This window comes from Pelodiscus sinensis, chromosome 2 (assembly GCF_052426305.1).
Source record: "Pelodiscus sinensis isolate ZL-2025 chromosome 2, ASM5242630v1, whole genome shotgun sequence".
Taxonomy (NCBI): domain Eukaryota; kingdom Metazoa; phylum Chordata; order Testudines; family Trionychidae; genus Pelodiscus; species Pelodiscus sinensis.
This window is the reverse complement of record NC_143053.1, coordinates 109,253,132-109,829,847: the sequence shown is the minus strand read 5'-3', so window position 1 is coordinate 109,829,847 and position 576,716 is coordinate 109,253,132. Positions and strand designations below refer to the sequence as shown.

The window sequence follows — 576,716 nt, the reverse complement described above, 5'->3', positions numbered from 1 at the left end:
ATACAGGTGAAGTACATTTTGGTCCACTTAGGACTGATCCTAAAAAGTGCTGAACACTTGCAACACACATTTAAGTTAATGGGATAATCTCTTAGTATCAGGTCATTTGTATGACATTTACAGCTTAATATTTTGGGCCCAGAGTGCTTACTGGCAACACTTTAAATTAAAGAAAATTTCCAGAGTTTATATCTCAAGACTGAAAATAAACTGTCTTTCTTTTCAGACTATATGCAGTGAATATTGTAATGAAAGTACACTAGTACCTCTTAAAAATTATAGAATCAAAAACTTTCTTTATAGCATTGATATTTTAAAAGTTTTAGGACATTCTGAATTAAAATCTGAAGGCTTGCCTTGGAATTCACTTTTGTTGTAAACAAACAATCTGAAGTTTTCAGTGATGATATTTCAAGACATCATACCCCAGGAGTGTCCCCCCTTTTGAGCCTAAGCAACAAGCACATTGCTTCAAAAAACTCAGTCAGCACTTTGGGGCAGATTCTGTGTCTTATTCCATTCCCTTTGCAACACGGAAAGGGAAGCCATCCTCAAGTTGCCTACTGTGGAATACCCTGGCTTGCAGGAGTTTCCACTGGGCACAGAGTTGGTGTAATCCACTCCTATGCTTCCTTTCCCATAGCTCTTTGTGCAGGGGACCCAGAATAGTGGCAAGTAGGAATGGCTAAAGCAGGCCTGGGCAAAATACGGCCTGTGGGCTGGATCCGGCCTGCCAAGCCACTGGATTTGGCCTGTGGATGCAGTGGGAAGCCCCAGATAGGTTTCCCTGTTTGCCCTGCACGCCGCTCAGAAATGTGGCTGTGAGGAACTTTCTTTTTATGAGTCCAGAGGGGAGAGAGGAAGATTCAGGTGCTGCTCTTGTCCCCAGCACAATCCCATTGGCTGGTTTCTGGATAGAAACTGGCCAATGGGAGCTGCCTGTTTGAATAACAGGAAGTCACGAAGCACAACCCTCCTGCTCAGTTACTCACTCAAGCATATGACTGAACAGGCAGAAACGTTTTAAGCTCTGCAAGCATTTAGCTCTGCAGGGAGGCAGGCAGGCTAGTTTGGCTGCCGGCTGGTAAGTCTCCTGGCCTAGGTCACAACTGCCTCCTTCACCCAAACTCCCTCCCAGACTCCTTTCTCCCTCCTACTCCCCAATCCCTTACCCCAAGCTCTCTTCTGCACCCAGCCACCATCCCAGACCCAACACCTCCTCTGTTAATATCATGGAAGAGTGTGGCCCTTGACCACTTTCCAAATTCTTGGAGTGGCCCCCCATCAAAAATTATTGCCCACCCCTGGGCTAAAGCGTAGTATGCTCTGACGAGCGATAATCAGAAGGTGATCTTTTGGGGACCATAGCCTGCTTGTGCAAGCTGGAGCTGCCCCTAAGTCACTAACATTGCTAAATGATTTATGCAAGTGGACCACACCACTGAGTCTCCACACAGGCTTAAATCTCCATACATGGATTGCTTTCTAGCAGAGGGCGATGAGTAGGTACCTCTGCATCATTGATTTACTCATTCAATTGGTCCTCCTCGATCAGTCTACCATCACTGTTTTGAGTTGCAGACCAGAAGCAGAAACTCAGCCCTGATTCTACCAGGCATGAATAGCATTTGATACAATATTCAACCTTTCTTTATAACAGGCTGATCAATGCTACACTTGGGGCATATCTACACTGCCTTGCAGTTTGGACTAACAGGGTGAATTGCATTGTATACCAAAGTGCTGCACTGTAACTCTTCTGCATGGACACTGTGAATGCATGATTAAAGGTTTTGACTCGAAAGGTCTAACTCGAAATAAGCTACACAAATTGAGCTACATCAATTGCGTAGCTTATTTCAAAATTGAAATTGGGAGCGTCTACACAGCACTTATTTTGAAGTAGAGCACTCTTCCTCCGACTTCACTTATTCCTCGTACAATTACAGGAGTCGGAGTAAGCAGTCCTCCAGCTTGACAGTATTGCCATATTATTTCGAATTAATTGTGTAGATACAGACTAAGTTATTTCAAACTAATGTTGCTGTGTAGACGTACCCTCATAGTCCTCTTTGCGCTGCTGTAGTCTAAACTGTGTCTCTGGGATAGTGCGGAAATGCCCTGAGACTTCATTTGAGGCCTTACTTATTCATCTTATAGAAGGCTAAAATACTTTTCTATAACATATATTTGATGTTTTCTTTCATGTCTTTCGGAGTTTTGTTGTGCTTTTTCTTCCCACCAACTGCTTAGCCCTGTGCTGACAGAATTGCAGCCATGAATATCTTTATTTCTTTCCCTTGCTTAACTTTTGGTAGCTTACAACAGTGGTGCTCAACCTTTCATAGAATCATAGAATACCAGGACTGGAAGGGCCCTCGAGAGGTCATCGAGTCCAGTCCCGTACCCTCATGGGTTTTGTTAATTTGCGACCCACCCAGCTCCTGGAAAATTTTGGTTGAGCAAAAAAAAAAAAAAGTGCCAGGGTCCTTTAATTTAAAGTGCCGGTCCGCTCCCCTGTAACTGCCACTACCCCTGTCATGCATTCATTGGGGGCTGAGATGGGAAAACAAAATGGCGACCAGCCCGGCGCTGCAACCCCCCAGGAAGACAGCCCACAGGTTGCGCACCTCTGGCTTATAACATCATACTCTGTATTTCCTCCTTAAGTCAGGCCAGGTGACCAAATAAGGCCTCTGGTATAAATAAGAGAAAGAAGCAAGACCTGGAAGTTGCTGCTCCTGAGAAAGCAGAGGGCACACAAAGGACCACAGAGGAGAGGCTGAAAAGAGCTTGGGAAGGGCTGAAAGCCACCAGGCCCGTAGAAGGAGGGCTGTGAGGCTGTGTCAAGGGGAGGAATATGTCTGGACTATCACACAGGCCCACAGCACTGTGGGACTCTTGAAGTAGCAAGATGAAGGGCTAGGGTAGTGGGGCCAAAGGGTCTGTCGCTGGTGAAAGACTAAATACGTAATGGTGACACTGTGTGGAATCTGGGGGACACTTGAGGGTATTATGACTATTAAGATTGTAAAATGGCAATGAGTTATGCCAGATATATCATGTAAGATATCAGCAAAATTATCATCTGCCAAAGATGATAATCTGTTCTGTTTATAGTGCCTGTGTTATGGATATGTCTATATTACAAACTTATGCTCTGCTTAGGCTGCTTGATGGCCCATGAGCTATTCAATTGACCCATTGAGAGAAGGCAGGGGATATGCATTATGACTCAGCCAGATATGTAGGCACATGTCTATGGACAGAACTCTAAGGCAGGAGTCTCAAACCCCTGGCCCATGAGCCATCCCTAGCTAGAGCAATTTTGCAATCCAGCCTGGGCTGGAGGGAGGGGAGTTTCTATTACCAGCCCTCAAACCCTGCCCCTTCCTGCCATTACCCTGCCATCTCCCCCCACATAATACCCCATCCAGGCCAGATTGTGCAATCACTCTGTCAGGGTTGAGGCCCCCATGCAAAAGCTTCCAGGCCATGAACTGGGTAGCTTCTGTTTGGGACAAAGGAAGTAGAAGTCACATGGCAAAAGGAATATAACATGCAGCAGAATCCTCTCCATCTTGTCTTCATGCCTGATTCCTATATCTGGAGTAGCCATGCTACAAATGAAGCTATGAAAATAGGATTGAATGATCCATCCAAGCTGTGGATGTGTTACAGAGGGGCTATCAAGCCAGCAAACTCATCAGTACTGGTGGGAACCTGATGGACTTTGAAGTTGTATGTATGTGACTGACCATTTAACATCTCTCTTGTTCTTTCTTTCTTCTTTATAATAAACCTTTAATTTTAGACACTAAAAGACGGCTGGCAGCGTGGTATTTTGGGTCACATCCAAACCTATAGTTGTGACTTGATAATGTGGATGGCCCTTTGGGGTAAGAAGAACATTTTGTACGTGTGAGCGGAGTTTTTTGTTTTGTTTTGTTTTTTAATTCGCATTGTACCAGGCCTCAGTGCTGATTGGGAGCCAGAGAACTGGAATGCAATAAAGGGGGGCTGTGAGATTTCATTTTTTGTTTCTTGATAGCCTGTGTGAGAGAGATCGGAAGCATAGTTTGTGACTGGCTGGGAGTTTAACTTCAGTGGTACTCACCAGTCTTGCGAGTATCTGCTTTCCCTACTGCAGCCTGTCCTAACCTTGGCATTTCCGGTAAGGGCTGCCTCCAGCACCCGAGCTCATAGTAACACCCCTATGAAATGGATCTTAAGTGAAAGGATTGTGGTCCTACTTTTGTTGCAAAAGACATGGGGAGAGTGAGCCCAGGCCGCAAAGGAGCACTCCAAGGCCCCATTGCTATAGTATCTGAGCACCTAACACAGCCTGTAATATGTTATCCGCACTCCTGTGAGGATGGAAAGTGCTATTGTCCTCATTTTACACATGAGAACTAAGGTGACTGACTTCCTAGGCTCACCCAAGTCTGTGGTAGAGCACAGACTTGAACACTTCGCTCTCTTGAGTTCCAGGTTAGCACCTGAACAACTGAACCATGTGTCTTCTCTGTACAACTGTCATCACTGAAACATTTATTCCAAAAGCATTTAAAAAAGTAAAGGAAGCTGTGAAAATCTCACTTTGAATAAGGGGTTGCCAACCAGAGAAAACTGGGAACTGCTGTTCTAAGTTGACTAGACAGATCTCTGGAGTTTCTGATTTGAAACTTCAGTGGGATATTCTCCTTTCAGACATCATTGGCCTTGGAAGACATCTTAAAATTTTCCCAATTTGCTGTTTCTGCTCTTGGTATGTATTTTGTGGATTTTACAGCAAGCAATGTTTAAACTAGCTTCTTGGTTTTTCAGGTTTTTTTAGTACCTAATTCATATGGAACATGGGGGCATATTTGATCAAATGCCGAACAACTTCTTGGCTCATAATCTTGACATTTTGCACAAAGGCATTTTTGCTTGTTGGAAAACCATTTAATTTTTATTTCGATTGTCATTTTCATTTCTGTCATTTCTTTTTTTCTTTTCTGACATGACAGATGGACTAACTGCCCATCCTTTATGAGGTAACATAAAATCTTCATATTTTTTGTCATTTCACTAGTTGGATATCTGTGCCTGAGGTTAAGTTTAAACCTTATTCTTGCAGCAATCTAAAGCTATGTGATCACTTTGCCTGCTGTCTCTGAACATCTCTCTTATTAAAGAATCACATATTCCTCCAAATTCTTGTTAGATTTTTTAAGCTTTGATTCCCTGGGCCTGCAAATAATTCTGTACATACTTAACTTTATACACATGAATGGTGGGTCACACAATTAAACATATGCATTGTGTAGTCAATAGCATTGTTCCAAAATATAAAGCTGAGTATGTGAGTTTGAAAGATCAGGATCTAACTTTTGAGTGAGAAGCATAATTCTGTGGTGTGAGAGTTTTCCGTGGTTTTTAAAATAACATTCTATTTGCCACATTTCTGTGAATTTTTTAATGTAATGAGAACATTTTTAAATAAGAAAAAACTATTACAAAACATAACAGGATGGAATATATTTTGAATTTATTGAAATTTCTGCTGGATTTTTAACTCAGTTTTTTGGACCAGCTCTTCCTATAAGTTGAACATGTGTCTGGCATAACAGAACCCCTGAAATTTATCCCCAGTCTCTGTCCAAATCTCTTTAACTCTTCTTCCCTTTTCTCCACTTTACTTCATGTAAAAACATTCTATATATGCAAGACTTCTGGGCCTGCCATATGGAGAAAAATCATTGACTGCATTTTAGGAGTAAAATGGGAGTTTTGCCATTTACTTCAGTGGGGCTAAGATTTCACCCTACCTGCTTTCTTGATAGCTTCTGTGGCAAAGAAACACCAAGGATGCCATTTCGGGACGGAAATAGCTCCCTTCACCAGCTAGGTGTGAGAGGCATGTATGGAATGCAAACCCTTTCCCCTCACTCCCTTAGTGTCTGGAGAATGGGATAAAAAGCAAGCCGCGTCCCATAGCTGCTGCCCACCCCCCGCTCTTGAAATGGCACCCTCGAGAAACATTCAAACTGTTGAGCTTGTTTTTCTATGTGTGTTCCTTGTAATGCTAGTTGAATTGAAGGAAGGAATTGTTCTGCCTTTGGTTTGACAAAATTTGCGAATCAATGTAATATTCAGTATAGAATCATAGAATCATAGGACTAGAAGGGACCTCGAGAGGTCATCGAGTCCAGCCCCCCGCCCTCAAGGCAGGACCAAGCTCCGTCTACACCATATGCACTGAGTTTGTCTGATCTTGCAGCTTTGACAAACTGTAGAATTGCCTAATTCTGCTGGAAAGCCCATGAAGCATGCAGTATTTGAAATCATATACAAGCTGTAAGTCATTTATCTTTTTGTATTTTCCATTGTCTTGTCTATTCACAGTATTGAAGGGTAGGCAGTAGAGAAGGTGTAACATGTTTGCTAACTGCATTCAGCATTAGGGCCAATCCAAAATTTTCCATTGAAACTGTTTTTCATCGGGTTTTGACTCTGAATTTTTTTTCACAAAAAACTTGTTGTTTCTGAAGATCACCTGAAAATCAGAAAAGACCAAGCAAACCATAACCCCTTTAATTTTCCTTTGCAAGTGACCTTTAAGGCTATATCTTATTCAACTCAATGTCTGTTAACAGAGATTTAAAGTATTTTGAAGAGCAAATGAGAGCACTAGGAAGATACCCGCATAAGTATCCAACAAGAGTAACCTCCTGAGATTAGACCTCACAGGTTGAAACATTTATTTAACCAGCCTGTTGAGTGACTATTATTTCAGTTCATTTACAGATCACTGTTGCTGGGGGACTGCCTAGCAAACAGATTGATCTTGTACTCTGTAGTGGCAAAGGCACAATCACCTATGGCAAAGTTCCCACTCAGCTCTGTGCTTTATCTCAGGCTGGGATAATTGCAATGTTTGAGAAGAGAATCAGGAAAGAAAGCACCTCTACACTACATAGATTTAAAACCTGATACTTCATTGCTGGAAGCACCACTCCCTTATTCGTGCACAGAGTACAGTACCTAGGAAGCCCTAGCACATGAATCACATGAAGGCAGTCTGATGTAAGCTGCAGTTATGTTTTAGGTACAGTGTGGTATTACAAACACTGCTGAGATATTCCAGCATTACTTATTTTCAGCTTGCCGCATTCCCTTTCATGTTCTGTGCTGCTGTGACCTATTTTTGATGAGTTTCACATCTGCTTTAGCAGCTCTTTGACAACCAGAAAACAGAACTGTTTACTGAGTTCACAGCTGCTGCTAATGCTGAGGAACTAGCCAGAAATGACTGTTTTCTTGGTTAGCTCATCCTGTTGAATGAAATGCTCTACAGGGTTTATTGCAAGTTTGTTTCAACTGGAGCAGAATCAAAAGTCCCCAAGACTGGAATTCTCATAATTCAGCCTTCTTAGAAACTCAGACACATACATATGCTCACTTATTCCAGAAATCTTTCATATTTTTTATGGTCTCACTACACCAGACTTGTCACAGATTGTCTGCATCACACCCATTCCAAAAACTGGTGGCCTGTCATAAACGCATCACAGATGAAATAGCTGCTGTCATTCCTTCATACTAATGTATAGTTATAGGGTCACAATTTAAGACACTATCCAGAAACAGTCCTGTTTCTTCAGTTTAAGGGAAACCATTGCTTAGGCATTTCCCGCTGCACTGTTGTATTGTGGTAAGCAACTTACCCTCTTATTAGCATTATTTTGTACACAAAGGACGTTGGAGTTGCTGGGAACATATGTCAGTGCTGGTACTGCTTTTTCTTTCCTTGGCTTAGCTGCACTGTTTTCTGTAATCGTTTTGCTCGTATTACAACGTCCTGAGTTTGTTTTAAAAACATTTCGCAATATGGCTGTGTCCTTTAAGTCTGAGATGGTAGCTCTGAAGTGTGTGCATGCTTCTGAGTGGTTTGATAGTTTAGCCCTTTTTATTTGGTGGATTATTCACTCATGGAACATGTGTTTCTGCTGATCAGTTAGATTATTTGATCTTTTGGACTTGGGTGGACGGAGCTGAAATGCGTAAAATGTTGAAATCTCACATTTTTTATATACAGAATTGCTTAATCACAGAGAATTGCAATGTGCTAATTAGAAGCTATATGTACTATTGGATAACATTAGAGCTGCTTATCGGCCTCAGCTGCTAACAGCTATGTCTTTAAATCTCGTAGAAGAGGCTTGTGTTTTTGAAGAATCTGGATTCTGTGCTGCCTGTCACCCCTATTCCAAATGGCTGGGTAGTGCAGCATAATGACAACAGTGAAGTCTTAAATAGGTACATTTGTCACAACAAAAAGGCATTTCGCTAGCCCCTCCCACCCAGGCCTCTTCAAAACCATATGAAACATTCACTGACTTAAACCTTACATTACTCTTGGTAAAAGCTTCAGGGGGGTAGCCAAGTTAGTCTGTAACCGGAAAAACTTAAAAAAACAACAAATAGTCTAGCAGCAGCTTAAAGTCTAACAAAACATGTATAGGGGTATGTCTATACTACAGTGTTATTTTGAAATATTTTATTTTGAAATAGTTATTTCAAAATAGCTTCTTTCGAAATAACGTGTCTACACACAAAATGCATTTCAAGATAGCATTTTGCTATTTTGAAATAGTGCGTTCACACTGAGTGGACTCTGAATTGCATTTAAGGCTGGCCAGAACCAGTTCCAGCAGGGCACCAGGTCAGGACTTACTGTGTGGGGCTGCTGCCTGAGGCTATCTGAGGGCTGTGCTTAAAGGGACTCCCCCGGACAGCCAGTTCTCAGGTTTTCCTGCTTGCTTGCCTACCTTGATGAGGGACAGCAAAGCATTTTGTCTCTGTATGCTCTGGTTGCCCTCACTCGGGACACCACAGCACTCTGCAACACGGAGCCAGCGCTGCCCCTGGGCACTCTGGTGCTTCTCTTGGATGCATTGCTGTGAGCCTGGCTGTACTTTCTGCAGGCTGCCATCCGGGAGGTCCATCGGGGGGCTCTCAGTATCCAGGAGGCCCTTCAGGAGAGCTTCTACCCTGAGGATCAGTAAGAGCCTCCCTGGTCTGCCCCACTGGGGGCTTGTGCCTCATTCCTTCCTCACGTCCTTCCATTTACCCCTCCGTAGCCCCACTTCCTGATGTCAAATAAAATACACCTATTTTCATGAACACAAACTCTCTTTATTTAACAAAACTGGAGGGGAGGGAATGGAACTCTGGTGAGACTGGGGAAAGGAGGTGGGAGAGGGAAGAAGAGAGGGTGGGAGAGGGGAGGGGTAAACCTGGGAGGAGGGAGCTGGAAGGGGGAAGCAAGGAGAAGAAGGGGGAGAGGAAGCTCAGGGTTGGGAGTCTTACCGGACCAACTTGATTGTCACGCAAACCTGCTCCTGGGTTTCCATTTGGCCTTTGGTGGCCAGGCTGGCAGCTATCCTGCCACAGACAGACACATTCCTCCATCTAGTGTGGAGATCATGGACGTTGGAGGCATCCCCTCCAAATCTGAATAAGGTCCATGATCTCCACCCTGGACCAGGAAGGTGCCTGGCTTCTCCAGGCCCTGTCAGGCTCCTGGGAGCTGGCAGACTGCTCCTGGGGAGTGGTGAAGGGCTGGCTGCCAGTGGCTTGTTGGCTCATGTTTTGGGGCCACTGGGTCAGGAGCAGTGACTGCTGCCTCTGGGCTGGCAGGCTTGGATCTGGCACAGGCACTGTGGCCAAAGTCTACCCCTTTAAGGGCTCCGGAGAGGGGAGGGGGAAGGGAAGTGTTCTTGGTTGAGGCTGGAGTAGCAACCAGGGCACCCTGGGAAGGCTGGAGGCCCCTGTGACGGGGTGAGGCAACCCCGCACTAGAAGGGCCCCCCCCAGCGAGGCAGGGGAAAGCGGCGCGGCTTGTCTCGCCGCCGCCGAGGACGCGTCCGGTGGGGTAACCGGGACGCGCCGCTCGGCAGGCGGGCGAGCGGGCGGGACCCCGAGCAACACGGGGGAGGGCGGTGACGGGGTGAGGCAACCCCGCACCGAGGAGGGCCCCCCCAGCGGGGCAGAAAGAGACGCCACGGCTGGACCTGCTGCCGCCGGGGACGCAGGCAGCAGGGCAGCCGGGACATGCTGCCAGGCTGGCGGCTCCAGGGACGCAGCCCGGGACAGCGCGGGGGAAGAACCCCCCCCCCCGGCAAGATTAGTGGGGACAACCGGGCAGGAACGGCACCCCACCAGCCTCGGGGCGGGCAGCCCCGCGGGCGCCCCAGCCGGACCTATGCCCCACAGCTGCAGGAGAGGGAGAGAACGCTGGGGGTGAGGGGAAACAGCTGGGGAGGAGAAGCTGGAGCCGTGGATGAGCACAGGTGTGGGTGCTCTGGAGGGGCGGGGCGGCACCTTCCCCAGGTATAAAGTCAGGAGAGGCAGAAGCAGGGGAGGAGGAGGAGGAGGAGGACGCTGGAGGCAGAGACTGAGAGACACCGAGGAGGCGGCGAGACCAGCCAGCCGGTGAGCGGACGAGCGAGGGCGTGAGGAAGCAGCCCAGGGCGGGTGTACTGGAGCCCGAGGGTTGATGCGTTGCGGCTCTGTGCCCCATCAGCCAGGTCGGGGGAGAGAAGGGCATCTCCCCCGCCTTAGGGCCCTGGGCTGGGGTCTGGAGAGAGGGAGGGCCCGGACCCCCCTCACCTCCTCGCTCGTGGGATCCTCTGGGCAACCACCGGGAGGGCCGACCCGGCGCCGCGGCACAGAGACTGGGACCTTCCGGGGCGGCAACCGTGGGAGTGTGACTGCCCAGGACGGGGTGGACTTGCGGACCCCGTAACACGTGGTGGAGAATGTGGGCACCGGGCCCCCGAACGGAAGGGGGGCGCTAGCGGAGCAGGGGTGGCTCTTGGGCACGGATAAGGGTGGAGGTTTGTGGTCTTCTCTCTAAGGGGGCCGCCCAGATGGAGCCGGCAAAGGTGTTGGAGTGGGTGATGGAAAACCAGCGGCAGCAGCAGCACCAACAGACGCAGATCGTGCAACAGCTGGCGGCGCAGTTTCAAGAGCAACAACGGCAACTGGTTAGAGAGCTCACGGAACACCAACAGGCGGTAGGGGCCCGACGAGGGAGAGGGGAAGCCCCCTGGCCAGGGGAAGAAGACGCAGCGGGAGGGGTCCAGCCGCCCGTTCGTTTAGCTAAGTTAGGCCCAGCGGATGACGTGGAGGCCTTCCTCGTAACCTTTGAGCGAGTGGCCACGGCGGCAAGATGGCCGGAAGAACACTGGGCGACTATAGTAGCTCCCTACTTGTCCGGACCGGCCCAGATGGCATATCGGGGGTTGCCCGCGAGGGAGGCGCTCCACTACTATAAAGTGAAGGAGGCCATATTAGATCAGGTAGGGATAACCCCCGAAACGTACCGCCAGCGGTTCCGGCAAGAACGATACCGACCAGGAGACCGGCCCCGCGCAGTGGCCCATCGCCTGAAAGAGTCCGGGATGCGGTGGCTGGAACCCGAGCCCAAGACGGGAATGCAGGTGGCGGAGATTGTCATTTTGGAACAGTTTATACAGGTGCTCCCGGGGGAAGGACAGAGGTGGGTTCGGCGTCACCGGCCCTCCACGTTAGCTGAAGCAGTGACGTTGATGGAGGATTTTATGGCCGCAGAAGGAACGGAGGAGCGCGGGAAGAATCCGGTGAGTGGTCCGCCCGGGAGAGTGTCAATTGCAAGTAAGGGCCCCGCCGGGAGGGGAGAGCGAAGGCAGTCGGCGGAACCGGGGCCAGCCTGGGGACGGAAGTTAGCACCCGTGTGGCGGAACCCAGCAGAAGAGCCCAGGGCGGAGAAGAGGGGGCCCGCCCCCGAGGGAGACAACGGACGGAAGGTGGGGCCACCTAATAAGCTGGTCTGCTTCCAGTGCGGGCAGGAGGGCCACTTCCGCCGGGAGTGCCCTGTAATGGACTGTACTTTCGGAAGGGTGGTGACCTCGGAGGCCCAGAAGGCGAAAAACCTGCCGAGTAAGGTGATGGCCAGGGTAAAAGTGGGGGGCCGTATTGTGGAGGCACTGGTGGACTCCGGCTGCGGACAGACGATGGTACGGGCAGACCTGGTCGAAGGGGGAGCAGCTACGGGAGGGCCCATCTGGATGCAGTGTGTCCACAGGGACGTCCGCCCTTATCCGACGGCTTGGGTCCAGATAGAGGACGGACGGCATACAGAGACGTGGCGAGTGGCGTTAGCCCCAAACCTGGCGTACCCCGCCCTGCTGGGATACGACTGGCCGGGCCTGGGCCCCTTGCTCCGACAATGGGGGCAGGCCGTGACATCACCCGAGGACGACCCCGGGGAAAGGGTGCCGGAGGTGGCGCAGGGGGAAGAAGCCCAGGCCCCGACTATCGGGCACCCTACGGGAGGGGCTACGCCGGCCGGTACCGGAGAGGATACCCAGCTGTCTAATCTGGAGGTAGACGAAGGGGACTTCATCCAGCTTCAGCGGGAAGACCCCTCGCTTCAGCGAGCCTGGGACCAAGCTACGGCCCCGGGTGAAGGAGACGGGCCTCAGGAGACCTATGGCCAGAATCCCCGATTTGAGGTACGCGGGGATCGATTATACCGGGTGACCCAGGAGAGGGAGGGGCGTGAGACGGTCCGCCAGCTATTAGTCCCCACCCGGTATAGGTGGCGGGTCTTGGAATTGGCGCACGCCCACCCCTGGGCCGGTCACCTGGGGCGGGAGAAGACCCAACAGCGCGTGCTGCAAAGGTTCTTCTGGCCGGGGGTATATCGGGCTGTCCGGGACTTTTGTGACTCCTGCCCACAGTGCCAGCTGACGGCCCCAGCAGGGATCCCGAGGGCCCCGCTCATCCCGCTCCCGGTGGTGGGTGTCCCTTTCGAGCGGGTGGCTTTCGACCTGGTAGGGCCGGTCGAGAAGTCGGGCCGGGGGCACCAATTTATATTGGTTTTAATAGACTACGCAACTCGGTATCCCGAGGCCGTCCCATTGCGGTCCACCACGGCGTCCGTGATCGCGGGAGAGCTGGTAAAAATCTTCGCGAGGGTAGGGCTCCCTCGGGAGGTGTTAACGGATCAGGGCCCAAATGTCACATCCCGGGTAATGAGCGAACTCTGTCGGATGCTGCGGATTAAAACTTTACGCACCTCCGTGTACCACCCCCAAACGGATGGCCTGGTAGAACGATTTAACAAGACGCTGAAAGCAATGATAAGACGGTTTATACATGACGACCCCCGGGAATGGGATAAGATGTTGCCGGCCCTGTTGTTTGCTGTCAGGGAAGTGCCCCAGGCCTCCTCGGGGTACTCCCCATTTGAATTGTTGTACGGGCGGCAACCGCGGGGAATATTAGACCTGGTGAAGGAGAACTGGGAGGAGCAAGAGTCGAGGGCCCGGGGGACAGTCCACTATGTGCTGCAACTCCGGGAAAGGTTGAGAGCACTGGGGGAGTTAGCGAAAAGCAATCTAGAAAGGGCTCAGGAGCACCAGGAAAGACGCTACAACCAGGGGGCCCGTTTGAGGGAATTCGCACCAGGAGATCGGGTCCTGTTGCTATTGCCAGACCGAGATTCCAAGCTGATGGCGAGGTGGCAGGGCCCATTTGAGGTTCTCCGGAGGGTTGGGAAGGTGGACTATGAACTGAGGTTACAAGGGAAAAGGAAGGACACCCAAATATACCATGTAAACCTCTTAAAGAGGTGGAAGCCCCGAGAAGCACTATTGGTGGATCCGCGGCCCCTCGAGTTAGACCTCGGCCCTTGGTGTGAGCCAGAGGAAAAACCCTGGATAGAGGGAGAACTGGCACCCGCGCAGAGGAAAGAGATGGAACAGCTGCTACAGACATTTCCACACGTGCTAACAAGCCATCCAGGTAAGACGACCCTCGCCGCCCATGAGATAGACACGGAACCCGGGAAGAGAGTCCGCAACCCGCTCAGGCCATTACCACGGAAGTTATGGGAGCCCGTGAAACAGGAGTTACAGATGATGTTACAGTGGGGGGTGGTAGAAGAATCGCATAGTGACTGGCGGAGCCCGATAGTGCTGGTTCCAAAGGCAGACAAGACATTACGGTTCTGTATAGACTTCCGGGGGGTGAATGCGATCTCACGCTTCGACGCCTACCCCATGCCCCGGGTGGAGGAGTTGCTCGAGCGTATTGGAGAAGCCCAGTACCTCTCCACGATTGACCTCACGAAAGGCTACTGGCAAATTCCTCTGACCCCCGGAGCCAGGGAAAAGACCGCCTTTGCCACTCCCTTTGGGCTGTACCAATTTGTGACGATGCCATTCGGGCTCCATGGCGCCGCGGCAACATTCCAACGGCTCATGGACCGAATACTGCGGCAGCACCAGGCCTTCGCCGTCGCGTATATTGACGACATCGTCATATTTAGCACAACCTGGGAGCAACACCTGAAACATGTGCAGGCCATCCTCAAAACCTTAGCGGAGGCGGGTTTAACAGCAAACCCAAAGAAATGCAAATTCGGACGCCGGGAAGTGTCATATCTAGGCTACACCGTGGGGGGAGGGCGCCTAAAGCCCTTAGTCGACAAGGTGAGTGCGGTATGGGATTGGCCTTTACCCACAACCAAGAGACAGATACGTCAGTTCCTGGGGTTAGCGGGGTACTACAGACGATTTATAGCCGACTTCGCCACCCTAGCGGCCCCGTTGACAGACATGACGCGGAATAACCAACCCCAAAAAGTAAGATGGACCGAAAGGGGCAGGCAGGCATTTGACACTATCAAACGACGCCTGGTGTCCGCCCCTATATTACGACAACCCGACTTTTCAAGACCATTCATCCTGCAGACGGACGCCTCAGAGGTGGGGCTCGGGGCAGTGTTAGCGCAGGAAGTCGAAGGGGGGGAGCATCCCATACTATACCTGAGTCGCAAACTGTTCGATCGGGAAAAGAACTATGCGACTATTGAGAAAGAGGCCCTGGCAGTTAAATGGGCCATTGAGGCTTTACGTTATTACCTTCTAGGGGACCGGTTCCTGTTGATCACAGACCACGCACCGTTGAAGTGGATCCAGTCGATGAAAGAGACTAATGCACGAATAATGCGGTGGTATTTAGCTCTCCAACCGTACTGTTTCCAAGTGGTACACCGCCCGGGGGCGGCGCACCAGAACGCGGACTTCCTATCGCGAAGTATAAAGGAGGCTGAGGGGACGAAAGGACCCCCAGAGCTCGACTTAAGGGGGGAGGTGTGTGACGGGGTGAGGCAACCCCGCACTAGAAGGGCCCCCCCCAGCGAGGCAGGGGAAAGCGGCGCGGCTTGTCTCGCCGCCGCCGAGGACGCGTCCGGTGGGGTAACCGGGACGCGCCGCTCGGCAGGCGGGCGAGCGGGCGGGACCCCGAGCAACACGGGGGAGGGCGGTGACAGGGTGAGGCAACCCCGCACCGAGGAGGGCCCCCCCAGCGGGGCAGAAAGAGACGCCACGGCTGGACCTGCTGCCGCCGGGGACGCAGGCAGCAGGGCAGCCGGGACATGCCGCCAGGCTGGCGGCTCCAGGGACGCAGCCCGGGACAGCGCGGGGGAAGAACCCCCCCCCCCGGCAAGGTTAGTGGGGACAACCGGGCAGGAACGGCACCCCACCAGCCTCGGGGCGGGCAGCCCCGCGGGCGCCCCAGCCGGACCTATGCCCCACAGCTGCAGGAGAGGGAGAGAACGCTGGGGGTGAGGGGAAACAGCTGGGGAGGAGAAGCTGGAGCCGTGGATGAGCACAGGTGTGGGTGCTCTGGAGGGGCGGGGCGGCACCTTCCCCAGGTATAAAGTCAGGAGAGGCAGAAGCAGGGGAGGAGGAGGAGGAGGAGGACGCTGGAGGCAGAGACTGAGAGACACCGAGGAGGCGGCGAGACCAGCCAGCCGGTGAGCGGACGAGCGAGGGCGTGAGGAAGCAGCCCAGGGCGGGTGTACTGGAGCCCGAGGGTTGATGCGTTGCGGCTCTGTGCCCCATCAGCCAGGTCGGGGGAGAGAAGGGCATCTCCCCCGCCTTAGGGCCCTGGGCTGGGGTCTGGAGAGAGGGAGGGCCCGGACCCCCCTCACCTCCTCGCTCGTGGGATCCTCTGGGCAACCACCGGGAGGGCCGACCCGGCGCCGCGGCACAGAGACTGGGACCTTCCGGGGCGGCAACCGTGGGAGTGTGACTGCCCAGGACGGGGTGGACTTGCGGACCCCGTAACAGCCCCCTATTTTGAATACACAGCACTTATTTTGAAATAGGTGCTTTGAATTTGGCATTATTCCTCATAGAATGAGGTTTACCAAATTCGCAATAAGCACTCTGCTATTTCGAATTTATTTCTAAATAGCGGTTTGGTTGTGTAGACACTAGGAAAGTTATTTCGAAATAACTTTGCTGTGTAGACATACCCTCTGGTATCATGAGCTTTCGTGGGCACAGCCCACTTCTTCAGATGACTGGAATACTGTATTAAAAGTCCAGATCCAAGAATAAATAAAGGAAGGTGGGGAGAAAAGGAAGAGGGAAAAGAAAAAAAGAGAAAAAAATAGTGAATTAGATTGTTCAAGTTACAAGAGGCTGATAAGAACAATTTGTACTTCTAGAAGTACCCACTGTTTGGTTGGTGTTACACATGAGTTCACTATGTCTGTTTTACAGATATGGAAAATAAGGTTATGTCTACACTACCACTTTGTCAGAATAACTCATGTTGCTCAGTGTGTGAAAAAGTCCCCCCTCCCCATTTGACATAAACTACACCGACAAAAGCGTTGGTATGCACTAGGGATATTAAAGATTAGTTGACTAGTCAGCTATCTGATAAGCATTTGCTTATTGGATAGTCTTTTCACTAGTCTACTAGTTGATATCCTCCCCCCCTTGCTGCCTCTATGAGATAGACCCCAGGCTCCACGGCAGCTGCCCCTTTAAAACACCACCTCCATGCTATTCAAAGGGGCAACCATGGAGCCTGGGGTCTCCCCAGCTGACCCCGGGCTCCTAGCAGCATGTAGTGTAGCATGGAGCCCAGGGTCAGTGGGGGACTCTGAGTCCACGCTGATACTGGGCTCCATGGCTTTGAAATGTACAAGAGCCCCTGCTGGGGACTCTTGTGCATTTCAAAGCAGGGACACCATGTGCAGCCCAGAGTCAGCGGGACTTCCCATTGGCCTCGTGTATGTGGAGTTCTGCATTCCTTCTTTGAAATGTACAAGAGCTCCCGCAGGGGCTCTTGTTCATTTTAAAGGAGGAATGCGGAAGTGCCTATCAATTAGTCAACTAGTTGAAGGAAATTTCATCGACTAGTCAACTAGTCAGTTAACCACATTTAACATCCTTAGTATGCACAGTGCTGTGGCAGTGGGAAAGCATCTCCTGCCAACACAGCTACTGCTCCTTGTTTGAGGGTGGTTTAAGTATGTTGATGGGAGAGCTCTTTCCCATTGGCATAAAGTGACTACATTAGAGATCTTACAGTGGCACAGCTGCATATAAGGCATATAGGGGTTAAATATCTTGCCAGAATTGCTCAGTAAATATCAGGATTAGAATTCAGGACTCGTGAAGTATTGGTTGTGTCCTTTAATAAAAAGTCTGTACTGTTTCCTCAATAATGTCTATGGCTACGTCTATACTGCATCCTTCTTTCGCAAAAGCTTATGCAAATGAAGCACGGAGTAGACTATTGCCACGCTTCATTTGCATAATTAATTAGGAGCTGTTTTTGCGCAAGAGGCTTTTGCGCGAAAAGAAGCTGTTTAGACGTAGCCCATGTTTTAATCAATATAATAACTGTCTGCTTTCATTGTATGGTGTATGTAGCTTTCATTTCTTAAAAACACAATTTTTCTTCCAGTTCACTTCCAGATATTAACAAACCCAGACATTCATAAACGAATTTTCTGTGTTCAAATTAAAAGCTTATGCAGGTGACCCTAACATACTTTCTTTTTCTTGGCTTTTGGTTTTTAGACAATAACAGGAAAAGCACTGACCAGCCCTTGCTCTCATGTTATCAGATACAGTTAGCAGGAGATATCAAAACATTTGTTCAGGCTGCTCTTAAACAATAGAGTATCAATGTTCTTTTCAATGTGCATTGTATTAGGCCCAGCTACCCTGGTAGTTCACAAAATTTTATCCAAAAAAATGGCTACCTCTTCTGTTTGAATGTCTAAAATGCACTCTTGCCCAAACCTAGTAGCATGTTTCTTGTCACAGCTCTGAAAATCCTGTTTTCACAGAACAACAGGTGAATTTGCAATACCTTATTATTATCAATTCATGTTACATACAACTTGAGGCCTCTACCAGGTGGGCACCATTATGCTAGATGCTTTGTAGACAAAGTCAAACACAGTCTGGCTCCCAAAAAATTTACATTATTAGTTTAAGATGAGACATTACAAATGGGATGGATAGTGGGATATAAGTAGGTACTTGGGCACTACCATATTAATCAGTTATAATAATTAACCTTTAGTTACAGATAAACCCAAGGGTTATCATGGTGAGAAGAGAGAGTGCCATACAATAAAAATGCAGTTCTATAGCCAAACTTTCACTAAAATCTGGGTGTTTGGCTCCAGAGTGATGTTTTGGACCCATGTGCACAACTGATTATTTTGCAACACAAAAATAGCGTGGGTTGTGGGGAAAGAACTCTGATGCCTGGTTGGAGAATTGGAGTTTTTGGCATGAAGCAAGGTAGCATAGCTGTTGAGAGGGAGGTCTTGGATAGTTTGGCCCTTAAAAGCCCTTTCTAATAATGATGCCACCTATGCAGGTGACAGTGCTTAAAAGGTTAACTTTTAAATTTATCAGTGGTATCCATGATACTGCAATGTTTCTCTGCTTAGATTGGAAGGTATAGGCAGTGTTTGAGATGCCATAATATGATAACCAATGGCAAAGATTGAACTTTTAAAGGGGACCACTTTGACAGATGATCCAGTCAGTCTTTGATGCTCAGTGATATCGCAAGGATGGTAATAACACACAGAGGCTGTGTCTACATTGGCAAGATTTTGCACAAAAGCAGCTGCTTTTGCGCAAAATTCTTGCCGCCTGTCTATACTGGCCGCAAATATTTGCACAAGAACACCGATGTTCTACTGTATGAAATCAGTGCTTCTTGCGCAAATACTCTGATGCTCCTGCTCAGGGATAAGTTCTCTTGCACAAGTGTTCTTGTGCAAGAGGCCAGTGTAGACAGGTAACATCAATTTCTTGCGCAAGACAGTGTAGACAGGTAACATCAATTTCTTGGCTAAAATGGCCATCGGAGCTTTCTTGCGCAAGAGAGCATCTACACTGGCACAGATGCTTTTGCACAAAAGCAAATCTTTTGCACAAAGGCACATGCCAATATAGACGCTCTCTAGCGCAAATACTTTTAACGGAAAAACTTTTCTGTTAAAAGTATTTGCGCAAAATCATGCCAGTGTAGATGCAGCCAGAGGCTCTCTTCATATCTATGTCATCAGGGAACCAAATTCCACTGCTATGTATTTGTCCTATCTCCATGGTAATACCCTTCCCCTTCATCTTGTCACTGCATCCCCGGTTCAGACACACAGAGCTCTGGCTATGCCTAACTCAATGGATCAGGGCTGTTACAATGTTGGCTGAGTGGCCCAGCTCAGAACCTCCATCCTCCCATGGGTACCAGGGAAGAAAAGAGCTTGCACCCAAATTCAGTATCTCATCTCCGTGGGGTTTGGCTGCGGCACTGTTGTTCAAGCAGTCTAAGTGACACGTCTATGGCTTAGCATTGAAATCCTTGGTAAGTTTAAACACAAAAAGGAAGCTTACAAGAAGTGGAAACCTGGACAGATGACCAGGGAGGAGTATAAATATATTGCTCAAGAATGCTGGAGTGTATTCACAAAGGCAAAAGGGCAATTGGAATTGAGGCTAACAAGAGATATGAAGGGTAACAAGAGGTTTCTGCAGGCATGCTAGCAATAAGACGGTAATCAAGGAGGGTGTGGGACCCTTACTGGATGAGGGAGGCAACCTACTGACAGATAATGTGGGAAAAGCTGAAGTACTCAATGCGTTCTTTGCCTCTGTCTTCACAGACAAGGTCAGCTCCCAGACTACTGCACGAAGTAACACAGTATGGGAAAGAGGTGGGCAGCCCTCAGTGGAGAAAGAACATGTTAAGAACTATTTAGAAAAGCTGGACATACACATGCATCCAGATTTAATGCATCCAAGGGTGCTGAAGGAGTTGGCAAATGTCATTGCAGAGCCTTTGGCCATTATCTTTGAAAACTTGTGGAGATCGGGGAAGGTCCTGGATGACTGGAAAAAGGCAAATGTAGTGCCCATCTTTAAAAAAGGGAAGAAGGGCAATCCAGGGAACTACACACCAGTCAGCCTCACCTTAGTCCCCGGAAAAATCATGGAGGGGATCCCCAAGGAGTCCATTTTTAAGCACTTGAAAGAGAGGGAAGTGATCCGGCATAGTCAACATGGATTCACCAAGGATAAATCATGCCTGACCAACCTGTTTGCCTTCTTTGACAAGGTAATTGGCTTTGTGGACATGGGGAAGTTGGTGGATGTGATATACTTTGACTTTAGCAAAGCTTTTTGATATGGTCTCCCATAGTATGCTTGCCAAAAAGTTAAGGAAGTATGGACTGAATAAATGAACTGTAAAGTAGATAGAAAGCTGGCTAGATTGTCGGGTTCAATGGGTAGTGATCAACAGCTTGATGTTTGGTTGGTGGTCAGTTTCAAGTGGAATGCCCCAAGGGATCAGTTCTAGGGCTGGTTTTGTTCAACATCTTTATTAATGACCCAGTTGAGGGGATGGATTGCACCCACAGCAAGTTTGTGAATGACACTAAGCTAGGGAGAGATGTAGATACGTTGGCGGGTAGCGATAGGGTCCAGAGTGACCCTAGACAAATTGGAGGATTGGGCCAAAAGAAATCTGATGAGGTTCAACAAGGACAAGTGCAGGGTCCTGTACTTGGGACGGAAGAATCCCGAACACTGTTACAGGTTGGGGACTGACTCGCTAAGCAGCAGTTTGGCAGAAAAGGACCTGGGGTTTACAGTAGATGACAAGCTGGATATGAGCCGACAGTGTGCCTTGTCCAAGAAGGCTAATGGCATATTAGGATGCATTAGGAGGAGCATTGCCAGCAGATCCAGAGATGTGATTATTCCCCTGTATTCGGTACTGGTGAGGCTACTTATGGAGTATTGCATCCAACTCTGGCCCCCACCCCCTACTACAGAAAGGATGTGGACGCATTGCAAAGGGTCCAGTGGAAGGCAACGAAAACGATTAAGGGGCTGAAGCACTTGACCTACGAGGAGAGGCTGAGGGATTTGGGCTTATTTAGTCTGCAGAAGAGAAGAGTGAGGGGGGATTTGATAGCAGCCTGTAACTACCGGAAGGGAGGCTCCAAAGAGGATGGAGAGAGGCTGTTCTCAGTAGTGTAGGATGGCAGAAGGAGGAACAATGGTCTCAGGTTGCAGTGGGTGGGGGGTCTAGGTTGGATAGGAGGAAAAACTATTTCACTAGGAAGGTGCTGAAGCCCTGGAATGGGTTACCTAGGGAGGTCGTAGAATCTCCAGCCTTAGAGGTTTTGAAGTCCTGTCTTGAGATTTAGTTAGGGCTGGTCCTGCTTTGGGCAGGGGGCTGGACTCGATGACTCCTGAGGTCTCTTGCCACGCTATGATTCTATGATTCTATGCTTCCGGATCCCCAGGCTTGCTGCCTGGCTTCAGATGGGACTCCAGTTCTAGCTCCTAAGCCCCTCACTACTTTGCTCGATGCATACACTGTAATCCAGTTAATTTGGTGGAGAAACTGGAGAGCAAAAGGCAAGTCCTAGTAGAATATGGAGACAGGAAACAAATTATCAGGCACGGGACTGCAACAAACTGGTGATTCCAGTAATAAAAATGCTGAATGCTATGGCATCTTGGAAAAATACTACATTCTGCAGCCAGGGAATTGGGGGTGACCATGGTTCTTATCTGAGATGAATGAGGCAGTTCACATCACTGAGTTCTGGGCTAAAATGGCATGCAATCTTATGCAGAATCACTGCATCAGTTTACCCTCAGTTCATGTTTCAAGATTACCTTTGAAACCATACGTGCTGGAAATAGCGTTTATTTTTTACATAACAGCTGAGATTCTAGAGCATATTTGGGCAGCAAGGAGTGACTTTCATGGGGAAATTGCAACAGTCACAGAACATAAAAGGCTCTGAATATGGATTAACAAGTGAAGATAAAAGAAGAGCAGCCACAATCTGCTGTCAGAATCTGAAGTAAAATGCATCTGAGGTTCAAAAAAAGTTCATTCTGTCCATCAGGTTCCATGACTTATAATTAACTGTTTGTCACCAATGTTGTTTTAAATTTTCAGCAGCAATCCTAGAACTAGATTTTGCGAGACCCCACAATGTAGATTGGGGTTGTTTTCCGGTAACAGTCTCTTTGAGGCCTTGTTGAAATTCAGTGACTGGACTGTGAGGTTGCGACTGAAATTATTTGTCAGGTTGTATGACAAATAATCAGAACTATTATTAGGCTATTGCTCTGTGAGACAGATCATGGAAGATATGGTGGAGGCTAGGACAAAACTTCAGATTACTGAAGTCCAAAGAATTGATGCCATTGGGATTTAGGGGTTCTAGTCCAAACAACCTAACAGGGCTGCTCATTGTGAGAGTTTTTAAACTGAGTTCACAAACCTTCCTTAGCCTGACTTCTAAACAAAGGAAAATAGGCTGAGGCTTTTTCAGCTAGCATTTCCTCTTTCCACCCTCGTGTCAAACTGCCAGCTTCTTGGAGGTCATCTCTCCCTTTCTTAATTCATCACATTTGGTGTCTAGGGTTGCCAGATAGTTGAAACAAAAATACCGAACATCCCCCCCACCCTCCCTAAAAAAAATACCAGGAAAAAATTCTGTTGAAGGGGGGAAAAAGGGGTGAGACCAAAGACTCCAAGGACTTCAGCCCAAAAAAAATTAAATAAAACAGCATTAAAAGAGCTTGCCCCCTTTAAGTACAGGGATAGGAACAGGGGAGTAGTTGAGCACTAAGACCCAGGGGAAGCATCACAGGTGTCCGGTATTCTCTGAATTCTTTTTTACCAGGCAGGAGCCGAAAATACTGGACTGTCCAGGTGAATACCGGACACCTGGCAACTCTATTGGTATCAGCTAAATGTTCCTTGATCAACTCCCTTAACAGTGACATTGTGGTCTTTTGACTAGTCCAGGAAAGCGTTTCACACCCTTCTTGCTAAGCCCTGAATGAGTTTTGTGCACCTGAATGAGTTCTGTGCTTGTGCCTATGCTAGTGCTTTGCTGATACAAATAAGAGTGAAGAGGGGGGATTTATTACTCACTTTGGATTGTTTCTGGATGACTTGGCTCTTCAGGGCCTAACCAGCTGATGGAGATTCCTAGAAGAAGAATTGCTGGCCCTGAGGACACCATACTTGCCTCTATTCATCAGAGAATTGACTTTACTTGGTTTTGATTTTACACAATGTACGGGCCTCTCAAACAAAAGACAATGGAGTCTAGTTTCCTCATGCTGGGGAGAGCAGAATGCCAAAGGCCCTGGACAGGTAATTTCGTTTCAGAATATCAGCGCAGGAAGAGCTTCCTCAAGATCCATGTCATCAGGCTATTCTGGGTGAAGAGTAGTAGTAGCTATGGTGGTAGAAAGGCCAAACTGGAGAATGCTACACCATGTCAACCCAATTGTTCCTACAGGATGGGAAATTTATGTACTGTACTTATTTCTGCCAGCACATAACAAAAGTATGTAAAAGAAAAACAGTTTGACAAAGTAGAAGAAACAAGAAAATCTTTTTTAAAAGCAGCAGTAAAAAAAGAGCTTGTTCACTTTTAAACACCTGACTGCAGAAGACTCTTCTGAACTACTATATTCTGCCTTTACTTGAAAGGGTGGATCTCAGATGTCTCTTTCCCCTTGAAGGTTGCAAATTACCAGTGTTCTGCACTTTGCTCTCGAGGGCATATTCCCTCTCCAGAAAATTACTTTGCTCTAACCCCCGCTACACCTTTAAATACAACTCCACACGTTCACAAAAGGTTAACGCCAACTCTCTCGTGCAAGTGCAGAACCTCTGAGTCACTGCAGGCGTATTGAATGCAATCTGGCAGTCCCTGAGCAGGGAAGATCAGGCCTACTAATTTCAGTTCCACCCCCATATCTCTTGCAAATGCAATGGAGGACCTGGGCTCATTACCTAACAACCCAGTAAATTCACAGAAATCTCACTATCTACAACCAATGCAGGCACTGCAGTCAACAAGGCATAATATTTTACGAGACAGGAAATCTGCCTGATCAATGTTAATCAACCGAGCCAGAAGGGTATAAAAGATCCCAGAGTGAGGGGATAGGCAAAACTAAAACTTAACATGCCTTATCCAGTAAACAACACCAGCCAATAGATCACTCCCATAGAGACCTATTGTCCCTGATGAGTTTATTCTTCAGTGTCACAAGGACATCTCTTGACCTGACACTGTCATCCTGGATCTATAGTCATCTCCAAAGAAGTGACTGATCTCAGTGCTTCATGTGGGTATCCTGTTGCATACCAGCTCACATGCTGAGGGGTTTTGTTATAAGTGCATCATACTTGATCAAGGTGCGTTGATGGGCCAAATCTGATACCTGACCCACCTGATTTTAGATAGCAGCACCATTGAACCTGACATGGGTTGTCCTCTCCTGGGCACTACTCAGTAGTTACACTTTCTCCCTGAACCTATCACTGATGTTGCTGCGAGTCAGATTCATACAGCATGTTTGCCTCAGGTTCTTCAAGAATTGGCAGATATTGCGGCAGTGTGAGTGTCCAATTGCCTTTTAATCTTCAGATGTCCATCACCAATTCTGTAATCCCCATTTCAGTGAGATCATTTTTGAACAATCAGAGCAAATGCCTGTACAGCTGACCTTGGTTGCACTCAATGTATATAACAGAGTCCAAATGAAATATTGTATGGTGAATCTTCCTTGGTTATACTTTTTCTTTCTTTTTTTCAGAAAGTAAGGCAAGGCTGCACTTGCCACAGATACAGTGCAAATCCAATTCGAATTTCCAGGATCCAAATATCTATCTTGGTCGGAAAAGAGGGACCACCTTGCCTGGCCTTGAGGAGATGACTTAACACCAAAAGTATCTGGAATTCAGGTCACCACTCATAGACGGATTTTAAACTGATACCCTTTGAAAAGTTTACACTTCTTACAACCACTTTGCCTCAGGCGCATGTTCCCTCCCATTTGTGATTGTAGAGACTAGGCTGAGATAGATGAGCCTTAGGAAAACAGAAGAGCCACCCAGAACTCCAGCTAATTTCATTTTGGGCAGGGCTGGCCCACAACATTTTGGCACCTGAGGCAGGGAGCTCAAATGACACCCCCATGGCCTCTTGCTTGGGCCAAAACTTTGAAAGGTCTCTTGTGCCCTCCTTCCTCCAGCACAGCATTCCACTATCTCTGTGCATCTAGAGCAGAGAGAATATATATGCACCAGCAGCAGACACAATTTTCTAAACTCTGAGTCCTAGTGGCACCCCCCCACACACACACACTCACACACAGTCTGGCACCTCGGTTTGCCTCATAGTAGGGCCGGCCCTGATTTTGGGTGTAATTTGCATCTCTACCTATTAAAAAAATGTTAATCCAATGAAAAGTGTGGCCAGTTAAATCACTGTTGTTTCATGTGCTCAAGCCAATTTCTGATTAAGGTTGCGTGAGCCACCGGGTAAGCCAACATGTTTTTTTTAATGGTTACAGGACCCAAGTACTACATAAATAAGCCACTAACCTCCAAAACATGGGCAATTGTTTCACTCAGAGGTATTACGTGAGTGCCCTTATTTGCTTTTAAGTGAAATTAAACTAGCAATTTTGCTCTCCTTCAGGGCACAATTTGCATGATGAAATTTGTTTCCTATGTAAAGAAAATAAATGAACTCCATCCATTCATGAGATTAAATTAATTTGTGAAGTTTCTGAGGGCAGTGCTTTGCTTATTTTTCACACTGACAAATTTCCAAGGTGAAATGACTTATCTGTGTACCTTTTTTCTTTTTGGGGTATACTCAGTCACTTGGAAATGAATTAGAGGAGAGCTCAAGAAAGATTGGAAGGGAAAATGAGGAGAAACTAAGGTCAATGTCATAAAGATAACAACCTAACCTGATTATTGTTTGTCCTCTGAATTGAAAAAGAGGAAACTGTAATTATTTAAGCTAGAGTATGTTGTAGGTTAAATTATGTTCTTATATGCCTTTTAAAAAACTGAGCTACTATTCATGCAAATGAAGATGGAAAATGTGACTATAAAAACTTGCATTATACACAGAAAAGTGTACAGGAATGGTCTAATGCTAGGCTAACTGTCAATGTATCTTTTAGAAGCAACTGAACAAAGGGTCTGAGCTAGCAGAAGAGAACCTATACAATTTTCCAGCTTCAGGCATGAACCCAATTCCCTGTGTCAGGGGAGTACTTTCATCCTCAGCAGTAACTGTAATAATGGTTTAAACATTATGTAATGGTCCGCATAGCATCACAGATTCCATTGAGCCCGGTTGTCACATATGGCAATTGACATCATTGTTTTGATGCCGAAGGTTCTTTTGTCGGATGGCGAAAATTTTAAGGCAACATCTCTCCTCTGGCACAGCACTGGAGTTTAGATATGGGGGCCCATTGGGCTATTGATCCTTCTGTCATTTGCTCAGCCAATCAAACAAATATGTTGTGGAATGCGAGGATAGCACTGGGAAAGCCTACTCCTTTGATGGCTTGAAGGTAGAACAAAGTCCCACTTTCTCCTTTCTAGCCAACAGGCTTTCTAAAATCTCCCCTTTATACATCATTGAGAGCATGCAGTGGGAGAAGGGTGGATGCAAGATCTGTTAGGGTACATCTACACAGCATGCCTATTTCAAAATATGCTATTTCGATTTTTTTTCTGAAATACCTTATTTCAAAATAGCACGTCTACACTACAGGGAAGCCTCAAAATTAGTCCAAGGCAGGCTTCCCTAATGTGGACACGCTACCTCAATTTACAGCCCCAGGATGCACTGGGGACTAATTACTTTGAACGGCCCAGGAGAGGAGCTATTTCAAAATAGCAGCAGTGGAGCATCCACATTACTGCTATTCTGAAATAGCTATTTCAGAATAGGCATAATTCCTCATGGAATGAATTGCAGATTTCTAAATAAGCCAGCCATTATTTCAAAATGATTTCAAAATAATGGAATTGCTGAGTGGATGCTCACATTGTTATTTCAAAATAACATCAGTTATTTCAAAATAGTGTTGCAGTGTAGATGAATCTTTAGTGTCCAAGAGGCAGAGAACACTCCTTTCTCTGGGATGCATCACAGGTCCCCAATGCACAAGGCCAGTATCCTTTACCTTTCTGTGGAATGCAACCTAAACTGTCTCCTGAATAGCATAACCTCTTGTGGAGCCCGTATCACATAGCCTTCTAGGACTTATCTTGCCCAGAAGGCAGAATATATTTTCTGATTAATTGAGGCCTAAGTGTTCATGATTATAGATGTCTCAGAGGGGTAACCATGCTAATCTGTAACTTTAAAAACAACAGGTAGTCCTGTGGTACCTTAGGATACGTCTAGACTACAAGCCTCTTTCAAGAAAGAGCGTCTAGACTATAACCAGTACTTTTGAAAAAGCAGTTTGTATTATATAGCACCTTTTTTTGAAAGAGCACTTTTGAAAAAAGGCGTTATTCCTTGTAAAATGAGGTTTTCCGTGGTCGAAAAAACTGCAGCGTTCTTTCAATTTACTTTCGAAAGAATACGGCAGCAGTCTAGACACGGGAAGTTTTTTTTAAAAAAAGGCCACTTGTTGCAAAAAAATCATGTAGTCTAGACATACCCTTAGTATGTCTACACAGCAAAGTTATTTCAAAATAACAGACCTTATTTCAAAATAACTTTCCTAGCATCTACCCAGCCAAACCGCTATTTTGAAATAAATTTGAAATAGCGGAGTGCTTATTTCAAATTTGGTAAACCTCATTTTACGAGGAATAACGCCAAATTTGAAATAGCTATTTCTAAATAAGTGCTGTATAGACACTTATTTCGAAATAGGGGGCCTCCAGCCTTCTCTGGGTGCCCTGGTGGCCACTCCAGCCTCAACCAAGAACACTCCACTCCCTCCCATCTCCCCGGAGCCCTTAAAGGGGTAGACTCTGGCCACAGTGCCTGTGCCAGCTCCAAGCCTGCCAACCCAGAGCCAGCAGTCACTGCCCGACCTAGTGTCCCCAAAACATGAGCCAACAAGCCACTGGCAGTCAGCCCTCCACCGCTCCCCAGAAGCAGTCTGCCAGCTCCCCGGAGCCTGCCAGAGCCCAGAGAAGCCAGGCACCTTCCTGGTCCAGGGTAGAGATCATGGACCTTATTCCGGTTTGGGGGGATGCCCCCAACGTACATGATCTCCGCATTAGATGGAGGAACGCGGCCGTCTATGGCAGGATAGCTGCCAGCCTGGCCACGAAAGGCCACATGTGAAACCAGGAGCAGATTTGCATGACAATCAAGTTGGTCCGGTGAGACCCTCAAGTCTGAGCCCTGAGCTTCCCCTCTCCCTTCTTCCCCCTTCCAGCTCCCTCCTCCCAGGTTTCTCCCTCCCCTCTCTCACCCTCTCTTCTTCCCTCTTCCACCTCCTTTCCCCAGTCTCACCAGAGTTTCATTCCCTCCCCCCAGTTTTGTTAAATAGAGTTTGTGTTCATGAAAATATATGTATTTTATTTGACATCAGGAAGTGGGGCTAGGGAGGGGTAAGTGGAAGGACGTGAGGGAGGAATGAGGCACAAGCCCCCAGTCGGGCAGACCAGGGAGGCTCTTACTGATCCTCAGGGTAGAAGCTCTCCTGCAGGGCCTCCTGGATAATGACAGCCCCCCGATGGACCTCCCAGATGGCAGCCTGCAGAAAGTGCAGCCTGGCTCACAGCAACACATCCAAGAGAAGCACCAGAGTGCCCAGGGGAAGCTCTGGTTCCGTGCTGCAGAGTGCTGTGGTGTCCCAAGAGAGGGCAACCAGAGCATGCAGAGACAAAATGCTTTGCTGTCCCTCATCGAGGTAGGCAAGCAAGCAGGGAAACCTGAGAACTGATTGTCCGTGGGGGTCCCTTTAAGCACAGATCTCAGATAGCCTTAGGCAGCAGCCCCACACAGTAAGTCCTGACCTGGTGCCCTGCAGAAAAGCGTCTGTGGCCAATCTAGACGCACTTTTCCGCAAAAAAGCCCCGATCGCCATTTTCACGATCAAGGCTTTTTTGCGGAAAACAAATCTCTGCTGTCTACACTGGCCCTTTTGCGCAAAAGTTTTTCAGAAAAAGACTTTTGTCCAAAAGGGAGCAGCATAGTATTTCCGCAAAAGCACTGACAATCTTACATGAGATCGGCAGTGCTTTTGCGGAAATTCAAATGGCCAGTGTAGACAGCTGGCAAGTTTTTCCAGAAAAGCACTTGCTTTTCCGGAAAAAGTGGCCAGTCTAGACACAGCCCTCGAGACTAACAAAAAATATAGGATCATGAGATCTTGTGAGTAAAACCCATTTTGTCAGGCGAGTTGGAATGGAAATAATGGAAACAACAGAATCTAAGATATATATAACTACGAAAGCAATTGTAGGATCCATGTTAATGAAGCTAATTAAGTAGGCTGTATATGTCCCAGTAGTAGCTTTTGATGTGAAAATACAAATCTCAAAGGCAGGGGAAATTGGCTTTGTAGTATGTCAAGCAGTTAATATCTTTATTCAAGCTCAGGTTGACAGTGTCAAATTTGTAAATGAATTCCAGTTCAGCAGTTTCTCTCTGTAACTGGGTTGTAAAATTCTTTTGCAGTGAGAAACATATAGAATTAGAATCAGTCATTATAAAAATATTAATAGCTGATAACATTACAAGGTACATTGGTACTGGATTGTCATACAACCACCTCCTCCTTCCTGCAAGCCCTCTTCTCCCTCTTCTGGGTAGCCTGTCACAAAAATGACCATCATCTCCACTTCATGTTAGCACTTCATGAGCTATTCCCATCTCATCTGCATTTAAACTAGTTGTAAAATTTTTGGGCACAGGTTGAATTGTCCAAGTTGTTGACAAGTCAGGTGTACTACTGGTACTTCATAACAATTGACCAAATTTCACATATAAACCATTAAATGGTTTGTTCTTTCAATGAGTGGGTCATGATGATAGATTTACAGGAGTAAATAGTATGGAAATTAACCCCTTCATTTCCATGATGCATTGATGGAAGAACAACTGTGTGTTAGATTTCTGGACATACTGTATGATGCAGAACGTGTTGAATAGAAATATTTGTTCTATAAGAAAAGTTCTTCCTGTAGCCATCCCCAGTATAAAGAAAAAACTATTTAACTCTGTAATGCTTTGAAATGCAAGTCCTTGAGGAATATGCATTAGTTTTCCTTTCCTTTTGTCAGTGTGAAAGTCTTAGAAATGTGCAGAGCTGAAAGCAGACTTTTATTTTTAACAGTTGAGTTATTACAGTGGCTGCCAGCACAGTAGGGAACACTGTTAGAGAGATACAAGAAAATCCAATATTTCATATTATTCGTATAGACAACTAACATTTGAAAGTTGCATAAACTGCTCTCCACTTAAAAGCTGTCAGTCATGTTGGCTATAAAAAAACTCACAGCACTTAGGGCCTGCCAATCACTTTCTAAAAGGGAGACATGACATCTTACCATTTACTTTGCCAGTATTTACCAAATGCAAAAAAGAAAAAAAAAAAGAGAAGGGAAAATGCAAATGAAAATATTCATTCAGACCCATCAGATCATACAAGCTGAGCCTGTTGATCAGTGCTGAAGAGTCTCCAGCCAGCATGGCAGTGTTCCCTCTAATTTTTTCCATCCTGGAGCAGAATAAATGTTGTTATGTGCACCAAGCCATGTGCCGATGTGCACCACCAATAGAAATACATGCTGCCTGATAGGGGCACTCTGCTAATCAGCAAGGTGGCACCTTATTCTCTCCTGGGCAGCCACCCAAGCGCTCAGCTTACAGGGAACACTGACCGTTGTGTTCTGACTTAGCACCAGTAGAGCTGCTACTGCCCAGCTATGTGCCGAGGAGGGAAATGGGGGAGAGGAACAATGTTCCCTGTAAGCTGTGTGCTTGTGCACACAGTGCAAATTCTCGTGTGCCTTGGTGTATATTAGGGATGTTAGCAACTAGTCGACTACGTGATACGCAAATGTTTATTGGGTAGTTGAATAGGAACTTGACTAGTTGCTTCCCTCCCCCCTTGCTGCCTCTATCAGAGCGAGCCAGCAAGGGGGGTAGCACAAGTTGGTTCTGGGGGAAGCCTGCTTAAAAGCCGGTTCACACCCCCTCCCAAGCATCATCTCTGTGGGGGGGCAGTGGTAGCAGGGGGCAGCAGGGAAACGGCACAAGCGGGGATTGAAACAGTCCCGCTCGTACCAGTCCCACTGCTGCTCCTCTCTGAGATGTAAGAGCCACCTGCGGCTCTTGTACATTTCAAAGGAAGAGGCACAGAGGGGAACCCACACCAGCAGGAACTGCTTCAGTGCCCCGCTGCCTCTCTTCCTCTGAAATATACAAGAGCAGCTCTTGCACATTTCAAAGGGAGAGGCACAGTGGGATAGCGAGCACCCCCCTTGTCCACTAATTGAGTAGTCGATGGAAATTCCATCGACTACTCAATTAGCTGATTAATTGAAAATTATCATTCCTGGTGCACATAAGCTTTATTCTGCACTTAGAAGTGAAAAAGATTAGAGCATTGGAGAGGAGGTGTGCAAATTACAATTGTGGGGTTTGGTGAAGGAAAGCTGCACAGCAGCACTATCAGGGGAAGAAATGGATTAACTCCAACAAGCCATAATCAGAGCAGAGAAGCTCAACAGTCTGGAATGCTTCTTCCACTCCCCAGACATTTAGGGTGTGTCTAAACTACATCCCTCTGGTGGCAGAGGAGTGTAGTTTAGACACATCCTGGCTGTGTCTACACTGGCACCCTTTTCCGTAAAAGGGATGCTAATGAGACACTTCAGAATTGCAAATTCTGCGGGGGATTTAAATATCCCCCGCGGCATTTGCATGAACATGGCTGCCGCTTTTTTCCGGCTCGGGGTTTTGCCGGAGAAAAGCGCCAGTCTAGACGGGATCTTGCGGAAAATAAGCCCTTTTCTGGAAGATCCCTTATCCCTTGAAAGTAGGAATAAGGGATCTTCTGGAAAAGGGCTTATTTTCCGCAAGATCCCGTCTAGACTGGCGCTTTTCTCCGGCAAAACCCCGAGCCGGAAAAAAGTGGCAGCCATGTTCATGCAAATGCCGCGGGGGATATTTAAATCCCCCGCGGAATTTGCAATTCCGAAGTGTCTCATTAGCATCCCTTTTACGGAAAAGGGTGCCAGTGTAGACATAGCCCCTTAGGTTAGAAGAGAACATTCTAGAACCGATGTTTCACAACCTTGCAGTAGCAACCTCCTATGGAGCGTCATAACCATATCAAAAGGGCAAGGGGAACCATGTGTAACAGGGGGCAGCTACCTTCCTTTTCTTATGGCTATAGGGATAGATAGCCTGGAACTTCTCTTGTAATTGGGGGCTTTATATGGAAAAGACTAAGAATGAAATTAAAACATCCCCTGAGCTAGTCACCTCGTGTTGATAGATTTAATTATTCTCTAAGCACAGATAGCTCCGATATAGGATTGGACACTACTTTGATTCAATGATTATCAATGTGAATAGAGTCCTAGCTGCTGGAACACAACTCTGACTACCTGCACCCTCTCCACACTGAAAAGTCATCATGGTACAGGAGCATTGGCTAAAGGACCAGGGGCAGCCTGTGAGGCTGGGCAAACTAGGCAGTCGCCTAGGGCTCCACCAGCCCGGGCGCCCCGTGATGACATCATGGCCAATGACGGCCGTGCAGGCGGGGGTGCCAATCGCGCCTTCCGCCTGGGGCACCAGCTGCTGCAGCCGGCTTTGGGCCGCTCCTGTAAAGGACTGAACAGGGTGCATTTGGGCCAACTTCTCAGGCTACCCATCAATTTTTTTCCATCCATGTGTAGAATATATTTTGTCACGTGCACCAAAGCATGTGTGAATGTGCACCACCAAAGAAACACATGCTGTCGACTGTGGGTGCTGTTTGTCAGCTGGGGTAGCAGCTGAATCTCTCCTGGGTGGCCACCCAGACACTCAGCTTACAAGCAGTACTACTACTCACCCTTCAGTAGTCATAGATCCAAGTCCATTTCTGTGGCTGCTGTCCTCCAATACTGTCTCTTTGATTTTGAGGTGTCTAACTACAAGAATTAAAGACACTCTAACCCTGCTGCACTGCTGGTGGTGAAAGCAGGGCTGACGGTATTTTAAATTGCCTAGTGGTGGCAGGCAGGACTGGGGGAATCATAGACTCATAGAGCTGGAAGAGACCTCAGGAGGTCATCAAGTCCAGCCCTCTGCCCAAGGCACATGGAGTAGTGCACAGGGGAAAGGGAGCTGCAGTGATGGGAGACCCCCATTCCATTCAGAGCCATTACCAGAAGTGGGGGCTCCCCAGTAAGTATGGCACCTCCACACACTCCTCTCACACCCTGTTGTGCACCCCATTCCTTCCAGAGCCAGCACCACCTCCTCCACTTAAACTCAACTTCCTCCACCCCCCATCTTGTCCCCAAACTCCCTCCCTGAGCCCACACCCCTCCCCCATGAATACTCCCTCTCAGAGCCTTAGGCAGGTGGTGGTGGTGGTGGGGGGGTGAGTTTAAGTGGGGGAAGAGTATGGGCACTGGGTATTCTGGGCATCACCAGAATTTCTGCAAACCTGCTGCCCTTGCCAGTCTCTCAAAGCCTTGTGTCTGGAAGCTGTTTGCCTGCTTCCGTGCTACTTGAAAAGCAAGCCTGTGAGCCAGTGTGTCATGACCTCTGTCCTGAGTATGGTACCCCATGTTAACATGGCACACGTACTTGAACTGATTCTTGATGGCGGTGATTTGGGTTCCTGGTTGGGCATTCGGAATCAACCCGAGGAAGAGGGCTTATAGCAAAGCAAAGTTCCACCATGGGGGGTTTCTTTAATTATTTCATTTATTTTTCTAATTTATAAAAATGCCTGTCCTGACCTCATGGGGTACATGTACACCACAACACTATTTGGAAATAACTAGCGCTATTCCGAAATAACTTAGTCTGCGTCTACACAGTAGGCAGTTATTTTGAAATAGTGTCAAAATACTGTCAGGCTGAAGGACTTCTTACTCCGACTCCCATAACCCTCACTGTATGAGGAGTAAGGGAATTCGGAAGAAGAGTGCTCTATTTCCACATAAGTGCTGTGTAGATGCTCCCAATTTCAGAATAAGCTACGCAAATTGAGCTATGTCAGTTGCATATTGACATAGCTCAATTTGCGTAGCTTATTTCGAGTGAAGCCCTGCAGCGGAAATGCACCCAGGGTGGGTTTAGCTCTGTGTTTCGGTGACTGCTCACTGCCCAGAGAAATCATTACTATCAAGTATGCATACTGATTACGTTAACATGTGTTGCAGATCCAGCAAGGATTTAGACACATCCGGGAACTAAGGAGAAAAGAGCACCAACTAAATGCATTTCCAAATCCCTTCGGAAAGCCTGCTAACTTCAGATTTTAGCAGCTGACTGATGTGGAGGTCCACCATTCCTGCAGTGTATGCCCATGCCAGAACTGGGAGTCAGCAGAGCGCCAACAGTCACTAGCTTCTGCGGTATTTCTGTTTTATTGGATCACTCCTGAATTGTAGACACTCGTGGAAGAGAATGGGCTCAGAAGGCCTATGGATTGCTGTCAGCCTGTGTTTGATTATTCTGATGTTTCACAGCCTGATAATGAGGTGAATTAATGCCAGGTGGTTGCAGGAGAGCATGGGGGGAAGGCAATGTCTGATAGTTATTCCTCACAATCCTTCTTGGAATGTCATAGCCACAACCCTCCATTTGTAATTCACCACTGGACACTTGGGGTCTGTTCACCACGTGCAGGCCTGCTGACGGGGGCGAGGGGGCAGAAAATGGGGCAACTGTCCCAAGGCCTGATGATTCAAAGGGGCCTGATGCTCCGAGCCCTTTAAATTGTCTTTGGAGCAGCGTGCGGCACATTCCTGGTGGTTCTCAGGGCTGCCTGGGGAGGCATACTCCAGGCAGCACTGCGGGGTGAGGCGGGAGGCATAGTCTGAGCACTACTGAGGGCTGGCTGCTCTTAGCCTCATCCTTTCTTCCTGCAGCTCCACCCTTCCAGAAGCACAGAGCAAGGCCCCCCACACCTTGCCAAGTGGCCCGGCGAGGCTGTCGGCTCCCCCGACTATGTGCAGTGGAGTGTTACAGCATCTCATGGGACTGATGTGGACTTTGTCTCAGTAGCTCCACTTTTTTGGAAAGGCCCTCAGGCAATGAAGAAGTGGAGCTGTACTCACTGGCCACACTTCAGTTACACTGTCTGGCTAGTCCTTCTCAAGCAGCTTTGTATAGTTTTGGAAATCTGTTGTTACGTGTGGCAATCTGTCATTTGTGCTTCGTGCTGCTGCTGGCCAGCATAGTACATGTACGTACATAGCTCTTTGTTCTGATAAAAGGGTGAAGTTATCATTGTTAGGCTCCTTTACTGTTGGCCTGAGGAATACTGATTTCTTTTTATAGGACTTGGATAAGATAGTTTCATGTTAGCAGAGAGAGAGAGAGAGAGAGAGAGAGAGAGAGAGAGAGAGAGAGAGAGAGAGAGAGTGTGTGTGTGTGTGTATCCCTGTTAACTGTGTGCATGTGCAGCCTCTTAGAAGAAATTCAAATGCCACCCAGCTGATTAACAGAGCACCCACAAATAGGTTTTGTGTTTCTATTGGTGGCACACATGCACATGCTTCGATGCACATAAAAATGTATTTTTCACATGGATGGAAAAGATTAAAGGGAACACTGGTGTGTAACCATGTTCCCCTGCCCCCCCCCCCCACTATGATCCACTAATCCAGCAAGATTATTTGTTGGCATATTAGTATGGTAGGGTTTCAACCTGCATAACTAATTAAGAGGAAATAATGTAGCTGAGGACTCTGGCAAGCAATGATAATCGCCACTTCTCTCCATGGGAATAGATTGCTGAAATCTTCTCTTTGTAGATTTCTAATTAAGGGGGGGGGAAGAAACCGCCTTTTCCTCTCATACCTTAAATGCCATGCCAAACTGACTTTTTGTGAGGAAGCCACCCCTGTTGTCTTTATGTGGTATAGTTGGGCACTGGCAGCTGTGACAGGGTTTGCTTTATTTTCTCATTTGGAAGACCTTTTTTCTTTGTTAAATATAACAATGATTTTAGGAAAAACTTAAATGACAAAAGGATGATTTTATCATAGGAATGAGTCTGGACATGAAAGAGGAGACAAAATCCTTCTAAATACATCTAGATCAGTCAGGGGATGATTACACTGTGAGTGTATTAACCATCCACATGTATCTGAATTGTTTAGCAATCAAGGAAGATTTATGTATAGAAGAGTTAAGAGAAATGGGCTGAAACTGAGCCAAGCAATATTTAGACTAAATGTCTGGGAACATTTCCTAGCAGTGATATCTATTAGAGTGAAGAATAGCTTCCTAGGTGACATGGATGTAGTCCAACATGGATCTTCTAAAACTAGACTGATCCAAACAATGGAATATGCGCTGGAGGGAACAATCCTGCATTGACTGGCAGAATGACCTACTACGTTCTCTATCCAACTTTTACCATTATAATGCAGTCTGAGGTACCTCAGTCAGTTTTCAAAAGATGATTTGGGCTGATAAAGCACTTAACTTTTGAAAGTTTTATTCTTACACCCACCTCCTCAAAGTTATTTAGATGCCTAACTCCCACTGATTTCAAAGGAAGATAAGCACTTAAATACCTTTGGAGATCTGAGCCTCAGAGATGATCCTTTTTTACTTTTCCTGACTTCATCCGTGAGCGTTGCTGTTTGGAGAAGGTATAGTGGGACTGGAAGTTTGGACTCCTCGGGTATGCCTAGATTACATGCATCTGCCGACAGCGGCATGTGAAATAGGCTACCAAACATAGTCAATGAAGCCAGGATTTAAATATCCCCGGCTTCATTAAAATAAAAATGGCCGCCATGCTGTGCTAGCTCAGCTGATCGTCAGCACAGCGCGCGAGTCAAGACACGGATCGGTCGACAAGGGAAGCCTTTGTCGACTGCTCCTGTAAACCTCGTTTCATGAGGCATAAGGGAGCAGTCGACACAGGCTTCCCCTGTCGACTGAGCCACGTCTCGACTCGCGCGCTGTGTCGACGATCAGCTGAGCTGGTCCAGCGCGGCAGCCATTTTTATTTTAATGAAGCCGGGGATATTTAAATCCCAGCTTCATTGACTATGTGGGGTAGCCTATTTTACATGCCTCTGTTGGGTCCTACCTCTCTCTCTGTCATTGGCTCTCTGCACAGTCTTGGGCACCTCATTTATTTTTTAATAAAAATATGTGTCAATTGCCCTATCTGCATATAATGGGAATAATACTTTTCTTGGATAAGGGCTATGAGAATTAATCAGTGTTCGGCTGTATAGCACTTTCAAGAGGCACAGTAAAGTGCTTTGTAAGTTATTAGTAATAACTTTAGAATAGAATCTCATGTCGGACTTGCTTGTGAAGTTATCATGTCTGCTGAGAATTAAGCCAGGTGAAGTCATTCATTTTGTCTGTGAAAGAACATTGGATTCATTTTTTAAAAGCAACTAGTGATTTTTTGGGTACCCAGTTTGAGATACTGGAAATGGGCCTGACTTTCAGACAGCCCAGAGAATGCCTCCTCTGGAAATCTGGCTGCTTTAAAATGTGAATTGGACACTCCAATTCACTCATTACCTAGGAAAACTGAGCCCTTCTGTATTGCTGAGTCAACATACACAGTGGCCCAAATTCTGCTTTCATTATCACCAGAGTAGCTCCATTTAAAACAATGAACCAAAACTATTGAAATTACTTCTAAATTATCCTTATGGACTTACAGTTTCTCAAATGATTGAGCAATTTTGATATTTTTTGACATTTTGAAGGTTTTGTTCTGTAAATACAATGCATAGTATGGTGTTAAGACTTATTATGGTTATAGAGAAATGTATTAAATTCTTGTATGTATTTTTAAAAGGATGAACTTTTGTCCAATAGTCTGATAAATGTCAATTCTTTTACTGACATAAAATAATTAATAGAATCCTATTGAATGTTGAAATTTGGAAAATCAAATGTGTGTCTATATATTTTAGAGTACGTCTGTTTGTGAGTCCGTTTGTTCAAGAACTCCTCCTAAATGGTAAGGTCTAGGGCAGGGATGGGCAGTGATTTGTGATGGGGGCCACTCCAAGATTTTAGAAAGTGGTCAAAGGACACACAATTCCATGATATTAATGGAGGAGGTGTGGGATCTAGGATGGAGGTTGGGTGCAGAACAGAGCTTAGGGTAAAGGATTTGGGTAAAGGAGGGCTTGTGAGGTCTGGGGGGTAGTTGGGTGAAGGAGGCAGTTGTGACTAGGGGCACGAGATTGGGATGCAGGTGTTTGGGCTGTGATCTAGGACAGGAGGGGGTTGTGACCTAGAGTAGAGGCCTGGGCTGCAGGAGGTGGTGCAAGGTTTTGGGTTGTGACCAATGGCAAGGGTTTACAGTGCTTGGATTTGGGATGTGACCTAGAGCAGCAGGGGATTGTGATGTGGGGCAGGAGATCGGGGTGCGGAATTTGGGAGGGGCTATTGGAGTAGGAGTGCAGGGGCAGAGGACTGGGGAGAGGAAGGAGCTGGGGTGCCAGAGGCAGGCTCTGACTAGGAGACTTACCTATGAGACTCCCAACTAGCAGCCCAAAATGTTTCTCAGGCCGGAGCCTGCCCCACTCCTGCGCAGGCTGCAGGGGTCACGTGCTCTGTGAACAAGAGCCTGGGGGGGGGGGGGGTGAGTGGTGCTTCACGCACTTCCTGCTCTTCAAACAGGTATTGTGCTGGGGGCAGGAACATCACTCCCCCGCTCACAATTTAAGAAACACAAATGGCCCAGCAGCCACTTTTCTGAGTGGCTTGCAAGGGTGGGGCAAGCAGGGGAGTCTGCCTGCGCTCCCCTCTGCATCTGCAGGCCAGATCCGGTGGCTTGGTGGGCTGGATCTGGCCCATAGAGGGTGTTTTGCCCAGGCCTGAGCTAGGGCCACCAAATTTGGAAGGCAGCTTCATTGTCGCCTTACTTAAAGCAAGGTCAGAGTTTCGTCATGCCAGGACAACCGGAGTCCCTAGGAAAAGGACAGTTTTCCATACTAAGCAAAGGGAGGAGCTGCTTTCGGAGGGACGTGATACTGTGAGTCGCCACTAGGGTCAGTGAGCCCATAGGGGAGAACTATGCTGCAGAGTGGCCACAGGGGGCAGCTGAACAGCCAAAGGAGTGGCCTGCTGGGCTGGGGTTCCACCATCTTGTCTTGCCTGTGAACACACAGAGTAAGTAGCCCTCCCGGCCCAAACCCTTCTTCTCCCCGCTCCCCCCTTTGGCCCTAGGCTGCAGCACCAGAGGGAGGGGAGAGACCAGGCCCCTGGTGGCTGGAGCGTTCTAGGGAGAGAAAACAGGCCCCTGGTGGACAGGGAGAGCCTGAGGGTGGTGGAAAAGAACGCGTCCCTGGTGGATGAGGGGGTGGAGCGAACATGCCCTTGGCAGGTGAGGGGGACCCTCTGTCCTCAGTCCCTCCTCACCAGGGGCAGATGAGAGAGCCGCGGGGCCCCAGGCACGGCCTTTGACATGGCGCATGCGCGGGGCTTCTGCAAGCGCGGGGCCCAGGGCAGCCGCCCCGCTCGCCCTGCCCCAAATCTGCTGCTGCTCCTCACCCCTCAACGCTCACTCTCACGTCCTCCCTACCCTCAGCCTCCTATACCACCACCCCACATCCCCAAGGCTTTAATTCATACTGCTAAGCCACGTTGCTATGTCCTCACTGCTATTTTAACCACATTTAGCTACAACTAAGACTACACTTTGATTTGCAGTGTAGACATAGCCTAAGGGTAGATTTGGAAAAAGGTTAAAGGATGGGTTTGGGAGAGGCCTTTTTACTTGCTGAATTGCTGATACCTCAAGAGAGGGCACTCAGTTGGCAGAGAACCACTCCGTGACATTAGTAAGTCACCCAGACATTCAGTGTGCTGTATTAATAGTGCACTGCAATTCTGAGCCAGACGTTTCTTGAACTCCTCTGTAAGCATTTGGAGAAGCCTTTTCCAAGATGACATTTGCTTCATTACAGCTACGTAATGGATCATTTTTCATAGCCCTCCTGAAGTGACTTATTTATTATCGTCTGTTCTGGTGTTACATCCTGGACATGGGAGAACTGTTTACTTTCCCAGACTGCCAACAATTCCTTGTTACTGTGTAATCTGACTCGGGGAGAACGAGACACTTGCCTCAGTGCTGACTTTGCTGAAGCGGGTAACTCCAGTTTGAGCTGACAGGAGAAATCTGAGGAACAAAGCAGAAACTGGTCATTTGATGTTTAAGTGATTGCAAAATGGAAAGCTACAGGCTTCATCCCCACTCTGCTCAGATCAGCTTCAGAAGTCACATTTGATTCAGCTAAATACTTAGGGCCACATTCTTCCAACCTTCCTCACACAGAGTAACATGTTATTCCACAAGTAGTCCCACTGATGTCAAATTACCTAGAGCTTTAAGAGTTTTCACTGGGGCTGTTTTCAGAGAACTCAATGTGAAGAAGCCTGGCAGAAGTTGGCTATTATATTTTTAAGCTGATATTGACAGTGAATCATCTCTAGCACTTACATTTTTTTCCCACACACATACAAATAAGACATAGTCCCTGAATATTTCAATACCACACTTTGAGAAAGGACACTAAATTTAACCTAGAACGACTGCGTCTGACTTCATTCACGTTGCCAGGATGGAATAACATTTTCAATATCTGCATCAGTATGATCTGTTAAAGTGGCAACTATAAATGTCTGACATCTAAGATGATTCTCAGTTATTATTAGAAGAGGGTCAAGTTGATATTCATTGGAACTGTGTCAGTGTAAACTATGATTACCAAGGGTAAAAGTATATCACATACACCATAAGAGAATGATTACCTCCTCCTTGTTGTTTTTACAGATACAGACTAACATGACTACCCTTCTGAGACCAGTGGACTCTAGAGACTCCAAAGCATATAATGGCTCCATTGTGCTGTAAAATGCATACAGTCTATGCTCCATTGAACATACAATTTAAGAAGATAAGACAGCTAAAGGAAGGATTATTATTTTCAGTTTATGGCCAGGAAGTTGAGGCATTAAGAGACTGTGATTTGACCATGGTCACAAAAGATGTGGGTGGTGAAAGTGGGAATAGAATCCAGAGCACCTTCATTCTAGCCCACTGCCCAAACCAGAAGACCATACTTCCTCCTCTCGTGCACCGCTGGTTATGAGCTGTCAGAGAGACCTTTAAGGGGGGATGGGATTATTTGCCCCCTGTGGCTAATCACTGGTCTCCCAGATGTTGGAATAAATGGCCAATGATGATCACACTGAGAAGAGTTTCAGGGGGTGCCTGCAGGAGGCCCTGAATCAGGGAAAGGCCCTGGAAGGGGGCTTGCCACACCCGATAGGAGAAAGCTGGTTGGGGATATCTGGTGTACAATAACATCAGCTGCCCCTGAGGCAGAGGTCTGAGAAGGAGCCACATGGCAGGAGTCAGGTTTACCTGGTTTACCTGTCTTGATTGATGCTGAACAGTGATTATGTTTAAATAATAAAAGTATCCCTGAGGAAAAAGACTGAAGTATTGACACCGGCAGGAGCTTGACTGAGTCTATGATTCCAGTTCCACATGCAGGGCCTGGTACACAGGCAGAACTGCAGAATCACAATACAAGAATGAAACCAATGGTATAAGGAGGAGGGGTTTAGATTTCATAAAAACTCAGGAAACTTTTGGGAAAGGGGGAGCCTAGACAGGAAGAATGGGTTCCACCTCAACCAAAATGCAACCAGACTGCTGGCACTTAGTTTAAAAACTGCTCTGCGACCTTTTTAATGTTAAGGGCTGGGGAAAAGCTGACGGGTGCAGAGGAGCTGACGGGTATGGACAGACACATCTCTTAGGGGAGGGTCTATTAATAGAGATTCTGTGTGTTCTAGTAAGAAGGAGAGAATGGAAGATGATAAAAGATGAGTGAGATCTGATGAGAAACAGTCAAATGAAAGAGTCCCAGTCAGTCACATCTTGTAATGGCAAACAGCTAAAAAGTGACAAGTTTTTAAAGTGCTTATATACAAACTCTAGAAATCTAAATAATAAGATGGGTGAGCTAGAGTGCCTTGTATTGAATGAGGATATTAATATAACAGGGGTCAAAGAAACTTGTTAGAATGAGGATAATCAATGGGACACAGTAATACCAGGGTACAAAATATATTGGAAGGACAGAACAGGTTGTGCTGGTTGGGGAATGGCACTATATGTGAAAGAAAGCGTAGAATCAAATGAAGTAAAAATCTCAAATGAACCAAACTGTTCCACCGAATCTCTATGGGCAGTAATCCCATGTTCTAATAATAAGAATTTAGCCATAGGGATCTATTACAGACCACTTGACCTGAATGGTGATTATGACTGAAGGGAGATTAATAAAAAAAATCAAGAATAATGAGGGGTTTCAACTATTCCCATATTGACCAGGTACATGTCATCTCAGGATGGGATGCAGAGATAAAGTTTCTTGACACCTTAAATAACTACTTCTTGGAGTAGCTAGTCTTTGAACCCACAGGAAGAGAGGCAATTCTTGATTTATTTGTACGTGGATCATTGGATCTGGTCCAAGAAGTGACTGCAGCTGAACTGCTTAGTAATAGTGACTGTAATATAATTAAATTTAACATCCCTGTGGTATGAAAAACACCTCTGCAGCCCAACACTGTGATATTTAATTTCAGAAAGGGAACTACACAAAAATGAAGAGGCTGTTTAAACAGAAATTAAAAGGTACAGTGACAAAAGTAAAATCCCTGCAAATTGAATGGAAACTTTTCAAAGATACCCTAATAAATACTCAAACTAAATGTATATCCCAAATTTAAAAAATATAGTAAGAGAACCAAAAAAGTGTCACCGTGGCTTAACAATCAAGCAAAAGAAGCAGAGAGAGATAAAAAGGCATTGTTTAAAAAGTGAAAGTTAAATCCTACCGAGGAGAATAAAGGAGCATAAACTCTGGTATGTAACACATCCAGCCCACTTAATTAGCCTCATTAAACAGGTCCCTCAATTGACAGGTACTCCTGCTGTGATATATATATATATATATATATATATATATATATCCCTTGGTTTCTGTTATTTCCACTCCAATTCATCTGATGAAGTAGGTTTTACTTATGAAAGTTCATGATTCTATAGATTTTGGTTAGTTTCTGGGGCTATGTCTAGATTACAAGCCTCTTTCGAAAGAGAGTGTCTAGACTACAAGCAGACTTTTTAAAAAAGCGAGCCGCTTTTTCGAAAGAGAGTCTAGACGTTCTCTTTTGAAAAAGCACAGTTTGCATTCCATAGCGCCTTTTTTTTGAAAGAGTACTTTTGAAAAAAGGCATTATTCCTCGTAGAATGAGGTTTACCGTGATCGAAAAAACTGCTGCATTCTTTTGATTTACTTTCAAAAGTACACGGCTGCAGTCTAGATGTAGGTGAAGTTTTTTTCGAAAACAGGCTACTTTTTTCGAAAAAACCCTGTAGTCTAGACACATCCTAAGTTGTCACAGGACTACTAATTGTTTTTAAGGTTATAGACTAACACGGCTACCCCCTGAGACTTTCTAAATAATGAAATAGCATAAACTGCTTATAATGCATTATTTTTAAAAATAACACTTGGTTTAAAAATAACACTTGGAATTTAAATTCTTCTTCTCTGGTGATGGTATCCAGTGGATCTGACAGCTGCCGTGGGCCTTTGGGCAAGGTGTGGGTGTCAAAGTTCCCTGTAAGGTGCTCACCTGCTTGGCTGCACACAAAAAAATCTCGGCCCGCACACCTCCTTTGCAGAGCTGCGCAACACCACTCACTTTCCTGCTGGAAGATGAGTGGTAAGGCAGGCGGCTGTTCCAGGCCAAAGCTGGCTGAAATGGTGTGATGGTGGTGGGAGCTGCTTAGGGCAAGAGACCAGGACCTGCCATATGGCAGGGGACCGGGGCCCACTCCAGCCACATGGCAGGAGGCAGGCCAGAGCCTGCTCCTGTGGCCAGGGCCTGTTTTGGCCACATGGTGGAGGGGGACCAGGGGGCCGCCTGCTCTGGCCATGGGGGGGGGGGGGAGCACCTGTTCTGGCTATGTGATGGGGGGCGCTGGGGCTGCTCCAGCAGCCGGGGCCATATGCTGGTGGGCTGCTCCAGTGGTCGGGGCCATTCCCAGAGCCAGCTCCAGCCTTTCCCAGGGCTGGAGCTATGGCTAGTGTTGTAAAATGGCTTCCCAACTGCTGCCTGAGTGGGCTGTGTGGCAGCTGACCAAAGCTGGAACCAGGCTGTGGTGCAGCTTTTCCTGGGGCTGGGGCTCTCTGCATCTCTCTTTCCCTGCTCCCGCACCTCTCTCTTGCTCCTCAGAGCCCCTGTCACTCCAACCCTCTGTCGCTCCCTGCTCCTCACATGTCACTGCCCCACCACCAGCACCGCACTCCCTGCAAACCTTGGGTGCTGGCAGCAGCTTCCCTCTGCCCCAGGTGGGACTCACAGCAGTCCTGCGAGGCACAGCCTGGGATAGTCCTGCCCTGCACACACCCTGCCCAGGAAGCAGCATTCCCCGGGGGAATGCACATTTCCCCTTCTCCCCACGAGGTGGGAGGGTGCTACCTGGGAGAGTCTCTTGGGGAGCAGTGCCACTGGTGGGTGCACAAGCGCACGTGATTTCACTGTTGACGCACAAGACAAAACTCACTCCGCTCATGGATGGAAAATCTTAGAGGGAAAACTGGTGGGGGTGCTGGCTCCGTGGCCTGGAAGGGATGTGGGCAGGGTGTGGGCAGGGACAGCCAGCGCTCAGTGCCACCCTGTTTGCAGCACACACCCTGCCCCCAAGCCCTCAGAGCCATGTGTGGTGCCTGCTATGGCGCTCCAACAACAATTTAAAGGCAGGGGCGGATATAGGGCAGGGCGAACGGGGCGGCCGCCCCGGGCCCCGCGTTTCAAAATGCCCCGCGCATGCGCCGTGGCAAAGGGGGGCCCCGCAGAATTATGCTGCCCGGGGCCCCGCAAAACGGTCATCTGCCCCTGTTTAAAGGGCCTGGGGCTCCTGCTATAGCAGTAGCAGCTGAGAGCCCTGGGGCTCAGCAATTCAAACCCCTTTGCTTCCCCCTGCCCAATCAGCAGGCCTGACTGTATCCAAAATATTTCATCCATAGTCTAGTTCATGAGAACCAGCAATGACGAGAAACTAAAATGAAACTGACTAATCTGCTTTCATTGTCAAAATTGAGTGTATTCCAAAAAGGAAACACAGTATCAACAGTGAAAAATATATTTAGGGTTTTAGTTTTCTTTGTTTTATTAATTTAAAATATGTTAATAACATGTTAGAAAAAGGTTTTAAAAAAAAATAGAAATCTGACAGAGCCCTGTCAAAATAGAATAGTTAGCACATTATGCTATATCTCCTTGACTTGAGAGTTTATTAACACTCTTATTACTTGCATGCTAACAAGATACTATTAAATGTCACCCATTGTATTAAGTGGTCTTACTATCCATATTATATATCAGATATTTTAATTTGCCAAATACCAATGTGCAGCTATAGAAATGTACAGGGTGTTGTTACCAACAACTCCTATAAACATACAGCGTTACTGATATGAAGGTAACTGCATAAATAAAATTAGTAGTTCTGTGGCATGTGCACTTCAATCCAACTGAACACCGAAGGTTAAATTCTGCTCTCAGTGAAGTAACCTGAGTCATCAGAGTAACTGTGGGTTTACACCCCCTTACTTGAGAACAAAGTTTGGCCCATCGTTTCCACTAAAACAGAACAGAGCTGTTTGTTTCAAAGGGAAAAAATATTTAAGTGATTTTTGACACTGTAGTTGTTGAATGGTCGCTGCACTCTAAATTTCTTTTGTACAGGCAGTCCCCGGGTTACATCGGATCCGTACTTACGAACGGGGCTTTTCTCGCCCCGGAGGACGCGAGTGGCAGGGACCGCCCAGACGCGCCGCGGTCCCGCCGCCCGCGTCCTCCGGGGCGAGAAAAACTGCGCCCCCAGCAGACCAGGGAGACACGGGGCAAAGCCACGGAGGACCCGGGCAGCGGGACCGCGGCGTGTCTCGGTGTGTCTCGGTCCCGCCGCCCGCGTCTCCCTGGTCTGCTGGGGGCGGGGGTGCAGCTAGTGCGCCGCTCCTCTTCCCTCTCCCCCAGCAGACCAGGCTTTTCTCACGGACACCTGTGGTAGAGCAGCTGGGTCGCCGCCCATTGGTCCCGCAGCGCCACTCCTCGGCGCTACTGGATCAACCCGGCAGCACCCCAGCTGCTCTGCCCCAGGCGTCCTGATTCAGCCGCTGCTGGTCAGTTTCAGCAGCGGCTGAATCAGGACGCCTGGGGCAGAGCAGCTGGGGTGCTGCCAGGTTGGTCCCCGCAGCACCCCAGCTGCTCTGTTCCAGGCGTCCAGATTCAGCTGCTGTTGAAACTGATCAGCGGCTGATTCCAGGAAGCCCAGGGCAGAGAAACTCTGCCTCAGGCTTCCTGTAGTCTGCCACTGGTCAGTTTCAGCAGCGACTGAATCTGGACGCCAGTTCCGACTTACGTACAAATTCAACTTAAGAACAAACCTACAGTCTCTATCTTGTACATAACCCAGGGACTGCCTGTACTTTAAAAATGTAGTGCTCCATCACTAAGAAAAATATCAGGGCCTGTTTTATATCACTGTATTTACTGTTTCCTTAAGTGGATTTGGAAAGATTCAATTTTTCTCAGTAAATATCAGTAAATGTTGGTTTCACCGTATATTCACCCTAACTGAGCAAACAAATCTTTGTGCATTATAATCAAAATGTACAGTTAGGCAAAGTAAGACAAATGCTGCTTAAGAGCTTATTAGAGTTCTATTTAAGGATATTTGTATATTTTGACTTGTGATTTTGACAATTTGTGTTTTAATGGTTGTAAAGCTTTATTTTTAGGATTTTTTTCTATTTTTATCAATGTAATTTTTCCTAGTTGCAGCAAATTATGCAAACAATACTTATTTAGTGGTAATTGTTGAAATTAAAAAAACTAAATAGCAATATTATTGTTGAAATTTAAAAACAAAATCTAATTCTGCACATCCTAAATTTAAGGCGCTGTTCTCTCTGAGGGAGGCTGATGGGAATAAATGCTCCCCTCAGCTTCCCTTCTTTCACAACTGCAAGGAGTACCAGCATCGATCGGAGCCAACCTCAGCATTTGATTTACAGGGTCTTAACTAGACTCGCTAAATTGAATGCTAGAAGATCTACCTCGGGCACGGTAAATATAGACATGGCCTTAGTCCTTAAAGCAATCTTTTGTACTCCCTTAGCATTTTTGTATGCAGCAATTAGCTGATAAGCACTATCAAACTGTGAGTATCTAGCAAAAAATTGTAAACCACATTTTCTCCACTGGTCTCTGAAAGGTTCCAGGTGTTAATTATAGCATGACAAATAGAAAATGAACACTGCCAGCAGACGTAAGAGGAGTTACTAAACCCATCTGGATTCCAATATGCTCAGTCACCCAAGGTCTTAAAAAAATCCAGACCATTGATTGTAAGATGGTGAAATAGGCACCATTTACTAGTTGTTATGGCTGTGTGATGATTGTCTTTTGGTCAACAGTAAAACAAACACACATGCTTTTCTGATTGAATGATATTTTGTATACACAGAGGACTTCAAGTAAACCAAAGGACATTTTGTTTAAGTCTGTTACTATATAATCAATTATTTTAATTTAATTTGCCCTTGCACATTAAATCAACATTAATATAAGGATTCTCTGGTGGGTAATTTTAACATCTATTCATTCCCATAGCTGGGCAGAAATGACAGTTTCTGCCTTTATATTGCAAATATAGTGAGTTAAAATCTTATTCAATTTGAATTAATATTGCAATGTCTATTACATTTTCCCCATCAGTGTGTTCGTAGCTGTTCTGTGTCTAAAATAAAGAAAAAGATTGGGGGTAAAATTTTCAAATTTTCCAAAGTGCCTCAGTCCTACTGACTTTCAAAAGAGACTTAGGGTATGTCTATGCATCAAAGTTATTTTGGGATACCAGACATTTTTTCAAAATAACAGGTGCACTATTTCAGCATCCCGGTAACCCTCATTCCATGAAGGTTAAGAGATGTCTCAAAATAGCACTTTATTTTGAAATAAACTCGAAATAATTGCGCAATTTGCATAATTTGCATTATGCAAATTACATACCTTATTTCGAGTTTAGAGTGCAGTGTAGACATAGCCTTAGACTCCCGAGTCCCACTGACTTTCATTATCTGTTCTACCTGTTTGGTCTCCATCCAAAAGTAGGTTTTCAGTTAATAATGTGCTGGTCCCTAGTCCCATCCTAACCTCTCTGGTAGGTAAACACCTGGGACTTCCTCATCTTCCCATGAGTTTGTACAAAGCCTACCACAAGTGATCAGCTGCAGCATAAATACTAAATAATAATTAGCCCAAGATATGTTGACAATTCCCAACACCTATAGCTTTTCTAACATGACTGTTTTGATGTTGCTCACTGGGTACAATGGCATTGTAAATGATGCTCAAGCTTGTGCACGGGTAAGAGTCTGTGCTTTAATCTATCTTTAGTGTGCCAATTACTGTAACATCTAAGGAACTGTAACACAGAAGCTATAATCTGTAATGGGAGCACTTATTAAACAGTTAGCTAGCTTCTATTGGGCAGCTTCTCTGCTAGTATAAATTCAATGGCACTATGACAATTTACAACTGAGGAGGATCTGCCCATCGTTTTTTATCTTTTTAGTGTTCATTCTGAGCAACAAATGTTCTTGCATTCCTATTTCAATGTTTGAGGTTACCCCACCACATAGAGCCACAGTCTGGTATTGATGGAAAAACGAAATTTACCATCTTCTTGCTGTCACATCAGTCTGTTCAAGCAGGTGGCACTATTCTAAATGGACTTTCATTTTTCCCCTCTTTCTATGCCTTATTCTAATTAATATCAACTCCTTCAGGCAAGATGTCTCCAAGGTATCATCTATCCTCAGAGTATTTATTCCCCTTCTTGCTAGTCTCCATTAATTTGGCATGTCCACCCTTACTAAGTGCCCTTGCTAATTAGATAAAGTAATAAGTCATTGAACAAGAAATCATGCAATACAACTTCCTTCATACAAGAAGTAGGCTTTGCTTTGTTTTAATGAAAATCTTTGTGTGCGCGGACACACACATGAAAAGTATGTATAATCTATACCTCAGCCTTGAGGGAAATGTTTGGTTAATATACTGTAACTTGAATGACTGTTAAATCTCCAAACAATTTTTGTTTGAAAAGGGAGTTTGTATTTGTAGGAATAAGCAGAAACAGAGGAATGAGCTTACCAAAATGGTTGTCCTTTTTTGTTTGTTTGTTTGTTTGCATCAGCAAAACAGATCACTCTTTAGAATGTAATTTTCAAAGATATGGTGTGTGTTGGGGAATAAGGGCACAGTAGCGGACAACAGTTATATGCCTATGACATAAGATCACCCACAGCAAAAATATAGTCATCTTCAGCCACCTATTTTCATTCATAAAGAAAACTCTGACTAAGAATTAAATACTTGAAGAGGACTTGGTTTAATTGTTTTAGCCATACAACTTATGCCAAAACAAGTGTCTAGCATGTGGTATGCTGTAAACTACTAATATATTTTTAAAAAACAAACTCAGCATTCTTCACAGTGTCGCCTGCTCTCTTCCCCTTTAAAATTGTTGGAATACAATAGTATTTATAGATGGACAGAATATAAAAGATACAATTGGGCTTAACCATGGGTGTTCTCAATTTACTCATTAAACAATTGTGCTGTCACATTTTATTTCCACTTTGATGCAAAGACAGAATTTCCAGAACAAAAAGCCTGGTTATTTTTCTTTTCGTCTTTGAGAACCCCAGTTCAACTGTCGTTTTAGTTTTAAGTAAAATCGTGTTTAATCAGAGATCTCAGGAATGATTTAGTGGAGCAAGACATGGAATAAGGATGGGTAGCTTCTGCTTCTTTGTCTTTCATTTTTATAAGCACTGTGTTCACTTGCAGATTTTGAAATGTATTTTAAAAACCAGCGTAATTGCAGGTCCACCTGGGGACAATTAAGTGACTAAGTAACAAAACCTGCAGACATATCCCCACTGCTACAATGATCAATACCACACCAGCACGCCTTTCAAGATTCATTGGTCCTACATATGCCTATCTCAGCATATGCTGTCCATCACAAGGCCCAACAACAATTATCTTGGCGAAGCTAGACAATCACTATATCCTTGAATGAATTCACACAGCAAAATGACAAAAGACAATATGCCTCAGTCCAAGGGCAAACACTTTTCACAAAATGACCAGTCACTATCTGGCCTCTCAGGACTAGTTCTCAAAGGAAACCTGCACAATTCCTTCAAAAGGCAAATCTAGGAGCTCTAGTAGACATTAAACACCATGGCCTTAACAGGGATAGTTTTGGGATCATTACAATAACTCTTAACTGCCTCTTAACCCTCAATTGCCCATTTCATTGGAAGTGGTTTCCTATATAGTGTCTCTTAATGCTGTCTGCTTAACAACTTGTCCCAACTTGTATCTAGCTCAGACACTCTGGTTTCTTTCCCAATTCCCAAAGAAGATCTCTGTGAAGCTCAACAGCTTGTACCTCTCACCCACAGAATTTGGCCCAATAAAAGATATTACCTCATCCTCTCTCTCTCTCTCTCTCTCTCTCTCTCTCTCTCGTATCTAGAAAACAATTAAACAAGGAAGGAGCACTGGGGACAAGTAAAAGGCTAAGGGGGAACCTCTTCAAGAAGGCTCCTGAGAAGAGAGGCTCTCTAGGAGCCTAGACTAGACGGAATCTTGCCTGGAAAGCTAATCCAGGAGAGACTCTGAGCAACCCAGAAAGACTGCAGAGCTGTCTAGGCAGCAGAAAAGTCTGGGCCATAAAGCAAAGGGAACTTACCCAGACTCTGAATTAAGAGCCTTTAAACCTTTGGGCAAATGCTCCTTTTTGAAGGCTTTATTAGAGGGAGATGTACTGCTGTAAAATATACTGCTTCTCTTTGGTGGCCTGTTCTAAATGACCTCCCTGAGGAGAGAAACTGAGGCATGTCCCAGCAGATCTACACTCAGCTACAGGCAGCAATGGTGGTGTGGTGATGCCCTTCTTCAGCTCAAATTTGAGAAATCTAGTGAAAGCAGGATAATCACAGATGTTTAACCTCTTTCTTCCCCCACTGTGGGTCTTCCAATATAATTGGAACAAACTGTTACTGAACCCCAAATCATACTAACGGGAATCAGAGAGCTATTTTATTTGTTTTGATTTATAATACATAGAGACTAGATCACCTGCTTTTATAAATGCTTTGGGCATAACTTACAATGATTGGGGGGTTGACTGGGGAACTAGCAACTGTTCTGCACCACAAAACAGATAATTAAGCAAAGCTGAAATCAAAACATAAATAACATTCTTCTCCCAACCCCTCCACTTATCCTTATCATGCCCCTCCCTCTCAAAGAGCCAAAGTAAACAGATGGCCCTTGCAGCGTGCGCTGAGGCTATGTCTACAAAGCAGCGCTATTTTGGAATAACTCAAGTTATTCTGAAATAACATAGTGTACGTTTACACTGTCAGCAGTTATTTCGTAATAATGGCAAGCTGGAGGACTTCTTACTCCAACACCTGTAACGCTCATTTCACAAGGAGTAAGGGAAGTTGAAGGGAGTTTTCTTCCTTCGACTTCCAACTGTGTAGACAGCGCCAAAAGCCTAATTAAGCTATTTCGACTTCAGCTATGCAATTGATGTTGCTCAAGTGGCATAGTTTATTCCAACGTCAGCCCTGCTGTGTAGATGTGTCCTGAAGGTCAAGAGATTTGAGAGTCTTTTAGACAACATGGACTTGTTCCAATGTGGAGACAACAACCTTCAGACCACTCTCCCTCTTTTATACTGAGGGAAACTTTAATGCAGCTTGAGTTGCTAGGCTAACTACATCTAGGGATGTAAAGGGTGATGCTTACCGGAAACCAATTAATTGGAGTGCCCAACAAGAGCAGCCCCCCACCTGCAGCATGGTGGGCATGGCCTAGCTGGAGCAGCCCTCTGCTCTAAAATTTCATAACTTCAGTCTTTTCATGTGCCTGCTGGCATTTACCCATAGAACCACTAGTTCTCCAGCTTTTTTGAGCAACCAAGAAGGCTAGAAACTTTATTCTAAAAAGAGAGTTAAGATTGTTCCACAGTCATGTGAGTGAAGATGCTGGGTCTTTAAATGAAGTATCAACTATTCCATGACTCCAAATAAAATCGACACCTCCACACAACACCAGGGAGTGGGGAGAAAGGCAGTTACTTAAGCAGATAGATTCCTAGCCATTCAAGGCTTTATAGCAGTGAATGGATTTGAAGAATTCATTCTACTGTCCCTGCAAAACTGGAAATTTTAAAACCAGCAGAGGAAGGACAAGCATAGAGAACAAGAAAAACCAGGGAACAAGGCCTGGAGGATTAATTCCAGATCACATAAGGCATGTGAGGAGCTACTGAACTACAATTCATCTAGATGACAACACAACCAGATGATTGCAGCTTTTGCTTGTGTGTCTTCTGAGGGGACTGAAAATAAAGGTCAAAGTCTTTTCTTTAAAAATATGTTAATAATATTCCTCTCCGGCTTAGCAAAACTTCAGCTAAAGCAAAGCTGGTACACTGCGTGCTGTTCAAACTTGTGAGCACTGCATTTTTTTTCCATTCCAGTCTTCAACCATAATTCCCATCAGATTTGGTTGCATGCTGATAATATCCTGCGATTTTTTTTTTTCACTTGCACCACCTTGTCGTCTAGTATCTTAAAGAAATATAGAATTTCCTGTTGGCTGTGTTGCATTTTTGGGGGGTGAGGAGGAAGGTTCTTAAACACTGTAGAAGTGTTTGAGGGTTTTTTCTCCCCCCCACTCCCACCCGGGGTCTGTACCTAATTGTGATGTTTAGTTGCCAAAACTAAGGTCTTGCTGCATGTTTATGAGTATGTAAGGGAACTATGCTAATGAAAAAGAACCTACAGTATTTCCGTAATCTGCTTACTCTTCTGCATTTGCTTCATTTTACTACTGCGTAGAGGTGACTGCTCATAGTCATAAAGTTAAGCAAGTGCAGGAATGTTTGTGAGACAGGGGTCATGGTTTGTTCTCCATGCACACAAGGAAACCTGACACATCATGGTTACGTCTACATTGGCAAGATTTTGCACAAATACTTTTAACGCAAGAGTTTTTGCGTTAAAGTGTTTGCGCAAGAGAGCGTCTACACTGGCATGTGCTTTTGCGCAAGAGATGTGCTTTTGCGCAAAAGCATCCGTGCTAGTGTAGACACTCTCTTGTGCAAGAAAGCTCCAATGGCCATTTTAGCCATCGGGCTTTCTTGTGCAAGAAATTCATGTTACCTGTGTACACTGGCCTCTTGCGCAAGAACACTTGCGCAAGAGGGCTTATTCCTGAGCGGGAGTGTCATAGTTCTTGAGCAAGAAGCACTGATTTCTTACATTAGAACATCAGTGTTCTTGCGCAAGAACTCGTGGCCATGTAGACAGCCCATAAGTAGTCACCTGCTCTGTTCTTGAAGCATTTGATCCTAAGGTTGTCTTTTTCTCCTGTAAAGACAACCCTTAAATGTAGAGCAGTTGTTAGAGGGGCCAAAGGAGAATATAAAATTTCAATTTAATCAAACAAGCCAGTGGTAAGTTGGCACATTAAAGAGGGGTTCTTCACAGTTCTGGGAATTTTCTATCACTATTTTTGCCAGATCATAGCTTGATGATGTGGAATAACACAATTAAAGATGTGTTGGTACTTACAGTGATGTTGTGCTCAGGACCAAACTTCTGTAGTTTTACCGTCCAAAATGTAAAGTAAGAAATGTCTAATGAGGAACACCAGGAAGAAGCCCTGGATTATAATGATCTTTCATAGAATCATAAAATACTAGAACTGGAAGGGACCTCGAGAGGTCATCGAGTCCAGTCCCCTGCCCTCATGGCAGGACCTAATACTGTCTAGACCAGCGTTTCCCAAAATATGGGCCACGGCCCGGTTCCAGGCCACAGGAAAAAAATACAGGGCCTCAGCATGGTTGCCTGGCTGTCCGGGAGGGGGTTGGGAGAAATGGGGCTGGCTGGAGGCGCAGTGGGGGGAGCGAATCGGCCGGTGGGGCGCAGGACTGACCCAGCTATATGCAGATCTCGGGACACTGCTCACTCCCCCTCCCCCCCCGCAAAGCACGAGTGAGTCCGGCCCAGGGATTCTATTGTGCCCCCACACACAGCCCCTCGAGTAGTTGCGAACTCTCTTGCTAGTAGACACACACATGCAGCCTCAGCACATTTACCAGCCAGGCAGTTTGAACCTACAAACTGATTCATCTAGTAATAATAAAACTTACCAGTCCTCCAAAAGTTCGTGAATGGATTTACTGGTCCCCGTGTCAAAAAGTTTGGGAACCCCTGGTCGAGACCATCCCAGATTAACATTTATCTAACCTACTCTTAAATATCTCAAGAGATGGGGATTCCACAACCTCCCTGGGCAATTTATTCCAGTGTTTAACCACCCTGACAGTTAGGAACTTTTTCCTAATGTCCAACCTAAACCTCCCTTGCTGCAGTTTAAGCCCATTGCTTCTTGTTCTATCCTCAGAGGCCAAGATGAACAAGTTTTCTCCCTCCTCCTTATGACACCCTTTTAGATACCTGAAAACTGCTATCATGTCCCCCCTCAATCTTCTCTTTTCTAAACTAAACAAACCCAATTCTTTCAGCCTTCCTTCATAGGTCATGTTCTCTAGACCTTTAATCATTCTCGTTGCTCTTCTCTGGCCCCTCTCCAATTTCTCCACATCTTTCTTGAAATGCGGTGCCCAGACGCAGGTATTTTGTCAGGTACAGGAGGATTTTGATCACTGGAAAGCTCACTGTGGGTCTAATGAGCATTGAATTGGCAAAGTATGACAAGCCCTGCCACGGACGCAGTGCAGCTACCTACTTCCTCCCCTGCCTAAGTCTGCTGCATCCTGTCTTCAGAAACAGGAGCGAATGTCTTCCAAAAGCAGGTGTTCCAAAAAACCGGATGCAAACGGAGCCCCACGTGAAACTTAAAAATCTCCACTGACATACCTGTGTCTGAGTTAGAAATCTTACACTTCTGTCTTTGCAGCAGCTCATTTCTTAGTTTCCTGCCAGTCGGGTAATCTTAGGTAGATATTAAGGTAACCAAGATTTCTCATTCTTTACCATTGTAGCCTCATTGCATTCAATGTAGTTCAACCAGCTCATGTAAAACAAAGATAAATGATGCAATAAGGCCGGGCTGTGAAGGAATGTATTGTATCTTCTTTGAAAGTGAGAAGATGCACCTTTCAATAAAAGGGAAAGATGAAAGCAGCTTGTGAGATTTAAATTGATCCATGTATATAATGACAAGGATCCTAAATGGTTTCAAATTGTGGAAGATTACCTTGTAACTTGAAGGCTGCAGGGGATGCTAATTGCTACACTTCCTGTGGTTAAGTTACCATCCTTCACTGTGACTGAGGATCATAATTTCATCTGCTATAAGTTTAATGGTATCCATCTCTTATACAGTATAAAATGAATATAAGTGCAGGCAAATGTTTTATTATACCACATACAATTTGTGTCAGCCAGCCCGATTTACGGGCAGCTTAGTTAAAACAAATTATACCATGTCACTCATGCAGAGAGCAGTTTATTTAGTATGTGTGGCCTAGAGTATCAGGCACTGGCTTGGGAACCTGGAGTCTATTTATGTTACTGTCATTTACCTGCTTGGAGAACCTGAGCAAGTCACTTTATCTCTGCATCTTAATATCTCCCTCTGTAAAGTCTTTACCCCTTTCCTCAGAGGCAGGGGGAGGGTAATATTGGCTCTCACTTGTGACGGATTCAGATATAAGTGCAATAAGCAGCATAAATATCGAGATCAATTTATATTAATACAGTGTGGTATATCAAAAGCCCGTCTGTGGATAATCACGTCTCTGAGTGGCAAAGTCCACAGAAGAACTCACCTCTGAGTTACTCACCAAGATCATCACTTCTTGTAACTGTTACTCTGCTGCATTAACATTAAGCGGACAAAGAGAAATGTATAAGGAGTATGCGCACACACACACTGTTGGCTGCCTTTCGATAGCCATAGCTATCTTGCTTATAGTGTGTGTTGGAAAAGACTAATGAGACTGCACATGTACAAATAAAATACATAATACATGCATATCTGTAGTAGAAATGTTATACAGAGCATCTATTCAACAAAACACAAGACTGGAAACCTGATTTAGCTGTGTTATGTGTCAATAGTAAAAGAAGCCAACACAGAACCACTGCTGAGAAGATGAGAGAGTGGTGGCTCCTCTGATTTCTCTAAATTCAATAGTAGCACCACAGAGAGAGGGCAGAATGCCCTTGGGTTCTAGGTATGTTTTTTTTTTTCCAATTCACTTCCATGAGCAGATGAACAAACGAATCTGCTAGCTGGACTTTGCAACTGTCAAATGATTTAAGTAGGGTTGCCAGGTGTCCGGTTTTGAACTGGACAGTCCAGTATTTGAGCTTTCTGTTCGGGAAACAAATTGAGAAAATATAACTGAGAAAATATAAATGTCTGGTATTTTCTAAATAAGATGTAATGTAGATTGTGATGTAATGTCAAGTATGTCTGGTATTTTTGTTGAAACCATCTGGCAACCCTAGATTTAAGTGTGGCTGGGCAAACAGAGGAAGGTACAGACTAGGGATGTTAAATATCAGTTAACTGAATAGTCAAGTAACCTCATGAATTCTTATTGGTTTGTCGACTATTCTATAGTCCCCAGGAGTGGGGCTGGAGCACGGGGTGCCAGGAGGGAGCTAGTCTGCGAGGGGAGCCAGTTTAAAAACCAGCTCCTCTTGCAGACCAGCTGCTTGTTGCCCTGTGCTACTGTCTTTGATAAAGAGGTAACAGTGCATGGAGGCAGCAGCCCCTGTCTGGTGAGGGCGTCTGAGCTCATGGACCCGTCACAAACTGGAACTGAGCCAGGCTGCCTTGCCCGCCTGGCTCCTAATATACTTTAAATGCAGAGCCACAGAGGGGGTAGGTCCCGGACCTGGCATGAGCCAGAACTCAGTCAGGCTGCTGACCAGCCTGCTAAAAAATTACTGATTGGGGAGGGGAGGGAAATGCGTGTAGTCTATAGCAATAACCTATAAGCTTTTGCTTATCAATTAATCGATTACACTATTACATCCCTAATGCAGACTACTCATGAATGCCCTTTCGGGACAGTATCACTGATGGCTCTGAATACTGGGAGCTGTGACCGTCTGTAAGGGTTCTGTAGCTTGTTTTCCTTTTATCTGAAAAATGTATAGGGAGGATTTTCTAACACTTGCTTTGAAAGGAAGATAGAATCTGGACCTTTTGGCTAGTGAGATTTTTTTTTCCTGCTCTGCCTGATAAGGAGAAGGTAGAAGAAGAAACAACAAAGTAACCAGGAGGAAATGACAAAATCAAATTCCTTCGGATTGGGATAGAAATGAAGTGCACGCTTAATAAGTAAGTAAAGCAAACAAACTCCAGGTGTATATTCTGATCTGCAAATGCTTTGGTTGGGGTGTAGTGCTTACTACTGAATTAAATAAGACCACTTAATTCTCCTTGAAAAAAACTGAATTAGAGGGCACTAGGCTCAGGAAGAAGTGTTTGCAGGAACATGTACTTGTTTCTAGCTTACTAACAACTGAGGAGAAGAATCTAAAAATTTTTTTTCCTTTTTTTATCTTAGCTGACTTTGGTTATGTTAGTGACTTGCTAAATCAGGAGGAGAAAAGAGTTAATTTGGAGAGAGACAAGAGAGTCTCTACTGAAAACTGGTTCTGAGCAATAAAGATGATACACAGGCCCAAAACTTGGATACAGGCCTGTGAAAATTCAGGAGTATGCAATTTTGGTTTGGGCCTAACTTTAGATCTTAGGAATCTCCGGGGTTGTCCTCCAAAGGTTGCCATCATTCATCTTCATTAAAAAAGAGACGCCAGGACCCATTATTTCTAATTCAGCAAACAAAGTGGGTGGGAAACCTCGCAATGCTGTCTTTATAAATCATAAATGAGCTATAAAGTGCATAGAGAGGCATTGTTTTTGCAGTCCATCTTTTAGAGAGCTGGAGGAGGACTGCAGGCCATTGTACTGGAAGCATTGGACGGAATTAAAGGCTATTTCTTTGGTGACAGCAGTATGTGTGGGTGGGTTGGTGAAAAGGCGTAGGTTGGAGATGGACTGGCAGTGCAAAAGGGCCAAATGTAGCTAGCTGTTGGCACCAGATACCTGCAAGGCATAGCACAGCTGTTAGCAATCTGCTGAGTTGAGCCACCAAATGCGGTGGGGATGAGGCCAGGTGAAAGCTGCCTGTATGTTCTGGGGTATGTGAATATTTTTAGCATTGGTGGTGAGTCATTTGGTTTAGTGTAAACAGCAAGTCATGTGTTAAATGCTGAAATACAAGACTGTCATATTATGGGATTAATCTCCATGCGTAATTTCCACTAATAATTCATATATAACATCTGTCTGAAAGACAGCTTCCCACACTGACCAAAGCACCATCTGGTTACAGGCTGGGGGAGGGCTCTGCCACTCTGTACAGATGGATTCTAGGCATACGTGTGAGTGATTCTAAGAGGTAAGCTAGTTTGGGTAAAACTTCTGGAAGCTCTCTCTCTTTAATCCTGGTGTCAAGGTTAATCTTATAAAGGGGAGGTAGTCTCTTTAAAACACTTTTTCTCATTCATACTCAAGTAGTGGATGGACAACAACTTGATACTGATTTCTAACTGGTTAAAGAGCCTGAGCTAAGCCACACATGCCAGCTGGTAGTTTGGCCTACATAAAGTATTTATTTGATCTTGTGAAATGAATGGAGTAAGAGTGTGTCTAGTGATTAGAGCAAAGGACTCTTATATTGGAGCTTCTGGAGGTCCAAGCTGTTTAGCTGGTATTTATGACTAGAAAATGCAATTGAATTGCCAGAATTTGTCCAAATTCAGATTGTCTTGTGCAAGTATATATGTCATGTATCCCAGCAATACTATGTATTTGAGCAATTGTATTGCTGCATTTCCCTGGTCAGGTTTCAAGATGTGATTTTATATATATATATATTTATATATATATATATATATATATAATGTGTGTTCTTACCTCTTAATATAGTGAAGGGCACATCATAAATTAGCTTTTAGGCTGTGATATGCCATTTCAGTTGTGGAATGCCTCAGTAGGGGAAATAAAATGTGTGACATGACATTTGCTTTCCTGAAAGGCACACCACATGTTGCAAAATGCTGTAGTTCACTCTCCCTTTTTAGAAAATCAATTTCCATTCTGTCGTGGTGTTTCACCCACTGTTCTGAATAAGTTTATTCTTCTACTTACTAAAATAACTTCTTATTTCTAATTCTGCTTATTAAATGAAGATTACTAGCCATGCTTGATTGGTTACAGAAGGGAACCTACATAGGAAGGAGTAAAATATGTTAGCTGGTGTATTAATCCATAGAGGCAGATCCTAGAAGAGCAGGTGCATAATTTAAGTTTTGTTTTCTTGTCTTAAGATCTGGGTGAATTATTTGTACTGAATAACTTGCCCAATAATTTTAGCCCTTTTTTTGTCACTCATTTTCTATAATCAGACTCTAATTTTGTCCAGTATTTGAACACTTTGAACATATTTCAGCCTCTGAGTTCCAACTATTGACAGTCTCTCTATTTCCTATTCACTTTTTCAAGATGTGATTGGTTACCTAAATCCCACTGCATTGTTTTTAATTCCATGACTGGGTGATTGAAATGATCGGAAAGAGGAAAGAAATCTAGAAAAGATTTCAAGTTGGCCACAAGAATATTTTCAGTATTCTTATTGGTAAAAGAGTAGTGCTTAGAAACTCCAGCTGAGCTTAAGAATTCATTGTGCTAGTCACTGGACACCCAATTAATAACACTCCCTGCCCGCAATGAGCTTACAGTCTTAACTGAAAAAACAAAGAGTGGAAGAAAGGAAGTCTCATTATCCACATTTTGTAGATGGGGACCTGAAGCCCAGAATGATGATACAATTATCTCAAGGCCACAAAAGAAATCCAAGAGAGTTTGGTGCCATACCCACAAAAGGACGGAGCATATTGTTTTCACTTTCACAAGCTATGCCCATGCAGATGTAGAAGACTGGACTTCTAGCACTGAATTTTACTTTTCAATAAGCAGGTGCCCATTCTCTTGAGAAGCTGGCTTTTGCTGAAGCACAGCAGCTAACTTACTTGGGTTTGATATGTGAATGCAGTATTTGTGAAAGAAACTGGATTGCCAGCCCAGGAGACAGAAGTCCTCTGTGCACAGAATGGCTACATCACAGGTGTTGGTTTTACAAGCTATGGTGTGATGTATTTCTGTGTATTAAAATGCAGGACTGAGCCATCAGTGAGTTTTCGCCAGGGCTGTTAATCCTCTAAGCTGTAGCCACACACTACAGTTGATATTCTCATCACCTACATTCGTAAATGTACTTCTAATACACGTTCCCTTCTAACACAAGCTGCCCAAACATCTGTGGCGAGACTAAGGAATTCATCTCCTAGTCCTTTTCCCCATGTTTTATTTCAGCAGAAACGTGGGATGGAATGCAATATAACTTGCGCACAGCCTTCTGTACTGCATGCCATAAATTAACACCGTATAAATTTATACATATTTACACCACAGAGACTAAACGATATACAGCCTCGGTATTCAGCCTTCTGGGCTATGTGTAATCGAGCAGTCCATATGCTTAGTTGAGTTTTGAGAAGCTCTAGGGAACAAAATGTTTCTTGTGGAATTCATGATGTCAAGGAGATTACAAGTTTAGGGTAATGTGGTAGAGGTCCCAGAATTGGCATCCTGTTCCACATCACAGTGACACAAGGAAATCTCTTTTGCTAGTTAAGGCCTCAGTTCAGCAAGGTACTTAAGCGCATGCTTAACTTTTAAGGACTGGAATAGTCTCTCTGATATTGAGGCCTATAAAAGCAATCACTGCTCAGGGGAAGGCATAAGATTCTCGCGCCAGTCTAGAGGCTGAAAGAACCTGCATTCCTCTTGAGTTGACAGAGTATCACTAAAGCCCCATAAATTTGCATAAACTTGAAATAACACGAAAGAAAGCATTAAAAAAAAACCTCTCTCCCTACAACTCCTATTCCGCTGGGCAAAGCTCAGCTCTGGGCATTGTGAACCGGTGGACTGGGTCATTTTTATTGGCCCAGTCATCTCTCCATCAGACAGGGGAGGCAACCAGGTCAAATCTGACTGAGTGAGTAGCATTGCAACCGGGTGCTCCTCCCTCATTGTCATGACAAAGAAGTGGCTGGTTCAAACCTGAGTGGTGCGGATACAGCATGTGCCAGCTGGCAACAATCAGAGTGGGGAACTGGGCCCAGCCTAACAGGAGAGGAGCTACCTCTATGGGGTGAGCTTGGAATGAGCTTACTTTGCATCTCCCTATGCTCCCACTGGAACATTTCTCCCCTGAGGATCTCCTGTCTCCCTTAGAACAGGACAAAATAACACAATATTCCTGATAAATCACAAATTTCCCGGGGTTCTCCCATAGTTCCCAGTAGGGTGCGCGCTTGTGTGCCTGCACAGGAGGAAATGAAGGGCCGCACATCTAGTTAGGGGAGCCATGCAGATATGGCTCTGGTTCCACCAATTAGGTACCTCCTGGACCCAAAAAAAGACATGGAAGGGGGAAGGGGAAAGAATACAGGGGTGGATGAGGATCAGTGGGTCAGGTGGGACTAAGTCTGGGGCATTCCACTTCCAGCCAAGCTGCCTTCCAGAGCCTGGGAAAGTCCCTCCTGCAGTGGCAATCGGCAGGCAGAGAAGCATCCGACTCCATTTCAGCCCCAGATGGGCTGATGCAGGGCTGGGAGCCACTGAAAGTCCCTGCTTCAACTGCACTAGGCTACAGGCAAATCTGATTCTGCTTGATCAGAGGAGATGAGAGCAGTTCTGGCTGAAGAGAAATTCCAGAAACTGTGGTTTAGCTCAGGGAATGCAATGGCACCAGCCAGGAGAGATGCCTTTTCCCAAACAATTTCTAAAACTTAACAGAAACCACTTGGATTCCAGACAAGTGATTCCCGTTAGGTTTTAGAGTTGTTTTGGGGCAGCTTTTGAGAACCAGAAAGGACAAATCTCTGTTATTTAGTGTAGTTCTGGCTCTTCAGAGTATGTCAGGGTATGTCTACACTACAAAGTTAATTCGAACTAACAGCCGTTAGTTCGAATTAACTTTCATAGGCGCTACACATACAAACCGCTTGTTCGAACTTAATTCGAACTAGCAGAGCACTTAATTCGAACTAGGTAAACCTCATTCTACGAGGACTAACGCCTAGTTCGAATTAAGTAGTTTGAATTAAGGGCTGTGTAGCCACTTAATTTGAACTAGTGGGAGGCTAGCCCTTCCTAGCTTGCCCTGGTGGCCAGGGCACAACCAGGGAAACTCTTCTGCCCTCCTCCTGGCCCCAGAGCCCTTAAAGGGGCACAGTCTGGCTACGGTGCCTGTGCCAGGTGTAAGCCTGCCAGCACCCAGCCAGCAGACCCTGCACCTGGCACGGCATGAGCCAGCCACCCGCTGCCACCCAGCCCTCCGCCTCTTCCCGGGACCAGGCTGGCGGCTCCCAGGAGCCTGCCCAGGGCCGCAAGAGGCAGGCGCCCGCCTGGTCTAGTGCGGAGATCGTGGACCTCATCCAGGTTTGGGGGGAGGCCTCCAACGTCCACGACCTTCGCACTAGGCACAGGAAAGCGGCCGTTTAGGGCAGGATAGCTGCCAGCCTGGCCACCAAAGGCCACATGCAAACCCAGGAGTAGGTTTGTATGAAAATCAAGGTGGTCCAGTGAGACCCCCGACCCTGAGCTTAGAACATAAGAATGGCCATACTGGGTCAGACCAAAGGTCCATCTAGCCCAGTAGCCTTTCTGCTGACAGCGGCCAACACCAGCTACCCCAGAGGGGATGGACCGAAGACAATGACCATGGTCATCTAAGTTTGCAGATGATACCAAACTGGGCGGGGTTGCGACTTCTTTGGAGGATAGGGACATAATTCAAAATGACCTTAGCAAGTTAGAGAAATGGTCAGAGGTAAACAGGATGAAGTTTAATACAGAGAAATGCAAAGTGCTCCACTTAGGAAGGAACAATCAGTTCCATACATACAAGATGGGAAGCGACTGTCTAGGAAGGAACATGGCGGAAAGGGATCTAGGGGTCATAGTGGACCACAAGTTGAATATGAGTCAACAGTGTGATGCTGTTGCAAAAAAAGCAAATATGATTCTAGGTTGTATCAACAGGTGTGCTATAAGCAAAACTCGTGAAGTCATTCTGCCGCTCTACTCTGCACTAGTTAGGCCTCAGCTGGGCTACATCTACACTGGCCCCAAATTCCGGAAAAGGGATGCAAAGCAGGTAAGTCAGAATAGGGAAATCCGCGGGGGATTTAAATATCCCCCGCGGATTTAAATAAAGATGTCCGCCGCTTTTTTTCCGGCTTGGGGAAAAGTAGGAATAAGAGATCCTCCGGAAAAGGGCTTTATTCCGGAGGATCGCGCCAGTCTAGACGCTTTTTTCCGGCTTTTCCCCAAGCCGGAAAAAAAGCGGCGGACATCTTTATTTAAATCCGCGGGGGATATTTAAATCCCCCGCGGATTTCCCTATTCTGACTTACCTGCTTTGCATCCCTTTTCCGTAATTTAGGGCCAGTGTAGACGTAGCCCTGGAGTACTGTGTCCAGTTCTGGGCGCCACATTTCAAGAAAGATGTGGAGAAATTGGAAAGGGTACAGAGAAGAGTGACAAGAATGATTAAAGGTCTAGAGAACATGACCTATGAAGCCAGGCTTCATGAACTGGGCTTGTTTAGTTTGGAAAAAAGAAGATTAAGGGGGGACATGATAGCGGTTTTCAAATATCTAAAAGGGTGTCACAAGGAGGAAGGAGAAAATTTGATCCTCTTGGTTTTTGAGGACAGGACAAGGAGTAATGGGCTTAAAGTGCAGCAAGGGAGGTTTAGATTGGACATTAGGAAAAAATTCCTAACTGTCAGGGTGGTCAAATATTGGAATAAATTGCCAAGGGAGGTGGTGGAGATATTTAAGAACAGGTTAGATAGACATCTGTCAGGGATGGTGTAGACGGAGCTTGGTCCTGCCTTGGTCCCTTCCAGTCCTATGATTCCATGAGTGCTAACTTCTCTTTAAACTCTGTTATCGTTCTAGCCTTCACAGCCTCCTGTGGCAAGGAGTTCCACAGGTTGACTATTTGCTTTGTGAAGAAGAACTTTCGCTTATTAGTTTGAAGCCTGCTACCCATTCATTTCATTTGGTGTCCTCTAGTCCTTCTATTATGGGAACTAATGAAGAACTTTTCTTTATGCACCCTCTCCACATCACTCATGATTTTATATACCTCTATCATATCCCCCCTCAGTCTCCTCTCTTCCAAACTGAAAAGTCCCAGTCACTTTAGCCTCTCCTCGTATGGGACCTGTTCCAAACCCCTGATCATTTTAGTTGCCTTTTTCGGAACCCTTTCCAAGGCTAAAGTATCTTTTCGGGGGTGAGGAGATCACATCTGTACAAGGTACTAAAGATGTGGGCATACCATAGTTTTATACTTCCCCTCCTCCTTCTTCCCCTGGCTTCCCCCTTCCAGCTCCCTCCTCCCAGGTTTCCCTCTCCCCTCTCCCTTCCCCTCTCCCACTTCCTTTTCCCAGTCTCCCCAGAGGTTATTCCCTCCACCTCCACTTCCAGTTTTGTTAAATAAAGAGAGTTTCTATTTTTGAACACACATGTCCTTTATTTTTTACATCAGGAAGGGGGGCTAGAGAGGGGTAACTGGAAGGAGGTGAGGGAGGAATGGGGCACGAGCCCCCGATGGGGAGGACTGGGGTGGCTCTGCGGGCTCCTCGGGGTGGAAGCTATCCTGCAGGGTCTCCTGGATCCTGACAGTCCCCCGATTAACCCCCCCGGATGGTAGCCTGCAGCAAGTGCAGCCGGGCTGATGGCCGGGTGCTGTGATGTGCCGAGTGTGGGCACTCAGGGCACTCCAAGACAGGACTGCTTATCTGTCCCTCATCGAGGTAGACAAGCAAGCGGGGAACCCTGAGAACTGTCTGTCCGGGGTGGGGGTCGGGTCCCTTTAAGCACAGCCCTCGGCTAGCCTGAGACAGCAGCTCCACATTCTAAGTCCTAACCTGATGCTCTGCTGGCACTGCTTCTGGCCAGCCTTAACTTCAGTTCAGGGTCCACTCAGTGTGGACATGCCATTTCGAATTAGCAAAACGCTAATTGGAATTAGTTTTTAGGTCTAGATGCACTAGTTCGAATTAGCTTAGTTCGAATTAACTAATTCGAATTAAGTTAGTTTGAATTAGTGCTGTTGTGTAGACATACCCTCAGTGATTCATAAGTAACAAGCACTAGGTTTAATGTTATGCTTTTTAGGATGAAGACCTTATTTGCAAGCTCTGAAGCAGGGATGCAAACTCCAATGCCATGTTTTAAGGTGCTCTGTTTCCTTAAGGGAGTGTTTCTAAAAATGTATTTAAGTTGGTGAAACAGTATGAAACCAGGAAAACTTTGCTTTTTTCTACATGGCTCTGTTGCATTTGCATATTGCAAATTTTGCATAGTCCTAAACACTCATTTAAAATACACATAACCAACCACTTGTTTTACTTGTATTTTCACTGGTGTCGATTGTTTACAGTTTTGTTTGTTCTCTGTGTTGCTTATTTTATTTTTACTGTTTTCTGTGTGTGAAGTATTATTTGAGTTATCTCTTAGAAATTGTATAAGCCTGAGTGAATACCTTTTATATTCCTTCCAGGATCAGAAAATAGTCTAATAATATTTGCAATGAGGGCATGACCATTTCTAGTTGATTCATAGATTTGTTTAGCATCTTAATGCTAAGTGTGCATGATGTGCATGCAACAGGGTGGGATGGTTTTGTGAACTGCAAAAGTCCATAGGATGGTTGTGTTTTGGCATATGCTTCATTTTTTCAGAGAGGCTTTCCCTGAAGATTTACTGGTCTATGTATGGTAGGAGGAGTAGGTTATTAAATTGGGCCTCTGGTGCATATTTTTATATTTTCACATAATGGCCATGTCTGTCTTTATATAGCTGTTTCGAGTATACCACATTTTGGTGTATTTATTAGCTTGAATTGTTAGAAAGGATGATAAAATACATGTTCTCCAAAGGCAGTATTAATTTTATTTTTATTTGATTCCATATTTATTATCTTAAGCAGTACACCTTGTCAATTATGCCTTGTTTTAATATTCTTCTTCCATATCTATGAACATTTAAAAAACATATATTTTGGTTTGTACTGGTGGCACGTATCTGCACACAATCTCAATATTGGTACATATACCAGAAGTCAATACACCCATGGATGGTAAAAATTATAGGGAACACTGGCTCTAACTACTCAGATTCGGAACTGTTCATTAGATACTAGATTATGCTTTCTTCTATGCCACATTCCACTTACTACTAGAAACTGGTAGCATTTTGTATGGGTGTGAAAGCCAGCACATGGTGCCAGGCAGTTGGGAAGTTGATTCTTGGTGGTTACTCTGTAACCACACTGTGAAATGAATAGAGGCCTTTTTAAAAGGAGGAAGGATTGAAGCATGAGAGTTGGCATTTAGAAATCTTAATTCCCTTCCCAGCTGTACCACAAACTTCTATTGTTTTAGTAAAATTACCCCATCTTAAATGGGGATAAACGAACACGGGGTGTGGCAGTATTATGTTTGAAACCCACTGTGAAATCTGGGGATGGAAAGTGATATAAATTGAGAAATAAAACATTTCCATTTCCTTTCCCTGTGAGAGGTGGAAAATGAAGGGTAAGAGTGGAAGATGGTACAGCAAAAGTTTATTTGGGTATACAAGGTTTAGCACTGCCTTATTCAAATAAAGATAGATCCTGTAAGGAGCTCTGTGGAGCAGGAGCATGGCTTTGTGCATGTGTGCACAGTGCCCGATGCAATGGGGCACTGATCCTCACTAGATACCTTGGTGAAAAACTGTCTAATCAGATGCAAAGTGGCGTTGGATCCCATCGAGCTCAAGGGCAGCAGAGTGAACTCAGCATTGCCTTTGTTGCTGCTGGAATCAATCCCCACAGGGGATGCTCAGCACCTTGCAGGATTGACTATGCATAGTGATAATATCTTCTGATCCTTAAAACAGGGTCTTCTCAGGGGACCAACAGTGTTTTACCATCCCCATTAGTGGATTTGAGAAGCTCCTAATTAGCAAGATGAAAATCCTCTTAACCAGATGAGGAACTTGGGTGCCCCAGTTAGCAAACTCTCATTTCTTTTTTTAAAAAATCACTATTGTTATAAAATGTTCAGACAAAATATGTTGGCTCACCTGGGTAAGGATTTGACATCTAGGGATGAAAATCATTGCCATAGACTGTGTAAGGTTATTGAAATTCACCACTAAATACAGATCAATGAAATTCACCACTAAATACAGATCAACCTTTTTTGTTTTTATTTGCATTAAAATGTACGAAAACTTTGCACTCTGGAAAGAGACCAGACTAACACCTCTAAATCCCTATTCATCAGATGAAATGGGTTTTACCCACAAAAGCTTATGCCCTAAAAAAATCTGTTAGGATACGTCTATACAGCAGAATTATTTTGGAATAACTGATGTTATACCAAAATAACATAGGGTATGTCTACACTACATGGCTCCATCGATGGAGCCATGTAAACTAGTTTACCTGACACAGTCAATGAAGCGGGGATTTAAATAATCCCCGTTTCATTAAAATAAAAAAGGCTGTCGCGCTGTGCCGACAATCTGCTGATCTGGCACAGCGTGGCAGTCTAGACGCAGATTGGTCAACAAGGGAAGCCTTTGTTGACCACTCCTGTAAACCTCATTTCAGGAGGCATAAGGGAGCGGTCGACAAAGGCTTCCCTTGTCGACCGATCCACATCTAGACTGCCATGCTGTGCCAGATCAGCTGATTGTCAGAACAGCGCGGCGGCCATTTTTATTTTAATGAAGTGGGGATTATTTAAATCCCCACTTCATTGACTATGTCAGGTAAACTAGTTTACATGGCTCCGTCGACAGAGCCATGTAGTCTAGACATACCCATAGACCCATCTAGACGGGGCCAAATGGCGGAAAAGCTTTCTCTTTTGATGGAGCCCTTGTGCCTCGTGAAACAAGGTATACAAGGGTCCCCGAAAGAGCGCCTAAGGTGTCACAGGACTCCTCATTGTTTTTGCAGGTACAGACTAACACGGCTACCCCTCTATGAACCCTAAACAGATACAGCGTGTGTGTCTTAGGCCATGTCTACAGTATGAGCCAAGAATATGGTTCCCAGATCATGTAGACATACTCGTGCTAGCACTCATCCATCTAGCATCCTAAAATTATGTGGGTAGCTGTGGTAGCATGCATGGTAGCATGGACTAGGTGCCCCGAGCACAAACCCACCTGAATCCTGTGGATATGAACTTGGGAAGGCTAGCCCATATCGCTGCTGCTGCTGCGCATGCTAACATGGCTACAGTACTCCCGGTTAGCCTGTTAGCTCAATATAAGCATGCTAAGAATCCCCCTTGCTGGTAGTGTCAACACACCCTTAACCTGGAGGGGAATTACCCTTTGAGGTTAAGACAGTTCTGTTTTTTCTCATCTATGAGTTTATATCGTGCCCATCACTGAGGTCTCATAACACTCCTAGTTCCATTCAGTCAATGTGGACTTCTCTGCTGAGACTGTTAGCAAGGGCACTGATTAGTGCCGGTGGTGGTGGGTGTTATGACGAGGACTTTTGTTTTTGGGAAACTAGTTTGTTGGTCCCAGTCCAATGTAGAGAACTGAACAACGTTCTGATGGTATCCACTTTTAATCCCATGCTACCACAAGTAGTTGATATATCTGTGCAAATCTAAATGCAATGACATCAAAAGCAGGAGCCCATTCATTTCATGCAGGAGCTCATTACATCTCATGGGAAAGGGTGAAATAGACAGCCACTGAAAATACAACATACTATACAATTTAATACAGTGCTGTTTAGAAGTATATATTTTAGACATAAAGAGCCAACGTCCTCTCTGATGTGACTCAGTCACATCAGAGAAAATTTGGCTCAAAACAGTGTCAGGCTTCTATCTGGTCACTATCGCTATGGAAAAAGAATCTCAGGATTTGGCCCTATTTGTACATTCTCGACCTTATTTCAAGAAACTTCCATTTGGCCCCTAGGAAAAACCAAAACTGCAAGTCCATGCTTTCCCCACAGATGATACCATTATTTACCAGTTTGTGTTCATTTGAAAGTATATAAACTATGCGTCTTCATATTTACTATTAAAAGACTGTCTACACCATCCTGCATCAAATTGGTAAATAATGGTAGCATCTGTGGGCAAAGAATTTATGGTGAAACTGAAATTAGTGGGGGGTTTCCCCATTTTTTTTGTTTCACTTACAATGACTTTCATTACTTTGCCCTGTTTAACCTGTCAGAGGAACAAGTGTGTTGGAAATGAAAAGGGCATACGCTCTTCTGTAATTGTAGTGTCACAGATGTGTTTTAATAAGACTCTCTTTGAGAATATTGCAAATTCTCCTCCCAAATTCTTGGCAGATTAAATTGGACAATAGTAGCAGAAGGAGAGAAGACTGTTTCTCTGCTTGATGATCTTGAAATCTGTTCCCAGTTCTTGGCAGAGGACTGTCGTTCTACCTCATTTTATTAAAATTGTGGCACATGAATGACATTCATGTTCCATGACTGAACACTTTGGGTTTTCTTTATCATTGCACCAGTTGTGATGAGCTGCTTCCTTCTCTAAATGGAAATCCTCCAGGGAAGTTGCGTACTCCAAACAGCATCTATGCATGATCAGACACTCAGCTTTATGTTCATGTGATGCGTAATAGATACATAGGCAAGAATATACATTCAGATTAGAGCATATTCATTTAAAACTAGTGCGGAGTACAATATTAAAGATGACAAACGCCACAATTTCTACTGTGGTTTGTGGAAAGTCATCTCTCTAAGCCACAACTGCCTTATCATTCTGAATAGAAAATGAAATATTTTACATAAATGTCTTCATCTAAATCTGTACTATTTACATAGGTATACAGCAGATAATCACACTCAATCCTCTTTATCCTTATTGCCTCTGGTATCAGTTGGATATTTAAAAGAATGATCTCTGATGAACATCTCCTACCAGTAAGGAGGAATACAAAGGTTAGAATACTGTATCTTTTCAACACCGCATATGAGTTAATAAGGAAACCTGCCAGCAATGCTGTGCTGTGGGTAAAATCTCTTTCTTATAGATGCTGAAACAGAGAGAAGTGGCCGGGCTCAGACTTGACAAAAATGGGTAATACTCCATTGACTTCAACTGAGTTAGGGCCTGGCTCCCCTGCAACTGGCGGTCTGATTGCAGCATGTAAACGCACAGGAGCTCACTTTAATCTAGCTAGTACAGATACCAATGGCGGTGAACCTACAGCAGCCTGGACTTTAGCACTGGCTAGCTGCCCAAGTAATTACCCAATGTTAGGGTTGCCAGGCGTCTGGTTTTTGACTGGAATTCCTGATCAGACAGGGATCCTGGCAGTTTGGTCATACCACTGACCAGGCCCTTAAAAGTCCAGTCAGCGGCACAGAGGGGCTAAGGCAAGCTCCCTGCCTGTGCAGTTTCACGTGACTCCTGGAAGCAGTCAGCATGCCCCTGCCCTGAGCACTGGCTCTGCAGCTCCCATTGGCCAAGAACCGCAGCCAGTACCAGCTGCGGAGGCACTGCCTGCAGGCAAAGGCAGCTTGCAGAACCCACTAGCCACCACTGTGCCTAGGAGCTGCAGGAACTTGCTGGCCAGTTCTGGGAGCAGCCTGAGGTAAATGCTGCCTGGAGCCTGCACTCCCCCGCCCCAGCTCTGAGCACCCTCCCAGAGTCCACACCCCAAACTCCCTGCTGCACGCCAACCCTCTGCCCCATCCCAGAGCCCCCTCCTGCATCCCAAACCCCTCATCCCCTGGTCCTACCCCAGAGCCCTCACCCGAAGCTGGAGCCATTCCCCACCCCCATAAAACCTTTTAATGAGATGGGAGAGAGCAAATGATTGGCGGGGGGGGGGGAGAGAGAATGAGAGGAGACAGGGCCTAAGAGTAAATTAGGGGCCAGGCCTTAGGGCAGTGTTTCTTAAACTTTTTAAGACCGAGGAACACCAAACAATATTTTTTTTTATGAGGAACACCAAGGACTTTTTGTTGAGGGGGGGAAAAAAAGGGTCGGGGGGAAAGTTATTGAGTAAAAAAAAAAAGTCACTTGCCCCTTTAAGGGCAGCCATTTTGAACTCTATTGTTCTCCGCGGCACACCTCTGACTGCCTCATGGCACACCGGTGTGCCACGGAATACAGTTTAAGAAACACTGCCTTAGAGCAAGTGCTCAGTTTTCTACGGTCTGTTGGCAACCCAGCCTGGAGTTCCAGGTAGGCCTGTGCAGTACTTATTAAAGCCCATGCTAATGTAGTTTCACTGCTGTCAGTTCATGAGCTAGCTCTAGAGTTGCCAGATGGTTTCAACAAAAATACCGGACACACTTGACATTACATCACAATCAACATTACATCTTATTTAGAAAATACCGGACATTTACATTTTCTCATATTTATATTTTCTCAATTTGTTTCCCGAACAGAAAGATCAAATACTGGACTGTCTGGTTCAAAACCGGACACCTGGCAACCCTAGCTAGCTCAGCTATGTCTACATGAGCTGCACTCTCCCATCTGATTGCAGGTTAAATATTCATTTTAAACCGTCTTCTAGCAGGGCTGAATTAGGCCTAGGGGTGCAGTACACCTGTTACACGGTATGGGGAGGGCTAAGGGATCCATGAAGCACTGGATCCTCTACTTATCCTGCAAACCCCTCACTGTCATCTTCTGGCTCTGTCACACACCGCATGCCCTGTGCATGCTGATTTTTCCAGAGGACTTGTGGCTAGCTGCACCTTGATTATAGTGTCGCATGATTCCTCAGCTTTCTTCTACACTGCTGAATTGTAACACTGCTTCCAGCTGCAGCCTACTCACAAGGGGTATGTCTACACTACCCTCCTAGTTCGAACTAGGAGGGTAATGTATGCATACCGCACTTGCTAATGAAGCCCGGGATTTGAATTTCCCGGGCTTCATTAGCATAAGCGGGGAGCCGCCATTTTTAAATCCCCGCTGCTTCGAACCCCGTGTAGCGCGGCTACACGGGGCTCGAACTAGGTAGTTCGGACTAGGGTGCCTATTCCGAACTACCGGTACACCTCGTTTCACGAGGAGTACCGGTAGTTCGGAATAGGACCCTAGTCCGAACTACCTAGTTCGAGCCCCGTGTAGCCGCGCTACACGGGGTTCGAAGCAGCGGGGATTTAAAAATGGCGGCTCCCCGCTTATGCTAATGAAGCCCGGGAAATTCAAATCCCGGGCTTCATTAGCAAGTGCGGTATGCATACATTACCCCGCTAGTTCGAACTAGCGGGGTAGTGTAGACATACCCTAGCTTTCTTAACTTCACACCTTTGTTTTACTGAATTCAGGTAGCCAGAAGACTTTTGCAACTCCGCTCTCAAATCTTTGATTTTTGCAGTCTCTGTGTTTTTTTTCTCCTGGTGATCTGCATAACTCAGGAGCAGGTGATGACAATAATTTTATTGAGCACCCATAATGAGCTGAGGAGATGATGACCTTGCCCCAAAGTGCTGAAACATTCCCACCAAAACATACGAGGGTGATATAGGCCCAGTAAGGGTTATTTCGAGGGAAGGGTTTTATCTCGAAATAAGCCTGTTTTTTCTCCCGAAATAGCGCTATTTCAAAATAGCACCATAACGCGATTATGCAAATGAAGTGCGGGATATTTACATCCCTACTTCATTTTGAATTTTGGGTGTCTGCATTTGCATTCCTCTCTCAAGAGAGAGAGGAATGAAGTGTAGACATATCCTCACATTCAACTCCCACTATGTAATTCCTGCTTGTTCCAAAATCTCTACATTTGAAAAAGCTGCATAAAAATGTCAGGCCTGATATTAGCTCCTAGGTGCCTAAATCCATTTTGAAAATTGAACTTGGGTGCTTTTGAAAGTTTTACCCTAAATCTGTGTTATGAACATTCTTATTGTACTGGTTGAGCCTCTAAAATCGGGGACTCTCTGGTCAGCATGGATATTGCTGGACCAGAGAGCCCTGGCTGGCCAGGTTCAGAAGGCAGCCCGGGCTGGCAAGATGGGGAGCCTGGGGCAGGGTGCAGAGGCAAACACAGCCTCAGTCAGGGCTGGTGCAGTGGGGCGCAGCTCCAGCTGGTGCTGAAGGCAGCAGGGCCGGCAGCCAAGAACACAGTCCTGGCTGGGGCTGGCAGCAGAGAGAGCAGCCCCAGCCAGGCCTGGAGTCAGCGGAGCCATCAGCTGGGCACACAGCCAGAGCTGGTGTGGTGTGCCCAGGGTTGGAAGCCGTGGGGCTGGCCCCTGTGCGGTGTTGGCATGGAGGAGGATGCAGCCCTGGTCAAGGCTGGCACAGTGCGGGGCTGGAGGCAGAGGCAGGTGGCAGGGAGTGCAGCCCCAGCCGGGGGCAGAGCCTGCAGCCAGGTAAGGAGCCTTGACCTCCCCTTCTTCAGCAAACTCCGTGGTTCAGGACCACTCAGGTTCCGAGGTGCTAGACAAGGGAGGTTTGACATGTACATATAATCCTATTTGTAATCCAGATAAAGTTTCGGCTTCAATAATATATTGAGGCAATGAGTTCCACAGGTTAACTCATGCATTGAATAAGGTATTTTCTTGTATCACTTAAAATTCACTGCCTCTACTTTCATTAGGTTTCTCCTTGCTTTGTGTCATAACCAGAGGGTAACTGGAAACAGCCAATTTTATGTCTCTTGATCGTTCTTTATGATCTTTTCAAGTACATTTTCTGTGCATGTAATACTGTGTACTATTTATGAACTGGCACCTTCTTTAAAAAACACTGTTTCTCTCTCTCTCTCTAAGTGTTATGCTCTATCTCTGTTACATACCCCGAGCTAATATCATTATGGTTCCACTGAGTTATGACTTGTTCAATCATTCTGACAAATTACTGTTTTCTTGTGGCAAAAAATTGTTCAACATAGTGTTTTTTTACTGTTTTGTCAATAAGCAAAGGAAATAAAAGCCTTATGGGAGTCTGAACAAGAACATTCGTACTCCATATGTGAGCAGTGTTTGAATTGCAATGTGGTGGAAAGGAAGAACATACTATGCAACCTGTTTACAGTATTTGTATGCCAACAGCAGAGTGTGATTTCCCCCCTCCCCCCATCCCATTCTCTTGTTGTAATTTGAGACCATTCCTGCCCCACTGTTTATTAGGCAGCCAGTGTTTTTTTTCAATGTTCGTTTGTTGTTGTTGTTTTTTATCTGATCATGGATAAGATTGCATCATTAAACCACCACTAGAGTTAGTCATCCTAACAAAAGACCCATGATAGGCATGTGTTTAAATAGTATCCCACTGGCTGCTCTAGCTGGGTCCTTTCCCAGTGAAAACAGCCAGTCCTGGGGCAAAGCTAGTCAACTTGGAGCACCGCAGAAATGAGGAAGAAATTGCAAGCATCTTGTACCACCAATGTCTACATGGCATTTCTGTTGCTAGGGCCCTCTGTGAATCTGGACCCATGTCTACAGATAATTGTAGAGACCTCAGTAAGTTAACGAATAGTATAGAGGACGCTAATGTGATATGTCCATACATCTTTTCCCATAATACCATAATAAGGGCACATTCTGTGAACTTGAAGGAGACAAATTTTAAAGCTGATCAAAAGGACATACTCTTTATATACAGCACATAACTAACCTGTAGAACACAGCGTCAAAAGACGCCATAGATGTTCTGTAAGATTCAAAGAAAGATTACACTTTTTTGTGGATAATGAAAACATCCGAAGTTGCTTTTAAATAATATTGCTTTAGAAGAAACATATAAACTCTCCTGTTCAGAAGCTTACCAATAACTGGTGTTAAGGAGAATCCCCCCCTGTAGTGGATGGATAACTGACTAACTTCCCCATTGGGGAAATCACATCTCCTTCTGAACTATCAGGGATTGCTGGCCATTGTCAGAATTACAGACAGACTACTGATATGGCATGGCAATTTCTATGATTGCTATTGGCAATGAAGTTAGCTTCAAATTGTGCAAGATGAATTTATCTTGATGTCCATATTAATCACCCTGCTAGAACTAATGTTGCTCCATTTTTATTTTTACCTCGGACACCTCATTAGGGGTGTAAAAATGGACTGCTTCTGGACCCTGGGGAGCACCTTCCATGGCCTGGGCTGGGTTGAATGAAAGAGGGTCAGGAGAGCATGGATCCTCCTTCCGCTCATCCTTGCACATAACAAAAGCAGAAGAAAGATAATGCAGCCAGAGGCAGGTTTAGCAGCTTTCTGACTGTACTTTGCCCTTGATATCTTAGATGATCCCAGGTGCTGTTTTCAAAACCATCTATACTAGAGCTAGAGGATGAAAATCCCAGTTGGAGGAGATGTACTCACACTAGCTCTAATTGAACTAGCCCTGTAGAAATAGAAATGAACAGGGGGAGGGGCTGCACTGAGCAGTCTTGGATGGGATGGTACTCTGGGCAGCTAGCTCTTCCTGCTGCTTGTGTTGTTACGGCGATGCTTCTAATTTTAGTGCACCTGCTCCATAAGAGTTAGCGTGGGTATGTCTAGAAGGACTTATACCTTCTAGCTTTGCTAGACATCCCCATAGGCATTTATCCTACATGAGTGTTATTGATGCTCCTATGTCAGTGTTGGGGTTGGAGGTGTGCTTTTCAGCTCAGGTATGCTACAAGCATGCTAAAAATAACTGTAGCTATGGCTGTGGCAGGATGGGCTAGCTGCCCCAAGTATGTGTAATCCACGCACCGACTGAGTGTGGTACACTGTCACATCTAGTGGCACTGACACCACTTACAGAGAGAATGAGTCTGCTCTACTGCCTTAGGCTGTGTCTATAATGCAGAGAAAAGTCAGAAAAAGATACTCAACAGCACTTTGATTATCTTTTTCCCTTTTTTTCCAAAAGGGGCTTTTCCGAACTTTGGCCCATCTACACAGGGCCAAATTTTGGGGGGAAAAAACTCCTCTTTCGGAACATCCCTTATTCCTCTCACCGAAACAAATATAGGGAGGCTGAAAGAACACATCCACTTTTTTGGAAACTGTTCCGAAAAAGCAGACTCATTCTTTGGACGCGGCAGAGCTTTTCCAAGTGGTAGCCCGGAAAAGCTCTGCTGTTTAGACACAGCCTTAACTAATAGCTACCTGGCTTTCAGCTCATGCAGCAGCGGCTCATACACTAAGATCCAGAGATCCCAGGTTCAATTCTATCTGTCAGCATTCCATATGTACCTGGAGTTTCAGGTAGGATTGTACTCAGGATCAAAAGATCATCCTGCCACCCATGCAGCTGCAAAATGCTGCTATTTTTAGTGTGGTAGCTCAATCAGAGCTAGTATGGGTTCATTTCCCTAAGCGGGATGTTGCATCTCCTACTCCGTTTTAGACATACCCAAAAGAGGCTAAGTGCTGCTAAGCCACCTCCCCATTTTTACGGACCTAGATAATCTGATTTATTTTCAAAAGTGCTGTGCAGTCACTGCAGGAATAGTCTTCAGTGTCTGAAAGCCAGTCATAGTTTCCTCTGAAAACCAGGCTGTAAATAACTTGCCCAAAGTCACATAGGAGGTCTGTAACAAAGCCAGGAGCTGACCCTAGATCTCTCAGGCAAAAGCTTTGACCACAAGAACTTTCTTCTGTGCTCTGTAGTCACTTAATCTATTCCCATTTTTAACATCTACTATAAACCCAGCTATACATGACATATCTGTTTGGGGAGGAGGGAGAGCTTATGAAGCTTTCTCACAAACAAACCTATATCCATGGGTGACTGTGATATTCTGAGATAACCATATGTGCTTATTGCGTCTTCGGAATACTTTACTATGTTGGTATCCATGAAAGGTGTGAAATTGTTTTCCTAGATACTTATGAGTAGGAAAGTTAAGACTGGCAGAACTGAAGTGATGTATTCATGCACAAGCCACACTAGGCAACTGTGTTCAGAGTTTCTCTGTATTGGCCTACACCAAACACCTTCTCATGGAACAGCGGGTGTTAATTCTTCTTCTGTGTTGCAACAGCATGGGCCTTTAACAGAGACTCTGTGTACCGAGCTGTGGAAACGTAAAAGTTTGTACTTGCAAGTTGTTATACAGTGAGGGGGGTTTTGTTAAAGAGTCCAGATGAGACTGAACTTTTTCTTTGTTACTCCGATTTATAATCAGACACCATGAAAAGAGCAGAGCAGTGTCTGCCTTAAATTTTAATGTCCAATTCTGCTAGTTCCACAGGGAGCTAACAGCTATGCCTAAGCTGGTATCTAAATTCTAAGGCCAGAAGGGACCATTGTGATCATCTAGTCTGACTTCCATGATAACAAAACCTATAGAAGTTCCCCAGAATTAATTCCGACAGCACATCTTTTTAGAAAAACATCAAATCTTGGTTTAAAAATCCACCTGCTCCTTAGCAAACTGTTCCAAGGATTCACTGTTTTAAAAGTTATAACTTGGGGTTACGACAGAAATGAGGGCTTTGTTAATAATAACCTAAAAAAGTGACACAGATAGGCAACACTGCTTCAGGATGTAGAGACACCATATTGATTTTTTTCAGCACCTTCTGAATAATACCTTCAAGTAAAACAAAGCAAGCAGAAAGGAGGAGAACCATACCTTGCTACTTAGGAGCAATTGATAGCAAAAGTACAATAGATTATGTGGTGTCAAAATTATAATCATGCAAATAAACATTGCATTATAGTTATACACAAAGGCAGAGATACATTTTCATGGGCTTTTTCCTGACTCTTAAGGTCTGCACTCTACCTTTATAACCTTCTTTTAATTTTAAAGGGTTTTTTAATGACGCTAAAATAAAATGTATCAGGCTGAAATTACAAAGTAGGTCTTTGTGTATGGAAAAATATAAGAGGAGATACTCAGTCCTTGGAAAATAGGGCTTTTCGGGGGGGGGGGGGGGGAATCACATTTGTTTCAGATAAAGTGACTCCACTTACTTTCCAAAAAGTTGCCTAGACATATTTAACTTACATAATAGTAAAACTCCTGCATATGGAGAGTGATTCAAACTAAATGCCTGCAAACACTGGGGCTGCAATATCAGCACTCCAAGGGCAGGTCTATTCTACAGTTGAATCAATCTAACCTGTATTGCTTGGGGGTGTGGAAAAGACACATCCACTCTCCCTCAGTGACACATTTTATAGTCACTTAAGTGCTGTCCACACCAGTGTTATGTCAGCAGGAGAATATCTCCTGCCAACATAGCTTCTGACCCTCTTGGAGGGGGAGTAATTATGCTGACGAGACAATGCTATCCCATCTTCATAAAGCATTTTCACCAGACGCACTGCAGCTGCATTGATGTAGCACCCTAGTGTATGCCTGTCCACTCACTAGACATACATTTTTATACATGACCCTTATAGGCTTATTTCCCATGCACCCTTTATGCAGTTCCAGGGCTTAAGGTGTAACTCTCTTTATTTAGGCACCTTACATCCTTTCCCAGATCTTCGGCCTTGGGGCAACAGTCTTCCAGCCTTCCCCAGTTCCTAGGGCTCAGGGTATACACTTCTGTGGGTTTGCAGGGCCTTCTATCAATGAAAGAGCTTTGCACAGTGATATCCTTAACCTCTATTTAGTAAGTTACCAAAACAGAATGCACACACTAAGTGTACAAAGCTCACCACTCCCAATAACACAGATGAACTCTTCCTGATGGTCATTCAGCATCAGGTCCTGCGCGGACTCCAGCCTCTGCAAGATAGAGTTGGCAGGATGCTGAGGTCTGGCAACTCAGATCCTGGGGCTCTGTCCTGGAGTTAAATTCCAAGGAACCTCCTTTTGGACCCCAATTTATATCGTTCAGATTAATTAAGGTATAGCTAAGCAGGACTCAATCATTTTAAAATAAAAATAGTGTTCTGTAGCACTTCAACCAATCCTAGACAATTACAAAACAATTCTCTCTTCACCTCAAGGTTGATTTAAATTGGGCAAAATTAGTTATACGACAGAAGCAATTAAAGAATCAGAGACCACCCAGAAACTACAGAGAAGTGGAGACTGTAAAAGCAAAACAATATAGATTTCACAATCACTAGTGTTCAGTGATTCTCTGCCAGAGAGAATGTTGTCAGTTTTCTTTGCACACCTTAAGACCTGTTTCTTTATCTGGTGCAGGGCCGGCCCGAGCCATTTGTGTGCCCTGGGCCTTGGGAGCATGGCACTGTCCCCGGGAGTGCAACGCACGTGCAGCCCTGCCCCCGGGCATGCAGCGCCCCCCGCCCTCGGGCGCACGGAGCACGCGTGGTGCTGCCCCTGCCTGGCCTGGCAGCCCCGAGCAGCGCCCCCTATAATAGGGCACCCAGGGCGATTGCCTTGTCAGCCCGTAGCTTGGGCCGGCTCTGATCTGGTGGTGGTGGTGGTGGGTACTGTTAGGACAGGATCACCTTCTTAACAGCCCAACAGTACATTGTAATTTAGAAGGAATGTGAGGATGAGACTTTCTGCTTCTTGGCTTATGACTGCTGGTGTCCTAATATAACTCTGGAACAGCCTCAGACCTTACAGACTGAGCTAAAATACAAACTTCTCCAGACTTTTTGATCTTCATGGAAATCCCCCAATCTTGAGTTTTCCAGCTTTGGCCTGCCTATATTTTGAATGTTATTTCATCTTGAACATTATAACACTTAAATCAATGCATATTGTTATATTTAGCATTACCTATGAATGTTAGGGTACAATATTTTTTCCTCCTCTTTAAACTACAGATAGAATCAAAGCATCAGAATATATTAAGTTCTTCTTAATCAGACATTTATTAGCCAGGAGAGCAATACATAGGAAGAAAGCTCATTTTGTTTAATCTTTGTTGCCAAAAGCTAAACTGTCTCCATGATATAGCACAGACATCAGTGGCTGAACAGAATAATCATAAGTAGAAATTATACAAACCATAAGCGTTTTACAGGTCATTGGGTTAAAAGTATCTTGGCAATTTACAGATTTTTGGGCCCAAGGTTTGTATCTAGAACTAATCTTTCTGAAATTACCACAGAAATGGGGACTAATTATGAAGTTTGGGTCCAGATTCCTAAAGTTTGGGGAGTTTGGTTTTATGCTTTTAGCTTATGTCCTTCTCTGCTTTTCACCAAACTGTAAGACAGTATTTTTATACATACATATATAAATTTTCCTGTGTGGGCTTTTCCCTGTGTCTTATGCCGTATAAAGCAAATAATTTAGAGCGTGAAGGCAGACTTCCTGAAGAGAACATAGTAACACTAAATAAATCCTAGACATACTGAAGGGCTTTTGTCTTTCAAGACCGTTACAACTTATTCTTCAAGTCAAGTGGTGCCTACAATTTATTGCAGGCATTTCTTTATGACCCAGTTTGGAAAAACAAATTGTGGGTTAAGGAGACTGGCCTCCAGCATTTAAAGTGTTGCTTGGAAATGAACTAAAAAGGAGTTACTTCGCCTCTTGTGTTTAACATGCAGCTACTAGATTGCTGAGTCAGACAAAAGGGTGGTATTTCAACAATCTCATTTAAGAGATTTGGTTTTGCAGCTAATAAGTAGAATTTTTATTGTATCACCATTGTACACCCCTCTTAATGTGTAAGACAATAGCCTGTGTCTCTGACCATTTTACCAGTAGATTAAAAAGGACAATTAATAATAGGCTATTTCACTAGCATTTGATACCCTATCATAGCATTGTCTTTCAGAATGGTAAATGTCATACTTAATATTTCTCATGTATCCTTTGAATTGTTAGGCACTGATTACATAGTCATCTCAGAGATGCTTCTCACAAGATAATTTTTGCTGATTCTTCTGTTATTTATTTAGCATTTATGCAACTGCAGGTCTCATATCCTGCTATAAACATCCCTCTTGAAAAGCATTAATGAAACATTAAGTCACAATAACAAATTGCTTTCAGTTAAGGTCTTTTCTTGATTACTTGGTTTTGCTGTAACCTTTTTTTGTGTTCGCTTCTGTTGTATTTGCAACAGAACAGATTTAATAGCAAACATAAGTGTCTTTTTTCCCCTCCCAATAAAACTGCATCATCACTGATTTCTGAATGCCTCCTTTAATTTAGAAATGGATAAACAATATAGCACCTCTTTCTGCTCACTGAATGCTCAGAGCCCTTAAATCTCTTGGATCAGCCGGGATGCTTCTATTTGTGGGCAACCCTTTCTGATCACTTTCTTCTTCCTTCCCTTTTATGCCATGTCTACCTATTTTGCTTACAGGCAGGTATACAGTATGCAAGAAAGTCGACCTAAGATAGGCAAACTCCAGCTATGAGAATAAGATAGCTGGAGGCGATGTACCTTTAGTGTAGGCCTGGCCTAAGAATCTTTCAGAAAGTCTTGGACAAGGTCTAACTACACAATGTCCACTCTTACATTTTGTTGACACCCACAAATAATTCTAAATTGATTGATAAGGCATGATTTTCTCTTTGCAAAAGCTGCATCCCCCAGTATATCCTGGTAATCTATGTCTGATCCCTGGCTGCGTCTAGACTGGCACTCCCTTGCGCAAATACTTTTAACGCAAGAGTTCTTGCGTTACGGTATTTGTGAAAGAGAGCATCTACACTGGCATGGGCTTTTGCGCAAGAGCATCCCGTGCCAGTGTAGATGCTGTCTTGCGCAAGAAAGCTCCGGCGGCCATTTTCGCCATCGGGGCTTTCTTCCGCAAAAAATTCCTGTCTCTGTCTACACTGGCCTCTTGCGCAAGAATACTTGTGCAAGAGGGATTTTTCCCGAGCAGGAGCGTCAGAGTTCTTGCACAAGAACTCGTGGCCAGTTTAGACAGCTGGCAAGATTTTGCGCAAAAGCAATTGCTTTTGCGCAAAATCTGGCCAATGTAGACACAGCCACTCTGTTTTATTTGTGCTGAAGTTAGGTATACCAGCCTGTAATTGCCAGGGTCATCTCTGCAGTCTTTCAAAAAAAATCAGCATTAGGTTAAGCTATCTGCAAGTCACCTAGGACGGAGGCTGATTTAAGTGTTAGGTTACATACTGTGCTTAGTAGTTCTGCAATGTATTACTGTCATGCTTTGACATGATTGGCAGCATCTCTCCTGAGAGGACACAAAATAACAGAAAAGGAAGGGTTATGTGTGTCAGAATGGAAGTACACAAACGGGTACGTAAATGTGTTCCAAAGAGAGACTCCCAAGTTCTTATTAGAAACCACAATGTACTTATTTAAGTGCATAGTTAGTTGCATCTTTTGTTCTTTCTTTCAACAGGTTAGTAATTACAGTTGCAGTAATTAGCCTTGATGGAGAGTATACAAGACGATAAATGGCTACACTGAGCTATAGAGGAGAATATGCAGTGCCAAACTTAGTATTTTCAGTTACAGCTAATTATCTATATTATAATGCATTACTCTCTTTTTCTTAAATTATGAGTGGGAAACTGCTGAATAGAGGGGTTTTTTCATGTCTTTCCTCAAACATGGAGAGAAATGGAAAAAACAATGAGAAGCTTGTTAGACAATGAGAAAATTCATCTGTAAATCTAGTTCTGAAGGAATTTTTCTCTCAACCCCGGTTACATAAATGTCACAGGCTTATCACATAATTAATGGCTGCGTTACATATGCCACTAGCAAAAAAATTTTTTTTAAATTCTGACTTAGACATCAGGGAAACCACTTCATAGTTAGCAGATCAGTAGCAACAAGTTGTAGGACTGGCCTGACCATGCGTAGGGGCCCAGTGAAGAACTCAGGAGTGATTGCTTTCCATTTAGCTGTGCAGCTAGGAAAGGAATTGGCCCATTAATTGCTGAAGCAATAGGGGGATATAAAGGTGTTCTTGGACCCCCTGCAAAATCTCTGGCCCCCAGAACTGTCACCACCTCTGAAATATTGCACAGAAAATGTTCGAACAACACCCTGAGGGATCAGTCTTTGCCTAGCTTATCTAGAGCAATAAGGTCATTGGGGGGAGAGATTTTGAATAACTGGGCCTGACCACACTATAAATGCAACTGTGCCCACAAATCTCGTTACAACACAGTTGTCCAGTCACCCAACCACAATATGGTTTTAATTTTTAGTGGTGACCGGACAGGCCATATGCAGGGCTTCAGGCTAGTTATGAGACATCATAAGAGCTAGTAGTCTTGCTGCCTGTTAGAATCATGTTGTAAACAGGTTCCCTGCGGTAGTGGAATGGGTGATATAAATGGGCCCTTACTCTCAGTTTTTATTAGGGATGTTAAAAAGTGGGTAATTGGGTAGCTGTGACATGTGCTGAAAATTTCAGTGGTTACATGTACCTGCAGTGTGGGGCAGCAGCCTGCTCCCTGGCAGCCAGTGTGTGCTGGGAGCCAGCTTAAAAGCATGACTCCCAGCGCCCAGTGGCGCTGTCTCTGATACAGAGTGACAACTAGCTCCCCAGGAGCAGGGCAGGAGTTTGTGTGTAATCATTCACGGTAACAGATAAGACCAGGCTTATCGGTTAACCGTGTAAATAATTATCTTATTACATCCCTAGTTTTTATAATGCACATTGACCAGTTCACTTAGCACAACTCACAGGAAAAGTCAACAACAAAGATTGTTTGGTTTTGGTGAACATTTGTGTATTAAAGCACAGAAAAAACAGCTATTTTTTGTACACTTTTCTTTTTTTTTAATTTCTTTAGAAGTTCCCAGGATTGTTGTGTTGCACAGAAGCAATTTTCAGTAAAGCTCTTCCCCAGGTTTAGAAGTGAACTTTGCTTATAAGTCCCACAATATGCACTGTAATCCTTTTATACAACAGAACCTTAGCAGTGTAACACATTTTTATTTGTAATATCCAATATGGGCATAGTTGTAGAAGAGAGGTAGCTTTCTGGCACAAAGAATATCTGAATTACTAATCCAGATAAAATTACTGTATGAGCATAAGCAGAGCTTGCTTTTCTGTGGTTACTACCAGTAAAACCACATAAAAACAGCATTGTCCCTTCCTCTGAGGTCTGCTCCACTCTAACGCTATTAAGTCAAATAAGCCATTTGGAAATTCCATCACTGACAACTGATGCCAATTCCTCTAATAGTATGTTGCCCCTCACAGAGACTCGCATAATGGAATGTGTAGTGTTGCGCCTCACACAGGGCTTTGTTGTTTGTGGCATCTGTAGGGTTTTTTTAAAAACATATTGCAAGCAATATAAGTTCCTACAAAAGTTTTGAATACTTTTCTCATTAGAAGTGAAGATATAGGTAATGTTTAAATCTACAGCACCGCATGACTCATCTGTTTCAAATTGAGCCTGATCCTATATGCTTTGCACATGAAACTCCCATTGGCTAGTTCCACAGCTGAAATGCTTGTATTAACATTCACTCTGTATTATTTATATTATTAGTGAAAGTAAGCTATAATCATTTTAGAGGCTGCCTCTTAACTTTGCAGAGGTATTGCTACTACAGCGTTATCTGATCAATTTAAACATGCTATGGGTATGTCCACACTAGAGCTGGCAGCGTGATTCACAGCTTGCACTAAAAATAGAGTAGCTGTGTTGATTAGCTGACCTAGTACATACCTAGGGGTCCAGATGGGATCATCCTAGGGGCAGACAGCCTGTCCTGCCCCCTCAGCTCCTCTTCTATTTTTAGTGTACAAGTTTGATCAAAAGCCATACCTTTCAGAAGGATAGGAATTAATTACAAAGTATAAGACTGAAGTTAGTAGGTTTGTTTTAATAATAAATTGAGTATATTTAACAAGGCCACTATTCATTGGACTAATCACTTTATTGGAACTTATAGCAAGAAATTGAAGGTCAGTGCATTAGATAAGGGTTACACCCATAAGTGAGCCCTATAGGAATGACTGTACCTGAAATTTTATAATGCTTATTAAGAAAACAATAACATACTAAGTTAAAATAATTCAGTCAACTATATTTTAAATTGCCTTTAGTCAGGCAAATAAGTAGTAAATCCAAGAGGGTATGTCTACACAGCAAAGTTATTTTGAAATAACAGCTGTTATTTCGAAATAACTTTCCTAATATCTACACAAGCCAACTGCTATTTCAAAATTAATTCGAAATAACGGACGGCTTATTTCGAAATTGGTAAACTTCATTCCATGAGGAATAGCGCCAAATTTGAAATTGCTATTTCGAAATAAGCGCTATGTAAACTCTTACTTCGAAATAGGGGACTCCAGTCCTTCCCAGAGTGCCTTGCCGGCCGCCCTGGTCACAAGGGAACGTCTATACTGATGCCGTGCCAGAACCAGTTCCAGCTGGCCTTAAATGAGATTCAGCGTCCAATCAGTGTGGACACATTATTTCAAAATAGCAAAAAGTTATTTCGAAATGCATTTTGTGTGTAGACGCGTTATTTCGCAATAAGATATTTCAAAATAATGCTGTAGTGTAGACATACCCAGACAGAGGCAAAAATAATTCTTCACCTTCACAAGACAAAAACATTCACTGCATGAACAAATGAAAATACAGATTATTTTCACATAATCAATCAATATTTCATACTATAGTCTTTGCCTGAGAATCAAAAAACTGCAAAGTTTCTACCAATACGGGAATCATAACTTACACTATCGGTTGATTTAATCAATCTCAAGTAAAATCAGAAAATCCATTAACAACTGAAAATAACTCATAACTATAATCTAGCATAGATAGCTCAGTAAACCATAACTCAACCCCCAAACTAACCCATTTTAGGGCTGCAGACATCTCAACAAACTTTGATGTTGTTGGGAGCATGAGGGGTGATAGAGAGACTATAATTTGCTATTTTGTGATTTATGTCTGTGGCAATTAATGGGTTTTGTTATGTACATTTCTCTACTTTAAGAACCTGAGTGCTCAGCCTTGTTTATGCTTGTTGGGTGTTTGGCTGTGTGACAAGGTTGCTATCAACAGAAGGGACGAAGCATGAGGTAATGGCTGAGACTTAAATGTGAACACTCAGTCATACCTGCTCTCCGCCTGAACTTATCAGCAATTATCAGGGCAAAGTCAGATGAAGTGTGTTTTCTCTTGCATGTTCACAAATTGGCAAATTTAGAGAAAAATAATCTTTGATATTTCCCTCTGCTCTGAAATCAATGCTACCAACATTGTGTCAATAGCTAACTTGGCCTGCTGAGCATTGTCAATTCAAAATATTGAATCAGTGAATTAAGCAATAAATGCTGCTGCTTATGTAATCCACACACCTACTGAGTGTGGAGTACTGTCCCATGTAGTGGCACTTAGATCATTTACAGAGAGAAAGAATAGGTTTCCTCTACAGCCTCAGCTGAGAGCCAGCTGGAGTTTAGCTCAAGCTGTACAGGCAGTCCCCGGGTTACGTACAAGATAGGGACTGTAGGTTTGTTCTTAAGTTGAATCTGTATGTAAGTCGGAACTGGCGTCCAGATTCAGCCGCTGCTGAAACTGATCAGTTTCAACAGTGGCTGAATCTGGACGCCAGTTCTGACTTACATACAGATTCAACTTAAGAACCGCAGGCATCCCCAAGTCAGCTGCTGCTGAAACTGATCAGCGGCTGATTCCAGGAAGCCCGGGGCAGGGGCTTCCTGTAGTCAGCCACTGGTCAGTTTCAGCAGCGGATGACTTGGGGACGCCTGGGGCAGAGCAGCTGAAACTGACCAGCAGTGGCTGAATCAGGACGCCTGGGGCAGAGCAGCTGGGGTGCTGCCCGGTTGGTCCAGTAGCGCCCAGAGCGGCGCTACGGGACCAACTGGCAGCGCCCCAGCTGCTGTACCACAGGTGTCCGGAGCAAAGCCGCGGAGCATGGGGGCAGCGGGACAGCCTAGACGCGCCGTGGCTGTCCTGCTGCCCTCGGGCTCCGTGGCTTTGCTCTGCTTTGCTCCCCGTCCCCCTGGTCTGCAGACCAGGGGGACGGGGAGCAAAGCGGCGGAACACGCGGGCAGCGGACAGGGCTGTCTGCTGCCCACGCGCTCCGCGGCTTGGCTCTGCTTTGCTCTGCTTTGCCCCCCCCCCCCCCGTCCCCCTGGCCTGCCCTGTCCGCTGCCCGCATGTTCTGCCGCTTTGTTTCCTCTCCCTGGTCTGCTGGAGACCAGGGAGAGGAAGGGCCCCGTTTGTAACTGCGGATCCGACATAAGTCGGATCCGCGTAACTCGGGGACTGCCTGTAGATGCTAAATATCAGTTAATTGAATAGTCGAGTAACCTCAGGAATTCTTATTGGTTAGTTGACTATTCTATAGTCCCCAGAGGTGGGGCCAGCAACCAGTTTGCTCCTGTCCCACTCCCAAGGAATCCCCTATCCGGCTGCAGCTCTTCATTTAAAGCATATTAGGAGCCGAGCGACTGGTACCGGGATTCGGGAGCTCCGACCCCTCCTAGAGAGGAGCTGCTGCAATGCTGCACTACTGCCTCTGTATCAGAGGCAACAGAGTGGGGGGCAAGGCAGGAGCTGGTCCATGAGGGGAACCAGTTAAAAAAACAGCTCTCCTCGCTGACTGGCTGTTTGTCACCCCGTGCTGCTGCCTCTGATACAGAGGAAGCAGTACGGGGTGGCAGGAGCCCTGGTCCAGAAGGAATCTGAGCTCCCGGACCTGGCATGAGCCGGAATTGAGCTGGGCTGCCTGCCTGCCCAGCTCCTAATACACTTGAAATGCAGAGCTGCAGTGGGGGTAGGTCCCAGACCCAGGACTGAGATAGGCTGCTGGCCAGCCTGCTAAAAAATTTACTGACGAGGGGGGTGGGAATGTGTGTAGTCTATAGCATTAACCTATAAGCTTTTGCTTATCGACTACACTATTACATCCTTAGTAGAGGCTCATGCACTAAGCTCCAGACGTCCCAGATTAGATTTTGCCTGTCAGCATTACACTTATACTAGAGATCTAAACTATTTTAACTTTCTGTGATCTAGACATAAAGGGCCGATAATGTAGGCAAGGTATTGCCTTCCCAAAACTGCCCACACGCCTACCACCTGGCCTTCTGACAGCTGGGGAGGGCTGGAACTGTGGTTTAGCTGCTTGGCCCCTGGCTGCCAAGGAGGGCTAGGGCCTCGGCACAGCTGTCCATTGATCTGGCCAGCCAGAACTTATCAGGCTGTGGCACAGCTGTTCAGGTCTGCAGCCACCAGGAACACTGGACAGACGGGAAGGATGGGGCCATGCCACCTGCTGGGATGGGTGAGACTAAGGGAAGTGGGGATGTTCAGGGGTCATTAACATGGAGTAGCGGCCAGGCTTCTGCCATGGGGGCCAGGCTTGGCTTTGGGGGGCAGGTTGAAGAAAGGCGGGCCCTTTGGCGGAAGGGGCGGGACTGGTGTTTGCCTTCCTCAGCTACCTGTTCACCCACTGCCCATGGACATAGAAGAGTTAAACTTAGGTTACCTACCCTATGGATTTTGGAAGAAAGGCACTAGGCTTTTGTTTGCTTTCCTTACATACTTCTTTCCTGTCTACCCCTTAACTAAGGCATTGTCTACGCTCGGAAGTTATATGACTTTAACTGTACCCCCTGACTGTGGATGCACCTATACTGGTATAAAAGTGTTTCTGTGGGAAATAAGTTGTACTGGCATAAGACATCTTTATAGTGGTATCTCTGTTGGAAGGTATACTGGTATAGCTGTTAGTTTTTTAAAAAATCACACCCCTAACCAAAGTAGTTGTGCCAGTACAAAATCTGTGTGTAGACCAGGCCAAGTCAATGAGAGAGAATTTGAGCTGTACTTTTTAAGTATGCAAATTTGCAAGATGATATAATCTGATGACTTCTCTTTTATCCGTTACTAATCTCTTAGGAGGATCCTCCTGCCAACCACAAGTAGTAACTGACTCAACAACTGCACATGGGAGAAAGCAAGAGCTGGGCAACCATGAGAGTTATGCACTGGACTGGCAATAGGTCCCTAAGATGTTAGAAAACATTTTCACTCCAGCTGCATAATATCTAGTGACGTATGTTTGGTGCCATATTCTTGTCACTCCACTGGCTACCCGTACCTTATCAGCTCATCTACAACACTTTTTATGGCAGGAGTCCCAAAATTTTTTTGGTCATACCTTACCCCAAAAAATACCTTATCTGGGCTACAGCCCAGGGCCAAAGCTGTGGCTGGGGCCACAATCCTGGAGTGGAGCCCCAACTAAGTCTGGGAGTAGGGCTGGGGTGGGGCATGAGCAGGCTCAGGACAGAGCAGAGCTGCTGGGTGGTTCTCCATGTCCACCTTCTGTGGGGCTGACCTACCCACATCCTCACAAATGTTCTTCCAGGCACCCCACAGTTTGGAGCCATTGTTTTACTGAATCATGAGTCACAAGCCCTTCTACGAATCCCTAATGATGGTCTGTTCCTGCTCATTGGCAGACCATATCCTCACCCTGACAGACTGAGCACTTCTGCAAGATTTCATGAACTTAATACTCCTGAAGCCAGCAAACCATGAACTGGCTAAGTAACCAAACAACCAAATCTGCTGATTTTCATAGCCTGAATTGTACTCCTGAAAACATATTAAAAACTGTAGTGGACTATGAAACATCATTATTTTGCATATAGGATGCTGAAATAAGATGTCCATTTACAAAGAAGGGAGATGGGATTTAACAGGTTTATGCTAAAACTAATAATTGTTGTTGCAGTTATTCAAAATTCATACTTATCACAAATCACTCAAAATTAGCACATGAACAAAAAATATAAAATTTATGTAGCTTAAAAATACAAAATGAGAAAAAACAGTAGCATATTAAGAGCTCCCAGTAAGTGAGTAAAATAAAAGGACTGACTTCAGCGTCTCTGGAGGTGCTGGAGATCTTCCACACACATTTCCTCTGAAAAAAAAAATTATTAATTCAAGCCATAAGAGTTGTCCAGAGAAGATCAGCTGTTTCAACGCCTCCAGATCTTCAAAACTTTTAATTGTTAATAAATGTATTCATAGGTTCAGGGAATATTTGCATTTAATACTGCTAAGTTAGCTGAAGAATTTAATACACTTGATAACTTTAATGTTTAGCCAGAAAATAACACAGTTGCATAGCCAAAATGTGGCATTCAGAGGGGGGGAAAAACCCAGCACTGAACCAAATTCTGTTCTTGGTTGGAGTTGCAGTGGGAATAGACCAGAATCACTGAGAGCAGAATTTGGCAAGATGAATTTATTTACATTGGCCTTCTTGAGTGTTACTGTTTTTTTTATTTAAGAATAGTTGAAAGCTACAAGATTTAGTAACATAGAAACCATTCAGGACTAGTATAGGATAGTCATATAATATATAACCTGAATCTGAAGCGCTGAGTGCCCTCAACTCCCATGGACAGATACTGGAATTGTGAACACTCTGGATCTCTCTCTCAGAAAGTATTTAGCAGCTCATAGCAGAGAGAACAAGAACTGGGGCTTTCATGAATTACCTTCACCAGCACAGAAAAATTTCAGTCAACTAGAAGCTTGCCTATAGTAGAAAAGTTGTACTAGATAAAATTCAGCAGATAACACATTCGCAGTAGCCAAAAAATAGTGATAGGAATAATTCCCCTGAAACAGTTCATAAGTTCAGGTCCCCTTTGTTTATCTATGGGTATGTCTACAACAGGATTGCCAAGTTTCTAATCGGGGTTAGACTCATGTTCTAACCATGTTGCCCCGCCCCATGTGCCTACCATCCTCCCTTCCTCTGTCACTTGCTCACTCTCCCCCACCCTGACTCACTTTCACTGGGCTGGGGCAGGAGTTTGGAACATTGGAGGGGGTGATGGTTCTGCTGGAAGTGTGGGCTCTGGGGTGGGCCTGGAGATGAGGGATTTAGGGTATGGTTGGGAGTTCCAAGTGGTGGCTGAGGGGTTCAGAGTGTGGAAAGGGGTGCAAGGCACAGGCTCTAGGAGGGAGTTTGGGTGCAGCAGGGGGTTCTGACCTGGGACAGGAAGTTGGTGTGCAGGAAGAGTTTGGGGTGCAGGTTCTGGCTGGGTGGCATTGACCTCAGGCAACATCTGGAAGTAGCCGGCATGTTTGGCTTTTAGGGAGAGGTACCATGCCAACCCACACTGCCCCTGCAGCTCCCATTGGCTGTGGTTCCCCATCAGTGGGAACTGGGGTTGCCAGATATCTGGTATTGACCTGGACAGTCTGGTATTTTTACCTCCTGTCCAGTAAAAAAATTCAGAAAATACCGGTATTTTCTGATTTTTTTTTTTTCCCAGCAAGGAGGAAGTGAAAATCCCAGGTCCGTGGTCCCCAACACAGTGCCCGCAGGCGCCATGGCGCCCGCGGGAGCATTTCAATGCGCCCGCCAGGTGCTCGGGGCTGGCCTGGCCCCGGGCACATGGCACACTGGCGCTTGCGGGGGGAGCGCGCTTGGCGGGGGGAGCGCCGGGCGTGCGGCACTCGGCAGGGGGGGGCGGGAGGGGGCGCCGGCCCCGGGCGCTCGGCGGGGGGAGAGCGCCGGCCCCGGTCGCGCGGCACTCGGCGGGAGGGGGGGAGCGCCAGGCGCGCGGCACTCGGCGGGGGGGGGGAGCGCCGGCCCCGGGCTCGCGGCCCTTGGAGGGGGCCCTGCCCCCGGGCGCGCGGCAAGGGGGGGGCCCGCCCACGGGCACGCTAGTGTCCCCGCCCCCTGGCGCCCGGCGGGCAAACGGCCACGCCCCCTGGCGCCACACAACCTCAAAAGGTTGGGGACCACTGTCCCAGGTGCTTACCTGGTTCCACAGGGGAGCTATCTGGTCTGGAACAGGAAGACAAGGCATTTCTTAAAGGGACCATGCTGGTTGCTTTTTTTTGGGGGGGGCTCAAAAATTTTGGTTTCCCCCCCCTTTTTTTTCTCAACAGAATTTTTTTGGGGTGGGGGAAAGGTTCGGTATTTTTGGTTAAAGCATCTGGCAACCCTAGGGAAACTATGGAGCCGATGCTTGGGGCAGATCAGTGTATGGAGGCCCTATGACTGCCCATGCACCTAGAAGCTGGACATGCTGGAGCCACCCAGAGTCAGAACAGGCAGGGCCTTAGGCCCACTGCACCATTGACCAATCTTTTAGCAGTTTGATCAGTGGTGCTGCTGACTGGAACTATCAGGGTCCCTTTTTTCAACTAGGTGTTACAGTCAAAAACCAGATGCCTCGCCCCCTAGTGTGCACTGCAAATAAACACCAGTTACTGGCCTGTCACTGTCTTGGGCTCTGGCTGAAGGAGCTATAAAATTGGTGTAGAAGTTAGGGTTTGGGCTCCAGGACTCCTTGCGGTGCAAAGGGCCTCAGATTCTGAGCTCCAGCACAAGTTCAAACATCTACCAGTGCCATTTTATAGTCCATCTGCCTTAAGCCCTGTAAGTCCAAGTCAGGTTATAGAGTCTCTTGTGTATCTGTTACCAGCTTGCTTCTTAGATTTCCAGTTGATCCTAGCTTCAGCCTGGTTAGAAATATATTTTTAAAAAATCCTTTCACGGAGAGTTTTTCATATGTACACCCCCAAGAAGTGCAGAGAGGCACCACAATTATAGAACAAAACTTTAAAGCCTCAAAAATGTTTCAGATTGGGGTTTTGAGTAATACTCTTTTTTTCTATAAATCTTAAAAACCAACAAATGCTCCTGCAGTACCTTAGAGACCATCTACATTTTTTTGTTAGCCTCAAAAGTGCTTTAGGACCATTTGTTGTTTTATCCATTTTTTCAGTTACAGACGAACACAGCTACTCCTCTGAGACTTCTTTTTCCTTTTATTGCACTATGGCTTCCTATTCCCATGGAAAATACTGTGCTGTATGAAGTGATGAGGTAAGAACGGAATGGTTCAAAGGAAAAGGAATACTGTCGTGACTAGGAATAGAATTCACTCCTGGACATGGGCAGTTTTAGGTCTTTGCTTCACTTCAGTCCCACATAAGCCCTCAAACTTAAGTGGTTCTAGTGAGCTGAATGTGTATCTGAGATCTCCAGTATGGTACCCTTAGAAATAAATGGGAATTTCTGAGTGTGGAGTACTCCCATTGACTTCCATGAAAACAGCAGGCTAGACCACTGGAATCTGCACAAGTATTCCTTTGAAACCAATGGGAATTTTTACAAGAGAAAGGCAAGACTGATTTGGTCTGAAGAGCCATCCTATTGGTAAATTGAATGCTTGTGTAGGTCAGGAGTGGCAAAGACATTTGTCTCATAGCTTTTCAGTATTGTGGCCCAGATGACTCGGTGATCCCAGTCGAGTTCTGAGTGTACAGTTGTACACATCATAAAACATCCTCATCACAGCTGGCACCCTCGTTGTTGTCAGCCTGAACATAGGGGCCTGGGGCTGACTGTGCCTTAGACTCTTAATTACTCATCTCAGGTTTAGCAGTGTCCCTCCCAAACAGGAAGGATTAGAGCCCCTCTCCTGCCCTCCCCCCCCCCCCTCCAGCCACTGCTCTTTGCTCTATAAAGTATTAACAGAATTACCTGGCGTTGCCCTGGTCCTTCAGGGCAGGGCCTTAGGGATGGGGGGCGAGTTGCAGGAGGCTGGAAGCCAGGAGCATGTTCTCTCCCCTCAGGCTACCTCCTACCTGCCCGAGGCCTGTTCTCCCCCCGCCTCCAGCCCATCCCTCCAGCCCACCCAGGATCTGTTCTCTCCCCACTCTGTCCCTGTGGCTAGGGGCTGGAGGGATAGACTGGATGCGGGGGAGGGGGAAAGGGTTTGGGGCAGAAGGGCTACTTACTGGTGTGCTGGCAGGCAAAATGGCAGAGACCCCAGCCCTGCAGGCCACTCCCTTGGTGGTGCAGCCACCCCCAGTGGTCACTCTGCAAGGTAGTTCTCCCCTGCAGGCTCACTGCTCCCAGTGGCTACTCTTGTATCGACTCCCTCCAAAAGGAGCTTCTCCCTTTGCATGTTATGGAAAACTGTCCTTTTCCCAGGGCTTCTGGTTCTCCTTGCACAACCAAACCCCAGCCTTGCTTTAAGTTCGGAGAAGATGAGGCTGCAGACCAAATTTGGTGGCCCTAGCTCTTACTATTTAGGAAGAGTTCTTTAACAAATGAACTCGCAGACACACAGACGGACACACTCTAAAATATTTAGAAAGATATGGAAGTAGAAGCACCAGCAGAACATCAACCCCAGTTGTGTAAATTTGAAAACATGAACTAATTGTCACAATTTGCTAACAACTGGGGGAGAAAGTGTTTTTTTTCCCCCCTGAAAATACTAAAGCAGATGGGAATGGTATGAATGCCAAAATATTAATGTGAGCTCTACTAACGTGAAACAGTTTTGGACAGTTCAGGACATCTGGAGTGAATATGGGGGAGGGAAATGAAAAATTTCTTGAATGTACTTAAGGTCTGAAATAGAATCACCATGGTGTGTAGATATGCAGAAACCCTGAATGAAATACACAAATGGATATGGCAGAAAGCTTAAAAGGAAACCGACTTGCTAGGAGAACTATTTTTAGTTTTCTAATGAGGAAAGCAGCTGTATTTGAGAAAGCAAGTCACTCGCTGCTTGTATAATCAGCTGGAACTTTTTCTGGGTCCTGATGCTTGTGGTTGCCAGAGGGAAAACCTCATGTAGAGGCTTTTTGGCCTAGTTCCCTCAAGGTATTTAGGTGCCTAATACCCACATGGGAGTTAAGTGCCTAACTGCACTAGAGGATCTCAGGCTAAATGGCAATCCCCAATGTTTTACAGCCCAGTTGGGAGTTCTTTGGGACCACAGCCACGACTTCAACCAAACGCAACAATATCTGAAGACGTTCCACAGCTTTCAGAATCCGACTCTTATTTAAGAGCCTACCAAAATTCTCCTGCATACAGTAAACATAACCTTCCTATGTCTTTCTGGTTCTGTGCCTGGCTATGTGTCAGAGGAGAATTATTTTCCTCATTTCCTAAAAGCTTTGGAGGCTTGGAGCAATCTGTCTAGTTCTTTATATAACATAAGTGCTTTCTGTCTTTGGGAATTGTTTGCAGTACTACTGTAGCTGGGTTGGTCCCAGGATATGGGAGAGACAGTGTAGGAGAGGTAATAGCTTTTTTGTCTCACTCTGTTGGGGAAAGGTGCAAGTTTCCAAGCTACACAGGGCTCCTCTTCCAGTCTAGGGGAAGAAGTAGAGAGTTTGGGCTAAATTAAAGTTGGGACAGATTGTTAAGCAGAAAGGCTCATATGTGTTGGAGGTAGTCACTTGAAATGAAATGGGCAACTAGAGGGGGTTAGATATTATAGAGAAAGGGTCTGAGATGGGCAATTAAGAGTAGCAGGCAGCATGGTATGTTACAAATTGTTGCAATGAGCCATAAAACTGGTGTCCCTGTTAAATCCATGATGTTTGGCATCTAGCAGAGTTATGAATTCAGATTCGCAAGCTCAGATTTTGAAGAGGTTTCTTTTGAAAGAGCAGATATGAAGGGAGGGCTTTGTGAAAAGTATTTTCACATGAATGATAGGGTGTGGTTTTGTCTTTTGAACTCACACAGGAAAATAAGTCAAGAGGAGAATGACTGTTCAGTTTCACCCACGTAATTGTCATTGAGGCATTCAGTGCATTGGATGAGCCACAACTCATGTTGTGATAAACATCTATAGGACCATGGATCTTGAAAAGCATGTTTCAGGGGGGATTGATCGCCACAGCAATCGAGACAGGTCTGCCAGTTTTGCATTATGATGTTCTGGCAAAGTCTGGTGCTGTCTTCAGTCAATACATCCTTATCCAGGAGGAGCTTGCTTCTGCTGATGAGGCTGTGGGGAGATGTTTTAAGGCCAGAGAGGCCTTCACAATTTCCTTCAGGATGTGGTCATCATCAAATATGGGTTGTAATTCTTAGATGCACTATGTAAATTCCAGTGTAGGATGGTAGATGACAACTAAAAGTGTGCAAGCAGATATTTGTTTCCTCTTTTTTTTAAAACTATGTTCTTCTGCAGTATTTGGATAGCCGTTTCCGTGATGTGATCTACTTTTGTGGTAGTGTCCTTGTTGAGTGAAGGAGGTTTTTCTAAGTGAGTTTATACATATATCCTCCACTTTCTCTTAAGAGCAGGTAATGGGTTTGAATGGCTGGTGGATATGTGGAGGTAATTAAGGTGTGAGTTTCTTGCATATAGTCTTTTGTGGGGTTCTGTTGTTCAAGATAATGTAGGATTGTGTGTGAGTGGCTTGATAGGTGGTGGAGGTTGAAGTTGTGGTGGGAAACTTAGAAAGAGGTTAGGTTGTCTGACAAGTGGATGAAAAGAGTATTAAATATTAAATTATAATGTTGGCTTAATGGGGGGCATTTTTCAAGAAATTCTTTGAGATGGCCTATTAAAAAGTTGGCATATTGGAAAGCACATGCTAGTACCCATATCTGTTCCCATGATTTAGACAAAAATTGTGAAATTGTTGTGGGTGAGGATTAAAAGGAACTGTGCTTTATGCACAAGAGTGGGAGAGATTCAGCAAACTTTCCTGCAGAAGTAAAACTTCATCCTGAAAACCAGCACTTCATTATATTCTCATAATGAAAAATAATATGAACAGCACTGTTTTGTAAGGTATATCTTATTCATTTTCTTTTATTGTGCAACTAATAACTGAAGTAAGCTATTTTAATTCTAGTAGTGATAAAAACAGACATTAGCTTTCTCAAGGTCAGAGCCATTACATTTGCAACCAAGAAATGAGCAGGGTTGCTCAACTTTCAATAGGGTGAAGAAACTTTTGAATGTAATTAAAATATACACAACCAAATGGATCCCAGAATTAGGTGGCTTTTAAGTTAAAGCAGAAGACAAGTGTCACCTGGCTGCAATGGCTCCAAGCTTACCACAGAAGGGATGGTGTTAGTGGAGTGAGAATCAATCTTAAGATCCAGTCTGCACAGCTAATTTGTCAGTCTCAAGACAGCATCCATATTCCAAACTCCTCTGAGTTGTAGATTCCCTCAGGGTAAGGGGAAGCAGCATGGCCTAGTGGATAGGGCACTAGACTAGTAGACTTGGCTTCTTTTGTGGCTCCATTACTTGTTGACTTTGGAAAAGTCATTTCAGTCCTTCCTCTACTCCTGCCCATTGTCTGTCTAGTCTGTTCAGCTCATAGCATGTGTTTCTACAGTACCTAGCACAATGAGACCCATCTCGTGTGCAGTTTCTTGGTGCCACTATAACATGACTACTAATTGTGGGTGGACAGTTTTGAACAGGTCTATTGTGACCTCTCCTTTTTGTAATTATGTTTTCTGCCACAAAGACTGAGAAGTTTTAGCTGGCTTGAGTGAAGAATTTTCATGCATGTTCCATCTCATTTTGCTGTTGTATATAATGTGCCACTTTGTGCCAAACTTACCATTCATTTCACCTCAAGTAAAATTAGAGTGGTTTCATCAGCTTTGGGGTGTCCACCATCCTCTCTGACTGCACTTTCTAAAACAATTTATTTCTGGAATGCCTCCTGAAGAAGAGTCATCGTGGTTTATGTATTGCAAGTAAATTTCTGAGGCTTCCTTAGCTGAGATAAGCAGGAGAATATTTGAATTGTAGATGTGGTATCCACAAGGTCCACTCCTTTTAATAGCTATGCAGATTTACACCACTACAGTGCATCTTCTCTGGCTTGTCAAAATTAAAAGTGTCAACTTTGTGCAGCAGAGATTCACATGCCACCCAGCTGATTAGCACAACATGTGTGGCCAGCAGCATGTGTTCAGGTACCCTTCTTCCTCCCTTGCTCCATCTTGTAGGTGGTCCCCTGAGGGACCTCCTACTAGTTGTGCAGAGCAGGGGATAAGAGGGTGTTGATGTGTCAGGATGCCATCCTCCCACTGTACCTCATCTCTCTAGAGCAGAGGAGAGGGTGGGGACAGCCTGGCTCAGGGGGACTCAGAGTTGCTGGGGTCTGAATGACTCCAAACTTTGGGCAGTGAGTGAGTGGTGCATGCCTTTTTTAAAGAGGCAGTGCAATGTTTCTGAGATTTCTGCAACACAGACAGTGCATGGCTTTTCTCAGAAACTTACCCAGCAGCAGCCAGCACAAACACTGCTTGGGGGTGGGTGTTTCTCTTTTTCACACAGTGTCACACAAACACACTCTGTCACTGTGTCACCCACCTGCACACTCTGTCTCTGTGTCATACACACTGTCTCTCTCACCCACTCTGGGACTTACTCACCTCCCGGCATGTACTTGTGGTGGTCGGGGTGGTGTTACTATTTGATACTTCCTGCAATGCACATATAGTCTCTGTAATTTTCTTCTTTCAAAATGTGGTGTTTTAGTGTTGTGACTGGTCTATGCATTTCATAATTTGTACTTCTTACACTTAAATTTATTCTTTGTGTGTGTGTGTGTGTGTGTGTAGTGAGTTCTCAAATGACTAACCTGTTCTGGCTGGAACAATTACCCATATGGTAATTTTTCTTGTATATGATCCCAGTTTTTTGTTCCTACTGGTGGTGCACATGCCTCAGTGCACATAACACAATGTATTCTACACAGGGTTGGAAAAAATTAGAGGGAATGTTGGTTTCAACCTTCATAATGAATGGATAGGGGTTTGAATAGATGTGGGATGGAGGTACGTGTCAAAGAGAACCTGTGGTTGTTACACTCCTCTCAAAACTGTAAATATCTTTATACAGCATACAAATCCAATAGAAAGCACACCTGTCTTTTGCCATGTGGGCCAGCTTATTGGGTTTTGATCTATTTTTACAGTTCTCAGCTGAAAAGCAATTTTTTGTTAAGTTTCACAGAGCTGCTATAGAGTTTTTTGTAGCTGTGAAAAATGGCTGTGCTTTTTATTTTTGTGGAGTTCTTTAAGCATTCTCAAGGAATAATTACAATGATTGAGAGTGATTCTTTTTAGAAAAACAAAAGCATGTAAGTTTTTCACAGAGGCATAACTCTAAAATGGCTCTGTAGCTTTTTTTAGATAGGACATTTTTTAAAAGTAAAAGAACAAATTCACCTTCAAAATTTAGCAATAATCTGAAGTTTGTCTCACAAGTATTTGGAAACTGGCTCCACCCCGCTTGCAGAAACCGACACCAAAAAGTTTAAAAACAGTGTAACATTTCTATTACTAGTTCCAAAATAGAAAAAAAAAACCATGCTGTGACAGGATTCACTCTCCTCACATGAGCGGCCCCTGTGTGCCTATTCACTCTCTCGGTTTCTTCCTGCTCCAGGATAGGGCAGTATTTCCGAGCTCTCTCTTCTGGGGATGCCTCAATATCCAGGCCTCTTTTGCTACCCACCCACGACTGTGGGTCCCAGCCCAGGGACCCTGTAGATAGCAGCTGTTTGCTGTGTCCATTCATTCAAGTTACTGCACTGTTATTCTAATTCCCTGGCCCACTTCCCACAGTCCTGCACTGTCTTTGCCCTTACCTCAGGCAATGTTCCCTCTAAGTTTTCCCATCTCTGTGCAGAATAAATTTTGTTCTGTGTGCCCAGGCATGTGCAGGTGTACATCACCGATAGAAACACATGCTGCTGGCTGTGATCAGCTGGAGGACCTTTGGTAAGCAGCTGGGCAGCACCTGAATCTCTCCTGGGCAGCCGCCCAAGCACTCAGCTTATAAGGAACACTAACTTCAGGACTCTGTGCAAGATAGTCCCAGCACCCAAGTCTGGGCTCCTTCTCTTTCTCTCTGGCTCTTGGCAGCACCACCTTTTTCCAGGGGTTCTGCATTTCTGCCAGCCAGCCACACCATCCACCACATCCACACTCTTACAGCTCCAGCAAGGGCTCTGGTCCAACACTTCTCTTTATATTAGGTTGCTGTGCCCTGATTGGAGCTGCTCCAGGGTGCTTGGAGGATTTCTGTACTGCTCTTTTCCTGGGGTGGGGTCTGGTAGGGCCACAAAGCCTCCAGCAGGGGGCCTAGGGGCTTACTCCACCCTGTCAGACATGCTTTACTACAGTTTTATCTCTTAAGAATATGTTGAATGTGACTATGTCTTAGAATGTGTTAATTATTTGGCACTTCTAGGTGCTCCTGCACTACAATCTGGTGCTGGTCTCCAGTGTGCTAGGCCTTGCACATATACACAACAACAAGACTGTTTTTGTGTCCCAAAGAACTTACATGCAGAGTACCCGTATGTTGTATTCTATTTCACTATCATAGGACTTTTTTAAATAAACAATTTTATTACAAAATATCACTAATGGGTCCAATCCTTGCTCCCTATGAAGAGACTCTGAAAAGACTGGCAATGTTTATCTTTAAAAGGAAATGAATAAAGCCCTCTCTACATTTGTGGTGGCATGTAGTTAAGTAGATACACACCACAATAAAAAGCAGCCTGTGTCCATAGTGAGGTGTGTAGGTATGTGTGTCACTAAAAGGCTGCCAGGGCCTCTCCTCACTGCTGGAGCCTTTTGATGATGAGGTGAAGATAGTCTCTAGCAATGCAGAGGCAGTGAGAGGCTACACTGCTAAAAACAGCAGAGCAGAGTGGGAGGCATCACTTGGGCTTGTAGAGTACTGTACATACCCTAGAGGTCTGGTGTGTCTTCACTCTGCTCATTTAAACAGTGCCTCTCCATCTACATTGCTATTTATATAGAGAGAGTGTCTGTACTCTATAAGCTGCCATAAGCATAGACCTACCCTAAGTGACAGCATGATAAAAGTATGTAAAATAATGCATGGTGCTGAGAAAGTAGATCAGGAGCTTCTGTTGTTGTGCTGGTGTTATGAAACAGGAAAGGGACTGTTTAATGAAACTGAAAGGTGATGAGTTCAAAACTGACTAAAGGAGTTCTCTGCTCTCTGCCCCATGAAATGTTACATTATGGAACTCATTATCACAGGGCATCAGTGAGGACATCAGTTTAGCAAGAGTCAAAGAGAATTGGGTGTTTCAAAAGCTAACAAGAATAGGCAACATGTTAATAGTTAACACTGACAAAGAGGGCATTGGAAAGGAAAGGAAACCTCTGGTTTAACTCTGAAACAAATCTCTCACTGCTAAGGATCTTCACGGGGAGCAGATTACCCTACATGTTCCTACCCTGTGGTTCCTTGCACCTTCTTCTGAGCCATCTGATGCAGGCAACTGGCAATGACTGGGTATAAGGTTAGCTGGACCCAGGGTCTGATCCCATATGGTAATTCCTATGCACAAAAACTCAGCTGAAGTCATTCATTAAGGTCTTTCAATAAATCAATAGCCTAGCACTAGCTTTACTGAGAAACAGGATTGGTTAGACAAAAACATGCCAAATAGTCATTAAGCTGTCCTGGGACTGCAGGATATGGATATCTATTCATGACATGGTGTAGGATGTTGATATGGTATTGGTGTCTGTGTATGACTTTTCTGTGGTGTTAATTACACTCTTGCTCTAATACTGAGGCCTACACTTATTTTTTGTGATTTAGTGACAGCTGAAAAGTGATATAGCCAACCACTGGCTAGGTGATGGTTAAGGAAAGGGTAAGAATGCATGGGGAAGTGCCTAGAAGATTTGAGTCATGCTAGGATAAAAAGCTTTAATTGTAATTCTCTCATGACACCAGGATGAGGGGGCTGAAAAAAAAATAGCAGGGCATAACCAGCTGGCTGTACATAACTAGCCTGTGTTGGCTAAGGGTAGACTTGGTTATTCTCTTCTTTGCATAGGCCAGTAGTTCTCAAGCTATGGGTTGGGATGCCAAAGTGGGTTCTGACCATGTTCTAATGGGGTTATCAGTGCTGGCAATAACTTGCTGACTCCTGAGCCCCACCACACAGGGCCAAAGCCCAGGCATCAGGGATCAAGCTTCAGCTTCAGCCCTGAGCAGTGGGGCTGTGAAGCTCTTAGGCTTCAGCTCTGTGCCCCCTGGACTCAGGCCTAGGGTTCCTCTCCCCTTCCTCAACAATTCAGAGAAGGCTCAGGCTTCACACACATGCCCCTTGGGGCAGAGGTAACTGGTGAGGGGGAACCAGGAGGGACCACTAGCCACATGACTCCCCCCCCCATCTCCTACCTGAGAGAAGGGCTGAACAAGCCATCTCTCCCTGCCCCTGCTCTGCCTCTTTCCCCAATCAAGGCAGCCTGGGGGGTAAGCGGGCGGGGGAGGGCGGTGCCCAGCAGCAGTGCTCCCCACACTCCCCGGCGGCAGCAGGGTAAGTGGGGTAGGGTGACTCCAGCTCACTTTGCTCCCTCCCCGCCCCCCACCTACTGCATGGCTCTGCTCCCACTGGGGAGTGCAGGGCAGTCCCACCCCCCGGAGTGGCACATTGAGAGAGCAAAGCATCTGGAGCTTCTTTGTTCCATTCCCCCCCCCCCCCCCGCCCCCCCCCCCCCCGCTGCTGCGGGTGAGTGTGGAGGGGGAGAAGAGGTTGGATCCCTGGGTATGGCTACACTACAGAGTTTTGTTGGGAAAACAACTGTTTTTCTGACAAAACCTGAGTTACATCCACACTGCAATAGTGTTATTCCAAAAGTAAATTGAAAGAACAGAGGGGTTTTTCTGGCAATAGTAATCCTCTTTCTACGAGGAAGAAGCCTTTTTGTGAAAGAGCTCTTTCTGAAAAAGGTGTGTGTGGACGAGGAAGAGGGAGTTCTTATGAAAGAAGAGGAAAGAGGAAAAAGCACAGGTGACCTGGTGGCCACTGCGTCCATAGTAATCACAGCTTAAATGCGAGAGAGCATCCATTCAGTGTGGACGCTATCTTTCAAAAAAGAAGATCGCTTTTTTGATGCGCTTTTGTGTGTGGACGCTCTCTTTTGGAAGAAGTTTTTTCGGAAGATCTCTTCTGGAAAAAGGTTCTTCTGAAAGAAACCTTCAGTCTAGACATAGCCCCTGCTAAGAGCTCCAGGGCCTCTTCCCCACCAACTGCTAGATTTCCATTCCTGTTCATGGCATTTGGGGCACACATGATCTCTTGTGCCCCCCTATACCTGACCTCTGCCTTGAGAGTCGCATAGTAATTTTAGTTGTCAGAAAGAGACCATGGTGGAATGAAGTTTGAGACACACACACACAGAGGCATGGGCTAGTGCAACCAGTAGATGGCATTTCGGCAACCATAGCCAATGAAAGTTTTAAATTATTTGGGAAGATCTTTTGTTCCCTCCTCCCCTACTTTTTCAGTTAATGAGGAGTAGAGTTGGGTGTTAAGTGAATGGAACCTGCATATTTGTGGGTGATTGTTAAACAGCTGACTGGTGTTTTATTCCCCAGACTTCCTTTATTTAAAGGTCCTGTCACAAATAATACATGACACAGGGCTTTGATATTTTCATCTGGAAAGAGGGGGTGGTAAGAGCATGGAGAACCTTTCAAGCTGAGACATGTATGCTATAAGTAAGAAAACAAGTTTGAGGACCAGGGTCATGAGGCCTCTATGTCATTTGAGCACTCAGTTAGGCCCCTGACTACTGCTGCCTGTGTCATTGGAAAAAAAAATGAAAACTATTTTCTCTGTAGGAAGAAATCTGTAAGATTCTGCAACGGGAAAATTAAGGAAATTAAGTACAGTGGATGTAGAATGATCTAGTGCTTCAAGCAAGAGACTGCTTTCATTGCTGACTTCACCATGGGGTCACTGGGCTTCTGAGCAGGCTATTTCAACATTGTTTACCTCAGTTTCCCTATGTGTAAAATGGGGATAATAAAACCTAATTACCTTTGTTAAATGTGTTAAGACTCTTGGATAAAGGACTGATTATAAATGCAAATTATAAATTAGTATTATTGCTCATTACAAAATGGAAAGAATTTGAGAGAACCTACAATTCTTTGGAATGACAAAGATTATTTTAGTCACAGAAATCTTCTTAGAGTGGTATGTAGTACAGTTTGTTTAAAAACTAATTTTTTTCCTTATTTTACACCTGACTTTTCAGGGAACAGACAGGATAAAAGTTTAAATATTAACTCAACTTTTTAACCCTGGGGCAATGCCAGTCTGCGTGGCACACAGTATTGCAGCTAGAGATAAGATAAATAAAAAGGCATAACCAATGGAATGACAACCCCCAAAGTATTATAAGAAATATTCTTTTGAACCCCAGAAACAATACTATCAATTCTTAGATTATTAGCTATAATAGTGTATGTGTATGTATATATATATATATGTGTGTGTGTGTATATATATATTCGCTATAAAATTATTTGCTAAAGAATGTATGCAGTTTGTCCTACAACAGTCACTACTTATACCCAAGAATTCAGAACATTTCTTTACAAGTTGTTCTTTAGTGAATTAGCAATTCAAAAATCAGCAACTCTAGAACAGATCTTTCACATGGAAAAATTTAGTTTTGTTGGATGTGGTTACAACTCTGTCCACTAGATGGCTTTTTCCCCCAGCTACTTCCTGCTGTGTTCAATTTGGTTGATTCAGACTGCTCCATCTAAAAATGATATTTTTACAAGCTTATTTCAGTAATCAGTAGTACTTTGGTCATCAGTTTCTAATTTAATTACAGAGCACATGTCTAATGGATTATATGAAAACATATTTTATGCCATGCTCCAAGAGAATTAAGTAATTTTTACTTTAAGTATTTGCCTGCACACCTAGTTTGCCTAAAGAGCTGCAATGTGTTAATTACCATAGAAAATGGTCTATAGGCATTAAAATTATGTCTTTTACATTGCTCTCTCATATGCCTGCTGAACCTCTCATAAAAACTGGGTTTATTAGTGTTGGTTTTTTCTTCTTGATCCAATTTCCTTCCAAACATCATTCATTAATCTGATGCTACAAAGTTATAAATATGACAATGGCTATAGCAATAGGATGCAAAGGAACTCTGAAGCGCCTAGCCAAAAGATATGGTAAAGAAGGTGCCGGCTTTAGGAATTATACCGAACCCACTTGCCGACCGACTAACTCACTGGTGCTAGGCCCAGGACCTTCCTTCCTCACTTAACCAGTTGAATGAGACAGCTGTCAAGGGAAAAGGGTGCTAAATGGGAAAGATGTAGGATGGATGGTGCTTGACGAGTAGTAGGGTTAATGAATCCTAATGTGGATGTTGATAACTTTGCATGTTTCCATTAATCACTAAATATAACCTAAACTGTCATACACAACATAGCTTTGATTGGCACCAGATTGATTTTTCACCATTTTATAGGAGGCAATAGACATGAAGAGGCCTAACCTACTAGGACTGAAGAAATTTGCCTGACCTTTACTGAGGAAAATAACTAGTGGTAGAGGAAGTTAGGGCTAAATGCCATTATGAGAAGCCCAGGACCCTTTCCTTAACACCGTCTCAGATTTGGGGATTGGTGCTAGATGGTTATCCCAAGAGTCTGCTAGCAGGCTCTTTTTTGGCATGCTTTCCTAGTTAAAAGGTGTTAGAAAGTGGTGCTTCAGCTTTTACTGTGGAGCTGAAGAAGGGGCTTTGTTTCTTTCCTCCCCTCCAGATGGATTCAAAGGGGAAAATATTTTTACTATACCTCTGCACGTCTATGAAGAGAAAGGAGACTTCTGTGACTCTACCCTTCCCTCAACTTTGTTTTGAAGGGCCTTTTTCAATTGTGAATAATTCCAGAGCCAGCTTTCTGCTCCTGCTCATGAAACTGACCTGATTCTTGTGAGTTCCACTTCCACATTCCAAACAGCCCAGGTACAACTGATCAGACTTTCTGTAGAGTCAGTAAGACAACACTGCATCTGTTTATATTTTGTTTGGGAAGCTGGTGTTTGGGAAGGTTTTCCTCTGCAACCATAAAGGCTAAAGGCTTAAGGCTTTTTCTTTTTTCTTAATGAAAGCTTAGATTTTGCAGGAGTCCATGGCTTAGACGACTTCCCACATGTACCCAGCAAATCACCTTCTTGCATCTGGCAAGTGCATGAGTGGATTTTTCAAGTACTGTTTAATGAATACCATGAGGATTAACATGCAATTTCTATTAACATTGAAGCAAAAAAGCTCCCGTATACTAAATGGAGAGTATAAGCCTGTGTGGTGCTCAGATAGCATTGTAGTACATATGGTAGCAATGAACTCTATAGGCAGAGCTAGCCCTTACTATGCCTGTCCCTTGCATGAGTGAATTGGTTGGGAGAATGGGCTCATGCCCTGAGCCACTCCCCCTGGGCTCACCCATGCTACAGCGGCTATATTTTGGCACTCTGGGCCAAAGACATGTAACCTAACATTGTTAAAACAGTAACCTAACATTGTTAATCTAGCTGGCAACAATGGAGTAGTCAAAGACGTCAATGATAATACAGAAGTGCAGATTTTTCAGAACTCTTGGCCAACTCGATCTCAGTTACCTCACCACAAATCCCTTGACTTCACTGGAGTTCCTGTACCCAGACTTACTCCACTGTAGGGTGCGTCTACACAGAACCCTTACCTCAAAATAAGCAAATCGTGTAGCTTATTTCAATGTCATTTTGAAATAGCTTATTTTCTATATTTGGCACTGTCTACACCAGTGGTCCCCAACCTTTAGAGGCTCCCGGGCGCCCGGGGGGCGGGGCCACTCATGCGCCGGGCACCCAGGGGGGTGGGGCCGCGCGTCCTGGGGCACTCCAGGGGCAGGGAAGCCCTTGCACCTGGCGCCGGCATGTGTCCCAGGGCCGGGGCCGCCCGAGCACCTTGTGCCGTGGGCCCGGGGCCGGCACTGCCACCCGAGCCGCGCGCCTGGGGCCAGCACCGGCACCGCGCGCCTGCATGTGCCCCGGGGCTAGGGCAGCCCGAGCGCCATGCACCAGGCGCCGGTGCGTGGCATGCGCCTGGGGCCGGCGCCTCCAGTGCGCCATGTGCCGGGGGCGGGGCCAGCCCAGGTTGTCAGCAGGCGCACACAAATGCCCCAGCGGGCACCATGGCGCCCATGGGCACCGCGTTGGGGACCACTGGTCTATACCAAACACCTTTATCCCTCATGCAATGAGGTTTACAAGGATGTTGGAATAGCGAGCCCGTTATATTTTGATATAATGGGCTTGCTCTTAAGACACAGAATAGGTATCCCAAAATAGCTCCGCTGTGTAGATGGAGCAGAATTTGGCCTTTTTGTTCCATGTGGGCCTGTTGTCTCTGTAAAAGGAGGATGGTCAGAGAACAACAGAAAGCTAAAAGGAGAACTACTGAGATGCAAACAGCTGGCATGTAGGAAAGCAAGGTGCTTCTGTAAACTTTCAATTTCTTAGACGCCTGTCTGTATCACTTTTCACCATTCATAATCCATGTAAAGCAGTTCCGCCAAATGTATTTCCAGATTGAATTCATGAGTTTCAGTAGAATTACATTAGGCATGAATTTGACCCAGAGCCCTGATCTAAAGGAAAGAAATGGATAAAGAGGTGAATGGACTAAAAATCCAGACTGCAGTTTGCCTTCTGCTTGCTTTAAGCACTTGGCCTCTTGAAGCATGTCCTGTCTCATCAACAATAGCTGTGTGGTCTAGTAAACCAAACGGCAGCACAGATAGCCACTGCAATAACACAATCACTGTGCAGAAGTTAGGCATTCACTGGGTATTCTGGGAATGGCACAAGCACACTGGAGAATTAACATGGGAAGGTTTGATTAGCATACAAAAAAGGTGTTTTACTGGAAGTAGATTAGTTCAAACCTCACTTTCTACCTCTACAGATTCCCCTCTCCCTCCAAACAAATCTAGTTAATCCTCTTGGAATGTGGCCTTGTGATGTCATCCTGTCCTGAATAGACTTTTCCCATAACAACAAAGTAGGAAAGATCAGAATTGCTAACAAGGGAAAAATCCCAGCAGAACATTGGTTTGGACATGACTCTGGGATTCCTATTGATGGTGCAATGGGTACCTGCCCTGCCACAAAGCCCATTACTTTCCCCTTGGGGAGAGGGAGTTGAGAGGAATTAGGCCATGCTTCAGATGCACTCTAGCAGTGAATCGAAGAGACAAATAATAGGCACTGTGGGCTGCCATCCTCACATGCACTGAACTCATGCTTGGTGCAGCTGAAGTAGAAGCAGAGAATCAAAAGTTGGTCTAAACCATGTTTCTGCCATCTCAATCGTAGCATTGGAGAAGGGTGGGGTGTGTGTCAAAGGTCTCTTCTAGCCTGGGTGGCACTTTGGCCCTTCCCCAGAATACGTTCAACACACCCCTACAGCAAGGAGCAGAAAGGGACTCAGGTAACATCAGCTACATCAGCTTATATATAAGCTTATATGTATGCTTTTGTGGGCAAAACCTCCTTCTTCAAATGAGCTTGAGCTGAAGTATATTTTGCCCACAAAGGCTTCTGATAGTATATATTTTTGTTAGTCTCTAATGTGCCACAGGGCTACTCGTTTTTGAAGTTAGGGCATGTCTACACTGTTAAAGCTGAAATAAGCTATGCAACTTGAGCTACATCAATTGCGTAACTTCAGTCAAAATAGCTTATTTCGGCTTTTGGCACTGTCTACAAAGCAGGAAATCCAAGTTAGAGCACTCTTCCTATGACTTCCCTTAGGCTGTGTCCAGACTCAGGGGTTTTTTCGAAAAAAGTAGCCTTTTTTCGAAAAAAACTTCCCCTGCGTCCAGACGCAAGCCGCATTCTTTCGAAATTAATTCGAAAGAACGCGGCTTTTCTTTCGATGGCGGTAAACCTCATTTCACGAGGAAGAACGCCTTCTTTCGAAAGTTCCTCTTTCGAAAGAAGGCGTTCTTCAATGTAAATAGGGCTTCTTCAAAAGAGAGCATCCAGACTCACTGGATGCTTTCTTTCGAAAAAGCAAGCCGCTTTTTCGAAATTTCTCCGTGCAGTCTAGACGCTCTCTTTCGAAAGAGGCTCTTTCGAAAGATGCTTTCGAAAGAGCCTCTTTCGAAAGAAGCCTGCAGTCTAGACATAGCCTTACTCCTCAAAAAATGAAGGTTACAGGAGTCAGAGTAAGAAGTCCACTATCTCGCCATTACATTGAAATAACTGCTTGCTGAGTAGAGGTGAACTATGTTATTTCGGAATAATGTGAGTATTACCAAAACGCTGACATGCAGACATAGCCTTACAGACTAACATGGCTACCTCTCTCAGACTTTGATAGGGGTATTGACTCTGAACAAACACAATTGTACTTGTGATATCACTGCATAATTCAGTACATTAATGTAACTCAGGCAACCAACCTGTGTTATAAAAAGGTTAGTGACAAAAAAAAAAAAAAATCTTGGGATTTAAATTTGACCATCCCAGTGAGGTAGGTTAGCATATTCTGGAGTAGACACAGAGCATTTCATGGCAAATTTTATCCCTTAGCATCTCATTACTGTTCTTGTCTTAATGATAAATTACCATGTAGACAATAAGAGCCTGATTCTGTTTTTGCACTAGTGTAAATCAGGAGTTGCCCCATGGATCTCCATAGTGAGATCAGAACCGGGCCCCAGAACTGGGTCATTACATGGTCATATAATAGCAGTACTATTACCTGGTATTGTTTTCAGTAACTTCACATTCCCCAGTCTCAAGACTATTATGTCAGACTTGCAAGCCTTCATATCATTGCAGTGCAATATCAGATCAGTTTTGTGAACATAATATCACCTTGTTATAATCTCTGTCCCCTTTTAACCCTGCGGAAAGATTAGAGTGCTTCTCCTGAAGTGATAAGCAGGTTTGACAGGATCCCGTTTTGCCTTACATCTTAATGAGCAACCATGAAAAAATGAGTGGAAGCTATCCTCTATGAATTAGCATATGCTATTAATTAAGCCTTTGAATATGTGTTTAATTTTTCAGGTGGATGCGTAATTACTCTCTGACCTGTTTGAAATTTCAAAATTACTCCTTCCGAAGGGTTGGGTGGGGAAAGGAGTTAAGTTACATTCAACAGCACTGAAAAACACATAGGATTTTCTCTTTCTGAAATTCATTTTTTAAAGGAGATTTTGAATAAATGCATTTTATTATTGGGTTGGTGCTTGGGGGCGCAAGGAAAAGGCGGCAAGCCAGGGGATGAGAAGGAGCAAACAATTAACCTGGTGCCTAAAAAATGCCCTATGTTTCAATCAGTTTATGCCACAGATGGTCCAGTGTGGAAGAAAAAATTGCAGTAGTCTTTGTAACTGTACAAGCAGTCCCCAACATACGCGGATCCGACTTATGTCAGATCCACACTTACGAATGGGCCTTTGCTCCCGGACAAATGAGCAAAGCCGCCCAGGCGGTGGCTTTGCGTGGGTGTCCCTGGTCTACTGGGGGGGTCCAGCGGCTTTGCTGGACCCCCCCAGCAGACCAGGGGGACAGGAGCAAAGCTGCGGAGCACGCCCGCAGTGGGACAGCCCGGGCGCGCTTGAGCTGTCCCTCTGCGGGCGTACTCCGCGGCTTTGCTCTCCGTCTCCCTGGTCTGCAGGGAGACGGGGAGCAAAGCCTTGGAGCACACCCGCAGCGGGACAGCCCAAGTGCACCCGGGCTGTCCCGCTGCAGCCATGCTCCGCGGCTTTGCTCCCCATCTCCCTGGTCTGGCCAGCAGACCAGGGAGATGGGGAGCAAAGCCTCGGAGCACGCCAGCAGTGGGACAGCCGCGGCATGCCTGGACTGTCCGGCTGCCCACGTGCTCTGCGGCTTTGCTCCGGGTCTCCCAGGTCAGCAGACCAGGGAGACGGAGCAAAGCCGTGGAGGGCTTGGGCAGTCCCGCCACCCCCGTCTCCCTGGTCTGCTGGGGGGGGGGTGCAGCTAGTGCCCCCCCCAGCAGAGCAGGCTTTTCTTGCCTACCCCTGGGGTAGAGCAGCTGGGGGCTGCCAGTTGGGCCCCAGGCGTCCTGATTCAGCCGCTGCTGGTCAGTTTCAGCAGCGGCTGAATCAGGACACCTGGGGCAGAGCAGCTGGGGTGCTGCTGGGTTGCTCCAGTAGCGCGGCTCCTCCGCGCTACTGGAGCAACCCAGCAGCACCCCAGCTGCTCTGCCCCAGACATCCCCAAGTCAGCCGCTGCTGAAACTGACCAGCGCTGACTACAGGAAGCCCGAGGCAGAGTTGCTCTGCCCCAGGCTTCCTGGAATCAGCCGCTGATCAGTTTCAGCAGCAGCTGACTTGGGGACACCTGGGTTTCTTAAGTTGAATCTGTATGTAAGTCAGAACTGGCATCCAGATTCAGCCGCGGTTGAAAGTGATCAGTTTCAGCAGCGGCTGATGCCAGTTCCGACTTACATACAGATTCAACTTAAGAACAAATCTACAGTCCCTATCTTGTACGTAACCCGGGGACTGCCTGTACCTAGGTTTCCTTTTTATTTATGGAAAAATTAGTCAGATTTTTTTTTCTTCTTTGTAACTGGCTATTTAAGAATCCATCCATCCATCTATTCATTCATTCTCCATGGGAGTGTTTAAATGTGCTTTGTGATTATGCATGGGCAATATGAATCTTGCAGGAAAGTATCATGTTTTATGTTAGACTATAAATTCCTCATCTGATTACATACTGAATGATATCTCTGTTCGGTTTTAAAAAAACAGATAGTTATTGCTACCAATGGTCCTGCAGCACCTTAGAGACTAACAAAAAATATAGATAGTATCAGACTATGATGGCTACCCCCTGAGACTTGTTTCAGTTTTATACTTTTTAAATATTTTTAATAAAAGCCATCATGAGTCCTTTTAATCTAATACAACTAGAACATTATTGCTACCTATTCTACAAGCTCCCCAGAGAAGCTATAGATCAGATAAGGTGTTTGCTAGAAAGCAGGTCATTCTCAGTAGCCTTTCTCTCATTTACTTTGTCTCATGGATGAGAGACCACTGTCACTGCCTTTCTACAACACACCAGGGCACGTGTGCACTCCTGCTTTGCATAGAGCATAGTAAATCCAGAAATTCCTTGCTTATTTGTATTTGTAACATTTCCAATTTGTCACATCACAGAAAAGCCACAGCTTTTCAAATGGAAGGAAGTTAGTTCTTTGGCTCATCTAATTGCAAAAAAAATGGATTGTTTGAGCCAATGGAGTTGGCAATTTCGGATTTCAATAATAAACATGAACATGTGTAAGAGCTGAAATTTAAAACTGATTAAAATTAACAATTTTTTTAAACTCACAACTTAGTAAAGAAATCTGCAGATATCCTTCTTGGTTTATAGCTTTAAGTGATAACTGATGACTTGCAGACTTAGCTTAAAAGCCACATATTCCAAAGAGCTTATATGTGAATGTAGTATGTTGACATTACATGAAACTAATAATTCTCTGATGAATTTCTCTGTGTGTGTGTGTGTGTGTGTGTGTGTGTGTGTGTGTGTGTGTGTGTGTGTGTGTGTGTGTGTGAGAGAGAGAGAGAGAGAGAGAGAGAGAGAGAGTTTGTGTGTATTTGGGCATGTATTTTTCTGAGTCCTCTTTAAGAAATACTTTTCAACCTGCCAATGCCCAAATCTGAGCCCCAAAACACACAAAACAAGGGATAAATTTAAAACATTGGAACAGAGAACTTTGAAGTGCTACAAGAGTCCTTCCACTAATATCATGAAAGATCATTTTTCTGTAACTCCTGTCTAATGAATCTCCATTTTGGATGTGAAGATGGTAATTAAAATAACTCTAAAATGTAAATGAGGGTTGCACAAGAGAGGCAGGTTAGCACCCTGTGATCTACATTATTTTTTCTCTAAATCCCGTCATTGAGAATTAGCTGTGATTCCTGCCATTTGGCACACACAGATAAGTAAAGGTTAGATTTCTTCTCAGACTGTATTTTCATTCAGGTTAATATTTAAGCCATGCTGGTGGTGTGTCCAGGAGCACAGTTGGTCCTTGTACAGCTATAAATGGCAAAGAGGCTGGGTCTGTTAAAGCTTGTCTGTCAGCTGTTTGAACAAGGCAAGCACCTTGATAGAGCTGGCCTTGGAGCATGCAGTTTCATGGCTCTCATTCTATTAATTTCCACCAGCTCTCTGATTGGTTGACGCCGTAGTCCTCCTTGCAGCCTCTAGTGACTGTTGCTGACAGTGTCTCTCTCCTCAACTGAGATTACTGTGTATGACCTACTTTGAAAATGGTGTGAACCAAGGTTCACAAATTGCTTGGAAGGGTGCCATGGAGTTGGTGCACAAACCTGCATGGGCTGGAAAGCTGCTGTCAGAACAAAAATGGCTTTCTCAATGTCCTCCAGACACAGTGCACATTCTTTTTTCACAGGCCTTGGGTTCACAATTCATCTTTGTGCTCTTGAGTGCAGCATATTGATTTGCTTTGCAAGCCTGCTAAGTTAGAGAGCCTCTGGCCAATCAGAGGACAAGTCCTCCATGCCTTTCTGCTCTCAAAACAGCTGAAGTAGTAATAAAGATGAATACAGGGTTTCAGGCTGAGCTGTCAGCTGAAACCCAGTAGTAGTGGAATCAGTACTACAGGTCACAGTCGCTGCTTGGTTGTGATTGTATTTTTATTTACACAGGTTGTCTGTTTACAGTTTAAGGTATAGTTTTTAGTAATGTGAGCTTGCGAAAGCTTCCCACCATATCAGATAAATACTTTAATATTCAAGTCATTCCAAAATACTGATGGGAGAGAAAACAGAGTGATGCGAAAGAAAGTAATTGCTTGGAGCATTTCAGGTCAAAATTGCATTTTCCCCCTCTCTTCTTCTTCTTTGTAAGTTTATTGTGCTGCAGACAAAGCTTGCACTGAATCCAGGGACTGAGAGTTATGCAATTGCAAATCTACTTGAAAGATTAGCCTTGGAAAAGAAAAAAAAAGCCTAACACATTACATATATGGCAGGCCTCGTGTTCACTATCTGATAAGATAATTAGCATCGGTAGCAAGGTAATGTTTTTGTACTTCTAAAGAATGGTATTAAGGTGCATTAATGGACCAAGTTAAAGAGCTTGCTTATCCAGCTTTTCTTCACAAAAGAATTGTGCTATGATTTTTCTTTAGGTCAAGAAGTTCTTTATTAAATTACCATTGCTAATGTGTTTAAATGTATCCATGTGGAATTTGAATGTGTTGTACAGCCTTCCACTACAGCAGTTTGGGGCTTTTTAAAGATTTACTGTAGGCACATGGTTCCAGCTTGTACTCTGTTTCTTTTTGTTTGTTTTATCCACTGTAAAGACATCTGTTCTACATGGCTTTCTGCTTTGGCCTCTGTTCAATTTCTATTGACTTCCATGAACTCCATTATGAAACCCAACTGCACCGCTCACGTGACTCTGGAGTACAGATCAATGGCATACAGTAAAATATGGCTTAGATAATCTCTCTGGAGGCAGAACATGATTAAACCATTGAAGGGAAATAATAACCACCCTGTGCAAAGTAAACAACATCTTCATATATGTTCCTCCACCGCTGAGTGACAGCAACGAGCGTTCAAAGCCATGGTAGAGTAGCTTTAAAATAGGGAAAGCTGAGCCAAATACCTTTATCAGCTCTAAAAGCAGATAGTTATTTATTCCGTACAGTATTGACACTGACCTGGCTGATGCAGTGCCTTTGCCAGTTGTGAAATACCTAAAATGCTCAGTGGTGAAAGTCAAACGGGAAGGAGTCTGGTCATGAAACAGGAGCTCGATATTTGCCAGTAGTGTTCATTGTGCCTTCCTTGTACTACAGAATGCCCAGGCAGTAAAGCTTGCTGAATGCTTTGCAATAAAGAATTCTGACCTAAGAGATTTCAGTTAGGTTAGAGCATTTTTTACTATGGTTTGGCGTGGCAGGGTCATTTGTAAGTCTCAGCTGTGAGTGTTTTGTTTTAATGAAAAATGCTAATAGAACAATGATTTGTTCATGAGCCAATTTTTCTAGCACCTTTTAAAAAATAGTGTCTCTATGCGATTCTTTGTGGCTCTCTAAAATACACAGTTGTCTATTCTGTGCAGCACAGCCATTATAAATTTTGTGATGGAAAATGGGGATGCACTTGTCTCCTACTGTGCACAAGCATAAGGCCCTACTATTTGAACTAAAGGGGAGTATTTTGGCTTTTTTCAGAACAGTCCCAGCTTCACCCAGTAGAGGGCAGTGGTATATACCCACAGTACCAGATTATTGCGGTTCTGGGGTTGTCAACTCCTGCCTACAGATATCTCCATGTAGGAGACTTTTTTCTTCAATAAATGTTTGTCCTGAATTGGAAGATAAGAGATTCAGGGTGCATGCAAATCCTTTCATACACACCCCTTCCTCAGTTCATGAACATAAACTATTAGGGCTTTACCATAAGCAATCAGCCGAACTATTAAATGAGTAGGTCACCAAGAAGGAATGTAATCAGAGCAATGAGGGACCAAACAGGGAGGAGCAACTTTTTTCCCTTTTCATACCAATTATAGTGTTTGAAAATACTTCAGAATACAATAATAAAATAGGTAGAGAATCCTACTATAGGCCACCCAGCACTGAAACATCCCTTCCTCTCTCATCTCCCATAGAAAGTGCTGTGGTTTCTAAGCAAGCTAGCAAAAATCACAGAGGAGAAGCCATGTTAGTCTAACTTTAAAAACAACAAGTAGTCCTGTGGCACCTTCGAGACTAACAAAAATATATAAAACCGCTTCATCAGATGAGTTACCCCTGAAAGCTCATGATACTGTATATTTTTGTTAGTCTCTAAGGGTTCATTAGGGTTGCCAGGTGTCCGGTTTTGAACCGGACAGTCCAGTATTTGAGCTTTTTGTTTGGGAAACAAATTGAAAAAATATAAATGAGAAAATATAAATGTCCAGTATTTTCTAAATAAGATGTAATGTAGATTGTGATGTAATGTCAAGTGTGTCCGGTATATTTGTTGAAACCATCTTGCAACCATCAGTTGCGTAGCTGAAGTTGAAATAGCTTATTTCGTCTTTTGTCACTGTCTACACAGCAGGAAGTTGAAGGAAGAACACTTTGCCTTTGACCTTCCTTACTCCTTGTGAAATGAGGGTTACAGGAGTCAGAGAAAGAAGTCCTCCAGCTCACCAATATTTTGAAATAAAGGCTTGTCGTGTAAATGCGCTCTTTGTTATTCTGAAATAACACTGCTGTGTAGACAGGCCCTAAGGTGCCACAGGACTGCTTGTTATAGCAAAAATCAGTCTTTAATGCCTCATATTAACAACCAGTATCCTGGGTCCCTCTGACTGAAGTTTCAGACAGAGCAGGGTACTTGGTACTTTGGTGGGTGACCATCTCCTGTCCATAGGATCTATTTCTATTGCCTTTCTCATCTTGCTGGATCATTCTGGACATTTAATATCACTGTTGCCTATTGTTGCCTACTAAATGCTACTGTCCTGTTCCCAGGAAGGTGTTTGCATAAATAGAAACACCCTTAAATGATTTGGGTCCTTCCTCTATGATCAGACCAGCCGCTCATAATGGGCAACTGATCTTCCATCACCAAAGCCCTCACCTCTGGAATCTTACAAGACTCTCATCTTTTATCCCTGTTCTTTAACATCTGTGAGAAACTGCTGGCAAGCTGGAGAGACAAGATGAGCTGGAGTTCTACATCTTCTCCCACAGCCAATCTCTCCCACATCCAAGGATCCCTCTATTTTTTTCTATCCATGTGTGGAACAAATTTTGGTATGTGCACCAAGGCATGTGTGGATGTGCACCATCAATAGAAACACATGATGGCAGCTGTGGACACTCTGCTAATCTGATGGGCGGCATTTGAATCTCTCCCGGGTAGCTGCCCAAGCACTCAGCTTACAGGGAACACTGCCCACAACTGCAGTTCCACTGGAAAAATTAAACTATGGCGCCTTAGAGGAAAACTCAGGGGTTTGGGGAAAATGGCACTTTCCCAGACGCTAGACCTAACATAGAGCATGCACTCCTGCAAGAGAGACATGTGACTATAGACTTCACCACTTCCAGGACTAAATGCCAAACTCATTTCCACACATTCCCCTCACTAAGTTTTGCGCACATATATGCTTATGCACATATGTAAACCCCGTGAGGCTAATCAGGCTATTTTGCCTACAGGCTGGAACAGAAGAAAGAAAGAGAGAGAGGTGATTGTTGCTGTGTTTATGTGCCAGGGAGTTGCTCAGCAATTACAATAAAAGAAGCCATAATTACCTATGTAGATATGTTATGAGATGAGACTTAAAAAAGAGATGGAGAGTTGATGCCCTACAGAAATATAGGAAAGATGTTCTAGTCAGCAGAAGTTGCAAAGGAGAAGGCTCTCTCACTAATGGTGAGGCTGCATGAATTACTCTTGGATTTGGCTTATAGTTCCAGTTTACACATCACTGGTGTGGGGAGCAGACATGACATTTGCAATACATAAGATTTTGATGAAGTTGCTCACAACTAAACTGTACAAGAAGGTTATTTCAGCAAAATATCTTTTTTATTTTGTTGCGCTCTCCCCTTCTCCCCTCCACCCCCAAAAAAGAAATTTGCTGCTGTGCTTGACAGCAAGGGGTACATTTTCAGTTACAATGTGACTTAGCTGCACGACTTCAGGAGCATAGTAGGAATATTGCAGTTCAGTCCTGAAAATGTTTGTGTTTGGACCCACTGCCTTATGGCAATGGTGATCATGATCCATGGATTATCTTGGGTGGGTTTCTGAAACAAATATCCTTGCACAGATCTCATGTTCACAGAACAGTGATTTTTTTCCTCTTTCTTTCTCTCATGCTCTCTCTTTGATTCTGAGCAGAGTTCTTGCTAGTACATTGCATTAATATTAAATTAACAACACACTACTCACATGGAACTTATATTCTAAAAAAAGCTCACATTATGCTGTAAGCCTTTTATTACAAAATAATAGCAGTCGTGAGGTTAAAGATTGTTCATACAGTTTTCTATAGAACATCTGTACATTTTTTATGGGGGATGAAAGCTACATTCTATGTGTAGCTTAGTCATATGAATACAGATAATGAATAGTTTACTGAATTTTTCCTTTTGTTTTTAACATTTTGCTTACATTCATATAGAACTAGTGCATCCAAAAGATACTGGATAATACTTTTAAAAGGAAGCTTTAATTTTCTGTAGTATTGATGCCTCTGGCATTCTGTAGACGATAGGATCTAATATACAAAGGGTCTAGACCTGAAGGATTTTGTTCCTAGCTAGAGGCACAGATCAGAGGTTCTGTGAAGAGGATTGTAATCTGCATTTGAAATGATGAAAAATCAATTGGTCCATGTGGAGCAAGATCTTGAAAAGATTCATTAGGACCAGACACTGTGAAAACATTGCCCAGCAGCCAAGCCATAGAAGCCCACGCAGACTTCCAGACCTCAATATTTGAAGGCTTTGTGGCCTACCATGATGCAGAAGCTGGACAGAATTTGTATTGAATCTGGCCCTAAGTAATCAAAAGAATTTTGTAATCAGTGCAAGGTTTAACAGCAAGCCAGGAAGTTCTTTTAATATTTGAGTGATATGGTGGGAAAGCTTAGGTCTAGATATAATTCTGGCAGCAGAACTTGGCAGATATTTGCCTGCAAACAAACTAAGTAGGAGTCTGGAAAACAGTGAATCATAGTCATTAACCTGGATGAAACAAAGGTGTGCACTGGATTCTCAATGCCCAGCTGGGAAAACATACACTGTATGGCAGTCTACAGATACAAAATTTTAAGAATTGGGTGGGTTTCTTCTCCTCCCAAAGTCCTAATACTCCTATTTGTAAGGGGACTGTTAGCCCCTTACTAAAACTCTGGGAGTTTTTGGTTCACCAGCTCCCAGTGTCAAAAGGGGAAGGGTCCATGAGACTGACAGACCCCAGAGACAATGGAAAGCAGCCAACACTCCAGCTCGGCCTGATTGACAGGTTGGACAGGCCAGTGAGGAAAGTGAGAGGCCAGGCCCTGTCCTCCCTGTGAGCTGGGATTGTTCTAAGTCTCTCTGAGCAAGGAGAGAGCTGAGAGACTGCTAAGAGGAGCAAGCTGTGTGGAGAAGAAGTCCTGCAGCAAGAGAGCCAGGCACATACAGCCCAAGGAGTGCAAGCTGTGCTGAGGGGCAGTTTTGCAGCAACAGAGCCAGGCACACACAGCTCAAGGAGCGCAGATCCTGTGTTGAGCAGCAGACTGGCAGTGCTCAGAGAGCCAAAAGGGACAGAGAAGCAATGCAAGGAGCTGGAGACTGGCAAAGCAGCACAGCCTGCAGCTGGGTGTGGTGAGCAGCTGGGACCAGCAAAGTGTGGGGAGAGGCTCTGGGCAGGGAGATATCACCAGCCAAGAGGCCCAGCAGGCCAGACTGGGAGAGGGGTCTGGCCACTTAGAGCTTGAGGCTGTGTGGTCACTGCCAGAGCAAGCGTGTCCAGCCTGCAGCCCCCCTGCAGCACATCCAGGGCCTCTACAGGGCCTATAAGGAAGAGACTGTGGACTGTCCTTACACTCTGCAGACTGCTGTTTTGATGTCCCCGTGCTACAGAGCAGGAATGTGTATTCTCATTTAACTCTTCTCATTTTTTCTTATTTTCTCTTTAATCAGTTGACGTTTAATAAATTGTATTTGCTTTGAACCTTATGAAATGATCACTGGGCCAAGAAAGCCTGCAGTGTAAAGAGAGCACATCGGAGTGGGGACACCCTAACTCCTGCCCCTAGTGACTACAAGGTCGGGGATTAAGCCCCAGGAAACCTGGGCCCAGCCTTGTTGGGGTTTCGAGGACTCTGCTACGCAGGAGAGTGGAGGGGGAACCCTCAGGATCAGGGAAGCCATGGGGTAAAGGAAGTGGGAGCGGGGACTCAGATCCTTTCGCTGGTCCATTTCACCAGGGTGGTATAGAAGCCAGGAAAGTGCCCCACAATAGCGGGACCATTCCCCTGCTTACATATTCCCCTCTTTTTTTAATAAAAAAATGTTCCTGTTTTCTAAAATCTCTATGTTGTGACAATACTTCATTCATTAATGAAAGAAGGTTGGAGACAGCTCTAGGGCACCTTGTTGCCATCCCAGAGGTGTCTCAGAGGGGGCTGCTAGAGATATGAGGCACTTCTAATCTTTGATGTAATGAGCATTAACCATTGATCCTGCAAGAACAGTGTGTGTGTGTGTCACTAAAAGAATTTGAAATCATTTATGTGGTGTTAAAGGTGTTTGTAGGTCAATTGGGCTGGTCCCATATAGTCACATGACTCTCAAACAACAAATTGGACCAAAAATGAGTCTGCTAAGTCCGCCATAACTGTGCAAATGAACATAGTGCTATCTCAAGGAGCCATAGGATGAGGTAGACAACCAGCCAAGTCCTTTAAAAGAAACTGCATTGTCAGCATGGATTTTTTTTTAAAGACAGATTTTTGGGAATGGCTATGAAAAGGCCAGAAGGTCAGCCACAGTTTCTTGCCGGGGAGGGGAGGAACTGGTAGACCTAAAAAAACAGATTGAGGTATGTTCTGGATATATCAGATTACAGAACCCAGACATGATGATGATTTCACCCAAGGCCGTATGTCAGCATTTCAATAAACAGAGTACACATTGTATAGTGAAATCAAAGCTATCCAATAATAACTACCCTGAAGCTAAATAGATGCCTTTTTCCACAGCTGAATCCTCTGAAGGATGATGTAGTGTTTGTTCATTCTTTGTCATGTGACCTGTTAAAACAATGAAGATGCAAGAAACAGGGGAAAAAAACTGAAATAACATGGTTATTTTGAGTGGTTTGGCCAAAGCTGCACAAAATGAAGTCATTTTAGAAGGGGAATTCTACCTTTCAGGCTGAAGCAGTGTCTGTTGGTTAGAACAGGAAACTGGGAACCAATGGTTATGGGTTCTGATCCTGGTTCCTTGCCTTGTGCCCTGTCTGACAATAGGTAAGTCACATGACTATTCTTGTTTGGTGTTTGATTACACATTCAGCTCAGACCAGGTTCTCTGAGACTACTGGAGCAAACCTGGGTTCAGCTCTGAATAAGTCTGGATGGGCTTAGACTTCTATGCTTACATTCACAAGTTTGAGGGTTTGACATGAAACACAAGGTATATTGATTGATTTTTTTTTTAATCAAACAAATTTCCAGGCTCTTAAAATGAAGCTCAGAGGGTTGTTAACCTTTCTGGAGAAAATGTCCACATCAGACTTGCCAACGCAAAACCATGCAATTTCATCCAATCCTATTTAAAAATCAACACCAGAACATACATTTTTTGCTATTGTAACCACCACCAAGGCGGATTTGAACCTGGGACCTCAGGAGCTGACTATACAAGCCTCTACCTGCTTAGCTAAAAGCCAGCTGGCTCCCAACCCATGCTGGAGAGATCTCTTGTTCTTAACTATTGCAGTGGTCTGGGTCCACTTGCAGTACTCAGTAACATCTCTAGGTGTGTGGGTTACACTATGATGAATGCATTACAGCTATTCTTTGAACCTACAGTACATGTCTTTTAACAACTGAACTTCCCCAGTGTCCTGCTACAGTAAGAGCACAGGAATGGAAATATAACTACAGTCAAATGGACAGCTTTTGAAAGGTATTTGAGAGCCACAAAGCTGAATGGTTCCTGCACCTGAGATATACATATGTGTTACTATGAACCAGTGCCTTTTATTCACTACATTTGCCCCATTCTAAGTGTAAGCAGGCTCTGAAGGAATCTTTATAGCTAGCTGGAAGGGGACAGAGACCCTGGGCTTGTCTATGTAAATACAATTTGCTTCACTTAGATTTGTTAGATATTCAGTCGATGGAGTGCTATTTTGCTCATTGTAATCAACTTAATTTGTGACCCAGCACCAGCCATGCTTGTACTGAATGCAGGAATAGCTGAAATATGGTTACCAATGTTTGTAATTTTGTTGGAATATAGAAAAGTAGGATTGTGCTAAATCTGTTCCAAAGGAAAGACCTCACAATTAGCAGAAATAACCTTGCTAAGCAGGGGCTCAGCTTTCAGAGCTCTGTGAGAGTAAGAGGAGGTAAGGAAAGGTTATTTTGTTCAGGAGGCTACATACTCTCTCCTTCCTGGTCTGGTTTGACCTATCGTCCCCTCACATACATGCTGCTCAAAGGAGAGAACTAAATAGACATCAGTAAGAGCCTTTTTCTTATATTAATTGTGTTGGAGCTGTATTTCTTCTACCTTGCTAACTAATAGTTGAAATCACTAGGATCAAAGATCACTTGAGACTTATGGCAGGAGTTAGTGACTGACAGCCAAAAGGGCAGTGGTAGAGAGATGTGATGAGCAGCAGCAGGGCGGCAGCAGAGAAGATGGCAAGTGACCAGTGACCAGCAGGGCGGCAGCAGAGAAGATGGCAAGTGACCAGCGGAGTGAGTAAGGTCCCTCTTTACCTCTCTTCACTCAGGATGGGAGATGAACTTTGCAGATGCATCTCTGAACTCTGGGTCTGAACTAACCAAAGGCAGCAACTATGAGTGGGATGCAGAGAAGGGTTGGGTATGTGAAGGGGACAGTTACATTGCTGGGCTAAAGAACCTGAGATGAAAAGCACACTGCCCAACCTACTTGGGGTGGGACTTTTACATGTAGTTTATGTTTGTGAACCCGGTTTGCGGTGTTTCCCCAAATTAAAGCCAATTCTCTACCTTTTAATAAAATGTTCTTTTCTATGCACAGACTCTGTACTTGCGAGTGGGGAAGCATGGCCTCTCGGAGGCGCCCAAGGGTGGTGTTTTAATTTCCCAGGTTAATCCTGGCTTGAGCCAGTTCTGTGTTGGGTGAATTGAAAGGAACCTCAAAATCAGGGTGTCACGCTATTGGATTTTAAGGTGAGCAGAAAGATCACTGCTGCGCCCATGGGGGGGGGTGTTTGCCCCAAAGTCTGTACAAAGTGGGCCATGTGAGGTTTCAAACGAAAGCTTATGCTCTACTGATTCTGTATATGCTACTCATGTGCTTGTGTGATGTCTGTATGTGGAGTTATAAATATGGACTCTGTGCTTGTATTGTGAATGTTCTCTGCCTGAGACAGAGCAATGGGCCTGGACTGCCTGTTGTAAAGAAGGATTGTTCAGTCAATGACAATGTAATTAGCATGGCTGCAGGGACAAGGACTCTCAGGGTGGCCTAATACACACCTAAGGAATGCATCTGGAAACCTGCAAACTAGTCAGTATCTCATGGCTACTGGCATGTGAATCATGCCATCATGTGACCAGCTCCAGTTTGGGAGACACCAGAGATATATAGGTGCCATGAAGTGGACTCCATTTTGTTTTTAATCTTGCTACTGATCCTAGAGGCAGTCTTGCCAGGGACAGAGAGCCAGGAAAGATTGCTGACCCATCCTGACATAGGATGTACACCAGAGACTTTTAAGCTAGCAGTTTGTAACATCTCTGCTAAGAGCCTGCATTAAGAACTTGGTGATTGGTGCATGAAATGTACTCTCCTTAACAACCTTACTCTCAACCTTTTCTTTCTTTTATTAATAAACCTTTAGATTTTAGATTCTAAAGGATTGGCTCAGCGTGATCTTGTGGGTAAGATCTAAAGTGTAACTTGACCAGGGAACTGTGGCTGGTTCTTTGGGACTGGGAAGATTTGTTTGGGTAGGTGAGATTGGGTTCTATAACCCTTCACCTGTGTGTAGGCCCAGGGCTGATTGTGGCACGGGAGAGTTGGGGTGTCTGAGGGGTTTTGCTCGTGAGGCTTCCTGCTGTCCGGATTGGCAGCTGCAGCGCTCTGTGTGACTGGTTTGTGGCCTATTTGGGAAAGGTCTCCAGTTGAGGGCTATAAGCAGCACTGATTTTGAGCAATTCGCCCTGAGTGGACTCCCTCAGCGGTGCCCAGACCCAGCCCGTGACACAGAGATCTCAAGAAAGTTTGAGACTCCTGCCCTAGAATATTGAACCCCGCCCTGGCTGCTACTAGCGCCACCTGATAGAGGGTTACACAAGGGCTTTGTGTACAAAAGACACACAAGCCAACATCATGCCTTATCTGGGGTGGAAAACCTTCAGAAAGACTAGGAAACTGAATAAGCTGTAACAGATTTTCCTTTTCCATAGCTTGTTGGGGGCATGGGGAAGGAGCAAGGCTCCTGTCCCCATACACTCCTGCACTCCATGCTGCAGACAAGACTTGTGGCCATTTGAACTTACAGTTATCCCAAGATTTGTGGGGGAATCCTTTGGATCACATGCCAGAAGATTCTTGAAGAGGCGTTGTACCTCCATCCTAGGGCTCATGAGGGAGATCTGTTCCCACTGGCTCAGGCCTGGCCTCCTCAGATTGCCTCTTTAGTTTGATTGATGATGGATAGGTTCAGCATTATTTTACAGGGAACAACCCCATTAAGTTTGAAGGGGAATGATGCACAGAATGCACGAGCAGGGAAAGAGGAGGACAAGAACTCTCTCAGAAGCTGCATTGCTCTCTCTTTTGGCTCCACCATGTCTTTGATCCTCCTGCCCTTGTCACCCTCTCCCCCCTCGCCCCTCCTAAACTCCTACAGGTCTCAAACTCAGCAGCAATTCTGCAGAGCCTGAGGGAACATGGAACCACTTAGGGTCAGTTCCTCCCTCTGACAATCTGGAGGACTCTAGAGGAGCTGCTGGCTATTTCCAAGCTTTCTGTGGGAAATTTCAGCAGGCTCTGGCTCTGATTTTTGTTGTTTTAAAGAACTAGCTGTGAGTTTTATATAGTGCATTAGCATGCCAGAAATCCAGCCCTTTTTATTTAGTGACATATCCTTTGGAAACCTGTAAAATCATGATGGGTATGGGTTTTCATATTTCTTCTACATTCAGTTCAGGATTACTCACAATCAGCTTTAGGGCCACGTAGGAACAAGGCGGATATAAAGCTTGTCAGAAAATTGGAAGCTTTGCACTAGGCTGTTATGATTTTAACTGGCAGACCAGTTGAAGTTGCCGAGACTAGGGGAGAAGCAGGCCTTTCCAGAAATGTCTGTCACTTATGTTTTCTGATTGGAACCTATTTGGGAAAGTATTAAACTTGGCACTAACTGGAAAACAGCAACAGCTTTTTATTGTTTAATATTCAGAACTTCCAGCAGTTCTGAAGAGATAAGATTCCCCAAAAATCATAGTAGTGTCTGACCATTTGTTCTCCAGGTTGCTGCAGTTTAGGTTAAAGCAGTGAGCTTTCAGAAAGCAGCTACAGCCTTTAGGTTCCAGAGGGACAGAAAGTATGTGTAAAATTATTTCTTTTCTTTTAAAAAGAACAGAAGAGGAAATGAACTGGGAACAAAATCTTAAATAGTTTCATCTACCAGAATCCTTTGCCTTTGCTAGGAAGAAGGAGAATGTTGCTACAAGCTTCAACACATGTTTTTACTTGAGTTGTCGGAGGGCTGCACACAGACTAGGATCCTTTTCAATCAATCAGATCATTCCTTTAATCCAAGGCATTTTCTTAGTTCTAATAATAAATGCTGAAGTCTGGGGTTAGTGCACCATACAAAGATACCCTTTAATATACACAACATGGATTACTTGGAACACTTTGAAGTGTACAATGTCCGCATTGTTTCCCTTCTTTTTCTACAAAAGTATAAAAGAGCATCATGCTACAGGCAACACATTTTAGTTTGAAGTGGAACTGGCAGAGGATTTCAATGGAAAGTTGATTTATTTCAGGGGATTATGGGAGTCCAGGGATAAAGCTGGCACCAAGCCACAGGGAGAGCCCTTGACCTAGAAGCAGGAACAGTTTCCAAAGCTCTACATGTACATAACTGAACAAATGCTTTAATTTAGTACAGAACATAACCTGAATTCTTTCTCTCCGGGAAGATGAAAGAAACATTTTTTCCTTCTTAGCAGAATATAGGGAGCTGTATCCAACACTCCTTGCCTTATTTACATCTCATTCCGCTGGATTGTGAAAGCAATTGTTTGGGACAAAGTAGTCTCCCTCTTCCCCCCCCCCCCCCTTTAATCAGGAAACGTAAATTGAGATGTTACTCATAAAACAGGATCTGGATAGAGACTTAATTCACTTTTCCTAACAGGCAAAACAAGCTAACAGGCCATCACAGGTAATTCCCTGAATGAATGTATGAAACATAAATTCATCCCTTTCTCTTCCTCACCCCCCCCCCCCTTGAGCTTTAATTATAAAGACTTCAGATCTCCCTGGTGACATCAGCTGGTTAACAAAATTTGGATCACAGAAATGAAGCAACCCATAGTCTGTTTGCCACAGCATTGTTCACACTCCAGAGAAGATAATTGTATATGAAATACCATTCAGTAACTATGCTCTATTAATTTTAGTGGTAGTTTTCTGTAAGCTTTACATCAGAATTTAAATTGTCATCTGTGTTCCATAGTCAAAGGGTACAAAGCATAACAACACAGCAACAGAATAAGTCTTTCTATAAGATTATATTTTTGAAGCATATGCTATGTACTAAATCAAACATGCCATAATTACACTTGCTAAAATTTCCTAAGGTGTAATAAACTTCTAACCCAGCTGGCCTTGAAATCAACCACAAATTTCAGCAACCAAACTTAAGGGCTGTATCCTGCAGCTCTTCCTCGGGCAAAATTTCCCTTGCCATGTATAGGTAGCTGACCTGAATAAAGACTCCAGGTTTGAGCCATCTGTTTCTAGAAAGCATGAATGACTGAAATTTTAATGCGATGAAATGCTAAATGGTTTAAACATTTTGTACACCTACCTGCATGGGAGTTCAATGGCACTATGCATTGAGCTAACCTTTCACAAGCGAAAAACTGCATGGTGCTTTGTGCTGACTACACTTAGGACATAATGAAATTGGAATTGCTGGGCCTATTGCTTGTTAGTTTTGGTTTGAGGTGAGGTTTTATGCTTGTAAAATGAGAATCTAAGAGCATGGGCTAGAACAAGGCATAGTGAGAGTTAGCCTTTTCCTGCAACTTCCTTATTGGTCTGTGGTCTGAATCTACAAATCGTCAGCTTTTTCCATTCCAGACCTTGTCCTGAGCAGAGATTCCCAATTTTATTAAACTGAGTGGTGATTTTGCCACATGGACAAACATCTGTGGAAGTTACTCTCATTCTAACATCCATTCACTTGTGAACTGTGACAGTCTAAAATAAGGGACCAAATTTTGTCTCTTGCCCCCCTCCAAGTCCCTTCCAACCTGCCTTCCAATGTGCGTGCACTGGGCATGAGAAGGGATAGGACAGGAGTATACCTGTAGCAGTCCTGGAGAAGGCCTCCGGACCATTCTGCCCGCGGAGGGCAAATGCATATAGAATGGTTTAGGTGGTCAGAGCACTTAGCAGTGTCTCTTAATACAGCTGCAGAAAGTTACAGTGTGCACTGCCCCAGTTATTGCTGCCAAATACCTTAACCTCCTCTGCTCCGGGGGAATAATAAGGTGCAGTCCATGCTGCCTGCCCATAGTAAGAATGTTTCTGTGGTATCCATACATCTCTGATATCTTGGGCAAGGGTTATACTAACCCACCTTTCTTTTCCCTTGATCCTCAGTTTGGTCCTTGGTGTCATAGAGCAGTCCACAAGAGGCTCTAAATTAAGCTGGCTACAGCAATTCTTACCAAGGCCCAAAGACTTCCTGCCCACATTGCACTCTGAGGGTATGTCTACACTACCACCCTAGTTCGAACTAGGGTGGTAATGTAGGCAACTGGAGTTGCAAATGAAGCCCGGGATTTGAATTTCCCGGGCTTCATTTGCATAAAGCCGGGCGCCGCCATTTTTAAATGTCCGCTAGTGCAGACTCTGTGCCGCGCGGCTACACGCGGCATGGACTAGGTAGTTCGGACTAGGCTTCCTCTGACTCCTCTGTGTCTGTTCTCACTGTCCACTTGAGAACACTCTAGTGGTATATGTCAGGAGTGGGGGAGACTTCATAGAGCCAATTTGACAGCTTTATGCCAACAAGGCATTCCACGTGCATCAGAGGGCTAACCCACATTCTCTTTGCACCGCTAAAAGACCCCTGGGTCAAGCTCTGGCCCTTTCTATTTCCTATTCCTACATTATGTTGTAATACATGTGTATGGACTTTGAACAGAATTCAGCTGATACTTCATTCTTCATAATGCTAATCACAATTACTATCTTGGATTTTATGTGTGGAAAGGAGTTATGAATGAGCCCATTCCGGAGTGACTAGTTAGAATCAGGCCCCTTGTGTTCACTGAGTGCTAAGTACAGTAGACATCCAAATGTGCGGGTTAAAACCTGACCACGTTTGTCATCAGCATGGAAACTCCACCCACAGCCAGATCCATAAAAATCAAAGGGCAGAATGTGGTATAAATTCCACTGTCCTGATCACACACACAGCTCTGCCAACATTTTTCTCCAATGTACTCGTTTCTTTAGAAGGGCAGTATTAGGCCTTGAAAACATGATTCTGGGCTGAGTTACGCATCCACGTGTGCTGGCCCTGTGTCTAAGAATACAGTTAGCTACTGACTGATTTTATAAGTTACGTAACATTGCATGTCTATGCGTCTGGTTGAAAGATGAATACCAGCCTCTGCTCACCATCTCCGCAACCCCAGCTATGGGAAACACTTAAGTTGGCAAAGAAATGAGTTTTAATGAAAGGGTTAGTTTTAATCCTTTTTCCCTTCTGTGAAATCCCCCTTCTACTTCCTTACTCATGGAAGATCTCTGACTGATGACATCACAAATACCAGAAGTCTTATTGCAACCTTTGTAATTCAGGGTAATTGTGACAACCCAGAGTGCCTCATTCTGTAAAATCTTCATTGACCCAGGAAGTACCAAAAAGATTTCATGGAGAGAGGAAGGGGAGGGGGAAATAAATTTGTAAAAGGTCAGAGGGGAAAATGTAATTTGTGTGTGTGTGTGTGTTTTTTTTTTTTTTTAAAGGATCTTGTCAGCCAATTTAGTGGAGACATTCTGTACAACAAAATCTGTGCTTTAACTAATTTTTAGCTTGCTTTGTAGCTAGGCATTAGAACCAATAGGCTTGCAATGAAATACAAGTCAGCTGTACCAGTGAGCCAACAAGGTCAATTTTAATTCATGGCCTTGTCTGTGGTTCTGTGGGGGGGAAAAACATAATTATGAAATCACTTGGGAAATGTCTGTCTCACTGCAGCTAGACTTTTTACTAGTAGAATTTATGTAGCATCTTTTTACAGGGGAGGGGAGAAGAAATTCACTTGCTTTTACTTAGAAAGGAAAAATACGGCTGATTCTAATGCATATTGCTTATAATTACACTATTTCATTTCTGCTAATCACAGCTAAGAACAGAAGAGCTCTAATGACAGTACTGCTAACCGAATACAATTTTGGCTACTTCAGCGTTAGTGAGGAATTTGTCTTTTTCAATGTGATTTACTTATATCCTGGCTGACAACGTTTCCCATTCTGTGCATTCATTTTGTGCTTAGAAAGGAATTGTTTATAATTTACAGTTTATCTCAGTGCTATTATTTCACACTGTCAAAAAGCATCTGTTATAGTAGATACCTCTTCATATGTCTGTGCCATAAAAATAAAGCAAACCAGCAATGTTAGCAGTCCCCATTCCGAGCACTATACGTTGCTCAGCAGTTAAACTTAATTATTTGTGAAAGGGCTCACTGGCATAATGAAGAAAAATACTCTTTGGCCTTGTCTATTCTGGCACCATATTTTGCAAACTACTGTACCCTTATACTGTAGCTGAGTCAAATGCTCCACAGCATTGTAAACAGCCCCCTGTCTAGTTAAAACTTAATGAAAACTTGTTATGTAGCTGGAATTACCAATGTCCCTGTGACTAAAGCCACAAGCATTCTCAAGATTTAACACAATTACAGGAACACGGGGAGGTCCTGTCTATACTGCAACTTATAAGTGCTTGTAATTAGACCCCCATACTTTAGTTATAGCCATAGTGCAGCTAAGATCTAAAACAAGCATGGTTGTAGCCAGTGTAGATAGGGACAAACAGTTTGATGCATTTGAGAATTTGATTGTACTCCTTGTGGCCTCCTCATAAATCAAAACTCTTGAATGACACTGCCCTCTCTTCCCCAAAAGCAGCCACTTAGCAGTTATCTTCAAAACACCGACTAGCATTAGCTAACTAACCCTCATCTCTACACTCTGTGAGGAAGATAAGCCAGGGCTGTCTACATGACAGTTATCACAGTGGCACTCAGTTTCAAGGTTGATTTCTAAATGTGATGTCACCACACTGTCATTACTAGGCTCCCTGGTTTGACTGGAACTGTAATGTAACTCTGAAGTAGATGCATATGGTAAGACTGAGACAAAGAGAAGCTAGGAATCTGATATTTTTCAGAAATCATAAGCACCCACAGTTTCTATTGATTTCACCTGGAGTTGTTGGGTGTTTAGCATTTCCAAAAATCAGAGCCCAAGGAACTTGTCCAAAATCACACAGCTAGTCAGTGGCAGATGGTAGGTGATGTACTTTTTCCAGGGTCAGTGTGTGCACGCACACACACGATTTAAAAGAACAAGAAGAAATATCTTTAAATGTCATAAAGTTTACAGAACAAAGAATTTCACACTGCTGGTTACATCAAGAATTTATTGTTCCATTTTACCTGCCTTTTCCTTTGATCTATTTTTAAGTCACTGAGAACTTTATTAACAACCAAATTCCAGAATCTCCTTCCAAAAAGTGTCCTTTGCATTTAGGCTTGCATTTTGAGAAACCTGGTTCTTTTGTGATACTAAAATGCCGAGGTTTGAATAGAAAGCTTTATTAGGTTTCCAAATGCTTCCAGCTAATAACAAGCAAAGTTCAACTCACTAGTTTTAATCACAGAAACATCAAGTCTGTTTTCACTGCATGTGAGAAAAGCCATGCAGTTCTTAAGAAGATTAAAGCTATAAATTCTAATGTTACTGGGGGCCGGTGCTTTTCAGTCCCACTCAGGCAGAGTACTTTGTGAAAGGTTTACCTTATGTGAATTCGCAAGACAAGTGATAACCATCAAGTGTGTCTCTTGTCATTTTTTTTAAAGCCTTTCATTGGTAGGAAGGTAAGTATGATGCCTTTTTCCTTCCTGGAGCTCTTTGCCCTAGTTTACTGTTAAGTAGCAAATTATATCATTTTCATTATCTGTGCAACACACAAAGTCATCTGTTACTCGAAGGTATCAGAATCACCAATCAGCCACCCTCAGAATAAGCATATGTAAATCTAGAGTGCCTATACTTTCTAAATAGAGTGAAGATTTGACATTAATCTCAAGTTGCTGAGTAGCTTGGTACTGTGCCCAAACACAAGTAAACTCAATTAGTAAAAATAGACATGATGGGGCAGTTCACTACATGGCATTTAAACATGTGTTCCACATCCCAGAAGGGCTAAGCTTAAGTCCTGAAGATTCCATTTTATACATATGATTAAGTCACTTTCGTGGCTGCCAACTCTCTAGTTGTAAAAAAAGAGGCTTGTTTTTTTTACTTCCACAAAGACTTAGGACCAAATTCTGCTTCATTTATACTGATGTAAATCTGAAGTATTTCCATGTGGAATTATGAATTTTCTGCACCACTAAATTATTCGATTATCCCATCTACAAAAACTAGCACACAAACATAGTTTAACATTGCTTGTGTTTTTATGCAGCTGTTTTACATGTATGCCTACAAAATGCACATATTTTAGTAGAGTATATATGTAGGAACTGTACTTTTTGCAATATTCTACAGAAGACTACAGCATCAGTGTTAATCCTTAAGTCTAAATCAGAGTTACTCTCACTCCTTCATTGAACAATGTAACAGGCTGTCTACACCCCTCTATTATGGAGAACGGATCAAAGAAAAATTATTCAAATGCATGTTTGCTAAGATCCCTGTGCCCAGTCTATAACAGAAAAGCGCAAGTTTGGGTGTGGTGATCTTGACCCTATAGTCCTTTGTTTTTTCCAGCTTGCTTTGCTTCCTGTGCCTGCTCAGTTTGAGACAGAAGTGTACTCTTAAGAGACTGTTTTTGTTTTCCATGCACATTATGATCTGCTCCTATTGTGTAACAACGTACAGTATGCAGGATAAAACACCCAGCTTATTATAGCATAGTTAAAAGGCCTGTCACTGTTTCCATTTGAAATTCTTATTTTCAGGGGTTTACTACTGAGCCATAACAAATTACAGACAGAAAACTTGGCACTCACATTCTCAGCCTAGGAGCAAATTCTTTTACCAACTTAAAATAAATTAATTAATATTAATAGCATGTTCTTTCAGCATACAAAGTTAAGGCGGGTTTGTTTGTTTTTTTTCTGAAACAAAAGATTAAGATTAAGATGAGTATTAATGTGCTGAGTGTCTAAACACAAATGCAAAGAGCATGGGAAATGGGCCAGAAGCAGTGTAACTAAATGGTGGAGAGTACTATCTAGCGAACTTTACTGAAAGAGGGTGAGCTAATTCTCGTAACAGGAATGTCAATAAAAATGGGGTATTAATCAATAGATAGGAGAGAGAGAAAGACTCAAGGAGGGAGAGGGAGAGCTATATTTCAATGTATTTGTAATACACCCAACTACAATTTGAGAGCAAAGACTGGTGAGGGTGAAATTATTTGTGTAAAAAATAAAAGGAGTGGAAAAACAAAGAATAGCTGGCATCAACTATAGATTACTAGGAATAGAAGGAAATGAAGATAAGAAATTACTGGACCAATTCTCCGTAGAGTTGAAACTGCAGGATATACTCACAGGGAATTGTAACTATCCAATCAGTAACATTCACCGTCAAACACTCACAGTTAAAGATGATCCGGAATAAGTACAAAGCAATTGTTTTATATCCAGACGATAGAGATTGCAACCAGAGAGGAATCTATTCCACATACTCTTCCTACCTACTGAGGAGATACAAAACATAAGGAAGATCAGAACTGGTGACTGGGAGTGTCTTGAATTCAGCTAGCACAGAATGAATTCTCACAATGCATTAGAACAAGGATCGTAAATTTCTGGAAAGCAACTTACAGGATATTAAGAAATCCAGTGAACACAATGTGATACCAGGAAGTATTAAAGTCCATGAAATATGTAAGAAGGCAGGCAGGCAAAACCTAAAACACATTATTTACAGTACTGTGCTGTGTCTATACTACTGGTGCTTCAGCAGAACAACTACTGCACAGTAAGTAGGCCATTGTAGTATCATGGTGTATATGCTTCCTAATGGAAAGAGATTTTCTGTTGCTGTAAGAACTTCCTCTCTCACAGAGGCTATGTCTAGACTACACAGTTCTTCCGGAAAAAGAAGAACTTTTTCTGCTTCTTTTTTCGGAAGAGGCTTTTCTGACATTTGGCCCAGAAAAAAACTTTTTCGGAACATCCCTTCTTCCTCATAAAATGAGGTTTACAGGGATGCCAAAAAAACAAGTCTGCTCTTCCAAAAAAATTTTGGAAGAGCAGACGCCTTCCTTGGACATGACAGAGTTTCTCCGGGATACCAGATTGTCAATAGGTCAACAGTAGCTTTTTTCTCTAGACCTAGCTGCATCTACAATGAGGATTAAATTGTCATAGTTACATTCTTCATAAGTGTGGATTTTTCTGAATGACATAGCTATGTTGACATAACTTAAGTGTAGACCAGACCTAAGGAACAGGAGATTTCAGTTCTTCTGAAGAAGAATGTAAGGTCTCCTGCCAGAGTAGAGTGTTTCCCAAATTCTGAGAAGGCTGGAACCAGTCTTCATGAGACCAGCCCCCTTTGTGCTCTTCTCACGCCTCCCCAGAATGGGATGTGTGTGGACTTTGGGTATGTCTAGACTACAGGGTTTTGTCGACAGAAGCTTTGTCAACAGATAATGTCGACAAAGCTTCTGTCGACAAAGAGCATCTAGACTACATCCAGTTCTGTCAACAAAGCAAGCCGCTTTGTCGACATAACAGTGTGGACGCAAAGGACAGTGTAGATGCAATAATGCCTTCTATCGACAGAACTCTGTCGATAAAAGGCGTTATTCCTCGTAGAATGAGGTTTACATACGTCGACAAAACTGCTGAGTTTTGTCGATGTTATGTTGACATAACTCAAAGGCAGTGTGGACGCAGGTATAGTTTTGTCGACAAAAGTCCACTTTTGTCGACAAAACCCTGTAGTCTAGACACACCCTTTGTTACTATTAAAGAATTATATGTGGACAATTTGAATAGATATTATTATTCCCCCTATTGTGCATTTAACTCAGAAGAGTAACATGGGCTAAAGGCTATAGAGGTCCTGTGAGTGATAGATTATTGATAAAGAATAAATATTGTCACATAAATGTGATTGTTTTTATTCTTGCAGAATTGCAAAAAATTAGAATGCAGGAGCTGGATACATTTGAATATTTGTGAGGCATCGGATATGGTGTTAAATGAAATTTTGAAAAACATCAAACTGGTTTCAATGGGAAAGCTGTCACATTAATGGGAAACCTGTATGAGGAGCAGTAATTGAACAAAGGGTAATGATACACAGGAAAAAACTGATGTAGGGAGAGGTAGTATGTAGCTGGGTGCTGCTTGTCTTGTAAGTAGAGGCCTTTATTTAGGTTCTGCAACAGTATCTGGAAGGGGGATTGAACAGCATGTTAATGAACTATGCAGATGGTATTAAATTGTGAGAGCTTGCAAGCACCCCTGAAGACACAGAAGTATCAATACATAAGGACTTTGAGTAATACGAACTTGGTCAGAGCGTAACAAGATGTGATTCAAATTGAAGATGTGCTGGATAATACACATACTGTAAAGTCATCTGAAATACAAATATTCCTTGGTAGGAAAGTCTAATGTAGAAAGAGACCCATGAGTGGACAATAAGTCAGACAGGAGTTTGTAAAGTTGTATAGCAGTACAAAAAGCCATCTTTTGAGCTGTGTATGCAGCGATATCACATCACAGATCAGAAGGTAGCAGTTCCTCTTAATGCATGTAGTCTGTTCACTTATGGGCACATTATTGCCATAGAGATCTTGACAATGGGGAAGTGTTCAGAAAAAAGAAAAAATACACACACACACACCCTGCAAGCTTAGCTATCATGTGAGGCTGGAACACAAGTGTACATATATTGAAACAGTGTAAGCACTAAGGCACTGATTTAGCAAGGTACCCCAGAACACAACTAACTTTTAAGTGCATGTGTCAACACAATAAAGAGATAATGAGACAACTCAGATGTTTAAAGTGTGTAAGCATGTTCCTAAACTTGCTACACTGGGGCCCGAGAAGGAGGTGGGAGGAGGATTTATTTAATGTGGTACAAAAGTGCATATGTAAGAGAAATGGGCTGTAAAAAATGTAGGCTAAATGTCAGGAAAGCCCAATGGCAGTGGTAGATGCCTTATCACATGGGGCTTTTAGAACTAGATTAAACCTCATGCTCTTGGTTTAATAAGGTAGCAGTAGGCTGGAGGGGGTTGCCAGTTGGAGAGTTTGTTTGTTTGAATGTGTTGCGTCTAAAAATGTAGACCTCAATTAAGCCATACTTTCATCTCTGTTTTAAGTTACAAATGTTATGCTTTGCCCTTAGCAGATGGGGAAATTGAAGGAGAAAGGATAAGTGACAAGTCTAAAGCCCAGGGAGTAGGTCAGGACTGTATTAGAAATCTGGGGTTCCTGATTCCCAGTCTTATGCCTGTCTGTACATCCATCCCATAACAATTGTGTCTAAGAACAGGATAAGATCTCCCTCCACCCCAATAAACACGCAAGTTTTAATGGGAGCTTGTGTTGTGACAGATCAACATTCGTCTCTCACAATGTCATATTCCATGTAGAGCAGAAATAAAGGTGAGGTAATTATAAAAGGAATGCGAGCTCTGTTGTTTTAAATCCAGAGTGAGTACCAGCTAATACAGTGGTGGGCAATCTGCAACTTGTGGGCCACATGGAGCCCATCGGGGTTCTATATGTGGCCCACGAGACCTTTTGATTACTGTTGCCCATGTACAGGGTTGCCACATTCTGCTGGTTTCCAGTCATATAGTGTTTTTCCTACCAGTATTACTAAAGGGACACAGACGTAAAGCAAGGGCCCGTGAAGTGAGGTGGGTGCCTATTGCACACAACACTGAAACTGAGAGCCATGCACTCCCTCTGCATTCAGTCAAAGCGCTGCTACGGTTCAGTCGGCACACCCCGCAAACTCTGGGCGCACAAGCGCCGTTAGCAGAACTATCCTATCCCGGGAGATTGTCTTGGTTACAATAATCCTCCTGGCCCAATAAGGTGAAAGAAGGCCACTTATGCAGCCCATTCACTAGCCTAGATTTTCCATTACCATTAACTTGTTAAGCATGGTCATTAATCTAGATGGAGTGGAGGAGCTGGAAATATGAACTGTGAAAGAACTGTTGCGTCAAACCACCATCCGTGTGACTTTTTAAGATGTGAAAGAGGAATGGGATAAACAGTGATTCCAAACAGTTTATCAAAAGCAATAATTACACTCCCAAACAGATTTAGGGACTGTACAATGGACATTAAATAAGAGATCATTATAAGCATTGCGGGAGTGCTCTCTCCCTGGCCCATACTGCACAGTTGTGGCCAGAAGGGGCACTCAAGCTGGACTACTCCTGCTATAAAAGGGCAGGTGCCACTGGTGAGGACTCTGCCATCCTGGAACTTGCTCCTCCCCTTCATCTAAAATAGCTCAAATTTGGTGACTTTCTGGGCCTGCTGCAACAGACACCTGCTTCAGAGAATTGTGAGCTGCTGGGGGGGGGGGGGGTGTTTCTCATGATGATGTTGGTGACTCTATAGGTGCCTGGCTGAATTCCTGTTGAAATTATTGCTTTAACACTCCTGAGAGTGTCTTGTATTACTAATTAGATGCTAGGATACTTAGAGCCTTCCATAGGCATCTTTTTATCATTTTAAATCCAAATGAGTCGATGAACAAAATAAGTAGCCAGTGAGAATAAGCCTTGGAGCAGTTCAAAGTAACTTGACAGATATGACTGGGGAAGTCCAGCTAGAGAAGGGAGGTGATGTAAAACACCTGATACAGGAGGGGAATGTAGGCCAAAGGGTGGGTCTCTGGCATGCTGGTCTATTAAAGGGTAAAAAACAGGCAAAACTGAAGAAATGATGGGCACTTTAAGGTCAGAAGGGACCATCGTCATCATTTAGTCTGACCTCTTCCTACACATTGCAGGTCACAGAATCTCACCCACCCATTTCTGTAACAGTCCCCTAGCCTCTGGCTGAGTTACAGGAGAGTAAGATGTTGTCTTTTGTACAATAGTGATTTAAAAGTAGTTCCAAAATAGTTTAGGGCTTGTGTACACATAGTCTAGCATAGCTATTCTTTTTTAAAATCACACCTGCCTAAGTTCCAAATAACTTTCATTAATAGATAAACCCTTAAATTTTTGCAGAATTTTATACTGGGGCTCATTTTGCATAGCATGTCTGTTGTTTTACCATGACTTTCTGTCTCTTCTGTTAATGCATCTTGTTTTACTATAAACTAGGAGGGTTTAAACTGTTTGGTGACTTCACTCAGACTACACAGAAGAAATTAAAATATATTGTAACTTCTAAAGGGAGGGAATTATATTAGGGTAGCTGGAGTCTACTAGATTCAGGGCTTGTCTTCACTACAAAGTGAATCAACACTGCAGCACCTGAGCCACTAGCAGTCAATTTATTGTGTCTGTTTAGACACAGTAAATTGACCTCAGAGTCCTCTGGTGTTCCACCAGAATGAGAAGAGTAGCTGGAATGGATGACAGAGCAGCCCCAGACAACCTTATCATGTGGCAGACACAATGGTAAGTACGCTGATTTCAGCTATGCTATGAAGTTGTATAGGTTAGATTAATGGGGTGTGAGGTGTAGTGTATAGACTAGGCCTCAGAATCCTTTATCGAAGAGTTCAACCTAAAGGGTTTTCTCTCATAAGGTGTCCTACTGTTGGGGCTATGATCTTGGTGTTACATGAGTAATTCCTATTGGACTCTGGTTAAAAACCAAGCTTAAAGGGGTAAGCTGACACATTCACACCACATTTATGTTGTGAGGGTCGAGCCCTGATTGAGTTTTTCTTTCAATAGCCCTCACACTGGCTACTTTTGTGAATTTTTGTGGGTTTGGCGGTAGCAGATTTATGTTGTATTGTACCTTGTTGGGAATAAAATACCATATTCTTTTCTGTATACATGATTCTTATAATTCTGATCTTTCTGGTTATCAGTATGCTACCTATTGCTTGTTCTATCTGACAATGTAACAAAAATACAGGTACAAACTAGAAATGGGCCTGGACCAAAGCTGTTGTGGATCCCCAACCTTCTAAGAAGTCTAAGGCAAAAATCCAGATCTCCATGTTCTGACAGAATTTGGTAAACTTCAATTCTCAATTTGGATGTGAACATCACAGTATGGGCCCAAATTTGTTTTTTTTTTTTAAATAAAAGTGTATATAATGAGGTTTAGAAATTGCTATTTGTGTATTTTTTTATCAGCAAAAAACATGAGGATTTCTAGTACTTATGTGGACAAAATGTACACAGTTGGTTGCTGGGTTGACACAATGGAGCATAACTCTGAAAGTCTCTTAGGTCAATGATCCATGAAGTAGGAAAGATTTGTTCGATAGACCAGAACAGCTCCATTGGAGCCATTAGGGTCTATTGTGGCAAAAATCCACAATTTCAAAGTACTAGATCTGCTCAGACAGGTGAACTGTGCTTTTTTTTCAAAATCAATATGCTTATCTAAACATGTACAGTATTTACTAGACAGCCTGTAGCAGGCTTTAGAGCCCATATGTACTGTACACCAAAAAAAAAAAAAAAAAGTTAAAAATGCCAAGTGTTATTTCCCAATGCTAAATATCAGATAACTAGCTGCTAATCTAATCTGTCTCAAGTAGATTATATCACTAGAAAGAGACAGAAAAACAGGCAAGAGAATTTGGAGATAAGAACCTCTGTTCACATGGTATGATTTGATCAGAGGGGGCTATATGCCTCAAAAGAAGGACCTGAGATGTGTAGCTAAAATCAGTGAGAGCTGGCATTCCCTAGCTAAAATCAGTGAGAGCTGGCATTCCCCAGCACTTTTTGGGGATGATCAGTACTGTGCAGTCTTCAGAAGTCCCTTTTGTAAATGTAAATGACTACTGATCCTTGTTAACAGGCTGGCTTGACAGGCCTGTAAGCGAAAATAATAATTTCCACAGAAGAGGGACAACAAACTTCCCCACTCTGTCCTCCCAATGTGTTTTAACCCCAACGGAGGGTCTACTTTTTTTTTTTTTGCTTAATAAGTCCTTTTTTTTTTGGCCTCCCCCCTTTTTTCCTTTCAACAGAATTTGTTTCCGGTGCTTTTTTGGGGGGGAAGTTGGGAAGTTTGGTATTTTTGTTTTAACCATCTGGCAACCCTATTTACATAGATAACTTTCCACTAGGCTCTGGATTGAAACCATCAACTCACCTCATGTAGGACATAGTGTCTAGTGACTATTCACTATTCCTGCAAAATGCTAAAGTGCCTCCTGAGAGACACTGAGTATCCTCAATTGACCCTCACTCCCATTGACTTCAGAGGGAGTTGCACTTGCTCAACATCTTGCTGAGTAAGGATCTTGCCTGGATTTGAACCGCACCTTGGCTTTGGAAGGTTCTACATCTCCATGGCCTTTAATAGGAGCCAAAGCCACTCCTCACTTTTCATAGATTGTCACAAATTTTAAGTCCAGAAGGGCCCATTGTGCTCATCTAGTGTAACCTGCAGCATTTCACAAACTATAGAGCACCTAGCAATTCCTGAATCAGTTCTAAAGACTTGTGACTAAACTAGACAATATTCTTTAAAGAGACATCCAGTCTAGATTTTAAAACTTACTAATTTCCCACGGAAAAATATCCCAGTGATTAATTATCCTTACTGGGTTTTTTGTTTTTTTAGGAAACTTTATTTCCAGTTAATACTTTGCTAAACTCAATTTAGGCCCAGTTAAGCTACAGAGAGGGGTGTCCTCATAGCTTCTTTTTAAAACTGAGAGAACTAAGAATAAAGCATTCTTATACCTAAATATTTCATTACACATAATATGTAGAATGACTTATTGTTCATAGACCTCTGCTATACCTAAGTGCAATGGGTAAGATAAAGAATGACAGCCTGAACTTTGAATTCCCTTGCTTTTGGGCTTCAGTAAGGGTATGTCTACACTACAGACGTTAGTTCGAATTAACTTTGATAGGCGCTACACATGCAAACCGCTAGTTCGAACTTAATTCGAACTAGCGGTGCGCTTAATTCGAATTAGGTAAACCTCATTCTACAAGCACTAACGCCTAGTTCGAATTAACTAGTTCGAATTAAGGGCTTTGTAGCCACTTAATTCGAACTAGTGGGAGGCTAGCCCTCCCCAGTTTTCCCTGGTGGCCACTCTGGGCACCACCAGGGAAACTCTTCTGTCCCCCTCCTGGCCCCGGAGCCCTTAAAGGGGCACGGGCTGGCTACGGTGCCCGTGCCAGGTGCAAGCCTGCCAGCACCCAGCCAGCAGACCCTGCACCTGGCACGGCTCGAGCCGACCACCCACTGCCACCCAGCCCTCCGCCTCTTCCCGGGACCAGGCTGGCGGCTCCCGGGAGCCTGCCCAGGTCCGCAAGAGGCAGACGCCCGCCTGGTCTAGTGCAGACATCGTGGACCTCATCCACGACCTCCGCACTAGGCACAGGAAAGTGGCCATCTAGGGCAGGAGAGCTGCCAGCCTGACCACCCAGGAGCAGGTTGGCATGAAAATCAAGGTGGTCCAGTGAGACTCCCGACCCTGAGCCCTGAGCTTAGAATGGCCGTACTGGGTCAGACCAAAGGTCCATCTAGCCCAGTAGCCTGTCTGCCGACAGCGGCCAACACTAGGTACCCTGGAGGGGATGGACCGAAGACAATGACCAAGCCATTTGTCTTGTGCCATCCATCTCTAGCCTTCCACAAACAGAGGCCAGGGACACCATTACTACCCCCTGGATAATACCACTCTATGGACCCAACCTCCATGACTTTATCTCACTTCTCTTTAAACTCTGTTACAGTTCTAGCCTTCACAGCCTCCTGCAGCAAGGAGTTCCACAGGTTGACTATTTGCTTTGTGAAGAAGAACTTTCTGTTGTTAGTTTGAAGCCTGCTACCCATTCATTTCATTTGGTGTCCTTTAGTCCTTCTATTATGGGAACTAATGAAGAACTTTTCTTTATGCACCCTCTCCACACCACTCATGCTTTTATAGACCTCTATCATATCCCCCCTCAGTCTCCTCTTTTCTAAGCTGAGAAGTCCCAGTCTCTTTAGCCTCTCTTCATATGGGACCTGTTCCAAATCCCTGATCATTTTAGTTGCCCTCCCCTCTCCCACCCTCTCTCTTCCCCTCTCCCACCTTCTTTTCCCAGTCTCCCCGAGTTTTGTTCAATAAAGAGAGTTTCTATTTTTGAACACACGTGTCCTTTATTTTGTACATCAGGAAGGGGGGCTAGGGAGGGGTAAGTGGAAGGAGGGGAGGGAGGAATGGGGTACGAGCCCCCGATGGGGAGGACTGGGCTGACGCTGCAGGCTCCTCGAGGTGGAAACTCTCCTGAAGCCCCTTGATTGATCCCCCCACTCTGGATGGCAGCCTGCGTCAAGTGCAGCTGGGCTGATGGCCGAGTGCTGTGATGGGCCGAGTGTGGGCACTCAGGGCTCTCCAAGCCAGGACTGCTTTGCAAGCGGGGAACCCCTGAGAACTGTCTGTCCGGGGTGGGGGTCGGGTCCCTTTAAGCGCAGCCCTCGGCTAGCCTGAGGCAGCAGCTCCACACTCTAAGTCCTAACCTGATGCCCTGCCGGCACTGCTTCCGGCCATCCTTAACCTCAGTTCAGGGTCCACTCAGTGTGGACATGCTAGTTCGAATTAGCAAAACGCTAATTCGAACTAGTTTTTAAGTCTAGATGCGCTAATTCGAATTAGCTTAGTTCGAATTAACTAATTCGAACTAAGTTAGTTCGAATTAGTGCTGTAGTGTAGACATACCCTAAGAGTTTTGCCTGTGAAGGACTTAAGGATTTACACTATATTTTTCTCATTGAGTAGTATTGTAGTACTACATATTTGCTTACTGATTTATGAATGCTATGTTCTCAATTCACTCAATGTTCACATGAGATGCTTTTGCCTTTAAAGAGGCAGTGTCGGTTTTCTGTGACTTGCAATTTAATATTTTACCATCTGAAAACAATGGCATTTAGAGCTCTGAAGGGACAATTGTCAGTATTTGAGTTGCGATAAGGGAATATGTTTAGATTTTATGCTAGCGCTCAATACAATACTAAAAGAATTTAGTCATATTTTATGAGGCTCCATGTAAAGTAAAAGAACATATTTTAAATATTTGATTTATTTAAGTCAGCTACACATTTAGGTTTGTTGAGGGAAAATTTATATTAATTGGCCAGCTCTAATCTAAATTATGATTTCTGATTTGTTAAAGCTCCTAAAATAACTTACATCAACTGCATATGTCTGTGCAATAATAATAAAATTGCCTTAGTAAAAATTATCTAAATATAAGAGGGCTAAAAACAGACAGGAGGTAGATTGGACAGTCACGAGATAGTTGGAATAAAAACATCTTACTTAAGCCAAAAACATGGCAACCAATATTTTCTGTTATAAAAATATTTGAGATTAATTTGTTTTTTTTAAGGAAAGCTGTCTGAAATTGAAATGAATAGCAGAAGTTCTCTATTTATTCACAAACCAGAAACAATAGCCAAAGCACAAACCCGAGACCCTGCTATACACCAATGCCAACAAACCATTGCTCTTATTCAGAACTCTGTTTTTGCTGTTGGAGGAGAAATATTGTGTGTTTGTGCTCTCTTATGCTAACCTCCACCTCGATCATGCCTGTTATCTGAAGCATAAGCGTGTGACAGCTCTGTGAAGTGGATTACTACTGTCCACTAGAGGCTGTAATGAGACTAACAACGTCATTTTATGATAGACCTAAAATTTAGACTGCAATAATAAATTATTTAAAACTTAAAGATGTGCTGAGTGTGAAGAATAATCATGGGTCTGCTTTTCTGGAAGGAGTTGAAATGGCTTGTTCATGTTTGAATTTTAAAAACTATATTAAAAAACCAGTTGTCTTATACCTCTCATTCTCCCATTTGTCATTATTGGATATGTAAAATATATACACTGTAGATGCCACATTACAACCAGTATGTTGACACAGGGTTTCTTCTGGCACTGTGTATCTTACTTGTCAAATTGATTAATATCCTCCAGTCATGAATGAATTCAGTAGGAAGTCATATCATCTGTAGCATTTCATAAGCAGTAAATAAAGTACCTAATCTCTTCAGATGTAGCCTGTTCTGGTCTATAGAAGTTTATATATTGTGCTCATTCCTTTGGTATCTGAACACCTTCTAGTAGTAGTGCATTAAGCAATTTGCCTAACATCTGTCATATATAAACACACACTCACCTACTACTGTGCTTATGTAAGAGAGGCAAGGTCAAGGAAGTGTGCCTGGAACTTGAAGTGGAGGGTGTTGAGGCTTGTGGTGGCCCTTAGGTCTTGGGAGAAATAATTCCAAAGTCTTGGACCAGCTTCTGAGAAATCTCTGTCTTCTGCACAGACAAAGCTCTGTCTGTTGTACTGACTATAATAACTTAAAAAACAACAAATACGCTACTAGCACCTTAAAGACTAACAAAACATGTAGATGGTATCATGCGCTTTTGTGGGCACAACCCACTTCTTCAGATGGCAGGAGTATTAGAAGTCCAGATTCAAGAATAAAGGGAACGGGAGTGGAGGGGGGGAAGAAGGGAGGAGAAGGAGAAAAAAAATTTAAAAAGAGACAGTGAGTAGATGGTTCAAATAGTTACAATAGGCTGATAAGAACAATTAGCACCTCCGTTGTTTGGTTGTTAGGTTAAGTCATAGGATGTGGAAGATAGTGTGCGAGCCAGCTGATGTCCTTATACCATTGGCATAAGAATTAAACTTGTAAATGAAGTTAAGTTCCAATCCTTCCCTGTGTATTTGGCTTGTGGAACTGGCCTGAAATAAAACGGTGACTTGGAGATCCATTAATGAGTGGCCAGGTAGATTAAAGTGTCCTCCAACAGGTTTTTGTGTATTGCCTTTTTGGATATCTGATTTGTGTCCATTAATTCTATTCTTGGATCTGGACTACTAATACTCCTGTCATCTGAAGAAGTGGATTGTGCCCATGAAAGCTCATGATACCATCTACATGTTTTGTTAGTCTTTAAGGTGCTACTAGTGACTAGTCTATTTGTTGTTTTTAAAGTTATTCCTGTTAAAGACCAACTCGGCTACTCCTCTGAAGTACTAACTATAGAAAGTTCCAAAGAGCCAGAGAAGCAAACCCTAAGTCTTCATCCTGGAGTAGTTAACATTCACTTTCTGAAGCAAATGACTCTGCCTCCCTTGAGGTTGAGGTCTGCACTTCTTACTCTATCAAAACTCCCAGCTGAAGTCGATAGGGCATTTTGCCTGAATAAAGATTGAAGGATTAATCCGGCCTTTTGTGCCAGTTGTTTGGAAAGGTCACATTATGTCCCTGTCTCCCAGCTCCTCTGCATTAATTAAGGGTTCTTGTACTTCGTGGTAACTTGGACATGTGCTTTGTGGCAACGTTCCTGGTTGCTGTGGAGGCTGGAAATTCTGCTGCAGCTTTTTTTTTTAATGTAGCTGTGTAATACATCAAATATCAAAATTAACAATGCAATTAGTGCAATAGCTTATTTTAATATTAAATTCAGTTTACTTTAAGCAATCTTCCTATTTTGGGGTTTTTGTATGCTAAAGGTTTTTGTGATGACAGCTTATAACTGCCCTAGAGAATTTCTCAGAATATGATGAAAGAGCAGCAGCTAGGTAAGGAGCTGTTGGAATTACTGCTACCTAGCAGTTTCGATTTGTGGCACTTCCCAAAAGCTGCTTTAAGGTTGTCTGCAGACTTAGGAAGACAACACTGCATCAATTTATGCGTTAGTCATGAGGTCTAGAAATATACTGAGAGATTTAAGAGCTGGAGTCACAATTCTGCAGCAGAGTTTCTCAAGACTGATCTTACCATGAGGCAAACTGAGGCGGCAGCCTCAGGTGTCAAACTGTAGGGAGGCGGGGGGCAACACTAGGAGTATGTCTAGACTACATCCCTCTGTCGACAGAGGGATGTAAATTAGACATGCCAACATTGCAAATGAAGCGGGGATTTAAGTTTCCCGTGCTTCATTTGAATAAAAATGGCCACTGCATTTTGCCGAGTCAACAGTTTGTCGGCAAAAAGCGGCTGTCAAGATGGGGATCGGGTGATAAAGAAAGCCTTTGTCGGCCAATGCTGTAAACCTAATTTTAGGAGGCATAAGGGATTGGCCGACAAAGGCTTTCTTTGTTGCCCGATCCCCGTTTTGACAGATGCTTTTTGCTGACAAATTGCTGAGTTGGCAAAACGCGGTGGCCATTTTTATTCAAATGAAGCATGGGAGATTTAAATCCCCGCTTCATTTGCAATGTTGGCATGTCTAATTTACATCCCTCTGGCGACAGAAGGGTGTAGTCTAGACATACCCTAGGACTCAGAGTGTAGAAAATTGTGTCTGCTGCTGGTGCATATGTATTCTCTGTGCAGTATCATGAGAGGAGTAAAACAGGAAGAAGGCAGAATTGAGAACTTTCAAAGTTTTGGCCCAAGCAAGAGGGCATGGGGCCATCATTTGAGCTCCCCGCCTCAGTTGCCAAAATGTTGTGGGCCGGTCCTGGCGTTTCTGCAGCAAACTGTGCAGCTAAAGAATAGAGGTGTACACCGGACTCACATTCATCTGCTGCAAAGGAGGAGGTTGCTCTGAGTTTGCTTCAGCTTGAATGTGGCTACTTTTTATCTGCGTGTGCCACACCTATTGGCAAGGTGAACATATTAGAATGAGAGATTCCTTTCTGCTGAAGTAACACCCTGAACTAGAGAAATGAAAAAGGTAGCGGGAGCGGGAGAATACAGCACATTCAAAACTGTGTCCAGCTGAAGGGGCTGAAATATCATTAGAGGCAGTGCTTTAAAGTGTGTTTATGGGATGAAGGATTGCAAGGGATTGCAGACCCAGTCAATAAAAAAAATTGTTTTAATCAAGCCAGATCACTGTGGGGGGCATTTTAACCACTGCCCCCCCAAAGCTGCTTCTCCCAGATTATAATATACCTTTCCCCCCCACACTACACTTTTCCAGATCACTTTAAGAATTGACTAATGCTTTCACTTGATTTTCAGTAATCCACAGTCTCTCTCCCTCCCTGCCTTTGATTCAATCAATGAATCTTGCATTAACAGGGTGAGGATGATGTTGCTGTCTGCTCTGCTGCTGCTGTTGCAGATTCACTGCTTTGAGGTGCTGAGTTGCATGTCTGTCCAAATGTCTTGGCCTGTTGCTGTTTCTTTTCCCCAAAGATCTCATTAAACAGAAAATGTCATCAGGTTACATATGGACTCTTAACTAAAGTTTCAGTCATTGTAATAATAAAGGATCCTTATGCCTTGTAAATCTATTTTATATGGTATACACTATTCTATTGCCTATTGATCAAAACCATTGCCTCTTTGAATATTTTTATTATAATCTTTTCAGCTATTATGTTACAAATATACCGCATATTTCTTTGTATAAGGAATTACCTTGCAGACCCATCAACAGAAACTGACAGTTTAGAGTCATGCATTTTTTTACATGTAGCCACTGGTGCGTGTCTACACTAGAGAAGTGCCATATTATAACTTGTCCAGATGTAAGTGAACTGGTGCAAGTTGCAGAGTGTCACCAGTAGTCATCCCATTCTGGGTACAAACACTACTCTGGGACCATGCACAGCACTCCTTACAAGCATTGCATGGCCTGTGGATTATTGCACCTATCCCACAAGGCCCAGCACAGCACCCTGCAGCATATGCATAATGTTCATAGTATACAGGAGAAATTTATACCTGATCACATTTTTGGTTTGTCCCATTGCCCACTTTGAATGGTTTTGTTTTTCATCAGAAACTGCTTGTGCATTGTGAGGGTATGTTGCAACCCTGGCATTGAAACACACTGGTAAGTATGCCTCTGACAAGTAAGCTTATGTCCAGATGAATGTTAGTCTTTAAGGTGCCAGAGAATTCCTTGTTGTTTTTTCAGATACAGACCAACACTAGTTAATCTACCTGTCTGATATTGATAACTTTGTTCCTAGTCTCCCTTTGTGCTGATCCAGAGGTGAAGTGTCCAAGGTTGTTCTTCCATCCTAAGCAACATGTCAGTGTGTCACCTTACACATCAGTCACATTTGGCCCAGCTACCCCTCCATCATGATGAAGGAGCAGCTGGGCCAAATCTGAGCAAGTGGCATAGTGACCTGGCACACAGGGTCATGGTGCCTCTCAGGCTTGGCCCAATTACCCCAGCATCATGACTGGAGGGGACAGACAGGCCAAAATCTGTCACTCTAGGCAACTGCCTAGCTTGTTTGTATTTAGAAAGGCATGTGTCTTTATATCCTCAAACACAGAGCTTTATCTCAAGCTGTATCAGCTTATGCCTTTAGTTCTGAAGGTTCCCTGGTTCAATCTCTAGTGTGTCAGCTAAGAGAGACGCTCTCATGCTATGTCCTCATGTGTGCTGATGCTCAGGCACAGAGACATTGTTTCTTTCAGGACCCACTGCCTTCATACCTCCTCCCACCTTGCGTCCTAATGTTCTAGGAGGTAAGGAACTTGATTTTGTCACTTCTTCAAGAATATTTTTAGTTTTGAATTTTGCTATTCTGTTCCTCTTTGTCAACTGAAGTCACAAGTTTCTTTCTCTTCTGTTTTCTTCTGGAAATCATAGACAGGAGTGATCCAGCCCAGGGAGTTAACAGAGAAGACATGCTTTTGGGTTCTTCCTTGCTTCTGAGCATATTATTCTCCCACCCACCGCTTGCGATTTATAGTAATGGGTCTGCTGAGGCCTGTGTCATTTCTTGAGGGGAACAGAACAGTGGAACAAGTGGAGGCCGGAGCCTCATGGAGAGGTAAGTGGTAAATTGCTTTACTTGGGGGAATAGTTGGAAGAGGTTCAGCCTCAGGATAAGTGTAATCTGCATAGTGTGTATTAGGGAGTCCAGAACGTGGTCAACACCTAAAAGTATCTGGCTATACAAAGTCCACATCTGCCTGTGTTCTTGCCGTGTAATAAGGGATCTGAGTAAAAGTCATTTGGGGTTTGATTTAGGTGGTAGGCATCTTTTTCCAAGCAACTCCAATAGGAACTGAGGATTTGTCCCTGGAGGAATAATACTAATTAGGAAAATGACCCCCTCAACTCCTCACTGAGTGGCTGATCTTCAGCAGTCCCTTAAATTAGCACTCTCTGCCACTTCCAAAGGACAGCATGCAGGCATCTCCAGCAGGCTCTCCTTTGATCACTTTCATTATTGTTGACAGAGTGCTATGAGATCCCCATGGACATGAGGCGTTAGAGTAGCACAGGGGTTTTCAAACTTCATTGCACTAGTACACATTCCAGGAACCAAACCCTGAGCTTGCTTGAGCCCTGCTGGTCTGAGTAGGGGGACCAATGCTACAGTCTGAGCCCAGGGCTGTCCCGGACGAGGAGGGGGGGGGCATGAGCCTGGGGCAATCCCTCCCCCACTGCCCCAAGTGTGGAGCCCAGGGCAACCCCTATGCTGCAGGCTCCACCCTGTCCATTCCACGAGCCCAACCCCTGCTCTACACACTTGTCCCCTCCCGTGAGTGGCAGCAGGAGTCACTCCCCACTCATTCTGGAAGTGGGAGCTAGAGTGGCCCTGCAGCCTGTTCCGCCCCCAGCCTGCTGTGCTTTGCTTCTCTGCGGCAGTGGGCAGCAGAGTGCCCTAGGGCCAGGGCAGTCTGCTTCGTACTGCTGCTGAAAAGCAGAGCACAGTTGGCTGGGACAGTGCAGCCTTGTGGAGCAGAGCAGGCTGCTGGGCTGCTCTGAATCCTGCTGCTGCGATGAGTGCGGGAGAAGGGGGTGACCCATGCTGCCCACCCTGCACAAGGCTCCCCGGTCCCTCCTGTCCATAGGATGGTTGAGGTGGCCGCCATGGGGCTCCTCAAAGCAAAGGGCCTGCCACCACCAATCGTCCATATGGGTCTGCCTGAGTCCCACCATCTCAGGCTGGTGTGTGCATGTGTGCGGGGGGCTGGGGGAGGGAAGACACAGCCCAAAGGGCTTCAGCCTTGGGCAGTGTGGCTTGTGCTTCAGCACTGGCCTCAGGAAGTATAATCTGAGCCCAGGTGACCCATTAAACCAGGGTCACAGTCCACTTAGGGGTCCTGAGCCACAGGCTGCTGAGTATTTTTTGTAATTGTGCTTTTGAAGGCAAACGTTGCCTTTAGAGAGTGTGTGTGTGTGGGGGGGGGGCAGCCTCACCCCCCCCGCAATTCCCTCCACACACATCCCCGTCTCCTCTAAACTGGGAAGAAGCCCTGTAAAGGGTTAAGCCTGGTTTGGCCCGGCTCTGTGGTGCGTATGCAATAATCTGTGTGGCTCTCTTGGCCGCCTGCCAAAGTGTTGCCGTGCCTCCTCCTCCTCTTCTCCTCCCTTCCCCCGTCCCTTTTGCATGAAGTAGGATCCTTGAGCTGTTGCAGAGGCAGCCAACTGCTCCATATTTGGCTTCTATTACACATTTACATACTGGAGAGAAGAGGGAGAGAGCGCTGCACCGCAGACATCATTTCTACTACAGGCAGTGGTGGAGACATCCAGGACCTGTGTCACTGCAGGGGGAAGGAGGAGGGAAAAAGCAACCAAACAAACCAACATCCCCCCCCTCGCCTTGTGATCAGCTAGCAAGACAGTGTGTGTGTGTGTGTATGTGGAGTCCCGCTCTGCCCCCATCTCCCCTGACACTTGGCAGTAAGTGGCTTTTTATTCCTTCTCTGCTTTTTTTTTTTTTTTTGCTTCTCTCGTTTCGATTGGAACCCCCCCCCCCCGGTGCTTTCCAGCTGGAAAGAAACAGGGGGGGGGAGTGGACTGCACTCGCCACCCCACAGAGGGTGCTTCAGCCTCCCTTACTGCAGCCCGGCCCGACCCCCCAGCTCTGGGAAGCCTGGAGGCCAGAAAATGGCTTGGCGATCCTGGGGGGAGGGGAGGCACATTGGGGGGGGTGGTGGCTGGAATGCATCGCACTCCGTGCATGCAAGCAATGTCCGGGGGGGGGGGAGAAGGAGGCAGGGGGAAGGAGGGGGTACAGGCACGGAGACAGCCGTAGCCCCTGGGTCTGGGTTGCTTTCAGTCAACCTCCTTCCCCCCACCTCCCCCCCGCGCAACGGGGAGGAGAGCGGACGTGTGTTTGCGCGTTGGGGAGAGGTGGCGTTTTCAGGCTCGCTCGGCTGCTGCCGGGCTCTGGCCGCGGCTGCCCCGGGTGCATTAGCCGGCGCGCAGGCGAGCGAGAGCAGCTGGAGTTTTGCGCGGCGCCGGGTGTGTGCGGGCTCCGGGCGCCGCCGGCCGGCCCGTGCTGCGCCGTGTAGTACGGGCTGGGTCAGGCTGGCTGCCGGAGGGGTGAATGAAGCGGGGAGGCGGGGGAGGAGGCGGCGCTGGGACGGGGAACGCGCTCAGCAGCGGACCCACTACGCTGCACTCACGGCCCAGGCCGGCTGGAGACACCAGCAGCTGGCACTTCCAGCAGTGAGTGAGGAGGGCTAGTGCCGGGGGGGCGGGAAGGTCAGGGGAGGCCTGGGTGTCCCGTTTTCCCCCTTCACACCGTCTGCAGAGCCTCTCCTGGTCTCATCCTCTTCCAGTCCCTGTAAGAGAGATCTGGGGCTGGCTAAAAGCAAAGAGACCATTTAGCTCCTCCAGGAGGGGATTAGCAACAGCCTCTGGTGCTAAAGAATTGATGTGCTTATGGCTATAACAATAATTTGCTCTTTCCATTTCTGACGGTGGCTGTGGCTGCTGCTGCATTTTTTTATATACTGCGTTCTTTTTATTATATATAATATATATTGGATAGATGCATTGCTAACCCCTTGTTAGGTTTCATTTTTAAATAAAACATCTTAATAATCCTTGAATGGCCTGTATCTACTAAGTACATGGGTATAATAAATTACAAGACTGTTAGAGACCAATCTAAAATGTATTAGAAAATGTTGGCTCCTTTAGTAGTAGTGATGATGGTAAAAAGACAGGATTGGGAACTGGTTCCATGCCACTGAAGATGAGGGAAATTACTGAAGAGTAATAATAGAAAGAAAACAAGTCCGAAGCTGGTTATATAATGTACTATGTGGATAAGAAGAACGATGAGCTATTTTTATTTTGTTTACGGTATGCTGTGCAATAGGGAGGCCAAACTGCATCTCTCCCCTGTGATCCTGAACTCCGGATACAATTAGGAAAAATTGTAAGCATTCCTTATTATGTCCAAGAAATAAACATAATGATGTAAACTGTTGTTCCTTACAGATATTCTTTATGCACAAATAAGGAATTGTGTAGGTGGATGACCTTAGTTTTTGAAACATATTATATTTCATATGATAAAGAAATGCATAGTTCATAATGCAGGCTATACTTAATATTAATGATCATTGTTATATATGTTATGCAGTATTGGTTAGTTACATGTCAGATGTGTTCAGGTATAGCCAGTTACTTTGCTGACATGTTAGGGAAGTCAAGGTCTTTTTATTTTAGCTTCTGATGTAACCTTCAGTTAATGGAAAATTTAGATTTCATGTTAATGTAGCTCTGTTTGGTTGGATGGCGAAGACAGTTCAGTTTTATAGCTCTGTGGAGCAAGGGTTATGAATGAGGGAGAGATAATTGAGAGTGACAAAAAATCAGACTACATTTATTTTTGAGCTGCTGAAAGGTACCTTTTTAATAGTAAGTTATGATTTTATTGTATTGCCCTCAAATGTCTTCATTAAAATGGCCCAATATTTTCGAGGCAGCAATTCTTTTACATGGGTGGCTTTAATCTCATCATCATTTATGGAAGGCAAAGGTTGAGGGTTCTCTTCAACTCTGTCTGTCTCTCTCTCTTTCTCATCCTGTATCTACATGTCAGTGCTATAGGTTTTCAGTGCACTTACTCTAGCCCTGATCAGTCATGTAATTAGATCAGGCTGCCATGGTAACAGACAGTATTCATCGTCCATTCAGGTGTGTTTGTCTTGTGACTGGGCTACCTCAAGCGGCGTATGTACAGTATTTATGCTTTACAGCCTGTACATCTCACTTCTGTGTCGTCTTGAAGAATATTTAAGCATATTATGACATTTCATAGCCACTTAACTTTTATGAAAGATACTTCTGAGCTCTTACAGCACTGGCTGGTCAGATTTTACATATGTGCAGAGTATGCAAATATATTTAGTTTATGAAATCATTCTACCAGTTCCACATGTGTTTATTGTTAATGAACCAACAAATGTTTTGTTAATTGTAAAAAGTCTTTCCCAAGCATATCTGAAAGCTTCTCCTGCAATATTGTGCTTTTGATTTGTTCAGTGTTTAACTATTTGAAGGCTGAAATCATATGTATGAAGTTGTGAAAATGTCACCATTGAAAGGCCCCAAACCTGCCATAAATTCATGCATAATGCTTAACTTTGCATGCTCTGATTAGTATATTTTAAGTCAATGATAATTCACAATATCATTATCACTTAATTGATAGTTTATTAAGTTAAGCATGTCCATAATTCTTTGTAGGATTAGGGCCTTGAATGTGTTTTATATGGTAATTGAATTTCCATTTTTCACCTTGGAAAAAATTAGGGCATATATACTGTAATGAAACCAACTAAATACCCACGGCTACTTTATCTGTGACAGACTCAATACTGGTTAGTTCGTTTCTGATAATAGTAACCTCTTTCACATTTGTTTTCAAACTACTTTAAAAGATATTTTTTCATCATAGCATACAGTTGAAGGCCTTTTGCTTCAGTGTTTATAATGCATTTTTCTCCAATGTAAAAAGTGCACTTTAAGAATATAAATAGCTTCCAGTTTGTTTGCTTCTATTTAAAAATACATTTTGTCTTTAATGTCAGTGTTTGAATATTACACTCTTAAATCAGTCTTCTAAGAAATAATAGATTTTTATTAAATGGTCAGAATTTTGCTCCCAGTACTGGTGTAAATCTGTAGTGATTTTAGTGGGCTATGTTCAAAGTAATGGAGCTCAAAATCTGGCTTATTATGTGAACTCTTTATTACGCTGGAATGAGAGCTTCATTTGAGTAAGGACTGTGCTCAAGGAGCTGGTGACCTGCCTAACTGGCTAACAGCTCAGTCACATTTCACATTGAATTTAGACCTATGACTTTAATGGCTTGATTCTGAGCAGTGATGATACCCGTAATTCCCAATCGCTCAGTATTCCACACCTCTCAGGATCAGGCCCTTAACTGCTGGAGTATAATAGTATCCAAAAATAATATAGGCATTTTAATAGCTTTGATGTTAGGTACAAGACTGGAGTAGGGAAAAAGAGGAGTAATGCCTGTAGTATGGTCAAATCTTGTACTGCCTGCCAGTTCACAAGCCCAGCTGCAGTGTAACTGAGCCTGCAGTTTCTGTCGGTCTGCCAAGCAGAGGAGTTTCTTCTCATGGGGAAATTCATGAACAGTTTCTCATTCTAAGTGCAACTTTTAGTGCACTAGCTGATTTGGGCTTTTTTGTAAAATAAGGGTGCTGTATCATTAGCTTTGACTAGCGTTCACCATCCATTTTTGTTTTGGGCCTAGGTATGGAGGGGGTTAGAAAAATGGGACTGGAGAAACTCAAATAACCACACAAATTAACTCCTGCAGTTTGTACGATCCTTTGTACTGCATCATGCTTCTTATACAAAGTATTTATAATGGTGGTGCACAGCACTGCAAAGTAAATATATTTTAAAATGCATTATATTCATAGTTGGGACTTGTGGAAAAGCAGTTTTTCCCTGGACTTCATGATAAAAAAGCTTGACAAAAGTGGCCTGATTTTAAAGGATCTTTTAAACCAGGCCTGAATTTCCTTTGCCTCCAAGAATTTTTTTTTGTAATCTATCCGATAGCCTTGTTTCATTTAAATTATTTAAAAAACAGATCTTTAAATGCAGTCAATTGAAAAACAGTTAACTACTTGAAAAATGAAAATGGTATATATTAGCAATATAGTTAGAGAGTCAAATCTCAGGACTTGATTCTGTTCCCACTGAAACTCAATGGCAAAACTTTCCTTAATTTCAAAGGGAGAAGGAGTTTCTTATTTTATTGCCATTCATATAGCATAATGCTTTTGCTGTAGTCTGCAAATAGGAAGGGAATGCAATGGTGTATTTTGGCTTTAAAAATGTGTACCAAAATTGCATACATGGTCTGAAGTGTACCCTGGTTTCAACCATGCCTTAGAATATGAGACAGCCCACTACGAAGCTGTTAGCTGATCATACAGGTTTTTGAGCGTTTAACTATTGTGGGAGATTGTGCAGGTACAGGTCATGCAACTTAATCGCTTCAGAAAACAGCTTTACTTGGAGTCCTCTGCTCATAGTGCTGTAACCAGGTCTACGTTAGCAAAATCAAAATGTAACGAGCATGAGAAACAGAAGTACAGCAGGTTTGGTACAAGTAAGTATTGCAGACCCAAGAAATGGTGTGCTCTATGCCAGTGAATTTTGGATTTAAGACATTTGATGCACTAAGCTTTTAAAAGGGAAAATATTGCTGTGGTCATTTAATTTGATCTTATGCAGAACTTCGAGTGAGACAAATTACTATATTTATCTTTGGATAGAGAGAACAAACACACAAAATGTTTTTGGGCTCTGATGTTATATGCATATAACATATATTCAAAAGTAATACATTTTTTAAAATGTGGAGAAAAAATTTAAGGTGATAAGATTTTGATATAGATGTTTAGATTGCATAAGTTTTAAAAAAATTAACTCTTCAGGAGGTGTATTTGGAAGTTAAAGAAACCGGACAAGTAGATCTGATTTCTTCTTGAGCTTAGTGTATTTGTCATTCAACTACTGTATTACCAAAATAGTTGTAGGGGAAAATACAGTAATGTGATAGTTAGCTATTCATAGTTTTGTATTCTACTATGTGCATGAATGTATAATTAACTCTAATCCGAAAAAACCCCTCACTTTAGCACAAACTTAAATTCTGCAAGTGTTTTGCTGAATAAGGATGGATTTAAGTACTGGCATAAAGTTAACATGTGTAAGTCCTTGGATGAACGGGGCCATAAGTATGATTACAAACTCAAACACAAAAATGCCTCACGATGGAGGAATACTAGTCCCGCTAAAGAGTGACAAAAACATTTGGTGAGGTGCCAAGTGAAAAAGCAAAACATATTTTGTTTGATATGGGATGTCAGCAGAATTGTGATGCTGGCTCCTATGATTTTTAATGATTAAAAATACAGAATTAGAAAAAATATTGCTATGATAATATGCTTTCTGCTCATAATGTTTGGGAATTTGCAGTAAAATGCATTAATTCCAGAATGCCAGGATTAGGACAATTGAACTGGGGAAATGCCACAAAATCTAATAGTTTTTTTCATCTAGATCCCCTTAATATGGTCTGCTATTTGGATGTTGCCTCTCCTCAAAAAAAAGTATGCTGTGCTGCCAGTGAAGACTGTCATCACGACTAATTTATGTTTTCCAAACTAACTAATATCACATTTTGGAAAGAAACTACATATGGAAAAATGGGCTGTGCTTTCTTCCACATGTATATGGCTCTTAGACCCAGCCTGCAGTGGGCAGATGTGCACGGTGGCATAGCTGCTGGCAGGAAGAGATGCTAAGGGTGCCCATGCACAAGCACACACAAGGCCGGGTACACATGAGTCCACTTCTGTAGTGCTTTCATCTAGCTTGTGCATGAAGGATTTGTCTTTTTGGAGATCCATGAAATGTAGATATTTTTGTGTTTCGTGAAGTTCTAATGAGGCAGTGAAGGTCATAGATGTCCCTCATAGGGTCAAGCTGGTGTAAGATGTAAACTACAGTGACCAACGTGTTTTTGGGGACAGGCTTGTTGTCCTATGCCCTGATATTTACTCTAGTTGGGTCACTTGTTGGAAGTGAATTACCATCCTCCTGTCACTCAAACTCACACAACACTCTAATCTTTTGATGTTATCGACCCTCAGTAATCTGAATGATTCTTTTCTGGATTGTACAATCAGTAAGCCCTCCCAATCTTCACAGGAATAGTTTAGTAATTGTAAGGTCACTGCTAAGTTGGTTGTTTTTTAATAGATTTTTTTTGTTATTTTGGTTTTCATCTCCTCAGCCTTTGGATCAACAGTCACGTTGCAGGCAAAGCTGGATGAGGAATCAGTTAAAGCTGTGAATTTCTTCTTCACCCCCCCCCCCAAGGAACAGTGACAACCATCATTTTGTCTTCACCATAGATGCTCTGTAAACAAGGTGAGGATTTAGTGTTTTTTATTTCTCTCAAGTATACACAGTCTGTTCTTTCTTTTGGCAAACCAGGACGCCATGAAATGTTTTTATAATTCATTTGACACAGAATTATTCTGTGTCAAGATGAACAGGAATGGGGGTGCTTTAGAAATAAATAACCATTGTGATTTTACCCAATCTGAGTCCCAAAGCTCTGATTTGTAGGATGCTGTATATCAGATTGGTGGTTCTGATGCTCACTCCTGGTCAAAATGTATGTGGTGTGATTATGGGATGAATGAAAAGATTTCACCCTTTGACCTTTGTCATAAACTGCCATGCATAAAATAATAGATAGCCATCTTGTACTTTTATAGGTAATTACGTTGTGGGTTGTATTGCCTGCAGACACTTTGTCTTTTTCAAATTCCAGATTCCCTCCTATGTGGAATCTGGCATGCAGATTCTCCCTTAAAATCAGGGCCAGATTAAGGTGGGGGTAACCTATGTAACCGCCTGGGATGCTGGCCTTGGGGCAGAGGGCTGCACTGGGCTTGAGGTGGTGTAAGGTATTCAGGAGTGTAACAAATGGTGAGCACTCCTTATTTGGGGTTCATTTGATGTAGGGCTGGCCCTGCTTAAAGCCATGGATAACCATTCATTAGTGACGTACCAAAGTCTTTTTTTTAAACCTTGGATAAAGCAGTGTTAACTCTCATGATTTTTATTTCATGTCTCATAATACTTGGTGATTTGTTTATGTCCTACGTTCCTGCAGTGGTGTGATTACAGGACAGTCTCAACTTTCTTTTTATTTTTAAGAGGGAAGTAAAAAAGAAAGTTTCTACCTCATATGTTTATGGAGAAGAGCTTGAAAATGTGTTGAACCTTTAGGTGTCAATCAGTCTGCAAATAAAAGGAACCCAAATGTTCTTTCTTAGTTGAGTCTCATGTTTTTTAAGCCTATCTCATGTCCCTGACTCATGCATTTTAAGTACTTAGAATTGGCAACCCTGCTAATGGTAACAGAAATATAAAGGTTGTAGGAAGAAAATAGGCTGTTCTTTTAAATAATATAGCAAATTAAGCTGAGGAATTAAATTCAGAAAGTGAAAGTATGTTTTTTGTTTTTATTAAAGACAGAAAACTAAGATACTGTGGCAGTCTGTTGAGGAAAAGCTGATGAGAGAGTCTCTGTAGTGAAATAACTTTTTAATGTATACAGTATGTCATAGTGAAGTGTGCAGTACATCAATTTACATTTTATTATGACTGAAGGATGGAGTATTGTTCTTTAAAGGGAAGTGGTCTAAGCATGTAGTTGCATGTAAAGGCATGTCTCTTATAGATGACAATAATCATCTAGAATGGAGGGGCAGCTTGTAATCACTACATCTCTGGAGGATTATTCTTTTTGAGAATTAAATTGCCAGATAAATCACCCTAACACATTTTCATTCTTTCAGTTTCAGAAAATTTACTTGATAGCAGATGTTGACTTGGAGATCAGGTGGAATAAATCTTTTTGTCAAGGCATTAACATTTCCACCAAGCTCTTCGTTTGTCCAGAATTAGCTCAGGTTTTGTAAAGTTGTTTTTGTTTAAATAAATTATTACTACAGAAAAGGCTCCTAACTGATAGTTAGAAGGCATAATGGTTTATAGCACATTAATCAAATTGAAGTATCTTCTGAATGACCATAATTGTATTACCAAAAATGTACCGTGAAGTCATCTTGAATTTTCTAGCAGCTGATATTTCCTATGATTACATTAAAACAATTATTTAAGTATACATTTTACATAAAAATAACCTTATACAGTATCTACTGCAATTGATTCTCAGCCATTGGCATACTACAAATACACCAAGTGCTTAAGGTGATCTTAATAGACCTTAGAGAAAATTTGTTTTTTATTGTTAAAATACAATGAGCTTGTTTCTCTAGTCACATCAGTTTTACATTGGTGTACCTCCACTGTCTTTAGTGCTTACTCCTGATTTATTCCAGAGGGAGATCAAAATCAAGCCCAAGATGTATCGGAGTAAATAATATAAAAGTTATCTAGATGAATGCTGTCTGGTTACAGACATTATCCTTGTCATTTGATTTAACAGGGATACCCACAGTTGAAAATAATGGAATGCAACCCATGCAGTTCTGTAGTGCAGCCATTAGCCTTAGACAAGTTTCAGAGATCAGATATGAAATGTATGCTGAGACCCATCGCTCTCCTACTCTAGCATTTTACCGAGGATGAGGATGGTTGCAGTCTGCTTCACTAAATGCAAACTAGGTGGCATATGGCACGTTCTCATTGTCTTTCATACAGGAAAAATATTTGGGCACCTTTGAGTTAACCCAGATCAGATCCTGAAGTCCTTACTTAAGGCTTAATTGTACAGACATATACACAGGCAACTTCACTCGCATGAATAACATTATTTGCTGCAGTGAATAGGATCAAGCCTTTAGTTCTTACTGTTCTTTTTAGGTAAGACTCACATTGACTATAATAATCATTTTGCCTGAATACAGATATCAACATGAGTAAAAAAGGTGATTAAAATATTATTTTTTAACCCTAACTTGGATTAACTTTAGCCAGAACTATAAAAACATTCAGAAAGTTATTGCTTGTTTGTTCAGAGCATGCATTGTTCCTTTCAGGTAGGCAAATAGCTCTGCTTCCTTTTGAACAGTTGTGTTAAGAGAATTTTGTTTGAAATGTTGGACAAGTTCCTTTTAATCTTTTCCACTGTTCAATTCATGTGATATATATTAATCATATTGTGACATCTAGTTGACTCTGTAATAACTGTCCCACTTGCAGCAATCCGTTTACTGTACTTTCTGAAGTTTCATTAACTATGGGTATATGTTGCTTAACATGGTATCCCTTTTACGTAAGATATGTTCAGCTGTTTTTAAATGTGGTGTGTTTCTAATATATGCTGAACACTCATTACAGCTTGTTTATAGACATACCTTTCTGTATAAATATAATTTTAAAATCATTTTTAGTAAGAGGAGAATGATGTGTTTTGTCTGTATGGGGAAAGTATTATGCCCCCTGCTGGCCATTCAAAAGTGCAGAGTTGCTGTTTCCACTGCCTGGTTCTGCGTTTTCTTTTTCTATGTGAAGGCCTGTATTTCTGGCAGGACTAACAGAAGGTGGTGGAGATTTTGACTGAACTAAGACTACCCGAAAAATGGATTTGAACTAGGCATAATTGGATTGTAATTAGAAATCACGTTTATATTTTTTTAATTGCTTGTTTTGTATTTAAGTGTGGGAGTAAATTTAATGTACATGAAAATAAAGAACTAACAGTGCAGACTGGCCTCACACAGGGAAGTGCTTTGCAACTCTGCCTTGTCGCCTCCAAGCTGACTTTCCATACTTCTGCTCTATCATTCCTAGATCTTTCTTGAACAGGGACTGCCAGTTTTATGCCAGATTGCATTAAGGTTTTCTGATGTAGATAAATTAAGCTGTTCTGTGATGTACTTAAGATGGGAACACCTTTTGTGACATAAGCCAGGATTTGAGCCATGGTTCATTGTTCCTGCTTCTCTTATGATTTTCAGTATCACTTTTTAAATGGAATATGAGAGAGAAGTTTTGATCATGACTTTAAGAATTGAAAGTGATCTTTTGAAAAATAAAAATCAATGTAACACAAATAGTTATGTAAAACCAAGTTAAAAAGGACATTGTTAATTTACATTTAGCCCTAACCCCAAAAGTAAATTTAAAAAGATTTACTAATACCAAAGATGGGTAGAAATGCTTCTTTATTTTGAAATTCCACACATACCAACCACTGCCAGGAAATGTTTATCACAATTGCAACATTAAGAGCCTGAGAGTGAAACTGTCTTCACTGATTTTATTTTTCTAATCTGAAAGATGATAAAAAGTAATCGAATAGCATAAACATCCAAGAAACTGCAGTTTTAAAAATTCTTTCACTTTTAACAATGCAAGCATTAGTAGTAATGAAGGTAAGTAAATGTGTTTGTATACGCAGCAAGGAGACTGATTCTCCACTCTCTCGTGCCTTGTGTGTGTATTTACACTTAGGCAAAGTGAGCATGAAAACACTGTCATACTGATTTGATAATGTTTTGCACCAATTTGCGCTGATGTGAATGACTATGCAAGGTGCAAGGCAGTGAAGAATCTGGTCTGTCATTTTTAACGTACCTGAAAGAAGTGGTAAAAGTTCTTTAAAGAAGAACTTACTTCATCTGAAGAAGTGGGTTGTACCCACGAAAGCGCATGATACCATCTACTTGTTTTGTTAGTCTTTAACGTGCTGCTAGACTATTCATTTTTTTTTTTTAAGTTTTTCCGGTTACAGACTAACTCGGCTACCCATCTGAAGCCCTTAAAGAAACAGTTCATCATCTCAGAGGTGTTAGGCAGAGTAAGTGTTAATGTGATGAACCTAAGGATGTTAAGGGTATCCGGCAGCCCATGGAGGTGGGGGAGCGGGAACATGAACTGCGGCAGTCCTCACGGGAGGTCGAAGGGGGTAGGAGCCATGGCAGCAGCCCTAGTGTGGGGCTAGGAGCAGCCAAGCTAAAGCAGCCCCGTGCCTGTGGTGAGTGCTACTGTAGCCCAACTCCAATGGGCAGTGTGGGCTGCTCCAGCCCTGCTGGAAAGCCTCATCCCCCCCAGACCACCCACTCTTTAAATAGTTAAACGAAGTGTTGGCACTGCATTTATCTATTTAACCAATTAAACGGACGGGATTTTACATCCTTAGGGAAACTGTTTTCATTTTTGGGGTCAAAATGTCAATAGTGGTCGCTGATTTTGCACTTCCATGCCACACATACTTTTGCACGTGCAGTTTGTATAATTGCATGTCTTTTGGATTTGCACTTGCATGCGAAGGGTGTATGTGTTCATGGCAGAGTTAGCCTGGGTGATGGCATCTGGATATGAGCATCCATGTTAGCCTAGGCTGATGTGAGCAGCTATATCCATGTTACTGTGTCCTCACTGATGGTGCAGACAGCCATGTATCTTGCTAAAGTTTCTGTGAACTTATTCAGTGGTTGATTTGTACTGCTACTGCTAAGCTGCATTATGACTGTTTTCCAGTGAATTATGGAAAAACCTGGCTGTCCGAGGCACACTGGAAATTGTGGGTCATGTGAAGGCCTAAGTAGGGGATGTACTGGGCAGGGGCAAGGTGCCCTCTCCTCCTGCCTCACAGCAGTAGTACAGAGGCTGTGTTATTTAGGGTGTTGTAGATCCGAGTGGTTACCTGTTTTGGGATCAGGAGGTAATTTTTCCTGATGGACCAAATTGGCAGTGGTTTTTTTTCTTCCTCATAACTTCATGGAGGTGTAATTTGGTTGTAAGTAATGGGACCTGAAAGTTTAATATTGGGAAAGGTAACATTATGCAGCTTGTCACATCTGGCAGCTGGTATCCAGTGCAGATAAGTAGAGTCCCATGGAACATTTAGTAATTTTTATGTTTTTGTTTTATTTTGGGGGAATTGGATGTATATTTGTTTTATCCATTTTATCTGCTTGCAGAGGGTAGGGTTGAGTCCTGACCTCAGTGATGTGGGCGAGCCTGGGAGGGATCAGGTCTTGCCTCTGCGTGGCATGGAGTTCAGGATGGAATTAGAAATGTTAGATATCAAGCAATTGAATAGGCCCATAACTGCATGAAATTTTAGCTGTTACCTGACTATTCAATAGTCCATGGGGTTGGGGACGGCAGCCAGTGTGCTCCTGACCCTGCTCCTGGCCTGCCATCCTGTGCTGCTGCCTCTGCATCAGAGGCAGCAATGCAGGGTAACAGGCGGGAGCCGGTCTGTGAGGGGAGCCAGTTTAGAAACAAGCTCCCCACACAGACCGGTTGCCTGCTGCCCTATGCTGCTGCCTCTGATATAGAGGTAGCACTGTGGGATGGCAGCAGTCCCTGTCCACGGTGGTCCGAGCTCCCCGCAGACAGAGACTGCTGTGGGCGGGGGGGGGGGGGAGAGAAGACTGGGGGAAGTTGCTATGAAGCAGCCTCTGTCTGCAGCGGCTGGGGCTGGCCGTGGACAGAGGCTGATTCGGCAGCAGACCCTGTTCATGGGGGGGGGGGGGGTTCAGCTCCTCGTAGACAAAGGCTGCTCCTTGAGAGTCAGTGAGAGCAGCCTCTGTCCACAGGAAGCAGGGATCCCTTGTGAACAGAGGCTGCTTTGCGACAGCCTTCCCTATTCTCTCTCTCCCCCAGAGCAAGGGGGTGCAGGCGGCACCACGGAGCTGGTGTTGGGGGAAACATGTAGTTGACGACATGTTGATATCCCTAGATGGGGTGAAGGTTACACAGTGAGCTTGCCCCTCAGTGTTGGTTTGGGAGTGAAACCTGAGCAGCGCCTTGCAACACTTGGAATGGGAAAATGAGGCCTACCCCCAAGGGACAGGCGCTGCTGCAGAGTGATTTTTTTGGGGTTATATTTCATATTTTTTTGCATTTGTGAAAAACTTGAGGATCTGTGGATAAGCCTAAAAGAATCAGCCTACTAAGGTAAATGGATCCTGGGATTTCACTGGCAGACTATGTGCTTGTAGGAGAAGAGGAGACCTGAAGTTCTCTCAGACTGTGGTTCCTTCTCGGGCCGTGCCACCTCATTTTAAAGAGGACTGAATCAATGGGATTTAATTATCTGCTTATATGTGTCAGCAATGGTGCACGGGGCCAGTTAGTGCATCACAGGCTGGTGCAGGATAGAGTCAGACCCCAGTTTACTGGGAACAAAATGTGTAGACAAGCCTGTAGTGTTTAACACCTTGTATTGGAAGGTGGTGGTGACTGTCATCATGACAAGTTTTTGTTTGTTAGACAGCTGCATGCGAGGGCCATGGTGGGCAACCTGCAGTCCTATGGCCTCACATGGTTCATCGGGGTTCTATGTATGGCTCACGAGCCATTTTGTTTACTCTTGCCCATAATGAGACTGGTTTCCATCCACGTAGGATTTTTTCCTACCACTATTACTAAAGTGACTTGGACTTAAAAGCAAGGACATATGAAGTGAGGTGCATGCTGATTGCACACAAGGTTGACTATGAGAGCTGTGCGCTCCCTCTGCATTCAAAGTGCTGCTGTAGTTCAGTCAGCACATCCTGGGAATTCTAGGTATGCAAGCGCAATTAGCAAAACTACCCTAGTCTGTCTTCATCTTGATTACAACAATCTTGTGTCCCACTGAGATGGAGGGCCGCTCATGTGGCCTACTCACAAGTCTAAGTTGCCCATTGTTGCGCTAGGGACTTTAATTTTTTTGTGTATTTAAATATTTTTGTGAATGTAAATACATGAGAGTCAAGTTTTAGAAAGAAATACTACTACAAAAACCACCAGTACAATCCTTGTTTGCTACGCTCAGTTTCTTTCTACCAGTGAATGTTTTCCCATTGGTGCAGTTCCTTGTCATTGTCACATCTTAGTAGTCCAGTAGGGAGTGCTTTTTCAAATTAATGGGATAGAAAAGGTTTTCTCCTTTTTCCTAGGGCCTGAGAACATCACCTCCCTTATACTGTACTATATGCATAGTCTTCCCCAGATAGTCTAACAGCAGGGAGATCAGAGACAGTTTGAAATTCCATTGTATGCCTGAGCAGCAGCAGCAGCAACAAAAAAAACCCCCAAATAAATTAAAAAAACAGATCATAGTGGATTATTGCACTAAAGAGAATTTCATGTTTATTTTCAATGTGTCACTGGTGCTTAAAAAACCCATAGCAGTATCTCATGGAGTGCACTTTTATTTACAGCTTAGTGAGCCCTACCTTTGACATATGACTAGCAGGGAAGCCCCTCCCTTTGATAGTTGTATGTCATCTGCTTCAGAGAACTAATTACTTGGCAATTCCCATTTGATAATTCCCTCTTTATTTTCTGATGAGTTACTTAACAGTGATGGGCTTGTTGAGCAGAATACCGTGTTTAATCTGTGCTTCAGAAAAGACGTAGTGTGACTAGGGTTATCTTTGTTTTCTACATGCAGCTTTTGCATTAGGAACGTTGAAACCGCAGTAAAACATGTTAACAGTTCACAGTTAATGGGAGGCTTAGTAATAAGTGATGCATGGTATTTTCCAAAAATAAAGTAGGGATTTTATTTTGCTGTTGCACTCGTATTTTAAGCACATGGCCTGAATGAAACAGAAGCCTAGAAGGATGTTTGAAATAAGTACTTATGAAAATGTGTCTTTTTGCAATACAGTCCAGCTCGTACACACCTCCATCCAAATATATTTTTTTAACAAAACCTTATTTTTAAAACAAGAAAAACTCATCTTTTGCATCATATAAGTTTTTTTTTTTACATTTAAGTGTGTTATAATTATTTATTACAATATTGTTTAAAACAAGTGATACTTAAGGAAAAATATCACTTTGTTTTCTCCATTTTTTACCTGTCTCGTTATTCTTCCTCAGTCTCCTTTTGCATTCCACTGCTGTGGTGGCCACAGCAACACCCATTTCTGGCTTAGGAATGCTTTATACTAGCTCTCCAGCACCCTCATTTCTAACTACAATATTGCACTGTTCCCTGAGGGTACATGAGTTCAGCAGTGCTTAGATACAGTACTGTGTTTGGGGATATATATCCTTTAGTTTGCCTGTGAAGTTCCTGGTAAGGTCAAAGTGACTTTCAGAAACTCATGCTTTCTATGAAATTCTTCCATGTAGGGCCTGATCCTGTGCTGTGAAATTCAATGGAGTGTTAACACTGACGTCAAAGGGAGAAGGATTGGGGTTGTTCATTAACTTTGTTGATACTTTGAGATTTGTGACTCTTTTTGCTGATGTGATCATAGAAGCTGAGAATCGGGCTTTTTTTCCCCTTGTAGTTTTTAGCAGGAAGTATTGTATGCTGTGTGCTAGCTTGCATGATATTGCATCATCTCACTTGCTGATTTATTAGACGTTCATAAGGATACCTCCTGCCCAGTCATTGCGAGGATTGTCACATATTTAGTTAATGACTAAAATGCTACTTTGCTGATGTTTTTGTGGAATTAATAACTGGAAATAGTGATTTTACAAATTTGGTTTATAAAATGTAGAATTCCAAACAGATCTATCCATTTTAATTGGGTTAATAAACTTAATAAAGTTTACCTTGGAAAGTAATATTAATTAAGTTGATTAAAGGTGGCTTGAAGTATATAATTATAATTCTAAAGCAATTAATTTTGCTGTGACTCTGAAGTGTTGTTTCCGATTTTCAACAGAGGAGGAAAAATCAAGCAGTTTGGCTCCCTCTCTCTTCCTCAAACTTCCTATTGAGTGCTTTGTTTTCTTAAATCACAGAAGTACACTTCAGTGAACATACACATTACATGTAAAATTGTATAATTTTGCTTTTTACAAAATATCTGTAATTGTGAACATAATATTTTTTTTAATAAAAAGGGCATGGTAACTACAAACTCCTTTCATTCTTCTTCCCCCAAAGCCTGAATTTTTATTCTACTTAATTTTTAAAAAATGATTATTGTGGTCTTGAAATGTGCTTTTATGTCCAATCTGGCAAACTGCTGCCCAGATCCTCAAAGACATTTAGGTGCCTAACTCTCATTGCAATTAATAGGAGTTAGTCATCTAAATACCTGTATGATGATCTGGGCCTAAAATCATCAACATAGCCATTAAACAGATACAAGCTGCATCAAAATACCCGACCCTGAACAAAATATCTCCTTTCTCATCTGGGATCACTTATACATACCAGGGTAATTCATTTTCTTTGGCCTCATTGCCAAGTCTACTAATAAAGGTGCTTGTTGAGGTGGATTGAGATTTATTTTACAGAGGTCAGTAAGGAGCCACCAGCTGGTGAAAACTTTCAATTACTCACCTACCCTGAGTTTGAATTTCTGACCTCCAGCTGAAAGGTTGCCAGTCTCATGAACTATTTAGGCTTTTCTTCAAACAACTGTGTAGACACCCCAACATTTCATGAGGGGCCAAAACTTGGACTCTTGATTTTGACAAAACTCTTGTTGAATTCTGTGGGAGTTTTGCCTGAGGAAGACTTGCAAGATTTGGCCCACAGTGTTTTCTACTGAAAAAAAGTTATTGTTGTAGGCAATTGCTGAATTGAGGAAAAATAGATAAAAAAGACACATACGCATATTTATAATCTAACGTGAACTACTGTAAGTAAAATGGTCTAGTATCATTAATAACCTTTCATGTAATACAAAAGATTACTTCAGTATTACTCTCTTTAATATTTACAATCCAATGTTAAGAAAGATGTCATCACCACAAGATAAAGTCTTCTCAGAATGGGTGCCAGCCTCCTGACATCCATATGAAAATATAGAGTGACCAGAGTCTTCAGGGAGGGAGGTAATACATCTGGGAGCTGTAGTCCTTCTCCCTTAGTGGTCTCTACTTCTTCTTCTGAGCAGCAGTCAGGGGATCCCATGAACAGCAGCCTGGCTCCTCTAGTAACTAGGCAGCCAAAGGCGAGGAGGGCCATTGAAGTAGAAAAAGCTCTCAATTTAGAGGCTGTTTCCTGCCTCCATGGATCTGGGGGATTTCTTTCCTGTCAGTCCCCTGGATCTGTCGGTTTGGGAGGTCTTTTCACCCTCCCCCCTACTTGTGGCCCCAGCAGACTCTGTTGAGGGGAATAATTACAGGTCACCCCCAAAGGTCAGCCTTGCTGAGGGACTTTCCCTTTGATGATCTGGCTTAATGTTTGTTGGTTACCTACTCATGGAAAAGTAACTACTGATTACTTTATGAACTCTATAGAAGAGTGATTAAATATTGCACAGATAATTGATTTCACAGCACTGGCTATATAATGTGTTTTATATGGGCTCTCTCTTCCATTTTATGAGAAAAGATAATGATGATACTTGTCATTATCCAGTAACATATATTTTACTATAGTGCCTAAACTTAACCAGTAAAGATCACCGGAGGCCTGTGTGGATATAAAATATGTATCCATATCTGCGAAAATGAGCTGTGGATAACTGGAGATATGAATTGGCTAACCATAAATATGCAGGGTTCTAGGTACAAAATTTATATCTGCATCTGCAAAAATGAGCCACGGATTTCTGCATCCACATTTGTGGACATGCATACTCGTGGATATAAAGCAGATATCCATGGATTTGCAGGGCTCTAAAGATCACATTGCTTCTTTCTTTTTCTGGGCAGCTTACATAAATGGTATATAGTCCTGTTGTCATGGTGGCATTACATCATCAATTAGGTGGAAGGAGGAAAAACATTCATCCCAGAAAGTCTTTGTTTTGTTCCAGAGTTGTACAAGTTGACAAAATAAGAGGCCTGGCTTTATATGTACTCAGATAATACAGTGGTGGTGGGGAGACATAAAGGTTCTGATTAGGTCTTAGGAAGTACCAAATATCTTGCACTCTGGTTGATTTCAGCTCTGCAAAGAATTCAAGAAAAACCTATTTTCTAGCAAAATGTGTGAATGATTGTGGTTTAAGAATGAAAGAAGGGTATTTCTCACTGGATAATATTGCATGGTATTAACTGGTTTCTGTTAAGAGTACAATCAGAAGGGAGCCTAAAGAAAATTAAAGTTGCAGCATGGAGAATAATCATGGAATATTCATTTTATTACATTAAAATGAAGTTGTGTTTGTAAGGAGTTAACTTGTTGAATGTTGTTACGGACAAAAGGAATGGAAGAACTGCAAACGAAGAGACACTTCAGCTATGTTTATAACTGTCAGATCTTCTGAACTTTAAGCTGGCTAGACTTAATAGGGAGCGGTTATAGTATTTCGTGCTATTTAATTAGCTTTTTTTAAGGTACAGTGTCTCACCAAAGCTAACTGAACAGTATGTTTTGCAACAACCAGATTTTCATGCTGCTTATCTTGTTTAATGTGAACTTTGTGTGTTCTGCATTTTGTAAGGTGCTAAGCCAAAGACAGCAATGGCCTGATTCCCTACTCTGTTACACCAGTCTTAAACTGACAACTTAAATGAAGCTCTACTTGTGTAGAATCTGAACCAATCACCACAGAGTGTCTGGGCCCTTTAAACTCAAAATTATTTGCTGGCAGGTCAGCATAGCTGATAAGACAGTGCTCACTGCTTGTTTATGGCTAGTGTACTTGAGGTGTAGCTCTGCTTTTCCTTCCAGTAAATGGGGATTAAAAAATGTTCCTCAGTCAAGTGGTTTCTGTCTTTTTTCCCCCTCTTTCTGTGTCAGACATATTGTTTTAGTGTTTTAACTTAGCAGATCTTTAGATATAAAACAAAATTTCACACTATCAACAACTCCTTTTCCAGATTCTATGATTTCTTTCTGGCCAATTAAGTCTTACTTCCCTTTCTGCTGAAATTTCACTTTACTCAGCTGCTCTAGCTGTTGGGTATCCTGACCCGCTACTGCTCCTGTTTTACTAGGTTCATTTCTTGTGCAACATCTTTATTCTCTGTGGTACCTGTTTTCTGCTTGATTTTTGTCTACCTTCCAGTCCTACTTAAAGGATTTTAAAGTTTTAATAATGTGTGCAGAACTGAGTGTTTTTGAGTGTTGTTTCATCTACCCCTCTTCCTTCCTTATTAGTCATAATCAAGTTCTGAAACTACAGTTCAATTGAGCTGTTTGGACAGGCCTTTCATTCCATGCACCCTTCCCCCTTCACTCAAGAAAAAAATCTTTATTTCTCCTCTGATGCTCCATTGTTGATGCCAGTTTCTTTGGCTGAATATTGTATTTTCAATCCTCTGTGTCCCTGCCAGTCTTCTGTGGCTTCCACCTCCAGTGTCTTTTGAGCAGTCACCTTACTTTTCAGGATTGTCAGGCTGGTCTTTAACAAATTAGTTGCCTTTTTTCACTTGTTTGTAATATACATTAGCAGTTTAAAAGTAATTCTGTTGCTTTCTGTGTGCCTAGATGAGGGGTGGGAGCCATACTAATTGTGTACTGTTCAGCCCACAAATTAAAGGGTGACTGTTATTTTAAATACATAATGGTACAATAAGACAATTCTTCACTTATCTTATAAATAGTACCTTAGATTATTAAAACTGACAGGATTTTTAAAAATATTGTTTAATTTTCTGTGCTCCTGCTGTGTGATTACTCTTAGCACTTCATTTTGTGGACGAGAGAAATAGGCTTGATGGTTTCATTTTTGTTTCTAATTGTTTTCACTTTTTGATTCTCCTATAGAAACACAGTACTATAGTGATAGCTTGTAAAACATTCAAGGCTAAGTTTAAAAACTTGTTTTTAAAAAAGGGATACCATCAGCTTTATTTTTAAAACAAATTAACTTATGTAATTGAAAATTCTGTATCTGTTGCTGTTTATAAGGGTCGTTTCAGTAAGGATAAAAATGTCAGATGTGGAGGGAAAATGAAATTAGCTATCCTTAAGTGCTGCTAGTGCACACAATATCCAAACTGAGAAAATAGGTTGATGGGAGCTGCTGTTGTTTTTCAGGTTAGTAATCTTACATGTTACTGGTTACAGTGCACCATTTTCAGACAGGTATGATTTTCAAGTTGTAATTGACTAACAAATCAATGTAATGAATGTTTCAATAATAGTAGATTAAAAAAATATTCTCATGAAAATTACATTTTGGATTTAAAACTGACCCTTCATGTTGCTATACTGGTTACCTATTATTGTTACAAGCAATGCCTACTATTACTAAAACTGAAGGAGATTACTAGGAAAAATGTGTTTTCCCCAGTTTGTTTACTTAGAGTATTTGACAGCTTTGTGTGTAGTCAGTTTCACTTTGCTCTGTATTATCAGTTAGCTGGTTCTCCCAGATAAGAGAGACTTTTAAAAAAAATAGAAAAATGTGATTGTAAAACTACAGATATCATTAGTGGAGATTCAGCGAGAGGTGTAATTACTTTTAATGTTCTCATATTATTTAACTGATTAAATACCATGTCAATGGAGCCCTTACAAAAACAATGTGTCCTTTTAATCACCAAACCAGTCCTCTCTGCATCAAATAATTAAAAATAGAGCAGAGTTTCTGATCAAGACGTCTGGCAGAAGCTTCTGTACTTCCATCTGCACATGATTAGCAAAATGTTTCATGATATTTAAATAGCACAAGCCTTGCTCTCTTTTTTTTTTTTTGTATTATTTGTTGTGCTGAAAACCTGTTTGCTTGTTAAGTGGTCTTTTTGAATAGTAACTGGCAAAAAATCAGAAAAGTATATGAAGACATCTTATACACTGCAGAAGCCAAATTGTCCTCTTTTAAAGATGTATTGTCCATTTTTTTTATATAAACCACTAATATTACCAGTTTTTTCTTTACAAAAAGTTCCTCAGACCAGTTCATTTCAGTGGGGTTAAATTTGTGTTGTCAATGCCCCTGAACGGCAAACAGCCCCATTATTTATATTACAGTAATGCTTAGAAAAATACTTTGGGACACGTGCAGTGTCGTGTGTGTGGTGGAGGTTAGACCTACAACTCCTGTTAACTATACTAGGAGTCATGTTTCTAATCTGTTATGCACACTACTCTGAAACCTCACCCGTTTGACAGAGCACATAATCAGCCAAGTAACAGCTTTCCAAGGGCTTTCGAGGCCTTAAAATGGGACTTCTCCTTGCTGGCAGGCGTGCAGTGTTGGATTGGATGCTGTTTATCTCCAGCTCGCAGTACATTGCTCCAGAACTGAAGCAACTGATTTTCCATATTATTTATTTATATTTAAAATTCTTATCTGTGGTTTTAGGGTTATGTACAGGTAAGTATGAAGGTAAATGCACAGTTAAAAAAAACAAGCATGTAAGTGCGACGTGTATATTTTGGTAAGAACTCAGGTACTTGCTGCCACAAACAGTTATTAGATGTAGTTCGAGAAGTCAGTGAAGAGTTCTGATGTACAGATAGGCTCATAGAGATTTAGTATAGAATCATTATAATTGCATGGTTCTGAAAGCAAATCTGGCTGTGTGTGAATACATATAGACTGTCTCTGTACTGAGATCAAATCCTGAGACCCATTTTACCTTAGGGAAAAGTTAAGTTAAAATAACTTCACCTTAGATATTTGAGAGATTCTTCAAATGAGGTGTGGGGTGGGAAATTGGATACCAGCCTCTCAGAACGGGTTGTGGATGTGTTCTTCATACTTCACAAAGTGCCATTTGCTCCTGTGAAAATTCAGAAGGAATGTCTTAGACTCCACACCATGCATAGTTGGTTTATTTGACTTTACTGCGTTGGTTTAGCCTCAGTCAGCCACACTGCCCTCTATCTCCCTGTCTCTACAACTGCTCTGTAAAGATATGGCGGTGGTGGTGGTGGTCAGGGTTTTGGAGTTAATCATCTTTCAGCAAAGTTAAGTCCCATGCTGACTGGCACCCTCAAAGCTGTGGGGTGTTAATGAAAGCACATTGCATATCCCTTCTGCTATCAGTTTTTCTTCTAAAAGCCCACATTGCCTGAACATGAAGCAAAGACACAGAGAAGGGGCATTTGAGAGATTGGGGTAAGAGGGAGCGTGTTCTGTTTAATATTCTGCCTTCTGAATGTTAATGGGATTTTGTTCCCTAATTCTGGCATTATTCTCTCCTCTAGGCTTCATAACTGAGGATAGTATAGGTCCCCTTTAAATTTGACTTACAAAATTAAGAACGTAAACATTTTTTCCCTTCAAATTTCATTTTTTGCAGGAAGGTTAAAAAATTGTTCTTCCCACCCCCATTGTGTCCCACTTAGTACATAAAAACCACTGAGTCTGTGATACCTAGAGGTTGTGGGACTTAGATGGACCCATTTAGAGAAAGAAAAGAGAAAAAAAAACAACAAATGGGCAGGAGAGAGAGAGACCACAGGCTTATTTGGGGAAGATTGATATTGTATGAATAGACTTGTTAGGGTTTAGCCAAGTTTTGTGTGTTATTTTTATACCTATTCTCAGGATGCAACATAATGGAATTTTTGGAACTGCTACAGTTTATGTTGTGAATGTGAATTAATTAACAGTAGTATGAGTTGCGTACTGTAGAATGGAATTTGTTTTTATATCATACTTTCATGGTCAGGGTATTTCAAGCACTTTAAAAATAATGAGCTAGGTACTGATAGTGCAGTGACTGTAGATAAACACAGCTGCCATTATGTGTGCAACAAAAGACCAAACTTTAGAACCTGTTTCTTTGATTAGGGTGGGGAGGATGTTGGCCAGGATGTTGATGTTATTCCTTGGGTTTTTTACGTAGCTTGTGGGATCACTAACTTAATCTGGACAGTCTCCATAGGGCGGCAGAAAGGGTCTTGTTCTGTATTACTTCATCTGTAATTCCAAATGCAGCGTAAACAGCAAAATGAAGAGTTACAGTGCACAGCACTTACTAGCTCCTGTTTAAACTTCTATATCTTCTAAAATTTGAGTATATCACAGATACATAATCTGGATTCTGGATTTTCCTAAAAAATATTTTCTCTGTACAGCCATCTGCAAACACATTTACAGCAAAGGTGCTGAGGCAGATCTGGCCTGGTGATAGGTGTGCCTTTGTGCTGTGCAAAAACTCAGGGTTCAGTTACTAGTCAATAGGTCCCAGAAGGAAACAGAAGTGCCTGTTGGACACTCCATCCAACTGACCAAAGAAAAACTTTGATAGACAGCCTGTAAGCATAGAGTTATTGACATTTGTTATAATTCACAAATATGGACTATCGTAGACATGCAAGGACAAATTTTGCTGGGTTAGATCTGCATCCATTGAATTTATGGCAACAGCTAGTTTAAATCTAGAGTGAATTTAATTTTAATTTAATTTTGGTGTAAATGAGAGCAGAATATGGCCGACAGCTCTTAACAGAAGAGCAGTTGAGATAATGGTGTAGTCTCATCATTCAGTATCAGGAAATTTAGGGACTATAATAGTAGGATCAAGTCAGACTAGTAATGTAACTTTTTTGCATTATTCAGAATATTTCATTCTAATTTTCAGTTAGTAGTATCTGCATGGAAAACTCAATATATTTTTTAGCCATTCTTTTATTAAGAGGAAAATATATTTCTGTAATTCGTGTACCCTGTATACCTTTTTAAACAAGGGAATTCATTATTTGCAATTTGTACTGTTGTATGAAAGCTTCTCCAAATTTTGCACAGCTCAGTAGGAGGGAGTGGCAATTTAGTGCATTTTGAGCTAGGTAGCACTAACATATGTTACTTTTAAGACACAAGTTATAATAAAAATACCTAATATAAGAAAGATAAGTAACCACAATTTAGATAATTACAAAAACAATCAACTCAAGTGAGTACTGAAACACAGTAAAATGTGAAAATTGAAAGGTGTTCTTTAATATAATACAGTCTGTAAATATTCAAGAAACATTTGATGATTCACTCTGTACTAAAGTGGCTATCAAATGATAGTGTATTTGAAACATGAGTCTTACATATTAAACATTTGTAAATTCAAATGTTATACAATCCTGAATAGCACTTCATAAAAAGAATAAATATGTATTGTAGCTAGAAAGTAGAATTACTATTTCAAGAGACTACAACGGTATTGTTAAAATAACACAACAATACAGCTATATGTAAAATTGTGTAGGGATGGTTTAAGTGCTATTCTGTCACTGTTAGGACTTAAGAAATTGCTAGCAGGTAGCAAAAATTACGCTTTTAATCTTTCACAGAAAATAATTGCTCTGAAAGCTTTTAAATAGTACAGGAAATGTATAGTGTCATATACTTGACATTTGAAATATTAATACTGATACTGAAACATCCTGACCACAAATAAAGGCTGGACTAGAGGCAAAGGTAGCATTTTGATCAGATAAGAACAAAACGGTTTTGAAGTGCTTCACATATGATGAAAATGAAATGCTGAATGAAAACTGAGGAAAAAGTTATCTTTCAGGATTGGACATTTTGTGTTCATTTTAGGAATAGCTTTAGATGGGTAAAGATAAAACAATAGGGATTTGTGTCTTCATTTGGTTTTAATGAAGTTGTCATCTTTCAAAATGGTAAATAGCACAATGCTACCACCAGATGGTTTGAATTAGAGATGTTAAATATCAGTTAATTGAATAGGCAGTAACCTCATGAATTCGTATCGGTTACTCAACTATTCTATAGTCCCTGGAGGTAGGGCTGGCAGCAATCCAGTGCAATCTGGCCCCACTCCTGAGGAGCCCCTGCCACTCTGCGCTGCTGCCTATGTAACAGACATAGCACTGTGGGGTGCCAGGTGGGAGCTGGTCTGTGAGGGGAGCCATACGTATATGTGAGCATGCACCTGTATATGTAAGATGGCAGCTTTTCAGGCTAATCAGCCTGAATCATTTGAGATATGTTAAACGATCTGGTCTGGATCAGCCAGTTTTAGCTGCTGAATTCTCTTTAGCAGGGAGCTGCCCTTACTTTTTTTGAATACATTGGTACAGATCTTTTTTATTAGATAATTTTTCTGTTAAGCTGTCACTGTTCTTGTCTGTCTGTCACGGGATTTTCAACTTGCCCCTCCTGCGCACGCGTCAACGCGGTCGCCCCCGCCAGCTCCTGCAGGTGTGCTCTGTGCATGCTATGCTGCCTGACTCCCGCTGTGGCAGACGCAGCAGGCTGTCCCCGCCAGTTCCGGCTCCACCTGACTTTGTGCTGTGGAGGAGCCAGCTCCTCCGGCTCCTGGCCCCCTCCCTGAAAAGGCCACCCCTGCCAGCTCCACATCCCAGCCCCCCCCAACAGGCCGCCACCGCCAGCTTCTGCGTCTGTGCTGTGCAGCGTGGCTCCCGGCCCCTCCGCAGGCTGCCCCCACCAGCTCTGGCTCCTAGTCCCCCCCCCAGCAGGTCGACCCCGCCAGCTTCTGCAGGTGGCCCGTCTGCCTCCATGCTGCACCGTATAGGTGCCGGCCTATCTGGCTTTGCACCACACGGCTCCTGGCTCCCCTGGCAGGTTGCTGACACCACCTCCTGCACCTGGCCTGCCTGCCTCCATGCCACACGGCTCCTGGCCTAACTGGCTTTGTGCCGGTTGGCTCCCGGCCCCCTCCGCTCCCCCCGGTAGGCCGCCCCCACTAGCTCCAGCTCCTGGGCTCCCCAGCAGGCCATTGCCGACTCCTTGCACCCTGCCCCCCCCGCCAGGCCATCCCCGCCAGCTCCGGTTCATGGCCCCCCCGGCAGGTCTCCCCTGCCTAAGACCAAAAAGACAAAAATAAATAAATAAATAAATAATTTTTTAAAAGACAATCTTTCTAACGACACACCAAAAGACTAAACATAAAGTTTTCAGCTACCAATTTAGGAGAAAGATTGGATGGCTAAGTAGGATTCAAGATAGTTGCAAGGGGGTCTCAAGGAGTCTTTGCACATCACTGCCCACAGGCACCACCCCTTCATCTACTGTTGGCTGCAGTTCCTGGCCAATGGGAGTTGCGGAGACTGTGCTTAGGGCAGGGACCGCGCCTGGTGACCTCCTGTTCCTCCCTCCACCAGATGCCTCCAGAAGATAGTGCTGGCTTCTTCCAAGAGTGGTGCTGAATGATGGTGGGCAAGAAGCCTGCTGTGCTACTGGCAGCAGCTAGGGAACCTAGGCTCTTTTAAATTGCCTTGGTCCCTGGGCACTTGCCCCCTTTGCCCCCTCACCCGCACATCTGTGGGCCTCCATGGCAGTGGGTTTGCCTGGGTGTAAACTAGAAGCAGAAATTGGCCTCGTCAGCTGGCATCTATGTTCCATTATGGGCCCTTTTTATCTCGGTAGCATAAAGGAGTTTTAAATTGGTTAGGAATAGTCTTCCAGGGTTGCCCCCTTTATATGGGGGTTGCCCAGAAAGTGTATAGCTGACACAATGGATCTACTCTGCATCCCCTCACAGTTCCTAGTGAAAAGGTGGACAATCAGCACACTTAAAAAAATCACTCTAAACTTCTAAGCTTGTGCTTACACAACATCTCCAGGCTTGTGACATGCATTTTAGGCTCTGTGAGTTGTTTAATTTGTTAGGGCAATCCCTCTTTAATCACTGAAATTTGAATTAGGCACACTGTCCGATACAGAGGTCTGATTCTCTACTGCTTTGCATGGTCACGTGCACTTGTGGAAAGTAGGTCTAAAATGTTGTCCGTGGTGTGAGTAGAGAATTCTGATTTGTTACTGCTTTGCACGCACTTTGCACAGAGGTAAATGCTTCTTTCAGGGACAAGGTGGTGGAAAATCAGGTTCAGGTAGCCTGCCTGTTTTGTTTCTTGCAAAATACTTAACTGGTGGCCAGCCCAAAATATGGTGCTTGTGATAGTAGCTGAGAAAGGCCCTGGAGGTTTTTCGCCTTCCTCTGTAGCATGGGCACAGATCACAGCTGGAGGATTCTCTGCATCTTGGGGCCTTCAAAGTATTTGAAGGCTTCAATATCTGAGATCTAGGTAAGAGGATTATTCTAGGAGGAGTGGGTGAGATTTTGTGGCCTGCACTGTGCAGGGGGTCAGACTAGATGATCATAATGGTCCCTTCTGAACTTAAAGTCTATGAGTCTATATGCAGTAGGTCAGGTGTTTCAAACTTCATTGCACTAAGACCCCCTCCTGACAACAAAAATTACGACATGATCCCAGGAAGGGAGCCCAAGCCTGAACCTAACCAAGCACATCACCTTTGTGGGGGAGAGCCAAAGTCCAGGACTTCAGCTCCAGGCAGGGAGCCTATAACTCGATCCCTGCCACCTAGGACTGAAGCAGCTGAGTTTCAACTTTGGCCAGGCAGTAGGGCTTGGACTTTGACCCTGGGCACCAGCAAATCTAACACCAGCCCAGGCAATCCCGTTAAAACAGGGTCACAGTGCTCTTTGGAGTCCTGACTCGTAGTTTGAGAAACGCTGCAGTAGGTCTTTCCTACCCCACAGCCAGACTGTCATGTGAGCGGCAAGGTGTTGATTCCGTTTTGGATGAAAAGTACAGAACTGCCGCTTTCTGCAGGGTGTGCTTTGTGTATGATGGGATGCCACTGGTGCTGATTATGTATGTACCACACTATGCTAGATGTATAATATACCCTGACCCATTGACAAAGGGTTCCTGAGACTCTAGTTCAGGAAAGCATCTATGTTTAGGATAGCACTTACACTCATTCTTACGTGCTTTCCTGAATCCAGGCATAAGTCTGTAATAAGCATAAAGATGCAAAGATACATTGTTAAAATAACAATTAATCTCATAATTTAGAGTCTTCTCCTATCTGCTTGAAGTCAGTGCAAGACAGTGGGGGCGGGATCAACTCTTTAAAGATCAAAAACAAAGTAATGTGCTGTAGCACCTAGATATGGCTGAGGAAGTTTAGAAAAAAATGAACAGGAGTTGTGAAATACTCCTGATTCCCAATGATTATCATAGTGCATGTAAGTAGCTAATATGGAGCTATCAGGGTCTGCTGTGTTAGTTTATATTAGGAACCAACTATGGATTATTGACAGACTATGGTAACTGCTCCAATGCACACCACATACAAAATGCTTTAGTCTTTGGCTCATTGTTTAAGACTACACTCTTGTGTATCCATGGAGACTTATTTTTTTTTAAAAGTAAATACCCTCTGCAGTCTGTGCTGTATTCTGCATACACACAGTATGTGTACTAAATGTCCTAATGCAAATGGTATATTCTGAAGAATTTATAGGGCCACATTTTTGAAATATTTGTCATTTCTGTAAATAACTAAAGGATTATGTCTACATTACACAGCCTTGCTAAATACTTACTAAATATTGGTTTCAAACCAAGCCATTTACCTGTAGGGTAGGTGGTTTTCCCACCTGTATTCATCTTTAATTAATTTTTTTTATAATCAGTGTTTAACCCAGACGACGTTCTCATCTGCCTGCTGTTTTTCTTTATAAAAAGCCTGACTTGGTGAGATGTCTTGGTTGAATGCAGCGCCTCCTGGAGTTGGGACTTATTGCCCTATGAGGTATGGAGAGATGGAATGACTGTGAGAGAGAAGCATTTACAGGATTGGCATCTTAATAGATTTTGCTCTTGTGAAGTTTTGCCTAGTTTTCAGCTGGAGGGGGAGAAGTTGGTGACCTAAGCTGAGGTTTGAAATACTTACTGTACGATTTAGAGCCCAGAACCGTAAGTTCAAGTCTTGGCAGCATTGGCTCAGCCTCTCAGTCCTTCAAGGTAGACTTTTTGAGTTCCTTTAAGTTTACTGAATTGAATACAGGCCAGGGCTGTCTTTTGAATATAACCTTGACATCTGAGGTCCTCTCAGCTCTGCATATTTGGCAAAGGTTTAGTGCAAGAATTCTCAAAAAAAAAAAAATTGCTCACCTCCGCATGCTGCCACCAACTCTGGCTGGTGGCCACTGTAACAAACATGCCTCTCTGTCCCTGCCTCTTGCAACCTTTTAACGAGCGTCCTCCCTGGGGATTGTGGGTTGGGAACTCACCTCCCACCTGCGGAGTCCTGCCCTGGACAGAGCAGGGCTACTGAACATTGCAGCCACCTCCACTGACAAGACCCACCTTTGCTGCTGTGCCCACCAGCCCCATGTGTCTCTAGAGGTGCTTCTCAGGGTCCCTGAGGAGGCTGTGCGGTGTAGGGTGCCATTCCTCTGCTGGCAACGTGAGCACAAACATTAAGATGGCACATCATGCTGCACTTGGTACTAGCTGTTTGGGAGCAACAGCTACATGTAGTAGATAAGGGCCACTGATTCCCTCCCCTTCTCCCCCAGTGTTGGAGGCTGTCAGGCCACAAAAATATCCTCCGGTGGCTGCATTTGAGAAATGGTGACATAGTGTCACTTTATCCTAAGAGTTGGGATTTGCCCTGGAGGCCTGGGTCATTTCTTCCTTCTTGTCGTCACCGTTGTTTTGCTGAGTGCCTGCTTCATTTCAGTGGTGTTGCATGTATCATAGTTTGTGAACTGCTGTGGGATCTTTTGAGATTGAGTGTTATGTAAAAATATTTTGTTTTGTTTTTTAACTGAATCCCATTACTCCTGCTTACAACTCCTTGTACCACCTTATATAGCTCTTCTGCATTCTTGGTGCTTACATTCCACAGATTATAACTGCACATGCTCCACCTTTTTGTCAAGCTGTACTCACTTAACTCTTTTAATGTTCCACAATGAGCCAATGCTTTCAGTACTCACATGATTGCTATTGCTTTTCTCTGAATTCCCTCCAGTTCAGAAGAGATAGGATTTGAAGATAATGAATGTAAAGGTGATTCTCTGAGGCTTCTAGGCAAAGTCAAGACTCCATAGGTCCTCCTGATCACAGTAACAAAATATAAACTGTGCTGACTAGTGTCACCCCAGAAGACCTCCCCAGTTTTGGCCTGCACTGTGCAGTTAGAGAACGGGTTGTTTGCTGCACCAGATGTGTTTTAGATTATGTTTCCCCTGATGTATTAGCTTGCATTTTTCAAATTGAGTATCACTTTATTTCCTGGTCTGGAGCAATTGTGTTGCAGTATAAATTCCTCTTTAGTGAGGTTTCTCAGTTCACAGGGTCATGTGACACCTCATCCAATAGCACAGCTCCATGGGCTTACAACCAGGCCGCTGTAAAGCACTCTGCCCTTCTGTATTGCTGTATAGGTAATAATAAACCTTGTATCATTGTGAGACTGTTCCTTGTATTTTTTTTATAGTTTCTGTGTCAGATATGTCCCAGGTTTATGCTTGTTGATACTTATGCCAGATGTGCAGTTCAGGAGATGCAGGCCAGGTGGGGGACGGTTGCCTCTGAATTTGGGGTCTGATTGGCAGGATCCTGCACAGCCCCAGTGCAATGTAATTCTAAAATACATTGGCCATGTATGCCTCCTGCTGCTGCCCACATGCTCCCCTGCAAGATGATGCCCAGGAGCATAGTGCAGAGCTTCTCTGCCCCCTCTGTGACAAGAGAGGAACCCACCGCTACAAAGAGAATGATAATGGATCCATCGTAAGGGGATAGAACTGGGCCCTGAAGATGTAGTTTACACTTCCCTGTTCTAGCAGTAGTAAATCTAGTCCTCTGTCTTTCAAGTCTGTTCAGAGACATCATTTTAAAGCATTGTTGGGTCTGCACTCGTGGGATTCCGCTTAATCTCTTAACCAGTTAAACGTTACTGGTAAGTGTAACCGGTTAACTGATGAAACAGGATTTTACATCGCTAGTTTGTATACTATGCATTTCCACATCCTAGAGGTAAAACTAAATCCTAAAACATGCTGTCTGGATATATTGTTGTCTGTTAATTACTATACACCATTTTTCAGGTGAATTTTTGTGTAGCTTTTTCGTCCTCCATCATGTAAGCCTTTAGCAGGCTGACCTCATTTCTTTTCTTTCTGAATCGACCTGTACTTGTTTGATCAACAAAATTTTGATTGTATTCTTCTGATAAAGCAATTAATCTGAATAATCTTGAGAACATTTCTTTGCGGTAGGGATGTGAGCGTGTAACCATTAAAACGGTTAACCAATAAGCATCAGCTTATTAGTTTCGATTATGGTTACACAGTTCACCAGCATGCGTCAGCTCCAGGCTGCCAGCCCTGCTCCCGGGGAACTGGCTGCCACCTGGCACTGCAGGCTCTACAGTATAAGGCTAATACTGCAGAGCCTTCATTGCAGCTAGCTCCCTGGGAGTGGGACTGGCAGCTAGGAGCCAGTGTGCACCAGGAACTGGCTTCCATACTGGCTTCAAGCCCTGCTTCTGGGGAGCCGGGTGCTGCTCTGCACTATGGGCTCTGATACAGAGCCTGCAGTGCAGGATGGCAGCTGGCTCTTCAGGAGGGTGGCCGGCAGCCGGCAGCCAGTGCACATAAGATGACTCCCGGCGCACACCTGCTCTGGCTGCTAGCTGTTGCCCTGCGCTGCAGGCTCTGCAGTATAAGCCTTCTACTGCAGAATCTGCAGTGCACTCAGCTTCCCAGAGTAGGGCTGGCATCCAGAGCTGCTGCGCGCTGAAAGCCAGCTTATACTACAATATACTAGACTCGACTCGACTCGACTCGACTCGACTCGACTCGACTCGACTCCACTCAAGTCGGCTCCTGGCTGCCAGACCCACTCCAGGGAGTCGGCTGCTCTGTGAGCTCTACAGTATAAGCCTTATGCTGCCATGCCTGCAACGTATATAACCTGGTAGGATTTTTAATGGTTACACATTTACTTTTTTAACACTTTTTTTTGCATTCCTCCTTTGCAGTAAAGTAACTGAATTTAACATTTAACATTCAAAATGTAGCATTTGCAGGAAAGGTACTGCAGCGTTGTGCTAACAGCATTAGTTATGCTATTTTCAAGGCACTTTTTACAATCTTCTGAAAAAAAAAACACAACCCTTTTGGATTGAAATTTCTCCTTGTCCTCAGTCCAAAAGTGAATAAATTGTTCATATGTATGCGTGCATGCATTCCTATATCTATCCATACTTATAATGAATGATAAAATTCTATTTGTTCACTTTTGAGATATCCAGGTATGGAAGCGTTTTAAAAAAAACCCATGCTTTGACTCTTAATATATATTTGAGACACTTTATGCTCAGAGAAAACAGTTATAAAAAATTTTTAACTGCAGGCTGGAGATGAGCCCAGAACAGCAGAACAAAACAGTCTGAAAACTCTGAAGTTCATATCTGGATGCGCATTCTTACTTGTTCCTTAGGAAACTCGTGCTAACGCATTGGAATGGAAACATGCCGTAGCAGAGTCATCAATAGAGGTTATTTACTCCTGAACAGTCAGACTGACATTTAGGTGAACCTGCTGAAAAACATGCTTTAGAAGGAGATTGAAGTGTCCCCAAGAAACAAGAAGGACAACATACTGAAGACATGAACAAAACTCTGCCGCACATAGAACTGCTAAATCCTAGTCATGCTATGTTAAGTGGAGGATAGCATGCAGGGAGACCATTCATCCAACAGTGTACCCATGTGAGTGACAACCACAGTGTGATTATTAGTTCGTCAGGAGTGCTATTGGAGGAGGCTAGCCAATGCAGTCTTCCAGACCCAGAGGGGAGAGTGCATGGTGGTGAGGTGTGGCCAAAGTCTCCCTACTACAAACCAGTCTAAGAATGTAGAGCAGTGCTAGGAGAATTTGCAGACACCACCTATGGAACAGGTAAAGCAACTTCTACTCCAAACTGCTTTCCTAGCACTTCTGCAGCACCTTACACTTTTATGTCACAGGTACAGTATCTCCACAGGACACTGCTCAGGCCACATCTCCACTTACTGGATGATCGATGCTCTGGCAATTAATCTTCTGGGTTTTGATTTAGCAGGTCTAGTACAGATTTACTACATCGAACACTGAGGGTGCCCCCGTTAGCACGGGTACTCCTCACTGTCACGAGCCATAAGGAAAGTCAACCGTTTGCTGTGGGCCACCCCAATAAATCGATGCCAGGTATGTTGACTCTAGCTACGCAATTCTCGTAGATGGAGTTGTGTATCTTACATCAATTTTCTCGGCCTGTGCAGACCTGGCCTCAGGAAGCGCTCTTCATCATCTCTTTACAATGGCTGCCATTTTACATTTTCTTCCTTTTGAAATATAAACTAGGGATGTCAGGGTATGTCTACACTACCACCCTAGTTCGAACTAGGGTGGTAATGTAGGCAACCGGAGTTGCAAATGAAGCCCGGGATTTGAATTTCCCGGGCTTCATTTGCATCTCGCCGGGCGCCACCATTTTTAAATGTCCGCTAGTGCGGACTCCGTGCCTCGTGAAATGAGGAGTAACGGTAGTTCGGACTAGGAAGCCTAGTCCGAACTACCTAGTCCGTGCCGCGTGTAGCCACATGGCACGGAGTCCACACTAGCGGACATTTAAAAATGGCGGCGCCCGGCGAGATGCAAATGAAGCCCAGGAAATTCAAATCCCGGGCTTCATTTGCAACTCCGGTTGCCTACATTACCACCCTAGTTCGAACTAGGGTGGTAGTGTAGACATACCCTCATTGTGTAGACAATGGCACAATTAATCAATAAGCCTGGGCTTATTGGTTAATCTTGTTGACTATATGCCCTCCCTCCCCTCTTTGCTGCCTCTGTATCAGAAGTAGCAAAGGGGGTGGGGGGAGTGGGAGCCAGTGCCCATGAGTAGCTGGCTTTAAGCAGGCTCCCCATGAGCACCAGCTCCTCCTGTTCCCCCTCCCTGCGCTGCTGCCTCTTATAGAGAGACAGCCGCGTGGAGGGTGACAGGCATAGGCTGGAGCCAATATGTGCAGGGAGCCAGTTTTCAAGCCAGTTCCCCACACGTATCGGCTCCTGTGGACCAGCCTGCCTCACCCCTGCTGCCTCCTATAGAGGCAGAGGAAGGGGAGGCAGAAGCCTTTGTTGGCGGGAGCAGGCTTAAAAGCTGGATTCTCCCAGTACCAGCTTCCCAGTGCCACCTGCTCCCCCACGCTGCTACCTCTATCAGGGGAGAGTGCCACAAAGCAACCTCTGTCTGTGTCAGGCCTGAGCTTCCATGGAGCAGCCTCTGTTTGTAGTGAGCCTGGGCCCGCTGTGGACAGAGACTGTTCCGCAGCAGCAGCCCCTGTCCATGGGGAGCTCAGACCCCTCCCCCACCTCATGGATAGGGGCTGCTGCCATCCTGCGCTGCTGCCTCTGAATCAGAGTCAGCAGCACAGGGTGATAGGGGAGCTCCCCAGGAGCGGGGCAAGAAGCTAACTGGCTATTGGCCCTGCCCCCCATGGACTATCCAATAATCATGTAACCACAGTTACACGACTATTCAATTGCACAATATCTAACATCCCTAATATAAAAAAAGAAAATATCCGTCCACTCTTTCAAAACGGTACAGTCAATTTTTAGTAAGAAACAGCTGTTGTTCAGAGTTCCTCTCGGGTGGTATGATTGGTTTTTGTGTCTGCCCAGAGTAGCTGTACATTCCTCAGCTTGCCCCAGCACCCCCATGGGGTTAGGTGGAAACAGCCATCTTGGAGATGGGACCCTCCCACATTGTAGAACGCTTGTGTTGAGCTGTCTGGCTGGGTTGCTGTTGTTTTAAATGAAGTTCAGATTTAAGAATATCAGGACTCAGAGTTAAGCTCGTTCATTTTGTTAAAACAGGAAGTTCATTCTGTTAGCTACTAAAAATAAATAATATTAAAAAAATGTGAACTCAGCACCAGCGTCTTCAAAATAAATCAGATCAGATTAACTCTTATTGTGCTGGATTAAGGACAGCTGACTACTGAATCTGTTTATCTTAGGTACTTATCTGGTCAGCATTAAGGTATTATCTGTACAGTAGTAGATCAGTGTCTCAAAATCTTTGTGTGTTTGTGCATCCCTAGCTCATACAGCTATTGTGAGGACAATTTTCCCCATTTTACAGATGGGGAACTGAGGCACAGAGAGACCTAGGTACCTGATCCTGTCCTGTTGAAGTAAGGGGGAGCCAGTGGGCGGAGGACCAAGCACTATATGATTTTCCCAGAACCACACAGGAAGTCTGTGGTGGAGCAGGAAGTTGACCCTAAGGCTATGTTTATACTGCAATTAGACAACCACAGCTGGCCCATGACAGGTGACTTGGGCTTACAGGGCTCAGGCCGAGGGGCTGTTTATGGCGTAGATGTTTGGGTTTGGGGTGGAGCCCGGGCTCTAGGACCTTGTGATGTGGGAGGGTCTCAGACCTCAGGCTGCAGTCTGAGCCTGAACTTTTACACTGCAGTTAAAAGGCCCCTTAGCCTGAGTCAGCTTTCAGCTGGCATGTGCCAGCTCTGGGTGTCTAATTGCACTGTAGTCATACCGTAAGTCTTCTAAGACCCCAGCTAGGGAACCAGCTACTGAATCAGTTTTCTTTCGTACCAGATCTTAGAGAAATTTGCTAAATGTTGTGACTCTCTGGTTTGTTCACTTGATTATGAACAACTTTGCTGCTTATGTCCTGAAATGTGTAGAATTGCACTAGATCCCTGATCCTGAAAACACGTATATGCATATAAGTAATTGTCTATATGCGAGTAGCCCAGCTATGTGGACTACTGGCATTGTAAGTGTTCTCTGCATTGAAAATTAGCTTTTAAAAAGAATACTGTAGTTTTATAATGTGGCAGTCTCAGTGTTAGGCCCTTATTTGTACCGATTGCTGGACTGGGATACATCTTTTAAATGCCTGAATTTTGAAAAATGTAATGATCAAAAAACCAAAGAACGTGCATCATAGAATACAAATTGGTTGATTGCTAATTTGAAAGGTTTAGTTTCTGTATAATATTTGTGATATTTCATAGTGTACTAGTAAATGTTTTGTACTATATTTCATGAAAATAATTGTCTTAGAAATTAGAGTGCTTTCTCTAAGAAGTGTGAATTAATGAGTGTGAATTAGAAAGGCCCAGCTATAAATACTTTCTTTTTATTGATTGGTTTTTACTTGTTCCACTTTTCATAAATGTAAACAAAATTCGTGATCTCCATTTCAGTTGTCCATTTTGATAATGTTAAAATATTTCATTCGATCCTTTTAAAAACAAGGATTTATGCAGCCAAAATTCTGAAAATGGCTAATCTTTCTCTGTGAAACAAGCTCCAGAAATACATGATGCGCAAATGGAAATATTTAACATTGCATATTTCAGTATGGTGTGTGTAAAGAGCTACAAGACTGTTGTGTTCCGTTGTTCCTTAATAATGGACCACAACTTGTTTACTAATACTTGAAAGCATGTACACATCAAACATATCTCTTGTATTTCGGCCATAGTGTACCAGCATTATGTAAAGGGCAGATTAACAACACTCCATATTAAGCTATGCTACACTTTACTACTAGGCACTAGATACTTTAAAGCAACCTAACCTACAGTGAGCAAAATTAGAGGATGAGTGTGAAAGGCATTACATTTATTTCCCTATTTATATGCATCACTTAAGAAAAAGGCAATCAGAATAACAAATCTCCCTGGAACTCAGTGCATTATATGTTCAATCATAGTGCATGGTCAAAGATTGTGAGGTGAGCAGCAGCAGCTAGGAAGGTAAATATGCTGTAGCTGCTTCAAGTAAAATGTACCAAGTTACTAGGACAGCTGAGACAGAGCACATTAATTTTTACTGTAGGAGCAATTAATACATGGCCTTTGGCAAATCTGCTACAAAAAAGAATTTGATTGTAGTTGGCTCACTAGAATTTCCTCAAATGAGGTATCTTTAATTCATATAATGTTAGTTCTGTCTTTTTTTTTTGTTATGCTTTATTTCAGTTAAAAAGCCAAGACAAGCAATAGCTCAGTAGCTGGATTTTTCAGGAATACTTTTACAGGCGGGGAATTGGGAAACGCTCTTGTTCGTACTGGGTTGTCTTAGTCAGTAATACTTTGTACTGGTCTTCAGTTATTTTCCCCCTCCTCCGCCAAGTTTGATATATCAGAGAAAATAGCTTACTTTTGAGCTAGCTACAAACATGTCCAGAAATTCTCTCTCTCCTTCTCTTTCTTGCAGCAAAAACTCTTGCTTTATGAACACCCTTTTGCACCATATGAACACCCTTTTGCACCAGTACTCATTTACTGGTGAGTACTAAATCAGCTGTGCATTTTTTGGAACTGCATGTAGCTGGATAACATATTATGTTCCCTGTGTTATAGTTTTGGAGAACTGAAGTATAAACAAGGTTTTAGAGTGTCTTTCTCTTTCCTCACTTCCTGGGCGTATGCCTGTGTTCTGTGATTTATCATCGTCACTGTAGTATAGTTATTACATTGTAAAAATTATGTACAAAGGGGAAATTTTCAAAAGGCACAAAGGGAAAGTGAGTGCTTTTGAAAGTCTTCCCCTGTAAAGTACTGGGAGGCTCGCATCTGATGTGAGTATCATCAGTGTGAAACATCATAGAAGTCTGACCTGGAGGCTTTACAAGAACAAATGGATCTGCAAAACTAGCTCCAAGGACTCTTTCCTAAAAATGGACCCATGCAGGTGTGGTGCTCCTTGGAAGTGAATGGAGCTCTGAAGGCACAAAGCTGAGTGGTTATGGATCCAAATGCAGGACTTGGGCCTTAAAAAATAAATGATCTTTAAATACTCTGTGGCTGAAAAAAGAATATTGGTAAGGAGATTAAATAATGTGGTTTAAATAGTGGAATGCCTGCAGCTCCCATTGACATTAGCAGATGTTGCAACTGGCCAGCAAGCTATTTTCAAAGGAGGCCCAAAATGAAGCTGTCAGAATTTTTTGCACACCTCAGATTGCTGATTTGTTTGAGGGACTTTTTCTCTCACCTTTTGATCACTTTGTTTTCTCAGAATGACATGAATTAGCAAAGGGGTGGGACAAAGGTATGCAACTCCTTGATTTTGAGCTAGGATTGATTGTTGGGGTACTCGTTGGGTAGCCCCAGGAATATGTCATGTGTTAACTACTTGTGTGAAATATTGTCTTTGTTTGGAATGCTGACATCATGACAATGGAAATTACACATTAGGAGAGGAATTGAAATGTGTAAAAACAAACAAACAAATAGAGCATACTTGACTTTCAACTTGTGCTTAAAGAACTCTTAAAACAGGGATGGGCATAAACAGATGTTTGTTTTCCTGAACTGGGGCCACAGACAGTTTGATCTGGAGTACAGCAACTCACACTGAGGCCACTAACAAGATAACAATGATATATTTCTGTTGTATATTGCTTCTTTCTGTCCCCTTGTCTTTGCTTGACAAGGGTGATTGACAGGCTTTGTGATTTTTCTTGGTTTCAGAGCATGTAGTGCTTTTTAAAATGTTCTCTTAATTCTTTTATTAACTTATATTTTAAATTAATTTTTAATGCAGTGATCAATAGTTGCTTCATTTCAAAATTACTGACAGGCATTTATTCCTTACTCCTGCCATGCTCTCATGTTTGCCATGGGTGAAGAATATGATTTATTGAGTTGGTGAAAGTTAAGTTGTAAATTGTAATCATGTTTTTGGTACCTTTCTGCTATAAGCAAATGCTATGTCCCCGTGGGGTTTTCCCACTATGGAAATACTGATTATGCAAAATGTACTTTAGAAATTAGCTACATGAAATGGAGCTCTCTAGAGGATTAGTATTTTGCATTTCCTAGAAGATACTTTTTGTATCTTTTATTTGGGAATATTTTTCTATTTGGGGATATTTCGTTAATTGTGTTTGATATTTCTTGTATAGACTGACAATATACTTGTGAGGCAGGTGTGTAGGCTGGTTAAAGCAGAGGATTAGGAACGATTATTCCTAGGTTCTGATCCCAGTTTTGCTCCTGTTTCTGTGGGATGTTAGACAAGTAGCTTAACCACACTGTGCCTCATTTCAGTTACCTGCAAGATGCCTATAATAATCATATTTACCTCTCAGGTCTGCTGAGAAGCCGTTTGTGCAGCCAAACCCTTAGCTGAAGATTGTAATAATCACTGAAGATTCAAAGCTGATATACTAAAAAGGGTTAATATAGCCTGTATTGTACAGATAAGATTTCATCAAGGATACTGCACTGGAGTAAACTGTGGTGGGGCTAAGTGGAAAAAGAGAGGAAATGTTCTTGGTTTTTAAAATCACAGTGCTAACATTCTTGGTAACTCAGTCAGGCTCAGCTGTCACTTCTGGTTTACATTTTGAAAATGTACGAAATAGCCTATAAAACTGAATTCCTGGTTGGGTTGTGTAACAGAATAGAGCCACTCCAATAACGGACACATCTGCACCGAGAGAATCAACATTTTCTTGGGAACAATTCACTTTCCATGGAAGTCTCAGCAGTGCCAGAGGCATAATTTTGTTTTGTCAATGGAGGCAGAGCCAGTAATTTCCACTCACCTTCCACCTCCCATAGCCTCTCCCTATGCCTTTATTGTCCCCACTCTATGCTTCTGCTGCTCCTGTAGCTGCAGGAGCCACTTGTGGTTATTGGCTAGTGCCTCTGTGCTGGGAGCTGGATGCCTTCTCCCCTTCTTTTGCATGGTTATGGATAGCCAGCGTAGCATAGTACACCGTAGGGAGCATTAGTCTGGGAAACATTTGAAAGTCCAGAGACGTGGCAAAAAAAAGTCAACCACGCTGCTTTTGGTAACAGATAAGGCATTGAAGTGTGTACTGACATTGTTACTTATGTTATATGTGAGATTGCTGTAATGTTTATGCAGTTTTACCTGTTATCTGAAACACTGCCATACATCTGCCCTCGATTTGCTTGCACTGAAAATTCCCTCACTTATATTCTGAAGCATTCATTATCGAGACTTATTCAGTATCTCTTGTTATCAAAATAGTTTGAAGCTTTATTGTCTAGTGTAAATACAGTGTAAAGTCCAGTAGCAAAGGGTCACACGTATGCACAAAATATAGCCCAACACAGAGACTCACATGATATTGGCTATTAGTTGTTGCAACACATTAGTGGTAACAGACAGCTGATTTATGCACAGAAAGATGATGATATCCTTCTGCTCTCTGTTCTACTTTTTAAAAAAAAATCAGTGAGTCAGCTGATTTTACTGGAACGCTTCAAAAGACTGTTCCTGTAAATACGTGACCAGAAATAAAGGAAGTGATGTTGATCAGCTTTGCTTGTTGAAATTATATACAGTCAGCACGTGTTAGCTATCGAGTCCAGCCGTAGTAAAGTACTTCAGCAAGTGGTGGTGTTTTATATGGGTTGTTTTTTTTCACATAAATTTTCATATGTATTGATATTTTTTGGGGTGGGAGGAAATGGTTCAGTGACCAGGCTTTAATCATCTCTTTAATATGTATGTGAGCTGTTCCTCTCTGTTGTCCATTCTATGAAGCATAAGAAATTAAAAAAAACACAAGGGGGCTGTGCCCGCTGCTTGCTGCACTCACTTACCCTCCTCACTCTGGTGGCTTTTGTGGCCAAAGAGTATAATGATGTCAGTGTGTGAGAGCATGATGACATCATTCTGTTGCCCAGCTGGAAAAACTTTTTCATATATAGAGAGCGATAGCAAACCCCTAATTTGTCCCGCTCCCCTCCAAGGGAACATGGATTTCAGCCAGTGCAGCACCCTGGTGCACCACTTTGCCAATTCATTCTCACACTCACACTCACACTCACACTGTCAGTCTCTCTCACAATTTTTAAATACTGATATATGTTTCTCTCTGTTCAAATGTAAGTGAACTCACAGTCTGCTTTATGATCCCTGACATCCCAGCTACTGAGGAATGAAGGAATAATCAGTACTGCTCCTTCAGTGTAGCATCCATTTACCCACACGTAAGTCCTGGTCAGTGATCTCACTCCAGCTATTCTTTAGTCTGAGGAGTAAGAGGGGAGTGGAGCATTGATTCCAGGGATAGGAATGAATTCAGCTGTAAAGAATCAAGAGACATGCTTCCTGAAACCTGTTGGAAATGTGGTGGCTTGTGGGGTATTGCTGTATGTTTCCATTTTTCCATCCTACAAAGCTATATGTTAAAAGATTGACGTTTAGGGATAGAGTCTTACAGGTGCCAGTTAGCCTTGCAAAAAGAGAGAGGCCGAACTGATGTAAATGTAAACATTAATGTTGATAAATTGTATGTAAAGTTGTTGACAACTAGTCAGTGTAACAATTGGAAAGTGCTGGTTAGAGTCCAGTGTAAAAGAAGGGGTTTTGTAAATCTGGTCAGAGCAGAGGATTGGGAGGCACGCTTTCCTTGTGCAGAGGTTTGCCACGTGTCCGGTTTTGAACCGGACAGTCCAGTATTTGAACCTTCTATTTGGGAAACAAATTGAGAAAATATAAATGTCTGGTATTTTCTAAATAAGATGTAATGTAGATTGTGATGTAATATCAAGTGTGTCTGGTATTTTTGTTGAAACCATCTGGCAATCCTCATAGGGATTGGACACTTATATTTTCTCAATTTGTTTCCCGAACAGAAAGCTCAAATACTGGACTGTCCGGTTCAGAACTGGACACCTGGCAACCCTGACCTTACTCATGCATGCCCCTATAATGCTTCGGGACCTTATATGTGACACTTGTCCTCTCTGTATTTCAAGTTTACTCAGCTGTAAAACAGGCAATGGGATCGAAGCCATGCTTCTTTTGTTAGAGGTATTGAGAATAAAAATGAGAGTTTCAACATCTCGGAGGATAAACTAACCTCATGCTTTAATTAAGAAAAATGCTGCTGCAACAGTGCAAGTGAGCACGCTTGTTAGTACAGAACCCTAGCATGCCTGTGTCACAACAGTGCTGCTCTGGGTGCAGTTGATCCCTGCAAGAATGCTCATGGGGAGGAGGGGAGAGTAAACTTTAATGGCGTGTACAGGGTCAAGTGTGATAACGCTGAGCACTGGTGCAGCGTTGCCTTTTTCAACAGAGAGCTCCTTACAAAGGTCAGCTATGTGTAGATATTGCTACGTGAGGTAATTCTCTTCCCTCTGCATCTGAAGGAATGCCTGGCGTGCTGTTTGTCTGTCATTTTGTGTCTTCTAAGTTAAATTCTTGAAAGTTGGGGAAGGCAGCTGGGGTGTGGTGGAAAGAGAAGTTAATGGAGAAGAGCTTGATGCTGAAGATCAGGTGGTTCCCCCTCTTCCCTCTTTGGCAGCCACTGCTTCCTGTAGTATGCTCACTTTCTGGCACAGTTCCTAGTCACAGTTCACACAGGCGAAGAGGTTATCATTCACTGCACATATTCTCTGTAGCGTTGCTAGTTAACACCCTTCAACATGGTTTCCACGTTGAATCACTTACACCTTTGCCTCTCCCTTCTTCCTCACAGATCCCCTCACTGATCCAAGTTCAAATTCGGAGCCTATGATGTTGGCTTGGCTGTAGCTCAGATCTTAGGTTAGCTGGACGGTTGCCTTTTGGTAGCTCTGCCTGAAAGCAGATTTACAGAGTGAGTGTTACCAGTGAGGCCTGCGTAGCCTTAGAGACGTGTGAAGCTTTTTGCAGCGATAGCAGTAATGGTTGTTATTGGCTGTCTTCTGTATCTTATTGAGCAACCTTGATTATGGAAGCCAAACTGCCTCATGCTAGGAATCATGTAAATACAGAAACTTCTCTAGGTGGAAAAAGAAAGGGAATCCTTACCAAGCCCACATTTGGATTCTAAGCCTAATTTGTATTCGGTGTCTTTGTGCTCCCTGTGCACGGATGCAGACTGTGCGTTACCTTTTCTGAATCACTCGCATCATGAGTTAAAAGCAAAACAAAAACAAGGGGGAAAAGTGTGAAAAGAAGCAAACTGAGTATATAAAGAACTTTGGGAAGACTGAAGAGTCGTCAAGTGCTAATGAGTAGATGTGTTGAGAACTCGTGTTCACTTTCATTAATTCAGCACAATTTTTTTTTAAATAAGGATGTCAGTGGGGGGCTAATAAGAAGGTATGTTTATCTCTACCGATACTAAATGGGAGGCTCGCACAGTGATTTGTGGTTGCTGACTGATTCTGCAAAGTAGCAACCAATTAATGGTAGGGGGGATGTCAGAAGCTCGAGACCATAAAAATAGCTAAAAGAACAATTCTGTAAATTGCTAAAGAAAGCAGTTCCTCCAGTGTCAGGGCAGAAAATGGAAGTATCAGCCCACAAAGCCTATAGACAAAATTAAAATAGACAGGAAATGAAAACTAACTACTTTGCTTTTCTTACATACTGACCCCCTTCCTGGTCTACTTCTAGTAGGAAAGAAATCCTTCTACCTTGGGCTTAAAATGCACATGCTTGATTTGGAAAAAGTATGTGATCAGCACATTGAGCCAAATTCTGCTGTCACTTGGGTTGCACAGGTGCTGGCTTGTCATCCTGCTTTATTTTAGACACCCAGTTACTGTCATTATCACCATAAAGCTGCTTTTTTAAGGACATGGACATATGTAAAGAAGGCTAGAACAACTTTTTGTTGTCTCTGACTGTTAGTCTGTTACAACAGATCTGTTGCTTCGCAGAGTTGTGTTAGGCCCAGCAACTGCTCTTCCTGGGCATACCTGCCAACATTTGAAATCTATAAATAAGGAAGTTTGGAGAGAAAAATAGACACACCTTTTAACTCCATTGAAATACTTGGGCTCAGGGAGCTTATTTTGGCAGGCCTGGGAAAATGGAAAAAAATATTTTGCTAAAATACAGGGACTCTCTCTCCCGAATAGGAACAGTGGATGTGTGCGCCTGGGTAGAAAGCCAATTTGCTTAAATTTATGCTGCTCAGACTATCTATGCTGAAAGAAAAAGAAGCAACCAAACTTCATTTTTGCAAGGCAAATCTTTTGCCAGTGTTGTTGTTTACCGATGTCTGCACCGCCCTTGAAAGTTATGTGAACCTGATGAATCAGGATCTTGCATCTAGAAGTACAATGTTTTGCCTTCCACCTTTCCCCCTCTAGGCTGATTTTTAACTTTAGTGTTTCTTTTAAAATCCTCTCTGCAGTTTCTCTCTGCAGGGGTCACATCCGTGAATAGAAAGTTCTCCTCTTCTCCTGCTAAAGTCAGAAGGCGTATAAGAGGGGATCTGAAAGCTACAGCTGAGAATGACCACAGAAACCCATTGCTGTGTTTGGAGCTGTGGTGCTCTGGGCTGCTTAGCAGACTGTGTGGGCTCAGGTGTGACCTTGGGGCTTCCTCTAGCCAAGATAACTATCAGCCTTTTGAGCCAGGCAGAAGCCATGAAGTGATAATTAATGCTGCAATATACGGCATTTAACCCCATGCAGATTTCCATGTGGAAATCCTTGCTGATGGGACCCTGCCAAGTTGGCTGCTAGTCATTTCCAGTGTCCTGCACCAGCCTGCTTACCCCTTCCCAATAATAAAATTTCCCCTCAGCTGTAAGTTGTTTGGGGGGGAAGATTCTTCTGTGGCCTTGCAATAAAGAGGGCCAGATTTCCACTTCTCACCCGTTTGTGAGCCTGGGTCTCTTTACAGGTGGTGTTCTTCTCTGGCTTTTCTAAACAGTATGTGCTTACTGTTTTTAAATACAGTAAGAGGATACTGGGGAAAGATCGCGAGAGTCTGACATGTTTTTTTCTTCTTTTAATTAGTCTAAAGGAAGGCTTGTGTCAGGCAGTGTTTTAATAAAAACAAGCTGCATCTACTACTTGTCACCTTTTTTTAATCTATGCTGCTGACTCATGCATTGTGGTCTACTTGGCTCGCCATTGCAGTCACATTACACTCTGAGTTACCTTTCCTATGACTCATGCTTGCCTTTTTCAGTTGATATATCAGCATAGCCCTATTCCCTCAAAGCCCCCCTCTCCACCCTAAAAACCCCCCAACCTTGCCACCCTAGAAAATCTGTAGTGGCTTTGGCTTCTGTGACAAGTTTATATTGTATGATTGGGGCTGATGAGTTTGCCAGGCTAACAATATAAGCTGTGTTTTCCTCATGTTTCTTTTGCCTTCACATCGTTTTGGTGGCAGTTATTTGGGGCTTTTTGTTGTTGTTTTTTTTTTTTTTTGCCTTGTTGGACTTTTCATATTTTTTTAAAATGTTAGGGTTAAAGTCTGCCCTTGGATAAAAGCATGTAGCCCATTACCGTAGTCCTTGTGGCCCTCTGGGATTCTGGTTTGCCTGTGTTTTGACAGAGAAGACAGGCAGTTTTTTTTATACGCCTATCAGGTTTTCCTTTCTTACTGTGGGTCCTCAGGTCCAGCATTGTCACTTAAATAAAGGTACCTAGTCTACAGGTGGGTTCTCAAATTAGCACTGAAATGCTGATTTCAGGTTAAAATGTAGAATTGAATGTCCTTATTTAGGACTTGGTTCTCTCTAGGGATGTAATAGTGTATTCCAGGGGTTCTCAAACTTTGTGATACCGCAACCCACCTCTAAGTTGCTGCAACACCCCTCTAAGTTGCTTGTGACCCCCCGGGGGTCGGGACCCACAGTTTGAAAAACGCGGGTGTAGTCAATGAACTGATAAGCAAAAGGTTATAGGTTATTGCTATAGACTACACGCATGTCCCTCCCTCCTCCCTTGCCAGTCAATTTTTTAGCAGGCTACCCAGCAGCCCAGCTCAGTTCTGGCTCATGCAAGGTCTGGGACTTACCCCTGCTGTGGCTCTGCATTTAGAATGTATTAGGAGCCGGGCGGGCAGGCAGCCCGGCTCAGTTCCAGCTTGTGCCAGGTCTGGGAGCTCAGACCCACCCTAGACAGGGGCTGCTGCCACCCTGCACTGCTGCCTCTTTATTAGAGGCAGCAGCACAGGATGACTGTCTGCCGGTCTGCGAGAGGAGCTGGTTTTTAAACTGGCTCCCCTTGCGGACCAGCTTCCACCTGCCATCATATGCTGCTGCCTCTGATACAGAAGCAGCGGTGTGGAGTCCCAGTGTAGAGTTACACTGGTTCCCAGCCCCACCCCTGGGGACTAAAGAATAGTTGACTAACCTGTCATGAGGTTATTCGACTGTTCAGTTAACTGATATTTAACATCCCTTGTTCTCTCCTGATTTGGCAGTTATGCTATTTACATCAGTGAGACCAGGAATGGGGTTCTTAGTCCATCAGGAATCCTGGACTCCCCTATCTTTTTTGAGGGAGAGGTGGGCAGATGGTAAAAAAGTTTGTTGTATCAGTTAAACAGATTCCTAAGTTTCCTGCACCAGTATTTTGAGTGCAATTGATAAGTAGCTCTTCAGTCAGATAAAATTCTCATAAAAATCAATGGACTAAAGTCAAATTGTCTGAATGTGGACTGTAGGGGTATGTCTACACTACCACCCTAGTTCGAACGAGGGTGGTTAATGTAGTCATACGAACTTGCAAATGAAGCCTGGGATTTGAATTTCCTGGGCTTCATTTGCATGTTGCCGGGCGCCGCCATTTTTAAATGTCCGCTAGTGCGGACTCCGTGCCCGCAGCTACACGCGGCACGAACTAGATAGTTCGGACTAGGCTTCCTATTCTGAACTATCTAATTCGTGCCGCGTGTAGCTGCGGGCACGGAGTCCGCACTAGCGGACATTTAAAAATGGCGGCGCCCGGCAACATGCAAATGAAGCCCGGGAAATTCAAATCCCGGGCTTCATTTGCAAGTTCATATGACTACATTAACCACCCTAGTTTGAACTAGGGTGGTAGTGTAGACATACCCTAAGATAGTATTGAAAAAACTAGATATTGCGAAACTGTCTTGGAAAAGGTCTGCATTTCAGAATAGAAATATTAAATTTCAAAATGTTAAATTTGAAAGTGGAAGTGCCTCATGGAGCCTGGGATTAGTGGGGGACTCAGGGTCCCCCACTGGCCCCAGGCTCCATGCGGTGTTCCAGCTTTGAAATGTACATGAGCCCCAGCGAGGACTCTTGTACATTTCCAAATTGGTTGCCGCTGCGCCCCTGCCCCCTTTTAAGCCGGCTCACTCCAACACCCCATTCTCTTCCTGCCTCCCTCCCCCCGCCTCTTTGTGATAGAGGCAGCAAGTGGGGAGAAGCGACTAGTTGGTTAGTTGCTTACATCCCTATTTCAGAAGAAAAGGTCTCAAAACAGGAAGGAAAAAGGACAAAACCCACTTGTTGTTATAAAGCTTTACTGGTATTTTTCCATGTCTTCTACTAGTGGAGGACATTTCTATTGGGGGAGGGATAGCTCAGTGGCTTGAGCCTTGGCCTGCTAAATCCAGCATTGTGAGTTCAATCCTTGCGGAGGCCATTCAGGGATTTTGGGCAAAAATTTGTCAGGGATGGTACTTGGTCCTGCTGTGAAGGCAGGGGACTGGACTTGATGACCTTTCAAGGTCCCTTCCAGTTGTAGGAGATAGGCAATCTCCATTCATTTATTTATTTTAATTTATTTATTGCTTCCATACAGGTTTGAGACCTTACGGGCATTGCTTATTTTCCAGAGACTGAATCAGTACAATTATTTGGGAATTATTAATCTCTGACTTGAATGCACAAATGCGTTTTTCACCAGTTAACCCATTTATAATATGAACAGTTTCAAGTTGTATTTTTTTATTTTTCTGCTTTGAGAATTGGGTACATTTTATTTATTTATTTTAAAATATTTTTATACTGCCTCTCTATTTAAAATATTTGAAGGTGGGATGTTTTTTTTTTTTTTTGGTCCAATTTGTTTAAAACATTTCTGAAGCAGAGAGAATCAGGGTCCCTATCTTGGTTGGTCCCTAGATACTATTGTAATAAATGTGATTAATAATAATTATTTGAAGATGATCTGTTTGGTGATTAAAAAAATACAACTTTATAAAACTCACATGTATAGCTGTGTATCACCAGCTCTTATATAGGATTGAATGAGGACTAGAGACTAAAGCAGAAGACTGGGTCTCAGAATTTCTAAACAAAATCCTGACTCATGGAAGTCAATTGTTTTGGCATTGACTTCAGGGGGAGGGAGGCAGGGCAAAATTTTCCCCCAAGGTTCCATTCCTCATGGTGTTAGTGCCTTGTTGTGTGATTGTGGGCAAATAACAGAGTTTACATTTAGGGTTGCCAGGTGTCCGGTTTTGAACTGGACAGTCTAGTATTTGAGCTTTCTGTTCGGGAAACAAATTGAGAAAATATAAACGAGAAAATATAAATGTACGATATTTTTTAAATAAGATGGAATGTAGATTGTGATGTCAAGTGTGTCCCGTATTTTTGTTGAAACCATCTGGCAATCCTGCTTACATTCTATCTTTTGAGCCCATGGTGGGAAAGGTGAGTGAAGAGGGGGATCTGTGTGCCTGGCAGAGCTGTTCAAAGGATGTGCAGCATATGCTTACTCCCTTGTTTCTGGAGAAGGGAATATGGCCTGACTGCATATTCTCTTTGGTTGTCTAATGCAGCTGCTGGAGCTCGACACCCAAAGCCCTTGCATGCTGGGAGTTCAAGGACAGGGAATATGTCTGACCTCTGTGGAATGAGAAGGGAGACTTTCTGGCTATGGTGTAAGTCTAGACATAAATCAGCCCTGAATCTATCTCTGACTCAGTTTCCTCATACCTAATATAGGTATGTATAGAGTAGAATTGAGATGTAATTCATTGTTTGTGACATGCTTTGAGATCCAAGATGCATCAGCCCAGGGAAGCTGCAGTTTGAGGTCAGAAACATCCCATAATATGTTGAGACTTTCCCAAAGAAGCATTGGCCTCCTTTAAAAAAAACCCAGATCTTGTACCAGTGCGGCATGGTAAATTAATCTGATGGGCTATCCCTTTTGATTTCTGCCTAAATAAATGAATGTAGTAAATGTAGACAGCCCACAGGGTCCTTGCCAGAAAATGTTCACAAAGCAGTGTAGCTCTATTGCCAAATCTCACGTCTTTTATATAAGCATTCTTCAGGAAGCAAAGTGGCATAGGAAAAAAGAAAACATTGCAAAAACCATCAAGCAATAAGGATCCCTACCCCCAAGTGGGAACGTCTTAAGCCGCGCTCATGGTGGGATCGAGTGTATCTTTGTTTTGTTTCATTATAAAACTTCTTTCATCTCCTTCATCCCGCCCTTCTCCCAAAAAACAATAATTTTACTGTGCTGGCTTTGAGGACTCATTTGGATTAGTATACAGACACAGGATTGTGGGCCAGTCTTGTATGGGAAGATAATCGGGATGGCTTTGCGTAGAGAGAATGCTGGGTAACACAGTGCATGTGTTTAATAGTCTAATGTTTTTCATGACTGAGGAAGATGAATGGGGATGTTTTTTTTCTTGATATGACAGAAGGTTGAAAGAGAGAAAGAAAACCTCATTCCATAGTGTGTTGGTCCCCATACATTTTACGCTGACTCTTCCTGAACTCCGCATGTCAACAAGCTGAATTTTATTTGGGGCCCTGTTGTGCTTTTTAGGCTCAGGCCTGTGTTGGGAGCTATGCAGAGCCACTCCTATGCCTCTTGGAATGCCCGCCGCGTAAAGGGCAAGTATGCCACTGCTTTGTCTCATAGGAGGACGTGGCGTGGGTTCCGGTGTGGGGAGGGTCAGAGCTGAGGTCCTCCTCATCTCCTTTGGGATTGTTTTAGCTGCTTGAAGCACTAGCTCTGTGTGGTGTTTGGGCTTTATCCTCAGTTGCAATGGAGCAATGCCTGGTGCCCCATAGGGAATGGGATGAAAGATGGTTTTACACCACTGCCCTGATCCTGAGGATGGGCAGTTTGGCCCCCAGCAGAACAGCTTCACGACTGCCCTAAATGATGTCAATTCACAGCTGCCCAAAGGGGCCCTTTCACTGGTTGGGGGGTCACAGGAACATAGTAAGCTTGCCCATACACCCTCCTGCCACTAATGCGTCTTTTGTGCTATCAGTGGTGGTATAAAACCGGCTCAGACCTTTCCACACCTGCCAAAGAATCTTCCACATTGGGAGGATCCTCAGTTTGTCACTTTGGGAAGCTTTATAGCCTCTCAATGCTACCAGAGCAGAACAAAGGGGCCTTAGTATAGACCAGGATCTGGCTCTTTGTGTTTACAGTAAACCTCAGAGTTATGAACACCAGAGTTACAAACAGACCTGTCAACCACATGCCTCATTTGGAACCAGAAGTACACAACCAGGCAGCAGAGACACAAACAAACAAAAATCCCAATAATGTACTTGTTAAATGTCAGCTACTATTTTTTTTCTTCAGCATAGTAAAGTTTCAAAGCTGTGTTAAGTGAATGTTCTATTGTAAACTTTTGAAAGAACAACCATAATGTTTTATTCAGCGTTTCAGACAGCCTCCTCCATTCCCCAGGTGGATCAGCCTCTAGTTAATAGATTCTATGAGAGGTGGGAGGACAGAGGTTACTCTGCTTTCAAGATTCTGTTACTCCATGAATAACTCCAAAGCCACCTGCTGCATGGATTTCCTAGGTTAGTGGTTCCCAACCTTTTTTATACTGAGGGCCGGTAAACTCATTCAAAATCTGTTGGCAGACCACCACTGAAATAGCCACCCAGATCTTTGTAACTCAAGATTATCTCTAATGAATGTAGTTTGATGAATGAAATCAGAGGAAGATGAGGGTTCAGGATAGCTGTGTTACGTTTTGAGATGAGGGGCTCAAAGGGCCATGCTTTCAATTTATGGGGTCCTGTTCAGTTACCTGAGGCCTCTTGCTGTCCCTCACAGACAGGCTTCTCAGGGCTTCCCTCCCTGCTCCTCCCCCCCCCCCCCCCCCCGTGCAGCTACTTCAGGGACTGGGACAGCCGCTGTACGCACATTGCTTGGCCCTGCTGGCCAGGCTGCATAGTGATTGCCGGAGCTGGAACTGGGGCCATGATGAGACTGCCCCAGTAGGGACAGCCTCACTGTGGTCCCGGTTCCAGTTGCATCAGACCCAGCTACCAGCCGCCCACTCACCCTGTTGCTCCGTGCAGCATGTAAGGGAGTTCTCTGGAAACCCTACGGGGTGGGACTAAATAAATGCTGGGAGCATGGCAGACAGTGGTTTGCTGCCTGCCACTGGTCCACAGACTGGCAGTTGGGAACTGCTGGCCTAGTCAACAGCACTGTGAAACTGATCAGATTTTCCATGGTTTCACTGTTCTGTAGCCTTCTACATAACAATAGTGAACCTGACCAGAGTCTTGTTAATTTCACTCTTCGGCTTTTTGGCAGAGCAGTGAGGAAGAGCATAGCTAATGTTGTTTGCAATCTGTAGACTCTGGATGGTGTTGCCTCAGTTTATGTTTATACACACAGTTCATACCTTAAAGGTTCTTTGCAACTATAAGGGCTAGAAAATTAGTATTTTGAAATGAAAGGTTCATTTCTGTCTTTGCTTTAGGCTTCTGTACTCAGCAGGGTAAGCTTTACACTCACCACTGGCAAACTGACATTTTTAAACCTTATGTGTGCCTGCAATATAAATCTAATTATCAATATAGTTGGAGTGGATAATGATCAATAATATGGTTTGAGTGAAATTGCTGGGTAAGAAAACAACAGTGGAATATAATTCCCAAAGCTGCAATTTCACATATCCAGACTATTTCGTTTTAGCTCACAGGAGGATTAAGTGATCATCTCCGCAGTGTAATAGTAGCCATCTTTGATAAATGTAACTTTAAACATTAAATTACACAATGTGTATAATTTTGTCCCTTGTATTAATTTTAAACTTTATTTTACTTAGAACATTGCTGGGTGGCCATTTCTTTTCAGAACCCATCAGATTTGGAGTGTTTTTTAATATTCGTGAATAATTTTTATTCCGTTATTTTAAAGATTTTGGGTGATAGGCAAACATAAGAAATTTCTGAAACATGATACAGTAAAACTCCGATGGTCCGGCATCTGACGGTCCGGCACTCCTGATGGTCCGGCACCATCAGGAACCCGGAAGTGCTCCGGGCAGCCGGACCATTGGAGCTGCTCTGCCCCCAGCTTCCCCGATTCAGCCGCTGCTAAAACTGACCAGCGCTGAATCCGGGAAGCAGGGGGCAGAACAGCTGGAGTGCTGCCGGGTAGGTCCAGTAGCGCTGCCCCTCGGGGCTGCGGGACCAACTTGGCAGCACCCCAGCTGTCCCGGATTCAGCCGCTGCTGAAAATGACCAGCAGCTGACTCCAGGAAGCCCGAGACAGAGCTGCTCTGCCCCAGCTTCCTGGAATCAGCCGCTGGTCAGTTTCATCAGCAGACGACTTGGGTACACCTGGGACAGAGCTGCTGGGGTGCTGCTGGGTTAGTCCCCGCAGCGCCGAGATTTGGCGCTACCAGACCAACCCAGCAGCGCCCCAGCTGCTCTGTCCCAGGCGTCCCGATTCAGCTGCTGCTGAAACTGACCAGGGCTGACTCCTGGAAGCCCGGGGCAGAGCAGCTCTGCCTCTGGCTTTCTGGAGTCAGCCGCTGATCAGTTTCTGCAGCGGCTGACTTGGGGACACCTGGGGTAGAGCAGCTGAGGTACTGCCAGGTTGGTCCAGTAGCGCCGAGGAGTGGCGCTGAGGGACCAACCCGGCAGCACCCCAGCTGCTCTGCCCCAGGCATCCCCAAGAGCAGCTGTGGTGCTGACTGGTTGGTCTCGCCGCGCCAAGGGTCGGCGCTACGGGACCAACCCGGCAGCACTCCATCTGCTCTGCTGCAGGCGTCCCCGATTCAGCCGCTGCTGAAACTGACCAGCAGCGGCTGAATCAGGGACTCCTGGGGCAGAGCCGGACTATCAGAAGGGAGGGCTATGAGAGGGTCTGGGGTAGCATCCCCCCACCCCACCTCAGACCCCTCATAGCCCCCCCTTCTGATAGTCCGGCATATCTGATAATCTGTCACCCCCTGGGTCCTAAAGGTGCCGGATTATCGGAAGTTTTCTGTACTAATTATGGAATGCTATAGCATTCCCTTCTTTCCTCCAGAGAAATAGGAAAGGTAATGTTGGAAATTAAGGTTGGGATTCCCACGTGGCAGTGTAGAGTACTAACAATGATTGGCCATGTTTTCCAGAGGTCAGCAGACCACCATCCACTTTTATGGTGACTGTAAAACTCAACACAGGCAATGTCTTGAGATTTTTAATTCCTTTATTGAAACAATCCACAGACATAGATTAGAAATACCATTTTTTTTCTCTGGTAACTCAGGTTTGATTTTTTTTTTTTTTTACAGTAGTTTGGATGTTCAGTGATAAAAACTTTTTAATAGAAACAGACACATAAACATGCTCTTCTTTCCCTCCCCTATCTTCTCATGCACTACCCCACCTTATATTTTTGGTTTAAGGCATTAGAATGAATGAGGTTACATCCTGCTACATAATACAGGCAACATGTTATTTATTGCTCATAGCGATTTAAACCTATGGTTTCAAGCAGATAGTAGCTTGCCATATGTGGATTTAGATTGGTGACCAAAGTTCACTTCCCTGGATATGATACCACTGTAGAATTCCTTGCCATAGAGCTTATCTTGTCCAATTATAATCACTCTTCTAGGAGCCTACTGTTTTTTTCCTCGTCCATCTGAAGATCTGCTTCCTTACTTGGTTTACCAACTTTTTGAAAATTACATTGGTGTTAGTACTTTACTTATGATTCCTGACCCAAAAGGAAAGGATCAGATCAGAATATCTTGTACTAATGAGCAAAGAAGGAAAGCCAGTTGACAGGCGAGTGCACGCACTTCTGTTTTATAAGATGCCTTTTTAAAGTATTGTACTTTGGCCAGCAAGGGACTATAGAAATCCATTACAAACTGATCTTTTGTTACATCTAGTACCTCATTGTTATGACACATGAAATTCATGTATTGCACAGCAGTTATTTTGGACAGAATCTGTTGAATTCATGGAAAGTAGATGTGTTGTGTGTTGTATGAATATTGCTGTGGATTAGTTTTTAGAACACTAGGTAGTGTAATTTCCTCTTGACAATATTAATTAAAGTGCAAGTTAATCAAGAGGAAAATGTGCTAGGAACCCTTCTGTTTGTACCAGTCACAGATGCCATGGTGATGGACATGGTGTAAGAATCTGAATAGAATAAAATAGCATTAGCACTTACTGAAAGTAAAGGGAAAAATGACTTGTGTAATACACTTTTTTTAATTTTTATTTTTGTGTGGATTTTTTTTCTTCCTCACTGCTGTTCCCAGGCCATGAACATTGCAATGTTCATTCTAATCATACAAGGAAGGATTCTAAATTCCCCTCCCACACCCTGTCAGAAGGCCAGTTTTTATTCCCTGTCTTTGAATCATCATCTCCTAAGATCCTGGGTGATGTATCATACCAGTTAAGATGTCTAGCAAGCTACCTCCTACCCTAAGACTCGTGGCAATACTACTCAGAAATAAAGACAAATGAAGTTGCATGTTGACATTACTCTTATTCTTGGAGCACACGTCAGTTTTTTTGAGAGAAGAGGAACCCTGAGACTGCTTTTGGATTAAGATTTTTCAGTAATATGTGCTAGGAAGTTAATAGTTTAGCACTTCTGCATGGTTTTGACTCACCCAAGAATATTGGGTCTTCATCAATATTTTTCTCCATTTCAAGGATATCTTTTGTACATCTTCACTTTCTGTTACTTTACTACTGGGAGCAAAGGTTACAGCATCTCTGAATGTTTTGACACTCATTACTTTGGTTCTTGAGTCATGGCTTATGTAAGTTCCTTTAGTAAGTTCAGAGTTGCTATTTAGAGGTGGTAATGTGCTTCTGCTGTAGATATCGAGGCATGAAGTGTTAGGTTTTGATTGTGATGGATTTTTTTGTCCTAATTGCGTTTTCTCTTGGCTGTGTGCTGCCTTTTTCTTACATATGCACAAGCTTAAAAACCAAGATGTTTAAAAATGTGTGATGGAAGTTAAGCTCTTCAAACCACTTAACTAGAATTGTTCTAACGTTAAAATGTACTAAGCATCCAGACAATTCAAAAACAAACAAACAGAACTTGCATGTACTCAGCACCTTGAAAATGCAGTTATTTTTATTTAAGTGCTTAAATGTGGTTTCACGAACCCTAATGTATACATCTACATTCAAACATTCTACAGTAAAACTCCATTAGTCCGGCATCCAATGCTCCGGGACTCCTGATGGTCCGGCACCATCAGGAACCCGGAAGTGCTGGGGCAGCCGGACAGGCTTCCCCCATTCAGCTGCTGCTGAAACTGACCAGCAGCTGAATTGGGGAAGCCGGGAGCAGAGCAGCTGGGGTGTTGCAGGGTTGGTCTCCTAGCGCTGCCCCTCGGGGCTGCGGGACCAACCTGGCAGCACCCTAGCTGCTCTTGGGGATGCCCGGGGCAGAGCAGCTGGAGTGCTGCCGGGTTAGTCCCGCAGCGCCAAAGGACGGCGCTGCGGGATCAACCCGGCAGGACCCCACCTGCTCTGCCCCAGGGGTCCCTGATTCAGCCGCTGCTGAAACAGATCAGCTGCTCTGCCCCGGGCTTCCTGGAATCAGCCGCTGATCTGTTTCAGCAGCGGCTGACTTGGGGACCCCTGGGGCAGAGCAGCTGGGGTGCTGCCGGGTTGGTCCCGCAGTGCCCAGGGGCGGTGCTGCGGGACCAACCCGGCAGCACCCCAGCTGCTTTGCCCCAGGCGTCGGGATTCAGCCGCTGCTGAAACTGACCAGCAGCGTCAGTTTCACCAGCAGGCTGAATCTGGACGCCTGGGGCAGAGCAGCTGGGGTGCTGCGGGGTTGGTCTCGTAGCGCCACCCCTCGGCACTCCGGGACCAACCCGGCAGCACTCCAGCTGCTGTGCCCCAGGCGTCCCCAAGAGCAGCTGGGGTGCTGCCAGGTTGGTCCCGTAGCCCCGAGGGGCAGCGCTACGGGACCAACCGGGCAGTACCCCAGCTGCTCTGTCCCAGGCGTCCCCAAGAGCAGCTGGACTGCTGCTGGGTTGGTGCCGTACCGCCGCCCCTTGGCACTGCGGGACCAACCCGGCAGCACCCCAGCTGCTCTATTGTAGGCATCCCCGATTCAGCTGCTGCTGAAACTGACCAGCAGCAGCTGAATCAGGGATGCCTGGGGCAGAGCCGGACTATCGTAAGGGGGGGCTATGAGGGGTCTGGGGTGGCATTCCCTCCCACCCCACTCCAGACCCCTCATAGCCCCCCCCTTCTGATAGTCCGTCATATCTGATAATCCGGCACCCCCTGGGTCCTAAAGGTGCCGGATTATTGGAAGTTTACTGTGTACCATAAAATAAGGAAGTGGAAGAGGGAGAAGGTGGGAGGGACCTGGGTCATATCTTGTAGGAAAGGAAGAAAGAAACCTGCTATTGCCTAAATCCTCAGAAATGGTGACTCAAGTTCTCTAAACATCATTAAAGGGCTTTTAAAATTGTAGTAATGGAAAAAAAAAAGAATATAACTTCCTGGGTCTTTTGTATACATCTTCCTGTGGTCATAGTCTTTGGGAATCAGATTTTCAAGTTTTTTCTCTGCAACCTTGTGAACTAGAAACTTGCTTTTAAAAATAAAATTGAGATCCATGCTTAATTATTTTACTCCATATTTGCTGCACTGCCCTTTTTACAATGTGTAAAAGGCCTAAAGTGAGGTTGAGGATTGTAGTAAATACTGTATAAGACTTTAAATAGATAATAATATTTGGTCTTTCTATCTTAATATTGCTATACAAATATTAACTAACATGCATATGTTTCCAGTGTCAGTGCAGTTATAAAATTTATTCTGTTATCCCCCATGATTTCTTTTTTTTTTTCAAATGATTTTCAGAGAGAGTGATTAGAAGTAACCTTTTTTTCCTTGAGAACTTTTGCTTTGTTTGAAGTGTGTTTTTTCTGTAACTCTGATATTTGTTGAATGCAGAAAAAAAATCCACTTCTCGTCATGTGCGCTTTGGTTTGTTTAGTAGATTTCTTGTCAGATATGAATACAAAGATGCATATTTTTATAACTTTATTTTGATACCTTATGCTTGCTGTTTTCCTGATAGTCATGGTGTACCTTTTTTGGATACTCTTTTGACTTGTGTGTAAACTGCTGTGTTTCAAAGTGGGAATATGCTTTCAGCTTTATGTCACTACTAGGGATGTAATAGTATAGTCGATTAACCTATTAACCGATAAGCAAAAGCCTATTGGTTAATGCTATAGATTACACACATTCTCCCCTCCCCACCCCCTCCAGTAAATTTTTTAGCAGGCTGCCCAGCAGCCCAGCTCAGTCCCAGCTTGCACTGGGTCCTGGACCTAACCCCACTGTGGCTCTTCATTTAAAGTGTATTAGGAGCCAGGCGGGCAGGCAGCCCAGCTCAGTTCTGGCTCGTGTACTGGGTCTGGGAACTCAGACCCCTTCTTCCCAGACAGGGGCTACCCAGGGACTATAGAATAGTCGACTAACCAATAAGAATTAATGAGCTTAATCGACTATTCAGTTAACCGATATTTAACATCCCTAGTCACTACTGTGATTTGACTTTTTTATTTACCATAATTTATTTACAGCATTGCTGTTTGGATTCTTGTTCTGTATTAATCGTGTTTCTGATACATAACTGTTTTTGGTTTGCTGTGAGTAAACTAAGTGCACTTTTCAGCAATGGGCAATGCTGCTCTCTGTAAGAAATTTTACATGGCAATATCATCTGTTTAATAATTTTGCTTTCTACTTGTAATTACATGTAATTACTTTCTAGTAATTCCTTTAGAACTTCTGAGTTCATTTTCAGCTCTCCAAACATAATTTAAGGAATAATTTTTATCCCAGCTGTTTAAAACAAGGCTGAAATTCTATCCAGGGTTCTAGTGTCATCACAGCACTAAGATGAAATTATAGTTTTAATTTATGGACTTTTGGGAAATACATTATTTATTACTATACATTAGAAAATGATTAATCTCTGCTTGTGTTGCAAGGCCATCCCACTGCTAAAATTCCCAGAAAGTGCTGAAAAGTTACAGAACTTCTGGAGCACTTTGCAGCTCTGTGAAGCTGCCAGAAAGGGCCTTTGTGACGCTTCAAAATTACTGGAGGCGATGAAAAGCCATGAAGTCACTTCAGGGTTTCTTCTAAAGCTCCAAATGGTGGTGACCCTGCAAAACTTTGGAAAGTTCATGTTCTAACTACATGCATTCCCTTACCTAAAGGCTCTCCGTCTTTCTCAGGTACAGTTCACTTAATCTAAAACAGTAACCAAATTAACAAGTGGAGTTGCAATGTCTTTTTATGGAGTTTGATTCAGCAGATCACTTATATGCTCAGTCGCCAGAGGCCAATAGGGCATAAGCACATGATTAAAACTGAGTATATGCCTAAGTGCTCTGCTGAGTCTGGGCTCAAATTTCTAAATTTCTACCACTTTGGGACTGCTCACTGAGCCCATTTGAAGGCTTGTCTTCACTCTTCACTGAGTGAAGTGTAAGACGGGGTAATGCCTGCATTGGGACAGTTTGTGCTCATGAAGAAATGGCTGAAAGCCTTTTTATAAACTAATTTGTTCTTTCAGTTTTTTCTCCAATGGCAGTTTTTATAGGCTATGCTTTGGTGACATGTCAGTTTTATTACCTTTTCTGGCATTAAAGAAGGTGGTAATTTGGCCTTTCTGGATATATTGGGTATAACCTCACCAAGTGCAGGGAAAACTTAAACAACAAATAGTCTAGTAGCACCTTAAAGGCTAAATAGTCACAATAGCTGATAAGAACCCTTAGTTTTCACTTGGAAAGGAAGATGACCCACACCAGATTCTGCATAGACATCAAGAACTATTAGCACTTTCATTATTTGGTTGGTTGATAATGTGTGAGCCATCCAATATTCTGATTCATAGCATTTGCATAAGAATTAAACTTGTGAATGAAGTTAAATTCCAACCCCTCTCTGTGGATTTAGCTTGTGGAATTGGTCTGAAACAAAATGGCGACTTGGAAATCGATTAATGAGTGTCCAGGAAGATTAAAGTGTTCTCCAACAGGTTTTTGTGTGTTGCCTTTTCAAATATCTGATTTGTGTCATAAATTCTTTCCCATAGAGACTGTCCAGTTTGGCCAGTATACATGGCAGTGGGGCATTGCTGGCATTTGATGGCCTAGATCACATTAGTGGATGTGCGGTTAAATGAGCCTCTGATTTGGTGGCTGATGTTGTTGGGTCCAGTGATTGAAATTGCTTGAGTAGAGGTGTGGGCAGAGCTGGCACCAGGGCTGATTGCAGGGGTGGGTTCCTGGATGATCGTGATGGGGGTGTGTTGCATGGTTACTGGAAAGAATTTGTTCGAGGTTAGGGGGTTGCCTGTAAGTGAGAATTGGCCTTTCCCCCAAGGCCTCTGAGAGTCATTTTCCAGGATAGGTTGTACATTGTTGATAATGCATTGGAGGGGTTTAAGTTGTGAACTATAGGTGATGACAAGTGGAATTCTGTTGTTTTCTCTTTCTGTCCTGTCTTGAAGTAGTTCATGTCTGGGTACTTTTTTGGCTCTGTCAATCTGTTTTTTCACTTCTCCAGGTGGGCATTTAAGTTTTAAGAATGCTCTATATAGATCTTGTAGGTGTGTGTCTCTGTCTGTGGGATTGGAGCAAATCCGGTTGTATCTTAGGGCTTGGCTGTATACAGTAGATCAGGAAATGTGTCTGGGATGGAAGCTAGAGGCATGAAGGTAAGTGTAGCAGTTGGTAGGTTTCTGGTGTGGGATGGTGGAAATATGTCCATCATTTAATTGTACTGTAGTGTCAAGGAAGTGGATTTCTTGTGTGGACTGATCCAGACTGAGGTTGATGGTGAGGTGGAAGTTGTTGAAATCCTTATGAAATTCTTCAGGGGTCTCTTTCCCGGGGTGGAGCCATATTCTCTCTCCAGTGATACCAATGCAAACTGTAGGGAGTCCTCACTATAACTGAGAGGAGAAGTTGGACCATTTTGATTTACAGTGTGATGCTGTGTTTTCATACACAGACAGGCTCAAGTTACCCTGGGAAAAAACCTGCCTTCAGATTGCCTAATTTTGCCCTACCTCCTCAGCACAGTGCTGTGGAGTTTTGTAGGGAATGAAGGGGTATATGTTTGTAGTTGCAAGTACTGTGCCCATGTTGAAAATGTGTCTTGAAATGTTTAAAAGGACTCTGAGTAATCTAATCTCATAACATTTTGTCTTTAAAAGTACCCAGCATTATTTTATCTGAAGAAAAGAGACATATATTTGTAGAAGATCAAAAGGATACAGTATTTTAAGAAAGAGTGTAAGTGATATAAGTGAAGTGAATGCTTTTATGCTGGTACAAAAGTATTATAAAAAATTAAATACACCCACATTCTTAGGCTGCATTTTAATCCAAAGATCTGGTGACATGTACAAACCACTCAAGTTCCAATCTTGTGGGTTATATTGTCAGCAGAGGGTCTGACTAATAATACTGTACAGTTTTACAAATGACAGTGGCATCCAAGATGACTTAAAATGACAAACTTCTTTTCATTGTTATTTATTATAATTGTTTGGTTTTTTTAAACCTCCATGGCTATGCACTGTCTGGATCACTAGAGAGGTTTTTGTCTGGATCTAAATTTGAAGCTCAAATTATAAAGCCCAGAAAATGGAGGCTACAATATAGTATAAAAGTTGATAATACCTTCACTGTAACGGTGCATCTGGAAGCCACTGTATTAAACACGCACACAAATCTATAGATAGTGCGGGTGAAATCACTTCTTCCCTCATAAATCCAGAGTAATTAGGGTTTGCACAGGGAACTGCATGGGATTAGAAGAATGGAACCAGCAGCCAGTCTGCTTCGGCCTGTGAGCTGGAACAGTGGCTGTACTCTCAGCACATGCTTGTGCAGAAGTTTTAACCCATTGGAGTCATATAAATTTACCACCTGCTCCAGATAGACCTATTCAGGTCAATAAAGGGTCCCTCTTCTCAACCAGTCAGTGCAGAGGATCGTTCTGTGCCTCTGTTCTCTGTGTCATCCCCAGTGAATGGCTAAATTAGGGTTTATGTTGTGTGAAGAGACTTGCTTGGATGAAATTGACCCCAGAGGACTAGCCTGTCACTGTGTCTGGTCTACACCTCAGCCTGTACCCAGGCTTCCTGGGAGTGACCTCTTTAGCGTGCTGGCCCACAAGGACTTGAACATTTCCAAAAGGACAGGCCCATGGCCTCCAAGACTAGGAGACTGGGCATTCAGCACCAATGCTCCATGGCTCTCTTCAGGGACACCAGTCAGATCAGGGTCCTGTGGGAATCTTGTTCGGTAGCCCTTCAGGGCATGATGCTCTCAGGGAGTATTTGCAGTGACACAGTAACCTTTTAAAAAACAAGGTAAGAACTTATTGATCACCTGGCACAGAGTATTTGGAAGTTCATAACTTCTGCCTCTGTTTGCTAATCTAAGCCAAAGTAGTCAAGTCTGGTCCAACCAGTGCCATGATGATCCAAGCGTCAGTTGTCCAGTCTGGTCAAACCAGTGCCAACTTGCGATGGACTCCATCTGTTGTTTTTCCTCATTCTTCCTCTTCCCCCTTGTCACTCTTTCCACCATTTAGGCGCTGAAAGTTCAGTTGTTGGACCTCTCTTTGCCTTTCTGGATGCTTGGTGGATTTAGGTTTTGGTTTTGCTTAATGACCCCATTCCTTCCTGCTAACCTGCCCCATGACACTCCTCTTTCCTTCACTGTTTTAGCAAGAGACTTAAACATTTTTTTTACAATGCAAAGTTCAGAGGGAAACTGAGGCACACGTGTGCATTATAAAATATTTCAGAAAATTCTCACTTTGTCACACAGACCAAGGCATACACAGCCTTTAGATCAAGTGAATTGGTATGAAATAGGGTTTTAAGTGTTAAATAGGCTTTGTGCTGGCTTTTTGCATAAGTTGCAGTCGTGGGTGGATTTCACCTTATATGAATAGAGATAGTACATCACACTCACTGAGAGGAAACGGGTCGTTTTATCTCGGGAATTATTTTATAAACTGTGTCACGGTGGTAATGTGAAACTGTGAATTCTCTCTGAACACTGAGTAGTATGAAGCTCTTCTTATTTTTTTTATTTTATTTCTAGTTTGCTACAAGTATTATTGCCATTTTCATGCAGAAAATGGTATTGCTGTACATTTTTTGGGTGGTGGTGGTGGCACTTACTACCTGAAGTTGCAGGGAATTAAAATGAGAACAGATGGGACATGAGACTTGAAGGGGGAGATTCCAGAAGTCAGGACTCTGTTTGGTTGTCATTCAGAAATAGAACTGACAACTGTGAGCCTAGTTATGCTAGGCCATTCCAGTTTAAGAGTCAGAGCCTGCTCTCATGTGCATGGGGCACATGCTCCCTTGTAGCTGTGGTCAGGACTGCAATCGAAATTTTACCATTTGCATTCTGAACTGGGCAAGATCAAAGACAACCTGGAGAAAATGAAAGAGAAAGGATGATGATAGATTTTAAACTAAGATTCAGGTTAAATGAAATTTTGGCATGGATTTTATATTCTGAGAAATAAATCACAGGGGATGTTAACACATCCTAAAGGAAGTATATCAGTCTGTACTTTCTTCCGAGTCCACCCTCCCCCAGGCCTCCTTGCCGTCACATACAAGCTTAGGGACGATAAAGGCAAACTCCAGTGATTCTGGAGGCAGCACTGAGTTTGATTCGTGCTTTGTGCTTTGTAGCATAGATTGCTTTGCAATTCAAGTTTGGCTTTTAAATCAGTTACTGTTTGATAACCTCATTTTATACTCTGCTGACTCTGCTTGCCTTAGGTGTACAGCATGAGTATGTGAAATTAGATAATTGCAGTCACTTCAGTTTACTGTCATATAATGCATGATTAATGGCATAATCTGCATTTTCAAAATACATAAACTACTCAATGTGCTCAAGTAACGTAGTAAAGTATTTCCAGAAAATAAAGTCAAACGCTAAGGAAGAAGGCAAAGGTGCTGGGGATGCTGAAATCAGATGGATTCTCACAAGTCCATATGAATTATGTATATTATTTTCATATACAGTAGACTTCCAATAATCTGGAACCTTTGGGACCTAGGTGGTGCCGGGTTATCAAATGTGCCGGACTATCAGGAGGTACTATAAGCTGGTTATATATATATATATATATATATATATATATATATATATATATATATATATATATATATACACACACACACACACACACACACACACACACACACACACACACACACACACACACACACACACATACTGTATCCAGTATATACTGTATATAAAGAGTTTTAACCCTTTTTATTGTACATACTGGATACAGTATACTGTAATGTTTTTTTTTTAACCCTTTTTTACCCTTTTTGCTCGGTTCAGCTGCTGCTGCTGCATTGTGACTCATTTTTGCCGAAGCTCACTCACTAGGCTCTTGCCATTTTGATGCCGGACTATCAGGAGTGCTGTACAATTGGATGCCGGACTACTGGAGTTTTACTGTACATGACCTGTTGTATACCAAGTTCTAGTAGTAAATTGACAGTTGCTGCATGGTCTTGGAAAAAGCTGTACAAATACTTGAAACAGTCAGTATTAGTAAAAGAAAGTTGTGTGCCACGCTAATGTGGTGGCCTAGTTGCATTGTTTGGGCCTTCTGTTGCATCGCTTTCAATTTCCTGTTTTGACTTCTTCCTCCTTGAAATAGTGGGGGATTGCAGAGCCAAGGAGATACCATGTTCACCGTTGACAAGGAGTTAACAGTGACTCCTCTGACTCGTGTAGGCTATGTTCCTGCCTATGCATATGGTTACGGTTTTGCTGAGGTCCATAGCCCCACTCATATCCTCAAATATGTGTGCAAAAGTTGTGTAGGATTGGGTCCTGAAAGAGCTGTGTTGACTGTCTCCAAAAAGAGACCCATCTGCCCTACTTGCTAAAGAAAATGTTGAGTGGGTCTTGTGGGTTGAAAGGATATAAAATGGTTTGTGTGAAAGAATTAACTGTTGAAAGCCAATAAAGAATGCAGAGAATCCGCTAAAAAATGTATTTGTGTATCATGATTATGTGTACTGATCAGCCACCATGTATTCTCTCTATTTTAAAATGAGGGTATTAAAAGTAGTTTACAAAATATATAGACACAATTATTTAAAAAAAAGTGTGGCTTCTAAAGAGCCATGTTTGGGGAAGTTATATTTCATGTTCTCTTGTAATATTAATGTGCATACTGTCATTGACACATTCATGCATGCACAAACTATTAAATAGATTTGGTCATTTTGATGGAATAAAATCACTCATTTTCTGAAAATAGTTTAATGTAAAATTATTTTATTCTTTAAAAATGTTAATTAGAAACAGAAAGGCCCAAGAAAGTGGTAAACTTACCACCAAGCTAGTCTTTAAATTGAAACTAGATGTTTGTCTAAAAGATATACTCTCCTTCAGATTATTGTGCCTGACAGTAACTACTTGCATAGCAGGGAAGGATAATTCCCTGTACTTCAAGAATTCCTTGGTGAAATGTTATGCCCTGTGTCATTCAGTTAGGTCAGACTAAGTGATCATACCCGTCCCTTCTGACTTTTAGAAGCTGTTAATCTGTGTTCAAAGATTTCAATTATATACACATTATATTGCATGTAAATACATTTAAATGGTATATATATGTATTATGCTGTAAAAATGCATTATAGTGTAAAATAGAAATGTAATTATTCATGTAGGCATACATGTGCATGTGTATACAGATGTGTGTGTGTGTATCCTTTAAAATGTTGTTTTATTTCTTTTGAGAGCCAAAAATATTAACCTTATTTACTAATGCTATAAGTAAGCAATAGCTGAGAGTTGTGTTCTTTTTCTTTTTTTCCTTTTTTTCTTTTTTTGGGTCTGTTTTGATCTAATAGAAGATAGAAGACAGTTGTGCTGGTTAGCTTTGTTGCAAACGGCCATGATGCTGAAGTGACTGATTTAAGAGCACTTTCGTTTTTTGCAGACCAGTTGGCAGAGTGTTGCTGCATTCCATTTACTTACTATAGCTACAGAAAAGAAACTGAGCGTACTGTGCAGAATGTTTAAAGAACACCCTAATTTTTAACTTTATATCAGTTGCCTTTGAATTTATAGGTGTGCTGGAGAGGAGAAATTAGCATAAGAAATATTCTGTAACCTGAATAAATAGAGTACAGATTAAGGTACATTCCAGTGAAAGGAATAAGAGCATGTGACTTTATGTAAAAAAATGTATAAAAGACATAAAAAAAAGAGTTTATTATTTTTAAACTTCATTAGCCACAACACAGAAAGAAGTTCATAACAATAAGTATCACAACAGCGTGAATTTTCCACTAACTTAGCTCTATTCCTGACGTTGCCACTATCTAACTTATGTTATGAATCACATTAAGAAAAAACACCCTGTTCAACCATCTAGGGGGAAAACCCTTACCTCACCCTGTCTCCAAAAAACCCCCAGAACACCTACTTGCCCTGTTTCGACTAAACCAAATTCTAATCTATTCTTTACTACATGTGTATACAGATAACTTTTCTTGTCTCACACAAGAACAGCATTGGCCCACTTTGTGTTATTGAAATGTAATAATATTACAAACTACATTAGTAAGTTGAACATGTTAAAGAAATGGGTCAATTGACCGCTTACATTTTCAGTCCAACATTAACCAAACATAATCACATATAGAGTACAATACATCAAACCAACAGAAGGAAAGTGAATCTCAACCTGAATCTGCTAGAGTAAAACTGTGCTCAGATTTGATATTCAAAGTAATCTCCTAGAAATATCATTATTATTTTGAAACACTGACATTTTTAAATGTTAGGGCCATTGAGTTTTCCTTTCTTTTAATTCCAATCTGATTTTTTTTTTAAGTTTTTATTTTTGGAGCCTCTGTGAATCAGTGGCCCTCGACCCAGAAAAGGTTGCCCGCCTCTGCATGGCAACCTTCTCAACTTCCTTCATCGTTTTCATTCAGGAAAGGAGGCCCTTTGAAATTGCTGTTGTAAAGAAATTGTGAGTTCTAGGAGCTGTTCCTCCACATTTGACCTTGTTAACACTGGGTCTAATTCACGTTTGTGCAGAGAGCCAGTAGAACGCCTATGCAGATAGAGTGAAATTTGCTGAGTCCCCTGTTGGACTCAAATGGTGTATTGGCTTCTGTATGGGGGGTGAATTCTATCCAATTTCTCCATATGGTTGCCAAATTTGGAATGGGGAAACTGCAAAGGAGCAGAGAGAAGCACCAACTCTGCTTGATTCTCCTCTTACTTCAGGGCTATTTGGGAGTTTCAGTCTCCAGCTACTTCATAGCAACTTGGTAGCAAACATTTGCATTAGGCTGTTGTTATTGCTAGGGAAAATACATTAATAAAAAAGCATACAAACCTCTTCCTCCTTTTGATGGATGAGTGTTTCCAGAAAGTATAGTGGTTTATGTAGGTGGAAAGTTTCTCTCATTACCTGAATTATGGGGGGGGGGGGGAGGTGGAAATGCCAGTGTTTTACGGGTCTATTTAAGGAAATTTGAAGGGGCATTTGAGATCCATATTCAGAAGAATATCTAGGAGAAATGACATAAAATCAGACTTTTAAAAACTGTCAATTTAAAAATCACACTTCTGTCTCTAATTTCTGCTGTCTGTAAGTAATGCTTAAAATTTACTGTTAAAGGGAACTGAGAGGTTGGGAGAAGAAAGCTTTTTTTTCTCTTTACAAAGAACTGTTTTCCAGTTTAAGGTGAGCTTTTGACAGCCTTTGGTATACAGTCAGTTTCACAGTTTTCCCCTATATAATCATTTAGTTAGTCAGTTTCTCTTGATGTTTTTGTGCATCTTTCACACCACAACAGGGGAGAAAAGAACATTTTTAAAGCTAAGGAAATGTGGTTGTAAAACCACAAAATGTGGGGCAGGCATCGTACCTGAAACTACTTTTAATTCCTTTTATTTTTTTTTAAATTGACTACATCTCAGGATAGTTCTTCCTATTTTAAAGCTGAGATGATGATTGATGATGATGATTTAGATTTATCATAATTTTATTTATTATTGTAATGCTACTAATGCAGTGATGTACGTTAACCTAGCACTTAACAGGCAAAATACACTGACCTTCCTGGAGGGAAGGTAACAAACCTTCTGGGCTAAGTGGAAGGGAGGAGAAGAATATGATAGCAATTTGGGCAACTCTGCACTACAGAATGAAGTTGACGCTATGTTGACATACAGCCACTGCAGTAATTAAATCACTTTTTCACATCCAGGCTTCACTTCTGTGTCAGCAGTGTGTGTCCTCACCAGGAGCACTTGAACTGATTTAGCTGTCAGTGTAGGACATTGTGGGACAGCTTCTGAAAGACAGCAACAGTTAACGTAAGCAACGCAGTCGCTAGACTGACACTGCCATCGACCTAAGCACTATGCTTTCCTCAGAGATAGCGTTATCAAGTTGAAGTAGTATGCAAGTTACATTGGTGGGAGCTACATTTTTGTGTAGACGCTAAATCGAAGAAAACTGTCTTATGTCGACTTAACTCTCTAGTGTAGACCAGGCCTTAGAACTCTTTTGTGTAGATCATGTCTTAAATCATGTAATTGCTTTAGTTAGTAAAAGCCACATCTTAGGCATTTCATAATTTTCTTGTCTTAGCTTTCTTCCCCTGCCCCTTTTTTGGTAGATATTACCATGAGGAGAAAATTAGGATGAGTAGGCATACAAGAAAAAAGGGTGTATTGAGGAGAAGCTTGAAAGACAGCTTGCATTGTAAGGGTTAATAACCATGTTATCCTCTATTGTTGTAAAATGTCAAGTATGTTTTTGAAGCTTAACAAATAAAAGCCCTTGTCTAGGAAAGCCCATAGGTTTGTGCTTAACTTTAAACATGTGAATAGCCCCATTGAGGTCACTGCTCACAGGCTCAAACTTAGGTATATGCTCAAGTACCTTACTGATTTGAGGAAGAGGCAACCTGCTGCCACTCTCACTGCTGCCTGGGGGAGCAATCTGGCTGGCCCTTCCACCCTATGGAGTGTCTCTAGGGCTCTGGATTGCCCTAGTCTGGTCTTGAATGCATCCTTGAGTCCTGCCTATGCTCTATCCAGAATCACTTCTAGGGCTAGTTAGTAGTGCAGGCAGTTCTAGCCATCCACTGCCTTTCTCTTCCCCAGCACTTGGAGATGGATTGTGTCTGCCTCAGTGTGAGTGCATTTGTGCAGGGGAACAATTCGCTGTACCCTTTTTTTGTGCTCTGGGCACTCACACGGGGAGGCATGATCTAACTCTTCCTGTGTTGCATGCATGTCCCAGGCTTTAATTTCTTTCTTTTCTTGATTCCTTGTTTTCAATGCTGTGGTTTTCGTTGGTTTTTGATTATAGTCAGACATGCTAAAATGATTAAGTACAAATTGTTGAGGGTGGAAAACTATCTTGGTCAGTTTAACACAGACAACACCCTCAGACACATGTGAGTCTGAAACAATCCAGGAGAAAGACTCTCTTAACTGTGTTGTCAAATCACGGCATTTTTTTATCAGTAGTCTCGCGATTCTCGGTGTTGTTCTTAAAGCCTCAGCTTCTGGAGTCAAGCAGCTGTAAAACAGTTCTATGGCTACGTGAAACCATTCAGCCTTCCACAGATGGTTGTGCTCAGAGAGCTTAGGAGAAGGCAGTAGTGCTGGTAAAAGTACAATCCAGCAAAGAATTTCCTAGCTTGTATTATTTAAGGACCAGATTCTGATAATGTTACTTACTGTGATTAGCCCTCTGCTCTACAAGCAGTGGGTTGTTCGTTGATTAAGGTGCTGTTTAACATGTTTTAAAGAGGTCTGTCCCTTACCTATTTTATATTGTTAATAATATTTATTAATTATTATCAGCCGTTGTGCTTGGAGCTGGCTCCCTTTACCAAAGCATCTGAGCATCTCACAGTCTTTGTTAGACATTTCTTTACAACTCCTCACTGTGAATAAAGTAGTATTACTGACTCCATTATACTGATGGAAAACCAAGGCACAGAATGATTAAGGTTAACATTTGTAAAGTGTGCAAGTGATTTAGGAGTCTAAGTGCCATTTTCAAAGCTAACTGTGGTTCAGATCCTCAAAGTTATTTAGATGCCTAATTCCCAATAGAAGTTAAGCATCTAAATTCCTTCAAGGGACTGGGGCTATAGGCTACATCTACACTACCACAGAAAATCTGAGATATAAACAGAGGGAAGCCAGGAAGTTCACAGTAAAGGCTGGGAGCCAGTAACGCCTGCCGATTATATTTTGTCTTGAATTAATACTGTTTTCAAGGTGGGGGGGAAGGGGGAGGCATAGACAGATTGTCTTCCTTAACTTTGAACTTCCAGGCTTTTGAGTATTTGAGTCTCAGTTTTAAACGGTCTCATCCTCCTCCCACAGGTCAGTGGTCTGAAGTGTGCCATCCCTAGTTATGCTGAGTGAGTCTCATTGAAGTCTGTGCGGTCACTCACGTATGTGCTTATCCATGTGAGTAAGCTCTGCACAGATGAGACCAGTGTGGGCAGGAACAGGCTACTTGTATTTAAACTAGGGATGGTAGCTGTCGGTTAATTGGATAGTCAAGTAACCACATTCATTCCTATCAGTTACTCTACTATTCTGTATCAGAGACAGCAGCGTCTGGTGGCAGGTGGGAGCCAGTTTAAAAACCAGCTCCCCATGCAGACAAGCTACCTGCAGCAGCACGGGGTGGCCCCTGTCCATGGAGGACTTGCAGCAGTGCAAGTGGGTCCCTGTCCATAGCCCCTGGAGCAGCCTCTGTTCATGGGGAGCTGGGACACCCTGCAGATAGGGGCTGCTGCCAAGAAGCAGCCTCTGCAGGCCCAGGTGCGTTGTGGACAGATGCTGCTCCATGGGATGAGGAGCAGCCTTTGTCCGCAAGGAGATTGGATTCCCCGTGGACAGGGGATGCTGCCTACTGCGGGCAGAGTCTGCTTCGCAGAAGCCTTCCTTGCCCTCTGCCCCCCACGCTGCTGCCTCTGATAGAGTCAGCAGGGGAGGAGGGGGGACAGGCGGCAATGTGCAGCTGGTGTTGGGGGGGACTGGCTTTTAAGATGACTTTCCCAGCACCAACTCCTGCTCCTCCCCCCCCCCCCACTGCCTCTGATTGAGAGGCAGCAAGGGGGGGAATGTGAGTAGTCGAGAAGATTGACCAATAAGCCTAGACTACTCATCTCCGTCCTTTAATTTAAACAGGAGGTTTTGAGTTCTGTATGTAATATAAACAGCTTTAAGGACTGGTGAAATGCATGCTGTGCAGATGTTAAAAGAAAAGTAGTAAGGGATTTTGGGGTACTTCTATTCCCTCTTAAGTACTTCAGTTTTTGCCCCTTTCCTTTTTTTATACAACTGGAGATTAGGGATGTTAAATATCGATTGTTAGCTGATTAGCTGCATGAATTCTTATCAGTTCCACGACTATTCTATAGTCCCCGGAGGTGGGGCCGGCAGCCCAGTGCATTCTGATCCTGCTCCTGAGGAGCCCTCTGCCACTTCAGCTCTATATCAGAGGCAGCCACACAGTGTAGCAGGTAGGAGCTGGTCCGCAAGGGGAGCCATTTTAAAAACCAGCTCCCCACAAAATGGCTGCCTATCGCCCTGTGCTGTTCCCTCTGATACAGCAGTGTGGGGGAGGGAGCAGGTCTGAGCTCCTGGACCCAACGTGAGCTGGAGCTGAGCCGGGCTGCCTGGTCACCTGGCTCCTAATATTCTTTAAATGCAGATCTGCAGTGGGAGTAGGTCACAGTCCCGGTGCAAGCTCGGATAGAATTGGGCTGCTGGTCAGCCTGCTAAAAAATTTACTGGCAAGGGAGGGAAGGGGAAAATGCATGTAGTCTATAGCATTAACTGATAAGCTTTTACTTTTCAGTTAATCCAGTGGTCCCCAATGAGGTGCCCGCGGGTGCCATGGCGCCCGCCGGGGTATTTATGTGCGCCCGCCTAGTCGGTGTCACGATGTGGGATGGCTGGGGGAGGATGGGCCACATGTGCTGTGGGGCCAAACTCGCGCTGTGACGGGGCATGGGGAAGCGCCTGCGGTGGGAGAACCTGCTGGGGAGCATGGTGGGAAAGCCACGGGAGCAGGGCGGCTGGTCTGGAGCCGCGAAATGGCTGTGGTGGGGATCTGGCGCTGGTGCACTTGGCACGGGGCCAGCTGGGCGACGCAGTGGGATGATGTCACCCACCGGTGTGGCGCCCGCCACACACACAGGTTGGGGACCACTGTAATCAGTTAATCGACTACACTATTACATCTCTACTGGAAATGTATCATAATTGATTTTACTTTTTGAAAACTTTTGAAAAAGTTATTTTTCTTTGCAGAAGAATCCATACTCTTAGAGACACAGGAAGGAAATTTACTCTATTTCTTAATTAAAAACAATAGGAAAAAATAATTCAGCACAGCTTGTCCGACAGCTGAGAAAAAGCAAACAAACAATTTGATTTCAATGAATGTAAATATGTATGTAAGATCAAATTCTGTCCTCAAGTCACATTCTGAAACCTTAATTTCAGTAGGGATTGCACAGGTGTAACTGAACGAAGAATTTAACTGTAAATTTTATATAGCAATCCCAAATATAGTTTTAAAATTTGTTTATAAAATAATGACTAACATCTTCAGAATCCAAAGGAGATTGTGAAATGAAATGGAGGGTTCTCAAAGAGAAAATGAACTCAGTGCTGGTCCAAAGCACTAAGTCATTTAATGCTACAAGAGACCGCTTAAATGTTAAATACTGGATCAACTGCATCCCTGACAAATGGCTGTACATGAGGGTAAATCTGGCCTTTTGTTTTACCACAAGTCAAAGGGGGATTGAGCATGTGGTTGTAACTCTTAATTTCTTACTTTCTAATCAAAAGCATTTATGCTTTTTTTGGTGACTGGGAAATATCAAAATGTTATCATAACAGAGAGTCAGCAGTTTCTCTTACTCGTACACTCATGTAGTCACTCACCCGCCCTTTTTTCCTTCCTCCTTCAGCTAGTCTGTCTTGTGTACTGTAAATTCCAATATCTTGTTAAATGTATTTTACTGACTGGTCTGATATTTCCCCACATATTACTATTAAAAAAGGTGAATGTGACAAAAAGAACTATGTGGATCTTTAGGCTGTCAATCAAACTTTACTTAAAGCTTCCTTAAATAATAATCATGAATTATCACTATCTACTGTAGCAGTTTGTTATTCAACACAACACATTTTTCTGATTTGCATCTTCAGAGAATTCCTCCTTTCCCACATACAGTTTTGTATTCTGTTGAATGAGGTACTCATTGGTTCATTAATGATTGTACTATATTACAATCTAGTATACCAGAGAGCATGATATTTTAAAAATGCTGTAAAATTATTTATGGCAATTAGGAAAAAAAAAGTGCAACCTACAGAACAGTCAGAGTGCTCCTGCTCTGCATAGTTAACACAGTTTCTTTAAAATATACATTGGAGAAAGGTCGGGGATTTCCCCTGAGTCACCTACCAATCACTGAAGTGACATTTTCATTCTGAGTGTTTCTTGTTTTGCTTTTATTTAAGTATCCTGGAACACAATGGAAAAGCTTTAATACAAGACATCAGAAAAAAAAGTGCTGCACTGTCTGGTGAGCTGAGGGGGGAAAAGATTTATGACTGCATCTTGAAACACTCTCAGATGATTTGAGGTAAGCGATAAGAAAGATTTTGGCAAAAAAATCGATTGTAATTAATTTAATCATTATTAACTTTTGAATCTCAGGATGTCTTTTTAACCTGCACTGATAGATGAGTGAGTGTGTTTGTGAGAGAGAAATATATAACATACAATTTGAAAGGGAAAGAAAGCAAAAATATGTAGCATACTTCTGTTTCTGAAATTAACTACTTGAGCAAATATTATCTGGCAGACACTTATGGATGTTTTTAACTTCATGCAAATGATTAGTCCCAATTGAATGAGTGAGGCTTCTTGTGTTTGAAGTTATTCACATGCATGAGTATTTGTGAGATCAGAGTATTTGTGAGATCAGAGACTATATTATATGATCCTTTGTAAAGAAAGGTATTGTATAAAATATCGTGGATAGTAGGAAAATGCCTATACACTCTCTTATTGTTAAAGAACTGATGTTAAGTAATCAGATTTTACAGCAGTCTGCAGTAGTATTGTTATGTTAAATAGGTACCTTTTCAATTATATATTTTCAAATTTTTCACTTGGAATATCAGACCTCTGCAAGAAGGTAATTTTATTTTATCTTTAATATTTTGGCTGGCTTAACTGCTTTGTTGGTGACATTCTGAACTGGTGCAGTTAAAAGAATAAATAAAATACAGTGCCCTTTCTGAGCCAGAGTTATGAATGGTGTGTCTATATTTGAATAACAACAAAGTCAGCATTACTGTCACTCAGACTACTTTGTGTTGTTTTGTTTTATCATTTTATTAAAAAGAGAATTGCAGTGAAGAACCTCATCTTTCATGTCTATGCTTCATTTTCCAGGCTTTTATTTTGCTCACATTCAAAAGGAATGACCCCCTTATTTTATGTTGAATAGGGATGAAAATATGTTACAGTTGTAAAGATGTGATCCCTGAATATACTATATATATAGCTATTAAAAAGTCCCGTGGCCTCCTTTCTGAATAGAACTACCAAGCCATTCCTTCCATTCTGCGTACTGGTCTTGAAGGAGAAACATTACTGTAAGAAACCTGCACAGTTGAGCATTTGGATGAATTTACTGTGTTCTCCTCTTATGGGGCAGGAGTTAGGCATGATGTAGAAAGGGCGCAGAGAATGTCTTATCATGCCTGTGCAGAGCATGGACTCAAGACCACCAAGGACCACCAAAGACTCTTAAGATCAATCCCAAAGATCTTCAGAAATCCCACATCTCGATGCACTTTTACCCTTCATTCCCCCTTGCTCAAGCAGCATGACTTGCTCCATGGTTGTGGTGCCCCTGTTATGCCTGAGCATTTATTCAACCCTCAGAGAGGGGAACTGAAAAGGAGATGAAATTCTTGTTGCAAGGAGCAGCTTTAACAGGAAGATTTCCATTGCACCACTGCATTGCTGTTATCGTGCAGCTCGGAGAAGACATGAAAATGGCACTGTGAAGGCTAAGGAGAAGGAAGGGCAGGTCATCAGCTTGGAATATCAGATTGCTGAAGGGCATAATGTGTGTGCCATCTGTCATATCCTTTATGTTCCCTGCCCCATTCAGCTGTGTTGCTCAAAATCCTGAAACAGCTGATGGGTGGGGGGTCTCCATTCGGCATGGCGGAGAAAAGCTGAAATGCACTTTGTATCCCGTTACCACTCTCTTTTTGTCATTGCTTGGATTAATTGGGTGGCGTTTGCACACTTGTTTCCCTTCTTGCTGAAGATCAGAGGAGATCATAGCAGGCCTATAGACACCGATTTGTATTTGCTTCATAGGAATGAAGCCAATCTGTTTCTTTTGGAATCAATAGGCTCAGTGCTGGAAATGGTGTATTTCCTCTTTGGTCAGTGATTTAGGGCTACTGCTTGGAAAATTATACTAGTCCTGAAAGCATCCATACAAGTCCAATAACTGTTAATCTTTGCAAACTGCTGAAGGCTACTACTTTATGCCATCTGATTGCTTGTGTCCTCCAGGTGGTATAAGACATTGCTCTCTAGATGTAAACTTTTCTTCAGGTAGCATTTGATAAAAATGTCAGACTTCAGCTTGTGCGAAAGGAAGATGTGGAATCAATTCAATATTCTTCTAATGTTTGAGATCTCACAACATATCTGATATTCCCAGTTTTCATGTTGTGCTCCATGTCAGTATCTAGCCTGGCCCGGAGAAGCTAATGAGCCAACTAGCAGACTAAATTTGGTGATGACTCCTGATTATATGCCATCTGAGGCACGTTGTGCCATAGGCTAAGAAAAAGAAGTGATACAAAACATTCATTTGTTTCTAACCCTTATAAAACATAAGCTATTGGATCTGCAATTATTTCAGGCCAGTATTGTGTCTTTAATTTTGTATCAGGGTTACAAAAACAAAAAAAACCCTAAAAAACATACCTCAGGCCAGTGTAGTCCACGTGGTTTTCCTTTTCCAATGGTCTCCTACTTCCCCAAGTCTTTTCCTTATGGATGCTCTATGTCAAGGTACGCAAGTGCTCCCATGTTCTCATGATCGGTGTTTTTTGTCAACAATGTCCTTGAGTCCATGCTTGCACCCTAGATATTCCTGTTCTCTGATATAAGTGTACAAGGGAGGACCTGCTGCCACTCCATTTTATTTTCAATCATGAAGGTGTAGTGAGGGACTGAGAAACAGAAGAGAAAGAGGGCAGCTTCTTTGATATATACATAGGCAGGGCTCGACAAATGCACTCGCCTACGGCAAGAAGATTTTATCAGCTGGCGAGTGCAGGGGAGGACTGGCCTGGTGGGCGGCTGTGACGGGCTGGCCATAGCCCGCACTACGGGCGGCACGGCCCCATCTGATCTGCCGGTCGGGCAGAGGAGCGGAGTGCCGCCGGGAAGGGGGAAGCGCAGTGATTCTCAGTGCCGGGCTGCCTGTGTGCAGCTCTGGCATGAGCAGGTGGGTCATGAGCCAGAGGGTGGGATGGCGGCAGACTCCAGGATGCTGGCATGACATGGCCCTGCTGATTTTAAAGGGCCGTGGTAGCCCGGCTTTGGCTGCGTGGCCCCAGGAACTGGCTGTGGGGCAGCCAGTCCCCGCCCTGCCAGCTCCAGTCCTGCCATGGCCCCAACCCCCTCGCCGGTGAGAGACCTCTCCTGACCGACCACCCAGCTCGCTGCACCCGCCCTATGCCCCTTTGTTTCTGCGCCGCCTGTTTCCTACGCCTCCCCTGCACCTCTGTACCCCGGACTCCCTGCTCTCCCTCTTCCCTGCGACTCTCTGGCTCTGCGCTGCCCTTGCACTCTCCTCCCCGCCGATCCCTGCCCCCCAGCTCTGTGCTGCCCATTCCCTGCACTGCCCCTAGACCCCGATCCCTCCGCTCCTCCCGTTCCCCGCATCCCATTCTCTGTGCCTACCCCGCACCCTGCGTCCCTCTGGCTCTGTGCTTCCCATTCCCCGTGCCACCCCTGTACCCTCCTCCCCCACTGTTCCCTGCACCCCTCTGGCTCTGTGCTGTCCCTGCACCCTGTTTCCCCTGTGGGTTGGGAGTGAGGGGTGCTTGTCCATATGGAGGGGCTGGACAGGCCTGGGAAAAGGCTGCTGTGACCCAGCAGCGAGTAAAAGGGGGAGTTCATTTGAAGCGCCTTTGCCTTTATGGAAAAAAACAAATGAAAATGCTATTTGCTATTTATAGGGATAAAATGCCAGGACAAAAATGAAAACAAACAAAAACAAAAAAAAAACATTTCAAAATGCAAACGTGTAAAAGACGACAAAGAAAGGGGGAGGGCCAAAAATGTTTTGCTTGGGGCAACAAAAAACCTAGAGCTGGCCCTGGGGGAGGGGAAGGGGCTGGGTTGGGCTAGACTGGACTGTGGGGAGGGGAGGCGAAAAATTTGGGGAAGGGGCTAGTGCTGAGGGTAGGGGAGGAGAGGGGAGGGAAGGGGAGGAGGTCAGGAGAAGAAGAAGAAGAAGAAAGGGGAAGGCATCAAGGGGCAGGGGTGCAGGAGAGAAATGCCAGTGCAGACAATGAGGTAAAGGTTAGGAGGGGAGGTGTCAGTGGGAGGAGAGACAGGGTGATGCTGGGAGAGGAGAGAGTAAGGGCACTGGGGGCTAGAAGGGAGAGGGGGAGGTGCTGGGAGAAGGCTTGAAAGAAGGGGTGGGTATGAGGAAGGTGGGGATGGAGCAAGTCATCTGTGAGGGCACAGGGGCATGAGGGGAACAGGGGCAGAGGGTGGGCATCAGGGAAAAAGAGAGCAAAAGGGGGCAGGGGCAGTGAGGGAAGGGGGGAGGCACCAGGAGGGTGCAGGTGCCAGGGGATTCTGATGGTGAAGCAGAAGGGCAGACACCTGCAGTGGAGGGACCAGCACCAGAGGAGAGAGGCAGGGCAGGTGTGTAGAGGGAAGTGTTAGGAGAGGGGATGAGGATCAGATCAGAGTGGGGCTACTGGAGGAATGGGCACAGGGGGGAGAGAAGGGCTGGTGGAGGGGGCCAGGTCTCAGGAAGGCTGAGGGCAGTGAGAAGGGCAGGAGTCAGGACAGCAGGGGAGGGTGAGGGGTGGGGAAGGAGGCACCAAGGGAGCTGATGGAGCAAGGGGAGGAGACGTGGCAGCAGAGGGAAAAGGTAGAGGTTTATAAGATATTTAGTAATAACGTGGGTGATATTTATTAATAACTTATTAGTAATTACTGTTCTTATTCTTATTAGGAATTTATGCTATTAAAAAACACTTTTTGGGGGGAGGGTGGCGAGTCCCTTTTTTGTCTGGTGAGTAGGGTTTTCCAGAATTTTTTGAGCCCTGTACATAGGGAGGCATATATCAAAGCACTCCAGTTATTGCACAAGGTAAGTAACATATTCAGTGGTTGAAAAGATGTTAAAGAGGCTGTGGTCCACCCCTCCGCAGTGATTCTTGTCTCGGGATGCATAGGCATGGAGCACCAACAGTGATGCTACTGGACGAACTCATGTTACTGTACAGTGTTTTCAGGGCTGTTCCCTGCTCTGGCACTCCGAGTGCAGAAAGTGGGGGCCTGCAGGAGACTTTAAAAATACCTTGCCTCTATAGGCTCTGCTTACAAAAACTCCCCAGAGTCAGGTTCACTGGCACTGGGAAATCGGCCTCCACCAGCAAGTGAATTGAAACCCTGAAAACCAGGAAAAAGCATTTGAACTTCTTCCCAGGGGATATCCCGAGCTCTTTTACCTACTACCCCGATCCTTAGATCTCCCAAACTGTCACATTACTGTTGCTCCTGAAGGAAGATGTCATTGGCTAGCTTTTGTGTGTGTGTGTGAGGTAATGAAAAAGGGCTTCTCCCCCCCCCTCCATATGAGCTGCATTGGTTCCTAAAGCAACTTGTGTTAAATGGAAATGAGGCTTTGCTAATAAGTGTGCTGACATAGAGTTCCCTGTATGTGGATCTTTTCAATGGGGTGCACCTTTTGTGAATTAAAAGAAAAGCCGCAGGCTGCCAAACACATAGTGGAACTGTTCATTTGTTTACATGTGTGAGTGTAAGCTTTTGTAAAAGGGATGTGCTGGGGAGAGAGAAGAGGGAGCTTTATTGTGCGTGGCTGAAACAACACAATACATAGTTTCAGGGAGATCAGGCTGCCTCTTGCCACTTACAGGCATGCTCAGTTTAGTACTGATGAACTGTACGACCTCTGATTTTCATTTACTAGTAAGCCATATAAAAATTAAATAACTTGAAATGGAAGTAACATTTGTCTATTTGGACTGTAAACCACATAAAGCAAAAGATTCTAAATCTGAAAAGCTTCCAATGCTTTCTTTAAAGCATGTGCATTGTCTTTTGGAAAAGCAGTGTAAATATGAATGAAACCAGTACTGTGATCCTTCAGGGAGGGGATTTATTATAAAGGCCCTAAAAAGCATATTAGTATAGATTAAATATGGGCCTGACCTAAAACCCTGGATCCAGGCCCCCTTGCGGTTTTGGGAAAGTTAGGATCCAGATTTGAAGTTCGTGGTTCAGGCCCATTTCTAGTAGGAAGGGATTTTTAGCTTTGTTCATAAAGCTGGCAAAGCCCACAAGTTATAAAATAGTGCTATTGAATATCACTTTGCTTGTGGCTGGCCTGACCCTTTCTCTTCCCATAATCAGTATGATATAAGTACAGAACCTGTTTTCTTCAGCGTACTTCTGGCAAAAGCACACCAATTCAGGGTCCTGTGGATCAATTATCTGGTACTGAACAGCCATCACACAGCTGTATTTTTAAAATAGGCTCTGCCCCTTTCTGGAGATAGAACTTCCTTCCCCAGGGAGGGTTTTGCAAGGGCTTAAAGGAGTTACGTGGCAAGGCCTTAAAGCCCCACGAAGCTCAAAATCTGTGGGCTTTTGGAGTACGCCGTGCTGCAGAGTGGACTTGTGATGCCTAAGTTGCCTAGTGATCACACAAATGGGTTTGGAGGGAAAGGGGGGCCATGGATGTGGGTATGTTTCTAGTGGGATCCCACAAGGATCTGTTCTCGGTACTAAGCTATTTAATGTTATATGGGAAAAAAACAAAAATCACCGATAAAGTTTGCAGACAATGTAAAAATGGGGGGAGTGGTAAATAAAGAAGACAGCGGGTCTCTTATACAGAGTGATCTGGATTCTTTGGTAAACTGAGCAAAGGCAAACAATTTACAATTTAATGCAGCTGAATGGAAATGCATTTATCTAGGAACAAAGAATGAAGGCCATGCACATAAGATGGGGGACTCCTTGATGGGAAGAAGTGACTTGGGAAAAGATTTGAGAGTCACAGATAAGCAGCTAAACATGAGCTCCTGTTGTGATGCTTTGGCCAACTGGGCCAATCTGATCCCAGGATACGTAAATAGGGGAATCTGAAGTAGGTATAGAAAGGTTATTTTACCTCTGTATTGGGCACTTGTGCAACTGCTAATGGAATACTGTGTCCAGTTCTCGTGTCAACAATTCAAGAATGATGTTGGAAAAGTAAGAGGGCTCGGAGAACAGCCAGGAGAATGAGGAAAGGATTAGAAAACATGCCTTATAATGGTAAATGCAAAGAACTCAATCTATTTATCTTAACAAAGAGAAAGTTAGGATAGTGATGGGCAACTTAGGCTAGTGAGTGGGCCACAATTGTACTAACCAACACAGTCTCCTAGAAAGGGAAGTTTTGCTGTTCCTTGAGTACCTGGAATTTACAGGGTGCGCCGATTGAGCCATAGCAGTGCTTTGACTGGATGCAGGAGTGGACGGCTTTTATAGCCAATGTTCTGTGCAGTAAGCCCGCCCCTCACCGCATGTTCCCTTGCTTTACGTGCATGTCACTTTAGTAATACCAGTACGGAAAAAAACTACGTGGATGGAAACTATTGGGATTTGGCAACCCAATGCATGGGCAATGGAAAACAAAATGTCTTGTGGGCCACATAAAGAACCCCAATATACTGCATGTGGCCCATAGGCAGCAAGTTGCCCACCACTGGGTTAGGGGGTGACTTGAACACAATCTGTAAATAAGTACTTGGGGAACATAATGTTGTTAATGGGCTCTTCATTCTAGCAGAGAAAGGAGTAACAAAATCCAATGGCTGGAAGTTGAAGCTAGATTGGAAATAAGATGCAAATTTTTAAACTGTAAGGGTAATTAACCATTGTAATAATTTACTAAGGACTGTATTGGCTTCTTCATCCCTGGCAATTTTTAAATCAAAATTGGATTTTTTAAAATGAGATACTCTGGTTCAATCAAGAATTATTTTGTGGAACATAACGGCTATACTGGGCCAGACCAAAGGTCCATCTAGTCCAGTATCCTGTCTGCTGACAGTGACCAATGCCAGATATCCCAGAGGGAGAGAACGGAACAGGTAATCATCCAGTGATCCATCTCCTGAGGCCCATTCCCAGTTTCTGACAAACAGAGGCTGGGAACACCATTCCTACCCATCCTGGCTAATAGCCATTGATGGACCTTATTTACTTTCTCCATACCAGTCATAATTTTATAGACCTCAATCATATCCCCTCTTAAGGTATGTCTACACAGCAACATTATTTCAAAATAACTAGCGTTATGTCAAAATACTGTCAAGCTGGAGGACTTCTTCCTCCAACTCCTCTAACCCTCATTGTACGAGGAGTAAGGGAAGGCGGAGGAAGAGTGCTCTATTTCAAAATAAGTGCTGTGTACATGCTCCCAATTTCGAAATAAGCTATTCAATTTGCATAGTTTATTGCGAGTTAAACCTTGCTGCGTAGACACACCCTAAGTCATCTCCTTTTTGTTTTCTGTTTTTTTTTAATCTACCCCTTTCTTAATGATTCACAATATTGTGTTTGTTTTTTTAACGGCCACTGCACATTGAATGGTTGTTTTCAGAGAACTATCCAACAGTGTCTCCAAGGTCTCTCTCTTGAATAGTAACAGCTAATTTAGACCCCATCATTTTATTTGTATAGTTGGAATTATATATTCCAATATGCATTACTTTGAAATTATTAGCATTGAATTTCATTTTCATTTTGTTGCCCACTCACCCAGTTTTGTGAAATCCTTTTGAAACTCTTTGTAGTCTGCTGTAGACTGTACTATCTTGAGCAATTTTGTATCCTCTGCAAATTTTGCCACCTCACTAATTACTCCTTTCTCCAGATTATTTATGAATATGTTGAATAGAATTGGTCCCAGTAGATCTCTGGGTGACACAATTAGTAGCCTCTCTCCATTCTGAAAACTCACCAATTATTTTCACCCTTTGTTTCTTACCTTTTAAGTAGAGTTCATTAACAAGGATCTTACAATTGACAGGTAATTGTTTTTGTTGTTGTATCTTAGATTCTGTATTTCCACTCCAACTCCTCTGATAAAGTGAGTTTTACCCATGAAAGCTCGTGATTTTTTGATAGTCTCTAAGGCTACGTCTAGACTACAAGCCTCTTTCGAAAGAGAGCGTCAATAAGGTACAGCGGTTCAGTCAGCAATGACCCCAGTCTGTGAGGCAATGTGGCCCAGTGGCCAAGTCAGTGAAGTAGTTGAGGCACCCCCCCCTTTTGGGGGTCAATGGGATGGAGTAGGGGGACCCGAACCCTCCCTCTCCTCAGGCCCCAGCCCAGGGCCCTATCAGTGGTGGGCCTGTCGCACCACAAGTTCAGTGGGGAATCCGCCCGAAACACGCTGAGCTCATGGGGGACTTCTGGCTCCCCGCCCTGGGCTACTTCCTGCCCCATCCAATGGCTGGCGCCTTCCCCACCTACGTTCTCTGGGCTACTCGTTCACCCCAGTCGGTCCTTGCTGCCAAGCCTTTGCCGTGGTGTCTTCCTGCTGCTGCTGCGGCTGTTGCTGCTGCAGTGACGGTTGCAGCTGTTGTGACTGCTTCTGAGGCTGCAGTAGCTGAGGCTGCTCCTGGGCTCTGGCAGGAGCTCCTATACCTTCGGTGCTCAGCCCTGACTGAGCTGCTCTCCTGGCTTTTATACTGGGCCTGCAGTTGGAGCATGCCCAGCAGGGCTGTGGGGTGGGGCCCTCTCAGCCAAGCAGATCTGGTTAACCCCTCCCAGGCCAGTGTGGGGTTGGTACACTCTGTCACAGATTTCCATTGCTTCTTTTATTTTGTTATTTATCCATGGTGGCATTTTCTTGTTTCTCTTACGATTTTTTAAAAATTTGGGATATGCATTTAAGTTGAGTCTCTACTATCGTGTCTTTAAAAAGTTTCCATGCATCTTGTAGGGATTTAACTCTTGGCACCATGCCTTTTAATTTTTGTTTAATTTCCTCATTTTTGTATAGTCCCCCTTTCTGAAATTAAATGCTACAGGATTGGGCTGCTGTAATGTTTGCCCCAGCACAGGAATGTTAAATCCAATTATGTTATGGTCACTATTACCAAGTGGTCCAGCTATATTCATCTCTTGGACCAAATCCCGTGCTCCACTTAAGACTATATCAAGAATTACCTTTTCTCTTGTGGATTCTAGGACTTGCAGCTCCAAGAAGTGGTCATTTAAGGTGTCAAGAAACTTTATCTCTGCATCTCATCCTGAGGTGACACATACCCACTAAATTTGTGGATAGCTGAAATCCCCCCTTATTACTGAGTTTTTTATTTTTCTAGTGATTCCAGTCTCCCTGAGCATTTCACAGTCACTATGACCGTCCTGGTCAGGTGGTTGGTAATATATTCTTACTGCTATATTCTTATTATTAGAGCATGGAATTATTATACATGGGGACTAATTTAGGGTCAGCTACTCAAGAGAGAGATCTTGGAGTCATTGTGGATAGTTCTCTGAAAACATCTACTCAGTGTGCAGCAGCAGTCAAAAAAGCAAATAGAATGTTAGGAATCATTAAAAAAGGGATAGAGAATAAGACAAATATCTTATTGCCTATATATAAAACCATGGTATGCCCACATTTTGAATACTGCATACAGATATGGTCACCTCATCTCAAAAAAAGATATATTGGCATTGGAAAAGGTTCAGAAAAGGGCAACCAAAATGATTAGGGGTTTGGAACAGATCCCATATGAAGAGAGATTAAAAAGTCTTGGACTTCTTGGCTTAGAAAAGAGGAGACTAAAGGGAGATATAATAGAGGTCTATCAAATCATGACTGGCTTGGAAAAAGTGAATAAGGAAAAGTTATTTACTTATTCCCACAATATAAGAACTAGGAGTCACCGAATGAAATTAATAGGCAGTAGGTTTAAAACAAACAAAAGGAAGTTTTTCTTCTTCACTCAGCACACAATCAATCTGTGGAACTGCTTGCCAGAGGATGTGGTGAAGACTAGGACATTAAGAGGGTTCAAAAAAGAGCTGGATAAATTCATGGAGGTTAGGTCCATCAATGGCTATTAGCCAGGATGGATAGGAATGTTATCTCTGTTTGTCTATAAACGGGTGACAGGAGAGAGATCACATGAGGATTACCTGTTGTGTTCACTCCCTCTGGGGCATCTGGTCTTGGCCTCTGTTGGCAGACAAGATATTGTGCTAGATGGAACTTTAGTCTGACAGTTCTTATGCTCTTATTATCCATAGAGATTCTATGGTACAATTTGTTTCATTTAAGATTTTTACTTCATTTGATTCTATCCTTTCTTACACACAGTGCCAGTCCCCCTCACCTGTTTATTATTTAGACTTTGTATACATATGTATATGTGCACTTCTAAAACATGTCATTTTTTAGCTTATGCCAGTACATGAGGTGATTGAATGGGACTCTTTCATTTGACTGTTACTCATCAGATCTCACACATATTTTATCATCTTCCATCCTCTCCTCTTTACTAAGACACAGAATCTCTATTACTATACCCTCCCCTAAGAGATGTCTCTGTCTGATCCTCTGCACCTGTTGGCTTTCCCCCGGCCCTTTGTTTAAAAAACTGCTCTACGGCCTTTTTAATTTTAAGTGCCAGCAATCTGGTTCCATTTTGGTTGAGATGGAGCCCATCCTTCCTCTATAGGCTCCCCCTTTCCCAAACGTTTTCCCCATTCCTGATAAATCTACAGTCCTCCTCTCTACCCAGTCATCTCCTCCAGTTCTCCAGACTGTGTTATGCAGGAGGTCATTCTAACTGTTCACAGCTGTCGTTCTGGCCTTCGAATCTATGAATCATACTGTCTTGGCTTTGATTCCCCATCTGCATATGTTGGGGATCTTTGCATACTTTTCCCCTGCTTGTTTGTCCCATATATACTCATTGCCTTTGTAGGCCTCTTCAGTATGTGTAGTTGCATAGTCTGTAGGGAGATGTCTGGATACTTGTGGTTTTACACATCTGCCAGCTGCATCAGAGGTTAAAATCCAGCACTTAGGGATGTTCTGTGGATTTGTTATACTCCCGTGGAACTTTGGATCCATAAACCAATGAATGGATTACTCCGAGACATATTTTCATTGGTAACAAATAATTTTGCTATGATGATATTCATAGTTATGCAAAGGAAACCTGGCATTTATATGGTGACTTGTCTAAAGATAGGAGACACCTGTAAGCATGAATGAACTGAGAACTTCTTATGAGAGTGAATTTGGCCTCTTCTTAATAATGTTCTTCTGGACTATAGTTTAGAAAAATGGGTTGCAGTTTTTATTTTAATGATGAATTAAAATATTATAAAATAATTACATATCATAAAGCTCAGGACAATTTTTTTTCAAACCTGGATAGTTTGAAATCTCTAATAGTTTGACCACTCATTGGTGCGGCTCCTCCTGCTGGCCAGTCTGGGAATTAACTCTTCTTCAGCCTTAGAGTGCCCTCTGCTGGCCGGTGTCTCACCCATAGTAACTTGCTTCCTCTGTTAGTATCTCCACAACTCGTTAGGCCCCGTGAGCCTACTGGCCCCTGGCTCCCTTTCCCTCACGTTATTGCCCTGTGGCAGTGCTCCCACACTCAGGGGTCCTCGGCTCCTAGAGAACTCCAACTCCCTATCACTCACCTTGCCTCTGTGACCCCTGCTGCCAGTCATCATCTAGCCACTGACTGAGGCAAACTGAAGTCAGAAATGGCCACTTATTATTAAGGATATTAAGGACTAGTCGGCTAGTTGACTTGTCGATTCCCCCCTCTCCGCGCTGCCTCTGAGATAGAGGCAGCAAAAGGGGGAGGGGAAAGGGGTACTTCAAAACGGCAGTGCCACACAGCTGAGCTGGGGATCAGCTGTGAGGCACTGCTGCTTTGAAACCCAAAGGTGGCGTTTCAAAGGGGCAGCCACTGCTCAGCTGATCCACGGCTCAGCTATGCAGCGCTGCCCCTTTAAAACCCTGAAGTGTGGAGCCCAGGGTCAGCTGGGAACTCACCAACTAATCCCAGGTTCCGAGTGGCATTTCCCCAGAACGTGGGGTCAGCTAGGGAGTCCCCAGCTGACCTTGGGCTTCACGGCTGCCCCTTTGAAACATGGAGGCGGCGTTTCAAAGTGGCAGCTGCCACACAGCTCAGGTGTGCAGCGCTGCCCCTTGAGAACGCTGCCTCCGTGTTTTAGAGGGTCAGCTGGGGATTCCCCAGCTGATCCCAGGCTCTGCTTGGCATTTCCCTAGAACCTGGGGGTCAGTTGGGGCACCCCCTGCTGGCCCCGGGCTCCATGGCTTTGAAATGCACAAGAGCCCCTGCTGGGGACTCTCATACATTTCAAAGCAGGCACCCACATGCAGCCCGGAGTCAGTGGGACTTCCTGCTGGTACCAGACTGCACGCAGAGTTCCTCATTCCTCCTTTGAAATGTACAAGAGCCCCCGCTGGGGCTCTTGTACATTTCAAAGGAGGAATGTGGAAGAGCCTATCTACTGGTTGAGTCGTCGATGGAAATTCCATTGTCTACTTGGCTAGTCAATTAACTGCATTTTAATATCACTACTCATTATTGGCAAGGGTATGTGGACCTGCTACCTTCTCTTGCCTTGACTACTTCCCCGTAGTTCTAGTACCCCTCAGGCCTCAGCCTGGGAGTTTGCCTGGCCAGAACTCACCATCTTAACCTGCATTTCCCCAGCACTGTTCTGACTCAGGTACCCTCTCTAACTTACTAGGCAACAGGTCCCCTGGGGAAGCCTTTGCCGACCGATCCTGTAAACCTTGTTTCACGTGGCATAAGGGATCGGTCCGCAAAGGCTTCCCCAGCTGACAGATCCGTGTCTAGACTGCCGTGCTGTGCTGGATCAGCTGATCGTCGGCACAGTGCGGCAGCCATGTTTATTTTAATTAAGTGGGGATTATTTAAATCCCCGCTTCTTTGCCTATGCCGGGTAAACTAGTTTACATAGCTCCGTCAACGGAACCATGTAGTCTAGACAGACCCTGAGAGTACCCCTTTTTCTCTCTACTCAAGATCAGTAGTGTCTAAAGTATCACAGGTCTACTCATTGTTTTTAAAAGTTGTTTTTAAAGTTACAGACTAACACCCCTCTGAGACTTTATAACTTCATGAACACCTAAAGGACTGTGAGAAGCCAGTTTGTTGGCCACCCAAAGTTTTGAGTACAGTAAAACTCCGATGGTCCTGCATCTGACGGTCCGGCACTCCTGATGGTCCGGCACCATCAGGAACCCGGAAGTGCTCCAGGCAGCCGGACCGTTGGAGCTGCTCTGCCTCAGCTTCCCCGATTCAGCTGCTGCTGAAATTGACCAGCGGCTGACTCCAGGAAGCCCGAGACAGAGCTGCTCTTCCCCGGGCTTCCTGGAATCAGCTACTGGTCAGTTTCAGCAGCATCTGACTTGAGTACACCTGGGACAGAGCAGCTGGGTTGCTGCCAGGTTGGTCCCCACAGCGCCGAGGTTTGACGCTACCAGACCAACCCAGCAGCGCCCCAGCTGCTCTGTCCCAGGCGTCCCGATTCAGCCACTGCTGAAACTGACCAGCCGCTGACTCCAGGAAGCCCAGGGCAGAGCAGCTGTGTCTCTGGCTTCCTGGAATCAGCCCCTGGTCAGTTTCAGCAGCAGCTGACTTGGGGACACCTGGGGCAGAGAAGCTGGGGGGCTGCCGGGTTGGTCCAGTCGCGCTGAGGAGCGGCGCTGCGGGACCAACCCGGCAGCACCCCAGCTGCTTTGCCCCAGGCGTCCCCAAGAGCAGCTGGGGTGCTGATGGGTTGGTCTCGCGGTGCCAAGGGTCGGCGCTACCCGACCAACCCGGCAGCACTCCCGCTGCTCTGCCCCAGGCAACCCGATTCAGCCGCTGCTGAAACTGACCAGCAGCGGCTGAATCAGGGACTCCTGGGGCAGAGCTGGACCATTGGAAGCGGGGGCTATGAGAGGGTCTGGGGTAGCATCCCCCCACCCCTCAGGCCCCTCATAGCCCCCCCTTCTGATAGTCTGGCATATCTGATAATCCGGCACCCCCTGGGTCCTAAAGGTGCCGGATTATCGGAAGTTTACTGTATTTGTATTGTGGCCAACTGTGGTAGGAAAAACAAAAGAAGGCAATAGATGTTACTGCTGCAAAGGATGAGCTGGGGTTGTAGAATTTTAGACCATGCATGTCAGTGAAAGACTTTTTTTGAATATGGTATGGCTCCTACCCCATGCTATACCACATGCTGATACTCACTACTGAAAAATGTGTGTGTATAAATTGCCCTTCTTGTTACTGTCGTTCAGTGTAACAGCACCTAGCCTCTAAAGAGGCAGAGCATAGCAAACAAAACTGAGGTATTGCTGGGTTATACATCAGTCAGTGTTTAGGTGGCTCTGATGTTTAACATTTAGCCATTCTGATGTTTAAAGCCTTGAAATATATTAAAGTAGGCAGAATGGTACAGTGGTTATAGTTATGGATTTGGAATTGAAAGAAATGATCTGTACTTTCATTCTTCCACTGACTTGCTTTGTAGTCTTGGGCAAGTCATTTAAGAGAGATTTTCAGAGGCAGGAGTGGTAGGGAGATACCTGACTGTCATTTTTTCATTTCCTCTTTACCCTCTGTGCATTTCCAGTTTCTCCATCTTTAAAAACAGAATAATATTTACTGTTCTTTCTGAAGCACTTAGAGATTGTTGGATAAAAGGAGTTTAGATTATAATGCAAAATATAATTTGGAAAACTTACTTGAGTAATGGCTCAAAGCCTAAGTGGATTTGCAAGGCCATACAGAGCCCAGATACAGACGAAACAGCCTATTTCCTCTCTGGTAATGTACCAAGCATCAGAAATCTATGTGGCAGGAATGTTGTTTTATGTGGTGTTCAGGACACCACCAAAGGAGGAAGGTAGGTGTAGTGAGGGCATGGCCAAAGGGTCCACAGTGTCCCTGGAGCCACAAGACCTAAACACTGTGTGTGTTGAGACTCCGTTGGGCTTTGGCCACACCTTCCCACCACTTCCGTTTTACTCTGCAACTATGCTTCTCACCAGGATGGTGAGGGAGGAGATTCTGTTCCTAAGCCCTGCGGTTCTTGTGGGCATCACAATTTACTCTGAATGGACCTCATTCAAACCCCAGTGAGGTCAATGGAAGACATCTGCTGACTTCATTGGGCTTTGGACCAGGCCCCATATGCTCATGTTCCAGGGTTTGTCCTGTAGTAACACTGTTTTCAAATGGAATGTTTTTACTATTGTATTTTTTAAATAAAGAGGCTGCATGCCAATATCACACATTCACATTTTGCTGTTCCAATTCTTATGCTTAGGCATTAGAGATGTGAATGGGTAACTGTTCGTGTATTTTTAGTAATTTCATTTCTGGACGGTACAGCATTAGTTCAGAATCCAAAAAAGGACACAATTATTTTCCTTTCTGGTAAGTTTCAAGTAAAACACAATGTGCTACACAGAAAGGATCAAACTTTTTTTGTGTATAATTTCACTCTTCTTTTTCTGATATGATTCATTGCACCAATACAGTCTCAGCCTTGACTTGATTTAAATTACCTTCCAGGACTGCAGTTGCAAGCAATTTGTGAAGTTCTCATGGTTTGCAATAATATTTTTAAATTTAAGATTTAGGGCCTTAACTGACTCCCCCCCACCATTTTCCAGGTCTGTTTTACTTGCATTTTACATTAACCACCGTACTGCACCTGCTTGGGCCCTGTAATAGGCAAAAAATACATTACAGTTGCAGATAGAAGAAAGAATGAATCACTGCATTCCGCCTTTCAATTAGATTACTTAAATTACAAAGCATAAGTATTCCTTTTGGTATGGCACAGCAGCATTATTATCTCACTGCATTGATGGAATGGGAGTGGAAGTGAGCATAATTCTTCTTCTATTACATCGTTAATGAGACACAATTAAAAATAGTGTGTTGGCGTGCTAGAGTGAATGTGTTATTTTCAGAATTTTATGTAAGCCATTTCTGCTGTTGTACTTAGCTAGCGCCATGTTACTCTAAAGCTTTTAGAAATAAAATTGTTGAAAGGTCTGTCTGCTTGTCGAAAGTTAATTGGACAGTAAAGTGTGTCAGCTATAGAAGTTTAATTTGCCACTATGTGTCAGTCTGTTTCTTAGGTTTTCTTTTTGTGTGACTCCTTTACTACATAGGGAAAAGCATCACACAGTACAGTAGGTTTGTTATATATGCACAGAGCTGCACTTGGATTCCATGTGTGACACTTTTGGTTGAAAGCCTGACTCATAGTTGGCACAAGACTGCTAATAGTACTACAAGTTGAACCTCTCTAGTCCGGAACCCTCAGGACCTGACCGGTCCCCAATGAGAGAATTTTCTGGACCATGAGAGGTCAATATTGTCTAGTATGACCACCACTTCCACTGCTCACTATGCTGTTAGAGGACATTTAGGGGTAAATTAGAGCTAAATAACAGCACAGAACATGGAGAGCCAGGACTGGTGGCTGTTAACAGACTTTGTGGGACCATGGGAAACCTGGCCACACCCATGAAAAGTGGACATTTGGCTAACTAAAATCATTCTGGACAACAGATGTTTCTGGATTAGAGAGGTTCAACCTGCTCTATCCTTTTTTAAATATATACACACATGCAGGAGTTTCATTTTAATTGTCTTTTTTTTTTTTTTTTTTTTTTTTTTTTAGATCTTTCTCCAAAATCAGAACTGGAAAAGTCATTCTTAGTAGTTTGCTATTTTTTCAGCACTTAATGTAGCTTGTGAAAGAATTGACATCACTGAGAGATTAGGAAATAATCCTGTCATTTTTGTCTTGACAGCATTCTGTTCTGTGCTCCAAAAACCTGATGCATAATAATGGCTGAGCCAAAGGTTTCTTAGAATTGTCTCTTCCCCTCTCCTCTTCTTTGTGCAACTCTTTCCATTTTTAACATCATAGCAGGTAGCTCATGCGTGCATTGGACCACATTCATACATTTAAACCATATAGTTCCTTGTAACTGTAGAGCAAAATTAAGTTTGTGGATCAACTGCTGAAGGGTGGCTTGTTTATTTTGGTAACCTAACATGGGGTCATATTATCTAAACACTTAAAATCCTTGGGGCAAGGGCTAAAGTAGTCGGCGAATCACGAGCTCCCTGATCACACTGCTGTCATGTCTTCCCATTGCTTTGAATCAGCAGCTCTGAGTGGAGCTCTTGATCAGCTGAAACCTTGGCACTGAAATGGTTGACTACATCCACCTCGTGCGTACCCCCCATTAGAAAGTTCTGTCTCCCTTGGAGGCCTGCTCAACCCCCCCCCCCCCATGCCTTTTCTAGAGCCTCTAGAGCAGTGGTCTCCAACCTTTTTACACCCAAGATCACTTTTTAAACGACAGACCAAGCCAAGATCTACCACCCCGCCCCTTCCTTGAAGCCCCGCCCCTTCCTTGAAGCCCTGCCCCTTCCTTGAAGCCCTGCCCTCTCTATTCTCCTCCTCTCCGTCACTTGCTATCCCCAATCCTTGTACTACTGCTTTAAAAAAAAAGTCTTCTGTAGGAAGAGGTTTTTCCAACATTTGGCCTGTCTAGAGACTGGACCAAATGTCAGAAAAAAAACCCTTCTTTTGGAAGCCCCTTCATTTCTCGTGGAAAGAGGAATATAGGGGTGACCGAAAGAACATGTTTGCTCTTCTACTAAAAAAAAGTGGAAGAACAAACGCAACCCTGGATGCAGAAGAGTTTTTCAGGGATATCCCTGGAATCCTGAAAAACTCCTGCAGTCTAGCCGTACTCTTGCTGGGTTGAGACAGGATGTGTGGGCTCCGGGGTGGGAATGAGGGATTTGGGTGTGGGAAGGGGTGAGAGATGCAAGCTTTGGGAGGAAATCTGGATGCAGGAGGAGGTGGAGAAGGGGACGCTGGCTCGGGGAGGGGGCTCCAGGCCAGGCAATGTTGGGGCACTAAGCAAGCCACAGGCTTGTGGATGTGAGGGTGCAGGAATTTGGGTTGGGGTATGTGAAAAGCTCAGGGCAGGGGGTTCCAGTGTTTGATAGGCTCAGATCTAGGGTCTGGGGAACGGGGAATGCAGGAATGGTTGTGGCCAGATGGGGGCTTGACCCCAATTGGGGGCTTGTTGGCCAGGCTTCATTTTTAAATAAAATACTATGTCAAACACAAAAAGTTTCTGCATTGTCTTTATTTCTGAGAATGGCAGGGAACCTGCCTTGAGTCAGGGGTCTCTGACCCATAGAAAAGTCATTCGGGAGCAGGGGGCACAGTACTGGAGAGAGGTGCTAGTGGGTTCTGGGGCAGGGAACAGGGTGCCAGTGGGGGCAGGAGAGAGGGGGCAGGGTGCCAGAAGGACAGGTTTCTGCAGCAGGGGACAGGGTTCTGCAGAGTGGAGCAGGGGGACAGGTTTCTGTAGTGGGGAAGGCAGAGGGACAGATTTCTGCCATAGGGGTCGGTGCCAGAGGGAACTGGTTTCTCCAGAGGGGGCAGAGTGGCGGGGGGCAGGTTTCTGCAGCGGGGCAAGGGAGAGGGAACATTGGGCCAGGAGGGCGGGGGGACAGGTTTTGGGCAGGGGAGAGGGAACAAGGTTCGGGAGCAGGGTGTCCCCTACACCAGCCACGGAGGGAAGCCTCCATCCTGTGCTCCCTCCGGGCTGACCGCAGAGCAGCCGGGCTGGAGCGAGGAGAAGCTGCTTCTCTTTGCTCCAGCCCGGCTGCCCTATATTCAGCTCCCCACCCCCACTCCCCCTCTGGCTGAAGCAAAGAGAAGCCACTTCTTCTCGCTCCAGCCCGGCTGCCCTGCGCTCAGCCCAGGGCTGCTGCACCTACATCCAGCTGTGCTGGAGCAAGCTTCCCGGGCTCAGCGCAGGGCAGCCAGGCTGGAGTGAAGAGAAGCAGATTCTCTTTGCTCCAGCCCGAGAGGGGGCTGAGCACAGGGCAGCTGGGCTGGAGCGAGGAGAAGCAGCTGCCTGGCCAGCTTGCTGTGGTTTTCAGCCCGGAGGAGGCTGAGCCACGCTCCAGCTGATCGAGCGGCTTCTCCTCTGCACCTGCCCACATGGAGTGTGGGGCACCCTGGCTGAGCGCCATGGCCAGGTGGCCTGGCAGCCATGGCGCTCGGCCAAGGTCCTGAAAAACTCTCCTGCTTGTGTTGTCTCCCCTTTTCTCCCACCCATGATCCACTGCTGTGTGTTATCAGCCCCAGTCCCTCTGTCACTCTTCCAACTGCACCTGAGGCACTACGCTCTGCTTTGGATGCTGGTAGTCAAATGAAATTTACTACCGATCAGCTGGAGTGTGGGGCAGCCTCTTTCAGCTGAAAGCGGCAGCTAGCTGGCCAGGGTGTTTCAGCCGTCCAGACCTCCCAGCTTCCACCATTCCTCGCAGCTACTCACCTGTGTTGTTGCTCGCTGAGTAGCTGCTGCTCAAATGAAGAAATCAAATGTAAATGTACTGCGCAGGCGTGCAGTTCAGAGAGGGCTCAAGATCAACTCTTAGAGCCACTGAGATCGACTGGTAGATCGCGACCTACCGGTTGGTGACCATGGCTCTACAGCTTCCTCTTCCACCCCAGAGCCTCGCCTATACATCCTCTGCTTTCAAGTCTCACTCAAAAGCAAGTTAGTCCGCGACAGAGCCGGTGAAAAAAACTAAATAAAAATTAAAGCTAGTGAAAAATTAATGTGATTTTTCCAATATGTTTTTAGTTGGCTTTATTTGACAGGGAAGCCTGCCAAAACACAAGTAGCTAATGGGTTTGGGGAACCTTGGTATATGTCCTTGCTCTACACTAATCGTCATATGTCACCTTAGGCTAAGTGACTTGCTCATTTGTGCTTCAGTTTCCTATCTGTAAAATGGAGACTACAGGGATGTTCCTTACCTCACAGGGATGTTTGTGAAGATATACACCGTGATTAAGAGGTATTCAGTTACTGTAGTAATCAGGGCCATATAAGTACCCGAGATACTACCTGTCTACATAAACAGTGGTGTTGGATAATCTTGGCCAAAGGAGGGTATCATGAATGAGGGGAATAACTCTGACGTGCTCAGAATGCGCGCGCGAAGTTTGGAGCCCCTGGGATAGAGACTGTTTAAAGAAATGTGTAGGAAAACTATGCAATATGATAGCAAAGAGAGCATTTTACAATGTTTTCTCTGCAAAAGGTAGCACATATCTTACCAAACATTGACATTGGAAATGCACTTTTCTGTGTAGAGCTCTTGGCTCAAATTTGGAGATGAGATTCAGTCATCGAAGTGTGAGAGAGAAGGATTTGAAGTTCTGCTTTAAACTGCAAATTTCAAATTAACCTTCACTGTGGAGTCATTACTGACACCTCCATAATATCATTGTTGGTACTAATGTCTGTACTTCAATTCACAAAGAATTGTATAAGATAGAAACCTTCTAGACTCATAACAAAATAAGACCTATGTAAAAAAAAATCCACCTAAAGCTTCTTGTGACAAACCAGCGGAACTTTGCTGTCATGGTTGATGATGTCAATGTAATTTCTCTAGAGTTTTCATTAACTTGAGGGCCTGGATCTCCTTCTCCCTGCAGACTGTTCAGGACATGTTGATTTTAGACACCCAAGATCCCTTGGGATAAGACACTTCCCTTGTTTTGTTGTATTCCTTTCCCCAGCTCTGTAGCTCTTGGTCTGTTCTTAGAACTTTCCAGCTTTGGTGCTTTGCTCCTGGTGTTGGCAGTCTAGTGTAATTGACAAAAAACCTGCTTCACAAAGCTTTAAAAAGCAGGAGTGCAGTAAATTTCATTTGACTACCAGCATCCAAAGCAGAGCGTAGTGCCGCAGGTGCAGTTGGGAGAGTGACAGAGGGACTGGGGCTGATAACACACAGCAGTGGATCATGGGTGGGAGAAAAGGGGAGACAACACAAGCAGGAGAATAGAGGGAACATACAGAAGATTAAAAAGGAAGTAACAGAATAAGGGACGAGGGTGGAATTTATAAATAATTGAAAAACGTTTAACTTTTTCAGTGCCCTGCTGACATGCAGAGCCACACCTCTGTGGACATCACCTGATGTGCTGGCCTCATTGAAGTCAATTGTGAAACGCTCATTAACTTTAGCGGACAAAGAGTTCACCCGTTTTTACTGCATGCCCTGTGCTGCTGAGGTTTGTCATGTCACACTAAATATGTTTAATGAGTGCACATGGTATGCACAAGGTAAACCGAAGTATGATTGTAAATTGCTGGGGAACAGGGTAACCCTGGTAACACCCTTGATTCCAGCAGTTACATCAATGTCAAGTTGGAGTAACACCATGAAGAATTAGGTCCTTCATTTTTTTTCCCTCAGGCGGAAGACCTCTAGGGTAATTATATTGTGTGTATGCTTGATTTTATATATAATTAGTAAAACCTGTATAATATCACTTTGGTTAACATCTACACTTTCCTTTTTTAGTATTAAATCTAAAAGATTTATGCTGTAAAGTATCCTTGATAGAAAAACAAATTTTGATTTAATGTTGCAACCAGACAAACATCATTATATTTTCTTCTCCTGGGTCCTTTTTGAAATTTTGAATTCTGAATAAAACAGCTCAGTTGCTAGGATTCTTGGCAGCAGTTATCAGCCACCTGAAGTATCAGGGAATGACATGTATACTGAAGTGATGAGGTAGTGAGGTTTTGTTGACTTTTTCTGTGGATGCTACTCAGGAGCCTATCATGTTACGGTGTTCCTGCTTATGGACAGCGCTTTATAGTACATGAAAGATACGTGCATAGAATGTGTTGTGATTAGAGAGCAATGATGCATAGTTCTGTTGTGAACTAATTTTGCTTGTCATGTTTAAAAAGTCTAGGTATTATGTACTGTCATGTGAATCTTACATTAAATAGATTGGAATTTAAATGTCTTCAGTACAACATTGCTCATCTTTACAGTGTATAATCCTTCTTCCCTTCTTAGTGTAGATTAAACAGGTAGGTACCGCAGTGTGCTTTGCCAGTTCTGAAGGCTCAGTTTAGGAAAGCACAAATGCATATGCTTTATAGTCCACTCCAACTCAAGCAATTTAAATACTGTTGAAATCAAGGAGATGTTTATATTAAGCAGATGCTTAAATGCAGTTCTGAACAGACATGATTTCCTGAATTGGAAGCTGAGACTTTTAAATATTTGTACGCAGTATACTTCAGCACTTTTAGTAGTACATCATGAGGTATTAGCATAAATAATTGAAATTCCAATTAAAATAGGTTTTGTAGTGCTTTTTTCTGTTGTGTGTATTCACTAATTAATATAAGGTGGTAATTCATCAATTTTCTTGAATGGGTATCTTTGTCATTAATGCAAAGTAACAAAGTTCTGCCATAAGATAATATACAGTGGTAAGGCTGGGTAAGAATGTGAGTGAACAGAAATTAGAAAATTCCTTCTAAAAGTTTGCTTTGCTATCTGAGGCTCAAGGCACAGATGCAGAATCATCCAGAAAACTGTTAGCAAAAATTGACCATCCAGTTCTCATTACTCCCCCCCATGTGTGTAGTGTCCACTTTTGCACTCCCTCTACTGCGCATTCCCAATACTACCGTATAAAGAGTTAAAAATATAAGAGCTACACTCTACCCCCAATTCTTCATCTGCTCTGGAGTCTATTTTAGCGATATTGCTGCACTGAAAAAGTGGTGTTCCGTGGATGTAGAGAGGGCAGAATGTATCTCTTACTAATGCTACATGGGGATGAAAACACCTGTGGCTGGCCCAGGTCAGTGGACTCAGGCTTGTGAAGGTCAGGCTCCAGCGCTGAAAAATTGCAGTGTAGACATTTAGGCTCATGTTGGCGTTCAAGCTCTGGGACCTTGTGAGAATGTGGACTGGGGGCCCCAAAGCTCCATCCAAAGCCCAGATGTCTACACTGCAGTATTTAGCCCCAGAGCCCTACATGCCTGAGGCTACGTCTAGACTATAGGCTTCTTGCTCAAGAAGCTTTTTGCAGAAGAGATCTTCTGTAGAAACTTCTTGCGCAAGAGAATGTCCACAGTGCAAAAGCGCATCAAAAAAGCAATGCACTTTTGTGCAAGAGAGCATCCAGACTGTAAGCTGTGATTGCTATGGACAGCTTTTTCCTCTTCCTTCTTCTTGCGCAAAAAACCCCTCTTGCCCATCCACACACACCTTTTTGTGAAAGAGCTCTTGTGCAAAAAGGAGTTATTCCTCGTAGAAGGAATACCTACACTGGAAAAACCCCTCTGTTCTTTAATTTTACTTGTGTAAAAAGGCGCCTGAGGTGTGGACACTCCGTGAGTTTTTGTGCAAAAAATCTGTAGTGTAGACCTAGCTTGAGTCACCTGACTCAGGTCAGCCAGGTACTGGACATTTGTCCCTATGTAGATGTACCCAGAGAACTGTTTTTAAGGCTACTAACCAAGCCTTTCTGGAAACTACGTAAAGGAGCAAATTAATTGCAAAATAAAAGACTGGAGTACACAAATGAGACAAACACAAATGATTACCAGCAGTAATTACAATGGATATAAAACACTTTTATTAGTTTCTTAACTAACATTCTCCCCTTCTTTGATTTCTTTTTCTCTTTCTTATCCTCCCATCTTTTTTTTTTTTCATTCCTCTCCTACCCTTCTGCCTTCTTTGGATAAAATATGCTTTTTAAATATATAAATATATTGCGATATAAGAACATTAATATTATTAGGTCATTGATATCATACAGCGTTTTGGGGGCTCCCTGTCTCTCTTTTTTCAGATATGGTGAAAGAATTTGTAATATTTCATACTTGTTAGCATCAGTGCTTTGTTTGATGCTTTTGTTTTAGCGACAGCTGAAATAAATATTTACTGCACTGGGCCTACAGCTATGAAGGTGATTGATGACTGGAAGTGATTTGTACATAATCTGCTTGGTTATGTTATCTCCTAAGTGCATGTAATATTATGCCATTTCAAATGGTATCTAATGACCTTATGCACTGTGTTCTCTTTCTGTCTTGTAATACGAATTAATTTGACATCTTCTACACTGCTAAATTTGCAGGAATTGCATTGACAATGAAAATAACAAATATTGTGGATGCCCCGAATACTTTGTATTTAGTTGTTGTGTGTGTGGGGTGGAGAGAGGTGGCAGGGTTAAGATGGAATACTTTTGCTTTTACATTGATGAACTGAGAGCAGTGCTATAAATGAAAGTTCTGTGTTTATCCACAAAGGGAGTGTGATAGTGTGGTGGTAATGCTTACTTGTCATTTTCTTCACTCAAAACTTAGACGCTGACATCTGAGTAAAAATATGACAATAAACAAGACACAGGGTTGAATGCATGCACACATCTCTTAGAAGCTGCCAAGTTGTGTGGAGGTTGCACTGCATAGTTATACAGGTAGGGAAGCAATAAGGAACCATCATTAATCAGATCTCTCTTTTTCTTTATTTCCTGTGTGGAAATAGTCACTTCCCCCTCCCTCCCCCCACCTTTTTTAACTTTCCCCATGTCCCTTTAGGGTTCAGAGTTGAACTATCTCAGACCATTGTCCCTAGCTTCTTCCATTTCTACTGACTAGCTAAGGCTGCAGATTCCTCAGGGGTTCTCAAACTGGGGGTCATAACCCATCAGAGGGTCATGAGGTTATTACCTGAGGCTATGTCTAGACTGCAAGCCTCTTTCGAAAGAGAGCGTCTAGACTGCACGCGGAACTTTCGAAAGAGCAAGCCGCTTTTTTGAAAGAAAGCACCCAGTGAGTCTGGATGCTCTCTTTCAAAGAAGCCCTATTTACATTCAAGAACGCCTTCTTTCGAAAGAAGCACTTTCGAAAGAAGGCGTTCTTCCTCGTGAAATGAGGTTTACCGCCGTCGATAGAAAAGCCGCGTTCTTTCGATTTAATTTCGAAAGAACGCGGCTGCAGTCTAGACGCAGGTGAAGTTTTTTCGGAAAAAGGCTACTTTTCCCGAAAAAAACCCTGAGTCTGGACACAGCCTGAGTGTTGTGAGCTGACCTGGCACTGATATCCTGAGCCTCAGTTCAATTTAAATTAAATTAAATTAAATTAAATTAAATTAAATGTACCTGTTTTAATCTATAAGAAGGGTCACAGACAGAGGCTTGCTGTGTGAAAGACATTGCAAATACAAAACATCTGAGAACCGCTGTGAATCTAACACTACAGGATGATTCTAGTTACATTATGCAGCACAATAGTGCTTGCTGCCCAGAGTCTTTCTCTCAAGATTTGTTCCCTCACTTTGGGACTATTACTCAAGCACTTTTAGATGTGGGATTAAAATACATTTTTCCTTTAAAAAATTCCAATTGTATGTGTTTAAAACAGCACTTGTCCCACCTCTTGTAACTTTTAAAATGTGTCCTCTGTGCTATGTCTGCAGGTCATGTGTCTTTTGAATTTGTAAGAGTCAGTGCGAAAAGGAAATGTTCCCACCCCTGACAGAGCAGTTTCTAAATAATTGCGATCAGTACATAGCGTGGAGCAGATACAACAATGAGGTTCTTGGGTGACTGGTGCATAACTTTCCTGAGAACATTGTGGAGGTAGTAATTTGGCAAACTAAAATATGCTTTTTCTTTTATTTTCTTTTAACATGTTGAAATTCATTTACAAGTTCTAAGTGAATTCCCTTGCTGTTGGAGTTGTTTACAACCTCTAATTTGTGTACCATCTATTCCCCTTGCAAAGAACAGCGAGAGCTGTAATGGCTAGCAGGAAGCCATCATAGATGGCTCTGTTAGGATCTCTGTTTAGAAGAAAGGTGGAGCTGCACTTTCAGTGTACTATTGCAATTGATGGAAGTGAGACCCTGTGTAAGCCAGGGCTTCTCAAACTTTGTGATACCGTGACCCCTCTCTAAGTTGTTCACAACCCCCCTGGAGGGTTGGGACCCATAGTTTGAGAAACGCAGGTGTAAGCTGTTTTACAAATAAACCCACAGTTCGACCATCCCTTCAGATAAAGCTTTGGGACGCTGCATATCTAAAAGTGAGACACTTAACTGTAGAGGAAAGGGTAGTCTGTGTACTGTTAAATGAAAGGCAAGGAAACATTTAGATCCATTCACAAGTTAAAGTGAAGAGACTAACAAATATACATTATAGTATTGTGAGCTTTGGTGTGCAAAACCCGCTTCTTCAGATGAGCTTGATATTTTTGTTAGTCTCTAAGGTGCCACAGGACTTCTCATTGTTTTTAAAGTTGCAGACTAACATGGCTATCCCTCTGAGACTTTTGAAGTGAATAGAGTCCTTGCTAGACCAACTTGCTTTGCAGATTTTTATGTTGAGATCGCTGCTGTTTGCTTGCAATTGAGAATCATTTCTAATTGAGATTTATTTTTGAGTTATCTTTTGCATTTTGGTAAGGATTGTCCTTTTTGGGAAAATGATAACAAATGTATATCACATTTGGAAAGTTTTTCCTTCAGATTTAGAGAAGCATCTCATATATTTAAACCAGGTTTCTGACCTCATTTCTCAATGGAGTTTCAAATGGAAGAAACTAAAAGTACTAATTAGTGCCTCATTAAGTACTTACAGTCAAGTATGATAATTTTCTTGAAAGGATAATGTAGTAGATGAATAAATGTATTCTCCTTTAAAAATGAAAATGAAGTCATTTTATGTTAGAGACATTTCATTTTTTAAAAAAGATAAACCAAATATATGTTATAACTTAGAGACGTTGTGAGGCCATTAATTCTGTACATTAAAAAAAAATTTAGTGCATAGGGCCACATTTTCAAAAGTGTCATTTAAATTTACCCCTGAAAATTAGGCACCAAAATAGCATGCACAGTTGTAGGAATTGCATACACAGATGTAGACATGTGATTGTGCTGTAGCCTCAGTGCGTTGACAGAACTCTATCTACTCTGTTTCACTACTTCCTTGTGGTGTTTGGGTCTTCTAGCAGTGGAGTGAAAAGCATTTTTAAGTAGGGAATTGTGAATGTAAACTTAAAAAAGTTAGAAGAGGGGGGAATTACAGGCAGTATAGTGTCTGGTACAATTTTAACTCGTTTTAAAAATGTGCCTAAAACTCATAATTCCCTTTAATACAAATGCTTTACATGCAAAATACTCTGTTTAATCTAGTGAATTCTTGTGGTCTGAGAGAAGAAACATATTGCAGAATAGAAAGCAGTTTAATATTCTGATAATAAAATAATTTTAGGTCATGGCCTTTTCTTTTGTGTATTTTCATTTCTTCTTGTGCTAAAATTCTTTTTGCTGCATGAGTGAGCAGATCAGTTTGAGCCTCCTGGGATTTTTGGGTCTCGCAGCTGGAAATCCCTCCCTCAATTTTACCATTGATAAACAGTCACAAAGGGAATCTAGAATAGAGGAATGGGAGGAAATAGAACAAATGTGTACTCTTGGAATTGAATCACAAAAGAGTTAACTAATGTAGATACAGTATTGAACAAGTTGCATTCCTTTGCACGGTCAGAGTTAATTAGCTGTGGTCTTAGCATTTGTAGTTGGCCTCAAAGTCATGCAAGAAATCAGCTGTCTATTGTTGTCTTATTGCAGATACTCTGAAAGAGTATTACAACACATTTTTTTTCTTTTCATAGACTATTTGATTTGACCTTCAGGAATTCCAAGACACAACAGGAGGTCAAAGACTACACATACAAAATGCTTTTATTGTTAATTTATAAAATGTGGCTTTCACTAATAAAATACAAATCTGACATTTATGGAGCTGTATTAATGAATGCAGCAGTATAGGCCCAATTCTACTTCCAGGGAGACTAAGAGCAATTGATTTCAAGGAGAGCAGATCCAAGCCCTCTATGATACCTGGCTAACCATGTTTAATTTTACTCTGATAATGGTAAAAATAATAGACACACAAATATTGGAATTATTTAGAATTAAATATTTATAAAACTTATTTTGATGCAGTTATGTATAATGGTATTTGTAGTTAGCTTCTTTGGGGATGAGATTATAAATTAAAAGCAGTTTGTATTTGAGTTTACTATGCTTTATTTTAATGCATTTTATGTCCCATCTGTTTTTATTGCTGAACTACTCAAGCAATTATTTATTCTCTAGTTATTATTATATATTTATATTGTGCGTAAAGGCCATTGCCAGGTTGGGACCCATTGTGTCAAGGTCTGTAGACATATGATAAGTGACAGTCCTTGCCTCAGAGAGCTGCGACTTTCACCATCACTGATTTCAAAGTGGAGAAGGAGAGTGCTTAGCACTATGTAGGATCAAGCCCCTTGTGAGTCTTTTACTCTTTCAAGTTGTACCATGAAGCTGTCATCTTGGTTCATCTTCTGGTCTCAAGGGGAAGAACCAAAAGAGTACGAACCATCCACTCAAAGAAGATGAACCAGATATCTCTCCCAAAGCTTGGCAGAGTGCCATATGATGAAGGGCGTCTCCTCTCGTGTCAAGATAAAGTGAAAATATACGCTGTAAATATCCTTAAATCAAACTCTAATCTAAATTAAATCTAAGCTCTCAAGCAGCATTTTTCTTGCTTTGCCTAGCAGTACATTTCTGTTTATCGATGGAAATATTTTTTGGTGAGTCTGTGTGGGTGAAGTGAAATTGACATTTACCTATCTTGACTGATTAAAAATCTAATCCTTCCAGTTCTACCTATTGATTAGATTCATGTGCTGTTTGTTGATTTTTCTAATGAACTGAAAAAGCAAAATACTATCAACTGAAGTGTAAAAACAATATTTAAATCAGAATGAAGTATGAAAAATCGGTGTATGAATTGTCAATACAAAACCAAGGAATTGCTTTCATTTGAAACTGAGCAGAAATTAGGTAAAATAAGAATAGAAATGTAGCCGTGTTAGTCTGGTCTAGCTGAAACAAAAAGCAGGACTATGTAGCACATTAAAGACTAACAAGATGGCTTATTAGGTGATGAGCTTTCGTGGGCCAGACCCACTTCTGCAGATCAAATTTTCTTCCACACTTTTCTTCCACTATTTGATCTGAGGAAGTGGGTCTGGCCCACGAAAGCTCATCACCTAATAAGCCATCTTGTTAGTCTTTAACGTGCTACATAGTCCTGTTTTTTGTTTCGGTGAAATAAGAGATATTCTAAGTTGTTTTTATTGCCCTAGAATTTTGACTCAATAGGATTCTTGTTTTTGTTAACCCAGAAGAACTGCAGTTGGTCAGCACCCAAATTTCTTAGGTTTCCCATTTTTGCTCTGCCTGAAACTTTACTTCTGTGGGGATGAATTGGCTCTCAGTGCATTTGCTGCTTCATCATAATGAAAGTACATATGAAAAGTACAATGTGTCCTCATCCAAGATAGGCTCCCAGCAGTGTTCCTTGTAAACTGAGTGGTTGGGCAGCCACCCAGGAGAGATTCAGGTGCTACCCAGCTGATTAGCAGAGTGCCCACAGCCAGCAGCATGTGTTTCTTCTAGTGGTGCACATCTGCACCTATCTTGGTGCATGCAACAAAGTTTATTCCACATATGGACGGAAAATTTTAGACGGAATATTGGTTCCCGGTATGAACATGTTATATTAACACAGCCAATTTTTCTTGATAGCTGGTTGGTATGATAAACAGTGACCGCATGCAGATGCAGGGTGTGATCGATAAAAATGAAAGACTATCTTTGACTAGATGAAATAGGGGAATGGCTGATGAACCACAGAAATAAGTTACACTGCATTAGCCTTAAGAGACTTGGAGCCACAAAAAGAAAGTTGCCTCCTAGTCCTGTGCAGAGCACTTATTGCATCTTGAGTGTTTTGACTTAGGGACGGACAAAATGCCAAGTCATGGAAGAGGAACGTAGGGGGTAAGCCATGACCGTACATTGAAATACTCTTGATAGCTTCACTCCACGCAGCAAAAATGATCCTGTCTGAAGGTGTTTTCTATTTAATATGAAAGTGTTGGAAAAAAGCCAGCCATCAGTAGACATTTTTATCTGAAATCGTGGCCCTGTAGTTGAAAGTATTACAGCTTTTGGCAACTGTGAAGCTAACAGGATGGAAGCAATGCGAACAGCAGCTAAAATTATAGCCGCAGTTACCAAAAGAAATTCATTTACTGACATGTGACTGCAGCATTAACTCTCTATTAAAATGGCAGCTATATTTGAAAGAGGTTTTAATGCAAATGGTGAAGATGTTCTTTCTCTTTTAGTTTTCACTGTCTGTATATATTACTTCATTGTTCTTTCGCCGCATATAGTTGAAGTACAATTCACTTGCTTCTAATAGAAAAACAAGGGCAGTCCAGTAGATAGGGCTTAGGACCGTCATTTAGGACAGTAGTTCCCAGCCTTTATACCGTGGACTGGCAAACCCATTCACAAACTTTTGGTGGACCGGTAACATTTTATTTGTAAATGTGAATATTAATTATAATGCGTAATTATGAATGAATGTGCAAATATACAAATAAAATGTTACCGGTCCACCAAAAGTTTGTGAAAGGGTTTGCCAGTCTGTGGTATAAAAAGCCCCGGTCCCTAGAGTCCCTCAGTGCAAGCTCTAACCCCTAGAGCCCCCCACCCCTCCACTACCTCCAGCGCCAGACACTGATCCTGAAGTCCCCTGCACCCAACCCCCCCAGTGGCATCCTCCTGTCCTCAGAGCCTCCCAGTGTCAGCCCCCCATCCCAAACACCAGAGTGTCAGCCCCCTTTAGAGCCCACCATCGCCAGACCCCCCCCGTGCCAGCCTCCTGTGTCCAGAGTCCCACTGCACCCAACCCCCCTGAGCGCTCCCCACTGCCAGCTCCCAGTCCCTAATATTAGCCCCATCTCCAGTCCCTTCCAGTGTCAGCCCCCACCTCTTAGAGCCCCACACTCCTTAGAGCTCCCCAGTACTGTCCCCAGAGCCCCCTCATATTAGCTTCACCCCCAGAGCTCCCCAGTGCCAGTCCTCGCCTCTTAGAGCCCCCCATTCCCAGAGCCTCCCATTACTAGCTCCATTCCCGGAGCCCACAGTGCCTGCCCTGCAACCCTCACCTAGCCCTGTGCTGCCTCTCAGCCCCCAGCTGAGGGCTGTTTCCTGGGTCACAGCTGCTCTAAGGCTCCATGCCAGGTTCCACACAACCCTCCTGTCACACAGCAAACCTGATTTTCTGCCGGGGGCGGGGGGAGAGGAGACCCTGGCCCTGCCTGGTGCTAGTTGACTGAGAGGCGGGTCAGGACATGCCTCTCCCACCAGCCGTGACAGGACAGGAGGCACTGGGTGGTACATCCTAGCCCTCAGAGCCACTGTGGCCCAGCTGGTCCACAGCCCAGCGGTTGGGAACCGCTGAGCTAGGAGTCCTAGTTTTATTCCTAGTTCTGTCACTGACTCACTGCATGGCCTAGCACAAGTCACTTCCCTTCATACCACTCAGTTTGTCATGCCCTCAAATATTCATGCAGGGAACTTACAATAATGTACGATTCCTTCCTGTAGTTCAAACAGCTCTTTCCAGAGAGTTACAGTATGGCCCCTGAATCTGGCTGTAGGTTAAACCTAACTGAGCAAACTGCTCACTCCTCTGAGTGCAAGGAGCGGCACTGGGAGAGACTGTGCATACCTCTGGGCCAGTCTCTCCAGGGTTTTTCCTGGGATGGTACAGTTTTGTGATGCTTCCTACCCAAGACAGTGTGAAAGCCTTTAATCTCAGTGTGAACTTCAGTCACAGATGCCTGCCGCTAGGGTAGGACTTCACTTCTGATGTACAAGATTATTTTAGGGCAGTCTTTCCATCACACTTGTGCTGGAAGAGACCTCATACTTATAGGTCAAGTCCAAACCTCTGCGCCTGATGGAAAGGGATTCTTTGTGCCAGTCGTCTGAGTGTGACAGAACAAGAGTTGAGGTCTGTTAATGAGATGTGCAATGTAAAAACTAAGCATGATTAGAAGTCTCGTGTGTGAGTTACAGAGAGAGAAAACCTGAACTATTGAATTTGAATTCCTTTTAGACTATTAGGAGTTGAAAGTCATTTTATATGTCACCCCAAAGGTAACTTCTCCTGCATTTGCAATAAAATCTCTTAGTATCATGAGGCGTTAATCTTCTCCATTCAGTGATATGCAAACCACTATGACTTTTTTGTAAATTTGATAGAATTTTATTCATTCAAAAGGTGACAGTCAGCAGAACCAGTTAATTAGCACAAGAATCAATGTGCTTATTCCTGGGATAGGGAACCCTATGAATGCATTTTAACCCATGTCTCCCTTAGTCACACTAGCATAGAAGCAATGGAACCTTAACTTCGTGCGTCCATTGTGAATTCTGACCGTTTTCTCCCATGTGTTTTGCCTCTATGTCAGTAAGGCTATATCTACACTGCTGTTTTGTTTTTTCCCACAGAAAAAGTATGCAAATTGCGGTTCGCAATTTGCATACCTTTTTCTGATTCTTTTTTCGGAAGAGACTTTTTTGAAATTTGGCCTATCTACATTAGGCCTAATGTTGGAAAAACCTCCTCTTTTGGAAGAGCCCTCATTTCTCATAAAATGAGGAATACAGGACTTCCGAAAGAACGTGTCTGCTCTTCCAAAAAAAAAAAAAAAAAAAATCGGAAAAGCAGACGTGTTCCCTCCATAGTGTAAAGTTTTTCCATAGTGTAGACATAGCCTAGATTTAGTGGCCTTTATCCAGCAGAGCAGAGCTTCCTGCTCCAATTCCTACTACTCAATGCCTACCCTCAAAAACCTTTTAAATCCCACTCCTGCTATTATAATGATTCCAATCCTTCATGTTTACAGGTGACACTAGGAGAAAGGGGGCACCATGCACAAAGGTATATGGTTGACTCATCCTGGAGCCCAGCTCTGGCCCTGAAGCCTGAGTTAGCACTTTAACAGTGTGACAAAACAGAAACAGCAGTGTGATATCACCATTAGTAGCAACTCATTGGATCTTACATTGATGCAATGTATGGAATCCAGTGAGTGTGGACTGTGTTAATGTGTGCTATGTTTTGCATGACCGCTATAGAGCTAGATAGTTGCTTTGCAGAGCCAGATGTGCAGACTCCTGTAATACGTATCCACACTTTTCAGTGGATATCGCTGCCTCTGATTTTTAAGTCCCACACACTTACATTTTAAAATATTGCATTTCCAGTGAAGAAGTCATATTATAGCAAGGAGGTTTTCTGTTACCAAGTCATACCTTGTTTTTCTGTCAGTTTGTGAGGGTGCAACAGGAGGATGGGGTCAATACTAGCCCTTAGTAGTTGTTTGTTGATTGAGGTCTGGCAGAGCTTTTTACATTCTGGGCTTATTTTTTGTTTTTCATTTACATATGGAAAGAAAAAATTGAGTTCCCAAAAAATGAAAAGAGAAGTGAATGAGTGACTGAGTGAGCGAGTGTTTCTGATGAGGAGGAAATATCATGCAGGATTAAAATAAAAGTGCCTGTTGGTGCAAGGAGGATATATTTGGCATTAACAGTGTCACTCTTCAAAAAGATTCTAAAGAATGAGAATACTTCAGAGACTAAACCACAGATCTTTGCCACTTGCTGATGTTCTGAGATATAGGCATGCTGGTTTATCAGAATATATTCCTCCAGGAAGGCTCTGTGGTGGGGAATATTTAAGCGTGCATTGTACTTTGCTGCAGCTGTGGATTTTTCTTTCTTTTTAAAAACATCTCAGCTGCCATTCCTGCTAACGATGTTAAATTTAGATTAATCAGCTAATTGAATAGTCGATGCAATCTGCATCGCCTATTCAATTAGTCAATAAGGGCACCTCCGCCTTTGAAATGTGGCAAGAGCCTTGGTGGCTCTTGCTACATTTCAAAGGCAGAAGCACCAGGAGAACCTGGAGCCAGCAGGGGACTCAAGCCATCCCCCGTGCTCCCTGCTTTTGAAATGTACAAGAGCCCCCCCTGGGATTCTTGTACATCTCAAAATAAAAGCACGTGCAGGGAGCACAGGTCCCTCGCTGACCCTGTTCTTGAATCCGCTTCTGGCCTTGTGCTCCCTGCGCACACTTTGCTTTTGAAAAGTACAAGAGCCGGGGGGGAAGGGGCTCTTGTACATTTCAAAAGCAGGGAGTGTGGAGCCAGCAGGGGACCGCTTGAGTCCCCCACTCATCCCCTGCTCCTGTAGCACTTCTGGCTCTTGCTACATTTCAAAGATGGAAGTGCCACCAGTTCCCCGCTGCCCCGCCCGGAAACGGTGCTGCGGGGAACTGGCTTTTAAGCCAGCTCCCCCCTGCACCTGCTCCTGCTCCCCCCCCTTGCTGCCTCTCTCTGATAGAGGTGACAAGCGGGGTGGGGTGGGCGGAACGACTAGCTGAGTCGACTATCCGATAAGCATATGCTTATCGGATAGTTGACTAATCGCGTACATTCCTGCATCGTCTCCTTAATTCTGTTCCTATTCAGATAGAGCTAAGGACAGAATGTTGGGATAATTATATCTTCTCTTCCCTCACTGTGGCTTCTTTCATCCCACGATGGACACCTGCACAAAGCCTAGCTGACTTCACATATGCTGGGATTGGCCTGCATGGAGCTGCTTGCAGGATTGAGGCCTAAACACAATGCAGATGGAATTTTAGGAGAAGCAAACAGGCAGACTTGCAAGTGTCTAATGAGCAAATGCAAATTGAGATTTTTCTGAGGGCTCATAATTTGACCACATTTTGGTGAGAGTTTATCAGGGGTATATCTTTCTGCACTTCCTGTGCAAAGGCTACCTCCCTGCCAAATTCCAGAGGTGCTAGAGGTTTCTCAATGAAGCGGTAATAATAATAATTATTTTTAACATATACAAAACAGTGTGCGTTTCCTTAACCACTTTCTCAGAAATGGCTGAACCTTTATTGCTGAGGTTAAACTGAACTGTGGTTTTGGTCAACCTTAGCTTTAAGTGGAGGTACTCGCTTTTCAGGACTGTTGACCATTTGTGCACACCATAAGGATTGTCCTTGTTTAGGAAGCAGCGTATAACATTGGCAAACCATTTTTTTTACCCTCCAGCAATTGCATTCTGAAAATATGGTCGTCTTTACTAAGTAGAAAGGGGAACAGAATGACTACCCTGACAGAGTTAAAACGAAACTTTGAGTTATTCTGTCTATAGAGTGTGATGACATTTGAGGGTGGCTGTGATAAAGATATTGATAGGAGATTAAGAAAAGCAAACCCTGCTTGTGGAAGGATGAACAGCATTTGGTTAAATAGATCTCCACAGCATGCTAAAGGTCAGATTAGATCATGTGACTGTACTGAACCTGCTACTGTGTGGAGCAGAGACTTGGGCCGTGACAATAGATAACAAAAAGAGATTGGAGGCTGCCCATCACAGATGACTGAGGAAGATATTAAACATTTCATGCAAAAACAAAATAATAAATGTGAGCATGAAGGAGCTGGCTGAACAGGATGTCTTAGAAAAAACTGGTCAGTGAGGAGGGAGAAACAGTAACAGGAAACTTGGAAATGGCAGAGATGCTCAATGACTTCTTTGTTTCGGTCTTCACCGAGAAGTCTGTAGGAATGCCTAACATAGTGAATGCTAGTGGGAAGGGGGTAGTTTTAGAAGGTAAAATAAAAAAAGAACAAGTTAAACATCACCTAGAATAGTTAGATGCCTGCAAGTCACCAGGGCCTGATGAAATGCATCCTAGAATACTCAAGGAGCTGATAGAGGAGGTATCTGAGCCTCTAGCTATCATCTTTGGAAAATCATGGGAGACAGGAGAGATTCCAGAGGACTGGAAAAGGGCAAATATAGTGCCCATCTATAAAAAGAGAAATAAGAACAACCTAGGAAACTACAGACCAGTTAGTTTAACTTCTGTGCCAGGGAACATAATGGAGCAAGTAATTAAGGAAATCATCTGTAAACACGTGGAAAGTGGCAAGGTGATAGGGAACAGCCAGGTTGGATTTGTAAAGAACAAATCATGTCAAACCAATCTGATAGCTTTCTTTACTAGGATAATGAGTCTTGTGGATAAGGGAGAAGCGGTGGATGTGGTATACCTAGACTTTAGTAAGGCGTTTGATATGGTCTCGCATGATATTCTTATCAATAAACTAGGTAAATACAACTTAGATGGGGCTACTATAAGGTGGGTGCATAACTGGCTGGATAACCGTACTCAGAGAGTAGTTATTAATGGTTCACAATCCTGCTGGAAAGGCATAACAACTGGGGTTCCGCAGGGGTCTGTTTTGGAACTAGCTCTGTTCAATATCTTCATCAACGATTTAGATATTGGTGGTATAGAAAGTATGCTTATTAAGTTTGCAGATGATACCAAGCTGGAAGGGGTTGCGACTAATCTGGAGGATAGGTTCATAATTCAAAATGATCTGGACAAATTGGAGAAATGGTCTGAGGTAAATAGGATGAAGTTTAATAAAGACAAATGCAAAGTGCTCCACTTATGAAGGAATAATCAGTTTTATACATACAGAATGGGAAGCGAAGGTCTGGGAAGGAGTATGGCAGAAAGGGATCTAGGGGTTGTAGTGGACTACAAGTTGAATATGAATCGGCAGTATGATACTGTTGCAAAGAAAGCAAACATGATTCTGGGATGCATTAACAGGTGTGTTGTGAGCAAGACACGAGAAGTCATTCTTCCACTCTACTCTGTGCTGGTTAGGCCTCAATTGGAGTATTGTGTTCAGTTTTGGGCACCGCATTTCAAGAAAGATGTGGAGAAATTGGAGAGGGTCCAGAGAAGAGCAACGAGAATGATTAAAGGTCTAGAGAACTTGACCTATGAGGGAAGGCTGAAGGAATTGGGTTTGTTTAGTTTAGAAAAGAGAAGATTGAGGGGGGGACATGATAGCAGTTTTCAGATATCTAAAAGGGTGTCATAAGGAAGAGGGAGAAAACTTGTTCATCTTGGCCTCTGAGGATAGGACAAGAAGCAATGGGCTTAAACTGCAGCAAGGGAGGTTTAGGTTGGACATTAGGAAAAAGTTCCTAACCGTCAGGGTAGTCAAACACTGGAATAAATTGCCCAGGGAGGTTGTGGAATCTTCATCTGTGGAGATATTTAAGAGTAGGTTAGATAAATGTCTATCAGGGATGGTCTAGACAGTATTTGGTCCTGCCATGGGGGCAGGGGACTGGACTCGATGACCTTTCGAGGTCCCTTCCAGTCCTAGTATTCTATGATTCTATGATCATGAAAGAAGGTTCAGGTGATTGGGACATGTACACTGTTTGGAAGATGGAAGACATACTAGGCAAGCATTGAAGGAAAAAGAAAGTGAGCAAAGCCAAGAAAGAATTGGCAGAAGATATAGAATGGACTGTCTTTGCTTGGGAAGAGGTATCACAACTAACAAGCAGCCGTAATCAGTATTGGAACTGGATTGCCCCATATATCAGTGGCACCGGAGGAACTACTGAGGTCTAAGGCCAGCCACTGATGCCTTCCCATTCCTCTTTCCACTGCTCCCATTCTGTTTGATGCCTTGGAAGAAACAAGTCAGTCTAGGGGACTATTTTTTTCCAGAAACTTGGACCTTCCGTTCCCTTATTTCTTGTGGGTATTTTTTACCCGATCCTATTTTACTTTTTTTATTCTGTGTGGAAGCAGCTTAAGCTACTTGTCTGCCAGCCCTCTTAGCACTGACTGTGCTCAGGAAGCAAACTACCAGGCTTCAGCCATATCATCTCCTTGTGAAATTAAGGTGACTCTGGCAGTTGCTGAGAGACCTGTTGGTTTGTTGAAGCTCACTTTCACTTTGGCCATTAGATTTTCGGCCATCAGAATTTTGTATAACAATTACTGTAGGTAGTGGATGTTGCCCTTCCCTTTCTCCTGTCTGGTCAAATGGCTATTCTAATCAAAAGTCATCTTGGAGACTCAAGCAGCAAAAGCCATGGTCAGTAGTAAGAAACGCTTGCGTGTTGGTTTGGTCAGAAGAAGACTGCTGCGGTATTATTCCAGAAATCTTTCACTAAGGGTACGTCTAGACTATAGATTTTTATCGACAGAGGCTTTGTCGACAGATACTGTCGACAAAGCCTCTGTCGACAAAGCAAGCCGCTTTTTCGACAAAGAGTCTAGACGCTCTCTTTGAAAAAGCACAGTGTGGATGTAATAACGCCTTTTGTCGACAGAATGATGGGATAGGATGAGGTTTACCACCGTCGACAAAACTGCAGCATTCTGTCGACTTACTGTCGATAGAACTCGGCGGTAGTGTAGACGCAGGTATAGTTTTGTCGACAAAAGTCCACTTTTGTCGACAAAACCTGTAGTCTAGACACACTGTTAGGGTTCCTGATAGATACTGAGAGGAGCTCCATAGGTCCTCTGAATTATTGTTTCCTGAGGCTAAAGGCTCTGATTATTGTGCTGTTATCTCAGGACTTCCCATCATTCCATTCGCTAATAAATCTGTTGAGAGGGATGGCTTTCTGCCAGGATCTAGTTCCATGGGCTCAACTTTGTCTAAGCCCGTTGAAATAGATTCTTCTCATGGAAGGTCTGCAGATCAGAATCTTGGCTATCAAGTAGTGATACTCAAGTAGGTCAAGATGTTCTTTGTATAGTGAACAGACATAAATAATAAAATAAAGGGAATGCCCCTGCAAGACCCCTCCCAAAGGCTCCTTGTGATGATAGACTCAAGTCTGCTGGGTTGGGGAGTTTGTACAGAGCCTCCTCTAGTTTAAAAACGGTCCTTTTCAGGGAGCCCTTTCCTATTTGGAATCTCCCAGAGTTCAGAGTTGGCCACCTTCCTCTGGTCAAGTTAAGAAAGATTTGCCAACATCCTTTCTCTAATGTTCTCATTGCTCACAAAAATCATAAAAGGGGATCAAGTTGCAAATCTCCTTTCAAGGATATCTCCCTCCTTTTCAAGCACACAGTATGCCATCTTCCATTCATGCGCTAAGACAAAGTGTACTAATCAGTGGTATAAATAGGAAGCAAACTCATCACAGGCAGAAGCCTTTGAGCAGATCCTGGTCTCAAACAGTAGTAGAAACTCTATGAAATCTGTGCATATACCTGTTTCCTGCAACAGAAAACCAAAATGCAAATGACCTCTGCAACAGATACAAGGGCATGGAGGAAGAGGCCCAAGCTGCCTTCATCATGAAGTGGCTCTTTCATCCAACCTACACACTTTTTCCCATCTCTAATTTTGGAGGGTTATAAAGAAAATTGAACAGGATCATTTTAATAGTAACCCAGTGGCCAAGCTGTTGTGATTAGCATTATGTCAGCTGATATTAGCCCACCAGTTGATTTGTCCCTGCAACAATCCATATTGCCCGAAGGCAATGCTATGTCATGATCACAACTGAGCACTGATATTAGGCTGGCCTGTGAAAAGGTACTCTGATAAATCTAAGACTATTAAACAGAGTTCTGACTACTTTCCTAGAGAGAAATCATGACCCCATTGAAATGAATGGGGAAACTCCTATTGACTTCATTGAGGCCAGGATTTCACTACTTATTTTCGGAAAGGAGGACACCTTGGCTATTTATTACAGAATCTGGACAGTGTTCTTTTTCTGGTAGAGGAACAGGAAGTTTGAAGCTAATGCCATGTATGCAGATTTTGGCCATTCAATAACTATTTCTGATGAATTTGTTTACATTTTAAATTATTCAAAAGTTTGATTCATTTTGTATCCCCTTGTACTTTCAGATTACATTTTTGGAACGTCTCAACTGGAGCTGTGGAGAAAAAGAAAGGAAAGGAGGCAGTGCCTGAATGGTAGGAAAATTTGTCATCCATGGCAGATGCCACCTGTTTGACTTGGAACTGGAGTGAGGTAGAGGGAAAGGAATTATCTTTTTGGTGAACTCTGATATAATGCAACTTATTCTACACCTCTTCATCAAAAGGACTTGATGTCTGAATTAATGCGTTTCCATAGTTTTTTATTGAAAGCAGAGTGGCATTTTTTTCCACATTACAAATTGTACCATGATTAGGACATCATGTTGCAATACCTTCATTACCACCACTACATTATTACTATAAATAGACCCTTTAGAACAGACATTTAGCGGAAAGAAAACTTTTTAAAAAAATTGCATGTTAGACAGATTAGACAGCATCCCTGACTCAGCATTCAGCATTTCTTATTGATAATGAATTTCTGCCGAGTAGCAGTCTCACTTTATTTTCCAGGTGAGTGGTGGTGGTGTGTGTCCTGCAGAAAGAGAGCTTAATCCCAAATAAAGTAGAGGAAGTTAAATTGGTAATTGTTCTGAGCAAGGAATTTGCATGATGGCTGGAGCACCAGCTTCCCCCATTTTTCCTTTGTTTTCAGGGAGATAGATACCTATGGTTTCTTCCTTCCTCATAGAACTTAATATTTTTAAAGAATGTGTGTACATCAAGGATTTAGCTATCTAGTCTTTCTGCCCTTACAATAACAGCAGTGGTAATGCCAGCAGTGTTGGTTTCTGGATTTTGAGCTCCTCCAACCACACACAATGAAACAAAGAATGCACACAGCAAAATGCAGTATACTTTAATCCTTGGTGAGGAAGGCCCTTTATCTCCCTATATCTTGTGTCCCTTCCCATTAGCCTCCTGGGTCTGCTCCTCCTTCTCCCTCTGGGCTTTTGTGTTCTCATCTTCATCAAGGTCCTGACATGCTGCATCAGCTAATGGATGGCTGTTTTGTCAGGACAAAATCTAGTTCTTCAAAGAAGGGCATCCCAGGAAGCTGGGTTATTGTCCCAGCATCTTAATAATAATTAATAATCAATGCATAGGTCTTCTCTGCTACTACTTTTCTGTATATCTCCATGCACGTTACAAAGGACAGAAGGATGTTGTGGTGGTACTGCTTTGCATTATCTTCACTGCCCCGACACCTTATATAACTCTATTGGTTGTGAACCTTAGAGGTTAGGTGTGCCCTGGTCACTTCATTGTCCCAAATCCCAAGGAAGAGCCTTATGTTGGGCTTTGGCCAGCTCCTTGGTTGAGTGAATACATTCCCTTTAGTAGGTAGTAACTCAGGGGTGGGCAATAATTTTTGAAGTAGCCCTGGGCCACCCTGGAAGGGGTGGGGCCTAAATAGGAAGGGGGCAGGGATACCCCACCCCCAGACCATGATTGGTCTGGGGGTGGGGGAGACCCTTTGCCCCCCCTTCCCACTAAGCACTCATGCCCTGGAAGAGGCTTGGCATGCTCCCCCACCCCCAGGCCAATCAGGGCCTGAGGGCAGGAGAGGGCGGGAAGCCTCTTCCCACCCTACGAGGAGCAATGTGGCACTTGGAAGTGCTGCGGGCTCCTCACAGGGCTGGGACAGGGCGAAAGAAGCTTTATGCAGCTCCCCCGCCCCCAGTCCTTGATTGGCCTGGGGGTGGGGGAGCACGCAAAGCCTCCTCCACTCTCCCCCCCCCCCCCCGCCCTGTGAGCAGCGCGTGGCACTTCAAAGTGCCACGTGCTCGTGGTAGGGTGGGAAGAGGCTTCATGTGCTCCTCTGCCCCCAAACCCTAATTAGCCTGGGGGTGGGGGAGCAGCAGGGCCTCCTAGCTGGATCCGTCCTGCGGAGGCCCTTTTGCCCACCCCTGTAGTAAATGCTGGTGTTCAGAAGTTCTCTAGTTACCTCGCAAGTGCTGAACATTATATACTATGATGGGATTTCCTGTTACTCAGTGGATGCCCGTAGCAATGAGGAACAGAAAGCTAGAGGGGTGGGGGTGGGAAACCGGATATGAATCACTCATTGTGAAATGTGAAGTATTTATGTTGTAGGATGGAGTTTGGGAGGACTAGCTGACTTTGGTAGCTGTGCCGTTGTGGTTTTATGTCCACTCTGGTGAGAAACTGTTGAGGAACTTTTATACTCAGCCAGACCTGAGCTAAGGATCTTGTACCAACAAATCTGTACACAAACTTGATGACAGGCGGAAAAAAAAGTGTGTGGGAACCGGTGAGGGAAGGCAAATAGATGTTGTGACTGAGTCTTCTCTGAGTGTTTTTTTTTAAAGTAAGAGTCAGGAGGAGGACTGCAAGTTGGACTCCAAAACAGAATTGTTGGACTACAAAACAATCTTAAAAAATAATCTGAAAAGGGAAGACAGTGTTGTACTGTACAGCTTGGAAAATATAGAATGATGAACTGAAGCTCCCTTAATGCATCAGCCCATCTGTCTTGCTAGTTTCTTTGCTTAAATCACAGATTTCATGAAGTGTCTAATTTTCTTTTTTTAGCTGCCTGTCTTCCTCTCGTGCAAAAGTTAAGGGAGGGAAATCATTGGAGCTGGATTTACTTTTATATGAGAGAGGGAAAAATGGTATTGGAAGAGGTTTATGATTGTGTTTATATGTATTGTAGGTCTCTAGATAGTAGCAGTGGTGCAAGTAAACAAAAGTTCTTACCGGTATGGTAGTGGGAGGGCACACTAGCTAGTGGGTGGGAGATCTGACTTCCCCACGTGACCCTCTACGTGACTCCAACCTCCCCCGTCGTGGGACTCCCGCTCCCTTCCCCTATCCAACAATACCTGGGAGAAGGAGAGCTGGGGGTGACACAGCAGCCAGAGGAGATGCTGGCAGTTCTACTTTCCTTGCTGCCCCTTCCAGCAGGAAAAGGCGCATAATTCCCAGCCCCACCCCCCTGCCATTCTACAGAGCTTCCACATTCCATATAGAGGACTGCAAGCACAGGGCTGGCAGGGGCAATATGCCTGCCATAGTACTCCCAGCCCTGTGCCCACCCTCCCCCACCCCAGTGCACAGAGACGTGGCCGCCAGTGGAGAGACTGGGGATGGGCACCAGGGAATCTTTCTTGTATGCTGTATTGGCTACAGTTAATTGCTGGTATGGCGTACCGTACCATGCCGACTAGTGATGTTGAAATGAGTTTAATTAAGCAACTGAGGCAGAAGCACGGGGGCAGAGGGGTGTAGGCAGCTCTCCGCACATACCGGCTTCCACCTGCTCCTCTGTCCCCGCACTGCTGCTTCTAATACAGAGGCACCAGCGTGGGGTGGACCAGGGAGCTAATACGCATGAGGAGCCAGCTTTTAAGATTTTAAAAGACTCATCCATGCACTGGGTACACAGTAACACTTCCATATGCCTAATTCTTACCCATTTGGACCACTGGATAGAAGCAATGTCTATACTGGAGGGTTTTTTTGGGGGGGAGGGAATTTCTCACTGTTAGTACCACCCTGGTGACTTCTCTGGTGTTGGTAACAGTGGGAGTGCTAGTGTTGACCAGCCTCCAATGGGTACTAGTAGGGATGTTAGAGAGAACTTATTTTAGTAATCGTGTAGCCACAATGATTTTTAGTGGTCACACGGTTACTAAAACGCTCCTCCTCCCCCCCTGGGGGCAAAGGCCAACAGCCAGTGCACTCCTAGCTCGCAGCCCCACTCCCTGGGAGCCCCCTATCACTCTGTGTCAGAGGCAGCAGCGTGGGGTGGAAGGCAGAGCCAGTCCACAACTGGTTTTAAAAATCAGCTTGCCACACGGACCGGCTCCCGCCTGCCACCCCATGCTGCTGCCTCTGACACAGCATCCCCTGTCCGCAGTGTGCCCAAGCTCCCCGTGGAGGAAGGCTGTTCTAGCATCCCACCTGCTCCCTTTGTGCTGCTGCAGCGGGGGTTAGGTGGCTCCATGCAGCTGGTGCTTGCGGGGAGCTGGCTTTTAAGATGGCTTCCCTGCCCCATATTGGTTCCCATGGAGCCATCTCTCCCGCCCCACCCCACCCTGCATTGTATCTGTAGGAGGAAGCAAGGGGGGGCAGGTGGCTCCTCAGGAGCTAATATGCGCAGGGAGCCAGCTTGAAAGTAAGCTTCCCACGTGTATCGGCTCCCACCTCTCCCTCCCCCCCTCAGTGCTGCTGCCTTTCTATCAGAGGCAGCAGCCTGGGGGCGAGGGGTCAGGCGGCTCCATGGGATAGGATGCTCAGGGGAAGCTGGCTTTGAAGATGGCTCCCACCTGTCCCCCGTGCTGATGCCTCTGGGGTAGGGGTGAGGAGAGATAGGCTCTGTGGTAAGTGGCACGTGCAGGAAGCCAAATTAAAAGCTGGCTCCCCATGGGCACTGGCTCCTGCCTTTCCACCCTTACTAACTGATACAGAGGCAGCAAGGAGGGGTGGTGGGTGTATTAACCAATAAGCCTGAGCTTATCGGTTAATAAATAGTTTAAATGACTATACACTAACATCTCTGGTTGCTAGTGATTTTAATGCAGTGTAACTCTGCTCAGAACAGGTCTAAGCAATGTGGGGTGAAATCTCGACTCCACTGACTTTAACACAGTCAGTACTTTAACCACAGTATTGAAAAATGACAGTGGCTGCAGGACCATCACTAGTGCTCTTACTTTTACTACTACTGGCCTTTAGCTATCAGAGCATAAAATCTAGGGACAGATCCAGCTCTCTCTTACATCTTTGTATTTCTGCAGCAAACCTATTAAGGTCCATGGAATCTAGATTTATACCAGTGCAAATAAGATCAGATTCTGGGCCCCAAAGTTATTACCTTTTTGTTACTGTTCAATGGCCTAGAATGAAATGAATTTTCTATCTCTGTGTGGTTCCTAGTTGAATCTATAACACAATACCTGGAGCTATATCAATTTTTAGTAGCAGTGGGAAATTTTTGCCCAAAATCCATAGTGTAGATATGGCCACGTACTTGCAGCATGTGCTATGTAGAAGACACTGATTGACATTAATTAGGAGTGGGTGGTGAGAAAGTGTAAAAATAAAATTCCTTTCGGCAAGGTTTACTATTAGAAATAAAGTACATGATGTAACATCGAATGTGTGCATGCATGTGTGTAGAGGAGGTTGCCTGTTCATCATTTAGAACAATAGTGGGAGTTAAACATTACAGATTTGAATGTCAATAAAAGTCTGGGAGTGCAACCTGTCTGTTGTGTACTGCTCAGTGTAATGTGCTTCAGATTTGTTTCTGTTTATTTGGAGCTCAAAATGTTTTGGGGGAAAAATAATGCTGTAGAGTGGAATTTGTGGGTGAAAAACTGCTCTGAGTATTTTGTGTTATTACCTAGGATTTTGGGGGGACAAATCTATTTTAGTAAAGGACAATTTTGTTTGTAAATTGTAGTAGGAACAGCACGTTAAAATTGAATAGGTTGCCAAGTTGCTGAGTAGGTATAGTCCTGACTAATAATATTTCTCAAATCCTTCTCTATATGTATTCTGAGGATAAGAAGCAATAAACTGATTTTGCTGAATTATGATTTGTGGAATATATTTTTATGTATATCCAACTTTTCTTCTGAAATATATGGACAATCAGCTGTGTCAAAAACCTACATACATATCTAGTGGCTATTTATTAGGCTGCATTAATGAATCCAACACCACAGGGTCTGTTCTCAAAAAATTGTCTTACATTCAAGTACCTCAGGTTTATGCGTGTGGTTTGGGTGGAGGATATTCTGTGGAACTTTTATATAGCTCTGTGTATGTGTGTATCTTTCTCTTCTCCCCTTACTCCTGCAGATTTTACATCCTATATTCAGAAAGGGGGGGGGGGCAGATTTGTAGCTAATGTGAGTCAATATTGCTCTAATTAAGTGATTGTAGCTCCATTCATTTACATTATATCTGCTCCAACAAAATCAGGGCCTTTTGAATCTGGCTAGGTTTGTAGTAACCAAGAGCCAGATTCTGCGCTTTGGTAAACTGTTATAAATCCCATAAGAAGTCAATTGAAATCCTCTGAATTGCTCCAAATTTATGCCAGATGAAATCTGAATCTGGCCCCCCAAATCAGAAATGTTTTCTTGTTCCTCAGTAACCCAAGTGACTAGTCTCCATGTTTTCTAGTTGAATCTCTATGACCATTGACACTAACTGGGACTCTTGCTAGCAAAGATGCCAAGGCTTAGTCATGGAGACTAAATGGTAGAGTGGTGGCATCGAATATTGCTGGGTCGTTATGGAGAAGCTTGCATTTCAGTTGCTTGTGTCTTGCCTCTGGTCTGGATAGAGGACCATTATTTAGGGCTTTTTCTTTTTGCTAGTCCTGATATACTTTAAACCACAGAATCATGTTTGAGAGGTTGTCTAGTCCAGTCTGCTGAACTCATGGCAGGATTAAGTATCATCTAGACCAAGGGTTGGCAACCTTTCATAAGTGGTTTGCCAAGATTTAACTTATTCACTTCTATTTATGGATCTGTGTGCTGTGGGCAGGAGCTGGCTGGATATGGTGACCGTATTTTCTGAACCAACTGCAGCTAGGGAGAATGGTTTAATTTAAATTATTAAACAGATTAAGCATTTTAACTTTCTCAAGTTAGTGTATCAAACTTCATTTAAAATCAAGTAAAACATTAATATGTGTCCAGCACAAAAGGTTTCAATATTTTCTGTATTTATGACAGAAGTGGAGAAACTTTTTTGGGTTGGTGGCCACTGACCCTTAGAAAAATCAGTTGAGGACCACACAAGTGAGAAGAAAAACAACTTCTCCAAAGAAACCCAATCCTCACTGATGTGGCCTCCAGTTGAGACACCTCACTCCTCTGGTGCTCCAGCCTCATGGAATAAGTTTCCCATAGGCCAGATTTATTTTTCTGGGGTTCCAATGTTAGTGGATTTTATGGACCCCTTCAGGTTCTGGGGTGGGGACAAAAGTGAGGGGTTCAGTGTGTGGGACAGGACTGCCAGTGAGTTGGCTAGGGATGGGGGTGCAGAATCTGGGAGGGAAGTAGGATGCAGAAGCAGGGTGACTGGCCAGGTGGAGGGAGGAGCAAGAGAGGATGTCGGAGCAAGCTGGAGGTGTGGGGTCTTTGCAGGGGGAGGGGAGTTAGTGAGGGAGATTGGGGCATGGTTGTCTGGGCATGAGGGAGGATGCCCCCTTGCAGCAGGGAAAAGCTTTCAGACAGTGCGCTGTCATTCCCCCAATGGGGTGGAGAGGGAGCTCAGCCCCCCATCCCCGCTCTGGCTTCCCACTTGGAGGGCGTGCGTGCGTGTGTGGAAAGCCTGGACCTTCCTCTCCAGACGCGGCAGAGAGCAGCAGAGTGAGCGGCTCCACGCGCCGATGCCCCCCCAGCGGGTGGGGGGAGAGAGCGGCAGTGCACAGAGTGCACCTATCTAGTCCAAATGTGCCCCAACTTGCAGTGCCCCAGCTGGGCTCTGTGCGGCCCCTTCCGGAGCTGAAGCAGTAGCTCCAAGACACTGAGGTCCGGGATCAGTTCCGCTGGGTTTTGCCTCAGACCCATCCCCTTCCCCCCACCCTCAGTGGTTGCCGCTCTAACAACAAGTGGCCTTCTGGAGGTGGAGGAGGAGGCAGTGAGGCTGGACCCTGGCCCTGTACAGAGGCAGTTCTGTGGGGGGGGGGGGGGGGAGGGGAAGGGGAGAGGACTCTGCGCAGTATGTGGTGGTGGGGCAGCTGGAGTGGAGGCCGGGGATGCAAAAATTGCTCCAGAAATTGCATGCCACCACATGCTGCCCCACCCTGGCTGCCCATTGGCAAAGCATCCAGAGAACCTACGTACAGGGAGGAGGGCGACAGGGCAGCTGTTGCAGCTGCGCTGCGCTAGTGTGAGCCTGTCCCAGCTGGGGGAAGAGAAATGGCAGCGCACAGAGCTGGGAAGGGTAGTGTTCCCTGCACAATGGATCTGGTGGGAAGGGTCACATGCCACTTGCGGCATGTGTGCTGGAGGTTATTGACCCCTGATCTAGGCCACCCCTGAAAGGTGTTTATCTAACCTGCTTGTTAAAAATCTCCAGTGGTGGAGATTCCACAGCCTCCTTGGATCACTTATTCCTGTGCTTGACCTCCCCAACAGAAAGTTTTTCCTAATGTCCAACCCAAGCCTCCCTTGCTGCAATTTAAGTCTATTGTTTAGAAGTAAGGATGACTGCCTGCAGTTTAGTTTGTGTGTGTGTGTGTGTTTCTGACACACACCAGGAATTGAACAAAAAGGCATGAATTGTAAATAAAAACAGCAAAAACACACATTTGAAAATCAGACTATGTTGTCTCATTTTTTTCTGTATATTGCTATGTTATTGGCACCATCTCATGAGATGCAGAGTGCCTTCGGAGAGAGTGCTTTGTTATCAATGGTGGTTCAGGATAACCCACACCTTTGGTTATAAAAGATTAAGGAACTAATTCTCACATCTCTCTGTATGATTGCCCTATGTATGTAAGAAGCATGTCTTACTCTGAAGCCAAAGTTCCTGTTGAAATGCAGGTATAGTTTTAGTAGATAGTGAGAGCCAGTTTGTCTTGTTAATGGTCTTAGCTTGTACTTTTGTACATTTTTAAATGACTCTAGTGATTTGTTTTTTAGAGACACAGAACAAAGTGTTTTGTTTACCAACTGATATTTTATTTTATGGTGTAAAAGTCATACTATCAAAAGCAAATATAGTGATTGACATATATATTTACCCACTGGAGAGCATTCATCTGTGTAATGTTAAAATGCCAATCATAATGCAAAAAAGTTGCTTTAATGTGGGTATTCATAGTATGCAGTATTCCACATGGTGAGGATACTGTAACTTTTTTATGTCAAGCCATCAGCCTAGGTCCAAACTGAATTTTAATGGATTGTGTGGCAAAGTAAACTTTAACAGGCATGATTTTCCACTGCCCTCCCCTTTGTGCAGTAATTTAGACTAGCACAGAGTGCCTATAAAACACATTTTTTCTTATTTAGTCACATTTCCCATCCAATTTGCAGTGATGTAAATACATTTCCTTCTCTGATGTACATGACTGCAAAAGGTGCAGGGCACAGAGAATCAGGCCCTTAGGAGTTGAAATCTCGTTTCTGTTTAATGGCTTCACCCAGCCATTTAAAACAGTGCAAGTGGTATGTGGAAAATCAATGCATTTAAGGTTTCCTTTTTATGTTGTTTATTTCTTTGGGTCATGACCCTGTAGTCTTTACACAGGGAAAGCTTTCACCGGAGTGAGGGATTGGAAGTTTTAGCACTGTGTCACCAGAGGCTTCTTCTCATGTCTCGCACATTGGTATTGATCATTGTGCAATGTTAAACTTCCAAGACTTGATCCTCACATACACAAGGTGATTTTACACTCTTCTGGCTGTGTAAAGAGGTCTTGAATTAGGTGTAAATGACCTGGTTCCTGTTTACTTTAATGGCCCCTTTTACGTTGCCAGAGCTGTGTAAAGTGCCCGCAGTATAAATGAGGATCAGGTGCATTTTTTTTAAAAAGGCATATGAATACAGTGTGTATATAAAATGAACTGAGAGTATAAATCCTTCCGTCATTGGGTAGCTATTTATAAACTTGAATTAAACAGCTTAGGCTGATGTACAGTTCCATCAATTTTGTGGGGGGTGGATGGTTTATGGATAAGTAGGAGGAAAATCTTTTCAGTAAATACTTTCTAGGGATGTGTCATTACAGAACATTCAGATATTTAATTTTTTAAAAGAGGTATAGTTAGAAATTTTTCCCCGAGCCTCTTTTTTTTTTAAACCAGTGTATATTCAGTTTAGTCAAGATACTAATGTATTACCATTATCATCCTGTTCTCAGTTCCTTGTTACAAATATGTACAGCATGAAACATCACATTGTCTTTAATGCAACACACACAGACAGTACCACTTTTATTCGTTATATTGTAAGTATACTTCCCCAATAGTGTTTATAATAAAAAATAATGTTCACACAGTTCAAATGCTTCATAGCTCAACAGTGACAATGTTTGCTTGTAGGCTAAGAACCTGAAATACTTGGTTTCATCTTGAAATGATTTTATTTTATCTATTTACCAGGTTTTACCATTTAAAACAAGTGTCTATACTGGAAATATTAAAGCCCTGCAAAATGTGCGGATATTCATTTTATACCCATGGGTATCCACATCTGCAGATGAGGGTGCTGATATCTGCAGCTCATTTTTCTGGCTTTGGATACAAATTTTATATCCATGCAGGGCTCTAAAGGTCAGAACAGATGGAATTTTATTTTTAATATATGAGTCTAGGTCAGCTAAGCTGCCAAATGGCTGTTCACTAGGGGTGTGTCTACACTGCACGGCTTAACTTGAAATAAGCTGTGCAAATTGAGCTATGTGAATTGCGTATCTTATTTCAAAATAAATAGGGAGCATGTCTACACAGCACTTACTTTGAAATAGAGCACTCTTTTTTCCCACTTCCCTTATTCCTTGTACAATGAAGGTTACAGGAGTGGAGTATGAAGTCCTCCAGCTTGACAGTATTTTGACACTATTTCGAAATAACTGCCTGCTGTATAGACACGGACTAAGTTATTACGCAATAGAGCTAGTTATTTCGAAATAGTGTTGCAGTGTAGATGTACCCTAGGACTGGTTAGTTGATCATTATTTGTTTTTGCCTATATTGGAAGGAAAAGGACTTCACAAAAAGTTCATTGTATCAGAATTTCTGTAACTATAAATTCCGTGGCATATATAAATTGTCACAAGTCAAAGTACTTTACTTTATAGCTGTTCATGGTGATCCCATTCATTACTATGTCATGTGCACCGGACTACTCTTAATACGGGTAGAATTTTTTCCTTTCTAATGTTTCTTCATCAGTGTAATGTATCTGAGAACATCCTGTAGATATTTGACCATCTGGTTCCTTTAATTCTGCTGAATTTAACAGAAGAAAAAAGTAATGTGTTATGTCTTTCTAAATATAGTTCTCGTTCCTTGATTGAAAATTGAATCACTTACCCCATGAAAGACTCTGATATTCAGTATTTTTCCCTTGCTGAATTCTGAATACATATATGGAAATTAAAAACGTTAGTACAGGTGGTCAATTCTCTGAAATTTATCTCCATATTTTTTCACTTTGGGACCCAAATGTTCTGTGTCTGATAAAGAAAAAGGTATTATTGCTCAACCCTCTTTATTACCTGATCTCTTTTATTTACCAGATGATAATGTAAAATAAAAATTCAGAAACCTGCTTAAAAAGAACAATGTTAGCTGAAATGAGAGCTGGGTCGTGATAGAAAGCTAATCTGTTGCAAGGGATACACTTCACTTTGCCTTTAAAATAGAGCTTTGCACAATTTTCTTAATAAAATCCCAATTTAGATTAAACTTTTCCTCATTCCATTGTAAATCTCAAACTCAGCTCAGATTTGGGATCTTGACCTTGCAGTAGGGTATGCTAGCCGGGTCTCTTATGCCAGCGTAGAGTCCTACTGAAGAGTAATGGGTGTTCTTGGATTTCAGGTCTGGCACTAGCTTCGATGTCTAAATTGGAGTTGTAGGGGATTTACTGAAACCTGGCATTTTTTTCAGTGAATCTGAGTTGAGGTTTGAACAAACCTGTGCCGTGTGTAAATTAATGCAATGATTTTCTTCTTTGGCATTGATGATTATAAAATAAGAATTAAGACAATTAACAATGTAATGACATTTTCCGCTTTGCTACCCAAATAAATATTTCTGGAGATAGCCTACAATTTTCTATGACAACTGAAGGACTAAATTTAGTTTCTGCCAGAAGATGACAATTTCATGCCTGATAAAACACCAAACAGTGAACTATTACGGTACAATCAGACTAGGAGTAAGTTATTGGCCTGGACTGATGTTACTCATCAGCCACAATCTGCAGAAATGAATGGTGAGTGTAGTCATCAGGAAATTAAGGGATGTGCCCATGAAGAGATTCTATACTTCCAATTAATTAAAAAAAAAAAAAGCTCAATATATGTTGTGTGAGAAAAAAGTCTAATTGCTGCAGAAGGGAAAAGAATTTCTTCAGTAGGAATGTTTTACTCTGGTGTTGTCTTTATTTTAAGCTGTTTTGATCTTTTTTTTCCCCAAGGTAGACTGGTTAGGAATTTTATGAACTAACCCCAAACCTGCCATTAGTGGAGTCATAAATATTGGAAAATGACATTTCTTGCATAGCTGCAAAAAAACCTCAAAGGCTTTGAGTCTTAATGGAAACAGCCAGTGGCTAAGGTTTTCAGTGCACTGTTGATGTAATATACAATATAAGGTGAATTGAATGAATTTCTATGTTAAGCATTTGTTAAGAATGTGATCTTTTAGGTAATAAATTTCTATATGTTGCATAAATCTATTCAGTGATAGTTATTTTTTGTCAGCTCGAAATCTGATGTTGTTTGCTGTTTGTAGTTAAGAAAACTGTCATCCAGTAATGCTTTGAATTGTAAGTAAAACTGCAAAGCAAAGGGATATGTTTTATTGGTATCCTTAGGTCAGCTACCCCAGACTAACACGGCTACATCTCTATCACTTAGGTCAGGGGTGGGAGATGAATAGATAACTATTTCTTTGGTCCATAACTCAGGCAAGTATATTCTTTTCCCTTTGCCATCCACTGTTTTTATACCGTAACATTAGAAATAAGCAAACAGAAATCGGATACCTTAATTTTCAGGGTACAAATAATCACACCATTACATGGTATGGTCATTTCCCCATTGTTAAGGATACAGATAATCATGTGGTTATGCAGTAATTTCCATGTTGCAGATTTTAATGATACTGACTTGTCGAAATGTGCTGGCTGTAAAGATATTGTTTCTTACTGGTGATCTTCTGTAGTCTTTCTATTGTAATGTTCTGTTTGGTAATTTTCCATAATATGAGTCAGTGTTCTACTCTTTAGTTTATTCTGGCAGAGCATAGACCCAGCAGAGGTGTATGCATCTTGCATTCATCTTTTTAAAAGTGTTCTCTTTAAACTCTAGTTTTGATTCATCAAATGCATAAACTTATCTGTAGTGCCCTGCCAAATTCATGGTCCACGCTGGTCAATTTCATGGTCATAGGATTTTAAAAATAATTTTCATGGTTTCAGCTATTTTAATCTGAAACTTTACAGTGTCATAATTATAGGAGTCCCATCCAAAAAAATTTTTTTTAGAGAGGATCACTCGTTTAATGTAGGGGGTATTGTGGTACTGCTGCCCTTAATTCTGTGCTGCTGCTGGCAGTGGTACTGCCTTCAGAGCTGGGTGCCCAGCCAACAGCCACCACTCTGTGGCCACCCAATTGTGAAAGCAGTGCAGAAGTAAGGGAGACAAGGATGTGAACACTTCTAAAATAACCCTCCAACCCCCTTGCTAACTCCTTTTTGGGTCAGGACCCCCCCCCCCCATTTGAGAGATGCTGGTTTCCCTCCTGAAATCTGTATAGTATATGGTAAAAGCACATGAAAGACCAAATATCATGGGAGGAGACCAGATTTCATGATGTCTGATGTGTTTTTCATGGCTGTGTATTTAGTAGGCCATACTTACCAGGTTTGGGTATGGTTATGGGCTCCAGACATTTCACAAGCTCACGGGGCCTTACACTGCTGCAAGGGTAGTGCGGTTAGCCATAGCGAATGAGGAAGGAATGCATTTTGTCGTGTTCTGGAGACACTGCCTCTGAATGATGCATGGAACAGCATCAATTGCTGTTTGGACTATACCACTGCCACATTGCAACATGATACATGTTCTAGTAGAGTCAGAAGCTGAATTAGAAAGGTACATACTTACAAAGTCTCTGTCTGCCATGCTAGGGCTGCTAATAAGTTTGAAAACAAATTCCAAGCACTGTTTGTAATGTGTCTTGTATCCAAACCTTACCTGCCTATACAGTATGTTACAAACAATTGTGATTCTAATAAAAATCCCTCTCCGCCTTATACGGAGAACTTGTACAGAGAAACGGCCATAGAAGTTTGATTGATGAATGTTTTCAAACATGGAAATGTTGGGAGCACAGTTCGGGCTGTAGTTGGTACCTAGAAACGACAATGGGAACTACATAAAGCACGTAAGAGAGAATGCAAATAGAGCCATATGCTTTGCAGCTGCTGTGTTTGTTGCACAGCTTGTATGTAATTTGCACACTGTGTTCAGATGGGTTTCAATTAATGTATCTTTCTGATGGTTTCTTTTGGCACCTACTTCCATTGTGTCCAACCACTGAGTTTACCTATGAAATGAACTTGCTTGTACTGTGAAGGATTTGTATGAATCCTAATTTCATTAGCATTACAAAAAGAAGAACTAAATCTGCCTCCATTTTTATTGAGCGTTTACACATGCTTCCAATGCACATCTGAGAAAGTAGTATCAGGACACAAGAGACCCCATGTAGTAGTGTCTAAATGATATTGTAAAATTTATTCCTCTGAATTTGGGTTATTACTGTTTATATACCATATGTATCTTCTGACTTTTAAAACAAACTTTTTATTTGTGGATAATCTAAGAATGTACGGGCATTATTTTCTTAATCTGCGTATTATGTACATTTTTAACATTAGCTTTGATACAGTGTTTAGATCTACAGCCACTTGTTTGGCTCTTTGTTGTGTCCCTTAGGGGCTATATCTGTGGTTTTGGGACAGGGTTATTTCAGGGTGGTACATGAGAGGAATTGGGAATAGGGCTGCCAGATGGTTTCAACAGAAATACCGGACACACTTGACATTACATCACAATCTACATTACATCTTATTTAGAAAATATTGGACATTGATATTTTCTCATTTATATTTTCTCAGTTTGTTTCCTGAACAGAAAGCTCAAATACTGGACTGTTCCGTTTAAAACCGGACACCTGGCAACCCTAATTGGGAAAGTCTGGGATGTGGCCTGTGAACTCCTTGCCTATGTGGAGTCACCAGCCATTTCTCCCACAGAGAAAATGCTGCAAGCAGCTGCAAAAGATAAAAGCTGTTTTAATAGTAACACTTGTTTATCATGTTTCAATAATTAGTTTGAAATGTGTGTAAAATAAAAGCAGATATTTTGTTTCTCAAAGACTTAAATCTTAGTGGAAATATTTTTGAACAAGAAAATTACACATCACATTAATCACTAAATCTTGCTTATTCACATAGATACAGTCCTCCCCCCCCCCCCACACACACTTATTTCTACACACATTTTCTTTGTTTAGGAGCACTGTTACTGACCTGGGGAATTAGAGAAAACAACAGTGGGTAAAAACACAATTGTAATTATGTGAAGGCAGAAATTCTTCATGCACTGATATTATTAATTAAAATATACTTGCTTTCTCTCCAAATCTGATGCATAACTTTTCATAGATATGCAAATCTGATGCATAACTTTTCATAGATATTAAGTTTGTCTATCTTCTGTCTCTGAAACTCTTGTTCCGCTCTAAGATGCAAAGTCTAATTTGTTTGTGCCTGAATACTTTAATAGCAGGGATAACCTTACTTTTTTCTCATATTTGTTCCATAAGTCAGATGAAACAGTTTCAGAATCAAGCCTGACCCATATTAATTTGAGATTTAGGGAGCAATGCAAATAGTGATTTCAAATAAAACGTCATTAATTGCACATGCAGCTGCACTGACTACATTTGAGCTTGCTTAATAACTTTTGCTGAGAAACACTTGTTTGAGATTGAAACTTAGGGAAAGTGTGACATTAGCATCTATTTAAATATATGTGGGCCGGATTCTCCTCTCACTAAGGCTATGTCTAGACTGCAGCGATTTTCCAGGATACCTCCCTGAAAAACTCTGCCACGTCCAGGGAATGCATCTGTTTTTTTGGAAGAGTTTCTGAAAAAGCGGGCGCGTTCTTTCAGCATCCCTGTATTCCTTTTTTTATGAGGAATTAAGGGGTGGTTCCAAAAGAAGAGGTTTTTTGACATTTGGTCACGTGTAGATGGGCCAGATGTTGGAAAAGCCTTCTTCCGAAAAAACAAGCGGAAAAAGATACGTAAATTGCAGTTCATAATTTGCATACCCTTTTCTGAACCCCCCCCCCCTTCATTCCCGGGCAGTGTAGACATTTCCTTACTGCTGCAAATCTGGAGTTACTCCCCAGAAATCAACTGTTACACTGATGCAAAACTGGTATAAATGAGAGTGGAATGAGTCTCGGAGTTGACTCTAGCACGTCTTTGGTTTCATAGCCATTGTAGCCTTGAGTTGTGTTAACAGAGGAGCCTGCTTGTTCACCATCCCCGATGTGCTGTGTGGTTTTTCCTTTCTTCTGTTTCATATCTAGTAACAGGCACTTCTTATCTTCTTCTTATCGGACATGGAGCTTGTAAAGCCAATTTGCAGCAACCCATATCAGCAAAGCTCACACCCCTTAAACCACCATCAAACCTGGTCATAGGGGAGTCATCAGTGGTGTGTGATATTGTGTCTCTTTAGCCAGATCTGCAAAGTGGGATCCTCATGTGGTCCCTAGCTGTGAAGCCTGGCTGCATAGTGACCCTGGATCATTTTGAAGTTGGTTCAGAAGATCCTTTTTTTAATAGACAATCGGTACAATATTTCTTGTCTGCCTTCCTGAAGTTCTATATTGGCTTGTTTAAATATTCTAGGGCTTGGGAGTTCTAGGCCGATGCTGATAGGAGTAGAATGGCTGTGGTGGAAAGTCACCCAAGACCAGACATGATGCAGGTTGGGAATGATTGTCCACAAATGACACCCACCATTTATCAGGAGAGTATTCAGAAGCCATGTAGCTGAATGGAAGGTTCTCCTCTGCTTTGCATCATGGATGAAGGCAAGATCATTGTTAGATGCTTACTCCATGAGTTGGTCTTCGCTTGAGTCTGATGCCGAGTATCTCCTATCAAGATGTTGACTGTTCAAATCACCTGCATACACAGCTGGATGAGATTAGTCTCTTTGGAACTTGCTGGTTCCAGTTAACATTTGGTGGCTTGTAAACATTGGTGATCTGGAAACCTCTCACCTGAATCACATCACATAGACACTAATAGATGTAAGCGGAACAGTATCCGGGATGTTTGACCACGTGTAGGTGCCGTGGCCTTGTTTGACATGTAAGGGGTGGCACTGTAGGTCAAGAATGATTTCCTTGAAGCATCGTGGTGCTGAGGTGCATCTCTTGGAGACCGATAACATCAGTGTTATAATGATGGAATGCTGATAATGCCGTGTACGGCTGCCAACCACCTCTCAGTGTTAAACTGCAGTGTACTAAGGGTGGGGTAGGGCTGGAATTAAATCAGAAATGTTGGATGTCATGTGACCAAAATTTAGCCCGACAGAAAGGATTTTCAAAGCAGTCTGCTGATTGAATCAGTTTTCCCGGTATGAAATGGGAATTTACGGGCACACAAGGAGAGTGCTGATCCATTGCCCCCACTTCCCATTACACTAACCATTGCACCAAAAGCTTTCATCATCTCTGGGATATTTTTCTTTAACAGGGAATCTGGCATAATTTTGTGTAGAGATTGTGCTTCTATTTATCTAGCCCATCCTGGGGCGACTATTGCAGTTATGAAAAGTTATTTCTTATTTCCAGGTGTTTGGTCAATTTTAGGAAAAATTATTTTCTGTTTTACCAAGTCTAGTTCATTTGGAAACTCGCTTTGGCACATCAGTGAACAGATGTGTCCATCTTAGGGGCAGACTAAGGACTAATTAAAAAGAGGTTTAATAATTTTGAAAGTTCAGGTTTCTGTCACAATAGGAATGTACGCATCTATTCTTGTTATGGGCAGTCAGCTTAGATGCTAAGTCTTTGGGGGAAGTTTCAACTGTTTATCCTCTTTTGAGATTTGTTCTACATCAAAAGGTGAATGCTACCTCTAATCTGGTCATTGTTGTTTGTCCAGAATGAAGCCCTCACTAGAGTAAGGGCAGCTAGAGGAATGTGTTCACTAAGCACTTCATTTATGTGAACCTGAATAGGAAACAGTGTCCTCAAATAACAGCTTCCTAGGCGGTGGTATCATAAGAGTGTCTCTTTATCCAAAGGGTGTGGTAAAACCAGAACATTTTCTAACATATAGATTAACATAAATTGCAGCCATGCCATTTTCTCTTGTGGAACTGTAGTGTTAATGTTCTCCTCTGATGAATGGAACAATAATGAAATGCAGGTTGTTATCACCATCATCATCATTAGGAAGACAGACCTGAGGTACTGTAAATAACAGTCGAGAGGGGTGAAGTCAGAAGAGCTGGTTTAGTTACGAGGCCTAATTTTCAATCTGACCCTAAATCAACATCTTGTAGAGCTCCCACCATTTTACTGAACTAATGTGTGTTCTTTAGATGGCTGTCCATGAAACTATGCCTGGTTCTTAAAAATCCGGCAAGTAGTTTAACAATTTGGGCTATCAAAAGGCCCTGCTAATGAGGAAAAAAGGTCCCCTGGCTGGGAAAATCCAGGCTGGCAGAAACTCATATGTCCCGTGTATAAATAAGATATCACCTTACTCCTTTCACTGTGTTTTGTATCATAGGAGTCTCCTCCCTTCCAGCCTTTATTATCTGTAACTTTTCATGAAATCCAGATGGATTTAATTTTGCCTGAAAGTTTTTACATTATTTTAATCTTACCTCTTTTTTTAAAAAGAGAGTGAATAATAGAGACAGGCCTTGTGAGATGCAAACTTCTTGATGATGGTATCAATTTACTTTTCACAGTTAGGCACAATACATTACTTTTCATCACAGGTAAAATTTGCGACAATGACATGTTTCCTCCTCCACAGAATATAGTTGGGTTCCAAGACAGTGATAGAGAATTAGCAGTCATGAAATTGAAGTAGCATTTAACTTTTTATTTAACTTTTATCTGCTTGATGAGCTGCACAGTAAGTTGCACAGACAGGTTATTTGCAGACAGATTGCATTTTAACATCCTATTACTCGTGAAAAAGGCACTCTTCATTTAGTCTGAGCTTTTCTAAAAGAATACAGTGTCATGATGGAAAAGTGAAGGGCCAAATCTTGCAGTTTATACTTCATTCAAACCCCCTGGCATGACAGTGGGTATATAAGGAAGGAGTAAGGGATTCTAATGTTTAGCCTTCCTTTTTGACAGAATAGCTGATGTTTATTTTCTGACAGCTAGTGTTATGCCAGTTTAACTGTATTGCTCATTGGAGTGGTATTGGTGTAAAATTAGCATAATACAGTGGGGAATCCGTCTCCGTGGGCTAATTCTCCTCTGATGCTGCTGTAAATCAAGAGTACCTCCACTGAATGAAGTGCTGCTAAAACTGCAAAAGTATCTACCTTTCAGGTACCTTTTAAAAATTAGTTTATTTGCTGTTGTGAAGCCAAGCAGGAAAAAAAGTCCAGCATAGTAAATAATGACCTGAGTTCTGGATTGCTCAGTAAGCTTTGCCAGGCAGACTCCTGCATTGCTATGAAACTCACTGCAGGATTAGGGTCTTGATTCTGAAATTTCTGGGAGTGTCCCAGAGAAAGGACTGAATAAGTAAATGCAGGAATTGTCCCATAGTGAATAGGATAGTTGTTACAATGCATCTCTTTATTGTTCAAGGAAAATCTGCTCTGAGACATGTACTGTGGATCTTGTCTCTGAACAGGTGCTGTTGTGAGCAAGACTTGAGAAGTCATTCTTCCGCTCTCTTCTGTGCTGGTTAGGCCTCAGTTGGAGTATTGTGTCCGGTTCTGGGCACCACATTTCAAGAAAGATGTGGAGAAATTGGAGAGGGTCCAGAGAAGAGCAACAAGAATGAAGTCTAGAGAACATGACCTATGAAGGAAGGCTGAAAGAATTGGGTTTGTTTAGTTTAGAAAAGAGAAGACTGGGGGGGGGGGGGGGGGGGACATGATAGCCGTTTTCAGGTATTTAAAAGGGTGTCATAAGGAGGAGGGAGAAAACTTGTTCATCGTGGCCTCTGAGGATAGGACAAGAAGCAATGGGCTTAAACTGAAGCAAGGGGAAGGTTAGGTTGGACATTAGGAAAAAGTTCCTAACTGTCAGGGTAGTTAAACAATGGAATAAATTGCCCAGGAAGGATATAGAATCCCCATCTGTGGAGATATTTAAGAGTAGGTTAGATAAATGTCTATCAGGGATGGTCTAGACAGTATTTGGTCCTGCCATGAGGGCAGGGGACTGGACTCGATGACCTTTCGAGGTCCCTTCCAGTCCTAGTATTCTATGATTCTTACTCTCACTACCCATGTGAAATTCAGTTCGTTAGTATGTACCCTACATATTATATAAGGAAAACAGGATATCAAAGTCAATCGCTAACCCCAGTCTCTATGTGAAAGTAGAATTCTGCCCTTGGAAAGAAAGGAGTGGCAGCTGGAGCTCCAAGCTCTTTAAATCACTGCCGGAGCACCATGCTGCATGTTTCTGCAGCACTAAGGATGGGGTGGGGGGGAGCGGCCCAGCACTATGCTCTAGGCAGTGTTTAGGGTTGCCTGGGGGCAGGCGTGGCATGCGCTGGGTGGTGCTCAGGGATGGCTGTTTCCACCCCTTCTTGCGAGTCCCTGCCCCTTTTGGGAGCAGGAACCACTCCCTCACACCTTGCCCAGGGACCTGCAGAGGCTGTCAGCAATAGGGGTGTGTGTAATCATAAAACCCTGTAAATGGTTAACCCAGGGGTTCTCAAACTTTGTGATACCGTGACGCTCCTCTAAGATGCTCGTGACCCCCCGGGGGGTCGGGACCCACAGTTTGAGAAACGCGGGGTTAACCGATAAGCCTGAGTTTGTTGGTTAACGTTCACAGTTATATGCAGGCTCCCACTCTACTGCTGGGGGTCTGCCTGCTGCCCAGTGCTGCTGCCTCTGTATTAGAGACAGCAATGTGGGGTGGCAGACAGGAGCCGGTATGCACAGGGAGCTGGCTTAAAACCCAGTTCCTGGCAAGCACTGGCTCCCGAGGAGCTGCCTGCTGCCCTTTGCTGCTGCAGCTGATACAGAGGCAGCAGCATGGGGTTTCAGCCAGCTCCCGGGGAGCAAAGTGCACTGGCTCCTGGGGAGCTGGTAGTGGGTGCGTGTAACCGTTGAGTTTTTCAACAGTTACGCATTTACACAGTTACCGGCATTTTAACATCCCTAGTTGGCATCCCTGACAGAAGGCTAGGAACGCAAGGAAATACTTGGGCTCAGATTGTAAACTCGCTGACCCTGTGACAAAGAGGGTCACAATGGAGTCAGAGTGATAGTGAGAGGAGAGCTAAGGAAGCTTGTAGAGTAAATGACACATTGATGTCTGCATGAGTGAAAGTTAAAGCACGCTCCATTTGGGATATATGCACCTCAACAAAGAGGTGAGGAAGAAGAAAAGGACAGTTTTCATTAAGACTTGCAGGTACTAAGAGACACAACAGGACCAGAGTAGCTATTGGAGGTGCTGGATGATATGAATGCACCCAGAAGCAAAAATAATATGAACAGGAAATGTGCATAAGCATCATGAATGAAGAATGGAAAATATTACTAGACATTTATATTGCCCATCAATGGATGATGGGCAATATGTGGTTCAAAAGAGGGTGAGTCATTTTGTCACATATGTTGCTGGTGGAAACAAAAGCCAGATGGATATGATGCTGTGGAGGAAGTCTAAGTGGAGTAGACCTATGGACCTCAAAGGGACACCTAGCTCAGCAACACAAACCTCTTCTGGCAAAGATTGAAGTAGAACCTTGGACAGGGAGGCGCTGCGCTCAAAAGAATTAAGATGAAAGTACAGGAAGTTAAGGGGAAGTGTGGTAGAAAAGTGTGTGCAAGCAGTCTAGGGTAAATATCTGAAAACAGATTTGGCATCGACTGAAGGGAAGTGGAATTATCTCAAAAGAGTGTGGATTGCTCTGAAGTGAAAATCAGGGCTTGGCCCTCATTTCACTGGTTTATCACACTGCTAGACTACCTCAGCAGGAAGCTCTAGGAAAAGGTGAGAAGCTGCTCTATGCAGACAACATAACAGTAAGGGCATCTTCAAAAGACGACCTTGGGAAATGAGCTGGCATGTCATGAAAGCGTCTGTGACTGAGGTCTTGTGGGTCAATAGAGGTGCCACAGGAAAACGGGATATAGAGGTTAATGGAATACTACTAAACCAGACTGGTCGGTTCAAGTACCTCAGTGGTTCAGTTTCAGAAAACGATGAGCTTGACTGTGAGACATAGTCCAGACTGTGGAGCGCCGTGGGAGCATGGAATAACGTCAAGTGTTGTGTATGACAGACATGCGCCACTGAGATGGAAAGCCCAACTATACAGAAGAATGGTGTCCCCTTCAGCAGTGCAGTGGGCAGTAATGAGACAGCAGAATCAATGCGCACAAGTATTTGAAATGAGACATCTGTGCACTATAAACAGTTACACAAAGAGATTTTGAAATGAAGGCATTAGGTTGGAAAGCGGGCCATGATGTAACTGATAAAATCTAGGAAGTGTGATTTCGCTGGTTTGGACACACATGGAAAGTGAATGAAGAGGACCTGGTGAAGATAGCATGGTAGGAGAGGGGAGTAGGAAAGAGACCCCGAGGAAAGGTAAAAAAAAAAAAAAAAAAAAAAGGTGGATTGCATTGCGTCAAGATTGTAAGCAGTGGAAACCTAGTTCTGCCTTGGACAGACAAAGATGAAGGATGCTTGCATCATGGCTCAACCTCTGATAAATGGGATGGAGGGATATAGGAGAAGAAGCGGTGCTATCTATCGCTAATTTAGAACGCACCATTTGTGAATTATCATCCTTTTTTGGTAATGTAATTGTGTCATATTGAATGTAATCATTTTGCTTTCAGTTATTTAGCTTAATATGAACTGGGACTCGGATTGAATTGAACAAGAGTTTTATTTTATATTGGAAGAACTGTCTGTTCAGTTGTAACTCATTTCTAGCATGAATTTGTTGATAATACGCAGAGACCTCAGATATTGATCGCTGATGTAATTGTCTTATAGTTGGACAGATGATGTAATTCTTATCTAGTTGCTGAAGACAGTGACCTTGAGACCGATCAGATGACTGAGCAACATAGGTGGATCATTGATTACCAAATGTCCTTCATTAAAGCTAAATTGGCGTATTGCTGCTAATAGCTACAGAGGAGTGACTGTGAGGAAACTATAGTGCCTCACAAAATGTGTAGCCTTTTTTTGATGAATAAATATGCAAGGCCAATGGTCAAATGTTCATAGTGCTTTCAAGACTTGTTTTTATCTGTTGTTCTACAGTTTTGTCACTTTATTTTTTTTAGCTATTATCAATTAAATTGCAGTGACTTTATAAGGCAGCATTTGAAATGCCCAAATAAACCATTTTCATTTGCTAGCAGGTGTCATGTTTAAAAAAAAAAAAGGTAAAATATGAGAGATCACACAAGGGAGTCTAAAGGAGGGGAAAACAAAAATTGTGACATAGTTCTTCGCTGTGGAAAGTCCTTTTTACAGGCTTATGGATATCTTGAATAAATATGTGAATAGTAGAAAGTCATGCTTTTTAACTGGAGCACAAAAAAATACGGGATCAGAGGAGAAAGAGATAAACATCGCCCAAATTCTGCAGGTCAGGTATAACAAACATACTAAAGATCGACTTGATAGCCAGCTAAGAAGATTTTTTTTAAAGTTCACAAACTATAAAGACATAAAACTTTTTTGCTGTTATTGCCATGGTCAGAGAATAGGCATATTTTTCTTTTTTAATGAAAATAGGCCTTGAGACCTTCTAGTACAAATATCAAAGCCTTCTGCTATGATAAACATGGATCCTGAAGAGAAGAAAAGGGAGGGGTTTGAAAAGATTCATGGCTAAAGAACTATTTTGGCTCTGCGATTAGTATTTGTGTCTAAAATACCTATAAATGTCTGGACTAGTATTAACTATTTCATATTAGGAGATTTTTAGGCAGGCTGCTTAATGGCCTCGAGCATTTGCAATGAAATGCTATAGATGCAGAACTTGGCAAAGATTTGTCTTCTGACTACTACTGGAAGGGGTAATCTAGGTAAAAATGGGAGATATTATCATCATATATTTCCTAAAGCAGATTGTTTTGAAAAAGGGTGCCAGAAATCTAATCAAATGAATGAATTTGATCCATAAACCTCATGAAAGATTAGTCTGATGCTCAGAAAGGTGTGAGAGAGAGGGGGGAAACTGATTCTTTGGGCTAACGTATATCTGGCTTATAGACAATTTGGCATGGTTTTTAGTTCTGTCTTCTCACTGAAAAATGTGTGTGATCTCTTATTGCACTTTTTAAAAAAATCAGGAATAATTTGGCTAAGAATTTCTTCTTCCTTTTTTGCATTCTATGGATGTTTGCATTGTTGAATTCTGTTTTCTACTTATTTAATCTACCTAACAATTGTTCTTTCACTTGGGGCTGATTCTGGGGCTCATCATGGGTGGGCGTACTAAGGGCTTAGCATTAAAAGTAGGTCTTCCACAGTCTGTCCCATCTTGCATATGCACAGAGACTCTTGTAGTTGGAAATGGTGCTTTCTTTCATTCAGGTCTCAGGAAGAATTTGGCCTTGAATAGGGGAAATCAGAAGCCCGAGGGACATGGAGATAAGAAAAGAGAAACACTTGCTTTTTTTTAAGTGGGTGAGAATGTATGGTAAATGTGGGAAACAGACTTGCTCTTGTGATAGCATTCTCTCTCTACAGATTGAGTACAAACCTAGCTGGTGCCAAGCTAGAGAATTTGCTGGACCACCGGAGGTCAATATTGTCTAGCAGCATTACCAACAGTTCCCCTGCTTACTGGGCTCTTAGAAAACATTTAGAGGTAAAAAACAGCACAGAACACAGAACCAGCGTTGGTGTCTGTGAGCAAACTTTATGGGTCTGCAGGAAACTTCGCCTCACCCATGGTAAGTGGACATCCAGCTAACTAAAATCATGTCAGACCATGGATATTGCCCGACCAGAGCGTGCCAGAGTAGAGAAGATCAACCTGTAGTTAAGTTCCTTTCTGAGAGAGAAACTTAACTTTAAGCAAAGAGCAACGTGTGTCCTGAAAAGTTATGTTTGCATTTAACTCTCTTTCTGAATTAGGGCTTCTGTGATATGATAGGAAATCACCTGCACTGAGTCTTAAACCCAGCATTAGAAATATTGGTCGTTCGTTCCTGTTCCTTGGAGAAAGGGCATAAAATATGTAGTTAGAGGGGAGAGCCCTAGCAGCTCTGCATCTGTTGTTGCCTTACTTCCACTGGACTTGCTGTCTTTTCTAGGTCTTTGTATGGCCCCCGATACTTAACACACCTGAATGCCTCACAATCTTTCTTGTATTCCAGAGGGGGAACTGAGGCACAGAGTGGCTCAGGCTAAGTTACTCACTGAAGGTCACATAGGAGTTCTGGCAAGCAGGGACTTGAATCTGGTTCCTCCAAGCCCTATGCTAGTGCCCTAACCTCGGAACCATCCTTCCCACCTTTCTCCTTCTGTATTTCCTCACCTCTTCTTTCTGTCATTTAGCTGCTCCTTCCACACCTGGGGTATGTCTAGACTACATCCCTCTGTCGCCAGAGGGATGTAAATTAGACATGCCGACATTGCAAATGAAGCGGGGATTTAAATCTCCCGCACTTCATTTGAATAAAAATGTCCGCCACGTTTTGCCGAGTCAGCAGTTTGTCATTAAAAAGCAGCTGTCAAGACGGGGATCGGGCGACAAAGGCTTTCTTTGTCACCCGATCCCCATCTTGACAGCCGCCTTTTGCCGATAAACTGCTGACTCAGCAAAACGTGGCGGACATTTTTATTCAAATGAAGTGAGGGAGATTTAAATCCCTGCTTCATTTGCAATGTCAGTATGTCTAATTTACATCCCTCTGCCGACAGAGGGATGTAGTCTAGACATACCCCTAGTTTACCAGTCTGTGGAATCTGCAGTTCACCAGTACCTTCTTCAGCAGAATTGGGGTGCTCAGAAATAATTACCCGTTACTGATCAGAGTTTCTGCTTCTAAATTACTGTGTTCTGTGACAGGGTGAAAGTAACTTACATTTCCTACAGATCCTGTTGCTTTGGGACCTCCTCTGGAGGTGGAGGGCGGGGGGAGATTGGGAAGGGTCTGGGGGAGTTGTGATAAGACGGTACCTGTAAGAAATTTAAGCGTGATGGAGTGCCAAGGGCTCAAGGCAGGGGATTAGGGTATGTATGGGGGAGCCCAGGGCAGGGGGCTGGGTATGTGGGAGATTCAGAACAGGGTCTAGAGGTTGGGAGGAGTGAGGGCAGCTCAGGGCAGGGGGTGGAGGGTGCAGGAGTTCATTCAGGGCAGGAGTGGCGGGGAGGGGGGAACAGAGCATGGGATTGGGGTGGGGGTAGGGCCATGCTGCTTGGCTGCCGGATACTGGGGCAGTAGGGATCATGCTGCCCAGCCACTGGATCTCCATGGCTGGAGTCTGCGTGTAGTGTGGCTACGCAGCCCAGGGTGCCAGCTGCATCCAGAGCCCTGCTGCCATACAGCCAGTCTCTTACCAGGGCACTGCACTGGCTTACTTTCACTTCTGTCTGTGAGTGAAATTGATCCAATGCAGACAACCAACACACAGCCTCTGCATCACGGAGGATACGTCTACACGGCAAGGCTATTTCGGGATACTGGAGGTATCTCAAAATAGCTACCCTGTGTCTATTGAAACAAGTCCGCTATTGTGAAATACAGCAGACGCGCTATTTCAGCATCCCTGCAAACTTGGTTGCACAAGAGATAAGGGATGTCTCGAAATAGTGTGTTGTTTTGAAATTTGGCGCTGTGTAGACGTGCCAAATTTTTAAGTGGCCTATTTTGAAAAAGAATTGAAATAAGATATGCAATTTGCACATTGCGTATCTTATTTCGAGCTAAGGGTGCAGTGTAGACCTTTGTTCACTAAGTCATGTCCTGAGAGTAAGACTTACGGCAAGAACTATGCACCACTGGCCCTCTGCACTGGGGTGAATTTTCTTCTGCAACTTTACAATTAAAATGATCAGCAGTACTTTTCTACTCAGTTTCTATGTAAGCCACATTCCCTTTCATTAAGATTATCTTTCTTGCTCAGTCTGCTGCTGCCACTCTAACTGGCCTCACTGACATGGAGAGTGTAGCAAGCTATGACTCTGATCTGATATTTCCCAACCTTTTAAATTACTTCCACCCACCTCCACCCAAGTTAATAGCAAAGCCTGTCAATTAAACAAAACTTGAAACAAAAGCCCTTCTTCTTTGCTTGCTCATGTTCATTCCAGTTAGGTGTGCGTGTGCTGCATGCGTGGATTCTGAAGCTTTTTCCCTTAGCAGTATCTGTTGGGCCAGCCAGGGTGCTCCCTGGAGTGGTGCCAGTATACCGGTGCATACATACCCTGGCTGGTCCTCCACCCCCTTGTCCTTTTCTTGCCAAATGTGTCTGCAGGAGTTTGAAGACAAGAGTGAAAACAAACTCAGTCTTGTTCTTCCTAGCTTGAAAGAAAATAGGCAGCAGTCCTCATCTTACCTGTTAAAAAGGAATTGGCAGAATTATGTGCTGCCATTCTTCCCAAAGCTTGTTCTGAATTAGCTGAGAAGAAGGGGAACATTCCCCACCTGACACCACAAGGCTCTTGGTTCCAGCCCCTGAAGGGAACAGTCGAATGGAGTTTTCCCAAACAGTGGCGGTAGCCAGAGGTCTAGAGTGCTGCAGACAAGCAGAGCAGAGCCCCCAGCACGATCAGTCAGGGGAGGATGAGATTCCAATGGAACTGATGTAGGCTTTAGAGCCAGGCATCAGAACGCTTTACTTGAGTGTGGGTAGTGGTTTTTGTAGGGACATACAATGGTGAAGGAAGGAACACTAGATTTACTTATGGGTAAACTGACAGTTCAAAGGACTATTCCAAATTTGTTTTGTTTAGGATAGATAATAGGAACTGATCATTTCTGTCTAGGAGCTACAGTTAGGCAGTTTCAGTATTTTGGATATGAATAGAGGATTTATGACTAACATTGGTGATAATTACTGATCTGTGTGTGTGCAGGTGTGGGTTTGTTAGCATCTGGAGTAGAGGTGTTTCTTCCTCTGCCTTTTCCTTGCTTTTTGTAAGTTTTGGTTCAAGCAGAGACAAGAGGTGGGGAGAAAGATCTTTCATGAGTCAGATAGGCTGGATACTATGCTCTGGTTCCCCAAGAACAGAGAGCTTGTAAATAACGTTTTGGCCCAATCCTCTAATTTGTCAAGGTCAATGTGGACTCTATCCCAACCCCTCCATCATATCTACCTCTCCCTGCAGCTTAGTGTCATCCGTGAACTTGCTGAGGGTGCAAACCGACCCATCATCCAGATCATTAATGAAGATGTTGAACAAAACAGGTCTCAGAACCGACCCCCTGGGCATTCTGTTTGATACTGGTTGCCCACAAGACACTGAGCGGTTGATCTCTATCTATAGAGCCTAATGAACTAGCCAGTTTTCTTCCCACCTTATAGTCCATTGATCCAAACCATACTTCTTTAACTTACTGGCAAGAATATTGTGGGAGGCCGTATCAAAGCTAAAGTCTGTGTAGTTCCATTGACTTGATGGCATTTATCCCAGCAGAGTGCCTGACCTATTTGATCTGAGGAAGTGGGTCTGGCCCACGAAAGCTCATCACCTAATAAACCATCTTGTTAGTCTTTAAAGTGCTACATAGTCCTGTTTTTTGTTTGACCTAACTACTGTGAGGCCAATATTCATGATAACATTGGCTCTCTGCTTTGTGATTGTTTTAATCTCACTTTTACAAGTTGGATCCTAGAGACTGAAACATGGTGCACTCTGCTCCTTGTTGTTCTTTCTCATAAAGCCATAAACAGGGGCTGATTGCACCCCAAGCCTATCCTTGGCCATTTTCTTGCCATGATTTTTTCAGCAAGCTGTTGGATTTTTTTCCCCAACATTAGCTTGTTGCTGCCCTAGCCAAGATGGAGCATATTGCAGCTTGCTTTACAGTCTAGAGATTGATGCATTGTGATGATGAGAGATCTGTTTTTGTGATTTTTTTTTCGATGACTCAAAGGAAATCCAGCAAGATGTGAAGGACTCTGAGGGTAGTTATTACCTAGCTAATCCATTGGTATTTCTAAAGTGCCTGGCACTGTGGCCTGTAGTTGGTGTCACATGGAATAGATAAAACTTATGTAAATTGGGCATTACTCTATTGAAGTAAATGCAATTACACCAGTGTGGAGAGAGACTGAGGCGCTCTAATTTTGTTCTACCATGTAAACAGGCTACACATAGTGTTTGCTTCTTAGAGAATCTTTGGATTGCCCTTCCCTGAATCAACTCTAACTGTGACTCTTGTCACTGGAACCAAACATTTACTTTATCTGATGCACACATGCATACATTGTTTTCCCTTTGGTGTCTCTGTAACTTGAGAAGTATCCAGCAGGAGGAGTTTGAGTTGAAGTTCCCCTACTAACAATGGTAGGAGGCTATCGGAGGCTATGCAGTCTGTAGGGCACATTCTCATGGGATGTGTCGACACTGCACTGTAACTCGAAATAAGATATGCAATTTGAGCTATTCAAATTGTGTCTCTTATTTCAATGCTGTTTCGAAATAGCTTATTTTGTCATTTGGCGCTGTCTACAAAACGCCAAATTTCTAAATAAAGCGCTGTTCTGAAATGTCCCTTACTCCTTATAGAACGAGGTTTACAGGGACGTCAGAATAGCGAGCCTGAAATAACAGGCTTGCTGTGATGACACAGGATAGCTATTTCAGGATACTCTGGTATCCCAAAGTAGTGTTCCAGTGTAGACGTACCCATGGTGGCCAAATGATACGGGTTTGTTCTTTTCCTGCCTCTTTTTCCGTCTTTCTGAGTTGCTTCCTGACATAACCCCTTTATTTCCCTGCTCTGATTGTCCTATCTGCTTGTTGGCTTTTAGTCTACTCCCTTTCAGTCCTCCTCCGCCCATGGGGGAAAAAAGCTCCATTGTGGATAAGAAAAGGGACTGTGTGTGGTGGTGCAGACTTTAAATGGTAGTGTTGCCTGCCTTAGCATTCCTGCCAGGTTTTTCTCCTGTTGTTCTTGATGCTCAGCAAATGTACTGAAGCAGACTGCATTTTCTTTATAAGGACCCTGTCATACTGTAGTGTTAGCCTCAGCTTGACTGATCAGTGACATGGAGCTTTTCCCAGCGAAATTTAACTATGTCTTATAAAGGTGGAAGAGATGATGATAAAAACACCGGTTAGACACCATTGAATTCAATTGGACTTTGGTACCTAACCTGCTCAGGTATTTTTGAAAGTTCCATTAAGTGCCAGGCCCACAAATACCTTTGACAGCTGGCCCCAGGCTTTTATCAGAAGACCCAGGTCATTTACCAATTCACACCTGCCTTTGCTTCTGTTTGTTTTGTTATGATATGATATAATACAATACATTTTATATTTTATCCTTTTTAAAATGCCGCTTGCAAAAGAAGAATGTAGGAAGGAAGCTAGTCATTATATAGGCACTAAGACTGATGGGCGAAAATCCACCTTTGCCCAAAAGGTCCACACAAGGCAAATATACCACTTAAATGGTAACGTTTTGAGGACTGAGGAGGGGTTTAACTGGTCATCCTAGGGAAATTGGAATGACCTACACCAGGCGCGGCCCATTTGTTTGTGGCCTGTGGTGGTGTGATTTGCGTTTACTTGGGGCTCAACACGCAGCCAGCAGGTGGGAGCCAAAACAAAAAGTAGTCAATATAATGGTCTTCTGTTGATATGCATTTTAGTAGTTAAATTCCTGGATTGTCATTGCTCATTAAAAGTGTTGTCATATATGGGTGGAAATCAGGTAAATGTTGCATTTTATTAATATCAACAGAACTGACTTAAATGGGGCCTGCGTGTTGTATAGTCTTGCCTTAATCTTTGTATTCATGCCCGTCAGTGTGAAAGCTATTTGCATATATATTTGCATGTATATGCAACCACACTTACGTAGCGGCCCTCAGCATGTGCTGTGAGTATCATTGTGGCCCCCGGGGCTTCCCAAGTTGAGTAGCCCTGACCTACACTGAAGTCCTGGGAAAGCCTTTTCTGTCTGCCGATGAATTTTAAGAAGCTTACTGTTTCAGAGGCAGTAACAGAAAACAGTGTTTTAATAACTCTCCTCCATGTCCCCCCATAGAACAAGGGGCTCAGGACTGCCCCTCAGACACTTGAAACTGAAAAACACTTGTCATTTACATGGCAGTTCACCATGCAGCCTGCAGTGCTTGCAGGAGCAGAGACCACAAACTTTCACATTTGAGTCATCCGTTGAAAAGCTACATATTCTTCTAAAAAGGGACCTAAATATGTTTTTGTTAGTAGTTTTACTTAGTGCTAAACAGATTGAACCTAGACAGTGAAATTTATTTATAAATTGGATTCTCTTGTTCACCACAATTACATATTAGATTGCTGCATTACATTGATCAGAGAATTTGACCTTACTTCTGGGGCTGTGATACAAAACTAATCATCTGGTCCTAGTATGAATACTACTGTGTGTGTCTACAGAAACCAATCCACACTTCTAAGTAATGTTTCAATAAGGTGTGACACCAAACTTCCCTTCTCTCACTTATCTGAACCAAGCAATCTCTTCAAACAATTGATGTTTTTCATTCTACAATAATCTTCTGTCACTTGCATTAATTGCTATAATCTCTGTTGTATTTTAAATCTCTCCTTGTCAAGACACATGTCTGTGAATCTTCTTCTGTGACTATCACTTGTGTTCTATGTCATGGATTAGCTGTAAGGACTGTCTTTTAATAATAATTAATAATAATAAGCATCCCCACTTATAGTCAGGTTTGCACAGTACTTTCCATTAGAAGATTCTGTTTTCAGTTGGCCTGTAATTTTGTTGGACTTCAGCAGTCAAGATGAAATTTTCCATGGTTGGTGTCTGTTTCAAACAGGTGTTTTTTGTTGTTGTTGTTTTTTTTAATGTCAGCAAAAATGGTTTGGCCCTTTCGGAGAATGAGATTAGGAAAAAACACATTGTATTGTCCATTTTAAAAACATTTTATAGGTGTTTATTTTAGAAGTTCTAGCATCTCCATTTTGTGAAGGAGGGACTCAAAATTTGGCTAGGAAGTTGCGCTGGTGGTCAGAATGTGTGCCTTTTCCTCTTCATGAAAATTTGCCACCATTTGACCTAATTATTGCCTCTGAAAATTCTCAGTTTGCACATGTGTGTTAGGGGTTTGTTAGAGCTTGATAGCTAAATTCTCAAAAGATTCCAGCAGTATGGAGCATGATCCAACCCAGAGCTTCAGGTCCTGAGCAGAACTTTTCCTGAAACTGTTGCACCTGTCGGCTGATGAGTCCAGGAACAAGAACTAAGAACAAGAAGACTGGCCTGTGGTTAACTGCACTTCAGGCTCTTCTGTGGTCTGCTTAAGTCTCAGGCCTTCAGCCATCATCATTCTCTGAGCAGGCACCGGGAACCAGTGTCTGTCTCCCTCCATACAAGGGATTTAGGCTTGCTTGGCCCATGTTTCACTTAAGTGACCTTCCTAAAGTGTGTTTCAGAATCTGTGGGAGATGTGGGAATAGAGCTATTTGACTCCTGGTCCTGGGTTTTGGTCACAAGATCAATGTATATGTTCATTTATAGGTTATTGTGGAGATTGTGCTGCTTGAATTTTTTTTTTGATGGTTGAGATTTGATAGCATTTTGTTTGTAGTTTATTTATGCTGGTTGAAATTGAGCATTTGATTGAGTAATATATCCATTTCCCTAGGCAAAGAAAGACACTGATTTAAACATACATATGGTTACCTCTCCTAATCTTGTCTGTTTAGATTATAAGCTATTTGGGGGCATGAACTGTCTCTTAATATGTGTGTGTATAGTGCCTAGCACAATGGGATTCTGATCTTGATCGGGGCCTCTAGAGATGGTAATAACAGGGATAATTCATACAAACACGTGCCTCTCACTGTGAATATACATATAATATTTGTTTAAGCTCACTGAACAAACATGGTACAGCTGGGTCTCTGCTTATGGTTTTGTTAGGAGAGGGGTTTTCCGAATACAGAGAGAGGCATTACAAATGTCTTCCTAAGGTCAGTTCTTCTAGCTTCAAAGACTGAAGCTGGTTGTGCACTGGACGCAGATTTAATAATTCTAACTTCAAAGCCTAAGGTATGGCCTTTACTATACTAACATTCAGTTCACACCTCTCTTGGTGCTATTGTTTCAGTCTGCCTTTGGCTGCAAACTCTGCAAGAGAGCAGCCGACAGCTTTATATTGTAAAGTTATCTTTACTACCAGAAGTGCTAGAAACTTAATTGTCTTTAAACAAAAGCACAGAATCTGGAGAACACAGTATTGCCTGCAAAGAGGTCATAAATCATCAGAATCTGGCAGGATTCTCTGCTCAGTTCACTTTGTGAGCAAATTAATGCCTTGCTATGTGTTTATATGTTAATTCTTAATATCAGAATAACCATTGTTAGCATTGTGGAGAGGTAATTGAGTACTGGTTTGGAGTTCTTTGTTACTTGTTTTCTTAAAAGTATTAAAAAAGACAAGAAATAATTATTCTCTTTTGGGATCCTGCTAACTTTTCTGCACAGAAGCTTATAGCTCTCTTTCAGCGTTTGGTGCTCAACTCTTGCACACCTGAACAGGGACAGAAAGGCAGACAGAACTCCAGCTGGCCACTGGTGGCTTTGAGTATTATGTTGTCTAGGCTTCTTTAGAGAAGATTTCTGTGATATGGTGCTTAAAATGCCAGGGACCACTGGTGTCCTCTCTGTACTAGTACACCTATCATTCTCCCACAAGCAGAGCAGAAATGGGAAATGCAGGAGAAATTTCCTATTGTAACCTAGGGATAATATTTTCAAGAATACCTAAGTCCCTTTTTCAGAAGTGCTCCAGGGCATGGCTATATGGCCATAACTGCTGAGAAGCCCAGACGGACTTACTCATGCTCTTCCGCATGCTAAAATAGCACGGTGGATATTGCTGCATGGTTGATTGGTGGCTCAGACTAGCTGCCTGAGTCCAGGCCTGCTTGACCTCGTGGGTCGGAGCTCAGGTGGCCACTGCTACAATGTCCACACAGCTATTTGTATAATGCGCTAGTCCAACCAGAGCATGCATGAATCTGTGTATCTGCTTTGGGAATCCCACCTCCCTGTTGTAGTGTAGACATGCCCTTAGGTATTTTACTTAAGGTATAGTTCTAAATATAGTTTTCTGCTAGTAAAGGATACTTACTTCACAGACTCTCCATTGATAAGAATCCACAGTTGATGTATTTTTTGCATGGAAACTAAAGCAGGGAAAGGTTTTAGAGTATGCCAGCTAAATAGTCTTAAGTCTTCAACAGTCATCTGACCTGTTAGGGTTAGTGTGGAAGGAAATTCACTGTTTAATTTCATTTCTTGAAATTGGTGTTGTGTGCATTTTAAGTTTGATAAATTGTTGTTGAGGTTATATGTATCTCTGTGCTTGGAAGTGAGGTCTGCGTCTCCTAGGGTTGCCTGGCATTTGGACAAACAAGTATGTGGATTTTACTGACAATCATCCTAGCTTTGTGTAGACATGTCAGAAAAGCGGACACATCTGTAGTGTCCTTGACAAAAGAAGAAAGGACGGGTTTTACATCACCGTGTTCTCTTTGGCTGATATTTATCTTAAAATCATACTCTACCTTTCACAAGTTTGGAATGGAAAATGGAAACAAGAAGTCAGTAGTCTCTTTAGCAAATGGTTAAATGCTTTAAATCAGTGGGTTTCAACATTTTTTTCCATTTGCAGGACCCCTGAAAAATTAATGGAGATGTGAGTCCCTTTGGAAATCTTAGACACAGTTTGCAGGACCCCAGGGGTCTGCTAAGCACTCTTTAAAATGAATCCATTTCTAAATATTTCTTCATCTTTTTTGAAAAATGAATATTTAATTTCTGTTCTTAAAATCAGATTGCTATATTCTGTTGCTCTCATTTACAACCCATGTAACACCACTGAAATCTTAGGCCTGCTCTACACTGTGCCTCCTCCCCTGTTGACAATGCATATAGTGTAGCTGAAGTTGATGTATGTTCCACGGTGTCTTCCATGCATTAAAGGGCAGGGGCTGCTATCTCATTGATTCTGGCTACTCTTCTCATCTTGGTGGAGAACCTGAGTCAACAGGAGAGCACTTGGAGCAGACATGATAAATCGATTGCTGATGAATCGATTGCTGCAGTGTCAATCCACCATGAAGTGAAAACGAGATCTTACAAGATACAACTGAGAGCAGAATTTGGTCTTTAATGAGGGACAGTCTGAAGAAGTGGGTTGTACCCATGAAAGCTCATGTTTAGTTAGTCTTAGAGGTGCTGCTAGACTATTTGTTGTTGTTTAAGTACCAAACTAGAGAAGACGTAACTTGTATTCAAAATATAGGCTATTTCCAAGGGTTTTGGCTCGTTGAAAAGCCTGCTTTTGAGATCAGCATTGACTCTGCAGTGCCAAATAAAATTTGGTAATTTCAGCCTATTGCTAGAAATTTTTGATAATAAACAACTGAATTAAGGCAGTTGCATATGAATACTAGACAAACCAGAAAGAAACTCTTGTTTGAAATTCAATGTAGGTCCTAAGTGAAAATGAGCTGAGACTTCTCCTAATCTACATCACAGAACCACAATGTAGTTCAATATGGTAACAGAGCGGTAATGATGTGTGGGCATGGACATGCCTGCACGGAGTACAATCCTATCCTATGCCTGCCTCCTTGCCAGTGCTGCAATTCCTTCATTTTCAGGGAACCCACATTCAGTCAAAATGTTTAAAAATAAATAAACCACATGAGATATGGTTCAGACTGCTGACGTTAACTTTATTGTGTGTAGGGAAATGGAATCTCTCAGTTCAAAGCACGAACAGTGAAACTATTAGAGCCCCCATCTGGTCTTACCAGGATTCACTTTCAGTTAAAGCTTTGCACAGCATAGAGCAAGGGGGAGATTGCTGAAAAGTAGAGCAAATCCTTTGCATCAAAATCAACAAAGATCTGTATTGCACAAAGTAATTTAACTCCCGAATTAAAGTAATCGCTGAAGTTTCTTTCTGGCTATCTCTTGCATTTTGCCAAGAAAGTGCAGTCCAGTCTTCTAAGATTAAACATTACAGCAATTCTGGTCTTTTGAGTATTGCTTTAGCCAGCCGATAGAATATTTGCCCTGATGCACATTCCTAGTATTAACAGGCAGAGCGGCTGTTTGCACCAAGGGAGTTTGATTTTCAAGATTCAGATTGTGTTTATAGCCAGTTTATCTTACCTGACTGAAGCAGCGCACACCTATGGTGTCTGCTGGAGGCTGGTCACAAGCAAAGGCCCGTGTGTAGACAAGGCATTTGTGAGTTGTAATGTATTCCTCTCCTCATCCTTTTCTCTTGTTTCCATTGTTACATAAAGAAGGATTTTCTTGTTTTTGTTTGTCAGATGTTTTTATGGTTCTGGGTGTTTTTTTTCAGTTTATGGCAAAAACGTTCTACAAAGAAACAGAAAAATGGCCACTGCTAGAGATCTCCGATGCCCCAAATATGTATTATTGTTCTGCTGTATATGTGGGACCAGTCTGCATTTTCTATATCTGGATTAGATTGTGATCTTGCTGGGACCGGCACTGTGTCCTATTATTCCTGTAGCATCAAACACTGTGGCAAGTACACAATAATGTAATCAATTTAACAAGGTTACTGCTAGGTTTTGAACACTTCTCACAGTCACATGCCTCCGTCAAACCTACAGCAGACTTGTGTGCCCCCCTATGGACTAGGCATGTCAATGTGGAGGTGACTACACAATTAACCAGTAAGTCTGGTCTTATCTGTCAAAATCCTGTTGACCACACGCATTCCCCCACCCCTTGCTGCCTCTGTATCCCTGATAGAGAGGCAGCAGCACGAAGGGTGACAGGGGCAGGTGGGAGCCAATAGGTGTGAGAAGCTGGGTTTAAGCCAGCTCTCCGTGTGTGCCCCCTTTGCTGCCTCCTACAAAGCAGCAGGGGCGGGCAGGCAGGAGCCACCTCACCCTCCCCGCACTGTTACCTCTATCAGAGGCGGCAGCAGCATGGGGGCAAGAGATACTGCTCCACGGCAGCAGCCCCTGTCCGTGGAGGGTCCAACTCCCCACAGACAGAGGCCGCTTCGGCATCCCCCGTGCTGAAGCAGCTTTTGTCCATCAGGAGCTCAGACCTCTCATCCCTCTGAACAGAGATTGCTGCTGCTCCACACTGCTGCCTCAGTATCAGAGGCAACAGGGCGGGGCAGCAGGAGGGAACTGGTCTTCATGGGAAGCTGGTTTTAAACCTGTTCCCTCCAGAGGCAGTAGCACAGGTTGGTAGGGGGCTTCCCAGGAATGGGGCTGGCAGCACACTGGCTGCCAGCCCTGTCCCTGAGGATTAATCGAATAATCATGAAACTGCTAAAATGTGATGCGGTTATACAACTGTTCTGTTCAATTATGCGCTACTGTGGACATAATTTAGTCACGAACTGGTCCAGGTAATTTTTGCTCTTGAAAATCAGGACTTTCTAAAGATGGAACTGTGTTCGGAATACGAACTAACAGCATTCTTTGTTGTGATTTCAACCTATTTATTTCAACCAACTATTTGCAAGTCTGCCTGTAATTCCTGCTGCTTATAATTCCTGCTGTTTGTGGTGATGTCACTGGAATCTGTTTGCTAATCGATTACATGTGAAAACATATGAAGGGAGGAGAAGTGGCTTGGCATCCATTTGTCTTGCATCTCATCAGCAAGGTGATTTAGATTAGCTCTGACATAACAGTATTCCCAAGGCATAGAACCACCCACCTGATATGCAGTGGAAAAACACTCAAAAGGTTTGCTAGTAATTAGTGAGGTAGAGGTGCTGTCAAAACAATATACATGATTCTATTGCGGTATGTACTCACAAGATGTACAGGTGTTAAAATGCTACACTAGGATGCAGTACTCATCAGCTGAGAAGCAAAGCTTGGGATTGATGTTCAGCAAACAAACAGCTGAAGCTTCCCAAGAGACACTAGTCAGGCAAGAAAGGATGGTAGTAATATATTATACTTGTCCTCCGAAGGCATTCTAAAAATCTTTAAATGGGAGAGTAGCCTTTGTTAATTCACAAGAAATAGGAAATATACTGTGATAATGTTTAGAGAGCACCAGCTGCCATTTCTGCTTATGGAAGCACAGGTAAATAATACAAATGTTACACTGGCTGCATTTTTTCCAGGTGAGTACAATATTAAAAATGGAACACTCAGGCTTGGTGAATTGGGGCCCAAAATATAGTAGGAATTTACCAAGTGCAGGAGTGACTCATCTTCTCAGCTATCTAGCATTTTATAGCATAATCTCAGTTCCCTGCCTGCCTTTAATGTTTGATTTTGCTGAGTGTGCTGTTAGCCTTGACTCCCCCAAGATCATCACAGGTCAGCTTCAGAATGCAGGAGTACAGAATAGTGATATGTGAGTATATTGCAGACCATTAACTTCAGTTTTGAGAGTACCATGACTTTGCTTTATCAGCAGATATAATATCTAGGTTTACATTTGCATCCACATTACATTTATATTCTTGTTTTTATTGCAGGTTGAGGGCAGGGTGCTTTGATAGTTGGCCAGTCCACTTACCTTTGCATGAAACACATGCTACAATGGTTCTTTCCTTTGTTAACTCTTTGATGATAGGAAGTAGAAATGACTCTCATGACCTGAAGAAATGCAAAATTAGTGAGAATCTCAGGCTCGCCTTGTCCCAAGAGAGCAAGGAAATGTGTATTGTAGCGATTAGATCATGTTGCTTGCTGATTTATCATGATTGACAAGTGTTGTCTTAGGACAGTGGTCCCCAACCTTTTTAAGTATGAGATCACTTTTTGAATTTAAGTGCAATCCAAATTTCAGTTGTGTTGATGTACCCCTCAGACATCTCTCGAGTACCCCTAAGGGTACTCATACCACTGGTTGAAAAACACTGGTCTAGACCAGGAGTCAGAAACCTATGGCTTGCGAGCCAACTATGGCTTACTAGGGAGCCGGATACGGCTCTTTTGAAGTTCCAGCCCAGCCCAGCCCAGCCCTCTCCTCCCCCCCTAACTCCACCCTCCCCCCACTCTCTGCAGCAGGCAGCCCATTCTGGCACTACAACAGGCCTAGGCAAAAGACCCTCCACTGGCTGGATCAGGCTCATGGAGTCTGCAGGGAGTCCCCAGGCAGACTGCCCTGCTTGCCTCACCCCCACACACCACACAGCAAATCAGCTGTGGGGGCGTTTGTATTCCACACGCTGTGAGCTGGGAGGAAAGAGGGAATCATTCCTCATAGTTAGCTGCTCCTGCCCCCAGCACAATCCCATTGGCTGGTTTCAAGAACAGGCGGCGCGCAAAGCACCAGTCTCCCCTCCCCTCAGGCTCTTATTCACAGAGCACATGGCCCTACAGTCTGTGGATAGGGCAGGGCAGGCTCCTGCTGGAGAAACATGCTGGGCTGTAAGTCTCTCTGGTAAGTGACCTGGCCAGAGTCTGCCTCTGGCACCCCAGTTCCTCCCACCTCCACCAGCCCTCTTTCCTGCTACCCTACATATCCCAAACCTTGTGGGGCAGACAATCCCCTACCCTAGATCACAACCCAACCCCCTGGCCAGATACCCACCTGCACCCTATTCTTGCTCCCTGCACTCTGGATGGACACCTACCAAATTTCCGTCTCCCAGAATGTGTAGCCTACAACTGTGTATGAATAGGTTGATACACTGATCTCACCTTCTTGAGGTGTTTTATTTTCAAAAGCAAATGGAAGTAGGTGTACTGTTCCCCATGCCTGTAAGTGTGAAAGGAACATGACTCCTGGCCATCTTGAAACTAGACCGTGTTAAGTGCCAGGTGCTCCTTACAAGGTGCTCTGCTCCCATCGGCCCAGTTGCCATGAGTCTTGTGAGAGAGAAGGAGCATTGACAGGCTGACTTGTCAGCAAATTACCCTTTATGGCAAGAACAGGAGCTAGGGTTGCTACGTAGACCCCGCCAAAAAACCGGACACACTTGATTGTGGGCGGGGGGGGGGGGAACCGGCCAAGAGTGGGGCGGGACTGGCCGGGGGGGGGGGCGGGAAGCAGAGCTGGCGGGGGAGGGGATCTGGGGTCTGCAGGACTGGCTAGGAGGAAGGGGGGGGCTGGGAAGCAGAGCTGGGGAGAGTGGGGGACCGAGGGGCTGGACGAGAGGAAAGGGGCTGGAAGAAGGGGGGCGGGAAGCAGACCTGGCCGGGGGGGGGGGGCGTGCAGCCACTGGCCACAGCTGGAGTCCTTTGGGCTGCACCCCCGGCAGGCACTCCCTCTAGTTGCGAGCAGAAGCCTGGCAGGGGAGGGGCTGGGACTCACTCCCCCAGCCCGGCTTCTGCACGCAACCAGAAGCTCCTAGCTGTGAGGCGGGGCCACGATTGGCACTGGGAGCCTCTGGTTGCATGCAAAAGCCTGGTGGGGGGAGTGGTTGGGAGTCCCATCCCCCGCCCCACCCCACCCCACCCCACCCGGCTTTTGCACGTGACCACAGGCTGCTAGCGCCAATCACGGCCCTGCCTCCCAGTCACTCCCCCGCCCCCGCCAGGCTTCCGTCCGGTGCCCAGCCTGGAATTCAGAAAATACTGGACATTGCACACGTCCGGTATTTTCTGAATTTTTCTACTGGACAGATGGAAAACCAGACACCTGGAAACCCTACCAGGAGCTGTGCTCTGAGTTCAGTTCTCAGTGTTCGTCTAGATTGGCAATTGAGCAATACGTGCTTAAACTGCTGCGTCCCAAATGGCAAAAGCTTTGCTGCGGCAAGTGTTCCTGCTGAGAAAGCAAACTCTGATCATGGAGGGTGGAAGATTTTTGTCAGCAAAAGTGTCAACAAACAGCATTTACGCTGCCCTACTTTTGGCAAAAGTAGACAAAGCCTCAGAGACCCTGAGCACCACCTGTGAGGTGCCCTCAACTCCTCTGGAAATAAGTAAAAGTAAAGGACGTTCAACATCTGGCAGGATTAAGCTTTTCTTTTTCACTGGATGCAGCAGGCATAAAGAATCACCTTACTCCATTTCCATAGCTATATGGAACATCTCATTCTAAAATACAATTAAAGCAGGAGAGGTTGTAGCTGTGTGTGCCATTGCACCTCCATATATTTTATAAAAATATATTTTTTAATATGAATATGCCTAACTATGCTTTGTGCAAAATATAGCATGTATCGTCTCATTGGGAAGCTTGTATTTCTCTGAATGTATTCTGTTTACATGCATGTATTATTCCTGTATTTGAAGTTAGAAATATGAAATATAAACCTGTTTATAACTCTAGCTGTGCTAGTGAAGGCCATTAGCAGTATTCAATGGAATGATCTGCCCTGGTACTCAAGACCGTGATCTATGAATACACCTGTTTTTCATGTAAGTCTGGACTATGGTTGGTTCTGTCAAGACATATGGCCAGGTCACTTAATGCTGGAAGGAACTCATTTTGGATGTGGTACTTTTGCCTGTGGGTGTGAAGGAGCTGAAGCTGAACACAAAGGGTTCCTTACTTGGGTACAATCTATTTATATGCCAGGAACCAAACAGTAGGGTGTTGGCAGTGGTGAGACACCAAGACACCCCTGCCTAGTACCAAAATGATTGCTGGAAACATCTAGGACTGAAGAAGGGGAAAGATCGAGCCCATGCTGGGAGACTGCGAGGCTCAGTGTTTCTTAAACTGTGTTCCGCGATACACCTGTGTGCTGCGAGGCAGTCGGAGGTGTGCTGTGGAGAACAACAGAATTCAAAATGGCCACCCTTAAAGGGGCAGGCGACTTTTTTTTGTTTTTTTGCTCAACAAAAAATCCTTGGTGTTCCTCATTTAAAAATATATATATATTGTTTGGTGTTCCTTGGTCTTAAAAAGTTTAAGAAACATTGGTTTAGCTTGTGACAAAAGATCATTAAAACTACAGTCAGTAAAAAATTGCATGTATCAAGCTTCTCGGAGCATGTTTTGTTTTGGGTAGAAACTTACCTTGTTCTGTCTGTTATCACTTGTAACAACTTAAATTCTACTTTTTATATTTAATACAGTCACTTTTATTATTAAACCCAGTGTAAATAATTGTTACCTGGGGGAAACAGCAGTGGTACAAGCATCTCTCTCATTGATAAAGGAAGTGAACAGCCTATGAGTTTGCTCTGTATAAAACTTTTATGGAGAATAGGATGGATTTTGGTTCCAGTGGGGCTGTGCCAAGCCCCTGTGACTGAACCTTCTCAGAGCTTAGCTGCTCTCATAGTCTGTGTTGCTCTGCTGTGGGCTATGGGCCTTTTCTGGGGGAGAGCAGAGGTTCTGACTCATGAGGACACGGTGGTAGGGTGTCCTAGATGGTGGATAGGCAGGCTCTGTGATATGATCACATCAAGTGACAATCTTAGGAGATCCCTGTCACCAAACCTATCACACTAGGGTTTGTGTTTGTTGAGGCCATAAGATTGCTGACTTATTTTAATGTTGCTTGCTGCTTGCATTTTTTTTATCTGAGATAAGTGTATCATTATTTTTAGCTTATTACAAAGAAAAACACATTTTCTCTTAAATGTCTTGATATAAAGTAATTTGAACTAAATTTCTTCACAAATCATTTCTAGGAGATTGGCTGTCAAATGTTAAAAAAAGGGCTGCACTTTCTTAGGGGCCCAACGAGACACTGTAAATTTAGATTGAGTCTCAGCCTGAAATGTGGTTGAAAATGTCAGTTTTTAAACAGCACTTTGAGAAGTAGTTAGCTTAAAAGTATAACAATTCAAAGCACAGAGGGAATGATTTTGAAGTGTAGTCTTGAAACACAGGGAAAAAAAGTTGACAGATTCACTACAATTAGAGGTGAGGTAAGCACTACTCCCACCTCTGAAAACTTTCCCATCTAACTGCTGCTTTTGCTGGCCTAGAAAACCTCAAGCAAAACTTGAGACTGAGTAGGGAGGGCTACCAACTCTGTGTAAGAATAACCCTTATAGAAAGTTTCACTGGGGTATTTTTAAAAAATATGCTAAGAGAGCTGCTTTTTGTGAGGCCAAATGAGGTTGTTTTTGGGTCGTTCCCCCCCCCCCCCCCCCCCCCAAGGCCTGGTTTGTTAGGAAACCACTCCTTTTGCTTTCTGATTCTCTGCTAATTGCCTCTTGGTTGAGGACATTTTCCATGAATTGCTACTTTCTACCAGGATTGCGCTGCAACTTCACTCTGCTTAGTGAATACAGAGCCTCTTGCTGCTGGCAGTGCTCAAGTGAAAGATAATGATGTAGCTGGGACGCTCTGATTATTTTCCATCTAATAAAAGTCCTCAAATTTTTCCAGAGCTGAGTATTCTAGAGTGCTAGTTTTCAGGGAGTGTGCACTGTGTTACTATGTTGCATGAAGCTGCCTGGTTTTTTGTATAAGGCATGATGACTGCACACATTCAATTGTGGTAGAAGGCCCACTGACATCAATAAAGTGCAATAAGCTCTACAAAAAAGCACAAAATCTAGCCAGTCCTTTCCGGGGTCAGCCCATGACTACTATCAAAATTGGTGAAGTGACTCCCTTATAAAATTATTGCCGACCTCTGGGTTAGACCCTCATGTACTGCTACCACTCACTCCCTGGGATTTCAACTTGGTGTCACAAAGGCTAACAGACCTGCATTTGAACTTCTGGCAATGTACTATCTTCTCTGCCTATCCTGAAGGGTGACCTACCTAGCCCTTATATCTAAGGTGGATATCCAAGCCCTTATTTCAGAACCACCATACATGGTCATTGTCAAGGACAGGGTTCAATTATGGTCATATTCAGCCTTCCTTCCAGAGATGGTCTCACTATTCCAGAGTAACCAGGATGTCTTCCTACCTGTTTTCTGTTCAATACCAGGGGCCAACAGGGACGAACAGAGAGTCCACTTGTTTGATATTAGATGAGTGTTAGCCTTCTACACAGAAAGGACTAAATCTTCTAAAAAACCTACTTAACTATTTGTAGCCATTGCAAACAGTGTGAAAAGCCTTCCAGTCTTGGTCTAACACTAGAGAATTTCCTCCTGGATCACTTCCAGTGTCAGCAAATGCTGTGGGGGTCCTGATTGCACACATTACAAGGGCCCAAAGATCAAGTTTCTCTATCCAAGACATCTGCATAGCGTCAGCGTGGTTTGTCAGTCCATGTTTTCACATCTTATTACACCGTCATTCAGAAGATTAGAGACCACGTGGGTTTCAGCCAAAGCGGTTCTCATGGCTCCTTCCCCACTCTGGCGTGATAAATGCAGAAGTGGGGGCCAGCAAAAGTACCCCAAAACCTTATCTACCAGGCTTTGGTATAAACTTCCCCCCCAAAATCTTAACAACGTACATTTTGGGAATAAAAAGCCGCTGCTACCACCCAAATATTAATAAAGCAACCAGGGAGAGACTACTTGGGAAATCTTACTCCTAAAGTACAAACCAGGACACAAAAATTAACCAATATCAGGTTAATAAAAAGAAAAGAGAAAGAACTTTTATTATCATCACAATATTCCTGTTGCAAGCATCATGACTAGATGGAACAGTAACAAAATAATATACTCATGGAGGAGAAATTTACCATGAGCCAGGAACTTAGTTACAAAGGACAGCAAACCCCATTTTTAAATGCACAGATCCCATTTTCCAAACCATAAAACAGTAAAACCTAACGGATTTATCTAAACTTTATCCTACTTACAGACTGTGAAACGTATTTTCTTAGAGGGAGACATCCTGTCCTCTTCAATAGCTGGAGAGAGACTACCCAGGGAAAAAAGGGAAAAACCCCCAAATTCCTTTGTTCCAGTTTGAAATTCCTACCTACATTTCTATTGGCTGCCTGCCACCTGGTTTAGGTAAGGGACATAGTTAACCCCTTAGTCCCCAGGATGCTGGCTAACCCTCATGATCATGACAGCGGTATTACAGGCAACATGCCAATGAACTCCAAGCCCTCCATCCGCACGACTGCTTGGGTATCACCTGCTTTGAGATGTGAAGCTTGTGTCCATTCCAACTTGCCCAAATCCCCCCTCCCTCCCCGCCTGCCCCTCTGTTGGAGTTAGCTGACAGGAAGGCATTGAGGGGTCAGTGGGATGACCGCCCCTTTATACTGAAAGACCCCGGGGGACACTGGAGCCGACCTTGATGGATACCATTGAGGGAACAACTTTCTGGTGATGCTCAGGAGACCACACACCAACTTTGGAACGGACATGAGAAAAACAGTTACAGAAGGTCAGTTACCATTTTTTCTAAGGATACTGGGCCAGATTCTCCCCTTATCTCTGCTAGGCGCAAATGAATGGGGCAAGGGAGAATATCAGGGAGCTAATTATTGCTCCCTGGTCTAGTGGGCCAATATACTCATCTGCTTTCACCTTGCCTGGGATCTGCACTGACTTATGCCTCTGACACTGGGTCTTTACACCAGAGCTGTGCCACATACCTCCCAGCCCCATGAGCAGTATGGGGCCTGGAGCAAAAACAGTAATCTAGCTCATTATATTATAAGATGTGAATAAATCATAAGGCTTAGGAAGGGCAGCGTGCTCTAGTGGAGAAACCCCCAAGACTGTGAAATATTTGAACTCATTTCTAATCCCACCTCTGACTGTATGACTTTGGGCAAGTCAATTATCCTCTCTCCAGTGTATCCCCCTAGGGATAATGGACATAATTAATAATATTTAATTTGCCTCACGGGGTTCTAAGAATCTGTTTTTACAGCATGTAATATGTAAACCACTACTTGAGAGCTACATATTATTGCTGTTGAATTTTACTGAGGGTTAAACCTGGGTGATGTGCCCACAGGAATTTTTGCTGCCTACAAACTAGAAAGTGACCAAGCAGCAAGCCTGTTTGGCAGAGTAGGTTAATGAGCAAAAACAGGAGCTAAGTTACTGCAGTCTTGTATGCTTTTTAACTTTTACCATTGCAAATTTCTCACACAAGCACAGGCAGCCAGTCAAAATATCAAGTTTAGAGTATGTATTTTATATGCTTAAATTTCATTATATAAAAAGGCAAATCCAGTCAAATTAAATTAAACTTAAATCATGAATGCTGCACTGTTTTAAAAAGAGACAAAAGGGTATGTTTCTTTGGATACTGAACATTAATAAAAAGTACAGCCTTCCTAAAGGGAACATAGTTAAATATTTAAGTGAATGATTTTTCAATGGGGTCAGATTGTAAATTGTTGGGGAAAGTTGCCTGTAGATTTCATGTTATTGCTAATGCACATTAGGGTTGCATGTTGCCAGCACAGCAGATTCAGACCTCAAGGGGAATGATTTAAATCAGGCTTGGTACCCTAGGCTGTTGAAAGGAAGGCAAGGTGGAAAAATGCAGAGTAAGTGTGTGGGTTTTTTCCCCTTCCTGAATATGCAGTGTGAGTCAGTGTTAGACTGAAGTGTTTCTGTGTTAGGATGGCTGAACATTGACGAAGGAAAGTCTTTCCCAGTTAGTCTAATTTAGCATGAAATAGGGGGATTTCTAATGGTGAGGTTATTCCAAATGCGATCACACTCAGGATCCACCCATGCTATACTTGCACATTTTATGCCTTTATTGCCTGTTAATCCTTATTCATTGATACTAAGTGCTAAATGCTAAGTTTTTGTTCTTGATTTCTGATGTAGACAATAGAAAAAAGCTGAAAAAAGAAGCTTAAGATAACAAGGGGCAACTTCAGCCCTCAACAAATTCCATGCAACTCCTGTTGAAGTATGGTTGCCAATTTTGGTTGGCTGTATTCCTGGAAGTTTCATCACATGACAGTCTTTAATTCCTGGAGACTCCAGGGCAATCCTGAAGGGCTGGCAACCATATGTTGAAGTCATTGGGCATTGTAATCATGCTAAATAAGAGCTGAATTTGGCTCTCCATTTCCATACAGAGAAAGGGAGTGCTTTGTATTTGTGCATTTACCACGAGTGCTTTTGGAGAGTATTTATGGTGGCCTCTGAGAGATTGATCCAAAGCTCACTGAAGCCGAGAAAAGTTTTTCCAGTAACTTTAGTGAGCTTTGGATCAGGTCAAATTTTACATTCTGTGCACACATTCCAGTGCATTTGAGGGCATGATTTAAGCTGGAGGTTCTCAAACTGTAAGATATAATAAGGAGGTTATGACCAGACAGCCATGTACAGCTGTCAGAGCTCCACCAGCCCAGCTCCATCTTCACCCCTGCTCCAGATTTAAAATAATATTAAATAAAAAGGATATTTTAAATTCATAACGGGTGGGAGGGAGGGAGGCAGGGTTGCACTCAGAGACCTACTGTGTGAAAGGTTACTAGTACAAAAAGTTTGAGAACCACTGATTTAACCCTGGGTTTTCTTTTGGGGGTTATTGCTTCTCAAATTTGGGAACTGTCAAGTAACACTCTGAGCCTCAGTAGAATGTAAGTAGTATTTATGAAAATAAAAATCTGTGTAATAAAATGGACAGTATTAACATTAGTATTTATAGTAGTAATTTACAATGTGTTTATTGAAACTCTTATTTTATAATATGAGTGACAAATCCTAGCCCCTTTTGAAATCAGTGGCAAACCCTAGCTTATTTAAGTGAGTCTTGTGTTCATCTCTAAATCTTGTTAAGTATTAACCATTCAGTCTTTTTTAGAGCTGCCAGCAGCTTTAACTTGATGTTCTTTTTTTGGCACTATTAATTATTATTATTATTGTTGTTGCTCTTGCAGAGGCCCTGTATGGGAGGACTACTAAAATCTGCATTAAAAATAGCATTTTCATATCCTCCCACTCACTGTACTTAGTGCACAGAATGCCTTTTATAAATGCAGACTTTCTGCCTGGCTAGATAAAAGAAGCTGTCACTTCATTTCCATAACGAAGTCATTCCCAGGAGAATTTCATTGTTTTAGCAATAGAATTTTTGTAAGAAGCCTTTTATTTTGCCTGAGAAAGGTAACAGAAATGAACTTTTGAGTGCTTATTCGACAAAACAATTAAGGAAAGCACAATTCTGGCTTCTTGATGTGTGGGAATTTGTACGGGTATGAATGCTCTCCCTTGTAAAATAAGAATAAATCCCTAAAACTGAAAGAAGGAAAGAGCAAAAACCTTATTTGGGAAAGCAGCTGCTTCTGCTAATTCTTATCAGCCCTGATTCAGGGAAGCACTTAAGCACATACTTAAGTCAGTTTCTGTTCTGTAACACACTCAGATATGTTCTTATATAGCCTACTTGACTAGGGATGATTTTTTGAATTGGCTGTTGATTTTTAAATAGTTATAGTGTCACACTGACAATATAAGCTCTACTTAATTTTAAACTCTTTGGGCCACAGCCTGTCTCTTAGCACAATGATCTGAGTAGGGCTGCTAGGCATTAGTGCACTACTACTACTACTACATAATTTAAAATACCTCTTGGCCGTTTCTCATTTCTGTTCCAAAGTTGTGTGTGTCCCACACAAATGTGGCATTCCCTCTTTTATTGTAAAATATTATTTACATCAGAAATAAAGAAGCATGAAGCTAGTGTTCTAGAATGAATTAGAGTAAGAGAAGTAATCTCACAGCATTTTACATTTTCTCTAGGAATACTTTTTTTGTGTTGCTCATTTTAGGATGGGTTGGGTTTTTGATTGGTCCCAAAATAGTTGGTCCAAAAATAGACGGGTCAAATATTGTCAAATAATTGGGAAAAGTTCCAGTATTTTATAATATTGGTTTATTAGAACATGAACAAAAAAGTCTTAATTAGATACATATGCCTAATTACAAAAAAAAAAAACCCAAAAAACCAAGAAGTTACTTAAATGCAGAGTTAAGTAAATAAGAAAAATGCAAATCACAATGTAACAAAGTGCTAAAAGATGGAAGACTTGGCTCTGTGATGCAGTCAGAAAGTAGACCCCTATTTATGTCAGGGCATCCTTGCTGGAACATTTGACCATGGTCAAATAATAAGCCATAAGATGACTGATCAGTTGAGTTATTTGACTGACTCCTTGACTGTCTTCCCAAGCCTAGTCACGTATTGTGTGCCAGTTTTGGACACTAAAGGTTTATATTGTGCTTCAGTAATAATTAAAACTGGATACACCACAAATGATAAATAATGAGACAACAGGAGAAAACAAGTACTTCTTCCATAATCAGTATAATTGTTATAGGTTGAACAGCAGATCATAACTTTTGCAAAAGATTTTGTAGTAAAGAAATTTAGTATCGTCAGAAATAATGTATATAGATCTGTTTGTGAATTCAGGATGTGCTATCATGACTCACTCAGTGGCGAACATGTTTGCACTCTGATATCGCTTACACAGGAATTTGTCTCAAGTGTAGCAATTGTTTTAGCCCTTTGCTTGATCAGAGCTCACAATGAATGAAGTGGTTGAGATCCCCTGTTGCATGTTTACTGCTTGCAACCACACCGGTAAATTGCAGAGTCAGCTGTAGAGTTTTAACACAGGCACACCAGTAGTCAAGCTTTAGTTTTAAGCACTAGATTCATAGAAGTATAATTACACTTCTGGCTTTTGCACCACATTAAGCAACCCACATCAAAAGGTGTTTGCCGTTAATGTTTCAACAGGTAATCTCTGGATTAAAAGTCAGTTGGTGTTCCTGTTTAGCGTTCAGTGCTGTAACCATTGAAATCTCTGGTCTAAGCAGAACAGTCTTATTAATTCTGAAAAAAAAGTATTCAATAGTGCCTTTGTTTTACAACACACTCATTCTAGTTGCATCAGAATTACCACAGTTGTAGCAACAGTGGAAGTAGTAACGAGATAAAAGTGCAAGGTTGCATTACTTATTTTTTAATTTTTTGTTGGTTGATTTGCTAAAAGAGGAAAGTGAATGGATATCATCTAGATTGATGATACTGGGATTATTGTGGGAATGTCAGCCTTTGGGTTCTTGTGACCTCATCTGCTTATTAAGAATCACACGTTTCTGGAGTTCTAAGTTCGTAGTCTATGAAAAAATGTCTGGATGTTTAATAAAGATCTACCTTTTGAACTCCCTAGCATCCATAAACAAATTACAAGTCTTCTGTAGCTGTTAATATATGCAGTAGGCTCATTGTCTCTGCTGCAGGTTGCACCCACATTTTTGCATAATGGATTTCACAAAAGAAAAAAAAAACCTTTCTCATGTTGCAGAGGCTCCCAGCGTTATTTTTATGGCCACTATCTGTTCTGCATTATTAGCCATGAGCCTTAATTCTACAGACCATTTGCATTGCCTTTCCAATTCATTCTGCACTGTAGACCTTTTGGGATGTCTGTTTAAAAACGTGCAAGGAATAAAGTAATTTTTATGGAATACTTTTGTGCAAGAATGAAGAAACTTTGCATACTGAATCCTCCTCCTGAGCCACTTGTGCTATAACATCTACGTGAATGTGGCCTACTAATACGTCAAAAGGCTAATATTCGGTGTTTATAAAAAGTGTGTATGCAACTTACATGTCTATATAAAATGTGTGTGTATAAAAACACTTAACATATCCCTGTTCTCCCACCTTTTGTATGTTTGTCACAGGTAGGGCTATGATTTTGTAATGCAGAGTTTTAGTCAAGTTTGTGGCAGAGATGCGGGGGAACCAGAGACACAGAAAAGTCATGGACTATGCATAGGAAAGGGTTGGTGTACACCCAACTTGCACTTATTCCACAGTGGTGGCTCTGGTCCTGCAGGGTTGAGCCTGGCTCCCTGCTCTGGGCATTGCAACCCTGTGCACTAGGTCATGATGCCAGTCAATTTCGGCCTGCCCATGCCTCTGTCTCCATCTATGGAGGAACCGATCCATCAAACCTTCATGGCGTTGTGACCCCGTGCACTACGTTAGAGCACCAATCAAATCTGGCCAATTTGGAGACTTCATCAATTTCTTTTTCAGATTCATTATTACTGTGAGCACTGCAACCTCCATGCCAATAGGTCTAATAATGAAGAAGAAGACGACTAGCTATTACTCGTATTATAATAGTGCCTAGAACTAGGGCCCTATTACACTAGGCACTGTACAAATACAGAGCATTTGTACAGAGTATGTCTCCACTGTATTGCACCTTGGTCTCTTTCCCTAAAGGAGTTTATAACCTAGATGAACAAGACAGTCCAATATTAATCAGTAGAGGACATATGAACAAGGTGATAAAAGGTTCAAAATGTGGCAGGCCTTTGCTTTGTCTTAGTATTCTAGTTCCTCTACACTATCCGTCCCTCCCCTCTGAACAGTGGCCCCAGCCAAACCTATATAATCATTGCTTGACCCAAGAGCCCTGCTTTCAATATGGTAGTAACCGAGACACCTTCCCTTGGCAAAATGAAGCATTAGAATGTGCATGTCTGTTTTTTTTTTAAAGACACAGTATGTCGGCATTGGGACGGTAACTCTCCGGGGCCACCAGGGGCATGTAGGAACAATAGCTAAATTACACAGCTGAGTGATAATTCCTGAAACCTCTGCACCAGGCTGTTTGTGATGAGATTCTTCACTTGTAAAATATAGCATGTGCAGTTGTTTATGAGCGACCTTCTCTTTCTCCTGCTGACTTTGATACTTAGAGCAGTGGCAATGCTCTGCTACTGCTGCCCAACCCATCTTGTGTTACTTGCTGGGGCTCTTGAATGGTGCCGGATGGCTGGGTACCCCTGGCAGAGAACTTTAATTGTGCCCCCAGGGTAGCTGTTGACATTGGGAAAAGAGAGAGGTGTCAGGAAGCATGCTCCATAAAGGTTACACATTCAGAGTTGGGTGGTGGATGATGGATGATGTGGGAATGGAGGTGGGAAGCCAAGGAGGAGCAGCAGAGACGGGATGGAAGATAAAGATACAGAATGCTGCTACAGATGAAGACAGCAATGAGACTGAAAGCTCTCAGATACCCTTTGGGTCTAAAAACTGTCTCAGATGTCCAGAAAGTAGCTTTCTGGCAGAAGGCGTAAGAATTAGCTCTCTCCTCCCGAAAATATAATGCTTGCATAGGTTAATTCTATGCAGAAACCAGGGATATTTGGGGTTCATTTGTGGTATTTCCAGGGAAAGATAATAGAGAGACTATTACAGCCCGATAGATCATGTGGAAGAACCAGATTTGTTTAGGATCTTGGGACTTTGGCTTCAAAGGTTGATGAGGTGGACCAGACCAGTCATGTCAGTCATTTAAAGAGGTGCTGTTTATCTTCAGTATAGAGTGCATGAGTCACAATACTCTTTGGGCACTAGGGAGCAAGGCATATCAGGTAGTCGCGTCACTACTCGACAAATCGCTTTCCCCCCCTTGCTGCCTCTGTATCAGAGGCACCGGGGGGAAAAAGAGCCAGTTCTGGCAGGAGCTGGCTTAAAAGCCGGTTCCCCGCAGCACCGTTTCTGGGAGGGGTGGGAGGCGGGGGGCAGCAGAGGCACAGCAAGGGAAATGGTGTGAGCGGAGACTGAAGGAATCCCTGCTCATGCGGGTTCCCTGCTGCACCTCTTCCTTTCAAAAGTGCAAGAGCCATGGGTGGTTCTTGTACATTTCAAATGAAGAGGCACAGTGGGATAGTGAACATCCCACTTATTGACTAATCAAATAGGAAATTCCATCTACTACTCAATTAGCCGATTAATCAAAATTTAACATCCATGTTGGGCACGTTATCCCTTTCTAGAGATCTGACTATTCATGGAAGTGTTTTCACTTTCGATGGCATTGGTTTTCTCTCATGAGTGTGTTCAGGTCAATAAAAAGATATGTGGGACAGCATGGCCTAGCAGGCTCCCATGGCATTAAAGGTGGCCTGTGGTTGCTCTTACTCCTAATACAGAAATGTGACCGGGGGGGATTGCAGATCAAGGTAGATCAAGATGGATCTTTATCGTCTCAGTTCTATAGTTTACCTATATTTCTGTTTTAGGGTCATCAGAGTGTTCAAAGTGCTGAGGGCTAGATTCTCCACTGCCTTACTCCTTGTTTAATCTTCACCTGTGCAAAGAGCATGCAAAATTCAACCAAATCAAATGTTGTACACCCACTTCATGCTCATTTACACAAGGTGCCAAACAGAGAAGAAGCAGGCTCCATGAAGCCTCAACTTCGAGGAAGAATTGGAAGCTCAAAAAGGAAGAAGACTGCAGTCTGCCTATAATATATGCTAGTTAAGGTCACTTTGCACCGCTGTAGCATCAAATTGAGTGTAAATGTAATTTTAAGGTATCTTTACACAGCCAGCTCTATTATAAAGAGGACATAGTGTAAATAAGAATCAGGCCTTTGCACACCTGAAATATTGTCAGGGCATCATGAGTTGGGCAAAATTTGGGCACAGCTTCTATAAAGATACATTTTTTTATCTTAAACGTAAAAGATGGCTCATTCTTATTTTCCCCCTTTCTAATCTTTTATGAATTTTACCTGAGTAAAATCACGTATATGTGTTGAAAACCGTTGACAAGGTGTTTCCTGACATGGTAAATGATACTTCAACTACCCAATGTGTAACATATGTTCCAGGAACACTCAGCCTCATCTTTCCTATTCTTGGTGGGACAAGAGTGAACCTGTCCAAGATTATATCATGCAGAAGGAGAACAAAAGAGGAAATGAATTAGAGTTTTATATGGGCTGAAGGATTAGCTGAGGGGATAATAGTGAGCAATGGAACAACTTGGACAGGAACAGTATTATCCTCTCTAAAAAACTTGTATTAACCTATGCTGATTTTTTAATTAGGAAAGGAAAATTACATGATGCAAATTAGTAAGAAAGACTGGAAACACTCAGAGGCGAGTGCACTTTGTTTAGTTTAGGCAAACAGTAAGTGGGAGTTTGTACTACATACCCCACACTGCAGTATTGCTGCAAAGTTAGCATGCATAAGTCCGTTTTTATCTGTGACCAGCAGGTGACTGGTTAAATTAAACAGCCTACGGCCCACTGAGGTAAAGGGAAAGACTTCCAGTGACTACAGTGGGCTTCAGATCTGATGTGTAGCTTGCTGGTGAGGGTGCACTGCGAGAAAATGACGTAACCTGAAATTGTATTTAAAGGGCAGACGAACAATAGCAGGAGAAACTTCTGTTAATGCATAAAATAGGAATCAGGTTCCATATTGGTAACAAGAGGTGCAGAGCCAGAAATGCTCTTTATATAACTGTCAGGGTGGTCAAACACTGGAATAAATTGCCCAGGGAGGTTGTGGAATCCCCATCTGTGGAGATATTTAAGAGTAGGTTAGATAAATGTCTATCAGGGATGGTCTAGACAGTATTAGGTCCTGCCATGAGGGCAGGGTACTGGACTCGATGACCTCTCGAGGTCCCTTCCAGTTCTAGCATTCTATGATTCTATGATCAGTGTTTGATGAATTTCTGTACTGAAATCTCTTTTCATACCTGGGACATATTAAATGTGGGGCCTAGGTTTGGCTTATTGTGGAAGAGAACTTTACATCATTTGAATGTGGATTTGCATCTGGATTTCAAACATCCTTGAAATTTGAAGCTGGTTGGATCTAGGCCTGGGGCCAGAGCTCATCCCTTCTGTGGTGTTTGGGACTCAGTGAGAGAAGAAATTTTAAATTCTTGTTAAAATCAATGGGAACTGTTTAATTTTTTGTAGACATGCTAAATATTCCTTGGTAGCTTTTTTGCAGTTTGTAGGTCAGTGTTCTGCGTTGAATATCAGTGAGAAGTAGTATAATCTGATTGTCCATCTGTCTGCCTATCTACAGTAGTTATAGTGTGCCAATTAGCACAGTGTCTAGGTTCATGAAATATTAACTATTAAATATACCTTTTTCAAGGAAACACGAACGATTTTGTGGCAGAAAATGAAACTAAGAGGAGGAAGGTAGATCCATGATCAGAAGTAAATGGGCATCTATATTGTTAACTGATGGAAGGAGTGTTCAAGTAACCCCTGCTGATCAGTAAGATATTTTCAGTTTTCCCTTTGGCACTGCAGACTAGTGGTTTTGCTGGATCCTGATAAAAAGTCTGAGCCCTGTCTGTTCTTCTTGGGCAGTGCAGAATGGCTTTTAGCCCACCAAAAACTACTAGCAAATACACATGTGCCTGTTATACAATCTTCCACTTGTATTCTGTGTCTCTAGTTTTACACTTGGAAAAAGGATTTGGCATGACCTGCAGGTGAAACTCTAGTTTGGCACTTAAAATGGCATGTTTCTCATATTCCCCAAACCTATTTATGCAAGTTCCTTAACCTCAAGTATGCATCTCAAGGGTATAGTAGGTCAGAAAAGTTAGTCAGAATTGGCCTAAGAAGAGATGTTCCTGGCTCAGGTCACATATAACAAGAAAAAAAATCCAAAAATGCAGGTGTGCTAAACTCTAAGACAGAAGTACTGTTTTTTGTGTGGGTGTGGGTGGTTTTAATCCTCCCTAAGAGCTTCTGCACTATGCCGCTATTACTGTGTGCGTAAGGCCTGGTCTACACTGGGAATTGAAGTCTAACTTAACCACGTTAGGTCAAATTTCTAAACGAGTCCACACCACCAACCCCGTTTCATTGACTTTACAGGCTGTTAAAGTCAATTTCAGTACTCCAGCTTTTCACAAGGAATAACACTCAATTCAACATTTCATAGTCCACTTTCTACTCTACTGCTCTCCAGATAAACAGGAAAAGCCTCGGCAAAAATTGCTTTTCATTTCCTGTATGGCCAGCAGAGAGAGCAGACCTCAAAGCAGGCAGCACACCTGGCCATGAGTTCCCATGGTTGCAGATGAGCACCAGCATGGAACATGCAGGAGATCCTGGACCTCGCTGTTGTTCGGGAAGGGAATCTGTTCTTGCAGAACTACAAACTGACGAAAGGACTGCAGATAACATGTTCTGAGATCGCAAAAGGCATGGAGGAGAAAGGATATGCCAGGGATGCCTAGCAGTGTGACATGAAAATAAAGGAGCTGGGGCAGTTGTACTAGTAGGCAAAGACGGCAAATGGATGGCTGGATCATCGCCGCAAAATTGTTGCTTCTAAGAGCAGCCGCATGTGCTCCTAGTGTGGGACCCGACCAGCTTCCCTAGCTAGCTCATGGATTCTTCCCAAGACACTCCTCTGGCAGGCTTGGGCAGCAGCGTGGTGGTGGTGGGGGGTGTCCCTGGAACAGCTTGTTAATATACAGGAATCCTCCCTATACATCTCAATAAAACTCTCATAGAGGAACTCTTTGATCCCTCTCACCAGGTTTTGGGGGAGGCCAGCCTTATTCTGTCCTCCACGGTAGGATGCCTCTTCACACCAAGCCAGCAATAAGTAGTCTGGTGTTACTGCAGCACAGAGCACTGCGACATAAGGTCCAGATTTCTGTCCACAATCAGTCAGCATCAGCTCGCTGTCGCTCTGTGTGATTTGGAGAAGACTGATACCTCTCATGGCAAACTGGATGAAGCAGGGGAAGCTATTAGCTGATCTCTCTGCAGTAAACCTCTGTTTGCCCATCCCCCAATAAAGCATGGGTTGAGCTCCTACCCTGCCCTGCTGCCACATCTGGGCCACCTATCCCCCTGCAGACTTGAGCCCTAGCCTGTCCCTTTCTGTGCCGGCCACCAAACCGAGTCCAGCTGCCCCCCTCAGAACTCTGGTTTACCTGCTGCACAGTGGCTGCTTAAAAGCATAACTGTGGCATTATATGTAACACATCCCTATTTTCTGTAGACAAGTTTCCTTTTACGCTAACAGATTAGGTTTTACACTCTACAATGCATCTCCTGTAAAATCTGACCTTCACTTTTCGTTAAAGCGGGAACAGCAGCAAGCATGCTGTGCACTTCCCCAGAACTACCAGCTGTCCTGCGGGCACAAATCTGCAGGAAAAAACAGACTAGGGAAGAGATGTTCAAGGAGCAAATGCAATCTGTCCACTTGAACAGGGAGAGCTTAAGTGAGTGGAGGGTTACACTGCTGCTGGAGATGAGAGCTGAGCATGAGAACAGGAATGTACAGGGAGCTGGAAGTGAAGAACCAGGCGAGAGTCTTGAAGGCCATAGGAGATGTGATGAACCACATGGCGGCCTTCCAGGACAGCTACCTGAACAGGCACCTCCTCCAGTCCTTGTAGAACTACATTCCCTTCCTGCTGAGTTCCATAGCTTCCTCTCCCAGGGGCTTTGGGGGGGAGGGGGAAGAAGAAAGGGAGTCAAGTGCAGCCTCACACTCACCCCCAGGGATGCATCCTGAAGTAAAAGGTGGTCTACCACACCTGTGATTACCCCCTCCCCGAAGCTCCCATCCTGAACTCCTTTCCTATCCCTGCTGTGTTTGCTAAATAAAAACACATGATTTCTGAACAACAGTCTCTTTATTGCTTGCATTAAAAGTAGCAGGGGTTTACAGACAAACATAGTGAATGCAGGAGTACCTTGTTAAGAGTAACATGCATGACTCTCAAATCTGGCCATTCATAAAACTATCTTTCAAAGCCTCTCTGATTTACAGTGCTTCTCGCAAGTGCTCTTTCTCCTTATTACACTGCTGTCTGGCTGCTCATAATTACTGGCTAAGTGCTGTGCCTCAGTACACCACCCTGCCAAATAACTTCCTCCTGACTCTCACAAATATTATGGAGCACACAGCAGGCTGCCATTACCCTGGGAATATTGTTTTCACTGAGGTCTAACCTAGTCCGTAGACTGCAGAGCTTTCTCTTTAAATGCCAAAAAGCACATTCTGCCGCGTTCTGCACTTGCTTAGCCTGTAATTGAACTGCTCCTTACTGTGGTCCAGACTCCCCGTGTATGGCTTCATGAGCCACGTGAGCAAGGGGTAGGCTGGGCTTGCAAGGATCACTATTGGCATTTCAGCACCTCCAACGGTAATTTTCTGCTTCGGGAAGAAAGTTTCAGCTTGCAGCTTGCTAAAGAGGCAGGAGTTCTTAAAAGATGTATGAGTCATACACCTTTCCCAACCATCCTTTGTTGATGTCGGTGAAACGGGCCTTGTGATCCGCCAGCGCCTGGAGCACCATCCAGAAATATCCCTTGCAGTTTATGTACTCTTTGGCAAGGTGGTCAGGTGTCAACATGGGGGTGTACGTTCTGTCGCCCCACCACAATTAGGGAATCCCACTGCAGCAAAGTCCTCCGTGTTTTCCAGAGTCGCTGTCTTCCATAGCAGAATGGTATTGATCGCCATGGCGACCTGGATCACAGCAGTCCCCATTGTAGATTTTCCCACTCCAAAATGATTCCTAAGTGACCAGTAGCTGTTTGGTGTTGCAAGTTTCCATGGGGCAATTGCCATGTGCTTCTCCATTGTCACAGTGGGTCTCATTCTGGTATTCTTGCGCTTCAGGGCGGGGTAAAACTATTTGCATATTTCTATGAAAGTGGCCTTATGCATGCAAAAGTTTTGAAGCCACTGCTGGCCATCCCATACCTGCATCACTATGCAGACCCAACAGTCTGTGCTTGTCTCGTGGCACCAGAACTTGCAAGGAGCATCGAATGCCAGTGGCATTTGCCAGTCACTCAAATCAAGTGCTTCACAAAAGAGTATGTTCATGGCCTCCCAAGATTTTTCCTCATTCTGGCTTAAGGCTCACAATGGTTAATATGATTGTCATAATGCTTTGATGCTCAATAGGATCCATAATGGGTTCCATGTTTACAATGCTATGGCATCTGCGCAGATAACCAAGGGAACAAGGGCACAAACTGACTGGGAGTGGGGGAGGAGGGGAGAAACGAGTGCATTATGGGCTGCTGATAACATGTACCAAGAACCATCCACTGTACAGTTTTGGTCCCAGCATGCACTGGGAGCATAATCTAGAATGCAAAGAGAAGAAGGAACTGTGGAATTGCTTCCCACTGTGCATCACTCTCAAAGTCAGTGGTAGCCACTCTTCTTTGAACTGCATCGAATTCATGCGCGCAGTGGAAACAAGCACCTTTGACTTGACAAAATTGGGTGCTAAAACACTGATCTTAATAAATTCTACCTTATCTCTCTGTGTAGACAAGGCTTCTGACCGTTATTCTTTGTGGATGGGTCTGGATGACATCCAAGTTGAAAATTTCCCAGCACAACATACAAGTGCTGTGTGTTTGCTGCAGAAAACAGAATAGTATGATGTAGTAATGTCACAAATTTTAAGTAATGGCCCTGATCCTGCAGAAGCATTGTTGGGGATGGACCCTGACTGCTCCACAGAGTTCCCAGTGATGGGATTCAATGGTACCATAAAAATCCACCAGTGTGGATCCAGTTAGGGCTTAATATGTGCATTTGTACTAAATAACAAACCAGCATAGGTTTCTTTTCTTCTTGTTGTGGTACCAAATTATCCTAGAGTTGTTTTAATTATAAATTGGTTTCAGCATCAGTTTATGGAATAACTGTTCTGTGCTTTAATTGTTGGTAACAAAAGGGGCTCTCTGCATTCTGGATCAGTATTTGGTGCACATTGTGTAGTGGATTCTCTATATCAGCGACTTACTGAATTGCATTTGATCCAGGGAGCTATAGAAACCGGCTGTTCATTTGTTAAGCTACACTGTCTGGATTCTTTTTTCTCTATTCCTGACCAGTTTTATTTGTTGTTGTTTTTTAAAGGTATTTCTTACGTTATTTGAAAAACAGAAGGCACTGGGAACCTGCAAGCAATTGGGCGGCTTCTGAAAAATCTTTCTGGTAAAGGATAATCCAGGACTCCCTGTAGAAGAACATAGTGAATGCTGTGAGTTATTAGCTGCAGTACACTCATTTGTACCTATGTCCATTTTCAGTATTTTGCTGTTTGGTTGGGACCCACATTCTCTGAGGTGTCAAGCACATATTGTAAGTTGCTGAGCATCTGTCACTCCTTTGACATCAAAGGAAATTTGGCGTTACTAGGCCAGACATTGCACTTCTTATGAGGCAGAGAGACCACACCTGAAGAGTGGTGTTGGGTTACTTTTTCCTCAGATTGCTGCAGTTAGTGACCCTGCTGTCAGTTAGATAGCTGAATGTATAAACCCTGTTTATTAGTTGGGAGATTAAAAAGAAAAAAATGCTCAGGGCTAACGTTCATTTTCTGAGATCTCAGTTCAGGAGTTACACACCCATGCACACTTCATGTAAATCATTTGGCCATTATAGCATTAGAGGAAGGCAAATGTGGGGTGCCTTTCTGAACTTATGCTGAATAATAAAATATTTTGAGCAGGACATAATAGTATATTTAATGTGATTTTAAAAATAGACTCCCGTGTAAATTCTTTTCTTCCCTCATTGCAGATATCCATCCACATGAATCTTAAGTCACATTTACATGTTCTCTTCTAGGGGGAGGAATAGCCAGGCAGTTAAAGCCCTGCAGAGAAGAACTGCGGAGTCTCAATGTGTAGATGAGACAGTGGCTAGGGATGAATCTTTTGGGAAATGAGGAGCCAGTACAGGAAGGATGGGCTCCACCTCTGCCAAAGCAGAACAAAATTACAGGCATGAAGAAATAAGGTTCTAGAACAAATTTTAAACTAATGGTGGGGAGAAAGTTGATGAGCGTGGAAGAACACATGGTTCAGAAAGAGACGTCCCTTAGGGATGAATTTATTCAAGAAGGAACTGTATCTCCTACTGAGTAGTATAGGAAAGAAGTTGGTAAAGTACTAGTAGAAACTAGTGAGGAACAGTCAAAGGTAAGATTCCCGTTTAAATACAACACATGAGGGCAAGCTACAGAATATAGATATCATGTACAAGCACTTGCATATACATGCCAGAAATGGAATTAAATGAGAATACTGATATAATAGGCATAGTGGCTATTTAGTGGAATGAGGAAAATCAATAGGACACATTAATATTACGGTACAAAATATATAGAAATGACAGAATAGGTTATGCTGATGGAGAGTGGCACTATATGTGAAAGAAAGCATACAGTCAAATAAAGTAAAAATCTAGATGAATCAAACTGTACAATAGACTCTTTAAGGTAGAAATTCCATGTTGGACAATAGGAGTGTGGCAGTAGGAATATATTGCTGACCACCTGACCACAACAGCAACCATGATTGTTAAATTTTGACAGAAAGAGTAGAGAAATCAGAAAGGCAAAAACCCTGTAGTAACAAGTGATTTCAGATATACTAATATTCATTGAGAACATGAAGGGATGCAGAGATAAAATTTCTAGATACTAAAAATGGCTACTACTTTGAGCAGCTCATCCTGGAATCCACAAAGAGAGAGGCAATTATTGATTTTAGTGGAGCACAAGTTCTGGTCCAAAAGGTGTGTATAGCTGAACCAACTGGTAATAGCAACCATAATGTAATTAAATTTAACATCTTCGTAAGAGGGGAATAACAAAGAAACCCACCCCAATAGCATTTAATTTCAAAAGAAGGAATTACAGCAGGGATTCCCAAACTTTTTGACACTGGGACCAGAAAATCCATTCATGAACTTTTGGAGGACCGGTAACATTCTTTTGCATATTCATTAATCAAATGATGAATATACAAATAAGTTGTTTCTTGTCCCCCCAAAGCCCCCAGTGCCAGCTTTAGCAAAGCTTTTGATATGGTCACCCACAATATTCTTGCCAGCATGTTAAGGAATATGGATTGGATAAATGGACTGTATGACAGACAGAAAGTTGGTTAGACCAGGGTTTCCCAAACTTTTTACTTTAGTTGGAACCCTTTTTTTTCCATACTGTTTTTTGCAGCCCAAAAATATAAACACATGAAAAACAAACTGAGAAAATACCAGATATATAACATGTCTGGTATTTTCTCATTAGGTAAGTTTTATTATTACTAGATGTATCAGTTTGTAGTTTCAAACTGCCTGGCTGGTAAATGTGCTCAGACTGCATGAGTGTCTCTACCAGCCAGACAGTTCGCAACTACTCGAGGGGGTGGGAGTGGGGGCAGTGGGCACAATAGAATCCCCGGGCCAGACTCCCTCGTGCTTTGCCAGGGGGGCAGCGCCCCGAGATCCGCATATGGCTGGGTCAGTCCCACTCCCTGCTGGCCGATTTCTTCCCCCCGCTGCGCCTCCAGCCAGCCCCACTTCCCCCAATTCCCTCCCAGACAGCCTGTTCTCCCTGGCTTCTCCTCCCAATCTCCCGTGGCCATTCCCGCTGCCCGCGTCCAGCCCTGCTTCCAGCGGCTGCTTCTCCCCCCCATCTTCCCCGGCCAGCTCCCTACCCCTGACCTCGCGCCCCCCCCCCCCCGGCAGCCCTGCTTCCGCCAGCCCCCCAGTCACTCATGCACAGTCCCAATGCCCCAGGCAAGCCCTGCTTCCAGCAGCCGCTTCTCCCCTACTCCTCCTCCCAATCTCCCCCGGCCAGCCCCCTGCCCAGCTCTGCTTCTGCCGGCTGCCCCTCACCCAATCTCCCTGGCCCGCCCCGATTCTCCCATCTAGTGCTGCTTCTGATGGCCAGCTCTCCCGTCCTCCTACTCCCCCCCCCCCCAACCTCCCCTAGCTGTGCATCTGCCGGGAACCGGAAGATCCAGTTGCAGACTCCGCCCAGGCCGGCCAAGGGCTTGGGGGACCTGGCGCCACACACGCACTCCGGGAGCCCGGAACACCCCGGCAAACACACTGAGGCCTGATACTTTTTTCCTGCGGCCTGATATTGGGCCGCAGCCCATAGTTTGGGAAACACTGAATTACAGAAAAGTGAGGAAACTGGTTAAATGGAAATTTAAAGTAGCAGTCACAAGGGTAAAATGCCTGCAAATTGCATGATCGCTATATCGTCTCAACCTAAGTTTATACCCACAAATTAACCAAAAAAAAATAAATAGTAAGAGGAACAAACAATGTCACTACGGCTATACAGCAGAGTAAAAGGCATCCTTTAAAAGTTGGAAATCAAATTACTGAGAGAAAAATTGAAGGATGCATAAACTGTGGCAAGTCAAGGGTAGAAGTTTTAGAAAGGTAGGCAGGCCAAGAAAGTTTTTGTATATTTAGTTAGTTGCTCTTCAAATTCTAACAGCAAAACAATTAAGTAATCACAACCAGGGGGAAGCTTGCCAAACAGTCAATGGGGCCACTGGAGAATCAAGATGTTAAAAGACCATGCAAAGAAGACACGTTCATTGTGGAGAAACTAAGTGAATTCTTTGCATCCATTTTAACTGCGGAGGTTATGAAGGAAATCTCTACATATAATAAGCCTTTTTATTTGTGACAGACCTGAAGAACTGTCGCAGATTGAGGTGTCATTAGAGGAGGTTTTGGAACAGATTGATAAATTAAACAATAATAAGTTACCCAAGAATTCTGAAGGAACTCAGATATGAAATTGCAGAACTCTTAGTTGCGATACGAACCCAATGGCTTGTAGCCAATGGCTTATATCATTATAGCCTCTGTACCAGGTGACTGGAGGGTAACAAACCTATTTTTAAAAAGGGCTCCATGAGGACATGTTGAAGGGAACTGTGTAAAATGATCTAATCTTAACAGTGTTCCAATGTGAGCTGATTGTTTTCTGGGTTGCGAGGGTGCAGTGTGTGTAAAAAATAATTTGAATGTTTTTACCTAGCCTTATGTCTTGTGCATTGTTCTCATGGGTCCAAGAATAACTCTCATTCTTGTGTGAGAGTAAACTTTGAGAATTCCAGTATTATTTAAAAACCTTGTTCAGAACATGTGCCAGTCTTTTCTTCCAGAATGGGCAAGTAGCTTTAATTTGATTTGGAGTGCTTGGACTTCCTCAAAATTGAGTGTGTTTTAATAATAAAAATTAATATGCAATCCCACATCTGGTGGATTTGAGTAAAACATGCCAAACTTCAGCTTCTCTGATTTCTGAAGAAAATCTGAGCAGATATTTGGAAATTCCCAGCATTTCATATTTGTAGCACATGACGTCAATGTCCTTAAGATCTTTTTTTGTGTGCTTTGGTCCAGTTACTGCCCGAGGACTACAGGCCACAGAATGTTGTTGGAAGTGGGGTGTGAGCAGGAGAGAGCTTTTCATACTTTGAAGTTTTTCTTTGCAATCAGTATAAAATTCTGAATTAATATTTTCCTGGTAGTAGTCAAATGGACTGAAAAAATGTATTTTGCTTAAACCCTGAAAATACCCCCACCCTTAGGAGCAGCAAACAAATCTCCTTACCTGCCTCAAAAAAAGATGTGTGTCTATATATTTGCACCTGAGCTAAAACACCTGGGATGGTTTGTAGACTGCAAAATAAATGTCTTAGTCGTCTGTGTGTCAGTAAGTTATACATCCTCATTTGGTCTGTATGGTTCTGTCTACGCTACCGGGAAACACTCACAGCTGCCCTGTGTCAGATGGCTTAAGCTATGGGTCTGTTTTATTTAAGTGTAAAACAAATGGAAAAACTATGCAGCACTTTAAAAACTAACAAGATAGTTTAATAGGTGATGAGCTTTCATGAGCCAGACCCACTTCCTCAGATCATATTCTGAAAGAGAATCGGCATGACCATGTATACCAAAGGAATACAATGAAAAAAGTGAAACACATTATTAAACTGACACATCAGATTTAGAACAGAAGGTAGGATGAGGAAAAGAGGGGGAGGGAATAGCTGTTTATAAGTCAATTAATTGCTAATCAGGGGTGATAAGTGGGGAAGCTGTCTTTATAATGTGTAAGGTAATTAGCATCTTTGTTAAGGCCCATTCGTAAAGTGTCAAATTTAAGCATGAAAGAAAGTTCTGAAGTTTCCCTCTGTAAGCTGGTGTTAAAGTCTCTTTGAAGTAAGATGCATGTAGTAAGGTCGTTCAGACTATGTCCAGGTAGGTTGAAATGCAAACTGACAGGTTTTTCCTTGTGAAGATGTCTGTCTGATGTCTGATTTGTGGGCATTAATTCTTTGGCGAAGTGTCTGAGAAGTCTGTCCAGTATACATAGCAGAAGGACACTGTTGGCACATGATGGCATACATTCAGATTCAATGTCAGGTGGGTCCCAGAGTCCAGCCTGAGTCTGAACCTCTACTCTGTAATTAAACAGCTTTGTAACCTGTGGGCTTGAGTCAGTAGATGTGGGCCGGTTCGGGATGTTTTATTGCCGAGTAGACATACCCTGTGTTTAGTTTTTATTTGGAGCAAACTACAGGTGGCAGGCTGGTAAACATCCCTGCTCCTTTGCTGTGACAAGCCTTTTAATGCTTGACGTCAGTGGGAATTTGCCTGAGTGAGGACTGGGTCAGACTAAGTAAAGATCTTAGGACTTGCCCCCTAAAGTTTAGCCCTAATTCTACTTCATTTTCAGTATTACACTGCCCCTTCCCGACTCCTTACCCTTCGCCTCTCTTTTCTTTACCCTGGTTCTGCCTTATCCATGCTTCCCCCTTATTCTTCACTGTAGACTGGTTTGGTTTTGTTTTTTTCTGACACCTTAGCCTGTGGCACGGGCTGTCCATGAGCAGCTCCTTCTGGAGATGATGTCAGTGCTTCTTTCTGACTTAGCTGGCATAGATCACTGTAGTCCAGGCACACCCTTTCCCTGAAGCCTCACCTCAGCCTCCTGCTTGAGCAGAGGCAGCAGCCCCCTGATGAGGAGGGTTAAACCTGAAACATAAGTAAATCGTGAAAGGAATATGCTGATGGGCCTTGCCCAGTGGTCCTTTGAGTGCCGCTTGACCCTAGGGACTGGCTTGCTGCACTTTTGGTAAAGATGCACAGTTGTGAACTCTGACAAGGGAAGTCAGTAGAAAGTTTTAACACACCGTTTTAACGATTTGAATGTGCTTGTTTCTCAACTTCGTTTGCATCTGTATACTAACCGCTTCAGGGCTTTAGTTTAGAGGGAATTTACTGGGATACCAAGAAAGACAGAGAACTGCGTGTTTTCGTTCTTGCAAGCTAGTGCCCTGTAGGTGCCATTTTGTATTTATAGGGATAGAGTAAAGAGCAGGAACTGCTATCATTTGAAAAAATGTTTCTGAAGCAGCAGTAATTTATTCCCAGGCTTTATTCTTGATTAAGAGCTACAGACAGCTGCAGCCTCCCTTTAAATAGCTATTGCACTCTATAAGCATGCTATACATTGAGCTTCAGGTTTCTGCCATTTCTCTGCCAAAAATCCGGCGTATTTCTCACCAAATAAATATTCATTCAGAAAGCCCTATTTCCTGGCTTTTGTTTAACAACACCTGCTTTCAATGGACAGTTCAAAACTGACGATTGGGAGAGGAAGTTGAAACTGTTGGGCTCTCTTCTGGAATAAAGAAATCCTCAACCAGTACCAGCCCTTGGTTTTGGCAGATCTTTAGCTGGTAATTATTGGTTTAAAGTAGAAGCTTCAGCAATACAGAGCTACTGTACAGATAGACAACTAAATGGCTGTTGTGAATTATGAGGTGGTGATTCCATCAAGAGATTCTGATGATGTCATAAAGCCCAAGCACTCGTTTGAGTCAGCAGAACCCAGATACCAGTAGCATTCATGCCTGCATAGTCTCCCTAAACACATCTGCTGCTTCTCCGGAGAAAGGGAGTCCTGCTGCCCACAGTGCCAATTTCCTAGCTTTCCTTCTCCTTGCTGCTTTTTTCATACCATGCTGCTGTGCTTCCTTCTTCAGTTTCTCAATTGCTCATCTGCCTCTCTGCCACTTTCCCCTCATGCTGCCAGTGCTTACTACTTCAGTGAAAGGCTTTTCTTGTTGCAGCAGCACTAGTTGGTTGAATCTCATAATTCAGGGGTGTGATTTTGTCCTCTCATATCATGAGACTTTCCTCCTTGTATTCATGACTTGCAGTTTGCAATTATTTCTGTGTTAAAATAATTTTAAGTTGGATCATCCATTACTTTTCCCTTGATTCTTTCTTGGCCTATATTCTATAGCTTCCAAAGACCGGAGAAGCTGTAATTTCTCTAGGGCTAAAATCCAAGTCTTTGAGAGGCAGGTATGGAGCCTGGGGGCAGTACATGTTGCTACTGGTTGTCAGCATTGTAAAACTTATCCTGCAGAATAAAGAAAGCCGAGCACAAAGACTGTTCCTTTTCTTTTACTATGGCAAGCTCTAGTTTCTCGCTTTCTGATGCCTTTTTTCCTTGTTCTCCAAGCAAATGGCTGTAAGTTTAGGACTCCTGTGTTTGTAGTGAGAACAGCTTTTGCCTGAGCATCCAGATATTTTTGGCAAGCGCTTTAGCTTTTGGCTGTCAGTCTTGTTTCACGATGTGTCTTTCAAGAGGGCAGTGATAATACATTGGCTCTAGCAAGCAAAGTAAGTAAAGTAGGTTAGTTTATTAATCGTTATAGTGTGTAGGGGATTGCAGTGTGGTCTGTGAGTGAAAGGTGGCTGATGAAATATGACAACATAGCTTGTGCTTGCATTCAATTTTTTGTATGATGATGTGATCTGTGGAGGCTACAGCGCCTAGTATGCAATGTGCCTTGATGCAAGAGGCCCTCTACTCAGCTCAAGATGGAGCACTATGAGCTGATTAAGCCTCTGTACACCAATCCAGTACATTAACATGCTCGCGTTTCTGTGAATTACATATGGTGCACAGCTGGACAAAGCCTGGGTGCTACTGCTGTTCAGGCACACATTTTATCTTCATTCCACATCTTCTCTTGTCATCACAGTGATGAATCCTTGTCATGTGTCTCATGTGTATGCTAAGGAGACAACTGATTGTAGTACTGCTGCATTTGTGCTGCTCTCTTGGGGATAGATTTCCCTGTACTCGCAATGACGCTAGTAGTACCTAGCAACATGCCAGTGCAACTCTAAAGGCTGGTGCAAGAAAGGAATAGAAGTTAAGCACTTTCCTAAGAGAATTTTTCCACTTTTCTGTGCTGGGCATGCATCCAAAAGGAGAGGTTGATGTCACTGGTGTGCTGGTTACAAGGGATTGTGGACCAATGAGTCCTGCTGGTAGAAATACTATTCCATTGAGAATAACATGTTCATTCATATCTATTAAGATTTGTTTGCAGCCTGTAAGGTGTGCTGGCCTCATCCTGCCTGTGCTGGATATGGACGTTAGATGATCTCAGAGTAATTGGTGGTATCTGTGTTTCTTCTGAGTGAGTTTCAGGTTTCTGGTTGTTAATAAGCATTGCTGTTCGGTGGTATGGACACTGACAAATGTTTCAGATGCGTCTGATGGTACAGAGGTCAAGAGAGAGATGAAGAAGCGAGTTACCAGGATTGTTCTTGGCTTCTTTCCCTGTCGACATGTTGGAGCTAGAGACAGATCGATGTAACCTAAGGAGATGTAGTCTTTCATTTAGCTCAAATGGATTCTCCAAGCTACTCTTTAGATAATAAAACTACTCTTCGTACTGCCACAAATCAAGTATACTGCAATCAGCAGCAATAAAAAAAAGGTCGGTTTAATATTATTTTTGTACGAGGATGGAAGAGGACCTTGTGGACTGCCCATGATCTGCTAGGCTGGTTAGCCTTCACATTAAACAGGGGTGCACTAGAAGCTCTCTTTCTTTCACCAAAGTGTAGATTCCAGTCACCTTTCAATAGTAAACTCTGCTGAAGAATTTAAAAAAGTAAGGCCAATAAAAATGTCAGGCAGGCCTGGTGGGAAAATAAGTATGTCTGGACTTAAGGATAAGGATGCTGGCTTTCTTGCTAAGTAGAAATTTGTGAACAGAGCTGAATATTGAGACCCAGCAAAAGGGGGAAACCTGAAAGAAGCAGGCCATGAAATAATTGTCCTTTTAGATATGAATCCATGAGCAGTTTATTTCTTTGGCAAATGTACTGTGTTTGCTCCATGTCCCCATTCGGCATTTCTGAGGTAAATAATTTACAAAAACAGCTGAGGCAACACCAAGCGTGTGTGAGATGGAAGTTAGTGTGATGCTCAGTGAGAGATAATTGACAGGAGTAAGTGTAGTGCAGGAAGAGGACTGTAGCAGGGATTGCCCCAGCTGACCCATTATATTGTGTTTGTGGAGGGTTAGAGGAGTGGATAGGAGCTTTGTGTTTGTTTAGCTTTCAAATCATGGATTTTAGGCAGCTTTGTTAAAAATCAAATCAGCTCCTGTTGAACTGAAGCCAAGCAATGCATCTTCCTCATTTCTATGGTTAAGCACTGATACTTTATATGCACTCAGATGCCAAGGTTAGGGAAATACCTCTCACATCTATTTTATGTTTTCCCCCTTTTATTACAAGCTGTTACAATGAGTTTTAACTCTCCATGGGCCTACAGACAACGGCATAGATGCAGGTACTATTTAACCCTTTACTATTTAACCTGATGGGTTAACTAGTGACACCATCAAGCTGCAGATGTTTGGCTTGGAAAATCGTTTTCTTATTCTATTTGCAAAAAGAAGTGAGCGACTGTGCCCACCATCATAACATATGGTGTTCAGTTCACGGAAGCAGGTGGTCTTCTTTAGATCAGTTATTGCTTTGATTCTGGTCTAGTTCTCGCTTTCATACAGGCATCCTTAAACTTTCCCATTTCAAAATCACTTTGTCCATTGGGTGAGTATTTTGATTTGGTGAAATGCAATATATTAATATAATGCTCCCTGGTCCCCCTTTATCTGCCAAAGCACTTGGGATGCTGTACAACAGAATAAAAACAAGTACAGGACAAACATAGTAAGAGAGAACATGCTGAAAAAGAACGTACAATGAAAACTGTTGTTCTGTAAACTTCAGCACGTACAATATGGCAGTAAACATCATGTATTGATCTGTGAGACTCTTGCTGTTCTTTGGCTCAAGAAGACACTATGGGAACTGAACTATCATTATCTTTCACCTTGCTTCAGCTGTAGATCAGTGAGTAAAAAGGCTCAAAATTATTGAAGACTTCCCAGATAGCAGCATATCAAGAGTCAGTTGCAGGACCTTGTGAACTGCTATGGGGGCATTCAGTGTTAGGGAAGATACTACACAAGCACCCGTACATATAACAGCTCCCTTCCCCACCCCTCTCCCAGACCAATGGAGACTTTTTGGCCAAGTAAGATCCTGTCAGTGCTGACAGATATGGATTTTCTATTATAGCTCTGAATCGAGAGATAATGCTTTAGAGTTCTAAGAGGACAGAGGATGGGTGAGGAACAAAAAATACCAGACTGATCACAATTGATGGAATAGGGGAATGGAATTTAAAGGAGCTTGACTTTTTTACAGACTTACATCCCACTCTTCCAACCATCTTCATCCTTCCCACACTGTCAGGCAGAAGTCAAATGGCCTCTCTAACCTGATATATTCAGATGCAATATTGCCACTTCAGCTACCCACTTCAGCCATTTTCCAAGAATTGCAGAAAATTGGTCAAAGGCTTAGAACAAGCCTATCTAGCTCCCAAGCAAATGGAATTCTTATAAAATGAAAATGTCTCCAAAGCCGTGTACTGCTCCAACAGTGCCCTTTAGAAATTGCATCCATGCTTCACCACCACAATAGAGCACCACAGCTAACTGAATTCTGTGTTAAAGACCTACCATATCTCTTCACCTGTTGTTTTACATATAGCATTCTATTCTAATGCAGCTGATTGTTAGTTTTATCTGATTAGCACAAAATGCTTAGAGATATTTGAGATGTTTTGCTTTGGTGCTATGTAAAAGTTGTTAATATTATGACTGTGTTGGCAATATAGGGTTACATTATAAAATCTGGGGTGGATAAACAATCATGATTTGGCATTTTAATATATTCCCAATTTTAATTGTGCTCATGAGTATTAGGAAGAACATTGCTTAAGAGCAAGTTACTGTGCATCCGGGAGACAGTTTTTAAAAGTTAATAACTGAAAACCTTTGGTCTATTTAAAATAAAATAACAGTGAAACAAAACTGTTCTTGCTGAGCATAGTAGTGTACTGGGTATGGCATCTTGTTTTCTGGTTTTGTTCCCCTGCCACCTTCCTGTGAATTGGAGTTGGGAATGAGTAGATGGCGCATATATATATATATATATATATATATATATATATATATATATATATATATATATATATATATATATATATAAATACAAAAAAGCCAAGAATAAAGTGAATACAAAAAAGCCTAGAATGTATGTTTTTCTTCACAAGTAATGCATTCTGGTTGCTTGAATTTCTGATTCCTCTCACTTAGAGGGTACATTAGTGCTTGGTGAATCAAGCCCACAGTGTGATACTTGGACCTCTTTTTTTGGACCCTATTGTAAAATGGCTAGTCCTTAGGATATCATGTCAGCACTAGAGTCGGTAAGTTTCTGTGCTGTATAATTTGTGGCAGGCAGTTGCAACTTCATTCCATGATAGGATGTATGATCTGCAGTCATTAAAGGTATGTCTAGCCTGCAATAAAACACCGGCCATAGCTGGTCATTGTTAACTGGCCTGAATTGTGGGGCTATAAAATCTAAGTGTAGAGTTTCAGGTTCAAGCAGGAGCCTCGGGCAATGTGATCCTCCCTGCTAGTGGGGACCAGCCAAGGGAGTTTTTTTGATCTGTAGACATGGCTTAAGTCAGTGAAGAAAACTTTGTTAGCTGAAATGTCTGGGTGAGAATTGAAAGGGAAGAGTTTGCTATTCTAAAACATAGCACACATTTTAGACATTCTTATCAGAGCACTCAGTTAAGCAGTTATGTGGAATACTGATAAAGTAATATGTGATAACAGGCTTCGTAATTTAAAATGCCCAAACTTGGCATGTACTATAGAAATATCAAATGGGAATACCAATGAGACTTGAGTTTTGGAATTCCTGGTTCTGCTTACTTGCTTCACTAAGAGATCATTACATAAACATTGACTTAATGTCTTCTATGCTAGAGAGATATTTTTTGCTGTCAGAAGGGATGTTTGGTCTAGGCTGGCTCTGCATAGTGCCATATGGGAGTAGATAATATGAGCTGTTTTTTAAGGAAAGGGGGAAAACTAACATTTTACTTTATCACCAGTGGATTTGCTGGAAGTCTGTTTTATGTAAACCACATCAGTAAAAATAGTATGTAGATGATTTTTCTATTTATTGTAGAATCTCACCTGTGTTTCTACTGATTGTTTGAGAGAGATTTCACTAAACAGGCAGATAAGAATTTGTCAGGATGCATGAACTGGACAGCTTTTTCAAAACACTGTTTTAAACTGACCTTCAGTCAGAATTTAAAAATACAAATAGTGACTGGAAGCAAGTGATAGGTGAATGGTGATGATGCAAATGTCAATTTTTATACATTCAGTTTTTCTTTCACTCTTCAAAATAAGTTACCCCTATATCACCTGAGTCCAGTTTCTCTGTTAAAAATTTTGGGCACTGATTCTACCAGATGATCTGTGCAGGTGCCGGGGGCTACCTATTTACCTTGACAGGACTGGTATGCTGAAGCAACACAGAGGAGTTATTTTCCATGGTCTAAAAGAGAAACCAGAAAGCAGATAACTGAGCTTGCATTTGCAAAGGCTAGCTCCAAAGGTAAAGCTTGAAAGTAATGCGGTACATTTTTCAGAAAAATCTTCTAACTAAATATAGTTACAACAGCATGGACTTTCTTAAAAGGGCTACCTTCAGATGGTTTACTGATTAGTTAGTATTTTAAGGATTGTGCTATGATGCAGGCCAGAGGCTATAGTTTTTTACTTCTTCTGCTTCAGAACTTCATTCAGAATGTTGTAAAAGTTACAGTGCTCCTTTTGATATGCAAACTGGCGTCTTGATTTCACTGTCGCCGAAACTGAAAATTGACTCATACAAAATTCATTTTTGTGTCTATCTGGTGTTGGAAAATACGAATCAAGATTTGACCAGACGTTGTTGTGATCTGTCAAAGTGTAGTGTCGCCTTGTCATGCCACAGATTATTTTTTTTCTTTCTGTTTTTGTTTTGCAAGGTTGTTGGGTTGAGGAGGAGAAAGAGATTAGTATGGAATCTGCTTGCCTGTCAACTCTCTTAGGAGAAGACTAGAGGAAGCTCTCTCCTAGCTGTTCAGATGGACCAGTGGCTTTGTAAACATCATGTGGCCCTCCAAGACCCAGAATATAGCTCACCTGCAGTCCACGGGTCCGGAGCATGTGTCAGGGGAGCCCTTATCTTGGGAACAGTCCCCATGCAGCTTGACATAAATGAAGCTGCAGAATTCTGCCCTTGAGTACACTTTTGTGCACCCCATTTACATTAAAGAGGGTTGCAAAGATCTAACTGTTGGAGAAATTTGGCACGTTGTGATGTAGAGGCAAAACATGGTGATTTTAAATTCGTGACTTTTATTAATACATGATGTAGAGGCATACTCCATGGTATTCTTTCATATAGCTTTGTGTATAAATCTTGGGAACTCGTTTGGTTTTAAATTTTAATATTTACTTTTCTAATAAGTATTTCAGCACATAGAATTTAAAAAAGCTAGAATGAAAGTGCTTTTTAAATATTGCTATTTAAAGCAAGAATTATTTCAAGCTACTTACAGAACAATTATTTTGCCTTTTTCATATGCAGTGGGAAAAGAAAAACAACAGATCTCCAGCCTTGGTCAAAATTTAATCAAATAGCATTAAACATGATTGATTTTTAAGTATAATCAAACCATAACTGAAGTTAAAATTATGCATCTATGAGGGAGTTTCCTTTGGCGTTTTAAGGGGACCTGGACAGAGAAAAAAGCTGGCAATACGGTCCAAACTTCCCAAAATTTACTGGGGATTGGATCAAATGGTTTGGTTTTGAGATGCACTAAAGCCAGTCACAAAATACAAAGTTAAGCGCCAGACCCTAACTTCTTCAAAGTTCACAGTTGTTTACATTTGTATTTTGTTTCAGACCCAGCTCTAGCGTGAAGGGGTCATTTTGTGCTTTCCCTGTTTGTTTTTGTATCCACTTGTCATATCGTGTCTTATCTGATAGATTATGATCAAATGTCATATGCATACAGTGGCTAGCACAGTGAAACCCTCCCTGATCTCTAATAGGGGCTTCTTGTCATTATCACAATACTAATAATCAGTGCCTTTTTTTTTGTTTATTTAAAAAAAAAAAAAGTGCCAGTACTCTTTAAGACCGAGCCAACTGTCGGCCATTTTCATTACGGAGGTACTGGTACACTCTGTTCTTTCCAGGTAAGCTCTGACTGGAGGTGCCAGTACTGCATACTGGGCAGTACCATTACAAAAAAAGCACTGCTAATACTAAATAATAACCAAAACAACAACAACCCCAAAAGGACTAATTGCACTACAACCAAGTCTTCTCTCTCAAAATGTGACATCTCTTGGTTTCTACAATATCTTGAAATTCTTCTTTTTCATAGAATCATAGAGTTTGGAAGAGACCTCAGGAGGTCATCAAATGCAGCCCTCTGCCCAAAGCAGGACCAATCCCAACTAAATCAACCCAGCCAGGGCTTTGTCAAGCTGAGACTTAAAAGCCTCTAGAATGGCGATTCCACCACCTCCCTAGGTAACCCATTCCAGTACTTTGTTTCCTTCCTACTAGCTAAGAGACCAGTCAGTGCTCAAGTTCTCTGACTTTACTAACCCAACCTTTTGCTTTCCAGCTTCCTACCGTTCCCCAGAATGCTGCTGCTTTCAATTTCTTTTCATGGTGGTCTGATCATGTCTTCTTGTCACTCTTGGATCAGTGGCCTTCTTCTTCTGCATACAGTTCAAGCTCCTTTTCTTCAGGGCATCCATATCTCACCTAACAACTCCACCTCATCGCTCCTGCCGTCTTGCATCCCACCACCCCATGCATTACTCTTTCTGTAAATATGCCCTATGTTTTTATTATTCCTATCTAACTTTTTGTCTTCATCCCACTGCTTTCCACTTATTGTAGATTAAATTTCCTCATTCTTCTCCTCAGATCCACTGGCATTGTGACATATTGCAATTACGATGACCTCCCACCTTTCCATTGTTTTATATTGTTCTGTTTTGTGCCCGCTTGTGTCTTTATAGTGCTAGCTTTTTGGTGCAGGGATCCTGTTTACTTGTGTGGCACAGCTTTTCTACTTTATGTTGCTTTGTACACTAATGGCACTATACAGTAATGGTAGTAATAAAATTGTGGGAAGGCTAATGCATTATCTCATGTTTAGTAACTCCTTTTGTAGGAAGTATGTGTTTATGTTGTATGCTTAGATACTGTTTTGTATTAAAAAAAAGAGATTTAAATGTGACTAATCAATCCTCAGGTTTGAGCAAATAAGCCTCAAAAGATATGTGGGAGCTGACCTCTGAGTGATACCAGTACTTTGTCAAGTATCAGAGGGGTAGCCTCGTCACCAGTACTTTGTGTTTTGCATTTGGTAATATAGGTAGATTTGACTGAGAAGTTTCCATTGACCTGTGAACCCAGATAATGTCAAGATAGTTGACCTTCAGGAGAAACTCTACTATAGTAATAAATTTCAGCTACTGATTAGTAAGCATGAATAGAGCCCTGCATGGATACAGAGTGTGAATCCACATCCAATTCACTGTCCGGCTAACATCGTCAAAGCAGGTAGTCAGAGACTTGCAGGGCTTTAAGCATGAGCTCATTTTTCCCAAAAGGAAGGTGAGTTGCAAGTTGAATTTTAGGAAGGATTTAGTGGTGAAAGGTTGTTATCCTTTCATCTGGTATGCAAAACAGTGGGCTGCTCACTATGGCCTCTTTGGCTTTTGCCCCAAAGAGCTAATAGTCTGAACATGTAGCTAGGTTCCCAAATCAAACTGTGTATTTAGTTAATATGTAAATAATTACTTTCGGTTTATTCTTCTGTGGCTCATGGTAAAGGGCAAACATATATTAAGAACCCACTTGAACTTTTAGCGCAAACTCTAAAACTTGAATCAAACTGAAATTTGCCTAGAGGGTTTCAGACCTTTAGTTGTTAAAGCCAAAGAATGCAGCTCAGTATTTGATGAACTGCAGATTGAGCCTCCGACAGATCATTATGGTGGAAGAACCTGTTGCTAGAGACCCACTCAGAATTGTGTTTCTGTATTTATAGCATTGGATGTGGAGATTAGTCACAGATCCCACCTACGTTTGTTTTTAAATCAGTACAACCTCAGATGCAGATCCCCAGTGGCAGAAGATAGTCTGCTTGGAGTGCAGATGTACCAGCACTAATCAGCAGCATGACCTGGAGATCAAATGTAGAAAGGGTGGCTGCTGCACTGGTTGAATGCAGCTCTTCCAACAGCTTCATATACAGCCTGAGTACTTTTGAAATCAGCTATTCTCATAGGGAGATGGCTCCCTCCTGCATCTCTCTTTTGCAGTCACAGGGAATTAAAAATGCATTTCCCTATGCCCACAATAAGGAAGCTGGCACACTGTGTCTCAGGAATTCCGGTTGTACTTTATGGGCCACAGTTCTTCTTAGGGAGAACAGCAATAATCTATACACAAAGGTAGCTGACTTCCAACTTTGTTACTGGAACAGAGACCACCTCCCTTTCTGAAACTTGCAGTTTGCACTGAGTCATCTGGTGGTTGAACTGCATAACTGCAAGTAACAATCACTTAAAACAGCCTCTGCCACACTGTGTATTAATTCTGAGAGTCCTATATCCGTTCTGTCACATCCATATTAAACATTAACAGCTTTGACATCACAGTTGCAGCCCACAGAAACCAGTGCTGCTTAACAGATTGTCAGGAGACCTGAATGGTAGGGATGTCACTGTGTTACTTAGGGATAGTAAACCAATAAATGGGGCAGAATAATCCCTGAGATTGCTGGTTTAATAGCACCCATAGGGATTTTTTTGTCCTTTTTTGTTTGTTTGTTTGCTATTCCTATCTAAACAACTTAATCTGTTCCATTCAGGCTTCCTTATAATCCTTCTCTGCAAAGCTTTCACAATCATAATCATAGCCTTCCTGCCCAAGTCATGTCAAAGGCCAACCTTTGTGACATTGTAGCCTCTTCCGGGGTGGTGTCACAAACCCCAGCGCCACTTGAGAATATTTTTAAGTCTGAGTGTGTGTGCGTGTGGTTTGTAGAGTCTGTAAGTTTTAAGTAAAGAAATTCAACCACAACACTGAGTTAATGAGGGGTTTGCTTTTATCCTCTTCACACTGATAAAGTAACTGTAGCATATATAGTGAATCATAGTCACTGTGCTTCCACCGTCTTATTTACTACAGTCCCTTCTGCATGTCTATTTTCATACAGATAGAATAGACGCCCCCAGCCAAAGCCCCATGGATCTCTTCATTTTTACCTCCCTTAGGGACCGGTACTATGGAATAGAAAACCTTCTCTTTAATGGAGGAATATAAAACTCAGCCTTCTCCAGAGCCAAACAGCTCTCTCCTTCAATTGGCTGTCAGAGTGGATGGCTGCATAAAAATTCAAAGTGTTCCTTTTCACCTCCTCACAGCACTCCTGGTCTTTTTGGACTCACAATCCAGGGACACAACTCAAAACTCAAGACTCCATCCTCACAAAATGCTGCAGCTCAGCAAAAGTAGCATCTGTAGGTGTTCTGGAGAAGTCCATTGTCCCTATTGAGTTATTGCGTCTCTCCACGTCCTGTTCTGTGGAAAGTGCCAGCACTGCCATGTTTGTCAGTTCATTGACTGTGTCTCTGGCATTGCTCTTGCTGGTTTGTACTATGGGATACTTCTAGGTAAAGATATCATAATATAAACTGCAAACTGACAGGCTGAATAGTTGTGGTTAGTATGTCTATAGCAGTGATGACATGGGAAAATATTTTGTTTTTCTCCAGATGACTGTTTGAGGTTAGTTCTAGGCCATTTTATTGTGATGTGCCAGCTAAAATGATGGGAGAGTGACTTAGAAGTAAGCAGGTTTTGTTTTGTTTTTTAAAGCCTGGTTAAGATTTATTGTCAGAGTAAGTATTTTTTTTGTGAATGTAAAAAAAAGAGCCAGCATTTTAAAGGGGGAGAAAATTGACTCCTATACACATCCTGATGAGTTCAGCACACTTCCTAGTCTAACAGAAGAGATACTTTATAGATTCACACAACAGCTTTGCATTGCAAGAATAGCCAGAGTTTGGGCTTCAGAGCAAATTCAGCCTAAGGAATTCTACTAAGGTACCTGCAGCTATTCCTCCTTCAGTACAGAGATGATATACAGGCAGTCCCTGGGTTACGTACAAGATAGGGACTGTAGGTTTGTTCTTAAGTTGAATCTGTATGTAAGTCGGAACTGGCGTCCAGATTCAGCCGCTGCTGAAACTGACCGCCAGTTCTGACTTACATACAGATTCAACTTAAGAACCCCAAGTCAGCTGCTGCTGAAACTGATCAGCCGCTGATTCCAGGAAGCCCGGGGCAGAGCAACTGTGCCTCCGGCTTCCTGTAGTCAGCGCTGGTCAGTTTCAGCAGCGGCTGACTTGGGGACGCCTGGGGCAGAGCAGCTGGGGTGCTGCTGGGTTGCTCCAGTAGCGCCGCTCCTCGGCGCTACTGGAGCAACCCAGCAGCACCCCAGCTGCTCTGCCCCAGGCGTCCTGATTCAGCCGCTGCTGAAACTGACCAGCAGCGGCTGAATCAGGACGCCTGGGGCAGAGCAGCTGGGGTGCTGCCGGGTTGGTCCAGTAGTGCCCAGAGCGGCGCTGCGGGACCAACCGGCAGCGCCCCAGCTGCTCTGCCCCAGGGTCCACAACAAAAGCCTGGTCTGCTGGGGGGGGGCACACTAGCTGCGCCCCCCCCCCCCCAAGCAGACCAGGGACACGGGGAGCAAAGCCGCAGCGGTAGGGTGCCTCGCCTCTGAGGCTTTGCTCTGGCGCGGGACCCGCCGCCGCTGCGGCTTTGCTCCCGGTGCCCCTGGTCTGCTGGAGACTGTCCCCAGCAGACCAGGGGCACCGGGAGCAGCTTTTCTCGCCCTGGAGGTCGAGGTGGCGGACCGCTGCCTGCGAGCTCCGGGGCGAGAAAGCCCCGTTCGTAAGTGCAGATCCGACATAAGTCGGATCCGCGTAAGTCTGGGACTGCCTGTATATATAGATGACACATACCACCATGCAGTGCCTGATAGTCCAAGCCAGATGCAGCAGCATGGTGGAATCTATTTCTGCAGGCTTCACATCTGTACTAAAGTAGTGGGGGCCTGCCATTTTGTCACTGGACTTACTGAGGCCTTGAGTACAGCCTTGCTGCTTGTATTGCATATCACACATAACTCCATTAGTTCTGATAGGGTCTGAGTTCACCAAAAAGGGTCATTGTGCTGTGTCATGTATATAGTACATGGAAGGTCACGATTCCATACCCTGTTTATAAAGGAAGATTGTTAGTGAGGAAATTATGTTAAAAATCATCATGTCTGATGATAAAACCAAAGTAACTAAACTGCATTTGCATGTGAAACAACCTGGCATGTTTAGCGGGATCTTGAAACAGCTTCAGTGAACCACAGCACAGAATGAAACTGAGGAACCTGGAAAGAAAGCCAAAGATGACACATTAATGAAAATTGCACTTAAAAAAAAAGTTACGATGTTGACAAAGTACAGACTTTACCAGACAAAAGACCAGGAAATTAAAAATGATGCTGCTGCCACTGTTTTCTTAGCTCTTGATGCAACACATAAGGTGTCAAGGATCAGACTGCAATCTGGTCCAAAGTTTCTCTGGTACTTGGATGCAAAGGATCGTATTAGCAATCGCGTAACTTACATGTCAGTCTGAAATTGCCTTGCTTCAGAACAGCCTTTACAGTCTGTCCGGGAATTAAATTGCCAACAAAGTGCACGGAAGTGAACATTTTGCAATCTCTTAAGTTTCTGTGCTTGTATGGGCAAAATCTTAGCTTGTCTTATGGTGTTGTACCGGGAGAAGAAATGGGACCCATGGACTGCCTGTCTACCAGTTCAGCTGCCCATGAGCTGAGCAGAATATAGATCTCGCCCTGTCTTGCATTCTAGGCCTAACCACTGCATCCAGTGGTGTCAGCCAGCCATGAGCAGCAAACACTTAAGAGGGTGGCACCACTACTCCTTTTTGGGGCTCTAGAGAGCCCTTCCCTGGGCTCAGCTACCCTGAGTTGAGCAGTGCAAGTACGGTGGTACGACCCGGAATGCCGTACCAGCAAAATATTTGGATCCAGTACAGCATACTAGAAAGACACAAGAGGAGCAGAATGTGTGACCCCAAGCTGGCAGCTCTGTTAGCATGGCTGTATTGCTTCCAACCCTTCCAAACAGGGCCTCTGCCATCTGAACAGCATCCCCGGCAGAAGACAAGGTTGGGGAGGTGGAGCTGGGAGCCGGCAGAGCCCTGAACCACAGCAGGGAAAGGAGCAGAATGCCAGCAGCTCCTCTGGCACAGCTGTACCGCCCCCACCCTGTCCTTCAACGGGGCTGCTGTTCAGGCCCCAGACAGATGCAGCTGCGTAGAAGTGCTGAGGCAGTAGAGTTGTGCCAGAGGAGCTGCCAGCATGGGGACACCCAGCAGCCCCATGTTGTGTTTCTTTCATTGCTGTGGTACTCTGACGTCTCCGTACAACAGAGGGAAGACGAACCCACCCCCCAGGGTAAGGGCTAAGGAGAGGTGGATTATAGGGAAGGGACAGGGAGAGCCTGGAGGCCTCAAGCAAGATCGACTCAATATAGAACTCTGATATCTGTGAATTGTGGTAACTTATGTAGGGCTGATCCTGCCAGGCACTAAATGGATCTTGGGAATGCCTAGCAGGATCAGGGCCTATATTTCCACTATTGTGCGGTACTCAAATACCATGTACGGTACATAGATGTGTCTTCATTCTAAATAGCTATGCAGTATATTCAAACTGTGCATATATTTCAGATTTTGGTTACCTACATTTACAAGTGATTAAAAATTGCACAGCATTATATACACTGATTACATTGTTATAATGAAGCACTTTACAGTTCTAGGAGTATTTCTTTTTGCCCAAATTTTTGGCAGATGCTATTAAAAACCAACTGTAACATCTGATTGAACTTTCCAGGTGGTTTGACTACAACATCTGTTTTCGTGTCAGTGAACGTGAGAATTATACACAGCACTAGCCTCTTTTTTTAATATTGTGGTCAGAGATTAGGTATTTGGGAGTAGTGCAGCACATCAAGAAGCACTTCACTTAGTTTCAAACTTGATGAATGTAAGTTGAAAACCTTCTGTAAAACATAACACATTCCCATTCTCTCTTACACAATCATGATGACAGTTTCACAAGATTCCAAGATTTTTTTTACAGGTTTATATAAACTTGAAAACAGATTTTTTTTCCTGTTGCTGATTTGAACAATTTTCACCCCAATCATATGTGGGAAAATTGCTTGGCTATAAAAAAAATAATATTCATTATATTGTAACTTTGCAGATAAAGCTAAATGCCCTACTCACATATTCTCAGCATTGTACTACTTATATACATTTAGTCCTAGAGAGAGAGAGCTTTGAAGCATCTCTCAGACATGATTGCAAGGTTCCCCCCCCCTCTTTTTTTAAATGGTGAGCTCAGAATCCAAAGATACTCAGCAATCAGCAAGTTTGAAAGTCAGCCAAGATGCTAAACTGGCAGCCTTCCACTTTGCTATCAATGTGAGTGAAATGTGTACTCAGTGACTGGATTCGGGCCCTTCATAGTTTGCAAGCAAATATTTATGCTTTTACAGTTACACAAAAAAATAGAAAAAGCTGTGTGTGTGTGTGTGCATTTGTGTGTGTATCTGTGTGTTTGTGTGTGTGTGTGAGAGAGAGAGAGAGATACTAGTAAGTATTAACATTCTACAACCCAGTCAACACCCCATGCTCGGAACATCACTTCAGAGGTTATATTCTATTTCCAACATGCATATCATTACGTCTTTTAATGTTTTTGCTATTAAATCTACCTTGCATAAGGGCAGTAAACATCTCACACGGATAATAAGCTGCTGGAAAGCAAAGCAAATTGACACTTTGTATAAAGGTTGTACAAGCCCAATGAAAAAATATGCAAATAAGATATGATACAGCTACATTTGCATTTTCTCGTGGGTTTAGTGATGATATGCTCTGCATGAGCTTGGCAGACTTACCTCTTGGGATGATGCACGTACTGGAGCTACGGCCCTGTAGGGTAAATTTAACAAGTGTAACTGTGATTTTTCCATGGAACGTCTCAGAACCACTGAGTAACATATGGCAATAAATAGTGACAGAGGATACTGATATATAAAGTTAATGTGGTGGGGGGGAGGGGGAAATAGTGTTATACAAATTTTACTGTTTACCAAAATAACTTGAGCGGTTTTGTTTTATTGGCACTACTCAGCTTTCCAAGCTTAATTCTTCCTTCTGTCCCCTTATTTTTTTCCATTGTATTCTTTTAGATGATATCAGGACATTGAAATTATGTGGAGACCTCTGTACTTGAAATGATTGCATCAAATCATATATAGTACATTGACTATGTGTTCCCACTGAATAACAGTGCAACCCCATACTCTTTAAACATGAAATCAGTTACAGCTCTCAGTTGCCTTATGGTGACTAAAAAGGAAGGTGGGAACTTATTTAGAACTGTGATAATAATCATATTATTATAGGGAGGAGAAAATGGAAACAGATTCTCAGGATTCTTTACAGAATTTCTATTGTATTTTGGAGGGTAATATGTGGGCTTTTCATGTGTTGCTGTAAAACATAATTTCTGAAGGAAATTGTCTTTTGCCCACACCGGTGTTGTTTCTTTCCAGGCATAATTTCAGTATGTTAGTTAAAAATAAACCAAATGGAACAGTCTGAATTAGAAGTTCTTGGCATTGGCCTTTGCGTGCAGAATGTTCTCCCAAAATAAGTCATGGATGTTTTAAAAACTGAACAATTGTAGCTGAAGTACATTTCAACTTTTCTACTGTAATACTAGTACTTCAACTAAACCTTTGCTGTAAACTGCTCTGCTCCAGTGGAGTTGTCCCAGTTCATGTATGTGGCCCAGTGTAAATAATTATTACGTCTCCCATGGGCATTCACACAGAATGCTTGTTCATATTGTGTATGGACTCATTATTGCTAAATGCTAAACTTTTTCCTCTCAAAGGGCTTAATCCAAAGATCAGTGCAAAAACTCCTATTGACTTCAGTGGGCTCAGGATCAGACCCTTACAGCTGCACTCAGGGGAAACATCTCTCTTCAGGACATTAAACAAGTGTTTAATTCCCATTGTGACTAAGCATCTGCTTCAATGCTGTCCTGAATACAGCTGAATTTAACCACATGCTCAAGTGCTTTCCTGCACTGGGGTCTTAGTACATGCATTTCTGTGCTAGTTTGCCTCCCAGAAACAGAAGGGAATATTGCTGTTTTCAGAGGAAGTGGCTGCCAAAAATCCCTCAAGCGTCTTCACATTTTTTTCTCAGTTTCTCTATAAATATTCAAGCACTTTTTAGTGATAGTTTTGTTAATGTTTTGCAGCAATGAACAAACACTGTCAAACTCTATGGTTTGTGCTCATGAATCCTATGATAAAATGTTTGAGTAAAATTTACTTAAGGTTTATAAGCGGAGGAGTAAATAAATTACCTTAATTTGGGCCAAATTCTGCCTTTGGATTTGCATATGTCTGTAGCTGACTTCAGTAAAAGCCCAGTGTTCACATCTGAAGGCAGAATTTGGCCAGTAGTTTAACCATATCATGAGCTAAACGTTGAAAGTTTTCCCCTCTTACACTTAACCACACACACAATCATATCATTCTTGAAATTACTTCTCCTTTTAGTTGTCCATATGCAAAAAATTATGTGAACATCTATGTAAGCAAGAACACACATGGGCTGTGTCTAGACTGGCCAGTTTTTCCGGAAAATCAGCCGCTTTTCTGGAAAAACTTGCCAGCTGTCTACACTGGCCACTTGAATTTCTGCAAAAGCACTGACTTCCTACTGTAAGAAATCAGTTCTTTTTGCGGAAATACTATGCTGCTCCCGTTTGGGCAAAAGTCCCTTTTGCGGGGCCAGTGTAGACAGCTGAGATTTGTTTTGCGCAAAAAAGCCCCGATCGTGAAAATGGCGATCGGGGCTTTTTTGCGGAAAAGCGCGTCTACATTAGCCACGGACGCTTCTCCGCAAAAAGTGCTTCTGCAGAAAAGCATCCGTGCCAATCTAGACGCTCTTTTCCGAAAATGCTTTTAATGGAAAACTTTTCCGTTAAAAGTATTTCCGGAAAATCATGCCAGTCTAGACGTAGCCATGGAGACAAACTTTTGATGGTAAGAGGCAAAGTCTTGTTTCAAAATCTTGTCTGGGGAAGACATCTGCACAGAAATACACTTTGTTCTTATTACCCAGGAAGACTGTCACTTTAATGTTCTACATGCTTGTTCCTAATAACAACTGCCCTCCCCCTACCTTTTAAAAAAAAAACACCCAGTGTATAGTTTCATTTTGGTAGCTGATATTATCAAGGAAACGATATCAGAATTGTGTGGGATTTTGTGAGTCATTACCAGAAATAATGCAGTGGGTAGATTAGCCACTTGAAAGAGGCTGCTTTGAGTGTTTGCTGCATATGAAGGTGCAATGCAATTGGTCTGGAACCTAAGATAACTGTATGATCTCTTTGAAATACTTTAGGTGAACTGTATATTTTTCCCCGGCATATTTTGCTCTTTCCATTGGTACCAAAACTATTTAGGTTACAAGTTTATTCAGCTAGTTGATCATAAAAACAAACAAAATGTAAACAAAAAACCCCACAGGAAAACCCTACATTCTCAGAATGTAACTTAAAATTCAATCAGCTGATGTCTAATTAGATCCCAAGAAAACTATACATGTCCTAAGGATACTCCGTTAATATTACATAATATAGTACAGAAAAACATTCATAAACATTTAAATCACTTAGATGCGGTTGAAGTTGCAGATTTAAGAACTATTGATGGCAACATTTTTAAAAGTACTTGAAACAGTGTGTTTACACGTGTGCTTAGCCTTCCTACCGGTATCATGATTGCAATGTGCCTTTCTTAGCTAAAGCCAAATCTTTTATCGTGTAGACAAGATAAATCATCATAAGGATGAAAGGCTCTGGCAAGTGTATAAACTGTACAATATACTGGATTCTGGCCTTCAGTTATGGGCAGCTTCAGGTTCCCCTGCAAAGTGCTGTTATAGGTTGAACCTCTAAAAACTATGACTCTGGTCTGGCAGCATCCGTGGGCGGGCAGCACCACAGATGTGCTTGGGCCGGAGTGCCCCAGTGGTCACGAGTAGGGCCCGTGGTTGGGAGCTCTGCTGGGCTGAGTCCAGCTGGGTGGGGATGGCAGCCCCAACAGGGCCGGGAATCCAGCTGGGGGCGGCAGTCACAGCGAGGGCAAGAGCAACCCAGCTGGGACTGGCAGTCATACTGGGGTAATGGCACCAGGGCCAGCAGCCAGGATGAGGATGACAGACCCAGCAGTGGCAGTGGCCGGGAGTCCTGAGTGGGTGAGTTGTAGTGGCCAGTCCGGGAGATTGGAGAGTGAATGTTGGGGCCACCAGCAGTGTTCCCTCTAAGCTCTGGGCTCTGTGCACTGAGTTGACTGTGTGCAGCTGATTAATCACCTGTGAAGCTGTGCTGCCCCGCAGCTTACAGGGAACACTGGCTGTGACTGAAGCTAGCCTGGGGGAGAAGAGATCCGAAATTCATCCCGTCTGGTCCGGCAAATTCCCTCATTCAGGACCAGTCAGGTTCCAAGGGTGCAGGACCAGGACCAACCTGTACCTGTGATTCTCCTTCAAACCAATAGGATCACCTGCAAGCTGCAGCAGCTAGAGCAGTGGCTCTCCACCTATCCAGACTACTTGTACCACTTTCAGAAGTCTGATTTGCCTTGCATACTCCGAGGTTTCACTTCACTTAAAAACTACTTGCTTACAAAATCAGACATCATACCAAAGTGTCACAGCATACTGTTACTGACAAATTGCCAGCTTTCTCATTTTTACCCTATGATTATAAAATAAATCAATTGGAATATAATTGTTGTTCTTACATTTCAGTGTATAGTATACAGAGCAGCATAAATAAGTCATTATATGAAATTTTCCTTTGTGCTGACTTTGCTAATACTTTTTATGTAGCTTCTTGTAAAACTAGCAAATATCTAGGGGTATGTCTACACTACCACCCTAGTTCGAACTAGGGTGGTAGTGTAGACATACCCTGGATGAGTTGATGAATCCCCAAAAGACCTATGCATACCCTGGATTGAGAGCCTCTGAGTTAAAGACTTTTCCAGGGTGTTCTGAGCACAGCAATATTTATTTTGTGTAATATCCTTCATGGGTATTCAGATAATGAATACCTAAAATCTTCTCAATTCCAAACTTATCTGTTTGGTTTGAGATTTTTGTTTTGGTTTGTGATTTATATATATATGTATGATTTGTATAGAGGAACTCCCTTTCCTCTATACCTTAGCAAGACACACTCTGAAACAGGGATGTTAAAAATTGTGTAATGACATCCCTGAAAATCTCAGAGGTTACACGGTTACCCTTGTAGCCAGCTGTAAGCTTATCTTTATACTGCAGAGCCCACAGCGAAGCCTCCCTGGGATCAGGGCCATCAGCCCCTGCCAGCCCGGCTCCCAGGCAGGAGTCTTTGCTGCAGCAGCAAAGCCTCCTCCCCGTGATCCTAGCCAGCAGTGAAGCCGCCTCCTTGGGAGTGCTCCTTGCCCACCTGGCTCCCAGAAGCTGACACTGTTAACCAATAGTCATTTGCTTATCACAGGGGTGGGCAGTAATTTTCACAGATGGGCCACTGCATGAATTTTAGTACATAGTCATGGGCCAGCTTCTCCCCCCGAAAAGACGGGGCCTCAGATGGCAGGGATGGGGCTGGAGGCTACAGAGAAAAAGAATGTGTGCGAGTGTGAAAGGGACACTGTGTGTGTGGGGGGGGGGCACGGGCTGGGAGAGTGTGTCAGTGTGTGTATATGACACTGACTCTGAGTGTATCACAAAGATAGTGTAGCACAGTCTGGCTGTGTGACAGTGAGACTGTGTGTGTGCTGGCTGCTGCTAAGTAAATTCCTGAGAAGAGCCATGTGCTGGCTCTTTAAGACAGGGAAAGCTGTCCTGCTCTGTCGTCTCCCCCGTCTCTTGCTCTGCAGGGATGAGGTATGGGGGGGAAGTGTGTGTGTGTGCGCGCGCACGCGAGAGAGAGCACAAGCTGAAATCTTAGAAACAGTGCACTGCCTCTTAAGACAGGCACTCTTCTGAGTCACTTACCATCCATGCTTCAAACTGGAGCAGCTCCACTGTGTCTCCCTTTCCCCGACCCCTACTCTGCAGAGATGGGGACGGGGCAGGGGGATACCCTGACTCCAGCATTCACTTCTCTTGCCCACCCTGGTCTGCACAGCTAGCAGGAGAATCCTGGGAGCAGCTCAGCGGCAGGACAGGGCAGCTGAACACATGCTGCTGGCTGTAAGAATGCACCTTTGCTAATCAGCTGGGCAGGCCGGAGAGAAATGCTTGGTGGGCTGAATCCAGATCCTGGGCCTGGTTTTGCCCACCTCAGGCTTACTGATTAAAGGATTAGTCGTTTACACTCAAACATCCCTACTTTGAACTATGACTTATATATCCTATTATAGTGTTTTATCCTTACCCACAGTCCTTCTTTACAGACCAGAAGACTGCTGCTTTCAGACATGGATAGGGTATCTAATTTTTGCCTAGGAACATTTCATGCATGAATAAAGCTTTCTCCCAAAGACATACCACCCATCTATCTGCAGAAATTCTGTTTTGTTTCCATCACAAAGCTGTCTAAATAGTAATTTCCTTTAGCCAGGATGGTTTAGCAGCTAACCTTATGGATCATAGTGTTACTGTTTACACATATGGCCACCCCTCCTTCCGCCTACCAACCCCCAAATAGCCTGTTGTTAGGAGCCTGTTGCACAGGAACAGTGACACCCCCCTTTTCCCCTGCTAAAGGCTTGTTACCCATAAACTTGTAGAAACGTTTCCTCTTTTCCTCACATAGTTTGCAGATGATTTTCTAAAACCCCTTTTTCACAAATCTGTGGAAAACTGGTACCTTTTCCAAGCATAGTCTCCCACACAAAGTTATGTCTCTATGGGATATTGTGGGCGGATATGCCTGGAACTCCAGCCTATACTATCCACTCCTGCCATTCGTTTGATATAATCCTTACAACACTGTGATTTGGACTGGTAAATTTCTGGGTTGCCTGAGAACTGTCGTAGTGTTTTTCTGATGCATTGCTGAGAAGGTTGTATGCATTTACTCTCAGACATTTCATCTGAGTATTTAACTACCACTGCCAGCAATTTCCACTGGCAACTGAGTTGTTTTGGGTAGAGACTTTCCTGTTAGGTCTGAGAGTATCACATTGTCCTGGGTGTAAAAAAAATATTTCCTCATCCAAGTGATAGTCAAGGCACAACAAGGGGAACGTTTCCTTGAAGTCGAAATGTGGCTGGAAAGAGGCGTGACAGAGGCTCAGTGGATCCAGCTGTTCTAGAATCCAGTTAATACTTATAATCATAATCAGTGTATTATAGAATTGTATATACAGAAGAGCTTTGTTAGAACCCTGACACGCAATAGCTTGTGGCATTTAATGCCACACCAAGTGTGTTTTGCAGGAATTTGCTTTTAAAAATAAGGCCTCCCCCACTTCTTCCCACTGTGCTGCTGTTTTAATTGCTTGGTTTAAGAATGTCAAAGGAAAATTAATAGTGTCCTCTCTTCCTGCTGCCCTTCCAGAGAAACATGAAAACCTCATTGACATTGGGACCATAGCGAGGTGACTTCTGTCTGAGGAAAATGGCTCTCAAACAGTGACGCTTTACAGCTAACAAGCTTAGAAAGAAGCATTAAGTGCAGAAGTGCTGGAGTAGTGGCTGAATGACTGCTAGCTGGCCTCCCAGTGGCCATTTAATGGAGCTGCTCAGAATAGTTTTGGGGTCCTGGAGGGGAGGGGAAGCTCTTATTTAGTGTGAAGCTGCAGGCTGATTATAAAATACGATACATCCTCACCAACCACATGTTAAGAGTTACAGCATTTGGTCCTAACTGATGTATGAGTGCAGTGAGGGGCTGTTTTCTGAACTCCCTGGCAGACAGTCTCACAGGGGAATCTCATACCCTGTACAGAGCTGATATAAAGAGGAGTTTCCCTCTGTACCACCATTATTCCAGAATAGAGCCACTGCAGCATGCCCTGGATTTAAAAACGTGCTTTTAGCAGATGACTTAGTAACATCAGAAGAATGAGAAGGTGGGGGAGGGGAGGGAGAGAAAAATATTTTGCTACATCAGAGAGCTAGTGTGTGATATATGCTTTACCTTGACTAGTGTTATATATCCAGTGCCACAGTAAGCCATGCATCTCCCTTTCACTCATTAGTACCATTGGAAGCACTAAGACCTCCTTTAAGAAGGACCGGAAGGAACTCTTGTTTTGTAAGTTACTGAAGTACTTTAGCTTCTGATGTTTCCTGAGGTCGAATTTCCCTCCCACTGTCTCTGGAGCTTGGAATTCGCTGAAGTGTCCTGCCTAAGGAGAAGAGTTGGCAGGCGATTCAGGCATTTCTGTCCTGACTTGAAATGAATGGCAAAAAGACGTAGCCGTTGTTATTAAAACCATTAAAAAAACTGTATGTGAAAAGATTAAAAATCTTAGATTGAATGTGTCATTGAAACAGGTGTTAGGGCTAGAATATGCTTTTTTAAAAAGACGGGCAAAAGCTTTTAAAGTAGACTTGGTGAAACATGTTCTGAATCTGAATCTATTGAGCTGAAAGATTTTGTTTGTTTGTTGGGGGTGATTGTAGATAACTTCATATATATATATTTGTAATGTAAAATGTGCAACGTAAAAACTTTACAGGCGAATCCCAGTTTCCTCCCACAATCGTAGACTGCTCCAAATCACCTTAAAAACAGCATGCTGGCTATACTAGTGGGGAGAAACCAGCAAATGCGGGGGGCCGAAGGGGGGGAGGCTGTATAGTGTGACTTGGCTCCTGGGCAGATCTCAGCAGCTCCCTAAGTGGGTGGTTGTTTCAGTGCTATTTGCATTAGAAAAAGTTTTGAAATGAGGCAGAGTGTAACAACTGGTTTCATGAAACAAACTGCAGTTTATTCTTAGTACATGGGAGAATGAGCAAGGCTGTGGCCAGTGGTCCATGCACTAACCTCTCACATGAGCCAAAACCTCATGGGGGAGGGAGGCAGAAGGGTGGGCACCTCAGCAGCTACTACTACTTACGTGGCTTTCCATTGAATCAGGAGATTGTTAGATAGGACTGTTGTCCTATATTAGGGTAAGTAGCTTGTGAGTTTTGACCTGAGAGTATCTCTCACCTCTGCCACATTTTTACTCATATCCTTTAGGCTCTGATTCAGGACAGTCCTTAAGCATGTACAGTACTTGCCCTGAATAGGGATGCCTTTCTGAATCAGGCCCTCAGTATGAGGCAGGGTGTAGCTGCTGTGTTTGAACATAGTCTGACACACACAACATTTGTAAAGGCAGTCAGCTGTCTTTTTTTCCCCTCTCTATCCATGGGCTTGGAAAAAAAAATCAAAATCTGGAGAGAGAGAGAGAGAGCTGCATAAGACAATGTAGTTTTGTATTTTCAACTTGCCTAATTTTTTAACATAAAGACAGCCCCCCCACCACCACCACCATTTGCTTATTGTTTGTTCAAGGAGGGTGACCAGCGTGTGTTAAGACACAGATCCCCTGGAGGCTTTTTCACTACTGGAATGATATTCATTATCATCAATAATGCATATTTCAGTTACAGCATGAGACATTACCATTAGGCACAGTCAGATTATGCCCTCTTATATAATATTAAATGTGAAACAGGAATCTGAAGGCCAAACCGAAAAGACTGTGTCAACATTTGAAAAGTTGGACCACTAAAGATAGACACTTAAATCTGCAACTAGGCAACTAAATAAATTGAATGGTTTTCAAAGGTCCCAAGTACTCACATTCCAAGTTAGTGAAAAGCAGGTGTCCTTTTTCACATGCTCCTGTTGATAACCATCAGAGCCGTTGGGTCACCAGCAAATTTGACTGCTTGTTTAGAAGCCTAAATATGGATTTTGGTGTTTAATTTTAGGCATACAAGTGTGAAGGGTTTTGACCCTGGTAACTAAAGACGATGTTAATTAAAACAATCATTGTCCTTTCTGTTCTAAAGTGCTGTGACAGATATCCAGCTGTGCACCTTATGATTTATGTGTGGGAATCAAAAGGGACAAAGTTAATGCTTTGTAAAGTATGTGTACATCATAGTGCTGGAAGCTAGCTAGCATGTGTTGTGTATAGCACGTGCAAATGAGGGTCAGATGGCTTGACAGGTGGTTATGAAACTAAATAGAAATTATGCAAAATGGGACATACATATCAGCAGGATTTTGTAACATTTTTGGGTTTTGTCCTTTAGCAACTCTAGTCTTCAATTAAAATACCAAAGAGAAAAAGGCACAAGCTGCAACTATTATGTTATACCTACACTAGTTGTAAAGTAATAGCCTGCCATGTTATTTTTATGGATCATTTTTATCCTGTTGCAACTGAGAATATAAAGCTATCTCACAGCTTGCCAAAAGTGACACCTGCTTTCATGCTTCCTAATAATTACTTCAGGTCTGAGAGGAAGGGGTTGGCAGGGCGCATAGAAATTATGACTTGCTTCAGGGTAACAAATAATGTCATAATAACTTTAAGAGTTTCCCATAATGTTCCATATTGGCGTATGTGTTTAGCCAGTAAGAAATGAACAATGTGAAGAAGTGTTCATGGTGGGAGAGAGGGGTTTTATTTCAGTATAAACCGTATATGTTGGATATAATAAGTGTTCAGATCAATAATAAAATATGCATATTTGCATTAAGGTGTTTGATGGCTGTTTATGCAATGTCTCAATTCTGCGCTGTTTGCAAAATGCATTAGGCAGTTGCAAGGAACAGAACTCTGCTTGATGCCAGATACAGTTATCTTTCTGCAGGTATCAAAGAATTTGCTTATAGGAAAGCAGCGCTGACTTTTAATCATAGAATCATAGGACTGGAAGGGACCTCGAGAGGTCATCGAGTCCAGCCCCCCGCCCTCAAGGCAGGATCAAGCTCCGTCTACACCATCCCTGACAGATGTCTATCTAACCTGTTCTTAAATATCTCCAGAGAGGGAGATTCCTCCACCTCCCTTGGCAATTTATTCCAATATTTGACCACCCTGACAGTTAGGAATTTTTTCCTAATGTCCAATCTAAACCTCCCCTGCTGCACTTTAAGCCCATTACTCCTTGTCCTGTCCTCAGAAACCAAGAGGAACAAATTTTCTCCTTCCTCCTTGTGACACCCTTTTAGATATTTTAAAGCCGCTATCATGTCCCCCCTTAATCTTCTTTTTTCCAAACTAAACAAGCCCAGTTCATGAAGCCTGGCTTCATAGGTCATGTTCTCTAGACCTTTAATCATTCTTGTCGCTCTTCTCTGTACCCTTTCCAATTTCTCCACATCTTTCTTGAAATGTGGCGCCCAGAACTGGACACAGTACTCCAGCTGAGGCCTAACTAGTGCAGAGTAGAGCGGCAGAATGACTTCACGAGTTTTGCTTACAACACACCTGTTAATACAACCTAGAATCATATTTGCTTTTTTTGCAACAGCATCACACTGTTGACTCATATTCAACTTGTGGTCCACTATGACCCCTAGATCCCTTTCTGCCATGCTCCTTCCTAGACAGTCGCTTCCCATCTTGTATGTATGGAACTGATTGTTCCTTCCTAAGTGGAGCACTTTGCATTTCTCTTTATTAAACCTCATCCTGTTTACCTCCGACCATTTCTCTAACTTGCTAAGGTCATTCTGAATTATGTCCCTATCCTCCAAAGAAGTCGCAACCCCACCCAGTTTGGTATCATCTGCAAACTTAATAAGCGTACTCTCTATCCCAATATCTACATCATTGATGAAGATATTGAACAGTATGGGTCCCAAAACAGACCCTTGAGGAACTCCACTTGTTATCCCTTTCCAGCAGGATTTAGAACCGTTAACAACCACTCTCTGACTACGGTTATCCAGCCAATTATGCACCCACCTTATCGTGGCCCTATCTAAGTTATATTTGCCTAGTTTATCAATAAGAATATCATGCGAGACCGTATCAAATGCCTTACTAAAGTCTAGGTATATGACATCCACCGCTTCTCCCTTATCCACAAGGCTCGTTATCCTATCAAACCTAATCATTCCCTGTGCATTAAAAAAACAATTTTCGATTTAAAGTATTAGGGTATTATTTTCTGTTCTTAATTCTCTGATTCTGCCATGCTTGCTGCCAAATCAACATCTGTCCCCGTAGTGTTTGAGCATCTTACTGTTTTTAATGGATTTGTCCCCAGAACACCCTGTGAATTGGGACAGTGCTATTATCCCCATTGTACAGATGGGGAACTGAGGCCAGAAAGGTGATATGACTTGGCCAGGATCACACCGGCAGTATCGGATACAGCAGGGAATTGAACCAGATTTCTTGCATTCTGGACCATTACTTCCAATGTAAAATGCTACTCAGCAGAAGCAAGGATGGAAGGATTAGGTCCTAACCTGCTGCTGCATGGAAATATCTTCAGAGCTTAAAATATGTTCTGTCCCTAAACCAGGGTGGATTGATTTCAATCAAGGTAATTTAAATCAGGGTTCAGATCACCAAGAAAAAAAATGATTGATTTAGAAAGTGTCCTACTGACCCTTATTCACTTATTTCTTAAATAATGGTACAAATCTGATCAGTAAAACATGTTAATTTACAACTCAGTACATCAACTTACAACATCTAAGAAAGTATATTTTGTGTAACTTTTTCAAAGACCTTGATTTTATTAATTTAGGAAATAGTACATAATACTCACTACCTGTGTCAAGCTGCAGATGCAACAGCAGTGTATTAGAAATGCTAAGAACTAAATCACACACACAAACATAATAGTACAGGCAGTCCCCGGGTTACATACAAGATAGGGACTGTAGGTTTGTTCTTAAGTTGAATTTGTATGTAAGTCGGAACTGGTACATATTGTAGGGGAAACTCTAGCCAAACATTTCTCCAGAGCTCAGTTTTATTCTCCCACACCTCACTTCCCTCAGTCCTTTATTCTCAAGATGAGGTGTCTGCTGAGAAAAGCCGCCCCACGTCTCCCTGGTCTGCTGGGGGGGAGGGGGGGGGCGCTAGCTTCGCATCTCCCTGATCTGCTGGGGGTAAGCAGCTAGTGCGGGGTTGCCTCACCCTGTTTGTAAGTAGGGATCCGATGTAAGTCGGATCCATGTAACCCGGGGACTGCCTGTACTTATTTAAAATTTAGTTTAATAAAATGTTACATAAATGTTTCACTTTTGTGTTGCAGCTGTCCCCTGAGTTGCTGGCTGATGGCTGTCCTTATACTCTTTTTTAAAATTTTCAAACTTTATTAACTCTGACAAGTCCTCCGAACAATAAATGTAGAGTGTCCTTAAACTACTTTTACAACTAGCTTCTTATGATGTTTGATTCTTGCAGCTATGCCCTACATCTTCCTCTTGCACAGCTTACACTTGACACATTTTCCTTTTTTATCCAGGGAACTAATTTCTTCAAAATATTCCCACATAGTGTCTCTCTTACTAGGGATGTTACAGGATAACCGTTTACATGATTAACCGATAACCTTATCCGTTACCATGAAAGGTTCCATGCACGGTCCTGTTCTTGGTGCACACTGTCTCCTGAGGTAACTTTTCAGCAGTTACCCACTTTTTAACATCCCTGTTTCTTATTCCCAGAAGCCATGACAATTTTTCTGTGGCAAAAGAGTTGGGGGAATATAGGAAGCTGCGTGTGCACTGAATAATGGCTTCCCTTTTACTTTGCAATCCACTCCACTGTTCCTTTCTATGCTGCCTCCGTCCTTTCCTATATATTGTCTCTTTGTCTTTAAGACAGTATCTTAACTAACTCATTCTGCCATGCTTAACCCTGCCACTCTTAACCTTTCTGCCATGCTTGGCTCAGCTCCACCACCACATAAGCACAGAACAAAAACAAAAAAAATCAAGCTTGTGTCTTTCTTTGCATATGTTATTTTAGTCTTCTGAGAAACAGAAATTGAAAGCCCAAGAACATTCAAGATGCAAGAGCTGGTTATTAGGCTGGACAGACTAGAGCCGTTAATTCTTTTTTTTAATGAGACTTTAAATGTATGTGTAGCATGTTTGTGATTAGATTTAATTGTAACTGTTATTTTTAAATGAGAAATTTAGTACTGTTGAAAAATGTAGGTGGTAGCATGAGCTTTCATGGACACAATCCACTTCTTCATCTGAAGGAATGGTTTGTGCCCATGAAAGCTATACCACCTACATTTTTTGTTAGTTTCTAAAGTGCTGTAAGACTATTCATTATTTTTAAAGTTTTTTTCAGTTACAGACTAACATGGCTACCCCCCTCTGAAAATGTTCAGTATTAATGGTTTTAAAAAAATTAAAAATCTGATTTAAAAAATCGATTGTTATCTACTCTGCTCAAAATAGTCCTTACTTTGAAGTGATATCTAGCTGAGAGAGGCAGGTCGGCAAACATTTTCAAGTAAAATCAAGATAATTGTTTTTCTCCAGTCTAATCTAGGGGCCTTTCTTCTCAACATCCACTTATCCTCTAGCAATGAGTGGAAATTCCATAAAGCTAACAAACAGCAAGGTTTAAGTAAGTTCTTATTAAAATCTGCAATATCTTCCAGGTGGTGGTGGGGTTTTTTATAGGAAGATTGATTTCAGTGTAGAGAGGGGACAGAATCTGGTGAGGAGTTAAGGAGCTCACTGAATCAATTCTAAAAATGTCTTGACATTTTTCTGACAATAGGAGACAGTTCTCAGAATGTGAAATGTCTGCATTAACTTCCTTAAACAATCGGAAGAAGGAAGCACTGGTAGATGTATTTCCTTTTGAAGATGGAATGAGACACAGAGGGGGACAGTGGGGAGACAGTTAATTCTTATCTGCAAATGTAACAGTATGTTTCTTTTCCCCAGTTATAAGGAGACTTTAAAAAAATAAAGAAATAGGAGTGCATTTTATTTCCTGTCTGAACTTTTCTGTGAAGAGCATGGATTTGGAATATATCGGTGGTATTTGTGTAGGTGGGTGGCTGATGGTGGTGTTACAAAGATGATACATGACTTTTAACAGGAAGAGCTATAGAAGATGCAAAGTTAATATTTGTGTGGCTCTTGTTACCAGAAAAGTGATGGCTAAATGAGAAGAATTCAGATAGCTGCCTTAACAGATTAAAAGGCGAGGGGAAGGGAAAGGTTAAAAAAGTTAAAATGGACAGCTTGAGTAAACAGATAATAAGAGGGCTGTGAATGCTGTAAGAACACACTCCCACTACTATACTTGAAGGGTTATAAACATCCATGTTGGGAGACTTAATTGTTTTGGGCGGTCCAAAGAGGTATAAGGAGTAACCGATTAATGAGCAAGGAAAAATGTAGGCTGAAACCCAGGAGCCATTTCTAACCTACGACATTGATTAGATTGTAGAATAATCTTGCAAGAGAAGGAGTGGAAGCCACGTTATTTAAACTGGACTGAACAAAGACAAAGCTGTCAAAACAGAAGAGTAGTGCTGCATTAGAGATGGAGTGGAGACTATCACTTTAGTAGGCTCCTATCTCCTGTAGGTTCTACCTGTCTATAAACTGGGTTACGTGTGCTGCATAATGTTGTGATGGCAGCACATATGTGAGAATGGCATATTAGAATAGGAATTTCCTTGTGGAAACTCAAATATCCCTCATTGCTAAGATTGCTGCTTTTCAACTGACTCCACTTATATTTGGTTAAAAAAAGGATGCAACGTGTCTTACTGTAAAAACTACACACTGGTAAACTTTTTATCGTGTACTTGGACCAGATTCACAGAGTTGTTCTTGAAGTCTCAAGAGCAAGCAGTATTCTACCATTACAAGTGAGAATGATTGAGCAAAACCAGCCTACTTTACTCATTCAGTTTCCTGGTGTATATATGTATGTGCAGGTTGAATCTCTCTAGAACACCCTCAGGACTCTGTCCCATGCCAAACTAGAGAATTTGCTGAACCATGGGAAATCAGTATGGTCTAGCAGGATTACCAACACTTCTACTGCTTACTAGACTCTTAGAAGACATTTAGGAGTAATTTAGAGTCAAATAACAGTACAGAACACTGCGAGCCAGGACTGGTGGTTATAAACAAACTTTATGGGACCACAGGAAACTTGTCCATTTATCATGGGTGTGGCCTTCTGGTAACTAAAATCATCGTGGACCATGGATGTTGCTGGACTTAAACAGGTTCTAGCTGTACTAAATGAAATATTCTCAAATTCCAATTCACATTTTCCAATAGGGGCTTGCAGGTTATTCCCTGTTTTTGATCTAGGACATGTCTTTCAGTAAAGTGCTAGAAATCTATAGTCCGGTTAAGCAAAATTATGATAGTTTTTAGTAATAAGCATGTAGTTTTCCCTGAAATTTGACTTCGTGATATCACATCCAGATTGATTTAATCCTTAAGAATCTCATGTTCTCTTCTAGCATAAAAGGCCATGGAATGGCCATATGGCTCAGGATGTGGGGGATTGCATTTCTGAAGTAGTATTCTTTCTGCTCAGGGCCAGCTACACTGTAAATAAACCACGGCATGGTATGCGATACTGCTACATGAACTGGGAACCCAGGGGGATCTTTGGCCTAAATCCTGACTAGCTATGTGATTTATCTTACCCCACATACTTTCCTTATGCCAGATCCCTGTGAGGAAAAGCTTAAGGGGGAAAATTCCACCCAAGTTGCTGTTAGTTCAGCTGAACCAGTGTTAGCAGTCACGGGTGTCCTAGACTCAAATTCAGTAAGCTGCCCATAATCATCAAAAACGTAAGCTTGTGCTTACTAGCCCATGGATTATAATGGTGGTTCTGAATGTTTTGAAGTATTGCTGCTAAACTGGAGCCCTGGTGTAAACAAGGCTCCAGTGACCAGTGTTCCCTCTAAGCTACTGGGCAGCACAGCTTCACAGGTGATTAATCAGCTCCAGCCAGTCAGCCAGCTCCATGCAGGGATCCCTGAGCCTCTGACCGGGCGGGGCTGATTAATCACCTGTGAAGCTGTGCAGCCAAACAGGGAACGCTGCCAGTGACTTCAGTGATGGTGCTTGATGAAGACAATGACCACTTTTACCTGCGCTGTTACTGGTTCCTGGCCAAGGGTTGTACTCTCTGACACTTGCATAAAGGGTCATATCGTGCAAAGGGAAAGAAAATTAATTAAGCTCTTTTATTGATAGGCCCTTGAAGCTGTGTAGGAAGAAGAATATGCTACAACCTGCAGACCGAGCTGGCTGCACCGTCATCCCCCGGGCTCTTCCAGTCACTGGGGGCAGGATTGTGCCGCAAGGAGACCTCAGTACTGCTTATTAGGATAGGAGGGTTGTACAGTTCTTCACAGTCCTCCTCTCAGGCCACTGGTTAAATGACAGAACTGGGACCTGTTCATATTTTAGTGTTCTTTTCTTAGGAGTCTCGGGGGGGGGGGGGGGGGGGGGGGGGACCCTCATAGAGGGAATGTTTCCTTCTGCCACATAAGCATCAGTGCAAAGCCAAGACATTTTAGGAAACTATGTGTCCAGGGGAAGCCAAAACCTTTATTTCTGTAGCTGGAGACACTGATCCTGTATGTCTGTTATATTGCAATGACTTTGCATCAGTCATGTAATATAGCAGAAATAGACTATATGTAATCAGTTCATGTGATGGATGTCAGGGAAGTAAAGTAACAATTGCTCGTGCATTTATTGAGCTGCTGTTTTCTGATTGGCTTAGATAGCAGACCTGTCATACTGTATTGCATGCTTCAGGCAAGAGAAGAGTAGTTTTACCAGAAAATTACATTTTAAAAGGTTCATTTCGTCTCCAAGAGTAAGTTGGTGTCTGACTGCCTGATTTCTCCTAACTCTTATCAACAAAGGGTGATGCTTGTGAATAACGAATAGGGCTTTGTGCTATTGAATGTTTTTCGTGTTTGTAGATCCATTGTGCAGTGAGAGAATCCAGCTCTCAGACCTCATTCAAACCTTTTTGTGTCTGTGTATCTCTGTAGCAAACTAAAAATTAGGGAGGGGACCCCAAACCCTGTTCCATTTTGAACCTCATGAAACAGGAACAAATGCAAAATTCCAAAATATTTTGTGAAATTGTTTTTTTTTCTCTATTTTTTGGGCCACTCTAGTTTTAAGGAAATTTTTATTGGTGGTGTTTTTTCTTGCCTAAAATATGAAATAGACTGGCTTTAAAAGATGAAGTTGAATTTTAGGTGGTTGAAAAGGTGGTTAAAACGTGTCAATTCTTCCTGAATTTTATAGCAAATGCTAACTTTTCTGCAAGTTTTTTAGTGTAAGTCTTTTACTTATAGAAATTAGCCATTTAAAAGATTTCTTAGTCTCCAAAAGTAGACTTCATCAAGTATACAAGGTCATTTTGCAAAGTCTGCTCTTGGCCTGAATTTTTAAACCAGAGCTGGCGTCTTGATATATTAAAAGTTAAAGATAAAAGGAATGTGTTGATCTGGACTATGACGAATGAGTTCAACTGTTCTAAAATATTTACAAATGCCATTGAGACCCAGAGTAGTTTCCATAAAAGGCTGTGTGGATGAGTAATTTCCTGAAGGGTTCAAACTCTTTTATGTTGTATATTGCTTGTAGAATCTTTCATTTCAGATCCTGCAGTTAGTCCATAAGCACCTGGCTTAAGGCTGAGGTTTACCAGTTAATCATTCACATTCCTACCTGGAACTCCCTCTGACACTCTGTCCAAGCCGCCCTACAGGAGCAAAATTCCTCAGCTCACCTCTGCTCAGCCACTCTAGAAGTATGGGATTGCGGGAACATGGAAGTGAATCAATAGAAGTGAATCTTTTCAGGTCAGGGGTGAGGCCTGTTGGAGGGGATGGTGTGGGGAACCATGGGCTTGTACTGCTCTGAATATTGATTTTGTGGATAAAAGGACAATGCTTCAGTGGCTAAAGTGGATTGAAACAGGAAGGGGAGTTCTCCTTGCACCGGATAAGGAGGAGGGAGAACGCAAGGAGAACTCCCCTGCTGCTTTGAGTAGAATAGGAGGAGCTGTGCTCTCCTAGCTGTCTCCCCTACTTTTAACTCTGGAACGCCTTTGGTCTCCAAAACTGTCAGACATTTTTCTCAAACCACAATCATTTAAAACAGGGAAATGGAGGGGAGAAAAGAAGCAGAAGAGATGCTTAGAAAAAAATGCATAGGCCTCATTAAGCACCATAATATGAAAACTGCTGTTTTGCAAACCATAGTAAGTGCAAGAGAAACAATCCCACAAAGACCCCGCCACATCCAAAGAACACGTTTGCTCTTTTGCTTTTTTTGGGGGGGGGGGGGGGGGGAGCAAACACACTGTTTCAGGGAGCCCTGTGTACCTTGTTTCCTGAGACAGAAGGGCTCTGCCGAAAGAGGAGGCTTTTCCGCCATTTGGCCCCGTCTAGCCAGGGCCAAATGGCAGAAAAGCCTCTTTTAAAAAAAAGCGGCATATGCTATGCAAAATGTGGAGTGTATTTTGCGTAGCTTTTTCTGCAAAAATGCCGCAGTCTAGACCTAGCCCAAGAGTTGTTCTGGATCAGGAAAATATTTACTCCTAGATGTAAGAGACAAAGGAGGGGAACTACGGACTAGTCAAAGTGAGGCCTGACATTTTTGGCCAGTACAACAGTGTGCATGGATCCTAATTATGAAGGCAAATGGCAGAGCTGGCACCAGGCATAAGCATGCTAGGCAATTGCTTAGGCTCCAAACAGCTTAAGAGAGCCCCCTATTTATTTTTTTTCCTATGTGTGGTGGTGGGCGGGATATCTGGGGGCTAACACTGTCTCTGGAATGAGACATTGAGAGGGATGAGATGGCACTGAGTGTTTAAAGAATTAGCCTGATGCTGCCCTCAGTAACTTCCCTTAGGACTTGTCAGCTATGCCAAGTGTGAAACTAACTTCTCAAAACAAGAGATTAAAATGGTTCAGCAGTTAGTGCATTTCAAGAATGAAGAGCAGTCATGAAAAGGTTATAGGAAAAGTAGACAGAAGTATAACTGTGATGTAGCTGAAGGGCCATCACAAGTTGGGGTGGAAATATTCAGAAGGAAAGCCCCAAGCCTACTTGTGATGATGAAAAAATAGTACATAATATGGTGAGTGTTCAGTGCACCGTGAAGCAATATCTCTGTCACTCTCTTGCATGCCCCTCCATTGTTACGTGAATAATCTTTTCGGTGAAGATGGTGTCATACTTTCATTATCATATTTAATCCAGATTTATAAAAAGTAACAATGGATTTCTTTGCATATTCTCTTTCAGCTGAGTGCTCTCCAAGCATGCAAACAGCACTCACTGATGTTAGAGTTTTGGACACAGCTGGAGAGCAGAATTCTTGTCCTGACAACACATCTTTTCTATTTATATATATATAAAAGGCGTGTGTGAGAACAAGGAGAGCTTCACTGAAAATTGTTTTCTGCATCTGTAAAGTATTTGCAGAATGAACTTTGAAGCTTTAATAATAATTGTAAATATATTATCAGAAAGAGTTATAAAACCTGATTTTTGTTTTGCTTCTTTCCTTTCTACTTCAGAAATGTTGTAACATTTTAAAAACATATTTAACTGTTTAAAAACATGGTTAACTGTTTAGTTGGGCTTGGTCCTGCCTAGAGCAGGGGGCTGGACTTGATGACCTTCTGAGGTCTCTTCCAGCTCTATGGTTCTATGATTCTGTGGTTACTGGATTTACAATGGACCTACCCTTTTAGCCGAGTAGCAGACTTTATTAAATGTGGCAAATACAGTTTATTTTAATTTTTAAACTTTTGAGATGAACAGCCATTTGCTAGTGGTGAAACAGTTATTCTAGGTCTAGCAGTAGCTCTGACATCCCACTTCCCTATTAATACCACTGAAAGCTTGCTTAACACGGTGTAAATAGGAGTGAGGGAGATTGGTACAGTATAATGTACATGATTTTTACATGTGAGGAAATGATCTTCATAATTCATCCCAGCTCTGCTGTTCATGAATGCTAATAAGTAATATTCCATGGCGTTTTTTTCCTCCAGCTGATTTTGAGTTTACTAGACTGCTTACCCAGTTCCAACTTGTTACTGTTTTACGCTGTTAAACATCACTGGAGTAACTCCAGATGTACACTATGGAAAGGGGAGTAGAAGCAGGAGTAGCATCTCATGCCTTGGATGCTGTCTAACCAGGAAACAATTTTAAGCAGTTATCTACTTTTTAACAAGTCAGATGTGGGGTAAAACCTTAAGAATCTGTTTGTTTGCTCCCGTGTTCAAAAGGTTCAAAAAGGGAACAAAAAGTAGTAATCATTAACATACCCCCAAAATCTGCTAAATTAGAGGAAAACGTGCTATCACTTGATATCAGACAAAATAAGTGGCTAGTTAAGTACAGCCAGCACTGAATAGTATGACCCGCTCATGAGGGCAAAGTGGTTAGTAGAAATGATGTTGAGTGGAGAGGGTGAGTGGGGCTAGCCCCAAGGTGGTTGGTATTTTTCTCCCTGAATTGGACTTGACTGTAAACTGAGTAATCCTGATGAGCGGACACCAGTCCTGGAGAGGAAATAAAGTGTTTTTCTTTTGCTAGATTTGAGGAAGCGGTTCCCTGACAACCTCAAGGTTAGTGTAATGGTCATGGGTACCACCTGGTATTGGGTACGGAGCCTTTAATTGATGTGGCTAGATCAGTTCCCCTACTGTATATCCCAAAGTATATGTTTCATGACAAGTTGTCTTGGGTAATTCCGTCTGTAGTAGTAGCATGTAATGAGGATAACATGCCAGGCAGAAGTGATTCATTGGACTGATTTTTTTTCTTCCTCCCCATTTGTACTGTCTGGTTGATTGTTAGATGCAGATCAGCGGCAAAAGCTTTTAGGACTAGCGTATATTAAAAGTGCTAGTTTGGCACACCTGTTCCAATGTAGCAACGTCTGGTGAAGTGCTGTCTTCACCAACGCTTACGTTGGTGCAACTTACGTGGCTTGGGGGGATGATTTATTCACACCCTGAGACATTAGTTATACTGACATAAGTGGTAGAATGTATAAGCCCTTAGTATTTTAATGAGATATGGAAGGAGTTACATTATGACCCACTTACAAATGTGCCTAAAATTGTCTGGATTTCTGCCCATCCTGGGAATGAAATCCTGTTTCCAGGGTATTAATCCAGAAGTAGAGACAGACCTTCCTCGTCAGTTCTCACAAGTTGCATGAAACTGGGAACAAATGTACTCGAGTGTTGCCAGCTATTCAAGCAATACTCTAGTTCTGCTAGTTCTTCAATTGCAGAAACCCTGAATAGTATATAATACTTTTCATAAATCTGATTAAGTTCAAATTTCCTATACATGGCGTTTATAAGCTTCCCTGCTAAAGTGGGGGAAGGAGCTACTTTCCAAGAAAAAAATATAAGGCTGGGTGATTTTTTTGACATTGCTTAAAGTCACATTACCTTACACCCACCAGAATTCAAAGATAGAATGGAAACAGCATCGTTCGTTCTCACGGTAACAATAATAGCACTTCTCTTTCAGTTGGTTGTGTGTTGTCCCCACAGTGCCACTGTGACAATTAACATTTCTTGCAAGGACTTTGAAACGTGTTGCCATAACAAGCTCGCTATTCAGCAACCACAGAAATTCTAACAAGGTGGTTAGTGGAGCTCTTTGTTTTATTATTTCTGTTTACTATGTTCTGAAAAAGAAGGTTTTAACCTTGGCATCAGCCAAGACATGCAGGCATGATTAATAGAATAATATTTCATTTGTACTCTGACTAACATATGCTAAGAAGGCTTGAAGACCCTCGAATGTATAGTCAGTCAAACTGGTGCCCAAGCCAAAGGAAAAACTTGCATCCCTCCAAACACATGTTTCTGGTCTTGAGCTAAAAAATGCACTTTGTGTTGAACTGTCTCCCCCAAGTGCTGCTGTTAATAAGCCATGTTATGTTTTTACTGGAAAAGCAGGGTTCTAGCCAAGCATTCTTAGCATTTTTCCCAGGATTTAGTCACAAAGTCACTTTAAGACATATTGCAAGTATGAAATGTGCACATATCAGATAAAGGGCAGCAGTTTTGTTTTGCTCTAAAACTCCATGGAAACATTTTTGTCATTATCAAATACATTACCCTCAGACCCTGCCTGGTTTCTCTGCTACTACATCTCATTGAGCAAGAAAATGCTGAACCACAGATTTCTCTGACAAACCTTAGCTTTTGGCAGAGTGATTCAAATACAGTGCAGATAACACCCTCCGCGGGTGGACGGTGGGGATCCAAGCGTGCTCTGCTTTGCATACAGCATCCGACAGAGATATACGGGCCTGTGTGCAGATGTGTGCTCTCAATTCTGGATTCATAACTATTCACCCCCCCGCCAAAGAAAAGTGACAAATTTAAAGATTAACTGAACTATTTTAAGATGTGTTATTGCAAGAAATGATTTGCCCAAGCGAGAAAAGCCTCTAACACAGTAGGCATGCTCACCCTTTCAGAGAAGAGGTTGCCTCTCACATCACACTCTAGCAACCCCCTCTGGCTTATGCTCAGAGCATTGTTGCATATCTGGGAAAGGAGTTGAAGCCAGTGCTGCTTGTCTGGATGAAAACCTCTGAGAATAAAAAAGGTTGAGGGGACAGTATTGCCCCAGAACCAGCTGATGTATCTGAGAAGTGACCCTCCATAAGCATGCTCAGGCCTGTTACTAGCAATACCAAATTCAGAGTAGAAAGATATTTAAAGTAACAGTCATAGCAGTAGTGAGAGTAGCTGGGATTGTTTTTGCGGGGACGTGCAGTAAAGATGAAGTGGGTACGCAAGTTCATCTGTGTTTCGCCTTCGGTATCAGATTGCATTCAGCGTGGATCAGAGTAGAGTGAGTTTTTGCTTACTATAGATGGACCTGTGAATCTGTTTGTTAGTTTTAGTATCTGAAATATTTAACCAATTTTCTTTTTGACAAGGGAACATTTATTGCTCGTATTTACTGAAACTGCTTGCCATATAGGAAGAACTTCATTCAGCAGGTATCTTTCCAAATGCCCTTTTTTTTTTTGTACCTAATCAATCTTGTCATATGACTAAGAATAGCTTCTCTACTGACCAATCAAGTAGCAGGAAATCTTGCATGCTGTCCTGTGTACCAAAGCACAATGCTCCCTTTCATAGGTTAGACTGGCTGGATTGCTATAGATGCTGAGGTCATAGAGCTGATAACATAGAACGCTGAGAAGGCACTGAGAATTTCAGTCTGACTATACTCTGTTAACACAAGTATCTTCGGAGTGTTCCTGCTCTCGCTCAAATTAAAAGCTAGTTCTGATTTGTATCAATGTATCTGAGGACAGAATTGGGGTATTTATATTGAAAGGCAAAGAAGAAAAAAAACTTCTTGTCAACAATTATAAAAATCTACACATGGACACAGAGAAAAATCTACTTTCTTTTCAACAAGAACTGCAAATGTATTGTCTTATAGGCCGTGCACATGGATGAAATCCAAATATTTTAATCTCAGTGCAAAATAGGGATGTTAAAATGTGTTTCATTAAATGCCAGCAGTTACACAATTACATGTTTGGAGAGGGGGGAGAAGGCAGGTGGTTCTCTAGGAGCCTGTGGAGAGCCTGTGTGTAACTGTGAACTATGTACACTGTTACACTTTCACATCCCTAGTGTAAAATTGATCAGTTTATTTCTAAAACTTCCTTTAGAAAAACTGTAAATGGTTGAAATGTTACCCTCCTTTTTGCTTCATGGATACCCACAGAGGAAGAATCTTCTGTTATATTTTTGGCTCAAAAGAAGCCTTTGCATTTGTAGTGTGCTGGCCAGATTTTCAAAAGGAACCTTAACCTAAATTCCTAATTTGCAAGTGCAACATTCTGCTATTCAGAGTTTTTTGTGTGATGTTTTTCCAAGTTTAAATTTTTTCTCCTGCAAAATTGAAGATGTAGAATTGTGTCCCTTGTGTTAGTGGCAATTTTTGTAAATAAAATAACATAGGATGTCTTGTAATTTAATTTTAGTAAATTAATAACATGAAATGATCCTGAGATTACTGCACATCAAATTTATACTTTGTGTGGAATTGTTTAGATACGAGCTATCATGCCAGTGGTTGAAATGCTTGAAATTCAGGGAGAAGAATATTTATTTTTGTGCATCTACAAATTAGAGTAAAGGCAGGGATTATTATAATTTCTTGCAAGTGGTGTAGTACTTTGAAAAGGACCTGAATCTTAAGTTGCTTAATATTCTTCTACTTTGGTCAATATCTTCCAACTTTGGGGAAGATATTGAAGTTGATGGTTAAAGTTAGGCTCCATATTTAGGTACCTAAAGAAAGCTAGCCTGATATTCAATGATGCTGAGCAGCTGCAATTTGTGTTAAAGTATTTAGGAGCTGCAGTTGCTCAACACATCCAAAAATCAGCTCACCCTTATTTACTTATCTATATAGGGCTTTAGGTGCCTATTTAGGAAGTCAAGGTAAGAAAATATTGACTCTCTCATACTGTAAATTCTGCTCTCACTTCTGTAGAGCAATGATACCGAGATCTCAGTGGTTCAGGAGCCAAATTAGAGATAAACATTACCCAAAGTTATGTAGTGTCAATTCATTGTTTCATTTACCAAAGTACTCTATGTTCATATTTAAATAGTACGATGGGGAAATATTTAGTGTATGCGCATATATATATATATATTTCTTTCTCACAGCAAAACGACTGACCAAATATTATTATTTTCTCAATTATAATTGGTTAGTAACTTAGCTAGTTAATAATGAAATCATAGTGTTTTAATATCATGTGCTGCAAAGAGCCACAGGGTACACATTAAGAACCACTTGCAGCTCTTGAGCCTCAGTGTAAATATCATTCTTCTAGAATGATGGTTGGAGTCAAAGCCTCGTTTTTATAATATGGAAACCTTTCCTGTTTGTGTGGGTCCTTCACACAGAAATGGGAGACTGAAAAATCAGTTTTAAATTTGAGGGGAGTAGATTTCAAATTAGTGGTACCCCCTGGTGGTACAGGACAGCAATAAGGATTCTTGAGGGGTTTTTTATTACTTGTTCTTGGAAAAGTGCCTTTGCTCCCCCACGAAATAATGTTTGGACTAGGGATGTTAAATATCAGTTAACTGAATAGTTGATTAACCTCATGAATTCTTATCGGTTACTCAACTATGATGTAGTCCCTAGGGGCGGAGCCGGCAGATAGTGCATGCTGGTCCCACTGCTGAGGAGTCCCCTGCTACTCCGAGCTGCTACCTCTGACGCACAGGGTGCCAGGTGGGAGCTGGTCCTCAAGGAGAGTCAGTTTAAAAATCAGCTCCCCTTGCAACTGGCTGCCTGACACAGAGACAGCAGAGCGGGGTGGCAACAGCCCTTGTCCAGGGGGGTGGCTGAGCTCCTGGACCTGGCACGAGCAGAAGTGAACCAAGCTGCCTGCCTGCCTGCCTGGTGCAAATACACTTTAAATGCAGAACCGCAGCGGGGGTAGATCCTGGACCCAACTCAAGCAAGGACTAAGCCAGGCTGCTGGCCAGCCTGCTAAAAAATTTACCAGCGGCAGGGGGGCAGAGGGTGGTGTGTGTGTGTGGAATGCATGTAGTCTTTAGCATTAACCTATAAGCTTTTGTTTATCGGTTAATTGGTTAATCAGCTACACTATTACATCCCCTATTTTGGACTCGTATCAGCACTTTTTCATGTCCCACATTTACTGCAGTACTGAAGGTGAGTGTGAGCTGGTCTACACTGTGGATCAGCTTTCAGGTAGGACCAGACTCCTCCCTCGTGTAATTCAGTTAAAAACAAAGAAAAAACAGGTGTACGTTTGACCCATTATCCTTTGAGCTGAGCAGAGACTGCCGAAAATCCTTGTCACCGTTTGAGGGAAGACTCGATAGTAAAGAATGGGCAACTTGGCAGTAAGTGACATTTTTTGTTTGCAAGTTGGTAATGTGACCCTAAGACTCTTTTTGTTGGTGATTCCGTGATTTTAATGGAGTGGCTTCTAATATAGTGTGCCATTTGCCATACCCATCACTGAAATAAAACCTGTTTCAGAGACGAACTAAACCATCTGTCATTCTCTTGAACTATTGTGTCTCTAGCTAGTTGCATGGGCTAGACTAGAGTAACTGTTCCGTGTGCATGAATTGAAGAGTGCTAGTTCACCTGTATTTATGTTTGTGTTGGGCAGTATTTAAAGATAGCAATGATTATTCGACACATATGTCTAATAGCCAGCATCTTTCTGCTCATGTGTTGCATCATGGCATGTGAGGGGCCAAAACTCCCCACATCCCTCCCCCCCCCCCCCAATTCATATGGGAGCATTGCTAGCTGTCCCCCTTCATCAGAGGATGAGGGAAAGTGCACAGTTTGCTGCATTCCTTACTCTGGCTGGGAGGCTCAAGGGGTAGATGAACCTGGACCTGCCCCAATGGGGGGACATGCACCCCTCCCCTTGCTGTGCCTGCTGGTGCTGCAGCAGCCATGGAGAGATGCTTCTCACCTGGCCCCAAGTTGCTGTGATGAGGCAGGGCTGGGGTTGTCCTCTCTCCCAGGGGCAACCTGCATACTGAACCCCTCTTCCCCAGCTTCACCCCCAAAACAATGATTTAAATGAAGCATGGATATTTTCATCCCCCTTCCCCTCCAAAAAAAAAATTAATTGAGATAAGGACCTGAACAACACCAGGTAAATCTTCTACTGCAGCACAGATTTCATCCACACACTGGATGCAAGTGTCATTCCTTTGGGCATATGTTGTGTTGTACAAATATTTCCTCAAGGGGGGCTGACATGTTTAGACTAGGGATGTTAAATTTTGATTAATCAAGTCGTCAATGGATTTTCCATCAACTACTCGATTAGTCGATAACGCGGGCACTCGCTATCCCGCTGGGCCTCTTCCTTTGAAATGTGTAACAGACAGCTGTGGCGTTTGTACATTTCAAAGGGAGAGAGGTGCAGCGGGACCCAAAGTAGTCCCCGCTCGTGCAGGTTCCCCACTGCACCTCTTCCTTTGAAATGTACAAGAGCTACTGCTTCAGTCCTCACTCGTATCCCTGTTGTGCCTCTGCCCTCTGTGTCTTCCCTTCCACAGAAACAGTTTTTGGGGGAACTGGCTTTTAAGCCGGCTCCCCTCAGCACCGACTCCTGCTTCCCCCCCTTGCTGCCTCTCCCTGATAAAGGCAGTGGAGGAGGGGAGCAACTAGTTGAGTCACTACTCGACTACCTGATAAGCATATGCTTATCGGCTAGTCAACTAGTAGCTTACCTCCCTAGTTTAGACCTGTCCATTGTGTACTGGGAGGCGATGAATGTATGGTATTGATTGGTTTCAAGGGACAGGTCCTCAAGAAACTGTGGAAAAATCAAGTTTCCCAGATTGCTTATATGTGGCCTAAACATCTCTGAATAATTGAAAAAATGTGTACATGATTGCGTAGCTAGGCAGGTTCCTGCACACCCAGTGTGAGTAAACAGACACACATAAATTATTCTAGCTAAGGCTGGCATAGACTTACGTGGCTCAGGTCTGCCTGTCTCAGTATTAATCAGAGCTCTCTGATTTTGCCCTTTCTATGTCCTTTGTAGAAACGTGTGTCCTGACACATAGCTTGGTTTTTGCACAGGTTAGAATTTATTCAGATCGTGGTCAGATGCTATAATGGAAGAAACATAGATTGCCTGCATATTTTATTCTCCTTTTTGGAGAGGAGCTTGAAAGATCTCATGGCAAAATTTAGCACAAAATGCTTGCATTAAAAAATACATATTATTTGCTTCTCTTGCCTACAAGCATTTTCTTTAAAATACTGGGAAAAAATGTTTTAATGAAGCATAAAAATTGATTGTCTCTTGCCAGGAGGGATCTTCCTCAATCTTTAGATATTAAAAGACTTCATGAGAACCACAAGAATATCTTCTTGAATCATTTACATTTTTCCTTTTTACAGGCTTATGTAACCATGCAGAAAATCTAATAATAAGTGTGCTATTAGTATACAGTGCGGTACCTTCCTACAAGCTGAGGTGTCATATTGTTACAAATAACAGTGCAGATATGTTAGTCTCATAGAGTTTCAGTACACAGTTTATTTGAATAACCTTTAACAAAAAATCTTAGACTAATTGAACTGGTCTTTGCCTCTGTTCCTCATATTTAGAAGGCAGGAGTGCTGCTGCGTGTTTTAGTTTCTGTGAATTGAGAATGGCATGAGCATTGGTGATAGGGATTGATTAGTAGTATTGTCAGGACCAGATGATGGGCATTGTTTTACCCACACTCATACACACACTCTCTTACACTTGGATGCTCCCTCCAGACGTGGGCATGAATGAGCCCATCAGACTGATTTTTCACTTATGACCTGACCCCAGGCTAGCTCCCAAACTACCTCGGTTCTCTAGTCATCGCTCTTACGATTGCAAGCTTAGCTTTAAACAAGGTGTGCTGTGAAACAGGGGCAAGGGACATCAGCAGGGTCCTCTCTTTCCCTGAGTGCCTCGACTTTAGTATTCATTCCACCATCCGGAGGAGTACGTGCCTTACTGAAATCTTTACTCTGTAACCTGTGACCTTTCTGGCCACTTTCTCTTCTAAGACATCTCAGGTTCCATCTTACCCGATGTGCCAAGACCCCTGTAGTCCTTTCCCAGACGAAGTGTGGCTTACATTTTTGAAGACCATTTGTGCTCACGAAAGGAAGCTTTCAAACATTTGGAACTGTCAAAGCAACAAGTTGCCTGCCCAGCCTCAACTCTGCTCTCATATGCACATGCATAATGATAGAATCTTTAATTAGAGTTCTGTTGTTTCCTCAAAGCTGCAGCCTCCTTCATTGTGCAATCAAATGGTGCTTTGGGCAAGTGTGGCAGCTCTTAAATATTCAACTTTATTTCTCATGTTCAGGGTGTGTCTCTCTCTTCTAATTCACTGTGCACCATGCTCTTGGGTCCATAGAGCTCCCGCCTCGTTCATTACAATTCACCCAGACTCTGTGGTGAATGAGGTAGCATATGCTTCCATGCCCCAGCCTCATTAACTATGCAACCTTGTTTCATTTAGCATCCATCTTGCACACTGGAAAAGGCAGCAGCCCCTGTGGAGGGAACGGGGGTGGAGAACGTGATGTGGCCATGTAATTAAAAATATTTACTTAATTTCAATTATGTAATTAGCAAAATATATGTAACCATCTCAGTCTATTCCATAGTAAAGTTTTGTGTATATTACAAAGCAACCTCCAGTTCGGGACAAATGACATTTCCTATGCAGGGGTTTTACAGGTCATGATGGAGGTGCATAATTTGAGAGAGGCAACCAATTGTACACCTATCCAAAGCCTTAGCTAATACTCAATAATCTGCATCTGGTTGTGCCAGCAGGTAAAACCACAACAAATGGCCTCTTTGTTATAGTCTTGTGTAAAAACAGCTAAGAAAAACTGTGTTTTTCAAAGCATTAAAAAAAATCAAAACCTGCCTCACTTTATTTTAATCTGGGGCATTGCAACAGTTGATATAGTTCAGTTAAATTTTAAGGCTTTGAATAGTAAAACACTAGAGGGTAGTTTTTCTGTTGTTTCCCTCTGTATGTTTTACTACATATTTTCGCACAGTGTTATGGGACCATGGCACTGATCCTCCAATTTGTCACACGACCTAAAATCCTGTGCAGGTCGAGAGGAACTGTGGACGTTCAGCCTCATATAGGGTTGAGACTTTATTGAAGACAGTCTGTGGTGATGCGTTAGCAATAGACATAAAAGAAGGAAGCTCATTTAAAGGTAGCTTTAGATGAATGAATGTAAGAATGAATAAAATCATACCAAGGCAATAGGTCTCTCCTAAATTTCCCATGTAGTCCTGGAGACTTATTTCTCTTGCCTTTGATGTTCTTGCTCTCGTGTGTGTGTTTGTGTTTTTCCTTCTCTTTTGGTGTCTCCCTGACCTGCGTCTCTTCTCCTAATTTTGTAGGTCTTCAGATCTCTTTGTTGTTTTAATTGGAGGCCATTTACAGTAGGTGTAAACTTGGATTTGTAGGCTCATCATTGGTTGAAATGTTCTGATATGGGGAGACCAGGGTTGACACATTACCTCCCCTGTTTTACTTGTTTTATTTTTAAACTCACGATTAATTTTGTTCTAAGCTATGGGCTGAGAGAGAGTGCAGGGGAAACTGAACTGATGCCATTTCACAGAGCAGTATTCCCGCAGGGAATGACTGACTTTGTGGTAGTCTACATTCTTGGACTAAAACAGTGTAGCATTGTTGGGAGGTGTTGAGGATCAGAGTTTTGATTTTATGCATTATGAAGAGAACAATTTCCAAAATTAATATCGGGATCTGAATTCAAATTTTGAACCCACCTACTAAAGTTTGGATATTTGGAGCTGGGAGTTTTGGTTCACCTCATTTTAAAAGTGACATTTATTGTAATGTTCTGGAAGATTACTGTAGATGAGGGGGTTTTTCTTTATTTTTAGTAAGGAGATAGGGACTTACCATCAGACTGCCTTTCTTTTTTCATCTACATTTGCCTCAGACCCACTTACACAAGAAAGAATTAATATTGAAACTAAAATAACCAAAAACTTATTAAAGGGGCAAATCCTGTTTCCTAGGCCCGGTTACTTAAGACCACGGGTAATTTTCATGTGACAGTGGGGAAAGATTTTTCTGTCCAGCACATGGGCAGACTTTCCGTATAGCTTCTGGAGTAACTTTCATTGTCCTTGCTTATGCCCTCAATTTAGAGAAGGGAAGAATTGGTGTTAAAATACAACAGCAGGTCTACAGATGTCAGACAGCACAGATGTCCCATAAACAGCTGGTGTGCATGGCTGTGGAAGTTGAGCTTCACCTACGAGGGAGTAAACCCTTTACACCTCCTTCCAAAGTCTGCTCCCGCAGCTCCAACACCGAAGAACTGTACCTTTTTGTACTGTGGGTTTGTCTCCACTTACTGGAGAACGACACTGTGAAGATTGATCTCCTGGGGTTCGATTTAGCAGATCTAGTAAAGACCCACTAAATCAACTGATGATGATGCCCTGTTGACTCCAGTACTCCACTGGGTCTCAAGAAATAATGGAAGTCGACAGAAGAGTTTCTTCTGTCAACTTCCCGCAGTGGGGACACTGGAAATTCAACCTAAAATACATGAACTCCAGCTATGCTATAGCTGGAGTTGTGTTTTTTAGCTCAACTTTCTCCTCTAGTGTAGACCTGGTTTCATCAGTTGGCACACTCTGTAGCTACAGTGTGGAGCTGGTGGAAATAACTTCCTTCCATTTTATATCTCCAGCAATTCTGTTTTTCTTGTGCTTCATGTTTAGACCTTACTGGTAAGGTGAGAACCCAGGCAAAGAAATCCATTTCATGCTTCATTTGAAACCTGTTGGCAGCTAGAAAAGGACTGGGTTCTCTGAAGATGGTATTTTGAAAATAAATAATATCAGTAATGGCTGCATAATAAGTTCAATCAAGCCTTTCCTTCTGTTGTTCATTGTAGAATAGGTAGCAGATCTTAGGGGAAGGTATTGTGTAATGGTTACAGCAGCAAACAGTGTTTCAGGATCCTTTGGCTTTGTTCACAGCTCTGGCTCTGACTTGCTCTGCCACCTTGGCCACCTTCCATAGACTAACATTTTCAATACTTCTGGGTGCCTGTGGCTTGATTTTCAGAAGTGCTAGGCATCTGCATTTTCCAGGAACTTCACTTGGGTGCTGAGTCTTTCTGAAAACCTAAGCCCAAAGTTGCAGGTGGTACCCTTAAGTTGAGATACCCAGAATTACTGGAAATTTCAAAATCTGTGTCTTTAACCCCCTTGAGTCTCTACTTCACAAAGGTATTGGTGAGGCTTAATTGGTATAGTGCAGTGGTCCCCAACCTTTAGAGGCTCCCAGGCGCCTGGGGGCGGGGCCATTAATGCGCCAGGCGCCCGGGGGGCCGGGGCCGCACATCCTGGGGCACGCCAGGGGCAGGGATGCCCTTGCACCCAGCGCCGGCATGTGCTTCAGGGCCGGGGCCGCCCGAGCGCCTTGTGCCGTGGACCCGGGGCTGGCGCCGGTGCCCGAGCCGCATGCCTGGGGCCGGCACTGGCGCCGTGCGCCCACATGTGCCCCGGGGCTGGGGCCGCCCGAGCGCCGTGCACCAGGCGCTGGTGCGTGTTGCGCCCCTGGGGCCAGCGCCTCCAGTGCGCCACGCGCCGGGGGCGGGGCCGGCTCAGGTTGTCAGCGGGCGCACACAAATGCCCCGGCGGGCGCTATGGTGCCCGCAGGCACCGCGTTGGGGACCACTGGTATAGTGTATATGGTTTGAGGTTGTCTGAAGAAAGCTGCTATGTAAATACATTTTATTATTAGCAATATTTTATTGATCATTATTTTGGTATAAAATCAAGGAGAAGGGACAGCAGTTCTGTTTTTCCTTCCTTTCCATATATCCCAAACAAGATCATTTCTCCTGCTCTATAATCATCACCATCTTTCTGGAGTGTCACAGAAGGAAGGACTTCTCGCTTCCATATCCTCCATTCATAATCTGTTTATTTACATTACATGATAAGGTCCAGAGATGCTTGTTAAATTAGAGATTGTGATGGTGGAGTAGATGTGACTGATCATTTTGAACCTGAGAATGAGACCTGTGAAGAGTGTACTTTGAGGCCTCCGTGAATTTTTAAATTAAACAAGTGGCGATCAACCCCATGTGTGTATCAGTTTGGGGGATGGGGACTTTGCCTCCCCTCCTGACGATCCCAGTAACATATCCAGATCATCTCAGTCCACAACTAAACTACACCTGTCCCAGGCCATGTGATCTGGTAGCTCATACCAATACCCATGCCCCTATCCCACAGGGACAGAGTCCATAACAATGCTTTCTTCCCAAAGGGCAGTGTGGCCCAATGGCCTCTCTCCACAGGGGCTGAGGCCTAGTGGCCAGAGTTAATATCCACATCCCTTTTCCACAGGGTAGTGTGGATTTAACAGCTTGAGTCAATATCTACATCTTCTTCCTGGAGGGCAGAGAGGCCCAGCAGCCATAATCAACATCAGTGGGGTTTTTTTTTTTTTATAATGGAGATTGCCTATCTCCTAGAGCTGGAAGGGACCTTGAAAGGTCATCAAGTCCAGTCCCCTGCCTTCACAGAAGGACCAAGTATTACCCCTGATGAATTTTTGCCCCAAATCGCCTCTACAAGGATTGAACTCACAACCCTGGGTTTAGCAGGCCAATGCTCAAACCACTGAGCTATCCCTCCCCAAAGTCATTGGAGAATGCAGGCATCGATCCCGCTACCTCTCGCATGCTAAGCGAGCGCTCTACCATTTGAGCTAGATACCCACGTGGGGTTGGTGAGGATGGGGTACAGTGACCTGGGCCTGCCCTCTCCACTGGGTGCCAGCCGAATGCCCTGTCAGCGGTGGAGTGGACCACCACTAGCTTGGCAGGGAATCCCACCGAAACACTCCAAGCTCTTGTGGTACACCCTGCCTGCCCTGGGCTACTTCCTACCCATCTCTCCAGTGTACTCGTATTTGGCTCTTCTTTCCAGCCTGGGGGCTTTTGCTGCAGTTCCTGGCTGACTGGCATCTGGGTGCACCAGCACTACTTCTTCAGGAGCGCCACCTCCTTTCTCATTGGCGTTCAGCCCAGACTTAGCTGCTTCACAGGCCTTGATAGCTGTGCTCCATAGCATCATAGAATCAGAGCTGGAAGAGACCTTAGGAGGCCATCAAGTCCAGCCCCCTGCCCAAGGCAGGACCAATCCCAACTAAATCAACCCGGCCAGGGCTTTGCAAGCTGAGACTTAAAAACCTCTAGGGATGGAGATTCCACCACCTCCCTAGGTAGCCCGTTCCAGTGCTTCACCACCCTCCTAGTCAAATAGTTTTTCCTAATATCCATCCTAGACTTCCCCCACTGTAACTTGAGACCGTTGCTCCTTGTTCTGCCATCTGTCACCACTGAGAACAGCCTTTCTCCATCCTCTTTGGAACTGCCCTTCAGGAAGTTGAAGGCAGCAATCAAGTCCCCCCTCATTCTTCTGCAGACTAAACAAACCCAAATCCCTCAGTCTCTCCTCATAGGTCATGTGCTCTAGCCTCCTTATCATTTTGGTTGCCCTCCGCTGGACCCTCTCCACATCCTTTTTTTAGTGGGGGGCCCAGAACTGGACACAATACTCCAGATGTGGCCTCACCACAGCCGGACTTCTCAGTCAGGTGGACAGGGATAACCCTCACTGCTGCAGCGTGGGGTTGGTACATCCTGTCACAGGAAGGTAAATCATTTCATCTAGATATTTGCCTAGTTTTACAACAGGCTACATAAAAAGCACTAGCAAAGTTGGTACAAACTAAAATTTTATGCCGACTATGACTTGTTTATATTGCTCTATATACTATACACTGAAATGTAAGTACAATATTTATATTCCAAATGATTTATTTTATAATTATACGGAAAAAATGAGAAAGTAAGTAATTTCTGAGTAACACTGTTCTGTGACACGTTTGTATTTTATGTCTGATTTTGGTGAGGTGAAACTTGGAGGTATGCAAGACAAATTAGACTCCTGAAAGCGGTACAGTAGTCTGGAAAGACTGAGAGCGACTGGCTTAAGCAAGCTAGATCCAGAGGTTTACACTGATTGTAGTTAGTGAGATACAGCTGCTTTCATATTTGCACTGTGATAGCAATAGTGAATAGCTAATTCATAGGTATACTTGAAACTGGTTCCAATGCTTCTACACCAGTTTCCTTCGTGTCTTTACACTGTATAGGGAGAAGCAGTGGGGTGTAACAGAGGGAAAAGAACCAGGGCAAGTTGCATTACTCAGAGTTGTCCCATTCCACAGACTTACCAGCAGTCATTCTGTGTCATTTACTTGACATGGAGGGAGTGGCTTGTAGAAAATGGGTGGAGAGAGAGTTAAGCCATTGTACATATCACTGCTCCATTCTCCCCCCCTCCCCCCCCCACAGCTACATAACAGCTATCCCACTAGTCAATTAAGGTTGCTCTGAGCATTGTTTCCTTCCTATGTGTCATGGATTGGACTGAGTCCATACGCATTGATACGCTGTGCCAACATTGTGGTGGGACTGCAAGTCTTTTCAGGGTCTAAGATTGCAGTATAATAAATGTTCTGATTCTTAGTGGCCAGGACACCCTTCTGAGGTGCTGCATCTTCAGTTAGACAGAAACAGTGACAAGACAGCATTCTGCCTCACACCATACTTCTACTCCACTTGTTTGTGTTAAGAGTTGTTTTCCCTCACAGCCATGGCAATTGGGGGTTGTTGATTTTTGATAAGTTTGCCCAACCATTTCTAAAAAAAACCTTTGTTTGGTGTGCTCTCCAACCGAATCCTTGTCTGCCTGCATTGTCCCGAGCAGCCTCTCTGAGCAGGGAATGCATGCGCCCTGATGCTTGGCTGATTAACTCTACTGGCTGGGTCACAACCAAGGCTTTGCTGTCTCTCCACCTTATTTAGAGTGTCTGGCACTTTGGGGATGGGGGTAAATTGGGAGAATTCCAGCACAAAGAAGAGAGCCCAAGGACTGCAGCTGTGTCTGGTCACGGGTTGGCGTGGCTTCCTATACATCTGTGCAGGCACCAGTTATGATCTGACCCACGGTATTATGGGAGGAGGCTGTACATCAGGGGCAGGCAAGATACAGCCTGGGAGCTGGATCCAGCCTGCCAAGCCATTTGTTCCAGCCCTTGGCCATCCTGCCGCTACGCTGCCCCCAGGCCAATCAAGACCTGGGAGTAGGGGAAGCACTTGAATTCTCCTCCCCCCGCCAGGGACATGCAGCATCAGAGGGAACCACCAGCTGTTCAGAACGGTTGGCAGTTCCTGCTGGGCACCCCACAGCCCTGGCAGGGCAGAGTGAGAGAGGAAAGAAGAGCTCCCGTGCTCCTCTGTCTCACCGGGGAGTGTGTGAAATCTCTCCCCCTGCATGTGGACTCTCTGCCCGAGTCCTGGCCCCTTCCACCTAAGAGCCCGCCCCTTCCAGAGCCGGCTTGCAACCACTGCCAACATTAGTGAAGTGGCCCCCCTACAACAATTATTGCCCATCCATGCTGTACATGCGTGACAGAATGGGGACATTATGTGCTGAGATTGTGTATGTATCTTAATTGCACAAGCCGCTGCTTAATAATGCTTGATAACCGAGGGGAGCCAGAATGAGCAGGCGCACTATCTCCTTCACCTCAGTGTAAGGCAACCTGATTGCTGAGAGGAATATGCTGGATGGTGATACCACTGGGTGGTGGTAGGGAGTCTCTGACTAGTGCTCTCTTTTACTGGGGCATGCAGCAACAGATCTCCTTCCCTGTGATCTCGCTAGCCAACTTTATGAGTGCCTGCTCCGTGGATCGGGACAGAAGTTTGGGCACACAGCACCCAATCCCAGCTGCAACTCATTCATTTATTTTGGCTCCAGGGACACGTACATCTTCCTTTTAGGTATCATTGTGCTGCATCAGTACACTGAGCAAAGTTTTGATTTTTAGCGTGGCGGTATGGATTCTGAAATCCGGGGCTTTTCTCTGCCTCTCTTTCTGCGCAGAACTGCTCACCACCACTTCCAGGTTGCAGGAATGATCAAGTCAAATCAGTGAAAACGTCAGGGGTTGAGGTCATAGAAGAGCTTGAATTGGTGCCTTTTGTCCCCAACATAGGATCCAAATATAGTTTTGACCATCAGGGACAGATGATAGATCAGCACATCTAAGCCAACCCAATTAAAATGGAGTCATGACCCAGGTTTCAGTGCTCCTGTTGGCTTATGTAAATGGAGTAGAGCCTACCTCTATGCCCATAAGCTTTGAAAGGTGGAACTGCAGGCATGCACTCCTCTTATTGTTAATCCTGTGAGGGTCTGTCTACAGGGGTTACTTCGGTAACGACAAAGCAGACTGGAGGCCAGGCTGTGGGAGACTGACCATATTCTTCCACATTTCCTTGCAAGGAAAATCTAGGCAAAGGATAGATGACCAAGTCAGCTTGCCCTTTTGTCTCTTAATCAGCTCCTGGCTTTTTATTTCATAGTGAGGGGATTAAATGACTTGTCCACAGAGGCAGACCGGAGGGTTGGGGATGGGAGGATTAGTTGAATGAGGAAGTCTAAAGCCATCCTTATGAATTTATTATTTTCCCCCTTATCTGTGAACCTTCTCAGTTACTGGAAGCACAAAGATTTGAGACTCAGGCTTCACTGTATGATGATCTTGTGCGCGCACACACATCTCACTGTAGCTGACTGGCCTCTTGTGCTTTCATCCTCACATAGCCAAGTGAGTAGATTAAATTCCTTGTTTTTCCCGGGAACATTATCGTAGCTGCAAGGGGTGATGATTGCAAACATGGGAACACCATAATTTATGCTCCCCATGCAAATAAACACATACGTGCTGTTCACACTTCCAATATATTTATAGCAGCAGAGCAGTGTGTGTTTTCCACAAGAATAATGAGCATGGCGAGGTTGTTTGAGGTCACCAACGCTACATTGGTATTTTACTGCTATAAGGTTTGTTGCTGTGGGGAGGTTTTTTTTAGGTCGAGAAAGACTGAGGGGGAAAATAAATCAAAGCAGCTCAAGTCTATATGTTTGATTCGAAGTAGTCGAAAGAATAGCCTGGGGAAGAAAGTGAATTCACAAGCTGAGCTGTGTTTTCTGCTCAGTGGGAAACATATCGTCTGTGTTGAACCAAATATAAGTAACTAACTGAATCTGTCCTACTCTCTTCCATTGTTCAGGTTTCCATTGGAATGCACACTACTAGTAATAATATATACACTTACTCCCAAGTATCTGTAATTCTGCAGCAACTATTCAAACCTCTGTCTCTCCTGCAGTGTTTTAGAAATATTTTAATTAAACTGTGCCTCAGATGGTTTCAGAAATGATCAGGATCTAAAGGCATGTTAAGTGACATGAAAGCCGAAAGAGTTAAAATGCTTTGTGTGAAACAACCTGAGTTTGACATATGTGTCTAAACTTAGAAGCATAAAAGGGAAAAGCCCCTTGTGCAAGAAGAATCTCCCATCTCTGACCCCATGGTGGGCACTGTAGTCTCACTTAGGTCACTAGACCCTTAGGCATCATTCTTATTCAGATACTGAAGCTATTACAACAACATAGGTGGATCTCCTTTTTCTAGGATACATTCCAGAAGACTTTCAGGGATAATAGAAACATATGGCTAGAAGGGATTATGTTACTGATAGTAATATAGTCAATCCCTGTGCTGCAGCAGGACCAACTGGACCAGGTAGCCTCTTAGCAGGCTGGATGCGGTCCGCCTTGGTCTTTGATTCAGCCTGCATGGCAGTTCCTAGCCCCGCCCCCTAGCGCATTGCCTGGGCACCTGGGAGCACATTGCCTGGCAGCTGTGGGGAAGGCGCTAGCCCTTTAAATAGAAGCACTTCAAAGGGCTCGCAGCTCCTGGTATCACTAGCGCGTTGCCTGGGAGCCAGGATGTGTGAGCCCTTTCAACTGCTTCTATTTAAAGGGCTTGCAGCTGCTAGGTGGCTGTGTTGCCTGGCAGCCACCCAGCCCGTGCAAGCCCTTTAAATAGAAGCCATTGAAAGGGCTCACAGTTCCCAGCCCCACGCTAGCCTATTGCCTGCGAGTCACCCAGGAGATGTGAGCCCTTTCAACGGCTTCTATTCAAAGAGCTTGTGCCTGCCAGGTGGCTGCCAGGAAACAGGTTAGCAGCAGGGCCTGGAGCTGCCAGCCATGTTATGTGAATTCTAAGCCTCCACCCGAGACAACTCTGGGAGGAGGCTAGCCCCTGGCACCCTCCCCTCTGCCCCAGGTCCCTTCCATTGGCCAGAAGTCAGGGGGCAGGAACTCCAGGCCAAGCAAAGTTCCAAGTAGGATAACTCTCAACCTCGCCCCTCCCATCCAAGGCCCCACCTCTTCTGCCTGAATCATAGAATCATAGAATAATAGGACTGGAAGGGACCTCGAGAGGTCATCGAGTCCAGCCCCCCGCCCTCAAGGCAGGACCACGCTCCGTCTACACCATCCCTGACAGATGTCTATCTAACCTGTTCTTAAATATCTCCAGAGAGGGAGATTCCACCACCTCCCTTGGCAATTTATTCCAATATTTGACCACCCTGACAGTTAGGAATTTTTTCCTAATGTCCAATCTAAACCTCCCCTGCTGCACTTTAAGCCCATTACTCCTTGTCCTGTCCTCAGAAACCAGGACTGCCCCTTCTGGGTCGGCCCACGAGCACTTCCAAAATGTGTGACGTGGCCCCCCTTCAAAAATTATTTCCCAGCCCTTAACTAGACCATCCCTGACAGGTGTTTGTGTAACCCACTCTTAAAAATCACAGATCATAGGGATGTCACACCCTCCCTTGAAAGCCTATTTCAGTACTTAACTATCTTTAGTTTGTAAGTTTTTCCTTGTATCTAACCTGGGGAAACTGCTTTGAGTTGGTTTTGCAGAAAAGAAGAAAACCAATGTCCTGATAGTTAAACCCGAAATAGTGCAGCAGATAATGAGTCATAAGGCTGAGGGAACATGCAATGAAAAGAAAAAGGTGGCCTTGGACATAGCTCAATAAAGCCATATCATTCCCTCGGTCGTTAGCTATCCAGGTGATTAAATACAGACAGGTACCAGCCAGAATTGTCTGATAAATGTGCAAGAGGGAAAGGGGAAGTCTGAGGCCCAGTCTACACTAAGTTGCTCAGGTACATCACCTGACTTGTGAAAAATCCACCCGCCTGAACAATGCAGTTAAGTCAACTTAACCCCCGGCAAAGACAGTGCTAGAATTGCTTTAAAAGGGAAGATTTTAGAAGTTTTCAGCATTTTTTCATAACTTTAATACTCCCATGCAATTTGAAATGCGTTGAATCGTGAACCCTTTGAGTAATGTCTGTATGCCAAAAGCAATTTATTGGAGTGTTTAGCAATGTACATTTAAAGAACTTTGAAAAATCAACCATAAAAGGGGGAGGTGTAGTGCTCATTGAGTAAGTGACTTTCAATAAAATTTAGTTAATAGTTAATACATGTGTTTTTTTCACAAAATGTAAAAACTAATGTAACCCCCTTTTTCCTCCCCAGGTTACTCGAGAGAAAAAAGGGGGTTACACTAGTAATTCTCTGTAGAAATGCAAATTCCATGTTTTTCTGTGGCAAACAGATTTCTAAGATCCCTGGTTCTCATCAAGTTACTGCTTCTGAGGTTCAATTGATGGGCAGACAGGTGAGGGAACATTACGCCTACAGCAACAGCAAAATCAAGATGCCTTCCTAATGTTTTGGAATGTTCATTTGGTCCCTTGCAACATGTTTTATATTTTGGGGGTCGCATGTTGTGGTTTTGGCCCTCAAATAGAGCATATTAGAGGATTTACTTGGCATTGCTTGAGTCTCTTGTGGGGGCTCAAGGCAGGGTGTTGGAAGGTGTGGAAGGCTCAGGACAGTGGGTGGGAGTTTCAGGAGCAAGGGCAAGGGGTGGGGGCTCAGAGTAAAAATGTGGAGGGGTACAAAAGTCAGGGAAGGAGGTTGAGATTGACAATCTTTCTAAGAGGCACTGACGGGGTTAAGTGACTTGTCCAAAGTTACGCACTGAGTCAGTGGAAGAGCTTGAAATCCTATGTTCTAATCCCTGGACCATACTCCTTCCAAATAGAAACGGTTTCAAGTTCTGAGATATATTAGATGAAAACCAACAGCACAGTGTGGCTAGGCAAATAAAAATAGCTCATATAATTAATAAAGCTGCTGGTAGCTGCTACACTGGTCAGCCTGTTGTAGATACACTCACCAATTGGTGTCCATTGTTGCCTCTGTGAATCCAAACTGGAATACCACGTTGCATGACCTGGGGCTGAGTAAGGCGTGTACTTGTTGCATAGGTTTACTTATTTAAATGTAAAAAGCTCCTGTCCCATCTCCAGAAGGTTTATAGGACACATCAGGCAGGCCTTTCGCTGTTTCCCAGGAAACAGTTCTATCACCTCGCTATCATATTGATTCAGAGCACTCAAAGGGTTTTAGCTCCCTACCAACATAGCAGTCTGCCACCATCAGTGGCAGGTGAAAGAGCTCTGTGTTTAGTTGAATTAAATTAGCTCTGCTGAGAGATAATATGATGTAAAAGTAAATCCCATGCATGTGTGTACATGTACACAATGAGATTAACACAAGGGATGTGAATAGTTAACTGGCTCACTGATTAACTGTGGGGGCTGGAGCAGCTTCCTATCAGTTGCACACAGGAGATGTTTCAGCCCCATAGGGCTCGCTATAGGTGAGGGATGCACCTGCTACCTCACCCCCCTCCACAGCCCCAGTGAGTGGGGGAAGTAGGCCACTCCATCTCCCATTTAATCAGGTAGCCAGTTAAACATTACCTTTCAGAACTTGTACATTTTTGCACCTCCAGATTGCACTGAAAATCTGCACAGTGAATTATGTTGTGTCTTCAGCATCCAGTAACTTGAATAAGTCTTTTGCCTGAGTGCCCCTCTTCCAGCCTTGAAAAAGGGTAATAATGGTGGTAAGTTGAAAGAACTCTGTGGCCTAATCCAGGGGTGGGGAACCAAAGGCCAGGGGCTAAATGTGGCCCCAGCTTGCCTGGATCCAGCCCCCGAGGCTTAGGGCTCTCAGCCCTGGGGAGACCACCTGGTGCTCCAGTCCCACACGTACCCTGCAGCACTCCTTGTGAAGTTGGAGCATTAACTAGGGTTGCCAGGTGTCCAGTGTTCACCCAGACAGTCCGGTATTTTCTGATTCCCCCCCCCCCCCCCCCCGGCCAGGAGGCAAAAATGCCCAGCACCTGGCAACTCTACAGACACTCAGCATCCGGCCTCCCCTGTCCCAGCTCCCAACACCCCCATCCCCCGACCCCAGCCCCCATGCTGCCGGCACAAAATGGATGCTGACCAAGGGGAAGAAGGGGCAGCAGTGCTTCCCCTGGGTCTTAGTGTTCAACCGCTCTCCTTCTTATCCCTGCACTCACTCTTAAAGGGGACATGCTGTTTTAATGCTGTGTGTTTTTTGTTTGTTTGTTTTTTGCTTAATAAGTCTTGGAGTCTTTTTTTTCTTTTTTTTTTCGTTTAACAACTTTGGTCCCCCCCCCCTTCAACAGAATTTTTTCATAGTGGTTTTTTGTTGGGGGGGGGTAGTATTTTTGTTTCAACCATCTCGCAACCCTGATTGGCACCGGCCCTCTGCTGCAGGGGCGTGGAGCCCTGAGCCTGGCAGGCCAAGATCAAGCAAGTTGGGGCTGGATCCAACTCATGGGTTCTGCCTAGTGGAGGGAGGAAATGGCTCTGGGCAATGGTGCTCCCCCTCCATGTGGCTGCAACAGCAAAATGCTGCCTAGAGGCTTTTCCTCCACTGCTCTGATTGACCATAATTGCAGCCAATAGGAGTAGCAGGGAGTAGCCAGGGAATGGAGCTATGTATGTCCCTGGGGAGCAGTGCCAGGTAATAGACCCCATCATCCAGACCCCGCACCCAACTCTGCTCCTGCATCCTCCCTCCCACCCGGACCTCATACCTCAGGAAGCCTCCTCCCATTCACTAAACCCCTCATTTTTTGGTCCCACCGCGGAGCCTAGTCTTTTTTTCCTTCTCAGTCAGGGGCCTTGTCAGTGAGGGGGGTTGGGGTTTTTTTGTTTGTCTGTTTTTGCTTCTCACTTTTGTGCAGGCTCTGACTGATTTTTCTGAGAGTCAGTGGCCCGTGACCCATAAAAGGTTCCCCCATCCCTGCCCTGATCCATCAGAACACTTCACTGTGTGCTTAAACAAAACCAGCGACTTGCCTTTCATTGGGACTGTTCATAGGCTTACTGTTAGGTAAATGCTTAGTTGCTTTTCTGGTTCAGGACCTCTATAAATACAAATTTCAAAAGCTATTTTAATGAGTTAAAACTACTTTAGAAGCTGAAATGTGCAAAGCATAAGGCTGTAGGTGGCTGATTTTCCATTAAAAAATATTGTGTCTGTGACTGGACAGAGATTTTAGAAATAAAATTCATTACTAGATATGGAAAAGATTCTCAAACTTAATTTGAGAATCATTTTGTTTATATTCTAGGAGCTGCTATTTACTTTTATAGATTTGTTTATGCAAGTTTTTAGGACAACTTGCATTTTTATCTTATTAATCTACCCTACTCCCAGCTGCCCTTAGACAAATTTTCCTGCAGGCTGTTAAAAATGGGACTAGTTTAAAAGATTATACGTATTTGAAAGAGCACATTTGTTTTTGTTTTAAATGAGGCTAAATAGCTATAAATTATCTAGGATAATAGATACTAAATAATGTGAATATCATTATATTTGAAACAGTTTCAGAACAAAAGAATACTAACGTCCTATTTCATCATTTCTCATGCTGCCCTTTCTCTATGGTTTCTTATGTTTTCTGTGCCATTAGACCAGGTGTGGGGAACCTTTTTTGGGTCAGGAGCCTCTGCTCCACAGAAAAATCTGTCGGGGGCTTCACACAAGTAAGAAGCAAACTCCCCCCCCCCCCCCCCCCAAAACCAACCAAACAAAAACCCCTCACTGACTTGACCTCCTACTGAGGAGAAAAACACTCCCCCCATTTCCTTCACACACCAGAGCCGAGTCCGCATCTAGCCCCTGAGCATTAGGTTCCCCACTTTTGCATTAAACTATCTTTTTCCTTTACAAACAGATTTGTCTCTGCTTGTCTTTCAGGATGTAGTTGTGTGTCTTGCTAATTCTGGCATTCCCTGTCTGTCTTACCCCCCCCCCCCCCCTTCTCTCTCTTTCTAAGGGTCCTTGGACCATGCAATTTCTTGATGTAGTTATGGGATTTCTGCTGTTTGGTATTATAGGCTGACGATGTAAATTGCATAACACATGTAAAGTATAGGCTTCACTTTTAACGCAAAACAAAGACGCTACTGCAGCTTTACAATAATGGCCAAATGCCTTGCCACGTCTTATGCAGTTTCTGAGAAATCTACCTCTTTGCAGTGGTGCAGCTCCACTGTTGGCAGGCCCACCGAGAGGGGGTGGGGAGGAAGGAGACAGCTGACCAGGGGCGCAGTGATTCAAATGGACTTGGGCTCCTGGAGCCCGAAGCCCTTTTAATCGTTGTAGGTATGCTCCAGGGCCCTGCTCCTTCCACCTGAGCCCCACCTCTTCCAGGAGCAGTGAGCTGCCACCTTTAACTTGCCTGGGGCACTGTTAGTCTGTCAGCTCCCCTGACTGTTGGTAGCACTGTTGAGAGTAGAAAATAGGTGACATAGGTGGAACCTTAACCCCCCTGAAGTCAGCAGAAGTTTTACTGTTAACTTGACCAGGATTTCACTGATAGCTTATATTGCTGATGTATCGTTTAACGCTAAAAGGGGTTTAAAAATGTATGAATCTTGTCAGCATTTTTTACTTGTATCATCTACTGGTTCTGAACAGTGTTAGATGACATGGGGATGAGGAAGTAATCCACATCTTCTCTAGTGCTATCGTCAGTAGCACCTGAAAACTGCAATTGGAAACAACATTTTAGTTCCATCTGCTGGATGAAAATGAATTCCTCTGTTTTGCTTTATATGTTTGCATACACAGTGCACTGAGCTAAAGTGTGTCAGCCCAGCTCTTAAATATGATAGCCCAACCGTCAGTCACTAATGAAGCTGGAATTTCCATTGCATAGACATTCCAACATTTGGGGGGGAGGGGAGAAATTAGTTCCAAATTGGAATGAAAAGCCAAAACAAAGCAAAAAAAAAATGTTAAGAATTGAATCAGGACCATCAAAATGTTTTGTTTTGACTTTTCTTCTCAAATGCTAAATATAATATATAATACATATATTATAGTATATATAATTACAGTTCATATGTCACTCATAAAAATCAAAACAAAATGGATGAGCATGTTCAAAATTAAACATTTTTATTTTACCCTTATTGAAAATCTTGCTGAAATAAACATGTTGCCACAAAATATTTAGATTTTGACAAAATTGTAATTTTTTTCTGAAAAACTGTCCTATAGAAGAAAAAAAAAAACTTTGGCCAGTCGAGGTTACTGAATTGCCAGTGAAATTGGGCAGTGCATGAGTAAAGAGAAATCACTTAGGGTACATCTACACAGCAGTATTATTTTGGAATAACTGACGTTATTCCGAAATAACATAGTCTGTGTCTATACTATAAGCAGTTATTTCGACATAATGTCAAAATAATGTCAAGCTGGAGAACTTCTTACTCCAATTCCTGTCACCTTCATTTTGTGAGGAGTAAGGGAAGTCGGAGGAAGAGTGCTCTTTCTTGGATTTCCTGCTGTTTAGACAGCACCAAAAGCCGAAATAAGCTATTTCAACTTCAGCTATGCAATTGATGTAGTTCAAGTTGTGTAGCTTATTTCGGCTTTAGCCCTACTGTGTAGACTTGCCCATATTTCTCTAATGGAACATGATGATTTAAGGGGGAAACAAGAGGTCAGGAGAGAATTTTTACTCCCGGTGTAGCATTTTATAATTGGCCAATTCAGTTTTTAATTATAGATTTTTATAATTTTGCTTGGCTCTGAAGTATCAGGCATTGCCCACTACCACATGTGCAGGCCACCAGATGTGCTAGAATCAGGCTGTTTTGGGTTATTGCTCTGGAATTTGGAGCAACATTTGATAATAACTGCATGAGAAGAGGGCAGGTCCACTTTGTTGGAAGAGAACAGAGAAGCTGCTCAAGCTGCCTGCAGACATACTCAGCAAAGTTCTAAATAGTTATCAGAGGGGAGCAGATAACAGTCACCCAAGAGAAACTACTGCTTTGAAGTCAGATTTCTTTTATAGAGGGAGTGGAAGTGTTTGGCATCCCAGAGTGGCAAGTGGGTGCAGGAAAAAATGATTCCTTTTCTCAGCTGTACAGACTGGCCTGGAAAGCATCTAGCACCTCAGCTCTGGATCTGAATGGAAGAAAGTGTCATCACTGAAGGTGCTTATGGTTTTAGCCACTGCAGCCGGCGATTTCAATTGCTAGTGGCTGAGATGCAGCGTAGTGGCCTGAAGTTGTAGCCAAAATTTCTTGAGTTTTAATCCTGGCTCCAACGCAGCAGCCTTTAGGGCTTCGGTCAGGTAGTTTAGGCCCTGACTTTCAAAGTCGCTGTGCTTGTTCAGCTCTCCTTGACTGATGATGATGTTCTGATAATCCAACCATTATGGCCTTTGTGACTCAGTTTCCTGGTACCTACCTCACAGGGATGATATGAGAGCTAATAAATATAAACTATAAACATAAAGCAGTGAGAGGATTGGGGGGGGGAAGTACTTTTACAAGGCCACGACGCAGGAATGTGTTGGGTGCCTCCTTGGAGGTGCAGAGCTTCAGCTGGCGTTAAAGGCACTCCATATCTCCTAGGAGGTGCTCTGCACCTTGCTGGGCAAACAACTAGATTAACATGGTGGAGCTCTGCAAGGTTGCTCATTAGAGTCTTCAGGGGCAAGAAACTGTCAGGGATGGATAAAAATTCCCAGCAACAGCTGACTAGTGTTGTTAAAAGTGGAGAGAGTGGATCTGAAAGCATTTAGATAATTCTTTTGATGTAAGAAGGCACACATTGAGGTGCTCCTTACTCAGAATGTCTGCTCTGTTCTAGGGAGCAAGGCTGAATGCTGTTGTGTATTCAAAAGAAACAAAAAGTCGTTCATCTTTAATAAGACCATCAGCCATTCAACAAGGCTGCCATTTACGGGGAGTTGGGCAGGGTCAGTAGCTCTCTCCTGAGTTTGAACCCTCCGGATTTCATACTTGAGGTCTGCTTAAAGCTGAATGCCCTGTCTCCAGAGACTGTTCTTAAATGCAGAGTGTGAGCTGCTTGCAGCTTTGCCTTTGGGGCAGGGAGTTTTATAAAAAGAGGGAGGCAGGGTGATTAAGAATAACAAAAAGCTGGGCTTTCCCGTAGTTGAAGGGTCCTCCACTTAAGATAAGGGGAGAAAGGAGTAGGAATGAGTGTTGTGCTGCAGGGATTAGCATTTGGATTACTGTGTTAAATTTACAAATGTTCTTGAAAAGGGGGTGAACAGGGACTAATCCAGAGCTGGCTACAAAGAGAGTTCACAAAATTGGGTGATTGGGCAACACAAAGGCAGATGGAATTCAGTGTTAAGTGCAAAATAATGCACATGGAAAAAAATAATCCTAACTATTGATACAACATAGCTGTTACCATTCAAGAAAGAGATCTTGGACTTATTGTGGATAGTTCCCTGAAAACATCTATTCAGTGTGCAGTGGCAGTCTAAAAACTAAAAAGCTACCAGAATATTGGGAATCATTAAGAAAGAAATAGATAAGACAACATACCATATTGCCTCTACATAAAGTCATTGTATGCCCACATCTTGAATACTGTATTGCAGATCTGGTCAACCCATCTCAAAAGATATATTGGATTTGGAAAAGGTACAGAAAGGGCAACAGTAATTAGGGGTAAAAAACAGCTTCCATATGAGGAGAGATTAACAAGACTGGGACTTTTCAGCTTAGAAAAGACATGATTAAAGTGTGGGGGATATCTTAGAGGTCTAGAAAATCATGAATGGTGTGGAAAATAGAATAAAGAAATGTTATTTATTCCTTCACTAGCATAACGCAAGAAGCTGACCCAATTAAATGTATAGGCAGCAGATTTAAAACAAACAAAATAAATTATGTGTTCACAGTCAACTTGTGGAACTCTTTGCCAGGAGATGGTGGAACCCCAAACTATAACAGGGTTCCAGTAAGAACAAAATAAGTTCAAAGAGGATAAGTCCATCAATGGCTACTAGCCAGAAAGGGCGGGGATGGTGTATCTAGCTCCTGTTTGTCAGAAGTTGGGAATGGGCAGCAGGGGGGTGGATCATGATGACTGCCTCTTCTGTTTATTCCTTCTGAAGCACCTAGCATTGGCTACTGATGGAAGACCGGATACAGGGCTTGAAAGAGCTTTGGTCTGACCCAATCTGGCCATTCTGATGTTCTTGTATAGAGCTGAAATGTATCTGCCTCCTTACTGGAACTCACTGGACCCCACTGCCCTTCCAGAGCTGAAACAGAGCCCAGGAGTCCTGATTGGGGGGGGGGGTCTTTTTCTCCATAGCGTTAGTAACAAAGTAAGAATATAAACTAAAATGTTAAGGCTATCCAGTGTCTCTTAAGTGACTTGCCACAAGATGTCAGAATATGTTAGTGTTAGAGCTGAGTCGTTCCAATATTTGTTTAATTTTTGTCTTGTATATAGGAATTAGATACAGTGCTCCTGCCAGCTAACTACTAAATTGTCTGCCAAAAACAGTAGAGTTTTCCAGTACCTTGATAGCCCCTGGATAGAGATGATGCATGTGGGGGGGGAGGGCGGATGGGGTTGGTTCTTTCTCTCCCCATTTGGTGCTTGACTTGTACTGAGCATGCTCAGTAATATTGCTGAAGCCTCTGTCCTCAGTTACTGTCCCCTCATGCTTTCACTCTCCCCCACCCCCATCACAGCATGCACAGGTTTCCTCCCCCACCAAATTCTGAAATGGTGCCCCTGCTGTTCAAGCCTGTGTAACCACGAGTAGAGCCCTGCACAGTTACAAAACTGGTATTTGCATCAGCAAAAATGAGCCATGATATCTGCACTGACATCCGCGGATGTGGATATCTGTGGATATAAAGCAGATATTCACAAAAAATGAACTGTGGATATCTGCATCCACACCCACTGATATAAAGCAGATAGCCACACGTTTGCAGGGCTGCAATGATGAGATCTTGTTGTTACCCTCATACTCCATCCTTCCCCATTTCCTAGTTCTGGTACTGTTTGAGATGTTCATTAATGACTTGGATAATGAGTGGAGAGTATACTTAAAATTTGCAGATGGCACCAAGCTGCATAGTCCATAGAATTATCTTAGCCTTTTATTTTATTCAGCAGAGCGGGGCTCCAACCCATTTTTCATAGTGGGGATGCTCAGAGTCATTGAACCAAACTGTATGCACTCTGTATACAGGCAGTCCTTGGACTTCCAACACAATTAAGAACATAAGCAGGTCCATACTGGGTCAGATCAAAGGTCCATCTAGCCCAGCATCCTGTCTGCCCACAGTGATCAATGTCAGATGCTCCAGATGCTCCAGAGGGAGTGAACAGAAACAGGTCCATTGATCCATTGATCACTCTCCTGTCACCCATTTCCAGGCTCGGACTGACAGACAGAGGCTAGGAACATCATTCCTACCCATGCTAGCTAATAAGTATTGAAGGATCTAACCTCCATGAATGTATCTAGTTCTTTCTTGAATCCTGTTAAAGTCCTGGTCTTCACGACCTCCTCTGGCAAGGAGTTGCACAGAGTGACTATGCGCTGCGTGAAGAAATTGGTTCCTGAAAATTGCATCTTAAGTCAAAATGTTGTAACTCTGAACTGCAATCCACTCCATTGCGGAACTGAGCATTGTAAAGTCAAAACCAAGGGCATATGTCAAATCAGGATGTCAGTTCCGAAATGTCTTAGGTGCCATTTGTCATTAGTCGAATGTCATAAAGTCGAGGATAGCCTGTAATGGAATCCACTTCAAGCCGGGGGTATGGTAGCACTCCCACCACCCCTTGTTCCAGCCTCTAGGTTTAGCAGTAATGTAAGGAACCTATAGGCCTATTACAGTTTTAATTCTGTGAAGCCTGATTCTGCAGCAAGAACTCTTGCCTCCAGCTCATTCATTAGTATCAATTGCTAATCAAAATTATTATTAAGCATTGAAAAGGATCAGACAGCACATCTGAGTACTTGATTTGAGGCCACAAACAAGTACTTCGATGACTGAATTACATTAGCTGCACCTAGAATGATTCAGAAGGCCAGCTATAAATCAGACTCAACATCAGATCTGTTATCCTATAAAGCAGCTGATGAAAAACAGTCACCTTTCCCTTAGATCGCCTCTACCACAGGTATGTCCAAGATACAGGCTGTCTGGGCCAAATACCCTCCTCTTTTATGTGAATGTAACTGATAGCAGAACTTGGCCCTCAGAAACTTCTGATAAGTCTCAGCTGAGGCAGGGTCAGTGAAGAGAATAAAAACAGAGACACAAGCAGATGGACTGAAATCATTTTCACAACCATATAATGTACCCATGCAATACTGTGCTTGATAAAAAGTGGAGATAAAATCTGTTCTCAAACATAAGACAAGAGTGGTGATAAACAGTAGTTATTAAAAATAATGGGATAGCAATTACCCAAGATTGTCCATAGTTACCATAATATTTAATAAACTAGTTTTAATCTACATGGTCATCAGGCTGACAGAACTAAAAGAAAATGGGAAATTGGTAGGGATTTCAACATGTAGACAACTATATGATTAACCAGTAAGCCTGTGCTCATTGGTTAATCTTGTCAATTACATGCATTCCCACCCTCCTTGCTGCCTCTGTATGGGGCAGCAAGTGGGGGGGAAGAGCAGGAGCCAGTGCCTCTGAGGAGCTGGCTTAAAAGCCAGCTTTCCATGAGCATTGGATCCACCTGTCAGAGTGGCAGGGGGCCTCCCGGGAATGGATCTGGGAGCACACTGGCTGCCAGCCCTGCCCGTGGGAACTATCAAATAATCATACAACCAGTAAAATTACATACGGTTACACAACTATTCAATTACACGCTATCTAACATCCCTAGAAATTGGCCTGGCTGGCTTAGAGGATAGATAAATGGAGTGGAGAGATTTTTCACTTCTGTTATTGGTAGTGAGTGAAAGTCATTGTTGCTTGAGGTCCTCTTTGAAGTGAGTTGGTGTTCTCAGTCCAGTTCCACAGTCACATCTTAAAAATCATCATCACAATTATGTGTGTGCGAGGGGAGAGAGGAATTCTTTGAAAGTCAAAATTGTATCTTTTATGTTTTCAGGGAGTATCCTGAATAGCAAGCTAGGTCTGTAATGAGGATATTTACAGTGGCCTAGCTATGCTAATAACGCAAACCTTATTTTGCCCCCAACCCCTTTCAGATGAGCTGCACTGGAGTAGTGCAGGGCTTACACTAAGGTGACTTACACCAACTTGAAACCAGGAGAGGCTTCCATGGCGTACAAGCCCCATTTTACATGAGTGCAGTTGATTTGTGCAGTGGGAATTGTTGTAGTGAGACAAGTGCAATAGGACTGGCCTGTACTAGAGATCCAGGGTTAAATAGGTTTCTAAGCATTTTTACCTCACTCATCCTTTCAGTAGCTGAGCCCTTATCAAGACTGCTGAATTTTAAGGTACATCCCCAGTCAGGATAAAAGCTGTAGACTTAGCCTAGGAGTACATTTGTAAAAATGTTATGGCAACTCTAGCCTTGATGCCAGGTCTATATTACACCCAGAAGATCGGCTTAAGGTACGCAACTCCAGCTACATACGCAACTCCAGCTACATTACTTACCTTAAGATGAGCTTGGCACCATCTCCATAGTGGGAGGTCGATGGGAGCATTCTATTTAGTGGGTCCTTACTAGACCTGCTAAATCAAATGTGAGAAAATCGATCTCCATGGTGCTAAGTATGGCCCCAGTAAACTATGTTCACATCCTATTAATGAGAAGTATGTAAACACTTGAAACCAGTGGAATTCATGTGTTGTTCAGAGCAGTTTTGCAAAGAGCTGAGCCACTTTTCTGAGGCTGGAGGGCATGAACTCTGTATTACCTTCTTCTCCTTTCTTAAAGCAGAAGATGAAGCATGTTTGAGATAAGGAAGTTTAGTGGTATTGCCCAAGCTGTGTCTGCTCTATGGATAAAGAACGTCAGTCTCCAGTGCTGTCAGCCCAAAACTTTTCATGAGTCCAAAATTCACTGAGAAAAAAGAAGCAACAAATTACCAGTAATGCAATTACAAATAAATGTCCTTTCTGAATTTCAAACCATGCAGGGAGCACTTTCATATCTATTTACAATGAACCTTTTCATATTCACTTATAGAAACAGTGGTGATAATGGGCTAATTTTGAAATGTCATTAACTTCACTCGTGAATGATTTTGTTCAGTTCACTGGTGGCTCCAACACTCATGGATTAATGTATCATCCTCCAGTTTGAGCAAATAAAAACGAAACAGCTCTAACCTAGTACGGTAACTGTAGTTAAGCAGCACTGCGTAATACTAATAACTCTTCAGCCAACTCTCTTGGCTTGAAGGGAGATCAGCAACAAAGTATATTTATGGATACAGTCACAATGAGCTGTATAGAAACAGACAAGACTAATTCTGTTCTGTATGATCAGCTTTGTATTTCATGCCAGACAGATGTTATCCATAATGTTTTACAATTGTAATTGAGTTACAATTGAAATTAATTACTACACAGGCTCAGTTCTGATTCTGCCATAGACTGTTGGTGACAGTGACACTTTACTTTTGTCCTTACCTAAATATAAATTAAACATATATATAAGACCAAGAGTCAAATACATTAAAATTGTGAGAACAAAAATGAGAAACAGTGGAAAACATGGAACAATAGTTCCGAATCAAACAAACGGAGTGCAGAGAAATTACTTCAGACAAGCTGTAGTAACAACAGTATTTTGTTTTTGTCCACAGCCCCAAAATTGGGAAAGCCATAATTTCTTGTCAAACCAGCCAAATTTTGAGCCTTAGTTACCCAGGAACAATTCCTTCCCTCTCCCCTCCCGGTCTGTTCATATATCATTTAAGGTACCTCATCTGCATCTTTGTGATTTTGATGATAGTGGGATCTAATCTCTGTTGATTTGTTCATTTAGAATGCTGCATTTAGAATGCTGCAGCAGCTGCTGGTGGTCCCTGTCCTAGTAGTTTGTCTGCCACTTGACAGTTGGACATGTTTTCATAAATGGAATAGGCTGCATGTTAGTTCAGTGTTCTGGGATCATTCCCTTCCAGGGACTATGCCTGGCATCTAAGAGCCTGTGGCAGAGAACCCAGGTTAGGGGAGGATCTGTAGCTACTTCTGCCCAATATGATTTCAGCATGATTCTGCTGGCTAGTGTAAGTGGGGGTATAATCAAATTTCAGCTGCTGAAAACAGAAGATTTTTGAGAGTCTGCATTGGTTTTGGTCTACATTTCATTTTGAAACAAGATCATACTCCAACCATCCCAGTATTCCTTTTTTTGATTCAGGTTGAACCTCCCTAGTCCAGAACCCTCGGGATGTGACTGGTTCTGAACGAGAGAATTTTCTGGACCACGGGAGGTCAGCGTTGTCTAGGAGCATTACCAACACTTCCATTGCTTACTATGTTGTTAGAGAAAATTTAGAGGTAAATTAGAGATAAATAACAGCACAGAACACTGAGAGCTAGGACTGATGGCTGTAAACAAATTTTGTGGGACCTCAGGAATCTTGGCCACACCCATGAAAAGTGGACATCTGGCTAACCATAATCATTCTGGATGATGGATGTTCCTGGATGAGAGAGTTTAGAACCAAATAAAAAGATGAGAGAGTTCTGGATTAGAGAGGTTCAACCTGAACTATCTTAAGTAGAAGGAGATTTAACCCCCTTAGTTAGAAATTAGAACTAGGTAGGAAATGGTTTTTCTGTCCTGCAAGAATTTTTGAAAGTTTGAACATTTTCCCATCTCGGATTGGGGTGAAAAGTTGAAATCTTGAAAAATGTTGATAATTGAAAATTCAGGGAAAAGATTGGATTAGGTCAGTCGAAATGTTTTGGAAATTTTGAATCTATTGATCGCAATTTTGTCCTTTTTTAAAGAAAAATCTTGCTATAAATTAACTTAAATTTGTAACAAATGTCATTCTGAACTGAAAAATTAAACTTTTAAATTTCAGATTTTTTTCAAAATCTAAACCAACCCTTTCTTGCAAATAGTTTTACTTTGACTAATTGGCATTTTCTGATGGAAAAATATTTTGTTGGAAAAATTCCCAACGAGCTCTAATGCCTTAACATAGTTTCAACCACAGTGTAGACAGGGTTTATTTCAGTTTTAGCATCTGTGTTTGCTAAAGAAAATTGTTTTTGTATCTTTCCAACTCTGTAGTTTTCTCAGTAGTAATTATTGGTGGTGTTATTGTTTTATTTCCCCTATCTGTGTGTTTTAATGATTGTTCCATATCTTTTGTGATACATATGTGTGTTCAAAACAAATGTAAGTAGCATCCATTGCAGTAGTTAACTGAGAAACATGTTTCATACGTTTATGTTCTACACAAGAAGTGGAACAGAAAAAAAAAGAGGAGGAATTACTTTCCAGAACCAGAGCTGAAAGTCCACAAATCAAGCCTCTCGCCACAGACAAAAACTGATTAACAAATTATTCATTCAAGCTAACAGAGAAAACATCAGAGAAGGGAGACAGAAGAGAGCACTCAAAAAATTAGTGTGTGCAGGGACAAATGGGTGAGGTAATACCTTTTATTGAACCATCTGATAGTGAGAGAGGCACACTTCCAAGCTATATAGAGCTCTTCCTGAAGAGAAGAGCTCTGTGTAGGTTGGAAACTTAGGGTACGTCTACACTGCAACACTATTTTGAAATAGCGCTATTCTGAAATAACTTAGTCTGCATCTACATAGCAGGCAGTTATTTCAAAATAGTGTCAAAATACTGTCAAGCTGGAAGACTTCTTCTCTCACTCCTGTAACCCTCATTGTATGAGGAATAAGGAAACTTGGATGAAGAGTGCTCTGTTTCAAAATAAGTGCTGTGTAGATGCTCCCTATTTGAAATAAGCTGTTTTGATGTAAGATACACAATTGACGTAGCTCAGTTTGCGCAGCTTATTTTGAGTTAAGCTCTGCAGTGTAGACACACCCTTAGAATCACAGAATACTAGAAATATAAGGGACCTTGAAAGCTCATCAAGTCCTGTCCCCTGTTTGTAGGCTCAGCGCGATAGTCTGGACGCGCGGGTGTCAACATCAAAGGTATTTGTCGACCACCCAGGTATGCCTCCTGGGATGAGGTTTACCTGGGTGGTCGACAAATACCTTTGATGTCGACACCTGCGAATCCAGACTATCGCGCTGAGCCGACAAACAGCTGATCAGCTGTTTGTCAGCTCAGCACGGCAGCCATATAAATTTAAATGAGGCGGCGATTATTTAAATTGCCGCTTCATTTTCCTATGTCTGGTAGCCTAATCTACATGCCTCTGGCGACAGAGGCATGTAATCTAGACGTACCCTCAGTCTTCTCTTTTCTAAACTAAACAAACACAGTTTTTAGTCTTCCCTCATAGGTTATGTTTTCTAGACCTTTAATATCAAATTTCTCCACCTCTTTCTTGAAATGTGGTGCCCAGAACTGGACACGCTATTTGAACTGAGGCCTAATCAGTGCAGAGTACAGCAGAAGAACCCTTCATGTGTCTTGCTCACAACACTCCTGTTAATGCAACTCAGAATCATATTTGTGGTTAGTTGATTGTTTGTTTTGACAACAGCGTCACACTGTTGGCTCATATTTAGCTTGTGGTCCACTATGACCCCTAGATCCCTTTCTGCTGTACTCCTTACTGGACAGTTGCTTCCCATTCTGTATGTGTGAAACTGATTGTTCCTTCCTAAGTGGAGTACATTTGTCTTTATTAAACTTCATCCTATTTACCTCAGGCCATTTCTCTAGTTTGTCCAGATCATTTTGAATTATGACCCTATGCTCCAAAGCCCTTGCAATCCCTCTCAGCGTGGTATCATCTGCAAACTTCATAAGCGTACTCTCTATGCCAATACCTGAATTGTTGATGAAGATATTGAACAGAACCGGTCCCCAAACTGACCCCTGTGGAACCCCACTTGTTATGCCCTTCCAGTATGACTGTGAATCATTAATAGCTATTCTCTGAGGCTGTGTTTAAACTACATCCCTGTTCTCCTGACAGGAGCTTTCGAAAAAGGGCTTTATTTTCGGCCAATCCCTGTCTAAACAGCCATTTTTCTTTCGAAAAGCCCCTTTTCAGAAAAAAAACCCCACAGACACCATTATGCAAATGAAACATGGGACATTTAAATCCTGGCTTCATTTGCAATTTCAAAGTGTCTAATTTACATCCCTTTTTCGAGAAAGGGATGTAGTTTAGACACAGCCTGAGAACGGTTATCCAGTCAGTTAAGCACCCACCGTATGGTATCCCCATCTAGGTTGTATTTCCCTAGTTCACTGATACAAAGGTCATGTGAGACCATATCAAATGATTTACTAAAGTCTAGGTATACCACATCCGCCACTTCCCCCTTAGCCACAAGACTTGTTATCCTATCAAAGAAAGCTATCAGATTGGTTTGACATGATTTGTCCTATCACCTTATTATCTTCGAGATGTTTGCAGATGAATTCCTTAATTATTTGCTCCATTATCTATCTTGGCACAGAAGTTAATCTGACTGGTCTGTAGTCTTCTGGGTTGTTCTTATTTCCCTTAATATAGAGGGGCACCATATATGCCCTTTTCAGTCTTCTGCGATTTCTCCTGTCTTCCATGACTTTTCAAAGACAATAGCTAATGGTTCAGCTAACTTTTCTCTCACCAACAGTAATTGGTTCAGCAAAAGGTATTACCTCATCCACCTTGTTTTCCTAATATCTTGGTACCAACATAGCTACAACCACCCCACATAGTGTTTCCAGACACAGTTGTCAGTTAGTTGGGGGTCCAATGTTGTTTTTATTTTACAACACAAATAAAACACAAATACAATTCCAAAGAACTCCCTATCTGTACCATGTACACACAAATATGTATGACACATTTGTGGTGATGATATCTACATGTTAACTTGTGGAACTGTGGGATACATTACATTTATATCACACGCCTTACACTTCCAAGGGCCAGAGCTAGTGTGGCGCACTGGGCTTATATATGTAGGTTAATCTGGCCTTCCAACAGATTTCCCTGGATCTTCCATGTTTTGGAAGCACTTCATGACCTTTTCTGTAGGGAGGCAAATTTACTAACAGGGCAATATAGCTTTATAGAGGGATTTTTGCAAAGGAATTCTCACAGACTTCTTCCCTGTCGATTCTAGCATGGCAGTGGATGAGCTGGGCATGTTTAGTACCTTTTGTAAGAAGAATGGTGGTTAAACGTCAGATAAACAATGCACAAACTCGTGAGTGTTGTAACCCCAGCCTAGAATACCTCTCTCTGTTCTTAATTTAGTTAGTGCTTATGGAAGGTGTTTATCTGACAGCACTGGGAACTGAATTCTTCACTTTTTCTGGATACAGACAAAGCATGGTCACAAATTTCTCACCAGGCCTTGTTTCCAACCTGGTCTGGAAGAAAAACTTTCAAAATCCTGTCTGAAATGGCCAGTGAAATGTGGTGGCAAACTGTATTTAAACATCTGTCACTATAGGGCAGCGGTTCCCAACCACCAGGCTGCGGACCGGTGCCGAGCTGGGAACTGCTGGGCCGCGGCAGCTCTGGGGCTGGGATACACCACCCAGCGCCTCCTCTCTTGCCGTGGCTGTTGGGAGAGGTGTGTCCTGCTGTGCCTGTCTGCCAACCAGCGCCGGGCCAGGGGGGTGGTCTCCTCCCGGATGCAGAAGAGCAGTTCCCTGCGCAGTGGGAGGGCCACACGGAGCCAGGCACAGCAGCCTTAGAGCAGCCACAACCCGGGCAGCAGCACTTAGCTGGCAGCTGGGAGGCAGCGTAGGGCTAGGTGAGGGGGCTGGGGCAGGCTCTGGGGACTCCAGCAGCAGGGCTAGTGCTGAGGGCTCCAGGGGCGAAGCAAATACTGGGGGGCTCTGAAGGAGGGATGTGGGAGTATTGGGGAAGTCTATGAGGTGGGGAGGTTCTAAAAGGCAGAGGGCTGGCACTGGGGCATCGGGGTGTGGAGCTGGCACTGGGGGACTCTGGAGGTGGGGCTAGTAGTGAGGGGCCTACGGGGCAGGACTGGCACTGGGGGGTACTAGGGATGAGTCTAATATTAGGGATTGGGGGCTGGCACTGGGGTGGGGGCTGGGACAGTTGGATGCAGTGGGTTTCTCGAAACAGGAAGCTGGCACTAAGGGGTCTTGTGGTGCTGGTAGACTCTTAAGTCGGGAATGGCATTGAGGGGCTCTGTGGGGGGGAAGCTGGCACTGGGGGTTGGGTGACGGGGACTCTGCGAATATGCAAATAAAATGATGCTAGTCTGCCAGAAGTTTGTGAATGAGTTTGCTGGTCTGAGGTATAAAGATAGTGATAGAGATGCAGCCGTGTTAGTCTGGTCTAGCTGAAACAAAAGACAGGACTATGCAGCACTTTAAAGACTAACATGATAGTTTATTAAGTGATGAGCTTATCACCTAATAAACCATCTTGTTAGTCTTTAAAATGCTGCATAGTCCTCTCTTTTGTTTGAGGTATAAAAAGGTTGGGAACCACTGCTACAGAGGACCAAAGCTAATCTCCCTGGTCAGCCTACAGCAAGGATTTATATAGCAGATACACAATGATGTGATGTGGCATATAGATTTTTTTCCCCATGAGTCTGGGATAACTATACTGCTTATGAGTTCCAGCACAACCTTTAAACCAGTTGCCATCATGTAGTTTTTAATGACAAAGATGTTAGAGAAGTGTGTCAGATAGTTCCTGTATAACAATATAATGACTTTAAGGTTGGTTATCTCACAAGAGGCTAGGGTTAAAAATAAATCCCTGGTAAGGGCAATTTCTGCGTTTCTAGCTCTGATAAGCCTTGAGACACCAGACTTTAAACCTACCACTCATATAGGACTAAACAAGATTTATCTTACACCTCAGACGAGTAGCTTTTTGTGGCAGACAGACCCGTGCATTTCTCTTTCAGGTTATATTTTTTATAAAAAATGGCAAGTATTTGAAGCTGCTGTGGTATCTGGAATGTTAAATTAGTGATTAGAATGCAGGCGGTGTGGTCAGAAATGTGCAATAAATGCCATTTACCACTTGGTGCTGCAGTTCAGCCCATAGACATTGACATCGTCAGTATTTACTCTTTGCATTGTATATGGAGTGCTTTATTATGAACCGGATATGCAGATACTAGGAGATTTACCAGCATTTCTTGGGTCCGTAATTCAATTAATTTTTGTATTTCTTCATTTCAGTCATTGCTCCGGAGTGGGGCTGGGGATGGATGAAGGGTTCAGTGTACAGGCTGCCACGGGGAGAGAGCTCTACCCCAGCCCTCTCTCCGCAGCAGCTTGGGGCCAGGTGAGAAGCACTTCTTCATGGTTGGTGCAGCTCCAGCAGGCACAGTTGAGAAGTGGTGCATGTCCCTAGGCTGGGGCCGGTCCAGGTTCTTCTGCCCATTATGCTTCCCAGCCAGAGTGAAGAGTGTCGCAAACTGCACTTTCCCCTTGCTCCCTGGTGGAGGGGAACAGCCAGCAATGTTCCTGTATAAATTGGCAAGGGGAGAGAGGAGCTTCAGCTCCCCTGCTCTCCCTAAAGGGTGCCTGTGGGGTGGAAGGCTCAGGGCAAGAACAGTTTTGGATGGATGGGCATGACCCCCTCTTTCACCTGCCTGGTGATTCTGTATCTTTTCTGTATGGTTTTATGAGAAGCTTTCTCATTCCAGGCACATCCCATTGTCCTGGCACAACCAAATCCTGGCCTTGCTTTAAGTTATGATGAGAAGAAGCTGCCTACCAAATTTGGTGGTCCTAGCTCTTACCCTTTAGGAGGCGTTCTTGGACAGATAGACAAACTCAGAGACAGGCATGCTCTCTTAAATAAATTGTAGACAACAGATTGGTTATGCAGTGTATGTGCTTCAGAGTGTGCTTGAGATGTGATTCTGCTTCTCCAACAGGCATATTAGTTTCTCTTTCAGTGATTAAGTGAATCCCAAGTGAGATGGCAACAGACAGAACTAGGGCTTTCAAAAATGGAGAGGGGAAAATTTACTTGACACTTGCAAGGAATACACTTGGGCTACGTCTACACTGGTGGCTTCTTGCGCAAGAACTCTTTTGCGGTAGAGTTCTTGTGCAAAAAATCTTCCACAAGAGAGCATCGACACTGCCATGTCCTTTTGTGCAAGAGATGTGCTGTTGCGCAAGAGCATCCATGGCAGTGTAGACTCTCTCTTGCATAAGAAAGCTCTGATGGCCATTTTAACCATAGGGGCTTCTTGCGCAAGAAATTCATGTTGCCTGTCTACACTGCCCTTTTGTGGAAAAGCTCTTGCGCAAGAGGGCTTATTCCTCGTGGGGAGAGAAATAACTCTTCCGGAAGAAGCCCTGTTTTACAACGCTATACTGTAAATTTACTTGTGGAAGAACGTGCGTGCAGTGAAGACAGTAGGCAAGTTTTTGTGCAAGAACGGCTGCCAGTGTCGATGTAGTCCCGGAGACGGCAGCCTGGTTAGACATACAGCTCTCATTTTAAAATGTTGAAATATCACACTCTTGTTCTTTTTCATTATATCATTAAACCTTCAATTTCTTCTGCAATTCTTTATCAAGGAGAGGTGAAATGGCTCATAAAAAGATCCTGAATTGTGCAAATCATATCCCTATCAATTGTCTGAACCAAACCCGAGTCTCTGGTAAAGTTAAATTTGATTGGAATTTAAGAGAGACAAGGTGGGTGAGGTAATACAGCCGCTCTCCGAGTTATGAACAAGTTACGGACCAACACTTAGTCCGTAACTCAAAGTGTTCGTAACTCGGATTCCATAGAGTTACATGGCGACCACGCTGTTCGTAAGCGTGGATCGCCATTCATAACTCGGATCTGCATTTACGACCGCTTTATTCGTAAGTGCGGATGGTCGTAAGTGGAGGTGGTCATAACTCGGGGAGCGGCTGTATATTGGACCAAGTTCTGTCCAAAGATATTACCTCACTCATTTTGCCTCGCTTCCATCCTGGGAATAATGTGGCTTCAACAATCTGTAGAAGAACAGATAAATATATATGCTTCTTTCCCTTTCTTACCCTTCTCCCTAACAGATTATTTTTTCTACTTCGCTCATTTTCCTGAAGACTCTCTTTAAAAATAGTATAGCCTCATTGTGCCACAAAAGTACCTCACAGTATGTGCTCACTAGGTGCACTGTATATTCTGAGACGTTTGACAGTAGAGTGTCACACACAATGGAATCTCAGTGGCACGGGGTTTAATTTAAAAATAAATCAGAGCAACTAACAGAAGAGAGTATTATCACTCTAAAGAATGGACGGGTAACTGATTGAACAAAAGGGATAAAAATGAAATTAGTAGTACAGGGAAAAATTGAGGCAGGGGATAGAGTTGGGACAGTCTTTAGGGAGGAGACGTTAGTTGGGGATGCAGAATGGGAAAGAAGGCCAGGCAGGGTAAGTGGATGAAAGAGGGTTCAAGCCTAGGGTTGTATTTATTTGGAGATGAAGACCAAGAATAGAGTAGGCATAAACTACTGTTTAAAGGGCATGTGCACTCTTTTGCTTATGTCACTATAACTTCTGTCCCTTAGGAGTGTGAATAAGCCACACGTGTGTGCGTCCACCCACCCACCGAGCGATGCAGTTTACGCCGACCTGAGCAGCAGTGTGAATAGCACTATATCAGTGGGAGAGCTTCTTCCACTGGGACGGTTGCTGGCTCATTGGGAGGTGGTTTTATTATATCAACAGGAGAGCTGTCTCCTGTCAGCAGAGAGCATCTTCACCAGACATGCGACAGAGGCGCGCAGCCTGTGCCTTTGTAACACTTCTAGTGCAGCCTAGCCCCAACTGTTTGAATAATTGAAACAAAAGTTCTAACTAAGAAATTAGACTGCAGGGGAGGGAAGTTTCTGAGAACTGTAGAATTGTCAGAAATTGCTTGGTATTTCATGTGCGTAAGCATGCTTATGCCTAAGAACTCAGGGGAGTGGCTTTCAAGCAGTGCGTTCTTCAGTCTTTCTTAAAAATCCATTTTTTAAAACAAAACCAGACCGCAGTGGTAGTGGTTGTGTTCCTTAGGAACTGTGTGCAGTGAGTAGCTCCTGAAACGTTCCATTGTTTTGTTAGCCTTGTTTCGTTATTGCTTCCATCAGTGCACAGAGGTACATAAAGTTCATGCTGTTTTTCTGGTTGAGGATATTCATGAACTGGCTTTTCCATCGGACAGTTGCAGGGGAGAAGTAATATCCTTTGTAGACTTACGTGCCAAGACTGTGTAAAGAAAGTGCAAGGACTGTGTGATTAAAAGGGATTCATGTTTGATGCTGAGCAACATGGCAGAGAGAGAAAGGAACTCCCAGCAAAATGAAGGATTGCATATTCTGGCTCAGCCATAATATTCATTAGTTCACTTTTCTGGTCCTGCAGTACCAGGATGGGCAGCACAACTCTTTGCTGCTTGCTGGCTGCCTTGACTTGAGGAGTGGCTCCCCATTCCCACATCGCCTCAGCCAGCAGCTGTTCACAAAGGCAGCCCCGGGTACTTGAAGTAGGCTGTGACAAACGTATGTGTGCAAAAGCCCCATTCAAAACGAAATTCATCTCGAAGAATGGCAAATGTTAGTTACCCGCCTTTATCTCTTAGCCTCAGGTTGATGCAGCTGATGTCAGCGCACTCCTTGTGTACATGGCACTGGCTATACGCCAAGGTTAGTGTAATTTTCTTTTCTGAATGAATGAATGAATGAATGAATACCTGATTAAGTTAATGAAGCTGAGCCAATGGTGGGAGGGAGTGACTTGGCTGCTGAGTGCTCTAGGAGATCTGGCAGCACACTAGACTTGCATAATGCTTTACAGCTCCATGCTGCGCTCCATATGAGCCACAGGAGAGGGCTGCAATAATTACTCAGCTTTTCGATTGAAAACAGCTGCAGGTAGCGACGCGTCCCTTTGTCCATTTCACTGTGTTTGCAAGCGATTTGCCCTTGGATTCAAATGGCAGCCCAGTAAGATACTCTCCTAGAGGTGGTCACAGCAGTGGGAAAACAAGCTAGCCACTTACCCAGGTTTACGAAGAGCCCCTGGCTGTGACTTGCTGGTTGGTCCTGCTCAGTTTTTTCTGAAATTTAAAAAAGGCCGCTTTTCCTTTTGTTTTTATGAAAAATCTTTATCTTTACTGCATTTCTCTGATTTTCCTATCTTCACTGGTCTCAGTAGCACAAAAGCTTTTCATTTTAAAGAGAAGCTGCTTCCAATTTCCTTAGAATGTTTTGATTGGATGTAATGTTAAGTTCACTCTGGTAGTCCTGGCTAGTATGCATTTTCAGTGGTGTGGTTAAAAACAGATTCCTGGCACCGCATGTTAACACAACGTGTTCATTTGTGAATGCCCCTCATTTGAGAAGGGCTCTGGTTATTTGTAATCTTGGCTGCAATGTTTTATTTGATTGCGAACTCTGACTGTGGAAGGGGGCTGCATTACCATAAACACACATTGTTGTGTTTGGTTGTAATTAATTCTCTTATCTAGTCAGATCGAACAGTAGGGGAACAATTTCACCCTACCTGTGTTGGAGTCAGAGAGGTTACTTGAATGATGAATCTGGCCCACCTTTTTTATCTGCCTTTAATACTGGCCATGAAAAGGGGAAGCTTCCTGAAAAGTATGAGTCAGGAATAGCTAGCTGATCATTTTGTCCAGGAGCTTTGGTAGCAGAGCGAGTTTAAGCATTGTGGAGAGGACCTAGGGAACAGTTCTTTTGTCAGAACACACACACCTTGGAACATAACTGACTCCTATGATCACAGCCCTATGCATGTGGTCAAGGTTTGAAGAGAGTTAGGGAGCCATTTCTGCAGGGCACACCCAAGCATCACTGACTCATTCAGTAAAAAGAGTGGGCGAGGGAAACTTCAGGTCACCACCAACCTCCTACGACACAAATGGAGCTACATGTACTGGGTTCTGTGCAGAGTTGCCTGCATTTAAAATTTTTGCTGCCACCCACTGTCAAGGGCCCTGATTCAGCAGAGGATGTTAGCACAAACTTAAATTGAAGCATACAGGTAGAGACTGTCAGTGTGCTTCAGTCTTAAGTGCTTTGCTGAATCAGGGCCTAAATAACCAGGAGCTGTGGCCCCTATCACAGGGGAGTTTTCCATGCATTCTGGTGAATTGTTTGTGGTCACTTAGGCCTGTACAGAATTAACTAAATAAGGTCTAATTAACTGATTCTTACCTTACATCAAGGTAAGTGGGATTGCTCGACAACAGCCCCATTATTCTTTAATCTCTCTCTCTGTACGTGTGTGTGTACACACACACACACACAGAGTAGTACACTAGCTGGAGTTACACACACACACAGAGTAGTACACTAGCTGGAGTTACACACACACACACACAGAGTAGTACACTAGCTGGAGTTACACACACACACAGAGTAGTACACTAGCTGGAGTTACACACACACACACACAGTAGTACACTAGCTGGAGTTACCCAGGCATTGCTCGGGAAACTGGAGAAAAACAGTAGTCAACTATTTGGCTAGAAAAGTTGCACTGATTCCTATCGGGATTAAAATATAGGTCCGCGTCATCCTCGGGCGACGGGGGGTGCGACCCCGGGTGGAGGGGAGATTATATGCGGGAGGGGCACCCCAGCTTGCGCCCGGGGCTGCAGGTGCCGCGGGGGGCAGGGCGGGTGCCCGACACATTGTGCTGGCATGGAGAGGGGGGAGGGGAAAGGGTCACTAATGTAACCTCTCAGGCAGGAGGGGGTGAGTCCTGGACGGTGCTGGGGGCCACAGGTGGTGGGCACGGGACCTAGGGTGGGCGGGGCGGCCTCTGCAGTGTAACGCAGCGGGTTACTTTTTGATTTTTACAGCTTGAGCTCAGGCCCCATCGGGTCCAAAAGTACCTTTAAACCTTCTCCTTCAGGAAAGGTTATCCCATGCAAAGTTTGGTTGCAGTAGCTCTTATAGTGTCCAAGTTATTAGCGCACAAACTTACAAACATTCTCCTTTATATATTAGATATATATAATATATAAATTTCCTGCGGGATGATAGAGTTGTGTCATCATGTCATCAGCATCCACATTCTGCAGCCACTGCCCACCTCTGCCTCGGTACTTAGCCGCTTGCTGTGGCCAGCCTCGGCACAGTCCCCTCCGGGCATGGGCTGCTCCAGCTCCCTCTTCGCGCCCCAGGGGGCTGCACCGCCAGGGCAAAGCTGCTGGGGCTGGGTCTCCTCCGCCATCTCAGCCCGACCCCTGTACCCTCAGGCCTTGCTGGGTCCCCTCCACCATCCGAGCCACCCCGGGGCTGCACTGCGTCACCTCCGCTATCCAAGCCCCCAGTGTGTGCCTGCGTATTCGTTGGTATGTGTAGTGTTGACATGCTCCAGGGAGCTGTCTGCTGGCAGCACGATGCAGTCCCAGTCTGCTCAGTCTCTCTCCACACATAACCTTACTGGGTCTCTAATTGTTTTCACTGCCTAGCTTGCAAAGCTCTCTGTGTCTGTTACATCTTTTTGGAGGAAGGCTGACCAAAGTGAACACAGCCAACACTGCAGGTGAGAGCAAACTCTCAACGTATAGAATGGCATGAAAATTAAGGTTCTCAATTAATTGTAGTTAATTCAAGCGATTAATGCAAAACAAATCAGCTAGATTTTTAAAAACAGTAGTAGGCGGGGCCTGAGCTACACTGCTGGGAGCTGCGCGAAAGCAAGTAAGTGACCTCCACAAGCAGAGAACCTGTGTGCCTGGTCCCTTCACTCACTGCCCTGCCAAGATCCCTCCCCCCGCCCCATTCGCTCACCACCATCTGCCAAAACCCCATACCACCTCATTCATACCCCCCCAAGCTGACACCCTGCACTCTCAGCCCCCTCACTCATACTCCCCCAGCCAACGCCCCACACTTCCAGCCTCCTAGAATCCTAGGGCTTGAAGAGACCTCAGGAGGTCATCTAATCCAGCCTCTGCCCAAGGCAGGACCAACCTCCTCACCCTTCCGCTGAGAGACCACACCCCCAGTCCACTCCTGCCCCCTCCCTCCTGGTTAGACACCCTGCCCCCTCCCTCTGGCCATATACCTACCCCCAGAGAGAGGGGGGTTGGCAAGCATAGCGAGCAGGGGACATAGCCCCCTAGTAAATATTGAAGGGAGATTTCAAGGATTTAAGAGGGCATGTAGGAGCTTTGTCTCCCATTGAAAGTCATTGGCATTTAGCATCTCATTGTGCCTGTGAAAACCTCCCCTTAGACAATTCCTTCAGACTGCCCAGATCCCAGCTTATTTAGAAAAGCCCATTCTTCCTTTGAAAAGCATCTGTTGTTGTGTATAAACTAGCAGCCCCAAATTGGCTGCTTTATGCTACAAGCTAATGGCCTGATGTTCAGAGGTGCTGAAAGCCCACAATTACTATTTATATTAGTGAGAGTTGAGGGTGTGCATCTCCTCTGAGAATCAGGGCAGAAATTTTTATAGTTTGTTATGCCATATGGGTGTGAGCCTAAAAAAAAAGACACGTTACTGCTCACATTCATGCTTTGCACATGGAACAAGACTCACATGACTTGTAAAAGAGATGTGTGTATGCACGTGCATGTAGAAATGACAGTTTCTGCATCATGTTATGATGGCTGGAGCATGGGAGTTGCTATCATTTTAGTTGTACATGTGAAATTTTCAATGGAAAATTATGTGGGCAGCTCCCATTATTAGCTGGGTATGTTTTATTTAAATGGAAAGCATCAATAAAGTCGTTTCAGTTATTATACTTGTTTATAAATGAACTCTATCCATTCATTTAAGCTGCTAAAACGCCCCAGGAGGGTTGGTTTAGAAGCATAGTAGTAGGGGATTTGTCATGCTAGATCAGACCATTGGTCCATCAAATCTAGTATCCTGCCTTTGGCAATGGCCACCACCAGATGTTTTAAACAAAAGTTTCAAAATCCCACACATGTGGCATCTGTCCAACCGTGCAATACTAGAGATGGGCTAAATAATTCCTTACTGACCTATATAACACTCAGTTCACACCCAGAATCCTGGGATTTGATCATGCTTGTGCATAAAAGGAAGGCAGCCCTTAAAACATATGATGGTAAGATCCCACGGAGAGCACATTTATACAGGGGTGCTCTCTGCTGAAAAGTGTGGTGGAATGAATTGAACAAACTCAGACACGGACAGTGCCGCAGGCCCCGGTGCATTGCAGTCACTAACTCAAATATCTTCCAGAATAGAAGGGATTCCCCCTGGACCATTATAGCAGCTTTTGCTTGTGTTTCATGTAATGAGTCAAATTCACTAAAGACTAAATGAGCACAACTCCATTAAAATCAGTTATAAACGTGGGTGCAGTGATGCTGCACTGCAAAACCCATCTCTTGGGAGTTGTTTGTTATAATCTTCCACATAAGAGATGATCTCATACTGCCATTTAGCATAACCTTGCATGTTGTCTGTTGTGAGGTTGTGTTAGGTTGTGCTATTAACATGTCTCATCATAGGACACCCAGCTCTGAACTCCAACCCCTGCATATACCCCAGACACGCCTCATTTAAGCATAGGAAGCTGTAGGAAGACAGTAGCTTTTAGACCTATATGGGCCTGGTTCTCTGTTGCATTGAATCCTGTTTAGCCATTTGCAGCTAGGCACAGTGGATGTGAAAGGCTATCCTTCTGTCCAGGAAGGACACATGCATTTTGCATGATGGGGAATCAGGCCCATTTGGGACCAGTCTTGCTCACACTCTGGTTAACTGAGATTTCACAATCAAATTCAGTGAGAACAAGAGCATGGTCTTTTGGGACTCTGTAAAGCCTGAAAATCAAAACCACAAGAATTGTGCTTTATTAAATATAATAAAATAGTGAAAATATTCACAGCAGATGAAATTCAAAGAGCATTCGCTTATAACTCACGATGAGCCAGAACTAAAAGTCCAAATCCAAACACTGTTTAGTTGGATGAGAAATGTATAGCTTTGACCTTCTCAATTGAAAGTTATAGATGCTTATCCTAAGAGAATTCGTGAATATACAGTATCTAGTTCTCTATTTGTTATGCAGATTCCAATACGGTGGAAAGACATTTGCATCATAATCCAGTTGTTCTTTGGGTTAGAGTACAGGCAGTCCCCGGGTTACGTACAAGATAGGGACTGTAGGTTTGTTCTTAAGTTGAATTTGTATGTAAGTCGGAATTGGTACATATTGTAGGGGAAACTCTAGCCAAACATTTCTCCAGAGCTCAGTTTTATTCTCCCACACCTCACTTCCCTCAGTCCTTTATTCTCAAGCTGAGGTGTCTGCTGAAAAAAGCCGCTCCGCGTCTCCCTGGTCTGCTGGGGGGAAGCAGCTAGTGCGGGGTTGCCTCACCCCGTTTGTAAGTAGGGATCCGATGTAAGTCGGATCCATGTAACCTGGGGACTGCCTGTAGTTCCTAGAGGTTGTGGTAGCAGTTTAAACACTCCTAGTTACACACAGTCTCTAGTAGGGATGTGAAAGTGTAACTGGGCTCATTGGTTAACCTTCAGGGTTACATGCAGGCTCCCGGTACGGGCATGGAGCCAGCTTAAAAACCAGCTCCCCATGCAGGTTCACGGCAGGGTAGGCAGAAGCTGGTATGTGCAGGGAGCTGGCTTTTGGAGCTGCCTGCCCCACATTTAACCATGTAACTGCTGAATTTTTTTCAGTAGTTACACATTTACTTACTTAAACACATTTTAACGTCCCTAGTCTCTACCCCAAAAAGCTTATTTTAAGGCCTTTACTAAGTAACAAATCATGCTCCTTCATTTTCCACAGTATTGGAGAAACCTGGGGTCCATATCCCCATGCTCAGAAGTGGCCTCCTTTCTGTTAATTTTGCCAGCTCTTGCCTTTTTATCACAAGCTCTGCAATATTTGGTGGTGGTGGGATTTTTTAAGCCCCAGCTTCTGGAGTCAGATGATTACATGGGAATCTTGGCTTTCCTTTACAAGAAAAAAGTAAGTTTTTAGCCTGCGTGGTTGCAGGGCAAAACAGGAGCATGAGAACCCTAAGGATCAAACATAAGAAGGCGAAATAAAAGATCTAAAATGTACACTTAAAACAGTCTCATGAGTTTTTAGCCAATCTCATGTTTTTGCAGGGGCTTGATTTCATGACTTTTGAATCCTCAGGCTTGGCAGTACAGTGGAATGTGTAGGGAATTTCTGGGGACTCCAGTGAGAGTGGTACCTTTGAAGTGGAGGAGGAGTGTAGCAAGCCTGGAGACATTACTGCAGCCCTTAATCTGCAGCAGTTGCTGAGGAGTGACTCTGAAGCTTTGGGAGGGCATGGCTAGGCTCTGGAATTTAGTGTGGTGCAGTTGCACCAATACAGCTGTGCTACTGTAAGCTCTCCAGTGGAGCTGTTCTAAGCCAATGGGGGAGAGTTCTCCCATCAGCTTAACACCACAGCCCCTGGAAATGGCAAAAGCTATATCGGCATTACTTATGTCTCTCAGAGTAGCGTGGCCACGGGAATGTGATTTGTTCACGTCACTGAGCGACGTAAGTTATTCCAACTTAAGTTATCGTGTAGACACAGCTGGAGAGAATACATTCCCTTCATGACTTGTTTATTCAGCCTGTGCACAGAGAAAACAAGATTTGCTCCAAAGTAGCTGAATGCAAAACATTCTAGAAAAGGTGTTTAAGGGATTTGGTGTGAGGAATGTGAGAGTTAAAGGATTCAGAGAATGGACTGCAAAGAATCCATGCTAATAATATTGGAAAATAGTAGTATAAAATTACTATGCAATAGACACACGGCTGCATATCTATAGCTATGCACAGATAGGTGCGTTCTGTTGCTGCCATCAAAACTCATTATACGATTATTCAGATTCTGGATGAAGGGAAAACATCTTTTCCTTGTGCAGAGAGGTACAGGGTTATGCGGCAATGCCCAAGTAAAATGACTTGGGAAGTCTGCAAACTTCTGAAAATTAAATCCACCTCTAAATTAATCATCATGCAGCAGGTTAATAATAGCACCATGAGTAACTGCCACTCACTAACATCCATCATATAAAATAATTAAGTCTGCGTAACTAAAGTAATTGTAGTAGAACGTTGCCAGAGGATAAATGTGCCCTGCTTAGGAAATAAAGATCTCACCTTCATCTCAACAAATTCAGCATTTAGATAACAAGAGCAGTCAGTTAGCCTGTAACTGTTCTCTTGCACTGACATTGTTTTCTAAATCATCTTTTTCTGTGACACACATGTTTAAATGTATTGGTGTTTTGAGAATACTGCCACTCACACCCTTTGGAGATTGCTTTCCCTAAATCATCAGCTAATCACAACTCTGATCCATACATGTGCATGCACGTACCGCACACATAATAAAATATTGAAGTATCATTGAACTATTGGGTAGCTCACATTCTACTGCTCAGAGTTTGCTTTTATCAGTTGCTTTTTATATTCAACACAGGATATCTGATCTGATGGAAAAAATGGTTGCTCACTCAGCAAAAATGGTATTGATTTTCTATGGTGGGTTCTCAAAAACGTGCTAAGTGCCAACACTGCAGTGGACAATTTCACACAAATACGGTGTTGATCAGGAATCTGTTAGTTCTGGGAAGAGATTTTCAAATTTTATCAGAGAGTTTTTTATGTTTCTTGTTAATGGAGCGCTGCAGCTGGCCCTCCTGGGAAATCTGCCAAAGAACTGTGAAATTGGTAGGATTGGACCATAAACGTACATCTCTGTTGTTGGTCGGCACTAAGTTACACATGGCAAGGCTAATAAAATCTGTGCCAGTTACAACTATGAATATGTAGCTAGCAGATGTCAGTGCACAGAGTTTGGGGAAAGCTGGCAGATAGAACTAAGAATCAGAACATAGCTACAGAGTTGTTCACTACTTGGTCCTCTTCTGATCTACGCAGGCCCAAATGTGCAGATGCTGAGCTTCTGAGGCAGGTGGTTGACTTCGCTCTTCTCCTGTTGACCTCAATAGGAGTTGAGTGCGCTCAGTGCTCTACAGGCTCCAGCCTTGCTTGTCTAACAGGTGTTACGGACACCAGTGATGGGGTGTGCAGTCAAGTCTGCAGGGTGGTATACAGCATACCATGACAGAGTTGTGCCACACATTGATTCAAAGTCTGTCTTTTTAGTGCACTGGTTCATTATCAGGTGGGATCAAATTGTATGGCTGTGCACTTGGCTGGCAGTGCAGTTTTTAATGATTTGATAGGGTAGGTGAAACTGCCAGTCGTGGCCTGAGTGGGAAAATGACATACTCAAACTACAGGTTGACCCTCCATGGTCCCAGGGCATTCTGGTCCAGCAACGGAGCGCAGATGTTACAGGACTAGAGAGCCCCAGTGGCAGAGATTGCTGGCGGAGCCCACAGAGCACCAGTGCCCGCAGCCAGCGGAGCAGGGAAGCTAGCAGGGCCATGGAACCTGCAGCTGGTGGAGTCGCAGGGTTGGCAGCGCTGCCGGAGCTCATGGGGCAGGAAAGCTGGCGGGGCTGCAGGAGCTTGCAGGGCCAGGGGCAGCGATGCCAAGTGGCTGGGGAGAAGAGCCCAGCGGGGAGGCTGGCGTCCTCTCCACCTTTCCCTCACTAACTGACCTCCCCAGTCTGACAAACTCCTTTGTCCAGGACCGATCAGGTCCCAGGGGTGCCAGAACTAGGTTGGAGTCTAGTGGGATTTTTCAAAAGTGCCAAGGGGTCTAATTCCTGATTGGAGTAGTAGGTATGTATCCGCATCCTTAAACACCTAAATACCTTTAAAAATCTGGCTCATGGAGTCAACTCCCCTCTGACCCACAGTGGTTTCTTGTGTCCGGGATAAGGCATATTGCCAAGGCATTAAGGGAAGCTTGCATTGCGATGAATGGCCTTGGTATACCTTCTCTCTGGATATAGAAAGTATTTTGGTCTCCAGAGATATCAGGGAGGCTGTTTTCATGAGCTTTGTGTTCAGTAGAAAAATAAGTATGAAAATATTACTCTGGTATGTAGATGTGTTGGGGCCTTTGCAGAACCACATCACAGTTAATCATGAAAGTGCATAATCTTAGAACAACTTGAACAATCCATTTCAGACTTGCACAGACCTAGATGGGGACTCCTCCAACTTGAGCCTTTCCAGGAATTTGAGTGTGGGCAGGTCGCCAGCGGACACTGGCTACCCAGACACTTCAGCAATGTTCCATGTGTACTAGCTGCCAGGGATATCAGAGTCCAGCTGTTGTTGCCAATCTCCTCTGTCCTCTTTACCTCTTCAGCCTTCCGCACACGCAGACAGACACACTCGTAGGTACAGTGCACTCAGGGCTGGTGGGATCATCCAGTATTTACTGCTGTTGTATGCATCCAGTAAATTGTGATTGAAGACTCTCACGTTGAATGAGAAATGGAAATCTAGAAGTCAAGAACGACTTACCATCCAGTGAAGTAAATGTGTAAATAACAGATGTTAAATAAAGCCACGCCTAGGGATTCAAGCAGGATGGGAACATGTCTCTAGGACAGCAAGTAAAGAATGACTTAATTTCATCCTCTGCCTCATTCTTTCGCATGGTCCTTTTGCTCTGGATCCCCACTCTTCACTTTGCCCAAATGGTCCCTGTTCAGTCCTCAGGGCTGTAATTTAAATTGTACTTACAATATTAGGCCAAAGCTTACTATTCCAAGCACCTAAATAAAAAAGAGATGATTTTTGCTTCAGGGGGTGCACGGCATTTCTGAGATCCTGTCACTTGTCTATACAATAGGAGTTCAAAGAGTACATTTTACTAGCAAGGTTTAAGAATTTTGGTCAATAATTTATACTTCACTTGAAATCTCCTTCCTATTAATATTTTGGTCATTCCCTCTGTTAGCTTGTTTGTTCTCCATTCTCCAAGAACCTGGACATAATGGGAAGCCGTTTTGTTGCCACTGATTAAGATCAGAATCATATGAAATATTTGCCAAAAAACAAAAACCATGAAACTGGATGAAATTAACCAAGTTCCAGGTCGTCTTATGAACTCAACGCTAGGTTGATGATAAAGGTTTGCTTCTGGACATTTAAGTTTTTCCCTCATAATCAGAAATCTGTAATTTTGCATAAATTCATTGCAAAAGCTGTTGATGATTGGCTGCTGTGATTGAATTTCATTTTGAGTTTCAGGGGTTTATTCAAACCCCAAACTCAGGCATAAAAACCTATGTAAGAGGAAGCAGAACAAAATCTTTTCACAGAGCCCTACAAAGTGAAACTACACTGAGGAATGTGTAACTGCCAGCAACAGATTTGAGGTGGCAAATCTGAATCCAAACATCCTTAAAGTGCTGGGCTTTGGTTTCGTCTATTATACACAAAAGGTCCAATCACTTCTCTTCCATATACAAACTTCCTCAAATTGGAGTATATTTATACTTAAAGTTTTGCTTTAGCCTGCTATACATGTAAGTGCCAGTTGTCAGTTTCAGATTTCAATCCAAAATTTTACTTTTAATTCAGATGTGTTTGGAGCTTGGCGTTGCTTCAGGCCCATCTCAAGAACAGATCAAAGGACAGACCAAGTTTGTCAACTACCGAAGTTCTGTATGACCTGGCTGTAAAAATGGAAGCAATACAAATGGACGTGTAAAATAGGTCCTATCCCCTTGCCTTGACGCCGCTTCCTGAGTCAGGGAGAGCTGTTGCTTTATGTGCCAAAGTTTGATGCCCAGGATAGAACACGACAGTGAGCTAAAGTTAACTAACAGTGACTGTGCAAATGTAGCATGGCAATTTTATTTTTAGTTAAACTTAAAAATAAAAATCTATAAGTCCAAGGTAATAGAATAATTTTAGCTGTTGCCAAAACAGAGCAAGCAACTGTTATGAATAACGATAACAACAATACAAATAAAGAGGCTGTTGATTCTTGCCTGTCCTTGTCTAACTAAAATTCCTATTGAGTCACAGTAGTAACAGACTTCCCGGCAAATCCTTATAACTGGGTGTATCAACTGGCATTCTGCATGGAACTGTTTCTGAAAGGCCACTTCCAAGAAATTTTTAAGTTTTTCATATTCTTTAATTTAGCCACTTAGAAGCCATTTTTTCACCTTCAAATTTTGTCCTTTTCTGCCTATCATCATACTTGGCCCTTGTGTAGGAAAGCAGTTCCGGATCTTAAAGAGCTTTCAAGAATTAACAAAGCTTCTCGGGACTGTTGTATTATGCCTGCTTTACAGATGGACAAATTGAGACACAGAATTTTTAAGTGAGTCAGCCAGCAAGCCAGTGTCAGCGCTCAGACTGGAATAAAACCCAGGAGACCTGGCTTCGTCCCCTGCTGTAAGCACCAGAGACCACACTGTCCCCACACAGCAGTATTTTTGCCTGGGTTTGGCACAGAACCGAAGCGAATGTGACTACTTTTGTTTAAGAGCTCTAAAACCTACCAATAATTTGTACACCTGCCAATTCTATCTAGCACTAATTATTGCTCTAAAAGCAGCCATGGAGAAGTATAACAGCATTTATGAAACTAGTGGTGGTGATTGTTTTCTATTTATAACATTTACAGAAATGAAGTAATCAACTTCAAAAGGAGACTGCCCCAGACAATCAAACACTTCAAAGATTTTCCCCATAAGATTATAATATCTTGAAGACAGCTCAAATTTGGGGCCATAAATCCAAATGATGACCTTAAAGCCAGTTTTAATCTCAGTCTGCCATGTCTCCAAAATATTATGCAAGAGGCATACAGCAAGTTTATTGTTCTATGCTTTGTACTAGAACCAAAGCAATGAGGGTAAAGGATACAAAAGGAATATTATTTGCTGTAAGATAAGAAAACTATTATTACTGTTACATAGTGTTCACATTTAATGTCTGTTATATCATCTCTTTCCACTAAGCGACCCTCTCACTCTGTATGTGTGTGTGTGTCTTGTAAGATACGCTATTCTTGTTAAAAGTTCTGAGTGTGAGGCATAAGATTTCTCAACGCCCACCCTTGCATATCTTTAAAAAAAAAAATCTGCAGTACAGATGACATGCAGTGGCTGAAAGGGGGTGATGAAAAGAGCTTCTCTTCATTTGCTGTAAAATGTTTTATTATGAAACAAGGCAACAGCAGGAGATCATGATATCTGGGGGGAAATACTGTGACATGAAAAAACATGTAAGGGAATAAACGGGCACGTCATTATTTTCTTTAGAGAGACAAGATGGTGAGGCAATATCTGTTATTGGACCAACATCTGTTGGTGAGAGAGACAAGTGTTTGAGCCACACAGAGCCCTTTCTTGTGTCTGGGGAAGGATCTCCAAGCCTCACAGCTAGGAGTGGAGCAGATAGTTAAGTGTAAGTAGTTAACACATACTGTGTGGGACCAGTCAAGGGAGAGGGTCCCGTTAACACTTCCATAGTCATAGGACAAAAAGAGGAGGTTTGCAGGATACAGATTGTTGTAATACACCATAAATCCAGTGTCTCTGTTCAGCCCATGATTTTTAGTGTCTAACTAAGTAGTGAATTTTTGAGAATTTTCTTTAGTGGGTAATGAAAAAATTTAAAGAGACTTTGTTTCCTATATCAAAGATGGCAAAAATAATCTTTTTAGCTCAGGCAGAGGGAAGAGATGACATTTTGCCTAAACCCTATATAAAACCATGAGACTTTAGTTTCCTGTTCTCTTTGCTCTTAAACTGGGTGCAAACCAGAACCCCACCCCCTGCAACTTTGGTGAAGGTCAGGTTTCCAGTTTTGCTAGTGAGCGCCAGTATCTCTGCACAGGAAGGGACAAACTCAGCCATCTCTCAACTCCGGGAACATTCAAACCCGAATTCTGCTCTGAACTTTACGGCTCTGCTTCTTGGCTATGAAGTCCTTGCTCAAGCTGTGGCCTCCTAGGAGGAATACTTAATCTGCTTCTTGTTAGAGAGCAATTCCCATTGACTTTGTAAATGCTCTGCCCCCTGCACTAGTGGAAATCTGTTTGTTACAGACAGCAGCTGTGTCTCATAGTTCATTGGTTGCTAAGAAACAAGGGAATATGATCCAGTAGGAGCTATGTGTGGGGTCATCATCATGGTGTACAGTTTTAAACGCGTAGGTACAGTTTAACCTGAGTAGGCAGATATGTAGCAACCAATCATTTTCCAGGATAGAGATCTACATGGTCACTTTCCTGTGAGTGGCCAATAGCAGAGAGGGCTCAAAAAGCACCAGAAACCTCATGAGAAATCTGTCCCCCAGCCATATTTGGCTTTATGCTACTGCTGTAAATAAATGGCTTGGCTCAGGTTTATTGCCAGACTAGTAGATGAAGGGTACTTGTGTCTCATTGTAATGAGCTGTGGCATGAGGGGAGAGGAAAAAGGTAACTGCCGTGTTTGCTGTGCAGACCGAAACGAAATGAAGTCACTGTTGGTGACTCAGGCATAAGTGTTCAGATGTAACACACCTTCCTTATATACTCCTAACAGTTACTTGTTGCTAATGTAAATAGTTTCCATGTGGTTCTTCAGCTTTCCCTGTCAAGTAGTGCAGGAGATAATGCAGTGACAGAACTTGCTAGGGTAGCTCATACAATCATTTGGTGGGGTTGGAGGGTGAGGGAGAGGGGGAACGAAATATATATTTTGAAAACAAGGCTTTTTTCACAAAGGAAGAAAGAAAGAGACTCCAGGTGTTAAGAAATAAGTTAACCACTGTTAACTGCTGAAAATTGTGTACTTTGAGTTTTGATTTGTCTAATGTCTTAATAATGTTCATGATGTGTTAACTGATATGTCCAATGTTTAGCTGCTTTTACAGTACAGCAATAAACGGATCCCTGGAGTACATGCAGCACTAAAGGTCTGGTCTTAATTTTGTAGAGCATTTTTTTCCCCAGTGCTAATATTTTGATTTCCCTTTTTTCCCTTTGCTCATTCCAGAATCCAGAGCAGCTGCTGGAGGATTGTGCTCACAGGGAGATGATTCCTCATGAAGTCACTGGATCCCTTTCAGAAATCAAATGTGACTTTCCATTTATCAGACTGAAATCAGAACCAGCCAGACAGTAAAGCCAGAACACTGGAGGGGGGACGGCGAAAGATGAAATCCAACCAAGAGAGGAGCAACGAATGCCTGCCACCCAAAAAGCGAGAAATCCCCTCCACCAGCCTACCGTCTGAGGTGAAGCCAGTGGTCCTGCCAAACGAAAACCACCGCACGGACAACTTACCATGGCTCCCCAATACATCCAGCAGCCAGAGTGGCATGGGCGCAAGGCACAGGCCTGCTGGGAGCTCAGTGGAGATGGGTTTACAGCAGAGTTTAAACAAAGCACCATCTACAGGAATGGACTATTCCCCACCCAGTGCTCCCAGGTCTGTTCCAGCCTCAACACTTCCCACCGTGTACTCGTCCGCACTCTCACAGTCAGGGACGCCAGTGTCCCCTGTGCAGTACACGCACCTGCAGCACACTTTCCAGTTCGTTGGGCCCCAGTACAGTGGACCATACGCCGGATTCATCCCCTCCCAGTTGATTTCCCCAACAGGCAATTCCGCAACCTGTGCGGCAGCCTCTGCCACTGCTGTTGCAACCACTCCATCTCAGCGTTCCCAGCTGGAGGCTTATTCCACTTTGCTGGCCAACATGAGCAGCTTAAGTCAGCAGGGGCACAAAGTTGAGCAGCATCTAGTCAGGACCCCTGGATTGATTGCAGCAGGGTCTCCTCCACCGACCCAGCAAAACCAGTATGTCCACATTTCCAGTTCTCCCCACAGCGCGGTCAGAAATGTCTCTCCTCCGGCCATCCCAGTCCATTTGCATCCCCACCAATCAGCGATTCCGCACACCCTCACCCTCGGTCCCCCCTCCCAGGTGGTGGTGCAGTACTCGGACTCTGGGGGCCACTTCGCCACGAGGGATCCTACCAAGAAAGCCGAGAGCAGCAGGCTGCAGGCTATGCAGGCGAAGGAAATATTGAATGGGGAGATTGAGAAAAGCCGGCGGTATGGCCTCTCGCCCTCTGGAGATGTGAGTCTAGTCAAAGCAGGCAATAAACCAGCTGCCCATCATTATGAGACCAGGCATGTGGTGGTGCACTCGAGTCCTGCTGAATACAGTGCACGGGATTCCTCAGGCATCCGGGCCTCTGTTATGGTTGTACCTAACAGCAACACGCCCATGACGGATATGGAGGTACAGCAGGCCACCAACAGAGAAACTCCTCCTTCGGTCCTTAACGACAAGGGAAACTTGCATTTAGGAAAGTCAGCCCATAGGTCTTATGCTCTGTCTCCGCAACAGACTATGGGCCACGAGGGGGTGAAAGCGGTCGCCACTCTCTCCCCTCACACGGTCATTCAGACCACCCACAGCGCCTCAGAGCAACTCCCTGTCGGGCTGCCAGCGACAGCCTTCTACGCCGGGGCCCAGCCGCCGGTAATTGGCTATCTGAGCAGTCAGCAGCAAGCGATTGGTTACCCTGGAAGCCTGCCACAGCACCTGGTGATCCCTGGCACCCAGCCCCTGCTTATACCAGTTGGCAATGCAGACGTTGAATCATCAGGAGTAGCACCTGCTATAGTCACTTCATCTCCCCAGTTTGCAGCAGTGCCTCATACATTTGTCACTACCGCCATTCCGAAGAGTGAGAATTTCAATGCTGAGTCGCTTGCAACCCAGCCGGCCTACCAAGCAGCCGTGGTGCAGGCCCAGATCCACCTCCCAGTGGTGCAGTCCGTAGCTTCTCCAACGGCAGCTCCTCCTACACTGCCTCCGTACTTCATGAAAGGGTCAATCATTCAGTTGGCCAATGGGGAGCTGAAGAAAGTAGAGGACTTAAAAACAGAAGACTTTATACAGAGTGCAGAAATAAGCAATGACCTGAAAATAGACTCCAGCACAGTGGAGCGAATTGGAGACAGCCATAACCCAGGCATTGCTGTGATACAGTTTGCAGTTGGAGAGCATCGAGCACAGGTAATGAGCTTTGCTGCTTGTGGCTGTAAGTGGAAAGTTACCACTTTTTTATCTTCCTGGAAGCAACTTATCTTACGGCGCCTTGCAAGAGGGGGTTAGATTCTTAGTTTTTCATCTGCCACACATTTAACCAGGCACACCACGTTAAAGATCTCACTGGCCCAGAGTCACCCCTTGGATGGTTCCAATGGAGGCAGTAGAATTATATCAGAAATAAATCGGGCCTGTTTTATGCAATGGTAGGTCTTGTTCGGGGAGACAAGAAGACCTGATTCTCCTCTCGCTACCAATTTAAACTCAGTTTAGGATAGTGGAGGTACACCAGAGTAATGGTGGGGGAAAAGTAGAATCACTGTATGGTTTAACTGAGCCTTGGAGAAGGGATCAGTTGTGTACTTGTTTCAAATTGTTAGCTCAACAACCCAGATCATATTGCAAATCTTTAGGCATTAGCACTGTTACTTTTGTATTTAGGATAGTGCCAGGTGGTCCCAACCAACATCAGAGCTGCACTGTACATAGCAAAAGAATGGTCCCTCACCTGAATAGTTTGCAATCTAAATAGACAGGGCAAACAAAGGATGGGGAGGGGGAAGAGAAATACATAAGGGGTTTGCCCAAGGTCACAAAGCAAGTCTGTGCCAGATCCAGGAATAGAATTCAGGTCTTTTGAGTCTCTAGTCCATTGACCCAGGCACTGAGACTGCATGGCCCTGGTAGACAGTGATAAGTATTGGAAATAAGCCCCATTGTACTTTACTACTAGAGGACCCAAAGAAAGAATCAAATCTGAGCAGTGATCCTAGAGGTATTAACACATAAAATTACTCCGTTTAAACCTCAAAAGTATACGCTTTTTATTCTGACAGCTGAGTTTCCGTTTTGAATCCTGCTTCCAGAGGCTCCAGTCCCGTATAGTCTCAAATGAAAAATTGTCTTGGAGTGGTAAAGAGGGGACAAGGCTGTGAATTTCCGTGGCTTGAAACTTGGAGGTCTCTTGGAATGTTTTCACTGACACATTGAAGGCACTGAAACTGTACACAGAGGATCATTCAGATTTTGGTTATGAGTGGTTTAGACACTGCACGGCTCTCCCTCACGTCTCACACTGTGTGTGTTCAAGGGAAGTTTAAAAAGAAAAATCACACCCATGCCTAGGCTAACCACACTTCTGTACTTTGCATTGTAAAGAAGGAAATTGCAACTTTGCGAAGGACCTTTTGGACCCAGGGTTTATTGATCACAAAACAGTTAATTTGATACCATCCAGTATCCAAGTAGCTCAGGTTCTCCATTGATGAGCAGAGGAATAGATGAGATGCATTAGATAGCAGTTAAGTTCATAGACGTATTTGGGGACTTTTTGAAAAGCAAAACAAACTTCACTGTAAGTGCTTTTGATTTGATTTTAAATGTTTCTTTGCATTTTTCAGAACCTACTGCACAATGATAGTGGGCACATGAGAATCACAGAGAGGGGTGGGCTAGAAACTAACTGATTTAGAATTGCTTTCCAAAATGAGAAAGTTAGAAAAGAAACAAACAATAGCAATGTTGAGGAGTAAATTATAACTCTAAAATTCTTCTGAGTTTTCAATCCAAGGCCTGTGCTTCCATAACTGCTTGTGTACAATCGAGTTCCTATATATGATCTGTCACTCAGGTAACTGAGCACGCAAATTAAGTGTGCAGTTGGGTTCCCATTTATGCACAGATACACTATTGTGAGAATTTGGGCTTCTGGTAATATCAGTAATCCAAGCAAGAAAGTGAGTATATTGTTTTTCATTGCATATATTTTTATATTAACACTGTCAGTTGGAGAGACATAAGGAGTGATATCACTGCAGTGCAGGCTTAGAGCAGGGGTGGGGAACCTTTTTGGTTCGGGGGCCACTGATCCACAGAAAAATCACTCGGGCCCACACACAAGTGAGAAGAAAAAAAAACCCAAAGAAACTCTCACTGACGTGGCCCCTGACTGAGAAGGTGAAAGACACTCCTCACATTCCCCTCGCACACCAAAGCATGGGGGGGACCAGCCTAGTAGATTCTGTGTACTGCAGCCCTGCCAGGAGTGGCGGGGGAGAGAGGGAGCTGGAGTGCCAGCATGGGCTACCCAGTGCTGGGTAGGGGAGCCCTGAGCCTTGGGGTTAGGATCCAGGCAAGCCAGGGGCCCCCAGGCCTTACGTTCCCCACTCCTGGCTTAGAGCCTGACATCTCTTCTTTGGCTCCATGATCAGAAAAACAATCCCTGGATCAGAAGCAGTTATTTTAATTTGTTTATAAATTGTTGCTTCGAATAATGAAATTTCAAAGATATTAATTTTCCATCTGCAATTTTCATCTTGCTCTCTCTTCAGCCGGACCACTGGTCTCTGCACCAGCAGAAGAGGTACAAATTAGTAGGTAGCGTTTATGTTTTCTCTTGTTCACAGATATGTCAGTGTAGCCAGTGTGCTGTAGTGCTGCACGCAGCTCCCTTGCAGAAGGATAGGGTGCCATCATCTGGTAGAAAGCTGGTGAGTTGCTGGCTATAAAAACAAAACTGCAAGGCACTGTCTCATCCAGTGAAGTGTCAACTTCTCAAGAAGCCTATAAGAATCCAGCTGACGACATCTCAGTTAAAATACTCCACCAGCTGTGCTTCCCACAAGGGATGCTTCCAGAATTCAGAGAGAGTCACGTAGAGAGAGGATTAAAATGTGGGTTTAATTTAGGTTTCCTGTAGATTCCAGAGGTTGAGTCTCTTCCCAGATCAGCCATGTCCCAGTATAGCAACAAGCACTTCACTGATTTTAATGCGCCTGGTGAGAGAAATATTTCAACTCAGTGTGTCCAAAGTCTCTGATGACCTCATCCACAGTGTAACTTAGATATTAAAACGTATCTAACCTCATTAGTAGGCACATGACCATTACAGTTAGGAAATGCACACTATGAAGTTTTGTGTTGAGGGATCAGAAGGTTTTTTTGCTACATGCATATAGAATACAGGTTGCACCTCCCCAAACTGGCAATCGCTGGTCTGGCAGCATCTGTGGTCCAGCGCTACCACGGATGTTCCTGGCTCAGAAAGCCCGGTAGCCCCGTGGCAGGAAGGCAGTTCAAAAGCGGGGCTGGGATGAAGCAGCAGGACAGGGCAGGAGCTGAGACTGGCGGCAACCCTGAGCAGGCTGCAGCAGTAGGGCTGGAACCGGTAGCAACCCCTGGCAGCTTGTAGCACTGAGACTGGACCCGGGGCAGCACCTGCAGTGCAGGACCAGGCAGTTGACAGCCAGCGGTAGTGCAGGATTGGAGCCAGAGCGTTGGGCAGCCCACGGGAGCATGGAGCCTGTGGCAATGGGACAGGGCCAGAGCCAGCCCATGGCAGCCTGTGGCAGTGAGGCCAGGGTAGGACCCACAGCAGTGTGGGGCTGGAGCCTATGGCAGCCCATGATAGTGGGGGCATCTGGAGCCTTCAAGAAGCTTCCAGCTAGGGCAGCAGCAGCAGGGCCGGCTGGGGCTGGAAGTAATGAGGGGGCCCCCAGAGCTGGCAAAGCTGAGAATTGAAGGCTGAGGGTCTGTGGCAGGGAACCTTTTCTCATCCAGCAAATTCCCTGATTCGGGGTTGGTCAGATCCCGAGGGTGCCAGACCAGGAAAGTCCAGCCTGTAGTAATAGCCTCACATTCCGATATTTCTATATGTAAAATATATATTAGCTCCCAGAATACATTGGGGGGGAGTATATTTAAATCGGAGCTCATTATAATAAAATACTGTGACCATTAAAATGTTTACAAATAGCTCTCATATGAATACTTCTTCCAGTGTATTCTGGGGGCCTAAGTATAATTTTAATATAATGTACACAGTAGATTATTCATATAATCTACAATATTGTTGTTATAATTAGCTGTCATTTAAATATATTTGTCCTAATGATTTCTGGGCGCTAATGGCAAATTCACATCTTCAGAATCTGTACAGAAATTATCTAATCCTCACACTGTATCTGTGAAGTAGGTAATAAAGTATTTTTATCCCCATTGCATAGATTTGGAAACCTAGAAAGAAAGGTTAAATAATTTGTCCTGAGCCATGCAGCAATTCAGTGGAAGAGATGTCCTTAGCAATGTGGCATCTGTGGTTCCCTAAACCATGTTCAGTACTACGAACCACACTACTCTGTTATGATTATATCATTTCTTATATTTATTTTTATTGAACCAAACCCAGAGATCCTTCCTTACTTTGTTTTGTGCAGTTGTGGTCAAACTGGAGTCAAATGGGAGCTTTGCCTGAAAAAAGACCTAAAGATTTGGAACATCATTTATAATTCTTAATGTTACTCTGGTAACAGCATACACATCATTATAATCTTTTTTCCCCCCTTGCTGCAATGAGCTGCCTTAGAAGGAAACAGAAGATGTACAGTAATTCCACAGAACTTACACTTGATCAATATACACAGCAGAAGCAAAATAAATCTTCTGCAGTGCTGGCTTTTTTTTAAAAAAAAAGATTTTCGTTCCTGCTTATAGTTATGGCAATATATGCTGCATTGTCACCTCCTCATGAAACTAAAGTACAGTACAAAAGAAAAAGAACAAAATGATGAACACATTTTGTTCACCATCTCTTGTTCTTAATAAGACTATAGAAATTCAAGATGGAAAAGCCCTATTAGGTCATGTAGTCCAATCCTACGCCAGCTCAGCATTGTTCCCTTAAGTATATTTTAAGTGCTTCATCCTGTCTAGCTTACCATCTATTTCTCTGCGCACACGAATCAGTCACTCTTTCTGTTGCTTTGCTCTCCACTTTCAATTATCCTTGGCACATGGCAACAGAAATATGAGGGAATTAGACTGCGCTTTGCTACAGATGGAGCACACTCTGCTGTACGCTTTATTGTGCTCTCTATTGAGAGGGGCAATAATGTTATATTCCTGTGCATGACAGGGAGGCCATATTGTATGTTTAAATGTGTTACTTGCGGGCATTGTTAGCTTCTAGACGTTCAATGTGTGGGGATTAGCCAGCCAGGCCACTGGCAAACTGAGGCTGCTTCCTTTGGGAATCATCATTTAATTGCCCGGTGCTAGTCAGGTTTGTGGAGAGGTCGGTCTGGGAGCCTCTGAGTGTTAGGATTGTTTCTCTCTCCAGGAGGCCATTCTTCTGACAGTGGCAGTCCAGTGGCACCAATATTCCAGAAGTCACTGGTAGGAGAGGTTATTGTAGGGCCTCCATGTTAGGCTGGAGCAGAAACCACCAGGCCCATCACTGATACTGAAGGAAATAGAAGGAGGAGCCATGTATCCTGTGTCCACAGCAGACAAGCATTAAAAATGTGTAATCCACAAAACCAATGAAACCTAGGGACAGATGCTTTCTCTGTATGCAAGATTTTCCCACATGGTGGCCAGAAAACTCCCTGAGTTTCAGCCTACGGATTTTTTCCTAGTTGTTTTATGATCTGTTGGGGGTGAGGTGCGGGGGGGTGAGTGGATGAAGCTGGGAAGTTAATGTTCCAGAAACATTGATGTCTCCGGTCTGTGCCCCTCATGGGACTCCCACAAGGGCAGAGCTGTGTGTGTGTGTGTGTGTGTGTGTGTGTGTGTGTGTGTGTGTGTGTGTGTGTGTGTGTGTGTGTGTGTGTGTGCGCGCGCGCGCAGGTGCAGACTTGGTGCTTTCACAGTGCAAATGGGAACCTCTTCTCCCATGGCAGCACAGTTCCCTCAGAGTAGGACTGCCACGCTCTTCCCACAGGCTGCCGCTTTCAATTTCCTGCCTCCTCCTCAGGGCCAGGGGATGAGTGACTGCAGAAGGCTAACCCAGCTAGATCAGCTTCCTCAGCTCGCTCCCATGGACTGTTCTCCACACCAGCTCTGCACTGACACACTTCCTCAGGACTAAGAGAGTGAGGCAGCACCATTTGCTTCTGCACAGCAGAAGGCCTTGTGCTGCCTCTCTGGAACTAGTTGAATTACACCCTCTTAGGAAATGCTAAGCTCCTGGACCCCAATGGACTTTAAAAGATGAGGATGCTCAGCCCTTCACTAGATGGGTGCTCATACTAAGGATGTTAAATATCGATTAATATACTAGTCGATAGAATTTCCATCAACTACTCGACTAGTCGATAGGCACCTCCGCATTCTTCTTTTGAAATGTACAAGAACCCCAGTAGGCTCTTATGCATTTCTAAGTGGAAGCGCCTGCATGGAGCCCGGAGTCAGCGGGATTTCCCGCTGGCCCCGGGCTGCCCACGGCGTGCCAGCTTTGAAATGTACAAGAGTCCCCCGCTGACCCCAGGCTCCACGCAGTGCTGCCACTTTGAAATGCCGCAAGGAGCTGGGGTCAGCTGGGGACTCGTCAGCTGATCCTAGGCTTCGCATGGCATTTCCACGGAACCCTGGATCAGCTGGGGACTCCCCAGCTGATCCCAGGCTCTGTGCAGCATTTCAAAGTGCACGGAGCCCAGGGTCAGCTGGGGAATTCCCAGCTGACCCTGGGTTCCGCAGAAAGGCTGCATGGAGCCCGGGATCAGCTAGGCCCCAGCTGACCCCAGGCTCCACACAGCGCTGCCACTTTGAAACGCCACCACGGCAGCGCCACATGGAACTGATCACGGGCTCTGTGTGGTGCTGCCCCTTCTTCTTCCACCCCTTTGCTGCCTCCATCTGATAGAGGCAGCTGGGGGGAAGTGACTAGTCAACTAGTCCTTAACATCCTTAGCTCGTACAGCAATATATTGCAGAGAATGATGGTATGACGAGTATTATCTTAACACATTTGTACCTTTATTTTCCATGTTCTGAAGAAGTTTGTAGCTGGACTGATCTTTGGGGACCCCTGTGGCCAGAGTAGCTTAATCAAGTTTTAATACACCACAGAGGAAGAAACTTGGCCAGAAAGTAGACAGTCAGACCACAAATTAACAACATCACCCTTTACCGTTTCTGCTTTTTTGTTTATTAAAGCAGCCAGAGCAGTGAGCCCCAAGCCTAAAGTTCTTCCATGGCTGTATAAAATCCACTGCAGTCTAAGCGATGCAGATGACATTTCATAGAAATTGGCGTTCACAGCATGTATCGCAGGCTTTCCAGTGCCAGGGTGTGTTTCCTGAACAACGGAAATTACTTCCACTAAATAATGAGTCAGACTGCGAATTGAAACGATTAAATGGTTTAGATGAAACATTCACAGATATTTGGCTCTCTTGAAAAGGTTTGACTGTTTTCACAAGTGGTCTTACAACATGGGGGTATACAGGATCTCAAGCATCCCCTCCAGAGGTTCTTCGAGAGGGGCATGCGTTTCATTTTCTTGCTTTATTGTTGAAATGCTAGAAACATGGAGATAAGATTTTAAAACAGTCTCGCTTCTCTCCTAAGAAAATACAGCAAGGTCGGGTGACTCAGATGGAGTCACCTTTTTTAAAAAAACGTATGTGTAAGTAAAAAATACAGGACATGTTCACTCAGGCTCCACTTTGGGGAGGGACTGAAATTTCATTGCTTAGAAAAATCACCATTCCTATTAACCAGTTTTTTTTTTCAGGGTAGTTGTCTAAAACAGAGGCAGCTCCTAATGTTCATCATTTTAAAACGTGTACCAGCTGTAACAACTATATCCTGTTTGTTCAAACATCATTGCTGAACCACAGAAATACTTCAGTGGTTAGCATCCTGCCATCTTTGTTATTTAAGTTCACCACCTGCAGTTTTGGAAAGTTGTTTTAATGAATTACATGTTAAGAACGTGCTTATATATTAAACTCTATAGAAAGCAGGTAGAGATGCGGTGCAACCATGTCTTACCTCCAGATGAAGATTGGAGTCAGTGAGCAGTGTACCCTTCAGTGGTTCCCGAACTTTTGGGGATAATGCCCCCCTTTTTGAATTTTTGAAAAACTCTCAGCCCCCAAATAGCAGCAAAACTTGTTGAGCAAACAAAAAAAAAAGGAACTGAACAGGGCAGCAAAACTTAATGGTGGGGAGGCTGGGTCACCTTGCCTCCCCCCCCGGAATTTCTTCACACACCCCAGTTTAGGAACCCATGCTTTAGAGGGTACATGAGGCATGTTTGAGGGAAAATGAAAGAAGACCAATAGAAATGGAAGAGAAGAAGAAAAAATATATAGAGGAGATAGTGAAACCAAAGAGATCTAATAGACAGTAGATTCAGAGTCAGCCAGCAGCTTCCATTCAAGTCATCACAAGCTATTGGGTGCTCAGGATTGTTGAAAAACCAGGCCACTTACTGTGTGAAACCTAGAAATTCTTGGCTCTGGAATACTTTCTACATTATGAAGTAGCAATGGTTGATATATACCACCTGTAATTCATAGAGTTTAAGGCCAGAAGGGACCATTATGATTATAAAGTCTGACCTCTTGCAGAATGCAGGTCTTAATTCATGGATAGATATTGGTTACATCTACAAGATTTGTTATTGTTATTTATAATTTTTGAGGTGCCATATTATTATTTTTATATTACAGTAGGACCTAGCAGCTCATTCATGCTTTGAATGTTCCAGCACTATTTTTGCATCTTTATTTAATTCTTCATAAAAGTCTGATACTGTGCCCAGAGAATTTCCAAAATGCTAACCTGTGGCCTAATCACATAAGTGTATACTACTAGAAGAATTGCCTGTTGTTGCTTGGGTCCGTAATTCAAATCAGTTTTAATTTCCTTCATTTAAATCACTGCTCTGGGATGGGGATGGGGATGAGGGGTTCAGTATGAAGGCTGCCCCAGGGAGAGAGGACTAACCCAGCCCTCTCTCCCTGCAGCTGCTTGGGACCAGAGGAGAAGTGCCTTTCTGTGACAGCTGCAGCTCCAGCAGGTACAGCCAGGGGAGGAGTGCATGTCCCCTCGACTGGGACAGGACCAAGTTAGTCTGCCCCTCCCCCCCGGCTGCCCAAGCCAGAGTGAAGAATGCAGCAAACTGCACTTTCCCCTTGCTCCCTGATGAAGGCAAACAGCTAGCAATGTTCTGATAGGCAGGGCTTGACAAGTTATGGAAAACTCTACTTGCCAGACAAAAAAGGGACTCGCCACCCCCTGCCCCCAAAAATGTTTTTTTAATAGCATAAATTCCTAATAAGAATAAGAACAGTAATTACTAATAAGTTATTAATAAATATCTTATAAACCTCTACCTTTTCCCTCTGCTGCCATGTCTCCTCCCCTTGCTCCATCAGCTCCCCGGTGCCTGCTTCCCCCCAACCCCTCACCCGCCTCTGCTGTCCTGACTCCTGCCCTTCTCACTGCCCTCAGCCTTCCTGAGACCTGCCCCCCGCCTTCCTGAGACCTGGCCCCCTCCACCAGCCCTTCTTGCCCCGTGCCCACTCCTCCAGTAGCCCCACTCTGATCATGTGAGCTACCCCTCCTCATCCCCTCTCCTAAAACCTCCCTCTACACACCTGCCCTGCCTCTCTCCTCTGGTGCTGGTCCCTCCCCTGCAGGTGTCTGCCCTTCTGCTTCACCCCCAGAATCCCCTGGCACCTGCACCCTTCTGGTGCCTCCCCCTTCCCTCACTGCCCCTGTCCCCTTTGCCCTCTTTTTCCCTGATACCCACCCCCTCACCACCCTCTGCCCTCATGCCCCTGTGCCCTCACACATGCCCTCCTCATGCCCACCCCTTCTTTCAAGCCTTCTCCCAGCACCTTCCCCTCCCCCTCTAATCCCCAATGCCCTTCCCCTCTCCTTTCCCAGCATCACCCTGTCCCCCCTCACACTGACACCTCCCCTCCTGCCCTTTTCCTCATTGTCTGCACTTGGCCCCCTGGCATTTGTCTCTCCTGCACCCCTGCCCCTTGGTGCCTTCCCCTTTCTTCTTCTTCTTCTCCTGACCTCCTCCTCTCTCTTCCCCTCAGCATAAGCCCCTTCCCCATGTTTTTCCCTTTCCCTTCCCTTCCCTCCGCTCTGCACAGCCCAAGCCCAAGCCCCTCCCCTACCTGGCTTCTGCCTTCCACTTTGTGGGGTTGCCGGAGCCTTTTTGAATCCGGCGGTTGCCGGCCGTGACATCAGTATGCCACATCATGCCAGCGTCTTGGCGTCTGCCAGCGTCCCGCCCTCTGGCTCGCGCCCTGCCTCTTTGCGCCAGAGCTGCACGCAGGCAGCCCGCCACTGAGAATCGCCGCACTTCCCTCTCCCCGGCAGCGCTCTGCTCCGCCACTGGCCGGCAGATCAGATGGGGCCGCGCCGCCCGTAGTGCGGGCTTCGGCCAGCCCATCACAACGGCCCACCGGGCCAGTCCGCCCCTGCACTCGCCAGCTAGTAAAATCTACTCACCACGGGTGAGCGGGCGAGTGTATTTGTCGAGCCCTGCTGATAGGTATCAGGTGAGGGGAGAGTGAAGCCTCCCCCGTCCTCACTAGCGGGTGCCTGGGGGATGGGAGGCTTGGGACAGGGGCAGTCCTGGAGGAGGGGTGTCCCCAGTCACTCCCTTTTACATGCCTGGTGATTCTGTCTTTTTTCTGTTTGGTTTTCTGAGAAGCAATCCCATTCCAGGCACATCTCATTTTTCTGGTACAACCTAACCCTTTCCTTGCTTTAAGTTAGGGTAAGAGGAAGGTGTACACCGAATTTGATGGTCCTAGTTCTTAAGAAGAGTTCTTGAACAGACTGATGCACAGACAAACAAACCCTCTCAAATATATACGAGATATATTTATGGATGTTTTAAGAAGTTCATTTAGCCATGATCAACAGAGTCATAATCTGCAGTTGTCTGGTTTTGCATACTAGCTATTTACAGAGTAAACCTCGAGTATGCCAAACATAAATATAAGCAAAATATGATGAGGCTCCTTGGTTCATTGGGCTGGAAAGACAGCACAGTGAGTAGCAAGAGAGCAAAGAGTACTTTGTGTCGTTCTCAAGCAGTCTTTTTCAGCACAAGATTGGAAGTGGAATTGATAGGGTCCAAGCATTCTTGCAGTTGCATTGCTCGAGGTCAGGTGGTAGACATGAATGCCACTTTAAAAAAATGAAGTTTTACTGCTCTACAAGGACTCAAACATATAAGCTATGGAGCACACTGGCCCTAGCAAAGTATATAAACATATGAGTCATCCTAGACTTCAGTGGGTGAGGTAATGTCTTTTACTAGACCAACTTGTGCCGGTGAGAGACAAGCTTGCGAGCTTACACGAGTCTAGGAAACTTAGAGTGTCACAGCTAAATACAAGCTGGAACAAATCATTTATCATTAAGCAGCTAACACATATTTCAAGGGACCACTGAAGGTGAACTGGCCCATTAACATCCTTCCAGTAACAGCGGGAGCGGGGGGACATGAAGAAGGATGGTTGTTAGTTGTAGATTGTTGTAATAAGCCATAAATCCAGTGCGTCTGTTCAGTGATGATTTTTAGTGTCTAGCAAAGTTAATGAATTTAAGCTCCCAGGCTTGTCTTTTAAAAGTGCTGTGCAGGTTTCCTTTGAGGATGAGAACCGAGAGGTCAGATATAAAGAGTTCACGTTGTGGAAAGTGTTCACCCACAGGTGATAGGGTGGTTTTGCCTTTTATTGTTTTCCTGAGCATAGCAATTGTCTGGTTTCACCGACAGATTTGAGGTGGGGGCATTTAGTACCCTAAGTATGCTGAGGCACAACCACATATTCTGATAGGCATGTGTAGGTCCCATGGATTTTAAAAGGTGTCTTGTGGGATGTCTTATATTATTGTAGCACTGGAGATATGCCTGCAGGTTTTGTATCTGTTGCGCTGGTAGGATCTGGTGCTGTTTTGAGTTGGTTTGTCCTGATCTGTGAGGAGCTTGCTTCTGATGATGAGCTTGGGGAGACTGTGAAGTTGTTTGAAGGCTGGAAAAGGGGGGTCTCCATTGAGCATGGGTGGTAGCTCCTTGATGATTCCCTGTATGGGTTCCAGCAAGGAGCGCCAGGTAACAGCTAGGGATGTACTGTTGGGGAGGGGGAGGATTGTATTTCTGTATTGCAGTCGGTTCTCCTGGGGTATCAAGGAGAAGCTTGAGCTGCATGTGGAAGATGGAAAAACAATGGAGCATTTCAAGAGAGGAGAGGAGACATGAGCAAAGAGGTGGGAAGAGAAGATGAACTTGGTAGTGGCACTTTGAATAGGCTAGCAAGGGGAGGCCAGAGAAGTGGAGATTAACAAGCAATATGTTGGTGTTGGATTATTGACATAGAACAAAGGGCATCGTTGGAGAAAATGGAACGGGAGAAGCAGGATTTGGCAAGAGTTTACATGTGAGAGGAGAAGGAAGGAGGAGTTAACAGGGCAGCTCTTTTTCTCTGCATCAGATGTGGGGAACAGAAGCTTCTTAGGTTGGAAGTCTGTAAATCTTAAACCATTGTACAAGGAGGGTGAGTATCATTATATTTATTATTCAAATGGAGAAATGGAGACACAAAGAGATTAACTGGCCTGTATACGGTTAACTAACAGGTCAGTAGCTGAGCTGGGAATAAAACATCTCTTCTCTCTCCATCCTGTGCCCCAGCCACATTACTCTTCCTAGAGACATTCACTTGGTTGACATTTAGGAAAACACCAGAGTTGTGCTTTGAGTAGTGCCCGTGTTGGTGAATCTGCTTCAGGTGGGCATGTGTCCCTGCACTTTTGAGTGAAGATTTTTTTGAAGCAATGTCTGTTCTGCCTGCACATGCATCCTATCTCCTCCTGCCCCAGATATAGGGCTGCATGGGAGAATCGCCCTCAGTTCCTTCTCAAGCATCTTCAGATAGAGATGGAGTCTAGCTTTTGTCTGTCTGTTTTGTACCTCTTTAATACCTTTCTGGTTTTGTGCTGTAGATTGGCCAGTCTCAGAAGACTTGTTAATGCCCTTTTAATAAGGACAAACAGTACATTTTTTTTGTCCAGTGTAGTGACCCATAACTGTGTGTGTGCTAGGCACATACAGAAGTGGAGCAATATTTTTATATTTATGTTCTCTCTCTCCCTCTCTCTCCTTCTTTTCTCTTTCTACAGGTCAGCGTTGAAGTGTTGGTTGAATATCCTTTTTTTGTGTTTGGACAAGGCTGGTCGTCCTGCTGCCCTGAGAGAACCAGCCAGCTCTTTGATTTGCCATGTTCCAAACTCTCAGTTGGGGATGTCTGCATATCGCTTACTATCAAGAATCTGAAGAATGGCTCTATTAAAAAGGGCCAGCCCATGGATTCAGCTAGTATCTTGCTGAAGCACTCAAAGAATGACAGTCTAGCTGGAAGTAGACACAGGTATGTGGAGCAGGAAAATGGTATTAATCAGGGAAGTGCACAGATGTTATCTGAGAATGGTGAACTGAAGTTTCTGGACAAAATAGGATTGCCTGCAGCACCTTTGCTCACCAAATCAGAACCCAGCAAGCCCACGGTGACGAGGAAGAGGAGGTGGTCAGCCCCTGAAACACGGAAACTAGAGAAATCAGAAGAGGAACCACCTTTGACTCTTCCCAAGCCTTCTTTTATTCCTCAGGAGGTTAAAATTTGCATTGAAGGTCGATCTAATGTAGGCAAGTAAAGGCTGTTTGGGGAAAGGAAATTAGGCTATCCCTTGTCATTTTTATCCAGATTACTGTACTGTAGACTAAATAACCCAGTATTTACATGTTATCATCTTATTTTAGGTTTATGTTATAACCTTGTTGTTATAGTTGCAGCTGGTATTATGCAGGAGACAGGTGCATATGTTTTTCCACAAGTGTTTTGTCAGTGACTAGGTTTATTGAGAGCTACAGAAGGGGCAGTAAATGCTTCATGCACCCTTAGTGGAAATGAATGTGTTGTCATGGCTCCTGTTTTCTGTCACCTAGTGTAGAACAGACTCCAGCTGTTCTTTTTTGTGTGAGGTGATGAGAAGGGAACCATAGCGGAGGTAAAACAGCACTGCATGCATTATGTTGTGTTTCAGTCCCAAGGAGGAATTGCGGCTCCCTGGCTGGGTCATTAGGGGGTTCTCTCATGCCAAGAGAACTCTTAAGAACCCAAGACACAGACATTCTCAAAAAGGATCAGATAGTCTTTTAACACATTTTGCAATCAAACCAACTCTTAGTCAAGGCTCTACAGTATATATATTTTCCCCCATGGGGTCCAACTGCACTGAATTTTATTCATAAAGTGACTGCCACACACACATTTCTTTCAGCTTGTTGTGCAGTTCCGTTGCCAGAGTGTAATATTCATTAAGGTTCTACGCTTGCATTGTTACACTGCTAGTTTTTCTTAATGACAAAGCAGGACTGAAGGAAGCCTAAAGTTCTTTGGATCCCTAGCTAAGGGGCGACTCCTGGTTCTGAGCAGTGTTAGACAAACTGATCAGGTTATGCCATTGACATTTGCTTCCACAAGGTAGACGCGTACTGCCCCTTTGAGAGCACAGACATAAAATTGTTTGCATTTAGGTTGCAAATCTTTGTCTTTAACGCTAGTACTGTTTTTAGTTCATGACGATGGACAACTGGTGCCACTTTTTTCAAAATTCAGTGTGACACAAGGAACTGGACGTTGAAGATGAACGTAGAATGTCTTTAAGCACTTAAAATCCTGTTCACGCTTTCTTGTCGAGCATCCTGGTCTAACACTCAATAAGTACTGTATCTCACTTTAATCTGTTTGAGAAAAAAAAAGAATCTATTCAACACTGTTAACTACATATGACTATGTAGAGTTTTCTCACAAGCAAGATGTTGAAAGTTTTAATGTGGTTTCAAAGGGATGAATGTGAATTATTGAACTAGTATGTGACAGTCATTGTCCACAAAGGACTACTTAATAGGAGGCACTTTTAAAACTTTAATGCTTGAGAAAGAGTTAAAGGCATATGTGAGAGCTGACAGATAATAAAATAAGAGAGAGAGGAAAAAGGAAAGAGGAAAAAAATAATTGTCCAGTGTTTTTGAAAAAGATGGACTTTAAAGAATCTTGCAATTTGCACATCTTGAGTTTATCATTTGTGTGGTATTCCTGCAGTTTTTACCTAATAATGTTGTGGGGAAGGGAGGGGGACTGAGAGAGCATAAACAAATGTAGCAATTATTTACTAACCTGCCTAAGCTCTAGGCCATTTTATAAGGTTATGTTCCTTTTAAAGTTCAGTTTTGGTCTTTCTGCCATATGTGTCGCACAGAACCAGGTCCTAACAGGACATCTTGGAGAATTTTTCTTTCAGATACAGTGAGAGACTTTTCCAGAAAAGACATCTCTAGACATAAGCAGGTTTTTATATATATAAAAAAATAGCTGTTACCATTTTATTATTATTGCTGTTTTAATGACATTTTCCAGCTGAAATACAATCTAGATTTCAGCATTTGGTACAAAACAGCAAGCAGGAACGGGGGTTTCAGACAGCGAAGTCTTTTTTTGTTCCTGGTCATCTGAAATAAAGGTAGGGCCGGATCCTCAGAGGTGCTGTGCACCTTTGTTTCCTGTCAATGGGAGGTGCAAGTTATAAGCACTTCGGCTACGTCTAGACTGGCCCCTAATTCCGGAAAAGTCATGCAAAGCAGGTAAGTCAGAATAGGGAAATCCGCGGGGGATTTAAATATCCCCCGCGGGATTTAAATAAACATGTCCGCCACTTTTTTTCCGGCTTGGGGAAAAGCCGGAAAAAAGCGTCTAGACTGGCGTGATCCTCCGGAATAAAGCCCTTTTCCAGAGGATCTCTTATTCAAGTAGGAATAAGAGATCCTCCGGAAAAGGGCTTTATTCCAGAGGATCGCGCCAGTCTAGACGCTTTTTTCTGGCTTTTCCCCAAGCCAGAAAAAAAGCGGCGGACATGTTTATTTAAATCCCGCGGGGGATATTTAAATCCCCCGCGGATTTCCCTATTCTGACTTACCTGCTTTGCATGACTTTTCCGGAATTAGGGGCCAGTCTAGACGTAGCCAACAGGTCTGAGCAGAAGCCCATTGCACTCAGTCCCACTGGTTTCAGTGGGCTTTGGATCAGGCCTTCCATGATCAACCCCTTATATTACTATTACTTTTGTGATTGAGTTTGCATCCTTCAAGTACTTTTGAAGAAGGTGTACTAATAGGGAGAAGTAGTCTTGGGAAGTTCTTAATTAGAGATACGGTATAAAAAATGAACAAATTCCTTAAAAGTCTAATTTTCCCTCTCTCCTAAAATATAGTGTTTCCAGCTCCTTTATTTACAAAAAAAATCTGAAAACCCCCCCAGTTTTTTGGTTCTTTTATTCGTTACTTGAAATTTAGCTCACACCAGAACTAATTTATACCATTTTCTGGGGTGCACCAAAAACATTTAAATAACTTTAAAATAGCTTGAAACTTTTTCTTGAATTTCCTTCAGTTTTATTAACCTCTCAGCAGGCTACCAAATAGCTGAGCAGGTTCATTCTCACAGACACACTGCTTATCTAGTGCTGTACTTTTTTTTTTAACGATTCTGCTCAGAGAACTTGCTTAATCTTCCATATACTCCGCTCAGGGCACTTGCAATTTATTGTTGTTTTGTTTTGTTTTGTTTTTGTTATGTTTTAACCTTTGATGGTAAGAGGAATAGAAAGATGTGGGGCAGAATTAGATTTTAGTTCATGTTACTACCACTATATTCATAATACATATACTCAGAAAATCTGAAATAAAACCACACATGCATCTTTTTTTGGCTAATAAAGAAGCAGGGACTCTTAAACTGACTGGATCTATTCTACTAACACTAACAATAAACAAATAAAAAAAAGTTTGGAGCAATAGGAATGTATTAGTTCTGTGTTTGTATTTCAGATTTAGGAATTCTGAAATAATTGGTTCCATCCATGCAATTGTCCCTTTTTTTGTGCTTTTGCTTTTTTAGGATGTGCAATACTTTATGTGCCAACTTAGACCCACCCACGTGGTGGTAGCTAGATCTCACCCCCTCTTCCACTTTTACCTTGTTTGTTTTCCTTCACTGTTTTCTCTATCCCCCTCCTCCCTCCCCCCCCTCCAAAAAAAAGTGTTTTGGGCCTTATACCTCCCTTGATTGGAGACGCAGAATTTGTATGCCATTAGCAGGTAGGGCACAAATGGCTGGGTGGCACTGGATGGTCCTTATTCTTTCAAATGTACGTCCCTGGCCTCTACAATATAAAGAGGAAGATCCAGAAAAAGGCTTAGTGGATGGTGACCCACACCGAGATTTTTAAGGGAGAGAGAGGGTAAGAATTTTGTGAATGTGAGGGACCTGTAAATTGCAAACAGTTCAGTCATGAGTAAATAACATTGTCTCGTACATGAGCGAAAGCAGCCTTCTACAGCATCATCAGTGTCATTTTTCTCTTCAATCTATGCCTGTAACTGTTACTTTATATATATATGTAAAGTATGTGACATATGTATATTATATTTGCACATGTATATGAATGTTACCATCTGTTTGATGTGCAATGTGGGGGAAATTCACCCCTGTGCAAAAAGCCAGCACAAAGCCTATACACCACTAATATCCCAAACTGGTGCAGTAACTTGGTACTGCCTCTCTGTAGAGGAGTGGATTTCACCCCTAAATGGACAGAAAGTGGTGTCTACTTTCAGTTGGCTGAATCTGGTTTGCCTGCTGACATCTGGAGTTTGGCTGCAGTTGCAGTGAACTGACAGGCCCACAGCCCTTATTCACATGAGTAAATCCTTAATCCAGTGTGGCGAGTTGCCCCATTGATCACTCAAAGGAGTAAAGGTATTGTCTGCACTGCCTCAGCATAGCTACAGATTAGCAAGCTGTGCCACACCATAGTGTACACACATCCTACAGGGATGGAAAGGGGGTTTCTGTTAGTGTAGTGAATCCACTTTCTGGCATGTGGTGGCCAAATCAGTGGAAGAATTCTAGCCACATCTACACTGGGGGTTAGATCGACCTAACTAGCATTCAGGAATTTTTCATGGCCCTGAGCAACATCACTAGCTCAATTAATTTTTAAATATAGACCAAAATTGGGCTTGAGGTGCACGATGAAAATAACAATCACAGGCATAGAAATATTTAGCTGAGTTTGGTGTAAAAGGATTAGTCATGTGCCTCTGTACAGTGTCCACTTTGCAATATTAACTGACAAGTCTTTTTTTTTAATGTACCAGACCTGTTTAGTTTACAATGAAATGCATACAATCACTAAGAAATTTAGTCAGGGCAAAAGAAGAAAATAAACAAGAACCTCTTTATAGGGATTTCTAAAAAACCAATATCTCTCTATCTAATGACTGTTCCTTATAGTGTTTAACTTAGGCATCGTTTCAGTTTGTCTGGGCCACATCATGGGGAATTTGGAGTTTGATGTCACTTACCTCATGTCCTTTAGATGAAACCCTAATTGGATTTTTGTTTGAACTATTTAATGATTTTGTACATGGTTGCTTTGGGGTTTTTTTGTTTGTTTTTTTTAATATATGTTTGGGTGGGGTGGGGAAATTCTGCTTTTTAACCCTGTCGTCACTTCGTTAAACCATTGTTCTGTTATTTGTTCAGCACCAGGAAGTGACATCACTGTTCTTGTTTCCCTAAAGCAAGGAACATTTAGAAACCTTTCACACCTCTTACTCAGGGATGGGGCTGGCGTACGTGTGGTACACTGATGTGACCAGAAGCAGCACTTTTACTGCTCTGGAGTAGGGATGTACAATTTCAAGGACAAGTTTGGATTTCCTGCATCTCATGGATTAACTTTGTAGATATCACATAGATTGCAATACAAAGCAGCAGATTCAAAGTGAACCATAGCTGTTGGTTACCATGAAACTTATTCATTGTACAGGGACTGATTTTACCTAAATATATTGTCGATATTAAAAAAGGAAATGATGAAATCCTGTTAAACAGGTGACTATTAAAAATGGAAAAAATGCTTCAGGGAGAAGAAATCTTAACTATGTTTAAAACACTAATAGTGTTATTTCACTAGCATTCACTAGGGTTCTTAATGCCATTGGCACTAGGCCACAGTTTTGCAAACCCTTATGCACAGGCTTAACTTTAAGCATCTGATTAGGCCTATTGAAGGCAGAGGGACTATACATTAGCTTAATATTAATTACATGTTCTGTACAAGTGTTTACCGAAAGTAGTGGCTGGATCATCTGGAGCCAGATTCTGATCTTAGTTACAACAGCTGTGCATTTGGAGTGATCAGTGGCGTTAATGCAGATTTGCTTGGGTGTAACTGAGATAAGAATCTGTCCTGCTGTTGGCTCTTCTATTATGAAATATACTCAGAAATGACAAAGTTCAACCTGCACTCTTTTAAATAATCTTCTTCTTTTCGCATGACTTCAGAGAGTAACACATAACAGCAGAGTCCAGTCTGTGGAACTACCCAGTGTTGATGTGAAAAGCAAAGGAAATTTAGCATTGTGGTCAGTGTATTTCTTTTCTTGGCGTTTTTTTCTAAATCCCCAAAACCCTGAAATAAAAAAAATAAGAGTCCACACATAGAGGGGGGGAGGGTGTATATACATGTGTGTGCATGCACACACACTTATTTATATACATATATATATATTAATATAAAAGCAAATGACTTATGTCTAGTTGATTTCCTAGCCTTTCCAAGGACAGTGTTGTATTTTCTGTTGTTAAGGAAATTCCAAACAAGTTGCACACCTCTACTCCAGAGTTAATTTCTTTTACATAGACGACCTCGCTTCAGATGTGTTACCTTACTGATAGGATCTTTTCTTGTAGCACTATACCTTGTGGAAATATTTTTTGATGTAAACCTAATTTGAGATGCTTACAAAAAAACTTTTTGAAGCACTCACATTGAGGAGTACAGGTAATGTTTTAAAAAATTGCACAAAAGAAAAATGAATGTTGGAATGATTCATTCAGTGTTTGAAAAAGAGATGGATCTGTTGAAACAGTGTGTTTCATACCTTGTTTGTAAAAAAAAAATTTTTTAAAGTACAAAAGCAGAGAAAGGTTGAAAGTTACATGTTTTTTGTATATAGAAACTGTCACGTTTAGATGATCTGATTTGTATTGGCTCTGGACAGGAAGAATTATTATTTACAAGGCTCTTAAAGAACAATTATGTTCAAATTTCTGTTCATATCACATAAATCCCAATGCTGGGGAAGGGGGGGAACGCTTCACACTGTTTGTTCCTATGCCGAAAATATATCTTAAAGCATCTTTTGTAGTTTAGATTCTGAAACCATTGTAACTTCTTTACTCCCTCTGAGACGATATACTACATTTTCAGCACTTCCTGTTCGGATCAACCCAAAGACTATAACTTGAACAAGAAGTGTTTATAACAAGGGATCCTAGCTTACCAGTAAATAAAAGAGGAATATCAAACGAGACATGGCCTTTTGTGTACACACACCTTCCCACCTCATTTAAACAGGGGGTAAAGACGTGAATTTCAGCTTTTCCAGAGGTGCTCTGGTCTTGGACTGGTTCTTTCTCATTTGATTTAGAGATCCGTGTCATTCAGAAGCCAAAATAAAAGAATCCTGTAGCAATTTCCGAGGAAAGGGCCCTTTCCTTGGACAAAGGTCAGTTGGACAGCTGGAAGCCTACACACAGCGGGGATAAACAGTTAACTTTCAGAACCCTTCTCTCCCTCCCCTGACATCCTGTAACACAAGCTTCAGTTCTGATACCTAATGGTCACATGGGGGAAAATAATTACCAAGTTAGAATGACCCCTGGACACCCAAAAGAATGGCCCCAAATGTATTAGGATGAAGTACATTCAGCCAATAAATAGTTATGCAGTAACAGTCTAAGATTTCTATAGTTTTACTCATCATTATCTTATAGGACTCAAGTCTTCCACTGAGAATTAATTGGAGGCTTCATCCAAGGTTGGCTTTTTTTGTTGTTCATTTGTTTGTTTCTATTCTTAGTGGTCAAAGCTCCTGTGCCCTTTCCCTTGACCCTGCTGCAGGCATGCATTGGAAGTGTTGTTTGCATTAATCCTCACTCATTCTGAACCTGTTAAAGCTGTCCAACTGGGTTTTATGAAAAAGCAGCAGCCAGCTAGATCTGGCCCCTCATGTTTGCTTTAAAAATAAAGAGTCTGAAGATTCTGGCTCTAGTGAGAGAGCCACATACATACTCTTGCTCTTTCCAGTTGTAGTCGGTAGTTGTTGGATTGCTGTAACTGGATGCAAGTGGTTAAATTATTGTCTTCTGTCTGGCCCTTTGGCTACTTAGCAAAGTTACTAATCTTATTAAGGCAGCAGGTATAACTTTTTGCAGACCGCTAGCATTCACTAATGTATGTATTTCTGTCTTTGGCTTTCTTAAATATTAACTTTGTGAACACTGTTCTCTTGGCAGTGCTTAAAAAGGGGAATTTCTTACCTTTTCCACTCAAATTAGCTCTTGAAAATAATTTCGTAGTAGCAGTGTCACAGTTTTCCACAGCCAGCAGGCTTGGATTGGCCAACTAGCCATGGTCTTTGAGGAAAGTCCTCATGCGGGTAAGTTTAGTGATTCTACAGTACATCTCTAAGGAGTGCATTGATTGGTATTTATGAAGAGGGTTGTTGCAAATCACACTTCCAGTGTTGTGCCTAATGTCGGCCCAGAAAAAGGGAAAATGCAGCTTTGTATCGAGGAGAAATCTAGCTGACATGGCCAGTACAAAGGAGAAATAGGGAGGGAATAATGTTTTGCACCTTAATGAAAAGAGGAGAAAATTTTAAGTGCATACAGACATAGTTAAGAGCTTTTATTGTGACAGGAGAACTTTTTTCCATATGCGTGCATACTCTCTGTAATTCCAGTGTAAAATATTGTACTTGCACTAGCTTTTTTAAAACAAATATTAAAAAAATGGAAGAATTCATATTCTATTTTCTAATGGTGGTGTGTCTATTTGTAGGATACACTCGCGTCTGTTTATTGAATTTTATGGTCCCTTTCTTTGATGGTGCTTGCAGGTTTTCTAGGTAGAAATTATTTCATTATTATAATAAAACAATGTTTGATTCAAAATTTGAACAAAATTGTTTTAAAGAAACTGTCTGTATACCAGTACAAGTTTATTGTTTCAGTATACTCGTACTAATAAAATAACAGTGCCAATTGCAAATGTGTGTCTGTCTTTATGTGTTAAGAAAGAATGAGACAGGTTTCCTGTGAAAGAATAATTTGTCCATTTAATTTCCCCCTCTTCGGATTTAGCTTCAGCCACAAGTTTTTATGAAGGCTGTTTTTATCCATGATGCACTATACATAGATGTTTGCACATTGCCACATACAGCATATAATCCTAGCCAGTCCACCCGAGTGAAGCCATGTATTTCATAACACAACAGTCAAGCTGCACCACATGATCAGTTTAAATGAGCAAGTTTGTCATGGCAGATGCATTCTGTGCACAGTTGTGCTACAAATGAGGAAAGAAGGTAGTTATTCCTAATCCTGTCATCTGTGGTGCATGGAGAGGTACACAAATGTTTAAAACTCTTTTCAAAAGACTTAATTCATGGTTTTGAAAATGATCACAAACAGTATTTTTTGCATAGGAGCTTTGAGCTATTTATTACGTATGTTTGGAAATGTTATCCATCTCAATGGCGTAATAACTGATGCTCTGATGTCACAGCCAGAGGACAGGCCAAAATGGCCGAATGAATAAAAAAGAACAAAGTTTAAGGCAGACAAGGAAAAAAAACACCTCATTACTAGTCGGCAAGGCTGACTGCATTTAGGGTACGTCAGCAGAGATAGTCATGCTACAGGGTAGCAGTATCGTGAGTTTATTCAAAATTCTTAACCAACCCCGAATGAGAATAGGTTGCTTCTAGACTGGGAAAACAAGTGTTTTCCTGCAGGTGGGCTTTAGCGGTGCAGTCACACTGCCAATCAAGAAAAGCCAAATCTGTAGCGTCTCTGAAATCAGCAGCAAAATTCCCATTGACTCCAACAGCACAGGACTTGGCCTAACTGGCCATCAGATTTTGGCAAGAGACACCTGATTCAGCTCACAATTAGACTGGTGAAAATCAGGAGCGACTCCACTGAAGTCAGTGGATTTAGATAGGGAAACTAGTCTGAGAGAGAACTGGGCCCGGCTGGTGTTTCAGACCACAAGCGCTCATGGATTAAAAAAAGAATACCAATGCTGGTTTCATACTGCGTCTTGGAAAACACGCAAAAGTTCTCATCTTTCCCCATCCTCAACAAACTTCCCCAAGCCCTGCTGGAGCTACCACTGTACACAACACCTCACAGCAGCAAAGGTAAAAGCTGATGCTTATCCACCCATCGGGAGGGGAGAGGCACAGAACCATGCTAGTCATATGGTGCTTTCCAGAACCACGCTAAGAATGCTGAGGGAGTGGGATGAGCACGCTGTGTACCTCTTCTTAGCACAGATTATCCTCACCCACAAGCCCAGCACATTCACTGACCACAGAGCCCTGTCAGCCCACAATACCTTGGGACTGTGGTTTAATCAGATTTGTTTCTTACTTCCTTTATTGCTTTTAAAAAATATGTCATGTTAGCTACACCTTGATAGAGCCACTGGGCCAAATTCTAACTTTCCTCTTGTGCACTGAAGTCAGTGGTGTTGCAAGGGTGCAGAAAGCAAGTTAGACTTTGACCCTGTGTCATGGGAGAGGGAAGGTCTTTTGGAGGCTGGCCCAGTAGCAGTCCATGAAGTGCAGCACAGGGCTAAGCTGCTGGGAAAGACACTAGAAAATAGAGAATCTTATAAAAATGATCAGGTGAGGTAGCTCAAGTCAATAGCTTTGGGGCCTAATCCTGCCTGGTGTGGCATCCCCTCAACGTCCAGTGAATTCAATAAGAGTTTGGCCTCTTAACTGGCATGGAGGAGGAGCTGGATCCATAGGCTTTGAGGGCACTTGTCACCTCACCAGACTTGGACCTGAGTTAGCCTCAGGCCAATCTCTTTGTTCCCCTTTCAAATGTGTGGGCTATAGACCTCCGTATCTGTACAAGGGGCATTGCGAAAGGAGCCATCTGACTGAAGAGGTCCTCTGAAGAAACACCCACTTGAACCACATAGGGTGGGCCTCAGCCAGTTAAACTGCTCTACACAGCTGGCTGCCTTCTTTGCCTTGTTTCCCTTTCCTTCAAAACAGCTGCTGGTTACCAAGCTATTAAACATAATGCAATATCACTGTGATGGCTTCTTTTGTCCCAGCACCACATATAACCAGGTTCTTAAAGCTATGGGTATGTCTGCTCTGCAGCTGGGTGGCATGAGTTCTACTGCGGGCAGAAAGATTTGTGCTAGCTCAGCGGGAGCCAGTGTTCCCACTAAGCTGCACAAGGCTCAGGGCTCCGTGCACGGAGCTGACTGGGCAGGGTTAATTAATCACCTGTGAAGCTGTGTTGCCCTGCAGCTTAGCGGGAACACTGGGGCTATGTCTATACTGGCACTTGTGCAAGAACTCTTGCACAAGAACACGTCCACACTGCCATGTGCTTTTGCACAAGAGCATCCATGGCAGTGTGGACGCTCTCTTGCGCAAGAAACCCCTGCTGCAGAACCACACTGACCTCTTGCACAAGAATTCTTGTTACACTTACACTATTCTTTTTTTACACTTGTTAGAAAAGAGCATAGCTCTTGCGCAACAAGCCCTCTCTTACCACGCTTTACTGTAAAACTTCCTGCGCAAGAGCAGGCGGGCAGTGTGGACGTGTTCATGCACAAGAACCTGCCAGTGTAGACATAGCCTGGCTGAGCTAGTACACTACACATAGCCGAGTGGATGTGGCAGCATGGACTAGCCCCCAGACTCCAAGCCCACCCAAATCCCTGGTTCTAAGCTTGGGTGGCTATAGCCACACAGGTATCTTTAGCTCACAGTTTCAAGCTGAGCTAGTATAAGTGTTTAACCATGCTGGACATCGCACCTTCCAGCTGCAGTGGGTATGTACCCTATAGCACCTCATTGTTTACTGGTGTGATGACCCTTATGTAGTCTGTCACACCTGTGCAAAGTGGATATACAATGTCACCAAGTCCACATGGCTGAATTTTACATACTGTTTGCACAGGAGTAACTGACTCCATAACGGCCATGGCAATGGAAAATCAAAGAGTTTTCACTGTGGAAAAGGAATTCCAAAGTGTCAAAGAACTGTTTTTTAAATGTGCATAGATTTTTAAAAATGTAATACATTATTTCATTTCATTTGTAAACATATCCTAAACAACCTATAAAACCAATAGCATCCTTCAACCTGGAAGCATCTACGGGACAGCCACACTTTTGCAGTATGAAGGCACAAGTATGGAAATGCACCAGTGGTATGAGTATAAATTTAGTATAACCTCATTCCTTGAAGTAGTTTTGATATACCTGTATACAAATACACTATTCTTAGGGGTATGTGGCAGGTGCAGGAGAAGGAAGCCATTCTACACTTAGCTATACCCATGTACAGTCTAAGTAACCTCATAGATTTTAGCGGAGTTACTCTGGGTTTGCATCAGCTTAACTGACAGCAGACTTTGGACAAGAATATTTTTAAAACTTATTTTCAGTAAACCATTTGGCTGCCTTTTTAGAGTTCATGACATAAATTCCAGCTTCAGAAGAAAAGTTAATTAGCAGGGCCTAGGAGCCTGGTTCTCTTTTACACTTAGGTGTCCTCACACCACTCTGGCAATGTAAATGTAACCTATGCCCTCTTTAAAGCCGGGATAATACCAGAATACCAGACTAGAGTCTTATTGTAATGGGGAATCAGGTCCACAATGTTCAATGGAGAACATTTAACATTTTATTGTAAACCCTCTGTCTTCTGCCATTCAGATGAAGGATCACCTATGCTTTTCCCATTATGCATAATCCTAACCATCGGTGACTGATTTGAGGACTAAATTTCTTACTTAACATGTTCCATTGGATTGATCCTCCTTTAGCTTTGCTAAACAACAAAGAATACTAGAATAATTCCATTTGCTTTCCTGCCCATCCCTCTTCTCAGAGGTCACAGTTTTGCATGCCAAAGTCTATATCTTTCCAATGAAGGGGTGAAAAGACTCTGAAGATCTGTACAGATAGCTCAGTAACACACATTAAAGTAAGGGGGAAGTCATTAATTCATTGGTATACACACTAATAACATTTATCGTAATTAATTACTATGGTATTCCTGGCACTTTAACATGCACTTCCAAAGAAATATCACTGTGATTTATCTATCTATTCATTAGTCTGTCATTAGTTTATTAAAGTGTTGCCCAGAGTCTAAAATATTCATTATTGCCTTCATAGCAACTTCTTTAACTCAAGATCAGACAACTGGCTTCTTGCAGCAAGTCTTCAGCTGGTCTCTATTACAGGCTGCATTTTGCTCTCAGCTATACCTGTGACTTTAAAAAGTTGCGCCAGAGTAACAAAGGGATGGATTTGACCCCTTTGGCCTGACTGACCACACCTAGCTCCATGTGTAATCATTTCTACACCTAGGCAAAGTGAGCGTGTATTTGTAATAGGGATGTAAAAGTGTAACTGTTTAAACAGTTGACCAATAAGCATCAGCTTATCAATTTGTTACGTTTACATGCTGGCTTCATGGGAGCAGGGCTGGCAGGAGCTGCTGGCCCCGCTCCCAGGAAGCTGGCTTCACTTCAGGCCCCCAGCTGCCAGCCCCACTCCTGGGGAGCAGGCTGCACTGCAGGTTCTGCAGCATAAAGCTTATATGTAAGCTTTATACCATAGAACCTGCCACAGCATGTGTAACTACTAGGATTTTTAGCAGTTACATGGTTACATTTTTAAAATCTCTCATTTGTAGTCGCTCTGTGTCGGCTGAAATAATTATGCAAAGTGCAAATCTATGCACAATCAGGCTGTCCCACGTTGAGTGTTGCTGGGTGTCTACAGCTTCATATTCAGAGATTATGTTAAAAACAGGACCCCTGAAAATCTGAGGATTGCACCCACCAACAGTCATTACACTGTTAAATGTTCTGGGTAGGAGGAGGAAGCACTCGCTGCATTATAAAGCCAACATCTATAGAAAGGTAAGTCCATTAATACATGGATTTAAATAAAAAAGGCCTTAAAAGGCATATGAAATGCCCTTGATATAGCTCCAGCATTTTTAACATCACAGTAAAAGCGCAGCAACAACCTTGGGTCATTCTGCCATTGCTCCTGTTTAGTCTGTGGGCCAGCATCCTGACAGTATAGCTCTAAACTTCTGCCATTTGAAAGGTCAAAAAGTATGGCTTTGATCTTTGGTTATACAGATCAACTTACTAAACCTTTTTCCCTCTCAGCCTCCAGTTCCTAGAGCTGACAGTGCTGGAGCAATGCTAGCCAGAGGTTGTGGGAAGGTTTTAAAACTTGGTAACAGTGACAGATGTCTGAGGAGGCTAATTCACTGAAAATGAAGGTTTCTTGGTCAGAGGAAAAAATTAAAGGTGAACAAATAGATTTAAAACAAATGTGACTTTAAAAGGTGAGGCTATTGTATCTTGAACCAAAAGAATTCTACATGGCACCAAGTTTGATGGCATTTCCTTCTGCTTAACCCTGTCGCCAGCAACAACTGACCCACCTGCTTCCACAGCCTGAGGGGTTTGGCCCCATGAAGCTCAAAAACAAAACACAGAGGAAGTGCGGAGAGGCAGCAGACACGTTTTGCAGGTCCAAGTCTTTGGTTAAGAAAACACCTGGCTGTGCTGCTGGGTGACCCGGATAAACGTTGCTCTCCTGCTCAGCTCTTTGAGCTTGGCGGCCCCCACATAGGTGCAGGTGGATCGCAGCCCCCCGAGGATATCGAGGATGGTGGTTTCCACATCCCCTCTGTAAGGCACTTCCACAGTTCTGCCCTCCGAAGCCCTGCACACAGGAAGTAGAGGAATTAGTGGGAGTAGCGTAGAATGAATGTGTCAACACTCAGCACGTTATCATTTTAAAGAACTTTGTGCTCTTACTGATTGCTGCCCGTTCCTGCCTAGTGGTGAAAGGTTCTGCAGTGCCCTCCACCAAAGCCGTGAAAAGGAAGTGAATGCTTCTGGCAAATGCCCAAACAATGCCTGAGCGCACTATAGGCTTGATCCTCCTGTCACTATTGATGCAGAAATTCTGTTTACATAAATGGGGCTAGGTCTAGACTGCGCCTGTTTTGTGCAAAAAATATGCAAATGAGGCGAAGCATGGACTATGGCTGTGCCTCATTTGCATAATTAACTAGGCTCTGTTTTTGCACAAGAGGCTTTTGCGCAAAAAGGAGCCACTACACGGCTCCTTTTTGCACAAAACCCCCCTCTTGCGTAACAGCCGTTCTTCCTGAAAAAAATGCAGAAGAATGGCTCTTTTGCAAGAGGGGGTTTCTGTGCAAAAACAGAGCCTCATTAACTATGCAAATGAGGCATGGCGATATTCCACACTTCGCCTCATTTGCATATGTTTTTGCACAAGAGGCTATAGTGTAGACATAGCCTGGGAACTTTGCCGCAGGACTGTAAGATTGAGCCTTATCCTCAGAAGACAGGCCAAGGCAATGTTTAAAAAAACTGGGCCTAATCCTCCACTGGTATAAACTGGTGTAGCTTAAGTGATGTACCAGACCACGTGCTTAATTTGCGCCTGGCACTTCTATGTTTGGCAGGTCAGCACCCCAGCACCTCTGGGCTTGCTACATCACCATGAAAGTAAAGAAATGGCTGAAGGCCCAGCACCTCTTTCATTACAAACTAAGGACTGAACATAGCTACCCCCATAGACATCAGCTGAGGGTGTGTCCCATGCCTACGTCGCACCAGAAGTATGCATGGTATATTACAGAACAGATAAAGGCATCTCTGCCAGGAGAGACTACAATGTACCCGATCAATTGTGCAATTCTAATTTACACCACAGGGGGCTTACTTGGATGAAAGCAGAATCCAAGCTATTCCAACAGGGCAGTTTGCAGAAATACTTTATGTGCTGTAAATTACTTCCATTCCTGGCAAACGTCCTGCTCTGTCTTTCAAAGCAGGTTTTCCCCCTTCAGGAGGAAAAAGATTTTGAAGTTTTTGGGCTTAGGTTAGGGAAGAATCTGGCCTTGTGATTTTCTCATCTATCCCTCCTGCCTCACTATCCCACCCTTTGCAGTTCCTGCTGCAGGGGCGGCTCCATGAGCCTAGGCGGTCGCTTAGGGCGCCGCCGGCCCGGGGGCCCGATGATGACGTCACGGCCATTGACGGCCGTGCAGGCGGGGGGGCCGATCATGCCTTCCGCCTGGGGCGCCAGCTGCTACAGCCAGCCTTGGGCTGCTCCTGCCCTGCTGTAATGAGATGCCCCCACATGTCAGCTGATCTTTGTGTTCCTTGGAGTAAGATGACTGCAATGCGAGGAAACATCTTCTTTGGGAGCAAGGCAGAGGGGCTAAGAATGTGGATTATCCTGTGACCTTGGAAATTGGATCTTGTGCTGTAAAGTGGTTGGAAAGCTTCATTTGTGTCCAAAAGCATAAAGACACTTCGTAGATAACTTGTTCAAAGAATGATCAAGCAGCAGTTGTTTATATAGCGTGCTCAGTTACAGCCAGAGAGTGCAACCCTGTGTGTTCTGGACAATATTTTACTATTTGTTAGGGCTTGGGATTGGGTCTCTCTTAAAAAAGGGAGGTCTAAGATCATTAATTCAAATACACTCAGGATGTAACACCTCCAAAGAGCTACCACTAGCTAGAAGAAAGTTAGCATATATGTGGTCAAAATGGATTTTCCAGGGACAGCTAAGGACATGTCTAAACGGCCACTTTACTTTTCTGCAACTTTCTGGCTTGGGGATGTTAGGGGGGAAAAAAACCACACACACCCAGAGCACAGCAAGGTACAGTACAATAAAGCACCAGTGTAAACAGGCTCAAAATGCTGGGAGCTACACTTCTCATGTAGGTGGTCTCCATAGAGCACTGAGAGAGCTCTCTCCCAGTGCTGGTACCAAGACCACTCTTTCATTTTAACGCCCTGCCGCAGCATATTTTAAGTGTAGGCCTGAGGAAGAAAGGCTATTTAACCAAAACTCGTGTTTAAAATGACTCGGGACCCTCTTTCCGCCCAAGCAAATGCAGAACCTCTGGCCCAAGCAAGAAATACCCCCATCAGGAGGGAGATGTGGGTCTCCCTGCAGGAGAGGTGATAGCTAAGGAACCAGGAGCCTAGCGCTGTTACCCTTGGTGTACCATGAGGTGGACGTGCAGGTGTAGTTACTCTGAACTGTGACAGGGTTCTCAAGGTAGAATTTTCAATTTTGAGAGCATAAAGCCACACTCAGGCATCTCAATATGTGGCCTGATTTTCACAGATGCTGAGGACTCCCAGGAACTTGAATAGAAGCTGCGAGGCTCAGTGCTTCAGAAAATCAAACCACTTCTGTTGATGCCGCAAGACAGACTGACAGTTGGGATTTTTGAAAGTGTCCAAGGCACCCACTGCCGGCTGCATTTCAATAGATTTGGGGTAGCAGTTCCCTCTGGTGTCTTTGAAAACCCTAAGCAAGCCCCTGCCTTTAGGCACCCATCATTAAAAATGCTTGGGTTAGTCTGGATACTCCCTAGAGACAGCACACCAGGCCAGATCTGGCCATGGGCTAGGCTCTGTGATACCTCAGTGGAGTGAGTTTAGCTTTACACTTATGTAAATGAAGGCAAAATCTGACCCCATTTCTTTGATTTGCCTCAACAGCACCAAGCCCTTCTTCAGTGCTGTATAAACAAGAATTCTATTTTCTGAAACAGTATTTTGAATCTACAGTATCTCTGGCAGGCCAAAAAAAACAACCAAAGCAGTCAGCCTAGACAACTAACTATAGTTTTCTGGGGCCTTGGGCCACCTCTCTATACCCATGTGTTTGAGGCATGGTATCTGTACTCTATACTGCTAACAGCCTGTGCCAATGGAGCAGAGCATTAGGCTGCCTGGCTGGATTCCAAGGTTTGCTGCTAGCAGGAATTCCCAATACAGAACTGTGCAAGGACCTATCGCTTACAACGGAAGAGAAGCAGCCGCTCACTCACTGGCTATTGAAAAGTTTAGAGGCTGTGCCCTCTCCCTTGACCTCAGCTGTTTTGTGCAACACATTCCCTGCGGACTCTAAGCCTTCGTAAATCAGTGAGTGGAAAAGAAGGCGTGTGCATCTGACAGAATGGCAGCTTGTGCAGAATTTCTGATGGGGCTGAAAGCAGCTAAATTGTATGTTTAAGTGGCTAAATAAGGCCCCTTTCCTTCTGTACTGTTTAGCCCCAGGGGACACTGAATTTCACTGACGTCATCAATTTACTGCACTGTCAGAACCTTAGTGTTAAATCCTGCCCCCAGTTATTGCCCCCCCTCCACACACACACACTGCTGTAACCGGGGGGTGGAATTTGGCCCTTCAGTTGCCACCCCTCAGCATCAATGTGGTGGCTCACATTCGCAAACGTAACCCATCACCTACACCAACATCATCGGCTTCTCACAGAGGTTACGTCTAGACAACAAGCCTCTTTCAAAAGAGCATCTACACTACAAGCAGATTTTTCGAAAAAGCGAGCCGCTTTTTTGAAAGAGTCTAGATGCTCTCTTTCGAAAAAGCAGAGTTTGCATTCAATAGTGCATTTTTTTGAAAAAATACTTTAAAAAAAGGTGTTATTCCTCATAAAATAAGGTTTACCACGATCGAAAAAACTACCGCGTTCTTTCGATTTACTTTCGAAAGAACGCAGCTGCAGTCTAGACACAGGTGAAGTTTTTTCGGAAAAATTCTGTAGTCTAGACACACCCTAACTGAACAGAACCGCCTCAGACTCACTGAGCTTGTTTGGGCTGTTTGTGCCGAACAATGCAATGGCTTAGATTTACCTTGACGTATGCACACTCCAGTCACCAACATAAAAAAAAGAGGGCAAAAGTACAGTTTGCAATTGCAGCTCAGAGGAAAGGCTGCCAGTCTCTGTGTGTAACTGGCAGCTGCCATTTTTAAATTATAAGCTAATTGCTGGCACCAGCCATTTGGATGGTTAGTTCCAGATGCTTTGATGCCAAGCGGCAGCATGGAAAAAAAATTAACAGCCTCTTGGGACTGGGGTGAGACGGGATTGAGTGAATTACAACTCATGCAGGCATGCAGAATGCTTCGTGCAGCAGTTCAGCTTGTTCTACACAGGGCCATTTCTTGTGCAGCGTTTTAGCTACACAGAAACATTTGAGCTGAAAAAAAAAAAAAAAGACTCCCCACTGCTCCTTAGCTGTGTTAGGGCTTCCTAACACAGGGGTTACAAGGAGGGACTGCCTGCCTAGTTCCCCTCATCCAACACGCTGGAGTGGCTGAGCACAAGTAGGGGGGGACTGGATTACACTCAGCAACGTCCAATAACTTCACTCCTGCCCAGGAGCGGAGCCGCAATTCTTCTCCAGGGCTCCTTCTGAGAAAGCACAGCTCTGTGCTGCCCCATAGCCAAGGCACTTAGCAAAGGCTTAATCAGGGGAGCCTACAGCCACCTTACCCTTCCCATACTGCTAACTGGGGGGGATAGCTCGAGGGGGAGCCTGCCTTGAGCCAAATACTGACTGATGGCTACACCATTTGTTTATGTTTATTTGCACAGAATTAATCCTTTAGTTTAGGGACTAAACTGCAGTGCAGGCTTCGTCTTGGCTCTCCTCCGAGCTCCCCCCCGCCCCGCAATCCTTTGGCCTAATGATGTCTTTGTTCTCCTCCCCAAAAGGTTTCCTTCGGCAGTGGAGCAGATGAAGCTGTGTTCAGTATTTGGTCCAGATTATTGAACCAGGGAGTGGGGCACCTCCCAAGGAGATCTATCTCCTCAGTGGGTCTGATTTCAGCCAGATCAAAAGACAGAAGTGCCATGACCATGTCTGTGCTCAGGTCTCCCCTCATCACTGCACTTTGCCTGCCACTAACTTTTTGGATCGCCATTCTTGCAGGCATTTTGTTGCAACCTAATACATGATACTGACTAACTTGGGAAATTTAGGGCAACACCACTAGACTTAAATGCCTGAGGGCAAACAGTGTGTTTTATCTGCCTTCTGTAAGTACCATATATAGCTAAATGGCATTTTCTAAATCTTAAAAAACAATTAACAATAATAAGCAGCAGAACTGAAGACAGATCCAAGCTGCTAAATTTGGGTCTGGACCACAGTTTGGGAGGTGTTTGCATTCTGGGTTGTGGATTGGCTTCTACAATGCTGGGAAGTATGCTGTAGTGTGGTTATGTCTGTTTTGTGAACCCCATTTTATCCATTACAGGGTATAGCCTTCCTACTTGAGTGTGACCTTTGTGGATTATTGTGATTTCCTGTGTGGATTAGAGCATCCATTTTCTGGTCAGGACCCCTCTTGGAAAAACAATGTATGAGGAGATATGGCACCAAGAGCCATCAACACTGAATGACTATCCACTACTAGAATAATGGTTTTTCTGTTGGCTCGGCCATTGACTATGAATAACTCTCTCTACACTGAAGCCAAATGGGAGAAAGAGGGACTCGGAATCTAAAACTCCCCTAGTTAAATGCACCAGCGCTCTCAGAGCCAGATGAATTCTGGGGCAATGTGAGTAAGCAACTTGGGGCTCAAAAGGACTGAGACACTGATTTTTTTTTGGGGGGGGAGGGGAGGGAGGGACGTACAGCTGGACTGCCAGGTCTCACTGCCCAAGGATAGTGTCAGACAGGGAGTCTGCACTTCAGTACATGTGCCTGAGACACCCCAGCATTAGGAACGCTGCCCAGTCACTAAGTGGACCCAGGGATCTTGAAAGCACAGGGGCCCAAAAGTTGTGTGTGTTTCCCACAGCCTGGTGCTTATCCAGAAGAGGGAATAGGCCCAGGTTGTAACAAGAGCCAGTTGCAACATTCAGATCCAGAAACAGATTTGGTGGTGGTGGTTCAAGCCTATAGCGAAATGTGCATATTACTTGTACCTGTATTCAGCCACTCCTCCTGCGTGCTTCTTCATGGCCATATCAGAGCTCATCCCGTAGAACAGTTTCACCTTCTTGCCATTTTTTTCTAGAACCTCACCAGCACATTGATCGTGGCCTGCAAACATTCCTCCAAGCATGACAAAATCAGCACCAGCTCCTGTGATCAGTAGAGAATGTGAGATGGAGGAGCATGTGGGGGAGAGAGACAAGGATAAAAGATTAAAGCCAAAAGAGCCAAGCAGCTGAAAATGATAGCTAGCCGTCAACGCGGGGAAACCTTAACTGTAACAGACACAAGCAAGTTAAAAGACATTCTTTACCAGTGGGACCTACACATGCCAGTGTCGCATCGCCTTGATATTTCAAACAAGGAGCTTCCGATCCGGCTGTGATACTGAACCCCACAGAAAGTGCTCTTTTTCGCGTCAATGTCACCCCCTTTCAAATTCAGTTTAATTCTTTGAACTCACAGACAAGATGTCAATCAGCTGCACAGCTTCCTGAATCCTCTCCAATCAGGTCACACATGTGAGTGGGAAGGAGAAGGAAGAGGAATGTTCACCTTTATTTAGGAGGATTTTTTGAGTGTAAGACGTAATGGCTCTGAAATTTTTCTGTCTCCTTCCCCCAGCTATGCAGTCACTCAGTGCAGTGAAGGTAAACTGCAAGGGACTTGGGGTGAGTTTGTTTGGTTCAGATAACTAACACAGTAAACTCTGTGGGGCATGGACCATTTTTTTTGGTAAGGTACCTAGCACATTGGGATCCTAATTCATGACTGGGCCTCCTTGGCACTAGGTTATACCAAAATTGATAATACACACCCAGATATCTGGATGCCTATCCAACTCCTACGTCTCTCTTGGGTTTGCAGATCATGTGGCCTGCTCCTTTGTCATCACCAGGAGTAGGATGAGATTTTGGGAATCTCACTGGGTTCTCTCAAGAGACGGGACAGTTTTTCCAAGAACAGCCTCTCCCCTCATGACATTTGGGGGCTTCCAGTCTTGGTTGGAACCAGAGCATGCAGGGTTCCAAGAAAATGAAGACCCATTTTTAAAAGAGATGGAAATGTTGTTGAACAGGTAAAAAGGTTCAGAACCTGTTGTGATCTGTCCCTGAAACAAAACACGCTGTGATCCAAGATGGCTGTTTTATCTATGGCTGTGGGGGAGTGGGAGGAGGAACAGAGTAATTGGAATAGGCAGCACTCTCTTTGCTGCCCAGCTCCTTTACACTGCCCACAAATAACAGGCATTTTATGCAGAATCTGATGACACAGGGATAAGGCAGAACTAAAATGCCATACCTAAACACTTCCAAACTTTGGGAAAGCTCAAATCCAGCTATAACCTTTATGACTGGCAACCATCTCTGGTAAGCCAAATCAAAGTACTGCCCCACCCCCTAAAAACTTGGTAACATTTGGATCCTTATTTGATCCTCACACTTCCTCTTTATCAGTATTATGGGACAAACTACAACTATAGAGACCAATTTGAATTTGGGAATATTTTTATCTGGAACCAGATCCAAATTATGGTATCTGGGTTAATTCTAGCAGCCCTAGAAAAGGTGAGTCCAACTATAGGGCATCATCTCCACAGCTGAATTAAAATGACATGGGGGCCTAGACTCAGTCCATCGAAAGGGACCCCAAAACTAATCAAAGGTAGCCTGCCAAAGTGCTTTTGGTGCTCCTGGGTCTCTGCCATGCCAATGCTGCTGCCTACTCCCAAATCCTCCACCCCATCAATCCTTGGATCCAAACGTTCAGGGCCATGATGCTCTCCCAAATGCACAACAAAACCAAAATTCAAAACAGGAGCATCTCTAGGGCCTGACCAAATTCATGGCCAGAACAAACATGTCACAGACTGTGAAATCAGATCTTCCCTGTAAAACCTAGCTATTGGAAAGGAGGTGGCTGGGGTGCTCCTGCCACTAGTCCTGGCCAGGCGAGTCAGGGACAGGACTTACTCTTCCCCTTCAATCTGGGAAGAGAGCAGACTCACTTCCATAAACCTCCCCCAGTTGCAGGCAGCTCTGCAACAGCTGCCTCCTGAGCCTCCTCTAGCTGTGACCTCTCCAACCCTGATTTGGGTCAGGATCCCCACAGTAACACTGTGAAATTTCAGATCTGAAAATGTTAAACTGACTAATTAAAAAACCCTTTGGCTGTGAAATTGACCAAAATGGACCGTGACTATGATAGGGCCCTAAGCCTTTACCAGAAAATAGATATTCTGATTCCCTCGCTGCTTTTTTTCTTGAAAAACACTTTCCTCACTTGGGTGTGGAGGGAGAAAGGGTTTAAGTTACTGGAATAAACATTTACCACTGTGTAAAACCACACACGCGCACGTCAAAGACGGACAAAGTTTCTGCAAACCCAGTCCAGAACTTGGCCTCTTACCCCCCAGAATGTTTAACTATCCTACTTGAATTTCACATTCTTCTTATCACCCTGCAGCTCCAAGCACGGCAAGCCCTTTTGACATTTGTTTTTCCCCAAAAGTGCTTTTGCTTAAGTACTTTCTGCTTGGCTTCTGTTTTGCAATTGTGGACCAGGGCTTTCAAGAGCACTACAACACCCCTTTTATGCTGCACTGGGGGGGCTCTGCGTGTTTGGATTGCTCACTCCAGAGCTGCCCGATTAGAAAACTCACTTCTCTGGAGTAACCAGAGGTACTGGTAATGGATTGCAAACTGGGCTTTTTGCTCTCTCTCTCTCACACAGCCGGAATCATTGTTTTCCAAGGACAATGTTTCTGTTCTAAAGCCCATTTGTTGGGACAGGGAATGTTCAACACCACACTAAGTGCTGTTCATAAGGTTCCTTCATGAGAACTATCAGACTTTGTAGATACATGACAGACTGTAAAGATGCCACTGTATGGTCTGTCAGATAAATCCTCTGTGCAGAGCTGAAACCAGCATCTCCACCCCATTCAGTCTCTACTTTCATATCTCATCCCAGCACCATCGCTCAGAAGGAAGCCTGTGTTGCACCTACAACACGGGACTGAAATTCAGAAACCCTGCATGCTATTTCTAGCTGTGCTGCATGGCCAAGTCATGTATTTGTTCCATGCCTCAGTTTCCCCTCTCTGTCAAAGGGGATGATAACGCTTTCCTACCTCAGGAGAAAGTTGTGGAAGCCAGCCACACATCTTTGGGAGACACCTAGTACAGTGATGAAAACGGGTGATAAACCAGACTGAATTCCTTGTCCTCAACTTTTCCCTCCACCTCAAATTCTTTCCCTTCCTTCTTCATCACCCCAGAACTTTTCACTCCTGCCTCAGGCACACTGGTCCAAAATCTCAGCATCATCTTACCCTTCTCCCCTCTTTCTGTGTTCACACCCGGACTGTGACTGGCTCCTGTCAGTTCTCCTGACCTATCAAGATACTCCAGCTCTTCTTCTGCACCCTTAGCATTAAAACTCTAACTCTGTCCAGCTGGGCATCTCCCATATCCCCTGTGATAACCTCTACTCTCTCACCTTGCCCTGCCCCCACATCAAACTCAACTCTGGAGGTGCAGAGCCTTGAAGGGAAAGGACAAGCAGGTAAGGGTAAGAACTCTGCCAAAGCCATTTTCCAATCACAGCCCTGCACTCTCAGAAATCATTCACTGGCAGACCAATAAGCCCTCCTCTTTAGGGAGGCTAGCCCCACCCCCCTCACCTAACCCCCGCTCCATGCCAGGAGCCCTCACGTCACCCAGAGGAGCCCAGGCCCACCAACCCCATGCCTCAGGCCAGTGCATCCCCCATTCTGATCCCCAGGGCCACCAGCTGACCTGAGGTGCCTGCCTAATCCCCAGGCCACCGGCTATCCCAAGCTTCAGGTGGCCGGATGGAGCTGAGCCTCCACCAGCTTTAAGGGAGAAGGGGAATGAGGGCAGGGCCTTGGGGTGGAGCCTGGATGAGCCCACGGCCTGGGTTAGGGGAGACTTAGCCTCCCCTAGCCTTCCATACCTGTCACCCATGCTGGTGGAGACCCCTTTTTTGCCTTTAAGTCTGTTTGTCCTTATGCTCTAGGCTCCGCACCTCCAGTCATTTAATTTTTTCCTGGTGCCTCTCTGGCCGCCTCCGAAGTGCCCCTTTGCCGCCTCCTGTCACATTCACCTTTTTTAGTTTCCTTTCATGCTCTTCTTCACGCGTGGAGCTTCTTCCCTGGTGCTATGTACCCATCAATCTTCAGATGCCCAGTCCAACCGCTCCTTGCACAACATCTTTCAACCATCATCACCCACTGAATGCCAGTGAGCTCCCTGCTGCTTTCCAATACTGCCACCATCAGGTCACCCGCCTGCTGTGCATCTGGGCAATTATGTTAGTTTACATTAGGCCCCAATCTCACATTCAAATCTACTCACGAGAGTCCCGGCCCTACTGGGGCTCCCAGTAAGCACAGAGGTCCATGCTAAAGAATTCAGCTTGGGAGTGTTAAGGGGGCTTAGACTGTAAACTCCGTGGTTTGGTGTCTGTCTCTTCCCTTGACTATTAAGTTGATCATGGTCAATAAACAATCGATATTAATAATATAATCTAAAAGCATCTATATTTTAAAGTTACAAGGGCACATAGCTCTATCACTCTAGGGCCTTTATATGGTGCCTGTCGCAGCAGGATCTAATAACGTATGATCAGTCTCTTAACGATAAGGACATCACCCTCATCATCTGTGTCCAGTCTCAGGACGATCCTTATTACAGATAGAAAAGTCCTAGTTGTTTGGCATTTTGTCCAGCCTGCTGCCCACGCAGGATGGCTGCCTGTCATGTAACCTCATGTGTTTCTGCATCCTCTTCCTCTTCAAGAAGCAATCTGGGGTCTCGCTAAGAGGGCTCTAGTGCCCCAGTACACATCCTGATGCCCACATCTGCACTTCCACAGGGTTCATAGAGAGAATCTCTGCTCGGGGCAGTTCAAAGAGACTCTCTGGACTCACGACGAACATTATAAACAGTTAAACACTTAGAGGTCGTTTCCTGTTCTTCTAATTTCTGGGAAGATTCCCACTGAAATAAGAGCTTTTCTACTGGCCAGGTCTCTTCCTCTTCATCTTGGGATGCAATGAGGTCATAGTCTTCGGCTTGTAATGTCCTTAACAAAGACGAGGGCAGGAGACTGAGCAAGATCAAGCTGGAGAGACACTGGCAAAAAGAAGCAGTAACTGCACCATGGGTGACACTGGAACATCTGACAGCGGAACACCACCCAGGAAATTCTATCCAATCCGATCAACTGAGTGGGGTGACTCAGCCCCATGGGGTACACCTAAACCAGCGTCACCAACCAGTAGATTGGGATCTACTGGTAGCTTTTGAAACCTTTGACAGGTGATTCTGAGAAGTTTGGCCTGGAGACACTGGCACTTCATCTGCCCCTCTCGGCGCTGCCGTGCTGCTCCTGCCTTGGAGGTGCCCCTCACCCCTGGGAGCTTCCTGCTTGCTGTGCAGGGCACAGGAAGAAGAAGGAGGGGGGGGGCTGATGTCAGGATGCCCCTCCCTCTAGCCTGTACCCCATCTCCACAGAGGAGGCAGGGATGGAGAGAGTTTGCTGGCTGCTTTTGACAGTGGTGCAAGGCCAGGGTAGGCGTGAGCCTGCTTTAACCACCTGCACCACCATCCAGAAGCCACCTGTGGTAAATGGTGCCCAGCTGGAGCCCACATTCCAAACCCCGGGCCCAGTTCTGAACCACTCCTGCACTCCCAAACCCCTGCCCCCAGCCTGATAAAAGTGAGTGAGAATGGGGGAGAGAGGATGGAGTGAGGGAGAAGGGGCGGGAAGGAGGTGGGGCAAGGGTGTTTGGGTTTGAGGTGGATCCTGGATTGCACTTCAATTCAAAAAGTGATCTTGTGCTTAAAAAGGTTAGAGACCCCTGACCTAAACAATCTACAGGAGTGTGTCTCCCAGGCTAGGTCAACAGACACCTCCCCCCAGGCTTTGGAGCCTGGTCACTAGGCTGATCTGCATCTTCCAACACAATTATTTTAAGTGCACACAGGCTGGGAATCTTGCTCTTGCTGGCTGTGTGGGCATGCTAACAGCAGCCTCAGATTCAACACAACGTTGATCTGTCCAAAGCCAGCAACAGGTGCCATCATTCAACCATGTTAGAATCTCACAATTCTAACAGCTGTCCCCATCCCTATGTCACGTCACTCATGGTTTGATCCAAGGGCCCTGTGATAACTCCCTGGATTCCAAGCAGCAAGTCAATAGTACCCAGTTGGCAGCAATCAGCAGAGTGCTAAGCCTGGCTCCTGCACTGGGGGCTCCTGACTACAGGGTCCCAAATCACAAGGCCCCTGCTTTAATCCTTATCATCTGGCCTACTACAAGAGATATGCAATCCTCAGAGCTGGATTTCAACTCTCCCAGCCTCTCACAAAGTTTGGATCAGTGCAGAGCTAAGGTTTTGATTTGGGCCTTTAATTTCTACCCTTAGAAAATTTCCTGCCAAGTAAATATAAAAACATAAGATTGCCCACACTGGGTCAGGCCAATGGCCCATCTAGCCCAGCATCCAGTCTTCTGACCGTGGCCAATGCCAGGTGCTTCAAAGGGAATGAAGAACATAAGCAATAAAATGTTACATCGCCTCTTGTCCACTCCCTGCTTCTGGCAGTCAGGGGCTTAGGAACAACCAGAGCATGTAGGTTACATCTCTGACCATCAGTGGCTAGTAGCAAGAAGGGCCTATCCTCCAGGAACTTATCTAACTCTGTTTTGAACCCCCATTATAGTTTTGGCCTTCACCACATCCTGTGACAACAAGTTCCACAGGTTAACTTTCTTCTGCTTTGGTTTTTTTAAACCTGCTTCCTGTTAATTTCATCAGGTGACCCCTGGTTCTTGTGTTACTTGAAGGGATAAATAACACTTCCGTAGTCGCTTTTTCCACATCAATAATGGTTTTTTATACCTCTATCAGATCCCCTCTTAGTCATTTTTTTTTAACCTGAACGCTCCCAGTCTGTTCTCTCTCCTCATATGGCCGCAGTTCCAGACTCTTACAGCATATACACAGAAAGTGACAAAAATGATTATCACAATGGTGTGCTGACACACTGGCACCACAACATGCTGACATGACATAATAAGATGCTGTATTGTCCTGTTGCACCATGGCACTGCCGTGCTGTAACACCCCCAAAGTTACTTCTGGGTGTCTCTATGCCTTTTAAGCAGGGCCGGCCCAAGCCATTTGTGTGCCGCCAGCGGGAGTGCGACACATATGCGGCCCCACCCCCAGAAATGTGACGCATGTGTTGCCCCGCCTCCGGGCATGCGTGCGCCTCCCGCCCCTGAGCACCCAGCGCATGCGTGGTGCTGCCTCCACCCAGCCTGGCAGCCCCACATGGCGCCCCCTACAATGGGGCGCCCCGGGTGGTAGCCCGGTCAGTCCAAACCTTGGGCCGGCTCTGCCTTTAAGCCTAGTGTGGGGATGCACTCAACCCCATCAAAATCGGAACTGCCCAGCTCAAACATGAGCCAATTTCAACTTTACTGCTAGGATTCACAGGCCCTAGCTATAATTTCTGTAAATAACAGAAAATACGTAAGGTTCATACAGTGCAAAGCTGGAGTAACTTCACCAAAGCCACTGATACATTTGTGAAAACAAACTCTATCTCTTAATAAATACCTGGGATATGCCAAAAGTTTGCTCATTTCCAGTGGCTATACGCTATATAGTAAAAATAAAATCCACACTCTGACTGTGTGATTGCCTCCCTAACGTAACCCGGACACCAAAGTTTGCCTGCAATCACTGTATTTATTGCTGCATATGCATTTACCTTCACTTGTCAGCCTGCTCTCAACAGCGAGCAGCTGAGCAGAACAGACAGTCAGTGCAAACTGCTTGTGTCTTATGCATGGCATGGCCGTGAACCAAAACAAGGCCTAATGTCAGGCCTGCCAGATCTGGCAATGTTCCAGTGACATAATGGTGAAACCTTTCAGCTTTTGTCTCTGCAGGACATAAAAGTCCAGCCGCAGTCATCCCAGTGGCTTAGGTTCTAAGTAAGAGACTGATCTGTGCACATTTTTTATCTATATAATTTCGACCGTATAAATTACATGTAGGGCCAAATTCCTGCTTTGTGCATTCAGTTTAGTTGGTTACCCCAGGATGAAATTAAGCTTAGTGTCTATTAGACATTTAAGGCCAAGTTCTGTCTGCAGCAGAGTTTCATCAGAGATGAATTTGGCCCTCAGAATCTGATCACGACACAGTGTACTTACCAAATGCTTTGGCGACATCTCCTGGACAGCTACAACCTCCATCCTGCAACAAGCAAAACAAAATAGAAGTCAGTGCGCAGCAGGGAACTTGCATTCACTGGTGCCCTCAAGGCCAATTTGACACAGCAAACATTTGTACAATTCAAAACCTGTAATAATACAGCAAACCCTTGGGAACCAGCATGGAAAATTCAAATGTAATGATTAACATTAGGTGCCAGTGAAAACGACAGTGTTGTGTGTGCATTTAGGATGCAACAACTTGACAGGATTTTTAGGAACCCAGATTATTCACTGTAGTTCCATTATTTTCTAAAACCTTATTTACTCTGCTGCACATTCTGTTCATGATATTACTTGTAAAAGCAGAAATGCACGCTCCCTGTTGCAACTCCCAGATGCATAAAAATTGGAAAAGGAAACCCTCAGTGCTCACGCAGGCTACCTCCTTGCCAATGTGCCTGGCATTGCTACTATTGACCTCTATTATAAACCAACAAGGACATTTTAAATATTTGTTTACTGGACGCTGAGGGGTCACAGCAGAAGGCAGTGTGCAAGCAGAAATGTTTTGATTAGACAATCCACAAGTGAGTTAGGTAATCTCTAGTACAGGGTATGATATTCCTCACCATATGCTACAGGCTTTATAAAAGCACAAGCTTAAGGTTTTTTCATCTTAGATGTGAATGTTTCGTTTTCTATGCAATGCGGCAGTGGCAGTGAATGGAATGGTGGTTGGGGAAGAGCCATTTAAGTGTTGGGGAAGGATTTTGGGGCAGCAGTGTATATTAATGTAAATAAGTCCTGATCTTGTAAAATGCTGATCACCTATTGCAAGGTGCTAACTATCCTTAGATCTGTCCTGAGGGAGCACCTTAAAGGATCAGGACCCCCTTCCAAAGTAGGCCTAATAAGTTTCCTGTCTTTGTTTTTGATGTGCAAGCTGCTCCAAAATAGTGGTTTTACCTCATTTCTCCCCATCTCAAGAAGTTTGTGCTTATTTATGACGTGTGCAGCTAAGCACTGCCAGAAACCCCCTTCTCTGCTGCATCTGAGTACAGATAATGGCAGCAGCGTTAAGCGTGATAAGCCTTGGGTGTGCACATACGTGTTTCACAGACTTTTCAAAGAAAACTGAGCCAGTGGCCTAAGTTGTTATCACAGTGCTTTGATTGCCCAGAGAGAATAGATCCTGCTGATGTTTGGGTTTTTTACTTCATTGCTGATAGCAAGAGACACACTGTGATAAAGGTTAAGACAGCTGAACCTCTTCCTGTCATCTGCTACAAGGGAATGCTTCTGGGCTGTGAGCCGCATTCTTTCACTGATGGGTCCCTTCTGTGGCTTCTGCTCCCTCTTATAACTGGCCACAGCCCAGGGGACAGATCATCTCTGAGGAGCACGGTATGGCATTACCTACATGTTACTGTTTATTTAGAGAATGTGCCGTTAATTTATCAGCAACAGCACTTGGGTTTATAGGCTACACCTGTTCAGTAGCTTTATACTTGCACAGGTGACAGGAGCTTAAAAATTCCCTTAAACATTTAAGCAATAGGGGCCTTAGTGTATAATTATTTATTATTTTATAATTCACTGAGTATGTGCAAAATTTGATTTTTCAAAAACTTATAATAACTTAGACAAATTTTTGCAGCTTTCATGGAGACAACACCCGGCACATGCTGTGATGAATGCCATCCCCCTGTGAAATTATGATTTCCCAATTAAGAGCATGAGGGCAATACCATTTTTCACACAGAAAGGTTGCTGGAATTTTTTTTTAACAAGGGCAAAAAATGAAGAAGAACGGCTCTTGCGCAAATGGGATATAATGCGCAAAAAAAAGCCGTCTACACAGCTCCTTTTTGTGCAAAAACCTCTTGCGCAAAAGGGATCCGAGGAGGAAATGCAAATGAGAGCGCAACCTATGCAAATGAGCACTCCATTTGCATTTCCTCTTGTGGAAGAGGCTCGTAGTTTAGCTGCAGCCTTGGACACATAATATATGCCTTCATCTATAGTAGAAATGCACTTCATTTTCAAGATTGTTCGCTTATTAAGAGTATATGCCTGCTTTTCCATGCAGGATAATAGTTCTCGGATCTACAAGAAACAGAAACTTTCTCCCAAGCAAAGCCATGAACTTGTCTGCTGAATAATTACCTTGCTGCAGTTTACTTATGCACTTTCATAGAACCAGTGTACTAATGCAGCAAGGAAAATGAAAAAGGAGACTGGTGCTTTCAGACAAAATAGCAGGGGGACAAAAATAATCCATGGCTTTTTGACAATGGTTCTTTTTTTTTTTTTTCCCCCTCCAATGGATCGTGGGTCTTACAGCCAGAAAAATAGGTGGACCAAACTTCATCCCTGGTGCAATTCGTCTGGTAGACAGGGAATGAATTTGGCCCACCATGTAAAAACCGGCACCTTCTCACTCAACATATCTGTCCCCAGTTAGTCAAATCTGCCCACTATAGTCATGTAAACAAGTTTTAACTCCAGTTAGCATTGCAATGTGAGAGCTAGCTGGGATCTGTTCTGTTCATATACTGAACCCTCCACTATGATGGGACTTGTCCATTCCACTTTTAAAATATCCTTCTCTTTGTAGGCAAACAATACCACAGCCAGCTGTATTGCTACCTAATCAAGACAAGTACATGGATGAAGAGCAAATGGCTGAAAGTAAACCTGGGTGTGGCAGAAGTAGCACTGGGAGGTGCAGGAAAACCATCCCAAAGGAATAATCACTATCGGATCATGACCCAAAACCAAGGGTGTCTGCCTGCAGATCATGAAGTTGGTATGTAGCTTTGGAATACTGTAACATTCCTCACATATCAGATATCAAAAACAGTCACAACTGCTAACATTGCTTCTTCCACTTATGCTCCACTCAGACAGATGCAGACTTGGCCATGGTGATCCATGTATGTGTCACCTACAGGTTTGATCCTTGTAACACACTGCACCTGGGGCTCTAAACCAGAGCTGTGAAAACCCTCAGGTAGTTCAGAACGTGGCAGACCCCCTACTTAAGCCTCCTGGGTTGATGTACACACATTACCTCAGTTTTCCAGTCACTCCTCACCCTCCCCAGCCCATGCCTGACTGAATGGTGCAGATTAGCTAAGAATTCAGAGAAGAGATCCTCACCCTCAGTCCAGTCACTTTACACTGGGTTCCTAATAGGGCTCCTAACAGGCTCGGGCCCAGCTGGAGGTGGTTCAGATACTCCAGCACACAACCAGAAGGTTATCCTCCAAGGACTGCCCCATACATCACAAGCCCTGGCTTACAAAGCTTGTCAGGGGCAGGCTGCAGAATTTCTAGGCAGTGCTGCTGCCCATATGGTAGCCAAGGGAGACACTCATAACACAAGCTGTCACATTATTGGATTCTAAAGATCACTGTTGCATCCATGGGGTGGTGGGTTTGCCCCAAAAGTCTGTATAAAGGGGGTCATGTGAGATGTTGAATGAAACCATATGTTCTACTAATTCTGTATATGCTATTCATGTACTTGTATAATACCTGTATGTGGCGTTATAAACATGTACTCTGTGTTGATGCTGGAAAATTCTCTGTCTGAGACAGAGCAGTAGGCAAAGAATGCTCAGCCAGTGGCTATGCTAATTAGCAAGGAGACAATGAATCTCTAGGTGCCAATACACACCTGAGGAATGTGACTGATACCTGCAAACCAGCCAGGGCATAATGGCTGCCAGTATGTGAAACTGAGAGAGGTCCTCAACCATGTGACCGGCTCTGGCCAGGAGGATGCCAGGAGAGGTATCTAAGTGCCATGTGGCAACCTCCCTCTTGTCTTCAGTTCAGCTCCTGATCCCAGATGCAGCCTTGTAGGGAACAACGAGCCGGAAAGAACCATGGACCCATCCTGACATAGGATGTACACCAGAGACTTATAAGATAGCAGTTTATAACATCTTTGCTAACAGCCTGCTTTGAGAACTTGGTGATTCGATGCATGTAATGTATTCTCCTTAACAACCTTACTCTCATGCTTTTCTTTCTTTTAGTAATAAACCCTTAGATTTTAGATTCTAAAGGATTGGCCCAGCGAGATCTTCTGGGTAAGATTCAGAGTGTAAATTGACTGGGACCTGTGGCTGGTTTCTCGGGACCGGAAGAACCCGTTCGGGTTAGGTGAGATTGGGTTCGATAACCCCTCACCTGTGTGTTAGGCTGACTGGAGCATAGGAAGAGCTGGGGTGTCAGAGGGGTTTTGCTCATGAGGCTTCTGGCTGACCAGATTGGCAGCTGAAGCGCTCAGTGTGACTGGTTTGTGGCCTATTTGGGATGTCCCAGTCTGGGGCTGTAAGGAGCCCTGAGTTTAAACAATTCGCCCTGAGCAGATGCCCTCAGCTGTGCCCAGACCCAGCCCGGTCCGTCACACAGGTGCCCAGATTAAATTATACTGGAAGCTTCTGTGGACTCTGAAATTGCCCAGGAGCAGGAGTGTACAAAGGTGGCTGAAAGCCATGTTAGAACTCCCTCTGCCAGGGATACTGGTTCTGTGCTGCATCTTGTCTACACCACAAGCTAAGGGTGTGATTCCCAGCTTGTGTAAACATATTTGTGCTAGCTCTCCAAAAAGCACAAGTAGCTGCAGTATCACAGGCAGCAGCGAGGTGACATGGGCTAGCCACCCTGAATAAACAGACCCTGAATAAGGGGGGGTGAATCTGTACTCAGGGTGCATAGCTGTTATCTGTGTGACACTGTCATTTTTAGCACACTGCTAGCGTCAGCATGTCTACTTGATCTGGGAATCACACTGTCTGCTCAAGTGTAGACAGAGATAGAACAAAATCTCCCATCGGTTCCTGATCTTCAAAACTTTCAGAGGGTTTCATCCTATTTTAGAGATGCCTGAGCTTTCCCACAATAAAACAAAGCCTCTCTTGCGGACAGAGGAAAGAGAACTAAAGAGAAGGCCAAAATTTTAAGTAACTGGATTTTGCAAACCAGTCAGATATCATAGTGATGAGTGTGACATATATGCAAATGTGACATTAAACAGATAGCTAAGCAATAGGCCTTCAACACAATTCACAGCTAAATTCAGCCTGTAGACCCTTTATTTCTGGTAATGACACAAGAGTTGGAAAGAACCCAGCTTCAATGTTCCGATCCCAAGCAGAGTGTACAATGCTAGCAGTTGGGGGGAAATTCTTTCTTTCTTTCTTTGCTTAACAGAACATGTTTTAGCTTGAGATCAATGAGCTGGATTAAATATGCAGCCCTACAATCACACAGAAATGCACAGTCAAAATGGGGAGGGGAATTTGAGCCAACCACTGTTCTGACTTACTGTACTTCAATTACTGTAAAGTCCAAGTATTAAAAAAGCCCTATTATAGTGCATCCAAACACTGGATTCTTCCTCGCTATACCTCCGACTGTATCCATTAAAAATCTCTGTGCACTTTGAGCTGCAGGTGTGATTCCTAGCTCAAAGAAACGTACATACTTGCACTAGTTCTCCTCAAGCTAGCATGCTAAAAATAGAGTGTAATCACTGGTGCAAGTGGCAGGAGGCACTAATCACCCCCAAGTATTTCCCCAGCCAAGTTCTTGGGCACACATCCTGGGCAGCTAGCCCTGCTTGCTGCTCACGCTGCTGCAACTACACTGAATGTTTAGCATGCAAGTTTATTGAGAACTAGTGTGGGCATGTCTTCCTCAAAGTGGGAATCACACTCCCAGCTCAACATGGAGACATTCCAGGAGGCAAGTGAGCAGTGTTTACATGGTTAGAATGTATTTAAAAACAAACAACCTTGGATCTGGGGCCAAATCAGAACACCTGATCCAAGACTTTAAGGAGTTTGAAATATGGATTTGGATCCAACTGTTGACCCCCCCTCCCCCATCTCTATTTAAAAAAAATATTTAGAATGGTGTGAATGGAAGAAAAAGATCGTTGCAAATTCGGGGTGGCCCTGTAAGAATCACTGCTTTGATGCCATCCGCTAGATTCGCAAGACTTCTTGATAGTGACATTGTCTTTCATATTGTTTTATTCTCTGCTGTGCCACCACCACATTTGTAAAACTACATAACTCATAAATTTATGAATAACTTTTATATGATATTTCTACCTGCTCCTGTGAATGCTGTGTAAGTGAGCCACGGACAAGAAAAAAATAGATATGAACATTAACCAGGGATACAAATATAGTTTTAACTAGTACTTGCTTTCTTTGCCCCTCCTTCTGCCTATCCCCAGTCTATTATACATGCAGTTCTAAGAAATGCAAACTATTTCAAGTTAGAACGTTTCAGAGTATCAAGTTACTAGAAAGGGGAAACATTTTCCAGCGCCTCAAGCAATCTGACTCACGTTTTTGGTGGTAATGGCAGCAGCTCGTATTCCACATCATGTGGTTCTGCAGTAACCCCTCCCTAACATTTCCACTTATTGTGGTGGGCTGAGGAACCCATGCAACGCCACTGTTTGAAATTACCTTGTCAGAATATGAGTTCCTAACAGACTGTCTGCCTGTGAATCCCATGTCCTGCTCATTGGTTACAGCCACCCTTTTCTTTCACCCACTCAAAGTAGAGCTGTCAATTGATGTGCGTTAACATCTGCGATTAACACAGGGCAGGATTAACGTGTTAATCGCAGGCATTAATGCTATGCTGCCCTTTTGAAGTGCTGCTTTGGCGCTTCAAAGGGGCAGCGCATTAGGAGCCTGGGATCAGCTGGAGTGCCCAGCTGATCCCCGACTCTGCCTTGCACTGCCCCTTTGAAGTGCTGCTCCAGTGCTTCTAAGGAACAGTGAGGCATGGAGCTGGGGTCAGCTGGGGACTCCAGCTGATCCTGGGCTCCCCCAGTGCTGCCTCTTGGAAACGCCAGGGCAGCGCTGCACCGAGCTGGGGTCAGATGGGGACTCCAGCTAATCCCGGGCTCCGTGCAGCGCTGCTCCTTTGAAATGCAGAGCCCAGGATCAGATGGGGACTCAAGCTGATCCCGGGCTACTGCGGTGCTGCCATGCCGCCGCTGCGTTTCAAAGGGGCAGCACACATGATTAATCGCGATTATATTTTTTTAATCGCTTGACAACTCTAATACAAAGGAATATTCCTTTCTCAGGGACAGCTGTTTGTCTCCAAATCAAAAATGTTAACATGCTTTTAATTCTGTTAATTTATATCCCATTTAATTTATATCCCATATATAATTCTGTATATTTATATCTGTGGACTTTTGTAATTTTCCACTCAAAAGGTGGGGGCTGCAAAGGAAATTTTAAAAAGCACAAATATGAATTAAGCCCAATTCCCACTGAAAGTCGGCAAGAAGAGGGTATCATTTGTATCACTGCAAACCTCTGCTTGATTAACTAAGAACTACAAAAGAGAACTGAGTAAATATCACAGGAGGACATTCCTTAGTTTCAGTGTTCCTGGCTGTTTATTCAGCATTCCTGCCCTGATTTGCAGTGAGTGGTGTTTGGTAGGCTATACTCACAGAAATAATATGCCCCTTCAGGCCATGGGCAGAGTCTGCACACTCAATAACAGCACTCAGCTGAGGGTAGCCCACACCTGTCTTAATCCGGGTAGTGCACACAGAACCTACGGGAAAAGAAAATAAGATCAAAGAAATGTCACTAATAGAGCTGTTAGAAATTTTTCTGTTTGACATTAGTCTCCTCAACAAAAAACTGGGTTTTAACCTAAATGAATTATTTTCTTTAAGCAATGTCTGCCTTCCATAGAAAATTTAGAATTTTTCATCAGAAAACAGAACGTCTAAAAAGCGATATATTTTTATTTTGCCAGAGTGGCTAATGGGAGTTTTAGTTCAGGTGCCTCATATCCCCATTCTCTTTTATGGGCCAGGCTCCCAGGTTGGACTTCCTCTCCTATAATGCATCACCATTGCCAGGATCTCCCATGATCTATAAGAAGGAAGACCATGCCATATGGGACATGTAGTTTTGGTGCTTCATGCAAGCATTCTCCTCTGTAGGGTAGATTCCCTGGTTGAACTACAATCCCCATGAGGCAGCACACCTACATTTTTGAACAGATATATTTTGGATCTTTGAAGAAATATTTTGATATGCCAATTTGTGCTGAAAATTCAAACATTTTCTGAAGATAATTTAGACAATTTTTCTTTCATTTTTGTTGAAATTTTCCACAGGGACAAAACCTCCATTTTTGCAGCCAGAGCAGCAACATCTGGTTGTTTAAAATAGTTGAAAACATAGAAAAATGAACAACCAATGTTAAAAAATAAGGAGAACAAAAGAAAACTGCATTGTATAATATAGTCCCTTACCTAGCCAGGTGGAGTGGCCAATAGGAATGTAGGTAGGAATTTCAAACTGGGACAAAGGAATTTTTGGTTTTTCCCTCCTTTGCTCTGGGCAGTTCTCTCCATCTATTGAGGGGGGACAGACACTATGTCTCCCTTCAAGAAAAGACTCTTTCTTCACTTTCTCTAAATAGGGTAAAGTTTAGATAAATCCGTTAGGTTTCATTGTTTTATGGTTTGGGTATGGGATCTGCTGTCTGTGCACTTTTTAAAAGATGTTTTGGCTTTTCTTTGTTATTAAGTTCTAGGCCCATGGAGTTCTTCATGAGTATATTTTGTTACTTTTCCATCTAATTGTTATGCTTGCAACAGGAATGGTGTGGTGATAATAAAAGTTTTCTCTTTTCCTTTTATTAACCTGGTATTGGCAAATTGAGGTGTCCTGCTTTTTACTTTAGGGGTGAGATTTTCCCAAATGGTCTATCCCCTGGTTTCTTTATTAATTTGGATGGTGGCAGTGGAAGTTTTATTCCCAAAATCTAGGGCTTTAAGATTCTGAGGGGAAGTGTTATAACAAAGCCTGGTAGATAAGGTTTTGGGGTACACTTGCTGGCCCCTATTTCTGCATTTATCGTGCCAGAGTGGGAAAAGAGCCATGACAACTGCTCTTAAATATCTCCAATGATGGAGATTCCGATGTCACAGACTAAAATAGTTCTGTCATGATTCACCTGTATTGTAGACATTACACCTCAATATCTCTGCTGTTTGCTGAAAAGTATCTTATGGCCCTCCTACTTCCTATTTTTCTGTACACAATTCCAGCTCTTATTACATCACTTGCTGCTCTCAAATTATCTGTTCACAGAGTTCATCACACAAATTAAAAGGCTTCATGGGCCTGTCCCTAGGTGTTTTAGTCAGTGCTACGTTGGCCAATCCATTTGGTATTTTCAAAATTAAACCCAATCTCATCTGTTTTTACATTTCCCTCTGCTTTGCACTATGGTCCAGTGGCAAAGCCCTGAATCAGGCTTAAGAAGAGCTGCATTCTGTTCTCAGCTCTGCTGCTGACCTGCTGGTGACCTTGGGCAAGTATTCTTTGCCTTTCTGTGCCTTAGTTTCTCTATCTGTAAAGTGAGGCTAATGATACCTACTGTGTAACATGCTCTGAGAACTACCAATGACAAGCACTGAATGAAAGACAGGTATTATTAGAACCTATTTGCTGTTTTTCTGTTTAGGGCTCTGGAATATTTATGTCTAAGTGTTTTCTAATGATCTGCAATTGCAGCTATTAACAAAGCAAGGCAGGTTTCTATGAGATGACGAAGAGAAATGGGAAGACACAAAAGGACCCAGGCATGCCCCTGTTGTATAGTCAACACCCAGTGACTAAGGGTTTGCCAGCACTCTAAACAAAGAGAAAAAAAAGGCCAAGACTTGCAGCAGTGAGTTACAAAAACAAAAGACCAGTCTGTGGGGTAATAGGAATAATATACCTATTTGGGCCTGATCTGGAGCCCAGGCTTGGAAACCCTTCCCTCTCTGCCCCCGGGTTTCAGAGATCAGCCTCCAGGAGCCCCTAGTCAGCGGATCCAGGTTTTGACTCATGGCCACAGATCTTTTCTTGGCAGTGTAAACGTAACCCCTAAGACAGGGGTTTTCAAACTCTGGGTAGCAGCTTTTAAGTGCTGTCCGTAAGACACTTTGTTTACCTGTGCCTCTGCAGGTATGGGCAATCGCAGCTCCTGTTGGCTTCAGACCGGCCGTTCCCAGCCAATGGGAACTACAGAAAGCGGTGTGGCCTGAGACACCACTTCCTGCAGCTCCCATTGGCAGGGAATGGCGATCTGCGGCCAAAGAGAGCTGTAAGCGCGAGCATCTGCAGAGACGCAGGTAAATATTGCATCTTGTGGCTAAGCTAGCGGCTTCCCCTTGCAAACTGCAACCCAGAGTTTGAAAACTACTGCTCTAAGACACAGGAACACGGGGTGGGAGACAGAAGAAGAGGAAAGAAATTCTAGCTGTATATCTGGATAGCAATAACAAGGAAGAGAACAAGGAAAAATGAAAGACTCTATAAAGTCCTGTGGGATCCTCTGACGTGGATTTAATTTACCCTGGAAATTGCTACAGAGATGGGCACCTAAGAAACCATTAACATTACACATTAAAACTACTAAATATTAATGTTTTGTACTTAGTGCTTTTTTGTCTACAGATCTAAAAGCTATTTGAAGAAGAGGGCAAGGCGGCAATCTGATCTTAATATAGTTTTATAAATGATTTAGTGATTTGCACTAAGTTTGTTAGGCAAGCGATGAAATAAGAGCGCCTACCCTGAACAATGTATCCTCAGGAGAATTAACTGAGATGATTCAGCCTGTCTTTTTTGTAACAGGATGCAGCAAGTCTCAGCAGCAGTCCTGATCTTAGCATTGCCAATGATTGTGCCGACATCACCATGCGTCTGATCTCACCCACGCATTTTTAGCTCAGAATAACACACTGAAGCAGATTCCAAAGCCAGAAGGGACCACTGTGATCGTCTGGTCCAACTTCCTGTATAACAAAGGCCATAGAACTCACTCAAACTAACTCTGTCTGAGACAGAATATACCCTTTAAAAAATATCCAATCTTCCGCATTTAACCACAGAGTCTTGTTCTTGCACAGTCTGCTTTTTGCTCCCCGGGTAGCTAACTACAGACCACAGGCAATGTGTGTGGGGAGTGGTGCATGCAGATGCCCCTATTCACCCCCCACAGCAGGAGATCCGGCCCCAGCAGTTCAGTCTTCTCTGCACTGTCTCCCCCTCCCTGCTTCACTCACTCACTGGCATTGGTGAAGGTACAGGCCAGACGGCTCAAGCCCATGTGGCGCCACTCCTGGCCAATTATCACCCCAACTTCCTCCTTCCTTATTTGCTTTTTATTTAGATAAATAATACATTTTAAAAAATGTCATTGGCAACGGTTAATTCAGCTTGGCTTTACTTTTATGTCACTCCTGCATTTTCTAACCTGTTGCTTTTACTGTGATATACCTTTTATTCCGTTCCTACATGCTCTCTGTTTACTCCTAATAACCTATATGTGACGGGGTATGCATACCCCACACTGAAATAGGAAGGGTTAAAACCCTGTGGGCAGAGGAAGTTCCGCCCCTCCACCCAGACTGGGCATGCTCCAAATGCTGGAGCAGTATAAGAAAGGACAGCTCAGCTCAGTCTGGGTTGGATGCTGGAGGAGGAGGACCACCTCTAGCAGGAGCTTAGGAGACGCCCCAGCCAAGGACCCAGATGACAGGCTCCAGAGCCCCAGGAGACCACCCCAAGCCGCCAACACAGGAGGAGCCCCAGGGAGAGGGCTGGGGAACCAGAGGACCCAGAGACTACGTGGAATATCCCTTTGCCACCTGAGGTAGGAAGTGACCTAGGGAGGGTGCGGGAGTGATATCTCCTACCTGAGTGAGCTTGGTGTGTTGCAGTTGGATTCCCTGTTAAGCGAGTGGTGGAGAACTCTGCCATTCACAAGGCCCTGGGTTGGGGTCTGGTGGAGTAAGGTGGGCCTGGGCCCTCCTACAGAGGCTGTTGCCCTAAACCCTCACAGACTCTAGCCATTGGGATGTGCTGCCCTGAGCTAAGGGCTGCCATAAGGACTGACAGAGGTTGCTGATGACCCAGCAGCCAACCAAGTGACATCCACACCTCTGGCTACCCAGCTACTACTCCAATCAATATCTGTACTTTCTTCCTCCTTGCTGTCCACAGTCTTACCTTTGGCTGTTCCACTATCCCTTACTATATCTTTATTTAGCTAATTTTCTTTGTCTTTGTATATTGGAACCAGACATGAGTTTTCACAAGTTTCTCAGAACTTTCTCCCCTCATCTCCTAGCTTATAGCTCATCTTATCAATCATACCAGCCTTGATCCCACTAGGTTAATACCCTAAGTACTCAAGCGGAGTCCATCAGTCGAGATGAGTTTTCTTTCTGTGAATGCCTCCCACTGCTTGATCATCTCAAAATCCTCCTCATAGTCCTTGAGCCATCTGTTGATTTCCATTATCTTGTGACACCTGTGCCCTCCTTCTTGAGGGCCTGGAATCATTCCACTGAAAATCACCTGAGCTTCCACTTCATTACACATCTTATCAAGCTGCATGTAGTCTCCCTTGATCCATTCCAACGGGAATCTAGCAATGTCATTAGTCCTGACATGGAATCAGCAGATGTTTCCCCTCTCCCATCAAGATCCTTTTAATCTTCACATTCATATCTCGTAAATGAACGCTCTGTTTTCTCGATCTGGTCTGATGAAACCTGTGTCAATTCTTCTGAGTAGTCTTTTCCTCTGTGTTGTCCTCCTGGTCACATTTTTCTTCCATGGTTTACCCTCCTTTTCTGACAGCCCTCCTTTTAAGCCCTTTTATTTGGCAGCTGCCTGGAAATTTTGACATGTCTGTGCCACCTTCTATCTTGCATTACACCTTCACACCTCCATCTAAATTCCATCATCTCCATCTAATCCTGGGATCTTCTCTACCATGATCACTCTCAGGTGACCTTTCATGCATGAATAGTTTCCATCAGATACTTGCTCAAGGATGTTATACATCCTGCAGCTTCTGCAGCTGAACATCTTTGTCTACTGTCCTCCATGTGTCACTGCAAGTGCTGACTCAGTAGCCATCCCTGTCTTATTCTAGACCCTATTCCGAGACAGAGAAAAAAAGAAAGGGAAAGGAAGGGGAAGCCCCTCAAATTTCTACTTAAATTTCTACAAAATTCCCAAAGGAATTCTGTTAGCTGTTTGCTAATTTTTAAATCATTTGTATGTCCCTTTCATGATTATATCCTGTCCATTATCTCTCACACATATTGTCTCTGGGAATGGGCTCTATGACTCTAGTAACATGGGCCCTGGCACCTTTAAAAAGTGTGAACCTGTGCACAGGTGAGTGGCGGTGGCATACCCATTGGTAGGGCTCGCCAAGTTGCAGCGAGCCCCCTCGCCAGCCGCGCGGTTCGGCACACTGTACACACGCAGACCATGCTGTGCGTCTGTGCCGGCTTGTAATCTACTCACCACGGGAGAGTAGATTACATGAATTGTCGAGCCCTGCCCATTGGGTTCATTGAGGCAATAACTCCCCCCACCCACTTCTTCACCTTTCAATTCAGATTTCACTTACCAGGTCCAATACCCACTTTAATAATATCTGCTCCAGAAAGAATAAGTTCCTCCACCATCTCTCCTGTCACCACATTACCTGCCTGAGATAGAAGCAACAATATTACATAAGGGAGATTTTAAAGCCAGGTGTAGTAGAAAATACTGATGATACTGATCGTTTTTATACTAGCTGATATGCCAGGAGGGGCAAACAGTTAACATCACTCATTGGGGAATTGTATTCCACTTATCATTAAAATATAGCTGTTGTCCACTGTCCACTCCATATAAATTATGGAGATAGTACAAATACCTTCTGGATTCAAATGAGATTAGTGACTGCCCAAACATAATATCTAAATTTAAGAGAGATTTGGAATCTAAGCCCAATCCTGGATTTCAATTTAGTGGTTGTTCTCTTGTTCAGCAGTTGGTTGCATTAAAACACCAGATGCTAACAATCTCTAACTTTCATGGGTGAGTCTGCAGCTGAGGCCCATCTGTAAATGAGTACCCTTCCCTTGTGCTAGGATACAAAAGGTTTGCTTACTGAAGAACAATAGATGCTAAATATGGGCATACAAAGCAAAAGAACACCACCTTTTCCTCTTTCAAAATCGATGCATATATACAGAATTTTCCTATAGAATATCCTGGTAAAGCAGTCTTGATTGCTAAATGCAGTTACCGTTGCAGCATATTTTTACTGCAAACCCCATGCACTAAAATGGCAGTAATTAAAAGACACCATAAGGTCTCGCTATAGGTTGGTCTATATTAGAAAATGTTCGCATTTACCATACACCAGTTCTAGGATTTAAGAGGTTTGTAAATGCTTCTGGTCCATATTCAGAAGCGCTCCAAACATTTCATAAGCATTCGAAAGGCTGCTATAGCACCACTAACATCCTGTAAGCACATATTCCTGTAAGCACATCTGCCTACACCACTTTTATATGACCAGTAGATTTTGGTGAAGTGGACACATAATTAAGTCACAACAGATGTCCTGAGGCATAGGGGGAATTAGAAAACACATTAATTAAGGAAGTTACCAACCATAATATTCAATGGTATATCTTGCAGTACTGAAGTAGTAGAGAAAATCCAATGTGCAGTAGAACCAGTTTTTAATAAAGGCAAGGAGAGAGACTCTGGCAATTACCATCCCATAAGTCTAACTTCTTCCTACATCAGTAAAATAATTTGAACCGGGACTCCTTTTAAAAATCACTATGGGTTGGATCTGCAGTTTATGTAAACTGGCGTTAGTAGGTTTGGAGTTATACACCAGCAATGGATCTGGCACTACAAATCAATGACTCTGTGATTTCAATTAAAGTCACATTAAACAGACCCGGAATGCACCACATTCTCTACAAAGAGACAGAATTATGAGCAACACCCCAGTTAAAATTGTGGCCTCACTGAAGTCCCTGGGCATTTCAGTATTGACTTCAGTGGGGGCAAAATTTACCCCAGAGATGATAAATAATCACAACCTTTTAGAGATTTACAAAATTAGTGCACACTGTGAAGGTAATACATTTGGATGTTAAGAAAGCATTTGATAGTGTGTCTAATATTTCTCTCAAGAAATCTTACTAGACAAGGTGGGTGAGGTAATATCTTTTGTTGAATTAACTTCAGTTGGTCAGAGAGACAAGCTTTTTGAATCATGCAGAGCTTTTCTTCAGATGTGGGGAAGGTGCTCAGTGTTTCACAGCTAAATACAAGGTGAAACAGATTGTTAATGGGAACTAACACATTGCAAGAGGTCATTCACAATGAAGTGTGTACGTAACACGCCAACCCGAGACAAAGAAGGAAGAGTGGGTTACTGTGTGTTGTAGTAAGACATCAAACTAGTGTTTTTACTGGCGTCTATGATTTTTGGTGTCTAACACAGTTAGGAATTTAAGCTCTGAGGCTTGCCTTTCAAAAGCGTTATGCAGGTTAGGTTTCCTTTGAGGATGAGGACTGAGAGGTCAGATGTGGAGGGATTCTTTCGTGAAAAGTGTTCACCACCATGGGATAGTGGTTTTTGTCTTTTAACATGTTCCTGTGTGCCTTCATTTGAGAGCACCGTAATTGTCTAGCTTTATCCACATCTTTGTTGAGGCATTTGATGCAGTGGATGAGGCACAGCACATGTTGTGATAAGCATGCCTGGCAACTATGGATCTTAAAAGGAGAGCTGGGGACAAGGGGCTGATCATGAAGCAGTGGAGATATAATTTCAGGCTTTACATCTGTGGTGATGGCAGGGGCCTGGTGTCTCTTCAAGTTGTTGTGTCCTGGTCTGTGGCGAGCTTGCTACTGATGACAAAGCTTAGCAAGGTTGGGGTGTTGGCTGATGGGCAGAAAAGGAGGGTTCAGGAAAGATTTCTTTCAGGATATGGTTCCCATCAGGTATAGGCTGTAACTATTTGATGATACTCCATATAGGTTCCAGTGTGGGATGGTAGATGACAACTAGGGGTGTGTTGTTAGTGGTCCCCTCCCCCCCAATTGAAGCAGGTTCTCTCAGGAACTAGACTGGCCCATTCCATGATGCTATTTACTTTTCTGATGGAGTATCCTTGTTTGGTGAAGGCAGTTTTAAGTGTATTAAGGTATGTATCCTAGACTTTCTACTCAAGAGCATATTCTGTGGTATTATGGTGTGTTTGGGGTGGTTGTTCGATCTGTGGCAGTAAGTGTGGTGATCTGTGGTTTTCTAGTTTATTCTGTATATTCCATTGTTGAAGCTGATCATGAGGCCCAGGAAGTTGATGCTAGTCTGGGAATGTTCTAGAGAAAATATGATTAATAGGTAGTGGTTGTTAAAGTTGAGGTGAAAGTCAATGACAGAGTTTAGATTGTCTGCCCAGCGGATAAAAATATCATTGTATCGCCGGTGTATTTTTGGTTTCATTTTCCTAGAAATTCTTCTTCCAGGTGGACCATGAAGAGATTGGCATATAGGGAAACCATCCTAGTATTGGTGACTGTTCCCAAGGTTTAGGAAAAGGACTGATTGTTGAATGTAAAAGTCATTATGGGTGAGGCTGAAATGGTTGAATTTGGTGTTCGGGTCATATATCTAAGTGTTGTCCACTGTCTCATAAATATTTGAGGCAGGCAGTGATGCTGTCATAGTGAGGGATGTTGAGGTACAGGGAGGTGACATCCATGATGGCAAGAAATTCTCGATATTGTGGAGTCTTGGAAGGAAGCTGATAGTGTCCTAGAGTAGGGCTACTCACATGTAGCCTGTGGCCCATTTGTTTGCGGCCCGCGGTGCGGTTTGGGTTTACTTGGGGCTCAACATGTGGCCTGCGGGTGGGAGCCAAAACAAAAAAATAGTCAATATAATGGTCTTCTGTTGATATGCGTTTTAGCAATTCCTGGATTGTCATTGCTCATTAAAAGTGCTGTCATATGGATGGAAATCGGGTAAATATTGCATTTTATTAATATCAAGAGAACTGACTTAAATGGGGCCTGCATGTTGTGTAGTCTTGCCTTAATCTTTGTATTCATGCCCATCAGTGTGAAAGAAGCTATTTGCATATATTTGCGCATATATTTGCATGCAACCACACTTAAGTTGCAGCTCTCAGCACGTGCTGTGAGTATCATTGTGGCCCCCAGAACTTCCAAAGTTGAGTAGCTCTGTCCTAGAGGAAGCTATCCCTGTGGCAAATAGTTCAAAGATGGTTTCTGCAATTCCCTTGATGAAGAGTTCTATGGCCAGACTTGATGGGCCTGCCTGGATTCCATTGTTTGTGTATCTTCGGAAGCCTGTAGAAAGTCCCTGGGATGTCTTTATAAGGGATGAGGTTGTAGAGCAGGGCTACTTAACACCGTTAGTTTTCGGCCTGCAGTGTGGTTTGGGTTTACACAGGGCTCAACACTTGGCCTGTGGGCAGGTTCCTTTGAACATGGCCTCCACTGGGAACACACTCCACAATGGTGAGGCGTCTCCCAGGAGGGTAAGCACTGAAAGACACAAGTGGACGGGCTGGCTGGATCAGACAGGTACAGGGTGTCGGCGTTTCTAGCCCCTAAGGAAGAGGTGCCGGGAGCACCGAGGCATTGTGGGAAGTGGTGGCTGCTTAGCCTTGTGGGCAGAGTTTGAGAGGTGCTGACTGGCTTTCACTGGCCACTTCTGGTGCCATGGCTTAATCTTTGTATTCATGCCTGGTAGTGTGAAAGAAGCTATTTGCATGTATTTGCATACATATTTGCATGTATATGCAACTGCATTTAAGTTGAGGTCCTCGGCATGTGCTGAGAGTATCGTTGTGGCCCCCAGGGCTTCCAAAGTTGAGTAGCCCTGTTGCAGAGTCTCTCTTAGAGTTGTTTGGGGAAAAGACTGATAGCCTTTTATTCTTGAGTGAACTGCGATGTGGGGGGTCTTCTTTGAGTTCTTTATAATACAGTGTAGGTGGCATCGGACCGCTGTTGATTGCCCTCCTTGACAAAGTTATCATGTTTGAGGACTATTACAGTGGCCCTTGTCTGTCGGTTTGTTCAGTATTGGCTGGATTTCAGGGAATGTGTAGTTGTTCCCTCGGCAGCGGAGAGATTATGGCAGATGTGATGTTTGTAAAGGATTTCACACACTATTTTTCCCTTAAACAATCAATGTAGTGATCAAATCTGTGGTCCTGGCCTGCCGGATAACGTGGGGCACTTCATTTTCCCTCTGTGTCTTAGTTCTCAACCTGTCGTGACCCCAGCTCCACGGCACTTCAGCATTTTAAAGGGGGCAGTGCCGCACAGCTGATCCCAGGATCGCTCATAGAAGCGGGGGGGAAGGGGAGGGGGAGAAATTGACTAGTCAACAGACTATCCGATAAGCAAATGCTTATCAGATAGTCAACTAGTCCTTAACATCCCTAGTCTGGAGTTGATAAGGCATCAGGGAATTATGGCCTAGTGGTCAGAGTCAGTAGGGCTTCCCTGGGCTACAGGAAAGCACAGTCCAATGGCCAGATTCATCACAGAGCAGCCCCTCATCACAGAGCAGAGTGGCCCTATAGCAATTCCTTGAGACAGGAAGGGCCTGCCAGTGGTGGGATGGCATCCCATGTAGCAGGCCCAGGCCCGCTCCTTCAACTGGGCCCCAGCTCAGGGTCCTAGCAGTGGTGGAGTGGTCAGGCTCTAGGGCAGTGTGGAAACTCCCCAAAACACTGATTCTCTCTGGTGGGAGATACCACTCACACACCCTCCCTGGGCCACTTCCAACCATGTCTCTTGCTGGTTGGATGGGTGGGATGCCTCCAGGGTCTTGGAGCTCCTCAGGCGTCGGCTTTAATCTCCCCAGAGCATCCGCAATGGGCTCCAGGCTGTTCTACAGCTGGGGCTGACACAGCATGTCCTTGTTCCTCAGCAGTCCACCCAGATTGTGCTGGGCTATTCCCTTTTATCTCGTGGCAATTAGAGTATGCCCAGCAGTGACAGGAATGGGACTTCTGCAGCTAAGAGCACTGACTTAACCCCTCCATCTCTAATGCGGGGCTAGTTCACCCCATCACAAATCTCATAAAAATCCCACTCTCCAAAATTTCACTGCACAACAGACATCCTTCTGCCAGCACATAGGGCAAAGGCCAATGTGGCGCCCCAGGGTGTGCAGCATAGAAACAGAAGCTGTCTTGCATAGTACATTACAGACTTGCAGCTGGACCTGTTACATATCCCATGGGAAAAGACATTCCCTGAGACCCTGGTTCATGTTACAGTTTTGAACTCTACTCCTAGTGCTTGCCAACTGTGGGAGGTCATTCTGAGGAGAGAGAATACAGCAGCTTGGAAGGTCCTGGAGGTCACTTTCGCTACTAGAACACTGTTATATTTAGACCAAGCATTCACGGCTAGAGCTTTCATTTTTGAGCCTATACGAGTACAGAGAACACTGCAGGAGTAGAACAGAAGCATAAAAGCAGTCTGAAGATACTAATTTGAGGATGAGGGTAGAGCTGGATCAGAGGCTATGGGCTGTCTGGGCATTTGAAGGTTTAGGAATGTATGGAGGCTTTCAAGAGGAAAGTATTGCTCTGAATTTGTTCATAGGCTTTTAGCAGTATCTCTGTACAAGAGATCAGAAAAGCAGTCATCCTCATGTAGGCTAGTGTAATGCAGATATGAGCCAGGGCTGCATATGTGGTGCAGTTACTAAAATTGGATTTATAATTCAGTATAATAATTTGAACAACAACCGTAGATAAACTACAGAGAGTAAGAAGGAAACTGAGAAAAGATATGATTAAGGTATTTGGACAGACTCGGATCTGGGTTCAACTCTTGGTTCTGCAACTGATTTCTGTGTTACCCTGGGCAAGTCACTTAATTTTTCAGTTTCCATCTGTAAAAATGGGGAAAAAAATAATGCTCCCTCTGTGTCTATTTAGATTGCAAGATATTCCAAGCAGAGACGATCTCTTATGTGTTTGTACAACAGGACACAAATCTCAGCTGGGGTCTCTCCATACTATTGGAACTTAAATAATATTGTGTACTACTCCTTTTCCTAATTTCATCAGAAATTAAAGAGACATTCATCCAAAATCTGAAGTCTCAGAAGGGTAGCCGCGTTAGTCTGTAATTTAAAAAAACTTAATAAGTAGTCCTGTAGCACCTGAGACCATGTCTACACTAGGAGATTATTTCAAATTAACTAAATTCAACTTGTGGGCACCCGATTTTACAAATTTGAATGTCTGTGTCCTCACTACAGGGAAGCATCGAATGTAGTCCGAGGCAGGCTCCATTAATGTGAACACACTACCTTGGACTCAGAGCCCCAGGAAGCACTGTGGGGAGCTGCAGGAGGCCTCCTGGAGGCCAATTAGTTTGAATTAGCAGCACCAGAGCATCCACACTACTGTTATTTTAGACTTAAAAGATCAGGAATAGCGTTTGTCCTCATGAAAAAGCAGGACTACAGAGTTTGAATTCCACGGCCCCTTATTCTGAATTAACAGGCTTGGTAGTGAATAGACCTTGGGGAGCTAATTTCAGTCTAAGGTCCTAGTGTAGACCAGGCATTAGAGAATAACATACATATATTTTTTGTTAGTCTCTAAAGTGCTCCAGAATCTGAAGTTAGTCCCCTCAGGGCCCAATCCTGCCTTATTTGTGCACCCACAAACTCCTATCAAAATCATTGAGAGCTGCGTATATGAAAAAGAGGCAGAATTGGGCTACACATGTGCATCTTCTCTGGTCACTTTGACAGTGGGCCTGTTAGTTAGATGATCCTTACTCAGGTCCCCATGAGCAGTCCAACACAATCTTCCCATTTCAAACAAGCCAGATCTCAGCAGGCAAAAAAGCAGACACACGTATTTTTTTTTCCTATCTCATTTTCCATTGTGGCTTCATCCCACATGGGTCGAAGCAACATGGGCTTCCTTGAGCTGCATGGACATGCAGCTCCTTTCTCTGCTTCAAGCAGGATCAGCTGGTTATGACCTGTTTTTTCCCCACTACATTAAGGGTGTGGTGGAATAGCTTTGTGCCTGGCATGAAAGAATGGCAATGTCTTGCTCATACAAGCGGTTTCTTTTGTGTTGGTTTGAATAAAGTCCAATAGCTTGAAGAGTCTGCTGATCATTCTAGTACCAGAGTCTTTGCTGCTCTCAAAGGAACAAAGTTGGCCCCCCTGCTTCTTGGCCAATGCGGTCTATTGGCAACAGAATCTGTGTGGTCCTGTTGCAAGTACAATGCTAGCAAGAGAGTACATACACTCTCTGCATAGTGCTGCCTTCTGCACAAGCTCCCTACTCATTAGCCCATATCAATGGGGTCACTAGATGTCCTGTTTTTAAAGGGATAGTCCCATATTTAAACCCTTCCACAGGTGTCCTGACTTTCATAAAAGCAGAAAAATGGTCCTATATGTTCTGTCTCCCCCAGATCAGTATTGGCTGCTGGCCAGATCCCTGCATGCCAGCCAACTACCCACCAGCAGTGAGTGGCAGAATCCAGTGGCAGATGGAGGTGGGTGTGGAAGGCTGGTGGCAGGGTTAAAATGCAGCATGCTGGGCTGGCTGCTTCTCCCAGCCAGTCCATCTCCACAGCTCCCACTGCATGCCAGCTCCCAGCCAGTTGGACCCATTCCCCCACATATCTTGTTTCTGGCTGACATTGGCTCTACTCTGCAAGCTGTGGTGGTTGGTGAGTGTCAGGAGGCAGACAGTTACATGTCGCCTCTGCTGTCCATCCTCGCTGTCCTTTCCCTGCCCTGCTGCTTCTCCATAGCCCCTCCACCCACAATGGAGGGTATTCCACTCCCCGCACTGTGCCGAGAACCAGCCCCTGGTCAGAGCATTCAGCAACCAACAGCCTGGCTGGCAGGCTCCTTCCTTCCCCCACTGTCTCTGGTAAAGCCACATGCAGACCTAGTGTGAGGAAGCCTCTCCACTGCTCAGATGAGCTCTGGAGTACTCTGGGAAAGTGATTGCCAGCCTGTTCACATCCTGAATCGGCAGCTCCACAGCCCTGGAAGTGTAGGGCTGCTCCATCCTTAGGCACCCTCCCTTGCTGAGCTACCTCTCTGGCCAGGTTTGCTGAAGCCCCTGCAGTCAGTTTGCCTGGGCCCGTAGGGCTTAACTCCACCCTGCCCACATTGTAGCTGGGGAACAAGAGGCAGCTGGGTTATACTGGTGGCCAGCAGCAGCCTGGATGTGTTAGCTGCTTTTTGACACCAAGGCTTCATCTACACTGCAGGGTTTTTGCACAAGAAGCCTTTTGCGGAAGAGATCTTTTGTAAAAACTTCTTGGGCAAAAGCGGGTCCAGACCTCAAAGCAGATCACAAAAGCAATGTGCTCTTGTGCAAGAGAGCGTCCATGCTGCATGGACACTCTTGCACAAGAAAGCTCTGATGGCCATTCACAGAATGGCCATCAGAGTACCTGTGCTTTTGCCGACAGGGGTTTCTTGCACAAAAACCCCTCCGGAGCATCCACACCTGCCTTTCTGTGCAAGAGCTGTAGCGCAAAAAGGAGTTATTCCTCATGGGGAGAGGAATAACTCTACCGGAAAAAGCCCTCTGTTCTACCGATTTACTTGGGCAAAAACCCGCTTGAGGTGTGGATGCTCCGCCAGGTTTTGTGCAAAAACCTTGTAGTGTAGATGTAGCCTAAGTGGGCATGCAGGGGACAAACTGCTTGCAGTGTTGGGAGAGGGGGGGGGGAGAGAAGAGATGATCTCTGAAGACACGGGCCAGGTTGTTCCTTCCCCCTACATCCTCCCTTGCAGCTGGAACAGCTCCTTTTCCCCCCTCCTCCTCACAATGACAAAAGGCTGCTGGTCACATTCTGGTATGAACCCTGGCAGATAGGGTCACATGGACCCCCGATTTCTGCCCCCACACATCTTGCCTTGGGAAGATGTGATGCCAGATACCAGGAGAGGCTAGTTTGTTGCTGGGACCTGCCAAGAGTGGAGGGCAGGCAGGGTTGGGTCAGTCAGTCACCCCAATCTATGTGAGAGTGGTGTATGGGAGTATGCATGTGTGTGACACATTCCCCTCCCCCTCCTCCCGAGACCCAGCTACCCATACACAGGGAGGTCTCGTCCCTGCCCGTGTAAACCATGAAGCCTTAAAGACAAGAAGTTAAAAAGAATCCAACTAGGCAGTATTTCCTTTTAACAGGGACTCAGCCAACTTGATATTAATTTGAACATTAGCTCTGATTGAATTAGGGATGTTAATTATCATTCAAAAATGTTAATCACTAGGTTTAACGAGTTAACTATGGAACAGCCCTCTGCCTGCAGCAGTGCAGCAGGCCTGGCCAGGCTGCAGCAGCCACCTCATGCTCCAGCCTGGCCCAATCCACTGCACCGCAGGCTACTCCAGCCAGTCTGGGCTGAGTCCACCACTCCGGAAGCAGGGGCTCCTGGGGCCCAACCCAGCTCATGGCACCACACTGTGGGCAGGGAGCTGCTCCAGCTGGGCAGGGCCAGGCCTACTGCCCTGCACTACAGGCAGGGAGCTACTCCTGCCCCACTGGGCCACCAGTTATCCATAGGTATCATCTGGTAACGGTGATGTTTAGCAGTTAACCCTTTACATTCCTAGATTGAGTGCCATTGAACTTGCTTGAAAACAAGTACAAGTAATTTTACCAAATAGCCCATATTCAGCACATGGTAATATGATCACCCTATGTATGGGGCACGAGGGTTACAACATGGGTGAACTGAGAAGGGGTAGGCATGCCATGGTGGGGGTATGCCAAGCCTTCTCAGTGCCTACTCCAGTCGCTGGTCTGACACTTCCCCTTCCCATTCATGAGTGGCTAACATTCCTGTGGCAACAACAGCAACGGCTGATCGAGTATAGCAGTATTAGGAAAATATTTACTCTAGGTTTAGATGCCTTTGATGTAATGTAGTAGCTGGAAACAAGGAGGAGCCAGCACTGTGACCAGACAGCTTTGCACACAACACAAGCAAGTGCTCTATGCAATTCAGCATGGAATCACCAATGTGGAAGGTGAAACTACAAAATGTATGATTAGTGGTCAGAATCAGCATGGGAGGGGGGCAGTGGTTGGAGAAAAATAAAACCTCTGTCCACAATCCCAAACTCGAACCACAATCTCAGCGTCAATGTTGACAATTTCTGCTAACATGATTAATAGTGAAACAGTGACAACACTGACATTTTATTAAACTGCCATTACTTGGCTTCACACTCAGCATCCTCCTGTGATGAATGGGGGTAGATGAAACCTCACAAAGGGTGCATCTACACTGCACCCTTGCTCAAAATAAGATACACAATCTGAGCTACACAAATTGCATATCTTATTTCAATCTTATTTTGAAATAGTTTATTTCGTGGTCTACACCACACCAAATTTCGAAATAGCCTGCTATTCCAAAATGTCCCTTACTCCTTGTGGAATAAGGTTTACAGAGACGTTGGAACAGCAAGCCCAAAATAATGGGCTTGCTGTGAAGACATAGGATAGCTATTTTTGGATACTCCAGCATCCCGAAATAGAGTTGCAGTGTAGATGTAGCCAAAGCTACTTCCTGTGTCCTTGGGTGAAAGAGGACAGCACTGTGTCTGAAGATAATCTTCCCCTCCTGAACAAACCACAAAGTCTGAAATTTAGTGAGAGACCTTCAGCAGAGGGAAATGAGCAGAACTCTTCACCCCTGTTTTGTGAATGAGGATTTAGATCCTGCAGGAATAGATGGACTGCTCCAGAAGTGCTTCGCTAGCATAACTAATCAGTATCAGGAAAATCTGAGCCCTTCTTATGAGGATAACCCCGATACCCCTCTTCTACCCACCTACCATGATGGTGTGATTTGGGAACTTGGCATGGACAGTTTTCACAAATTCTACAAAGTGCTCTGAGTATCCATTGGCAACATCCAGGCAGATGTACTTGATAAGAGGAATGGCCTCCAGGATACTTGTCAGCCTGTCCAAGTCAGCCTTCCCGCTGCCTGAGCTCACTGCAACATGCTGGCGAGAGACACGGAGAGAGAAATGATCAGCAGCTCTTAGAGATCAGCCAAGTGCAGTTCTTGCATCTGTTTCCACCCATCCTGGGCAAGCTTCCATACAAACCCACGCTGGAAGCTATCAAGTGCTCTGTAAAACCCTACAGAAATAAATACCAAAGCCAGGCCAAAAAAAAAAAAAAAAAAAAAATCAATAAGTTACCTACGCTTTGTTTTGAGGCTCTTCTTCAGTAGAGTAGTAGTGGCATATTATAAGCTCTTCTTACATTTAAACTATCTATAAACTAATCTGAAAGTACCTTAATGTATAAAGGGACTCTCTTCATGGGCAATCATCAGAGTTGTCCAAATCAACAAAAACACAGGGACCCTAACTAGTTTTTATAATTGCAATAAAGTGGCAAACTTTGGGGATCCCTTAGAAAATAGGGCTTGGACCTATTCACTCGCTATCAATTCACTCAGCCCTCCCTTGAGTGCCAGTATGAATAAGCAGATATTCCTCGCTTCTCCTTATTATGGGTTCATTCTCATATTAAAAATAGCTGCCACAGCTGCTGGCCAACAGAACCTCAACATGAATCCACGTAACCCTCATTGCACGAGGAGTAAGGAAAGTCGGAGGAAGAATGCTCTATTTCCAAATAAGTGCTGTGTTGACGCTCCCAATTTTGAAGTAAGCTATTTCAAAATAAGCTATGCAATTGACGTAGCTCAATTTGCGTAGCTTATTTTGAGTTAAGCTCTGCTTTGTAGATGCACCCTTCTCTTGGGCCTCTCTCTATTCCAGTGCTACCTATAAAAAAGTTGCTGAACCTAAGTGATAGGTTGACCCTCAGACAAGCCCCTCATAATTAAAAAATCATTTAAAAATTAGCCACAGATGATGAAAAACCTTGTTCAATGCCAAGAGAACAGTGCTGTGGGTATTATTTTCCACAAAGGAATGACTTTCATAGCCTGCTTTAAGGCAGAGCAGACTGAGTTTACAATATGGGAATGTACCTCAAGGCATTCTGGGTGACTGGCTGCAAACAGTTTCCATTCTTCCAGGGAATAATGCTTGTGAATAGCAGTGAACATTGCATGCTGGAAAAAAGAAACAAGCAAAGTGATATTAACATCCAAATTAAGTCAGCTCTCCTTCCAATCTGCTGTCACAAACTCACTGTGTCTTGTGTACTCATCTTGTTTAAAAATTAGGGATGTAAAAGGTTAACAGATTAACTGGTTACCAGGTAAGCACTAAGCTTATCAGAATGCTTAGTTGGTAACCACCAGTTAACCAGGCTGCCAGCCACCTGGGGCCAGTCGATGGGAACCCAGCCAGGTCAGGGTAGCAGGCAGGGCTGCATGGGAAGCAGGAAGGACAGTGGCCCTGGCCCTTGCCTGAGCTCTCCCCCCCCCCCCTTCCGGGAGAGGGGGTAGGGGCAAATGTGCACCAGCCATTTGCAGGGGCCCTAGATCCAGCCGTGCCACAGCATTTCCAGCCCCTAGCCCCAGCCACATTGCCATGCCTACCGACCTGCCCTGGTAAGACACTTCCCCCTCCTGCTCTGGCTGCCTTGCCCTCACCAATGGTTAACTGATTAAACGCAATAATTTTAATTAATCTGTTGATGCATATTTACATTCCTACTTGAAATAATAATTAGTTCTCGATCCTGATTCCTCTTCAATGAGAGTCCAGAGTGCTTGGCACATTGCAGGGATCAGTTCTAACTAAGCAATTAGCAAAATCTGCAGTTGTACAGTGTATTCTCCATTTCCTGCTCACTATGGACATGTCATGAGGCTAGAAGCCAATTAGCTAACAAGATCTGATTGCAGTAGCTGTACTTGATAACCTGCATGATCAAAATTTTTGCAGCTAATCAGATTTCTCCTACATACAGCACAAATTATAAATAGAAACAGTAGAGAAGCAATTACAACCTTGTAGGACAGAGTAATGTTACCTAAGAGTAGATATTATCAGAACCCTATCCCCTCCTGCACTGCGGGCTGACTTCAACTAGCTACATCAAGGTAAAATTTACCTGTGCCTTGTGCCCGCTAGGATTTTATATATAGCACACTCTCTTGGGTTAGGTATCTTGAAGTGAAAAACACCTTTTGTTGTAGAACAGACAACCTTAAGATTTTACCCTCATGTTCTTGATTTCATGACAATGGTTTCCTTTGTCCTCCAACCCTCCATTCACCTATCTGGAATATGTAATTGCCTAGGCTTTTATACGGTGTTCAGTCACCAAATGGTTTCCCAGCTTTGGTAGAAAAAATGAACAGCTGCACTTACTTTAGTCATCTCCTTTGCCATTTCAAATGTGCCCACAGTGTCCATGTTTGCCACCATAATGGGGATTCCTGTGTACGTTTGCTTGGAGTTGCGGAAAACAAAGGTGCGCATAAGATCTACCTGTGAGGAAAGAATGCAAACTCTAGTAAGTACCTTCATACCAACAGAAATTATGCACAATTATATATAGCATAGAGACAGCAAGAGTTTTGTCACCAATTTCAACGGGAGCAGAATTGAGCCCAGCTTCTCACTTGTCTTAATAGTACTCTTGCTCCTACCTGTGCCCTTGTTTGCTTCCATTGGAAGCATTCCCCTTCTGCCTCCCAGCTAAGAACGAAAATGTCCTTGAACAAAGTGTTTGGCCTATGATAAGGAGAAGAGTTCTGCTTACAAAAAGGGAAGAAAGCTGGGCAGGGGGAAGAAGGTAGGGAAGAGAAGCAATAGGAGGTGATGGGACTAGAAAGAGTCAAGATGGTTTTTGAATTATTTTATAAAAGATTAACCTCTCATCAGTTTGTCAGCTTTTTTTTTCTCTTCTATTTCATTTAGAAATGGGGTGGAATCCTGGTTTCACTGGCAAAATTCCCACAGACTTCAATGGGCTAGAATTTCATTCCTGATCTTTAGTTAAAAATAGCAGCATGATAATAACTTGAAGGTGTTTCTCATGAACTCAGGGACTGTCTTTTTGTTCAGTGTCGCTATCTACAGTGTATGTTCATTGCAAAACACAATAGATTCCTGGTGCTAGATACTACTGCAATACCAATAATATATAATGTATGCTGGTGCTGGGCTAATAAACTGAGGCCTTTGGCCATTTATTTTTTATAAATATGCTAGCCTTTTACCTTAGAGTTTATTCAGACCTGGAAACTGTGTTGCTTTCTAAACAGGAAATCAAAGTTCATAACAAGAGCCTTGCTCTTTATATTTAAAAGCTGTTTATATCACCTCCTCTGTTTAGCATGCCCCAACAGAAAATGTTAACAAATATAATATTAAGAAATTGGGTTAGGAAATTCTTTGTCAAAAAATTTAGATTTATCAAAATATGATCCATGAATTACTTCCCGCTGACATTTCTGGATATGGTCATTTGAATCCCCAGCCCTCACTTGCTCTTCAGTTTCTTATGGTGTAACATTGAGCATATGATTGCATAGATTTATTGACTAATAACTAGAGGTAAAGGTCAATACTAGCTTCATTCTTATTACTTAGAGGGTTTGGGGATTTTCCCTAATGCTCCCCAGTCCTAATCTCCATCCAATGTAATGTAGTTTAAATAAATGGAATTACTAAAGTAATTACTGAAATAATTGAAACCGGTGTGATTATACTGTGTGGTTTGAAGAAATAAAATATGCAGAACATTAAAATACTATGTGCAGAATTTTTATTTTTTTGTGCAGAATCCCCCCAGGAGTATCAATATGCACCTTCTTATAAAGATCCAGCAGATACTGGGTTCTCTTCTCCCTCCTGATCAGACAGTATGGGAGTGAGGGAGGAAAGGGAAGAAAAAGCATTGCTCTGTGCACTGTCTCCTCCCTGTGGAGGGATTAAGAATGTACCACTGGCTCAGCCTGCCCGCTCTAGTGGTCAAGGTGAAAGAAGGACTCATTTCTATCAATTACAATGTTTGATAGAAGGGAGGGGAGAGAATAGGAGAAATCAGCCCATGGCCCAAGTCCAACTGTACAATTGGGCCTGCCCAACAGCCAACCCGAATGCCCCCAGGTGTGCCCAAATGCAAATGTTGGGGTCCATGCACATTTCTGCTTCTCCCAACTATCTGGAGACCATGGATTCACTGCAGCAAGGAGCACCCACAACCATCTGATGCTAGCAACATCTGGTTACTCCAAACTCAGGTTTGATGTCAAATCCGTGCCTTATCATTAAATAAGCCTGTACTCTAGCAAGCCACTGGCCCTAGCAGCTCCTCTCCCACACGTTTTTCTCAATCTGAATACAAGCTTCTGAAGATTTGGTTCCCTGTTTCTAAAAGCAGGGAGTAGCTCCAGGTAGCGCAGAGAGAGCAAATTATCAAGAAAAAAAGATGACACTGCAGCCCAGCCATGGGAAGGAATATGCACCACCCAGTTTGCCATGCTGTGCTGCTCTACACTATCCCTCTGTGAAGCTGACTTACTCCAGCTATCAGGTAAAGTGCTGTCTCTGTGCAGAATAATAAGACACTCAAACTACACAGCCAGACACTGTTCATTTAAACTTCAAAGCAGCAGCTTGTTGGGTATCAGGCACTCTATAGTAAGCAACCTCTGTTCCCTTGCCAGCGCTATTTATTTATACTCTTGTTTTGAAGCAGGATTGGAGCTGTCTGTTTCAGCTTTGGCTCTCAAGCTCTGTCAGTTTCTGTTGCTACACTCTCAGTGATGGTGTCCAATTTCTTAGCCTTCATCAGCTTTCATGGAGCCCTCATTACATGACATGCACTTCTCATGTGAAACACTTTTAACTGTTCATCATGCTCTCCTGACATAGCCCATCCTTCCTGGCCCTAGTTCTTCTGGCTTTTCCCCTCCCCTCCTCTCCTCAGCCTCCCCATGCATAGCTAATATACAAAACTCCTCATTAAAAAAGGAAAAAGGGGTCTCTGATTCAGAACCCAGAGCTTCACCTGTTTTCTTAGGCCACTGAACTGGGATTTAAAAAGGAAACTCCACACTACTTAATGAAAATAGTCGAAGGGGAGTAAGCATGCTTATTTCAAAATAAGCTATTTTGGAAGAAATATTTCAAAATAGCAAATCTATACTACAGGGAAGCCTCAAAATCAGTCCGAGGCAGGCTTCCTTAATGTGGGTATGCTACCTTGATTTAGAGCCCTAGGAAGCACTGGGGAGAAATTACTTTGAATGGTTGTAGGGAGGGGCTATTTTGAAATAGCAGCAGTGGAGCATCCACCCTACTGCTATTCCAAAAAGCTACTTCAGAATAGGCATTATTCCTCGTGCAATGAGGATTACAGAGGTTGAAATAATCCATCTATTATTTCTAATTTATTTTGAAATAAGGGAATTGCTGTGTAATCGCTCACATTATTATTCCGAAATTATGCTGCTTTGTAGACGCAAGTGAATTAGGCCAGGATACCATTATTACTGCTCCGGTTATCATCAGATTCTGGTGGACTAGTTAGCCTTATTCCCACATTCTTTTTGGTGAAATGCTTCTGCTTTGATTCGCTTTCAGAAGTCCTGTCCATAACAAATCCGGTCACCTCTACTTTGAACTCCTTTCCCCCCAGATCCCGTTCCTCTCACTGTCTCCTTTGCCCCTTGCTGAAGGCTGGATCCTGCCTCCCTTCCCCAATGCAATGGCCTTATTAATCACAGGTATTTAACATCTGGGATGAGATGGGGGTGAATGAGGTCAGAGCTGCAGTGGACATCTTTGTTGTGGGTTCCTAGGGCTGCAGTTTTGTGGGGGGTTCCCTAACCAGTGTGAAGGTTACTGAGAAAGAACCCCATGCAGACACTGTAGAAATGCTTCCACTGGCTAATCAAGATCCTTGGTCAGACTACTGAGCGCTGCACATGCTGCAGTCACGGACCACCGTGCAGTTACATACCCAGCCCTGGCCAGGCTGCAGGGGTTTACAGAAGGGAGTAAGAAGCAGCCAGTTCTAGGCTGCCAGCTGAACAGCCCCTCTGCAGGGCAGCGCCAATTCAATAGCACCCGGGCGATGAAAATCTCCCCTCCTGCTCTGTTACTAACCGGGGCCCTTTCTCACCATGTGCCGGTTTTAAAAAGCAGCTCGGCTCATCCGCACAGGCCCGGGACTCCGACCTCTCCCCACCCCCACCCAGATGAAAGCGCGGGCCGGGCGGGGCTGTGTGGAACTCGCCCCCAGGGAATTCCACGGCGAGGCGCGTCTCCCGCCCCAAGCCGCGGCTGCACCAGCTGGGAGAAGCCGCGCCGGCGGCGAGGGGAGGCAGAGGTCGGCGCGCTGCTCGCTGCGGGACGGGCAGCAGCGCTCCTCGCGCCCGGAGGCCGCCTCTCCAGGGGCCGCTCTCTCTCCCCGGGCTGCAGGCAGACCCGCCTTGCGAGGCGGCGCCAGCCCAGGGTCTCCCCGGCCCCGACCCCCCCCCCGGCACACGCAGCCCAGGCGCGGAGCTAGCGCTAGGGCCGGACCCCGACGCACGCTCGGCTCGCACGCCCCCACCTCGGCTCGGCTTTTGAGGCTGCTTCTCTTGGGTCTGAGCAGGACGTCGTGAAAGTCCAGTTTGAGATCCGCATCCACGCGGGGCATCTCGCCGAGGGAGCGTGTATCGGGCGGGGGGGGGTCCCCCTCTCTCTCCGCGGCTGCGCTTTTTCTTGCTGTCGCCGCCGGGACGCGTCCGGTGCAGAGCGGCGCCGAGCCCGGCTCCCGCGGCGGGGAGGGTATTTATAGGGCGCGCGGGGCTGGGGCTGCCGTCCCGGCGCTTTATTAGGGCACGGGGCTGTTTTTAGCACGCGCGGCGCTCGCCCGGCACAATGGCAGCGGCTGCTCCCCGCTCCCGCCTGGCCGTGGGGCTGGCTCCGGGGCCTGGGCTGGGTTGCTGCAAGCGCTGCCGCAGGGCGCCCCGCAGCCAGCCGAGTGGGTAGGGGCGAGGCGTCACGCTCCGAAGCCAGAGTGCGTCTGGCAACGGGGAGAGCTGCCGCCGCTGCCGGAGCCGTGCAGCGCTAAGGGCAAACCAAGGGGAGAGGGAGCCCCTAGCGCACGTGACTAATCCCCAGCTATAGAGCGCTCTAGCGGCAGGGCTGCCTGTCACTCAGCAGCTGTGCTGTTCCCTAGGGCGTGCAGCCATCCACCGAGTACAGTGGTCACCAACCAGGAGATCCCCTCTACCGAGCCTCTGACAGGTGATCCCGACTGGTTTGGCTGGGAGGCTATAAAGTGCCGGCACTTCAGCTGCCACTGCCCTGCTGCTCCTGCCCAGTATCAGAGCTGCTCCCTGGGAGCCTCCTGCTTGTTGTGCACATGTGGGAGACAGAGGCAGGGGGCACTGATGTCACTGTCCTGTTCCCCTGTAGCCCATCTTCCCAGAGTGAGGAGGGTGAGGCTTCGGCAAAGCAGCGGGGCAGAGGTATTTGGGTTTGAGGTAGATCCTGGACTGACTTAAATTCAAAAAGTGATCTCATGCTGAAAAAAAGTTGGAGACCACTGATCTAGTCCTGTAGCACCTTAGGCCATGTGTACACTAGGAAATTATTTCCAAATTACTAATTTCAACTTCATAACTCCCCATTTAACAAATTCAAACTAGCGTGTCCACACTACAGCTATGTTTACACCGCAACATTGTTTCGAAATAACTAGCGTCATTTCGAAATAACATAGTTCGCGTCTACACAGCTGGCAGTTATTCTGAAATAATGTCGAAATACTTCAAGCTGGAGGACTTCTTACTGCGACTCCTGTAACCCTCATTGTCTGAGGAGTAAGGGAAGTCAGAGGAAAAGTGCTCTATTTCGAAATAAGTGCTGTGTAGACTGCACCAAAACTTGAAATAAGCTATTTTGAAATAAGCTACACAATTGATGTATCTCAATTTGTGTAGCTTATTTCGAGTTAAGCCCTGCTATGTAGACACACCTTATGGGGAAGCCTCAAAAGTAGTCCAGGGTAGGCTCTATTAATGTGGACATGCTACCCTGACCCTGCAGCCCACATGCAAGATGGTTGAGGACCACTAGTGGTCCACAGACCATTCTGAGAACCACTCATCTAGTTGGGAAACATAATTTGTGTGAGGGCTCAGAGTTTACTCCCCTTTCTTTAACACTGCAGGGGACTGGGCGACTGTGGTCCCGATCTGTGCTTTGGTACCACTGCACAAGTGTTGCTTTTTTTTTTTTTAATGGAGCCAGTCATCCTGCAGGTCTTGGTTAGGGTTTCATTAATCTTTTTTGCAGGCCCTTTGTTTAAGTTCCTTCAGCACTTGGCAACAGGGCCTGACCTAATTTCCTCTTTTCTGAGGCAGTCATTCAAGTTTAGGCTTCAGTGACGGGCTAGTCTTTTGTCCTTTCCTCTGACTGCCAGTTTTTCCCCTCTTTGACCTTTCATTCCCTGCACTCTGCTGTAGCCTTCAGACAGGAGAGCAATTCTGAGAAGATAGGGAATTTAAAAGACTCTTCCGCCTGCTGGCTATACTTAATGGAGTCAGTGTTCTGGGCATCAGAGGAAGAAGAGTGATCTTACCAATGACGCAGAAACAAAATTAAGCTATTCTCCAAGTAATAGTGGAAGCAGACCATCTCCTGGAACCCTACAAAACTGTGAGAAGCTCATCTGGACCAGACCGTTGCAGTCAATCCCTATCTTTCTATAAAGGGCTCCTCAAAACCCTAGACCTGTGTGATGCCATTGGATTTTGATATGTCTTTACAGGTCATTGTTGCAGCCACTATTGTACGTTTGCCACAAATGTTTAAGCTGGGCCAAGTATGATGTCTATGTAAATCTTATGGTTTGCTGGTTATGGTTATGCTATTTGTGTGTATGTATCACTTTTGTACTTGAAGATATGGATGTTAGTGGTGTTTCTGTATTTCACACGTTAGCTCACGGAGTAACACCCACACAATAGCTAGCCAGCATGTGTGGGAAAGGCTAGTGAGGTTGATTGGCCCACCAAGAAACATTTAATGAACAATAAAGCATGGAAAGCACCCAACTACACCAAAAGGACTTTCCTGCAAATCTTCAATCTGGAATGTGGGCAGTGGTGTCTACCTGCAAAAAAACAAGTCATGCATGGACATGGGACTTTCTCATGTGGCCCTGAACTCCATCTTGTTGCTGTTCTTTTACACAGTAAGGACAATGGGATTCCCTCCACATGGCTGAGGACATATAAAAGGTCTGGAGACTCCTCCATTTTATCTTCAATTTTACTTTTCACTTCTGGAGGTGTGACGTAGTGGGGGGTGCTGTACGCTCTGGGGTATGCTGTCTACTCTTGTGGCCCTTGGTCCACTCTGGTTGTGCATTCACTGGTTGCTGTGTGTGCTGTGGGTGACCCCTACTGGCTTTTGTCTGTAAGCACTGCCCAGCGGGGGTCACCCCTGACAACAAGCACATAGGCAATGGCCAGCAGCTTCTCACCTGGCCAGGGGAAGGGGTTTAAACAAAGGAAGGGGTGTGGATCTAAGGAAGGGATCTAAGGCTGCCTGCCCCCTTACTCCTATGCCCACATTGAACCTGGGCTGTGCTGTATCTCTGAGAAGCAATAAACCTCCTCTATTGTACTGACTGGCAGAGTCACATCTTGATGCGGACTGGGGTGCAGGGTCAGGGGTCCCCAATGCACTGTCACAGGAGGATTTTTCCTAGGCATTGAAGTGTGGAACAAAGGAATGATGACCCATCCTAACAGATGATGTACTCCAGAGACCTGACTTAAGCCAGCAGATTAATCCATCACTGCTACAAGCTTTTAGGACATAGATATTCAGGCCTGCCTGTGAAGGCCTATATAAGAACAAAGCCAAATCAATAAGGAAGGTACATTCCAAACCAATCATTGAAACTTAGTCTCAGAGGGTAGCTGTGTTAGTCTGTAGCTTTAAAAATGTGTAGTCTTGTGGCACCTCAGAGACAAACAAACATATATATATATATATAGTATTGTGAGCTTTTAAGGTATTCCTGAATATATATATATATATATATATATAAAAGAGATAAAAGAGACAAACAGGAAATGAGGGAAAAAACAAGGACAAAAGCAAAGTAAAAAGGAAAGGAAACTGAACTTGTGCTTGCTGGAAACTAACCCCAATAAACACTGAATTGTTTGCACCTCTGGGCGTTGGATGTTGTTCTCTATTCACATGAGAAGGACCAGCGAAGTGGGAGGGTAAAGGGATAAGTCCTCTAGCACGAGCTAGCACCAAGAACTTTGCAGCTGGTGAATGTAATTTAACAATTGTAACTCTCACTCTTTCTTCTTTTAATAAACCTTTAGGCTACGTCTACACTGGCGCGTTCTCACGCAAAATCTCTTTTGCGGAAGAGTTCTTCTGCAAAAGCTCTTCCAGAAGAGAGCGTTTACATGACATGTGCTTTTGCGCAAGAGCATCCATGCCAGTGTAGACGCTCTCTTGTGCAAGAAAACTCTGATGGCCATTTTAACCATAGGGCTTTCTTGCACAAGAAATTCATGTTGCCTGTCTACACTGGCCTCTTCTGGAAGAGCTCTTGCACAAGAGGGCTTATTCCTGAGTGGGAGCATCAGAATTCTCGCGCAAGAAGCCCTGATTTTATACATTAGAACGTCAGTTTACTTGCTGAAGAACACGCGGCCAGTGTAGACAGGCAGCAAGTTTAGGGGCAAGAGAGGCTGCTTTGTAGACACAGCCTTAGATTTTAGATACTAAAGGATTGGCTGCAGCATGCTTTTTGGGTAAGATCTTAGTTGTAAATTGACCTGGGAATGTGGCTGGTTCTTTGGGATCAGAAGAACCTTGTTATTTGATGAGCTTGATTGTCATAATCTCTCATCTGTACAAGGAGTGGTTCAGGTGGCACAGGAGAACTGGAGTATCTAAAGGAGTTGCTTGTATCACTTCTTGTTAGCCAGTGTGGTGAACGGAAGTGCTGTTTGTGACTCGTTTGGTGCCTTTTAGTGGAGGACCCACAGTTTTGGGCTGTAAATACCCATGTCTAAGCAGTTTGCCTTGAATTGATATTCTCAACAGCAGTGTTCCCAGAAACTCCTCATATTACAACTTGACTTGTGATGAAATTCAGAGAAGACCAAAGTTTTGCTGCTTAGGCCTATCTCTATTTATTAGGCTAAATTGTGCAATTCTTTCCTGATAGGAGAAGTGATGATGAGTGAAGTGTAGGAACTGTTACACTAACTGATATGTGTTTGTTCTATTACAGCCCTGCAGTTATAGTGAAAAAATGTAGATTAAATCTACAGCTGGTTGATTACACCATACCAGTAGCAACATGAGTATTTGGAGTTTCCTTTGTACATACCCCTTTCCCCCATTTTGGTGGCTGTGGAGAAGTAAGGAGGGTACTTTCCGCCTTCTCGAATATCAGTATGGCTTGAACTGGGCTTATTTATTATCTATTTATCTAAAATATTAGGTGCTGTTAGGTAAGGTTAAATGATTGAACGTTCCAAAGAAAAGTAATTGTATTTTGGGTCCTTTCTGCTTACATTGTTAGATCCAGTACAGGATAGGGATGTAAATGGTTAACCATTAGGTGCTGGAACAGTTCCCAACCCGCCCTGGGCAGGGGCTGATCCAGCCCTGCGGGGCCCACTGGAACACTGACTTTGAAGGGAGCAATATAAGGCTTAAGTTGTCCATAAGTGGAGAATGGAGCATGATATTCACTCACTGGCTTCTTTTTCCAAGCAAAAAGCAAATGTGTTATGAGCCACATAACACTGCCTTCATTATCGCCACACTGCACACAGCCCAGCACATTCCCTGCCCTCAGCACATCAGGTGCTTTTGTCTCCCAGATAAATCAATATTGCTGAGCACTGTGGACCAGATTTTCAAAAGTAGTCACGAATGTTGGGTAGCTCCATTTTTGAGTGTCCAACATGAGAGAAGGAAATACAAGTGCAGTTACATTGAAACGGTTGGCTTCTCTACATTGCCCCATAATTCAGACTAAGAATGTAACAGAACAGCCATTTAAATGGTTAACCGATAAGCCTGGGATTACCTGTTACTGGTAACGGTTACACACAGGCTCCCGTCCCCACTCCTGGGGAGCTGGGAATGAGGCGGGGAGCTGGTGCATGCCGGGAGCCAGCCTAAAAGCCTGATACAGAGGCAGCAGCATAGGGCAGCTGCCCGCTCCCCAGGAGCGGGCCTGGCAAGTGGGAGCCAATAGATGCTGGGAGCCATCTTAAAAGCCAGCTTCAGATGTATACCAGCTCCTGGCTCCATTCCCAGGGATCCGGCTGCACTGCGGGCTCTGCAGTATAAGCTTTATACTGCAGAGCCCATGGTGTATAACCATGTAACCACCAAGATTTTCAGCAGTTACCTAAATAACCACCTTTAGCATCCCTAATTCAGACTAAGGGGGTGTGATTAGCAGTGTGATCCAAAATGTTGTGCTGTCACTCTTGCACCTGTTGGCTTGAAATAGTAATAACCTAAGTGCATGGTTTCCTCTTCAACACCTTCACGATAAACATTGTTCCAGCATCCCTGCTGCAGGCACAATTTTTCATTCACGTTAATATAATTCTCTTCAAACAGGGCTACATTAATGTAACCGTAAACCTTTTAGTTTGCTCCTGCAGCATCCTCATAAAGGAGTTTCAGCTCAGCACATTGGTGCATGCTGCTTTCACACACCCCATAGTCTGAACTGTCGGGCAGCATAGGCATAGCCTGTGACACAATTTTTTAGAGGCATTTCATCTCAATTTAAAACTAAAAGAGACGGCGAGTCTGCCACAGACCCATTTGTTTGCTGCACCATGGTTAATTACCACTATTGAAAATTATCATTCATTTCTGGTTTGAATGCCTTTTCCTCTAGATTACAGAACCCTTTAACATTACAAATTTTTGTCCTGCACAGGTACTAATAGCCTGCAAAAGGTAGTTTCTTCGATAAACTTATTGGATTGAGCTCCTTTAGTTTCTCACTTTAAGACATGAATTACCAAAATTCTAATTATTTTTTGTATCTTGTCTCTGAATTCTCTCCAATTTTAAAGCGTGGACAACTGATAGGACATGGTGTTCAATTAGTGATCATCACTGCTGTTGATAAAAATAATATCGCCTCCCTACTCCTAATCGATATTCCCCTGTTTATACATCCCAGGATCAAGTTAGCCCTTTTACTTGGGAGTGGATTGTTGGAAGGAAATGTCTGAACTGCTTAATCAGAAAAGATCAGTGGTTGGTCTCATCTGGTATGCTCTCTTCTGATATTTCTCTATGTTTTATGCTTCAGAGAAAGATGAAAAATACATTCTAATGATGTGCAACACTATTTCTCAGGCCTTTGACTATACTAGTCCCCCTCGTTGATCTAATCTATACAACTTCAGCTACACAAGTAGCTGAAGTTGACATACTTATCACAGTTTCTTCTGTGCCTTGAAGTTGGTGGGGACTGCTCTCTAATTGATTCTGGCTACTCTTCTCATCCTGGTGGAGTACCAGAGTCGATGGGAGAATGCATGGAGATCAGTTTCACATCTAAGAAGACACAATAAATCAGTTGCTGGTGGATCAGTCTCTACAGTGTCAATCCACCATTTAGTGAGGACAAGCCCTCAGAGAGAAATATCTTCCTGACTCCAGCTGGTGATTAGCCAAAGCTGGAGGAGTTCTGGCCCTTGTGATTTTTAACCTTGTTGATGCAATTGCATGTGCTCATCTATTTCATAGTAGACATGAGACTAAACTATAAATTTAAGACCTGATCTGAAGTCTCCCCAGAATTCAGAGTGTTGCAGACCTGGGGTTTTTCATCTGGCCCATTTTACAGGCGGTCAGTTGCAACATTCTGAGGTGAACAACTACCTTAAAACTGGACGGATGGATGGGTATCTAGGAGATTGGTCCAGGTGCATTTGTATATGTTTATTCTTTTAAATCTTATTACACTGTTTTTGTCAGTTATCTTTTGACAAGTATTTTCACAAGTTAATTATATACTGCATAAAAACTATTCCTTTATATCCAGTTTCAATTTGCTTTAACTTTACTAAGAAAACTAACCTCTTCACCAGAAAATTGCAATTCCCCAATATTGAAAATCCTAGCAAAGTTTGAGTGCTTCTGAGCACTGGAGACTCCTCAGCACTGAATGATTAATGAGGATATCATTACTTATCAACAGGAAAATGTGCCTTGATTATCTCCAAAGATGCATTGAGATGCTTCTCTTAACTCACTTGTAAAATTGTAGACTTGGTTCTCATGTCAGGACCTGTGCTTAGCACGGAACATGATTGGCTTTATACCGCTATTATGCATACTCAGTCTTGGGACCAGACAAAGCTAACTTTGCTGAAGGGTATTGTTGGAGCACAGAAGTGCTTTGGCCAATCCCTTCCTTGGCCATTCCCCTTGCTATGGTGTTTGCAGAATTGTACCTGGGACCTTCCCCCCATCTTCAGATGTCTGGATAAGTCAGTTTTACAACCTTTTTGTACTGTTGAAGTTTTCCAACATAGCCATGGAGCCAGAATCTGGCCCCATATGGGTATATGTTTACATGTTGTGAAATAAGTGTTTCTATTCTATTCTATTCTATTCATCCCTGTGAAGCTTTATATCCATTTTACAGTTGAGAAAAGTACAGAGGGCCAAATGTAAGAATGAAGGAGATCATTGTCCATGCTACACATGATTATGACCTCATGCTGGTTTTACACCAGATGAACTCTATTGACTTCATGGCATTATGCCTGGTTTACACAATTTGCTGAGGAGCCAACCCCAATATGTAAATTCATCTGATTCAAGTGGCAAAGCAACATAATTTACAGTGATTTGACATTCAATGTGTTTGCAAAATGAGTGTTATTTCACCAAGTTGGCATGCTGTGGCCAGCAAATACAACAAACACAGATTCCTATTTACACTGGTAGGAACTATAACCATGAAACCAGAGTGGAATTTGGCCTAGAGAAATTGAATTCCATGGCCATGACTATATAGCAAGTCAATGGAAGCACTGGGACTAACAGCCAAGAGTCCTGGTTCCTAGTCCTCTTTGAGGGGGTGAGTTTTTAATTTTGCAGTAATTAGTTTTCATGAGGTGCAGCATAATCTAAATAACAAAACTTTCTTACCAAAATCAAAATACAAAAAAATGCAGTTAGTATGAATTATGTTTCGCACACACTCTTTCAAACTTTCCTCTCTTTTGCACATGTATTATAGGCTTGGTTTTGCTTTTGATAATTTGTATATTCAAACAAATATGAATAAAATAAAAGCTCGCTTGTGGGAATAAAGTTCAGTCCCAGAGATAAACTAGTGGTAGTCTTAAACATTGGGCTTAGACAGGTTTTCAACATGTTGCTCTGCAAACCTGCTCTCCAGGTGCTTAACTTTGTGTCAACACATCTCAATGAAACATCTGCCAAATCAAACCCAGAAATGTTTGAGTTCAAATCAGGGGATTTGAATGTCTATTCACACCTAAACCCAGCCCAAGAAAGGACCTAGGAGGAACTGATATCAGTGCGATATTCATGTTGGGACACAATAATATTGGAGTCAATATATACTGAAGGGAACTTTGCCTTGGTGGGTAATTTTATAATGCATGCTATAATATTAACATTAATTAATGATACTGTAACTAGGGATGCTAGAGTGTAACCGACTGACTCTTTAACCAATAAGCTTATCATTTTATGGTGTCGGTTAAACTCAGCCAGCTCTTGGGGAGGCGTTTATGCTGCGACAGGGCAATGAGAAGCCTTCTCCCTGGAGTCAGGCGGGCAAAGGCTGTCCGCTCCGCTCCCAGGGAGGAGGCTTTCCTGCGGCATCAAAGCCACCTCCCCAGGAGCAGAGGTAGCAGAGAAGCCGCCTACCTGGCAGCAGAGTCAACAAGGGCTGGCTGCCCGGATCCTGGGGAGGCAGCTTCTTTGTGGCAGGGAAGCCGCCTTGTTGGCTCTGCTTCCTGGGAGGCTTCTCTGTGGATTCTGCAGTATAAAGCTCGTTTAAGCTTTAATACTGCAGAGCCTGCAGTGTGTAATCATGTAACCGCTAAGATTTTCAGCAGTTACATGGTTACCTATTTAACCAACTTTTAAATCCCTAATTGTAATAGCCTTAAATTTGAATCTCCGTTTCTGCTATGTTGCTATCTTTCTTTTAATCTTGTTGTATTTTTTATAATTTGTAACAATGTGCCATCTCTTTTTATATAATATATTATTTATATGAGATTGTTTCCTGCTTTTATATTAACTCGTTTATTATGGGATTATTTTTCTGTCCTGTCTTTTACTAAGTTGTAAAAATTCATCCTCCAATTTTTGTTTTCTCTGAGTACAGCAGTTACAAGATTTCCTGGTGGATTGAGAGAGAGCTCTGCTTTCCTGTAGTGCCCTGATGGTCAATCCTCCGAAGGGAAAGAGAGATTAAAATACTGAAAGCTTGTTTCCATTCAATCCAAAATCCGTGTTTGGGTTGGTTGGAAAAAGGGAGGATAGGCAGAAAAGAAGAGGTGGATCAGTTCACTTATCTCTAATTTCACAATCACACTACAAAACAATGAACAATGTTTGTATTGTTTCAGTAGATGAAGCAGATTTGAGAAAAGAAGAAGAAAGAAGAGTAGAACAACAAAAGGGAAAGAAAGATTAGGTGCACAAGAGCACCATTCATACTTGTCCTAAAATGGGAGAGACTCTTTTAACTCAGATTATTTTTTCTATAGTTTTGTGCTCAGTCTTTGTGATAATGAGCACACTGTCAGCACGAAACAAAATGAACTAACAGTAATTCATTAATAATTAACACATTCTGGAACTAAGTGGCATATTTTCTGCATCTTGTGCCTTTTTCCTTTATATTTTTGCTTTTTGTGAAAATGTTAATACAAGTTTTAAACTAAAAAGAAGATTTCATTAGAGAATTCTGGCCAATAATCTCTATTAATGTTTTTCATCTAAGTTTTACCCTGCATTCTAAAAAGAGGTTAATTTGCATGCACAATAGAGCCACCGATTGGCAGCAGATATCACATGGTTAAAATGGGTTGTTAGAACTAAAAGATGTTAGCTGTGTACCAAATACCTGTTTATTACAGTTAAGAAACAAAACCGCCACCACTACCCACGTTAATCAATAGTGTGAGATTTCTCCCCCACAAAAGCCAAAACAATGTACAGTATTAACTACATTTCACACAGAAACTGTAAACCTCTCCGACTCTTTTGCACATGTGTTATTATGACTAATAGTTAGGGTTGCCAGATGTCTGGTAGTGAGCCAGACAGTCTGGTATTTTCGCCTCCTGTCCGGTAAAAAACTTCAGAAAATACTGGACATCTAAAATGTCCAGTACTTTCTGATTTTTTCCCAGCCAGGAGGCAAAAATCCCGGGCTGTTTGGCTCAATACGGAGGCAGCCTGGCAACCCTAGTGCTTACTGCGTTCTGCAGTGGAGCTGTCTGGCCCGGTGCAGGGAGGCAAGATGGCAGGCGGCCTCTGGCCTCCTGTTAGGGCCCAAAAGCATCACCACATGGTTTTTAAAGAGGCCGCAGTGGTTGTATTTGGGTTTTTTGTTTGTTTGTTTGTTTGTTTGTTTGTTGCTTTTTTTGCTTAACAACTCTTGGGCTTCTTTTTCCTGGCGTGGGTTTGTTTTTCAGTATTTTTTCTGAAACCATCTGGCAACCCTACGTAGCAGTGGACCAAGCAGACTTGGGTTGCACTTTGTTTTGAGAAAACCAAAACCAAGGCTGGATTGTATCCTTGTTTCATTTTAAAATTCCCAGGAGTCTAGGTAAAAACTACGGCCTTTTATAATCATATACTAAAACAACACCACATGCTGTCTTTTTATAGGTCTACACACAGACTGATTAATATTACTCGTTATCAGGTCTACACGCAGACTGATTAACAGTTCCCATTACTGTTCTTTAGTTCCTTACCCTAAATTCCCTAATGGCAAAGATAAAACTGTTTTTAAAACAACGTACCAAAATGCCACCACCTCCTAACAAGGGGGGTTACATTTCATTAGTTACTTTCATTTTCTTCACTAGCCTGGTAAAATGGAAAGAATAGCTTTTATGCCTGGGCTTGTAAATGTTCACAACAACTTTTGCAATGTTGTTTAAAAATAGAACTGAATAGCATATAAGCTTTTTTACAAGTGCACAGCTATACATACTAATGCATACCTAATATCCTAGTCAGGCCATATAAATATTCCTGTCATCAAATAGTTGCAAAAAACCCATGTGATACTCAGAAGATCAAGTTACCTTTCCAGTGGATAGGACCCATGATGTTTCTCTCCACCTTTTCCCAGAGAAAGAAAAGGTGAGCAACATCCATCACCAATTTTTGTTACCTGTTCTCTCCCTCAACTTCACCCCTAGTAAAATGTCACAATTGGGTAATATTAAACAAAATAAAATGCATAGAAATAGTAGATGGATAAATGCATCCCAATTCAAAATACACCAAATTAATTCAAATATCTAGGTGGAAACACTGGGCTGTATGTTGTTAATGATTTGCTTCATTAAATCTTATCAGTAAATGACAATGGACAATAGAAAACATTGCTTATTCTAGGGCTCTTTTTCCTCTATTTCCCAGCAAACTGGCTGTTATTTTATGAATTAATTGCTTCCCGTCTATATCTCTCCTGGCTTTCGTTGCTACATGATAGTATTGCTCTGTGATGTTAAATGGTTCCTGCGTTTCATCCCACAGGTGGCTGTATCCCAGTGAAGGCTTTCTGCGGATGGTTTCTGAAGTACACAAGGGTCTTTTGGGATGATAAGCGTGATATATATGTAAGCTATTATTCATCTGCTTTTTCCAGTACACACAGCGCTAATATCCTTTGCTTTCTTCTTTAGTTCCCCAGATTAAACTGTCAAGAGTCTCAGTTATAGCCTGAACTTTTGCTCCAGGAAGACTAATAATCATACTTCTTTTAGCTGAATCCTTATAAAGAAATGGCTGTTCTCAAGATGTACAATGGCTTCGCCTTCCATTTCTCATCCACATCCCTTGTATTTCCTGTGTGCAATCTTAGCCCTTGGATATTGCTCAGCCTCTATTTCCCGCTTTGCCACATTGGCTCTCCATCCGCCCAACATACAGACTGAGTTGGTCCTAAAATAACAAAGACTAGGAGGAGGATGCATCATCAGGATTCTGAGTCATTTATCTCCTTTTCTTGCAGCAGCTGAATTAGAAGAGGAAAAGGCAAAGCACTGTGGGAAACTAAATAATCAGCTCCTTCTGGCTATTCAAGAAGCAGCTCTTTCTCTTCACAAACAAAAAGGGGCCAAATAAAATCACTCCACTTGGCTGTTCTGAACAGCCCTGTGGGAAATAGAATAATTAGCTTCGGTTAGCTGCCAAACTAACACCTCCTTTTCTTCCCTCCATTTTCCTCCCATGACCCGTATTATTGTACCTGCAGCCACTACTGTAGTAAGCACTACTGAAAGGGGATCTGTTCCAAATCACGTCCCGCGAGCTGCCTCGTGGTCTTTTACAAGGGAATGTCATGTGCCACTGCTGGCATCCATCTAGTCCAAGAGATGCTTCATCCTAAGAAGGCCACACATCCTGGGATGTTGTAGTCACTCATAGGGCTTAAATAGTTAACACTGGACAAGGGTACCACCTCCCTTCCGCCATCCACATCTTTATTCTTTCTGTCCCAAATACACTGACCTATTTTCATGAGAATTCAGTTCCTTCTAATGCCTATTCTATGCAAGTCTTGGTTACCTTACGCCCTTCCGTCCACACGATACTGTAAGGTGTTAATACAGTTTTCAGGAATCTATGATTTATAACATCCCTTTGCTTGGAAAAAGTACAGTTGCAGTCTTTCAGTGATAGATGTGCCTTTACTGACATCTGGTGGTGGGGTGAATAAATGGATGGTTGGAAAACTTGGCTAGTTCACTGTTCATAAATTGAACTGTGCATGAATGTTAAATATACTATTAAGCAAAAAAAAAAAAAAAAAAAGACTTTCCTACTCTTGTAACTAGGTAATGTCCATTATGTTACCAGATCTTTGCATCTTTTTATCCTAACTTACATAAATATATATTAGTAGTAACTATTGAAACCAGTGGAGTTCCCTCTGCATAAGACTGATATAGGTTATATGAGAATCAGACCCCTTTTCTCTGTGTTATTATCTTCTTCAAAGGTTCAGTTAGAACTGGTGAAGATATTTGAAAGAGAGATGATTTTTGACAAAATAGGCTTTTTTCAAAAATATTTATTTTTATGAAAAACTGACAACCTTTTGCGAATTTTTTTCCTTTTTTCAAAATATCACAAAAATATTATTGAAAATATCAAATTAGTAATCTAAATTTTTGATTGCTCAAAGCTAAATTTTTGCTAAATGAAAAAAAGATAACTATTTTGACCTTTTTATTTTTAAAAAATTAAAAATTGTGAAAAAAGAAACTAAAATAGGGTCAGTTTCCAGCACTTTGTAATTAAAATAACTTCAAAATTCTGCAAATAGGTTGTTTGAATTTTTTAACAGCACTAGTTCAAATATAATATGAAAAACAGCCTCTAGTCACTTATTCTTTGTCATCTCTTCTTCAGCCTCTAGTCACTTATTCTTTGTCATCTCTTCTTCAACTGAAACTTTAAAAAAAATGTAATGACTGATGATACTTTAGTTACTTTATTTAATACAGACGCGACCAAATCTAAATTCTAGATCTGAAGAACCTTTAAGCGTTGGGAAAGGTCTGCTCTGGATCAACTTTGGTGGCTCGAGCACATCTTTGCTCATTAAACCTTTCCTATTTGAGCTGAAAGACTTTTACCTCTGATTCTAGGAGCAAAGAGACAGTATTATTTGTTTACTTAAACTTTATCTCAAACTTATCCCCTGGCAGATATACTTATTTGAAATCTTGGTGTTATTTTGACTATGAAATACTGCTGACTCGCTTATAATGTCTGTTTAAGAATTCTTATTGCATCTTTGGAACTAGGCTTTGTCATATCAGGGTAAGAAGATGTTAGTTCACTCTTTGCTGCCATCCAGCCTGGACTGTTGTACTTTAATGGCTGATCAGTATCTCTTCTCTTCCTGTTTTTTAGTTTTTCTTCAGCTCATGCAGAATTCTGCAGCTAGATTCAGAAAAAAAGACTAAAGTAGCTTCGATTACTGATCCTGAGCTTTCAGCTCTGACTGTTACATAGCTGGAGAATTACTTCTCTGTTCACAAAATGTACAGCCCCTTGTGCAGCACATTGGCAGAGTTGGTCATACTAGAGGATGATATAATTTGGAGTCTTGAAAAGTGCCGCTATCAGCAATTATAAGCACCATCCATATGCAAAATAGTGCAGAGCCCTCATTAGTCCATGCACCAAAAGGGGTGCTCATCTCAAAGTGAGAAAAGGGGAACAAGCATGTGTTGCAAACTTCCGTACATGTCAGGCTGCATCCAAATGCCAGCCGCCATCTGACCACTTCCCTTAAGTCAGTTGCCAAGTTGTGATGTGACATGATTTCCTGTGAATCTGCTGCTCCTATTTCCTGCCTGTCTAGCTTCTGCATGAGGCACCCGCTGTAGGCACCTAGGCATTGTGACAGGGAAGCCACCAGAGGGCACTTTTGCATTTCTTATTAAGGCCTTTGCCATTCAATGCCTGAGATCAGACACTTAGCATGGCTGCTTTCTTGCTGGTACAACAGAATTATAATGAATACAAAATGACATTTATATAGTACCTTTCTTCCCTCTAAGGAGCATATAAAACATCCTTATTGCAAAGGAATTCAGCTGATATATTAGAACTAGAGCTGAATGAGTCTAGGGACAGTCAAAAATGGCAAAAGGGATTAACTTACGGGTATGTCTACACTGCAGAGTTTTTCCAGAAAAACAGCAGTTTTTCCTGAAAAGCTACACTTATGTCCACACTGCAATTGCGTTCTTTTGACAGAAAGTTAAAAGAATGCAGGGGGTTTTATGACAGCAGTACACCTCTTTCTACAAGTAAGAAGCTTTTTTTCAAAAGCGCTTTTTCGGAAAAAGGCATGTGGATGGGGAAGAAAGGTTTTTTCCAAAAGAAGAGGCCTCCAGGAAAAAGCACAGGTGCCCTGGTGGCCACTCTGTCCAGAGTAATTACAACTTAAATGTGAGATAGCATCCAATCAAATGTGGATAAGCAGATAGCTTTTTCGATGTGCTTTTGCTGTGTGGACGCTCTCTTTCTAAAGAAGTTTTTCCAGAAGATCTCTTCCAGAAAAGCTTCTTCTAAAAGAAGCCTGAGGTCTAGATAATAGCCTACATGATCACAAGCTGCAGGAAGATACAGATGAGGAAGAAAACCTGGGAGTAATATAAACTAGAAAGTAACCATCAGTCAAATGTTTGGCAGCAACTATTAAAAATAATGTATAATAACTGATGATAAATTTCATTTCTATAATGTGACTCATCTGATGATCTCAATACATTTTGCAAATATTAACTATTTTATCTCCACAGCACATGGTGAGGCAGTTTAGGGAAAGTCTACTTGGTAAAATATTCAGAGCAAAATTTTCAAAACTGGTTAGACAGCTAAAGCTATCTTTATTTAAGCACATACATAAATACTGGATATTCAGAAGTACTGAACATCTGTAGATCTCAAGTTAATGTAGTAATAGTAACTTCAAAACAGAGATGTGTAATTCCAGTCTTTCAGCACTGGCAACATAAGGATTGTACAGTAAACTTCCGATAATCCGGCACCTTTAGGACCCAGGGGGTGCCAGATTATCAGATATGCCGGACTATCAGAAGGGGGGGGCTATGAAGGGTCTGGAGTGGGGTGGGAGGGGATGCCACCCCAGACCCCTCATAGCCCCCCCTTACGATAGTCCAGCTGTGCCCCAGGCATCCCTGATTCAGCCGCTGCTGGTCAATTTCAGCAGCAGCTGAATTGGGGAAGCCTACAATAGAGCAGCTGGGGTGCTGCCGGGTTGGTCCCGCAGTGCCGAGGGGCAGTGCTACAGCACCAACCCAGCAGCACTCCAGCTGCTCTTGGGGACGCCTGGGGCAGAGCAGCTGGAGTCCTGCCGGGTTGGTCCCGCAGCGCCAAAGGACGGCACTGCGGGACCAACCCGGCAGGACCCCAGCTGCTCTGCCCCAGGGGTCCCCGATTCAGCCGCTGCTGAAACAGATCAGCGGCTGATTCCAGGAAGCCCGGGGCAGAGCTGCTCTGCCCCGGGCTTCCTGGAATCAGCCGCTGATCTGTTTCAGCAGCGGCTGAATCGGGGACCCCTGGGGCAGAGCAGCTGGGGTGCTGCCAGGTTGGTCCCGCAGCCCCGAGGGGCAGCGCTACGAGACCAACCCGGCAGCACCCCAGCTGCTCTGCTCCTGGCTTCTCCGATTCAGCTGCTGGTCAGTTTCAGCAGCAGCTGAATGGGGGAAGTCTGTCCGGCTGCCCCAGCATTTCCGGGTTCCTGATGGTGCCGGACCATCAGGAGTCCTGGAGCATTGGATGCCGGACAAATGGAGTTTTACTGTATTAGGGTTGTTAGATATTGTGTATTTTAGTAATCATGTAGCTGTAACCATTTTTAGCAGTAACAGGGTTACTAAAATACTCCCAGGATGTCCCCTGTCATCCCAGGGTGACAGGTAGAGCTGGTCCATGAGGGGAGCTGGTTTAAAAATCGGCTCCCCGCGAAGACCAGCTCCTGCCTGCCACCCTGCACTGCTGCTTCTGATACAGAGCCAGCAGCATGGGGTAGCAGTAGCTCCTGCTGCTCTGGCATCCCGCTGGCCTCCCCCTTCCTCCTCCCCTTCCCCCACCCCCCTGCACGCTGCTGCTTTTGATACGAGATTGGATCAGGCATTGGCTTCACACTGTGGGGAAGCCCCAAACCTCACTGGCTGGATCCAGCTAGCAAGGGAAGCATCTCCGCAACCGCATGCCACCACTCCCCCTTCTCCCCAGACCTGGAATCACAGCCAATGGGAGCAGTGGGGGAAATTTCTGGGAGTGGCAGGAGGAATGGAGCCAGGTAAGTGCTCCTTGTCCCCCTCAAGCACTCCTTCCCCGAGACTGCACACCCTCAGCCCACACCTGCACCCTTTCTCCTGGCCAGACCCCATTGCCCCGGCCTGCTCTTGCAACCTCCTTCCCTCCTGGCCAGAACCCCAGCCTGCTCCTGTGCTTTCCTCCCACCCAGATCCACCTGCCGGATTCTTGTATCAATCCCAGTTTCCCTACCTCCACTCCTCTCATCTGTTTATCTCAGTCTGTCATGCCCTCCCCATGCACTCCGTGTTCCAATCTCAAACTTCCCTGCAGATCTTTATCCCAATCCCCAAATCCCCAACGCCTACTCATCCTAGCCAGGAGGTGGGGAGGCTGAACACCCCAGCTCTCCAACAATTCGCCTGGAGGGAAAGGCGGAGAGCCAGAAGGGAAAGAAACTGGATGCTGCTCAGCCTTCATCATTCTGCCTTGGAGGGTCTTCTCAACGTCGCTTTCAGCCCCAGGAAGAATTGACAGACAGCTGGAGCGCTGAAAATTCTATTTCAATTCTTTCTGAACAGACTTTTTCTGGAACTGAAAATGATTGGTGGTTTTAACTTTTCAACTCACTTTATTATGAAAGGGTTTGTTTGTTTTTTATAGCAAACTTTTTTGTTGAAAGGGATTTTCATTTTCCAGCCATCTCTACTACCAGACTGTTTACCGGGTGTCTGCAAACTGAGATTTTTTTTTCAGCAAAGTATAATTTGGCCAAATTTGGGTGGATATTCACTGGGATGGCAAAAGACACAGCCCTGAACAACAGGGTGACCTCCTTGCCAAATTTCAAGTCCTGCTCCAACATACAAGTTCAAGAGCTTTTCATTAAAAGGTTGTGAGAAGTTTTTTATATCAACAGAACCATGTATTTTCTGCTAACCTGATACTAAGAAATGGCAGATACATTTTTGAAGACAGGTATCTGGCCTGGAATATTTCAGCCCAAATGGTTAAAGTTTGGCAAAGTTAAACATCTCAAACTAGAATTTTATAATAAAAAGTCTCAAGCAACCTTAACTAAAGGCATCATGGCCTGTAGTAAGTAAGATCTATTTAAATGTGACATGAGAGGAGAAAATATTTTGAGAACTGAAGCTGAATAAACAAGATAGCAATCTATACTTATTTACATGCTAAGTTAAATAAGTCCATGTCAGATTCACGTGTACATTAGAAAGTCAGAAGCATAACTTCCATCCAGTCCCAGGAACTGTGAATAATAATAATTGCTCTTAGATAGTTGAGCAAGACTTTTATGAGAGATTATATTGCATAACATGAATTTTCTTAGTATTAACTCTGGAGATACTGTAGTCCAGATCCTCACCGAGTGTAGAATCTGAAGCTATGGCTCTGCTGCAACTGAGTATCTGGCCGTGAAAAGATTAAAAAATACCTGGCTGACATTACAGACCTGTTTATTCTCAGCACCAGGAGGAGCATCATATGAAATTAAAAGATAGAGTGTATAAACCTGTAATTTGACCCTCCCAGTGTATGGAACAGAGAACTTGGTCAGTCACAAGAACATACATTGGTCCACTCATCACCATGGAAAGGCAGATGCTGACATGGTCAAATGATTGGACATTCAGTGATGGGAATAAAATGAGATTGTGAGAAATCTACTGTTGGTTGCCTCCAACTGAAGACAAGTTGAGAGAGGGTAGGCTGTTTGGTGTGGCTGTGTCCAGTGGAGATTTGAGACATATTGGTAGGATGACCTGTGTAATGATTGTGGGTGGAAGATGAGCAATGGGAAGAGCAAAGATTTGGTACATGGACTGGATTTCAGTGGACCTTAGAGAGACCTGTTTTCAAAACAGCCTGGCATACAATCATGAGTTGTGAAAGAAGGCTCTGAAAGTAATTGATTCCAGCTATGGAAATGATGGGAGAAAAGAAAACAAATCACTGCTCTCAGCTCCACAAAGGCAGATCCCTTTGTCCACTGACTTTGATGGGTCTCTTCTTAGACCCACCAACATAGATCCAGTTGCAGGATTGATGATTCAATTTGCAAGGAGAAGTCAAAATTTACTTATTTGGAGTAGCACCCTATGCCTTTCTGACTGCTGGATGGGGAAAAAAATAAGTATTATTATTTTATTTTAATCCCATTGTACAACCACCCAGAAAAGAATCTGTAGCATTAAGAGATAAAATAAACACTGACTTGGAGAGAATGAAAAGTGTAAATGTGATTACCAGGTACCCTGAGAGGCTGCCGATTGGGTGACTAGCATGGTAACAGCAGTGCAGCTACATGAAATCAGAATTTTCTTAATCCTATGAGGTTAAAACATGTGGTGAAAAGGAAGCTTTATCTATTGTGGGAAGCAGAAAATGTTACACTGTAGTGACCATGCTGTATTGTTTTTAGACTGGCCATATGTCAATGGATTTGCCAAATGCAGCTAAAGGAGGAAAATTGTCAGTTGTATATATTACATTTTGTCTGGCATAAGTGTTCTGGTCACACAAGAATCATTTATATGTGCAGGTCAACTGTTGGTGTGGCCACTGAAGGGCAGCAGAACTGCTTATGTGTGCTAGACTGAACCTGCATCTAATCCAGTGCGACTACGCCAGATGAGTTAATAGCTTGTCTACTGTGAAGTACTTTCTGTATTAGCAGTCAGCCACATGATATTGATTTGTGTGATGTCTCTTTAATAGCTCATCTTAGGGATGTTAAGCAGCGATTAATTTGCTGGTCGAGTAGTCAACGGAATTTCCATCGACTTCTTGACTAGTCGTTAAGGAAGGGCAGTTGCAGTGCTCACTTCTGGGTCTCAGCACAAGCCCTCCCAATTCCTCCATCAATGCTCTGCACTCTTACAGGGAGCTGACACGCAAAGACGCTGGCTCAGTCTCTGCTCCCCCACTGGGTCTCAGGACACCCTGCTGACACTCTGCATTCGGAAGGGGACAGAGCAGCAGCAGCTGGTCCCATGGGTGTCTCAGCACAAGACCCCCACTACTCCCTGCAGCGCCCACTGCTGCCACTCTGAATTCTTAAAGGGAAAGAGAAGTGGCAGTCCATTCCATGGGTCTCTCTCACTTTAAGAGTGCAGAGCAGCAGCAGGAGAATGGGGGTGGGGAGAGGGCTTGTGCTGAGAGAGACCATGGGACAAGCTGCCGCTGCTCTATCCCTTTAAAAATGCAGAATGGCAATGGGGGTGGGGGGAAGGAGAGGCGTGGGGGAGATTGTGCTGAGCCCCTGGGACGGCTGCTCTGTCCCTTCCAGAATGCAGAGTGACAGTGGGGGTGGGGACCAGAGACTGAGCCAGTGTCTTTGTACGCCGGCTCCTCTCTGTCCTTTTAAGAGTGCAGAGCAACAATGAGAGATTGAGTAGTCAATAGTGCTCCCAATAAGGTCCTGCTTATTGGGTAGTCAACTACTCGACTACTCATTCACATCCCTAGCTCATCTGCAGTGGAGGTATCCCAGAAATGTCTGAGTGTTTGGAAATGCTAGAGATGACATTTAGATATGTGTTTAGCAATACATAGCAGAAGCATGATCAAAGGCTTGGCGTTCAGCCAGCAACAACAACCTTGAAACTCTAAGAAAGTACAAAGTCTGGCTGAATGATGTAGACTTCACTGAGCATCTAGGGACTAAAGAGCAAACATTTCATGCTAAATCCTGGAAAGGTAAGGCCCATTCACAAGACGCCAGAGCTGGAAAATAAAGCAGCACTCATGAGGCTTCTGGATAGGATCCAGTACTGAGCACAGTCCATTCCCAACCTCTGGGAAATGCTCCATTGAGAAAATAAGGTGGAATGGTATTGAGAACAAGAGCAACAGAATGGCTTCTAGGAGCCAAAAAAAAAAAAAGGCTTTTGAATATTCCTGTCTGTTCTGCCCAGCATTGAAGCAGTGCTGGTGAATCTGTTCTCCAAGGCAAGCTTTGAGGATTAAGGCACAGTGATTTTTGCAAGATTGAAGCCAGTCTGAGCCACACACAGCTTCTAGAGGTCTCACTGAAAGTCCAAAATGGTGTACTCCAATTGCAAGGCAGCTGGTGACAGTTGTGCCTAGATTAAAAATAGTTATGCTAGTGATTGTACATAAAAGCTATTCAGGTGCAGACTGGCACGGTAGCGATACAACATGAAACTATCGTCGCAAGTACATTTGGTGCTTCTTGGCCTGGTTCACTACTGGCTTAGCCCTTATTATTTAGTATTAATTAGTTCTGCTTTATTATTATTATTCATTATTTGTGTTGCAGTAGTCCTGTAGGCAATATGGGTCACCATTACACCAAGATTTGCACTTGAATGTTATCACAAGTGGAGGCCCAAAATGTGTGACTAGAACATGTGAACTCATGAGACAGACAGATTGTTTGTGTTAAAATGAAATGCCAGCATCGTCTTATTTAAGGTTTGGACTGAGGTAATAGATATAAAGAAAAACATAGTTAATTGGATACGAAGAGCACTATATAATTGGTTTGATTAATTTATTGGAAAGAAGGACTTAGCCTAGTCGTTAGGGAGAAATATAGCAGAATGAGATAAGAAGAAAATGGTGAAGAAAAAGGCCCAGCCATTAATCTTGTCTTGACGGGACCAGAGGACAGTGTCCAGCTGAAAACTGCTTACATCTAGCCTTTCCTAAGATCTGATAACCACCAATGACATCATTTTTTTAATTTTAGCATATAAGAAGCAAAGTTCATTAGAATTTTTTTCTCATGAGTTTTTCATGTGGAGTCACACCATGACTGGAAGATATCTCCAGGGCTTGATCCTGTTGTGAGTATTTTGGCCAATGCTAGGGTTGCCAGATGGTTTAACCAAAAATACTGAACACCTCTCCTCCCCCCAAAAAAACACCAGGGGGAAAAAATCTGTTGAGGAAAAAAAAGGGGGGAGACCAAAGTTGTTGAGGAAAAAAAAAAGGAACCCGAGAGTTATTAAGCAAAAAAAATAAAACAGCATTAAAACAGCATGGCCCCTTTAAGAAAAGTCGTTAGGCTTTTTAATGTCGGGCCATCTGGTTTTCTTGGTGGGAGCCAGAAGGCAGCTTCCCTGCAAAACCAGGTAAGTGGGGAGTTTGGGGACCCAGTGGGAGGGGGATCTAGGGAAAGCAGGGGCTGGGCCCAGTTGCTGTGTGTATGTAGGGTTGCCAGGTGTCCAGTATTTTCACCTCCTGGCAGGGAAAAAATATCAGATAATACCAGACATTTTATGTGTCTGGTATATTCTGAATTTTTTTTACCAGACAGGGGGGCAAAAATACTGGACTATCTGGGTCAATACCGAACACCTGGCAATCCTAGCCAATGCACGTAACAGTCTGGTTGCTAAGGGATAGAACATAATCGGGTATATATTTAGATTTGTATTTTGGATGATGTAATCCTCACCAAGTGGCCTTTGGACTAATAAAGGAATGCATGTGAGGAAGCTGAGTCATGGTTAAAAGAAGAATTATTTCCAACAGGCCCTAACTAAAATCATGGTCCCACTGTAACAGATGTTGTACAAACACATAAGAAATTATCTTGACCTTGAAAAGCTTACAGTATAAAAAGATAAGCCAAAGAAAGGGTGGGAGGAAAAACAGACATTGAGAACCAAAGTAATGTGCCCAAGGTGAAGGTGTAAGCTAGTGGCAAAGCCAGGAATATTGTCACATCTCTGCAGTCCCAGTCTGGCCCCCTTTCAACTAGACCATAATGCTTATACATCTTTCCAAAGAGTTGTGAAAAGCAATCTTATCAGGGTCAGCCTTTTACACACACTTTCCATGGTTTAAAGGACTATGTAAGGGGCAAAAGCAGTAACCTATCAGGCCCACTGAGGTGCTGAAACACAGAAAGAAGTCAGTAGTCTATATGAAGAGGGGATTTTTATTTAAAATCTCACAAAAAATAAATGACTATGACTTAGAAAAAGTCGGATAATAAAATTAAGATCTCTCTGCAGTCATCCCAGCAAAAGCACCAAGCCAGAGATTCTCAATGGGATCCAAGCTCTTGACGCTCATTGATCTCAATGGGATTTAGGTGCCTGAATATCTTTACTGATATGGGCCTATGCCCAGATTCTGCTATGGGATTTGAATGGACGCAGGAGGCACACAGTGTCCATTGCAGGGATTAGGGCCATAGAATTTACCTCAGTGCTGTGTTGAACTAAGCTCAAACAAGAACTGATTTTTTTAGTGCTGGGTTCTAACTTTAAATGCCAGGGGCAGACCCACTGGGAGGGGAGGGGAGAAAGCGGCAATTGTCCCAGGTCAGTGGACAAAGCCCCAGGTCCTTTAAATCACTGCTGGCGCGCCACACCACATGCTCAGCGCAGCTCTGAGGTCAGCAGGAGGGGCAGGGTGTGCTGGCTGGCTGCACCTTGCCCTGCACCTTCATTTAAAACCAACTATTCATAAACCAAAAACAACAGAAGCACTAACATAATTGCTTGGCATGCTAGATCAGACCAAACGAAAACAAAATCAGCTAACAAGTACTTTGCAGTGTGGCTGTGGCCATGTTGATCCCAAGATATTAGAGAGACAAGATGGGTGAGGTCATATCTTTTTATTTTATCATGGAAGTCAGTGCAATAAAGGATATGACCTCACCCACCTCATCCAACTAGTATTTGCTTGTTCTCCATTAATATCAATGAGATGCTGTAGTGCTGCATTCTTAGAGAGTGCTTTATGTGCTCCAGAATGGCATCCATCAGGAAGTACAGCTGCCTTCTCTTGGATCCAGAGAAATCCTTGAGTTTTAAAAAACATCCCTCTGAGATAAGAAGGTCCTTTAATAATATAAGAACCCGGGGGAGGAAAAAACGCTTCTCTGCAGTTGGTTTCTCCTTATCTTGCCCCTTGGAGATTAATATATGGTGACAGTAAGGACAGCTCTTCTCCTTTGTCTTTCTCATCTCAGTGGTGGATTGCTCCATTGCAGAGACTGATTACACCCCCCCAGCAGCTCAATGTAAGACAAATTAATGCAAGCACTTACTGTGAGAACTAGGAAAAACAATGTTCTGTTGAGAAAGAGTAAATATATCAGCCACACCATGCTATCTGGAAAGGAATGCAAATAAAGATGCGATCCCTTAGGAACCTCTGCAAGAAGCAGAGCTGGGCTGCAATTTTTCATTCAAAAGGTCCTTTTAGTTTTGTTTTAGGTTGTTTTTGTTTGTTCAAATTAAAATAGGAACACTGGCAAACATCATCCCAGCTCTACAGAAAGGAGATTGCATGTCGTCCCTCAACTCCTACAGGACACATATTTTCATGTTACAATCCACCCAGCACACAGGAGATTCTTATGCTTTATCTTGCACAACCACTACAACCAGTATTGTGTACTGCCCTTCAACCTACCCACAGCCCCAAGGGTCTTCTCAAAAGTGCTGGCAGCAGTGATTGTCCATCTTTGAGAATCAGGAGTCATGATAGTCCCCTATCTCAACGACTTCCTGATCCCTGCCTCCTCTCTTCAAAAGGCTCTACTTCATACAAACATGACAGTCAGCCTATTTACCAGAACAGAGCCTACAAACAAATGAGCCAAAATCGCATCTCACCCCAACATAAATATTGGAATTAATCGGGGCCAACTTCAGCTGCATCCAAGCATAGCCACATTCCCAAACCATCGTTTTGTGGCCCTCACCACTCCCATCAATAGCCCGGAGGTATCAGCCAGTAATGGTTTCGACTTCTTGGGCATATGTCAGCAACCACATCTGTTGTCAGACATATCAGGCTGCACATGCACTGCCTCCAAGGATGGCTCTGCACCTGTTTCATCCCTCACAAACACCCATTATACAAATCCCTCAACATACCCACCAGAGTCAACTTACTCCCTCCAATGGTGTTTGCAGCCACAAACCCTATGTTGGGGGTGCCATTCCATCAAATGGTCCTCATGCTTATGCTCATCATGGATGCCTCTCTCTTGAGGGATGCTGGGAGGGGCACACCTAAACAACCACACCAGTCAATAACGCTGGTTATCACAGAAGACTTTGTTACACATCAACGTTCTCGAACTTCAAGCAGCCAAATGGGCACGTGAGCACTTTTTCCTGGAAAAAAATGGTCATAATTCTTTTGAGCAATCTAGCTACAACAGATCAGTCAGCTTGTATAGTTGTATGGAGGAGGAGAAGGTTGAACCTTGAAGGACTCCAGGCAAAGAAACAGCTGCCAGTAGCAGCATAAAGATAACAGCCAGATCTACAACTTGTGTCAAGAATAGGTAGCACCATCACTCAGCTTTCTCAGTGCCTGGTGGAAATCAACACCTGGATGAAGAAGAGTTGTCCTTAGCTCAATCCAAGCAAGACTGAGGTGATGTTGCTAGGGAGAGGCTGACGAGCTGAAGTCAGACCTTTCACAAGAGCTGGACCTGAATTATGGGACTCACTTTCCCAGGAGATAAGAATGACTGTGGAACTAACGACTTTCAGAATGAGATGCAGAACCCACTTCTGCGACTGTTTCCCTTTAATAATTTCTCCACGCTGGACACAGCCATTCATTCACACACCCACAAACACTTACAAGCAAATAAAAAGCCTAGTCCTTCTCCTTGAAAGCAAGCAAGCTTGGTTATTAAGATTTTGTTTTTGAGATACTTGGGAGTTAATCATACAACACAGAGACCTTGATAGTCTAAAATACTCAGGAGAAAATTTTCAAACCTGGGGGCCTAAAGTTAGACTCCTAAATCCATATATAGGCCACTAAATATTGTATTACATGTGTAATGGAAATGTTATATAGACCGTCCCATTGGTGAATAGATTTCACATATATAACACTATTTTCTTCAATGGGGAAATGGACTTTCATAACAAGTTATTTTGTAACGCTCTACCTTGCATGAATTCTCTTTGGAGATTAGCCCAATAGAAGAAATGACAGGTCTGGCTGTGCAGAAAGGAGCCTGTAAAGAAACATTTCCCTTGGGGAGGTATGCTCTCTGTGGCCAGGAAAAGTTCCCTCCCAGCACAGTCTGTTTTTAGAGAGAAAACCAGACCACACTATAATGTGCGTTCTTCCAAATACTTTCCGACAGCACTTGGCTGATTCTCTTTCATGCTCTCTGAGTAGCTTCTATGTGCTGTTCCCGACAATTGATTGTGGTGTCTGAAGCTGTGACCAAAAAAGACTTACATGTGGAAGATCACAATTTTTGAAGTCTCCATAGAAAATACCACAAAAAGATGCAAGCTAAGATCACTTCCCAGGAGAAGTGATTTGTTCACATGATCAAAATGCTCTTCTTATTGCTGGCATGACCTGTATTTAGTCGCAGTTTCAGGTGATGGGAAAAACTGCTCCTCCTCATGCCCATTGGCCTCGCAGATAGTCAAGCTCATCTGCTTTTCTTGTAAACCTCATTAATGGAGGATGCTGACAATGTAAATAATAAGCTGGGACTTCTTGACATTCTGTGTAAATACTGGAAACAGAAGAGATTCTGCAGGAAAGTTCCAAAGACACTCTTGGCTATTCATTCACCTCCACTGAATCACATCACTTGAGCTGAACATTTGCACTGTCAGAAAGAGCTTAATTAAATAAACAAAACAAGAGACCAACCCCCAACATTTTTTTCAAAGCCATCTGCTTCACTGACCTATTTCAAAGCATGAAAATGTATAAGTTGAAATGCAATTTTCAGCCAGTCAGCAGCCTGTGAAATATAATTATTATGCTAATTTCAAATTCCAAATCATCAGCCCAGGTTATGGGTGCTCACTCAGCAAATAAGCTGGTATAATTATAATGACAATTAAAATGTCAATCCTAGGACTTGACGAAGGCATTGAAAATGTATTTTTATTAATGGTGTCAGCAAACAAAAGTTCAAAAGAAAGCAACCTGGGTGAAGGCAATTCTGAATGAGGGAGGCGTGTCTCAATAGATGTATATGAGACTGAGTGAAGAGGCATGTGATCTATATTGACTTGTGTGACCTTAGTCAAGTCACTTATCCATTTTACTGTGTGATTCCCTAGCTGTAAAATAGGGATATTGATACTGACTCTGCTCTGTAAAGTGCTGTGTGATCTATGACTGAATAACTTAATGCTAAACATTCATAGGTGTACAATAATTTGTTTAGTCAGCTTGTTAGTGGCACAGCGACGTATTGGGGAAGGGCAGCTGTTTAGAAAACATGGAACAATCCTCTTTGACATATTTTCATTTCTTTGCAATTCCTACTGTGAAATTTCAGGCTATATTTGAACTGTGGTGAATTCTCTCCTCCCATCAAGACAGCACATCTATCGCCTAATAACACACAGTTATTTTCTTGCTGTAGCACCTTTGGGATTCAGCTAACCTAAGAGAATGTGTTTTGATGGCAACAGCAGGTGACATACAGAGCCAAATTTTTCACTGAATTATACTGGTGTGACCTGATTGAAGTAAACAGGAGTAGGATTTTTCCCATTAACATCTTTGCTGCTGAGAGATGAGTCAATATCATGACACTGTGGTATATCACAGGTGAAATTCTAGTGACCAAATGAAGCCATGGATCTCTTGGACATCTGAGTGAAGAAACTCTGTTACTGGCCTTCCACTTTTCACACTACTTGTTAGGAATGAGGTACTGCTTCTGCCAGGGTTGTTGTGGCAGGATCTAATGTAATCAAATAAACAGTGATTTTGTACAGTGACTCCAGTTCTTGTGAGGACATGTACACAATGGGTGTGTCACCGTGGCTCTCAGCACAATTTCACTGTACAAGTACACCGTGCTCTATGAACACAATGAAGCAGACAGAACAGTAGAAGTTTCTAGTACAAAGCACATGGGAGAGTTTGGGAAGGAGTTTATGGATGGTATTTGGTCCTGCAGTGAGGGCAGGGGACTGGACTCAATGACCTCTCAAGGTCCCTTGCAGTTCTATGAGATATATTATTATTATAAAAGAACTGGGGAGAGAAAAATAGTAAATGTTGCTTATTGGAAGATATTAGGCTGGCTCCAGCTCCATTGGACAGCCTCTGTCAGATCTTGCTTTTCTCGGGAGCACGGGAATGAATGGGAAAGGGATGACAGCATGAAGAGGAACCTGGAGCAGCTGAATGAGACGGACTGTGTTGCAGAGTTTTACTAGCTTGTGGTTCTGTGGCAAGGCAAAAAGATCCATTTTGGGTCTCCCTTCCATTTGAGCAAATTGAGAAAGACAACCCGCCTGCCAGAGCTGTTGCGGGACTGCTCTCTAGGGCTCATGGCTTGATAACTTAGCCAGTCTGACTGCAAGCTAAGGGCTCCTGCCAAATATGATACTTTGAAGGCTCTGAAAATTCTTCTCCTCCCATTCTGAGAACATTCATTCTGCTGACTAAAAAGTTCTTTCCCCGGTACCCTGAAGGGGATTGATATGAGACCACCATGGCATTATCAGATAGCAGTATGGTCCCTTCAGCCTCAGAGACCATGTCCTTGAATTGTAAGGGTAGTCTTTCCACTGCTGTGAGCTAGAGGAGGTTGATATGCACCCTCCTGCCCTGTCTGGACTGCATCCCTGAGGCACAGTGACTAGCAGTATCAGGCTTCCCTGAGTGGGTCATAGGCAGAAGGATGAGGGTCTCTGGGTCACATGTCTGGGCTCCTACGTGTCTGGCAGCATAGGTTGTTGGCATGTGTAAGAGTTAAATACGGGATCTTGGTAGCAGTGGTGAAAGTAACTTATTTACAGGTACTGTCCTATTGTGACCCAGGTCCCTGCTAGCTCTTGAAATAGCTCCCTGCTGGCTTTTGCCACAGCTCAGCCAGCCCTTGCCAGAGCAGCGCACCAGGGCACGCCCACTTACTTTCAACTCTGCTTGGTAGTTGCAACCACGGTGATGAGAGGACAGCATAGGTAGACATTCCTTCTGCTGAGTTACAGACTTGTTTTGGTTCCTCCTTCCCTGCTTGCTTGGGATAGACAAGCACCTAACTGTAGCCAAGATGTAACTTACCCTCAAGCTGGGTGGGGGTTGTCTTTGACGGTGGCCAATTCACTGCGGGGCCTGCTCTTGTGTCTGTGAGAGAGCTTCTTACTCCCATGATGGAGCTCGTCTTGAGGCTTCAGCATCAGCAGCTCCACACGCTGACTGGTGCTTGCAATCGACAGTTGCCGCTGTACTGGGGGCTCTCCCTGGCCAGGATCCGAGTGAGCTCAGAGCCTCCTTGCCTTGTTCATGGGGTACTTGCAGAGGTGGCATTCATGGGCCTCTCTGGTACTGGGCAGGAAGGACTTGCAAGTCCCTGAGATGTGAGCCTTGTCCAGACAGCAGATGCACCACTGGTGCCCATCACTCACACAGAAGGAGCGAGGTCAGGTTTGTGAAGCCTGGGAAACTGGACAGAGTCCCCGGGTGGCGAGAGGAGGAATGCCTGACCTTACACTACTCTATACTCCCTGTAAAAACTGTGATAAATTACAAGCTATCTGCAAGACAAGCCACAGCTCTTAGGGTACTAAGAGCGAAGCAGGAGCAGAAGCTCCGAGTCAGCCATGCAGTGGTAAGAGGGAACTGGAGTGGTGTTGATCCGCACTGCTCCTTATACCCTCGGTTGAGAGCATGAGGTAGGGATGTAGAATCCTGTTTAACTGATTAACCAATTAAAGCATGAGTGGGCGGGCAGGGGGTGGGAGGCCGCGCTGGCTGGCTGGAGGACCTCCCCAACCCCACGCTGCAAGCAGGAGCTGCTCCAGCTCAGCATGTCCAGGGCAGGCCTGGGCGCATTGCAGACGGGCTGCTCCAGTCATCCAGAACAGCCCCTGCCTGTGGGGTGCCTGGGCCTGCAGTGGACAGGGGTTGCAGCAGGCAACTGGAGCAGCCCCTGTACATGGCGGCCTCCCCGTGGGGCTGGAGCAGCCCCCTGCCCACAGCAGGCAGGAAGCTGCACCAGCCCTCACCCGTTAATGGTTAACTGGAACTGGTCAGGTCAGGTCTGGCCAGGTCAGGAGGGCAGAAACAGGATCTGGATCTTAGGTGGGCGTCTACATGTATGATGGGTGTCACAGACTCACAGGTCGTGCCCACACTTGTCCCGTTGGTCCCCAGGCAGAACTCCCTTTCAGTGCAACAGCCCCTTCTCAGGGAGTTCACTCTCCTGGGGGTCTGCCCCGCTGCCTCGGGACGGCACCTCTCAGGGCTTTCAGCACTCCTGTCTCTGCCATGAGCCCCCTCTGGGGGTCCCCTCCTTCTGGACCCCCTGGGACCTCCACTCCCAGAGGGAATAGTGCAACCCTGTTCTCCAGACCAGAGCGACTCCACCAGCACAAAACAGGAGAGTTTACTGAGCTTTGAACACAGCAAAGGATCTCTCAGGCCTGTGGGCCTGGCCTCCCTCAGCCCAGCACATCTGAGTCCCCCCTGCAGCCTGTAGGGTTGCCAGATGGTCTCCCAAAAAATACCAGACACCTCCTGCCAGGCTTCTGCACAATCACAGGCTCCTAGCGCCTATCATGGCCCTGCCTTCCAGCCGCTCCCCCCACCCACGCCAGGCTTCTGTCTGGTGTGCAGCCAGAAAAATCAGAGAATACCGGACATTGCACATGTCTGGTATTTTCTGATTTTTTTTACTGGACAAAGAGCACAAATACCCGACTGTCCGGTAGAATACCGGACACCTGGCAACCCGATCAGCCAGGTGGGCTCTGCCTGTTCTCTCACTGTCCCTTTCAGAAGCCCCAGTATCCCCTATAACAGCCCCTCCCCTGTCCATTGTCTTCTATCCAGGTAAAGAGGGTCGCCTGGGCCCCTCTGTTATCCACCTCTCCTCTTCTCCATCCATTGTTCTCCCCTGGATGGAACCGGCTGGGTAGTTACCAAGGTCTCCTCTCTACTGCCCATTGTCCTCCCTCTGGCTAGAACCAGCTGTGCCCTCCCAGGTGGGTCTGCTGGTCACCAGGCAGGGCCAGATTAAGATCTTTAGAGGCCCTAAGCACTGAAAAGATTATGGTGCCCCCCCGGTATGTAATTCAAAATAAAAACAATACTATACCGTAAAATCTCATTCTTTTTGGTCCCCCTGCTTTGCTGGTGCCCTAAGCACGAGCTTAGTCTGCCTATTGGGTAATCCAGCCCTGTCACCAGGTCACCAGTTGCTGGAGTCTCCAGTTTTGTGCTGCTCCCTGTAACAACAAACTGCCTCTCCCCTTACCACACTAAACCAGTAACATCTAGGGATATTGAGTGCCTCCCTCTGCATGCAACCCCCCAAAACTCCCCCGCTTCCTCACAGAGGGCAAGAAAGGGAATTTGGATTAGGTCTGGCAGCAGCAGTTGGCAGGGGCACCTAACAGGAATTCTGCATTTCAGCTGGCCACAAATGGAAGTTACACTTGCCCACTCTGTGTCTGTGAGACCCTCTCTTTGTTAAAGGTCAGATTCCCCCTCTCAGCACATGGAACTCTTATCTTGTTCTTTCACAGACTCTGGTTTATGTTCTGGGTGGCTTTATAATAGGGGGTGAACATGAGCGCTTGTGACATGTGCCCATCCCATGCAGTGTGCTTCAACCCTGAGCTAGAGGGACCAGCTCAATGAGGGAAAGAGCTGTGCAGCCATCATGACATATTCAGCCCTCCATGGCTGTTCAGCTCCGACTGCCCACAAGGATCCCAGTGCTCAGGTGGTCCCTTGTCTCTCAGAAACCAGATGAACTACCCAAGAGCCATTCAATAGAAAACAATGTTTTATCCCATCAAGCTAGAATGGATTCAGGCAGGATCGTACCCCATTGCAATCTCTAAAGCCATCCAAGTCCACAAATTCTCACTTCCAACAAGCCAAATGTTCTGTCTAATATAATGTTTGCTTTGACGGATAGCATTGCCAGATGGGTTCAACAAAAATACTGGACACACTTGACATTATATCACAATCGACATTACATCTTATTTAGAAAATACCGGACATTTATATTTTCTCAATTTGTTTCCCGAACCGAAAGCTCAAATACTGGACTGTCCGGTTCAAAACTGGACACCTGGCAACCCTATTGATGGAGGAGCAGAGATTCAGAAATGTCTTGTCAACTTTGCTTCTGACACAACTTCACAGGACAGATCCTAGATGATAAAACCAGAAAGGTTCAATGTGATCTAAGCTGCACCTCCCTGCTATGCCTCTTCCAGGATTGTGATGCTTCTAGAGGTAGGGTTGCCAGATGTCTGGTTTTCACCTGGCCAGTCCGGTATTTGTGGCCCCTATCTGGTAAATAAACCCAGAAAATACCATTTCTCTCGGACGGAAGGCTGGTGGGGACATTCTTCCCCTGCCGCCTCTGGCTTTAACTCCCAGCTATTGGATCTTGTTGCAACTCACACAAGCCTTCTCAATAGAAAAACAGATTGTAACTGTGAAAGCATTTATCATTCCATATCGCTTCAAAGAATCTAATAAAAACCACTTACAGGCAATTCATTTGGAGATACTGTTTGGAACTTTGGAAGGAGGACCTGGCAGGCTGGGAGCTTTGTCCTTGGTTTCCAAGTCAGATGTACAAATTACTTTCTTGTTCCCGAAGTCAGCACACTTATAATAGAAGATAAAAGGAAGGACTGAAGTCCACCGATGTCATGCTCTAGCAATCAGGGGAAATAGATTCCTTAGGCTTCCTATTGGCCATTTTCAAATGTATTCCTGTCCTTGTGGCTGATACTTGTTCCATTTTCCACAGGAAGATTTGGGGAGGGGGGAGAAACTCTTTCACAATTCCCCATATTCCTCATATACCACACAAATAGGAAAGACTCAAACTGAGTAAATTAAGCCTTTACTCCTAGGCATGAATGTGTGTACACGGACACAGACATGCACACATGAGTACTGTACATACTAACAGTGTATACATTGCTATTTCCCAAGATGTCACTGCTATTCATATAATTCTTTTTTAAAATTCTAATGAGGTGAAATCAGGCCAATACTTTTCTCTTGCAGCTACATATGCAATGGAGTCCACAACCTCTAGGTGGAGGTAAGTATCTTAGGTAACCATTCTGAAAAGTTTCCAGAATTAGTTCACAAACAGGAATTGCCTCACGATGAGTTTCACTGAACTGTAAACTGCCAATTGTCTTGGTGCTTTTGTGAAGTTGAATCATTTCCTCGTTTTTAATATTATTTGTAACATGTTTAAACTTTCCCTTTTATTATTGGGCAATTAAAATGAACGCAACAAAACCTGATTTTTTTTTATTAAAAAAGAGCCCTTCTTTTCCAACAGAAGAAGATATATTTTGGGGAGAAAATTGATGAATGGACTCCCCAGAGGTTTGAACATTAGGCTAGAGTCCTGCCTCAAATTTTGGATACCTAGTCAAATTGCTAGAGTCACTTCTGTCCTTTCCCTTTCTGTTTCCCACCCTCTTTCCAACCCAACTAAATGCAGTTCTTCAGTTTTGCTATCTGAGACATACATTTTCTCTCTCTCAATTTGGAACCGTAGCCTGGACCCAGTGACTTTCTCCTCGTCTAGTGCTCCATTTTTGTCCTCTGCTTCACCAAAACAGGAACTTCACATTTCCCGAAGTGAACCAGCAAATGTCCACCCCTATCAGCTTGCAAGCACCCACACAAGCAATGACAGTGAGGCTAGCTGCTCTAGACAAGCCTTTAAAGTAAAAATCTGTCCCAACTAAACAAGACATTATTTTTGTTAGTATTTTGTCACCAAGGAAAACTGAGAGTGAAGTGCAAGAACAGTATTTGATTGCCTATGATCTGACATAAGCACTGACAATTGATAGATCCAAGAGTATATATAAATGAAATATAGAGCTTTTTGTTTGTGATTGAAAACCCTATTTAAGAAATCTTATTTGTGAACACTTCTTTTGCAGATCTAGGAGCCCTCTGTCTCTATGATCAGTCTGCCTATGTATTGCTTTGCTGTGAATTGAGAGAATTAGGTACAGCCGGAGGGAAATGCAAGCTGACAGATGAGAATGTCCCTCAGGGTGTTTTGTTGAGAACGTAACAGTACTGATTTATCACAGAAAAACAAATCTCAAAACCTCTCTGCACTACTTTCACGCAGCCGGTTGTTTTTAATGTGGTTTCATAGAGCACAGGAAAGAAATAAAAAGAAAGCTAAGCTTACAGGTCAGCGACAGGCAGCCTAGGCTACTGAGTGGGCTGCATGAGTGGCCCTCAAGATTGTCATAACCAAGACAGTCTCCAGAGATTGAGTAGTTCCCACTAACTGCGCTTGCACACTTAGAAGTTATGGGGTGCCCCGAATGAGCCGTGCCAGCACTCTGATTGGGTGCAGAGAGAGCACATGGCTTCACAGTCAATGTTGTGTGCAATCAGCACGCACCTCACATCACATGCCTTTGGTTTTATGTGAGTGTCCCACACTCCAACTCCAACTCCTGCCCACCCCTCCAGCACCCCAATCCGCTGTCCCAGCCCTGTGCTCTTCCTGCGCTCTGAACCCTCCTGCTGCAATCCTGAACCCCGCCCCCCACTCTCAAACTCACCCTCAGAATCCACCCCCCCTTTTGCACAGTGGAACCCTTGGCACAGACTGGATCCCCTTCTTCCATCCTACGCCCCTCAGCAGGAGCCCTTTCTCTCTCTTATGTACTTCAACCCCTCGCCTCAGCTCAGTGAAAATAAGGAAGGGAGGATGAGCACAAGTGACGTAGGGGGGGAAGGGAATGAGCAAGGGCAGGACATCAGAAAAGGAGCGGGGCAAGGGTGTTTGGTTTTCTGCAGAAAGTTGGCAACCCTATCTTTCAATCTGGGGCCTGTTACTTCCCTACTGATCATCGCTATGTTTTCCAGAGAACTACACAAGCAGAACATGTGATCAATATTAATGCTTGTCAGGTAGGAGGTACTACAGAGCAACATGGTTTGTGTTTCATACCATCAAATAAGCAAGCGTGCTAGCTTGAGTGACTGGAGGAAAAAGGCACCAGAACCTATTTTTACTTGTAGCAAACTTTAGCCTTTACAATAGCATGTGGCACGTCACTAAGCCCACTGAATATTTCACACAAACAATGTTCATTTTGTGTGTGTAGAGAAGAATTTGGACTGGATTGACAGTCAGGAGACCTAGGTTGCAGACCTGTCTCTGTCAAGGACCTGCCAAGTGACTGTGCATAAGTCACGTTACTGTTCTGTGCCTCAGTTTCCCCATCTGTTTGGGATAATGACACTGCTATGCTTTAATGTACTTTGAGATGTACTGATTAAAAATGCTACATATGTATTATTTCTTTAAGTTAGTCCAAATACACTTTTTTTCTGAATTTGGCAGAGCATGCATCCCTCACTCCATTGGGAGCTTGAGGTGCACAAGAGGTACAGGATCATTATTGCATAAAATTAAAAATGTTGCCTCCATGCACGGAGAAAAAGGACACTGAAAGAATGTAAATACTGGACAGTCCCTCTACTCTTGCCAATCTCCCCTCTCCTCCCCATCCCCAAAACCCCCCCAAGCCCTCACTAATTACAGTCAAATAGTTTGGGGAAGTTACTCACCTTGTGTAGTAACGATGGTTCTTCGAGATGTGCCCCGTGGGTGCTCCACTCTAGGTGTCGGGTCCGTCCCGGCGCCACTGATCGGAAGATTTCAGAGCCATACCGGGCCGGGCCGCGCATGCTCTCTGCGCTGCTGGTCGTTCGCGCCCTTTCCAACGATCGCGGCTCGGCCCCCCCGCCAGTTCCTCTCACCGCTCGGTCTCTGGAAGATAAAGACAGAAAACAACCCGGAGCGGGGAGGAGGGCGGGACGTGGAGCACCCACGGGGCACATCTCGAAGAACCATCGTTACTACACAAGGTGAGTAACTTCCCCTTCTTCTTCGAGTGGCCCCGTGGGTGCTCCACTCTAGGTGACTATAAAGCAGTAGTCGGAACTAAGAGCGCTCCGGGTTACTTAGGATCTACTGTTGAAAGGACAGCGGAAGCTACTGAATGGTCCGCCCCCCATTTCTGAACTATAGCATAATGCCTCATAAATGTCGAGCTGGAAGCCCAAGTGGCTGCCCTGCAGATATTGGCTAAAGGAACTCCTCTGGCAAAGGCTGTAGATGTCGCCACTGCTCTAGTCGAGTGTGCTCGCGGCTGCGAAGACAAGGGTTTATCCCGAATGGAGTGGCATGTGGTAATGCACAGAGTGATAAGCTTGGCAATGCGCTGAGTGGAAAGTGCAGTACCCTTAGATCGGTTCGCTGTCGATATTAGAAGTCTATCTGTTCGTCTCCACTGACGGGTTCTGTCTATGTAAAATGAAAGAGCCCGCCTAACGTCCAGTGTATGTAGCAGGGCTTCCCTCGTTGAGGAGTGTGGCTTAGGGTAAAAGGAAGGAAGGACGATCGGTTCATTGATATGAAATGATGAAGCTACTTTGGGTATGAACGCTGGGTGTAAACGTAACGTTACCAAGTCCTTCGAGAAAAAAGTAAAGGGAGGGTTTGCCATTATCGCCCCTAACTCACTAACTCTACGAGCTGAAGTCATAGCGAGCAAGAAGACGGTCTTCATGGTTAGCATCTGTAAAGATACAGATGCCAGAGGCTCGAATGGGGGATACATAATTGTATCGAGTACCAGGTCGAGGTTCCACGACGGAGGAGGCGGCCTTCAAGGTGGGCTCATATTGGCTAGACCTTTTAGAAATCGTTTTAACATCGGGTGAGAGAACACCGAATAACCCTGTATCGGGTGATGGAAGGCACTGATGGCTGCTAGGTGAACTCTGAGGGATGCCAGAGAAAGCTTAGCATTTCGGAGATGAAGGATGTACTCGAGGATGTGTTGTGGAGGAGCAGTCAATGGTTGAACGTTATTCTGGAGACACCAGAGAGAGTATCTACGCCATTTTGCCAGGTAAGTATTTCGCGTAGATGTCCTCCTGCTATGTATCAATATGGACCTGACCTGGCTTGAACAGAGGTTTTCATCTAGCGTAAGCCAGTTAGGAGCCACGCTGTCAAGTGCAATGTTTCTAGTTTGGGGTGAAGAAGAGCCCCCCGATCTTGAGAGAGGAGGTCTCGATACAAGGGCAGAGGCCATGGCTGTCGAAGTGACATCCTGTGTAGGAATGGGTACCATGCCTGCCTCGGCCAGGCTGGTGCTATTAAAATTACTGTCGCCCTCTCCGTCCTGATTTTCTCTATCACTCTGGGAATGAGGACTGTTGGTGGAAAAGCGTACAGTAGCGACTTTTTCCAATTGGTCAGGAGCGCATCGCCGAGGGATCCTTTGCCGATCCCCGCCCTGGAGCAGAAGAGGCGGCACTTTTTGTTGACAGACGTCGCAAAAAGGTCTACCAGGGGTGTTCCCCATCTGCAGAAGATTCCCTGGAGTACGTCCAGCCTCAGCTCCCACTCGTGGTCCGTGGGAAAGCATCTGCTGAGGGAATCGGCAATGACATTGGCTATGCCAGGTAAGTATGACGCTGTTATGCTTATGTTGTTCTGTATGCACCAGTTCCAATATCGTACCGCTTCTGCGCATAGGGAACGTGATCTTGCCCCTCCCTGCCTGTTTATATAGTACATCGCCGCTACGTTGTCTGTCAACACCCTGACTGTTTTGCCTCTCAGACTGGGGAGGAAGTGTCTGCATGCCAAAAAGATCGCCCTCAACTCTAGCTGGTTGATATGAAGACGCCTCTCGGTGTGCGACCATTGCCCCTGGATGCGCTCCCCGTTCATGTGAGCACCCCATCCGATGAGTGAAGCGTCCGATGTTAATTGAACCGATGGCTGAGGTTGGTGAAACGGTACTCCCGTGAGGATGTTTAATGGGCTCGTCCACCATCGGAGGGACCTGTGTATGTGGGATGGAGGAGTAACCAACTTGCGTATGTCGTGTCTCATGGGGACATACACCGTTGACAGCCAGTGCTGTAAGTTCCTTAAATGGAGACGTGCATGCGGGACTACAAAGGTGGCCGCCGCCATGTGGCCGAGCAATCGCAGGCAAGTATGTGCTGAGATTGTTGTGGTTTTTTGGAGAAGATTGACCAGGTCTTTTATTGCCTGGAATCTGTCCGTGGGCAGGTATGCTCTCGCCGTGCAGGAGTCGAGAACCGCTCCTATGAACTTTATGTTTTGTGTTGGAATTAGCGTGGACTTTTGTTCGTTTATTATCAACCCGAGTGAGTTGAAAGTCTCTATGACTTTTGAAAGCATTCGAGTTGTCTCTTGTGCCGTCCTTCCCTTTATGAGACAGTCGTCCAGGTAAGGGAATATGATGACTCCGAGACGACGAAGATGGGCGGCGACAACGGCAAGCGTCTTTGAAAAGACTCTTGGAGCTGAAGCCAGCCCGAACGGGAGGACACAGTATTGAAAGTGCTCGTTGTTTATAACAAATCGCAGGAAACGTCTGTGCGCCGGGTGTATGGCCACATGAAAGTAGGCGTCTTGGAGGTCGAGGGCTACGAACCAGTCGTCGGTGTCTAGAGAAGGGATTATTGTAGTCAGAGTCACCATCTTGAACCGCTGCTTTCGCAGATAACGGTTTAACTCCCGTAGATCGAGTATGGGTCTCCAACCCCCTGTTTTCTTTTGAGTCAGGAAGTACCTTGAATAAAATCCTTTTCCCCTGAATTGGTCTGGGACCCTTTCTATTGCTCCGATTTCCAACAGGCGATAGGCCTCCTGTTTTAGGAGGGCCTCGTGAGAAGGGTCCCTGAAAAGGGACGGGGTGGGAGGGGTAGGAGGAGGGAGGGATGTAAATGGGATGGTGAGTCCGAATTTTATCACTTCCAACACCCATCTGTCCGATGATATGGCCACCCACTGATGGTAGTAGGGTCGCAACCGATGTTTGAAAATGGGAGTGGTGCCTCTGACTGTTACCGGAACGACCGGCGTGCCCTTGACCTGAAAGTCAAACTTGCTGCTTGGGTGCTCCTGCGTTATTCACCCTGGGTGGCTGAGGGTGTCTGCGCTGTGTCCTTTGCTTGGACCGGTTCTGATCGTATGGACGGTTTTGTTGTCTGCGGAACTGGTAATCGTAACGTCTTTGGAATGGGAAATAGCGTTTACGACGGAAAGGTGGAACATACATCCCGAGGGTACGTAAGGTAGCCCGGGAATCTTTACCCGTGTGGAGCACCTCGTCCGTCTTCTCCGCAAACAGCTTGATTCTGTCGAACGGAAGATCCTCGACCTTAGACTGTAATTCTTTCGGTACGGCAGCGGTCGCAAGCCATGAAGCTCTTCTCATGGAAACTGCTGTTGCGATTGATCGAGCCGCTGTGTCCGCCACATCCATGGCGATTTGCAAGCCTGCTCTGGCACATGCGTAGCCTTCCTGCAGTATAGCTCGGAGAAGTACTTTGTCCGTTTCGGAAATTCGCTGAGCAATTTCCGACAATTTTGCAATGTTGTCAAAACTATGATTGGAGAGCAACGCTGAGTAATTTGCAATCCGGAGGAGAAGAGTTGAAGAGGAGTACACTTTCCTGCCGAATATGTCCAATCTCTTTGCGTCCTTGTCTGCTGCCGAGTTTCTTACTTGCGGGTTCTTAGCTCTTTGAAGAGCTGCATCCACAACCAACGAGTTTGGCTGAGGGTGAGTGAAAAGGAACTCAGCACCCTTCGAAGATATGAAGTATCTCTTTTCTGCTCGCTTGCAGGATGGAGTAGTGGAAGCCGGCGTCTTCCAAATTTCTGTGGCTGGTTCCAGGATAGCCTCGTCCAGCGGTAAAGCCACCTTAGATTGCTGTCTAGGGTGTAAATTCTTCAGTAACTTATATTGCTTCACGTTCACGTCCGCTAACTGAACCTCCTGTGATTGTGCTACCCTTTTAAAGAGGTCCTGAAACTCTCTGGTGTCATCTGGTGGTGAGGAGTCCATAGCAAAAACCGCGTCGTCGGGGAAAGAAGACTGGGCATCCTGCGATGAAGCTTGTGGAGGCCGATCATCTGTGTCCGATATCTGGCCCTCTTCAGGCTCCGACAGGACCGAAATTGAGGTGGCACTAGGAGGTGGTCTGGGTGACTGCGAGCGCCGATGCTCAGAGGCCGGTTGTGAATGGCGTCTGTAAGATGACTGACGGCAACAACACGAACACGAGTGGGACGGTGATCTGTCCTGCCTCCCCGTGTAATAACCCCTGTGGTAACGATAAACAGAATCAGGGGATGGTCTCCTGGATGCATATCTGCTACCATGTCTAGTATGGTGAGACCTTGGAGGAGAGTAACTCGGAGAACGAGATGTGTTTCTGTAATAGTGGGAAGATCTTCGTTGCGGGGAACGTGAGGACCTATGTCTTGGGTAGTAAGGTACTCTCCCCGATCCCGAATACTGAGGTGGGGAAGGGTATGTTGAATGCACAGGAGAGGGAGACAAGGAATGATCCCTAGGGATCGACTTCCCAGATGCCCTTGCATGGACTGATGAATGCCCTTTAGCACTTGCAGAGTGTCGTGCTGTGCTGCGATAAACCTCCTTAACAGATGGGGAGCGTGACTCATGAGAAGAGGGAGAGGCTGTTTGCAGTCTAGCTGATTGCGAGGACTCTCTCGGTGCCGATGCAGATGACTCCTGCGGCACCGGGTGTGTTGCGGGGCCGCTGACAGGTTCCGGTGCCGGCTGCCTTGACGGAACCGGGTCCTCGCTCTGCGGTGCCGGGTTCTCCCGGTGCCGTCTGTCTGGTGCCGAAGGAGCGCGTTCCCGCGGAACGGCAAGCGGCACCGCTTCGTTGACCGCTTGGGCAGCCGACTCCGTTGCTGACCCCAGCATGTCCCGCCGTTCCGGGGACGATGACTTATCCGGCGGCGCTGTTAGCCGAGGCCGCTTACTCCCCGAAGGAGTCGAATCCCGCTCGTGCTCCCTATGGAGAGGGGAGACTGGTGGTGGGGCAGACGCAGTGCGATGCTTGCCCTGTTTTGCAGATCGCGGCTGAGAAATTGACTTAGCCGCGGAGCGGCTGTTGTCCGATCCCCGGTCTCCCTGATTCACCGGGGGGAGAGGGACCGCTGGCAGGGATCGGGCAGGGGAGGCTTTTTTCTTTTTTGCTCCGGCTGCTGCAGGAGATATTGCCCTTCTTTTTGGGGTTTGTGAGGACTCCTGCTGCAGAGGGTTTGATGGCTGAAGAGCCTTGTCGCAGAGCAGGAGTTTGAGGCGGAGATCCCTGTCTCTTCTTGCCCTCGGAGTCAATTTAGAACAGTGGGCACACTTGCTTGGGATATGAGACTCCCCCAAGCAACGAAAACAGAGACTATGCCCATCAGACGCAGGCATTGCCTCCTTACATTGTCCGCACCGCTTAAAGCCGGGTGATCCGGACATGGCGGTGAAACTGACCAGTAAAAAGCGCTTCAGCGCGCAACTGACTAACTATGTTCTGTTTCCTTTCTAAGTAACTAACAAAGACTAATAACTAACTAACTACAGGAAAAGTCAAACTATTTACAGACTAGTGGTTTTTTTTTTTTTAAGGAGAACAAGGCAAGCGACCGCAGAGAGATCGCCTTTTCCGTCAGCAACCGAGGACGGTTGAGAGGAACTGACGGGGGGGCCGAGCCGCGATCGTTGGAAAGGGCGCGAACGACCAGCAGCACAGAGAGCATGCGCGGCCCGGCCCGGTATGGCTCTGAAATCTTCCGATCAGTGGCGCCGGGACGGACCCGACACCTAGAGTGGAGCACCCACGGGGCCACTCGAAGAAGAACAGTAGCTTTTATTTAATACCATTTCCATAGCTGCTAATATTTAAATTGTGGACATATTTTTAGAAGGGGGGAAGTAGCAAAGTTTATCAATATTTTCTTGAGAAACAGGGACAAGCCCTCCTCATAAAGAACAACTTATATGTACTGCAGTACTCAGTTTAATTTGAGATGTTAACTGGTTTATTTCCTGTTTTTAATTCTTTAGTATCATTCAGCAGATCTCTGCTCCTGGGGGGATTGGGTTTGGTGCTCTTTCATAAAATACACATTATTGTCAAAAAATCCCCAACATAGCCCCACAATGCAGAGTTCACTTCCTATGTTAAGAGAAATTATTTTCCTGTGTGTTGTCATGTGTTTTTAAGCAGGGCTTAAAAAACAGGGGAAAGCCCCCTGAACAAAGCAAATGGCCTTACACTTTCAGCCTGAGGTTGCTCTTTTGGCACCTTGTAGCCTGATTTTTATTTTACCTCCTAAAGTTCTGATGAGATTTCAATCTGCAGTGTTGAAAAAGAAACACACAAAACAGCTGTGTTCTCAGATGAGTAAAGGGTTAGACATCTGCATTTTGCTAATTTTAAATGCATGTCTAGTGTATGAAATACTGATCACCTCCCCTCTCGTTACAATTAAGGATGTTAAGTATAGATTAATTAACTAATTGACTAGTCGATGGATTTTCCATCCACTACTCGATAAGCAGTAGAGCTGCAGTGGGGCTAGCTCCTGGCCTGGGAGCTAACCCTGCTGTAGCTCTGCCTTTTAAATGTATTAAGAGCCTGACAGATCTTAATACATTTAAAAGGCTTAAAGCACAGCAGGGGAACTCAGCCTGAGCTAGGAATCAGCTGACTCAGCTTGTGCTGGGTCCCTCCTGCTGTGCTTCTGATTTTTAAATGTATTAATAACCAGCAGGCTCTTACTACATTTAAAAAGCAGAGTCACAGAGTCTGGGACTAGGCGTGAGCCGGAAATCAGCTGATTCCTGACTTGTCCTCACTACTCCCCTGCTCCTCACAGAGACGATGCTGGGGGTTCCGGGGAGGACTGACTTTTAAGTCAACTCCCCAGCACAGGCTCCTGCTCTCCCCTTGCTGCTTCTAATAGAGGCAGCAAGGGGGCGGGGGGGTGGAAGCAACTAATCAAGGGACTAGTTGACTAGTCGCTTACATCCCTAGTTGCAATCAACAGCTTCTACTTAGAGCTTAGGCACCTTGCTGGCAGCATGATGCCCGGAAACAATGGAGACTTGAGTCCTCTGAGGCAGCTTAATTTTACAACAGGGCATAATTCCCTAAAACAGTATTTAAAAAATCTTATCCCTTACAGCAAAATACAACAACAATAAAACATGGCCATACACATCCAGCTAGTTTCAGTTGCACCATATGTCATTAACATAAAGTGTGCCAGGGTTTTGTGCTAAGGAAAAGGAAGTCAGGGCAGGGTAACAAAGGTTCGGATTTCTGCAATGCGTGCCTTGCACAGCAAAGGAAGGTCTTTTGACAATATATATGGAGCAATAAAAACACCACACTCAAGCAGTTTTTGTTTGGCTTTCTAATTACAGTCCACACTCAAACATGCTGCGTATACATTCTTTGCTTAAATTGTAGCATACGTACTACAGTGACAGCCATTCTCGGAATAGGCCTCTTTCTCTACAGAGTGAGTCATCTATTCCTCTGTCACTGCTGTACTATGTAGGCAGCTCCTAAGAGGAATGCAACCACAGAATTGCAGTGAATGATGGCATTCTCTTGTTAACTTTCAGTCTGTTACAAGGAAAGCTCAATCAAAACCCCAATTCTTAATTAGATATTAAGCTATTTTCCAGCAGTTATAGTCCAGCTACATTATCTTGAGGGCAAATAAATTGCCTAATGAACTCAGTACAGGTGCAACCTATGTCTTGCTTACCTATTTTAAAACCCGCTTTTGTATAAAGCCAGACATTTCAAAACATGGGTGCATATTTTGGCTTAATAACTGTGTAAGCTCTTAAACATGTCTCTCACCAGCAAAAGCTGGTCCAATGCAATACCTTACCTATGTCAATGTAATCATATCCATGCTAATCAGGATGAATAAAAAAATCTATTTTCATCCAATTTAAATACAGATTTCAGTTTAAACATGTTTACTTTAATACAAAAAGGCCTACACTTATCTTTTAAAATACTTGGGGGACCCAGGGGCTGTCCTCCTGGGTGGAGGGGGACTGGCAAAGCCATCACAGGAGTTGGGACCCAGCCTCTGACACCAGTGGTTACCATTATGTATCTTATCAGGATCATCTACTAACCCACTTCCCCCCGGGTGGTCTCATACCCATTTTATAGCTTCTCCCTACCCAAACTCTTGGCTCGTTTCTCAATTTTGTAATATTTATTACTCACCCTACCATGAAAATTTACTCTTCTACTCACAGAAAAACACTGATTTGTTTAAGTAACTATCAACCCTTGGTCTGGATACTTCTAGTAGACGGTGTTTCTCTTTCTTCTTGTATGTGTACAGAGATACAAACAAAAAATCCATTAATTTATCCACTGTCTCAGTTTCTGAACAAAGTACTGCTATGTAAAAGGCACATGGGTTACACAGGTGGGAGTTTTCTGATTGTTGTTGCTTCTTTTGTTTTTCTGGTGAGGGAGTTATTTAACAAGGAAGACTCAGTGCTGGTGTCAAAGCAGGACATTGTGCAAAACAAAGACAATATTCTTCAGACAGCAGCATGGAGAACTGCAGGAAAAAATTGTCATGGGAGCAGGTTATTAAAAAAAAACCTGAGAATATTTTCAAGAAATTCCTGTACAAAATTTACTCTGGGTAAAAACAAAACAACTGCCAAATGTAAATGGTACAACAGACGATGCAAGGTCTGGTTGTGAGAATGAAACATTATGAACAATTCTTCCTCAGAAGGCAGAGGGAAGATTATATGGATGTGACTGAACAATCTGGGCCAACTGGTTAATAAGCCTATTTTTGCACCATTCCCTTGGTCTACCCATCATGTTTTATGATGTGCTAGTAAATAACTTAGTCTTTCATCAATTTGTGGTTGGGAATGGATTACTTATTAACTTAAAATGTGCTCATAATATGTTAGGTGTATTTCTTAATTACATTTTACCATTACTTCTGGACTTCTGAAATTGATATAAAAAATCCTAGGTGAGGATTTCTTGTTTAAAAATAATGTTTTATTAGGTATTTATCAATTCTAGGATTTACATTTCCCCTCCCCCCAAGTGGCTTACAATAAGGATTTAGATACACTTAAGTAATTGTTATTGTTTTCTATCTTCCCTATAAAAATAGATTTAGAATAAATGACACCATTTAAAAACAGTGGTAAGAAGAATCTTTCATTTACAACAGGGGTGGGGAACCTCAGGCCCGGGCCACATGTGGCCCCTACACTGACTGAATCTAGCTCTCAAGGCTCTTCCCAGCAGTGAGGAGCCGGTGTTGGCACTCCAGCTCCTCCACTACCCAACTTCATGGCTACCCACACATCATCTACTAGGCTGGGCTCCCCTCAGGTTCTGGTGTGTGAGGGGAATGTGGCGAGTGTCTTTCTCCTCAGTTACTGGCCACATCAGTGAGGGGGTTTTGTTGTTTTTCTCTTCACTGGTATGCAGCCCCCAATTGATTTTTCTGGGGGTCAGTGGCCCTTGACCCAAAAAAGGCTCCTACCCCTGATTTACAAGTTTACTTTTAAAGCAGTGCACTGAATAATTCAATAAAAAGTGACTTTACTATTTTATTTCAGGATCCAACTTAGACACAAGGGGCCCTGTAACTTCTGTCATCTAATGGTTACCACCAGAAGTGCTGCAAGAAGGCATATGTCAGACAAGAAAATACCTGTCAAAAAAAGACTTCACCTAGGAAAACCAGAGGAGTTCGCAATTGGGGCCAGCAAGATTCAGATGAAGAATGCTCAGTTCATTAGTGCAACAAATTTTCCCTTTCATTTTGTTCAGAGCAAACATTTCAATGACACGGTTCAAGTCTTATGATCAGGCTACTCTGCACCTGGCAGAGCAAACATTGAAGGAAAGCTGCTGGACACAGTATATAAGGAAATTGAATAGTGTGCAAAACACATTGACAAATTAATTAATCTGTCTTGATGGGTGGAGGCATGAACCACTAATATGTGCTTGTGTGACAACAAAAGATCGGGATGTCTATATATATATATATATATATATATATATATATACACACAATTGACACACTATGATGGAAATCAATGGCTGACTGTTTTGAGGTATTAACTGAACTATTCTGATAACATCTGTGAAGAAAATTGTAATGGTTGAAGATGCAGCTGTTATGACATGGCCATTTATCAGTAATGCCGATCATTATAATTTTCAGGATTGAAGACAAACCATTTAAGCAGAACATTTACTGATGTAAAGACATTCACCACTGGATTAGGGATGTTAAATATCAGTTAACTGAATAGTTGAGTAACCTCCTGAATTCTTACCGGTTAGTCAACTATTCTATAGTCCCCGGGGTCAGGGCCAGCAGCCAGTGTGCTCTGGCCCTACCCCCAAGGAGCCCCTTGTCATTCCATGTCAGATCCCTTGTCAAGCAGCAGCTAGTCCACGAGGGGAGCCAGTTTAAAAACCAGTTCCCCTCGTGGATCAGCTGCCTGTAGCCCTGTGCTGCTGCCTCTGATAAACAGGCAGCAGCCTGTCTACGGTGGGTCAGAGCTCCCAGGCTCAGCACGAGCTGGAACCGAGTCGGGCTGCCTGCCTACCTGGCTCCTAATACACTTTAAATGCAGAGTTGCAGCAGGGATAGACCCCAGACCTATCCCAAGCCAGGACTGAACCAGCCTACTGGGCTTCTTTCCTCAACAGAATTTTTCCCCCCGTGTGTTTTTTTTTGGCCGGGGGGAGGGGGGAGAGAGGGGAGTTCAGTATTTTTGGTTAAACCATCTCACAACTCTATCCACAGAACTAACTAGCTACTTGAGGATACCAACTTAAGTGGCAAGATCTTTACTATGGACTTCAGGCTTGTGAAGTATGCTATTCCTTCACCTCAAAGATTCAACTAAAGGTAATGAAGATGATAGTTGTGTTGTATATTTGTTTATGCAAATACACTGAAGCTGAGGTAGTAATGTTTTATAAATGAAAGTGTTTCAATATTAAGAGTATGATCATTTTCTAGTACAGGAATGACAATACTTTCACTTGAGATTCCTACGGTGCCACATTCTTTATAGGGGAAGATTCTTATGTTAAATTAAATGTTTGTTGATGCATGAAACCTGATCTTCGCATCACATACCTTTGTCTCTTAGTAAAAGAGATCTGCCCAGAAGCTGAAAAGTATTTGAATAAAATACTTAAAATAATCACAGGACCAGAGAGGGAGTCTTTATAACCTAGTGCTTAGGGCCCTCAACCATTGTGCCAATGATTATTTAGGCTAACTTTAAACTGGCACTTTACAGCACTTTCTAGCTCAGGTGTGTGAAAAAACACTCCCTCCCCCTCAAGTGCAGCAAGTTAGAGCATTGTAAAGAACCTGTGTGAACCAGACTATAGTGCTGGAAGCCATGTTCCTAGTGCTGTTACTAGGAATGTAAAAAAGATTTTAAAAAAGTAAGTGTAACTGTTATAAATCCTAGTGCTTAGTTATTTTCAGGCAGGTGGGACTAGGGAGAGAAATATGGTAGGGGGTGCCCACACACTCCTGGGTAGCCACCTGCTACCCTGCAAGCTCTGATACTGTAGATACTTAAAAGCCAGCTCCCTTGTGTGCATTGGCTCCTGCTTCTGGAAAGCCAGCTGTGCTGTGAGCTCTGCAGTATGAAGGCTTAAACTGCAGAGCCTGCAGCGAGGTCCCGGGGAGCAGAACTGGCAGCTGGAACAGATGCACACCAGGAGCAGGCTTAGGCATACTGGCTTCTGTCCCTGGGCAGCTGGCTGTGCTGTGTGCTCTGCAGTATAAACCTTAACACTGCAAAGCCCTAGGAGCCAGCTTGCACTGGCAGAAGAGTTTAACTAATGAAAACCAATAAGCAACTGGTTAAACTCTTGTATTCATATTAGCTACTCCTCTCGTTGAGATGTTTTACATAAATTGCTGGGAGAGCTCTCTCCTAGCACTCATGCTATGACCACATGAGTTTAAAGGACCGCAGCTGTGCTTTCAACTTTTAAGTGTAGATAAAGCCTTACATACACTGGAACAGCTTCAAGAGGGGAGACTCACACCAGATAACCTGCTGGTTAAGGCACTCACCAGTGAAACCTTTTCAAGGCCCCATTCAAGATGATTGCCCCCACCGCTGTACAACTGAGAACAATGGTGGCATCTCCAACACTGGTTTTGTACACTCAGACCTTCATTTCTTTTGCTTTAATTAAAAAAGGTTAATGTGTGGAGATGAAACTTTGGAAAAACTGAAAGTTTTATTTGAAGTCAAACAATTCACCAAGAGTTCTTTGGATCATACCAATTTTGTGGGAACTGCCAGTTAATCGAAATGTTCATTATGGGTCCAGCTCTAGTTTCTTGAAAACTGAAAAGCGCAAAGCTCTCTCTCCAATGTGAATTCTTTTAAGTTTTTTTTTTAAACTGTCTATAGTTACAGTATGTTAAGTGGATAGGCTGCAATTACTAGTTATCACAAAAATAAAAGGTTGAATTACCCACCTCCTCCAGCTATTCATCACTAGCGACATTTTCTCCAGGAAGTTTAACATGGAACAACCTGCAATAGGGTAGTTAATGGAAGCCAAGTTCCATACAAGAGCCTCAAGTACTTCCCACCCCATACAAATTTATCTCCCTAGTGAAGGGGAAAAAAAACCTATCAGGATCCCCAAATGCCACACCTAAAGAAAGGGACCATGTCAAGGGATCCTACTAAGCAGAAAAACCTACAAATATGCATCATAACACAGAACACCACCATTCTTTAATGAACTATCACAAAATACCAGAGCAGAACTTTGCCGTGGGCTGCCCTTCTGACATGATCTAAAACAACTCTGTAGGCTATTTTAGATGCTGACATAGCAGCTTATTTGGTGGTCAGAGACATTACAACTTGCAGACTCTCAGTACAGTTCTCATGGTCAGACAACCATCATAGATTTACCATTCAAATATTCTGAGTTCCTAAGCCTGAACAAAGATAAAGCACTGCATAACCTTAAATATAGGAGAACTATTCTACACACCTTTGTTCTTTAAATTCAAAGTATTAAAAGATAACCAGTCAGTACGGTCTGGAATATATTTTCCGGTGACTGATGAAGTTTTTTGAATTCATAAGAATGATTTCTCCTTGAAAAGAGATGTGAACTTGTCTTTGGAAGAATGATCTGTGCATTAGTGATTCAGTTCCACAGATCTAGTTCTAAGCATTTACACCAAACTCATCACTTTATTGTGTGAGCCTGATTCACTCCCTCACAACTGAGACTGACAACAGTGCAAAGACATTCTCTGCTAATAGCGTATCTAGCAACAGATTTACTAATCTGCAGAAATGTATACCAAAGTCTGAAAGCTAGTCTCTGGGAGGCAATGATTTGTTCTGGATCTTCATTCAGTGACAACTGCTACTTCATCTTTGGCAGCAGGAGGTGTAGAGGCAGCCCTGAAAACTTCTTTAAGAGAAATGTTGCCTTAACTTTCATGAGAGACTGTAGTTTTACCAACTCTAACCTTGGTGGCCTTTTGGACATGCAACTGCTTAAAATAAAAGCAAGAGAAGAAAGTACAGTGCTTGGTTCAGACCTGGCTATTGCAAGCTACTTAGAAATGGCCACTATGATTTATTCTACATATTCAAATTCCACAAAATATTTCACCGATACCCTATTTTGAGTAAGGATACTATTGTTTCATTTGCTCTAAAGTGACATTAATAGGTTCAAGTAATAAGGTTTCTGGGATTATCAACTTAAACTGTGTTCTCGTAGAGGCCAAACATGGAAAGATTTTAACTTCAATAAGATAAGAGGTGCTAGATAAGATAAGAGTCTTCAAAATTTGAGTAATATAGCTGAAGATTAGTAGCTCAACTTTAAACAAATTCTAAATGTCTACTACATAATAGTATAAAAATGATTTCTGTTATGCTTCAGTTGGACTGATGAAACTCAAGTTTAAAGTTCTAAACTTCGTAAGCAGCTTGTTTAGGTCAAATAGTACCTTATTTTTCAGTTTCTCTGAAAGATTCTACAGTAGACTTCCTATAATCCGGAACCTATGGGACCTAGGTGTTGCCGGATTATCAAATATGCAGGACTATCAGGAGGTACTATAAGATGGTTTTATATATATATATATATATACACACACACACACACACACACACACTGTATACAAAGTGTTCCTAGCCCTTTTTATTGTACATACTGTATACAGTATACTGTAATGTTTTAGTTTTTTTAAGCCTTTTTTACCCTTTTTGCTCAGTTCAGATGCTGCTGCTGTTACCTTGTGACTCATTTTTTGCCAAAGTTCACTCACTAGGCTCTTGCCATTTTGATGCCGGACTATCAGGAGTGCCGAACTACTGGAGCTTTACTGTCTATGGAAAAACTAAGGCCCTTCCAACTAGCAAGGTGTTTTAGGCCATATCACCTGCAAACAAAAGGTTAAAAAAAACCCACTTCTTCTAATTTAGCTTGAGAGAGGAACACAAAACAGAAGTGTGATTTGAAAAGATTAACCTGAATAGTAGTTACCAATCCTCGGTACCTTTTTGATCAATCTCAAAATATGCAGGAGTAGAAAAAAATGGACAATACACTGAATTGTAAAAGGAATGGGTTAAATTATGTATGACAAAAGGATTTCTCAGAACAAAGCTATTAAGCCAACCTCCAAATACTAACAATAACGTAGAAAGATTTCTGATTTAAAGTCCTTTATTAACCTGAATATAAAAAGACAGAAGTTGTCTACGATATAGGACAGAGTTTTTGCTTCATGTGGAAACAAAATTTCTTTACAAAGTGAAAAAATAAATATCTCTTGGAGTAAGGTTTATATGCTAATATGTGCGATAAAAAAGTAGAGTTTTAATATTTTGACAAAATGTCTGTGCAAAGAAACAAATGCATAAACACACATTACTGCTACATTAAGGCAATATGAAAAGTATATGCAGAAAAATCTCAGTAAAGTGACAGTGTAGTTTTCTAGCTTTAATTTAGCTAGTATTGCACCCAAATATGGTCTTCTAGTTTCCTCTAAATCATAGAGAACATACTAGTTGACCAAAGTCCAAAATGCCCAAATGGGGGTGGAAGATAAAAGATTTAGCGAGAAAGATAACCAAGCCACTCACTAGTTAAAACTTATGAAAGCACTTAAAAAACTTATACAAAGTTTACACCATTTTAGGCCAAAATGGATTTTTTACAGTTCAAGCATAATCAGCTTCTACAGGTAAGGCAGATTTACAGGATGACAGTTGAGTTCACAGCAAACTGGACACATCTCTAGAGTTGGGTAACATACATCTCTTTCAACTGGAAATAGTTTTCCCTTTTGATTTGCAGGCAAAGCCTTAGAACATTTCCTTAGTGGAGCATCATTACTAAGTTGGAGAGAGATTCCTGACAACTCCTCAGCATCCAGAAATTAAAAATTGCTGCAAAACACTTCCAAAATGATCACTACTATCATTTAAATTAAGCCTTATTAGATTGCTGATTTCAATGCAACTGCTTGCTTAAAGCCTTGCAACCTCAGATTTTTTTAAAATACTGATTTTTAAAATATTTTCCCCTCACTTTAGAACAATGTACTGAACACAGAAACTATGAACATTACACTAAAATTGAAGTACAAATTTGTAAAAATGAGTTTTGCCATTAAAAATAATGGAGCAATCACACCAAAGGAACAAAATAAAAAAACCTTACAACCAATTATAAAATGTGTAAAACTACACATTGAATGATCCCTGCTGGGTATATCAAACAGACTTTACACCATATTTCCCAGAATTACCTAGCTTTTGGCAATATTGCCACTTTGCAAGCTCATGCATCAAGAAAGATATTTTCCTTCTTTAGATGACATGACTTTAGAGTTCTGTTTTCACAAGTTGTCCAAAACCATCTTCTTGGGCATGCTAAACAGAGAATATTGACCCACACCAATCCAGAGATGTAGTGGGGTCTCTGCTTCTCATTGTAGGCAGGAGCTGGAGTGATTGCCTTCTTCACAATCAATGGCTGTAGTTCATCTTAGTGCAGTTTGTAAAAGTACATAATGCTTGAGAAGTGTACATGAAGGTCATATCATTGTCAGATTAAGCAGACTGGTGTGAGTTGGCAAATATACATGCTGGACATGCTCTACTGGAGATCTGCAAACTGGGCATGACTGGAAAGAAGAAGAGAATATATTAGGGAACATGCCTTTACCACAATTTTCTGGAATCTTGTATGTCTCGTGAGCAAAAAAGTCATCACCTTAATCAACAAACGTTATTGGTGAGACTGAAGTATTCAGGTCTGTTATCTTCATATATGACACTGTAAGAAACTTTCATGTCACTAACTCCTAACCTTCTCCACCCACATTAAATTACACCAAAAGGACTAGCTACAAACTATACCAGACCTGAAGAAGAGCTTTGTGAAAGCTTTAAAAACCTGTCTTTCACCAAGAAAAGCAGGTTCAATAAAATATTACCTCACCTACTTTGTCTTTCTTCATACTATAGCCTCACCTATTTAACTTACGAATTAAGTCGTTATGCAAATTGAATTTAAATACAAATCAAACTTTGCTGAGTATATTGGTAAAGATCAGTTAATTATACTAATAAAAAAGAATAGTAAAATGAAACGAGCTGTTTTACACATTAGCGTGGAATTACCTGCAACTGGGCAGCACAGGTCTCACAGCATACTGTGTGGCCACAAGGACAAAAGGTTGAATTTATTTCTTCCTCACAACACACCATACATAGCATAGACTCCTTCAGCTTCCGCAACTTTTCTTGAAGAGCTTTTGTTTGCTGACAGCTGAGACCCTCACAGCTGTCACAGTTCATATTACTTTCTGAAGACTTAAGGGGAGAATTTGGTGGCGTTTGGTCACTTCTTGAGACAAGATCCACAATGCCAGCATTGTAAAGAGCCCTCCTCGCATGATCATAAACCTCCTTTGATGTTCGCTTAATGTCAAAGACATACTTTTTGCCAAGATTAATGTTTTCATTCAGGAACAAGGATGCTAGATGGCCCTTTAAATCTCTACTGTACTGCATCATTACAGCGCTAGTAACAGTGTCACACCTGCAAGACAAACCCATGAGAAAAGTGAAAATTTGTTTAGTTAAAATAAATAAGTTTTCAATATTGTTTGTTCCCCAAGTTCAGTCACACACGAAGGATGGAAGGCAATCATTTATGACATATTTAGCGTACATAATTTTGTTTCTATATATGGGAGCTCTATTTCCAAGGATTTTTATAAACAGAATTGGAGGAATGAAGATAACTTTGTTTTCATTTCTAGCATATAAGTGTTTACTTCTTACTGAGGTATCTGTATTAGAAACAGATTTGATTCTCATTCTGAGGAAGTGCTACTTATGTTATGGAAGTGCAGAGAAATATCTTGCTTGCTTATCTTGAATTGTATATTCCCACTCCAAAAAAACTTCAGCAATAAGAATCTATTCTGCTCTTGGTTTTAATAGAAGCAGAGTAGAACTGCGTGTGAATTTTGTTTCATATCATTGTTGCTGTTCCTGGTGTTGTGTGCAGGAAAGCTAGGATGGAATTTTCCAGGGAAATATCTAAAATGCAAGATCGCACACAGAAGTATCAAATATCTACAGTCCTATGCCAAGTTTAAATCCTTGATTCAACTGCTGTTGTATAGGTACAAAGAGTGATTTACTCTGATAGCAATACAAACCTGTAAAATGCATGTGTCTCTGTTATTGCTCTGTACAGTCCACTTGCTGCTCTGGTGCTGATCATCTTAAACAAGAGAACTAGGCTATTACCAGACTCCTTGGTGACAGTCAGATACACATTCTTCCCAGACTGTGTTGCCATTTGAACAACTGGATAAGCAATCCTAGATGCGAATATAAAAGCTTGAGTAATGAATTTGTGCTGGGATTATTCTCTCTAAAAATTAAGGCAATTTCTATGGCCACTCAAATTGTACTATGAGAAACATCCCCTAAGACTACCCATAAGAAATTAACACCCATATTTGCAAACAAAAAAGGCTTCCCGATCTGCTGCATTGCTATATTGAAAATGCTGCACGGAACAAGTACAGGGCAGCACCATCGGAACCTGATTGGTCCTGGATGAGGGATTTTTTGCTGGACCAGGGGAGATCATTTTTGTACCCCTGCCACCAGCCCCACCCCACCCCACCGGCCTGTCTGCTGGCCTCCCAGCCAGGTTCCCACTGCCATTGCTCCACCAGGCAGCCTGGCGCTGGGGCTCTAGGCAGCTGCGTTCACTGAGACTCTGGACAGCCGTGCACATCAGGTCTTCCTGAGCAGCCCCATGCATCAAGTGCCGGGTCTAAATGAGCAGCTGCGTGCCAGGGCTCCCAGCCCTACTGGACAGCCACATGCCAAATCTCCCAACCCTGGCTGGGCACACCTGCTGCCATGTGCCAGGTGGTCCCACCGTTAGCTCCCTGTGGGCTACTGGCCCCACAGGGACCCTTATTACTGGCCCTCCACCGGGACTCTCTGGTCCTGCAACATCCATGCCAGACCCTGGATATTGTCAGACCAGAGAATCCTGATTAAGAGAGTTTCAACATGTACCACTAATAGGGATCCCATTAAACACATAAATTATCTGTATAGTCCCAAATAATGTTTTACATCAATGGTCTCCTGATGAAAAGGCTATTAGAATAGAATAAATCTGCAGTCCCTGCATGCTTTCGCAACTCTTGCATGGAGCAAACCAGAACACAAAGATACAACCAAAAGATTTTAACACATTTCCATTAGAAGAAAAGAGTTTTGATTACATAAAGAACCAAAATGTAGCTCACAGAAAAGATGAGATTCTTCCCTCCCACCAGGAATTTACCTGTTAATGGGACTGAAGTCATCTTTACAGATGGAGATGCCCTCAGGCCCAACACCAATAAGAAGTTTCTGCCCTTCACTGTCTCTCACAGAGTGCCATTCTACCCCATAGTTCTCTAGTGTTGAAACAATCTGCAGAACTTGGTATTCTGCTGAAGCCTGGCTCAGCCCTTCTAGTTCCTTGTGCTTTGCGGTAATACTGTGGATAACAAAAGATTAATGATAGTGAACCATTCACCCATATGCAGTAATCTACAGCAACATCTCATTTTAACAAGGTTATAAATGATCAAGTTAGGCAGAGCTTATATACAAGTACTGAATCACTTCTATTTAATTATATGATCATTAAAATTTTAGGAACACAGAACTAATTAAATATTATTGGATTATTTAAAGACTCCACATCTTGTATTTACTTGGCAAACAATTATATATTAAAGAAAAAGCTGCATGCTATTTTAGAAACCATGCCTCTTATATAGCAAGACTTCAAACTGCAAAGTTCCTAGCAGTAAAATATTCAAATGCATGCAAGTACATTTAGAATTTTGCTCTATGACATTTAGGTTTTAAGCTACAAAAATGTGTGTGTATACATGCACAGGGTAAGGTTGTTAAAATGCATTTTATTTGGTAAATGTGGTAACTGCTAAAATTTTCAGCAGTTACATGTTTACACGAGGGGGTCTCCCTGCAAGCACCTGGTCCGACCTCCAACCCCATCCCAGCTGCTTCTGATACTGCGCTGGCTTTTAATAGATGGAGCCACTTACTTAAAGATATTACAGGCAGTCCCCGGGTTACGTACAAGATAGGGACTGTAGGTTTGTTCTTAAGTTGAATTTGTATGTAAGTCGGAACTGGTACATATTGTAGGGGAAACTCTAGCCAAACATTTTTTTTAGTTTTGGATAGCATAGGGAAAGGTTAACTCCCCTCTAATGTTTGTTTTGCTGTCTGTTCCCCTGTTCAGAAGATTTCACATCTATTTCTGTCCCTGTGACAAACTCAGGACTAAAGGAGTAACTCGTCAAATACCAAACAGCTCTGCACCATGCTTTGAGCTAATAGCTTTATTTCCACACCATCCAGGGTTCTAGGAGGAGGGTCCTTTTTTTGCTAACACAATGAGGCCAGCACTTTGTTTGTTTTGGTGGAGACTTTGTTTGCCCAGGGAGCCCAGCATGTATGGGGGGAGGAGGGGCGGAGAGGCTGCTTTTGTCTGCTGTTCCGCAGCCTGTTGCTCAGGGGAGGGGGCAGCCTGTTGCTGGCAAGAGGGGAGGGGGACGCGTGCAGGATGCGAGGCCGCGGGGGGGGGGCCAACGGGCGTGGGGAGGCACTTTTCCTCTGCCCGGCAGCTCTGCGGGATCCCTGTCCCTGTGGCCAGCTGCTGCAGGCAGAGGCCAGTTGGAGCCGGCCGAAGAGGAGGAGGAGGTGGATTCTAGGACCCAGGTGAGCGAGCCCCGGGGACGCTGCTGCGCTCCGGGAGCCCGGCATGTATAGAGGGGAGGAGGGGCAGAGAGGCTGCTTTTGTCTGTTCGGCAGCCTGTTGCTCAGGGGAGGGGGCAGCCTGTTGCTGGCAGGGGGGTGGTGGGGGGCAGCGGGCGTGGGGAGGCACTTTTCCTCTGCCCGGCAGCTCTGCGGGACCCCAGTCGGAGCCGGCCCGAGGAGGAGGAGGATCCTAGGACCCAGGTGAGCGAGCCCCGGGAATGCTGCTGCGCATGTGCGGGAGTTGCCTCACCCCGTTCGTATCTAGGGGATCTGACGTAAGTCGGATCCACGTAAGTCGGGGACTGCCTGTATGATAATAGTTTGATTTCCATTCAAAGGATAGCTGACCTCAACACTAGCTTTGATTTTCTTTGGAACACCACTAACATTTTCACACCAAATACCCATACATTATTTACTAATTTAAATTCTTAACTTCTGTCACTGATTGTTAAGAGTAATTACAGCAATTACGTACCTCTCTAAGATGGCAGTAGTGAGCTCCTTTGCGGACAACTCCTCATAACTGTATTTGGCAGTATTCTGGTTATAATCCCCAAACTTCATGTGAGCCAACAATGCACTAAGTTCAATGGCATGCTCTGAAGAACACTGAAGATTACCAGCCAAAAGATCCTCCCTTATATGCAAGAAAAACATATGCCTGCAAGAAAATTACTTTTAATTTTTAAAAAGTTATGACTAGCATAAAAGTAAGTTTGAGAGACTCAAATAGCTCTGGCCTGAGAGTTAGTAAACAACACTAATTTTATTAACTCTTAAAAGTACTGATTAAGGATTCTACAAACGCAAAGACAATATCCATCATCTTTTCAAAAAGTCTGACTAAATTCAAAGATGAGTTTCTTTCAGCAGATTCATTTAAATACTGAACTGTCCAACAAGTTAAAAAAAAAAATAAAGCAAATACTTCAATATGCTAAGTCCAATAAAAATTCTCCTGATCAATGAAAATCTGAAATGGCATTCACAAATTGCATGTAAAAGGCTATGTAGGTTGTACTGTCATTTCTAAATAAACATGCATTACTTCAATTTGCACTACTATTATTCTTAATTAAGTGAAGCGAATATAAGCATAAATCAGCACATGCAGTTCTGTGAAATTATATTTGAGAAATCTGAGAGATTTCCCTGTTTATTCAAAATAAGCAGCTTTCCTATCGTACTCCTACACAGGTGGTGTGATTTTCCCCCGCTTGAAAAAAAATCCAGTGAAAATTACTTTAAAAAAAATCTACAAAAGTGCTGTGAAAATATATATTATACTTCCTTTGTAAGCATATTTATTCAGCCACTTGTTGCTATTCTTGACTTAACCTCTGACCCTTATATTTAGATCTGTTATGTTGGCTGAACAGGTAAAAAATCAGGATAGATAAAATACATATTTTTTAATTTGCTTATTAAAATAAATGTAAAGTAAAGCAATTTAAAATGATAAAAACCTATATTTAAACCTAAAGTTACTATAAACTATTAAAATATCATGTAAATTACATAAAAATAATCTTCAGATAGTACATATTTGGAGCTGTCTGAAAAGATGTCAAACCACTGAACTGGTGGCAGTCATCCACTAAGCACCAGGATTCAGTTTGAAACTCTAAAACAGCTGTCAAAAGTAGTAGCCTGTTCTGGAAATGCAAAAAATATTTTTTTCATGCCAGTTTTGTTCAGTTAGTTCAGTTCAATGACTAGTTTATTCAAAATTGAGAAGCAAAAGCAGAGTTCAAAGAAGCAGGAAAAAGGCGGTTTTAGTATTCCAAATTATGAATAAAAATGAAGATGAGATACTACAAGTTGGACCTCACCAGTCTGGCACACTCAGGACCTTCACCAATCCAAACAAGGAAATTTGCCTGACCGAGGCCTGCAATTCTGCCACCCCTGCCCATCTCTGGTCCTTACTCCCCCACCACCATCTCACTGGACCGGCTCCGCTCCCAGCCCTGGCCACCAGGGCTCTTGAGTCCAGGAACATGCTGGACCACGCATGTTGCTGGACCAGAAAGTCCTAGTTTAGAGAGGTTCAATCTATAGTTTGAAAACCTTGAAGGACATAGTGACCAGAAACAACCAATGCCATTAAATTAACTATAGATAATACCTCCTTTGTTTTAAAAAATCCTCAGTTTTAAATGTAAAACATGTTTGACAGATTTCTTCTTATGTACCTAGCACACTGAAGGTGGAGTGAGTGAGTCTGTCTGTCTGATATATATATATTAAAAAAAAGTGCTTGTAGGATGACAGTGATATAACATCACATCACTCTGTGCTTCTGCCCTCAGCCTCAGGGACTCCTCCCCCACTCCCCCATCCCAAGTGCCTGGTAGGTGGGGGGAGCTGGGGGAAGAGGAGAGGGCCAGTGCTGCCACACTGCGGCCTGGCCCTATTTGGCAGTTGTGGGGGAGAGCCAGGGCTGCCTACCCAGAGAGAGGGGGGTTGGGAAGCAGGAGTTGCAGCCCCCTATTATAGAATAAAATCAGCTTTTAAAAATTGGTTTTGTGTATTTAACTTAATTTAAATTTTCATTCCCATACAGCATGAAACAAGTCTTACTTAAAAAAATTAATCTAGAAAATATGAAAATGCTTCACTAATAATTTTCTAACATAATAAAATTGTAAAAATTAAGAAACTGAACAAATGAATGTTAAGCTATGTAATAGCATAAATATATGACTGCACTACCCTGCTGGCTAGCAAAGTTACTACAAAGTTTAGCAAAAAGGCTATAGTTAGGTTCAAATCAAAATGTTTTAATGGTTATCAACCATACTTCAGGGAAACTAAGAGTTACAAGTGCAAAACAAGATTTCTACTTGCCGATTTCTAACCCCGTTAAAACTGGTGATGTAAAACAACAGGCTAACTGACTAAACTAAACTTCCTGAAGTAAGATGCTGAGTTGCTCCAATGTCTGGAGAAGGGACTTAAGTTATCATTGTAGCTGCATCTTAACAGTGACAATCATGCTGAAAGTCTTAGGGCTTTGTCTACACTTGAAATGGTACAGTTGTTCCTCTATAGCACTTCAGTGTGGAAAACTACTATGCCAACAGGAGTTCTTTACCCAGGGTATGTAATCCAATTCCGCAGAAGGCAGTAGCTACGTTAATGGAAGAATTCTTCCATCAACTATGCAAGCTGACCTAGCCCCCGCTATAACTTCCATTTTCAGTTTGTGGTGTCCTTTTAAACGTCCCGAATACATAAATCATTAAAAGAAAAGAGTAACAGTATGCAGAAATCTATGAACAGATTTTTCGTCTTCTCATTTTTCTAATCTGGAGGACAAGGTTGAACAAATGATTAGTGTTTGACAGCTGTCTTGGTCAAAGTAAGTCTGAGTAGTTTAATTTAGATAACTAGGATTAATTGTCTTAGCATTAAATTTACTGTCAAATTGCATGCATGTGGCTAAAATTTCAATGTGATACAATTTTTCACACCCCCAAGCAACGCAGTTGGGTCGACCTAACTTTTCAGTGTAAACCAGGCCTTATGTGAGGTCTACACTTATGCCAAAGTAGCACTTCAGTGTATATACTCACCACAGCAACATAAGGGGGGGGGGGGGGGTCTCCTGTTGCTGTAAAGTAGTTCACCTCATTAACAGGGGGTAGCTAAATGAACTGAAGATTTCTTCCACTTATCTAGCACTGTCTAGACAGGGACTAAGTAGGCTGCCTTAAGTACATCCCTCACAGTTATGGATTTTTCACATCCTTGAGAGATGTAGCTGGGTTGATTTAATTTTACAGTGTAGACCAGACCATATTTGGGAATCAGTGTGCTCTGCTTCCATTTCAATGATTAAAGTTTTATGCAATGGCATATCTGATCTGGATAAATTAAAATATATGTATTTTCTGCATTTTAAGATGAACATAAAACCTTTCATTTTGTTAAACATTTTTTACCATGTTTATTTTAGGCCATGTAATTTAGAAAAATTATCCATTTTCATTAATTCCGTTTTTTTATTCATTAGTTTCCTACCCTTTTAACTTTAGACATGTTGAATCAGGGACATTTTTACGTTAGGTAATCATTACACATTTACCACACAATTTGCCACACCGAGCAGCAGATTTCACATTTGCTACAGTTAGAATGAGAAAGTCATCTTATGAATAAAATATTGAAAAGACTAAAAATAACATGAGCTAGCCAAGGCCTGAGTGAGGATGAGTTGCAAACTGAATTGCAGCTCTCTTCCCCCACCCAATTGGAAGGGGGCAGGAGGAAAGAGAAGGAATGCTTAAGTCTTCAATATGACTACATGACATCACACAGCAGAGAATTGCTATACCATATATACAAATTAACCAAATTAATTGTTTATGAAGCAATCCTTAAAGACATCATGAAAGAGAAAAGAAAAATATTATTTTTGCTTTGCAGTTTACATCTAACAAAAAAACTGAAGCATTTAACAAAAACTAAAAGCTGTTTACTATATAGGGGTCATATTGAATTGAAATTTTAACCAGATGCATGCAATCTAACAATATATTTAACTCTAAAAGCAATTAATTCAAGTCAGACTTGCTCTGTCCTAGACAGCTGTCTAACAATAATAATTTGTTCAACTCTGGTGTCCAGATTAGAAAAATGAAAAGCCTGTTCATACATTTCTGCATACTACTGCTTTTTGAAAGTGCTTACTTTTTATGATTTATGTATCAATGACATTTAAAGGGACATGACAAACTTGAAAACATTATCTACCTGAAAAATGTACTCCTACTACAGTTACAAGTGACACTGAAGATTACAACTAAAAAAAGCAATATATATATTTATTTCAGTGAACTTTGTACCGTTGACAGCACTTTGAATACACAGCAGAAACAGCAAGGCACTCCCTATTATTACTGAGAAAGCCTTTCAGACATCAACGGATAAGCTGAAAAAGCAAAAAGATTTCTCCAACAGATAATGTTAGAAGCAAATACAATAGAGGCAACTTTAGAATCACCTCTAAAGATCTGTTAAGTCTAAAAAAGTGAAGATGAGGGGGAAAATAAGAGAATTCCTGTGAGACCCTGGAGAAGTCACTTAGCCTCTCTGTGCCCCAGTTCATCTATAAGACAAGGATAAACAGTAGTTTCCCCTAGCTTAGAGGTATGAGGTGTTGAGGTGTTCAGATATTATGGTAAAGGGGACCAAATAAGTACTTCAGATAGACGGTCCTGATATGTTTTTCACCTTCATTTTTATGCAAGGACACTTGAATGGAGTAGGAAGAAAGCATCACCACAGATTGGAAGTAAAAATTGTAAAGGCTTTGATTAATCAATGGTTACAGAGCACTCAACTTAAAATGCTAATTTTTGACCAGTGTTCTCTCTTCATGCAGCCTGTTCCAGTACACACTCCCCAAAGTCATTTTAATCAGTCAATTTTAATCAATATCTATATTCCAACTGTCTGTTACATAAGCAACAACCAGAAACACAGAATCTGAAGTCAGTTAATTAGAATGTCCCCTTTTGGGAACCTGACTTAACAGCTAGACTCCCGATTTAACAGCTGCAAAGTTCACCTGCAGGGCTGAATGGACTGCCTGTGGCATTCTTGAGTCGTATTATTAAATATCAGGAGGCATTTATCCAAATTTCTGCAAAGAGGTTTTAAGGTTTAAGCACAATGCTATTATTGTATCTCCAAAAGCCAGTGAATAGCTGCCTTTTCAATATCCCAACTGAGACTCCTTCAAGAATTCCCTGGGTAGGAATTCTCAGGTAGCTCTAAAGTAAAAGCTGCTCAATTTTTCAATTCAGTACTTTCATTTCTAGGAGATGCTGTTAAACAGGAAAAAGATTCAGGACATTAAAAATTCTGACTGGAAAATCAAAATCAAAATGAAGTGGCAGTGCAATATCATTGCTGTAACAGTTCACTTCAAAAAACAAGACACCTTATTTAAATGAGTTTCTATTGATTTTATAAACAAACTGCACCTATTGTCAAACTATTTCAGTTCAACCAGTTTATCAAAACCAAATTAAACAGTCACTGACCAAGTTTTATGACTTCATATTATATCATTTTAGTTACGTAAGGATACATTTTTAACACTTAGCAACATTCTGGAAAAACATTATTTTAATCTCATTAAATAACTGCAAAAAAGTTAGTACTTTACAAGTTCTAATACTTTTGATTCTCTCATATCATGTGACTAACCCAAAAAAGCAGTTCTTTAATTTATTTCTCCAAATAAATAGTACAATTTCACTTCACGCTTAAAACCTCTAAAAAACAAATTAAATCTTCATAATGCAAAATTTCACTCTTAAATTAAGTTCTACTAAGGTTTGTATTAGTGTCTCCCAGATTCTGGCACACTTCTGACACAACTCAGCTTGTGAAAAGCAGCAGTTATGAAATCGCTCGTATATTCAAAAAACCTGAAAGTAACCCCATACCTTCCTCAACAGCCTTCAATCAGTCACATAAAGCTGTAATACTAATACAGGCAGTCCCCGGGTTACGTACAAGATAGGGACTGTAGGTTTGTTCTTAAGTTGAATCTGTATGTAAGTCGGAACTGGCGTCCAGATTCAGCCGCTGCTGAAACTGATCAGTTTCAACAGCCGCTGAATCTGGATGCCAGTTCTGACTTACATACAGAATCAACTTAAGAACCCCAGGCATCCCCAAGTCAGCTGCTGCTGAAACTGATCAGCGGCTGATTCCAGGAAGCCCGGGTCAGGGGCTTCCTGTAGTCAGCCACTGGTCAGTTTCAGCAGCGGCTGACTTGGGGATGCCTGGGGCAGAGCAGCTAGGGTGCTGCTGGGTTGGTCCAGTAGCGCCGCCGCTCCTCGGCGCTACTGGACCAACCCAGCAGCACCCAAGCTGCTCTGCCCCAGGCGTTCTGATTCAGCCGCTGCTGAAACTGACCAGCAGTGGCTGAATCAGGACGCCTGAGGCAGAGCAGCTGGGGTGCTGCCGGGTTGGTCCAGTAGCACCCAGAGCGGCGCTACAGGACCAACCAGCAGCGCCCCAGCGTCTGGAGCAAAGCCGCGGAGCACGGGGGCAGCTGGACAGCCCAGACGCGCCGTGGCTGTCCTGCTGCCCCCGGGCTCCGCGGCTTTGCTCTGCTTTGCTCCCCGTCCCCCTGGTCTGCAGACCAGAAGGACGGGGAGCAAAGCGGCGGAACACGCGGGCAGCAGACAGCCCAGACGCGCATCTGGGCTGTCCACTGCCCGCGTGTTCAGCCGCTTTGCTCTGCTTTGCTCCCCGTCCTTCTGGTCTGTAGACCAGAAGGACGGGGAGCAAAGCGGCGGAACACGCGTGCAGCAGACAGCCCAGACGCGTCTGGGCTGTCCGCTGCCCGCGTGCTCCGCCACTTTGCTTCCTCTCCCTGGTCTGCTGGAGACCAGGGAGAGGGCCCCGTTTGTAACTCGGATCCGCGTAACTCGGGGACTGCCTGTACACAAAAAATTGAAGTTCTGAGTTTTTAATTGTTTACTACACTGCAGTGAAGGACAAATCTTCCTCTTAAGTTTAATTGTGGTATTCCTGCATAACAATCATACCAAATTTCTTGGCTCCAGTTGTAATGCATACAAGATTGTACATCATGAGAATATTAAAGCTTGTCTTCTGTTTTGAGTATGCATATTTTTGTTTGAGAATGAATCCAGGTGTTCCAGGATATTTCTGGATATAAAGTAGACTATATCAAAATATAAGCTATAAAACTGCAAATTATTTGAAGGTTTGTCTATATTGGATAACTTAAAAAAATTAAAAGAATTAACTACAGGTGAATTTAAGGCACATACATTAAAGCGCATTAAACCCCAAAATGGATGCTCTCATTCAGAAGTAAAATGGCCTTAGTTTTGCTGTAGCTTGATCCTTGGAATTGAGGCCACTTTACTTTTGAATGCAAGCATTTGCACATGCTTAATGCACTAATTTATGTGATTAAATCCACACTTTTGATTAATATGTCAGCTTGCATACAAACAAGACCTTAGTCCTCAATCAATGACATTTCTATCTTATTGCATCCCACAACAGGACTAAGGATTCCCAAGGCTCTTTTTGACTAAACAAAACATTTCAGGCAGATGGAACAACAGTATCAAGAGTCTTCTGGACAATCACCTACAGAATTAAAATTAGTTTATTTGAATCTTGTCTTTGTAGTAGGGTCACCATCGTAGTAGGTTACGATTTACTGTTGTGGTGTCCTGACAGGTCTCTTGCTCCATCAATGATGATAACCAGTAGACTGCATGGATGTATGCTCAATCATGTGTGCTGTGTTAACTTGCACAATTAGTCAACACAGCAGACTCAGAGAGAGCCTCAAAGACCACAAAGTTCTGTGAGCAGGGGCCTGCCTTTTGCTCACAGCTTAGTTTTGCTTTAATATTAGCCAAGTTTTGTCCATCATTAGCTAGACCTCAAACCAGGCCTGTACTACATGGGCTTTTGTTTCAGGCCCTCATCTTACTACAGTCTCCTAACATACTGCTGTAATCATTTTCATATAATTTCTATTGACACTTTTAGCAGCATATAAAAACACAATACAAATTTTCAGAATCAAATGCACACTGGGTTGTAGATTTATTTTTCTTTTTGATAGTACTAAGTTTTTTATAATGAAACTAACACTGAAAAGCAGCACCAAACCTGGGACTTCTGAAGCTTAGTGCATGAGCCTCTACTGAACAAGCTAAAAGCCAACGGGCTCTCCACTAAGGCTGTAGAGCAGACTTATCAGACTGACAAATCTAAACTTACAGGCAAGTCTAAACTTACAGGTTACTTGCACACACCCCCTCCCCTCTGCTGGCATCAGAGGCAGAGGGGGGGGAGGAGAGAGCAGGAACCATCACTGAAGGGAACTGGCTTAAAAGCAGGTTTTCCCCCAGCACCGTCTCCGTGGTGCCGCCTACTCCCTCTGCGCTGCTGCCTCTGATAGAGGCAGCAGTGTGTGTGTGTGTGGGGGGGGGAGGTTGCTACAAAGCAGCCTCTGCCTGTGACAGGCCCAGGCTTGCCACGGAAAGAGGCTGCTTCAGCAACAGCCTGGGTCTATGGTGGCCTGGGCTGGCTGCAGGCAGAGGCTACTTGGGAAGCAGCCCCTATCCGCAGAGCAGACTCAGTTCCCCAGTGGGCCCCCTGCAGACAGGGACTACTGCCACAAAGCAGCCCCTGTCTGTGGTGGCCTGGACTGGCTGAGGCCAGAGGCTGCAACAGAGGCTGCTGCCTGAGCAGCCTCTGCCCATGGCCAGCCCAGGCAGCTATAGACAGGGGCTGCTCCAATCAGACAGCCCCCGCTACAGCTCTGCAGTTTAAATGTACACTTCAAGTGCAGAGCCTCAGAGGGGGAGCTTCCAGACCCGGCATGAGCTGGGACTGAGCACTTCTTCCCTTATTGACTAATCGTATAGTCAAAAATTCTATCCACTACATTAGTGAATTACCCATCTCAACATCTTTAGACAGTATACCACACCCAGAAATTGTGTGGGTTAAATACTTGCCCTAGCTGAGGAAGTGCAACACAGACAGGTAGAACAGAACCTGAGATCTCTGGAACTTAGTGCATGAGCCTCTACCACAGGAGCTAAAGGCCAGCTGGCTATTAGCAAAGGCTGTAGAGCATACTCATTCTCTCTGTAAGTGATCTTAGTGGGTTTTACCCACAAAAGCTCATGACCTAATAAATTTGTTAGTCTCTAAGATGCCACAGGACTGCTCATTGTTTTTTTCTAGATAGGACAATACACCACACCCAGCAGGTGTGTGGGTTATATAACTACACAATACTATCAAGGCAGAAAAGTTGATCAACAGAAGTATTTTTGTATAAATGGTCCACAGTATGAAAAAGTAAAACTTCAGGGGTACTAAAAATTACCAACCCTAATCACCAACACAACTCTAGATGCTCTGTCTACTGTTCCTCCCTTCACACACAATTTATGCAGAGTTGACAGTGCCACCTGTTGCAGATAGAAACAGGTATTTAGGAGCTATAATAAAATTTAGACAGTGGGTAACATTCAACAGCCTCCCCACAGAAAATATAAATGCACATATTCCAAATTTTAAGTCAGACTAGAAATTCTACTTTTCTTTTGAGAGAAAAACTTCATGCTCAATATCCAAAAAGTTAATTAAAATATTTTAGCCTAGTGAGGTAAATATGGGAACAACCCAACAAGGGTATCTTAACCCCTTCCTTGTTCTGTGCTCCAGATAAATGGAGCCTACAAAGGAATGATGATGTGGAAGTAAAAAAATAGCTGCAATCTCCATTCTGCTTGCAGTGGGAAAGGCAATAGAATAATAGATGATCAGTGCTTCCCAAAAACTAGTTGGTGCAACCAGGAACATGCATCCTTCTTGGCACCACTAGCTGCAGTGCTCCTGGTGGAAATACTGGGGGGAGGGGGGGAACCAGAGGACCCTCTCTTTGACACTGACATGTAATTTGAAGCTCCTTACATGAAATGAATTTGAGGTACGAGGTACAATTCTCTTAAAATGTAGTTATACTGTTGAAAAATCACCACTTGAAAACCTGAAAAAATAAGACCAACCTACCCTAGCAAGATAATGCAAAAGTTACCTAATATGAAAGAATAATTCTGCATTTATTATATTTTCCAATATATCTACATTAGTTTGCTCTCAAAGTAGGTGAAAGGTTACCAACAGCTATTCAACTCAGCTTCAGACAATCAGATGCATTCAACTAGCGAGTTCCGAGTTCCCGTAGCAGTTACTTTAGAAGAGCCAAGAAAAGCTAAGTAGTTACCATATCTAATCTATGTGCAGACAGCTACTATATAAAATAAACAAGAAACTGGCCATTCCTTCAATCTACATTCTCAATATAATCAAATGTCAATAATAATTATAAATTTACATCAACAGATCAGCCATTTTTACCTAAATTAGCCCATAAGTGTGCAACTAGATAATGTGGTAACAAAAGCAGTTCACTGAACAGGTATATAAACCAGAATGCTTATTTTGCATTATCCTTCCTGAGTTACTATATGTATCTTTCAAAAATATACAAATACACAAAACAGTCATCAATGTTATACGGTAATGCCATATTTTTGAACAAAACTAGTTTTCAAAGCAGATAAAACAGCTATTTTAAATACTAGTTCATTAGACTTTTCAGTGTAATATGCCTGAATTTGACAAAAAGATGCCAAGAGCTGTATATGAATATCTGATTTTCAACCTAATCACACAAGTAGTAAATTATATAGCCTACTTTGTCAAGTGTCAGGTTACTGAAATAACATTAATAAGGTTTGTTTTAGTCAGGCATTATGTTTCTCAGCTTTCTAGTAACCCGTTTTAAACAAAGTTAACTATAATAGAAGTGATAGAAGGAAACAAAACAACTAATTTATATAAACCTTTACAGAAGGCTTTCTTAACAAAATGAAAAGGTCCATGTATTACATATTGTAAAAAAGATGTGGACTAACAAATAACCCCAAAGAAATGGGGTTTGATTTGGTAAAGACTATCAACAACCTCCGTCTGTAACACAGTAAAAGAAAATTTCTTTGAAGATACTTTTTCAACAATACCTCAAGTCAGGTTAAAAATATAAAAAGAAAATACATGCTGGATAAATTATGGTGAAAGAGGAGATTTTATGCTTATCTGGTGGTCATGTCTAGTCATGAGAGTACTGGGTGAAACCCATAATCAATCACTACAAATTGTTGGATACTTATTAGGGATGTAAAAATTTGTTTAAAAAGGTAACCCTGTAAATGCTAAAAGTCCTAGCAGTTATACATTGTGGGCTCTGCAGTATAAAGCTTAAGTAAGTTATAAAGGTGGCACAAGTTTCTAGACTTCTTTGCTACTTGTACTTGTTTCACAAAGAAATCTTATAATCACAAAGCAGAACTTTCTGCCTGGAGACAAGAGTTCTAAGCCAATCAGGAATCAAATGTCTTCAGATCCTGGGCTGTGTTCCAATGCAGCAGTCTCTGATTTGTTAGACATGTCTAGTAGCTATTAGTCAGGGGTTACTTGCAGTCAATGACCTAAAGTTACATTTCCATCACTTCACCACAGGGAGCCATACATCCTCCTCTGGAGCCACTCATTGCTAAAACAAGCACAAGAGGCACTTCTACTCACTTTTGAGGTTTTAAAGTTTAACAAACCCATATGAAAGCAAAGTTTCTGAAGTTTGCCAATCATCTTGGATCACAACTTCAAAACTGTTTTATTTCCCTGCTCTAAAAATCTCATTTGCCTTATGTTACAAAGAACTGTTTTATAGCAAGTTCTTTGATACAGCAAACACCACACCTTAAAGCCCAATTCCTTTGAATTCAATGGAGCAAAACCCTGTTAAAAGTGACCCTAGCTCAGTGCAGCACTGCAGTGTTTCCAAGGGACAGTGCTGAAGAAGCCTGGGATCAGCTGACCCCAGGCTCAGTGACCCCAGATGACCCCAGGCTCAGTGCAGCTGGCTCTTGAAAAGGCCACTCCGGAGTTTCCAAAGGGCAGCACCACAGGAGCCCAGGGTCAGCTGGACTCCCCAGCTGACCCAGGGCTCTCTTCAGTGTTGCCCCTTTGAAGTGCTGTGGCGGTGCTGCGAAGAGGCAGAGCCAGGATCAGCTGGGCACTCCAACGGCTCCTAATGCGCAGCACTTCAAAGGGACAGTGCAACACAGAGCTGGTGATCAGCTGGAGTGCTCCACGTGCGTTGCCCCTTTGAAGTGGGAGAAGCACTTCAAATGGGCAGTGCAGCATTAATGCTGCAATTAATCCTTCCCTGCATTAATCACAGGTGTTAACTCACATCAACTGACAGCCCTAAAAGGAAGCTGTTTTATGGCAGTAATGGTTAGACAAATTAATATAATTTGCTATATATTTCTGGGCAATCCAAGATAAAGTTAAATAAGAATACAGAAAAATATGTAAGAATCACACTATTTTCCACATAGGCAAGAAAGAGAGGCTAGTATTCAGTAACATCTCGTTTAGCTGGTTAACCTGTTAAACCTAAGAGATCTTTCCAATGAAATGGTAAAATTGTTTATTTATGTTCTGACTTTACAACCATTCACAAACAGGCAAAGGAAGAGTGAAAACAACCATGTCACCCTGACTCTTGAATATTTAAGTTTCTAGTAATTTATAGCTAATGTACTTTTGTAAATATCATAAATGTGATATTTAGCTAATTTAACGAAAATCCAGTGCTGTGGCCTGCATGTGTTGTGGTGTTAAGGTGCACTAACTCATTTCAGAGGAAACCTTTAATGTGGCAAAAGATCTTCTGCCCTTATTGATATTGGAGAAATTGCCATAATAACCAGCATCTGGAGAACTTGACACCGATAACATTTTTACATACAAAATTGTCAACAACAACAGACAGGCATTTAAACAACTGCTTTGACTAAGACTTCCATGTCATCCATCCCTGTTTTATTTGAAAGGATGCAATGTCAATGAAGAAAGAAAGTGTTGCAGCTGTAACAGTACAAACGATCATCCAAACATGCCCGAGCACGTGCTCACTATTCAGCAACAGCTCAGACAAGCCTCTGGCCTTTTCTCCCTCAATGTCCTCCCCTTCTTCCATATAAGCCTGAGAATAGCCATGGCATCTGCAATGTGTGTGAATGTGTACCTGGCTGTAGCTCCTGTCCTTCACAGCCCAAATGTTGTACTTTTGGCAGGACAAGAAATATTGGAATTAACTTAAACTGGATGTGACTACAAGAAAAATAGATATTATACAGTTCTGGGGTTCTTTGCGGGGACCTGTAGTGCCTTATGTATACAAAAGAGGACTGCTTAGTGAGGCTTAACTGTTGGAGCTTGCACCACTGTAACCCTTGCAGTTCAGTTAACAGTTTAATTCTCTAGCACAGATGCAGCCCCCTTACCAGTGCAAAAAAGTTAGTGTAAATTATATAAAGATAGGATGTTTCAAGATGGCCTAAATCTAAAATTTAGGCTGACCTAGCTATGCTGAGACATGCAGTTATGCCAACCTAAGATCTGGTACAGACACTCTGACATCAATGGAAGAGCACCTCTGTTAACCTACCTACCACCTCTCTTTTATTGTGAATTAACAATTAAATCAACAGAAAAATCCCTTCAATCATTGTACAGGTGGAACCTCGTTAGTCTAGCACCCTCTATTCCAGCACCCTCGGGATCTGACCGATGGCCGAACCAGAGAATTTGCCATACCTCAGAGGGGTGTCGATATTGTCTAGCAGTATTACCAACACTTCCACTGCTTACTGGACTCTTACAAGACATTAAGGTGTAAATTAGGGCAAAATAACAGCACAGAACACCGAGTTGCAGCCACAAGATTGGTGGCTGTAAACTAACTTTATGGCACTGCAGGAAACTTGGCCACACCCATGAGGAGTGGACATCTGGCTAACTACTCATGCTGGACCCTAAGGATGTAAAAGACTAGTCAACTATCCAATAAGCATTTGCTTATCAGATAGTATTTTGACTAGTAGATATCCCCCTCCCCTTTGCTGCCTCTATAAGATGGGAGGCAGAAAAGGGAGGGAGGGGAGAGGGGTACTTCTTGGAAGCCCCCAGGTGGCCACTGCACAGCTGATCTGTGGATCAGCTGTGAGGCAGGTGCCATTTTAAAATGTCGCCTGTGCGCCTTTCAAAGGGGCAGCCATGGAGCCCAGGGTCAGCTGTGTGGCAGCTTTCCCTTTGAAACTGCTGCCTCCGCCCATTTTAAAGGGAGTCCCCCCAGCTGACCCTAGACTCCAGGGCTGCCCCTTTAAAACGCTGTCTCTCTGGTGATTCAAAGGGGCAGCTGCCGTGGAGACCGGCATCAGCTGGGGATTTCCCAGCTGACTCCGGGCTCCCCATGGCATTTCTCCAGAACCTGGTATCAGCGGAGAACTCCCCAGTTAACCCCAGACTCCTAGTGGCATGCAGTGTAGCATGGAGCCCGGGGTGAGAGGGGGACTCAGAATCCCTCCTGCTGATCCCGAGCTCCATGGCTTTGAAATGCGGCTCTTGTGCATTTCAAAGAAGGCACCCACCCGCATGTAGCCCAGAGTCAGCGGGACTTCCCGCTGGCCCCGGGCTGTACAGAGAGTTCCGCATTCCTCCTTCAAAATGTACAGGAGCCCCTGCTGGACTCTTGTACGTTTCAAAGGAGGAATGCGGAAGTGCCTATCGACTAGTCAATGATAATTCCATCAACTAGTCAGTTAACTGCATTTTAACATCCTTAGCTGGACCATGGATGAGTGCAGACTAGAGAGGTTCAACCTATAAGTAGTATTTGCACTGCTGTGCAAAGGCAGTTTCACTAAATCTCTCTGAATGGCTAAAAATCTCCAAGGCAGAAAGAATCTGAAATTCTATCACAAAGCACATTTTTTTTAAAACAACAACAAAGAAGTCACATCTTCATACATCATAAGGAGTTTAAAAAGTACATGCTAAATATGTGATTCTGCTATGTAATAAGCATTCGGATCAGAATGTTAACCACAAAGCACAAATTAATTAGCTAGTAAAATGAAGAATGAAATACCTGACAATCCTGGGATGTGTGTGGTCACAATAAATTTGAACACATTAAGGTAATGGAATATCATAATTTTGTATTTGTTTTCAGACAGATTTCACCAGTTAATGATCCCCATCTAACACCAGAACCTATATAGCTGACTGGTATATACAAATGTTTTAGATTACTAGTTCAAAAGGAAGAAAATTATTGACTTATCCACTGAAGATGTGTGAGACATTTTCTAGTGCAAATTAAAATCAATAAGGGTTCATTACTATTTGTTGCTGGAGTTTGAAACTCAAAAAATTGGTAATTATGCATTTTTCTAAAACTTATCAATTTAGTTATTGTGCTTGGTTAGTAGGTCTTTTACAGAAGAGACAAAACAGTTGTTCCTTTTGTAGCTTAAGAGAGAATATATAGCTGCTGGAAATTGCTGTAACCTGACACTAGACTAAGAGGAGTTTAGCAAGTTTAAGCATTGTGGTAGAAAACACTTCCTGCATAAGCAGTTGAGAATGACCTGCAGTAACACGCTGAAGAGAGAGGTTACTATCGGGCATGTAACTCAATATAAATATCACATGCTAGCTCTTGTATTTTCTCTTTCACTTGTAGCATTAAATATGTATGGAATTAATTATGCTGTTCTGAGCTCTCATATTATGAGTAAGTTAGAGTAGCACTATTCTTCTTCAATCTCCAAAAAAGAGTGAGAACTGTTTAAAATGATGTTACCATTTTCACAGCAAGCTAACTATACAGCTGAAAAGCAAGAAAGCTGGATATAAAAAGTACTAAATGATTGGTAGAGACAACATACAGCTACCTTACAGTATTAAATTACAGACCATGAAAACGTAAAATGAAATTCACTCAAAACTAATCTTACCTTGTCTGTTCTTGCAAGATAAGATGTGGTTCTACAAAAAACTTGACACGCAGTTTCAACCGGTAAGGAGCTAATCCATCCATCTGCTGGGAGATCCTATTTCTCAAATTCAGCCATAAACTCTCCCCTTTACTGCCTGCGAACTGAAGCCCAAAGTAATCCACTTCTATAATCCCCAACCTCCTGCAAACCTGTAACAAAAATGGAAGTATTGTAAAAGTGGATCTATAACATACATAATGCCAAAACCATCACCCAAACACAGGAGAGTAACTTTTTAAAAACTGCTCAGTACACCTGCTACAAAACCCAAACACTCTAATAATAAACTCATCTTACTGATTCACTTGCCAGTAAGAAATCATCAAAACTAAGCAAAATATTCAAGAAGCTGACCAGCTGGCAACCTACAGATATGTATATGAAATGACAATACAAAAAGGAGGCATCAGAGTTATCACTGTTCCCCCTCCCCACCAAACTTGGGCACCTAAGCAAGAGTGACCTGATTCTCCATGATTCTGAATTTAGAAAACAGATGTTTAAGCAGAGAGATGACAGATCTATAAAATCACGATTGGTGAGGTGAAGTACAGAAGTGTTATTTACCCAATCCAAGCAGCAGAGGTTACCCAACAAAACTAAAAGGTAGCTGCTTTAAAAACAAAGAGAAAGTATTTCCTCACACAAGGCATAATCAACTTGTGAAAATCACTGCCAAGGAATGGTGTGAAGGCCAACCGGGTTCAACAACAAAAAAAGGCAAGTTCACCACAGATTGCTCTATTAATGTGGCTCTTTTCCAAAGGAGTCAGAGATACAACTCCATCAGAGACCAGGTGTCCCCTAGCAGCCCTTGACTGCCAGATGCTACAACTGGATGGCAGGGAACTTTTAACTACTGCCCTGTCCATTCCCTCTGTAGCACCTGGCAACTGGTCACTGCCTGAAAACAGGATATGGGGCTCGGTGGCCCATAGGTCTGACCCAGCACAGCGTTTCTCACGTGCATCAGCAGCCCCCTCTCCACCCAGGAAACCAAGGGCGCCTCTGAAAACTTGCTTAGGTGGAGGGAGCCAGGCCCGACTGGGCCCACACGGAGGCAGCAGAGCAGTCGGCCAATTCAGCGGGGGGAGGGCAGGACGCCTCTCCGGGCCACGTGTCTAATATTTAGGCGACGGGTTGGGGTGCCAGGAGGGGAGCGGGGGGAGGGGGAGGGGAGCGGGGGGAGGGGTGGCAGAAGCCTGGATCCTGCCCCCGCCCCGCAGGGCCCCGGCACTTCACCCCTCCGCCTGGGGAAGGGGGCGCTGGGGCCTCTCCCCAGCCCGCGAGGTCCCTCCCCGGGGGAGAGCGAGCAGCCTCTGCGGCCAAGGCGGAGGAGCTGGGTGACTGACCCCGCTCCCCCCCCCCCCGCCCGACACAGACACCGCGCGCGCGGGGGCCGCCCTGCGGAGGGCTGCGGGCGCGCGAGGGAACGTTAGTTAAGGGCGCGCGAGGCAGCCTCGCCCGCCCCTCACCCGCCGTTTCGCGAAGGGGAGGGGCCGCCGGTCGCCTTCTCTGCAACGGACCCGGCTTCAACGGCCGTCGGGGAGGCGCGCGCGCGGCGGCGGTATTCCCGGGGCGGCGCCTCACCTGGTTGAGACAGTCCTCGCCGTTGGCTTTGGCCTCCACCTCCACCTCCATCACCACCGCGTCCGGCCTGGTCACATAGCACAGCATGGCTAGGGCAGGCATCCACCGCCTCGCGCACCCCGCCCGCTGCGGCCCCCGGGCCACTCGTGATCGTCTAGCCGCCGCCGCTGCTGCCGCCGCCCCCTCTCCAGTGCCTGCTGCGCTCCGGCCAGCGGCCGCTCGCACTCCCATATATCCCCTCCGTCTCCCCGCCTCCGCACCCGGCCGGCAACAGCCAGCCAATCGCAACGCGCCGCTGCTCGCGACAAACAGCCGCCGTCGCCAATCAGAGTGAGGTTCTCTTGCGGCCGCGGTGGCAGGGGAGCCCCGGTTTGTTATTGCTGCTCTCTGCCTCCCCCTGCTGGGTCACGGCGAGAAGCACGGGGGGGAGGGGTGCTGCGCTCTACGTGGGGAGGGGCTGCCCGGGCCCACCAAAGACAGGCGCTGAAGGTGAGGATGCACAGAGCCAGGCTGCCCTACATCTCTTCTAGCAGGGAGCAGCTGGCTCAGTGGATGCGAGCGGCAGACGCCAGAGCAAATATTGCTCAGCGTGGTGGCCTTCCTAGCCGACAGAAAACCCCTGTGTGATAGCCTACCTGGCTGTGCTGACAGCTGTGCTGGCATAGAGGCCTTAATGTAGACATCACCTAAAAGCTTGTCTTCCCCCCAGGTGATGCTCCCCCCAGGTTCATGAATAACAGCCTTTGTGACACTTCCATTCTGGACTAAACAGGAATTTCCCCAAATTAACTCAAAATCTGCTATAGAATTGAGAATCTCTGCTGGTGGCTGTGTCTAGACTGGCAAGTTTTTCCGCAAAAGCAGCTGCTTTTGCGGAAAAACTTGCCAGTTGTCTACACTGGCCGCTTGAATTTCCGCAAGAACACTGACGATCTCATGTAAGATTGTCAGTGATCTTGCGGAAATGCTATGTTGCTCCCGTTCGGGCAAAAGCTCTCTTGCGCAAATGCTTTTGCGCAAAAGGGCCAGTGTAGACAACGCAGTATTGTTTGCGCAAAAAAGCCCCAATTGCAAAAATGGCGATCGGGGCTTTCTTGCGCAACACCGCGTCTAGATTGGCACGGACGCTTTTCCGCAAAAAGTGCTTTTGCGGAAAAGCGTCCGTGCCAATCTAGACGCTCTTTTCCGCAAATGCTTTTAACGGAAAAACTTTTCCGTTAAAAGCATTTGCGGAAAATCATGCCAGTCTAGATGTAGCCAGTGGGTCTGGAGATGTGGCTGCACTGACAGGCGTCTGGCAACATTCATGCTGAGCAAAGTGACCAGGCTGGATGTAGTGGCAGGCCCAGCAACAGAAATTTTGGACTGTAGTGCATCATGTTTGCTGTTGCCCCATTCCCTCTCATTTTGCTTCATTTACACAGATGCTCTCACTTGGACTCCTGAGCTTGAGGCCTTGGTACAATTGTTCCCTCTTACTCCTCCTATGATTGAGGAGTTGAGGCAAAAGCCAACAGTAAGGACGGTCTCAGAATTATTCATTTCAGAGTACAATATACAATTATAACATGCATTTTAATATCTTATTTCTAGGCTTAGCTGACTCAACTCATGCTGTGAATAGAAAATAATTTGAGATACCAATATTAAGATTAACACTGTTATCTCCTATTTCCACCTTTGTTCCTGATTATCCCATCTGTTGTACTGAGAACATGGCACAGGAGATGGAGCAACTGTGTGCAAAAGTGGTCACAGACTAAAGTTCACCAACCTCCATGCACTGTATTGCTGCATCAGGGCAGAAAGGAAGGTGGGCTGGTCTCCTCCTGGAACTCAGGAAATATGAACTATTGTAATAGTGTGAGCTAGCCAGAGGAAAAACACCTACATTGGATAATTACCTAGAAGTATGAGAAAGGCACAGAACATGTATGAAATAAAATAGTCTCTAGCTACTTTCACTTATGTAGGGAGTAGTATAAACCAGTGTGAAAGTAAGGAACATATCAGCAGACAGGGGAGGCCCCAGAAAGAGGTAGCATTCCAGGGCTTGGTCTATACTAAAGCGGAAGGTTGAAATGAGATATGCAACTCCAGCTGTGTTAATTAGATAGCTGGAGTCGACATATCTTATATCGCATTTCTGAACCATCCACACAACGGGAGGCTGATGGGAGTAAACTCTCCCATCTACTTCCCTTACTCATCACAAAAGGAGACTACCAGATGCCAGCTGGAGCTGCTCTCAGCGTTCAATGTATGGGTCCATACTTGATCTGCTACATCGGACATCCGAAAATCAACCTCTGGAGCACCGAGCTTCCATATAACATAGATGTGCTGCAGGTGAATAATAGGCAGCACACAGTGAACAGGAATAGGCAGACTGATAAGAGTAAAAGTTGAGAGAGGAAAAATGGGATTCTGGAAAAAATTCCTCAGGTTAAAAGGAAAAAGAAGAAACTAACTGGTGGAATGTCACCACATGGATGGACATTAATGTTCTTGCTGCAGTTTAATCTTCATGGCTCATCTGCTTCTGTCTATCCGAGTATTTGTTCTCCATCCATCAGTATAGAGTCTGACCATTATTATTAATTTGTATTACAGTAATTCTTGGAAGCTATCCTAGAACAGGTCCCCATTGACCACTGCACAGAGTAATACACAATCCCTGCCTGCCTTGAAATGTTTAAATATATAAGACATATGTAGGACGAGGGAAAGGACTACAAAATACAAACGGAGTGAACAGGCTTGCAAACTACATGTTAGTTCCAGGATTCATTTTGTAAAAATCTATAGGAGGAGTTTTGCTCCCTACCTGCCCTGACTCTCTACAGGTCTTGGAAGCGAGTGCCTGATCCCTGGAGCCCCTAGGTGCCTGGGAAATCAGGGAGGCTTTGCACACTGCCCCTACCCCGAGTGCTGGCTCCACAGTTCCCATTGACTGGTAATTGTGACAAATGGGAGCTGGGGGAGTGGTACTTGTGGGCACAAGGGACAGTACACAGAACCTCCCTGGCCACCCATGTATCTAGGGGCTGCGGAGACCTAGTGACTGCTTCCTGGGAACCATGGTAAGTACTGCCTGCACCCTGAATCCCCTGCTGAACCCCAGCCCTGCCCCAGCCTGGAATCCTCTCTCACACCCCAACTCCTTCCCAGAGTTCAGACCCCATATGCACCCTGCATGCCCCTGCCGCAATGCTGAGCCTCCTCCTGCAAACCAAATTCAATATCCTCAGCCCCACTTTAGTGACCGACTCCCAAGTGGAGCACTTACATCCCCCACATCTCAACCCCATGCCCCAGCCTTGTGAAAATGAGTGAGGGTTGGAGAGAGAGAACAATAAAGAGAGGGGGCAGAGTCAATGAGTAGGGGCTTGGAGAAGCGATGGGGTAGAGACATTCAGTGCAATTAGAAAATTGTCAACCTTACTTGTCACACAACTCTTTTTTGGGTCACAACTTCTTCAATTACAACACAGTGAAATTTTATATTTAAATAGCTGCAATAATGAAATATATTATTTAAAAAAATCCTACAACTGTGAAATTGACCGAAATGAACCAAGAATTTGGAAGGGACGTATTTATATCTGAAGCATGAACATTTATTATTATTTGTATTATGATTACACATGGAGATTCAAGACTGATATCAAGGGTACATGTGGTAGATACTGTACACATACAGTAAAAACAACAACAAAAAGATACTTGCTCCAAACAGCTGACAATTTTTGTCAATATTTATATTTATAAAGTTTTTTCCCCCCTCCCTTTCTTTGTACTCTATTTTATGTACCTAACAGCTCTAATACATTAATTTCTAATCCTTTCTAAGCCTTTTCTTAATCATGTTAAGCTGTTAGCCTCAGTAATATCATATAGCAATAGGATGCATAGGTTAATCAAGCATTGTGTAAAAAATACCCAAGTATTTCTTTAAATGGGTGTAATTTCTACTCTAACAGCATTGAAATACATTTC

The 576,716-nt window shown here is 43.6% G+C and overlaps 3 protein-coding genes across 27 annotated transcripts; 1 reads left to right on the top strand and 2 right to left on the bottom strand.

Moving 5' to 3' along the window:
- Positions 1-148,372: 148,372 nt before the first annotated feature.
- Positions 148,373-439,708, top strand: ATXN1 (ataxin 1). 23 transcript variants are annotated; one of them, XM_075921215.2, is made up of 9 exons: positions 151,016-151,164; positions 151,823-151,882; positions 156,816-156,937; positions 187,370-187,440; positions 222,737-222,861; positions 263,236-263,304; positions 322,895-323,018; positions 422,151-424,188; positions 437,161-439,708. In XM_075921215.2, exons 8-9 carry the CDS (start codon positions 422,311-422,313, stop codon positions 437,689-437,691), a joined length of 2,409 nt encoding a protein of 802 aa, XP_075777330.1. In that variant the 5' UTR covers positions 151,016-151,164; positions 151,823-151,882; positions 156,816-156,937; positions 187,370-187,440; positions 222,737-222,861; positions 263,236-263,304; positions 322,895-323,018; positions 422,151-422,310; the 3' UTR covers positions 437,692-439,708. The 23 variants fall into 23 exon arrangements, 20 of the variants coding, with proteins under 20 accessions (XP_075777325.1, XP_075777329.1, XP_075777327.1 ...); XM_075921214.2 differs by lacking the exons at positions 151,016-151,164; positions 151,823-151,882; positions 187,370-187,440 and adding exons at positions 150,070-150,393; positions 337,506-337,654; XM_075921212.2 differs by lacking the exons at positions 151,016-151,164; positions 151,823-151,882 and adding an exon at positions 150,070-150,393.
- Positions 439,709-445,842: 6,134 nt separating this feature from the next.
- On the bottom strand, positions 445,843-498,299 carry GMPR (guanosine monophosphate reductase). Of its 2 annotated transcripts, none has more exons than XM_075921203.2 (9): positions 497,784-498,299; positions 493,586-493,705; positions 492,292-492,375; positions 491,114-491,287; positions 479,824-479,905; positions 473,828-473,934; positions 466,318-466,360; positions 458,049-458,208; positions 445,843-451,966 (listed from the first exon to the last, which is right to left on the bottom strand). In XM_075921203.2, the coding sequence occupies exons 1-9, from the start codon at positions 497,868-497,870 to the stop codon at positions 451,786-451,788; spliced, it is 1,038 nt and encodes a 345-aa protein (XP_075777318.1). In that variant the 5' UTR covers positions 497,871-498,299; the 3' UTR covers positions 445,843-451,785. The 2 variants fall into 2 exon arrangements, with proteins under 2 accessions (XP_075777318.1, XP_014435059.1); XM_014579573.4 differs by lacking the exon at positions 497,784-498,299 and adding an exon at positions 497,352-497,617.
- Positions 498,300-548,932: 50,633 nt separating this feature from the next.
- MYLIP (myosin regulatory light chain interacting protein) lies at positions 548,933-572,923 on the bottom strand. Of its 2 annotated transcripts, none has more exons than XM_075921202.2 (7): positions 572,718-572,923; positions 571,086-571,276; positions 555,092-555,277; positions 553,121-553,318; positions 551,967-552,131; positions 550,918-551,338; positions 548,933-550,418 (listed from the first exon to the last, which is right to left on the bottom strand). In XM_075921202.2, exons 1-7 carry the CDS (start codon positions 572,817-572,819, stop codon positions 550,329-550,331), a joined length of 1,353 nt encoding a protein of 450 aa, XP_075777317.1. In that variant the 5' UTR covers positions 572,820-572,923; the 3' UTR covers positions 548,933-550,328. The 2 variants fall into 2 exon arrangements, with proteins under 2 accessions (XP_075777317.1, XP_025046574.1); XM_025190789.3 differs by lacking the exon at positions 572,718-572,923 and adding an exon at positions 572,092-572,113.
- Positions 572,924-576,716: the final 3,793 nt, after the last annotated feature.

Coding starts and splice junctions, on each gene's coding strand:
- ATXN1 (XM_075921210.2), top strand. CDS start 422,311: ATGAAATCCAACCAAGAGAGGAGCAACGAATGCCTGCCACCCAAAAAG. Junction 424,189..437,160: donor TTGGAGAGCATCGAGCACAG/GTAATGAGCTTT, acceptor CTCTTTCTACAG/GTCAGCGTTGAAGTGTTGGT.
- MYLIP (XM_075921202.2), bottom strand. CDS start 572,819: ATGCCTGCCCTAGCCATGCTGTGCTATGTGACCAGGCCGGACGCGGTG. Junction 555,278..571,085: donor ATCTTGCAAGAACAGACAAG/GTAAGATTAGTT, acceptor ATTTTCTTGCAG/GCATATGTTTTTCTTGCATA. Junction 553,319..555,091: donor ACTACTGCCATCTTAGAGAG/GTACGTAATTGC, acceptor TGTTATCCACAG/TATTACCGCAAAGCACAAGG.
- GMPR (XM_075921203.2), bottom strand. CDS start 497,870: ATGCCCCGCGTGGATGCGGATCTCAAACTGGACTTTCACGACGTCCTG. Junction 493,706..497,783: donor GCCTCAAAAGCCGAGCCGAG/GTGGGGGCGTGC, acceptor CTTTCCTCACAG/GTAGATCTTATGCGCACCTT. Junction 473,935..479,823: donor TAAAGTGGGTATTGGACCTG/GTAAGTGAAATC, acceptor CTTTTCCCGTAG/GTTCTGTGTGCACTACCCGG.